At 40.6% G+C, this 576,716-nt stretch overlaps 1 protein-coding gene across 1 annotated transcript; it reads right to left on the bottom strand.

The window, feature by feature from the left end:
- Positions 1-156,509: 156,509 nt before the first annotated feature.
- On the bottom strand, positions 156,510-500,587 carry LOC126427242 (zinc finger protein 431-like). Its single transcript, XM_050089482.1, has 6 exons — positions 500,578-500,587; positions 271,133-271,221; positions 242,904-242,996; positions 237,836-237,928; positions 185,862-185,896; positions 156,510-160,531 (listed from the first exon to the last, which is right to left on the bottom strand). Exons 2-6 carry the CDS (start codon positions 271,202-271,204, stop codon positions 158,449-158,451), a joined length of 2,376 nt encoding a protein of 791 aa, XP_049945439.1. The 5' UTR covers positions 271,205-271,221; positions 500,578-500,587; the 3' UTR covers positions 156,510-158,448.
- Positions 500,588-576,716: the final 76,129 nt, after the last annotated feature.

Genomic DNA, 576,716 nt, shown 5'->3' with positions numbered 1-576,716 from the left:
TCATAGGTCAACCGACGCTCTAACAGCCGATTGCTCAGAAATCTCATGGCATCAAATAATCAGAAAACCCACAATCGACGGCAAAATTAATGAACTTGGTGATAAACTCACTGCCCTCTATGACAAACATGCACCTGTGCGCACAATCCGTGTAAGAAAATCTCCTGCTCCATGGCTGACAGCTGAATTACGTCAAATGATGACTAATAGGGATGCTGCCCACAGGCGTTTCAAGGCAGATCCGAAACCCGAGCGTTTCGAAGAATATAGAAAGCTACGGAACAGAGTGAAACAATGCATTCGCAATGCTAAAATGAGGCACGCTCGCTCCCTTGTATGCAGCGATCTGACGCCCACGACTCTATGGAAGAATCTCCGTAGCTTGGGGGTCGGAAAGGCAAAATCGGAAACTACTTTTCATGTGTCAGCTAACGAATTAAATGAATTCTTCTCTGCACCTCTGAATACCAGCACAGCTGATAATTACCGTCCACAAGAATCCCCAAACAGGATAACTAACAACGATACCTTCCATCTAAAACATGTAACAACAAATACGGCAAGAAAAGCAATAATGAGAATCTCTTCTGATGCAATAGGCAACGACAGTATCGGTATAACCATGATTAAGAATGTTGCCGATATCTTAGTACCTGTCTTAACTGACATATTTAATTTTTCCCTCGTGAACGGAATATATCCTACTGCATGGAAAAGAAGCCTAATTCGACCCATCCCTCAGATCGAAAACCCGCAACTGCCTAGTGATTACCGACCAATTAGCATACTGCCTGCTGTTTCCAAAGCACTTAAATATATTGTTCATGACCAAATCACTGAACACTTGCATGAATTCAGCCTATATGACAAATTTCAATCCGGTTTCCGTAAACATCACAGCACAAACACTGCTCTACTTAAAGTAACTGATGACCTGAAATATGCCATCGACAATCGAAAGGTAACAATATTGACGCTACTGGACTTCAGCAAAGCTTTTGACACTGTTAACTTTGACATATTGCTCAGAAAAATGCAACAGCTTAATTTCTCTGATAGTGCAATGAGATGGTTTGAAAGCTACTTAAAAGACAGACAGCAATGTGTTGTCTGCGTAAATGAAAAATCTTCCTGGAAACATGTTTCCTCGGGAGTGCCACAAGGATCAGTCTTAGGACCACTTTTGTTTTCTTCATATGTCAACGATATTTCGTCGGTTCTGTCCTCCTGTAAATATCATTTCTATGCCGACGACCTCCAGCTCTACCTAAGCGTCAGACCTGAAGATGTAAACACTGCAATCGCTCAGATGAATGATGATCTGTCTTCAGTAGTGAGATGGGCGAAAAATCTGGGGCTTAAACTAAATGCAAAAAAGACGCAAGTAATCTTAATAGCCCATCAGAAATTAATAAGTTCAGATTTCCGCGAACGGCTACCTCCTATTCTGCTCGACGGTACTCCAATACCATATCAGAAAACAGTGAAGAACTTGGGTGTAACTTTGGATGAGCATCTCAACTGGGCGGAGAATACAGTCGCAGTGTGCCGAAAGACGCCTGCTTGTCTCTATGCTCTCAAAAAGTTTCGGAACATATTTCCACAGGACTTGAAACGCCAGCTCGTGCAAGCGCTTGTTCTACCGAACCTGCACTATTGTGATGTGATTCAACAAGGCATAAGTAGTGAAAACAAAAGACGGCTAGAGCTAACCATGAATGCCTGTGTGCGTTACACCTGCAACATTCGCCGATATGATCATGTTAGTGCTTCATACTCCGAGCTAGGGTGGCTGCGGCCGGACAAATTGCGTGACTACCACACTCTATGTCTACTCCACCGACTCCTCATCGCGCAAGCACCCCAGTACCTTGCTTCAGAGATTAAAAACCTGTCATGTCATCATAATCGAAACACGAGGTCACTCTTATTTGGTATCCTAGCTGTGCCCACTCACAAAACAAAAACTTTTGCAAACTCCTTCTCAGTTGCCGCTGTCCGCCTCTGGAACAAACTGCCCCTTACCTTGCGCAAAATTCGATCTCCTGCTGCTTTTAAGAAGAAGTTGAAGCATTTCCTACTATCATCCTCACAAAGTTCTCCACAAAATTAATGTACAAGGACAATCCCCTCATCAGTCAAATAGCAAAGCTAGCGTCTCCTATCTTGCTCCTGAGATGCCTTCCTCTTCATCTTTCTCTATTAGCCACGCAATCTTCTTTTCCTTTATATTTCCTTAATTATGTTTCATCATGTCTCTATTCTTCTCCTCCCTTCACCATGAGTCTCCCTCATACTCCCTGCTGCCGGCACTCCTATCTAAAATCTGTCTCTTCAATAATGTCTAATTATAACAGTACTTGTGACCTAAGAATATAAACTCTATATGTATGTATTTTTCCAGGTGTACCTATCAAATTGTTTATTTCACTTTTTGTACTAGATGTAGTTTAACATGCCTACTAAAACATATGAATGTAAAATAAGTAGAATGCCTGGTTAGATGTAAGAGAGGGCCTGATGGCCCTAATCTTGCCAGGTTAAATAAATAAATAAATAAATAAATAAATAAATAGATTCCTCCACAGGAAAAAACGTCTGATATATTCTATACAACACTGGTGACGGCATGTGCGTCACATGACAGGAATATGTTGTCGACCCACCTAACTTGTACACTTGGCGAATGGGTAAAAAGATTCTTCAACCTTGCCCGATTTAGGTTTTCTTGTGGATGTGATAATCACTCCCAAAAAAGTGATGAAAACATAACGGACGGACAGATAATAATTGTCTGAAAATAAAAAGTTAAACTTTTCACTCGAGGGAAGACTGGAACCAAGAACCTCTCGTGCCACAGCTGCTCACGCTAACCACGGGACCACGGAGCCCCTGAGCCCACACTATCGTTGATGTTGCCTATCTTGCACATGGACTACTGAGTTTGTATATTTTGCTTATTGTTTTCATAGTTCCACACAACTTCTTTCTGTTTCCACGATTTTTCTGTATTCAGTTTTTCAAGGCCTATCCACTGTGCCAACTTATAACTATATCTGAGGGCGGTGCGATGGGGAGGTTCCCTTGTGAGTACGCTTTCCTTGTCGGCAGCCGATTACGCGTCAATTGAACTTATGGACTACTCCCTGAAATCTTCCCGATACGAATGGGAATCTATCTCTGAATTCCGTGATTGTTTTCGCAACCTGCTGTCTCTGCTCCCAGCTTAAGCAGGTGTTATCTTCAATACTATTTCTAAGTATTCCAATCGAATCAACCTCTGCGTTGTCCACGTCCGCTTGTGGCTGATCGTCTGTACACAGGAAACCATCTACCTTGTCCCTGTTTCTGCGTGAGGCGTGGTCAACTTATCTCGCCACTTCGCCGCATGGAAACACCTGCGGTCGTCCGAGAAAATCGTCTGACTTTTGCACATTTTTCGACAGTGAATGGAACAACATTATCTTTTACTGCTGGAGGGTGGCCGTCTTCTGTACTCGTTCTTTCCTGGCTCACATCACAGTGCTTCTCAGCCACTCTGAAATCTCCTCCGCATTCTCTGCTCAACGTGAGCTTGTGCTGTGGAGGCTTCACGTTCAACCTTTGTCATTGTCTCATCGTGTGTTATGTCTTTTGGCTATGGTCTTTCTGTGCATATGATTATGTTGCCGTCGGAGTGTATCTTCTGTACTCGCATGGGCGGCTTGGTGTTCATGGGAGCGCACTCATTAACGGCCTCTGGGCCTGTAAACCCTAAAGGTACATGTGCGAGGGTCTCTCACCCACGACCAGTAGCATTATGTCCGTCAGATTTCCTTTCTTCGGCTGTGTTCGTGAAATTCTTATCACGACTTCCGGTTCTGAATCACATACTCACTCTGATCCTTTAGTTGTTCTCACCCACCTACGAAACTTTCCTCGTCCTCTTTAAATTTTAGTAAATGAGTTTTGCCATTAGCCATGAAACCGGATTTTCGAACAAACTGACCACGGTTTTCATGGTCCAGTCCATAATGACCGCTCTGTTCAAAAGTGGGTCATTACTAATCACAAAATAGAGTGAACAACACACAGGGGACAACTGCTTTCACCTGGAAGACGCTTGTTCCGTCGCTTAGCGACATCAAGGGTCGTTTTTCTACCTTCTTCCTTTTCGCCCTGAAAGTGGGCATTGGTGACATTCCTTTTACGGGTACCTCAGCTAATTTACTACCACTTGTCACTGGTTTTGGGTAAAAAGACGTCAAAAGTGCTGTCACTTCCTGCCCAGAATCCAGGCATGTTCTCGTCTTTATTCCTCCCAGGGTTGTATCAATAAGAGGACGCCAATCGACAACTTTTTTTCGGCTACTCTGGGTCATCACAGTAGTGCTCATTGTTCCCTTGCACATGTGTTACCGTACGTTGCGTATGTGATGCCCCTTCTCTACTGAGGCGTTCTCCTGCGATATCTCATTGTCTCTGACGATTCACGTGTGCGATCTGACGCACCTCCTCACGATGTGGGGCCAGTGGTGGTGAACCCCCATTACCCTCACGGCCTCTCTCATTATGTGACGCTTGACGCCTGTGGTCTGGCATTTCGTTCCTGTCCTGCTGTCCCTGGTGTGGACTAGGGATGGGAAAACCCCTCCAGCTAAACCTGAAACCGGTATTTTAGTTCTCAATTACCGGTATTTGTTTGGCCTCGGTTATAATATTAGTAGATTTCTTTGTTTTTTACTAACAACCGAGTAAAAAAGCGAAATATCATTTCGCCATGGAATCAATACTAATTTTTTTCGTTTTTAAATAAACCTTTTTTTAAAGAGGAACAATTTTTATTCATAAAATTTTCTTTCGTTTGAAATATTACGTTGTAAGAAATTGTAAAACTCATCAGTGCTATTTTAAAAACAATGCCGACAGGAACGAGCATTGAGCGAATCACATAAGAATTGGTGCACCACTGCTGAGACCATAATGTCCCTGTTCTTGTTTGTCGTGGTTTAAAGAGGGCATGTATGTGCAGTGTGCACAACTTGCCCCCCACCCCCTCACACCCCCGCCCCGCTCTACACAGTAATTTCTTGCTGTTGTCGATGGACGCGCATTGTATTTCAGAATGGCATCAACGCTAGTCTGGAAATATTTTTAGGAAATCATGTAGCAATGAAGTGCCATGCTCCATTTGCTTTCAAAGATTTCCATGAAACAGTGAAAGAGAAAGGGAATATTGGTAACAGAAATAAATTAAAAACTTAACAAGTCATTCATCGCATACATTAAAAATGGAAAGTAGTCGATCTGCTTCCTGTGTTTACATAATATTCCTCTGTGTGCTTGTAGCCCTTGGACAAATCAACACGAAAGCAAAGGCCTTGAGTCTCAGTGCAACGAGAGAAGCATTACATTGTCACTTCTTTCACTCGCAAATGGGCGCCTGAAGCCCATTCGGGTGGGTACTGCGCATTCGATAGAACTTACGCAGTGGCATGGCAAACCTGTGCATCGTAAATGCAGCCTTCAAATTCCTTGGTGTGACCTGCGCTACAGGGACATTGCCTTGCCGTATTGCAGACACTTCTTGCTCGAGGACTGTTACTACAGTTTGTGTTTCCTTGGACGATTTTCCTTCATCATCTACACGTGCGGAGATGTCGGTCACCGTCGTGTTTACTCGCGTTTCTGCGTTGTCAAACTTCGGTTGACACCCTTGTCTCACCTCGTCCAGGCTGTTGGCGACAGCTGTCAATATCTTTTGGGTTTCGGTTCCCAATTCGCGTCTAACTTCAGCGATCACCACGTCAGTCTTTTCATTGCAAAGTGTTAGCTCAGTTTTAAGGCCATCAAATTATGTTTCAAGCTGTTCCCTAATGGCGGTTAACTGAGATGTGTGGTTTTCTAACACCCAGTGGACTCTGACTCTGCATATCCGCCACAGACGTGCCCAGTGTTTCCTCGCTCACTCAAACTGCCCTCAGTTGACCTGAGGGATTCGGGTGAACGCTGAATGCGTTTAGCGCCACAGAAGGGCCTGGCGTTTCCTCAGTCACACTCTCCTCCACTTTCTTCTCTGTTTCCATATCAATCAACCTCCCAGAACTCAGATGCATAGAAGCAACGTAACCGCAAACCAAAGGTAATGCACAGAACATGCTAACACAGTTGAAAGACACTGCTATCATCGAAGAGAACAACGAAAACATGGGAGGGAATATGCACAACAACAAACTACACGTTCCGAAACTACTGCACAAAATATCGGGCAGCGTCATGTGACATTGATGAGCGTTACAATTTAGGATGACCGGTATTACCTTGCATCTTTTACCCATGTCACTGTCAAAGTTGCTGATAGCAGGATGACACTACTATCATCAGGGAATTACTCTGGCTACATTTTTGTAACATAAAGCCTGCATGACACCGGAAGAAACCAAAATGAATAAGCACGGGTTAACGAGAATTATCTCTGGTGTAGACAGCAGGTGAGATCAGGCGAGTAGAATTCAGTTTTGTTCGGTTCACATTCGCTCGTGTTCCACTGGTTGCCTTTCTTTGAGAGAACCATCAAATAAAGTTGGCGTTCCCTGTGCTTTGACCCCAGAACTACAGAAAGCCTTCATCTCTGTCTAGTTCTGTCGCTGACATGCGTTATGTACTACAACAATATCATGGGATCCAAGACATCAGTAGCACTAAAGCCAAAGGGAAAGTGCTCAAAGGAAAAACTGGGGATCAATAAGAAAGACGGTAATATCACTAGATGCTTGTATCTGAAGGGAACCAGGTTTTACGAGCTCTTTATTTCCATTTAAATAAAGTTGGCAAAGTGTGAGAAGGACTCATACACTGAGGACTCCGTGCAAATATCTAATCATGTCTTTTGTGCATCATGCAGCGGAGATGGAAAGCGTCGGTTTCTTTCCTGTTAAATTTTACGTGTCATTCAACAGAGTGGTTCCATATTAGTCTGGTGCGATATTCACGTTATCTATATGCACTAACAGGGACAGTAAAAGACGAAGAACAGCGAGTACTGCAGCAGTAACAGCACCACCTGGGCCCGTGCTGTTTGCTACCCCCCTGCAGCAGTGCTGCTCTGGCGCTGCTGTAGTACTATTTTTCGTATTTCACTGTCCCATCTTAATACGTATCCATAACACGAACGTCGCACTAGACTAATCAGGGACCGCTCTAACGAATATACACGTAAAATTCAGCTTTAGAAATAATTTTGTTTGTAACAGGAAACGAATCGACGCTTTCTGGTCACAATGGACGTCCCACGAAAGATGTTACGAGGAGTACTTTTCGTACTGCCTCCGGCTACACATTGAAGAAACATAATTGTAAATATCTGCCCAAGCACCAAGAAAATCGGTTGACAACTCTTAGGAGGGACACTCTTGTATATTGTGTATCCATCATTGAAAAGCAGACTCTCAATGGTTTCTTCTTCTTTTTAAAATGGATACTGGCAAGATATTGGATATGCGAATTCAAAGGCTGTATAAAAATCTGACTAGCATCGACATACAAAAAGAACTGAGCAGGGGATTTTATTTTACATATGTTGTTATAGAAGATTTATGAAATATTTTTATTTACTTACTGAAACATGATTACAACTTCCATTTTGTGTCTATGTGCAGTAATGTACGTCTACTATGCTTTTGAAGGATGATGAATGCAATGAATGTTCTAATGTCAAAAAGATATTTTTATGTGATATAATTACAGTTTAACAATTTACAGATTCTTTTGTACTTCACCAGTACTCTTATAATTTTAATTAATATTATGTTTATACTGGTTGTTGGTGAGGAGGAAAGTTAGTTATTAGTATTTTATTAATGATCTCATTCATAAGCAGCCATATCACAGTCATCACAGTCGCTCAAGAAAGTTATAATTAAGCTTTACTTGTTTAATCAGAATGGGACGATGATTCTATTTGTCCGCAGCCTCGATGATTCGAAGCGATCTGCAGTCCTGTGTAAATAAAATGTCTTGCTTTTCTTGCGTAGTCAGTCGGGAAACCTCAGATCAAGCGGAAATTTTGCTTTGATAGAGTTTTATTATCCGATGAAATAATGGAGCTCTTGGATCTAATAATTGCACGTTCGTTTCCAATTCATCGGAAGTTCCCTTCTGATTACCAACGAGACTACACCTCCGTGCAAATTTCCAGTTAGAGAATACATATATATTGAAATCCGTTACAGACCTTTGATGTAAATGTTCAGTATATATTTCCAATCTCTTTCTTCCAGTAATCTCGATAGCAAAATTACAATTATTCAGCGCGGCTATTCGGCACAGAGAAAATCCTAGAAATCCTCTCAACCCACCCTAGAGAAAACATTACAAAGAGTAATTATGCGCTCATGGAATAGTAATAGTACTGTACTACTTTGCGCATCGATTCTATGAGTATATAGATGGTCAAGTAAGAAACGTAATTAACTCACAGAATTGCGCAGGGATAATTAGTAGAATATAAAGAGATATTACACTCTGAAACCTTACTTCTTGCCAAATTTCATGGTTCTACATCAACGGAATGTACCCCATAGGTTTTGATAAATGAGTTCGCGAATATCGAAATATGTGACATAAATGGCCGAATCTGTTGATTGCTTTGACTGGAAAGCTTAAATGTTTTAGGAACCATAGACCTTACTGAGATAAATTTGAATTTGACGCACGAAATCTTTTGGAGAAAACAGGTTCTTAACCTATGGACAAACTGACAGATGGATAAAAATGAAAAGATATTTTTCATGTTATATAAATACAAATTAACAATTTTCGGATTTTAGCTCTATCTGTAATGTGTGACGTCTACCTATTCCTAAGCGAAAGGGGTTTTTAACAGTCGGACAGACACAGGCGGAGAACAAAGCGATCATGAAAGGGTTCCATTTTTACAGAATGGGAAAAGGACAACAAATTCCTCGAAAACCGAAAAAGTGACTATCTGTACATTATCATAATTAAAATTAATAATTTATCAAATACCTGGTGATTTGCATTGCCCAAGTTCAAGGTAGCTGTAATTATGTGGCTGGAGCATCACGGGCGTGTTAAAGTTTTTGATGATAAATAAAAAGTGTATAACAGATTTTACCGAGCAGTCAGTGGTGCCAGGTCCCATTATTTCATTAATAATGGTTCACTGACTATATATTCCTTATAAGAAGCTTAATGCAGGCCTTGAACTGATTCGCATATTTCACAGCAGATATTAAGGGCTATCTATACACATAATAAAATTGTAGCTAGCTGTAATTAGGAGATATTTAAGGAAAGTTAGTATGAGGAATCTTTACAGCAGCAATAGAAGCCAAAACAACTATTTTTAGGAGTTGCGCATGTCTGCCTGTCTCTCTGTCCGTCCGGCCATACGTTTGTAAGTGCCTCATTCAAAAACTACTGCACGGAATTGGAAGAAATTGCCTCGGTGGTATTGTTGGAGAACTAACCTAAAATCTGGTACACGTTTCATATTGATATGCCGCTTGGAAGCCGACTTATCTATACATACAGAGTGTTTTCTTTAACTGTATCAGTAAAGAGAAATCGTAATCCGTAGGAGATACAATGAAATTTTCTTGGGAACACTTAGGTGATTATTTGTGAAAACAATTTTGCCATCATCAAATTTTTGGTCAAACGGGAGCTGTCCATGACAGTGAGTAAAATGGGCAAAATCTTTTATGTGGGCCAACTCAGTTTCACATAAGGATCACTTCATTATACAAGAAGAAAAAAAACAGGACCTCAAAAGTTCTATAGCACTAAACTAAATCAACCAGAATAGAAATTATAGAATCCCTAGAGAGTTGCATTCTATAACGTTCCATCGTCATGATAATAATGTTAACAGTTTAATCCCATTATCGACCGACATTATGGAATCGGTGTAATTAATATCAGTGATAAGTTTGTTGAGTTGAGACAAAAATCACTTTCGTAAATTTCTTCAGAGGTTTTGGTAGTGTCTTATCAATATAAATGAAGTGATACAATTGTTGTGATTTCCTGTTGGTGTCTTCCTTCGTTTAAAATCTTTCATTCTTGTATTCACTGTTTAGTTGGTGTAACTATTATCGTTGGTAAGTTTGTAGAATAGTAATTTTCCCTGCCTGTAAACGGTCTAACCTTTCATCTGTTTCTGCCCAAGCCAAACGAGCTCGATTCAGAAGATTAAAAGACAGTGAACTGGAGCGTGAAGAGTGTTCAGCATCGCAGCGTTCAAGAATTGCATCATCTTGACCTCAAGAGGCTTTTTGTGAACAAGAATCACTTCTCAATGCTAACGGACGCCCCAAAGCTGCGTCCCGGTCTGTAGAGAGTAACTTGGGACGTGAACGTCGCTGGACTGCAGGCCGATCTCGCCACGCTGCAGCCCGAAGTGTTGAAACTCAGGGAGAAGGTAAGGTTCGGTCACCCTTGGATCGTAGGCGCCCGAAGATTTTCCGATCTGTAGAGACAGACTCTGAACAGGAGCTGCGTTTGGCCTAAGAGCGCACCTATCACGAAATCTCATGTTCTCTTGCAACGCACCAGGAAAGAGAAGCTCGTTTATCTGCCGCAGTAGCTGTGATGATATTCCGCCGCTTTTGGAGGCACACGAGCGGTACAGAGCCTCTAACATGACAGATAGAACGCAACCGTCCATCACTTGGAACAAGAAAGAAGTTATTTACAGGAAGTGCAGCAGTCATACCCGATGATACAGTTAGAGTAAGACCAGCTATGCCACGCGGTTCTTAGGCTATCAGTCACTGATGATGACAAGTTGATAGTATACGTTCTGAGGAGCTGTTTTGGCTAGAGAAAGAAAAACGGGGATTTATCTGCAAATTAGTAATCAAGTTTGTCGTTTATTCTCAATTTGGCTCCACTAACAGTTCTGCTGCGTATGATGTTGATTCTCGCACAGGTGCTCCGAGGTTTAACAAGATGCTTCTACTGTGCATTTCTACAGGTTTTCTTTTAATCCACATACGTGAGAACGGACATTAAACTTACACTGATTTCGACACCTTTTTAAGCAATTTTTAGTGAACTTAGATGCAAAAATTGAAAGTGAACAGTTAGTATTCACCCGCACTCGCCAGAGACAATGACGCTCAGTATGGTTCTGATGTTGTAAACTTGGATAGGATGGTGATTCTCTCTTCCACATTTACTGGTGGTCTCGGGTATATGGCAGAGCGTACTCAGGATGCGTTTTGACATGTTAGAAAATAAGGTTCAAATGGTTCAAATGGCTCTGAGCACTATGGGACTCAACTGCTGTGGTCATAAGTCCCCTAGAACTTAGAACTACTTAAACCTAACTAACCTAAGGACAGCACACAACACCCAGCCATCACGAGGCAGAGAAAATCCCTGACCCCGCCGGGAATCGAACCCGGGAACCCGGGCGTGGGAAGCGAGAACGCTACCGCACGACCACGAGATGCGGGCAGAAAATAAGGCGACGCAGGTTTATTTACTGCTGTGACCACCAGTACAAAATACCCCAAAATAGAAAACAACTTGCTTGCCGGGCAGGCGTCCTATGACAGGCATGACTTGATTTCTCGAGTATTTCATTTAAAACAGAAACACTCCATACACTTTCTTACTAACGAAAATGTATTTGAAGCAGTCGGATGCTACGAGTATTCGATAGAGTGACAAAAGTGAGATTGGCCTCATTCACGTTTTCTGTCTCGATGAAGCTGGGCCCCAACGACATTGATCGAGTTATTAGCGCCGATATACCAAATTCCGAGACAAGCCCCGTTCTGCACAGGAATGTCAAAACCAACTGGTACATGGCCCATGTGGCTCATTAAATACCAGTTCGCCTTGCAAGTAAGAATGCCGTTGTATGAAGAGGTTTTCGAAAACTTCGTTAACGAAACATGCTGGTGAAAACGCTGCTGGTATCTGTCGTATTGCCGCCAGACGCGTAAAGTGGCGTGGCGGTTTCACAGCTGAAGTTAATATGCGTGGTGAGTGTGTTGCAGTCAGTAGACAATCGGTTAGTAGTACCATGCTCCCCTGTACTCACACATGAATTTGCAGCTTACTTGAATGTCGAATACCGCACTAGCGTAGAGTTGATCAAATACCTTTCCAAGTACAGGAATAAGGAAGTGACCAGGCACTCTGAAAACCAGAGTGCAGATCGTGACGAGGTGACCAAATATCAGTCAGGTCGCTATGTGGGAACGTGTGGCAGGTAAAGGGTTTCCTATTCACGAACGGCACGCTACTATTATGCGCTTAAATGTTCATTTAGAATGCGGTGAGCGAATCTATTAAACACCAGGAAATGTGCAGGACCCTTCAGAAAATCCTCACTGTACCACACTCTTAGATTATTTGAATCTCTGCCAGGAAGATAGTTTTGCTCAAACTCTTCCGTACAACAATGTGCCATCCTACTACACTTATGACATACACAGGCGTTTTTAATAGACGCAGATGCAGTCAACCAGCCTAAGGGTTCCGTGCATTTACCGGAACTATACATTACATAGATTACACACTCTCCAACCAGGTAACATCAAACGCTATTACTAGCACCTTTTACTGAAGATGGTCCACACATCTGCATCTTTCGCATTTCTGAGAACTGCAAAAGGCATTGAACATTCATCGTTTCACGCAGCTTTCAGTGCGATATGCCTGCTAAATTACTATCAAAAACGCGAAAAAACGGTCGAAGACGCCGTAATCGGTGAAAGTCAACGTCGACTACGCCATTTGTTTGTAGTTATGGTGATGTTTCGCGGACCTTCACATCCTGTGCAGTTGCGGAAGAAATACCAGAGACAACTATTAGAAGATATTCTCTTTGTGGCTGGGGGCACAGCGTAATTTGATGATAGTGTTGTCAATTTGTCAGTCGTTTGCTTCACTCGCTTCAAGACAACGTTTTTCCGTTGGCAGCGGTCCTCTGGGTGACTACGGCAGGGCCGGCCACGGCGCGCCAGACTTGACGCGTGCAGCCTGTGTGGGCCGTGGGTGTGCCGAGGCTCGGTCCGTCACTCGGCTTTGCTCAGCCCTTCTCACAAGTAGCCGGAACAGCGCGGCGTTTCACTCAGCCCTGCGGTGCGCCATTTCTCGCTCCGCGCAGCTCTCTGAGTTGGGCAGGATTGCGGTGTCAGTGCTGTTTACCCTTCGATGTTTGGTAGTGGTATGAAGGAAGTTCACATGTCCAGTGGCTGTTTGCACAAAAAGAGGCAGTCTACCGATCTATCGTCACAATCCTTCAAAGTAAATGAGAACGACAATAGAGGGGGACGGGAATTCTCAATTTGCGTAAGTCACAGGTACTCGTTATTTGCTCTGAAATGAAATTACAATACCATACAGCGAGAATGTAAACATTTAGGTGACAATGAAAGAGCAAAAAATTACAATCATCGACAGATTGGATTCATTATTATGTACGTCATATTTCTGTGAAGGACCTTTCTCGATTATGAAAGTAAATAAGTCATAGTTACGTGTTAACATGCGAAACTTCATGAAACTGTCTGCATCTGTGCGTATGCCAATAGTTTGTACCAGATAAAAACTAAGTTATGTCTTCAGTGTGGCTAAAATAATTAATTAATATGGAAACTTGTTTTGTTAGTAATCTTTGTTGCTGAAATACGTGACATATAAAACCAAGTCACATGCAGTGCCACTGGATTTGTATTTAAATGCGGCTCTTCAGTGTTTTCCCCTCTTCCCCCTCCTTGCACTCAGACAGCGTGGCATGGTGGTGGGGGAAATTTGAACTGAGCCTCAGCGCTTTGGCACTCGGGCTAAAATCTTGGCCACAACTGCCCTATGGTCTTCCAAAAGCTCAAGAAACCGCTGACAGTGCACAAGTTATTCGGGAGTATGATACGGCTGAGATCGTGAATAATAATATTGGGATCCTTCCCGATGAGCAACAGTCATCATGAGACAAAGTACTATGGGGTGTTAATCAATAGCAGGGTGAATCCTTTTTCCTTGACGCCCCTGGTAGTACAGGCAAAATCTTCTAGAGTCCGTTACCACTGGCAGAAATCAGAAGGCAAGGGAAGACAATACTAGCTGTTCCATCTTCTGGTACAGCTGCCAACTTACTCCTTGGAGGGAAAACTGCGCACACTATGGACCAGATATCTTTGGACCTAGGCATAAATGAAACCTCTGTATGTGTAGTGTCGCAAAACAGTGACAATGCAAAGATCGTTGCGGACTGTAGCCTAATCGCTTGGGACGAATGCACCATGACGCACAAAAAAGCCATGGAAGCAGTCAATCGCACTCTGAATGACATGCAGCAAAGCTATTGCGTTATGGGAGGCGTCACTGTTTTATTTTTTGGCAATTTCCGCCAGGCTCAACCAGTTATATTTCGAGGAACTAGACCAGATGAGGTGAGCACATGTCCGAAACACTCCATGCCCTGGCCGTGGGTACAGAAAATGTGTGTAATGCAGAACATCATGGCTCGGCTGTGTGGCAATCCCCACATGCAGGAATTCTCTGACGTTTTATTAAAAATCAGCGGGGATTTATTGTCCAAATACAATGGGTTAACTCTACTGGGCAGCATTTTTCTTGTTTCTCCTATCCTGGAGTAACTTTCTCGTATTGTTTATTGAGACGTGTACCAAATAACGCTAGGAGAATTCTTGTCTTCATGAAATAGCAACAGTGACGTCCAAAAATGACCAAGTGGTTTGCTATAAACCACTTCATTTCGGAAAAAATAAATGGGGTATTTGTGGTGTATTGGCCCATAAGTGGAGTTCTGAGCGGGACCAGTGCTATCGCATTTTTGATAGAATATTAACTCCCTCTCTCTTCATTATTTACCTATCTTAAGTACCACTCAACATTCCTCCACTCTTCGGAGAAATTCGCCCTCAAATTTACCACTCGACATCCCTCCACTCTTCACACGGCAAAAGCACTAACACAAGCTGTGGTGTCACCGCCAGACACCACACTTGCTAGGTGGTAGCCTTTAAATCGGCCGCGGTCCATTAGTATACGTCGGACCCGCGTGTCGCCACTGTCAGTGATTGCAGATGGAGCGCCGCCACACGGCAGGTCTCGAGAGACTTACTAGCACTCGCCCCAGTTGTACAGCCGACTTTGCTAGCGACGCTACACTGACAAATTACGCTCTCATTTGCCGAGACGATAGTTAGCATAGCCTTCAGGTACGTCATTTGCTTCAACCTAACAAGGCGCCATTATCAATAGATATTTAACTAGTGATGCCTGTACCGTCAGACTGATGTTTTCCAATTATGGATTAAAGTTAAGTATTACATCAACTACGTACTTTATTTGCTACTATAAATTCCCTTAACTGTTCCAGACCTCACGCCAGTCTGCGTGAGCTAAAAGCGTGCATTTCGACCTCCTCTAGCAACACGGTGTTGGCTCTTCTGCCAACACTTCATATGGCGACGAGTCTACAAACCGTCTTCTTTGTACTTGCTTAATTTCATTGTGTCATGGCTTCGCCACAATCTCCAGATGTACTGTCCGAATTTTATCGCTTGCAGAATCAGCAGACGCAGGCCGTATTGGATGCCCTTGGACAGCTCGTCCAGGGTCAACGTGCCATGCAAAACGATGCAGCGGCCGCCGCTCCACCGCTACCGCAGCCTCAACATGCTGTTGCACCACCTTTTCGTCCTTTTGATGCGGCACTGGAAAGCTGGACGGAGTGGTCCCGCCAATTTGGATTCCATCTCGCCGCCTACAGAATTTAAGGTAACGAGCGGCAGCCTTTTTTGTTGGCATGCGTCGGAGTGTCCACGTACCGTGTGATAGTGAAATTATTTCCCCGATGCGACGTAGCAACTCTGTCCTACGATGAAATTTTGTCTGCATTAGATGCATATTTCAAAGAATCAGTCAATGTAGTTGCAAAAAGGTATACTTTCTTTCGTACAAAACGTACGGCCGATCAAACTAATCGGGAGTGGGTTGCAACCTTGCACGGCCTTACAAGGGATTGTGCTTTTGAATGTGAATGTGGACTCCCTTATTCAGATACTACGGTGCGTGATGCAATTGCACAGAACGTTTCTGATGTTCGTATACAGGAACAGATTTTGAAACTAGTCAATCCCTCCCTTCAACAAGTGATAGACATATTGTATAGGCAAGACACACTTGACTTTGCTCAGGAATCATTTGAAACTTCACCAGCCGTGTGTCACATTAACCGGCCCGCCGGGCGAACTGCATGGAACAGTAAACAGCCCTCGCGCCCGTCCGCGCAGCTGCCATCAAGCTATCCGCCACGTGTGCCGCGCAAGCAAGCAAATGCAGTGCTAAAATCATGCCCGCGGTGTGCTACTAGACATTCGCGTGACACTTGCCCATCACGCCAAGCTATTTGCTTTTTCTGTAATAAAAAAGGACATGTTCAGAGTGTTTGCCAGAAAAAGCTCAGATCGGACACTCACAACCATTCCAGGCCCTTTCGTTTTGCGCCAGAATTGGAGTCGAACCACGAATACTCAGGCTCGTGAACCTTCGCCCATGGACATTCATGCAGTTCATTCCACTCCGCCCAGTGCCACTACCTCTAACAGTGACCGTGTTCGTCCCACAAAAAGTGTGCGTCGATGTCGCCGGAAATCCCGTCAAGTCGCAAGTGCTTCTGTACAAGTGTCTGTTCACATTGCACGAGACAGTCGCTCTTGTCGTCGGCAGGGTAATAAACTTTTTGTAGATTTGGACATTCATGGCCACGTGATACCATTCCAGCTCGATACCGGAGCTGCAGTTTCATTGATCAATAAGGACACGTACAAACAACTGGGCACACCTCCGTTTTGTGCTGCGACTGTCAAGTTAACTAGCTATTCCGGTCAGGATATCCCTGTGTTAGGACAGTGCAGCCTTCTTGCAACATACATGGGACAAACAAAACTTGTGTCATTTTACGTTCTTCGTTCTTCTTCTGCAGTGAACTTGTTTGGTTTAGATTTATTTCAATTGTTTAACTTGTCTATAGTAAGTCAGGTCCTATCAGTGAACCAGACTGTGCCTTCAGCCAGTGTTTCTCGTCTATGTGAAGAATTTGCAGACATTTTTGCACCGGGCCTTGGTTGCGCTAAGAACTATGAAGCCCATTTGGAACTGAAAGTAAACGCGCAGCCGAAATTTTTCCGAGCGCGCAATGTTCCCCATGCATTGCGTGATGAGGTCGCAAGAACCTTACACGATTTGGAATCACAAGGTGTGATTGAACGTGTGCAGGCTTCTCTCTGGGCTTCACCCTTAGTAATTTTGCCAAATCCTTCTGGAAAATTGAGACTTTGTGTGGACTTCAAGGCAACAGTGAATCCACAACTAGTGATTGCAACTTTTCCTTCACCCCGCCCGGAAGATCTTTTTGACAAACTGTGCCCGGGTAAATATTTTTCGAAGTTGGACCTAGCCGATGTGTACTTGCAAATACCAGTGGACGACGAATACCAGCGCGTCTTGGTGGTTAACACGCATCTTGGTTTGTATCGATTCAAAAGACTACCATTCGGGTGTGCATCCGTCCCTGCATTGTTTCAGCAGTATCTGCAAACTGTTTGTGCATCGGTCCCTACTGCAGCTAACTATCTGGACGTTATTGTGATCTCCGGAAAGACAGAAGAAGAACACTTTGCCAATCTCAGAACATTATTTCAGGTCTTGCGACAAAATGGTCTTCGCTTGCGGAAGGACAAATGTGTGTTTTTTGCTCGTGACTTACCATATCTTGGACATGTTATCAATGCCCAAGGCATACATCCCAGTCCAGAGCACCTCCGTGCCATACAAGACTTGCCTTCGCCGCAGAATTGGAAGCAGCTACAGAGTGTGCTGGGAAACATTAATTATTATCATCGCTATGTGCGCCACGCCTCTTCCATTTCAGCTCTACTTCATCGCTCACGCTGTATAGGTGTTCCGTTCGTCTGGACGACGGAATGCGAACGCGCCTTTCGCCAATTGAAATCGGCGTTGCTTTCCGCTACTTGCCTTACGCCATTCGATCCCGAGAAACCCCTTTTGTTGATGGTCGATGCATCGGATTTCGGGATCGGTGCTGTGCTTGCGCACAAAGATGGATCGCATGATTGCCCTATTGCCTTTGCGTCCAAATTGCTCTCGTCTGCGCCAAGAAATTATTCACAGATAGAGAATGAAGCTTTGGCTCTCGTCTTTGGTGTTACTAAGTTTCATGATTTCTTGTATGGTCGTCACTTTACCATCATCACAGACCACAAACCTTTGACATCGCTTTTTCATCCGAACAAGCCTGTACCTCCATGTACAGTGCAGAAATTCATTCGCTGGTCTATTTTCCTCTCGCAGTACCGCTACGATATCTTGTATCGGTCCACTGCTAAGCACGGAAACGCCGATGCGTTGTCCCGTTTGCCTGTTGCTGAGAATAGAGCGTTAGATTCTTCCGAACTTGCTTGCATGTTCAGTGATGCGGAAACCGATGACGTGGTCGAATCGTTTCCGATCGATTTTCGTCGTGTAGCTACAGCCACAGCTGCTGACCCTGTCCTTGCTACCGTTTTGCGTTTTGTTGCTACGCAATGGCCCTTGTCAAAGTCACGGATCGAGGATCCGTTGGTTCGCCGATTTTTTGCTCACAAGGAGAGACTTTTTGTCCGACGTGGTGTTTTGTTGTTGCGTTCTGATAATGATCAGTCCGGAGTCGTGGTCCCACCTTCATTACAGTCCTCTGTCTTACGGCTTCTCCACCAAAGTCATTGGGGTATAGTGAGAACGAAACAACTTGCGCGTCAGCACTGTACTTGGTTCGGAATCGATGCTGCGATTACGAATATGTGCTCTTCTTGCATGGCGTGTGCCGAACAACAATCCGCACCACCGCGGAAATTCTTTGCATGGCCAAAAGCCACTTCCCCTTGGCAACGCTTACACATCGATTTTGCTGGTCCATTCTGGAATGCTCGATGGTTGGTTGTAGTAGATTCATTCAGTAATGTTCCTTTTGTTGTCCGAATGTCTTCCACGATGTCATCTGCCACCATCCAAGCGTTATCCGCTATCTTTTGCATTGAAGGTCTTCCACAGACTATTGTTTCCGACAATGGCCCACAATTCATGTCTGCAGAATTTCAGTCATTCTGCAAGGCCAATGGTATTCAACATCTGACATCCGCGCCGTTTTCGCCTCAGTCAAATGGTGCCGCTGAAAGATTGGTCCGGACTTTCAAGTCACAGATGTTGAAGTTGGAAGAGTCGCATTCTCGGCAGGACGCGTTGTTGCTCTTTTTGTCTTCGTATCGCTCTCAGCACCGAGATGGTCGTTCGCCGGCTGAGTTGCTCCACAGTCGTCCTCATCGAACCTTGATGTCTTTGCTACATCCGCCGCATCAGGTTCCTGTGCAGCGGCAGCCACCTGCTTTCGCTCCAGGCGACGTTGTATACTGTCGCAACTATCGAGGTTCACGACGTTGGCTCGCAGGGTGCATTCTTCGCTGCCTCGGCCGCGCTATGTATCTGGTTTTGGGGGCCTCTGGTGAGGTGCGTCAGCATCTCAATCAGCTGCTCCTCTGTCGTCGCCTGGTTTCTGCCGCTCCCCGTCTGCTTTCAGCGACGGTACCGTTCGGTCAGCGCCCTGGGGACCCTTCTACTGGCTCGCCTCATCCCCAGGTATTACCGAAGCTGCCTTCCATTTTGCCCCATGGCGACGCGCCGCAGCCGCCGCCGCCTGTTCTCCCACTGGCGACGCCCGCAGTGGATGCTTCGCTGCAGCCGCCAAGCGCCTCCCTGGGTCACGCGCCGCCGATCGCTTCCCGTGCCCAGCTGTCCTCCGACATGGACCTCTTGCCCGCTCCGGACCAGATGTCGTCTACGCCCGTCGGGTGCCCCGTTCTGATGGAGGTCGACCCTTCAGCCCCTCCTGTCTCTCTACGGGCGCATACACCACATGTTGGCGTGCACCCTGGACTAGGTTTTCAGGCGTTTCCTAGCTCCCCTCGGACCAAATGACAGGGTGCGGGCAGCACAGCCTCGCCTGTTGTTAGGCTCCCCACCTCGTCGCATACGTCAACATGGGGTCCTCCCCACGGCAGGCGGAAGCCTTATACCACAAGCGTTCACCGATTTATGGGGGAGGAATGTGGTGTCACCGCCAGACACCACACTTGCTAGGTGGTAGCCTTTAAATCGTCCGCGGTCCATTAGTATACGTCGGACCCGCGTGTCGCCACTGTCAGTGATTGCAGATGGAGCGCCGCCACACGGCAGGTCTCGAGAGACTTACTAGCACTCACCCCAGTTGTACAGCCGACTTTGCTAGCGACGCTACACTGACAAATTACGCTCTCATTTGCCGAGACGATAGTTAGCATAGCCTTCAGGTACGTCATTTGCTACAACCTAGCAAGGCGCCATTATCAATAGATATTTAACTAGTGATGCCTGTACCGTCAGACTGATGTTCTCCAATTATGGATTAAAGTTAAGTATTACATCAACTACGTACTTTATTTGCTACTATAAATTCCCTTAACTGTTCCAGACCTCACGCCAGTCTGCATGAGCTAAAACCGTGCATTTCGACCTCCTCTAGCAACACGGTGTTGGCTCTTCTGCCAACACTTTACAAGCAATGAAAAATTCTCGACTTAGGCGATTACACACACTTAACATTAAGTATGTTGAAAATACTTTAACACTGTACTAAAGCACTGTACACTCATGAATCACATAGTTCACACATAAATCGTTATAATAAGTGTAACAATTCTTGATGACAATGAATAAACAAAAATAGATTTTTCACTTAGAAAATTACATAGCAACACCTGTTTAATATACCCTGCATTAATGCAAGAATATCTATTCTACAGTATTGTTTATTTTTACATGAGACTGTTTAATAAAGACTGAAGTATAATAAACAAAATTAATACACTAATGCTTAAAAGTAACCACGGAATTACACCAGTTAAGAGTGTGGTATCCAGTTAACAGGGATTTGATGAATTGGTATATTATTATTTGGCTTATTTTTTCGTTTTAAATAAAACAAAACTGTACAAAGCAGCAACACCAACACAAAGGTTCCAGATATACCCGTTCCTAGCATTATAATTTCAGTTTTGTGTTCACTTTTTAACTTTAAGGCATGTTGCATTGTAACATTGGCATCAATTTTGCCTTGATGTGAGTTTATGAACATGTCTAATGTCTTCAGAAGGGAATTCTCAAGGGATTCATTGAAGCAGGATAGGTGTTGTGTAGGAAATGCTTGAATGACGTTTTCTGGCCAATAAATTAGAGGAATGGATGAATTAACATTAGTTGTTCCAGTGATTGTTGCGGATAAATAAAAATTCACTCATGAGATGGAACAAAACGTGCTGTTAATTATTAGTCCGCTTCCATGAAGTTCAAAATGTTGTAATCTTGTAGCTACTTCATTCTCGTAACATTGCGCAAAAATATCAGTTGGTTTCCTGACTGCATATAACCAGTGATTTTCTACTTGCTCGAAAAAACATGATGTAGAAGTTAATATAGCGCGTGGGCAATTGGTGGCTTCAGATTGTTCGAAAAATAATTGAGATTCACAACTATTGGTATGTAATTCGATAGCGCGAGATGGACATATAATAACTTGTTTGGATAGGCAACTATTTAATTCCGAAGTTGTCATTACCGTGCTGGTATTGGTTGTTTGGGAGGCTAAAAATACTTGGTGTGTTCGGAACTGTACAGATTTATTTACTTTGCCCCATTTTACCGGAAACGAGTGTACTCTGTAACAGTCATATATACCCATTTTGTCTGTAACAGGGAAAGGTATACGAATTCGTATTCTTGCATTATCTGTGTCCACTAGTACTGTATCTAAGTGGTAATACTGTCGTAAATGTTTCATATCTGCAGGAAATATTAACTTTAGTGATTCTGGCAATTGTTTTTCAATTTTAACTAATAATGAGATGAGTGTAACCGGCGATAGTAATGTGGGTGACAAATGTCCCTGTACTGCATAGTGGGTGGCTTCCTTTAATTCCTCCGCTGTTAGCCGTGCATCTATCACTTGATCAGTGAGTAGCCTAAGCGATCTTGCTACTGCAAGTTTCTTATCCACAATATTGAGCCTTGTTTGTGTAGTGGACTGACAAGGCAGCCAGTCCACAGTGACGGGTAGCCGATAGAAAGGCACGCGTACACACTCACGCCGACGGGCGTCAATTCTGGAACAGGATAACTATTGAATGGTAGCAAGAAAAGTACGTAGCTGCTTTATACTTAACTTTATTATTTGATGACTACAGCATTCTTCTTGAGACATTTATACTATAACTCTCAAAGTAGGTAAGGCTAATGGCGCCTTGCTAGGTCGTAGCCATGGACTTAGCAGAAGGCTATTCTAACTGGCTCTAGGCAAATGAGAGGAAGGCTTCGTCCGTATGGTCGCTAGCAATCTCCTCGTACAACTGGGGCGAGTGCTATATCGTCTCTCGAGACCTGCCTTGTGGTGGCGCTAGGTCTGCGATCACATAGTGGCGACACGCGGGTCCGACATGTACTAAATGGACCGCGGCCGATTTAAGCTACCACCTAGCAAGTGTGGTGTCTGGCGGTGACACCACATTCCTCCCCCGCAAATCGGCGAACGGTCGTGAGGTAAGGCTTCCGCCCGCCGTGGGGAGGACCCCATGTTGACGTATGCGACGAGGTGGGGAGCCTAACAACAGGCGAGGCTGTGCCACCCGCACCCGGCCATTCGGTCCGAGGGGAGCTAGGAAACGCCTGAAAAGCTAGTCCAGGGTGCACGTCAACATGCGGTGTATGCGCCCGTAAAGAAACATGAGGGGCCGAAGTGTCGAACTCCATTGCGTCGGGGTAGCCGACGCGCGATGACGTCATGTGGTCCGGAGCGGCCGGGAGTTCCATGGCGGAGGACAGCTGGTCACGGGAAGCGATCGGCGGCGCGTGACCCTGGGAGGCGCTTGGCGGCTGCAGCGAAGCGTCTAATGCGGGCGGCGCCGGCGGGAGAACAGGCGGCGGCGGCGGCGGCGGCCGCGGCTGCGGCTGCGGCTGCGCGTCGCCATGGGGCAAATGGGAAGGCATCGTCGGTAACACCTGGGGATGAGGCGAGCCAATAGATGGGTCCCCAGGGCGCTGACCGGACGGCACCGTTGCTGAAAGCAGACGGGGAGCGGCAGAACCCGTGCGACGACAGAGGCGCAGCTGATTGAGATGCCGACGCACCTCACCAGAGGCCCCCAAAACCAAATACATCGGGCGGCCGAGGCAGCGAAGAATGCGCCCTGCGAGCCAACGCCGTGAACCGCGATAGTTGCGATAAAATACAACGTCGCCTGGAGCAAAAGCAGGAGTCTGCCGCTGCACAGGATCCTGATGCGGCGGATGCAGCAAAGACATCAAGGTGCGATGAGGACGACCGTGGAGCAACTCAGCCGGCGAGCGACCATCTCGGGGCTGAGAGCGATACGAAGACAAAAAGAGCAACAATGCGTCCTCCCGAGAATGCGACTCTTTCAATTTCAACATCTGTGACTTGAAAGTCCGGACCAATCGTTCAGCGGCACCGTTGGACTGAGGCGAAAACGGCGCGGATGTCAGATGTTGAATACCATTGGCCTGGCAGAATGACTGAAATTCTGCGGACATGAATTGTGGGCCATTGTCGGAAACAATAGTCTGCGGAAGACCTTCAATGCAAAAGATAGCAGACAACGCTTGAATGGTGGCGGAGGACGTCGTGGAAGACATCCGGACAACAAAAGGAAAATTACTGAAGGCATCGACCAGAACCAACCATCGAGCATTCCAGAATGGACCAGCAAAATCAATGTGCAAGCGTTGCCAAGGGGAAGTGGCTTTTGGCCATGCAAAGACTTTCCGCGGCGGTGCGGATTGTTGTTCGGCACACGCCATGCAAGAAGAACACATATTCGAAATCGCAGCATCGATTCCGAACCAAGTACAGTGCTGACGAGCAAGTTGTTTCGTTCGCACTATACCCCAATGTCCGTGGTGAAGAAGCCGTAAAACAGAGGACTGTAACGAACGTGGGACCACGACTCTTGACTGATCATTATCAGAACGCAACAACAAAACACCACGTCGAACAAAAAGTCTCTCCTTGTGAGCAAAAAATCGGCGAACCAACGGATCCTCGATCCGAGACTTTGACAAAGGCCATTGCGTAGCAACAAAACGCAAAACAGTAGCAAGGACAGGGTCAGCAGCTGTGGCTGTAGCTACACGACGAAAATCAATCGGAAACGATTCGACCACTTCATCGGTTTCCGAATCAATGAACATGCAAGCAAGTTCGGAAGAATCGAATGCTTTATCCTCAGCAACAGGCAAACGGGACAACGCATCGGTGTTTCCGTGCTTAGCAGTGGACCGATACAAGATATCGTAGCGGTACTGCGAGAGGAAAATAGACCAGCGAATGAATTTCTGCGCTGTACGTGGAGGTACAGGCTTGGTCGGATGAAAAAGCGATGTCAAAGGTTTGTGGTCTGTGATGATGGTAAAGTGACGACCATACAAGAAATCATGGAACTTAGTAACACCAAACACGAGAGCCAAAGCTTCATTCTCTATCTGTGAATAATTTCTTTGCGCAGACGAGAGCAATTTGGACGCAAAGGCAATAGGGCGATCATGGGAGCCAACTTTGTGCGCAAGCACAGCACCGATACCGAAATCCGATGCATCTACCATCAACAAAAGGGGTTTCTGGGGATCGAAAGGCGTGAGACAAGTATTAGAAAGCAACGCCGATTTCAACTGGCGAAAGGCGCGTTCGCATTCCGTCGTCCAGACGAACGGAACACCTTTACAGCGTAAGCGATGAAGCGGAGCTGAAATGGAAGAGGCATTGCGCACATATTTATTGTAATAGTTAATTTTACCCAACACACTCTGTAGCTGTTTCACATTGCAAGGGGAAGGTAAATCTTGTATGGCACGGAGGTGCTCTGGACTCGGATGTATGCCTTGGGCATTGATGACATGGCCCAGGTATGGTAAGTCACGAGCAAAAAACACACATTTGTCCTTCCTCAAGCGAAGACCATTTTGTCGCAAGACCTGAAATAATGTTCGTAAGTTCGCAAGATGATCTTCTTCTGTCTGTCCGGAGATCACTATATCGTCCAGATAGTTTGCTGCAGTAGGGACCGACGCACAAATAGTTTGTAAATATTGCTGAAACAATGCAGGGGCGGATGCACACCCGAATGGCAGTCTTTTGAACCTGTACAATCCAAGATGCGTGTTAACTACCAATACGCGCTGGGATTCGGCGTCCACAGGTATTTGCAAGTACGCATCGGCGAGATCCAACGTCGAAAAATATTTTCCCGGGCACAGTTTAGCAAAAAGGTCTTCCGGGCGGGGCAAAGGAAAAGTAGCAGTCACTAGTTGTGGATTGACTGTGGCCTTGAAGTCCACGCAAAGTCTCAATGTGCCGGAAGGTTTTGGCAAAATTACTAAGGGTGAGGCCCAGAGAGAAGCTTGCACACGTTCAATTACACCCTGTGATTCTAGATCGTGTAATGTTCTTGCGACCTCATCACGCAAGGCGTGGGGAACATTGCGCGCTCTGAAAAATTTCGGTTGCGCGTTTACTTTCAGTTCCAAATGTGCTTCATAGTTTTTAGCGCAACCTAAGCCTGGTGCAAAAATGTCTGCAAATTCGTCACATAAGCGAGAAACACTGTCTGAAGGCACAGTCTGATTCACTGAGAGGACCTGATTTACAATAGACATGTTAAACAACTGAAATAAATCTAAGCCAAACAAGTTCACTGCCGTAGAAGAACGAAGAACGTAAAATGACACCAGTTTTGTTTGTCCCTTGGATGTGGCAAGAAGGCTGCACTGTCCTAACACAGGTATTGTCTGTCCTGAATATGTGGTTAGCTTAACATTTGCGGAACGCAATGGAGGTTTGCCCAGTTGTTTGTATGTGTCGTGATTGAGCAATGAAACTGCAGCTCCGGTATCGAGCTGGAATGGTATCACTTTGCCTTCAAAGTCTAAGTCCACAAAAAGTTTATTGTTCTGCTGACGACAAGAGCGACTGTTTTGTGCAATTTGAACAGACACTGGTACAGAATCACTTGCTAATTGACGTGATTTCCGGCGACGTCGACGCACAGCTTTTGTGGGACGAACACAGTCACTGTTAGAAAGAGTGGCACTGGACGAAGCGGAATTAACGACATGAACGTCCATGGGCGAAGGTCCACGAGCCTGAGTGTCCTTGGTTCGATTCCGGCGCGAAGCAAAGGGCCTGGAATGGTTGTGATTGTCTGAACGGAGCTTTTTCTGGCAAACACTTTGAACATGTCCTTTCTTATTGCAGAAAAAGCAAATAGCTTGGCGTGACGGGCAATGTTCACGCGAATGTCTAGTAACACACCGCGCGCATGATTTCACTGCATTTGTGTGCTGGCGCGGCACACCTGGCTTAGCGCGCGGCGGCAGCCGTGCGGACGTATGCGAGGGCAGTTGACCGGGCCGCGCAGCTCGAGAGCGCCCGGCGGGCCGGTTAATGTTACACACAGCTGGCGAAGTTTCAAAAGACTCCTGAGCACAGTCAAGTGTGTCCTGTCTATCCAATATGTCTATCACTTGTTGAAGGGAGGGATTAACTAGTTTCAAAATTTGCTCCCGTATGCGAACATCAGAAACGTTCTGTGCAATTGCATCACGTTCCATTGTATCTGAATAAGAAAGACCACAGTCACATTCAAAAGAACACTCCCTAGTAAGTCCTTGCAATGTTGCTACCCACTCCCTATTAGTTTGACCGGCCGTACGTTTTGTACGAAAAAACGTATACCGTTTTGCAACCACATTAACTGTTTCTTTGAAATAGGCATCTAAAGCAGACAAAATTTCCTCGTAGGACAGAGTTGCTACGTCTCGTCGGGGAAACAATTTCACTATCACACGGTAGGTGGACACACCGACACAAGAAAGCAAAAACGGCTGCCGCTCATTACCTTGAATTCTGTAGGCAGCGAGGTGGAAGGCAAACTGGCGGGACCACTCTTGCCAGGTCTCTTGGTTCGGGTCGTAGTGCCTAAAAGGCGGTGTAACGGCAGGTTGTGGCTGCGGTAGCGATGAAGCGGCGGCGGCCGCATCGGTGTGCAGCGCACGTTGACCCTGGACGAGCTGTCCAAGGGCATCCAATAACGCCAGCGTCTGCTGAGTCTGCAAGCGATAAAATTCGGACAGTACATCTGGCGAAGCCATGACAAAAATAAATTAGGGCAAAGCAAAACACAAGATCCTTTGTAGACTCGTCGCCAATGAAGTGGACTGACAAGGCAGCCAGTCCACAGTGACGGGTAGGCGATAGAAAGGCACGCGTACACACTCACGCCGACAGGCGTCAATTCTGGAACAGGATAACTATTGAATGGTAGCAAGAAAAGTACGTAGCTGCTTTATACTTAACTTTATTATTTGATGACTACAGCATTCTTCTTGAGACATTTATACTATAACTCTCAAAGTAGGTAAGGCTAATGGCGCCTTGCTAGGTCGTAGCCATGGACTTAGCAGAAGGCTATTCTAACTGGCTCTCGGCAAATGAGAGGAAGGCTTCGTCCGTATGGTCGCTAGCAATCTCCTCGTACAACTGGGACGAGTGCTATATTGTCTCTCGAGACCTGCCTTGTGGTGGCGCTAGGTCTGCGATCACACAGTGGCGACACGCGGGTCCGACATGTACTAAATGGACCGCGGCCGATTTAAGCTACCACCTAGCAAGTGTGGTGTCTGGCGGTGACACCACAGTTTGTATGACTTTTAAGTCAGTGTAGCAGTAGTAGCTAGAAGATAATCGTTTAATTCTTGGGTGAGGTTCCTGATGACCTTGGTATTAGTAAAAACTGTTTGCTCCAATCCGTTTAATCTTGTGTGCCATTCTATAGTGCCTTTACTTAATTCCGCGGTACTCTCTATGTTCTGTAATGAATTATTCAACTGATTAATATCTTCGTTATCCGCTGTACCGAAAATGGTCTTTAGTAGTTTACCTCCTGCGTCCACCCATCCATGTTTATCTTGTTTGACGGTCTGCGGAAGTATATCTTGTAACTGACGCAACTGTCCTCTCAACTGCTCGTATGAGTAGTGTAATGTTTTGAAACCACTGACTATTTCCTGAAATATCTCTGGTGAACTTGCCCTTTCATGTAGTGTATCAAATTCTAATTCAAGGTTCCTAAGCCCATAAATTATACTCTAATAAAATAGTCCACTTGTGATTGGTCAGAATTACAGTACCCTGTTTTACAAAAATTACACCACTCATCAACTGGTTGATCTGTAGTCCATTGTTCATATTAGTCAATAATGCAATTATGATAAGCAGTACAGTCACAATGTAGTTGTCCATTACGCTAGAGGCGTTACCTGAAAAAAGCAACCAACATGGTTATGGACCTACGAACCTAGTAAAAGCAAAAACAAAGAAAAGAAGGAATACATTGTTGCATACAAGATCTACATGTTTCTATGTTCAACTTTTTTTTCTTAAAAAATAAACTATTATCATTAATTAATTATTTACATTTGTATACGACCCACAGTCTACTATGATTCAACTAGGACATTCAATCCTTGGTTGAACATTGTATAGTGCCATGTCTGTATGTTGTGCTGGCGTGGCCACTCTTTTTCCTTCTCGGGCACTTCCTCCACCCTTCAGAAAAGCAGACACTATTGTTGAAGGAATTACATCTGGAGCGCCCTTAAATGGTTTTAAACTATTTGCATGGACAATAGTTGATCGGGTGGGCAGTTTCAGTTTAACATTGACTGGTGACGTGATCTCAATAATTTGGTAAGGACCTCTGTAGTTTGTTACTAATTTTTTCGTTTTTCCTTTCTCGATGTATGGGGTTGACCGCATCACCCACTGACCGATTTTGTAATTTGGGTATTTAGCTTGGGCACTACCTTTCCTTTCGTTCCAAAGCCTTTGTATTAGATTTTTGAACCTTTTTCCATACATCCTTCATCATCCGACAGAAATCTTTTACTGTTTCTCCGACTTTTCCGTTTTTCTGCCTGATTGCATCAAAAGGGGATGGCATTTTTCTCCCATAGACCACTTCATAAGGTGAAATGCCAGTTTCTTCATGCGTTTTGGCACTCCCTATGCTCAATGTCGCTCTGAAAGTGGGTATTCCGGTTATGCTGATTCGGAACTTAATGTGTCTGAAGATGTGTAATGGAACTCGCTTTAGAGTGACGTGACTTTGTCATAATATTATGGAAGCTGAAATTCTCACAGGCTGTGGAGCTGCTAAAATAGTTATCACACCAGGCATACACCCCTCTTTCCCAACAATTGCACTTTCCAATTCAAACAGTTGCAGTCTCCCGTGAGCATATGCTTCACCATGACCATCAAGAAGCAGCAAGGACAGATGCTTCAAGCTGCTGGCGTCGACCTCAGAATGAATTGTTTCTCACATGGAGAACTCTACATAGCTTGCTCGCGGGTCACTAGCTCCGATACTTTGTTTATAATGGCTCTTCTGGGCAAAATATCAAATGTTGTACATAAATAATTTTTTTAATTTTCGTAAATTCTTTAAATACAACACTAGGCTTTAGTCCTAACCACGTCCATTGGTATTTCATACTTCAAATGTCCATAGCTGAGCTGAGAGGTATACGAATTCGTATTCTTGCATTATCTGTGTCCACTAGTACTGCATCTAAGTGGTAATACTGTCGTAAATGTTTCATATCTGCAGGAAATATTAACTTTAGTGATTCTGGCAATTGTTTTTCAATTTTAACTAATAATGAGATGAGTGTAACCGGCGGTAGTAATGTGGGTGACAAATGTCCCTGTACTGCATAGTGGGTGGCTTCCTTTAATTCCTCCGCTGCTAGCCGTGCATCTATCACTTGATCAGTGAGTAGCCTAAGCGATCTTGCTACTGCAAGTTTCTTATCCACAATATCGAGCCTTGTTTGTATGACTTTTAAGTCAGTGTAGCAGTAGTAGCTAGAAGATAATCGTTTAATTCTTGGGTGAGGTTCCTGATGACCTTGGTATTAGTAAAAACTGTTTGCTCCAATCCGTTTAATCTTGTGTGCCATTCTATAGTGCCTTTACTTAATTCCGCGGTACTCTCTATGTTCTGTAATGAATTATTCAACTGATTAATATCTTCGTTATCCGCTGTACCGAAAATGGTCTTTAGTAGTTTACCTCCTGCGTCCACCCATCCATGTTTATCTCGTTTGACGGTCTGCGGAAGTATATCTTGTAACTGACGCAACTGTCCTCTCAACTGCTCGTATGAGTAGTGTAATGTTTTGAAACCACTGACTATTTCCTGAAATATCTCTGGTGAACTTGCCCTTTCATGTAGTGTATCAAATTCTAATTCAAGGTTCCTAAGCCCATAAATTATACTCTAATGAAATAGTCCACTTGTGATTGGTCAGAATTACTGTACCCTGTTTTACAAAAATTACACCACTCATCAACTGGTTGATCTGTAGTCCATTGTTCATATTAGTCAATAATGCAATTATGATAAGCAGTACAGTCACAATGTAGTTGTCCATTATGCTAGAGGCGTTACCTGAAAAAAGCAACCAACATGGTTATGGACCTACGAACCTAGTAAAAGCAAAAACAAAGAAAAGAAGGAATACATTGTTGCATACAAGATCTACATGTTTCTATGTTCAACTTTTTTTTTCTTAAAAGATAAACCATTATCATTAATTAATTATTTACATTTTGTATACTAACCACAGTCTACTATGATTCAACTAGGACATTCGCACCTTTGGTTGAACATTGTATAGTGCCATGTCTGTATGTTGTGCTGGCATGACCACTCTTTTTCCTTTTCGGGCATTTCCTCCACCCTTCAGAAAAGCAGACACTATTGTTGAAGGAATTACATCTGGAGCGCCCTTAAATGGTTTTAAACTATTTGCATGGACAATAGTAGTTCGGGTGGGCAGTTTCAGTTTAACATTGACTGGTGACGTGATCTCAATAATTTGGTAAGGACCTCTGTAGTTTGTTACTAATTTCTTCGTTTTTCCTTTCTCGATGTATGGGGTTGACAGCATCACCCACTGACCGATTTTGTAATTTGGATATTTAGCTTGGGCACTACCTTTCCTTTCGTTCCAAAGCCTTTGTATTATATTTTTGAACCTTTTTCCATACATCCTTCATCATCCGAGAGAAATCTTTTACTGTTTCTCCGACTTTTCCGTTTTTCTGCCTGATTGCATCAAAAGGGGATGGCATTTTTCTCCCATAGACCACTTCATAAGGTGAAATGCCAGTTTCTTCATGCGTTTTGGCACTCCCTATGCTCAATGTCGCTCTGAAAGTGGGTATTCCGGTTATGCTGTTTCGGAACTTAATGTGTCTGAAGCTGTGTAATGGAACTCGCTTTAGAGTGACGTGACTTTGTCATAATATTATGGAAGCTGAAATTCTCACAGGCTGTGGAGCTGCTAAAATAGTTATCACACCAGGCACACACCCCTCTTTCCCAACAATTGCGCTTTCCAATCCAAACAGTTGCAGTCTCCCGTGAGCATATGCTTCACCATGATCATCAAGAAGCAGCAAGGACAGATGCTTCAAGCTGCTGGCGTCGACCTCAGAATGAATTGTTTCTCACATGGAGAACTCTACATAGCTTGCTCGCGGGTCACTAGCTCCGATACTTTGTTTATAATGGCTCTTCTGGGCAAAATATCAAATGTTGTACATAAATAAATTTTTTAATTTTCGTAAATTCTTTAAATACAACACTAGGCTTTACTCCTAACCACGTCTATTGGTATTTCATACTTCAAATGTCCATAGCTGAGATTACAAACACATCAGTCCTTTTTGCGCCCTTTTGACAGCTTCACTTTCAGTTTTCATATCCGATTTTCTCACCGATAATAAGCTTTAGGGCCTGCCGGTGTGGCCGAGTGGTTCTAGGCACTTCAGTCTGGAACCGCATGACCGCTACGGTCGCAGGTTCGAGTTCTGCCTCGGGGATGGATGTGTGTGATGTCCTTAGGTTAGTCAGGCTTAAGTAGTTCTAAGTTCTAGGGGACTGATGACCTCAGATGTTAAGTCCCATAGTGCCATTTGAGCCATTTATGAACCGAAATTCTGATTTTGGTCACAGTCTGCTCTGTAACGTCTAGGTCAGTTGAAGGATAATTTCGTTGAGTTGGTGAAGCCAACGAATATGGTAACTGATTAATGTCTAGCGTGTGTTTGGCATTTGGCGTTTGCTCAGAAAAGGGTTGAGCATCACGGGCAGGTGTTTCGTTAATTCATATATTGGTGCACCATTGTTATAATAATTGGGTAAAGAGGCATTTCCTGCTTGTGGACTTAAGATAGTCCTTAGTGTCCGGTTGGAACAGCTGCCCATTAACAAAGTTTCTTCACCATCTTCTTGTTTGGGAATGTGTGTTGAAGAAATTCGATGGTCTCCCTTAACACTCAGTTATTAGGATAATCATTAGTTCTCCGTTATGTTTCATCCTGTAATAAGTCATATAGTTTTTTTTGTAAACGTGATGTGGTAGCAGGACTCCAGAATTCCCTTTGTCTTCTTGGAGAATGACTGTCTCAGATCTTTTCGTAGTTGCCTAAGAGTACTTGTCTCCTCCCTGCAGATGTTTGGCCTTGGTGGAACTGCCCTGGTAAATGTATGGCATATGGCTTGTTTCACATAGTACAACGTCCTATGGAAGGAAAAGAGCAGCCTGTTCCACAGTCCTGATAAATTCTGCTGCTGGTATAGTTGTCAGTGAAGGTGCAAAAGTTAGCCCCTTTCCTATTACAGACTAAGTAACATCGTCAATTACTGTCTCTGTACAGTTAATGATATTTCTCTGAGGATCTTCTTGCGACGGTGTAGCACTAAGGCGTTTGTATTTAACACTTTGTCTGCAGGTGGTTGACTGCCCTGCTTTAATGGGTTGATACCAGCTAACTGGATCTATCCACTCCCCTGAGTGAAGTGAAAGAGCTCACGCCAGCTGCTGGTGGAAAGAGTGCAGTTCTTTTGAGATTTCGTCAAGTCTGCACTGAGTGAATTGGATCCTCTCCCTGACTGGGGTCAGGCTGGAACTGCTGGTGATGTGGTTGGCAGCTGGAGTTCTGATGTGATGAACCACCTTTGCAAAACCTGGTATAATTTGGTCTTCTCAGCATCTCAGCAGAAACACAGGGGAAGCCAAAAGGTACTTCTTCCTGTTCTGAAGCTTGTCTAGGTTTATAATTTTGCATTTCATTTCATCCTGTACTTGATGTGTGATTTTAGATTTCCTCATTTCTTGGGTATTCAGCCAGGTGACATTGTCTTAAAGTCGCAGTATTCAGCAAGCCGATTTCCTGCCGTCTTCAGGCATTCCTGATAACTATGTGACATCTGTTGGACACCACATTTACATCCTCTCATTCATGGCTTTCCCTTCCACCACCCCCAGCAAGCTCCACAGTGCATGGGCCTGGGAAAGTACAGATTGGGGTGTCGATTCATGGCCTTCAGTAGCACCACGACTGGTGCTGGACATGGAATTATGCAGGATTGGTCAGTACGTTGGTGGATCTGTCATTTGAACGGTGATTCACGTGAAAAGGTTTCCTACGTGATTATGGCTTCAACAGGGGCGTTAATATACTTTAAATGCAGATGATAGTTGGAGATAGATGTATTGAAAGTGTGGAATTCAATGTTCTGAGATTCACAGCGTCGATAGTATTCTGACAACACCAAATTTCAGGCCTTACTTGCCACAGACTACATAGTAGTTGATGGCCTTCACTTAATGAGCGAGAGCAGCAGCGTTGGCGTAGAGTTGTCAATGCTAACAGACAAGTGATTTTACGTGCAATAACGGCAGAAAGCAATGTGGGATATAAGGCGAACGTATCCATTAGGAAAGTGCGGAGAAATATGTCGTTAATCGGTTGTGGTAGTAGACGAACGACATGAGTCCCTTTGCTAAGAGCATGACATCACCTGCAGCGCATCTTCTGAGCTCATGGCCATGTCAGTTGAACATTAGATGACTAGAGAACTGTGGCATGTTCAGATGAGTCCTGTTTCAGTTGGTAAGAGCAGGTGGTGGGGTTCAAGTGTGGTGTGGACTCCATAGAGCCATGGACCCAAGTTGTCATCAAGTCACAGTGCAAACTGGCACTGGCTCCATAATGGTGTGGGCTGAGCTGACATGGAATAGACAGGGCTGTGGTTATGTTTGGCTGCTTGGAGACCGTTTTCTGCCAGTTACAGAGTTTATGTTCCTTAACAATGATGCAATTTTTATGGATGACAATGGACCATGTCACCTGGCCACAGTTGTTCTCCATTGGTTTGAAGAACATTCTGGAGAGTTTGATTTGGCCCTACAGTTTGCCCAAAATGAATCCCATCAAACATTTATGGGACATTACCAAGAGGTAAGTTTGTGCACAATATCCTACATTGGTAACTCTTTAAAAATTATGGACAGCTGTAGTGGCTGCATAACTCAATATTTCTGCTGCAGGCTTCCAACGACTTGTTCAGTTCATGCCACGTCGAGTTGGTTGCGCTACACCAGGCTGGAGGAGGCCGACACGATATTAGGAGATATCCTATGACTTTTGTCTCCACAGTGTATGTTTATGGAGGCATTTGAAGAATGAACCAAGATTCAACAATCTACAAATCATCATGCTTTTCTGGATGTGTAGATTGCATGTCATTAACCTGGCCACATGGGTGGTGACACTTACAAGACTCTCTTCAACTCCTGAATTTGCTGCTCCACAACATCAAATTGCACGTGGATGCTCCATCACCAGCCAAGACGAAATCCTTATGATCAGTTAAGGATGACCTAGGACTCCGGAAACAGGGATCCTACTCGTAATGCAATCCTTGCCAGTGTGGGAAACTGTTTGTATGCCAGACTATCTGGACAATATAGGAGAGATGCACTGGGCATAATCGTCACACATTCAGCTAACAAAGACCACTGTGGTGGAGCACTGTATCTGCCATAGACATACCATTAATTCCTAAGGCACCAAGTTGTTCCAACAGTCTAACAACTTCTAGGATTTATTCTCACAGAAGCTACAGAGATCTCCCCATATGATGGACCAATGAATAAGAAAAGCGGTTTTTAATTAAGCAACGCCTCGGACCCAGTCTTGCACATGACCTTAGCACAGCGGCAGTCTGTGTGGAATTATGCTCCCATCGCGACAGTCAAATATTGCGCCTCCCCCAAGACCGTAGCAGGTCCACACCTTGTGGCACCGTCTGGAGGCGGTGAAATGGGGATGGGAGAGAGAAGATGTAAAGGTGGCTCAAAATGGTTCAAATGGCTCTGAGCACTATGAGACTTAACATCTGAGGTCATCAGTCCCCAAGAACTTAGAACTACTTAAACCTGACTAAACTAAGAACATCACACATATCCACGCCCGAGGCAGGATTCGAACCTGCGACTGTAGCGGTCGCACGGTTCCAGACTAAAGCGCCTAGAACCGCTCGGCCACGCCGGCTGGCATAAAGGTGGCATCCAGCAGATATCACTCCATTGTACTCCACTCTATCCGCGGTATGGAGCAAAGCTAATGTGTGCGGCTAACTGTTTGGCGAAACATGTCATGAGAGAGCGACCTACCAGGTTTTCTCATAGCGCTAAGGTAAAGTGAGAGATGAGTCGCTGTCTGGAGGAAGTTTTTGTGCCAGTGCCCACATCTAGACCCCACCTATGACAGATACAGAGCCTGACACGAACAATGAGGCAGACAAGATCGGCACTTTTCTCATGTTGTGAACTTACTGCTGCCACATCGACTCCCTGGAGTGCAAGAGTAAAAGCTTGTCAGTAAAAGATCTTACTGCAGTCTACCTGGAGATGGAAACCGTGAGTAGATCGTCAATTCGTTCCATAGTGCAGTCAAAGTACAGCACTGAGATCAAATGTAGTCGGCAGGTTCTGCAGACATGGAGATGAAGATGCACCACCTTGCTACTGGGGGGGGGGGGGGGGGGGGGGGGAATATCTAATGGTATGATGAGGCGTCTGTTTTTATCATGTACTGCTGTTAAGAATCCAGTAAGCTACACCACTAAGGAGCCGACTACTGCTGCCATCCCTGCTGACACAATGTCTCAGCACGTAAGCAGGACGCTAATTGCTGCATTTGGCGAGGCTCATGACAAGTCTGTATTTCTGCCCGCCATCACATCTCACACAGGCACTTCAGTCTGGAACCGCTCGACTGCTACAGCCGCAGGTTTGAATCCTGCCTCGGGCATGGATGTGTGTGATGTGTTTAGGTTAGTTAGGTTTAAGTAGTTCTAAGTTCTAGGGGACTGATGACCTCAGATGTTAAGTCCCATTGTGCTCAGAGCCATTTGAGCCATTTAGAAACTTTTCCACTCAGCGAGAGGACATGGAGGTTCCTCAGACCTCGTGGAAGCATACTGCTGTGGCCACAGAGTAATCTGGAATCTTCCCCCACACAGGCTTGAGTGCACAGGCCAAAGCAGGAGATGAGAGTGTGGGGAATCTTTACATCTCTGTGTCAGCCAGACAAGAATGGTTTCATTGTCTTGACCAAAAGCACACATCCAGAGCCATAGAGCTGCAGCATGTGCTACCAGCAACTGTGGAAATTGCAAACTGGTATGGCTAAATACAGGAACCATTAGAAGAGGATTGCATCACTCCTCCACAAAGCAAAGGAACTGCCTCACTCGCCGACGATCACTATTCAGTAATCAGGGGTTTCGAGATTTTTGACATCTTGTATGAGAAGATCGACTCCATCGCTAAACCCTGCAATCATCACAGTGGAGGAGGCTCTGTCCTGTACAGGGTTCATATGGAAACCATTGAAGACTACCAGAGGCTCATAGAGCTTGTGGAGAAGGAGAAAACATTTTTTCACCCACAATGCCCAGCTACAGAAGCAGGTGAAGGTGCTATTCCACCATCTTCCAATGAAGATAGAAGTGGAATTCCTGAAGAAGCACCTCGCAGCTCTGGGTTCCTCATGCCACTCTGCTGGCCTGATGAAGTCACTCAGGACACACGTACTAGCTGATAACGTCGAAACTCAGAAACTTTTCCAGGAGGACAGGTCGCTCACATCTCAATGACGGTTGAGCCACTCTGAGCAGAAAGCAGAAGAGCCCAATGCTGCTTCTGCCATGTAGCATGCTATTATTACATTACTGTCTGCTGCGCCAAATGTTCTGGATCACACCAGACAAAGAAGTGCCATATGAGGAAGAAGGACCCACCGACTTGCTGCAACAATAGCGAGCCACATGAGGCGAGCTACAGGGGATGGAGTGCCTTCTGTCGAAGAACAGCAGTTTCGATGATTCTGACAATGTACTCCAAACGGAGACAGCAGATGCCATCAGGCCTGCACCACCAACTGTGCCATGGGCAGCAGAATATGGACGCAGATTTTAGACAGGGAAATACCAGTGGATACCACCCCAGCGTCGAAGACAACGCCACAGCCGCGAGAGAAGACGATGGCGAGCTCAGTACGCATTTGATGATTCTAAACCAGCTAACAGTCAGCTGACTGCGCTCATGGACGCAGTAACGGGGCCCTCCAGGCCAATGCCATCAAGAATCAAGCTTACAATTGATAATGGCTATATACATTGACTAACTATCTGCACACTCAATGCGAACAGACTATGCCCCCTGCAGGGCGAATTTCGCCAGGTCCTATTGGATGAGGCTGTTGACATATGTCTTGTACAAGAAACGTTACTCAAACCTGGTGTGAAAATGTAGGCAGCAAACTATTGCTGCTATCATGATGACAGAGCAGCCCACAAGGACGGCACCGCCACCTACATCAAGAGGTTGCAACGGCATTATCGCCTCCACTTGCCAATGCTTGCCATGCTTGCGATCACTGGAGTGGTCAACACTACTGCCAGAAACATTCTTTTCATATGAGTATACCGGCAGCTCGGTAGACTGAAATATGAAGTGGAATTTGAGGTCCTGCTCTCACTGGAACTGCAGTTTTTCATTGCAGGGGATTCAACACGGATCACTCGGAATGAAACTCTCCCCTGACCACCAACGGTGGGTGTCGACTCTCCAGAGTCGTTTACTGGAAAGGTGCTTGTAATCTTACCCTCCCACACATCACCATTTAAGTTCTCATTCTTTGCACAAATTTTGTATACTTCGAGAGGAGTGAGATTACAAAAGGAATACCTTTTTTAAGTTGATTATCTCGTTGTTGTTGTCATTGGCTCAAAATACTGATGTGCCTAGGAGTACATTCTTCCCGCTGAAAATTTTGATTTAACATTGTGGGTTGTTGAAGAATATCTTCTAATTTTATCCCATTTCTAAATCACACCAACTTAATAATTTCCACATTCAAATAACCAATAATTACATTGTTGGCGATAAACTTACAAAAACGTCTACTTCCATATGACAAATGTCCACTAGTACTCACATTCTGCACTATTCACAACTTCCTAAGAATTTACATAGCAAAAGAGTTTGTAAACTTTCTTTACAGGAGAAGATTCTTTACCAAATTGAATAATTATTTCATACATAAATCCAGATACAAATCTAATAATTAGCGTTTGATTGCACACTTAATAATATGAAATGTAAGTATGCCAGAATTTTTATAATTTTAATTATTCTTAAAAGAAGAGTAATTTTAACTGTTAGTATATATCGATTGTAATACATTAATTTCTTTTTTATACATTCAAGCCTGAAATGTAATACATTGTATACAAAACCATATGAATTCTTTCAGTGAAACAGCTGAGATAATTTTGACTCATGCAAGAATCGATAGTATATATGGTATCGGTTATCTCCAAAAAAATGGTAATGTGAGAGGCATGTGACTAGTTATAATATCCCCTTCACAAAATTCGGAAAAAAGTGTTTACAATATTTCGTGTTAGACTGTAGGCTTTGCCAAATGGTTTACAAAATGATGCCCAGGATAGCTGATAGATATACTGATGTATCTGATATATAACATATTACAAAGAACATAAGAAAAATATTTACAACAAAAGTCATAATCTATAGATATATCAGAATATGGTATACAGATTTTCAGATCTACAGAACATACTGTTATAAGACAAATAATACGAGGTCAAAACTAGAACATTACACCACTAAACATAGAAGCAATTACAGAGACAATTTAAATTACTAGAATTTATAAACTTTAAGTTAAGATCTATACAATCAAACCTTCAAAATCTCAAAAGTGAAGAGAACAAATTTCAGAGCCTCAGTGTATGATGTGTGAGCTGACTCGAAAAACTCACAACGATGGGTACGGGCTAGAAGAATATACTCAATCATGGGTAGGAATCAATCAGCCATATACATCATAGTATTTACCGATTTGCTGACTCATGAAAGAACAATTTAATGGAAAACATTATGACCTCAGTTTACGATGTGGGGACTGTCCAATGAATCCAAACCACACCAGGTACAAACCGGGAAAAAAGTGTCGTCACAACAAAATGAATAAAGCCTGTAATCATCTCAATAAGTTCAATCATATGTAAAAAGTAATTATGAGAAGCATCTACCTTCAATCAATGGTTGTACATTCTCAATGAGTACACACTACACACACACACACACACACACACACACACACACACACACACACACACACACACACACACACAGTCATGATGGGCAGGGGTACCCAAAACACAGCTAAGCATGAGTTTGTCGACAACTCAAGTTCCAGTCAGATACAGTACTGCAATACTCAGCATAAATTCAGGTAAACATAGTCATAGTTAGCTTTGAATGATGACACAATCCAGAAGTCTGTGACTCAAAATCAGAGCATGAAAGTAAAAATGTATACGTCTTGTTATATTCTCCATAGTAGTAAATGTCTTCCATAAGATTCACTTACAATTGATAAAAAGTATATACTGACTTAAAGTTACATAATGATTGGAGAGTCAATCCCCCAACAAAAAAAAAACATACCTTTTTGCTGAATAACACTGTCTTTAGCAGTCTTGGTTAAGAATTCACAAACATCAGACGTGACACACATTCCAGTTGACAGCTGCACGAGTGTTACCCAGCACCCACGATCTCTTGCAAAATGAATGGTTCAGCAGTGTACAACATTCAGCAGTGTAGGGAGTGGATCTACCAACATCTTTCCTCCTTACACTTATCATTACATGTTCCGTCAGATAGGTAACTTCCTATCTAGCATTCACATCAGATTCTGAAACATTGTTTTGTGTACTAAATGTGTTGTTCAATATCTCCTTCCCATCACACAAGATATGCTCTCCATCTTCATTTTACATAGTTAATTATATGGGCTTTATGTCAGGTGAAATTAAAAAGTGTTCACATAAGAGACATTAATAAAGTTAAATGGAATGAAAAGAATGGACTAATAAGGTAATAACACAGATACTGCTCCTAATCTTTACAGTGCCAGTTATGAATATTGTCCTATTTCAAACCTGTAAAAGCTTTACTCATTTAGTCTTGTGGTATCTATATGTGCAATTACAAAGCACAGATCCATTGCAGAACATATTATCTATGTATATCATAGATCTTAACACAGTCAACAGATAAGACATAACTTCAAAAATAACATTAACTTAAATACAAAATTCCAGTCAAACATAACACAGTTATATAGTGTTATTAATGTACAGGTAGATTTAAACCCAATCAATGGATGAGATAGAACTCTAGAAACTATATGTTTTTACATCCTAAATTCATGACAATGGAAAAACAAGAAACAAAGAGACAAAAATTATATCATGCCTATATGGTTTCAGTCCAGTGATACTGTGTAATCCATACAACTTCTTGGGTTTAGGATACACAAGCCTGTATGCATTAGGATGTGGATTTTCAAGAATTTCGAATTGTTTAACATAAATATAGAAAAATTTCTTTTAACTCAGATGTCAATACTTTAGATTTCTCTTTGGCTTCCAACAGCACAAGATTTACCACTTCAAACTTAGAAACTCTACCTTTACCATCAGATTTCGGCTTTCTCCTACCCCCCTGCTTTTTTCATCATCTCCTTCAGTCAATAGATAAGACAGAAATTTAAAACTACATGATCTTACATACTACATTCATAGCAAACAAATCACAATCAAATAGGACCATAAATCTACAGACATAGTGAATATTTTCTTCCAGACTAGGTATCATTATGTATCCATGCTCACATGTCTTGTCCTCTATACTACATGTTAATGGGAGCCGGAGGTGCCTATGCTACCCATGTTAAAATCACTGAGTTTGAGGAACATTTATGAATAAATTACCAAATAGAAAAATTTGAATTTTTTTTACATATAGAGTGGTTTTGTATTGTAGTTATGACAGAGGGATTTTGGAGTATCTTTTCTATTTTCCTTCCAATTATTTTTTTTATTAATGACCCAATTTTTTTACAAATAATTGGTATATAATTAAACTGAAATGAAACTACTGAACATATTGCCAAATGGCTGTGTTACAATGTAAGTTTGACCACTAGGAGTGCTGTATAAAAATTTCATCTCTCTAGCTTGAGTGGATTTTGAGAAAATTTTCCTTATATTCGAAAAATTCTAATTTACGGGAAATGGCTTTCAAAGATTCTCAATACATTCCTGCACTATAGGATGGATTATCAGGGTCTTCTTCTTCTTCATCCTCCAAAAGCTTCCTCTTCTGTCTTCTTTTCTGGCCTGTTGTTCCATCATACTTCATATGCCTTTCTCTTCTTTCTGCTCCTCTTATCCTTCCTCTGTCAATATTTCTTAGTGCTCATACAGTGTTCACCCCAGCTCTAAATCCTAATGCCTTCAGAACTTCACACTTCACACTGTTCCCTTGGTTGTAGGTTGCTATTGCATCATAAATGCCAAAGTACAGTGTTTTTATGCTTACAAAGACCCTTTTAGGAATCACTTTCCAAATCAAACTGTTTAGGCTCTCATTAGGATTCTGCGTCTTTCCGTGTAGACATTTGTGTAACAATTCTGGCTGTGCTTGAAGTCATGAAAAATTGGTTTTATTGCATTTATCACAGCTGCTGGCAAACCATGTTTGTGATCATAGTCCTTTTTTGCATTATATTTGCGCCAGGAATGTTTTGGGCATGGGCTGTGTTGAGGGTATTCATTGGAAGAGGCAGTATGAAGGAACAATGCCTACACTGCTTTTCGCATGTCACTAACATTACTAGTATTTTGCCTTATAGCATAGTATCTCTGTAGACGTTCAATCACCTCATCAGTAAGCCTGTCTCTCCCTCCTATTGTCTTTCCATCACTGAGCTTACTTGAACCCAAAGTTTGTTTGAGCCTTCGAAGCCATGCACCCATACACTTTTGCACATGCCCAATGCATTCCAACTTTTCAACTACAAATTCATTTCCATATGGTTTCAGTTCCTCTATAGTCTTGAAACCATATGAGAGTATTTGTACCTATCGTTGTATCTGGGAACTGAATGTTCAAAAATTTGTTTCACTCCATCCACATCCATTGCTCGACTTGATCCACTAAAATTTGCCTCACAGGTTCCACTGTGCTCTCCTTTGGTTTTATTTTTGCACCTACAATGTTTTGATAATATTGCAACATCTATCACTTTTGCACTATCACCACAAGTAGCAGTTACAACTCCATTCAGGGATTTATGACCCCTCTTTTGCTGGGAACCAACTAATGCCACTACCAAATCCCTAGAACCAACTTTCATTTCTACAGATTCCTCCACTGCTTCCTTCATGGTTTTCAAAGCCACATCTTCAACAGAGGATCCTACAAGTTCACAGTAGTACCCAAATTTGCTTGGAGGCGATTGCAAGTTCATAATAGCACAAAACAGTTTATCAGCAGCAGACCTTTTTCCAATGGATTGAAGACCATACACAAGTCGAACATTCACATCAAACAGTCTAGATCGTCCATTTTCACCAAATAGACTGGCATGTGAATTGTAGAAAGTCACTTGATACTTGCAACATGCACAGATTATCTTCATCTCACAAGCTAAACCAAAGTGCTTTGTTATCTCTAGTCCCACTCCTACACTTGGACACATTTTGCACAGAACACTTTCTTTCAGCACAGAAGATAATAATCCAATATTCAGTACTTTGTTAATATCATCACTGTCACTAACATATTCACGAAATCTGTCACTTCCATTAGTCAGCTTCTTGCTAGAAGATGTCACAGGGCTATGGCCGGACATGTGTTGCTTAGCAGAAGAACGCACTGTTTCAGTAATTGTAGTATCGCAACTTGGTATTAGTGTTAATTTTCTTTTCCCTACATTCTTCCTCTACTTATATACACGGTTACTAAAACGTGTCATTGTAACCAGAACAACGCTTTACACAAGAAGTATAATACTACCAACAACAGGCGCAACACTGAACTAATTCGAAACGGTAAACAGCAAAGAGACGATGTCCCGCGCTCTTAGCGCTTCATTTGTCACAAAAAACAATGTAGCCAACCCTTGCACACTCGCTGTATGCGTAACATAAGGCGCTGTGTGCGTAACAGGCCGAGAAAATCCCAAGCAGTTCGCCAGGAAGTCACGAGAGGGTGTTAGATGCATTCAGCGGCCGCCCATTTCCTCTGCAGGCCTGGGGGAAAATGGTAATAACTTCACTTCTAGGGCGAGTAGAACAATAATTCAAAGTTTACATTAAAGAGGAATGTTCCAATTAATTTTCGGCAGCAAAAAAAGAAACCGTAATTTTTTTGATTTGACCACCTCCGGCTCCCCTTAACAGTAGTTTACATTTTACTTATTTGCTTTGTTTACCAGTGCCACCGCTTATCTTTACATGTGCGATGGACATTTCCACAAAATTCTTACTATTTGGGATCTCGTGTCTAAGTTGTACAGATTTGTCACAAACAAAGCTACCTGTAAACAATTCTTTTCCCAATGATATATCTTAATCTTAATGTATGGACTACCAAAATCTGAGGAGGAGGAGATTAGTGTTTAACGTCCCATCGACAACGAGGTCATCAGAGATGGGGCACGAGTTCGGATTAGGGAAGAATGGGAATGGAAATCAGCCATGCCCTTTGAAAGGAACCATTCTGGCATTTGCCTGAATCGATTCAGTGAAATCATGGAAAACCTAGATCAGGATGGCCAAAGACAGGTTTGAACCATCATCCTCCCTAATGCAAGTCCATGCGCTAACCACTGCGCCACCTTGTTTGGTCCCTGCATCTCAATTATCATGACTGTTATAGGACACTTCTTGTAAAAGATCACTTTCAGTTTCATCAAATGCTACATCTACACTGTCCATGGAGGGTTTTATCAACTTTGCTGGTATCATAGCATTACTTTGGATATACATGTTTCCAGGTAAAGATTGAACACAGTGAATGGGTTCCATAACACAATTAACTTCATTTATACTAGAAGGAAAACGTAATACATTACTGTCAAATTTACACTTCCTACATCGATCTTCTTTTACTTCATACCGCCAATTTGGATACAAATTCTGGCTAACCACAGCTAACTGATTCCAGAATGCTGCTTTACTGTTTGGATCATCACTCTACATGACATTAATGAAAAACTGCTTTGACTGGACAGGTATTCCAAGACTCTCACTTACATAATCACGTACATCACATACCTTACCTGCATTCACAAATAACTTTGAAACTTCATGACTCTCAAACTCCGCAGATACCTGATACTCATCTTCATCATTATTGTCATCATATTCTCCCAAAATTACTTCATCAACAAGATCATTGGCAATACAAGTCTCATTACCATCAAAGTCACACACCTCACCTACATTCGTTTGCAATAAGCTACCAGCCTCAGGCTTACCAACCTGTCATTTCACAACTCTCATACACATACATATCAAAAATAGCACCTACTTCCGATCAAATAAACTTATTACCTGTTTCACATACATTAAGAACACTGTTCTCTGACCAAGAGAAGAAATCATTAGTACATACTACATCAAAATTCTCATTACTCTCACATTCTGGTTTGTGATTAGTAGCTACATGATTATAATTAAACATAGCATTCCCAAACTGTGGATGAAAACATAAATGAAAAATCTGACATTCCTTCTGTTCAACTTCAGATACCTGTGCCACATTATTAATACTGTTATAATTGTCTAAATATAAGTGTAAATTGAGGGTTCCTGTACTTGTTGTGTTTCCTCATTCCAAAACTGTGGACCTTCAGTGAGGCAGACTGTCATTTCCCAAATAGTTGCCTCTATGATTGTTTTTCTATTATATTGCCTATGTTTATTCCCATTATTCCTATTCTGCTGATATTGAAAATTTCTGTCTCTATTACCATTTCGACCCAGACAGAAGTTACCACCATCTCTGTTTCTTTAGTTGTACCATTGTGATCTCTATTATTATTATTATTATAACGGTACACGTTTCTTTCTACTGCCCTATCCAGCCTGTAAACATATAGTAAAAATGCTCAAGGCAATTATCAGGTCTGTGTACTAAATCCCACTGCAATCTTTCTGGTAATCTCCTTTTTAGTGCATCAATTAATGTTATTTCATCAAATGGTTTATCAAGATGAGTTAATTTCGTAAGTTAATTCTTAAAAAGGTCTTTCAGTGTACTGTCCCTTTTCCTATAGTTTGGACCGTTCAGAAATTCACTTTTAATTCTCCCTGGTTCATCTTTCTACCAGAATTTATTTAAAAAACTTTTTTCATAACTTTGGTATGGCTCCCACTGATATGTATTTAGATTTACCAACGACACAACTTCACCTTCAAGACATATTTTAACAAATTTAATATTTAGGTCATCACTCATACCTGACACAAAACTGTCTCTGCAGTGATGCAGAAAATCCACTGGATGTAAATTGTCTGATGGAAAACTTTTGATTGGAATGTCATACCATGCAATACAATTGTTTGAATAAAGACCTTTGCGAATACAATTTTCGTGAACTACTGAAATTTTTTGACCTAAAACATTTACATTAGTTAGCATATTGTTTTCAACATTTAAAAGTTTTGATCTAAAGTACTAAAGTTCTGTTCCATTCTTTCTGCTATGGCTTTCCATTCAACTCTGATGTCATCAACATTCTTCCCTTGTTGTCCAGACTAGGCCATGAACTCATTTTCCAAAACAATAAATGTATCTTCTAATACACTGACATTTTCATCCACAGTTTTTAATCCCTCTGACAATCCATATATATAAACTTAAAACTGTGAAAAAGTCAAGAGAATATAAAAATATGTCCCTACTCAACAGCAAAGTTTGTCACTGCCTGTTAAGTGTTGTTGTTGTGTTGTTGTTGTTATTGTTGTTGTGGTCTTCAGTCCAGAGATTCGTTTGATGCAGCTCTCCATGATACCCTATCCTGTGCAACCTTTTTCATCTCCCAATACCTTCTGCAACCTACATCCTTCTGAATCTGCTTAGTGTATTCATCTCTTGGTCTCCTTCTATGATTTTTACTCTCAACACTGCACTCCGATACTAAATGGGTCATCCCTTGATGCCTCAGAACATGTCCAACCAACCGATCCCTTCTTGTAGTCAAGTTGTGTCACAAATTTCTCTTCTCCCCAAATCTATTCTGAACCTCCTCATTAGTTATGTGATCTACCCGTCTAATCTTCAGCGTTCTTCTGTAGCAACCCATTTCGAAAGCTTCTATTCTCTTCTTGTCTGAACAATTTATCGTCCATGTTTCACTTCCATATATGGCTACACAATACTTTTAGAAAAGACGTTCTGACACTTAAATCGATACTCCATGTTAACAAATCTTTCTTCTTCAGAAGCGCTTTCCTTGCCATTGCCATCCTCTCTACTTCGACCATTATCGTTATTTTGCTCCCCAAATAGCAGAACTCATCTAATACTTTAAGCATCTCATTTCATAATCTAATTCCCTTAGCATCACCTGATTTGATCCGACTACATTCCATTATCCCTGTTTTGATTTTGTTGATGTTCATCTTATATCCTCCTTTCAAGACACTGTCCATTCCATTCAACTGCTCTTCCAGGTGTTTTTCTGTCTCTCAAAGTTTTTATTTCTTCTCCATGGATTTTAATTCCTATTCCGAATTTTTCTTTTGTTTCCTTTACTGCTTGCCCAATGTACAGATTGAATAACATCAGGGATAGTTACAACCCTCTCTCACTTCCTTCCCAACCTCCTTCACTTTCATGCCCCTCGACTCTTATAACTGTCATCTGGTTACTGTACAAATTGTAAATAGTCTTTTGCTCCTTGTATTTGACCCCTGCCACCTTCAGAATTTGAAAGAGAGTAATCCAGTATTGTCAAAAGCTTTCTCTAAGTCTACAAATGCTAGAAACGTAAGATTGCCTTTCCTTAATCTATCTCATAAGAAAAGTCACAGGGTCACTATTGGCTCACGTGTTCCAACATTTGTACGGGATCCAAACTGATCTTTCTCGAGGTCGGCTTCGTCTGTAAAGAGTTCGTGTTAATATTTTGCAGCTGTGACTTATTAAACTGATAGTTCGGTAATTTTCACATCTATCAACACGTGCTTTATTTGCTATTTGAATTATTGTATTTCTCTCAAAGTCTGAGGGAATTTCACCTGTCTCATACATCTTGCTCATCTACGTCCTCTTCCATTTCCATAATATTACCCTCAAGTACACTGCCCTTGTATAGACCCTCTATATACTCCTTCCACCTTTCTGCTTTCCCTTCTTCATTTAGAACTGGGCCATCTTTATCAATGTCCTCTTCCATTTTCATAATATTACCCTCACGTACATTGCCCTTGTATAGACCCTCTATGTACTCCTTTCACCTTTCTGCTTTCCCTTCTTTGTTTAGAACTGGTTTTCCATACGAGCTCTTGATACAAATGGTTCTCTTCTCTCCAGAGGTCTCTTTAATTTTCCTGTAGGCGGTATCTATCTTACCCCTTGTGATACATGCCTCTACATCCCTACATTTGTCCTCTAGCCGTCCCTGCTTGACCATTTTGCACTTCCTGTCGATCTCATTTTTAAAAGGTTTGTATGCCTTTTTACCTGTTTCAGTTACTGCATTTTTATATTTTCTCCTTTCTTCAATTAAATTCAGTATTTCTTCTATTACCCAAGGATTTCTACAAGCCCTCGTCTGTTTACTTACTTGATCCTCTGCTGCCTTCACCATTTCATCTCCCAAAGCTACCCATTGTTCTTATACCGCATTCCTTTCCCCGTTCTTGTCAATCGTTCTCTAATGCTCCCTCTGAAACTCTCTAAAACCTCTGGTTCTTTCAGTTTACTCAGGTCCCATCTTCTTAAATTCCCACCTTTTCCCAGTTTCTTCAGTTTTAATCTACAGTTCATAATCAATAATTTGTGGTCAGAGTCCACATCTGCCACTGAAAATGTCTTACAATTTAAAACCTGGTCCCTAAATCTCTGTCTTACCATTACATAATCTATCTGAAACCTTCCAGTGTCTCCAGACCTCTTCCATGTATACAACCTTCTTTCATGATTCTTGAAGTCTGAGGGTATTTCGCCTGTCTGGTACTTCTTGCTCACCAGATGGTAGAGTTTGTCAGTGCTGGCTCTGACAAGGCTATTAGTAGTTCTAATGGAACGTTGTCTATTCCCAGCGCCTTGTTTCGACTTTCTCTGTGCAAAATTCTACCACGTTGCTTCCTCTTTCATTCCTTAACCCCATTCCATATGCTATTACTAATTTTCCTTCCCTTCCTTTTCCTACTATCGAATCCCAGTTACACATGACTATTAAATTTTCATCTCCCTTCTCTATCTGAATAATTTCTTGTATCTCATCATACATTTACTCAATATCTTCGTCATCTGTGGAGCTAGTTGGCATATAAACTTGTACTACTGTGGTAGGTGTAGGTTTCCTGTCTATCTTTGCCACAATAACGTGTTCGCTATGCTGTTTGTAGTAGCTTACCCATGCTCCTATTTTTTTACTTGTATATTTAACCTGCTCCTGCATTACCCTTATTTGATCTTGTATTTATGACCCTGTATTCACCTGACCAGAAGTCTTGTTCCTCCTGCCACCAAACATCACTAATTCCCACTATATCTAGCTTTAACCTATCCATTTCCCTTTTTAAATTTTCTAAACTAACCTGCCCAATTAAGGGATCTGACACTCCACGCTCCGATACATAGAAAGTCAGTTTTCTTTCTCCTGATAAGTATATCTATCCAAAACTTGTACCTTCAGGAACTGGATCCTATCGATGTAATTTCTCCCATGAACACACAAGACACACATATACTGAAATTCAATTTTTGCTGAAATAAAAAAGTTTTTAGATGCAAAAAGACCAAATATCTTTCTTCCCATATCTTCAATGATTCAGTATCCTCAGAAAAATGGTTCAAATGGTTCTGAGCACGCTCTGATACATAGAAAGTCAGTTTTATTTCTCCTGATAAGTATATCTATCCAAAACTTGTACCTTCAGGAACTGGATCCTATCGATGTAATTTCTCCCATGAACACACAAGACACACATATACTGAAATTCAATTTTTGCTTAAATAAAAAAGTTTTTAGATGCAAAAAGACCAAATATCTTTCTTCCCATATCTTCAATGATTCAGTATCCTCAGAAAAATGGTTCAAATGGTTCTGAGCACTATGGGACTAAACATCCATGGTCATCAGTCCCCTAGAACTTAGAACTACTTAAACCTAACTAACCTAAGGACAGCACACGACACCCAGTCAACATGAGGCAGAGAAAATCCCTGACCCCGTCGGGAATCGAACCCGGGAACCCGGGCGTGGGAAGCGAGAACGCTACCGCACGACCACGAGCTGCGGACTTATCCTCAAAAAGTTAGATACTTCCAACATATATACTTCTAGAAATAGAATTTTCATCATCCTGTCAGCTACTTAAATGATTGGTTATATTAATGCCATAGAACCATGGTTTTAATTTCCCCACATTGATACTTCGTGAACTGGAAAATTAGATGCTTCCCACCTACCAGCTTTTCATCACTAGCTGTATCTGATACAAAGAACTTCTGATCCTTCAGGTATCAGAGTCTTCCTTCAGATTTGATTCACTGTCAAAAAGATTCCATTCAGTATTAATTATTCACATCTATACAAATTACTGCAATCCTGAGAGACTTACAGAACCAATTATAGAAAACCCACCAGGTATTTCTCCATTTGTTGTGTCTCTCTTGTGTCACCATCAGCTCCAGTTCTTTTTTCTTCCTAACACCAAATCCATTCGCCCCTAAGAAAGTTGACTCATTTAATATTGATTGCTACTGGAGATGGTGTCATAAAATTATTTCGGTGACTATTGTCAACTCTGGCAATACTACCGCACCATTTTGATCCATCACAGAGCCTCATCCTTCGATCCAATTACAGTCAATCCTCCATTACTGTAAATATAATCCTTTTTCATCATGTCATTTTTATAACATCCCTTCACCTAATATATAGCTGCTTTACCTATTTAGAAAAATATAAATACTATCGGTTACTAAACTTTCTAACATTCTCAAACCAAGGAATGTTGTCAGAACGTTTTTAACACGTAATTTGTAATATCACTGGCATAGATTCCGTATCTACTACCAAATACTTTCTCCAAAAGGTTACATTCTATTCTCTTTATCTCAAGAACAGAATTTTTGCCTCCTCTAGATCACATAAAGTTATTCATTCTACACATAGTTCAGTTCTGCACATAGTTCAGAGTTCATATTCCTGAAGAATATATGAATAGATTCACAGATTTTTTAACCCTCTTCTGTTTACTTCCTGGATATCTAAACTTCCAGCCAGTTGTCATACATTGAAAATGCTAGGAAATTCAAAAATTGACAGGAAACTCAAAATCTGGTGGGAAATTTAAAGATATCCCAATTGTCATAAGTGGCTTTCTACGCTACCAGATGGCTGTAGGGCTGTTATCCTAAGCATAAATTGGGTGAAAATCCATGACGTTGCATGAACCTGCTGACTTTTGTAATGGATGAGGTGGGATATAGGTATGGCCTACACTGTTGCCAGATTTTGTGCATTTCTCCTGTGTCTTCCACTTCCGACACAGATGTTTGCTTTGCCTGCAGGTCCAAGCCTATTTGTTAGATTAAGGATGCCACTGAGAGCCTCTCGATATGTGAAAATGTTTTTCACCCTAGAGATAGTAAACCTTCCAGCAACAGGAAAAACCACCTAACATGATTGTCCCAAGCCAGCGTTCACATAGACCCACAGGGTTATTTATAGCAGTCTGCTCACTTATAGAATTCATGTGTTTTTCCTCTTAATGTCACACATATGCTGCCTGTCCTAAGTCCAATTTCTCCTATGTTTGGATATGTCCACTTGCGCTTTGCTGGTAATGTGTATGCTTTCAACGCCACGCAAGGGAAAATGGCCCTCCACATTCTGCACCACCACCTCATGCCATTTGCACCATCACATGCCACTGCTGCCACCACACAAGGCAGATACATAGAGCAGGACAGAAGTGCGACCTATAGGACCTCTGGACACCTCGAGCTAGGCAGCAACCAATTTGCATTGCAATCAGCCAGGGTAGGGCTAGACAATCATATGGCCAACTCATCTGTGTTGCACTGTCACTCAGTCCACAGAGCTAGCGCTATTCAACTCATCTGTCTAACGTTAACTGTGATCATATTACAATACTTTTAATGAAGTATAAATCATCCAACCTTCTTCAAAGGACATGTGTAATGCAGATGTACATCCCTGCTGTTAAGAAATATGGTACTTTATGCAGATGTTTGTGTCAGACAACAGCAAAAAAGTGCAGTTGCACCCATTATTAAAGAAAAAGAAGCAAGCAATTCAAATATAACTGCATATCGTAAATAATTATATGGTTTGGTTGGAGTAGAGAGGAAACAAGTGAGTAGATTGTAACAAAATAGATTTATTTGTCCATCAACATAAAGTCCCACTTATATGTTTTTACAAAATCATATGCCCCACATGTGGAACCAGTTCCCATTCAAATAATATATGTGTTTCAACACTGAAAAACTAATATGGCTCATGTGCTGGATTTTACATAATATAATATATTTGTCTTCAACACAGAAAAACAAGGTACAGAAGCTGTACATATAATATTTACGAAAAATAATTTAACACTGTACAGAAATATATACAAAATATGTACCAGAGGTATATTTTTCTTTTTGTGTACAGCTGATGCAATAACAGATTTCCCTTCAAAAGGCTAGGAATAGATTTAACACAGTTCAAAAAGTTGTAATACATTTGACAGGCTTACATATATATGCTCTTTAAATGCAGCTGGCAGGGATATTTATTCACAATTTTTCCTGTGAGAAATAACATTGAACTAAAATACAATGACTTTTGGTGTGGACAGAAGCAGTGAAACTGAACCCACTTTACAGATATGCACACATGATATACGAAACAGTACAGTTCATTCACATAGTATGCAAAGCAATATAACTCACACACCTAATTAAGTATGCAATCATATGCACAATCACATACAGATATATACACACATTTTTATACACTATGATTAGCAGCCATGCTATGCCATCTACATACACACACACACACACACACACACACACACACACACACACACACACACACACACACAAACACACACACACAGGCACTCGAATTCTCACCATATATATATCCAGCACGTAATCATACATTCTACTGCTCAAATGAATAGTGTGTGTATGGTAGAGTTTCAATTCTATCAGCACCAATGACCCACTTGCCATCATGTCACGGCAGGTCGATTCTCAGTTGTGCTACTGTGCACACCTAATGACATTGTGCTTTAATACTGAGTTGGTGTACCATGTGCAGAGTGGGAGACACAGTCCACCAGCACTGCCATGCAGGTACTTCAAGCAGACTTCAACATCGACAGCCATTTGTTCTGGATAGCCTACAACCTTAGCCTGTCTATGGGTAGCACCTGTCTGTATGATATGTATACGTTTTTAAACAGAGACCTACCAACCCCAATTTTCACCACATCTCTCATTCAGTCGATAATCTTTTTCTGGTATTGTCCCATAAAGATTATCAGTCACATATCTAGACATGTCGAATGCACTGATGTGACACCTTATTGATTCATATAAATCACAACGTTCACCTAGTGTCTGAAACTGTCCACATCTACATAAAGTAACACTAGATCTGCAAAATGAGTTTTCACAAACTCATGGAACTGGTAGAGGTGGACTTCATGCAGGTCTAATATACACATACCCAACCCCTGTCAAATCCTTGGACATTTCCACAGTGTCGAAATCTTTTTTCAAGGTTATGGCCTGTTTGGAATTCGGCTGCACCATAACACCTATCACATAAGGTAGCTAAGTGAATTTCGCGATGTTCTCTGATATTTTGCATAGTTTTGCCGAAAATTGAATTATTCATAAGCTTGTAAAAATCTTTCTTAAATCTACACGTTGCGAGACCCCTGGTTTTTGTGTGTTTAATTCAATGTTTTCCTTCAGCAAGAGATTTTGCTTGAAGAAAATATGACACGTGGATTTATGCAGTTCCAACCCAAAGTTGAGGCATTGCTGGAGGTTACAGTAATTTAGTACATACCTTCTTTTCCCTCCAGCGATGGCATCAGCTACAGGTAGGAACTATTTGCTGGAACTCACCGCTCTCGACACAACGTTAAATTGCTGTGGACATCATGAACATTAACAGAGTGCACCAAATCTACCGCTAAAGATACTCCATCCCTGAATTTGCTGGCATGTATTTGATTTTTGTACTCAGTCTGGCGTTTTCCTTATTAGACAGGTTCAAAAATGGTTCAAATGGCTCTGAGCACTATGGGACTTAACATCTATGGTCATCAGTCTACTAGAACTTAGAACTACTTAAACCTAACTAACCTAAGGACATCACACAACACCCAGTCATCACGAGGCAGAGAAAATCCCTGACCCCGCCGGGAACCGAACCCGGGAACCCGGGCGCGGGAAGCGAGAACGCTACCGCACGACCACGAGCTGCGGACTTATCAGACAGCTATCCAAACCCTTAATAAGGTAGCGGCAGTTACACAGCATGCCCGTATATTGTATGTTGTTTGCATCTAACAACCAGATGTAGCTCAAACAGTCTAATGCGCTGAACTATTCATACTTTCGTTGATTATTTGTCTTGGCATGCCTATGGAAATACTGACAGACTCCCACGACTCCCCTTCCAAAAGTAAAACAGTATGACTACATCGATCAGGAGTTCACCGTTCACATGTGCCTTCTTCAACATTTTGTCCCACAAAAAACTTGGAATTCATAGTAGCAGGCAAGATGCAGACTGTATGTTCCACGGATACTGTGGTGTCACCGCCAGACACCACACTGGCTAGGTGGTAGAATTTAAATCGGCCGCGGTCCATTAGTATACGTCGGACCCGCGTGTCGCCACTGTCAGTGATCGCAGACCGAGCGCCGCCACACGGCAGGTCTAGAGAGACTTACTAGCACTCGCCCCAGTTGTACAGCCGACTTTGCTAGCGATGCTACACTGACGAAGACTCTCTCATTTGCTGAGAAGATAGTTAGCATAGCCTTCAGCTAAGTCAATTGCTACGACCTAGCAAGACACCATCACTAAGTTATATTGAGATGATAATACTGTAACAACAAGACCAATGTCCACCAATTGTGGATTAAAGTTAAGTATTCCAGCAGCTACGTACTTTTCTTTATAGCATTCATTACGTATCCTGTTTCAGACCTGACGCCAGCCTGCGTGAGTTTAAGCGCGTGCCTTTCGACTTCCTCTCGTTGTGACTTGGCTGTCGTGCTATGTCACAACAGATACATTCTGGAATCAATTGGAAATATCTGCAAGTAAGTGCACAGTTGTGTCCATAGAAAGCTTTGCGAACTCCTACCACAAGTTTCTGCGTACCTATGCTCTGCATTCGATGTGACAATGCCTGAATGTAAGATGGATAATGTGATTAAGTACCAGCAATGTGGTTTTATTGAGTGTCTCCCAAAAATCAAAATATTTGTATGGGGAAACCCTCTTCATCGTTATGAGCTGAAACTTAGCATCATCAGGAAACGCAGTTGGAGGGAGATTTATATCATTCTGACACATGTTTTCACTAATTTCCTGTAATGTTACCCAATTTTTGCGAATTCCGTAATCAGCCAAAGGCTCTACTAGAAACTGAGCGTCATTCAATCATGGATGAAAATGAGAGTTGGGAATATAAGTAGCAGCACCACTGAATTTGTCGATTAGTGTGCGATGATCCTTATGTAGTGTTCCAACTTCTTATCCATAACTGCTCACAAGTATAACAATCGACTGCTTTCTTGCACAGTAATTTATCCAACAACATTTTCGTCACAGTAATGATATTGTTATAAATATCATCAACATTGCTTGCAAGGTTTTCGACCTCCAAGAGCAACCAGAGTATATGATTGTCTTCAACGTACAGACTAAAGTGAGGAAGAGAAGTCATACACACATACCACTCGATATACTGCTGCAAAAGGCACATACCATTCTGCAAGGGAGGTGTATGAGGCAGCAGGATCACCCTCACAATTTGCCACAGAGGTAAGAAGACATTCACAATCGGTATATACAGCAAAGAATACTCGTTCCTTGCAGAGAAAATTATTAAAATTGAAGAATTAATGTTGCTCAGTAGGTACTGCTACATGTACCACATCCTTGGTAGAGCAATCCAACAGATGATTTGTTAATCGCTCACTCGTTTTACAAGCTGAGACAGAGTAATGAATAGAATAGTACTCCAGTAGGGCAGAATAAATTTCTTGTTTCCATCTATGATCACGAAAGTGTTAGGTCCTCAGTCTACCAATTTTGTTAAGCTGTCACAATCTTCAGATCTGCAGAAAACCACGGGAAAAACACAAATATAACTAGTGGCCTATCTACATTTTAAAAAAATAGGCCATACTGAAAAGTATTACTGACATACTTACAGGAAACATGTGTTTAATGTACGATGAGGTGTGCCTGTTTCAAAATATGTCGTAATATAATGAATCCATCGTAGCATGATCACAAGATAAATACAACTTAACGGTTTTTGAGCGTTAGTTATCTTTGAGACTGGACGTGGTGAGATGGTGTTAATCGAGAATGTCTTTAACATGATAAAGACGCCCTTATCAGCACCTCAGTGAGATTGAATAGGGTCGTGTGATAGGGCTACAACACGCTGGATGTTCCAGTTGTGATGCTGTAGAAAGATTCAGAAGAAGTGTAACCACTGTACATGACTGCTGGCAGATCTGCTCATGAGAATGTATGGTTGTAAGAAAACCGTGCTAGAGATGACCACATGGCACTACCGAGAGGAAAGACCATAATGTTCAGCATATGGTTCTGATGTATCATACTGCGTCTGCAACAGTAATCTGAGCAACAATTTGGATCATAGTGACACAACTGTTACAAATCAGTTACTTTAACGACAGCTGCGAGCCGGATGATCTGTAGTGAGCAACCCATTGACAAAAAACCACTTCCATTTGCGTATTCAGTGATGTCAAATCAGAGCACAATAGAGGATAGGGTGCAGACCTTTCGTGTTTTCTGATGAAAGTTGGTTCTGTCTCGTTTCCAATGATGACCTTGTGTTGGTTAGAAGGAGGCCAGTTGAGGGCCTGCAGCCAACCTGTCCGTGTGCAAGACACACTGGACCCACACCTGGAGTTACGGCCTGGGGTGCGATTTCGTATGACAGCAGGAGCACTCTCGTGGATATCCCACTCATTTTACCTCCGAAATTGTAAGTCAGTCTGGCGATTCGACCTGCTGTACTGCCATTCATGAACAACATTCTGGAGATGTTTTCCAACAGGATAATGCTCGCCCACATATCGCCATTGTAACCCAACATGCTCTAGAGCGATCTCTGTTGGTCCATCATTGCTAGGGGACTTCGACTGATAAGTAATTTTCAATGTCAAATAAAATTCACCAACAATTGAATACTTTAAGATATTTTATTTTATTCTGAAAGAAACTAGTTTGGGCATTTCATTTTGCAATCTTCAGACCTCATACGCTTCTATTCAAATTAACGAACTTGCCACATAGCGCTTGATATCGTGAATTCCAATCGTCATACAATTGCTTCATACAAAGACGTGACAGAGTGTGAACATGCTGCCTTGACCTGCTTAATCACCAGATCTGCATCAAGTCGAGCTCATATTTGACATCATCACATGACAACTTCAACATCATACCCAACCAGCATTAACCGTCCTCGAATTAGCTGACTGAGTATAACAGGCACGGAATTCCATTCCATAAACTGACAAGTGCCAACTATACATGACAAATCATGCACGTTTGCATGCTTGCATTCAAGATTCTGGCGGTTACACCGGTTATTAATGAACCACTATTTGAAATTTGCATTGGCTTACCTTGTGCTTACCTTAACCTACGATTTTGAAATATTAATCACTTAAATGTGTTCCCTAAACAAACGTGTTCTCTAAATTTCATAACTCTAGATTAATTTTTTTTTGTATTGCTGTTTTTCCGTCAGTGTACTTATAATATATAACTAGGCCATAGTGTTGACAGCGTAATGTTGTTAACAGCGCTTCTTTTGATAACAGATTACTGTACATTAGCCAAGGTATACACATATTTATCAGTTATATAATTGTACAATACGCAATGAAAGAAGAATGCAATAAATATGGGCTGTACTTGAGTTAAAGGATGTGTATGTTATTAGACTGATAGAATGCAATGAATCAGAGTGTGACTAAAGTTAAATTTAGACTGTTAAAAACGAAATGGTTAAGACACAATTGTAATTCTGGTATTTTCTTCTAGCGAATTTATGTAAAAAATATAATAACAGATGTAAGATTACAAAGCTAACAGAACGATACCAAAATGATAAAATAACTACCGAAAACATCTAAATTAATGAAACAACAGACTACAGTAACTAATAAGCGTCCTCTGTTGGCACGACCACCAGAATACCCTTAGGCGACAGGTGGTCAGAGGAAGTGAATCACCAGAGAGACCCTCACAATCTGTGATAAGCCGTTCCAAAAAAACAGAATAATAAAAAGCCTTACCAGTCTATTACTCAATTAATATAGTTAATGAAATACATTATATAAAGAGAGAAGGGACAATGAAACTTCAGGGTGATACGCTCACTTCAAGAAAAGTAAGTAAATATGTAATCCACTCTATACTAGGTAAAGACAAAGGCGAAATGTACATAAGAGAAGTTCAATGATAAAATTAGGACATTGCTAAATAAAGCAAACTAGGCACTCTATGCAAAATTTGCTGCCTCTTGTTTTCTCGGTTTACAAATTTCATGCTTTCCTAACAAGTTGAGAACAAATAAGGGTTTAAAAACAGTTCTGAGCTTTCAAATGCAATCAAGGATATACATAGATCAAAAACGCAACATTAGCATCTTTGGATATAAAAAACGTATTATGATAAAAGAAACAACTGAAATTATTAAACATAATCCACTAACCAATAACAAGATCAGTATTACAGAACGCACAGAATTGAATTTTTCGATTATTTTGGTTGTCTTACAAGATTCTTACCTCTAATGATGTATTATCAAAAAGATGGCCTTAGCATAGATGATAGTTTGTCTAATACTTTAGCAGATATTTTTGTGAACGATTTAGAATGTAAAATTTTGCCTAGTCGCTACAGCTAAAGGGGAAAACTATAAACAGTATTTTGATAAGATTTTACTACTACTAGAGGGTGGCACCAGTGAGGTTAAAGCATTTTCCCAAGTAATAGGCAACATGCAACCTAATAACATCCTTCTGACGAATGGAATCTCATTAACAACTTTGACCTTACTGTTAAGAAAGTTGACAACAAAAACAAATTTTCGATTTTCAGGAAACCTATATCACAGTTAGTATCATTAATACCAGTTCATGACATCGTCCACGATATATAAAAATGACTTCTTCACCTCAGTGATTTACTGGATCTTTTGCCTAACTTGTTAGAAGAGCTCAAAATTTATAAAGCGAGAAAACGAGAGCCACCACAGGTGCTCAGTGGGCAGAGTGATTTTGTACTCAATACCTACTTTGCTTTATTTTGTAATGTCCTACTTTAGTCGTTGAACTTCTCTTATGTATATCTTGCCTTTGCCTTTACCTAGTATGCAGTGCATTGCATATTTACTTCATTTCGTTACATTAAGCTTATCACCTTCGTGTTTATATGTACATTTTCTGTTTATATATTTTATTAAATAGAGAATCCTGTTAATTGACCGGCGAGGTGTTCTGTTATTCTGTTCTTGAAACAGAGCGTCACAGGGCACGAGACGCCCTCTAGTGGTTAAGTTCCTCTGGCCACTTCTAGCCTTAGCAGTATTCTGGTGGACACACCAACAAAGGGCGCTGATTACTTACTATGGACTGTTGTTTCAGCAATTTGGCTTTTTTCCCTATTTATTTTATCATTTATATCACTCTATTAGTTTCATGTTCTTATGTATTTCATTATGTTCTCATACAAAATCACCACAAGAGAGTATCAGAATTACATATTGTCTCTTAACCATTTCGTTTTTAACAACCTAAATTTAACTGTAGTCACATTTTAATTTTTTGTATTTTATCATTATAACAACTTACACATTAGTTAAGCCAACTATAAACTTTACCTATAGTATTCTTCTTTTACTGCTTATTCTACTATTGTGTAACTGACGAATATGGGTAGGCCTGCAGCAGTGACATCTAATGAAATTGTGACACAAACATTTTGTGGCTACTGTACACAGTTTGTTGTGAAGAGTAGTGCCGTGGATAAGATTACTCTGCCAACACTATGGCCTTGTATATACTATATTTTCAATATGTGCAATGATGCTAAGATGATTTTTTGTTTATCTTTTGAAGATGCCACTGTAGCTTTATTGCATTATGATGTGTATTAAAACATGTGTGCCTGATAATATTTTAAGTGCATGGCTTCCACATGTATGTCAGTAGTACTTTCTGCTTTACCCTATTTCATTGTTCAATAGTTGTAACTGTGTTTTCGCATGTTTTGCTGCAGCTCTGAAGATAGTCATCACAGATCGAAACTGTTAGTCTAAGAACCTAACAATTTTTTATCAGAGAACGAGATAAAAGAAATTTAATCACTCACTCTTTTCAAACGAGTTCCGGCATTTAGAAGAAAAGTGTTATTTACTCCTAAGTTGCGATATTTTGGAGAAGGTAAAGTGGAACAGCTTTTGATCCAGCAGCAGCATACTTTCTCACACTCAGAGATAAATAACAAAGCTGCATGTTTTGCGTATCCACCAGCGACTTTCGTAGGTGAAGGGAACCATCTGCTTTGTGTTCAACAACATAACCAGCTGACTTGCGTTCCTCCTGGCTATGTACATACATAGAGTATGGGGATTCTGCATCTCAAATTTACTGATGTCCTGAAATTTCATGGGAAGTCCAATACCATGATGTTCATAACACCCACTGACACCCACATGGCATTTTTCCAGTCACTGTGTGTGTTTCTGATAAATTATTTCATGAACCTGAAGTGATCACAGAAAGGAGTACTTGTCATTTTGGTCGTTAATAACCTCCTGCTTTTTAGCTGCACCCATCTGGATGACAGATATGCAAGGACTTCACATATTGGAGCAGAAGCATGTACATGAATGTCCAAACACAGAACACAACAGTGAGCTTTACCTGCATCCATTTGCTGGAACTCAGAGGACTAGGTCAGTATAAGTTTCAGAATAAACTCAACGAACCACATAGCAACTGAGATACTCCATGATATCTCGCCAAAATCACCTCATTTATGTATAAAGACAATTTCAACACACACTCGTTATGTGAGAGAGTGAACTCTCAGCATATTGTAGCACTGCATAGAATACGGCAGATCATTTAAGGTCTTGGAAAGTTCTCGTTGCAGATTGGGTAGACACCTGTCCACTAAAAGGAAGGGATCACAGTACCCGACCATACGCAGGTGTAGGTAAGCAAGATCTTGTCTCCAAGTGCAAGTTGAATCAGTTGTTCGTGCGTGGTTTCAGGCCTAGCGATTTAAGCATCTGATGATTCTTTGGTGTTAACAGTAGTCTTTCATTTATAAAATGAAGTGCTGTTGGCAGTGTGTGCTGGTTTTATACCATGTGCCCAACCTGCTTCAAATGAAGGAGCATCACGTTTCCTACACGGCGAAAATCGACAAGACGGTCGCTCTGGTTCACAGTCCTAAACTCAAGATAGTGTAAGGTCTGAAAAGTCACTGGGAGGTAAATCTCATTGCTTGGTGCCTCCACAATTTACATCGTGGATTGATTGTAGGTAAAGATCAATGCATTGTATGAATCAGTTTGTTGTTGAGAAATAAATTCATAGTAATATTGCACTCGACTCGAATTTTGCGAACCACTAGTATATCCACTGAATGAGCTGACTCTTATAATTTATTCCGATCGTTCTGCAGAATGTTACCCTTTGAGAAACGTAGTAGCAATCCTATAGAATTTTCCTTTGTACGTCTGTTACGTGCGCAGTCACTCTTATTTGATTTTTAAGCATGTTGACGTTTGCATGTAAGTCAGTCCATTTTAAATACTCATTTAAATCATCATGGTCGTATGTGCTGTGAGGTACTTCCACAACTTTGCCACCTACCAGTTGTTGAATTGAGTTTGACGCTTTGATATAAGAGACAAGCCTAGCAGCACAATACTCCAATCGTCTTTCCTTACTTGGATTGGTATGAAGTAATTCACGCTTGGTAACGACAATACGACTATTAAATGTCATAGTGCGTGATATCACTCCTAAAGCTCAACTGATGAAAAGGTGTGCACGATTACTGTTTTCACACCCTCATTGTAGCTGTCAGGATGAACATGAGACATAATTATCCAGAGAGGTATGTACCACAATTTTGACACCACTGAAAACTGTAAAATATATGGTTGCCAGCAAAGTAGCAGCGCAATTCTTCTGGAGGTCGTAAATCGCCGAATGAGTCAGGACACTGTTTTGGGTTCTTCTTCTAACATACGCCAACCAATGAGATCCAGCTCCTCCCACAGCATCGAAATTTACAGTTCCACATTCACCAGATTTGCACATCGTCTTGATTAGTGTATTCCACATCAACACCCCATGAAATCTTGGAACGGAAAAACTAACTGACGAATTTAAATGTGTCTATATTTGTAAGTGGTCTGCTACGCGGTATCGGTAATAACATTTTTTCTTTACGAACAATCGAAAGACCTCTCTTGAGCGGTTTTAAATGTAGTAGTTTCCCAATGACCACAAATTCCATCAGTGTACTGTGCCTTTTGGTTCGTTAAGCTGCTGCCGCCCATAGTCTGCACTTTTCTCTGACCTGGCTGCTACCACACTGTCGGAACAAGGCCGAATTATGAACAGAATGATTCCTTTGGCTATGGTAATGCACTAGACAGTTTAATCAGTTATCATTTTGACGATCTTTTAGCTGCCATCGATGATAACTGAATGGATTTGTAAACACGCTGATGCACCCTTTTTCTCCTTAACATTCTTATTCTCCAGCAGGTAATGAGCAGCATTCATAACTCAATTACAATTGAACCTCATACTAATTTACGTTTCGCGCAAATTGCTTTGTCTACTAAGTTGACCAATATCAGTATCCCTTCTTGAACGTATTTCCTTGGCTTGGCTAATATATGATCTGCAGGGTTACATTCTGCAAAATCCTTAATTGCTGCGTACGTGATGTCATGTCATCTGTGGACCTGATTTAAGTGATTGATTCCCTTGTTACCACGCACAAGTCATTTCTCAAGCTTGATTACCTTGTATAGACTGGGATGTCTATGGATTCATTACACGTGGTACAGACAAGCCATCGTGTGAATTACTTTTGAACACATTATCCGAAAACTGTCTTGATCAGCTAAATAGACAGCCAACGCGTAATAGAAACATTTTAGATCTGGTAGCCATGAACAGACCAGACCTCATCGACGGTGTGTGTTAAGACAGGGATTAGTGATCATGATGTCATTACGACTATGGTTACGAAAGTTAAAAAGTCGGTCAAGAAGGCTAGGAGAGTATTCTTACTAGAAAGAGCTGATAAGCAGTTGTTAGCTTCCCACTTAGTAAATGAATCGACTTCATTTACTTCCGGTGCGATGGACGTGGAAGAATTATGGGCAAATTTGAAACACATTGTAAATCACGCACTGGACAAGTATGTGTCGAAAAATTGGGTTATGGACGGACAGACCCACCGTGGTATAACAGCGCAAATCGGAGAATGCTCAGGAAGCAAAGGTAGCTGCACTCGAGGTACCGGAAAGATCGGGAGAATGAGGACAGGCAAAAGTTAGTAGAGATTCGTGCTCCTGCAAAAAGAGCGATAGATGCGCGAAGCATTCAACCACTACCACCGTCATACCTTAGCAAGAGCTCTTGCTGAAAACCCAAGGAAATTCTGGTCTTACGTAAAATCGGTAAGCGGGTCAAAGGTTTCCATCCAGTCACTCACTGATCGGTCTGGCCTGGCAACGGAAGACAGCAAAACGAAAGCTGAAATTTTAAATTTAGCGTTTGAGAAATCTTTCGCGCAGGAGGATCGTACAAACATACCGCCGTTTGAGTCTCGTACAGATTCACGTATGGAGGACATAGTGATAGACATCCCTGAGGTTGTGAAGCAGCTGAATGGGTTGAAAGTAAATAAATCGCCAGGGCCTGATGGGATTCCAATTCTGTTTTACAGAAAGTACTCTACTGCATTGGCTCCTTACTTAGCTTGCATTTATCGCGAATCTCTTGCCCAACGTAAAGTCCCGAGTGACTTGAAAAAAGTGCAGGTGACGCCTGTATATAAGAAGGGTAGAAGGACGGATCCTCAAAATTACAAACCAATATCCTTAACATCGGTTTGTTGCAGGATTCTCGAACATATTCTCAGTTCGAATATAATGAATTTCCTTGAGACAGAGAAGTTGCTGTGGATGCATCAGCATGGCTTTAGATATCATAGCTCCTGCGAAACGCAACTCGCCCTTTTTTCACATGATATCTTGCGAACCATGGATGAAGGGTATCAGACGGATGCCATATTCCTTGACTTCTGGAAAGCGTTTGACTCGGTTCCCCACTGCAGACTCCTAAGGTACGAGCATATGTGAGTGGCTCGAAGACTTCTTAAGTAATAGAACCCAGTACGTTGTCCTTGATGGTGAGTGTTCATCGGAGGTGAGGGTATCATCTGGAGTGCCCCAGGGAAGTGTGGTAGGTCCGCTGTTGTTTTCTATCTACATAAATGATCTTTTGGATAGAGTGGATAGCAATGTGCGGCTGTTTGCTGATGATGCTGTGGTGTACGGGAAGGTGTCGTCGTTGAGTGACTGTAGGAGGATACAAGATGACTTGGACAGGATTTGTGATTGGTGTAAAGAATGGCAGCTAACTCTAAATATAGATACATGTAAATTAATGCAGATAAATAGGAAAAAGAATCCTGTAATGTTTGAATACTCCATTAGTAGTGTAGCGCTTGACACAGTCATGTCGATTAAATATTTTGGCGTAACATTGCAGAGCGATATGAAGTGGGACAAGCATCTAATGGCAGTTGTGAGGAAGGCGGATAGTCGTCTTCGGCTCATTGGTAGAATTTTGGGAATATGTGGTTCATCTGTAAAAGAGACCGGTTATGAAACACTAATACGACCTATTCTTGAGTACTGCTCGAGCGTTTGGGATCCCTTTCAGGTCGAATTGAGGGAGGACATAGAAACAATTCATAGGCGGGCTGCTAGATTTCTTACTGGTAGGTTTGATCATCACGCGAGTGTTATGGAAATGCTTCAGGAACTCGGGTGGGAGTCTCTAGAGAAAAGGAGGCGTTCTTTTCGTGAATTGCTACTAAGGAAATTAAGAGAACCAACATTTGAGGCTGACTGCAGTACAATTTTACTGCCGCCAACTTACATTTCGCGGAAAGACCACGAAGGTAAGAGAGATTAGGGCTCGTACAGAGGTATATAGGCAGTCATTTTTCCCTCGTTCTTTTTGGGAGTGGAACAGGGAGAGAAGATGCTAGTTGTGGTACGAGGTTCCCTCCGCCACGCGCCGTATGGTGGATTGCGGAGTATGTATGTAGACGTAGATGTAGATGTAGATTACAGGTCCACAGTAGTTGTTTGAGATTTGCATGATTTGTTATGGAGGAAACCAGCTGCATCCACCCAATTGCTTTGCGATGGATAGAAGCCAATCTGTTTCACAACAGCCACTTTCCTCTGTCGCCTTATGACACCTTTCTATGAGGGAGACGTAATACTACAAGCAGTTCCATTGCTATGCTTTAAGATGTTAGTTTTAGGGTTTCTTCAATGCATCTCAGAAACAGTAAACATCTCTGTTGAACAGTTTTGGATGTGAGGTACAGTTTCCCAAATGCTGTTTTGTGTTTTGAAACACTTACGAAATCATCTACATTATATATCTGTTGGCTTCGCTCTAGCATTTTAATACTACTGTAAATGGTATTTAGAAGTCAGCAATCATGCACATCACTTGGCCTCCTTTGTACAGTCTGGTTATACATGTCAGTGATTTGTGTAAGGATATCAGTTCATGTATAAGAACCACGATGGTTAAATGCGTCCACATCCGCACTTTCGTCATCTTGTTCAAACATTCCACACTACACGCTTTCATCTGAGAGAACGTCAAGTACCAGTGATTTCTACTGCATGAGATTCCTTTACCATGTTGCAGGTGCGGCTCGTAATTAAAGGCTCTGAGGCGGAGCCGCCCCAAAATATATGTTAAAGTAAATTTCGCAAGAACGTATTGCATAATTTAAATTATCAGGACTAATTTCGCATATTTCCCATTCCGATTAAAATAACGACGGTCAACGATCTTGGAACTGTTTGTATCGATGGATGTTTTCCGAACGGTTAGTAGTGTTTAGGCTGCGCCTTGGAACGTCCGTAAGCTGCATGTAGTAGCGGTTTGGGGGCGTGGCTTCTACATAGTAATGTTCTTTATGGGCTACCCGAAGGCTCAGATCTTGCAGCCTAAGGGTGTCATACCAACCACCACACATTTTTCAGTTTCCACTATCTATGTAATAAAGGAATGTAGAGTGACCGAAACTTCGCTATCCAATCTCTGTCTCTGCACATCTCTACTACGCTTCGATACGTCATTAATCGACGTTTTGTATTATTGTTTTGATAATGTTTTACATAGTTGTTTTGTTTCTGCCATTGGCTATTTTATCCACATTTAGAATATGTTTGCAAATATCCCGCCAGAGTGCACTAGACTACAGTAACATACCAGCACTGCCATCTAGCGAGAGATTCATAAGTGGTTAGAGGACAAAGCGCGCGAAATTTGTCCCGTTACTTTACTTTCCTTGCTTGCTGATGCTGAGCGCTTTTGTTGATACCGTGTCATATTAGCAAGTTTCTTTTTAGGAGTGTATTTTGCAAGATTTTAGTGAGTTTTACTTGCTGGTGAATATCTGTGACATACCGCGAGTGTGAAACAAGCGCAATATAAATTCAGTGTGCAATTTAATAGGTAAAAACTTGGAACACGGCCATAGGATGAAAGTGAAAGAACTTGGTGCATCCAGACCCACATTAAAGATCTCTCCGAAACGCGTCTTTTCATATGATTTGCTGCAAAGTGTCAGAATATATAATGATGACGTATGAAAACACTAAACAAAGATTTTAACTCGAAGTTAGCTTCTAATGATATTTAATACCTGATTATAGAAGATGCAGTACGTAAAATTATGGGTAGAGAGTGATCTGCCCACCGCCTCCCCCTGAATTCTTAGTTGTTTATGTCAGACTAATCTGTAGCGTAACCCGAGGTCTATGTTGGCTACGGTCGATAAATGCCGCAGCCTTCCCCAGTATAGAAACCATGAGTCGCACCTGCGGCATGTTGAAATACATATTATAGAACACACCATCACGAACTATTTCAAGATTATGAGTGAAGCGGTTGGCTGCTATCCGCAGCAGTTATTGAAGGTCTGCATAACGGCCTACCCCAATTATGTCTTCACAGGTAAAGCCCTGGCAAATTTCGAGTACTTATCAATAACCATTAAAATGCACTTGAAACCTTTATTCTCCCGAGAATATTGCCTTATAACTACTAGATCCGCTTACCACATCTTGAATTATAAACTGCGAATGTTGTAGTCCCTTGCATGTTGGTCTATCAAGCTCCTGAACAACTGTACGTCTTTCTCTAAGCTGTGAAGTTATTGAGACGATTGCATTCGTATCCTCAGCTGCAGCCGATATTGTAAGCAGCCATTATCACTGAATTATTTCGTTGGGTTAGTTATATTAGAGGTATTGGAGAGATATTTTGCTTATTTTCTTAATGTGAACGTTGATAATGGCACCGTCAGGTACGTTCGCTAATGCATGTTGAATAATAATTTTGTATTTCGAAATGTTGGTGCACTTGGCTCCTACTCCACTAGTTTTCTTATATATATCCATCACATATAATATCTGACACAATTTTCTGATATCTATGATGAATAGCTGTCTAATTTTGTAGATTTTAAGAGTATTAGATACCGCAAACCAGGTGTTCTTTCGAATTCTCTATCACTGATCTGTATTGCGTACTTGATTTAATTTATAGGTTGAGTACCTGGGTGTATGTATTTACCTAGCTTATAGCATAAGTTCTATCTATGCATCTGCTGCTGTAATGTTTAATGAAATCACAAATTGAATCTTCTTCTTTCTCTTCTTTAGCCCTATAAAGTCGTTCAATAGACCCTATGACAGGCCTAAACATGTTTTCGAATGACTGGTCTCATTCCAGAAGCCCTACACTCAGCACCGCAGTTTCTCTCAAATAGCCCTACATTGTCCAAGGACATGTTTAGAGACGTATAGTTATTTACTAAACAGTATCTGGAGCAGTATAGAGCTCATATACACTCCCAATCCCCTTCTTTTCAATTATAGCAACCTGTGCAATTGTCTTCTTTTCTTCTACATCAGCCTTTACAGTTAATCCATTGATTAACCTCAGAATGGTTTGAGACGATGTATTTAATTCCTTGTTACTTTTGTCGAGTGCTTCAAACCTAGTAGTATGACATTTAATACTATTAATGACCATCTGGATTTTCGCGTCAGAATAATGATGTAATTACCTAGTTGATTCACTATATATACACATGTCATACTCTTTTAACAAATCTTAAAATTTCTGGAAGTATTGACTACCATTCAACTGCCTCATTCTGCTCATAACTACAAAGCTCTACTGTGAATGATTCCATAAATCTCTGTATAACGTTGTAAATTCATTGAATGTCATTTCAGTTCCTACATTTGCCTGATAAATATGTTTTAAATTGATGTTATCTTGGTTGAAGGCAATAATAAGATTAACATAGTCTCTTAGCAGTTGCTTTAGGATCCTAGACTATGTCTGGCTTAGGCAGAAGATGTCAAGACCTCTATGGTAAATCAAAACAAAAGTATGTCCCTGACTGGTCTGGAATTTCCACTAGAACATCGTCAAGTGCCATAGTCAGAAGGCCCAACAATAACAGAGGTGATACTGCGTGGCAGTAGTGCCCCATTCCTGTTATTCTGTTTTTGCAAAGAAGTATTAGACCAATCAGTTACAATGAAGTCCTTGTGAAGAGAATGTTTCAACCACCCACTCACACTGGATACTACATGATTACCCTAGCATAGAGGGGTTTTTATAGCAAAAAGAATGACACAGGTGTCATAATCATGATCCATTTATTTATACACATAGATTGGCATATTCCGTTAAGAACACATTTCTGTTCCTCAATAACATGGCGTTTCAATCATTACTGCTCGGATGAACTCACAATTGGGGAACATTCCAACTCTGACACGTTTACTACCACTTGATACTTCGTTGAAACACATATTGAAAATAGATTAGTACTCCTATTGAGACGTTCCCATCAGGCAATACTGCACAACATCATCTGTAAATAAGAAAATAAAATGAGTTAAACCATACATCCATAGCACATATGCCCATACATATGGGGGAGGACACTGAAGATCCTTACATGATGTTAATTGTTTAGGTGCAGCCTCTCGCTCCATGATATTATGTTGAATCTATGGAATGAAATTGCTACTACAGCTCTATGCGGAACTTACTATGACGAAACAAACTATTCTACTCTGACATACATCTTAAATCATTTTCTTAGGTGGGTGATAATCTAACAAGGATGTACGAAAATATGGTTCAAGCTTCTTTATTTGCTGACTCGGTTTTAGCAGTTACGAATCAGTGTAATCCATGATTACCACATCAGAATATTCATTAATTACTATTATTTGATGCATAGTCTCGCTCTGATGCTGCAAAATTTATCTGTTATATGGAGTAACTTGAAAATCTTAAATCCTGCCCAGTGAGTGTTGCTGCTTTACTATACATAGCCCTTTTTCTTTGTGAACGAATGACAGTGAGATGAAAAGCATGTTAAGTGGATTTTGATGTTCGACAAATGTAGATCATATATACACTGGTGTAGGTACATGTATTCAAACACAGAGATGTGTAAACAGGCAGAACACGGCGCTGCAGTAGGCAACGCCTATGTAAGACAATAAGGGTATGGCGCAGGTGTTAGAACGGTTACTGCCGCTATAATGGCAGGTTATCAAGATTTAAGTGAGTCTGAATGTGGTGTTATAATCGGAGCACGAGCGATGAAACACAGCATCTTCGAGGTAACGATGAAGTGGGGATTTTCACATCCATCCATTTCAAAACTGTACTGGGAATATTAGGAATCAGGTAAAACATCAAATCTCCAATATTGCTACGGCCGCAAAAAGATCCTGCAAGAACGGGGCCAATGATGGCTCTGAGCACTATGGGACTTAACATCTATGGTCATCAGTCCCCTAGAACTTAGAACTACTTAAACCTAACTAACCTAAGGACAGCACACAACACCCAGCCATCACGAGGCAGGGAAAATCCCTGACCCCGCCGGGAATCGAACCCGGGAACCCGGGCGTGGGAAGCGAGAACGCTACCGCTCGACCACGAGATGCGGGCAGGGGGCCAATGATACCTTTAGAGAATCGTTCAACGTAACAGACGGGAACCCTTCCGCAAATTTCCGACGATTTCAATGCTGGGCCATCAACAAGTCTCAGCATGCCAACCATTCAACGAAACATTATCGACATGAGCTTTCGGAGCTGAAGGCCCTCTCGTGTACACCCTCATTTCACTGCTGATGACTGGAAACATGTTGCCTGGTCAGACGCGTCTCATTTCACAATGTATCGAGTAGATGTATGTGTACTTATGTGGAGACAACCTAATGAATCCTAGGACCTTGCATGTCAGCAGGGAACTGTACAAGTTATTGGAGGCTCTTTAATGGTTTGGAGGGTGTGCAGTTGGTGTGATATGAGACCCCTGATATCTCTACATACGACTCTGTGGCACGTATGTAAGAATCCTATCTGATCACGTCCACCCATTCATGTCCATTGCGCATTCTGACGGACTTGGACAATTCCAGTAAGACAACGTGGCAAAGCACACATCCAGAATTGCTACAGAGTGGCTTCAGGAATACTTTTCTGAGATTAAACAATTCCGTTCACCTCTAAATTCCCCAGACATGAACATTATTGAGCTTATCTGGGATGCCTTGCAACATGCTGTACAGAAGAGATCTCCATCCCCTCGTACTCTTACGGATTTATGACAGCCTGCAGGATTCATGGTGTCAGTTCCCTCCAGCACTACTTCAGACATTAGTCGAGTCCATGCCACGTCATTTAGCGGCACTTCTGCACGCTCATTGGAGACATACATGATATTAGGCAGATATACCAGTTTCTTTGGCTCTTCAGTGTATGTACATAAAAAGTGTCTTTCCTAAGGGTCGTCAGGCGCACTTTCCATACTGTTTCAGCCGATATTTGAAATTTCGCTTTAGCATTGTGTAGCTGGAGTCAGTTCATTACGTATCGGGGGGAACCATCGATTTGTTTCTCATTACAAAAAAATGATATTTAAAGTGAAAATTTATTTGTCCATTATATAGAGAGGTCGTAGAAGGTCTAGTGTGATATTCGTTTTATTGGCATGTATTAACAAGGACAGTAAAACTAGAAGAATAACCAGTAAGCGAATAGTGACTGCAGTGATCTGGCTCCACTGACAGCTACCGTGATGCATGCAGGATTGCTGAGCTTCTACTGGAATGCTGTTTCCACTGAGGTGACAAAACTCATGAAATACCTTCTAATACTGTGTCGGCCCAATTTTGCCCATCACAGTGGAGCAACTTGACGTGGATTGGACTAAACAGATCGTTGGAAATCCCCTGCAGATATATTGAGCCATACTAATTCTATTGCCATCTGTGATCGCAAAAATATTGGAGGTGCAGGATTTTGTGCACAAATTGACTTCTTGATTGCACCCCATAAATGTTTGATGTGACTCACGTTGGGTGATCTGGGTGTCCAAATCATTCGCTCGAGTTGTCCAGAATGTTATTCAAAGCAATCGCACACAACTGTGGCTTAGAGACACAGTCCATTGTCATCCACAAAAATTCCATCAGTGTTTGGGAACATGAAGTCCACAGTCATCTGAAAATGGTCTCCAAGCAGCTGAACATAACCATTTTCAGTCAATGATCGGTTCATGTTGACCGGAGGACTCAGACCATTTCAGGTAAACACAGCCCAACTTGCACAGTGCCTTGTTGACAACTTGGGTCCAGGGATTCCTCGGGTCTGTGCACACTCGAACCCTACGATTAGCGCTTACCGACTGAAATCGGTACTCATCTGACCAGCTCAAAGTTTCCCAGTCATCTAAAGTCCAACACATATGGTCACGAGCCCATGAGAGGTACTGCAGGTCATGTCGTGCTGTCAGCATAGGCACATATGTCAGTCGTCTGCTACCGTAGCGTGTTAAAGCCAGATTTCTCCACACCGTCCTAATGGATACGTTAGAGGTACGTCCCACATTAATTTCTGCGATTATTTCATTCAGTGTTGCTTGTCTGTTAGCATTGACAACTCTATGCAAATGATGCTTTCTCGACAGTGAAGTGGGAACCACTGGGCACTGTGTTGTCTGTGGTGAGAGGTAACGCCTGTAATTTGGTGTCCTCAGTAGACTCTTGACAGTGTGGATCTGTAAACATTGAATTCCCTAACGGTTTCAAAAATGGAATCTCCCACACATCTAGTTGCAACCACTATTCAACTTAAAAAGTCTACTAATTGCCATTGTGCTGCTGTAACCAAGTTGAAACCTTTCACACGAATAACCTGAGTACAGGTAACAGCTCCATTCATGCACTGCCATTTTATACCTTGTGAACACGATACTACTGACATTGGTATATGTGCACTTCGCTATCCCATGACTTTGGTCACCTCAGAGTGTTCTTATTGTGGTACTGGTCCTGTTAATATATATCGATGAAACGAATATCGCACTAGACTAATGCGACACAGCATAAAAACCTTCTTTTGTTCTGTCTGTGCAAAATAGCCTGTTTATCTGTGAATAGAATACACCAGATCTGATCCCACTGGTGGTCGCACTGTGTCTGCATACAGTTTGGGACGGTCTGAATTTGGGGAAGCAGTGAGCAGGGTGTGGGGGAGTGGCAGCTGCCGACCAATGGTGGTTGGGAGTAGCAGACATACTGTGCCAGTATTGGGCACTCAGATCATGGACGAGGTTTCATGTAAGCTAGCAAGGGGAGGGGTGGTTTAGCTGCAGGTGCTGGTAGTAGCAGCAGCAGTAGCAGCAGCAGCAGCGCCGCAAGAGTAGCATGTGTATAGGGATCAAGTCAGTGGGGTAGAGGTTTGGTGGTTGCAGTGAGAGCAGACCAGAGACCTGGTGTGGCCTTGCAGGCACAGCCAGGGGCTGCAGTGTTGGCAGCCAGTGACATGGCGGAAGTAGCCATGGTCACATGCCATGGATCGTGACATGGAATGTGAAGGGTTCTTTCTCATCAGTGTAGTGTTAAGGACATAAGCATTCCTTGTATGGCACAAATGGAAATATCCACACTTGGCGGAAATAAGACTTAGGACACACAGTTTGTGTGTGACATAGAGGTGAAAAAAATGTGCATTCAATGACTGACCAAACTTACAAACAGCCCTGCAGGTCTCAATGAATAATAGCTTGTGGCAAACATATTACACGTGATTCTTTAGTTTCTCCTGACGTATTTGATAATCAAAATATCCACAGGTGTACTGCCGGTCTACATTGTCCAACGGGCACAATATTTCGGCGATCATACATGTCGCCATCATCAGGTGAACTAACGGACTGAGCTCCTGTGAACGTGCTGGTACGGAGATCCGTACGCTACAGCTGCTCAGGGGGAACTGGGTTCGGTCGCGGCGGCGGCCAATTTAAATACCCTCCGCCCGCGGTCCACTCACTCCCTCCGCCGTCCGCGCCCCGCCTACGGTCGCGTGGTAGAACAGATTGCGACGGCGTCTGAGATGACGTCGGTGTGATGGCTCTGTCCGCCGTGGTCGTCACAACTATACGTTTGCTCGATTTACTCTTGATTAACCCAATCGCTGGTTCCCAAGCCTTGCTAAGATTGTAGCCACAGTCACGGTTTATGAGGTCGTCATTGGTGCGAATTTCGATGGCCTCTCTAACAACGCTGTCCCAGTATCTCGATGTCTGTACCAGAATCATCGTGCGTTCATACTCCATAGCGCTATTTTCCGACAAACAATGTTTAGCGACCGCCGACTTGCTCGGATACATCAGTCGAGTGTGCCTCTGGTGTTCACGGCATCGATCCTCGACGGTACACATCATCTGACCAATATACAACTTGCCACATTGACACGTAATCTGGTACACGCCGGCCTTCCTCAAACCGAGGTCATCTTTGGCGCTCCCCACCAGTGCACGAGTTTTATTTGGAGGACAAAACACAGTTCCGACCCGGTGTTTCTTCAAAATGAGGGCAATTTTCCCCGAGAGTGCGCCTGTATATGGAATAAACGCAATGCCTACCTCCTCCCTCGTGATTTCATCCATCTCCACAGGTTGTGCTGTAGTGGTTGGGTGGAGAGCACGTTGAATTTGCCACTCTGGGTACCCATTTTTTCGAAACACAGCTCTCAGATGTTTCAATTCCTGGTGTAGACTCTCTGCGTCAGAGATAGTGCGCGCCCTATGTACTAGAGTTTTAAGTACCCCATTCCTCTGTGAAGGGTGGTGGCAACTGTCTGCGTGCAAATGCAGATCAGTGTGCGTTGTCTTCTGATACACCCCATGACCTAGGGTGCCGTCAGCCCTTCTCTTGACCAAGACGTCAAGGAAAGGTAATTTACCCTACGTTTCAGTCTCCATAGTGAATTTGATGTTGGGGTGTATGGAGTTTAGATGTGTAAGGAAGTCAAGGAGTTTATCCATACCATGTGGCCAGATAACGAACGTGTCGTCCACGTAACGGAAAAAGCAAGTAGGTTTCCATTCGGATGACGACAGGGCTTCCTCCTCGAAGATCTCCATGTACAAATTCGCTACAACCGGTAAGAGTGGGCTACCCATGGCGACTCCCTCCGTTTGTTCGTAGTATTCTCCATTAAAAAGAAAATATGTGGAAGTCAAGACATGCCTAAAAAGTTCAATGGTCTTCTCGTCAAACTTCTGACTAATCAATTCTAGTGATTCTCACAGGGGTACCCTCGTAAACAAGGAAACGACGCCCCATTGTCAGAAACATCAGGGCACCTAGATATTTGTTGGCCAAATACCTGACGGGAATATTAAGTCCTTATGTGGGTAAATGCCCTCATCACATCCGTAATTCCATGGATTATGTTAAATGCCTTGATAGCTTGGATGAGTCAGATATCATGGTGAGTTTTGACGTCGTTTCCTTGTTTACGAGGTACCCCTAAAGGCTTACTATGCAGATCACACGCTACTGGTAGGCTTTACACCTTTATTTAGAATAACTTACAGCCAGAATAGTCTCAAATCCATAGGTACTTAATATACAAGGTCCATTTCCTGTTGCACAACCACGTCATACAACAACAAGACTTTCATCTTTTTGCATACCCCAAAACTGCAACCAGATAAGTTCTTTCAAACTGTAACAGTTCTGACACTAAATGTAACACTTCTGCTACTAAATGTAACCGGGGTTTCTCTTTGATGCTAGTCAATTGTCAGGATGAGCATTACTGCAATGGGCATTTAATTCTAAATCATTATGTCACGGTAAAAATACTAAATAAATTAATTTTTCTCCCTTAACAACACTTGGGCAGGGTGGGTTCTTCTTTGGCTCGGATATGAGGTAGAATGAAACAGCATTTTCACATAAGATAACTTTTATTGAAGATTTGTACCACAGTTTTCTTACTGGACTGTTCTGGCTGGGAGAACGACAGCTGTGTCGTTTACAAAGCCTTCTGCTGCGGCAGCGGCGGCGTCTGATGACGCGTGGCGGTGTGTATCTCATGTCGCCGTCTCGCCCAGTTGACAGGAGACGCGCATCGTGCTGTGGCCCGTTTAATTATTGAGAACGAAGTCGTGAATCGGATGGTGATACCTTGGATGTGGCGTCCCAGTGTTTCTCTTCTCTAAGCGGCCGTGTGTGTCAGTGTTGTGCGTCGGCCAGCGGAGCGGCGCGGCGGGGGAAGGCCAGTGTCCCGGACTCGAACAACGAACTCCAGCTTGCCAGTCTTCGGCTTTCAGATCTTCATCACCAGCTCACAGGTGACTGCTGATGTGAGGCTGTCTCCTTCCCGTCCTCACGAGTCACCCGGGTACGTAACGATCAGACTTCAAATACCTTTTAACTTCTGTATTCTGGCGCCGAGGCTGCTGCTTGCTATTCCATTACAGCGGCGGACTTGGTGCGTCTGTGTATGATGTAGTCTCTTCCTGCATGACGGTCTTCAGCACCGAAACTGACTGAAAACTACTGCTACTCTCTTGTCGGGCCCACTGCGTCTCGCCTATTTATTCACTTCAGTTCACTGCAGGTGAACGACTTCACGATCATTGCCTCTTCTGTCACGTCGAAAAGCTTCTCGAAGAATCTTCTTAATGTTGGTCACTGGCTCTTGGAATGTAGGCGAGGGCCTTTGCTCACAGGTGACAACTGAGAAACACATAATCCAGTCAGGCAATGCGCTGCCGGCTGAATCGACAGCGTCCGCTTGTGTGGAGAGGGGGATGGCTCTTCCTGAACTTGCTGACTTTACGGTCATTGTCTCTTCTGCTCTGCCCGCTGTTTGCCAGTATGTAACTCTCTAAACTAAACTAAGTTTTTCATTTATTTTCTAATTTCTATTTAACTTTGATTTCACTATTTACTTGTCATAAGTACCACTCAACATTCCTCCACCCTCCGGAGACATTCGCCCTCGAATTTACCACTCAACATTCCTCCACTCTTCACACGGCAAAAGCACTAACACAAGCAGTGAAAACTCTCGACTTAGATGATTACACATGCTTCACATTAAGTATGTTGAAAATACATTACACTTTACTAAAGCACTGTACGCTCATGAATCACATAGTTCACACAAAAATGGTTATAACAAGTGTAACAAATCTTGATGAGAATGAATAAACAAAAATAGACTTATCACTCAGAAAATTACATAGCAACACCTGTTTAATCTACCCTATGTTAATGCAAGAATATCAATTCTACAGTATTATTTATTTTAACATGAGACTGTTTAGTAAAGAATGAAGTACAATAAACAAAATGAATACACTAATGCTCACAAGTAACCACTGAAGTACACCAGTTAAGATTGTGGTATCCAGTTAACAGGGATTTGATGAAGTGGTATATTATGACTTGGCTTATTTTTTCGTCTTAGATAAAATAAAACTGTACAAAGTAGAAACAAAATCACAAAGCCATCAAGATATACCCGTTCCTAGCATTATTATTTTAGTCTTGTGTTCACTTTTTAATTTTAAGACATGTTGCATCATAACATTGGAATCAAATTTGGCTTGCTGTGAGTTTATGAACATATCTAATGATTTCAGAAGGGAACTGTTAAGGGAGTCTTTGAGGTAGGATAGGTTTTGTGTAGGAAATACTAGCATGGCACCTTTCTAAAAAAAGCAAACAACACAGTTATCGACATACCAACCTATTAAAAACAAAAACAAAGTAAAGAAGGAATACATTATTAACTACAAGATCTACAAGTTTCTACGTTCAACATCATTTTTCTTAAAAAATAAACCAATATTATTTATTAATTATTAACATTTGTATACTACCATGAAGTTTCAAGCACACTCTGCTGCAGAGTGAAAATCTCATTCTGAAAACAACCCCTAGGCTGTGGCTAAGCCATGTCACCGCAATATCCTTTCTTTAAGGAGTGCTAGTTCTGAAAGGTTCACAGGAGAGATTCTGTAAAGTTTGAACGTAGGAGACGAGATACTGGTGGTAGTAAACCTGCGAGGACGGAGCGTGAGTCGTGCTTCGGTAGATCAGTTGGTAGAACACTTGCCTGCGAAAGGCAAAGGTCCCGAGTTCGAGTCTCGGTCCGGAACATAGTATTAATCTGCCATGAAGACTCATATCAGCGCACACTCCACTGCAGAGTGAAAATCTCATTCTGGAACAACCCCTAGGCTGTGGCTAAGCCATGTCTCCACAATAACCTTTCTTTCAGGAGTGCTAGATCTGCAAGGTTCGCAGGAGAGCTTCCGTAAAGTTTGGAAGGTAGAAGACGAGATACTGCTGGAAGTAAAGCTGCGAGGACGGGGCGTGAGTCATGCTTGGGTAGCTCAGTTGGTAGAGCACTTGCCCGCAAAAGGCAAAGGTCCAGAGTTCGAGTCTCGGTCCGGCACACAGTTTTAATCTGCAAAGAAGACTCATATCAGCGCACACTCCACTGCAAAGTGAACAACTCATTCTGGAAACAACCCCTAGGCTGTGGCTAAGCCTTGTCTCCGCAATATCCTTTATTTCAGGAATGCTAGTTCTGCAAGTATCACGGGAGAGCTTCTGTAAAGTTTGGAAGGTAGGAGACGAGGTGCTGGTGCAAGTACAGCAGCGAGGCCGGGTCGTGAGTCATGCTTGTTTAGCTCAGTTGGTACAGCATTTGCCCGCGAAAGGCCAAGTTCCGATGTACGGGTCTTGGTACACAACAGAGTTTTAATCTGCCATGAAGTTTCATAACAGCATGTACACCGCTGCAAAGTGAACATCTCATTCTGGAAACAACCCCTAGGCTGTGGCTAAGCCATGTCTCTAAAATATCCTTTGTTTCAGGAGTGCTAGTTCTGCAATCGTCGCAGGAGAGCTTCTGTAAAGTTGGGAAGGTAGGAGACGAGGTACTGCTGGAAGTAAAGTTGCAAGGACGGGGCGTGGGTCGTGCTTCGGGAGCTCAGTTGGTAGAACACTTTCCCGCGAAAGGCTAAGTTCCCGAGTTCGAGTCTCGGTCAGGCACACAATTATAATTTGTCATGAAGTTTCATATCAGCACACACTCCGCTGCAGAGTGAAAATCTCATTCTGAACACAACCACTAGGCTGCGTCTAAGCCATGTCTCTGCAGTATCCTTTCTTTCAAGAGTGCTAGTTCTGCGTGGTTCGCAGGAGAGCTTTTGTAAAGTTTGGAAGGTAGGAGAAGAGGTACTGGTGGAAGTAAAGCTCCGAAGGCAGGGCGTGAGTTGTGCTTGTTTAGCACAGTTGTTAGAGCACTTTCCCGTGAAAGGCCAAGGTGACGAATATGTGTCTCGGTACGGTTTTAATCTGCAATGAAGTTTCATATCAGCGCACACACCGCTGCAGAGTGAAAATCTCATTCTGGAAACAACCCCTAGGCTATGGCTAAGTCTTGTCTCCGCAATATCCTTTCTGTCATGAGTGCTAGTTCTGCAAGGTTGGCATGAGAGCTTCTGTAAAGTTTGCAAGGTAGGAGACGAGGTACTGGTGGAAGTAAAGCTGCGAGGACGGGGCGTGATACATGCTTGATTAGCTCAGTTGGTAGAGAACTTGCCCGCTAAAGGCAAATGTCCCGAGTTCGGGTCTCGGTCTGGCACACAGTTTTAATCTGCCATGAAGTTGCATATCTGCGTACACTCTGCTGTAGAGTGAAAATCTCATTTTGGAAACAACCCCTAGAATGTGGCTTAGCCATGTCTCCACAATAACCTTTCTTTCAGGAGTGCTACTTCTGCAAGATCAGCAGGAGAGCTTCTGTAAAGCTTATAAGGTAGGAGACGAGGTACTGGAGGACGTAAAGCTGCGAGGATGGGGCGTCAGTCGTGATTGGGTAGCTCAGTTGGTAGGGCACTTGCCCACGAAAGGAAAAGGTTTAGATTTCGAGTCGTGGTCCGGCACACAGTTATAATCTGCCATGTAGTTTCATATCAGCACACACTCCTCTGCGGAGTGAAATTCTCATTGTGGAAACAACCCCTAGGCAGTGGCTAAGCCATGTCTCCGAAATATCCTTTCGTTCAAATGTGCTAGTTCTGCAAGTTTCCCAGGAGAGCTTCTGTAAAGTTTGCAAGGTAGGAGACTAGGTACTTATGGAAGTAAAGCTGCGAGGATGGGGCGTCAGTCGTGACTGGGTAGCTCAGTTGGTAGAGCACCTGCCTGCGAAAGGGAAAGGTTTAGAGTTCGAGTCTTATTAAGTCATTCTTGGGTAGCTCAGTTGGTAGAGCACTTGCCCGCGAAAGGAAAAGGTCCCTAGTTTGGGCCTTGGTCCGGCACTCAGTTTTAATCAGCTATGAAGTTTCATATCAGCGCACACTCCGCTACAGAGTGAAAATCTCATTCTGGTAACAACCTCTAGGTTGTGGTTAAGCCATGTCTCAGCAATATCCTTCCTTTCAAGAGTGCTAGTTCTGCAAGGTGGCAGGAGGGCTTCTGTAAAATTTGCAAGGTAGCAGACGAGGTGATGGTGGAAGTAAAGCTGTAAGGACGGGGCGTGATACATGCTTGATTAGCTCAGTTGGTAGAGAACTTAGCCCGCTAAAGGCAAATGTCCCGAGTTCGGGTCTCGGTCCGGCACACAGTTTTAATCTGCCATGAAGTTGCATTTCTGCGTACACACTGCTGCAGAGTGAAAATCTCATTTTGGAAACAACCCCTAGAAATTGGCTTAGCCATTTCTCCACAATACCCTATCTTTCAGGAGTGCTATTTCTGCAAGATCAGCAGGAGAGCTTCTGTAAGGTTTGGAAGGTAGGAGACGAGGTACTGGTGGACGTAAAGCTGCGAGGATGGGGCGTCAGTCGTGACTGGGTAGCTCAGTTGTTAGAGCACCTGCCTGCGAAAGGGAAAGGTTTAGAGTTCGAGTCTTGGTCATGCACACAGTTTAAATCTGCCATGTAGTTTCATAACAGCACACACTCCGCTGCACAGTGAAATTCTCATTGTGGAAACAACCCCTAGGCTGTGGCTAAGCCATGTCCCCGAAATATGCTTTCGATCAAAAGTGCTGGTTCTGCAAGTTTCCCAGGAGAGCTTCTGAAAAGTTTGCAAGGTAGGAGATTACGTACTTATGGAAGTAAAGCTGCGAGGACGGGCGTAAGTCATTCTTGGGTAGCTCATATAGTAGAGAAATTGCCCACGAAAGAAAAGGCCCCGAGTTCGGGCCTCGGTCCGGCACTCAGTTTTAATCTGTCATGAAGTCTCATATCAGCACAAACTCCGCTACAGAGTGAAAATCTCATTCTGGAAACAACCTCTAGTCTGTGATTAAGTCATGTCTTAGGAATACCCTTCCTTTCAGGAGTGCTGGTTCTGCAACGTGGCCGGAGAGTTCTGTAAAGTTGGGAAGGTGTCAGACGAGGTGCTGGTGTTTGTAAAGCTGCGAGGACGTGGCGTTAGTCATGCTTGTTTGGCTCAGTTGAGAGAGCATTTGCCTGCGAAAGGAAAAGGTCCCCAGTTCTAGTCTCGGTCTGGCACACAGTTGTAATCTGCCATGTAGTTTCATATCAGCGCACACTCCGCTGCAGAGTGAAAACCTCATTCTGGAAACAACCCCTAGGCTGTGGCTAAGCGATGCCTCCGCAATATCCTTTATTTCAGGAGTGCTAGTTCCTCAGGATTGGCAGGAGAATTTCTGTAAAGTTTGGAAGGTAGGAGATGAGGTACTGGTGGAAGTAAAGCTCTGAAGGCGAGGCATGAGACGTGCTTTGGTAGCTTATATAGTAGAGCACTTGCCCGCAAAAGGCAAAGGTCCCAAGTTCGAGTCTAATTCCGGCTCATAGTTTTAATCTGCCATCAATTTTCATATCAGCGCAAACTCCGCTACAGAGTGAAAATCTCATTCTGGAAGCAACCCCTACGCTGTGGCTTAGCTATGTCTCCGCAATATCCCTTATTTCAGAAGTGCTAGTACTGAAAGTTTCGCAGGAGAACTTCTGTAAAGTTTGGAAGGTAGCATACGAGGTACTGGTGGAAGTAAACCTGCGAGGACGAGACGTGAGTCGTGGTAGGTAGCTCAGTTTGTATTGCACTTTCCTGTGAAAGGCAAATGTCTCGAGTTCGAGTCTCCTTCCCGCACACAGTTTTAATTTGCCATTATGTTTCATATCAGCGCACACTCCGCTGCAGAGTGAAAATCTCATTTTGGAAACAACCCCTAGTGTTTGGGTAAGCTATGTCTCCTTAATATCCTTTCTTTCAGGAGTGCTAGTTCTGCCAGGTTCGCAGAAGAGCTTCTGTAAGGTTTGGGAGGTAGGATACGAGGTACTGGTGGAAGTAAAGCTGCGAAGGCGGGGCGTGAGTTGTGCTTGGGTAGCTCAGTTGGTAGAGCACTTGCTCCCGAAACGCAATGTTCCCGAGTTCGAGTCTCGGTCCAGCAAACAGTTTTAATCTGCCATGAAGTTTCATATCAGCGCACACTCCACTGCAGAGTGAAAACCTCATTCTGGAAAATACCCCTAGGCAGTCGCTAAGCCATGTCTCCGCAATATCTTTTCTTTCAGGAGTGCTAATTGTGCAAGATCTGCAGGAGAGGTTCTGTAAAGGTTGTAAGGTAGCAGATGAGGTTCTTGTGGAAGTAAATCTGGGAGGATGGGGCGTGAGTCGTGCTTGTTTAGCACAGTTGGTAGAGCACTTGCCGGCGTTATGCTAAGTCCCGAGTTCCCGTCTCGTTCCAGCACACAGTTTAAACCTGCCATCAAGTTTCATGTCAGCGCGCATTCTGCTGCAAAGTGAAAATCTCAGTCTTGAAACAACCTCTAGGCTGTGGCTATGCCATGTCACCGCAATACCCTTTTTGTTCAGGAGTGCTAGTTCTGCAATGTTCGCAGGAGAGCTTCTGTAAAGTTTGCAAGGTAGGGGACGAGGTACTGGTGGAAGCAAAGCTGCGAGGACGTTGTGTGAGTCGTGCTTGGTTAGCTCAGTTGGTAGAGCACTTACCTGTGAAAGGCAAAGTTTCCGAGTTTGCATCTCGGTCCAGCACACAGTTTTAATCTGCCATGAAGATTCATTTCAGTCCACACTCCTCTGCAGAGAGAAAATCTCATTCAGGAAACAACCCCTAGGCTGTGGCTAAGCCATGTCTCCACAATATCCTATCTTTCGCGATTGCTAGTTCTGCAACGTTCGAAGGAGAGCTTCTGTAATGTTTTAAAGGTTCCAGACGAGGTGCTGGTGGAAGTAAAGCTGCGAGGACGTGGCGTGAATCGTGGATCTTTAGGTCAGTTGTTAGAGCGCTTGCTCGCGAAAGGTAATGGTCCCAAGTTCGGGTCTCGGTCCAGCACACAGTTTTAATTTGCCATGTGGTTCCATATCAGCGCACACACCGCTGCAAAGTGAAAATCTCATTCTGGAAACAACTCCTAGGCTGTGGCTACGCAATGTCTCTGCAATATCCTGCATTTCAGGAGTGATAGTTCTGCAATGTTCGCAGGAGAGCTACTGTAAAGTTTGGAAGATAGGACACGAAGTACTGGAGGAAGTAAAGCTGCGAGGACGGTGCGTCAGCCGGGAGATCAGTTGTTAGAGCACTTGCCCTCGTAAGGCGAAGAGCCTGAGTTCGAGCCACGATCTGGCACACAGTTTTAATCTCCCATGAAGTTTCATATCAGCACTCACCCCACTGCAGAGTGAAAACCTCATTCTGGAACCAACGCCTAGGCTGTGGCTAAGCCATGTCTCAGCAATAACCTTTCTTTCAGGAGTACTAGTTCTGCAAGTTTGGCAGGAGTGCTTCTGTAAAGATTGTAAGGTAGCAGACGAGGTGCTGGTGGACGTAAAGCTGCGAGAACGGGGCGTTAGTCGTGCTTGTTTGGCTCAGTTACTAGAGCACTTGTGGGCGAAGCCAAAGGCCCCGATTTCGGGTCTCGGTCCGGCACACAGTTTTAATCTGCCATGAAGTATCATATCAGCGCACACTCCGCTGCAGAGTGAAAATCTCATTCTGGAAACAACACCTAGGCTGTGGCTAAGCCATGTCTCCAAACTATCCTTTCCTTCAGGAGTGCTAGTATTTCAAGGTTCGCAGGAGAGCTTTTGAAAAGTCTGGAAGTTCGGAGACGAGGTACTGGTGGAAGTAAAGCTGCGAGGACGGAACGTGAGTCGTCCTTATGTAGCTCAGTTGGTAGTGCTTCTGCCCGCGAAAGGCAAAAGACCGCAGTTCGAATCTCGGTCCGGCAGACAGTTTTAATCTGCCATGAAGATTCATATCAGTGTACTCTCCACAGCAGAGTGAAAGTCTCATTCTGGAAGCAACCCCTAGGCTGTGGCTAAGCCATGTCTCCAAAATATCCTTTCTTTCAGGAGTGGTAGTACTGTTAGTTTCGCAGGTTAGCTTCTATAAAGTCTGGAAGGTAGGAGACGAGGTACTGGTGGAAGTAAAGCTGCGAGGACGGTGAGTGAGTCAAGAGCTCGGTTAGTAGAGCACTTGCCCGAGAGTGGCAAAGTTCCCGAGTTCGAGTCTCAGTCCCGCACACACTTTTAATCTGTCATGAAATTGCATAGCATCGCACACTCCGCTGCAGAGTGAAAACCTCATTCTGGCTAAGCCCTTAGGCTGTGGCTGAGCCATCTCTCAGGAATATCCTTTCTTTCAGGAGTGCTAGTTCTGCAAAGTTGGCAGTAGTGCTTCTGTAAAGTTTGGAAGGTAGCAGATGAGGTGCTGGTGGATGAAAAGCTGTGAGGACAGGGTGTTAGTCGTGCTTGTTTGGCTCAGTTGGTAGAGCATTTGTCTGCGAAAGTCAAAGTTCCTGATTTCCGGTCTCGGTCCGGCATACAGTTTTAATCTGCCATCAAGTTTCATTTCAGTGCACACTCCGCTGCAGAACGAAAATCTCATTCTGGAAGCAATCTCTAGGCTGTAGCTAAGCTATGTCTCCGCATTATCCTTTATTTCAGAAGTGCTAGTTCTGCAAGGTTCGCAGGAGAGCCTCTGTAAAGTTTGGAAGGTAGCATATGAGTTACTGGTGGAAGTAAAGGTACGTAGACAGGCCGTGAGTTGCGCTTGGGTAGCTCTGTTGGTAGAGCTCTTTCCTGCGAAATGCAAAGGTCCCGAGTTCGAGTCTCGTTATGGCACACACTTTCAATCTGCCATGAAGTTTCATGTCAGTGCACGCTCCCCTGCAGAGTGAAAATCACATTCTCCAAACAACCCCTACGCTGTGGCTAAGCCATGTCTCCGCTATATCCTTTCTTTCTGGAGTGCTAGTTCTGTAAGGTTCGCATGCAAGTTTCTGTAAAGTTTGGAAGGTAGGAGACGAGGTACTGGTGGAAGTAAAGCTGCGAGGATGGAACGTGAGTCGTGCTTATGTAGCTCAGTTAGAAGAGCTCCTGCCCGCGAAAGGCAAAGGACCCAAGTTCGAATCTCGGTCCGGCACAGAGTTTTAACCTGCCATGAAGATTCACATCAGCGCACTCTCCACAGCAGAGTGCAAATCTCATTCTGGAAGCAACCCCTAGGTTGTTGCTAAGCCATGTCTCCGGAATATCCTTTCTTTCTGGGGTGCTAGTTCTGTAAATTTGGCAGGAGTGTTTCTGTAAAGTTTGGAAGGTAGGAGACGAGGTACTGGTGGAAGTAAAGCTGCGAGGACGTGGCGTGATTCGTGCTTGGGTAGCTCATTTGGTAGAGCACTTGCCCACGAAAGGCAAAGGTCCCGAGTTCGAGACTCGGTATGGCACACAGTGTTAATCTGCCATGAAGTTTCGTATCAGCACACACCCCGCTGCAGAGTGAAAATCTCATTCTGGAAACAACCTTTAATATTTTTTAAATGTTAAGGATAATATGTTGCCGTATCTCCATCTAAGAATAGATGATGAATGCAGCTAGCTGCTAACTTTGTGTAGTGTCTTGTCTGTATAGACGTGTACCTGTTGCCTTTAAGATCCCTTCACCTTCACTCAAATCTATACAGTAAAGTGAGGGCCTCCCATTTCTTGACTGATCCGTGATAAGACAGGCGAAAAGTTAGACTAATGGAGGATTATTAGTATTATCTCTATTTTCATTCACTCTCTCTTTTTCTCTCCTTTATCTATGTAGAGTTTTTAATATAATATTTCATTACGTGAAATCAGCCAAATAGGATCTTTGGGGGAGTCCTTCGTCTTGGTAATCAGCGGCTGGCTTGCTGTAAGAGGTCTTTACATTTATTATTACTGTTAAACACTGCATTCAGTCGGGAGAGTCAATCGTGTGGACAATTTGTTCCTTTTACGAAAGATTGCGAATTCCTGATGTGTACGATGCCTCTTTGGACGATTTAACACAGACTCAGTGATTGCAGGCTCTCTTCGACACAGCTGAAACTTCACCACTAATTACAGGGCCAACGTGATCATCAAGTGATTCAGAAAAAACTGAGCAAAGTTTGTGAGCCTAATTTTGATTTACCGAACACACTTTGCGAGCTATCTATTAGTGTGGGTAACCCGGAAGTGATGAGTGTCAGTCCTCCGACTGAAAAAATATTATGTTTAAGACAGACAAAGAAAAGAAACATTGAAAACAGAAGAAATGACGAGACAGGTACAGTGGCTGTATTGCTTTTACGTGCATCAAGGTGTTATGTCTGCTGTGCACAACCAAGGAAGATGATCTTTCATGAAACTGTTATCAGGGTCTACCCATTCGGGAACTTTCTTAAGCAGGGAAACCTTGGAAAACCTCTTAAGCCTAGACCTCCAGCCTACAGTACATAGAAGATAGGAAAGCCTACATAAGAGAATAAATAATTTTGAAATTGATCTCTAAAGGAAAGATGGGGATCGATTTGTATAACGATTTGGAGAAGAGTGATTTTTTTTTTGAAATCTTGTTCCCAAGACAATATCTTGCGGTGCTGAAACTCCCCCGGATCTTGCATGTCCCTGACGTCCACATTTGTAGTCGGTCTTCTATGCAGCCCACAATGGGAAGAGTAGAAGGGCCAGGGATACCAGATTTCACATGCAACATTCATTCCAAAAGAATTAGCAGTTACCAAAAGGGAAACTCTCCCTGTAAAACAACTGGTTAGGTTGCACCGTCCAAGATTCTCCTTTTTGAAAAGAAAATCCCTATGGCTACATGCATCCTTTTTCTTACGATGTCCTACAAGGAATTTAGCCATTGACTTAAGGTTTCCATTTATCCATTGACTAATGCTGTTGCCGAAAACATCATAATATTTACTCTAGTTTGAATTTTCTTTTGGACTTCGCATCACCACTTGTGCTTATAAGTCCAAAAATTATGACACATTTTCTGTCAATGATTTATTCTTCGTAATTTAAAGGATTCATGCAACTTGCAGTAGATTTTGGATTCAAATCATCGAATAATGGAAAGTGTAGTTCATTTTATACAAAGACATAATCCATCATTTCCTTGAAAAGTCATATCATTTATCTATACTCATAAAATTTTTATCCTAAATACATATATTTCTCCGCCTGATTGCTGTAATGAAAAAGATATTAGTATTGAGGAATGTGGATTCACTTCTTTCATTTATTCTCTGATTCATCTGGCATTCATACATGCACATATATGGAAATGGATTTTCAAACAAAATTCCAAAGTGAACAAGACCCATTAAACAACTACTAATTCTATGAATCTTAGTTTCTTTTGACATTCAACAATAAATCAAGAACTCTTAACATCTAATTATGACACTTTTTTGAAGTTCAACATCAATCAGTTTCCCCTCGCGTTTGATGCGAGTCTCTTACAAAGCATATCTGTGTCGTCTATATCGATTCTAACTCTCGCGCCGACGTCAATTGTTTTGCGCGGGAAATTATCTTTGCGGCGTTAACCATCACTCATGATTCACTGCCTAAACGCATCAGTTCACACGTTTACACAGCTACGCGTGCACTTGAAATTATATATGAACATTCACTGGGAACCTCTTTTGATTATGCAGCGTCATTTTTTGGGAAATATTTCTTTCTTCTTGAAGGTCATTCAGATCCTTTATAATTCTTGATGACATTAGCAATGCTAAAGCTCCATGTTTACCCAAACACAGGTGAAGCCTATCTCCACTATCTTCTTTGGAGCACTCGATAGTAATAGTTAGTCACTATTTCTACAATCTGTGTCACTGATTAATTATTTCAGTTTAAAGTTTTCTAACACTAAACACACACAGTTTATTGTTATGTTTTTACGAGCGTTCATCTCTGTCACTCGCAACACGATTCCTCCCTATCTTCTAATCTTCATTAAATTTTTTCAAGTCGTTATGGGAAAATAACCCTTTAATTTAGTTAGATCCCAGGTATGCTAACAGATAAGCCCCAGGGTTCGGAATTTGTAGAATGATGTATGGGCCAGTATATAATAACTCCCATTTCTTTATTCTCTTCTTTATTAAGGATGATTTGATATGTCTTCTGACTAGTACCTTCTCTCCGACGTGGTACGCCTGTACCCTCTTGATTAATTTGTCATATTGTTGTTTTCTCTGATCAGCCTTTTGCGTCATATTTATGGTGGATTGTCTTATTTTTTCTTCCCAAGGCATCTCAGTTTCCTGAGTTTTGGGCATATGTTCAGTCCAGAAGTTTTCTTCTTTTGCCTCGAACATCAATTCATGAGGTGTGTATCCAGTGGAGGAGTGGGGCATGTTGTTGTATATCTGCTCAAATTCTTCCACATAATTTGACACGCAGTCTGCTTATTATGGCAATAGGTCCTCATAAATCGATTGAACTCTCTAAAAATTCTCTCAAGCAAATTGCCTTGTGGGTGATAAAATGATGTTAGTATGTGTTTCACACCGACTTGAGACAAAGCCTGTTTCCATCGGAGTCCCGTGAATATCTTAGCATTGTCTATTACAATCACCTTAGGTATACCAACATGTGGAAGGTAATCCCTTGTCAATCTTAATACACTTACTTTGGCTGTAGCCGCCTTTATCGGGTATAGCTTTACGTATTTCGTACACACATCGAGAAATGCCAACACATTTCTAACACCACCTCTTGAAGTAGGTAACGGTCCACACAGATCGCACGAAATTAATTCTTTTGGTTCTTGGACTAATATAGAGCATAGTGGCTGCTTACTCCCTTTTGAATCCGGCTTTGTTTTTTGACAGATTATACATTTCTTCAAGACCTCATGCACTCTGTGCTTTATGTTGGGAAAATAACAGTACACACTTATCTTGTCTGCACATTTTATCGCACTGAAATGTCCCCAGGTTAAATGGGTGAACCATACGAGTTTCTCTAATTGCGCCTCTGGTATACAAACACACCAACGGACTTTGTTTGGCCTTCCACAGCGGAAAAATAATACGCCATTTACCAGCTTGTAATAATTTACCATCTGATCCGAAGGTTGCTGTTGTAACCTTTGAATGACACTTCCCCATTGAGCATCTCTTTTCTGTAACTGTGCCATATGCACACACAAATTGACGTAGTACGTCTTATATGGATTTTCCTGCAGCAGCAATACAGGGAATTCTGAGTTATTACTTATTTCAATCTCTTTGGTCAAACCCTGTGGTGACCTTGATAGAGCGCCAGCAATAATGTTTTGCTGTCCTGAAACATTCACGATCTTAAATCGGTACTGTTGCAGAGCGAGAGTCCATCTAGCCAGTCTGGGGTGTAACAGTTTAGATGTTTGTAAAAACGTTAATGATTGATGATCGCAATATACGATAGTCTTTGACCCATATAGATAATAATGAAATTTTTTAAATCCCCAGATGACCGCAAGAGCCTCTAATTCTATCGTCGTGTAAGTTCGTTCACAGTTGGAAAAAACACGACTAGCAAACGCAATAGGACAGAAGGTGAGTTGTCCATTTATCTTGCATACTTGGAAAAGGCACGATCCAATACCCACATTCGACGAATCTGTTGACAAGTAAAATTCTTCTTGCATGTCCGGATGGTACAAAAGCGGTGCTTTTACTAATTACTTCTTTATCTCTTCGAATGCTTCTTGACACTCTAATGTCCAGAGCCAGGGCACATCCTTCTTGTTGCTGTTGTTGTGGTCTTCAGTCCTGAGACTGGTTTGATGCAGCTCTCCATGCTACTCTATCCTGTGCAAGCCTTTTCATCTCCCAGTACCTACTGCAACCTACATCCTTCTGAATCTGCTTAGTGTATTCATCTCTTGGTCTCCCTCTACGATTTTTACCCTCCACGCTGCCCTCCAATACTAAATTGGTGATCCCTTGATGCCTCAGAACATGTCCTACCAACCGATCCCTTCTTCTGGTCAAGTTGTGCCACAAACTTCTCTTCTCCCCAATCCTATTCAATACTTCCTCATTAGTTACGTGATCTACCCATCTAATCTTCAGCATTCTTCTGTAGCACCACATTTCGAAAGCTTCTATTCTCTTCTTGTCCAAACTATTTATCGTCCATGTTTCACTTCCATACATGGCTACACTCCATACAAATACTTTCAGAAATGACTTCCTGACACTTAAATCAATACTGGATGTTAACAAATTTCTCTTCTTCAGAAACGCTTTCCTTGCCATTGTCAGCCTACATTTTATATCCTCTCTACTTTGACCATCATCAGTTATTTTGCTCCCCAAATAGCAAAACTCCTTTACTACTTTAAGTGCCTCATTTCCTAATCTAATTCCCTCAGCATCACCCGACTTAATTAGACTACATTCCATTATCCTTGTTTTGCTTTTGTTGATATTCATCTTATATCCTCCTTTCAAGACACTCTCCATTCCATTCAACTGCTCTTCCAAGTCCTTTGCTGTCTCTGACAGAATTACAATGTCATCGGCGAACCTCAAAGTTTTTATTTCTTCTCCATGAATTTTAATACCTACTCCGAATTTTTCTTTTGTTTCCTTTACTGCTTACTCAATATACAGATTGAACAACATCGGGGAGAGGCTACAACCCTGTCTTACTCCCTTCCCAACCACTGCTTCCCTTTCATGTCCCTCGACTCTTATAACTGCCATCTGGTTTCTGTACAAATTGTAAATAGCCTTTTGCTCCCTGTATTTTACCCCTGCCACCTTTAGAATTTGAAAGAGAGTATTCCAGTCAACATTGTCAAAAGCTTTCTCTAAGTCTACAAATGCTAGAAACGTAGGTTTGCCTTTCCTTAATCTTTCTTCTAACATAAGTCGTAAGGTCAGTATTGCCTCACGTGTTCCAGTGTCTCTACGGAATCCAAACTGATCTTCCCAGAGGTTGGCCTCTACCAGTTTTTCCATTCGTCTGTAAAGAATTCGCGTTAGTATTTTGCAGCTGTGACTTATTAAGCTGATAGTTCGGTAATTTTCACATCTGTCAACACCTGCTCTCTTTGGGATTGGAATTATTATATTCTTCTTGAAGTCTGAGGGTATTTCGCCTGTTTCATACATCTTGCTCACCAGATGGTAGAGTTTTGTCAGGACTGGCTCTCCCACGGCCGTCAGTAGTTCCAATGGAATATTGTCTACTCCGGGGGCCTTGTTTCGACTCAGGTCTTTCAGTGCTCTGTCAAACTCTTCACGCAGTATCATATCTCCCAATTCATCTTCATCTACATCCTCTTCCATTTCCATAATATTGTCCTCAAGTACATCGCCCTTGTATAGACCCTCTATATACTCCTTCCACCTTTCTGCTTTCCCTTCTTTGCTTAGAACTGGGTTTCCATCTGAGCTCTTGATATTCATACAAGTCGTTCTCTTATCTCCAAAGGTCTCTTTAATTTTCCTGTAGGCGGTATCTATCTTACCCCTAGTGAGATAGGCCACTACATCCTTACATTTGTCCTCTAGCCATCCCTGCTTAGCTATTTTGCACTTCCTGTCGATCTCATTTTTGAGACGTTTGTATTCCTTTTTGCCTGTTTCACTTACTGCATTTTTATATTTTCTCCTTTCATCAATTAAATTCAATATTTCTTCTGTTACCCAAGGATTTCTACTAGCCCTCGTCTTTTTACCTACTTGATCCTCTGCTGCCTTCACTCCTTCATCCCTCAAAGCTACCCATTCTTCTTCTACTGTATTTATTTCCCCCATTCCTGTCAATTGCTCCCTTATCCTCTCCCTGAATCTCTGTACAACCTCCGGTTCTTTTAGTTTATCCAGGTCCCATCTCCTTAAATTCCCACCTTTTTGCAGCTTCTTCAGTTTTAATCTACAGGTCATAACCAATAGATTGTGGTCAGAGTCCACATCTGCCCCTGGAAATGTCTTACAATTTAAAACCTGGTTCCTAAATCTCTGTCTTACCATTATATAATCTATCTGATACCTTTTAGTATCTCCAGGGTTCTTCCATGTATACAACCTTCTTTCATGATTCTTAAACCAAGTGTTAGTTAGGATTATGTTGTGCTCTGTGCAAAATTCTACCAGGCGGCTTCCTCTTTCATTTCTGTCCCCCAATCCATATTCACCTACTATGTTTCCTTCTCTCCCTTTTCCTACACTCGAATTCCAGTCACCCATGACTATTAAATATCCTTCTTAAGCAGACTATTTAGAGCTGCTGCGTTCATCGCCTGATTTGTTATGAATCTTCTAAACAATGAGGCAAGGCCCATAAACCCTTTTAATTGCCTCCTATTCCTGGGTGTTGGAAACTTATTAATCGCAATCAGCTTCTCCTTGGTTGGTAAAATTCCCTTTGCGTCAATTATATGCCCCAGGAACTTGATTCTGTTTACTACAAAATGGGATTTCTGTAGGTTAGCAGTTATTCCCATGGTTTTGAACACGTCCAACACTCGGTTCAGTAAGGTAATATGCTCCTCCCAAGTTTTCGATGCAATAAGCAAATCATCAACAAACATTGCTTCTGAGTTCTGGGCCTAGTGCATAATCTAGAGATGCTATAAAGATTCCAGCACTAATGTTGAGTCCAAAAGGAACTACAGTAAATTGGTAACTTCTTCCAGAATAAATGAAAGCCGTATACTCCCTTGAATACTCATCCAGCTTGACTTGCCAATAAGAGCTCTGCAAATTAATGCTCGTCAAATATTGGACATCCTGGAACCGTTGTATAACTTCGTCTATGTTTTCCGGATGTGTTCTCACTGGAATTATGATTTTATTTATTTCTCTGGCGTCGAGTACCAGTCTAACAGTCCCATTTGCTTTTGGCACGACTAACAATGGGGAGCAGTATACGCTTGTAGAGGGTTCGATTAAACCCCATTTCAACATGCGATCTATTTCCTCTTGAACTTGAGCCTTTAACCTCCAGAGAACAGGATAGAAAGTTCTACAATACGTTTCGTGCGGCTTAACGCAGAGATGGCATATGTATCCCATAATGACTCCTGGCCTTTCATCAAAAACGTTTTCATACGTTAATAATAATTCATTGAGCTGCTTCTTCTGATCTTCGATAATGCAGTCGGATTCATTTAACTTTTCAAACACCAATTGACCGAAATCTTCTTTGAATTGAAACTCATTAATTACGTGCTCTTTCGAATTTTGGGCCATCCTGATTACTTGCACACTGATCCCACAATTATATTTTCTCGTATGGCTTTTTTTTTTCAACAACTCCAACTCAATTCCTTTTTTATTAACATTCAACCAAATCTCTCCTGTTTTAAAATCTATTCTGCATCCGTATTGACGTAGGCTGTCGACTCCAATAATGCAATCTACCACCAAATTTTTCACAACAAGGAATGTGCTTCATATTGCTACATTTCCGAATTCCACACCAAGTAGTGACTGCACCTTCACATTAGCCGATCGAGCCCCAACGGCGCCTATTATTCTGCAATTTTGAACTGGAAAAATTGGTACTCGTCTTATATTTCTGATCCTGTTGAATAGTGCCTCCGAAATAACGTATGTGGTTGCAGCTATGTCTAAAACCGCCACTATAGATACAGTCTCTTATAATGACTTGCACTCGGCTACTGCCACCTGTTCCTTATCCTCATCTTGTGGTTCTAAGTCCTCGGTCAGTTCATCTGCCAGTAATCGTCCATCATTATACGTTAGCATGGGTACACATATCCTGTTGCCCCTCAACCAATTGTTGACTGCTCCTCCGGAGCACGAGTGGGTCCTTACAAGTTTGTTGGATTTTGATTTGTCTGCTGGTTGAGATCATCCGTCACTTCGGTAATTACCAGTTGATTCGGAGATGTCCATCCCCACTGATATTGGCTATTTGAATTCATTCCTCCCAGTTGATTCCACTTTCTATTCTCGTTATTATTCCAGGCTTGGGGTCCCGTTCCTATTATTCCTTGAATAGCCCCTCGCAAGACCACTGCCGGGATTACTATTGAGATTTTGAGGGGTTTCTCCATTATTTAACGATCTCTGTTCATTCCCTTTAAGTGTCGATTGATCGCCATTGGTATAACACATACTTCCACCTTGCCTACCGTTTGGCGGAGGTTCTATCTCCCTATATTGGAATCTGCTATTACGGGCTTTCTGGTTGTTCTCTTCGATAATATCTATATGGTCTAACGTTGTGAGGAACGACTCCAAGTCTTTGTCGTTGCCGTAAATCAATTGATTCCGGATGCTAGTTGGTAGTCTTGCCTTAAGTATGTTTATTATGTCTGGCAAGGGCATAGGTCTGTCCCAGTATCTCGTTTTATTTATATATTTTTCGAAATACTTTCTAAGGCTTCCTTTCGAAAAGGAGAAAGGCTCTGGATAGAGCACCTCCTGCCTTAGGCGTTCCTGTACCCATTCTTACCAGAACTTTGCTAAAAACGAATTCTCAAAATCGTCATATGTCGAGCAAACAGAAGTCATGTCCGAGGCCCAGATCGCCCCCGAACCTTGTATATATCCTGTAACAAAACTTCTCTTCTGCCACTCCGACCAATTTCTGGGCAGCACTCCTCTGAAACTTCGAATAAAAACAATTGGATGGACCTCCCTTTTGTCAGGGTTAAAAATCTGGAATTGCCGATGCTTTATCATTTTTTCTTCGGCATGGCAAAGGCTTTCGTAGTCTCCGTTAGATAAGAATTCACGCGAACAACCAGCTTGTGGCAATTTAATGTTTGAATTACTTACACAAGTCGGTATTGTGTGCGAATGGTCAGTAACTGGTTCTATAGTCGCAGCCCCACTAATTACAGGGCCAACGTGATCGTCAAGTGGTTCAGAAAGAACTCATTCGTTCATTCACTCCCGAACAAAAAAAGTCACAAACCTTATTTATGAAGGAAATTGTGTATAAAAACCATTTCCATTACATATCCAGATCTCCGATGATTCCACACATTAATTATTTTCCTTTTACAGTCTCTCTCTCTTCAAAGAAATCGCTAGCGGCACAAATGTTAATTGTCTCGCTTTAGCAAGAAGAAAAGCAGAATATGTATCTCTCAGACACACGTCAATCCCCCAACAGATACTCCAGGAGCTGTCCTCGTTACCACTCTAACAACCATGGAGAATGCATATATGCATCTCTGTTATTTCAAAGAATAAACGCACTAGAAAATACTTTGGCGTCGTTGAGCTGTCGCCGCATATGTTACGAGAAAATCAGATCAGATACTTTTCCAAAGTGAATGAGTATGGATGGTTCGATTGACAATGATTAATTAGTGCGTGGTAGAGGGTATTTTCTGTGGGGACATTACAAACCCATAGGCCGTGGCTAAGCCTTGTCTCCGCAATATCCTTTATTTCAGGAGTATTAGTTCTGCAAGGTTCGCAGGAGAGCTTCTGTAAAGTTTGGAAGGTAGGAGACGAGGTACTGATGAGAGTAAAGCTGCAAGGACGGGGCGTGAGTCGTGCTTGGGTTGCTCAGTTGGGAGAGCCCTTACCCGTGAAAGGCAATGCTCCCGAGTTCGAGTCTCAGTCCGCCACACAGTTTAAATCTGCCATATACATTCATTTCAGTGCACACTCCACTGCAGAGAAAAATTCTCACTCTGGAAACAACCCCTATTCGGTGGATAAGCCATGTCTCCACAATATCCTTTCTTTCAGGAGTGCTAGTTCTGCAAGGTTTGTAGGAGAGCTTCTCTAGAAGTTTGGAAGGTGAGAGACGAGGTACTGGTGGAAGTAAAGATACGAGGACGGCCCATGAGTCGTGCTTGGGGAGCTCAGTTGGTGGAGCACTTGCCCGCGAAAGGCAAAGTTCCCGAGTTCGAATCTCGGTCCGGCACAGAGGTTTAATCTGCCATGAAGATTCATATTAGGGCACTCTCCACAGCAGAGTGAAAATCTCATCTGGAAACAACCCCTCGGCTGTGGCTAAGCCATGTCTCCGCAATACCCTTTCTTTCAGGAGTGCTTGTTCTGAGACGTTCGCAGGAGAACTTCTGTAAAGTTAGGAAGGTAGGAGGCGTGGTACTGGTGGAAGTAAAGATACGAGGACGGGCCATGAGTCGTGCTTTGGGAGCTCAGTTGGTGGAGCACTTGCCCACGAAAGGCAAAGTTCCCGAGTTCGAATCTCGGTCCGGCAAACAGTTTAAATCTGCCGTGAAGTTTCATGCATACTACGCTACAGAGTGAAAATCTCGTTCTGAAAACAACCCCTAGGCTGTGGCTAAGCCATGTCTCCGCAATGTCCTTGATTTCTGGAGTGCTAGTACTGCAAGGTTCACAGGCGAACTTCTGTAAAGTTTGGAAGGTAGGAGACCGGGTATTGGTGGAAGAAAAACTGCAAGGACAATGCGTGAGTCGGGAACTCAGTTGGTAGAGCACTTCCCGCGAAAGGCAAAGGGTCCGGTTCTAGTTTCAATCTGGCATACAGTTTTAACCTGCCATGAAGTTTCATATCAGCGCACACTCCGCTGCAGAGTGAAAATCTAAAACTGGAAACAACCCCTACGTTTTGGCTAAGCCGCGTCTCCGCAATATCCTTTATTTCAGGAGTGCTAGTACTGAAGGTTCGAAAGAGATCTTCTGTACATTTTGGAAGGTAGGAGGCGAGGTACTGGTAGAAGTAATGATACGAGGACGAGGCGTAAGTCGTGCTTGGGTTGCTCAGTTGGTGGAGCACATGCCCACAAAAGTCAAAGGTCCCGAGTTCGGGTCTCAGTCCAGCACATAGCTTTAATCTACCATGAAGTTTCATACCAGTGCACACTCCGCAGCAGAGTGAAAATCTTATTCTGGAAACAACCCCTAGGCTGTGGCTAAGCCATGTCTCCGCAATATCATTTCTTTCTGGAGTGCTAGTTCTGCAAGGTTCGTAGGAGAGCTTCTCTAACGTTTGGAAGGTAAGAGACGAGGTACTGATGGAAGTAAAGCTGCGACGACGGGGCGTGAGTCGTGCTTGGGTAGCTCAGTTGGTAGAACACCTGCCCGCAAAAGGCAATGGATCCGACTCCGAATCTCGGTCGGGCACAGAGGTTTAATCTGCCATGAAGATTCATATCAGTGCACTCTACACAGCTGAGTGTAAATCCCATTCTGGAAACAACCACTCAGCTATGGCCAAGCCATGTTTCCGCAATATCCATTCTTTCAGGAGTGCTTGTTCTGAGAGATTCGCAGGAGAGCTTCTGTAAAGTTTGGAAAGTAGGAGGCGAGGTACTGTTAGAAGTAAATCAGCAAGGACGGGGCGTGCGTCGTGCTTGAATAGCTCAGTTGGTAGAGCACTTGCCCACGAAAGGCAAAGATCTCGAGTTTGAGTCTCGGTCCGGCACACAGTGTTAATCTGCCATGAAGTTTCATATCAGCGCACACTCCGCTGCAGAGTGAAAATCTCACTCTGGAAACAACCCCTATTCTGTGGCTAAGCCGTGTCTACAAAGTATCCTTTCCTTCAGGAGTGCTAGTTCTGCAAGAACCGCAGGAGAGCTTCTGTAAAGTTTGAAAGGTAACAGATGAGGTGCTGGTGGAAGAAAAGCTGCCAGGACGTTGCGTGAGTCGTGAATATTTACGTCACTTGTTAGGGCACTTGCCCACGAAAGGTAATGGTCCCATGTTCAGGTCTCGGTGTGGCACACAGTTTTAATCTGCCATGTAGTTTAGTATCAGCGCGGACTCCAATGCAAAGTGAAAATCTCATTCTGGAAACAACCCCTATGGTGTGGGTAAACCATGTCTCCGCAATATCCTTTCTTTCAGGAGTGCTGGTTCTGAGAGATCCGCAGGAGAACTTCTGTAAAGTTTGTAGGTAGGAGACGAGGTACTGGTGGAAGTAAAGCTGCGAGGACGGTGCGTGATACATGCTTGATTAGCTCAGTTGGTAGAGAACTTGCCCACTAAAGGCAAATGTCACGAGTTCGGGTCTCGGTCCGGCACACAGTTTTAATCTGCCATGGAGTTGCATATCTGCGCACACGCTGCTGCAGAGTGAAAATCTCATTTTGGAAACAACCCCTAGAATGTGGCTTAGCCATGTCTCGACAATACCCTTTATTTCAGGAGTGTTACTTCTGCAAGATCAGCGGGAGAGCTTCTGTAAAGTTTGTAAGGTAGAATACGAGGTAGTGGTGGAAGTAAAGCTTCGAGGACGAGGCGTGACTCGCGCTTGGGGAGCTCAGTTAGTAGAGAACTTGCCCGCGAAAGGCAAATGTAGCAAGTTCGGGTCTCGGTCCAGCACACAGTTTTAATCTGGCTTGAAGTTCCATATCAGCGCACACTCTGCTGCAGAGTGAATTACTCATTCTGGAAACAACCCCTAGGATGTGGCTAAGACATGTCTCCGCAATATCCGTTATTTCAGGAGAGCTAGTTCTCGAAGGTTCGCAGGTGAGCTTCTATAAAGTTTGGAAGTTAGGAGACGAGGTACTGGTGGACGCAAAGCTGCGAGGATGGGGCGTCAGTCGTGATTGGGTAGCTCAGTTGGTAGAGCACTTGCCCACGAAAGGAAAAGCGTTAGAGTTCGAGTCTTGGTCCGGCACACAGTTTTAATCTGCCATGTAGTTTCATATCAGCATACACACCGCTGCAGAGTGAAATTCTCTTTGTGGAAACAACCCCTAGGCTGTGGCTAAGCCATGACTCCGAAATATCATTTCGCTCAAAAGTGCTAGTTCTGCAAATTTCCCAGGAGAACTTCTGTAAAGTTTGCAGGGTAGGACATTACGTACTGGTGGAAGTAAAGCTGAGAGGACGGTGTGTAAGTCAAACTTGGGTAGCTCAGTTGGTAGAGCACTTGCCCGCGAAAGGAATAGGTCCCGAGTTCTAGTCTTGGTCTGGCACACGGTTTTAATCTGCCATGAAGTTTCATATCAGTGGACACTCCACTGCAGAGAGAAAATCTCGTTCTGGACACAACCTCTAGGCTGTGGCTAAGCCATGCCTCCACATTATCCTTTATTTCAGGAGTGCTAGTTCTAAAAGTTTTGCAGCAGAGCTTCTGTAAAGTTTGAAAGGTATCAGACGAGGTACTAATTTAAGAAAAGCTGCGAGGACGTGGCGTGAGTTGTGCATGTTTACGTCAGTTGTTAGAACACTTGCCTGTGAAAGGAAATGGTCCCAAGTTCGGGTCTCGGTGCTGCACACAGTTTTAATCTGCCATGAAGTTTAATATCAGCGCACACTCCACTGCGAAGTCAAAATCTCATTCTGGAAACAACCCCTAGGCAGTGGGTACGCCATGTCTCTGCAATATCCTTTCTTTCAGGAGTGCCAGTTCTGCAAGTTTAGCAGCAGTGCTTCTGTAAAGTTAGGAAGGTAGGAGACGACGTACTTTAGGAAGTAGAGGTGCGAGGATGGGTCGTGACTCGTGCTTGGGTAGCTCAGTTAGTAGAGCACAAGCCCGTAAAAGGCAAAGGACCCGAGTTCGTGTCTCGGCCTGGCACACATTTTTAATCTGCCATGAAGTTTCATATCAGCGCACACTCCGATGCAGATTGAAAACCTCATTCTGGAAACAACCCCTAGGTTGTGGCTAAGCGATGTCTCCGCAACATCCTTTATTTCAGGAGTGCTAGTTCCTCAACATTGGCAGGAGAAATCCTATAAAGTTTGGAAGGTAGGAGACGTGGTACTGGTGGAAGTAAATCTCCGAAGATGAGGCGTGAGTCGTGCTTTGGTACCTTATATAGTAGAGCGCTTGCCTGAAAAAGGCAAAGGTCCCAAGTTAGAGTCTAATTCCGGCTCATAGTTTTAATCTGCCATGAAGCTTCATATCAGCACACACTCCACTGCAGTGTGAAAATCTCATTCTGGAAGCAACCCCTAGGCTGCGGCTAAGCCATGTCTCCGCAATATCCTTTCTTTCAGGAGTGCTACTTCTGCAAGGTTGGCACGAGTGCTTCAGTAAAGTTTGGAAGGTATGAGACGCGGTATTGGTGGAAGTAAAGCTGCGAGGACGGGGCGTTAGTCGTGCTTGTGTAGTTCACTTGGTAGACGACTTGCCAGCGAAAGGTAAAAGTCCCGACTTCGGGCCTCGGTCTGCCACACAGTTTTAATCTGCCATGTAGCTTCATATCAGCTCACACACCGCCCCCGAGTAAAAATCTCATTCTGGAAACAACCCCTAGGCTGTGGCTAAGCTATTTCTCCGCAATATATTTTCTTTCAGGAGTGCTGGTTCTGAGAGATTCGCAGGAGAACTTCTGTAAAGTTTGTAGGTAGGAGACGTGGTACTGGTGGAAGTAAAGCTGCGAGAACAGGCCATGATTCTTGCATGTTTGGCTCAGTTGGTGATGCACTTTCCGGCGAAAGGCACAGGTCCCGAGTGCGGGTCTCGGTGTAGGACACAGTTTTAATCTGCCATGAAGTTTCATATCAGCGCACACTGCGCTACAGAGTAAAAATCTCATTCTGGAAACAAACCCTAACCTGTTTCTAAGCCATGTCTCCACAATATCATTTCTTTCAGGAGTGCTAGTTCTGAGAGGTTCGCAGGAGCGCTTCTCTAATGTTTGGTAGGTAAGAGACGACGTACTGGTGGAAGTAAAGCTGAAAGAATGGGGCGTGAGTCATGCTTGGGGACCTCAGTTGGTAGAGTACTGGCCAGCGGAAGGCACAGGTTGGGAGTTCAAGTCTCGGTCAGGCACAAAGATTTAATCTGCCATGAAGTTTCATATAGCGCACACTGCACTGCAGAGTGAAAATCTCATTCCTTAAACAACCCCTCGGCTGTGGCTAACCCATGTCTGCAAAATATCCTTTCTTTCAGAAATACTAGTACTTGCAAGGTTCGCAGGAGAGCTTATGCAAAGTTCGCAAGGTAGGAGACTAGGTACTGGTGGTAGTAAAGCTGCGAAGACAGGGCGTGATTCGTGCTTGGGTAGCTCAGTTGGAAGAGCACTTGCCTGGGAAAAGCAAAGGTACCGATTTTGAGTCTTGCTCCAGCACACAGTTTTAAACTGCCATGAAGTTTCATATCAGCGCACACTCTGCTGTAGAGTGAAAATCCCAATCTGGAAACAACCCCTAGGCTGTGGCTAAGATATGTTTCCGCAGTATGCTTTCTTTCAGGAGTGCTAGTTGTGCAAGATTGGCAGGAGTGCTTCTGTAGAATTTGGAAGGTAGCAGATGAGGTTCTGGTGGAAGTAAAGCAGCGAGGACGAGGCAAAAGTCGTGCTTGTGTTGCCCAGTTGGTGGAGCACATGCCTGCGAAAGGCACAGGTCCCAAGTTCGGGTCTTTTTCCGAGCCACAGTTTTAATCTGCCATGAAGTTTCATATGAGCGCACACTCCGCTACAGAATGAGAATCTCATTCTGGAAACAACCCCTCGGCTGTGGCTAAGCCATGTCTCCACAATATCCTTTCTTTCAGAAGTGCTAGTTCTGCAAGGTTCGCAGGAGAGCATCTGTAAAGTTTGGAACGTAGGACACGAGGTACTGGAGGTGGTAAAGCTGCGAGGACGTGGCGTGAATCGTGCAACTTTAGGTCAGTTGTTAGAGCACTTGCTCGCAAAAGGTAATGGTCCCAAGTTCGGGTATCGGTCCAGCACACAGTTTTAATTTGCCATGTAGTTTCATATCAGCGCACACTCTGCTGCAAAGTGAAAATCTCATTCTGGAAACAACCCCTAGGCTGTGGCTACGCTATGTCTCTGCAATATCCTGCATTTCAGGAGTGCTAGTTCTGCAATGTTCGCAGGAGAGCTACTGTAAAGTTTGGAAGGTAGGACACGAGGTACTGGAGGAAGTAAAGCCACGAGGACAGTGCGTGAGTCTGGAGATCAGTTGTTAGAGCACTTGCCCTCGTAAGGCAAAGGTCCCGAGTTCGAGCCTCGATCCGGCACAGAGTTTTAATCTCCCATGAAGTTTCATATCAGCACACACGCCACTGCAGCGTGAAAAGCTTATTCTGGAGCCAACCCCTAGGCTGTGGCTAAACCATGTCTCAGGAATATCCTCTCTTTCAAGAGTACTAGTTCTGCAAGGTTGGCAGGAGTGCTTCTGTAAAGATTGTAAGGTAGCAGACGAGGTGCTGGTGGATGTAAAGCTGAGAGGACGGGGCGATAGTCGTGCTTTTTTGGCTCAGTTACTAGAGCATTTGTTTGCGAAAGGTAAAGGTCCCGATTTCGGGTCTTGGTCTGGCACACAGTTTTAATCTGCCGTGAAGTATCATATCAGCGCACACTCTGCTGCAGAGTGAAAATCTCATTCTGGAAGCAACCCCTAGGTTGTTGCTAAGCCATGTCTCCGGAATATCCTTTCTTTCTGGGGTGCTAGTTCTGTAAATTTGGCAGGAGTGTTTCTGTAAAGTTTGGAAGGTAGGAGACGAGGTACTGGTGGAAGTAAAGCTGCGAGGACGTGGCGTGATTCGTGCTTGGGTAGCTCATTTGGTAGAGCACTTGCCCACGAAAGGCAAAGGTCCCGAGTTCGAGACTCGGTATGGCACACAGTGTTAATCTGCCATGAAGTTTCGTATCAGCACACACCCCGCTGCAGAGTGAAAATCTCATTCTGGAAACAACCTTTAATATTTTTTAAATGTTAAGGATAATATGTTGCCGTATCTCCATCTAAGAATAGATGATGAATGCAGCTAGCTGCTAACTTTGTGTAGTGTCTTGTCTGTATAGACGTGTATCTGTTGCCTTTAAGATCCCTTCACCTTCACTCAAATCTATACAGTAAAGTGAGGGCCTCCCATTTCTTGACTGATCCGTGATAAGACAGGCGAAAAGTTAGACTAATGGAGGATTATTAGTATTATCTCTATTTTCATTCACTCTCTCTCTTTCTCTCCTTTATCTATGTACAGTTTTTAATATAATATTTCATTACGCGAAATCAGCCAAATAGGATCTTTGGGGGAGTCCTTCATCTTGGTAATCAGCGGCTGGCCTGCTGTAAGAGGTCTTTACATTTATTATTACTGTTAAACACTGCATTCAGTGGGGAGAGTCAATCGTATGGACAATTTGTTCCTTTTACGAAAGATTGCGAATTCCAGATGTGTACGAAGATTTTTTGGACGATTTAACACAGACTCAGTGATTGCAGGCTCTCTTCGACACAGCTGAAACTTCCCCACTAATTACAGGGCCAACGTGATCATCAAGTGATTCAGAAAAAACTCATTCGTTCATTCACTCCCGAATAAAAAAGTCACAAACCTTATTTATGAAGGAAATTGTGTATAAAAACCATCTCCATTACATTTCCATATCTCCGGTTATTCCACGCCTTAATTATTTTCCTTTTCAGTCTCTCACTCTTCAAACAAATCGATAGCGGCAGAAATGTTAATTGGCTCGCTTTAGCAAGAAGAAAAGTAGAATTTGTATCTCTCAGACACACGTCAATCCCTCAACAGATACTCCAGAAGCTGTCCTAGTTACCACTCTAACAACCATGGAGAATGCATATATGCATCTCTGTTATTTCAAAGAATAAACGCACTAGAAAATACTTTGGCGTCGTCGAGATGTCGCCGCATATGTTACGAGAAAATCAGATCAGATACTTTTCCAAAGTGAATGAGTATGGATGGTTCGATTGACAATGATTAATTGATGCGTGGTAGAGGGTATTTTCTGTGGGGACATTAAAATGCCCCTCGCACTGAGCGAAGTTTGTGAGCCTAATTTTGATTTATCGAACACACTTTGCGAGCTATCTATTAGTATGGGTAACCCGGAAGTGATGAGTGTCAGTCCTCCGACTGAAAAATTTATGTTTAAGACAGACGAAGAAAAGAAACATTGAAAACAGAAGAAATGACGAGACAGGTACAGCGCTGTATTGCTTTCACGTGCATCAAGGTGTTATGTCTGCTGTGCACAACCAAGGAAGATGATCTTTCATGAAAATGTTATCAGGGTCTACCCATTCGGGAACTTTCTTAAGCAGGGAAACCATAGAAAACCTCTTAAGCCTAGACCCCCAGCCTACAGTACATAGAAGATAGGAAAGCCTACTAAGAGAATAAATAATTTTGAAATTGATCTCTAAAGGAAAGATAGGGATCGATTTATACAATGATTTGGAGAAGAGTGATTTGTGCCTCTAGCAAAAAAATTTTACAATAAATAACTCGAGTATTTTTTATTTTTTTATTTTTTTTTTCAATCTTGTTCCCAGGACAATATCTTGCGGTGCTGAAACTCCCCCGGATCTTGCATGTCCCTGACGTCCACATTTGTAGTCAGTCTTCTACGCGGCCCACAATGGGAAGAGTAGAAAGGGCCAGGGATACCATATTTCACATGCAACATTCATTCCAAAAGAATTAGCAGTTACCGAAAGGGAAACTCTTCCTGTAAAACAACTGGTTAGGTTGCACCGTCCAAGATTCTCCTTTTTGAAAAGAAAATCCCTATGGCTTCATGCATCCTATTTCTTACGATGTCCTGCAAGGAATTTAGCCATTGACTTAAGGTTTCCATTTATCCATTGACTAATGCTGTTGCCGAAAACAACATAATATTTACTCTAGTTTGAATTTTCTTTTGGACTTCGCATCACCACTTGTGCTTATAAGTCCAAAAATTATGACACATTTTCTGTCAATGATTTATTCTTCGTAATTTAAAGGATTCATGCAACTTGCAGTAGATTTTGGATTCAAATCATCGAATAATGGAAAGTGTAGTTCATTTTATACAAAGACATAATCCATCATTTCCTTGAAAAGTCATATCATTTATCTATACTCATAAAATTTTTATCCTAAATACATATAATTCTCCGCGTGATTACTGTAATAAAAAAGATATTAGTATTGAGGAATGTGGATTCACTTCTTTCATTTATTCTCTGATTCATCCGGCATTCATACATGCACATATATGGAAATGGATTTTCAAACAAAATTCCAAAGTGAATAAGACCCATTAAATAACTACTAATTCTGTGAATCTCAGTTTCTTTTGATATTCAACAATAAATCAAGAACTCTTAACATCTAATTATGACACTTTTTTGAAGTTCAACATCAATCAGTTTCCCCTCGCGTTTGATGCGAGTCTCTTACAAAGCATATCTGTGTCGTCTATATCGATTCTAACTCTCGCGCCGACGTCAATTGTTTTGCGCGGAAAGGTATCTTTGCGGCGTTAACTGTCACTCATGATTCACTGCCTAAATGCATCAGTTCACACGTTTACACATCTACGCGTGCACTTGAAATTATATATGAACATTCACTGGGAACCTCTTTTGATTATGCAGCGTCATTTTTTGGGAAATATTTATTTCTTCTTGAAGGTCATTCAGATCCTTTATAATTCTTGATGACATTAGCAATGCTAAAGCTCCATGTTTACCCAAACACAGGTAAAGCCTATCTCCACTATCTTCAATGGAGCACTCGATAGTAATAGTTAGTCACTATTTCTACAATCTGTGTCACTCACTAATTACTTCAGTTTAAAGTTTTCTAACACTAAACACACACAGTTTATTGTTATGGTTTTACAAGCGTTCATCTCTGTCACTCGCAACACGATTCCTCCCTATCTTCTAATCTTCATTAAATTTTTTCAAGTCGTTATGGGAAAATAACCCTTTAATTTAGTTAGATCCCGGGTATGCTAACAGATGAGCCCCAGGGATCGGAATTTGTAGAATGATGTATGGGCCAGTATATAATAATTCCCATTTCTTTATACTCTTCTTTATTAAGGATGATTTGATATGTCTTCTGACTAGTACCTTCACTCCGATGTGGTACGCCTGTACCCTCTTGATTAATTTGTCATATTGTTGTTTTCTCTGATCAGCCTTTTGCGTCATATTTATGGTGGCTTGTCTTATTTTTTCTTCCCAAGGCATCTCAGTTTCCTGAGTTTTGGGCATATGTTCAGTCCAGAAGTTTTCTTCTTTTGCCTCGAACATCAATTCATGAGGTGTATATCCAGTGGAGGAGTGGGGCATGTTGTTGTATATCTGCTCAAATGCTTCCACATAATTTGACAAGCAGTCTGCTTATTATGGCAATAGGTCCTCGTAAATCGATTGAACTCTCTAAAAATTCTCTCAACCAAATTGCCTTGTGGGTGGTAAAATGATGTTAGTATGTGTTTCACACCGACTTGAGACAAAGCCTGTTTCCATCGGAGTCCCGTGAATATCTTAGCATTGTCTATTACAATCACCTTAGGAATACCAACATGTGGAAGACAATCCCTTGTCAATCTTAATACACTTACTTTGGCTGTAGCCGCCTTTATTGGATATAGCTTTACGTATTTCGTACACACATCGAGAAATGCCAACACATATCTAACAATTCTTCCACATAATTTGACACGCAGACTGCTTATTATGGCTTATTATGGCAATAGGTCCTCGTAAATCGATTGAACTCTCTAAAAATTCTCTCAACCAAATTGCCTTGTGCGTGGTAAAATGATGTTAGTATGTGTTTCACACCGACTTGAGACAAAGCCTGTTTCCATCGGAGTCCCGTGAATATCTTAGCATTGTCTATTACAATCACCTTAGGTATACCAACATGTGGAAGATAATCCCTTGTCAATCTTAATACACTTACTTTGGCTGTAGCCGCCTTTATCGGGTATAGCTTTACGTATTTCGTACACACATCGAGAAATGCCAACACATTTCTAACACCACCTCTTGAAGTAGGTAACGGTCCACACAGATCGCACGAAATTAATTCTTTTGGTTCTTGGACTAATATAGAGCATAATGGGTGCTTATTCCATTTTGAATCCTGCTTTGTTTTTTGACAGATTATGCATTTGTTCAAGACCTCATGCACTCTGCGCTTTATGTTGGGAAAATAACAGTACACACTTATCTTGTCTGCACATTTTGTCGCACCGAAATGTCCCCGGGTTAAATGGGTGAACCATATGAGTTTCTCTATTTGCGACTCAGGTATACAAACACACCAACGGACTTTGTTTGGCCTTCCACAGCGGAAAAATAATACGCCATTTACCAGCTTGTAATAATTTACCATCTGATCCGAAGGTTGCTGTTGTAACCTTTGAATGACACTTCCCCATTGAGCATCTCTTTTCTGTAACTGTGCCATATGCATACACAAATTGACGTAGTACGTCTTATATGGATTTTCCTGCAGCAGCAATACAATGAATTCTGAGTTATTACTTACTTCAATATCTTTGGTCAAACTCTGTGGTGACCTTGATAGAGCGTCAGCAATAATGTTTTGCTGTCCTGAAACATGCACGATCTTAAATTGGTGGTGTTGCAGAGCGAGAGTCCATCTAGCCAGTCTGGGGTGTAACAGTTTACACGTTTGTTGAAACGTTAATGATTGATGATCGCAATATACGATAGTCCCTGACCCATATAGATAATAATGAAATTTTTTAAATCCCCAGATGACCGCAAGAGCCTCTAATTCTATCGTCGTGTAAGTTCGTTCACAGTTGGAAAAAACATGACTAGCAAACGCAATAGGACAGAAGGTGAGTTGTCCATTTATCTTGCATACTTGGAAAAGGCACGCTCCAATACCCACATTCGACGAATCTATTGACAAGTAAAATTCTTCTTGCATGTCCGGATGGTACAAAAGCGGTGCATTTGCTAATTGCTTCTTTATCTCTTCGAATGCTTCTTGACACTCTAATGTCCAGAGCCAGGGCACATCCTTCTTAAGCAGACTATTTATAGCTGCTGCGTTCATCGCCTGATTTCTTATGAATCTTCTAAAAAATGAGGCAAGGCCCATAAACCCTTTTGATTGCCTCCTATTCCTGGGTGTTGGAAACTTACTAATCGCATTTAGCTTCTCCTTGGTTGGTAAAACTCCCTTTGCTTCAATTATATGCCCCAGGAACTTGATTCTGTTTACTGCAAAATGAGATTTCTGTAGGTTAGCAGTTATTCCCATGGTTTTGAACGTGTGTCCAACACTCGGTTCAGTAAGGTAATGTGCTCCTCCCAAGTTTTCGATGCAATAAGCAAATCATCAACAAACACTGCTTCTGAGTTCTGGGCCTAGTGCATCTAGAGATGCTATAAAGATTCCAGCACTAATGTTGAGTCCAAAAGGAACTACAGTAAATTGGTAACTTCTTCCAGAATAAATGAAAGCCGTATACTTCCTTGATGACTCATCCAGCTTGACTTGCCAATAAGAGCTCTGCAAATCAATGCTCGTCAAATATTGGACATCCTGGAACCGTTGTATAACTTCGTCTATGTTTTCCGGATGTGTTCTCACTGGAATTATGATTTTATTTATTTCTCTGGCGTCGAGTACCAGTCTAACAGTCCCATTTGCTTTTGGCACGACCAACAATGGGGAGCAGTATGGGCTTGTAGAGGGTTCGATTAAACCCCATTTCAACATGCGATCTATTTCCTTTTGAACTTGAGCCTTTAACATCCAGGGAACAGGACAGAAAGTTCTACAATACGTTTCGTGCGGCTTAACGCAGAGATGGCATATGTATCCCTTAATAACTCTGGGCCTTTCATCAAAAACGTTTTCATACGTTAATAATAATTCATTGAGCTGCTTCTTCTGATCTTCGATAATGCAGTTGGATTCATTTAACTTTTCAAACACCAGTTGACCGAAATCATCTTTGAATTGAAACTCATTAATTACGTGCTCTTTCGAATTTTGGGCCATCCTGATTACTTGCACACTGATCCCACAATTATATCTTCTCGTATGGCTTTTTTTTTTTCAACAACTCCAACTCAATTCCTTTTTTATTAACATTCAACCAAATCTTTCCTGTTTTAAAATCTATTCTGCATCCGTATTGACGTAGGCTGTCGACTCCAATAATGCAATCTACCACCAAATTTTTCACAACAAGGAATGTGCTTCATATTGCTACATTTCCGAATTCCACACCAAGTAGTGACTGCACCTTTACATTAGCCGATCGAGCCCCAACGGCGCCTATTATTCTGCAATTTTGAACTGGAAAAATTGGTACTCGTCTTATATTTCTGATCCTGTTGAATAGTGCCTCCGAAATAACGTATGTGGTTGCAGCTATGTCTAAAACCGCCACTATAGATACAGTCTCTTATAATGACTTGCACTTCGGCTACTGCCACCTGTTCCTTATCCTCATCTTGTGGTTCTAAGTCCTCGGTCAGTTCATCTGCCAGTAATCGTCCATCATTATACGTTAGCATGGGTACACATATCCTGTTGCCCCTCAACCAATTGTTGACTGCTCCTCCGGAGCACGAGTGGGTCCTTACAAGTTTGTTGGATTTTGATTTGTCTGCTGGTTGAGATCATCCATCACTTTGGTAATTACCGGTTGATTCGGAGATGTCCGTCCCCACTGATATTGGCTATTTGAATTCATTCCTCCCGGTTGATTCCGTTTCTATTATCGTTATTATTCCAGACTTGGGGTCTGAAATTTCTGTCGTTCCCCCACACGGGATTGTATCTTTTCCCTTTCCTGTTGTTCCTTGAATAGCCCCTCGCAAGACCATTCCCAGGATTACTATTGAGATTTTGAGGGGTTTTTCCATTATTTAACGATCTCTGTTCATTCCCTTTAAGTGTCGATTGATCGCCATTGGTATAACACATACTTCCACCTTGCCTACCATTTGGCGGAGGTTCTATCTCCCTATATTGGAATCTGTTATTCAAATGGTTCAAATGGCTCTGAGCACTATGGGACTCAACTGCTGTGATTATTAGTCCCCTATAACTTAGAACTACTTAAACCTAACTAACCTAATGACATCACACACATCCATGCCCGAGGCAGGAGTCGAACCTGCGACCGTAGCAGTCGCACGGTTAATCTGTTATTACGGGCTTTCTGGTTGTTCTCTTCAATAATATCTATATGGTCTAACGTCGTGAGGAACGACTCCAAGTCTTTGTTGTTGCCGTAAATCAATTGATTCCGGATGCCAGTTGGTAGTCTTGCCTTAAGTATGTTTATTATGTCTGGCTAGGGCATAGGTCTGTCCCAGTATTTCGTTTTATTTATATATTTTTCGAAATACTTTCTAAGGCTTCCTTTCGAAAAGGAGAAAGGCTCTGGATAGAGCACCTCCTGCCTTAGGCGTTCCTGTACCCCTTCTGACCAGAACTTTGCTAAAAACGCCTTCTCAAAATCATCATATGTCGAGCAAACAGAAGTCATGTCCGAGGCCCAGATCGCCCCCGAACCTTGTATATATCCTGTAACAAAACTTATCTTCTGCCACCCCGACCAATTTCTGGGCAGCACTCCTCTGAAACTTCGAATAAAAACAATTGGATGGACCCCTCTTTTGTCAGGGTTAAAAATCTGAAATTGCCGATGCTTTATCATTTTTTCTTCGGCAAGGCAAAGGCTTTCGTAATCTCCGTTAGATAAGAATTCACGCGAACATCCAGCTTGTGGCAATTTAATGTTGAATTACTTACACAAGTCGGTATTGTGTGCAAATGGGCAGTAACTGGTTCTATAGTCGCAGCCAACTTCTGCTGCTGCCCTGTATTCATTTGTTCTGAGCTTTGTTGTGAAGCGCCCATCGACTCTTCTATCGTTTGTTTCCAATGCTCCAAATCAGCACCTAACTGCTGTCGCACCTCCTCAAGTCCTTTCGCAAACAAATTCCCTTCCTGTTTGCCAGATAAACTCTGGAATGCTGCCTTAGCATTTTGCTCAACGTTTTCACACATTAGCCTTTTGTTTTCTAATGTGATTTCGGATAATTTAAACGTTAATACGTTAATTTGGTGGTCTATAACGTCTTGACGCTCTGTCAGATGCTCAACGCTTTCCTTTAGGTTAGTCTGTGTACGTGCCAATTCAGGAAGTTGTGCAATTGCACATGACATGGCGTCTTGCTTTTGTACTAATTGCGGAACCATTTCCACTTGTTCCCATACAGTATCTATCTTAATAGCCACATACTCCTTCATTTCGACACGTACGTGGTGAGTAGATTCCTCACATTGTGCTTTCACCAATTCTATTTGTGCAGTTAATTTTCGTTCCGTCTCTTCGGCCTGATCTTTGAGCTCCTTGGTCTTCGCCTCTATCCACTGCTCTAATTCGGAAAAACTGCCTTGTAACTGCTGCTTAATCTCAGTCTGGACTAATTTCATTTCTTCTTGAGTTTGAGTGACTGTCACTAATTGTGGTTTAATATCGGTTTTCAAATTTTCCTGCCCTTCAGTAACTGAGGCTAATTTCGTGTTAATGTCGGTTTTCAGATTCTCCTGCCCTTCAGTAACTGAGGGTAATTTCGTATTCAAATCATTTTGCCCTTCAGTAACTGAGGCTAATTTCGCGTTAATGTCGGTTTTCAAAGTATTCATGCTCTCGGTTGTCATCTGCATCTGTCTCATGATAATTACCAATGGATCTCATCCCTGCTGCGTACTTGCTGTTACACCTCCAGCCGTGTCTACAGGGCGTTCTATTGCGCTATCTGTAGCCATCGGTCCTACAACACTTCTTACTGCATCATTATTATCAGTGATAACAGCTGAAGGCTGTTGCGTGCTGCTATGCTCTGCTTGACTCATCCTAAACATTGCCTAGTTAAAACCATATAAATGTTCTACTGTCACTATATATAACTCCCTTCACACAAGAGTACTTCTGTGTCTACTTTCTTAATGTGCATATACAGGTAAATGCAACTGGGACAGGTCAATCAAAACATATCTAACATGAACACAATTAATAAATGTTCATATATCAAATAACACTAAACAGAAAAGTGTATACTTCAATTATACTAGCAAGCTTTAATAATAAAAATATAGATCTCGCCTTTTCTCTGCACCCAGCGTGCTGTCTTTTGGCTTTATTTGTAGATACAATTATATCACCTGCGAGACTTTCCTCTCCTTTCCAAGTGTCACTTACGTTAGCTCATCGTAGTTGACATGAAACAGAGAACAAAATTATTTTAGCAACGTCCAAAAACGTGTCCTGTCACGGTCGCCATTTTAACATTTCTTAAATGTTAAGGATAATAAGCTGCCGTCTCTTCATCTAAGAATAGATGATGAATGCAGCTAGCCGCTAACTTTGTGTAATGTCTTGTCTGTATAGACGTGTATCTGTTGCCTTTAAGATCCCATCACCTTCACACAAATCTATACAGTAAAGTAAGGGCCTCCCATTTCCTGGCTGATCCGTGATAAGACAGGCGAAAAGTTAGACTAAGGCAGGATTATTAGTATTATCTCTATTTTCATTCGCTCTCTCTCTTTCTCTCCTTTATCTATGTACAGTTTTTAATATAATATTTCATTACATGAAATCAGCCAAATAGGATCTTTGGTGGAGTCCTTCGTCTTGGTAATCAGCGGCTGGCTTGCTGTAAGAGATCTTTACATTTATTGTTACTCTTAAACACTGCATTCAGTCGGGAGAATCAATCGTGTGGACACTTTGCTCCTTTTACGAAAGATTGCGAATTCCAGATGTGTACGAAGATTTTTTGGACGATTTAACACAGACTCAGTGATTGCAGGCTCTCTTCGACACAGCTGAAACTTCCCCACTAACTACAGGGCCAACGTGATCATCAAGTGATTCAGAAAAAACTCATTCGTTCATTCACTCCTGAACAAAAAAAGTCACAAACCTTATTTATGAAGGAAATTGTGTATAAAAACCATCTCCATTACATTTCCAGATCTCCGGTTATTCCACGCCTTAATTATTTTCCTTTTACAGTCTCTTTCTCTTCAAACAAATCGCTAACGGCACAAATGTTAATTTGCTCGCATTAGCAAGAAGAAAAGCGGAATATATATCTCTCAGACACACGTCAATCCCCCAACAGATACTCCAGAAGCTGTCCTCGTTACCAGTCTAACAACCATGGAGAATGCATATATGCATCTCTGTTATTTCAAACAATAAACGCACTAGAAAATACATTGGCGTCGTCGAGCTGTCGCCGCATATGTTACGAGAAAATCAGATCAGATACTTTTCCAAAGTGAATGAATATGGATGGTTTGATTGACAATGATTAATTGGTGCGTGGTAGAGGGTATTTTCTGTGGGGACATTACAAACCCCTAGGCCGTGGCTAAGCCGTGTCTCCGCAATATCCTTTATTTCAGGAGTGTTAGTTCTGCAAGGTTTGCAGGAGTGCTTCTGTAAAGTTTGGAAGGTAGCAGACGAGGTGTTGGTGGAAGTAAAGTTGCGAGGACGTGGCGTGAATGGTGAATGTTTACTTCAGTTGTTAGAGCACTTGCCAGCGAAAGGTAATGGTCCCAAGTTCGGACCTCAGTGCTGCACACAGTTTTAATCTGCAATGTAGTTTAACATCAGCGCTCACTCCGCTGCAAAGTGAAAATCTCATTCTGGAAACAACGCCTAGGCTGTGGGTACGCCATATCTCCGAGTCGTACTTGTTTGCCTCAGTTGTTAGAGCTTTTGCCTGCAAAAGGCAAAGGTCCCGAGTTCGGGTCTCCGTCCGGTACACAGTTTTAATCTGCCATGAAGTTTCATATCAATACACACACCGCTGCAGAGCGAAAATCTCATTCTGGAAACCACCCGTAGGCTGTGTCTAAGCCATGTCTCCAAAATATCCTTTCTTTCAGGAATGGTAGTACTGCAAGGTTCGCAGGAGAGCTCCTGTAAAGTCTGGAAGGTAGGAGACGAGGTACTGGTGGAAGTAAAGTTGCGAGGACGGGGCGTGAGTCGTGCTTGGATAGCTCAGTTGGTAGATCACTTGCCCACGAAAGGCAAAGGTCCCGAGTTCGAGTCTCGGTCCGGCACACAGTGTTAATTTGCAATGAAGTTTTATATGAGCGCACACTCCGCTGCAGAGTGAAAATCTCGTTCTAGGAACAACCCCTAGGCTGTGGCTAAGCCTTCTCTCCGCAATATCCTTTATTTCAGGAGTGCTATTTCTGCAAGGTTCGCAGGAGAGCTTCTGTAAAGTTTGGAGGTAGAAGACGATATACTGGTGGAAGTAAAGCTGGGAGGACGGAAAGAGAGTCGTGCTTGGGTAGCTCAGTTGGTAGAGCACCTGCCGGCGAAAGGCAAAGAACCTGATTTCGAATCTCGGTCTGGCACAGAGGTTTAATCTGCCATGAAGATTCATATCAGGCAGGAGAGCTTCTGTATAGATTGGAAGGTAGGAGGCGAGATACAGGTGGAAGGAAAGATACGAGGACGGGGCGTGAGTCGTGCTTGGGGAGCTCAGTTGGTAGAGCACTTCCCCGCGAAATGCACAGGTCCCAAGTTCGAGTCTCGATCCGGCACACAGTTTTAATCCGCCATGAAATGTCATATCAGCGCACACTCCACTGCAGAGTGAAAATCTCATTCTGGAAACAACCCATCGTTGTCGATAAGCCATGTCTCCGCAACATCATTTATTTCAGGAGTGCTAGTGCTGAAGATTCGAAGGAGAGCTTCTGTAAAGTTTGGAGGTAGAAACGATATACTGGTGGAAGTAAAGCTGGGAGGACGGAAAGAGAGTCATGCTTGGGTAGCTCAGTTGGTAGAGCACCTGCCCGCGAAAGGCATAGGACCCGAGTTCGAATCTCGGTCCAACAGAGAGTTTAATTTTCATGAAGATTCATATCTGTGCACTCTCCACAGCAGAGTGGGAATCTCATTCTGGAAACAACCCCTAGGCTGTGGCTAAGCCATGTCTCCTTAATATCCTTGCTTTCACGAGTGCTAGTTCTCAGAGGTTCGCAGGCCAGCTTTTGTAAAGTTTGGAAGGTAGGAGACGAGGTACTGGTGGAAGTAAAACTGCGAGGATGGGGCGTGAGTCGTGATAGGGTAGTTTAGTTGTTAGAGCACATGCCCACGAAAGGGAAAGGTTTAGAGTTCGAGTCATGGTACGGCACACAGTTTCAATCTGCCATGAAGTTTCATATCAGTGCACACTCTGGTGCAGAGTGAATATCTCATTCTGGAATCAACCCCTAGGCTGTGGCTAAGCCATGTCTGCATAATATCATTTCTTTAAGAAGTGCTAGTACTGCAAGGTTCGACGGAGAACTTATGTAAAGTTTGCAAGGTAGGAGACTAGGTACTGGTGGAAGTAAATCTACAAAGACGAGGCGTGAGTCGTGCTTGGGTAGCTCATTTGGAAGAGCACTTGCCCGGGAAAGGCAAAGGTACTGATTTTGAGTCTTTTTCAGGCACACAGTTTTAATCTGTCTTGAAGTTTCATAACAGCACAAACTCCGGTGCAGAGTGAAAATCTCACTCTGGAAACAACCCCTAGGCTGTGGCTAAGCCATGTCTCAGCAATATCCTTTTTTCTGAAGTGCTAGTTCTGCAAGGTTTGCAGGAGACCTTCTGTAAAGTCTGGAACGTAGGAGACGTGGTACTGGTGGAAGTAAACCTGCGAGGATGGGGTATTAGTCGTGCTTGTTCGGCTCAGTTGCTAGAGCACACAGTTTTAATCAGCCATGAAGTTTCATATCAGCGCACACCCCGCTACAGTGTGAAAATCTCATTCTGGAAACAACCCCTAGGCTGTTGCTAAGCCATGTCTGCAAAATATCCTTTCTTTCAGAAGTGCTAGTACTGCAATGTTCGCTGGAAAGCTTCTGTAAAGTTTGCAAGGTAGGAGAATATGTACTGGTAGAAGTAAAGCTGCGAAGACAGAGCGTGAATCGTGCTTGGGTAGCTCAGTTTCATATCAGCGCACAGAGTGAAAATCTCATTCTGGAAACAACCCCTAGACTGTGGCTTAGCCAGTTCTCAGAGGTTCGTAGGCGCGCTTCTCTAATGTTTGGAAGGTAGACGAGGTACTGGTGGAAGTAAAGCTGCGAAGACGGGATGTGAGTCGTGCTTGCGTAGCTGAGTTGGTAGAGAACTGGCCAGCGAAAGGCAAAGGTCCTGAGTTCGGGTCTCGGTCCGGCACACAGTTTTAATCTGCCATGAAGTTTCATATCAGCGCACACTCTGCAGCAGAGTGAAAATCTCATTTTGGGAACAACCCCCAGGATGTGGCCTAGCCATGTCTCCACAATACCCTTAATTTCAAGAGTGCTAGTTCTGCAAGATCCGCAGGAGAGGTTCTGTAAAGTTAGCAAGATAGCAGATGAGGTGCTGGTGGAAGTAATGCTGAGAGGACAGGAGAGCTCAGTTTGTAGAGTACTGGCCAGCGAAAGGGAAAGATCGCGAGTTCAAGTCTCGGTCGGGCACACTGTTTTAATCTGCCATGAAGATTGATATGAGCGCACACTCCACTGCAGAGTGAAAATCTCATTCTGGAAACAACAACTATGCTGTGGCTAAGGCATGTCTCCGAAATTTCCTTTTTTTCAGGAGAGCTAGTTCTGCAAGTTTCGCAGGAGACCATTTGTAAAGCCCGTAAGGTAGGATACGAGGTACTGGTGGAAGTAAAGCTGCGAGGACAGGTCATGACTCGTGCTTGGGGAGCTCAGTTGGTAGAGAACTTGCCCACAAAAGGCAAAGGTAGCGAGTACGGGTCTCGGTCCGGCACACAGTTTCAATCTGCCATGAAGTTTCATATCAGCACTCACTCCGCTGCAGAGTGAAATTCTCATTGTGGAATCAACCCCTAGGCTGTGGCTAAGCCATGTCTCCGAAATTTCTTTTCGTTCAGGAGAGATAGATCTGCAAGGTTCTCAGGAAGGCTTCTTTAAAGTTTGCAAGGTACGAGACGAGGTACTGGTGGAAGTGAAGTGCGAGGATGGGGCGTAAGTCATTCTTGGGTGGCTCAGTTGGTAGAGCACTTGCCAGCGAAGGAAAAAGATCCCGTGTTTGGGTTTGGGTACGGCACACAGTTTTCATCTGCCATGAAGTTTCATATCAGTGCACACTCCGGTGCAGAATGAATATCTCATTCTGGAAACACCCCCTAGGCTGTGGTTAACCCATGTCTCCACAATATCCTTTCTTTCAGAAGCGCTAGTCCTGCAAGATCCGCAGGAGAGCTTCTGTAAAGTTTGGAAGGTTGCAGATGAGGTGCTGGTGGAATAAAGCTGCGAGGACGGGGCGTGGGTCGTCCTTGTTTACCTCAGTTGGTAGAGCACTTCCCCGCGAAAGACAAAGGTTTAGAGTTGAAGTCTCGGTCCGGCACACAGTTTTAATCTGCAATGAAGTTTCATAACAGTTCCTACTCCAGTGCAGATTGAAAATTTCATTCTGCAAACAACCCCTAGGCTGTGGCTAAGCCATATCTCCGCAATATCCTTTTTTCAGAAGTGCTAGTTCTGCATGGTTCGCTGGAGAGCTTCCGTAAAGTTTGGAAGGTAGGAGACGTGGTACTGGTGGAAGTAAAGTTGCGAGGATGGGGCATTAGTCGTGCTTGGGGAACTCAGATGGTAGAGCACTTTTCCGCGAAATGCAGAGTTTTAATATGCTATGAAGTTTCATATCAGCGCACACGTCCGTGCAGAGTGAAAATTTCATTCTGGAAACAACCACTAAGCAGTGGCTAAGTCATGTCTCCGCAATATCTTTTCTTTCCGGAGTGCTATTTGTGCAAGGTTGGCAGGAGTGCTTCTGAAGAGTTTGGAAGGTAGCAGATGCGATGCTGTGGGAAGTAAAGCTGCGAGGAAGGGGCGTCAGTCGTGCTTGATTCGCTCAGTTGGCAGAGCACTTTCTTGCGAAAGGCAAAGGTTCCGAGTTTGAGTCTCAGTCCAGCACACAGTTTTAATCAGCCATGTAGTTTCATATCAGCGCACACTCTGCTGCAAAGTGAAAATCTCATTCTGGAAACGACCCCTAGGCTGTGGCTAAGGTATGTCTCCGCAATATCCTTTCTTTCTGGAGTTCTAGATCTGAAAGATTGGTGGGAGTGCATCTGTAAAATTGGCAAGGTAGCAGACGAGGTGCTCGTGGAAGTAAAGCTAAGAGGATGTGGCGTGAGTCTTCCTTGTTTGGCTCAGTTGGTGAAGCACTTGCCTGCAAAAGGCACAGGTCCCAAGTTCGGGTCTCAGTCCGGGACACAGTTTTAATCTCCCATGAAGTTTAATATCTTCGCACACTCCGCTACAGAGAGAAAATCTCATTCTGGAAACAACCCCTAGGCTGTGGTTAAGCCATGTCTCCGCAATATCCTTTCTTTCAGGAGTGCTAGTTCTGAAAGTTTCGCAGGAGAGCTTCTGTAAAGTTTGGAAGGTAGGAGACGAGGTACTGGTGGAAGTAAAGCTGCGAGGATGGAGAGTGAGTCGTGCTTGGGTAAATCAGTTGGTGGAGCACTTGCCCGCGAATGGTAAAGCTCTCGAGTTCGAGTCCTGGTCCGGCAAAGAGTTTTAATCTGCCATGAAGTTTCATATCAATGCACACTCCGCTGCAGAGTGATAATCTCAATCTGGAAACAACACCTAGGCTGTGGCTAAGCCATGTCTCCGCAAGTTCTAAAGTAGCAGACAAGGAGTGCTAGTTCTGCAAAGTTCGATGGAGAGCTTCTGTAAAGTTTGCAAGGTAGGAGACGAAGTACTGGTGGAAGTAAACCTGCGAGGACGGTGCGTGAGTCGTGATTGGGTAGCTCAGTTCGTAGAGCACTTGCCCATGAAAGGCAAAGATTTAGAGTTCGTGTCTCGGTCCGGCACACCGTTTTAATCTGCCGTGAAGTTTCATTTCAGCGCACACTCTGCTGCAGAGTGAAAATCTCTTTCTCGAAACAACCCCTAGGCTGTGGCTAAGCCATGTCTCCGCAATATCCTTTCTTTCAGGAGTGCTAGATCAGCAAGTTTGGCAGGACCGCTTCTGTGGAGTTTGGAAGGTAGCAGAGGAGATGCTGATTGCAGTAAAGATGTGAGGAAGGGGCGTGAGTCGTGCTTGGGTAGCTCAGTTAACAGAGAACTTAACCGCGAAAGGAAAAGGTCCCGAGTTCGGGTCTCGGTCCAGCACACAGTTTTAATCAGCCATGAAATTTCATATCAGTGCACACTCCGCTGCAGACTAAAAATCTCATTCTAGAAAAAACCCCTAGGCTGTGGCTAAGCCATGTCTCCACACTATCCTTTCTTTCAGGAGTGCTAGTTCTGCAACGTTTGCAGGTGAGCTTCTGTAAAGTTTGGAAGGTAGGAAGCGAGGTACTGGTGGAAGTAAGGCTGCGAAGACGGGGCATGGGTCGTGCTTGGGGAGCTCAGTTGGTAGAGCACTTGCCTGCGATAGGCAAAGTTTCCGAGTTCTAGTCTCGGTCCGGCACACTGTTTTAATCTGTCATGTAGTATCATATTAGCGAACACTCCGTAACAGGGTGAAAATCTCAATCTGGAAACATCCCCTAGGCTGTGGCTAAGCCATGTGTCCGCAATATCCTTTATTTTAGGAGTGCTAGTTCTGTAAGGATCGAAGGATAGCTTCCGTAAAGTTGCAAGGTAGGAGACGAGGTATTGGTGGAAGTAAAGCTGCGAGGACGGGGCGTCAGTCGTGCTTTGGTAGCTCAGTTGGTAGAGCCTTTGCCCGCAAAAGGCAAATTTCCAGGGTTCGAGTCTCGGTCTGGCCCACAGTTTTAATCTGCCATGATGTTTCAAAGCAGCACACACTCCACTGCAAAGTGAAAATCTCATTCTGGAAACAACCTCTAGGTTGTGGCTAAGACATGTCTCCGCAATATCCTTTCTTTCAGGAGTGCTAGTTCTGCAAGTTTCGCAGGAGAGGTCTGCAAAATTTGCTAGGTAGGAGACAAGGTACAGGTGGAAGTAAAGCTCTGAAGGCTGGCCGTGAGTCGTGCTTGTTTGGATCAGTTGGTATAGCACTTGCCTGCGAAAGGCAAGGATCCCGAGTTCGGGTCTCGATCCTGCACACAGTTTTAATTAGCCATGAAGATTCATATCAGCGCACACCCCGCTACAGAGTGAAAATCGCATTCTGGAAACAACCCCTAGGCTTTCGCTAAGGTATATCTGCAAAATATCCTTTCTTTCAGGAGTGCTAGTTCTGCAAGGTTCGCAGGCGAGCTTATGTTAAGTTTGGAAGGTAGAAGACGAGGTACTGGTGGAACTAAAGCTGCGAGGACGGGGCGAGAGTCGTGCTTTGAGTAGCTCAGTTGGTAGAGCACTTGCCCGCGAATGGAAAAGGTCCCGAGTTCGAGTTACAGTCTGGCACACTGTTTTAATCTGCCATGATGTTTCATATCAGCGCGCAATCCGCTGCAGAGTGAAAATCTCATTCTGGAAACAACCCCTACGCTGTGGCTAAGCCATGTCTTCGCAATACCTTTTCTTTCAGGAGTGCTAGTTCTGCAAGGTTCGCAGGAGAGCTTCTGTAAAGTTTGCAAGGTAGGAGACGAGGTACTGGTGGAAGTAAAGCTGCGAGGACGGGGCGTGAGTCGTGCTTGGTTAGCTCAGTTGGTAGAGGATTTGCCTGCGAAAGCAAAGGTCCCGAGTTCGAGCCTCGGTCTAGCACACAGTTTTAATCTGCCATGAAATTTCATATCAGTGCACACTCCACTTTAGTGTGTAAATCTTATTCTGGAACATGTAACAATTCTTTCTTCGTTGTGGTATAATTTCTTTCTGCTGTTGTTAGTTGTGTCAAAGTGTAGGCTGTGGCGTGTTCCATGCCATTAATATACTGTCTCAAAACAACTTCTACTTAATGTCCACTTGTGGCACAGGTGAAAATAAATTTTTATTATAATCGGGGTAGGTTAATACTGGACTGTGTGTTAGCTTATCTTTAAGGGTTTGAAATGCTAATTCACAATCTTCAGACTAATGAGATTTTACACCCTTTTTCAATAATTGGGTTAAGGGTCGGGCAATTTCAGCTAAATTTTGAACATATTCTCGGCAATGTGATGCGAGACCAATGAAACTTTGTAGTTCCTTAACGCGTTGTGGTGTTGGGAAGGCCTTAACTGACGAAATTAATCGAGGATCTGTTATAATTCCTTGTTCACTAATAACATGCCCTAGGTATGTAACCTCTGTCAATGCAAAACTACATTTTTCCATATTTAATGTTAATTTAGCTTTCCTAAGTCTCTGAAAAACGTTACACTGACGCACTGCATGTTCATTAATGTCTTTGGAAAATACAATAATATCGTCTAGATATACACAACATTGCTGAGTTTTGAGTCCTCGCAATACTCCATCGAGTAGACTTTAAAAAGTTGCTGGTGCATTTATCAAACCAAAAGGCATTCTTTTAGATTGCCAGTGCCCTCCAGGGGTAGAAAATGCTGTTTTATGCCTATCTTCAGGTGCAACTTCCAATTGATGATATCCGTTATATAAATTGATTGTTGAAAAGTATTTACTGTTACCGAAACTGTCGATGATATCTGTAATGTTTGGAAGATGATAAACATCTGAGATAGTTTGTTTATTAAGGTGTCTATAGTCACAACAAAATCTATAGCCTTTCGTACCATCCGGAGACTTTTTTGGAATAATTACAATGTTTGAATTATAAGGCGAATCAGAATATTCTATAATTCCACCTTTTAGATGCTGTTCTAAAAATTCATCCAGTACTGGCTGTAAGTGATGCGGATCTCTATAAGGCTTTCTTTAAGCTGGGGGGCTATTTCCTGTTGGGATCCTATGCTGTGTGATATCTGTTGCTGGCAGTGGACCTTCCGCATTAAATAATTCTTGGAACTCAACTAAAACTGCTTCTATTGTGTCTCTATCATCTCCTTTCAAATGCTTAATCTTCTGGCGTAATGTGGTTTTATAGGCGTCTGGTTTCTTACCATCAGTAATATCTGACCAAATTAAATCTTCTTCTTCAAAAGTACTGACTGTAGCTAGTAATATTCCCTTATGCAACTCTTTGTCCTCCACTCCGAAATTGTCAATATGTACCAGTACTTTTCTTTCTCCCTCAACGTCTTGAACCCTTACAACACTTCTACGTACAAAACTATGTGATACATATAATTCCTCATTTTCCTCTAGTGGCTCTATTAGACATATTGTATTTGTAGGTACCTCGGGGTCAACGGTCATCCAGAAAAGTTTTCCTGAGCCAAATGGTATCTTATCCTGCGAATCAACCTTCAAGGATGTTGCATGCAGTGTAGTTGATTTTGCCTTCCGGTTGGGGAAATCTTGTGGCAACGGGCCCTTTGCAGCGGTGTCACCTAGCTGAAACACTATTTCGCTATGTTCTAAAGTTTGCTGCCTGTGGTCGATTTTAGCGTGATGTTTATTCAGGAAATCCAGTCCTAGGATTGCGTCGTACCCGTCAGTTACCTTTGTGACCACTTCTACATCTTCTTGAAATTGTACACCATGAATATAGAAAATCAATTATGTACATCCTAATGGCTTCACTGTACCACCTCCTACTCCACTCAATCTATACCTTGGAGGTTCATATTTCTTTTCTCCAATGCATTCATTACTCACTACTGATATGTTTGCGCCTGTATCCACCACTATCCTTGCCTCTTTATCCTGTATGGTAGCAGATAACCAGCATTCCGCCTTCACATTCGCCTTAATGGCATGAAATTTTATTGGGAACGCCTGGTGGCGGCTCCGACATTCCCGTTTGAGTTTAACTGATTTCTATTTCCAAAAACTTTCTTAGACCTGCATTCCTTGAATGTGTGACTTATTCTTTGACAATTAGTGCATTGAGGTTGTCTGCAGTTTTTTGCTATATGTCCCTGTCGATCGCACCTAAAACATCGTACTCCTGCTGAAAATACTTTTCGCTTCTCCTTGTATCTGGTGGCAATGTCTATTTCTTCGAAAGCCGTCGCCGCAGATACAGCTTCCGCTAAATTTTTGGGAGACTCTGCCGTGACACGACGGGACGTTTCAGGAGGTAACCCACGTAAAAATGTATCCAGAGATCTGTCTTCTGCCTCTTTTAAAATAACTTTATTTGCTTCATCACTAGTTGTCAACTGCTAGGTGTTAATATTAACTTTTCCAATCCTATCTACAAAGCTTTCTAACGATTCGTTTTGCCTCTGAGTGATAGTGTTTAATTTCTCCCTACAAAATCTACAGCTGTTCTGTTTTTGAAAACGTTTCAGTAATCCTTACTTCAATTTCTCAAATGTTGGAGCATTCCGTAATTCTTCATGGTACAATACGTGTGCTTTAGCCTCTCCTATCAATCTTAACCTTGTCATTTGTAAGAGCTGTTCATCTGACCATGATCCTAACTTTGCAGCTGCTACTAAATCATCAAAAAAGGCTGTTATGTCTTCGCCAGGTTTACTTGAAAAAGTAGTTACTAAGGCTGCTGCTGAGGAATCTAGGGTGGGAGGGATTCAACTGGTTTGACTAACCTCACTCAACTGATTAAATAATGCATTATCATGATTTTTAAGCTGTGCTATCTGATTAACTAAGCTCTGAATAGCTTCATCAGTAGAAACCACTTGTGGTGCTGACTCTGACTTTGTACGATTTGGTGTCATCATTTTACGAACTATTAGTTACACAATCTTACTACACTGAATGAAAAAGGTGTTTAAATATTTTCGACAAACTCTTAAAATTATGAGAAAGAATAAACTTCTAAATAAAGAAAATATTACGACCGCTATGCAAACCCCTATCCTATCACACATTAAACGATACTAACTGTGAACTTTAGGGACTGTCATTCACACCTCATATTGAGCCAAGGGTTTTTTCTCTGACACCAAATGTAACAGTTGTGACACTAAATGTAACACTTCTGCTACTAAATGTAACTGGGGTTTCTCTTTTGATGCTAGTCAATTGTCAGGATGAGCATTACTGCAATAGGCATTTAATTCTAAATCATTATGTCAGGGTGAAAATACTAAATAAATTAATTTTTCTCTCTTAACAACATGTTGGCAGGGTGGGTTCTTCTTTGGCTCGGGTATGAGGTAGAATGAAACAGCATTTTTACATAAGATAACTTTTATTGAAGATTTGTACAACGGTTTTCTTACTGGACTGTTCTGGCTGGGAGAACGACAGCTGTGTCGTTTACAAAGCCTTCTGCTGCGGCAGCGGCGGCGTCTGATGATGCGTGGCGGTGTGTATCTTGTGTCGCCGTCTCGCCCAGTTGACAGGAGACGCGCATCGTGCTGTGGCCCGTTTAATTATTGAGAATGAAGTCGTGAATCGGATGGTGATACCTTGGATGTGGCGTCCCAGTGTTTCTCTTCTCTAAGCGGCCGTGTGTGTCAGTGTTGTGCGTCGGCCAGCGGAGCGGCGCGGCGGGGGAAGGCCAGTGTCCCGGACTCAAACAACGGACTCCAGCTTGCCAGTCTTCGGCTGTGAGATCCTCATCACCAGCTCACAGGTGACTGCTGATATGAGGCCGTCTCCTTCCCGTCCTCACGAGTCACCCAGGTACATAACAACCAGACTTCAAATACCTTTTAACTTCTGTCTTCTGGAGCCGAGGCTGCTGCTTGCTATTCCATTACAGCGGCGGACTTTTGGCGGACTTGGTGCGTCTGTGTATGATGTAGTCTCTTATTGCATGACGGTCTTCAGCACCGAAACTGACTGAAAACTACTGCTACTGTCTTGTCGGGCCCACTGCGTCTCGCCTATTTATTCACTTCAGTTCACTGGAGGTGAACGACTTCATGGTCCTTGTCTCTTCTGTCACGTTGAAAAGCATCTTGAAGAATCTTCTTAACGTCGGTCATTGGCTCTTGGAATGTAGGCGAGGGCCTTTGCTCACATGTGACAACTGAGAGACATGTGATCCGGTCGGGCGATGCCCTGACGGCTGAATCGACAGTGTCCGCTTATGTGGAGAGGGGGATGACTCCTGAACTTGCTGAGTTCATGGTCATTGTCTCTTCAGCTCTGCGCACTGTTTGCCAGTATGTAACTCTCTAAACTAAACCAAGTTTTTCATTTATTTTCTGATTTCTACTTCACTCTGAATTCACTAATTTATTTACTTATCTTAAGTACCACTCATCAAAACACTGCATTTTTCCTTCCTAATTAATAATCAGTTTCCATTCCCCTAGGAGAAATACATCCAGTCACCCTACATTTAATCACCCAGATAATGCTCTGAACAACTAAAATTTTTATTTATAGATGGTTAGACAATTATTCTTCATCTTCCAGATCTCCACAATAGTTAGATGTTGGTATTTAGGAAACTCACCTTCAAAATTTTCATTCTTTATTCTATTGCTGATCACTTTCTATTTCTTCCAGTGGCCTCTCTTTGTATAACTACCTCACACCTATCAATTCTATCCAGGTTTCTATTTAATTCGATGAATTATTGCGAGATTCTCTACTTATGTTTTCTAACTAAAGTTCTATTATTGTCACTCTATGTTAATATCCAGTGTTCTCGACCATTTCGAATTAACTTATTCCATCATCACTTCTCTTTATGAACACGATAACCCTGGGACCAATAAGTCCATCTTGATCCAGTACAAGATAAACCTACCTGTCCACAGATCTACCTTACTTCATGTATGCCCAATGTCTTTCACCTTCTATTTCGAACTTTTTGTTCCTCATCCTTTTTCTTACACTTCTTCTCCACTTGTATGCACTGAATCTTAGTTGACACATTAATTTCATATTTCCTTCATTTTACTTTTTGTATGTTGAAAAAGTCTTTAACATTCTCCAATACTTTTTTTCATCACCAATCTGTTTATCTCCCTTACTGTTATATTCTCCAACTCCTCATTACTATTTTCTCTACTCAAAATTGATCTTGTAGCCAATCTCATAGATTTTCAAAACCTTTCGTCGCTATCACTACCAAAATAGAGAAAATGGTTTAGTTCCCTCTTCATTCCATTCTTATTTTGGCAAACCACTAGACTTTCTTCTCACACCTAGTAGTACTGCTTTCTGTAATTCTTCATTTCCGTATCAATACTCTTACTACTAGTATTCTTACTACACATTCTGTCTCCACTACTTTGTGCTGAAGCCCCGAAGCATCTGCTAATTGAATTTGTTTCATTAATTTATATTTTACCCTTCTCAAAGGAATTCCTTGTTTGAAAGTTATGTTACCTTCTCTCACCCTCTCAAATAATTGCTAATGGGTTTTCTACAAATTTGCATTTACAACAGTTCAAAAAATGCAATTTCTTCTTGAAATTTATTTCTGATATATTCAATCAACAAAACATTATCTTCCTTCTTTTTATTATATCTCTTAACACTGCTGTGTATCTTTCTCTGGTTAGTTTTCACTATTTCTTTAAGCTCTTTTACTAACAGTTCCTGTCCTTCAGTCACCATATGAAACATGATCTTCAGATCCTTACTTTTCCAAAAACAAAAATTTACTGCTTTTCATTAGACATAAAGTTCATCTTTATCTCGCATACCTCCACCCATGACAATCATCATATGATCAGGCCAATGAAAAAAACATGCACAAGAAGAAAAAGAAGATGATATGTTTATCATCTCCCACTTGTGATCAGGCTGGGTTCACCTCACAGCTTCCTCATTCCTGTACACAGCCCTCAATACATAAGACTGGAAACTGTGCACTTAATATATTTTCCAGAGAGCTTAACAGAATTGCCAGTTCTTGATGGCCCTTCTATATTTTCTGTGCACTTATGATCAGGCGTTATAGAGGTCAGTTACTAACTTCTCATTTGCCATCGTGGAGGACGGATTGTGTAGAATTAAGAATTAGTTGTACGAATCTCCTACAGTGATGGTATGACACACGTTAAAGGAAATAAGTGCCAATTTCAGTTATTTTGGTTTCGAGTCTGTTAGGTTGTCCATTTCCTTTCTTTTGCCTGGCTCATTAATTATATCGTTTTTGTATACTTTTCTCTCCATTAAATCGTAATCATAGCAAAGGAACTTTCAGTTTCTAAGGTTGCTGAGCAACTGAGGGATCAGGCAGATAAATTACATATATAGGTAAATAAGTTCAGAACAACACAGTGGTAGCGCTTACATCACAACCCACCTACCCTTGATGGCACTGCTGTGGGATTGGTTACTCCATTTTCAGTGAAACAGGGGAAGATGTTTTTTGACAATTTGGCTACAGCCCACAGATTGGGGGGATGAAGTAAAGAGGATTTATTATGTGTTGCTAGAATGAAGTTAACAGGACATGTTAGAGCACATATTATGTCTAATGAGAATCTGAGGAAGGCTAAAACATTTGAGGATTTTTGGGAAGGGTTAATAGAAATTTAGTAGAAGAAGAACACAGCAAGATATTTTGGCAACAACGTACTAGGCTTTTTCGTAAGGAGGATAAACAGACTGAAACTTTTGCAGAGCACCTTTGTAAAATCAATGTAGGTACCAATGAGCTCCTACCCCCATGAACCATGGACCTTGCAATTGGTGGGGAGGCTTGCGTGCCTCAGTGATACAGATGGCCATACCATAGGTGCAACCACAATGGAGGGGTATCTGTTGAGAGGCCAGACAAACGTGTGGTTCCTGAAGAGGGGCAGCAGCCTTTTGAATAGTTTCAGGAGCTACAGTCTGGATGATTGACTGATCTGGCCTTGCAACACTAACCAAAACGGCCTTGCTGTGCTGGTACTGCGAACGGCTGAAAGCAAGGGTAAACTACAGCCATAATTTTTCCCGAGGGCATGCAGCTTTACTGTATGGTTAAATCATGATGACGTCCTTTTGGGTAAAATATTCCGGAGATAAAATAGCCACCCATTCGGATTTCCGGGCGGGGACTACTCAAGAGGACGTCATTATCAGGAGAAAGAAAACTGGCGTTCTACAGGTTGGAGAGTGGAATGTCAGATCCCTAAATTGGGCAGCTAGGTTAGAAAATTTAAAAAGGGAAATGGATAGGTTGAAGTTAGATATAGTGGGAATTAGTGAAGTTTGGTGGCAGGAGGAACAAGACTCTTGGTCAGGTGAATACAGGGTTATAAATACAAAATCAAATAGGGGTAATGTAGGAGTAGGTTTAATAATGAATAAAAAATAGGAGTGGGGGTAAGCTACTACAAACAGCATTGTGAACGCATTATTGTGGCCAAGATACACACGAAGCCCATGCCTACTACAGTAGTACAAGTTTATATGCCAACTAGGTCTGCAGATGACGAAGAAATTGCAGAAATGTATGATGAAATAAAAGAAATTATTCAGGTAGTGAATGGAGACGAAAATTTAATAGTCATGGGTATCTGGAATTCGAGAGTAGGAAAAGGGAGAGAAGGTAACGTAGTGGGTGAATATGGATTGGGGGAAAGAAATGAAAGAGGAAGCAGTTTGGTAGAATTTTGCACAGAGCATAACTTAATCATAGCTAACACTTGGTTCAAGAATCATAAAAGAAGGTTGTATACATGGAAGAATCCTGGAGATACTAGAAGGTATCTGATAGATTATATAACGGTAAGACAGAGACTTAGGAGCCAGGTTTTAAATTGTAAGACATTTCCAGGGGCAGATGTGGACTCTGGTCACAATCTATTGGTTATGAACTGTAGATTAAAACTGAAGAAACTGCAAAAAGGTGGGAATTTAAGGAGATGGGACATGGATAAACTGACTAAACCAGAGGTTGTACAGAGTTTCAGGGAGAGCATAAGGAAACAATTGACAGGAATGGGGGAAAGAAATACAGTAGAAAAAGAATGGGTAGCTCTGAGGGATGAAGTAGTGAAGGCAGCAGAGGATCAAGCAGGTAAAAATATGAGGGCTAGTAGAAATCCTTGGGTAACAGAAGAAATATTGAACTTAATTGATGTAAGGAGAAAATATACAAACGCAGTAAATGAAGCAGGCAAAAGGGAATACAAACGTCTCAAAAACGAGATCGACAGGAAGTGCAAAATGGCTAAGTAGGGATGGCTAGAGGACAAATGTAAGGATGTAGAGGCTTATCTCACTAGGGGTAAGATAGATACTGCCTACAGGAAAATTAAAGAGACCTTTGGAGAAAAGAGAGCCACTTGTATGAATACCAAGAGCTCAGATGGAAAACCAGTTCTAAGCAAAGAAGGGAAAGCAGAAAGGTGGAAGGAGTATATAGAGGATCTATACAATGGCGAAGTACTTGAGGAAAATATTATGGAAATGGAAGAGGATGTAGATGAAGATAAAATGGGAGATACGATACTGCGTGATGAGTTTGACAGAGCACTGAAAGACCTGAGTCGAAACAAGGCCTGGGAGTAGACAACATTCCATTGGAACTATTGACGGCCTTGGGAGAGCCAGTCCTGACAAAACTCTACCATGTGGTGAGCAAGATGTATGAGACAGACGAAATACCCTCAGACTTCAAGAAGTATGTAATTATTCCAATACCAAAGAAAGCAGGTGTTGACAGATGCGAAAATTACCGAACTATCACTTTAATAAATCACAGCTGCAAAATACTAACGCGAATTCTTTACATATGAATGGAAAAACAGGTAGAAGCCGACCTCGGCGAGGATCAATTTGGATTCCGCAGAAATGTTGGAACACATGAGGCAATACTGACCCTACGACTTATCTTAGAAAATAGATTAAGGAAAGGCAAACCTTCATTTCTAGCATTTGTGGACTTAGAGAAAGCTTTTGACAATGTTGACTGGAATACTCTCTTTCAAATCCTAAAGGTGGCAGGGGTAAAATACAGGGAGCGAAAGGCTATTTACAATTTGCACAGAAACCAGATGGAAGTTATAAGATTCGAGGGGCATGAAAGGGAAGCAGCGGTTGGGAAGGGAGTGAGACAGGGTTGTAGGCTGTCCCCGATGTTATTCAATCTGTATATTGAGCAAGCATTAAAGGAAACAAAAGAAAAATTCGGAGTAGGTATTAAAGTCCATGGAGAAGAAATAAAAACCTTGAGGTTGACGCTAAATAACAAGTGTGAGGTGATCCACATGAGTTCCATAAGAAATCCATTGTAATTCGATTACTTGATAAATAGTACACTTCTCAAGGCTGTCAATTCAACTAAGTACCTGGGTGTTAAAATTACGAACAACTTCAGTTGGAAAGACCACATTGATAATATTGTGGGGAAGGCGAGTCAAAGGTTGCGTTTCATTGGCAGGACACTTAGAAGTGCAACAAGTCCACCAAAGAGACAGCTTACACTACACTCGTTCGTCCTCTGTTAGAATATTGCTGCACGGTGTGGGATCCTTACCAGGTGGGATTGACGGAGAACATCGAAAGAGTGCAAAAAGGGCAGCTCGTTTTGTATTATCACTTAATAGGGAAGAGAGTGTCCAGATATGAGACGCTAGTTGGGATGGAAGTCATTGAAGCAAAGACGTTTATCGTCGCGGCGAGATCTATTTACGAAATTTCAGTCACCAACTTTCTCTTCCGAATGCGAAAATATTTTGTTGAGCCCAACCTACATAGGTAGGAATGATCATCAAAATAAAATAAGAGAAATCAGAGCTCAAACGGAAAGGTTGAGGTGTTCGTTTTTCCCGCTCGCTGTTCGGGAGTGGAATGGTAGAGAGATAGTATGATTGTGGTTCGATGAACCTTCTGTCAAGCACTTATGCGTGAATTGCGGAGTAGTCATGTAGATGTAGATGTAGGTTAGCCGATGACATTGTAATTCTGCCAGAGACAGCAAAGGACTTGGAAGAGCAGTTGAACGGAATGGACAGTGTCTTGAATGGAGGATATAAGATGAACATCAACAAAAGCAAAACGAGGATAATGGAATGTAGTCGAATTAAGTCTGGTGATGCTAAGGGAATTAGATTAGGAAATGAGACACTTAAAGTAGTAAAGGAGTTTTGCTATTTGGGGAGCAAAATAACTGATGATGGTCAAAGTAGAGAGGATATAAAATGTAGACTGGCAATGGGAATTAAAGCGTTTCTGAAGAAGAGAAATTTGTTAACATTGAATATAGATTTAAGTGTCAGGAAGTCGTTTCTGAAAGTATTTGTATGGAGTGTAGCCATGTATGGCAGTGAAACATGGACGATAAATAGTTTGGACAAGAGAATAGAAACTTTCGAAATGTGGTGCTACAGAATAATGCTGAAGATTAGATGGGTAGATCACATAACTAATGAGGAGGTATTGAATAGAATTGGGGAGAAGAGGAGTTGTGGCACAACTTGACAAGAAGAAGGGACCGGTTGGTAGGACATGTTCTGAGGCATCAAGGGATCGCAAATTTAGCATTGGAGGGCAGCGTGGAGGGTAAAAATCGTAGAGGGAGACCAAGAGATGAATACACTAAGCAGATTCAGAAGGATGTAGGTTGCAGGATAGAGTAGCATGGAGAGCTGCATCAAACCAGTCTCAGGACTGAAGATGAAGACAACAACAACAACAACAACAACAACAACCAATGAGCTCATGGCTGATGATAGAGTTAACGCGATAATTTTGCGGTGAGCAGAGCAGGGGTCTCCAAACGTATTTTTGATGGGGCTACTACCGGAAATGTCAAGAAAGGTTGGTTTGGAGTTTCTTCAGTATCTGTGTGAAGCAATGGATATTGAATTATCAAATGGCTCAAATGGCTCTAAGCACAATGGGACTTAACATCTGAGGTCATCAGTCCCCTAAACTTAGGACTACTTAAACCTAACCAACCTAAAGACATCACACACATCCATGCTCAAGGCAGGATTCGAACATGCGACCATTGAATTATCATTAGAAGAAATTGGGTCATAGGCTATGTCACATGAATGTCCGTCAGTGTTGGCTGTGGACGCAAATTATTTTTGCTCTGGCTGAAAGGAACATGTACAAACAGATTGCAGACAGCAACGTTGCAGGTATTGTAAGAAATTTGGTCACTCGGATTGGCAATGCTGTAACAGGAATCAGCAACAACAGAAGTTTCACTTGCAGGGTAGATCTTTCGGGCAGCAGTTAAATGACACAGGGGGTGGGGTGTCCAATGTGCCACACTTTCAGTAAGAGTCAGATCATGTAAGAAAACAGTGGCAAACTTTTTTCTGATTGGCTGTGCGGGTGGATAAATTATGTAAAATGTTGTTGAATTCCAGTTATCAGGTATCAGTAGCAAGCAATGGAGTATTTTAGGCAAAAGGCTTAAATGCACCAGGCTGGACTTTAAGTGGTGTAGATGGAGAACATGTAAATTCACTCGATGTTGGAATGTTGAAGTTGTGAGTGGAGGAGGTTAACTTCCAAGTGGATGTAGAAGTTCTTCCCGTGGTTAGTGATAGGTACAACGTGATTCTCGGACTTGATTTCCTGGTTGCACACCACGCGAGAATTGACCTGGAATGGAATATGGCAGAACTGGACAGAAATTTGCTTCACCTAGGCTCTGCAGCCGGAAGACCTCTGCTGTCACAAGGTCTACCTCATGGCCAAGTGAAACCAATTAAACTGTGTATGTCCCTTATGGTCAAATTGGGGGTTGCATACCAGAAGGTACAGGAAAGGTCATGTGGATTGATGTTGGCACTGAACTGCCAGTGAACTCAATGTGTATCGTTGAACCTTTGGCAGATAACAAAATACTAGATTCAATTAATTGTTTTATACTCCATACCATGTCCTGCATTCAGGAGGTACATAGCATGAAGGTACTGCCTGTCAGTATTAATAATTTTAGCCCTGAAGAATTAAACTTATCGCATGATACCCTGGTTGCGAATTTAGAAATGTTACATGAGCATGAACTGGACCGTGATTTTACAGTAAATTACGCAATGCCGAGAGGGTCTATCGACTGATCAGCACTATGAGTAAGGTAGCACATCTGGAAGCACACAACATAGCATTAATGAAAACACTGTTGAATGAATACGTGGAATTATTTAATCTGTTGGGTCCATTACCTGCAACACCGCTTGTTTGGCACCATATTTCTACTGGAAGCAACGCACCCATCTACAAACGACCATATCGAGTTCCAAGGTATTTACAGTCAATTATTTATGGGTTAATAGAACAGCAATTCAGATATAACATCATAGAACCTAGTTGTGGTTCCTGGCTGTTCCCATTGTAATTGTAATCAAAACATCACCGAATGCTGGCAAAGCATATTGTTTCTGTTGTGACTAACGTTTCCTCAACCAGAAAACGGTGTCAGCCGATGCGTAATCTATGCCCAACGTAACTGAGACATTGGACAATTTATGTCAGTGTCGCTACTTCACAACGCTGTATTTGAATAGTGGTTAACCCAAGTTGGAAGTACCATCAGAGGAGCATCGAAAACTACGTTCTCAACGCCAACTGGGCATTTTTAATTTCGTTGCACACCTTTTGGACTCATAAACGCACTGGCAAGCTTTAGGCATTTGTTGGATAGTGTGTTATGCGGCTTAAACCAAGCCCACCCAGAAAATAATATATAAAAAAAAGTCAATAAAAATTTATTCAAGCAAAGAACTCCAGATCATAATTTCGTTATCATTATTTTTAGTTCTCTTCATTCCTTTATGTTTTAGTTTAATATTGCCACCTTCAGAAAATTGAAAGTCCCTGTTACTTATTATTTTCTTAAACCTGTCTTGCAAAACAATTTTAAATTTACTATCAACCTTCATACACATTTTCTCCCCATATCTAGTTTTTAAACTTTCACAAGCAGTAATGTAATACAATTCATTAACTTCTAGCTCACTAATCCTCTTAGATAAATTAGAATTGCTTGCAATATTTAGCTTCTTCAGAAGAATATCCATTTATATAGAATAAAAACATAGTAGATAAATTAAAACTCTATAGCACTTTCAGTTGCCATGACACTGGTCACTAAAATTCTATAACATTCTGTTAATTTTTCAGGATTGATGCTCATCGACCCTGTAATTACATACTTAATAAAAGACCAAATTTTTCATCTGGTAAATCCTTACCACCTGCAATTCATAAAATTGAATTTTTGTGGAGGGGACGAACAGTCGAGGTTCAGCTGAAATGTTGCCACACTGACAAATTCCTTAAGAGTGTGTCATTATAGATTACAATTTCTTTATTATGAAGTGCGTATTGTACTGCAAGCTCATAAATGAGATAAAAATACATGGTTAAAATACTAATTATTCATTTATAGAGATTAAAAAATTTATAAGTATTACTATTTTTTAGATGGCAGTATTTTACCGCTATTGAAATTTTTACACTCCCACGCCATTGTCATCCATGGATAAGCCAATTCCTAATTTTCTCCTTCCATACTTAATGTTTCTAACTGCAGTGGCTGCAATTTCTTATCCTAAAGTTGCTTTACTTGCAAGCATTCTTTCCTTTGCACCTAATTGAAGTTTTTATCAGTTTCATGTCTTTTTTCTAAATCTTTATGATCATGATAGGTAATGTCATGTTGTTTGCAAGTTTCGTCTAATGTATTTGTTCCTTAATCTTCACGTGCTGATCTTTTTCAAGCTTAGTGAAAGACCGGGAAAATTTATAGCCTGAAAGATGGAGCTCAGTCATTGGTACATTATTTAAAACTCAATTGACCAATCCTTTCCCATGTTTTCCACTTTTCCAGAATGTGTGAGGAAGATAATTCAAGATTCTTATCAAATGTGGAATTCCTTTTGGATTGTTAACGATGAAATCACTAAATTTATTTGTCAACTTCAGCATTATTCTGACTCGTTCATTGTAATAATTTTATTTCCGGCTAATTCTTCCCCATGTATCACAGCAGATCTATCAATTAATTGGCAGACATCATTTATCCAGGAATATTCGATTGATTTTTCTGGATATTTTTTTACTAAGTCTTCACCAACTTTTTCTCTTTCACTTTGCAATGAATCATCTAATTCTTTTTCTCAGTGCAGGAAAAAATCATCAATTTCTTTTATCAAATGTTTGTATTTATTTCCTCCATTCGATTTTTTTATTTGGATTATTATTAGAATACAATGCTTCTGAATTGTATAATATATCTTCATAATTTGATAAATGAGAACCTGTAAATAATGTATACATGTCTTCCATAGCTATCTGTTTTTTAGTTAAAAGATTCATTAATCCATCTGTACCTTCATATGTCCTATCACCATAGTTTATTTATCTTCATCAAATTTTACTGGTAATTTACCACCGAATTTATATGAAATAACAGGTCTCAATGCAAAAAATTTATCCTCACTGTCATTAGTGTACTCTAACATTTTTTCACTTACATTTATTTTTCTAATATCGTTATCCTTCTTTCTTTCTCTCTGTCTTCTCCATACTTCGTTAATAAATCTTGTATTTCTGATTCACTTACAGTATAATCACGCTTTAGACTTCCATAGTCTGTAATTGGTGGTATTTCATTAAATCCTTCTAATTGACAATGAGAAAAAGGAACTATTTGATTTTCTAGTTCTCTATTTTCATCAATAGCTTTCATAACATTATCACCTACTCCTTCGCTACCTTGTTTAATGTTTTGAATTGCATCGATAACCGGTTGATCTTTTTCATATTTTTCGTACTCTGTTCTTGGTTGTTTATTCCATTTGTTTAACTCTTCTTTTAAGTGTTCTTTTACGCTTCTATTTCTCCTAGCTTTTTTAATAACATCTTCATCATATTTTGCGAACATTTAATAGAGATGAAAAGAAATTAATGGAACATTTTTAACATCTATGTTTAATGTTTATATCTTGGATATAGCGTCCCAGTGTTTCTCTTCTCTAAGCGGCCGTGTGTGTCAGTGTTGTGCATCGGCCAGAGGAGCAGTGCGGCGGGGGAAGGCCAGTGTCCCGGACTCGAACAACAGACTCCAGCTTTGCAGTCTTCAGCTGTCAGATCTTCATCCCAGCTCACAGGTGACTACTGATGTGAGGCCGTCTCCTTCCCATCCTCACGAGTCACCTGTGTACGTAAAAATCAGTCTTCAAATATCTATTAACTTCTATCTTCTGGTGGCAAGGCTGCTGCTTGCTATTCCATCACAGCGGCGGACTTGGTGCTTCTGTGTACGATGCAGTCTTTTCCTGCGTGACGGTCTTCAGCATCGAAAATGAACTGAAAACTACTACCATTTTTGGGCCCACTGTGTCTCGCATATTTATTCACTTCGGTTCACTGGAGGTGAACGACTTCACGGTCATTGCCTTTTCTGTCACTTTGAAAAGCTTCTCGAAGAATCTTCTTAACATCAGTCATTGGCTCTTGGAATGTAGGTGAGGGCCTGTGATCACATGTGACAATTGAGAAACACATGAGCCAGTCAGGAGATGCCCTGATGGCTGAATCGACAGCGTCTGCTTATGTGGGGAGGGCGATGGCTTCTCTTGAACGTTATGACTTGCAACCATCAGACATTGCCACTGCTGCTCTGCCCGCTGTTTGCCAGTATGTAATTCTTCTAAACCAAATGACGTTTTTCATTTATTTTCTAATTTCTACCTCACTTCAAATTGATTTCACTAATTTATTTATCTATCTGAAGTACCACTCAACATTCCTCCACTCTTCTGAGAAATTCGCCCTCGAATTTACCACTCAACATTCCTCCACTCTTCACATGGCAAAAACACTACCACAAGCAATGGAAACTCTTGTCTTAGACGATTACACATGTTTCACGTTAAATATGTTGAAAATACATTATCACTCTACTAAAGTACTGTATGCTCATGAATCACATAGTTCACACATAAATTGTTATAGTAAGTGTAACAAATCTTCATGACAATGAATAAACAAAAATAGATTTTTCACTTAGAAAATTACATAGCAACACCTGTTTAATCTACCCTACAGTAATGCAAGAATATCTATTCTACAGCATTGTTTATTTTAACATGAGACTGTTTAATAAAGACCAAAGTACAATAAACAAAATTAGTACACTAATGCTCACAAGTAACCACTGAAGTACACTAGTTAAGAGTGTGGTATCCAATAACAGGGATTTGATGATGTGGTATATTATTATTTGGCTTATTTTTTTCGTTTTAAATGAAACAAAACTGTACAAAGCAGAAACACCAACTCAAAGGTTCCAGATATACCCATTCCTAGCATTATAATTCCAGTTTTGTGTTCACTTCTTAACTTTAAGGCATGTTGCATCATAACATTGCCATCAATTTTGTCTTGCTGTGAGTCAATGAACATATCTAATGACTTCAGAAGGAAATTGTCAAGGGAGTCATTTAAGGAGCATAAGTTTTGTGTAGGAAATGCTTGCATGGCGTTTTCTGGCCAATAAATTAGAGGGAAGGATGAATTAACATTTGTATACCGTCCACAGTCTACTATGATTCAATTAGGACATTTGCACCCTAGCTTGAAGATTGTATGGTGCCATGTCTGTATGTTGTGTTGGCATGGCCACTCTTTTTCCTCTTAGGGAACTTTCTCCCCCCGTCAGGAAAGCAGCCACTATTGTTGAAGGAATTACATCTTGAGCGCCCTTAAAAGGTTTTAAACGACTTGCATGGACAATAGTAGTTCGGGTGGGCATTTGCAGTTAAACGTTGACTGGTGAAGTGATCTCAATAATTTGATAAGGACCTCTGTAGTTTGTTACGAATTTCTTTGTTTTTCCTTTCACAATGTGTGGGGATGACAGCTTCACCCACTGACCGATTTCGTAATTTGGATATTTAGCTTGGGCATTACCTAATCTTTCCTGTCGTTACAAAGCCTTTGTATTAGAATTTTGAACCTTTTTCCATACATCCTTCATCCTTCGACAGAAACCTTTTACTGTTTCTCTGACTTTCCGTTTTTCTGCCTGATTACATCAAAAGGGGACGACATTTTTCTCCCATAGATCACTTCATAAGGTGACATTCCAGTTGCTTCAGGCGTTTTGGCGTTGTATACCGACACGATTATTGGTAAATACATACCCCAATTAGAATGTTGTTCGTTAATATAATAACTAAGCATCTTGCCAATTATCCAATGAACTCTTTCTGTGCATCCATTGCACTGAGGGTGTAATGGAGTTGTGCGTAATTTACGTATTTTTAGTAAGTGGCATAGCTGTTTCATTTTTTCAGACGTAAAATTAGATCCCTGATCTGTGATAATAGCTTCAGGTACGCTAAATATAAGTATCCAGTTGTTAACTAAAGTATGGGCGACTGTTTTTCCTTGCTGATCTGGGAGATTCACCATAGCTAGATAGCGTGAAAAGTGATCTATAATCGTAAGAACATACTTATTATACTTATTACCAGCAAGTGTTTTATGGAGTGGTCTGTAAAGATCCAGTCCACAGATCTGAAATGGACATGAAGCCTCAGGGAGCCTCTGTAAGGGTATTTTTAAACGAGAAAGTTCAGCTCATTGTGCGCATGCAATGCAGTTACGAATGTACTGCGCAACATCCTGCTTTCTGGTTTGCCACCAAAATCGCTCTGTTATGCGTCTTTCGGTTGTCCGCTGTCCACCATGTCCTGCAAGGATATGATCATGGGCCTCTGCCATTATTTCTTGTCTAAGGTGATGGGGAACAACAATTCACGCCCAAGTTTTGTTTTACAGCATAATACACCATCTTCAAACCAAAATTGTTTTTGAGTTGCGTATTTTTTGCATTCTGTATCCTCATCTCGTGCCTTTCTCCAGTCCCCAGTATCTCAGCCTCTTGCTTCCAAAAGAGCTATTTTCCGACTTAGGCAATCTGCATTCATATATTTTTTGCCTGGTTTATGGATAACTTCGAAATCCAATTCGGAAAGACATAGGGCCCATCGGGTGATGACTAGATTGATCCTTTAATCCAAGCAACCATTTTAAAACTGCATGGTCTGTAATAACCTTGAATGTCCTACCATACAAGTAGCATTTAAAGTATTTGATGCCATAAATAACACTTAACAACACTTTCTCCGGTGTGGAATAATTTCTTTCTGCTGTTGTTAGTTGTCTCAAAGCACAGGGTATGCGATTTCTGCGCCATTAATATTCTGACTCAAAACAACTCCTACTGAATGACCACTTGCGTCTCAGGATAAAATATATTCTTTATTATAATCTGGATACGCTAATACTGGACTGTGTGTTAGCTTATCTTTAAGGCTTTGAAATGCTGATTCACAATCTTCAGACCAATGAAATTCTGAACCCTTTTTCAATAATTGGGTTAGGAGTTGGGCAATTTCAGCTAATTTTGAACATATTTTAGGTAATACGATCCAAGACCAATGAAACATTGTACTTCCTTAACGCATTGTGGTGTTGAGAAGTTCTTAACTGCCGAAATTAATCGAGGATCTGTTATAATTCCTTTTTCACTAATGACATGCCCTAGGTATATAACCTCTGTCAATGCAAAACTATATTTTTCCATATTTAATGTTAATTTAGCTTTTCTAAGTCTCTGTAAAACGTTACGCAGATGCACAGCATGTTCATTAATGTCTCTGGAGAATACTATAATACCGTCTAGATATACACAACATTGCTGAGTTCTGAGTCCTTGCAATACTCCATCGAGTAGTCTTCGAAAAGTTGCTGGTGCGTTTTTCAAACCGAAAGGCATTCTTTTAAATTGCCAGTAGCCTCCAGGGGTGGAAAATGCTGTTTTATGCCTATCTTTGGGAGTAACTTCCAATTGATGATATCCGCTATGTAAATCAATTGTTGAAAAGTATTAACTCTTACCCAAACTGTCAATGATATCTGTACTGTTTGGAAGAGAAGAAACATCTGATATATTTTGTTTGTTAAGGTGTCTGTAGTCGCAACAAAATCTATATCATTTCGTACCATCGGGAGACTTTTTTGGAATAATTACAACATCTGAATTATAAGGCGAATCAGAATATTCTATAATTCCATCTTTTAGATGCTGTTCTACAAATTCATCCAGTACTGGCTGTAGGTGATGCAGAACTCTATAAGGCTTCCTATAAACTGGGGGCTATTTCCTGTTGGGATCCTATGCTGTGTGATATCTGTTGCTGGCAGTGGACCTTCTGCATTAAATAAATCTTGGAACTCAACTAACTGATGTGAGAATACTCTTTCAAATTCTGAAGGTGGCAGTCGTCAAATACGGGGAGTGAAAGGCTATTTACAATTTGTATAGAAACTAGATGGCAGTTATAGGAGTTGAAGGGCATGAAAGGGATGCAGCAGTGGAGAAGGGAGTGAGACAGGGCTGCAGCTTCTCCCCGATGTTATTCAATCTGTATACTGAGCAAGCAGTAAAGGAAACAAAAGAAAAATTCGGAGTCGGTATTAAAATCCATGGAGTAGAAATAAAAACTTTGAGGTTCGCCGCTGACATTGTAATTCTGTCAGAGACAGCAAAGGACTTGGAAGAGCAGTTGAACAGAATGGACAGTGTCTTGAATGGAGGATATAAGATGAACATCAACAAAAGCAAAACGAGGATAACGGAATGTAGTCGAATTAAGTCTGGTGATGCTAAGGGAATTAGATTAGGAAATGAGACACTTAAAGTAGTAAAGGAGTTTTGCTATTTGGGGAGCAAAATAACTGATGATGGTCGAAGTAGAGAGGATATAAAATGTTGACTGGCAATGGGAATTAAAGCGTTCCTGAAGAAGAGAAATTTGTTAATGTCAAGTATAGATTTAAGTGCCAGGAAGTCGTTACTGAAAGTATTTGTATGGAGTGTAGCCATGAACAGAAGTGAAACATGGATGATAATAATTTGGACAAGATGAGAATTGAAGCTTTCGAAATGTGGTGCTACAGAAGAATGCTGATGATTAGATGCGTAGATCACATAACTAATGAGGAGGTATTGAACAGAATTGCGGACGAGTTTGCGGCACAACTTGACTAGAAGAAGGGATCAGTTGGTAGGACATGTTCTGAGGCATCAAGGTATCACCAATTTAGTATTGGAGGGCAGTGTGGAGGGTAAAAATCATAGAGGGAGACCAAGAGATGAATATACTAAGCAGATTCAGAAGGATGTAGGTTGCAGTAGGTACTGGGAGATGAAGCAGCTTGCACAGGCTAGAGTAGCATGGAGAGTTGCATCAAATCAGTCTCAGGACTGAAGCCCACAACAACAACAACTGTCATGTTCTGCCATCTGTTTTTATCACTTAATTTAATTAGGACTGGCATGGATCAGTTAGGTCCCTCAACAGTCACAAAACTACAGTCCTTTTCAAAAATTGACTATTGTGAACACCTGTTTCCAGTACATTACATAAGCTACTCTGTGTGGTGCACAACATGCCAGTTTGCTTGAGACATCATGATCTTGGACAGTTGATCATGATTCCCTTCCTAGTTCGCCTCCCATCCTTATTGCACCATCTGTTATATTTTAATACTTTATAATTACAAATGTAAACAATACTCTCAACTTTAATTACGTTACAGACAATTGAAGCTGGTTTGGCCATTTTCCTAACAGCTTAGCCCTCCACTCTTTCCCATAGCTCACCAAGGAGGTTATCACTACTGGGTAGGCCTACTGGCTCCTATTTTGACATCCTTGTCCTAAATCTAATCTCTCCATATTCATGCCAGTTTACATAATGGACACTTCCAAAATGTGGTTTCATTCTTATTAGATTTTCAGAAAAGTGGGGATAGAAACTCAGATATAGAATTAGTACAAATACAGTAAATCATACACATTAGCCAACTGTTGACCTAATTCTGCATGTATGGCTCACTCACAACGAAGACAACCTTTTGGCTACCAACTGACAAACCCATAATATAGTCACTGTGCTAATACTGCAATATTAGGGACTTAAAACCGCACTCCAGTGTGACTTAATAACTATACACAGGGAACTGTGCAAACTGACTGCTACTCTGGAAGTAACCAAAGCCTTGTAGATCTTGTTGTATAACACCCATGCAGCAGTTGCACGTTAACACCCTACTCACTATCATTCAGCCAACACTGCAACAGAGACTCAGCCCTAACATAGTGTCAGCTGAAACCTTCCAGCAAACCACAACTAAAATTCATTTCATGCATCAGTGGAAATGCAAATGATCTACTCCATGTAGGAATCAACCTTGCTGTATTACTGCACTGCTGCCATTGTACAACTGTCATGATCTATAGATGTGTTAAATGTGCAGATATCCCTGCCCATAACTTGCACCAGTTGCAAATTTGAGTTTTATCACCTTCTCTTTACTTGTCGTCTGTGTAGCTGCTTATGAACGTAATGTTTGGCAAATGGACATCCTGTTTGTTTGCAAGGGTTGTCCATCAGACCGTCATGTAGTTCGAGTTTCAACTCTGCATTCATACTAATTATTACAAGCGTCCCACCTTATTACTCTGCACTAGTGTCGTGAATTGTGAAATTGCATTGCTTTCAGAGGAACTAAGGAATACCCTTGCTCTTTTACAAATCTTTATTTATGCCCACTGGGAACAGATTACCGTATTTGGTAGCACAGTCGACTATAGTAGCAGTTCTCTACTGTGACCATACATTTACATTTCCGACTTATCGCATTTCTCTAAGGGTACACTTTTATTCAACGTTCTTATTATGATGTATCACACCCACCATTAGGTTATCTGCTCATTTAATTTACACACACAACAGCTTTGAACTTTTTCTGCTAATTTGCCTGAAACAACTTTTGTGATGGCACCTAACAGACAGCCTGCCTACGCTACCAAAACAAATCAGACATACCTTCTGCAAACCACTGACAAATACTAACTTGGGAATATTGCAAGCCTCCACTGATCACAGCAATGCACTCTTCACTGAGTGGAGTAAGCTGGAATAGCAACATACAGTGGTTGCCCTGGTGTGATCTCTCTTGCAGTCACTGTAGTTGTCCTCAGAATGGTTACATAGATCATATATAATCAAAGATATTGTGAACTATTTAGATCACCAAAACCTATGGTGCACGAGCAGCAATGTAGGGTAATTTTATACTTCAGTGAACTTTCGATCCTGCCGCAATTCAGTCATGACTCTCCTTTATGACTAAGCATTAGGAGATGGGATGCTAATATGTATTAGTTTTTTTCCATTGTATAATTTTGTCATTTTGCTGATTTTGTAACATGGGACAGCATTACATTCCACTTAGTTAAGGACCAAACAAATGACATAGGATTTAACGATCAATATCAATATCAATTAAGTACATGAAATAATGTTTAATAAAACAATGATAGTGTTACAGTTGTCTTCATCAGATTAGTTTATTATGGATATATAATGAGGCTTGTGATGTATCCTTCAATAACCTCGTAATTTTAACTTTTATACTACAAACTGCAGAGATTATAGGCAAGGTAATGAATCTTATCAATATTATTGAGCTAAACCTCCATTTGTGCTTCCCTGATGCACCCCTTTGATGCAGAGTTACAGTCTTTCATGAACTGCAAGGCCAGACCCTCACAACTGGTAACAACATTTGGTGGCCCCAATGTTGTCATTGCCGACCACAATACTCCACCACCACCCACAGGCATCACCATTGCAGCAGTATAGCCACTGCCCAGCTGATGCATCTTGACAGCCCTCATGCTGTCCCTGCTGGCTCACAATATGGTCGACACATCTGTTGCCTCTACACCACCACACCACTGTACCAGTACATCATCTCAGTTGGCTGCATATATTTCTACAATAGCAAAATTGGGCAATTCGAACTCAAAAATATTGTGCTATTATCTGTAACTTCTTAAATACTTTTGAGTTTTCTATTCCTGTCCACTTTTTTAACTACATTTTGGAAATTATTTGTTCGCCCTATTATAATCTTGCATCCCTTAGCAAGAGCCACCCATCCAAAGGTCAATTTTCAACCATTAAACTACTACTTTTGCAATTTTGAAGTTATTAGACTGCTGCTATGGAGGCGAAGTGAAGTATGCGTGGTGGACTAACAGACAGAGTGGGAAAAGCTTTATGAAATATGTTTCACTGCAGAGCTGTGGCTAGGCAGGGGCTGGCTCTGTACCAGTTACCACTGTATATGCCTTTTTCACATTCATACCATTCTGACAGCGAGGATGCTGACAGGGTGACACTTCCAAGAAGCATCGCTAGTGAGGAAAAGCTTCTAGAAACCCATCCAGCAACCAATCAGACACCTGTTAATGGTCCCATGGGGTGATAGAGCATAGCCAGGTTCAATTTGGCTCACTCTTGACAACCAGCTTTCAGTCTGATCAGATTGTAACATTACGAGTCAAGACAGCTGTAACGGAACTTGAATAGCGTAAAGTTATCGTTAAAAACGCACGCCGCGCGATTTGTTATGATTTGGTCGGTCATAATAGTAGTAACATGCTTTTGAATACAATTAAAATATAACGGCGATACCTGTTTAGCGTTATTGGAAATAATATGTAATAAATTAATGATTAAGGTAGCCGATCCTATAAGAAGAGGTAAAATTGGGCATATTAAGGTGTTTTGCTTTATATCGACTAAGCCGATGATACGGCGTCTTTCTTTTCCGTTTACTCTTAGAAGAAAAAAAAAGAAAACCAGTAACGAAGTGCTAATTGTGCGTTGTGGAAAATATAGGGGCGAATTTTAAATAGCTACAGTGTATAATCAGACTAACAAATGGACATTCAGTTACGCGAAATAACGGACAGTGAAGTGTGGTCATTAAATTGAGTACACCTACAGGGCGGTCAATTCCAGGATAAGTCTATTCACGTCTCACGAGTCACGCGGTATTGAGACCGGTTTTTTTTTATTATATCACGGAGAGCGGGCTCCAATTTATAAAAAGGAGAAAAGCTGTATCATTATCATTGACTGTTGGTGTTATGCAACCAAAACTGTTCATCAAAGGGTTTCGGTAAATGAGTGGTGAATGCGAAATGAAACTGTGAACGAAGTTATGTTAAATAAAGCAGAAGAGACAAGACAGTTTGGTCGTATCTTTTATTATTCCATAAACCGTAACATTTATTCTCATTGTACGAAGCCTTTATAGACGATCGTTATGACAATTTGCTTTGAAGGGATCTCGTTACGAGTTAAGTTTTGGGGACCTGGTCAACAGGGGATAGTTCGTAGATCTTAACTACTGCCACTATTCAGGAATCAGGTGCTACCATGACCGTTGTGTGTTGTCAATGGCTTAAGGTCATCATATCTCATGCTCTAATAACGACGCGCCTTTCCTCTTGGTATAACGGTGTCTCAAGGTAACCTCGACAACGACGACGGCGAAGGAAGATACGGTAGAAGTGGCGCCACAACGTGCGGCTCGATTGAGGAGGATTGCTGCATCGAGTCGAGTGTCATCCGGATTCACGAACCCTAGAGTGGAAAATATTGTAGCAGCCAGTGAGTCTGTCCAATGAAAGAGGTATTCTTCAATAATCGCTAAAAGTGAGCGATACTACCAGGTATGATTAAAATAACTGTATCATTGTAAAAAAAAAGGAAAGTCGAGACTTGTGATTTCGGTAGATAAATATATATAAATACATAGTGAAAATAAGTGTATGTGTTGGTAGTGAATAATCATGTCAAAACGAACGAAAAGAATACATGATAATGTGCAGTTGAGTAGAGTAATGAGTAGAGAGAGAGAGGAAAGTGAAGAGGAAAGGGATGATGCATCCCATGAGCTCAATGTGGAACAGGAGACATGTACAGATAATAATACAGTTATTGATTTAGAGCCGTTAGGAGATTCAAATACAATGATAAGTAAGGTAAGCAGCGTGGGAGAACATAAAGTTCTTGAGGTTTCGGATGTAGATCAGCAAGTTGATCCTCAAAATGGAAATATTAATCAAAAAATGTTTGATATGCTGGTATCAATAAATACTCAAATGGGTGTAATGAATGGAAGACTTGGTTCACTAGAAAAAGATAATAAGCAATTAAAAGAGGACAATCACAAGTTAAATGAAAAATTTGAGGCCAAATTTGGTTCATTAGAAATTAAAATGGATTCTTTGGAAAGCAAACTGAACAGCTTTGATTATAAACTGGAAAATACTAAGAAAGAATTAAAGGCGGACTGGGAGACTCAATTAAATGCGAAATTTGGAGAACTAGATGTAGAGTTTTCTAACACCTTAGAAAGGCAATATAATAATTTAATGGGAAAACTTCATAACGTAGAAAAGAAATATGAGGTAGTTTCGAAGAGTTATGATGGCCTGTCCAATAGGATGGTTAAGTGTGAAAGCAGCTGTTTCAATGCTAGCGCACAGATAGAAGAGCTTTCGAAACAAATAGTCGAGTTTGAGTCCGATGCTCGTAAGGGGATTGACAAGTATTTAGTAGATCAAACTAAAAGACTTGACGAAGATCTATCTGAATGGATAGAAATAAAAGGAAATGAAATTGTAGACAAGGTTAAGACTACTATTGGATCCCAGTCAAATGAAAATATCAATGAGCACCTGAGTAGAAATGATGAATTAATTAAGCTCTTCACTAGCGAATTTCAGAAAATAGAAGACAAAATAGTTGATGAGTTACCTAAATGGCAAAAGGAAACCAATCATAAATTGGCGGAGTTAGAACGAAAGTCATCACAAAATTTGTTGACAGAGGACGAACGTTCGGAGAATAGGTCGAAAAACAACCGAACATGTGATAATACGAAGTACAATTGTGGTGAAAATTTGCATTGGGAAGTTGATGATTCGGTTGGTAAAGATGATGATTCTTTTGGTCAGCGAGGATATTTGTCTTCTTTAAAGGTGGAGAACAACATTTTTAAAAGTGGACAATTCCCAACATTCTCCACTGAAAAGAACAACCTGTATCCGAAAATCTTTATCAATAATTTCAAAAGAATATTTCCGCGTAGCTGGTCAGAACACGACAGACTTCAATTTATAGTATCCAAAATTACTGGAGAAGCCGCATTATGGGCCGCCGAAGTAAGTGAAAGTTGCCATACTAGCGCTGAGTTTGAACAACTTTTTTTGGCTAAATACTGGTCGTCGAGTAAACAAGAGAAATTAAGGTAAGAGGTTTACCAACCTGAGTATTTTAACAGTAAAAGGAGTACTTTAAGGCAGTATTTTGAAAAGTACATAAATAAGACACGTTATTGGAGTGATCCAATTTCTCACAAGGAAGTGATCAGAATTTTGAAGGGAAGGTTGCCCATAAATATACGTGAAAAGTTAATAAATGTTCCTGACCACGATGTAGAACAATTCTTGTCGGTGATTGACTCAATAGATATGATTATGGAAGACGCAAGACAAATGAGTAGTAATCAAATGTCGACTCACACTCATAGTAATACGAATAATTATAATAATAATTTAATGTATGATAATAATAATACCGAAAACCAGGTCAAACCCGCATCACAGGAGCGTGGACAATCTTCATCCTATGGTTGCAATAAAAACAATGATTATAATAAATATAGAAGAGATACTTACTGTGCTAGAGGTAAACCTCGATATGGTGACGCGAATGTGCATAGTAGTGATATTAATAAGAGTAACAGGTACCCAAGTGATGAACCCAATTGCGTTCGACCTTGGGAAGATAATTCGAAGCATAATGTTCATCGGCAGGATGGAACAAATGCCTCGAGTCCTCATCCAGCACAAGGAGTTATACCAATGGGCGAAGGAGCCTCCAATGTAGGACGGGGTGAATACCATAAATCGGATCATACTGTACGGATTGTGGAAGTTCATGAACCCCCACCGATGACTCAATGAGATAGATTAAACTAATACCAGTCACCAAATGCCTTCCTAGGATGACTGGAAAGGAGAAGGAAGGCGGGCATCAATTTGAACTGAGAGTATTAAGGTACAATAATGATCAGGATATAAGGAATGAATTAATTGAAGAAAAACCTGAAGTTTCTAATAAATGTGGACAAATTTTACAGGCAATAATTCCAACAAGTATAAATAATGTTGATGTTGAAATATTAATTGATGCTGGAGCAACTATTAGTGTCATGACGTTGGACTGTTTAAAACAGATAAGCCGAGGGGTAAAAATGCCCACTTTTCCTATCACAGGATGTACCGTGTCTGGCGCGTTCAGTGCAAAAATGCAAAAAGTTGTGAAACAGGTACGTGTTGACGTTACAATACAGGGGGCTCAAATAGAAAGTACATTCCTGATTGTTCCTAAAATGACAGTACCATGTATCTGGGGTTTGGATTTTTTATGTGAGACCGGTGCAATCATTAATTTAGAGAAAGGTGAATGTATATTTAATTCCAATGGTAATGTTTTGACAACCACCCTGAGAAAGGGCCGAGTAATTCCAAATCAATTGTGTATGAATCTAATGGTAAAATATGTCAGTATTGATGATGAAAATGTGTATGATATATGCCATATTGAATGTTCTGAAGAAATGATGGATAAAATGTCATTGCAGGAAAAGGTGTTAGAATCAGAATATTTATCTGTTATCCAAAGGGATGAACTGTACTACTTGTTGGAAGCATATCAGCCAATTTTTAGTAAACTTCCGGGTATAATAAAAGACTTTGAATACCATATAAAGACGTATGCACATAAACCCTTTTGTCATACTTCCTATTCTATCCCACGGACAAAGAAAGAAGTAGTCAGAAAGGAAATCAGTAAAATGTTAGAATGGGGTATAATTGAGCCCTCAGATTCTGAATATTGTAACCCTCTTGTGGCGGTAATTAAACCCAATGGTGACATCAGATTGGTGTTGGATGCCAGAGAGATCAATAAGATCATTAAACCTGTACAAACGCGACCGGAGAACCTAGAAGAGTTAGTACAAAAGTGTTATGGTGCCCGCTTCTTAACTTCTTTGGATATGCGTAGTTCATATTGGCAAACTAGAATATCGAAAGAATCTAGAAAATATACTGCATTCGTTTCTCTGAGCCGAAGTTATCAGTTTACTGTCATGCCATTTGGGTTGAAAATAAGCGGTGATGTTTTCATATCGGCATTAGATACCATACTGGGCAGAGACCTTTTGAATGAAGTTACTTTATATGTGGATGATTTGTTAATTGCTTCTGAAACTTGGGTGGAACATTTGGACTTATTAAGAAGAGTTTTTGCGAAATTTTTGGAATACGGAGTTACTGTAAATTTGAGCAAATCCAAGTTTGCTCATAACCAATTGAAATTTCTTGGACATATAATCACTCCTGAAGAGATAAAACCAAATCCTAAAAAGATGGATGCGATTAACAGATGTGCTTATCCAAAGAATAGAACGGAATTAAAGTCATTTATCGGCTTAGTTTCATTTTTTCGACGATTTTTACCCAATCAGTTAGGAAGCCAAGACGGTTTGTTACGGCTGTTAAGAAAAAATGTCATATGGGAGTGGAATTCCGAATGCACGCAAGCTTTTGATAACATCCGCAATGCTTTGACTAATGCTCACTGTTACATCATCCGAGACTTGATCAAGATTTTTATATTGCTGCGGATGCTTCTGAAACAGGATTGGGTGCCACTCTTTTCCAGATGGTCAATCCAGAAGATATCAGTACCATCAAAATAATTGGGTTTGCCAGCAGAACACTCTCTAGCTGTGAACGTGCATATTGTACTACTGAATTGGAAGTACTGGCCGTGGTCTGGTCACTTAGAAAGTTTCGCTATTTTGTATATGGAAAGAAGATCATTGTCTTCTGCGACCACAAAGCTTTATCTTTTATTTTAACAGGAAGGATGTTCCATTCACATTTAACCCGGTGGGCCTTGCTGCTGCAAGAATATGATATTATGCTCAAATACATCAGAAGGAAAGACAACATCATAGCCGATGCTCTTTCTAGATTACCGAAAAGAAAGAGTGTGAAGAACGGACTATTGACTTTAAAGTCATGAATTTATCAAGGCAATATTGTGAGAGGCAGATTTCACAGCTATCTCGAAGTCTTCCACAACTGCAAGAAGATGATAAGTTGTGGAAAGCCATTAGGCATGCTGTTGAAAGCAAAACGCTAAGTCACTCTCAAGAACAGTATCAATTAAAAACCGGAATATTGTATCGGAGGAAGGATGAAGATGATGTTTGGAAAGTTTGTGTTCCAAATAAATATTTAGAATCACTAGTATGGTACACTCACTTGAATTGGGGTCATTTTGGTTCCGCTAAATGTACAGCCAAAATAGCACAATACTGCTATCATCCAAATTTGGGACGTATAGCTACAAATATTCTTAAGAAGTGCAAAATATGTCAGAAGGCGAAACCCATAAACTATTGTCGGAAGATAGAATTACATCCTATCATCCCACAACAACCTTTAATGTTGGTGTCATGTGACGTCTGTGGCCCATGTCCCATGACACGTGGACGGTTCAAATATGTATTGGCTTTCTATGATCTCTTTTCAAAATATGTGAAATTATATCCTTTGAAAAATCTCCACGTTCGACCCATGTTACGCAAATTTATCAACAACTATATAACTGAGCTTGGCAAACCTATAATGATCTTGACAGACAACGCTGCTTATTATACAAGCAAAGTATGGAGAGACACTATGAAAGAACAAGGAATCCAGCACATTTACATCTCAAGATTTTACCCTTGTGGAAATCCGGTTGCAAGAATCTTCCGAGAGTTGAACCGATTTTTACGGACGTACATACCTAAACAACATTATAAATGGATCGATTGGATTTATGAATTTGAGAAAGTGTCTAATGACTTACCACACTTATCGACAGGTTATTCACCAAACCAAATAGTATTTGGTGAAAGTATTGTGCCAGAATGGATGAAGAAATTACCTGCAATAGAACAAAAGATTACCAAGAAAGAAGATATGGTGAAGAAGGTCTACGAAAACCTGAAGCATCAAGCACAATTGAGAAAAACCCGTTTTGATAAAAATGTGAAGAAAGTAGTCACATATGATGTAGGGGAAGAAATTTTATTGAGAAATCACCCAAAAGCATCAACCAGGAAAAGACTGAATAAGAAATGGCAATATTCATATACAGGTCCATATAAAATAATGAAAATACCTCATGAAGGGAGCTACCTCCTGGCAGATTGTGATACTGATGTAATTAAAGGCTTGTTCCCTCACATAGACCTGAAGAAGTATTATCAATAATGAGCAAAATATAGATTCAAGAAACACTGAATGATACCAAGACTACACTCAGTGGACTAAATAAAAGCATCAATGGATAAATACATACTTATACTAACTTACAAAGAAAATTAAAGAATGTACCGATGATTTCCATGAGATACCTTCTTGGTATCAGCAACAATGACGACGCTGAAATACGATTTATCCTCTCACTGAACGGCGAGGATGGATGATTTGAAAGTGGAATTAAGAGGAAAAGAAATGGACCAAATCCTCTCTGGTTAAACAAGTGGCCTGATAAGGGTTTTGGCCTAGGATGCCAATCGTCGAACCCGGCTGTGATCCCTGCCTTGCACAGTCGGTTGAAGAACTGAGGGCTTCATCCAAGAAAAAAAAATGTGGTGTGAATACGAAGTGATTAGTGCGAAGTGCTTCTAAGACAACCTATAAATAAATGTGGAATTTAGTTAAGGGCATTTTGTCTAGGCCCATTAACTCAACTTAAATATTGTAGAATGTATGTACTGACTTGTTGAGTGAATCTGAGAGTGAGTGTATTCGCCGAAACAAATACCCTCTCCTGTCACAAAAAAAAAAAAAACCTGTTCTGTCTGGAACCCTCTTCAAGACATCACAGTCTGGGGGGGCCGTGTAACATTACGAGTCAAGACAGCTGTAACGGAACTTGAATAGCGTAAAGTTATCGTTAAAAACGCACGCCGCGCGATTTGTTATGATTTGGTCGGTCATAATAGTAGTAACATGCTTTTGAACACAATTAAAATATAACGGCGATACCTGTTTAGCGTTATTGGAAATAATATGTAATAAATTAATGATTAAGGTAGCCGATCCTATAAGAAGAGGTAAAATTGGGCATATTAAGGTGTTTTGCTTTATATCGACTAAGCCGATGATAAGGCGTCTTTTTTTTCCGTTTACTCTTAGAAGAAAAGAAAAAAGAAAACCAGTAACGAAGTGCTAATTGTGTGTTGTGAAAAATATAGGGGCGAATTTTAAATAGCTACAGTGTATAATCAGACTAACAAATGGACATTCAGTTACGCGAAATAGCGGACAGTGAAGTGTGGTCATTAAATTGAGTACACTTACAGGGCGGTCAATTCCAGGATAAGTCTATTCACGTCTCACGAGGCACGCGGTATTGAGACCGGTTTTTTTTATTATATCACGGAGAGCGGGCTCCAATTTATAAAAAGGAGAAAAGCTGTATCATTATCATTGACTGTTGGTGTTATGCAACCAAAACTGTTCATCAAAGGGTTTCGGTGAATGAGTGGTGAATGCGAAATGAAACTGTGAACGAAGTTATGTTAAATAAAGCAGAAGAGACAAGACAGTTTGGTCGTATCTTTTATTATTCCATAAACCGTAACATTTATTCTCGTTGTACGAAGCCTTTATAGACGATCGTTATGACAATTTGCTTTGAAGGGATCTCGTTACGAGTTAAGTTTTGGGGACCTGGTCAACAGGGGATAGTTCGTAGATCTTAACTACTGCAAGTATTCAGGAATCAGGTGCTACCGTGACCGTTGTGTGTTGTCAATGGCTTAAGGTCATCATATCTCATACTCTGATATCGACGCGCCTTTCCTCTTGGTATAACGGTGTCTCATGGTAACCTCGACAACGCCGACGGCGAAGGAAGATACGGTAGATGTGCCCCTCCATATCATTCTCCAGCACTATGCCCCTCAGTCTGTTAGTGGCCTTAGAGGTAGAGTTCTTACGTAAACACCAGTGAGTTGTTTTAAAGCATTCTCCATTGTTGTTCTTTTAAACAATATGCTTGATTGCCGTGTGTTCCTGAATCCACATCCTACAATTGGCTTGTCCTTGACAATTCTTTGGCAATTGTTTATTCTGTCATGATTAGCTTAGGTTATGATTTTATTAGTTACAGTTACACTCTTTAATTTATGGGTATCTACTGTGTTTATGTAGACTCAGTTCTTTGGGTGGTTTTCCACACAACCACTGAATATGTTTATTTTCTGCTTACATCTCTTGTACAGAGAAATGCTACGTGACCCATATTTAGCTGACACATATAGATATTCAGTCCATATTGTGTACCTATTACCTTTTTTAACATGTTACTACAAATTTTTTTGTTTACTTAGAGATTCATAATATGTATAGTCGCCACAATTGGTAGTCTATTTTCAGATTAGTCTGAATAAAACGCTATTGTCAAGGAGCCTGGCTTTTCCTTGCTTGTATTGGAAAATAATATTTAATAAAATGTGTGTGGATGACTTACCATGTTGCTGCTGTTGTCTTCAGTCATGAGCCTGGTTTGATGCAGCTACCCATGCTACTCTACCTGTGTAAGCCATCATCTCCCAGTACCTACTTCAACCTACATCCTTCTGAATCTGCTTAGTGTATTCATCTCTTGGTCTCCCTGTACGTTTTGTACTCTCCACACTGCCCTTCAGTACTAAATTGGTGATCACTTGATGCCTCAGAACATGTCCTACCAACTGATCCCTTCTTCTAGCCAAGTTGTGCCACAAACTCCTCTTCCCCGCAATTATATTCAATACCTCCTCATTAGTTATGTGATCTACCCATCTAATATTCAGCATCCTTCTGTAGCACCACATTTCGAAAGCTTCAATTCTCATCTTGTCCAAATTATCATTATCCATGTTTCACTTCTGTACATGGCTACACTCCATACAAATACTTTCAGATACAACTTCCTGACAATTAAATCTATACTGGACGTTATCAAATTTCTCTTCTTCGGGAACGCTTTCCTTGTCATTGCCAGTCTATATTTTATATCCTCTCTACTTCGACCATCGTCAGTTATTTTGCTCCCCAAATAGTAAAACTCCTTGACTACTTTAAGTGTACCATTTCCTAATCTAATTCCCTCAGCATCACGTGATTTAATTCAACTACATTCCATTATCCTCGTTTTGCTTTTGTTGATGTACATCTCATATCCTCCTTTCAAGACACTGTCCATTCCGTTCAACTGCTCTTCCAGGTCCTTTGCTGTCTCTCACAGGATTGCAGTGTTATCAGCGAAACTTAAAGTTTTTATTTCTGCTGCATGGATTTTAATACCGACTCCGAATTTCTCTTTTGTTTCCTTTACTGCTTGCTCAATGTACAGATTGAATGACATCGGGGAGAGGCTACAACCCTGCCTCACTCCCTTCGACACTGCTGCTTCCCTTTCATGCCCTTCAACTCTTATAACTGCCATCTGGTTTCTGTAAACTGTAAATAGCATTTCACTCCCCGTATATGAGGACTGCCACCTTCAGATGTTGAAAGAGAGTATTCCAGTCAACATTGTCAAAATCTTTCTCTAAGTCTACAAATGCTAGATACGTAGGTTTGCCTTTCTTTAATCTCTTTTGTAAGAAAAGTCATAGGGTCAGTATTGCCTCATGTGTTCCAATATTTCTATGGAATCCAAACTGATCTTCCCCAAGGTCAGCTTCTACCAGTGTTTCCATTCGCCTATAAAGAACTCACGATAGTATTTTGCAGCTGTGACTTATTAAAATGATAGTTTGGTAATTTTAACACCTGTCAGCACCTGCCTTCTTTGGGTTGGAAGTCCGAGGGTATTTCGCCTTGCTCACCAGATGGTAGAGTTTTGTCAGGACTGGCTCTCCGAAGGCTGTCAGTAGTTCTAATGGAATGTTGTCTACTCCCGGGGCATTGATTCGACTCAGGTCTTTCAGTGCTTTGTCGAACTCTTCCCACAGTATCGTATCTCCCATTTCAGCTTCATCTACATCCTCTTCCACTTCCATAATATTGTCCTCAAGTACATCGCCGTTGTATAGATCCTCTATATACTCCTTCCACCGTACTGCCTTCCCTTCTTTGCTTAGCACTGGTTTTCCATCTAAGCTCCTAATATTCATACAGGTGGTTCTATTTTCTCCAAAGGTCTCTATACTTTTCCTGTAGACAGTATCTATATTACCGCTAGTGAGGTAAGCCTCTACATCGTTACATTTGTCCTCTAGCCATCCCTGCTTAGCCATTTCGCACTTCCTGTTGATCTTATTTTTCAGACGTTTCTATTCCTTTTTGCCTTCTTCATTTACAGCTTTTTTATATTTTCTCCTTTCATCAACTAAATTCAATATTTCTTCTGTTACCTGAGGATTTCTACTAGCCCTTGGCTTTTTACCTACTTGATCCTCGGCTGCATTTACTACTTCATCCTTCAAAGCTTCTCATTCTTCTTCTACTGTATTCATTTCCCCCATTCCCGTCAATTGTTCCCTTATGCTCTACCTGAAACTCTGTAAAGCGTCCGGTTTAGTCAGTTTATCCAGGTTCCATATGCTCAAATTCCCGCCTTTTTACAGCTTCTTCAGTTTTAAAATACAGTTCATAGCCAACAGATTGTGGTCAGAGTCCACATCTGTCCCGGGAAATTCTTACAATTTAAAACCTGGTTCGTAAATCCCCGTGTTACCATTATATAGTCTACCTGATACTTTCGAGTATCTCCAGGCTTCTTCCATGTATACAAACTTCTTTCGTGATTCTTGAACCAAGTGTTAGCTATGATTATGTTATGGTCTGTGCAAAATTCTACCAGGTGCCTTCTTCTTTCATTTCTTACCTCCAATCCATATTCAACTACTACGTTTCCTCCTCTTCCTTTCCGTACTCTCGAATTCCAGTCACCGATGACTATTAAATTTTCGCATCCCTTCATTACCTGAATAATTTCTTTTACCTCATCATACATTTCAACAATTTCTTCATCTCCAGAGCTAGTTGGCATATGAACCTGTACTACTCTAGTAGGCATGGTGTTTGTCTCTATCTTGGCCACAATAATGTGTTCACTATGCTGTTTGTAGTAGCTTACCCCCACTCCTATTTTTTATTCATTATTAAAACCTACTCCTGCATTACCTCTATTTGATTTTGTATTTATAACCCTGTATTCACCTCACCAGAAGTCTTGTTCGTCCTGCCATCGAACTTCACTAATTCCCACTATATCTAACTTTAACCAATTCATTTCCCTTTTTAAATTTTCTAACCTACCTGCCCGATTAAGGGATCTGACATTCCATGCTCCGACCTGTAGAACGCCTGTTTTCTTTCTCCTGATAACGACATCCTCTTGAGTAGTCCCTGCCTGGAGATACAACTGGAGGACTAATTTACCTCTGCAATATTTCACTCAAGAGGACGCCATCATCATTTAACCATACAGTAAAGCTGCATGCCCTCGGGAAAAATTATGGCTGAAGTTTCCCCTTGCTTTCAGCCATTCCCAGTACCAGCACAGCAAGGCCATTTTGGTTAGTGTTACAAGGCCAGATCAGTCAATCATCCAGACTGTGGCCCCTGCAACTACTGAAAAGGCTGCTGCCCCTCTTCAGGAACCACATGTTTGTCTGGCCTCTCAACAGATACCCCTCTGTTGTGGTTGCACCAACAGTACGGCTATCTTGATTGGTGAGGCACACAAGCCTCCCCACAAAAGGCAGGGTCCATGGTATCATGAGAAAAATGGAGTAAATGAAATCACATCACCACAAAGTGTCGTAGCTAAAGTGTAGCAAAACAGATCAGTGCCAATCACTTAATTGTAACTATCCCCAGTTGTTACATGTGTGGTGGGACATACTAAAACACTTTCACCAATAACAAATAGCTAGGGAATCAAAAATAAAAACAATCGTTCTGAAATTAAAAATGAAGCATAAGTACAGATTTCCTAAAACGTCATGTTTATTTACACAAATTAAGAAGAATATCCAGAATGGGAACATCTTTGAATATAACACAAGACATATTTAGTACTCATGTCCTCAGCTCTCCCAGGTGTTCTTGTGTGTACAAATGAATGGAATCGAACTGGAACACCTAACGTTTGTTTTTCGATTTCATTTTGTGTAAAACTTGCAACAGTATTACACGCTGAACAAATAATTAGGAGCTTCGGTGCATAACACTTATCTACATTATCTCTTAATCAAGTACAGAGCTTTGTGAAACAGAAAAATATCACAAAAAATATAGCTATTGTACACTGGTGTAAATGGTAACCAAGCACAATGATTTTGTTAGACTACACATTCCCGCATCTGACCAGTTTACATGTAGATGCACTGATGAACAAAAATGTCATGAACACTGCCTGAGAGGAGAATGAATGCCATGTTGTACACACATGATGCAGTACGCAGATTACAAGTATAGCAGATCAGATATTAAGAAGTAATTGTTCTACCAATTAGATGGGTTGCGAACAAGTAAATCCAATTACATAAGTGACTTTAGCAAAGGGCAGGTTACGGTGGCATTGCAGTTGGCAACTAGCACCTCAAAAGTGGTGAAGCTGGCTTTCTGGATCTATGCTACTGTTGTGAACATCTGTGGAAAGTGGCTGAAAGGTGATAAATCCATAACCTTATGTAAAGATGTAATACTTATATACTTCATCACAAATCATGGAGATCAGAAGCTTACCTGTTCTGTAAAGCTGGAAATGTGGCATATTTTCCAATCCACCAAACTGTTCAATTGCAACTGCAGCGGGCAAGGGATCATTTAGGCTGGAATGAAGGTCAATGCTAATGTCAACTGCCAACTGTCAACACGTGTGACATTTCCTATTACACCAGGTCAGTTGCCACATCCAGATACGCAGTCAACTAGGGGAATGGCAACAGGGGGTCCATTATGATATGGGCTACTTTGGGACATCTGGTAATAATTGAAGGCAAAATGACAGTTGCAGACTATGTGATCTTTATTGCAACTACAAGGATTCCCTCATGACTGATGTACTCTCCCACAGTGAAGGCAGCTTTCAGCAGGATAACTGTCCATGTCATGTACAGAACGACTCCACAGTGGTCTGAGTAGCATGGTAACTAACACTGATGTCTCCACCAAACCATTTAGCTGATTTGAATGTGTGGAATACAACTGGTGCAATATACATCCAGAAACATGAAAATAGCGTGTCACGTCCATATCATGTAGAACTGTCAACGTATTTTGACAAATGTGGACAAACATACTAGTAGGCATGTTGCTATATAATAATTGCCATAATTATGTTTCTCCAGTGATGAGTTTACTAGCCTGAGTGAAAGAAATGCTATAAATACATTCTTGATCTCACCTTTCTAAAATGCAGAGCTACAAGTACTACATGATGACTATAACTGGAATAACAAGCAGGAAGTCGTCACATTTTCTTGGCCTTCTACTGAATATTGCATGGTACTTATGATTACTGAAGAAGGTAAGGATTTATCAAATTCACAATCTTTTTGTCTCAATATCGACTGGGAAAAACTGTAGTGTTAATGACAAAAACACATTTGATTCATGTTTCAGGAGTATTTAGTAATAGAATTTCTTGACATCTCAACCTGCTGATATGGATTTTTATATTGTCACATCGTGTGTTACCACTCTATACTACGCATCATTGCACACTTTTGTTTCCAACACATTTTAATGTTATTTCACAAGCATTACAATTTCTTATCCCCCTGTTACATCCATTATTTTATAGGCCTTGATGGCACAAACCAGGAAAACCTATTTGCATAAACTAACACTTACTTGTACTTTCTTTCTTATGTGAAGTAATGCATGTGTTTTGAGAGTACCCAATTTGAGTGAAACTTTTGGCTCAGATACCACATTTGTGACGTCCCCTTCCAATGTGTTCTAATGCATGTGTCTTGAGATCGCCTGAACTAGCAAAAGATTTCCAACAAATATCACATTTGTGTCGATTCTTTCCAGAGTGAATTAATGCATGTTTCTTGAGATACCATAACATAGCAAAAGATCTCCCACAAGTCTCACATTTGTGAGGTTTCTTTCCAGTGTGAATTAATGTATGCCTCTTGAGACTGCCTGCTCTAGCAAAAGATTTCCCACAAATCTCACATTTGTGAGGTTTCATTCCAGTGTGAATTAAAGAATGTCTCTTGAGATTGCCTGTGCTAGCAAAAGATTTCCCACAAAACTCACATTTGTGCGGTTTCTTTGCAGTGTGAATTAACCTGTGTGTCTTGAGACTGCCTGCCCTAGTAAAAGATTTTCCACAAGTCTCACATTTGTGAGGTTTATTTCCAGTGTGATTTAGCAAGTGTATCTTGAGATTGTATAACATAGTAAAACATTTCCCACAAATCTCACATTTGTGAGGCTTCTTTCCAGTGTGATTTAATGCATGTCTCTTGAGATTGCCTGCTAGAGCAAAAGATTTCCCACACATCTCACATTTGTGAGGTTTTTTTCCAGTGTGAATGAATCCATGTATCTTGAGACCGCCTGACCTAACAAAAGATTTCCCACAAATGTCACATTTGTGAAGTTTCTTTCCAGTGTGAATTAATCCATGTATCTTGACATCGCCTGACCTAACAAAACATATGCCACAAATTTCGCATTTGTGCGGTCTCTTTGCAGTGTGAATTAATCCGTGTACCTTGAGACCGCCTGACCTAACAAAAGATTTCCCACAAATCTTACATTTGTGCGGTCTCTTTCCAGTGTGAATTAATTCATGTGTCTTGAGATTGTTAGACAAATAAAAACATCTCCCACAAATCTCACATTTGTGAGATTTCTTTCCAGTGTGAATTAATCCATGTATCTTGAGATCGCCAGACCTAACAAAAGATTTCCCACAAATCTCACATTTGTGAGGTTTCTTTCCAGTGTGAATTAATCCATGTATCTTGAGATCGTATGACCGAACAAAAGATATCCCACAAATCTCACATTTGTGCGGTCTATTTCCGGTGTGAATTAATCCATGCACCTTGAGACTGCTTGAACTAGCAAAAGATTTCCCACAAATCTCACATTTGTGCGATTTCTTTCCAGTGTGAATTACGACGTGATTCGTGAGATGATGCGCCTGGGCAAAAGATTTGTCACAAATCGCACATTTGTGAGATTTCTTTCCAGTGTGTATTAATGTCTGTGTATTGAAATGACCTGACTGAGCAAACGATTCCCCACGAATCTCACATTTGTGGGGTTTCTTTCCCATGTGAATTAGTTTCTCTCTCTTGAGATGATGTGACCTAACAAACAAGTTGCCACAAATACCATATTTGTCAGTTCTGTTTGCAGTAATTAGATCAGCCTGGGCACTGAAATTAACAGCTGTAGATAAATTTCCATAATCAACTGTTTTCTCTGTATCATTTGTCATGTGTGTGTTACACATGTCATTAGAGGGCTTCTTTGAAGCTTTCCAAGTTTCCTTACATGAAGACTGCTCATTGTGTTGTGTAGCAGAAACTTCTGGCAAACTATCCAAGATGATACTGCTTTGATGCTCATCAATATAGCCATATTTTTCATGGTTGCCAGCAATTAAGACACGATAATTCTCACTCATTCTTAAATGTTTTTTCAAACTAACATTACTGTGAAATACCTCACCACACCACTTACAAACATACAAAGGTGGTTGTGTGCCATCAATGTGCATAAACACATGCATTATGAGTCTGTATTTTGAAGGAAAGCTCTGTTGGCAGGAATTACAGCTATATACATGAAATTCCTTTTCCCTCGTACTACAGTCATATGTGGTGGCAACTGAGCATTCCTCATCAACAGTCACATCTTCTGTATAGGTACCAAACTCGTGTGTTGACTTCTCCATGTCTATCACAAACTCATCCTGTCTATGGTGACAAGTTTCTTCACATGATACTCCACACCTCTCACCAGCACTCTGAGTCAATCTGAAGAATGAGGAGCAGAATGTTACATAATGATATATATATAGAACAAAGAAACAATATTTGAGTATCCATAAATACAGTACTATGGGCCAGAAGTCACAAAAGTGCATATGAAATTACATATCAGTAACTGTTAGTTATTTAAAATTATAATGTTCCACCAGAAGGTAAGAACTGACAATGTGAAAGTGGTTTAAAACCAAAATAACCAGAGCAAATTCAATAACGATTAATCTGAGTCACAGCCAACTTGATTTTGAGATCAGAATTAAAACAATTTCACGCGCTAAAATCTTTTTAAAATACAGTGCTACAAGTTAATGGTCTACACCAATTTATTAAATGTGTCAAAAATGTATCAGTTACATATTATTCAATATTCTTAAGTTCAAGGCACTTCAGATTCAATTAAGAGAAATAATTTTTAACTGTTCCTTTTCCATTATCTCAGCTCTGTAAGTGCCTTTTCTTTGTTTTGCAGATACTTTCACCTTTGGAAATGATAAATTTATTCCACCTAGTAAACAGATTTTTTTGTTTGATTCCCAATGAGTCAAGAACTAGTGCAAGCTTCAATATTTGGATTAGGTATCTAGTATGGATGTTAATTAGGTGGATAAAGACTGGTCTTGAACAAGAATCAATGTCACAGCAATCAAGGGAAAAAAATTTGCAAACTGATAAATGAATGTGAATGGCACACTTGAAGATGGTTTTAATCTAAGACTGTTTTTGGAACTACGATTTATATGAAGCCTTTCACAAATGGAAATACCGTCTGAAAGGATGGGAATGGTTGTAAATTTTCCCGTACAGTAGCAGTGATCCTTTTTAAAAAATTTTACATCTTCCCAACATCTGGTCACCTGGCGTTGCAGAACACCACTGACTGAAGGACACACACGTAAATGGCCACTTCAACACCCATTAGACACTGCTGGCACATACTGAGTGGCAGTGATAACAGCTGATGCATGAGATACCCCTGTAGTATCTGGGTCCCATAATTCCACCTGCAGATAACCCTTTCCCACAGATTAGAACTGTGATGCCTTTCAGGTCCGCAGTATGTGCAGCATGTTGGAAATGAAATATTACAAACTACTGAGGGTGTGCATGCTCCAGTGTTTTCTTTTGTTCTGACTGTAACTTTCGACTTTTTGCATTGTGTAGAGTATATAGTTTTGTTTGACCTCGTTCTGGTAAATATCGAGTGTTTCTAAACTCGTAATTGGGACCACACGATTTTTTAACGTAACTTCTATCATGGACTGTGTCAGATTCTAGAAGTTGACAACTGAATCACTAAATATTGTAATTTCTTTTTAACTCAATTAGATACAACATAGGAAATTGAAGTAACTGAATATTAACAATAAAGAAAGAAATCGAAAACATATGCAAGTAAGATTTCAAATAAATACCTACAAGAAATAAAACTTCCAATTAAAATTTTATGTTATGCCAGTCAACCGTAAACAAACCAGAATAAGAAAGAGAATCTGTTGGAAAGTTCAATAATAAATTAATTTTGATGTTAATTATTTATCAATTATTTTGAGACCTCCATGTAAGCATTGTGTAGGTACTGCGTACTTGTGTCAAATCTTTAATCTTTACTGCATAACAATTTTCGTGGCAAGTACATTCATAAACTATTCATACAGTGTTGATGGAAGTGCACATATGTTTTATAAACACACATACTACAGCCTGGACAGTAACACTGCTAAGACTTCCCCTCCCCTCCACCAGGACAGAATTAGTGTACTCCAACTGTCTGTGTCCTGTGTAATCCACGGGAAAGTGTGAATGTTTGCAAATGTTTGCAAGCTGTCTAACTGATGTGGAACGTGGGGACCAGCCTGGTATTCACCTAGTGGGATGTGGAGAACTGCCAAAAACAACATGCAGGATGACCGGCACACCAGTCCTTCATAGTTAATCTGATGGGCAGATTCGATCTGGGGTCAGCACACTGACCTGAATCCAGAAAGCAGTGCATTAGTGGTCTCGGCTACACTGGCAGGTCGTTCCTTACATTACTGTGAAAATATTACATCTAGTTTCACCTACTAAGGAATGATTGTCAATGCATTTGATGCCGAACTTGGAGATGGCTGTGAATACAAGCAATCGTATTAAAGCTTTTATCTCAAAAACATCATGCCGAGAAGGTATGTTCTTTTGAACATTTTCATATTATCAAGATTCTGTTTCATCACTCTTGAATCTCATTAAAACATCAGATTTCTTGTTCAATGTCTCGAGTTCTACCCAATGCATTACCACTAAGTCACAGGGCAGGAATCTGCAAAGCAATGTTATATTGTCTAGCACAAACATTGCTTAGGTTGTGCATTTGTCCATTTGAAAGAGTTTCCCCTACCATAAAAGCAGGAATCATGTTGACATGACTATGTCCTTTGTTATCAAAATCATTTCCACCACCACCACCCAGACCCTCTTCTGAATTTGTATCACCAATTTCCATTGTGTAATCTCGATGAATATTACTGTCAACCAGAACATTTATCCAAACTCTACGTTGAAGTACTTACTCTCAGAACTCATGGATGATTATGTTTGGTTTGTGGTGCACTCAACTGCACAGTCATCAGTACCTGTACAAAGTCCAAATTTTTACACATTCTATTTTCTTACACAGTGAAATGTAGCAACTGTCATGGATGATGCAGATGATGATGATGATGATAATGATGATGATGATGATGAAGACAATGCAAACACCCGGTCACCAGGCAGAGAAAATCACCAACCCAACAAGGAATCAATCCCGGAACCCCATGATCTAGAAGCAGCAACGCTAGCTACTAGACCAGAAGCTGCAGACAGAACTCTTGGAGAATAGTAAGTCCGTTCAGGCTGGTTTGAATGGTTAGAGAGACGTGGCACACACTGCATATTGTAAAAGACAGTGACAGCAGGCACTATAGTTATTACACTGTAATAACAACAATAAACACAAGCTGTTGATAAAAACCCCTGCTGAGTAGCAATCATGGAACGAGTGTGGTATATTTGCAAGACATCATAGCAGCTTTATTATGAATCTACCGAGGAAAACATTGTCTGAGCAGCACCCTGTTTTCATGACAAGATGTCAATACAAAGCATTTCAAGTGATTATAATTAAACTGACAGTGTTGTGGGTGCTGCAGTGTGGGCTCTACACTTTGCAGGATGCTGTAACATTGTAGGCTGTTCATTAACTGATGTCCTCACCAAGTATGCTGAAAAATAATTTTTCACTTTCCACCACCAGGTGAAAATATGGCGCTATAAGCAGTGAAAATGAGGTATCAGTGCAGGAAAAGAGGAGAAACGATCAGACCAATGATAATGGTGGTTCTAATAACGTTTATTAGGATATGATCAGATGTTACATGTTCAAAATGGTCTACTGACTGTGAAACATGATGAACCATGACGTGACATGGTTAACAATTGCCTACAGCATATCCAGTGTAATAAGATTGACTGTCATCATATGATATCCTTCTGATCAGGCATATCTGGATACATCTGCAATAAATCTTTCACATATCCCAACATCCACATGTTGCATGAATTTAGGTCGGTGGATCTGGAAGGCCACGTATCTTTCAACTACCTAGATATAATGTGGATGATACCGAACGTTTCATGTCACTGTACATCTACGAGGTGCATGACATGAACACCGACTGAGAATGAAGGGGCTTGTAAAATCACACCACACTGTCACATCAGCTGATTGCAGTGGGTGTTCCGCCACAAGATTTGGGAGGACAACCCCATGTGACAGTTCTGTGCATTCACAGCCCCAACAGAGTAAAATTTGCCTTGTCCATCCAAAGAATATTCCCCAGCCAAAAGTCACTAATTACCATGCATGCCAAAAATGAAAGCAGAGTTACAGTGTTGTAGTCCATCTTGAGGCTTCTATAGCAGCATATTCTGAGCCTTGTAGAGGTGTAGGTGTAGGTGTAGGTGTGTGTAGGTGTGTAGGTGTGTGTGTGTGTGTGTGTGTGTGTGTGTGCGCGTGTGTGTGTGAGAGAGAGAGAGAGAGAGAGATCCTATGACCACTCTAGCACTTACTACAGAATTTGAGGCACCTGCTTTATGGTCAGCTGTAGCTAAAAGCAACTTCACCAACTGATATTGGAATCTGCTGCAAGACTCAATTCACCTATTTCTTCAAATATCTTGATTGTATTCAATACATTTATTGACATGGGGCCTCTTCTCAGCCATTTATTTCAGTAATATTCCTCCAATGCAGTGCCACTGTTCTGATAAAACAACTGTACCACCAGTACACGGCATTTCTTGCCAATAGCCACCTCATTGCATATGGAAGGCTTAAACATTCTTAACTAGGGTGCATATTTGGACAAGAAAAAATTTCCCAGATTTCCCAGTTAGAAATGCGTTTTCTAGGGTGAAAAACGTTTTACTGGGTAGGAAGTACATTTTTCCATGTCAAAAGATGGTATCATTTCCCTTGGAGCTGAAAACCTAATCAATTCTTTTAATGGTTATGGATTTATAAACCACTGTAGAACTTTGTAGCAGTTTGGAAATCTCAACCTAGCAAAATCAATACGTTTTTGAAATATCTTTGATGCATGGAAACATGTACACTACAAACTTTCGTATCACGAAAGTACGAACACGAAATCCACCAATTACATCACAGTAGCTTCCAAAGCACTGAAATCAAAATTGTGACGTGCTTTTGTCAGCCAAGCACAGCTCATGTCACATGATCTCACCATAGATGACAGCAAATATTCGGTGCATAGGAAACGATGTAGTCAGCGAATGACAACATTAATGTTAATCCGTGCAAACACACAAACGGAAGAAGTTAATGGTTTAATTTAATATACATCAGTACAACTACAAGAAAAGCTAAGTTTTCATATATAATTTTGACTTTCGAAAAGTTTTTGTTGTTTTTCCGAGGGTTTGGTTAGGCTGGAATCTAAGAGCACATGCTTCAATTCTAGCAGATTTATATTTCTATATTTATTATAAATTTCAGTAACGTGCACTGGACACTTCGAGGGTTACGTGGCTGAATACATGTTCTGTAGAGCACTTTGCCTTTTCCCATAGTGAAGCCAGTTACATGTGAAATCGAGAACTTACGTTGCTCTTGTTTTTGAACGGCAACTATACTTTCTGCCAGTATTACTGCTTAATCTGTAATCAATGAAAGGACTATAATAATTATGAAAGACTAAACCTGAAACTAGGTAATTTTTTGTGTCTTATCCTTTCAAGATATATGACACGCTAGTGTGCCACCAACATCTAAAATTATGGCATAAATGGCTGGTCTTATGGGCCCAAAATTTTTCCACATGGCTGGTCCTAAGCGTTAAGTCTTGAAGGAAAATATAATGCTCCATGATTTAAGAAATTCATCACACATTCTGACACTTCTGAAACCAACATTCGCGATATTTCACCGTGTCCTGTTAGAAATGTAACCAGTTGTGACGTTACTCATCAAAATGAGCCCAGGAATGAGACATACTGAAAGCAGTTTGTTGTTACAAAATATTGCAGAATTTTTAACATTGCTGTCGGCAGATGCCTGTGTGTGCACTTCTTATGTTGTTTTGAATGGCGCATTTTCTTTGCAACAAAAGATTTATTTCGGTGATATTCCCTCGTTCATGTTTTATTGCTGCAGTGTTATTCTGCAGTGGCGGGCCAAATTAAAACGTTTTATTAGTGTATCAGTTCTTAGCCATCAGAATTACAAAAATTTAACTGAAAAATAAAATAATAAAAAATTACTGGAATTCTGAAAAATCCCTAAGCCGGATCTGAGCAGGTCCGAGTCCTTTTTGTGTGGCTATATTAAAGACAAGATGTACAGCAGTAACCCCAAAACCATTATTGAACTGAAAACTGACACTCCGGTGGTCATCGACGACACTGATGTTCCTACACTTCAGTGAGTGTTGCAGAATTTTGCTATTTGGCTGTGCCACATCATCGACAATGATGGCAGTCATATCGAACATGTCATACGCTAAATCCGGATATCTGTAGTGAAGTTTCCATGTTGAATAAAGTGTGTGCACGCTGTAGTTGGTAGCTAATTTACTATTTTTTATATAGTTCAATAATTTTAACCTTTTATGTTTGCTAAGTGACAGATTGGGCACTGGGCTGCATATCCATCACTGCTACCTGTGTTTTGACTGAGCAATTCAATTATGTATCTTGGTGTGGTTTTCTGCCCAAGTTAAGAGTGAGGTTATTATTTCCTTTGTCATAATTCATAGGAAGTTGAAATCACTGTGAACGTTCATCATCCTTTCCCCCAAAGTAACCCTCTCTCTTTCACTTCCTCATTCTTTCATGTAAACAATTTGTGGTAAAAAGAAAAATTAAGGGACTACTGATTGAAGCTTTCCACTTTTGGTGAGATTTCTTTACTGGAGTGTACATCACCCATGTACACACACTTTAGAACCATATACTCTAAATGTCTAATTCATGTACAGTACTTGCCTGGTTTCATATTACACTACATTACATTAATACGTGTTCCACATTTCATGAATATGACATTTTGCAATGTGGAACTTGTGAGTTTAAGTTTACATTTCTTTACAGAATAATTTTTTTTTTTTAAATTACTATTTCATATTTAAAAATTCATCTACTGAGTAGACGATGTTGTCATTCATAAATTCTTTTGATTTGTTTTTAGATGCTTGTTGGCTATCTGTCAGACTGTTAATGCTCCCTGGTAAATGATCAAACAATTTTGCAGCAGCACAATTCACCTCTTCCTGTGCCAAAGTCAGATTTAGCCCACTGCACTTTGCTGTTACTTTTGAACTGTGATTTGTCATTAATAAAACTGGAAGTGAATGTATGTACTGTGAATGTACTGTGGATATCTCCAGTTTCTTAAATAAGTGTCTACAAGGTGATCTTGCATGTTCTCCAGCTATTATTCTGATTATACGCTTTTGTGCAATGAATACTTTTTCTCTTAATGATGAGTTATTTTACTGATTATGTTTGTCACCAAAATTTGCAATAACCCTAATAGTGTAAGATGTTGAACTGAAATGTTTTATCAGCTGATTGATGTGCTTCTCCAAATTAATTTCTCATCTATACACACTCCCAGAAATTTCGAATATTCGGCTTAGCAACAGATTTCTGTTCAAAATCTATATTTATCAATGGTATTATGCCAGTTACTGCACAGTATAGTATATACTGTTTACTCAGAATTTATTGAGAGACTATCTGCAGGAACCACTTAATTCCCTGAAAGACAATTCACAATTTCCTCAGCTAATTATTGTTTCTTGGGTGTGATTACTGTACCATCAGAGAGAGAACTAGCTTTGCATTTTCATTAATGTAGAGTGCCAATATATATTATGAAAAATATGGGGAATAAAACTGAACACTCTGGGATACCATTCTTGACACCTCTCCATTTAGAGTTCTGCTGCCTTTAGCACACTATCTCTACTGTTAATTTCAACCTTCTGCATTCTTCCACTTACATATGAATTAAACTGGCCATGCATGTCCTCCTCACAACAGGCTTTAATACTCTATTGGAAGTGCTATGAATTCCATGCAAGCTTTTGCTTTGAGTGAATTTATTATTTTCCTAATTTCAGTTAGAGGTGGGTTGAATTTCAATTTTATCAAATTGCATAGGTATTGCTTCTTCCATGTACAAACTGTTATTTCCTAACGAACAGCTGGATCCTATTTTCTCTACAACATTTACAACATTATTATTGAAATTACTTCTGTTTTTTGTTTAACTTTTCATCGAGTTTGATAGGAATACACTCTTCCTATGATTTCGACTGTCATGTTTCCTTTCTACCGATATCCCAAATCGTTTTAATTTTATTATCAGAGGTGCTAATCCAAGACATAATGCACACACTTCTTGACTTTTTAATACCTTTTCTTAATACAGTGCAACAGTTTTTGTGATGTTTGGCTCTTTCTGGACAATTACTCCTTCTGGCTGTAAAATAAATTTCGATTTTCTGTATACAACATATTTTTATCTCTTTAATAAGGCACAGCTTTTTAGATTGTTTCTTATGATTACATTTTGATGTTTCCTTAGGGAAATTATTTTCGCATTACATTTGAAATTAGCATCAGGTTCCCTGTAGATCTCATCCCATTCTGTTGCTAGCTTTGCAATTGTTAAATAGAATGCATTATTTTGGAGTGCTGTTTTGCACTACTTGCATGGAGCTATGTCATATAGAATAACTAGCTGTGGATCAGGATCATAAGGACCATTCTCCAAGGGAAAAGTATTTATTTGATTAAATTTATATTCAATCTATAAAATAACTCTCTGAGTGCTGCTTTCCTGTACTACCCATGCAGCAAAATCACTAACTGCTGTCGAATTCAAAGATCCAAGTAATACTTCAAGGTCGTTCTTTCTATCACATTCTTTCAGAAAATCTACATTGACAACCCCAATGAACAATAATATGATTCTGTCTGACTGCCAGATGGCTCAATAAAGAATCAAAGTATTTCAGGAACAGTTGAAAATTTCTGAATGGGGGCCTACACACAGCTACAATTATAAAAGTGCCATTCAGTTTAAGCTCACAGGCATATGCGTCTGCATGTTGCTCTAAGCAACATTTTTTTTTTAGTTTCTAAATTTTTCATACATCTGCATGACAGACAGTAAGTGCTTCATCTGAAGTACAGTACTTTCAACCCATCATTGATTTTTGGGGCTTGTCACATGTTGTTCATTGCACTATTTTGTTTGAGCCACATCTGATCCAAATGAATATTACGGAAACGATTATTTCTTTCCCTGATGCTGTGAATTTTTCTAAGAGAAATAGCAATATTTACTACAGTATCGGATCCTCCATCGGAGTGCACCTTTTATCATTGTATATGAGGTATGTGTATGCCAAAGGTTTCCGAATTCTTCCACTTGATAGGTCGCCCCCTGTGAAAGCTGTCTTACAATTTAAAATTACATCTACATTTTGCCTTGAAGGATACTCGCCATGGTCCTGAAATTTCAATATACTACTTTTGACTGCACTTCTGCAAATATTCTCAGTAAATACCAGATACCTATGTTGTTGAAGTGTGCAGAGCTGATAAGATTGTCTCTTTTCACTTTGTCTTTAAGGTCATGAAGAAATTCTTTCAACATGTATATAATACTGTCTGCTGGCTCTGTGTGTTTTGGAACCAAGTCATCTTAACTCAGAAATAAAAACTGCAATACTAATAAATGAAAATCTCTGCTCTCTGAGCAAGCATATACTTCTGTCCAGTGGGCACAAGTGAATGATGGGTAGTGAGTGTCAAAAAATCTGCAAAGCCATGTCAACAGCAGCACGAATTAAGCAAAGCATTACCAAATGAAATTGTCTGTCTGGTAACCACTGCTTATTATGCTACTCGGAAAGCACCTGTTGTGGAAATGACCCTGTGGTGAAGGTATGAGCTTAGAGACATGGACCAAGCCAAAATAGGCCAAAGGGTGCTTGTTCGCATTAAAAACATGGAGGGAAGATAAAAGCTGATAAAACTGGCATACAACCTGCTAAAATAGCATCTATAACAAATCTTACAAATGCCGGGTAGATTGCTGCTTCCATTTGGTTAGGTTTGCCCAAAATTAAAATGTGGGGGGGGGGGGGACAGGTGGGGGAATAGTGGCAACGGACGGACGGACAGAAAGGGGGAAGGGAGGGAGGGAGGGGACAAGAAGACAGTTATGAGCTAGGGAATGAGGTGCACAGGATGGAATGGCGATATGTGAGGGGAGGTTGGAAGGAAAAGGATGAGAGGACCCTCCTGCCTCCTCCATGTGCTTCTGCTAATTGCACATGTAGCAGCTAATATTCCAATTGCCCTCTGCTCTGCATTCACAGAACGAGAATTCCACTACAGTTGAGATGCATGTCATACTTGAGTGATATCAGCATAAGCATCCAGCCATGAACACCTCCACACCCATGGCCAGTGCTCCAGCAACTTATAAATGCGCACACTGCCCTGTCTTCATCACATCTCTGGGCCCATTGTGTCATATCACGTTACTACAGCTAACATGTATGAAGTGTTGCATTGTTTGAATTGTTTAAAATGCCTGTCCACACAAGGAACGTTTAAGAACTGATGTACTTACAACTCTTATTATGTTTTGTTACTATTGTATCAGTAGCAGGTTGTACTTTCTTTTTTAAATATCTATGCACAGCACTCTTTCAGCATTTGCATGTTGATATTCACTGATGAAAACGTCGACTGTGTATTACAAACAAAAAAGAAATTGCACTGCTAAGCATTTGATTTTCTCTATTCAGTTAATATATTTTTTGTCCATGGCATGCTGTAATGGGAGTGCTGATGAAGATATTGAAGCATCTTTCTGCTGTTGCTGTGGTATTCCAGAAAAAGTAATGGGAATACTGTTGGTAAATATGTGAAGAGCAACTGGCTCTGAAACAATTATCAGCCACAGCACGTAAACATCCTAAGCCCACAAGCATAGACATATGTAAGATAACGATGATGCCTAGTAATCTATATCTACATGATTACTCTGCAATTCACAATAAAGGGCCTGACAGAGGCTCATGGAACCATCGTTTTTAATCTACTTCTCTACCATTCCACTCTCATCGTGTGCTGGGAAAACGAACACTTACAACTTTTTATGTGAGCTCTGATACCTTGTACTTTACTATGATAATTTCTCCCTATGTAGATGGGCACCAATAAAATCTTATCACACTGATGACAAAATTGGTATTTGAAATTTCACGAAAAGTCTTCCCATAGTGAAAAACACCTTTGTTTTAAATACCACCACCCCAGTTCATGTAGCATATCTATAGCACTCACACCCCCATTTCGCGATAATACAAAACGAGCTGTCCTCTCTTGAATTTCTTTGATGTCCCACACGACACAGCAATACTCCACAAGAGGGCAGATAAGCATAGTGTAAGCGGTTTCTTTACCAGACCTGTTACGTTTTCAAAGTGGTCTGCCAAGAAATCAGTCTTTTGTTCGCTTTCTCAGAGCATTACCTACATGAATGTTATGATGTAATTTATTCATAAGTGTAATTCCTATGTATTTAGTTGAGTTCACAGATTTTAGGTTTGTATGATTTATCGTGTGAACGAAATTTAGTACATTCCTTTCAGTACTCATGTGGTTGACTTCATACTTTTCATCATTTACAGTCAACTGCAATTTTTCACATCATACAGGTATCCTGTCTATCACTGCACAATTCGTTTTGATCATCTGATGACTTTACAATAAGGTAAATGACAGCATAATCTGCAAATAATCGAAGAGAGCTGCTCAGATTGTCTCCTAAATCGGTATGTAGATCAGCGACAAGAGAGGGCCTATAACACTTACTTGGGAAACGTCAGATATTACTTCGATGACATTCCCAGTTATTACGAACTGTGACCTTTCTGGTACAAAATCATGAATCAGTTCACACAACTAGGATGATACTCCACAGGCACACAATGTAATAGGTCACTTGTGAGGAACTGAGTCAAAAGCCTTCTGAAAATCAAAAATTATGGAATCAATGTAATGTCTTCTGTCCATATCTGTCATTACTTTGTGAGAATAAAGAGCTTCTGTTTCGCAAGAATTATGTTTTCCGAATGTGTTTTTGCTACTGGTCAATGAATGATGTCTTGAAGGTAATTCATAATGTTCAAACAGATTACATTTTCCAAAATCCTATAGCAAAGTGACTTGGGTCCTGGTGTGACTTGTGAAACTTTCCTGTCTTTGGGTACCGATCTTTCTGCAGTTGAAGAGCTGTATATGACCGCTCAGAATGGAGCTATTGTATCAGCTTTCTGAAAGGAACCTCAATGGTGTACAATCTGGACCAGAGGCATTGCCTTTCTTAAGTGTTAAGCTGCTCCACTACGTTTAGGATACCTACTTCTAAGTTACTCATGTAGGCAGTTATTCCTTATTAGAATTCTGGAATATTTACTTTGCTTTTCCTGTGAAGGAATTTAGAAAATTCGTCTTCACTAACTCGCTTTAGTAGCACTGTCGTCACTAACTTTACCATTCTTATTACGCAATGAAGGTATTAATGCACCTTCAATTGTATACTTTACATACAACCAGAATCTCTTTGGGATTTCTACCAATTTCGAGACAGAGTGTCATTCTGGAAACTATTAAAAGCCTCTCTCATATAAGTTTGCGTTAAATTTCGAGCTTCTGTAAAACTTGTGGATTTTGCGTTCTTTTAAATTTAGCATGTGTTTTGCATTGTTTCTGCACCAAAAGTCTGACCTGTTGTGTCAGTACCACCTCTTATTAATATATTTGACATGTATCTCTAAGTTATTACTTATTTTGCTTTAAACTGCATATGGACTGTGTTTAGAAAGAATTATCTGAAGGAGTGGAAACTGTCTCTTCGGATTGTGTCAAGCAAATTTTTATCTGCTTTTTCAGGGGCATGAACATTGAGTCTATTTTCGTGAGTTTCGATGTTACAGTATTCACTCTTGTGAACTCTTCATGACTCAACAACATTGTGGTCACTAATCCCTGTACATGTTATGCTCCCTGTTTGGTCAGGGTTATTGAGTGCGCTTCTGAACTCTTTGTTCAAAATAATTTTCAGAGACGCCATTCACTACGGTTCCGGACGACGTTTTATGCCTACCACTGAGATTAAAAATTTATTTTCGCCACTATATCGATGGTAGACTGAAATTCCCACTAATTGTAATTGTACGAGTGGGATACCTATTTGAAGTTTTCTATGAACTGTTCACCAACTGTTTCATCGAAGTCACAGCGTAGGTAAAGGGAACTTATTGATTTATTCCTGTTGGTGGGTATAAGCTCCACCCATACTAATCATAATGTGTTGGCTTTCAGTCAGCGTCTTCATTAGTTAAAACGTCCGGCCTGAGAGGCCGTGGTCAATCTGTGAAACTACTACTTCATAACGATTCGTTGCCAACTGCGGGCAACAACTTCCGAGGCGAGTCAACGACTGTCTGCCAGGCCGTGCAGGTTCCAACATTGCCTGTCCATGACTTATTTCCAGTATGATAATGAGTTTCATGAACAAACAGAAGGCATGGCTATGGGCAGCCCTCTTAGTCCAGCTGTTGATAATCTTTTCATAGAATTTTTTGAACAACAGGCACTGCAGTCTGGCAGTAAAAGCCCTTTAAAGTGGTATCGGTATGTGGGTGAGACTTTTGTGATATGGAATCGCGGTAAAGAGGAATTGTATGGTTTCTTGATCTATCAGAATAGTATTAATCCAAAGATACAATTTACTATGGAGAAAAAGAGAAATGCACAATTAAATTTTTTGGACGTATCAGTAATTAAACGGACAGATGGGAGTCTATGGCATAAAGTGTACAGACAAGAAACACACACTGACCATTACCTCCATAAGGATTGGAGCCATCATCCCAGGCAGAAGAGAAGTGTCATTAGACCACTGGTGGAAAGAGCTAATAACATCTGTGCGCCAGTTTATTTGCAAGATGATCCAAATCATAATAATAAAAATGCAAATGGCTGTTAAGAAAAGCGTGTGACAACATTCAGCAAGAACAACGGTCAGCTGGAAAAGTTTTTGTTCCATTTATTTATTAATATATATTATGAACCCTACTGGGGAAGTTCTGGCCAAGTGTCTATTTGAAACAATCTTTAGACCCACAAAGAAGATTAGTGCATGTAAACGTAGGCTTCTGCGGCCCTTGTCACAGTCAATTAAAATCTTTAAATTCTTTTGGGTTTGAGGCCACATTGTCAACTACAAAATTCCGACGTATCGGCGACTGTTGCAAGGTGCCCAAGGAAGGGGTCTTGCAACAGTCGCTGGAACGTCGGAATTTTATAGTTGACAATGCGATCTCAAACCCAGAATTTCACTGACCAAGATTAGCGAGTGTTTAAGATCGGCGAAAGATGCACGACACCTCTTAGCAACTCCTGAGGCGTATAAAATTCCGTGTGGCTGTGGGAAGGTTATATTGGAACAAAGATAAGAAGTGCCCATACCCACTAAACCGGACAAAAAAGGAACTGTCCACTGGGATATACCGACAAATCAGCTGTAGCGGAACATGTTTTTAAAGACACTGATCATGAACTAAAATTTATTGAGACAAGCGTACTAGCCAGGACATCAATTATTATGCATGTATGTATAGTGAAGCTATAGAGATTCAGCAACACCACAATAATTTCAACAGAAAAGAGGAAGGCTTAAAGTTAGACAGGATATGGTGGTCGACTTTGCATCAACAACGATCGATTACATTCAATCGAGAATAATGACATTAGTCAGAGATAGACTTACAGTCGGCCACACGTGACATATGTTGCTGCCCTCTATGCACTCTGTATAATTGGGAAATCCATGGCCTGGCAGCCATTGTTGACTCACTTCCGAAGATGTTGCCCGCAGTTAGCAACGAAACGTCAGGAAGAAGTAGTTTTACAGACAGACCACAGCCTCTCAGCCCATAACTTTTAATTGATCACTTGTACTACCTCAAGGGAACGATCTACTTAAATTTCACTACAAGGTAAACTACATCGGAGAAATGAACACTACACCACCAACTGTATTTCATCTATTCTTTGGGAACATGGTTAGGACCCTTGAAAAATTTCAGCTGAACTTATTTCCATACCTTTATTGTGGTTGTATCTACCCTCTTTCGGTGTTATACTTGCAGCCTTTGAAACTGAAGCCCTTCCTGCACTTACCTGAGACCCTATAACATAACAAAAGCCCAGTCTCCCCTGCACATCCCCCATACTCATGGACGTGCTTCCTTTGTGTAGTTGACTCCTGACCCACTAAGCAGAAGCCACAAATCCACCACCTTTTGGCGCTAGTCGAGGAATGTGCAACCTACACAATTGCAGAACTGTCTGGGACTCTGATTCAGACCTTCACTCCACTCCGCACCAAGGAACCCCTTTCAGTTCAGCCCATGATGCTACAGATGGTGAGCTCCACCTTCATCTCACAAGCAAGACTGGCAGTCTTTACTAGCTAGTCACCTGAACCAGAAAGAACCTCTTCCAAACCAGAAAGAACCTCTTCAAAACCAATGTGGCACTTATTGTTAACACCAATGTGAGCCACCACCTACAATGGCTATGCCATGCTTTTCATGGCATCCAGAAGCAACCATTTCGTATCTAGTATGCACACAGAATGCATGTTGGATTTCTTCCCCTCTTATGCAGTCGTATCTCTAAATGGTGCCATCAGAGCTTCCAATTACCAATAATACTACCCTCTTAGAATGCCCAGTCTTGCACACTGAGAGGTTTCCTCTGGAACATGGCAAGTAACTTCATCTGGCTCATGGATTTCATCAGCCATAGACAGCACCCAAATCTGTTCATCAGACGAACTGAGCAGGTTCTCCGATTGGAAACATGGAAATTCTTTCACTACCACCCACATGCTGGAATGACTTCCCATTCAACAAGTGAGAAGTCAATCTCAGAGTGGGCAGTGCCCAAGGTGACTGCAGCAGTGGACCAATTGGTGGACAACACTGCCTGGAGCTGCGAGCAAAGAATCACTAAATTGATTTACATCTGAACACAGCAATTACTATATCTGTCCATATCAGAATTGGCATGGTAAATACACAGACATATACGAAATATACGAGTTGAAGGTAAGGAACACTGAGAAAATTTAAAATAAGTCACTTCTTATGAAAACATGTATCAGCTCACAGTACTCTGATGTGCTACTGCTGCTACTATGAGAGCTACCACTGGATTGGTCGATCTAAGTGCTGCAGGTAACACAAACCAAATGAGTGATGGAATGCAGACAGTGGTGCTATGCACTATACAGTTAATAAAGTGTAGACTGTGCCTGATAAATACACAAATGTGAACAAAATACGGGATTTGAAGCTAAATAATAATAATAATAATAATAATGTCTGCGAAAGGAAATAATAATAATAATAATAATAGTCATTATTACTACAATTATTATTATTATTATTATTATTATTATTATTATTCAATTATAACTATAATAGTGGTAGATGTCGCGAAAATATACTTACAGCAACTGATAAATAATTTGCTCACTTTTGACAAACATCGAAGGATAAGGATGTCAAGTCATGCATCAAAAGTCCCTGTTTTGAGCCAGTTTAAGTATTAATGCTGATGCTGATTAACAGAGAAAATGAGCAAATAAGCCTCTAACTAACACTATGTACTTTTCTTGCAGGAGAGGTGAAGTCATTGCTGCAGCAGGCATCTGGTATCAACATAATGCTGTTCAGTCAAACCTACAGTTTGAATACCAGTGGGTGTAAGCATGTTAGTCTCAGTGTAATCTCGAATAGGGACATCTAATAAATGGCATTACTTGAAAACCATCTATTTAGTGATGACAAAGTAATATTCTCCTTGGATTAATAATACTGAGCATGCAATGTGTCAAAGAAGATTTCAGCCTTCTTCCACAAAAAAGTTTGCTCTCCCCTGATGTTATGAGGTGATCATACCATCTCTGTAGGGGATTAAGTTGGTACAGTTAAAATAGTTAACAGAGGGACCACAGATCTACAGGAACAGATTTTCAACATTTTAATGAAATGCAGTACAGGATGAGCTAACGTGTTGGCAAAGAAGGCAGTCACATATCTTCCAATTCTACGGCACATTGTGCAGTAATCTACAGTTGATCACTTGCCAAATTTTCCACACATTGTAAACTACCATAGCTTGAAAAAAATGGCTCTGAGCACTATGGGACTTAACTTCTGAGGTCATCAGTCCCCTAGAACGTAGAACTACTTAAACCTAACCAACCTCACTAACCTAAGGACATCACACACATCCATGCCCGGGGCAGGAATCGAACCTGCGACCATAGCGGTCGCGCGGTTCCAGACTGTAGCGCCTAGAACCACTTGATCACCCCGGGCTGGCACCATAGCTTGACTCCATGGTGCATTCTGTGAATTGATGGAAGTGGATATGTATGATTCATCATTACCAGATGTGGGCACTGAATTACGATCTTATTTAAGTTTTGTTGATATACCCAGCTGTAAAGAAGAGTTTATAAAACAACTCCATTTCAATGTAAACAAAAAGTTACCACCGTAACGAAGTGGACGAAACAGTCTCACCACAAGGGTCTTTAAATGACTAGTCCTGCAATGATGAAGGTAGAAACCAGAAGAACAAGACGAATGGATCATTACTTCTCGATATTAGAAGTGTTTTGGTTAGTTATTGAAGGTTCATGCTGCGGAAAATAATATAGTTTTACACTGTTGACATTCTGTGGGAGACCACTTAGAGCATGTATATATTTTTCAAAAATTCTGTTTCACTCAAAATAGCAGCTACTGTAGGAGATTTTGCATGGAGTTAAGGGAGTAACATACTAGGCAGCCAGAAAAAGCAGTGATATTCCACCATCTGACAATGTAAAACCAAACACCACATTCTTATTTGGCAACATCTCAGTGGAAAATCAGGTTATCTGCAGATATTTCTGCTTTGCTCGCCACATGCAAGTCAATATATTTTACTTCAGTGAGACATACTTAAGCATACGACAGCCCTTGGTCTGAGATACATCAACCTTGTAACTTTTAAACAGGACAATGTGAATTTAATGCATATTTTCCAAGCACCTGTAGGAACTGACATGTCACTCAATGAATTCGTTATATGTGAGGATTGCCAGAGTAACTCTCAGTATAGCTTGCTGGTTACATATAAAACTAGTAAATTGAATGAGGGTCAATAGAAACAAAACTTCAACAAGATTCTTCAGAAAGGCAATGCACCAAAAAGCACCCGTCAGTATATTGCACACTATGCACATGTGTGGCACATTCATTCAGAGGACGCAAAGGACGTGCATTTGACAAAAAGATGGAGGCAATCAACACTAAATTAATGGAACTCAAGGTCTTGTGAAGGGAGGTGCTATGAATGTTGATGTGTTGAATGCTCGAATACAGCGATGTGAACTGTGTATCAACGAAAAATTAAGCAAATCAATGCAAAACTAACGTCTGTGTGGAACAGCAATGTGATAGCCAAGGCACTTCACCCCCATCACCACCGATTGTCTCAAAGTATATGTAAGTTGTAAACTGTCTCAAAAATGGCTTAGTATACAGCAGCATGTTGTCGAAAAAGTGTAATGCTAAAAACTGAGGTGCGGAGGGCAATTTGACAGAAGTTACATTTGTAAAGGATAGGGCACCTGCAACGAGACCAGTATCTCCCAGTAACAGGTAAGTCAGTAACTGACAGTCTGAAAGAGCTGTCAGGGACTATGGACAAAAGCAGAAACAGAAGGAGGAGTAGTAATGCTGAGTTAAGACAGAACACATGAGGTCATCAGGGCAAAACCATATATGTTAGGTAACCACTCAATCTGTTTAACCAAGAAAGCAATAAGAATAGGGAACAAGGAATTTGAAAGATTGCCTAGGCTGTTACAGTTAATACTTTTGAAAATGTCAAATGTTAAAAACATACCCTGAAACAATAAAAACATGTGGTCCAATATTACACATGACCAATGCATGTAAAACCCAAAAAGGATGAACAGAAGTGTCATAGAGCGACAAATACAGGATTTTAACTGAACCAGCAGTAGCAGCTCCACATAGTCCAAGTAAAATAGACGTAGTTCAGCCTGAGAGACTGAACAATCTACCTCTAGAGTATATAAATTATGGTAACTAAATGAAATCATAGATTGATTACGACTGCTTACAGCTTCAGCTGGTCAAGACAAAGCAGATCACGGGAACAAAATAATATCGATCTTCCCTGAGCTTAAAAAATTTGAATCGTTGAGTAATTGAGGAGTGAGTTGTTCGTGAGCTTTACATACATGCATGCAGAATATTTCTGATAATACGAGGAATGGATTATGCATGGGAGGCTGGTCTCAGATACGCAATACTACTAACAATCAAATAATGGTTCCAAGTACATTCTCGTGGTTACAGATACATTCCAATTTCGCTTGGGCCTTACCTTTGGAAGGAAAGACAGAGAAGGAGGTTTGAGAGGTTTCTGAACAACTGTTGCAGACAGGACTAAATCGACTGCCCAACAACTTTGAGACAAATGATGGAATTGAATTTTACGACAGGCAGTTCAAAGCAGAATTGGAATGATGTGGGATAAATCACTATTCAACATTCTCCCATTTGGAACCTAGTATTGCCAAATGGTTGCACTGGACAATCAAAAACCGAATGAGAAGCAATTAATCTTCAACGTATGCGCAAATGGCTGAACATACAGCCACAAATCATTGACAAATATAATCGCATTATTCACCACAGTATTAAGAACAAACCTATTCGTGTCAGAAATGAATTACGGGAATGCTTTTAACCCAATATGTTCCTCATAGAGCAGGTCGAGGGAACAGGGCATTGATGAAATGGCTTAGTTTCTTATCTAGGCTCAAGAGCTACGTGAATACTCGCAATTTTCTACGTAATACGAAAAGCAAAGCTCAAACCATGCAGTAGTGTGACATGAGTGCTAGGAAACGTATCAACAAAGTTGGAGGTGGTATTCTCGAGAATCTGCCATTCGAACTTTGCATCTCTGGATACAGTTTCTGTGGAGCTCGAACAAAACTGAAATAGCACCTGGCTTATGCTGATAAGGGCTTTAAGGTTCTGAACAATGTATGCAAAGGGGACAACATTGGCTACACTTCAAATAAAGATCATTATATTGCAGACCAAATATTCATTGATAAGGCTGCACAGGATTGTCAAGGGATGGATATTCATGTAGGACAACCTATTTCTGCATACGTGGTTGATGAGGCAATGTTTGCTCGAACTTAAATAGGGTACTGGACTAACCTTCAAGAAACACTCAATGCAGCTCACTGCACACTAAAGAAGAAGAAAAACCTACGGGATGTTTAAAAAATTGTTGACAGCGGCAAAATGTACCTTGAGGCAGAAAGAAGGAAGGAAACGATGTGTTAAAATGCCCAGGTTCCTACCAATACCAAAGACATCTGGTGGAATAATTCTGTTTCTGACACCTCCATTTGCTGCGCTGTCAGCCACTGGTTTCATCAGCTAGGAGAGCTAACGTTTTTCAAGCAGTACAGAACTGCTCGAAAAAGCGAAAAGTTATCACAAGCAGCTAAAAGGAATAATATGACCATGGAGGCCATCGCTATCGGTAAAGGCCTATATTTACAACACAGGAAATGGTTTGGGTTGTACATTAAAAAAATGCCCACGGCAATTGTACTGGAAAGAAGCATTAAAAACATAGATATGCTTAAACTCGCCAGAAAACTTAAAATCACTAGATTTTACAGCGTGCTTACGTAGGATACATTGCCTGAGACAATGTGGAAATCCAAGAAACGTGGAACTGTCAATTTAGATGTTTGGGGTATGGAGCTCTTGGTAATTTAAGGCCACCTAAAGAATCGTGTTGTCACTTCACCAATAGGAACCAGCTGTTGTACAATGTTCGACTCTACCATGACATCAGTTCATACCTCTGAGGATATTTCTGCATGATATTGTTCCTGAAAATTGTATAAAAACAATCAGTATGCAAGTCTCCACATCATTTGAATCTGCAATGTAATGACGTTCACTCCAATTCTGAAAGAACATTGGTCTAAATTGAAAGCAAACTACTTTCTTCCAAAATATGAGCAAGGGGTAGTGATGCGCAGCATTGACTGGTATGGAAACACACAAAAGCATGGCTAACGTCACTGAATTAATAATAAATTGCATCTCGGGAATGTGGAAATTGTGGAAATATCTGCAGGCTCTTGGGACACTGACCATTCATATGTATACCTGGAACGTTTTGTTAAAGAACGTGAGGTACATGCAAACGTTAATATGTTTGAATCAGAGATAAAAACAAAACACATTGCGGACTTCAGCCACAAATATTCAGTAGGATGGCTACTAGGTTTCTCATGTGGACAAGTGATGGTGCATAATACTGATAAAATTTGTGAGTTATCAACTGGTGGCCATACTGCCAGTCAGTACAATTCGTGTAGAGTGTAATATTGCAACGAATCTCGACGACAGATTAGTCCATACTATTTATGCATTTTTTCCTACAGTGGGTCCTGCTTATAAAACTGGAGAAAATGAAGTCCACAATGAACATGGGCTGCTACATGAAGCCAAGATGGCGAAGAATTCACAACCATCAGGAACGTGGCAGGTACTGTGAAGTTAAGTTGCCGAAGCAGAAGCCAAAAGTGAGGTCCAGATGGTAACAGCAGGATGGCGTGCCCCATACTGGCAGGCAAGAGAGTCATCCAATAAGAGGGAATAGGATGAGTGGCCAGGCATGAAAGAGAAATGGCATGCCTAACCACTGAGGACATCATGCCAGTATGACTATAGATCAACATGTCCTGCATACTCTCAATCGGAATGGTGAAAAAGTCGCCAGTGGCGAAACATATTCCATGATGGTGGAGGCTGTTAAGACAGCATATGATGGACAGAGGTGCAGAGGAATGAACTGAACACACACAGTCTAGTTATGAATGGACATGGAATTTTAAAAAAATGGAGGAGTGTGGTTTGATGCGCTCCCCTGGAAGTACCACTTAAGAGAAGTAGGACACTGAGGGTCTGGGAACTATGTACACCCAGGTAAGAATACACGGGATTACCAAGGAAGTTTCCTATCAGACATGAGCCCCAGGAATTTTCTAGTTTCAGCGAATGGAAGAACAAAAGGCGCAAGATGTAAAGAGTGTGTAACAAACTCATTCTGCCTCCAAATATTCAAATAAAAGGTTTTGCCAGTGGAAAAGTGAAGGATGTAGAACTGCAACAGATTGTAAAATCCTAGATGAAAAGGGAGCTGAGATGCTTGGTGGGAGAGTCCACAATATGGTTAATGGGGATAGCAAAGACAATGATACTCAGTATGAGCATTCAGGCATCACATTTCCTGGATAAATGTGTCTGACAAAGCCAAACCATCTAAACGTTGATAAAACTTTGTCTTTCAAAACTTCCTCTAGTAAATGGGGCAGATACCTCTGAAGCCCCACACGTATAGACCACAGAGGATACCAGCCCACCAGCAGATGCATCAGGATGATGGTTCAAAATGTGGAGAGCAAATCTCTGCAAGCCAATCACATCGCTGCATGCCTCAGTCCACCAGGGACCAGGACACGCTACAGTAAACTTGAAGTGCATGGTATGGAACATCCTTCAGCGGCAAGGATAACGTTTGGAAGATACTTTACCTGGTCATCACATCTGTGTACAGGTCGTGAGGGAGGAGTAAAAAGCGTCCAGTCGGCTTTAGAAAGTTGCCAATTGGATTTGTACACAGGTGGGATAGGAGTCGGCGAATGGATAACACACAGAAAGTGATCACTTGAGTATGTGTCAGAGGGAACGAGCCAATCAAGACGACGGGCGAGCTGGAAAGCGCAGAACGAGAGGTCCAAATGGTAATAAATGTGCATGGAATCTGAAAGGACCATGTGCGCTACAATGGTAAGAGAGATGATTCAGAGGGTCAGCTAAGAGGGAAGCTCTTCGACAAGTTCTCCAAGAGCCCCAAAGCAGATGGTGGGCATTAAAGTCGCCAAGCAGCAAAAAGGAGTAAGGGAGCTGACCAATGAGCTGGAGTAAGTCCAACTTGGTAACAGCAAATGATGGAGGGGTGTAGATGTTGCAAAGAGAAAAGGTGAAATGAGGAAGGAAAATGCAGACTGCAACAGCTAGCAGTGGAGTGTTCAATGAGATGGATGACCAGCATGGCTCCCCCACTACATGGAATGGTGTCCTTGGGGGAAAGGTTACAGAGGACCAGAAGGAAACATGAGAGGTCAAAGAGGTTGTGAGGACAATTTTTTTCTTGGAAGCAGAAAACAAGAGGACACTGCAATTCCAAGAGCAGCTGTAATTCCTCCTTTTTGGATCTAATGCCATGAATGTTCCATTGGAGAAGAGTCATAATGGGGATTGGGCCGGAGAGAACAAATGAAGATTAGTCATCCTGGTTGCTTCTAAGTGCCAGCCTTCAAAAATTCACTGCTACAGGGGGTAGAGGCTGGAGAATCCTGTTCTATGAGATCTACAAACATACTGGCTTTCTCCCTGGGTCAGCAAGTGAATTCCATGGCGTAAAATTGGTAGGCAGTGGGCACCAGCAGGCACCAGCAAAACAGAGGTCAGTCAGGTGGGGTACATGTGCCAACAGCACTGAAGGGGATCTCCAAGCAAGGGAAGGAGAAAACCGTTTGTTTTCGTTAGAGTTCTTAAAGATTTCTAGTTGGCAGATGAAGAATACTTTTTTAGCTGCAGAAAGTCTTTGCAGGAGCATTGTTTTAGTCCTTTCAGCTGACAGTTGTGTAGCAGGTGATTTCGCCACCAGGGGCAAAGATCTGATAGCTTGTTGTGCAGCTGTAGTAGACAGGGATGCTACTGTGACATGGGTGATTTCACTACTGCAATACTGAACTTGAGGTTGCAAGTCTGGCTGGGCACATCCTCCACTATGCATGGCATAGCAAAAACGGTACCATAAATGCCAAATGGTAAAATGCACTGATTTTCACTAGCTAACAACTGCAAGTAACAGGGTGGGGTTTGATGTCCTTCACTCAGATTTCCTGGATGGCTTGCTATGTAAGACACATGGGACATTCACGGGATGACAATTGATATAGCAGAGAGGAGGCAAACAGCTGCCCTCATGAGAATCTCTGCCGACAGTAACACATTTGCCCATGTTTTGACAGGATACGTGTTTTATTATAATGTTGACACTTGTAGGAACTCATCTGGTTTGGAATGTACGGTTGGACCGTGATGACTTCCTAGCCTGCCTTAATGTTTGAGGCAAACACTACTCGAGCAAATAGTAGAAAATGGGTGCATGTGGGCATTAAGTTTGCATCCATCTTTTTCATTACTCAATGGGCTGCAAAGATGCCATGATTAGAGAGGTAAGTGTGGATTTCTCCCATGGTGAGGCCATCAATGGTCCTCAACACGTACAGGGTAACTCTGGAGGAGTGTTGCTATAAGGAGTTGTTGGGCTTGAAAATCGCAAAAAGTCTTCAGAAGCAAAGCTGCATTACATAAATGAGGAAAGAATTTCACAGGGCCTGCAACTGCAACAACATCTTTCAGAATAATGCATGCATAAACCATAGTAAAGGACTGACCACGTCTGGTACATGATCCCATGAGGAACTGATGTGCAGCTGGTAGGGCCTTCAAATCTTTAGCCTCATTCTGTTTACATTTAGTAGACATACACTAAGATGCTGATTGAGTCACTGAAAAAAAGTCCCCCATATTTGTCAACGACTCCAATGGCATGCTCCTTCCAACTGGGCCCCCCTGTAAATGACTGTTCACACTTCAGGCCACGCCTCCCGAACTCCTGACAGAGGGACCAATTGGCATTTGGGAAGGTAACAGCTTAAGCAGTCACCCCTCTCTGGACCAGGCCTGTAACAGAGGGTATGTGCGAATCGTACCCATTGATCTGGAGCTGGGAATTATGTATTACCTTGTGAATTATGCATTACCTTGTCACCTGTAATGTGTCTAATGAATGGGCAAGCCTTCAGGAACACACCGGGATGAACAGAAACTAAGAGAATGAGGATTCACCAGTTAAGTCTTCACAACCTTACTGAAACTGGCACCAGCTACTTACATTTCTTCTTCATGGTGGCCCATAAACTGTCACCACTACAAGATTGTGTTTCCTGAGCACCACTGTGCAACAGCATTGAAAGAGCTGTTCAACACTATATTCATTAACCTAGAAGGCTGGGAATCAGCTCCAATTTTTGGGTATATAGCCACTCACCGTTTCTTCTTACTCTTTTTACTGCAATATGATATTAGCTTGTGCCCATCAACATGAATCTGTTGAATTTCAGTGATTTTCATGTGATGTTCTGCATTAAGCATAATACAGCTCCTGACATTAAACCTGAACTTTTATTTTCCTGTATGGATAGTAGACATTTGCTCTATTTCTCTAGGAAAAGTCACATAATGGTTGTTGCAGAGAATAGCATTACTGACCAAACTGTCTTGTAATGTTGTTGCTTATCGGTAATACTGAATAATTGCAGTAGTGCATTTTATATCTGAAGTACTCTCACAATTAATAAATAAAATTTTATATTTCTCAAAAAGTTCTGCAGTGAATTTTGAAAACTTACCTTGCTGTATCAGATGTGTGTCTTGAGGCTTCCACCTGAAATATTTGAAGAAATGGCCAGTGTTTTAGAAAAGATAAGACAGTAAATAGATTTCTATTACCGCCCACCAACATGTGATTGGTCCACAAAATGCTGTAAGTGAGGCTTCAAAATATCATTAAAGAGGACACGATAAAATGTTGCAGTTAATGAAAAAGAATGTTATTAAGAATTCATTGTCCATTTTCTCACTTTGTTTTTAGTGCTGTAAATCACTACACAAGCCAATAACTTGGTTGTAGCAGTACTTCCTACTAGACACTTCAAAAAGAAAAGTGACCAAAAGCATCTTTAACCTGTCATACACTTATGCCTTGTATAAAATTTTCGTTCACTTTTTTTAATTATTGAAACTGACATTCACTGACAGAGAAATCGATCATCATATGTGACATATTTGTGTCTTTGTGCTCTGGGCAGCCCAGACCAACTTGCAGAAGTGAGGAGTGAGTTCTAAACTGAACCATAAGTTCATACCCAAGACAATATACAGGCTTGGATCATTAAACATGCAAACATTAATAAATATTACCAAACTCACCATACTTTCAGACATTGAAAATGGACAATAAGTTAAAATTGGCATTACAAAATAGCACATTCCCAGATGGAGAAATACCACAGACAGAGAACTGTAGATTCTTCACGGAGAACACTGGGAAGAAATTAGCAAAACTACTCCAGAGCTACACTCTGCAATCATAATGGCAATTATGTTGCAAATGGTACCAAATTTTTCATTACCTCCAGGAAGAGTCTCTCCCTGCAATAATTCAATATTTAGATGAGAGGTACACAATAATTAATGCACACGCACCAATAAATCAGGATAAGAAGAACAATGTTCAAGATACTCACAAAAGTAAAGTGAAAAATAATGTTAGTATATGTCATCAAACTATTGGGGATTGAAGAATAAAACTGATGAGCTTCTGCTTTGTTTAGAAGATATAGAAACTGAGAATGTAATAGATGTACTATGCCTGTCTGAGCATCACATTGTCACTGATATGCAAAAGGTTAGCATCAATGGGTACAAATTAGCTGCACATGTAAGTAGGGATAATATGATGAGAGGAGGAGTTGCCATATATGCCAAAAGCTTCCACAGTGTAAAAAATTTAGAAACTAAAAAATTTTGTGTATAGCAACATATGGAAGCATGTGCCACTGAACTTAAACGAAATGATGGCACTTTCATAATTGTAACAGTGTATAGGTCCCCCTCAGAGAATTTCCAGCTATTTCTAGAAAACTTGAATGCTTTGTTGTGCTGTCTGTCAGAGAGGGGGAAGCAAATTATCATTTGTGGGGATTTCAATGTTGATTCCCTGAAAGAGTGTAATAGGAAGAATGACCTTGTAGTATTTCTCAGTTCTTTCAATTTGAGCTCTGTCATTGATTTTCCTACTTGGATAACAAAGAACAGCAGTACATTGATAGATAACTTTTTTATAGCCCAAGATAAGTTTAAGGACATAAATGCTCATCCTGTTGAGAATGGTCTTTCAGATCATGGTGCACAGCTAGTTACAGTACATGACATAGCTCCATGCAGTGTATCAAATAAGACTTTCAAAGCAATGCTTTCAATTAACAATATAAATTTTGCAAACTTTAGGGAAAGCATACAGCAGCTAGACTGGGATGATGTGTATAAGGAACCCGATGCAAACTTGAAATATAACTTATTTCACGATACATTTTTAAGGGTATTTGAAAATCGTTTTCCCAAGAAAATAGTTAAACATAATTCCAAGAAATCATATAAAAGACCTTGGCTAACTAAAGGAATAAGAATATCTTGCAACTGTAAAAGAGAACTGTATCTAACAACAGGAGGGAGTACTGACCCCGAAATTGTTCAATATTATAAAAACTATTGTGCGGTACTAAGGAAAGTTATTAAAAAGTCCAGAAGCATGTGTATCATGTCTGAGATCAGTAACTCTTATAATAAAATTAAAGCAATTTGGAATATTATTGAAAGGGAAACATGGCAACCAAGAGCACAGGAAGACTTTAGTGCCATAAAACTGAATGACAAGTGTACTAACAAAAATCAGAAATTGAAAATATTTTCAATAATCATTTTTTAAATGTTGTGGAGAAAATAGGATCTAGATCTTCACTAGAAGAGGCAAGGCTACTAATAGAAGAGGCCATACCTGTGCAGTTTCAAACAACTGTAATTCCACCAACCTCTCCCTCTGAAATCAGTAAAATAATAAACTCACTGAAAAGTAAAAGCTCTTACGGAATTGATGGCACTTCCAGCAAGGTACTTAAAGCTTGTTCCCCACAGATAAGTAGGATTCTCAGCCACATATGTAATAGCTCTTTGGAGCATGGTGTTTTCCCCGATAGACTGAAATATGCCATTGTAAAACCATTGCATAAAAAGGGGGATACGTCGGATGTCAACAACTACCGCCCAATCTCTCTTCTGACAGCTCTATCAAAATTTTTTAGAAAGTTATGTATTCAAGAGTAGCCTCCCATATTTGTAAAAATAAAGTACTAACAAAATGTCAGTTTGGTTTTCAGAAAGGCTTTTCAACAGAAAATGCTATATACGCTTTCACTGATCAAATATTAAATGCTCTGAATAACCAGACATCACCCATTGGTATTTTTTGTAATCTCTCAAAGGCCTTTGATTGTGTAAATCATGGAATTCTTTCAGATAAGCTAGATCATTATGCTTTGAGTTGGGCAGTGCACAAATGGTTTAATTCATACTTAGCTGGAAGAATGCAGAAAGTTGAAATAAGTGGTTCATGTAATGTTAAAACAACAGCTGATTCCTCAAAAGGGGGGCTATCAAGTACAGGGTCCCACAGGATTCGGTCTTAGGTCATTTACTGTTCTTGATATACATTAATGACTTACCATTCCACATTGATGAAGATGCAAAGTTAGTTATTTTTGCTGATGATACAAGTATAGTAATAACATCCAAAAACCAAGAACTAAGTGATGTAATTGTAAATGATGTTTTTCACAAAATTATTAAGTGGTTCTCAGCAAATGGACTCTCTTTAAATTTTGATAAAACACAGTATATACAGTTCCGTACAGTAAATGGCAAAACTCCAGTAATAAATATAGACTTTGAACAGAAGTCTGTAGCTAAGGTAGAATTTTCAAAATTTTTAGGTGTGTCCATTGATGAGAGGTTAAACTGCAAGCAACACATTGATGGTCTGCTGAAACGTCTGAGTTCAGCTACGTATGCTATTAGGGTTATAGCAAATTTTGGTGTTAGGAATTTCAGTAAATTAGTTTACTATGCCCACTTTCATTCACTGCTTTTGTATGGCATCATATTCTGGGGAAATTCATCATTGAGTACAAAAGTATTCATCGCTCAAAAACGTGTAATCAGAATAATTGCTGGAGCCCACCCACAGTCATCCTGCAGACATATATTTAAGGATCTAGGGATCATCACAGTAACCTCACAGTATATATATTCACTTATGAAATTTGTTGTTAATAATCCAACCCAGTTCAAAAGTAATAGCAGTGTGCATAGCTATAACACCAGGAGAAAGGATGATCTTCACTATGCAGGGTTAAATCTGACTTTGGCACAGAAAGTGGTAAATTATGCTGCCACAAAAGTCTTAGGTCACCTACCAAACAGCATCAAAAGCCTGACAGATAGCCAACTAACATTTAAAAATAAATTAAAAGAATTTCTAGATGTCAACTCCTTCTACTCATTGGCTGAATTTTTTGATATAAATTAAGGGAAAAAAAGACAACTTAAACATTAGTGTCATGCAATATTTTGTGTAATGTAATATCTTGTACAGACATCTTTTATTAACCTGACACGTTCCACATCATTACGAAGTGTCGTATTCATGATCTATGGAACAAGTATTAATCTAATCTAATGCAGAAGGTAAAACAGTCCTGCAAACAATGTTGAGAAGCATCTGAAAACGTTCCAGAGGAAAACATATAAATTTTATTCAACTTCTATCCTCAGACTGGTACAGAATGGAGATGAGAACATTATCTGCCTATAATGAGCCTATTACATGTATTACTTCACAATTGGAATTTTGCCTGTTATGCCATTCTCAAGTGACAGCTTACTATCAACTAAGTCACAGTTATTACATGTCATCCCTACTGCATGGGGAGTGGATATTAAGACATGCAGTATGACATGACTTTGACAGAAATTAGTACATGAGGGACTAACATTGTCTGGGCATACAGACTACGAAGACTCTCGTCTTGAAATGAATATGGAATGTGTAAACATGGTTAAAACAAGGAAGGTATTACTTCAAAAGGAATTATAAAAAATTCAGACATCACACTGACCTACCACTTCAGAATCATACAGCTGCCAAATTAATTTTGAATAAATACATTCCATAACAGTCCAGGGAGAAAATGTTTTCATTTATAAATGTCTGCCTGATTGTGGATGTAATAAAATGGGACAAATTGTAAGAAAAAGACATTTAGCTAAAATGTTGGCAGGTAACCACCCACCCCGCCCCCCCCCCCCCCCACACACACACACCACATACCTCACCAAGCATATGAGGTCAACAACAATATGATTTGAGAGTATCAGATAGCTTATGTGCCAATAACAAATCACAATTCCAAAAAAGGCGATGAATTCCTGATTCAGACATAGATACCTGTTGAAATTGACCATTACTACTGAATAATAAAAGTAAGATTCCTGGCCTAGAATAACTGATAACCTTGTTCACAGAAGATTCAAAGAAATTCCATGAAAAGGTTAAGGAGAAAACAGCAGCAGAAATTCTAAAATACAAGATATATAAGGGATGGCTCACGACAGGATGGTCCTGTGAAGGGCAAATTGATAAAGGACTAAAGGAGCAAAATGATATTGGAATACTTCTGTAAAATTTCAGAAGGATTATGACTAAAAAGCAAGACTGCTTTTATACAAAATTCTTAAAGAATCTGAAATACAGAAGACAACACGAGTCCTCTTAAAAGAACTTGAACCTCATTATAGATAAGAACAGACTTTAGCCAAGGCAATGGACTAACTCCATTCTTCTTTCAGACCATACTAGAAAAGTGAACATTGAACAGGAGGAGCAGTTGTCCAAATCTAATACCAGACGTTGAATACTACTTGGTTAAAAATGGATAATATCAAAATTGTCTGTTCAACTTTCATAGCTAATTTAGCAATACTGATGGTGTAGAGAAAGCACAAAACAGAGAGAAAGAAAAACAGTACGAAAAGCATGACTACTCGCCTCCTCTGATAAGAAGCAGTAGTGGGTAACAATAGGACTGCAACATCCCAATCAAATACAAAGCATGGGAGTATCAGGGGAAGGCAAATTTAAGGATCTATGAGAAGTCATGTAGCCAAATGGTGGGGAAGATGGAGCCACCAGAGGAAGTCTATGAAAGATGGACTTTGCATTTCTGTTAACAGATGATGTTTATAGTAAAAATTCGTTCTCCAAAATTGCAGAACCTCCAACTTGAAGGGCAGTCATTTGGCCAGAATACACATCTGCATCACAGACACTAATTTTAGAATCAACAATAGAGAGTGAAAATTATAAAAAAAGAAAAGATATTAGGAAACAGAACATCTGTACACACATTTAAATTCAGAAACAATATTGCAGTATAGATAAATATTTAAGAAAATAACTGGAGACAAAATTTGGCAAACAAGGCTAATGACTCAGCATACTGAAAACAAAAACTGTGCAGTAGTACTAAAAACTTTAAAAAAAAGAGAACTCATTGGCTTACACAAGTGCACAAAGACCTCCAAGGAACTTGCCTAAATAAGCAAGAAATAGAAAACCACACCAAATACAGAAACACTATTGAGTTGATAAATTCTCCACAGCAAAATAGTACCAAAAAGACAAGGTAAAAATTGAAGATCAGGTGAGTGGAAAGAAAGAAGTGTAGAGATGAAGGAGTAGCATAAAGATATGTAAAACCTTAGCTGGCCTGTAACTGAGCAGGAGAAAAATAAATTTGTTCTACATTTGTAGTATCTCCTCAGAAAGGCATAGTGACTGTGCATGTACTGCAAACAAATTACAGCAAGGAGGTCAAAGAGTCTCTGCAAGTGCAGATAACAGTATTTGGAATGTTTTGTTAAGCTACAGCAATGTTCAGAAATATTTTGCAGTTGCATTGTTATGGTGTCAGTACTTCATGCATGCAGTCACAAAACAGGAAAGCATGTAAGTGTCACACCAAGAACTTCATGCTGCTGTTGTTACACATCTAGTGAACGAGCACGATCATACAAAAACAATGTAAGTTTTATTCCTTTAGCTCAAAAGTATGTCTTGCCTTGATGGTATGGTATTCATTAACTAGTATGACTCAGGTATTCATTCAGTGATTATTTACTTGTAGAGAACTAGAAGTAAAGCAAAACAGAACACTTGCTTGATGTGAGACAAGCTGTTTTGCATGTCTTCAAGATTGGGAGGTAGCAGTCTAGAACTGCTGTAGAGTATGACATATCACAACCACTAACAAGTGTGCACAATCAATGGCAAGAACAGGAAACAACAGTAACCAATAAACCAAGGTCAGGTCATCCTTGAAGAAGAGCGAGGAGGAAGGACAGAATGATTTGCAAGCAATCAGCTGCTGCTCAAAGAGAAACATCTCAACAAATCTGGGATGATCTGAAGCAACATAATGGACTAGGCCGACACATGTCTACTGTAAAAAGTCACTTAGTAACAGGTGATTTACGTAATGAATGACATAAACCCACTCATAAATTTAAAGAATAGGGGCAGGATAGAGTTTCCAAGGAAACCTCAAACTTGGAATGCCAAGGATAAGTCTAAGGTATCATGGAGTGACCAAAATTAATTTGACATATTTATTCTCTGATGGTGTGCATTATACAGGGTGAGTCACTAACTATTGCCACTAAGAATAACTCTGAAATTATGGTAGGAGTTGAGAAGTTTGTGGGACAAAAGTTGCACGATACAACGGGGGCCATAATGTGACGTTTGTTTTTCGTTGCTTCAGAGATATAAAGGTCCACTTTGCTTTTTTAAATGGGATGCTGTAGTTTGATACATGTTTTCTGATAGTGGCTACAGAGTCGAATGGAATGATGTGCAACAGCAAGGTCTTTGAAGGCGACAAAGGTCGTAAAGGTGGCATGAACATTCATTTACAGACGGTGTTCAAAATGATGATCTTTGGTATGAATGTAATGCTGCAATATTCTTATCTACATCTACATCTACATTTATACTCCGCAAGCCACAAAACGGTGTGTGGCGGAGGGCACTTTACGTGCCATCATCATTACCTCCCTTTCCTTTTCCAGTTGCGTATGGTTCACGGGAAGAACGACTGCCGGAAAGCCTCCATGCGCTCTCGAATCTCTCTAAATTTACATTTGTGATCTCCTCAGGAGGTATAAGTAGGGGGAAGCAATATATTCGATACCTCATCCAGAAACGCACCCTTTCGAAACCTGGACAGCAAGCTACACCACAATGCAGAGCCTCTCTTGCAGAGTCTGCCACTTGAGTTTGCTAAACATCTCTGTAATGCTATCATGCTTACCAAATAATCCTGTGACGAAACGCGCTGCTCTCCTTTGGATCTTCTCTATTTCCTCCGTCAACCCGACCTGGACGGATCCCACACTGATGAGCAATACTCAAATATAGGTCAAACGAGTGTTTTGTAAGCCACCCCCTTTGTTGATGGACTACATTTTCTAAGGACTCTCCCACTTAATCTCAACCTGGCACCCGCCATACCAACAATTAATTTTACATGATCATTCCACTTCAAATCGTTCTGCACGCATACTCCTAGATATTTCACAGAAGTAACTGCTACAAGTGTTTGTTCTGCTATCATATAATCATACAATAAAGGATCCTTCTTTCTATGTATTCGCAATGCGTTACATTTGTCCATCTTAAGGGTCAGTTCCCACTCCCTGCACCAAGTGCCTATCCACCGCAGATCTTCCTGCAGTTTGCTGCAATTTTCTAATGCTGCAACTTCTCTGTATACTACAGCATCATCTGTGAAAAGCCGCATGGAACTTCCGACACTATCTACTAGGTCTTATCATAGAGTGAGTGGTATTCCTTATCACATTGGCACTTATCGAAGCACATGCTCTGACAATTGTCTCTTGGATATTTTCAGGTGTAGTTGGAATATCTTTGTAAGCTATGTCTTTTACGAATACCCGGGTATCAGTGTTGGGGCCACTCCTGTTCCTTATTTATATAAATGATATGCCCTCTAGTATTATGGGTAACTAAAATATTTCTGTTTGCTGATGACACTAGCTTGGTAGTAAAGGATGTTGTATGAAACATTGGCTCGGTTTCAAATAGTGCAGTACATGACCTCAGTTCATGGCTCATAGAAAAGAAACTAATGCTAAATCACAGACTCAGTTTTTACAGTTTCTAACACACAATTAAACAAAACCTGACTTTTAATTTCACAGGAAGGGCATATGATTAGTGAAACTGAACAGTTCAAATTTCTAGGTGTTCGGATAGATAGTAAACTGTTGTGGGAAGCCCAAATTCATGATCTTGTTCGAAGACTTAATACTGCCATTTTTACTATTCTAACGGTATCACAAGTGAGTAATAGTTTGACACGAAAATTAATGTACTCTGCTTATTTTCATTCACTTATGTTGTACGGTATTATATTCTGGGGTAACTCTTCCCATTCTAAAAGGATATTTTTGGCTCATAAACGGGCGGTTCGGGCAATAAGTGGTGTGAGTTCATGAACATCTTGTCGACCCCTGTTCACAAGTCTGCGTATTTTGACATTGGCCTGTCAATATGTATATTCCTTATTGTCATTTCTTGTTACCAATATTAGTTTGTTCCCAAGGATAAGCAGCTTTCACTCAGTTAATACTCAGCAGAAATCGAACCTGCATTCGGATCGGACTTCCTTAACTCTTGTGCAAAATGGTGTGCAGTATCCTGCTGCATCTGTTTTCAATAGACTACCACTCGAATTCAAAAATCTTAGCAGTAATCCACGCACTTTCAAATCGAAACTGAAGAGTTTCCTCATGTGTCACTCTTTCTATTCTGTTGAGGAGTTCCTTGAAAACTTAAGCTGATTCTTATTGTATTGTTGATAGCATTTACTTACATTTACGGACTGACTTTTCAGGTTCATGAACATTTATTTTTATCTGTTATTACTTTTATGTTGTAATTTCATGTACTGACATGTTCCATGACCTTGGAGATTTGCTCCTCAATTTGGTCCTATGGAACCTGATGTATAAATAAAAAAAAAAATCCAGAGAGATCAAGTCTGGCAAACTAGCCAGCCAAGAGACATCACGTCCGTGTCCAATCCAATGATTTGGGAATTGTTTCTGCAACTCATTTCTAGCCATCAGCAAAAAATGTGCTGGACACCCATTGTGCTGATACCACATTCTACTTCCCATTGTGCTGATACCACATTCTGCTTCCAATAACAGACTTACGTTTTCTTGCAGGAATGTGGTGTACTTCCTACTATTAAGATATTAAGACTGCCTTCAATGAAATAGGGGCCCCTAATTCTGTCCTCCAGAATCCTGCACTATACCATCACTGACCTTGTGGGCACCTTGGAGCAACCAACATGGATTTTCAGTTGCGCAATAACGAATGTTATGCAAATTAACATCTCCATGGTTCATGAATGTAGCCTTGTCAGTAAATAAAATTAAATTAATAAATGTGTCATCCCACTGAATCTGATGTTGAGCCCATCATCAGAACTTAATGAGATGCATACAATCCATACCTGTTAATTCTTGGTGGAGACTGATATGGTAAGGGTGATATTTATGGTGATGCAGAACATGTGCAATACTACTATGGCTCATGCCAGATTTCCTTGCGATTTGACGCAAACTAACACAAAGATCTTGAACCACAGTGCAACGGTACCAGCTCTCACTGAATTTTGTTGGTATTCTCTGTAAATGACAAGAATATCGACTTGTTCTTCAAAGGAATACATCATTCACATTCGTTTGATTCGACGATACTAGTCTTACTGTTCCTGTAAGTGTTTTATTGCAAAATCATTGAATGGTGTTTACTTGTCAATAGCATATTAGATGGATATGCCCTATTTGGCGAATATTTACTATTTGCACAAGATATGAGAGAGAATTGTAACAGCATGTGCTTCAATAAGTACTGATGTGATGAGGAATACCACTCAATCCATGATAAAGATTGCAGCACTGCATTGATACCAATGGTTGTCACTTCGAACACCTGTAAATGGACGTTCATGACACCTTTTTGACCTTCGTCGACCTTCAAAGACAATGCTGCAGATAACTGATTTGTCTCGATAGCTGCTATTAGAAAGTAAGTACCAAACTATACCATACCATTAGAAAACAAAGTTGACCATATCTCTGACGCTATCCCATCTAGCAACAAAACACCAACGCCATACTATGGCCCTGTTGTCCCATGCAACATTTGTTCCACAATCTTTTCAGTTAATCTCACACTTTCGGAGTTATTCTAGGTGGCAATAGTTATTCAACTGTATACACAATAAAAAGGTAAAGGGACGAAACAAGGGTCAGGTATAGATCACTAAACATGGTGGTGGAAGGGTCATGGTGTGGGGATGTTTTCTGTACAGTCACATTTTAGAAAGGAATATGATTCCATGTAGGAGGCAGCATATGTCACACAATTGGATATTTCATCAGGTCAATAATTCGAAACACACATCCGTCTATTTTCTAAAAAATTCTTTTCCGACCAAAAACGGAGCCTGGATCTAAATCCAACTGAACATCTCTGATATGCACTGAATTGATGTGTTCATGGTAGAAGCTACTAAAACAAGGATCAATTTGTTGGTATCTTATTGGACCTGTGGTATGAACTCCCAGTTGACCTGTTACAAAATCTTGTGGATTCAATGCCAAATTGTGCAGCTGTGATCAAAGCCCATGTGTATGCAAAATTGTTCTTCAGATCCCAAAATTGTTTTATTTTTATATACTTAGACCTACAAATTACCTTTGATTCAAAAGAATTACTTCTCTCTTGATGTAACATAACCTTGTTTAAACTATACGCAGACTTGTACTAAATAGATTACAATTTCATATTTTTCAATTACCCAATGGTAGTTTTTTCTATTACATCGTTATGTTTATGTAATTGTAACTAATGCTTTCTGTAAAACATTTTTGAGTGTTACTATAATAGGATTGCATTTACAATAATGGTGAAATGAAAGCAGGGACAGCAGCAATAATCCTTAAGTACATTGTTTTATGTGAGCTCATCAGATCAAATCAAAATGCATTCAAAGAAATAGCTACCATATTTTACAGACTGTAAGGTGCACCTTAATTTTCAAGCAATTTTTAAGAAAATTACATTTTTTCTATTTTTTATTAGATTGCAAAGTCAGCCTAAAAATTTCTTATTTGGAAAGTATTTCGAGTAGATTTTCCCACCATGTTATAGTTCTGGGTGGAGATTTTAATTTGCCGGATATAGACTGGGAGAATCAAATGTTCATAACGGGTGGCAGGGACAAAGAATCCAGTGAAATTTTTTTAAGTGCTTTATCTGAAAACTATCTTGAGCAGTTAAACAGAGAACCGACTCGTGGCAATAACATATTAACCTTCTGGTGACAAACAGACCCGAACTATTTGAAACAGTTAACGCAGAACAGGGAATTAGCGATCATAAAGCGTTTACTGCATCGATGATTTCAGCCGTAAATAGAGATATTAAGAAAGGTAGGAAGATTTTTCTGTTTAGCAAAAGTGACAAAAAGCTGATTACAGAGTACCTGATGGCTCAACACAAAAGTTTTGTCTCAAGTACAGATAGTGTTGAGGATCAGTGGACAAAGTTCAAAACCATCGTACAATATGCGTTAGATGAGTATGTGCCAAGCAAGATCGTAAGAGATGGAAAAGAGCCACTGTGGTACAACAGCTGAGTTAGAAAACTGCTGCAGAAGCAAAGAGAACTTCACAGCAAACATAAACATAGCCAAAGTCTTGAAGACAAACAAAAATTACGTGAAGCGAAATGTAGTGTGAGGAGGGCTATGCGAGAGGTGTTCAACGAATTCGAAAGTAAAGTTCTATGTACTGACTTGGCAGAAAATCCTAAGAAATTTTGGTCTTATGTCAAAGCGGTAGGTGGATCAAAACAAAATGTCCAGACACTCTGTGACCAAAATGGTACTGAAACAGAGGGTGAGAGACTAAAGGCCGAAATACTAAATGATTTTTCCAAAGCTGTTTCACAGAGGAAGACTGCACTGTAGTTCCTTCTCTAGATTGTCGCACAGATGACAAAATGGTAGTTATCGAAATAGACGACAGAGGGATAGAGAAACAATTGAAATCGCTCAAAAGAGGAAAGGCCGCTGGACCTGATGGGATACGAGTTCAATTTTACACAGAGTACGTGAAGGAACTTGCCCCCCTTCTTGCAGCGGTGTACCGTAGGTCTCTAGAAGAGTGTAGTATTCCAAAGGATTGGAAAACGGCACAGGTCGTCCCCGTTTCCTAGAAGGGACATCGAACAGATGTGCAGAACTATAGACCTATATCTCTAATGTCGATCAGTTGTAGAATTTTGGAACACGTATTATGTTCGAGTATAATGACTTTTCTGGAGACTAGAAATCTACTCTGTCGGAATCAGCATGGGTTTCGAAAAAGATGGTCATGTGAAACCCAGCTCACGCTATTCGTCCAAGAGACTCAAGAGGGCCATAGACATGGGTTCCCAGACAGATGCCGTGTTTCTTGACTTCCGCAAGGCCTTCGATACAGTTCCCCACAGTCGTTTAATGAACAAAGTAAGAGCATATGGACTATCAGACCAATTGTGTGATTGGATTGAAGAGTTCCTAGGTAACAGAACACAGTATGTCATTCCCAATGGATGGAAGTCTTCCGAAGTAAGAGTGACTTCAGGTGTGCTGCAGGGAAGTGTCGTAAGACCATTGCTATTCACAATATACATAAATGACCTTGTGGATGACATCGGATGTTCACTGAAACTTTTTGCGGATGATGCTGTGGTATATCGAGAGGTTGTAACAATGGAAAATTGTACTGAAATGCAGGAGGATCTGCAGCGAATTGGAGAGTGGTGCAGGGAATGGCAATTGAATCTCAATGCAGACAAGTGTAATGTGCTGCGAATACATAGAAAGATAGACCCCTTATCATTTAGCTACAAGATAGCTGGTCAGCAACTGGAAGCAGTTAATTCCATAAATTATCTGGGAGTATGCATTAGGAGTGATTTAAAATAGAATGATCATGTAAAGTTAATCATTAGTAAAGCAGATGCCAGACTGAGATTTGTTGGAAGAATCCCAAGGAAATGCAATCCGAAAGCAAAGGAAGTAGGTTACAGTACGCTTGTTCGCTCACTGCTTGAATACTGCTCAGCAGTGTGGGATCCGTACCAGATAGGGTTGATAGAAGAGATAGAGAAGATCCAACGGAGAGCAGCGTGCTTCATTACAGGATCATTTAATAATCACAAAAGCATTACAGAGATGATAGATAAACTCCAGTGGAATACTCTGCAGGAGAGACGCCCAGTAGCTCGGTACGGGCTCTTGTTGAAGTTTCAAGAACATACCTTCACCGAAGAGTCAAGCAGTATATTTCTCCCTCCTACGTATATCTCGCGAAGAGACCATGAGGATAAAATCAGAGAGATTAGAGCCCACACAGAAGCATACCGACAATCCTTTCCACAAACAATACGAGACTGGAATAGAAGGGAGAACCGATAGAGGTACTCAAGGTACCCTCCGCCACACACCGTCAGGTGGCTTGCGGAGTATGGATGTAGATGTAGTTGTAGATGTAGTTTATAAAACCAAAATGACCTTCAAAATCACTGAAATTCATTATCTGAACTTTCCTCAGCATCACAGTCCTCTTTATATATATAGGATGGTTTCCACTACCATTAAGACCATTATTTATGTCGACCTTGAAAGATTTAACATGATATTTTCTCTCACCTTAGATCACAACTGCTGTAGAGTTCTTCATTAATCAATTTTTATAAACACTGATTACAATAACGCTTAGTTGTACTGCTGGTAAGCCACAACTGCCACAAACATAAAAAGCACATCAAGCTGTACAGTGAATACATAGTTTTTCTAGAACTCAACTGGATCCCAGGTATCTACAAGTTGACTAAAACTGCTCAATTAATTTGAACAGAGCTAAATATACTCCACAATTCTATACACCAAAAGAAAGCATATTTTACACTACACCCTCACCTTTACCTTTAGTGAATGTGTGTTACATACGTTTTTGACAAATTAACTGTTATGCAGTGTGTTCAAGACATGTCCAGTTCAACTGGTTGTAATTCAAACTTGGTATGTGCTACACAGTAACCTAAAGTACCATGTAAATGAGCAGCAAATTATGATCTCAAACTGATATGATACACTCGTTTGTATACAAATATTTCCTTGTATTTACTTATTTTAACAGTTGTGTATGATGGCAGTTTATCATGCTTTCCCGGTGTATAATGTAATATTTATCTTAGGATGTTTCATTAGGTTCTAAAGGGACCAGCATGGGGAGGTGCTTATCTTAAGCCAGGCTTCACAAAATCCTCACTAGAGTCCCAATTAATCTAGAAGGTATATTGAGGAAGGGGGATGGGGAATATACAAACACAGCACATGAGACACAGGAACTGCTCCTCAAAACTCATTTTCCTCAATATGCTCTGGCAAATAACATAGACCAGAACGCGACACCTGAAAGACAACGGTCCTCAGCCACTCAAACAGAGGACTGGGACCGGCATAGGCATGTGTCAATTTCAGTAAAATCCAATGGGCAGTGGGAACATTTTAACTGGTCAAGTCACCTGGCCCAGATGGAATCTTTCCAGCTCTCCTGAAACAAGCTGGAGAGAACCCTGTAAGAGTCCTGTGCAGGTTATTCAGGGTTAACGCAGCAGCGGGAGTCATTCGCAATGTCTGGAGGGCAATGAAGGTTGTCTTTATTCCAAAGCCAAGGAGAATTGATCATACCAAGATCAAGGACATGAGACCAATCAGTCTGGTTAATGTACATGTTGGGGAGAGCAGGCTAACTAGGGCTCCTCTACATTCAAACCAACACACATATCAACCATGTAAATCATGTGAGATGGCTCTCTGTCAACTTGTTGGAGGATGGAGAAAGCACCTCACTTTCGAGAAATAGCCCTCTGTATCCTCCTGGACATTGAGGGGGCCTTTAGTAAGACAATCTTCGGTTCCATGATTAGGGCAGCAGAGGTGCATGACCTAGTGATCACTATATGTAGGTGGCCTAGGGCCATACTTAGTGGAAGGAGGGTAGAGGCCACCATGATGAATGAAAAGATTGTAATTAACACCACTAGAGGTTATCCACAAGGAGGAGTTTTGTCCACTTTATTGTGCAATCTAGTGGTGAGCAAACTCATTGAGGAACTAAATTCCAGACAATGCTTTAGCCAAGGATACATAGATGACCTTGTTATAGAAATACATGGCAAATTTACTGACACAGTTTGGAATATGGCACAAGATGTGCTGGACATTGTGCCAGACTAGTGAATTAAACAGGATCTAAGGGTTAATCCTAAGAAGACAGTTGTGGTACCATTCACGAAGAAGCATATCCAACACTCAAGTTGGAATCTGAAGCTTTTCGATGAAACTCTACCCGTGAAGTGGATAGTGAAAGATCTAGGGGTAACCTTAGATGAGAAATTAACATGGACCCCTCACATTAAGAGCATTTGCTCGAAGGTGATAGGTACTCTAGTGATTACCAGAAGGGCTTGTGGCAAAAACTGTGGCCTAAGACCCTGAGGTATGCACTGGATATAAGCCATGGTGGTTACACTTAGGATCTCCTATGGGGCTGTAGTATTGTGGAAGAAGGTAGAACAGCAGGTTGCAGCTAAGGAGCTTACTAAGGTGCAGAGACTGGCCTGCTTTGCCATAACAGGCAGAATTAGTATCACACCAACTGCTAGGATGGAAGCCATGCTGGACATGCCTCCACTAGACCTTTGGGTTACGATGAAGGCAGCAGCTGGTGCATACAGATTCAAAACTGTTAAAAACAGGATCTTATTGGGATATCCAGACACACACACTAAAATAGTGAGTGAGGCAAATATAGGAATGGCTGGGGAAATGCCGGCCGACTATATAACAAATCCCAAATGCTTCAAAAGCCTTACAATATAGTAATTGGAAGCAGGGACCAGTGGGAAAAAAAAGTTTGACACCATACGGGTGACACTGTCCGATTCACTGATGGGTCGAAATCAGACCAAGGTGCTGGGACTTGAGTGTATAAGGTTCAGCCATGAAAACTGGTCTCAGTATTCCAAGCTAAAATTACTACAATCAGGGCGTGTGTGGAGGAGAATATACATAGGTGCTACAAGGACCGTAGCATCTACATCTATTTAGACTCTGAAATCATTGGCAGCTCCTGCAACAACATCTAAGATTATTGCAGAATGTCAGGGTAAACCTAATGTGGGTCCCTGGCCACTCAGGGATCGGTGGCAATGAACGAGCCAGCAGATTGGCCAGGATGGTGGCAAAAACTCCATTCATTGGACCAGAATGTGTCCTGACAATCACCAAGGCTTTGATCAAACTAGAACTACAGAACTGGCTTAGAAGAGAGTGCATAGAACATTGAACCAAGGTCTGTAAGCAAAAACATGGTAAGGTAATGATGCCAAGGCCGTGTTTTGAAAGCAGCTCTCTAATCCTGGGCTTCAATAGGAAAGAGATTAAACTCATGGTTGGACTGATGACTAGCCATGGGAATTTCAAAAAACACCTACATACAATGGGTATAATGGGAGAAGACCCTAAATGTAGCATCTGCGATGAGAGTGAAGAAACTGCTGCAAGGTATTGGAGAGCAAGAGAGACAAAATTTTCGGGGCAACTAGAAGTGAAGAAATTGGGTCTAACAAAGAACTGGTAAAGGGACTCCTTGCACTATCTAAGGACACTGGCTGGCATTACTAGATATACAGGGAGCAATACCTCACAATAAACTGTTTTGGTGTGGGCAGTGCCAGGTTAGACCACAGCTGTTTTAGATTACCTACAAAAATTAAATCAAATCAATCATCCTTAGTGAATTTGTGTTTAGGTATTTTTTTTGTTGTCGTTGACAAATTGACTATTATGCAGTGTGATCCAGATGGGTCCAATTTAATTGGTTGTAATTCAAATTTGGTATGTGCTACATAGTAACCTAAAGCACCATGTACATGAGCAGGAAATTATGATCTCACCTGATATGACCCACTTGTTTCTATAGAAATATTTCCTTGCATTTGGTTATTTTAACAGTTGCATATGAGGGAAGTTCATCATGTATTTACTTATATTTAACATAATATTTATCTTAGAATGTTTGGTAAGCTTCTAAAGTTACCAGCATAGGGAGGTGTTTATTTCAAGTTGTTTAGTTTCAACAAAAACTATGTACTTTCACTCATTGTTATTTTAATTTATTTTTATAAGATGCTTTGAAGATGACTAGCATGGTATGGTTTTATGAGGTTTTAAATAAGCAGTGCTGCTGTGCCTCAGTCTTTCATAATATATTTATGTTTCTCACATAGTCTGTGCTGGTGAACAGTTACTGTTAATTCTGCCTAGGTCTTGACAGTAGTTGTACATAAGTCTCTGGGCAGTCAACCAGTTAAGCCATTTCAGCTCTCTAAAATTGTATGGACAATAGGATTTTGAGCAAAACATGAGGATTTTTGCATTTTCTCATTACATTCAGTTGTTTTACGTTATTGTGACTGACAAACTTTCACTTTGTGCAACTGATAATTCTGTTTTTTGTTGAAATTTTAATTGAAAGTGACACAGCATCATCGATGAACTTATATTAACACAGTTGGAACTTTCATTTTAGTTCTGATTTCACAGTAGCTTATGTAATGGGGGAATCTGTTATATATTCTTCATTATTCACGTATGTTAACTGCACTGATCTTCAGTCTGAAGTATTCAACCTTGCTATGTGAACCTATATAATTCAATTTAATTATTTTAAGTATGGTAATTTCTATTTTTGTGTCTTACATTGACAGTACACACCATTCAACTTAACTTTGTTGCTGTGTTTAAATTTCCTTATTTAGTTTGCACTGCATTTAATTTCTGTTTAAACAACTTGTTTACGTATACATTAACTATTGCAATGTATGCCTAACTTCATACTTTTAAATGGTGCTTCACTGACAAAACCTAGTGTAGACAGCTGATGCTTTTAACAGGGTAGATACTCAGTGGTGGATGGTCTTGACCCATGCATAGGGCTGTAGAGGTACACTCTGACATCAGATCTGTTCACTAGCCTGAAACTCAATACATCATAGGACTAATTTCAAAACATTAACATTACGCATCTTGATTGTTATTCTCAATAAGGGGTCAGCTCACAGTGTCAGCAGCTGGACTGAAGTCACCATCAGTCACCCTACTGGCGCACAAACTGAAGATAACACGCACAAGGCCAAAATATTCAATTTGCTCTTCCAAACCTAATTCATCATGGAACATTGTAATGGAGTTCCTTCTTTCAGTACCGGCATCAACATCAAAATGACAGATTTTGAGATGATCAATTTCTGTTGATTTTCTATTGTGTAGCCACTTAATAGAAAAAAGGCACCAGGTACATATGAGATGGCTGTACAATACCGCTCATATTACACTGAACTTGTTCCTTCTGTAACACTAGCTTATCAAACATCGCTAAGGCCATGAAATTTTCCTAGTGACTGGAAGAAGGCACCAATCAATCATATTCTCAATTAGTGTCACCTCACGGATGCACATAATCATAGCAAAATGAAGTGTGTGCATGAATAATGCTGCATGGCACATATCGGAGTTTTCAGGAAATGGAAAAAAACCATTAATAAAAATGTAATAGCAGATATGTATTATTTGCAGATACAGACTGTTGAAAATAGTTGGTTGTGCTTTTTAAAACTGTGCTAAGGATAGGTTTTAGAAAAAACATGACTATTAAGACAGAAAAAGTGTATAGCAACTGATATACAGCATTACTGCAGATCACTCTGTATTCTGCTGTAATGATAAGGTTGCCTATTATATGAAAGTTTTAAATAAGAAAATTATAACCAGATACAAAGTAATATTTATTGTAAATTGATTAATTTGGTCTTAAAAACGTAATAGAACGTGAGTTTGTTATCAAGTTGAGAGCCAAAGCTGGCACATTACACACAGTTGGCACACTGAATGTTTTCATAAAATGCCTGGATTTTGATTCCATGTATTTCATCATGTCAAACAGATCGCTTTTCTACTCCTTACAAGTTTCAGTACCCACTGTAGAGCAACCAAATATCAAAATGCAGCAGAATTTCTTTTAATTGATGTTCACAATCATGTTTCACAAATAACATGGTTTTCACATGGATAAAAACAAGCTTATGCCTCAAGGATAGTCACTGCATAGCTTCAACCAGATAACACCAATAATTTTCAAAGCAGGTGGTGTTTTGAGAACCAGCTCAACAGATCATATGCCCTTTAATTCCTCCATCATCTCCTGAATGGTCGATTTTGAAGGTGTTACAGAGGCCTAAGCTATGACATGTTTCCATTCTAAAGGAGCTATAACTTCTGACACTTTCTTTTCTCAATCACTGCAAAGTTCCTGTCACAAGATAAGAAACTGTGACTCAAGCATAAAAGCTTTTTATGTATTTCTACACAGTAGTTGCAGTTGACCATATAGAAAAAAAGTTCTAACATTCACCAGTTATTGTTCTGCCCAACATGGTGGTCAGACCATATAATTAGTTTGTGTTCCATACCTTCTTCAAGCATCACAAATTTAATAAGATAGGAAACTACTTTGGATGAACCACACCTTGCATCAGATCCATCCCCTAAATTTACAGTGTTACTCAAGTACCGAAGTCATGTACCATGAAATTATACAACAGCAGCTGTCTCTGGCAGAATACCATGGAATGTGCCAATGTATGACAAAGTAGAACCTGTTGTAGATCCACATATGTAACATATATGTTGTTGTTCCTGTTCAGCCATTCTATATTGTTTTTTAGCAGTTTGTATGCTCGGTCTGCTCATGACACTACTGATGTAACTTCTATGTTGTGCATTTGTATCTCATCCAAAGCTGCAATCATACAGAATCGATACATTCTGCAGAGATTGAGATTGTGGTACAGGCATTCTTTTGAAGATTTATTCCTACTTTGAGAAACTCAAACTGAGTTCCTGAATCAGAGACCTGACATCTTTTGATATGACATGTGGCCCACACAAATATTTTCCTCAACCATCTTCAGGAGTGGCCACTCCACTTTCCAGTTTATGTTGAAGAGTTTTCATTGCTGGTTGATGCAGAATGTGTCAAGAAATGTTTTTTTGACACACTTTTTTTGACTGGACTTCATATTTGGAAGTGGCTTGTTTACATGAAGTACCGTCTGTCTTACCTTCCTTTTGTCTGGGTGGCACACCCGTTTATGTGGAGTTTATCAAGCAAATTGACTTTTCTGTGTGCATCAAGGCATGGTATTCTTTGTACAGCTTTAATTTACATATTTATGTCCTATAATCCTTCTTTTGAACACACTTCTGTATTGCGTACATGATCCTGAATCCTGCTGTCTATGTTACTACCCAATATTCAACTGAAGTATCATACTCCACATTCAGTTTTAATAATGTAGCAGTGTGATTCTACTTTTTCATCAATTATAAAGACAGAACTGTAGTTAGTTTTATCCTTGTTAATTATTTTTACTGTAATATTGTCAGAAGATGCACATAAGGTATGTTGTTAGAGCCATGTACTCTACAGGACATATATGCTGCCATTCAGGACACTTGTTATTCTATAAACGTATGTCCTTTTACAAAACCAATCGAACCAATCCAACATTATTCCAATCACTTGCATTGGTGGCTGTTTCGCAATAACTACCTTTCCTTTTGTGATTTATGTTCCAATCCATTATCATGAAGTCTTTTTCTCTTAATATCCTGCCAATTACCCAAGTTAATTTTCCTTTTTGTTGCATTATTTGCACTTTTCAAACCAATATGGTGCTCATCTCACACTGTCGTCACATCATGTCCTCCACTACCTTATCTCCACTGGTTCCTTATCTGCCTCACTGTTGATGCAGCTTGCCTTGTGTGAACCAAAACATGACAGAATGACTAATAATGCTGCCCCATTTGAACACACACATATCCTGATATTCCAGCTTGTGGAACTGGCAAGGAATAGTGGCACTTGATTACATGTTCCTATTTCATATGACATCTCTGCACGAAGTGCTGTGTAACACTGACCTGTCCTATCACACAAAAGATGGCAATACTGGGCCTATGGGCATATCACCTCTCTGGCATTTAAATCATATATTACGTTTCTACTATTGTACAGACCTTTTATTGTGGCATGGTGCAAACCACTGCTTCTGAATGTGTTACTTTTTAGAAACAGTAGTGTATTACAGTGTGTTCATAAAGTCCTGGAACACTGTCAATTATTTATTGCACAACTACCAAACACTGTACACATATCATACATATGTCATTTTGAAGAGAAACACCAAAATGTTTTTTTTTTTATGTCTGTCACCACAGCGTAATTTGATAATATGGCGATAGTTGGCACTAGTTGCAAACATGGCAAAATCAGGTACAGAGCAAGCTTTCTGTGTGTTGGAGTTTGACAAAAATGTCTGCTACAGCTGTTCAACAGATGTTTAGAACCAAGTAGGGTAAGAAGACACTGACAAGGAAGGCCATTTACCACTGACACAACAAATTCGTTACAAAAGGTTACTTGTGCCTGGCGAAGAGAAGTGGTCATCCCAGTGTGAGTGAAGTGAATGTGGAGCACATAAGAGAGACATGCTGAGATGGATAGGGCAATAATTCGATTACTATATTGATGTTTGCTGGGTTACTCATGGTTCACATATCAATTGTTTGTAAAAAAACTTTCAGAGTATTTTTTCAAAATGCAATATGTATGAAACCTTCCCAACTTTTAGTTCTTGTGCAAGAAATAATTGAAAGTGTTCCTGGACTTTACCTACACTCTGTATTTTAACATTATTTCTGTATCCATATTCTGGAGCTACATATATACACCTCAAGATGAAAGTAAGTAACCTAGCCAACTTCAGAATTATTATGAAATTAATTTACCTAGTTTTGATCTACATTTTGATCATCCCAATTACGTTAAGAACAGTGCACCTCCTGCAGAATGTACTTCGCTTTAACAGTGCCAGCTGTAAATTCTAAAGAAACAGATTGAGAGCTATACTACTACTATAACATGGCCTTCAATCATTTACACTACATTTGTGAATTGCAACATAGTAAAGAGATCTCTGTCCCCACTTACAAGTTAGAAATCACACACTTTTGCACAATGAATGAAGTATAAAAGCAACACCAAAACAGTATTTCGCAAACCCTTTACCCATTCAACAGGGTAGTACTTGTTGCTCAGGCATTATGTGGCTCCAGTGGGGTGGAGTAACAGACAACTTATGCATGTGCATCTTTAAAAGCTGTACTTTGGAGGGTCGTAACTGCAAAATATTAGAATTATGGCCCAAATTTCAATGTCAGATCAACTGCAGCGCTGCTGTCTTGCAAGCATCATACTTTACGGAATAAAGTAATGGAAAATCCTGGATGGAATGTAACAATATTATGAAGAGCAAAGTTGATTTTTTGGTTGATTTTGGGTATAAAGGGACCAAACTACAGGGTCATCAGCGCCTTTTTTCCTGATGGAAGGAAGGCTCAAGGTACAAAAACACCCAACACACACACAAAAAAAAGGAATGGAATGAACAGAAAACGGGGAAAACATACACCACAAGGAGAAGTAGAAGAAGGTATTAAAACCATAGAGCATGTGGTGGTCTGGGCTGGCTGATTACAATAACAAAAGAGGATGTGCCAGCCACTCTGCAACACATTAAAATGTCCACCCCAAAAAAGACAAGGCGAGATGAACTCATGTAGGGCAAAGATGACCACAAAGAAAGCATGACAGAGTTAGAATGGAGGGAGGGTGATTACCTCAGAGGAAGGCTAAGTGCCCATCCTTAGATGGTACAATAAACCCGCCCCCCTCATGAATAAAACATGAAACTTAATCTGCTGTTGAAGCACTGTTGCCCAACAAGGGTAGTGTGCTGTGAAGGTTAAAAGTCAGCCACAGAGTGGCAGATGACAGTCATATGTCAGCCACAGTGACACCGAGGTGGGACCTTTCGACTGGAGGTAGCCATGTGCAAGAGGCTCGCATGGAGGACTTCCCCACATTCATAGTCGTCTTAAGTGCACACAGTTTCTTCTGCATACTGAGATTATGCCATTCCGTCTCCCAAACCTGAAAAATCTTGTGGTGTAATAATGATCGCAGGTCAGTTACAGGGATGTTGATCTCCAGACAGGGTTTCCAGCCTGTCAGAAAGTTCATTTCCTGGGATTTCGACATGGCCTGGGGTCCACACAAACAACACGAAACGACTAGACCATTCCAGGGCATACATGGACTCCTGGATGGACGCTAGCAAAGGACAGTGGGGGTAGCACTAGTCAATAGATTGTAGGCAGCTCAATGATTCAGTACATAGAAGAAATGACTCACTAGGGCATGAGTGGATGCACTCAAGAGCACGAGAAATGGCTGCCAGCTCTGCAGTCAAAACACTGCAGCTGTCTGGCAAGGAGTGCTGTTCAATATGTTCCCCATGAACATACGCAAAGCCAACGTGACCATCATCCACTGATCTGTCAGTGTAAACCACTTCATGGTCGCAGTACATGTCAAGAACCGAGAGGAAGTGACAGCAGAGAGCTGCAGGGTTAACTGAGTCCTTAGGACCTTGTGAAATGTAGAGGCGAAGCTTCAGCCTCAGTGAACACCATGGACTTTGGCATCTGCAAAAGGCTGTTCTGATGGCAGACTCGAGAGAAACTATCAATGGTAGAGTGACCCTGGCGGAAACTGCCCTGGCATGCAGCCTGTAGTCCATGCGACTCCAGGAGTCAACACAACGGCTGACTTACCGTATGTCCTAACAGCTTACAAAGAATGTTGTGAAGGCCGATAGCTATCCCCATCAAGTGGGTTTGTACCGGGTTTGAGCACTCAGATAATGGTGTTCTCACGCTATTGCGATGGAAAGACGCCATCGCACCAGAGATTGTTGGAGATAATGAGATGTTGCTTGTAGCAGAACAAGAGATGTTTCATAATCTGACTGTGGATCCAATCTGGCCCAGGAGCTGAGTCAGGGCAATGTGCAAGGACACTGAGGACTCCCACTCTGTAAGTCGAGCATTATAGGGTTCAATGTAACATTCAGTGAACTGGAGGGCTTTTCTTTCCATCCACCATTTGAGGGTGCTAAATGCTGGGGGTTAATTCTCTGACACGGAGGCTCAACCAGAGTGCTCAGTAAAGTGCTCGACAATTGTGTTTGTGTCTGTAGATATCATGCCATTGATGTTAACGCCAGTAACACCTGTTGGGGTCTCGTACCCACAAACACATCATCCTGATTTGGGAAGGGGATGTATAGGCACCCAATGGTCGAGACGTCAATCTGCTAACATGCCTGTTTCCGTCTTTTTATAAGCTGGCAAATACAGGTACAAGCCGTTTAAGGGCTATTAGCTGCTCTAGGGAAGGGTGCCGCTTATGTCGTTGTAGAGCTCGCCGATGTTCTTTAATGGCCTCAGCAATTTCCAGCGACCACCAAGGTACTGACTTTTGCTGGGGCCACTCTAAAGAACAAGGGATCGTGTTTTCTGCCACAGAAACGATCGTTCTAGTGACCTGCTCAACTACCACATCCATGGTACCATGTGGACGAGTTTCAATGGTGACAGCAGAGGTAAAAGCTTCCCAATCTACCTTGTTTATAGACCATCTTGGTAGACGTCCTGGGGAATGGCGGTAGGGAGTGACAGGAAGATGGGAAGGTGGTCACTACCACACAAGTCACCGTGCGCTCCCCAGTGGACAGATGGGAGAAGTCCTGGGATAAATCAGTGGCCAAGTAAATGTCATGAGCCACACTGAAATGTGGGGGGGGGGGGGGGGGGGGGGGCAGTATTTAAGAGGTAGAGATCGAGTTGAGACACTAAAGTTTCGACATATCTACCTCAGCCAGTAAGCACAGTGCCAAGGGGTTAAGGACATCAATATCTACCAAAAGTAGGAAAGGTTTAGATAGATGATGAATCAGTGCAGCCAGTGCATTCAGGGGTACTGAATGCACCATCTGGAGGAAGATATATATTGCAGACAGTTATTTCCTGCGTCACCCTTATCCTAACAGTGGTTTGAAGGGGCACAGGTTAAACTGCATACCGAGTTCAGGCCCCAGACGCAAACTCCATCTGACACTCTATAATAGTCACTATGGTTCTTGTAATATCCCCTATAGCCATGAAGGGCAGGGGTCCGCATTGCTGGGAACTAGGTCTCCTGGAGGACAATGCAAAAAGCAGGTGTAAAGCTAAGAAATTGCTGTAGCTCAGTCAGGTGGTGGAAAAAACCACAGCTGCTCCACTGGACAATGACATTATCGTGAGGCCGGGAAGGCATGAAGCATGCAAGAAGGCATGTTATGCCTCAGGGTAACCTGCTGCCACTGACTGAGTATTTGTATCCCTTCCCATTGTGGATGAGGCATCAGTGAGATCCAGATCCTCAGAAGATGCTGAGATCTCCACGTCATCCGCAGGTGCAGAATTGGTAGGTAGTGGTGGTGTTGAGGCCACCGGACGGTTCTTTTCCTTGGTAGACTTCATTGTTTGTTTGCCCTCTCACTTCTCTTTAGGGGCTTGCTGGGAAGACTTCTCAGAAGTAGCTTCAGGCATGGATGAAGACCGTGAAGCTCTTTGTCGAGCAGCTTTTGGCTCCCATTGCTACTGGCGAGTGGAGTGTCTGCTGTGGCATTAGCTTGAGAGAGAGGGTCCCAAAGCACCTCTTCCACACGAGACAAGTCAGAGGAGGCTGTTGCTTCTCTGGCTGGGGGGAAGGGATCGATGTCACCTGGATTTAGGGGGAGTCCTTGCTCCCAAAGTAGGTACTTGTGATGGCAGTTGTAATACAGCTGCAGAATATGTAGATGTCAACCAAATGGGGTGTAATCATTCCAATTTACGTTTATCCTCTTGGTAAGTCAACTGGTCCTGGGTCTTGTACTCTATGATTTTCTGCTCCTTTTGGAGTACTGTGCAGTCTGGTGAGCTGGGAGAGTGCTGCTCTCCACAGTTGATACAAGGTGGAGGAGGCTCATGGGAAGTGCGTGGCTGCAGTGGACACCCGGAATCTCGACATATGGTGTTGGAAGTGTCCCAGGAAGACATGTGCCCAAATTTCCAGCACTTAGAGCACCCCATAGGAGGAGGGATGTATGGTTTCACGTCACAGCTGTTAACTGTCACCTTGATGACCCTCTCAGGCAATGAATCACCCTCAAAGGCCAAGATGGAGGCACTGGCAGCACCCCTGTTGTCTTTGGGTCCCCTATAAATGCGCCAGATGAAATGAACACCCCGCATTCTAGATTGGCGCGAGCTTTTGTCAGACTGCAAGAGGAGGTCGTGATGGAAAATAATTCCCTGGACCATGTTGAGGGTTTTATGGAGAGTGATGGAAACAGCAATATCACCCAGCTGGTCACAAGCGAGTAACGCCCAGGATTGGGCTGGGGATGCTGTCTGAATCAAGACTGCACCGCTTCTCATCTTGGACAGTGCTGTCACTCCCTCAAACTTATCCTCAAGATGTTTAACAAAAAATTGAGGCTTCGTGCACAGAAAGGAGTCCTTGTCCATTCTGCTACAGACTAAATACCAAGGCGAACATGGCTCTTTTCTTTCTGTAGCCCTATGACAATCCCATGGTATAGCAAGGGAGGGAAACGATCTTGCCCTTCGTAAGAAACTGCTGGTGCCATACAGTCACCAGCAAAACGTGACTTACTCTGCTTCATTGCTGGTCATCTGTCATGATGCTACCCACTCTGATCAGGGGATCTCCCCATGGCCACCACACAGCCACAGCATAGGCCACCTGGCACAATGGCCATTGCTGGGAGTCCTGGTGCCCCAGGAAGACTGGTATCTACTCCATGGCATATGTGGGGAGTTTACAGCTCAGGCATCAGCAGTGCAATCCCTGTGTTGTCAGGGGACTACCACCAAAGGGGTACATGACAGCTCTACCACAACAGACTGGCTACCATGCTGGATATTGGGCACAGAGAAATCCAATACTGTCATGGGGGAAAAAGAGTACAGGAGATAACGTAAGAAGATGACATACCCTGGAAAGTGTCCTTGCTCAAATAGTTTGAATTGCAGGTGGAGATGCAAAGCCATGACAAGCGGCTCAGGAGAGCGAATCTAAGAGCACTATGGTAACTCATGCACCACGTAAGGCATCCTTCCCGATATGGCCTGCACTTCTGTAGAATTTGGAAAGAGGCAGGTCACACCATAAAATGGGGCCTGAACTTAGAGGGCCGAAAAGTGAGAGACTCCTTTTAGTCACCTCTTACAACAGGCAGGGATACCTCAAGCCTATTATAACCCCTCGACCAGCAGGGGGCAGCAAAGTTGACACTCGCCATATTGTGAAGATGCTAAGTCACAGATAGGCACAACAAAAAGAGCGTCACAAATAAAACTTTTGACCCATAAGTCTTCCAACAAAATTAGGTCACACACACACACACACACACACACACGACTGCAGTCAGGCAACTCTAGCCACACTGTGAGCAGCAGCATCACTGCATGATGGGAGTGGTGACTGGGCAGGGGTAACGAGAAGACTAGGGTGGGAAGGCTGAGTAAGGTAGGGGTGACGTACAGTGCAGTGCTGCTGGGGAGTATGCAAGGATGAGGTGGAAAAAGGGTATTGCAGCTATGTGCTATCAGGCGGTTAAACAGTGGGCAGGTGAGAGGTGGGGAGGTGGCTACCAAAAAAGGAGAGAAGTAAAATGACTGGGTGCGATGGTGGAATGAGGGCTGTATGGTGCTAGAATGCAACAGGAAGCTGGATGGGTGAGGACAAGGACTAATGAAGATTGAGGCCACGAGTGTTACATGAATGTAGGGAAAGTTCCCACCTGCACAATTCAGGAAAGCTGGTGTTAGTGGGAAGGGTGGGAGTATTACATGCTGCACAGAAAAACATGACCAACTGGCGTTGCGAAGCTGAGTCAGTTGGGTGTGTTATAGCAACAGCCAATGCTGCTGCACTTTAGTGGAATGTCGGGAGACTTTCCTCACTTGCCACCAGTTGTGCCTGAAGAGCTCAACAAACATAGTTTGAAATGTGTAAGCATTCAGCCATTCGTGTACTAAATGATTCTTTTCTCAATACCAGAGCCAACAACACCCACAAGCCTGTGACACTCAGAGTGATATCCTAGAATGTACTATGGGGTCTGCCGTTTGACCATTAGACAGCCTGCCGTGATGCACGATGGAGCTGGTTGATCACTGGAGGAAGTTCACGGACATCATCAGCTGCACCACTGCAGTTTCATCACTGTTGCAGCCAGAGAGACTGCTGACAGCAGCACTGAGTGACCCCATATTCAGCCTTACACTGTCAGCAATGCCAGATGTCTACTATTTCACATGAGAGGTAACTGGAAGCCTCTAAAAAGCTGTTCCTGATGTACTGTGGCTGAGTGTTGGAAAAAGAAAGTAATTAAACATATCTACAGTTGCCCTGAAATCTCATTTCACTCTCCATGTGTGACAATCCAAGGGTCATGCAACACTGATGTCAGAAGTTTGCCTCCTTCTTACAGCAATGTTTGAACCTACACCCATGTTACAGTGAATAAAGGGGTAATAGAAAAAACATCTGACAGTCATGAATTTTATGAAGTAGATTTTATTGCAAATAGAGAACCAGTGGATTTTTCAACCCATGGAAGGCATGATTAGTTAGTGACTGTTAGATGTGCACAGAGTAATGTCAAGGGTCACCAAGTGCAATGTATGAAATCACTTCTAGGAAAATGTTACACATGTAATCATTTGGGCCATATCTGTATGCAGTGCTGGGAGTCAATATGGCTCATAATTACATGTAAGAAGTAAGTTAATGTGTGTTGTCTTCTTGTCTTGTGAATGTTAGCTCTTGAAAAGAGTGTTGTGAAGGACAAATCTTCAATAGAACCAGAGACACAAGGTGTGCCATGGCCAGAAGCAGTATGCATATTGTTAGGAAATGTAGCACAAATACCAGCAGATTATATAGAACTTCATGGGTTGACAGGATCACTATTGTTAAACAGAGTGTAAATTTGTCAGACAAAAGCTTAATTGCTCCTTGCCCTGGTAAAACAACTGACAATGAGCAGGTCTTCACCTGTGATATCTGGCTCAGATGCAAGCTTGGTCTAATGAAGTACTATTGACTGTTACAAAACTCAGGTTCACGGGGGAAGTAAAAACGTATTTAGGGTATACAGAAGCTCTGAAGGGAGCTACAACATTCGAAGGATTTAAAGAAGGGTTAATTCAAAGATTTAGGGATCAAAATAGTGCCAGACACTACAGGGAAAAATTATCAGTAATGACTAAGAAATATACACAAACTATGGAATAATTTGCAGATAGGATAAGGTGGTGGTGGTGGTTAGTGTTTAACGTCCCATCGACAACGAGGTCATTAGAGACGGAGCGCAAGCTCGGGTTAGGGAAGGATTGGGAAGGAAATCGGCCATGCCCTTTCAAAGGAACCATCCCAGCATTTGCCTGAAACAATTTAGGGAAATCACGGAAAACCTAAATCAGGATGGCTGGAGACGGGATTGAACCGCCGTCCTCCTGAATGCGAGTCCAGTGTGCTAACCACTGCGCCACCTCGCTCGGTGGATAGGATAAGGAAAATTAATGAACGTACCTGTGCATTTGGGCAGGATGCTGAAGCCAATGACATTATTTCACAAGAAGCAGAGCAGGGGGTCTTCAATGTTTTTTTAAGAGGGCTGCAAGCGGAAATGTCAATGTGTGTGGACAGCGTGTCTGACAGATTTGCGCACAGCAGTATGGTAACTACAGTGTGTGAGAAGATCAATTTGTTGACTGGAATGCAGAACAAATGGACAGTGTTTGCAGCTAATATACAACATTTCAAGTTTGGACAAACAGGCCATGTAAGGATGAAGTGTCACCAGCCTCAGGGTGATGTGAATAAAGTATTAAACACTAGGTGGGACCCCTAGTCCACCTATGGTGATTCCCAGGAAGACTAGATGCTACAAAACTGTATGGAGAAGTGGATGTGATAAGAACTGCATGCGGTAAGAATAGTAGGAAAAAACGGATTCCATATATTACTGGACACAGGGGACATGTTTCAGTTGCCAGTACAGATCTGGTGAAATGTAAGCAATTGGACCCACCACAGTACAGACTGCATGGAGTGGGAATAAAGACATCATCACACCATTAGGACGGTGGACATAAGCATTCACCCGGATACTGCTCAAGTTCAACAACAATTAGAGATTGTGCCACTTGCAAGTGAGGGCTATGACATGATTCTTGAATTATATTTCTTTTATCAGCATTGTGCCATAATCAACTTCCAGCTACATAGGGTGGAACGTAACAGAAAGGTGCTTCAGTTAGGTTGGGTTATGGTAGAGAGGTGGCAAGGAGAGTGTGTTGCAAAAGATGAACCAATTAAACCATGAACAACCATACTAAGACTTGATTTTCATGATTATGTATCTAAGGGTACTGTGAAATTACTTTGGGTCAGTGTTGATTCTAGTTTGCCAATAGGAATTTTGTGTGTGATGGAACCATTAGAAGAGAATGAAGTATTAGATCAGGTGGGTTGTATATTTAACAGACATATCATGCACATACCGGTTTCTATGTAACATTTCAGCATGGAGGGCATGTGATTAACAAACCAGTTGTTAATTGCTAACATGAATATCTTGGAGGAAGAAGAATGGGGCATTTAGGGGACAGCCACGGAGAATTGACAGACATCACTGAAACTGTATGGGAAGCAAAAGTAAAGCACCTAGAGGGAAGCAATAGGGAACAGATGAAAAAACTACTTTTGGAATTCAATGATTTATTTTTTTCGACAAGGACCATTATCAGGTACGCATATTGCACAACACTGCATACCAATAGGAAATGAATCATCAATCTAACACAAACCATACAGAATAGCTAGCAACTTTCACCCAATTTTGGTGTTATAAACTGATGAACAGCTGAATGATGGAATAACTGAAAATTGTGACAGTCAATGGTGGGCAAGAATAGTTGTGCCAGAAATATTGGTTTTGGTTTGATTACAGACACTTAAATGCAAAAACCATAATGGATGCCTACCCTTTCCCACACATCACAGAAGCTATGGATCATTCAGAGCAATGCTAATATTTTACAACAATGGATTTGTAGAGTGATTATCACCAGATAGAGCCTGCACCACAGGACTGACACCCTGGGGACACTACCAAATCATAAGGATGCCATCCTCATTAAAAATAAAAAAAAGGACCTGTAACATTTCTGAGATTGTTGGACGCAATACTCAAAAGTATGAAACCATAGCAATGCTCTGTGTATCTTTATGACATAATTGTCTATGGAAGTGATATCAAACAGTATATGCAGTGAAAAAGGGAAGTATTCCTAAGGTTAAAAGAAGTGAAGTTAACACTGAGTACAGAAAAGTGTGATTTTGCAATGGAATAGATAGCATACTTAGGACATATGACGAGATGGAGTTAAGGCAGACCCAAGATTAATTAGAGCTGTATGTTAATTTCCTGTACCATGATCTGCAAAAGAGTAGCAATCATTCTGGACTTGCGAACTATTACCACCAGTTCATAAAAGGAAATGCAGATACTGCCAGAACGTTACATAATTGTTAAAAGAAGGGTACTAAATTTGTGTGGTCACAACAGTACCAATATGCTTTTGAAGAGTTAAAACAAGCTTTAGCATCCAGCCCAATACTGGCATTTCCAGATTTTAATAGAGAATTTATTTCGTTATATGACACATAAAACCATGCACCAGGCTGTCTTATTAGAAGAGGTGGAATGAATAGAACATCTAGTAGCTTATGCTCAAGGCAACTAAATTCTGCAGAATGAAATTATTCCACAAGGGAGAATGGGATATTAACCTTATTTATGGACTCACATATTTCAAATTTTATCTGTATGGTAAAACATTTAGAGTAAAAACAGATAATGTGGCATTAAAATGGTTGAAACTTCCTGGCAGATTAAAACTGTGTGCCCGACCGAGACTCGAACTCGGGACTTGCCCGCAAAAGGCAAAGGTCCCGAGTTCGAGTCTCAGTCGGGCACACAGTTTTAATCTGCCAGGAAGTTTCATATCAGCGCACACTCTGCTGCAGAGTGAAAATTTCATTCTGATTAAAATGGTTGTTGGGTTAAAGAAACATTACCAATAGGTTGACATCATGGGCAGCAAGCCTAAGCAAATTTGATTTTGAACTTACACATAAAACTGAGAAGAAGCATGCACATGTAGACAGCTGAAGTACAAAAGCAACAGTATTACATACTACTAGGAATATCTGAGAACTACAAACCCCAGTACAAGTCTTAGAGAGGGAAGTAGTTATTAAAATGGTTGCAGTCCGTAGAAGATAGTGTTTCAGCTAGGGATAAATTTGTCACAAGACGACCAGTATTTAAAGGGTCTAAGGAAAGTACAGAAGGTACTATCACCAAAGTTGACGTTGGTTTCAGAACCTGAGCACAAAGACTTGCCCTTTAATTTGGAGTAGACACAGCATCAGTCAGAACTGATCGAAGTTTCCATATCCACTTCTGTAACAGTAGCAAGGAAACAAGCACATCATGAGTGCTACATAATTCACGCATAACTTGTCAAGTGGGAAATATTGATGAAACTTGTAAGAGTAAAAACTCAGTGACTGTTAATAACTGCAAAAGACAAAGGAAGATATGTGGAAATGGAGAAAGCAAAGTTACAAAAATGTCACTGAGAGGAAATCATAGTCAGTCTGAGTATGGTAATAAGAGCGGGGCAGGATTCCTGCGCTGTGGAATTGCTAATGGGACAAGGGAGGAAAGAGAATGCAATAAAGAAGTGTTCCAGACAGAATTGTACTTTCAGCAAGTAGAGGAACGTGGGTTGGACCCTAGCTTTGACAGGATGATAGTAGGATCTAGCTGTTTCAAGAAGTGGATGGGTACATCAGCAATGAGGGTAGGATGAAAGGTGAATGCTTTCTTATTAAATGGAACAGCATGCAACATAATGGGGCCTACTTTCTGCATGTCCACCACGACTGCTGGGATAACTCACTTGACCATTTCCCAGCCACATTTGTACTGGCCAGAAGAGCCCATGGAAGTGCCACCTGCCACAAACCTAAGCAGTTTAAATATAACTCTAGGGCCAGAACTAATGTCATCTATAAACATATTTCTGAACCAGGAGGGACCAATCTCCCTGGAAACCTTATTGCGGCATGTAAATTCATATTGTGAAAATCAGCACCAGAAAGAGACAACACTGACTATTGTCATACCAACCACTGCAGTTGAACTTGTTCTGCTGGGCCTGATGTTCTTCTGGTACATAAAAGACAAAGAACATGATCAAGTTCAGACAGAGCTATAGTTCATATTCCACTGGGTTGCATAACCTGAGCATAAAAGCAGTGGAATGAAGCAGAATGCACAGTGATATAGTATGAAGAATAATCGATTCATTTTCACTTTTAAGTGGAGAGTTAGAAAAAATTGTGCAGGAAGCATAGTAATGAAATTAGTTCCATGGTGTTTGAGTTAAGGTGCAGGGAAAGGGGCCCTATGGAAATGTGTAAGATTCAGTGAAAGGGTTAATGTAACTAATTGTTAGAATGATACTTAAGAGGCGAAATAAGGATGGAAATACTGGTTGCCAGTAACTCTGGTGTAATGGGTAGTACAGTTTGGTCAATCCAAGGGACAGAGTATTTATAAAACAAAGGTCAGTGTAATGTACTAACAATAATTGGTAAAAAAAAAAAAAAAAAAAAAAAAAAAAAAAAAAAAAAAAAAAAAAAACCATGCCAGAGCAGAAGTGAGTTGAAACAGGGCCAGCTGCAGATCGGTGAGTTATGCATTGGAAAGCAAAACATGGCCAACTTGCTTTGCAAAGCAAAGCCAGCTGGGCATAGTATAGCAACAGCCAATGCTGCAACATGCTAGTGGAAAGACAGAAGCTTTTCATCAAACAAACATAATCTGGAGCATAGAAGTACTAAGCAGTTTATGTACTACATGATTCTTGTCCCACTATCACAGCCTACACCAAATTCTTGTGACACACATAGTGACATCCTGTAATGCAGCATGGGGTCCACATTTGAACACAAGACAAAGCAGCCTGCCCTGGGTCACAAGCAAGCTGCCTGCTCACTCTAGGCATTGCCTTCTGTGAAGATGTGTCAGAGTTAGACATACAGCAGGTCTCCGACAATAAAGGCCACTCTGCCAAAGCAATCTGCGAACAGTTTACCTTGATCCAACACGTCCAGCAAGTGCTGCAAGCTCATATGCCAGTTGCCGTGCAGTACTAAGGCAGTCAGTTGTGACCTTACAGCCAAATAACAGTCCTCTCTGCTGAAGTCACACGTGGTCAACCCTGCCCGGGACTTTGGGATACATTTCAGTCTCTATGAACTGTCACCACATCCAAGAAACAACAGAACAATTCACACTAGGGCATCAGGCCACATCAATTTTTTACTGTCCTGCTTCTTTCTATGGCCCTCCACTGCCGAGTCTGGTAGGCATTTTCTCTGTGTCAAACTGCACTATCTGTAGATGTGTACACAGCAGTTGTGGATGTGGGGCTACCCAACAAACACTACCTCATTTCATACGTGCCCTGACATCATTGGCATAGTTGCCAGTTGACTGGAATGCTATCTTCAATGCAGAACATGATTGTACGGACATCTGGTTGAATGTTTGTAGGACTGTATCATGAATTAAACACAGGACAGGGAAGTACTTGTTTGTTGCTTTAATTGCAGATATGAGTGTCGTTTTGGTCATTTTACATTCAGTCCTCAATTTGCAAATGTAGTCTTTTTAATTTCTTAGTTCACCCTTACTAGCAAGCCAATCAAGAGTGGCTATTTCTGGTGGAGGAGGACCAAAATGCCACTCAGCTGCTCTGTATCCATGTTGTTTTGCATATGCAATTACCTTCAATTTATAGCCCACATCATATGAAACCTTTTTTTCCATTAGGAAACCACTAAAGAAAATATTACTCTGTTACCAATAACACAAATCACTTTCAGTTCAAGTTCACTGGCACTGTAGACTGTAGTGACACATCTTCGGCTAGACAGTGTTCTGGGTTTGTGATGGCAGGGCAGGAGGGGGGGGGGGCAGGGGGGTGGGCAGTTTTAGCAAGCTTGTGAAGCTCCAGCAAGCTTGTGAAGCTCCACAACTCATTTTTGTCGCATCAGTGCACTGCTGCTGCCAGTGGAATCCAATATTGCCAGATAGAGATAGGTTTCCCACAGCATTGAATAATGGCCTTTCTTAAGGCTGGCAGGAATTTTAAATCAAACACTGGACATTTATATATTAATTTTGAGTATAAGACACACCTGAATGTTGTAGGAAATTTTTTGAAGAAAAAAGTGTGTCATACTCCATGAAGTATGGAATGCTTTTGTTCTCTCTAAAATATTAGGTCAAATTGATGGTGTTTCCTTGTGAGTGACACTCTTTGGGTCTCAGTGACCTGACCTCCTTTCCTAACCTTCTTGTATTTATTACTAACTCTTACCAGATGAAGGAACTAATAATTCCAAAAGTTACGGAAGTTCCTTGTACCTGTATGTGCATGTATTGTCAGTACTAGCTATTTCACGTCCTGAAGTTAAGTGGAGGCCAGCCATTTTGCCTCACAAATTAGTAGTTTTGAACCATTCCAAAATGTAAGTATAAGACTAAGATATAATTTTCTGAATATTATCTTTGTTTTTGCATCTGTAGTATCTGTTTTCCTGTCTGAGGAGGAAAAATGTAAATGATTTCCCACATCTATTTTTTGAAAGCTACAAGTAGATGTTACAATGATAGGAAGAATCTTTGTCTCCAAAATATATACCTAACGTACTGATCAATATGACACTTCCTGTGTGCTGATTTGAACTGTGTAGACTATGTTACAAAGTACATTTTGTTTGGCTACAGTGTTATAGGTATTTTAAGTTTGAATTCATAATATTTGCTGCCAGATATGCAACTAAAAATACTGATTAAGTTTTGATATCCGAAGAAGAATTTAATGTCAAGGATTCTTACTACCCAGAAGGTAGTTCAGGAAGAAAGTTTACATTTTTTGTTAGTTAAAATAAACCTAAACAACTTTTTAAAAAATGGTGCTGTAAAGCAAAGATTTTATGGGGGGATTATTTTGTGGATGAAACAATAAAAGTTTCATTTGCTGAATATATGAATGCTGGTGCATTGCTACACATTTGTACTAGCTGTCTGCTAAAGATAATGAATAGTAAATCAGAGAGAGAGAGAGAGAGAGAGAGAGAGAGAGAGAGAGAGAGAGAAATGTTGCAAAACTATAAGCAAATCAATTACAGTTGGTTCCATGTACAGAAAATGACAAGAAAATATCACAAGACTTCAGAAGAAAAGAAAGAGAGCAACTTAGCAAATGTCTACATTTAAAGTAAAGGAAAAGAGGAAGAAAGAGTTGTGAAGAGTATGTACAAAGAAAGTAAATGCAAGATCACTCATGTCACTATAGTGTAATAATCAGAACCCTATTTAGGTTCACACAAATCCCCACAAACTTCAGCAAAAGCTACATCCACACTTGGAATTATGCAGTAACAAACAAATTAATTGTTCCAGTGCAACAGCTTCCGTAATGTTTAAGGAAACATTAACTACACAAACTGAATAACAATGTTTCGGAAAAAGAGAAGCAAACAGTTTAATTTTTTTACAACAGAGATGACAATCTGTCAAGCACCTGACAGATGGGATACTTATCATTTAAAGATCAGAAGGCTAACTAAGACGCACAGAGTTTTGGAAAAACACTACATAATATTTTCAGCTCAGGGAGCTTATAAGCAATTTTAGGCAGACACAGAAATGGGGCAAATAAAAAATACTTTCATTCATTACACATTTTGTTGGTTTACAATACACCTCAATGTATGCGTGAAAGTATCATGCCAACTCTATCTGGTGAATGCACTGAAAAATGACAATGAAAAAAGCATTTTTTCATGAGGTAAGGAGTTACTGGAAGATGTAGTCCACTGTTAAATTCATGTGTACTAAGAACTGATGTATGAAGTGTAAAAACTGTAACTCATAAACTTCACTCCAAATTTAATAATGAAGTTGACTGGCAAAGAAGTAAAATGGAAAAAATGGATTAATGTTGACATGCAACAAAAATATGCAGAAGGTAATGGTACCATTGCTGATGCAGTGTCAGTAACTGATAAGCACATTTTATATTTAATATTACACTGCTTCATTAAAAAAACTCACACTCTGCTGAATTGGGGATAAGTGCAAAATGGATCTCTCAAATCTGGAATCCACAGACAGACTTTGTAGATAATGATTCTCTGATTAATGAAGACAAAAGTCAAAGTGCTCATCATCATCATCATCATCATCATCACTTGGAACAAGTACAGGCTTCACAGGTTTTGCCTGGATGCTACGGAAACATTTTATCATGCCATAATCACTAATGAAATCTAACACATGAATGTTTCTATTGCTGTGTTCTTATATACATTACAGCTGATTTAAAGAAGAAGATATCATGTCTCTAAAAAGTTGACAATTTGTTGAGATGGCTACACTCCCCTATTTGAAAACAAGTACATGTTATCCAGCTTGTGTTCGAAAGTATTTAAAGTGGAAATGGACTGTTATTCTTTGCAGCATGTCATGGTAAAGTTGTGATGGATGCTATTGGTGGTACAATGAGGAGAGGAGTGTGGAACCAGATGAAAGACAGAAAACGGTATGCTGGCTGAGCTACAGATTTTTATAAATGTGCACAAACTCAGATTCAAGCAAAAACCATGTTTTATGGTACTGGAAGACCTGTACAACTGAGTGTGCATAACTTACATTCAGGTCAAACTTTTTGCTCATATTCGAAACTACTATTATTTTTTACCTTAAGCTATCATAATATTCTTGTCAAAACAACCCTGAAGCTTGAAAAAATAAAACATCTTCTCATAACTGAGGACGCAACCCATCAAAGATGTTCTGGGTATTCAGAGGTGTAAAATGGTTCTTGCGGGGATCAAATGCTGGCAAGGATGTGCATGTTGATCTGACAAATCCTGGATTGTTTATCATTGCAGAAATTTTAAATGACGTAGGTATATAAAAATTTCTATGGCATCTCTGAAAATGCAGAAGCTATGGTAATGTCTTTGAAACCCATTACAAAGGCTACAATATATTCGCACAATACGAAAGTGACAGCACTTTTTGTTATAACTGAGCAAATTTGAACATTAACAAATTAACCAATGATTATTTAAAAAGGAAAAGATATTACTCGTGTCTTTAGAATTGGGACCTACAACTGTGTTGCAAGATGAATTTTTTTAATAACAAAATGTAATACAATGAAAAATTGAAAGACTTGTGTTTAAACTGTATGATTTATGTATAGTTTTGGTTTCTTAGAGTATCCAAAATTACATTATGAATGACGCTATTTGTGTGAGCCATGTATAGAATCTATAATGTCCAAAATGCAATTAGTTTTTGACTTCTATCTTCAAGATTTCAAGTTTTTGATACAATTATTGCATGCCTAATTTAACACATTCCTTATGTATTTGTATTTTAAAGGAAGGGAACAATTCAAATAATTTATGATTTAAACATAATTATGAAAAAATTCTTTCAGGAGCTATCTTTCGTTCCACATAACCAACTGTGTGAACACATTATCAATCATTTAGAAAAGGAAATGTTACTATAACAATTAATGAAACTCACTTTTCATATGGATGATTACCCAAGAGGAAACTTGGAATCACTCTTTCCTCAGCTGAATTGTACTTTTGATTCAACTGACCTTTAATGAGTAAGTATACTGTTGTATTCCATTAAGAAATAATTTTCTCTCTATCCACAGCAACTACGAGGCCTACCGATCGTACAACAAATTCAAATTATTTCCAACATCAATTGGTGGATATTTAGTGCTTCAGTCATTTCTATGTTGAAGTAAACATATTTATTAACTAATTTACAGGTTCTGCCAATTCTCCATTGCATTTTCTTCATATGAAATTACTTTTAGAAGCGGTGCTCATTTTTAATAATATTCCAATGCACCCTTTGGGTTGTTCATGAAAATTATTTCAACCAATACCTCAGAACAAGAGTAATTAGTTTTTATGTTGGAGAACTACTGCTACACAGCTGACCCATCACTATTCCTCAAATATTCTGAGAAACAATGGTGCACAGATTACATTAACCTCTCAACAGAGCCACATCATTTTATGACAAGAAATTAAGAATCTTCTGACATTTACTCAGCCATAACCTCAGTTGGGGAGCAGAATTATTTTGAGAAAATATTAAATTCTTTATAAACTTTACAACCAAAGACAATATGATTCATCACTGAAGACTTAGCACACATGCACTGACTTAACTGTGTTGCAACAGATATGTACAATACAAATCTGTGTTAGCAACATCTGTACTCAGACACTGGGCTTAACAGACCAAGTATTATTTTGAACATTATACATACTGGTTAGACAGAGATGAAAGGAAACAGTTTACCAGTAAAATGAAAAAAGGTTATGCATATGTACCCATTTGCAGCAAGTATTTGGTTGGTATATGGTTCATGGCATTTTTTCGTAAGTTTAATAGATAACAGGTACAAATAAGGGAGACTTAAATAATGAACGAAATGTTCTCCATTATTTCCAGCAGTCTCCCAATGCTGGGATGACTTTCATTCTGTAACTGTAGAAGTCACATGGTTTTAAGGTGAAGAACACTTTGAACAAGGTTCACAGTGTATTTACATCTTGAAGGGAAGTCCCTTGAAGGTTGTTCAATAGAGAGCAGAAAGGGAGAAAATCTGAGGGTGCAAGATCATTTGAATTAGGTGGGTGTGCAATGATTTCGAAACCCAATGTCTGTGTACCGTTTTTTGTCAGTCTAGCAGATTGTGGGCAGGTGTTATCCTGAAATAGTGTGTTCCTGGCCATTGTTCATGTACTGCATATGCAACACATCTCAGTTGTTGACAGTAAATGTCAGCAGTAATCAGTGGTTACATTTCAAGAACACAATTGATAGTAAACACGCAGGATATACAACATTATCTTTTGCAGATGCCTTTTGTTGCTGCTTTGTTTGGGCTCAGCCATTCCTTTCTTTTCCTTATTTTAGCAAACAGCCACCATTTATTATCAGCATAATGATACAGGGCAGGAATGATTGGTGTTGTTCACAAGCAACTGATGACAGGCAAGCAAAGATGCACCTATGGCCATCCAATTTTGTGATTTTGGTTTAGTGCATGTGGTATTGGTACACCCTATTTTTGAGCCTTCCCCATTGCACGGAAATGTCAGAAGGTCATGAAATGACCACAGTTCATTGAATTTGCCAGTTCTCAAGTACAATGACATGGATCATTGTGAATGAATGCATTTAAATGACCTTCATCAAACCCCGAAGGTAAGTACTAATAGCAAAACAATTCTCCTTAGAATTACAAAACCATTTTCTTGCCCAGCTCTGTCCAATGGCATTAAACATAAACAGAGTGCAAATGTTTCTGGCTTCCTCCACTGCTACCACAGCTGTACAAAACCCAAACAGATGAGTATGTCAACAGTGCTCCAATTTCTCCACTGGGCACTCCACTTTCTAGTGACCACAGTTCCACTCACTATCTCCAAATGACAAAATGTAAACTCAAAGAGCAACAGTGAATTACAAATAAAAAAATTTACAATTGATAAATAGACCCTCAGCAACTGGAATGCCAACATGTAAAATGAAAAAGCTATCAATTTATGCACCAGCTTAATATTTAGGGAAAACTGAAATATCAGGCCATGAAAACAATAATTTCGTAACAGTAGCTGAAAAACTGGGCGGAAAAGTTATCATTGAAATTAGATCCATAAGACTCAGTCAGGAAGTCTGTACTTGAACAGACATCAGTTCCATCAGATGAATGGTCAAATCAATCACAAGAATCATCTGGTGACAGGAGGAGGAACTCTTCTTCTTATGATTGTAACAATCTAATTACTAAAATATTGTGCTGAATTTACAGTATGACTGAAATATGCAGTAGAAGTAGAGAAAACTTATTGGCAACACATTACAACCTTGATCTCCCTTTACTCGGGAAACTACACTGTTATTGTGTTAAAAGAATTAAATTTAGAAGATCTGAATCTTAGCTTAGCAATAAAAAACTGGGTCATAGTAATAAAAGATACCTTGGGAGGAAACCTGAATAACATACAATGTCCCACAGGGCTCAGCATTTGATTTATCCCGACCTACATAAATGTTGTGCTAAAACCATTGGAGGTGCCTTGAAAATCTGCAATGCTTGCCAATGACAAGTACATTTATAACTGGCAAACACATTCTTACTAGAAGCAGCCAGGAGGATAATGGAACATGTTAGCAACTGGTTTACAGGCGACAGAACAAAAATTCAACATTTGTACTTACATAAACACACATCATGCAATTCCAAACAAATCCAAATAACTTACAGATGCAAGGAGATATCAATGACAGACACTGGATGAGGATCCACGAGTTAAGTTCTTGAGCATTCGGATCAATAATAAATTCAGGAGGGACCAGCATGAAAATGAGTTAACCAAAAAGCTCATATCTGTCTGCCTTGCAATTAATGAATGTTCTTCCAGAGTGTCAACATTCTGAAATGCTTCCTAGCATACTTTCACTCAGTAGTATCCTATAGGATAATCTTATAGGTCATGGCAGCTACTATATACCAATTAGTATTTACCCTATACAAGCTTGTAGTAAGAATGTGATGTGATATGATGTTGACAACTGAACACCTTGCATAAACCTCTTCATTGACCTACGGAATCTTGCACCTACCAGTAATGTCTACTTCTTCCAGTAGCAGGCCATTTCTAATTGCTTTACATCTTATAAAACGAGTCTTCCAGGTATGACGTGAACTGGTAGCTGCAACATTAATAAGGGTAATGTGCTGTGCAATATGGGCAAGAAGTTTCTTGGTAGTGACCATGATTTATTATTCAATTTATATAATGTGATGAACAGTTTAGTGAGATTAGTACTGAACTGAATCTGAAAGGAAAGGAATTCTGTAACAAATTGAAGAAAGTTTAAAATATTAGAGAACACATAGATGGACCAAAAATAGAAGAGATGGAAAACTATCAGAACTATAATTTTTCATATGGATGGTGTACCACTGCATTGGAGCCTGCACAAAAGAGCACTTCTTAACAGTTAGCTGCCTGAGGGATTGATCAGCTAAAGGGGGTGCAGACCCGAGCTTGAAATTTGCTTCATCTCACACTATGGCATCTTTTTTATTGGTGGGAGTTTGTGAAAGGCTCCACCTATGTGCCTCCTCTTCCAACAACTTTGGATGAACTATGATGCTACATGGGAACAGCAGTGAGTTTCCTACACCGACATGCTTACATATGCGTGAATGAAGTCCATCGCCTGGATGCTTAAATGTGTTGAAAAGAATTTTGATATTGCTTATTAGTAAATGACGAATCTAATCCTGAACACAGCTGTGAAAAGCACCTTAATGTTGTATGTGCACACATATAAAATGTAAGCAATGGAAAAATCGTATGGTTCCTTTGTAAATAAAGACTTTTCAGGCATGTATAGCAGTAAAAATCTGACCCCAATTCTGTACCTTTATTTATGACAAAGTTATAGCCTCGTAAAATCTGATGATTTTAAACATCCTGAGGAATTGCTTATACAGGTATAACTACTTCCAGTAAAATATGATAACCTTAATTTGTCTTGATGGGTTGCACCTATTATTGAATGCTTCTGAATTTTTTCATAAAATTAAAATGTTATTCATTTGTTCATTCTTTGATTTACACATTGCATTCCATAAATGAAGATGTGGATGGATGTGGGATGAGCTAGGCTGCAAATCTGGAGGCAGAAGCTCGCACAGGAATTTACCGGCTGCAAATAATATTTACAACTAGCTGTTTGTGACTAGTGCTAATCTACTCACACTGCTAATTATGGGAACTGCTAATAGATTATTTTGTATGTATGCATGTACGTATGTATGTATAAGTACTTTCACTACTATTAAAAATATCACTGCTGCTCCTACTACATTAATCGGCTACTTATTTTACCTAGTATCTCCAAATACATTGATACTTCACTATCCACCAAATGGCGCATGGCAAAGGGTACCACATAACCCTGCTGGTCATTTCCTTTCCCATTCCACTCGCAAATACAAGGGAAGAAGACTGTATGTGTGCCTTCATATCAGCCCTGATTTCTCAAATTTTATCTCCATAGTCCTTATGTGCAATGTATGTTGGAAACAAAAAAATCGTTCAGCAGTCAGCTTCAAATAGCAGTCCTCTAAATTTCTCAATAGCATTCCTCGAAATAATATCACCTTCCCTCTGGGTATTGTCATTTGAGTTCCTGAAGCATCTCCATAGTTACACTTCTGTGTTGTTTGAACCTACCAGTAACAGAAGTAGCAGCCTGCCACTGAATTGCTTCTCCAACAAAATGTTACTTGCTATGTTGCTAGCTTGCTCTAGCTTCTCATACAATTACCTAATAAAATTCCCAATTCTGCAATTAATACAGAATCTTGCTGGCCATGTGCCAGTATCAAAATCGTCAACACTATTTTTCTGCATCATTATTAAGCCCTAGCATTTTATGCTCCTGATACCACGAAGACTGCATGTTGCTCTAGCTGACAGAGCTAAGATGTTCACTGCGCAGCTACATGTGCTACTCAGGTTCACTGTTATGGTCACATATCCTACTCTTAGATTTGCTACTCATGTTTTTCTTTTTTTATATATAGTTTTTGGGCGCAAAACTTCTTCGGTCATTAGTGCCCAGTCTGTGGCTTAGGGAAAGTTAAAAAAAAAATTGTAAATCAGCAGCAATGGGAGTGAAACTTAAAAAGTGGGGAAACTAAAAAACAGAAGGAAAGCTTAGAAAACAACTACAGAAAGTGGGGGGGGGGGGGGGGGTGTTTTCCCCAAAAATAGCTTCAAACGACCGACATCATCTCACTGACACTGATAAACTCGAGGCCGTGATCGGCTGATCGAGTGTCATCTGCTAAACTGGAAGATATGTCAGGCAACAGCTGTAAACAGACGCGTAGCGGAGTAAAATAGGGGCACTGAAGTAAAAAGTGTCTCACCATCCACAGCTGAGAGCAGTGGAGACAAAGTGGGGGTGGATCGCCACTTAAACGGTGTCAAAGGCCAAAAAGACAGTGCCCTATCCAGAGTCTAGTTAAAATTACCTCCTCCCAATGACGAGTTCGGGAGGAAGAAGTCCAAGCACAGGAAAGAGGTTTCACATCCCACAATTTATTATTGAGAAGTGCAGACTAATGTGTGTGCCATAAAAGAGCAACACAAAGACATAAAACACTCTGTAGATCGGTGAAGGGAATCATGCGAACAGTATGTTGAAGAAGAGAGACTGCAGCCTTGGCAGCTATATCGGCCATCTCGTTTCCACGGATACCAATGTGTCCTGGGATCCAGAGGAATGTCAGAGATTCCCCCCCCCCCCCCCCCCCCCCAAGTGGAGGCAGTCCTGCATCCGGTGGACCAGAGGGTGGACAGGGTAAAGAGCTTGGAGATTGAGGAGAGAGCTGAGCGAACCTGAGCATATAATATACTGTATCCGCTGATGGCGACAGATGTCTTGGACAGCCTAAAGAACAGCGTAAAGCTCCGCAGTAAAAACCAAACACTGGTCAGGAAGCTGAAATTGATTAGGGGTGTCGCCAACGATATAGACACTCCCAACACCAAATGATGTTTTTGAGCCGTCAGTGTAAATAAATGTGGCATCCTTCATTTGTGCACATAGAGTAGCAAATGCCCGGCGATAAATGAGAGAAGATATACCAACATTGGGAAAATGACAAAGGTTACGGAGCAGGCAGGTCCGGCGGCGCAGCCAAGGCAGTGCTGTACCTCCAAGTCATCAAGAAAGTTTTAGGAAAAAGGAAGGAAAGAGAATGTAGCACTTTACGGAAAGGATCCTGATGGTAGTAGAGAGGAAGGGTGGCCTGCATACATTAAATCCAAGGCGGCGTTGAAAAAAAGGTCATGGGCCGGATTAGCAGTCATGGGAGACAGATGGCTTGCAAAATGACTCAGAAGGGCAACTCACCAACTGGACAGCAGAAGTTCAGCAGTCGTTGCATAAAGGCTTTCCACAGGGCTGGTGTAAAAAGCTCCAGATGCTAAACGCAATCCACGGTGGTGGACAGAGTCGAGACGCCCAAGAATAGACGGCCGAGCACAGGAGTAAACTATGCTTCCATAGCCCAATTTCGAGCACACTAAGGTGCGATAGAGGCAGAGAAGGTGAGCCGAAAGATAGGAAACTTGGGAGGACCAGCACAGTTTTCTTTCAAACATAAGACCCAAGAATTTAGCGACGTCTGCGAACAGAAGGTCAACAGCTCCTAGATGAAGGGATGTCGGAAGAAACTCTCTACGACACCAATAACTGACACAAACGGTCTTACTGGGAGAAAAGCGGAAGATGGTTTCAATGCTCCAAGAGTGGAGGTGATCGAGACATCCTTGAAGACGTCATTCAAGAAGACTGGTCTGTTGAGAGCTGTGTACATTGCAAAATTGTCCACAAAGAGGGAGCCCGAGATATCGGGAAGGAGACAATCGATAATTGGATTTATGGCGATGGCAAACAAGTACAACACTTAGCACGGAGCTCTGGGGTATCCTGTTTTCTTGGGAGAAAGTATGGGAGAGAGTAGTGTTCACCCACAATTTAAATGTGCGCTCTGCCATAAATTCACTAATAAAAAGGGGCAGCCGACCTCGAAAGCCTGAAGAGAACAGGGTGCGGAAGATGCCTGTCCTCCAACAGGTATCGTATGCTCTATCCAGATCAAAAAATATTGCTACTGTTTGGCGTTTCCTGAGAAAATTGGTCATGATATAAGTGGAGAGAGCAACAAGATGGTCGGCTGCAGAATGATGCTTTCGGAAACCGCATTGGGCACGTGTTAAAAGGCTTCGCGGCTCCAGCCACCAGGCTAAATGGCAATTCACCATACGCTCCAAAACCTTACATACACTACTCATGAGAGAAATGAGGCGATAGCTAGAGGGGAGATGTTTGTCCTTCCCAGGTCTCGGAACAGGAACGAAGATAGCTTCCCGCCATCTTCTAGGAAAAGTACTGTCGGTCCAAATTCGATTATAAAGGTGAAGGAGGTAACGCAGACTATGGAATGATAAATGCAGGAACATTTGGATGTGGATACCATACAGTCCTTAGGCGGAAGAGCAAGAAGAAGAGAGTGCGTGTTGGAGTTCCTGCATGGAGAAGACAGTATTATAGCTTTTGCTATTTTGAGAGGAGAAAGTAAGAGGTCGCACTTCCGGTGCACATTTCTTCGGGAGAAAGACTGGCAGGTAATTTGAAGAGCTCAAAATCTCAGCAAAGTGTTGACCCAATGAGTTAGAAATTGCGACGGGGTCCACTAAGGTATCATGTGCGACAGTGAGCCCAGACATAAGGGAGAAACTAGGCACACCAGATAACTGTCGGATTCGACTCCAAACTTCTGAGGAGGGAATGAAGGTGTTAAAAGAGCTAGTGAAGAAGTCCCCACTTGCCTTCTTGCTATTGCAGATGACGCGACGGCATGGTGCACATAACAGTTGGACAAAGTAGGATGTTGGCAGAAAACATGAAGAGCATGTCGCCGCTCACGTATTGGGTCACGGCATGCCTTGTTCCACCAAGGAACTGCGGAGGAGGGGGGAGGGGGGGGGGGTGCTGCGGCAAATTGCAGATGCAAGGCTTTGAATGTTCCACAGGTATAAGAGTAACTTCTGTAAAATGAGTGACCTGATCGTTGACGCTAGTAAAGTGACAGTCATCGAATGTCGCTAGAGACGAAAACAGTGCCCAGTCAGCTTGGGCAAACTTCCAGCATCATAGGCGCAGAGAAGGCAGTTGTGGCTGCAAATCGAAGGACTCATGGAAAATGGTCACTCGAGTGTGTATCGGCAAGAGCGAATCATTAAATGTGCCGAGCTAGCTGAACAGTACCGACCAAAAGGTCCAAATGAGAGAAATTCGTCGTGGAGGCAGAAAAAAATGTAGGTTCCCCTGTGTTTAGGCAAACAAGATTCACTTAGTGGAAGACGTCAATCAAGAGGGAGCTTCTCGGACAAGGATGCGGAGATCCCCAAGGTGAGTGGAAGGCACTGAAGTCCCCACCCAGCAAATAGGGAGGTGGGAGCTGACCAAGGAGATGAAAGAGATCAGCTCTTGCCATTGGTGTGGATGATGGAATGTATACAGTACAAAGAGAAAAGGTGTATCCAGAAAGGGAATGACAGACAGCAACAGCTTGGAAGGAACTGTTTAAGGGGACTGGGTGATAATGGACGGTATCATGGAGCAGAATCGTAAGTCTGCCACGTGCTGGAGTGCCATCAATAGACGGGAGATCAAACCGGACTTACTTACTTACAAAGCGATCATGGGGCCGTAGTTTTCTTTACTGAAGACAGAAGATGATCGTCGAGTAGCATCGTAAGAGGTTTGACAATTCATCCCCATTGTCTCTAATGCCGTGGATATTCCAATGGATAATTGACATAGGGTGGACAGCAAAGGAAAGAATCTTATCACGATTGCTCTCAACTCGACGACTGCTGAGAGCCGGCAGCCGACATCGTGGAACGACATTCAGCCAAAGGCATAAGATCCTGACCCATAGGTTGTTCAGGGGCAGCTCCTGCCACCAGCGATTGGCCAGTTGATCGGCCACCAGCACTGCGCCTTGGTGACACAGAAGATGGCCGAGGGCGGTTACCTCGAGGTGAAGCTGTAGATGAGACATGCCGTGGCAGAGAAGGAGAGGAACTTGGTTCCTTATGAGCCTTCTTCGCGAGTAGGCTCTTTTTTGGAAGCCCGGGTGTCTGATTTTGGGGCTCGTGATTTAGCAAAAGCCAATGAAGGGTAAGCCGTAGAGTGAGCAGGTGATAGTGTGGAGGTTGAACAGGTGATCTTTGCACTGGCCGATCTGATGACCGTGACACTGAAGGTGAGATCACAAGAGTGCGTGGCTGCCTCCTTGGTAGGCTGAGGAGATGCAAGGACAGTGCTATATTTACCTGCTGGAGGCACAGTGAGCTTTTGACTGGCAAATAACATATGAGCAGCAAATGTAGTCACCTTTTCCTTCACTCTGATTTCCTGAATAAGCTGTTCATCTTTGAAAATGGGGCAATCTCTAGAGGAAGCAGTGTCGTCACCCACACAGTTGATGCAACAAGGGGATGGAGGTGGACAAGCATCCTCTTGGGCATCCTTGCCACACGTAATGCAATTGGCCGGATTGGAACACGACTGGCTGGTATGATTAAACCACTGACACCGATAGCAACACGTAGAGTTGGGGATGTAAGGGCACACTAAAATTATCTCATAGCCCAATTTAATGTTTGATGGAAGATAAACTCTGTCAAACGTCAAGAAGATAGTACAGGTTGGTACCAAGTCCTTGTCAACCCTTTTCATGACTCTATGAACAGCTGTTATGCCCTGGTCAGACAGGTAGTTTTGAATTTCCTGATTGGACAATCTGTCGAGTGAGCATGTATAAACCACCCCACGTGATTAATTTTAAGTGTGGTGCACTTCCACCTGGACAGGAAAGGTGTGTAGCAGTGAAGTTCGCAGCAACTTTTGTGCCTTGAGGGCACTGACTGTTTCTAACAAGTGCTATTTCGTAATCGGGAAGAAGACTTTTCAGGACCTGCAGTTGTGTCGACACCTTTCTGAATAATGAAAGGGTTGACTGTGGAGAAGTCTTGACCTTTGTCTGACATGAAACAACAAGGAATTGTGGCACTGATGGAAGAATTGTCCATGGCTGAGACTCATTTAACTTTCGCTTGTGAGCAGAAATTGTAGACGTAGAGGAAACCATTGCTGAATTATCCCCCATAATTACCGGCATCTCCGACGACGCACTCCTTCCTTGAGGAGGGCCCTCTCTGAGGGCACTCCCGCATTAGGTGACTGTTCACACCACAGGTCACACCTCCTGAGCAACGGACGGAGGGACCAATTAGCATGTTCGGAAGGTACCAGCTCAGGTAATCACTCCTCCCTGGGCCTGGCCATTACCAGGAAGTATATACGTGTCCTGTCTGTCTACCCGGGGTGGGGAAGTACACGTTACCGTCACGGACTACGCGTGGGTCAACGTTCACACACGCACAGTGAGGAAAGAAAGAGAAAGGGAGGAACAAATGGTTCAAATGGCTCTGAGCAATATGGGACTTAACTTCTGTGGTCATCAGTCCCCTAGAACTTAGAACTACTTAAACCTAACTAACCTAAGGACATCACACACATCCATGCCCGAGGCAGGATTCAAACCCGCGACCGTAGTAGTCCCGCAGTTCCGGACTGCGCGCCTAGAACCACTAGACCACCACGGCCGGCCCCAAGGGAGGAACAAAGAAAAGGAAAGAAGACAGGTCGCGAAAGCCGCAGCGGAGAAGTGGGTAAAGAGAAGAGGCAAGAAAAAGAGAAGGACAAATGCAGGGTAGAGACTTTCTAGTATAGAAAGCAAAGAAGAGAGACTGATTACAGTTACAAGCATCTGTCTCCGGACATAGGCATGAAACATACTCCCATAGGGGGAGAAGAAAAGGGAAGAGGCGGTGATGGGGGAGGGGGCAGGATGGAGGATAGGGAACGATGTGGAAAAGGAAGGTATGCAGCCCAGAAAGGAAAGAGAGCCACACTACCTCAGGTTCCCATGATTGCCATGCACGTATCCACAAGAGTTGTGGAACCCCTGGGGGGAGCTGTTGCTCAGGTGTCTACCATTATTTAATCTAAGTTACATATTTTCAAAGTAACAAATGGGGTGTACATCACCGATTTCAGTGATAACCGCATGACATGGTTTTTCAGACCACACAACCAGCAACACACTGTTCTGCACGCTTGGTATGGGAGAAGCACTCCATGCAGTGGACACTATACCTGAATCTCTGGCACCGGTGCTATGGCACCATCTTGCTCGACCTATGATCTCTTGGAATCCATATGAAGGCCAGTATGACCTTTTGTATTTTCATGGTAAGTGGTCACCAACTACAATCCAGCCACTTTGACAACTACAGCTATGCCCTAGAACACCCTACAGTTCGCTGTTTTGTTTAAACTCCTCATATGCACACCCCTGACTACTATGGGTGGCATTCTCATTGCTGCAAAACCCTTCTTGTGGAACAATACTACTACCATTTTACTTACTGTCCTGTCTACTTGTGATGCCAATGCATCCCTTTAATTTGTTTAAAATGACATATGAGTCTTTGTGACATTAAGTGTTGGCCTGTTAGCTGTGAATCAGCTACACTCCTTTACATACTGTCTAAGCTGTCCCTAGAATGATAGTTTGGTTCCTTGACCTGTATGCTTGTATAATCACCACACATTTCAGTGCCTGAAGAAGCCAACATTTCAGCGCCTGAAGAATCCTTTATAACTGCAACATTTGTTTACAAACAATAAGATCAAGAGTGAGCCAGTACCAAACATTCTGCAATTGTGTGTTGAATGTTCCCCGGTCTTCGCCTAATTTCATTCCTGTGACATCTCTTGTGAGCATCTCTTTCCCTTACCAATTTCATAAATCGCATTTAAAAAATTGCTCTTTCTTCTTTAGACCTGCCACGACTCAAATGGTGAGGTCACACATGGTTTCATCTATGTACAATTATTCACCAAAAGCCATACACAGAGTTTTTTTATTACTGAAAATTTTATAACTAATACAACAGGTACCACAGAAGCTGTCACAACATGTACAGGTTTTAGCCGAAGTATCAGGGCTGATCTACAACACACAAATTTTACCTCTGTTTTTCAAACCCCCAAAAATTTTTAGGACAAACTCAAGAATAACTATGGTTCACACACAAGATAAGAACAGCCAATGTTTTTTTTTTATTGTATTTATCAGAAGTTATTGAAAGGAGGAATATTTCTCAAAGGACCTACATTTCATCTAAATGTGAATTTTGTGCATCCATCACACACAGCCATTATACAATATAGATGATATCAACAACGTCAGCCACAAGTCCCATTCCACTTCTATTTAAAACAGTCAGCACGTACCAGGTGATATGAAAGTCAAGTGCCGGAGTACAAGAATACTTTACAATTACGAACAGAAACAAGTTCCAGTAAACTGACAATCTGTGAGAATTCCACTGCACTGCATCTTTTACTCTACACACTTAACAAAACACATTACTTGACTCAAAGCAATACATAAGAGATGTGAATACTTACAATATTCTCTGTTGCATTCAGTTCCAGATTTAATTCAGGGTCCTTCTTGATAAAATCAGTGGACCAAGATATTCCCAGTGGGTCTTTAACAGACTGAAAGAAGAAAACACTCTGAATTATAACTGCTTGCTAACTTCTGTACATACAGGGTGTATACGTGGACAAGGAAAAAAAATTCCCAGAGTTCTCCTGGATTTCCCGGTTAAAAACACACTTTCTCCCAGGTGAAATCATACTTTTTCCCTGTTAACTGACAGTATATTTTCTCTCGGAACTGTGTAACTTATCAGTCCTTTGAATGATTATAGTCCTTTGAATGATTATGGTTTTATACACAGGCAAAGAATTTCCCGGCACTTTCGAAAACTAAATACGGGGAAAAAAACACGTTTCGGAAAGATCTTTGGTGTGCAGCAACACGTACGCTGCATATTTTCGTATTACGAAAATATATATATTCGAATTTCACCGAACACCGCATGCTACTTTCCGAAGCATTGAAATCGAAATTGCAATGCGCTTTTGTAAGCCAGTCATAGCTCATGTCACGTGATCTCGCCAGCCGATGACAGCGGGTATTCAGAGCTTACAACACGTGATGTAGTCAGCCAATAGCAACATCACTTAAGTAGCGTGAACACACAAACAGAAAAAGTTAATGGTTTAAATTAATATACATAGTGTTGCTACATGAAACGAAAAGATTTCACATATAATATTGGTCTATAAGATTAATACACTGAAAGAGAAGCTACGCTTTCACATATAATGTTGGTCTTTTATGTGTGTATTACAATTTACGATATATCACACAAATGTGCACGTACAATTTTTAATAACGACATAAATGTCTGATCTTCTGGGCTCGAAATTCATCTAAATGGCTCATCATAAAAGAGTTGATTTTTAAATGAAAGTCAAACGCTCTGATTTAAGAAATTAATCGTACATTCTCGCACATAGTTCAACCTGCATAAAAGGAAATTTGCTTTGATGGTGACGCTTTTCACACCATCATTTGATATATTTTCAAGTGACCAGTTAGAAATAGGTTTGTTTCTGCAGTTGCCAGAAAGCGACAGATGACATGCGTCACCGCGCTTGCACAGCTACAATGCCGTAGGGAGCCCATATGTCCGAACGTGTAAAACATTAAAAGATCTTACATTATGTCATAAAAGAAACAAGACATCAGAGTATACTCCAAAAGCATTGGAATTTTGTGACTCACACTAAAATGTGCACATACAAAGTGCACATTTGTATGTCCAGATTCCCATTGAAGTAAGCGACGGCCTGATATTAAGCTTATCAATGTGGTTTTCAGGACGTAAATTTTCTTGGAGTACCAATACTGCGTTATCTCATGTTTGATTGTTTATTATGGCATAATGCCACACGTGCTAGAAGTTGAAAACACACGCTTGAAATGCAGCGAACAATGTGTGGAATTAAACACTTCGTTTCAAATATATTGTCTGCCTCAGCGGAAAAGATTAATAAAAGAAAGTTTCTTTAGCAAACCGACAAAAATAACTTCATTGTTATGTAAGGCAGTTAATGCATGACTGTCAGGAAGGTGCAAATAAAATAAAAATTTTAGCCTTCCATAATTATGTAAATGTATTTTAATTCACTTGATAGCTCCCGGCTACAGAAATCTATTTTGTTTTAATTTGACGTGAGAGCAGTAAACGAAGAGGAAACAGCATTATCACTAATTGTAAACATGGGTCACGTGGAGACTACCCACTTCCCCACTATAACTCAGACTGCTCTGCGCATCAGCCCCGGGTCTACGATATTTCCGAACCGGGGCAATACCCCGCCATCCCCTCAAGCGTTTGAGATAGGACATTAAAAATTTAAAAACAAATTTCAAAATATATTCATTTTGTAGCGCACAGTTTTCTGTAGAGTCTGATGCATAAAACATATGTGTTCGAGGAAATGTAAAACATGTTATTTGGTCTTAAGTCCGCTGAAGTGCAGTGCCTCGCCTCCCTACACAGCATTCTTCTACCACACGTCACTGTATTTTACTATGTGGAATTGAAACGTATATTTTGTAATGGATGCCATCAAACCATATTCAGAACAATGGGAATTAAAATGTCCTGTGCTGCCTCTCTTGCTTACAGTCAGCTGCTTTGACATCCTGTCCCTCTTTTTTATTTAAAAAAAAAAAAAAAACTATTCAGAAAATGTGCACTCTTTATTCCCTATCAGCTAACAATTTGCTGCTTTGTGTGACATAAAATTAAATATAGGATACATAGACCCAGTAATGACATGAGACAAGCAAGACAATACACATTTATTCAATCCTTAGCTCTTAGAATTTTTTTCTCTCTAATCTTGCTACAGCTTTGCATGATGCACTTTCCTAATATTGAAAAAGCTGTTAATACAAATAGGACCCAAGATTGGTGTGGTTTCCTGATCTGATTACGTCTATTTTGTCACTGTCTGCTAGATAAAACAAACTAAGCCTTTCTAATACTGCAACCATTGTAACACACACTAAATAAACGAGACTTTTTTGGCACAAACGGTCTTTTTTGTAATGACAGAATATAATTCACAAAGTACCAATATCAAATGCCTATTGGTCCTACTACAAGCAACAAGCTTTACGTTATGGAATAGTTTCACACTTCATTCATAAGCTCCAGTTTCTCAAGCATAAGATCGAAAAGTAGTAGTACAAAATTTTTATACAAACTTGGAATCGTCATATTGATCCATAATTTGTGTGATGTCCCCGTTTCTTTTCCTTCCTCGTTCTAACAAACAGTCTTGTTATCACTAATTCTGTAGCTATTCCTGCCAATGTCAAAGTTTATTCACATGTTAACTTCACTAACTCTGCCAGAATCACCGGTTTAGTTATTCCGCGATTATTCTCCAGTTAGGCGTTGTTACATGTTCATACAACGCGTTTTCCGCGCTTCTTCCAGAACCGAACTTAAAGTGGCTGCTAGATGGGGACTGTACAACTGGCCCTTACTAGTATAGCAATCTGGCCAAAAATTTTCAGACAAAATTTCATTTTCTTCGATACACCGAGAAGGTAATAAGTAATCTTTCTTACCTGTTATTTGTTTATTTCCACTCCTCTAGTCTGTATCTATGGATTTCGCTAATAATTATAACAAAGCTCATAATTCGCAAACCCAATCAAACAGACAATCAGGCAGCAGTTGGCATTCAGCCGTACACCTTGACTCGGTCAGCTTGTGTAGCCGCTTTTGTCTGTATGAAAATTTGTTTCTTCATGCGACGAGGGTTCCCCCGACAGATAAATCATGTACAATATGGATGTATTCACAAATCAACATAGAATGTGTTCAAAAATGTTAGAAAACTGATAGGGATGCGTTTCAACGTCATATGGATAATCGATAGACTTACATGCGCTGGATGTTAGTCGCTTTATGCAACAAGGTTTTCTCCCCTCAAGAATATGAATTCTCCACCCCCCCTTCCTAGGTCTGGACCTGATGCACATGCATGAATCTGACAACTTGGGTGCTCCAGTAAAATTTTTCCCGGTAGCATCTAGCTGCTTGCAGAGACTGCTTACACAGCCAACAGCCACATTTCTGTAGCCAGAAGCGGGGGAAGATACTACTCAACTGTGCATGCGCTTGATCCCGCTCATAACTGCTAAAACGAAGCTAATGTAAACAGTTGTGACGTCACGCTCATCGGAGGCAATTTGTTATTACGAAGTCTTCCTAAAGCCTTTGACACATTTTGCTGTTGGTAGACGCTTGTATGAGCACTGTGTTTTGTTGCTGTATATGGCGCATTTCCTTTGCAATCTAAGTTTTATTTTCGTTTTTTCTGTTGTTCATGTTTTATTGTGCTGCAGTATTATCTGCAGTAGCAGGATACAGTAATATCCTTTGTTAGAGTATCGGTTCTTACCAGTCAACATTACAAAAATTTAACTGAAAACAAAAACAATGAAAATTTCCCAGAATTAGAAAAAAAATCCCGGGTTTTTCCCAGTTTTCTCCCGGATGAAAAATTCCCGGGTTTTTCCCGGATCTCCCGGTTGTTCCGGGTCGCATACACCCTGACATATGACACAGCTCTCAATATCCTTTCTTATGAATGTCATCCAACTTCGCAGACATTCTTATAGCTTGGGAACAGTACCTGTCAGAATGAATCCGAATCAGTTCCAATGTCCCTGATTTTGCTTTCAGTCATTTTGTATTACTTATTTGGCATACGTTCACTTTCTATTCCCGTCACATAATCCAGAGGCACTATGGCCTGCTCTATCGGGTGGTCATACTCCCACATACAAACTTTATATACGTGTGTGGCAACGTTTCAAAATTAAACTCAGATAATATAGAGATGCAAATAATCATCCAGCTGTAAACCCATAAACAAGAGGAGGTTTTGGTTATTAATTGAATGAATATGGCATTCCAAACATTATCATCAAAATTAACCAAATTTACTGCTATTTACACGGTTTCTTGCTATGTCACCTTGTATTTTCAGTGACCACTTTTTAGGAAACAATGCAAATTTGTCATGTGTACTGGGGGAAAATCACAAGAAACTACATACAGCCAATGCAAGATTTCAGTAATGATGTAAATACTACAGTGAATAGTGACTGGGAACTCTAGAATATACACCCATCACATATCGCAGTTCAACATCATCTGTTAGAACACTGCGACACAGAGACATGTGACCAGATTAACAATTATTTCCAAGAGGAAGTCTTCCTTGCTCCCTTGACACCAAATATGTACTTAAGGCATTCATTACATAGAATCACAATAAAAAATTAATGCAAGGGTAAGGGTTGATAAAGATATGCTTGTCACGAGTGCAGTTAAGATACCATTCGTAATAACCTACAAGTAACACATCTAACTACAGTCAACTGGAAGACCATGAACATTCTTGATAATAGCTGGTATCATAGGTTACAACTATTCACCATCCATGAAAATTTAGCTTCAATGCTCCATTTTTGTGTCATAACATTCTTACAACACTTTCTGCACAATAAAGTGTTTTTGTGAAAACTTACATTATGCTCAGATCCATCAGCATCTTGTTTCAGTTCAGGATCTTGCTTTACCCAAACACTAGGGCTTTCAGTCTTTAATGGGTCTTCAAGAAACTGAAAAAAGCAAAAAAAGTGAAGTGATCAAGGCTCTGAGCACTACGGGACTTAACTTCTGAGATCATCAGTCCCCTAGAACTCAGAACTACTTAAAGCTAACTAACCTATGGACACCACACACATCCATGCCCGAGGCAGGATTCGAACTTACGACCGTAGCGGCCGTGCAGCGATCAAGGCTTCTGTGTCTTGTTCCAGTGGACTTGTGGAGGGAGGTGGAGAGAGGTGGAGGGAGGTGGAGAGAGGTGGAGGGAGGTGGCGAGAGGTGGAGGGAGGTGGAGAATCTTTCAAACATATTTTGTGTAGAAGCTGTCATGGCCATACCACTAATAATCACATATATTCATCAATTAGAAACAGGCAGTGAGAAAAATTGGTGCCACAATTAAAATATTTGAAACCAAAGCTTTGTTTACTCTTGAAGGCAAGCACAACAGTAAGCTATTGACACCAAAATATCAATCAAAATTATTTCCTAGATACCAAGCAGCAACCAGCAGAGCCAGTAATCATATATATTATGAAAGTGGATTTGTTCCACCACCTCCTAAATCACTGGTTTGACTTCAACCAAGCCAGGTACACATATTACTCACTTATCTAGACTAAAATACTATGAAGGTAAGAAGCAGCAACCTCCTATGGAGGTGGGCAGGATGATGTGGCAAGAGGCAGGGAAGAACAACAGACAGAGAGGGAGGTTGCAGGAAAAAGTGGACAGAGAGAGAATATCAGGTGGACAGAAGTAGTTGTCTGATTGAATAATTAAAGGCACCAAACTACTAGATCATCCATCCCTTCTTCCTCAAACAGGCAGGCAGATCTACATGAGTGTTGGTAAGAGAGAGCCTACCACACACAATCCAGAGGAAGAAAACCCCAATGTCTATGAAAGGTCAATGAAACAGCTACAAGGAAAAAAAGAAAAATTGTAGACAGAGGGCGAAAGACAGGCAAGGTGCAGCCAGAAGCAGCGGAGTGCAGAATGCAATTGGGGGGGGGGGGGGGGGGGTACATACATCCCCCAGTCCCCACCGCTTACCAGAAGTATGCCAGTGCCTCAGAAAGACTAGCAACATAGATAGTGCAAGAGAAGTACATAGACAAACGATCAATGTGAAAGGAGGGAAGAAGAGTAAAAGGGAAAGGTAGGGTGAGAACCGGGCTGGTCCACCACGCCCATACAGCCACAGCCTGGTGTGGGCAGAGGAGGCAACAAAGTGTGCAGCTAATCCCTCAATGGGTCAATAATCTTAAGTTGCCCTCCGTTAAAGAAAGTGGTAAAAGCCCTCCTCATGAATTAAACATAAAACTAAGTCAGCCACTGAGGCATCATCTCCTAACACCAGGGGGTAACGAGTCAGGGAGACTAAGATTCTGCCACAGGGTGGCTATGTTGCACAATACAGGAAAATGTAGACCACTGTTGAACGGGAATGACAAAAGTGGGGTGGCACTGGAGGTGATGACTGTGAGTCAACCAGATACAGACGATGTGGAGCTGGCAAAAGATGGTAGAATGCTTGTGAGAGGCATGCATGGAGAACCTCCATAGATTCATAGTTTCCTTATCACTGCTTGTTTGAAGTCATAGTGATCCATTCCATATTTCAGGTTCCTAAAACTTGATGGTGTAATACCGATCAGAGGTCTGTTTCCAGACTACTAATTACCAGAGCCAGTTTACTGGTAGCTTGTTTGGGCAAGCTATCAACAAGTTCATTCCCAGGCATCCCAACATGACCCAGAGTCCAAACAATCGTCACTGAGCGTTCACATTTCTCAAGGGCATACTGGGAATACTGGTTGGCAATGACCAATGGATGCTGAGGGTAATACTGGTGGAAAGCTTTCAAATTGATCAAGAGGTTGCTGAAGAATGAAGGACCCACCAGTGGAGGAAAGGATAGGCTCTAGAGCACAAGATATGGCTACCAATATTACAGCTTCTGGCAAGGAAGGCAGTTCAGTATGATCCGTGACAGTGTAAGCAAAGCCCATGTGATCAGCAATCAGTATAGACTACTGCTGGACTCCAGGATGCACCGAGGATGGAGAAAAACTGGTGGCGGAGGGACTGTGTCTTTTGGACCTCATGATGGGTCAAGACAAAGCTGTGACCAATGGGTTCCTCACAGAGGTATACATGAATGGGCCCAGAGGAGATGTGGACGGAGAAATAACTGAAATTCTAAGGGGAGGGACAGGGTGTGGACTGCGATCAAAATCCCTGATCCGGGCCACCATTGAGGTGTGTTTGGAAAGAGGAGATGACAGTCTGGATACTTAGGAGAGTTGCAAACATAGGTAGCATAACTGAGAAGCTGTTGTTGGCACCTGATACACAATGAATGGACCCCAGTCTCCATGAGTAATCTGTCCACAGGACTAGTTCAAAAGGCTCCTGTTGCAAATCAAACCCGACAGTGGTGCATCAGATCCTGTATCCGCAATGCTGAGAATGATGCTGAACCATATGCCAGACTCCCATAACCAAGACATGGTAGTGCACTATGCACCCCTGCTGGTGTTACTCAGGTGACAAAGTGTACTGAGGTGCAGGAAGCACTTTCACTTACACTGCAAAATACTGGGAATTCATGTCAACTAAGAATCAAAGACCAGTCCTAGAAAGCATTAAGTTCCTGCCACATTTAATAGTTTGTCATCAAGAAAGTTCTGGTTGTGGATAAACCATATGATGTTGACAGAAAACTATGACATGGGTCTTGGCAGCTGAAAACAAAAACCCATGGGCGAGTGCCCATGACAGCGTCTTTCATACGGCGCCTTGCTGTCTACATTCAGCGACACGCACACTAGAGAAGCAATAGTAAGAGACAGAAACAGTCAGCATACAAGGATGGTGACACTGATGACCTCACAGCTGGAGGTGACCACTGATGGCTTTTAGAGAGACAAGGACACTCAGTACAGAGCCCTGCAGCACTCCATTATCTTTGATATGGGGAGTGTTGAGGGAAGCACCAACTAGAACCCAGAATATTCACTGTGACAGGAAATTGTAGATAAAAACTGGGAATGGATCCCACAGATCCCACTCGTGTAAGACAGCAAGGATATGGTGTCACTTCCTAGTGGTACAGAGCTTTTACAGGTTGAAGAAGACGGCAATAATGTATTGACATTGGGCAAAAGCTGATTGGCTGGCAGACTGCAGGCAAACCAGATTACCAGTAGTGGAAGAGCCTTGGCGAAAATCACACTGGGATGCAGTTAGAAGATCCTGAGACTAAAGAAACCACACAGCTGCCAGCTCACTGAGCATTCAAGTGATTTACGGAGAACATTGGTGAAACTTACTGGGCGATAACTGCTCTACTCTAAAAGTGTTTACCCAGTTTCAGCAATGTGACAATGATGCTTTCGAATTGTTGCAATGGGAACTGGGCCTCACTCCAGATACAGTTACAGATGGCAAGGATATGACGCTGACAATCTACTCATAGCTGCTTGATCATTTGGTTGTGGATGTGACCTGACTCTGGGACTGTATCAGGGCAGAGGGCTAGGACACTGATGAATTACCACTCAATGAATGGAGCTTTACACAGCTCTAAGTGGCAGGTAGTAAAAGATAATTGCTTTTGCTCCACCCATTGCTTGATAACACGATAGACAGGTTGATAATTCTCAGATGCTGAGACTCAAGCATCTGCAAAGCAAAATGTTCGGCAATGGTGTCTGGGTCAGTGAAGACAGTGCAATTTTAAGGCAATAGCAGATATGCCCTACTAGTGTCTGGTATATGTAGACATGTCTCACCTTAGGTCAAACCTGCGAAGGAGAGGTATATGGTCCGATGGTTGAAACATGCTGGTACCAGTCTAATTGTTTACATGATTTCATCAGGTGGCAGACCTGGGCATGAAGCCACTTAAAGTAAATAAGATGCTCCATTAATCAGTGCCACTTATTGTGCTGGAGAGCCTGCCTACTGTCTCTAATGGCCTCTGCAAACTCTGATGACCACCAAGGTACTCTCTTGTCAGAGCAGGCCTGAGGAACAGGGGATTGCTAAATCAGCTGCCAAATGAATGGCTGGAATTATATTCGGGACTGCCTTGTTGATGCCTCCATGTGGCAGGGAGTCAAGGCCAACAGCAAAGGAAAAAGCACTCTCATCAGCAATGTTGAGAGCCCATGTGGGCATTCATCCAGGGTAGTGATGCTGAAGTAGGGACAGGAAGATTGTGGATGGTCACTACCACACAGGTCATCATGAACTCCCCATTCGATGGATGGGAGAAGCCAAGGGCAGCACATGAAAAGGTTAATGGGCGAGAAAATTCTGTGTGCCATGCTGAAGTGTGTGGCAGTACCAGTATTTAAGAGGCAAAGTTAAAGTTGTGTCAATAAGTTTCCAAGGTCCTTACGATGACCAATGATCATGATTAAAACCCACAAAGGGTTATGTGTAGTGAAATTGTCCAAGATTAGGAAAGATGGGGTGGGTGGGGGTGGGGGGGGGGGGGTGCGGGGGAGCTGAGAAACCGACACAACCAGTCGGTCACGAGATGCCTTATCATCAGGAGGGAGGTAAACACTGTGGACAGTACTATGCTGAAATGCACTTACCCGAGCAGCCACAGCCTCCAAAGGTGTATCAAGGGGCTGAAGTTTGCTATACAGTGTATCCAGAACATATGTGCAAACTCCATTTCAAGTTCCATTATGTGGTGCAAACTGGGGCCTCAGGGGTTTCTGGATTCCTGTATTGGCCACAGGAGTGTGAGAGTCCACTGGAAGCTCCTCCTCCTTGAATCACTTTTCTTGTCTTTCCTATCCTTAGACGATTTTGATGATGCCAAGGATTTCTCAGAATCAGTTTCATGTAAAGATGATGATCATAAACCAGTGCAACCAACAGCCAGTGGCTCCTTCAGCCACTTGCTGGTGTCGTTTTAGACCAGTGCAACCCAGGGAAGGATGTGTCCCCAAGGACCCCTTCTGGCAAGAGAAGCCAGAAGAAACTTATTTGTCTGAGGCTGGGACGTGGGGACAAATGTCCCTGGTGGATGGGAAGCTATCAATCCCAAAGCAGGCGTGGAGAAAGCAGTAAATAGGGATCCCCCAAACCATCAGGGGGGCAGGGATGGTTGAGTGGCCCTGAGGGCAACTACAGAAAGAGTAACAGGCAGGAGCACCATTGGCCAAGAGGAAATGTCTTTGTAGCTGTAGCATATGACATTACGTACATGCTGAGGGACACAGTGGACATAGATGGGGAGAGGGGCACACAGGACACTTGCAAGTGATTCATTCTCAAGAAAACAGTGTAATCTGGTGAGCAGGGAGTGTGGTGCTTTCCACAGTGGACACAGATGGGGAGAGAGACACACATGACATTTGTAAGCGATACTCATCCGCAATCTCTACAGATGAAGTTAGTGCTGCAATGTAGAGACATGCCCAAATTCCTGAAACTTTAAGCACTACATGGGGGGGGGGGGGGGGGGGGGAGACCTACATATTCACATCAAATCATTATACATCACCTTGACCTTCTCAGTCACTGAATCACCCTAAAAGGCCCTTGGGGAGGGGAGCGGAGGGGAGGGGACATGGACAGAGAATGGAAGTGAACGGTAATGGAGGTCAAGGAGGTTAGAATTGGAGTAAATTAATACCCAGGTGAAACCAAGAAGTCCACTACTTTTCCTTAAGTAAAAGTTTCTTCATTCTGGAAAACAGTGCCATATCATTATTGTACAAAATAGAAAACATGTAAGATATCGTAACAACTTTCTGCTTCTCGCCAGTGTCACAGTCACAGTAGTGATGTGGTGAATTATGGATGCTATGAAGGTTACAAATTTATTTATTTCACAATTAAATGTAATTGTGAATTGGACCTAAATCTGTACAAATAAAAATAAACGTAATCGTTTTGCTTGCACCACTAGCAATCCATCAGAAGTCATGGAAAACAATTCACATATATGCCATCTGGGCACCCATGGTCGTTGTCCTAGGAACCCAAAACTAGAGAGAAAATTTCCGCGATGATGAACAGGCACAACAAATGGCCTTTGATGTAAAAAGAAGTGACCGTTTGTTTTATTGTTTTATGTGCAGTAGAATACAAATTCACAGCTGGTTTACTCTCCACCACTTTTCCTAGTAAAATGGTGTAATGATGCAGCCACACACTTGGTACAATTATAGCTGTCAGTGAACATCTATGCACGCCACCAAAGTTAAGTTTGCAGCAACTGCCCTCTTGTTACATCCATATTTGTTCTTCCATGATTTTTCTGAAATCTCCTACCTGATTGGACTTTCTCTGCATCCACCATATCCAGTATCACAAATTTATCCCTACAAAAGCAGTGGCATAACAAATTTATTTTTTGGTCCACTCAACTGAAAGATTCTCATGGTATTTGCGTGGAAAAAAGCTAATTGAGTGGTACAATGTGTGCGGAACAGATACAGCACTTCTGCAGTAGCAATATTAGCAGGTGCATAAATATATTTGTGTTCATAATTTCCTTTTACTGCGTCCTCCTGTGTGGAAACCAATATTGTAGGCCCACACAATATTGTAAGCTTTTCTCTATCTGTATTTAGCTTTTCCTTGTTTGTGGGAATGTGATAGCATTGCCCTCATTTACTAATTTTGTTATTCATCTTAACCCTGCTGTAGCTGCCACTGCCATGTGACTTAGAGAAGCACCTGCTGAAAACTTAGCTTTGGGGGGGGGGGGGGGGGGGTTATCACCAGTGTCACCTACAAATGACCAAAACTACATTTGACATTCTGGCACCAAATGTTCTCAAAACAACTGAGCCACATATATATGAGAAGCAGAGTCACTGCCAGGTAGTCAGTTTGAAAGCTACAATCTTCAAGATATCTTGGAAGTGATAAAAAGTGAACAACTGCACTATTGGCTATTACCACGGACTTCAGTCAGTATTGTGCTTAGTGATATTAGAAACATAGGGGGCATGGACGAATGTGTTTTAGTGCTAAGTGTACCAGTGTTGCATTTTTCACTGCGAATAAAGTGCTTATTTGCGAATAATTGGCATCTAATTTACCTACATCGTAACAATATAATAAAGTGGATCGGTATGTAATAAGGAAAAAAAGTAGAAACATCTGATGATTCTGGTCACCGTTCAGCCACAAGAATACCACCAGATGTAAAGATGGAGCCCAGCACTTCATCAAAACTTCCACAACGAAGTTCATCGATTGATTCCTTGAATCCTACAGATATTGGCAATTATTTGGATATATTATCACCAGTAAATATTAGACAAATGCACAATAATCATTTTGAACAATATCCATGGCTGGTGTTCATACAAGTTAAAAAGGGACTACTTTGCATTAACTGTTCAATTTTTGTGAATAATAAAATGGCTGGAGGAAAGAAATCCATTATCGCCAAGAAACCTGTGACTGAACCACTAACAAAGTTTGCCAAACTTGATGAAGATGGTGACCTTGAGACTCACTCTCAGCTCAAGTACCACATAGAAGTATCAACAGGTGCAAAATTATTTTTAGAAACATGAAGCAAACTTGAGGTCATAAATCAATTGTCAAGACAGATAATGGAAAGCAATAGGGAAAACAGAGACAGTGTTGTACCTATAATAAAAACAACTATATTTCATGGAAAGAAAAATATTACCCTGCGGGAGCATACAAATGATGGGAGAGAGCTCTTCTAAGATTTAGAATAGACGCCAGAGACTTGCAACTAAAACATCACCTTGAAACCACTAAATCAAATGCCACTTACATAAAACAATGTATAACAAACTTATTTCATGCTGTGAAACAGAGATGTTATCGAGATTACTAGAGGAAATCAAAGATTCTCAATATAACAGCATAATCTTCGATGAGACTACGGACATGGCGCACATCGCCCAACTGAGTTTAGCTGCAAGATATGTTGACGGTGACGGCAAATAACACGAAAGATTTTTTAGTTTCAATGACATCAATGACGACAAGGATTGTAGTGGAAACATTGATGATGAACCTCAAGAGTGTCAAGATGAAGAGCATAGTGTTCCTGGTGAAGTATTAGGTACCCACGATTCTAAGGAAAATGGAAAGCCTTCTCTGTACCTGGAGAACTGAGTGGGTATAAGCTGTGATGGTTGCTCAGTTAATATGTCAGAATTGAAAGGAAGCTATCAACATGTAAGTAGCACCGTATTGAAGTCATCAGCTCAACCTCACTGTCTCTCACAGTTGGAAAGTTACAAGTGTGAGAAACTCACTTGGTACTATTTAAGAAGTAGTATCATTCTTTACAGTGTCTAGCAAGTGGTTTGCAACCTTGTGGAGTCACCTATAACACTCCCTCCAGACACACTGTCAAATGAGATGGGTTGAGCGACATGATGCTGTTTTTCAATTCGCAGCTGATGTCTGAACACTTTGCAAAGTTCTTCAAGAAAAACAGTGTTGAAAGGATAGAACCACAGCTGCCAAAACCAATATTTTCTTTTGAGCTCTCTCTAACTGAGTTTCTTATCACTCTGTTTCCACTGAGTGACATCACGCGCATAACGTATCTAGTCAGCAAAATCTTACAAGTCTCTATCTTGAATGTCGCAATGGCAAAGGCAAAATTAGATTTGACGTTCAGTGTGTATGACAGCATGAGAGCTAATGCTGATATCCACTTTGCTAGTATTGTTTAAGAGCAAAAGCCTTTATGGAAGAGTTAAACGTGGAGATGAGTGTTCCTTGTCTTACAGGCAGACAAAGACACAGGGAAAACTGCGATCATAATTATGATGTGATGACATATTGGGAAAAAACTTTTTATTCCAACAGTGGACCATGTTACAACAGGCATGAGAGAATGTTTTGCTGAAGAAAATATTTATCATTTAAAATTCAGCATAATTTTGTGTTCACAACAACTGAAACATGATGGTAATGATCTGGTGCAGAAACTCAATCAGTGCTTAACTAAACTACCATTCTTCGAAGAAGAGTCACACCTTGTGATTAAAAAGAGGCTAATGGGACAGATTCTTCAATACAAGCTAACCAGCATAAATGCCCTTAATGATTGTGATTCTGTTATGCAAGCATTGTCTCTGTGACCTAGATCTGACTATCCTACTTTGCACACGCTGTACAAAATATTTGCCTGTCTACCTGTATCTGTTGCTACAGTAGAAATAAGTTTTTCGGCTTTGTACAGTACAAAGACATGGCAGAGCTCAACAATGAAGGAGGATCCACTTATTGGCTTAGCTCTGTTGGGCACTCACCCTGACACTGATTGTCCTACTGACAATGTAATTAACCAATCTGCCAGGAAGGATAGGTGCATAGAATTAATCATTTAAGGATGAGAACCACAGTTGTAACTTCTTTGTACCATACAATCGCATTGCCTTGTATATGTGTATAATCAGTTTAAATAGAACTTTCTTAAACTTTCCATGTGACTTAATAAAAAATAATCACAGTAAAAGTAAAGGTAGCTCAAAATATCTTTAGTGCCCCCTCCTTCAGGTTTTTCTGTATCTGCCACTGTTTCATATGAGATCTGGTGAAAGTTCTATTGGCCAGCTCAGAACTGTAGCTCGTTTGCAACAAAGAAATCTGTTGATTGGACTCAAGAGGATATCCTAGGCTTACTTTTTGGCTGTTGACTGAAGAGGCAATGAACATTTCTTAGTGAAGCAAAAGAACATCTTTTAATTTGTAGAGTCTAGCTGCAGATTAACTATCACCTAATTTGGAGGAGAGCTTAAGCCCGGAACAAACCTTTTATTAGTTTTGCAATCTCCACTACATATTCTGTGGAAAATGGTAGGGTAGTTAAGTAGCGGCAATGAGTACATTTCGGAGATGTAATCTCATGTTTACAAAACTGTAATCTGTGGATTTGTGCAGTCTATTGCACAGTTGTCTTTTGTTTGTTTTGAATGGCCAGCAACTACTTGTCACAGAGCTTCAAACTGCAGTATGTAACACACCAGCAGAGCACTGTATGGGATGCACAATTACCTACTGAAAGAAAAGCATATTTTATTCACATCAGTAGAAGATACCAGTCAATAACTTAATGTTCCCAGTATGCATTGTTGCTGCTTCCAGATGCAGTGTTAACTGTAATGGCACAGTGAGAGGAGGAATACTGCACTGGCTGCATGTTTGTCCCAATTGTTGTGGGTTAAGCCCAGCAAGCAAAATTATACCATATTTTGACAATTGTTTTTACCAAGAAATGATCATAAATATGGAATGCCAATATTACACATTGATGTCCACAACACTGCCAAAGGACTGCAGTAAGGAAAACATGTTCTGATTGTTGGAACAGGATATGATGATACATCAAAATGTCTGAAAGAACAGACACCACATATATAATTAAGGTGATGTCCGCCAATAATCCTTTCAATGTAGATGCACCACCACACTTGAACTCTTACAGGAACCAGTGAGACACCATGTGTAATGAGGATCATGAGCATGAGAACTGCATCAGTGGTGTATGAATAAGCTGAGAATTGGGTCTGACAGGAAGCATGCTAGAGTAGTCCATGCAGATGTGACGACCACTGTGTCCAGATGGCATAGTCATCAGTGCATCTGGCTAGTCAGCATGAGACTCGGTTTCAAATCCCAGTCCAGCACAAATTCTCAACCCTGCCCACAGACTTTCTTTGTTCCCTGAGTCATTGCGGCTGCAGGATCATAATACTGTCTGTCCCCTTGTACATGTCCAAAAGAATAGACAACACATGCATATTTCATGTGTCAAGATTAGATATGAATAAAAATTTATTTTGCAGTGATAGTGACTCCTTCCACTTATGTTTAACCAAAAAAATGTAACTTTACTTCGGGCTAAGTTTCATAACCTTGTTTAGTCAAAAATCTCTGCTCCTTGAATGTAGAGCATTATTGAGCAGCAAAATTCAGGCTGAAACAACACCCATAGCAGTCAAAACCAGCTAGCATGTATGCATTAGCTTACCATTACCTAAAACAAAGATTAATTTGGTACATTGTTTGACTGCTAACAGTGACGTAATTAAATCGGGGTTGTTTCAGAATCAAGTTACATATGTAGTGCTCTCTCTCTCTCTCTCTCTCTCTCTCTCTCTCTCTAATTTTATGATTACATTCCTTCCATGTCTTTGTAGTCAAGAGGTGCATTCTCATATTTTAGTAACTTTAAAGTGTATTTCCAGTCTGTTGCACAGCTCTCAATTCTTTTGAATGAACGACTACACAGCACAGTAATGCATTAGCCTCCCCTGGTGAAACGTCTAATGCATTAGCCTCCCCTGGTGAAACGTCACAACAGTAAAAAGTTATATATTGCTTTCTCTGTGTGTTTTATAGTTAATTCTTGAACAGTAGTACTGGAATGGATATAACGTGTGCACGCCGTGTGCAGATGGAGAAGCTGGCCTCAGTTCACGAACAGCTGAAGATGCTTTTTGCCACGTTCAGCAGAATTCAGGCTGCTGCCTATTGTAGTAGCGGTGGCCGAGAATCTGGCTCATCACATGGGATGCCTAAGGTGTCACCTATTTTGCCCAATGGCTCTGCTGTCAAGAAACCTTGTGGTGTACCCAATGTGGCTGAGTTGTCCTCACCAAATGGTGAGGGATGGGTAGTAACTGTTAGCGCTGTTTGAGGCGGAGAGTGAATACGGAGGCTGATCTCACCCATTGACACAGTGAGTTGAGTGGCAAGTTCATTAGGGTCGAAACGGCTGCAAGTGGAGAGTGGTTTGGCAGTTAATCAGGAGCTCCAATGTTAAATGCATTAAGGAGCTCCTTAGGGAAATGGTGTCCAGGACTGGAAATGAATCCTATGTGTACTGAATATGTCTGCCAGGGAGCCTCATCTGAGATGTGGAGAATGTTCTGCCTTTGGCTATCAAACATGCAGTGTGCAGCTGTCTGCAAGTTGTGGCTCATTTTGGCACCAATGATGCCCATCGTTTGGGATTTGAGGTCATCTTCAGTTTATATGGACAGGTAGCACAAATGGTGAAGAGCTCCTGAGCCACACATTGAGTGCACGCAGCACACACACTTTGTATCAACATTCCCAGAATTGATTTGAGTCCTTTGGTTTGGAGTGACTGGAGGGTCTCATCGATTCTTTGACTGTCCAGACCGCAGACTGCTGGACATGTATTATGAGGTGGAGAATTGTAGAAATACTTGATGGGTCAGAGGTGCACTACACAAAGCAATCTTTATTTTTTGTAGGCTAGGCAGTAGTTTGCATGCTAGTCAGTGCAGAGATACAGAAATCAGACTGCATACAAAGTAAAGACCTTACTACCATCAAAATGTTAACAGTAAATTCTTGATGTATTTGTAGTTCCTGAATTTAATGCCCTATAGGAAAGTTGTCATGATCAAATACCTGAAACATGAAGCAGAAACCCTTTAAATATTTAGCAAGACAAGGAATGTACACTGAACAGACAGGTGAGACACCACTGGGATGGGAGTGCCAGAAGAGTGGAGGTGGAGAGGAAGGAAAAGAATGAATATGGATAAAATTTGTGTGATAAATGAAAGCACATGCTATTGGTGGCAACCCTTTTAACACTAGTGAAAGTAGGATTCTCCAATTCAATAATATTTTTATATTGCCAACATATAACTATCCTTAAAATACTTTTTGCCACAAATAACTAGGCAGTTATGGAAATATTCATTTTCATTCCATATGTTTTGTGTGTTAGCTATGACTGTTGGACATCATCACAAGAGAAGGTATTAGAACAGTTTACGCATGGTAATGGCAGGTATGTCACACCTATCCATTTGCACCATTCAGTTCTAAAGTATTTTACTGCTTGCATGTAATTAAAGGCATTAGGTAACAACTAACTGCTGAGTTATTGAAAGACTCATCAACTATCTTTCCCACAGATACTATTTGAGAACTATGGCCCCATTTTACAGGCTGACTACATTGTGGCAGCACTGTGAATAAGCAGACTAAACAGTTTCACATGACCAGTAATTATGGGTTCCATTTCCATTCTTGCAGATGACTTTTCTTACAACTGGAATGACCTTTGCCTTTTTCTATACATGTGACAAACCACTGTTTAATAAATGAACAATTCAGATGCCAGAGAGGGGACAGTTCAGTTTTTGTGTAGCTGAATCTGCTAACAACACTTTATGGTCACGTGACCTCCCCTGTGTTCAGCATCTACTTTTGGTGTGAATTCCATATGGAATCCAAAATTATTTAACTATTTATTATGGTTTCTTTTTTGTATGATGTCCCCAATGCTATTATAGCCTAATGAGAATAGGAGGAGATTAGTGTTTAACGTCCCGTCGACAACAAGGTCATTAGAGACGGAGCGCAAGCTTGGGTGAGGGAAGGATGGGGAAGGAAATCGGCCGTGCCCTTTCAAAGGAACCATCCCGGCATTTGCCTGAAGCGATTTTGGGAAATCATGGAAAACCTAAATCAGGATGGCTGGAGACGGGATTGAACCGTCGTCCTCCCGAATGCGAGTCCAGTGTGTTAACCACTGCGCCACCTCGCTCGGTCCTAATGAGAATAACTCTAGACTTTATTGCTAAATTCTTCTGCCCTTTTCTAGTATTTGGTGGTTCAATGGGTAACGGTGACACTACAAATCCAAAGGTCCTTGATCATTGGACATCACATATTTTGTAACTGGTTGGGTAAATCAGTTCAGAAGCAGAAAGAGGGTAACAGCATATGGTAGTCAGTAGGACTGTGTGTAGTAGAGAACTCCAGTGTTCCAAACCTCCAGGCTGATGACAGCTTTACCTTTAGTTTAATTTTATGTTTACTTTTATGTCATGTATTCCCTTCATGACAAAAGGAGATGACCAATCCTTGGCTTTATCACATACTCCAGTGAACAACTTATTGGCCTTACAAAGGGGCTTTCCAAACTTAAAAAGCATGAGAATGCATTCCACATGGACTCTGCAACTTGATTAGCTTCTTTCCGTACAGTACCAATGTTGTATTATAACATTATGTAATTGTTTTTCCTACTCATCTGCATTCACTTGAATATTTCTACACCTGCCATTCATCACACAAAATAAAAATTTTGTCCAAGTCGTCCTGCATCCTCGTATTCACTCAGTGATGACCCTTTCCCACACACAATGCCATCAGCAAAAATACACAAAATGCTGTTCATCAGATCATTTCATGTGTATATAATGAGAATGACCTTATGAAACATCTCTGTGGCACTATTAATGATACTCTTGTCTCTGAGAAACAGTTGCTGTTGAGGTCAAAGTACTGGCCTCTGTTACTTGCGAGGTCTTCGCGCCATTCACATATCGGGGAACCTATTCCATGTGCCCATACCTCCATTGAAAGTATGCAATGGGGCACTGTGTCAAATGCTTTCCAGAAATGTAAGAATGTGGATTCTAGCCTGTTGCCCATCATCCATGGTTCGCACTAGATTAGATTAGATTAGCACTTGTTCCATAGATCATGAATACGACACTTCGTAATGATGTGGAACGTGTCAGGTTAATAAAAGGTGTCCATACAAGATATTACATTAGACAAAATATTACATGACACTCAATATTTTTTTTTTAAATTACCCACTTACTATATCCAAAAATTCATCTAATGAGTAGAAGGAGTTGCCATTAAGAAATTCTTTTAATTTCCTTTTAAATGCTATATGGCTATCTGTCAGACTTTTGATGCCAACAGGTAAGTGACCAAAGACTTTTGTGGCAGCATAATTTATCCCCTTGTGAGCCAAAGTTGATTTAACCTTGAGTAGTGAAGACCATCCTTTCCCCTAGTGTTGTAGCCATATACACTGCTACTATTTTTGAATTCATTCGGATTGTTAATAACAAATTTCAGAAGTGAATATATATATATATTGTAAGGCTACAGTGAAGATTTCTAGCTCTTTAAATAAGTGTCTGCAGGATGATCTTGGATGAGCTCCAGCTTTTGATGCCATACAAAAGCAGAGAATGAAAATAGGTGTGGTAAGCCAATTTACTCAGATGTATATCGCCAAAAATTTGCAATGACCCTGATAGCATAAGTAGCTGAACTCAAACGTTTCAGCAGATCCTCAGTGTGTTTTTTCCAGTTCGACCCCTCATCAATGCATACACCTAGAAATTTTGAATATTCTACCTTAGCTACCGATTTCTGATCGAAGTCTATATTTATTAATGGGGTCATTCCATTTACTGTGTGGAAGTGTATATACTGTGTTTTGTCAAAATTTAATGAGAGCCCATTTGCAGAGAACCACTTAATGATTTTCTGAAAAACATGGTTTACAATTTCACCAGTTAATTCTTGTCTGTCGGGTGTGATAGCTATACATTTATGATCGGCAAAATGTACCAGCTTTGCTTGAGGAGATGGAAATGTATGTACATAAAAGCAAATCACCACAAAATCTTCTCAATGAACAAACCGAGTTAGCCAATGCAGCCTTTCTTCAAAACTTCATTCACCTGCTTTCCAATTTAAAGCACAAAATAAATATAAATAACTAAATACATAAAAACTCAACTTTTTAATATTTGTAATATTTATATATGTGCATTCATCCGAACCCATTTACTGTGCTTTCAATGTAGGCCATAATGTGTCCATAATTGTAACATATATTTATGTACGTCTCGCCCTTATCATTTACTTTTGTTCTAATGTATACCATAATATTTACATAATATCACTGCAGTAACACTTTATAACTGACTGCTCTATTTGTTTATCTTCATTTTAATCAGTTCTCTTTCAATGTAAGTAGTAAGTAATGTAACATTAGCAATTTGTAGATATCCATCACATGCAAGTACATAATGTAATATCTCTAAGAGTGGAAGTCTTTGGCATTGTTATGGTTGTAATATCACCATCTTTGTATGCATACATGCATGTGATGAAACTCCTGTGTAAGTGGTGCATTACATTATGTGCACATATATTCACAAAAAAATGCATTATATAGTTTTTGATGTTGCAAGATGTTCAACAAACTTCAGTGGAACGTAATGGTGCAGTTTCTTCATTGTAAGTAACCGAAACATCTACCAATAAATAATAACAGTTTGTTTTCATCACTTAAAATCATTGTGAGGCCCAATCACAATTAAAAATACACTGCCTCACGACTTCTTTTGGCTGTAGGGCATCACCACCCCAAAGAAGTTTCGTCAGATAGGGAAACAAAACTCAAAATGTAATGTAAAACGTGAACTAACCATGTGAAGATGGACCTATCAGTTTGAAACCGGTAACTGCGCAATGTAAGTGAATAAATAGCTTTATAAAAAGTGTCTGGTTGCTGTAATCTTATGCATAAGAATCAACCTACATATGTAATAAGTACATTTAAGCAGTCACAGTCCTCCTACATTATATAAAATGTATCACATGTATAAAGCCCAACCGTCATACTATACTTAATAACCAAATAGTAGGTCTTGTAAAGTGTTCCCTTTTGAGTCAGAAATTCTGCGTGACAAGTTCACTATGGGAGGCAGCAAAAACACACACACACCCTACCTTGGCATACTACTTACTACTATTCTAACTTCATGAATTTCTTTTGGTGGGACAAGCATGTTTCTAATAGTACAAAAAAAGAGCATAGGCTACAGGCTGAACCAGTCCTAGTCTATGGATCTGAACTATAGGTTTTACTTACTGATCTCAAAATGAGACGAAGTTCTGTAAAGATTAGTTATGGAGCAGCACCAGCATATCAAGACTGAAAAACCCATAATGTTGAAGTGCTGGAATGAGAACAAATGGAACAGTGATAGCATAGGAAGAAAATCATTAAACTGACATCTGCATCTGTTGAGAATGTTAGATAATTAGCAGCCGAAGAATAATTTTTGATTGGAAATCACCTTACTGATAGAAAAAGTAGACCACTTAACTTTAAGAAAGAGTGTATCGACAAAATAATGAAGTAACATGGTGTATGCAAAGAGGATGCCTTGAAGAGAGATGCCGGGCAGAAGAAAGAAAGAATACATCAACATCTTATTAATTGATCATTGTATTAATTAACTGCCTACAATAATAATAATATACTAGTACAAGTAATGATAGTAATGATTTTATTATTATTACTACCTGAGCCATGGCAGGCTACCTCTTTGAATTCCCACCCTGCACTTGGTGTATGTCACAGCTTTTGCTTGGAGCTTGTGGCGCCATGGGGCATGGTAGAGACAAGCAGGGTACGTAGACAGCGTTTGCCATTAAGCCAAAATTGACAGAATGGAATGACTGATATCCCTTTAAAAGTTCTGTACCATTAATAGTTGCAGGCACAGGTGTTAACAAAAGACGGAACATTGGTGTGGTCTTGGCTATCTGTATTTTCTGTTGGTTCTTCTCTGTGGAAGTCACATTACGCAAGGAGCTTTCTCATCTGAAAAACTGCCTGATTTGGGTTGTGTTGCGTGACTTAATAGCTTGTGGTGTTGCCTTGGAAGGAGTTAGGGTAATGCCTAGCAACCAGACAAGCTATTCAATTCCCCATGTTCAGCAGTGGATTTGATGATTTGGTAATCCCAAACACTGTTTTAAGTGTGACCACAATTAGCCCTAGACCAAGTTTTTGATGAGAATCATCTGACGAGTCCATTGATCTGCACAACAACTGTGGTCATGTTGTTGTATTAAGTGAGAATGACAGTGGAATTTAGATGCTCCCTTAGTCTGCTCCAGTTTCCTGCTGTTGTGGCACATTTTGATTGTTTTGGACCTGGACTCAGGGCTTGCTCATCTACCTTGGCTGTTAACATTGCCTCTGTACATCAGCCTCATAGAATGCACCACTGCCAGCTACTGATGGGCTGCCTTCACTCCAGTTATGTAAATTACTGTTTGAAATTTGTACTAAAATTTTGTACATTTTGATGCTTGGGGGTTTGTGGGGTCGAGTGCTCTTCTTGTACATACCATTGAGCACTGTTTAGAAGCCCAGCTCTATGTTAATCACACATTTCATATTGAGATGTCATTCAGACTTGTGAAAATACAGCCTGCTGGTAAGGAACTGACACATTTAAGGCTCACGGGCTGGAACAAGTGAAAGTGCATAAAACCGTCAAGTGTTACTGAGCTCTGAACGTTTTTGTGTGTGTTCATTCACTGGCCTTTTGTGAGCTGGAGAGTGAAAGAAATTTATTCTGTCTCAGGGCTAGTTACTGCTTACTAGATCTAATTGTTCAACTGTTTGTTATTTTAAAGTTGTCATGAGGTGACCTTTTCTCACCTTTTATTAATTTACTGCCAAAAGTTGGTTCTGAGTCCTAATTAGTGGTTTTCCTTTTAAATTGGCATTCTTGAGCTGCCATGCATGCACATCCACTTACTGAATCACTTACGCATTTTCGGCAGTATACCTTAATAGAATTTTCTCTCTGTCTGAAGCTAGTTATATCAATCTGTGCATACTCATTCTCTATTAATTACTTAACTGCTCATGGGGGGCAAGATTTAAATAGACTTGCTCTGTCTGCCTGAAGGCAGCTCTAGAAATCAGTGCACCTGTTTACTTTATTAAATTATCTAGATGCACCTGAAAGTGTATTTTAAAAATTTCCTTTTTCTATCGGTCCCAAGGCAGCTATAAATTCCTCTGTCTTCCAGTATAGCTATTCAGTTTTAACCTTTGAGATGAGTTATGCTCCTGTGTTGTCTTAAAGAGCCATCTGTTTCCAAATAATTATTTGTTCATTTCAGGCAGGGTTGTTTATTCTAAATTTAACCGAGCTGAAAAATTCACGTTGTGCTCCTGTCAGGTTGCCACAGAAATTCATAATGTGTTACCACAATGTTCGCCATTTGAGCTCAGTCACCTTGGTCCAGTAGAGGTGAAGCAGGTTCTGGAAGTTCTTGATTGGTTACTACAGATGTTAAATAACAGATTGAACGTGACCAATAAAATCCAGCACAAGATTCACTTTACAAATGACATTCCAGAGACAGGATCTTAACAGGCTTTCTACATCAAAGACGAAATATATATGTGCTTTGATTAATAATATGTTGTTCGATGGAGTCATCGGGCCCTCAACCTCAGCCTATGCTTCTCCCATATTCTCAGTGTCTATGGGCAGCAGTGGGGTGTTTCATCCAGTAGTGGGTTATCATGCAGTTAATGAGAAGGTAGTTTTGGAATCTGTGCCACTTCCCAATCTGCATAATTCTTTTACTTTGTTCAGTCGGGCTCAGTATTTTACTGTCCTGGATCTCAATGTCGCATATTATCATATCATGTTAACAGAGGATTCCAAGCATACTACTGCATTCTGTATAGATTGGAACCTCTACGATTATAACAGGGCGTCCTTTGGCTTGTCAATGGGAGTTGCCATTATGTCTTGCCTTGTAGATTGTGTTATCGGTGATTTTGCGTTCAAGTGTGTGTATAATTAGCTAGATGGCATGGTTATTTACAGTTCTAGTCTGTCTGAACACCTGCAACATCTTGAGGCAGTCCTGGTTTACCAGAGGGATGTGGGGCTTTCTGTGAAACCATCTAAAATGACACTGGCACATAGGTTTCACTCTTAGGACACCTTAGTTCCACTGATTGCATTACAATTGACCAGGAGCATACTAGTGATCTGCGAAAATTTCCTGCTCCTAGAAATAAGAAAGGTGTGGCACGATTCATAGGCATGACAATTTTTTTTTCTCGAAATTTTGTGCCCAATTTTACTAAATTACTGGGATGCCTTACAATTTCAGAAATTTCAAATGGGATGAAAGTCATACGGAATCTCCTTAAGTCATTAAGGTGGCACTTAACAACCCACTAGTATTAGCCATACCCAATTTTGTGCTCCTGCTCTTCTTGCAGACAGACACCTAACTCTTCTGGAGTAGAAAGTGGCAGCTGTCCTCCTGCAGAAACAGAATTGGAGGGGATGTGTTGCACGTTGATGCCCTATAGCCTATGCATCTTGGAAACTTTCATCTGTGGGGATGGAACATTCTATGTATGAATGAGAAGCCTTGACAGTTTTGTTTGCCCTTGAGAAATTCAGAATGTATTTGGAACACCAGGAATTTTGTTTAGAGACTGACAAGTAAGCTCTTAGTTAGGTTTTGGCTCATTATTTCCATAACATCCTCTTAGGTGGTCATTTGGGCATTTATAAAACTGTTGTCAAGATCAGACAATACATCACCTGGTCTCCCCTGTAGAAGGATGTCCAGTGGTTGGTGGAGGAGTGTGAGAGCCATAAGAGAGCTGAGATCAACCCAAATCCCCTCAACGGGCTTTTAGAGTCTGCCCATTAGGAATACCTGATGCATTAATTTCTTATTGATTATGTAGATCTGCTTCCTCATGTGTGTGGGGGTATTAGTCACCTATTAGTTATCATGGATGAGTTTTCTCATTTTTTGACTCATTCCGAACAGAGGAGTGACCATCCTGGTAGCTATCCAGCATGTGTTATAATTTTTTTCTGTTTACAAGCCACCCAGGATGCTTGTTAGCTTTTGTTTCCCAGCTATTCATGACATTCTGCTTTGACAATGAAATTAAGGATGTGACCACAAATCTTTATTACCAGCATACTTTGCTGACCAGGTGAACTGCAAGTTGAAGGCTGTGCTTATGTTCCACAACAAGGCTCAGATGAAGTGGTACATGTCACAACTATGTCTCAATTTTGTCTTTAACACTGCACAACTCAAGTCTCTGGAGGCTGCTCCAGTATCCCTTGTGCTAGAACATCCAATCAATTCTCCTCTTGTCAACCTGTGGTCAATCAATGATTTGCTTCCAGAACAAGTCACCCTAGCAGTAACACAGCACAACTGGAGCCAGGCTAGGCATAATACCAAAATTGCACATTACAGGCTAGCAATCTGCTACAATCAGAGACTAAATGGTTGAGTGCAACGGTTGGGGACAGTGTGTTAGTTTGAAACCCTCATATTGCTCAAAAAGGGGAGTTAGGGTGCCAGCAAGCTAGCTCCTCAGTTCTTGGTACCCTATGAGACTGTCAGGGTGGTGAGCCTGGCAAAGCTCCTGGTTCTGAATTTATGCACCAGTAAAGCCTTATGCATGCACATTACACAGGCCAAGGAGAGTCAGATGTAAAGGGCTCCTGAATGATGAGGAAGGGGGAATTTGGTTTGGTGGGGGAGGTTGAGCCATAGTGGGCTCCCTCTTTGAATTCCAGCCCCATGTGCCTGGCAGATGACACTTCTCACAGCTTGGAGCTCATGATGCCAGTGGGCATTGTGGAGCCACAATGGGTGTAGAGGAACAGCAGTGGATCTCACGAGAAGCTGGTGTCTTGAAGCTGGACTAGAGGGTGAGCTATGCAGGGCTCATGGGCAGCACGTGGCGTCTGGTCGAACTTTATGTGCCAGTTTCATTATCACCAGCACTACAATAAAACAATCTTCTTTCAATAATGGTAACTGCCATAGTCTGATCAGCCCATACATTATTATCACTCATTTGAAAGCTAGTATTGTCCACCTCTGGCACAGATAACAGCAGGGAGACATGGTGACACAGAAGCCATGAGGCCTTGGGAGATCACTGGAGGAAGTTGCCACCATATTTATACACTCAGGTCACCTCATTCCCATAAATTCTGAAAGGGGGGGGGGGATGATCTCTGACGTTATGTTAAATCATATCCCAGATGTCTTCAACCAGGTTCACAGTCGGTGAGTTGGGTGGCCATCACATCAATTGGAACTCACCACTGTGTTCCTCAAACCATTCTATCACACTCATGGCCATGGGAAATGGTGCATTGTTTTCATGAAAAATGCCACTGCCAGTGGGAAATACGCTTGTCATGAAGGGGTGGACCTAATATGAACCATGGACCTTGCCACTGGTAGGGAGGCTTGTGTGCCTCAGCGATATAGTTAGCCATTCTGTTGGTGCAACCCCAATGGAGGGGTATCTGCTGAGGGGCCAAACAAACATGTGGTCCCTGAAGAGGGGCAACAGTCTTTTCAGTAGTTGCAGGGGCAACAGTCAGGATAAATGACTGATCTGCCACTGTAACATTAACCAAAACACCCTTGCTGTGCTGGTACTGCGAACAGATGAAAGCAAGGGCAAACTATAGCCGTACTTTTTCCTGAGGGTATACAGGTTTACTGTGTGGTTAAATGAAGATGGCATCCTCTTGGGTAAAATATTCCACACATACAGTAGTCCCCCATTTAGATCTCCAGGCAGGAGTAGCTCAGGACAATGTCATTATCAGGGGAAAGGAAACTGGTGTTCTACATACTGGAACATGGAATGCCAGATCCCTTAATTGGGCAGGTAGGTTAGAAAATTTAAAAAGGGAAATGGATGGGTTAAATAAGATACAGTGGGAATTAGTGAAGTTCGGTGGCAGGAGGAACAAGACTTCTGGTCATATGAATACAGGATTACAAATACAAAATCAAACAGGGGTAATGGAGGAGTAGGTTTAAAAATGAATAAAAATAGGAGTGCAGGTAAACTACTACAAACAGCATAGTGAATGCATTGTTGTAGCCAAGATACACACGAAGCCCACACCTACCACAATAGTACAAGTTTATATGCCAACTAGCTCCACAGATGAAGAAGATATTAAAAAAACAAAGGATGAGATGAAATAAATTATTCAGATAGTGAAGGGAGATGAAAATTTAATAGTCATGCAGGAGTGGAATTTGATACTAGGAAAAGGAAGAGAAGGAAATGTAGTAGGTGAATATGGAATGTGGGCAAGGAATGAAAGAGGAAGCCGCCTGGTAGAATTTTGCATATCATCAATGCTACAGTAGAAATTTAAGGAGATGAGCTCTGGATAATCTGAAAGAAGCAGAGGTTGTAGGGCGTTTGAGAGAGCAACAGGGATCGATTGCCAAGAAGAGGGGAAATAGATACAGTAGAAGACGGATGGGTAGCTTTGAGAGATGAAACACTGAAAGCAGCAGAGGATCAACTAGGTTAAAAGCCGAGGACTAATAGAAATTATTGGGTAACAGAAGAAATATTGAATTTAATTGATGAAAGGAGAAAATATAAAAAAGCAGTAAATGAAGCAGGCAAAACGGAATACAAACATCTCAAAAATAAGATCGACAGAAAGTGCAAAATGGCTAAGCGGGAATGGCTACTGGACAAATTTAAGGATGTAGAGGCATATATGACTAGGAGTGAGATAGATACTGCCTACTGGAATACTGAAGAAGCCTTTGGAGAAAAAAGAACCACCTGTAAGAATATCAAAAGCTCAGATGGAAAACCAGTTCCAAGAAAAGAAGGGAAGGCAAAAAGGTGGAAGCAGTATATAGAGGGTCTATACAAGGGCAATGTACTTGCAAGCAATATTACTGAAATGGAATAGGATGTAGATGAAGATGAAATTGGAGATATGATACTGGAAAAGAATTTGATAGATCACTGAAAGACCTATGTCGAACCAAGGCCCTGGGAGTAGACAACACCCATTAAGACTACTGATAGCCTTGGAAGAGCCACCCTTGACAAAACTCTATCATCTGGTAAGCAAGAGGTATGTGACAGGCAAAATACCCTTAGACTTCAAGAAGAATATAATAATTGCAATCACAAAGAAAGAAAGCCTTGACAGATGTGAGAATTACCGAACTATCAGTTTAATAAGTCATGGGTGCAAAATACTAACATGAACTCTTTACAGATGAAAGGAGAGACTGGTAGAAGCCGACCTCTGGGAAGATTAGTTTGGATTCCGTAGAAATGTTGGAACATGTGAGGCAATATCTTACAAGATGGATTAAGGAAAGGCAAACCTACATTTGTAGCATTTGTAGACTTAGAGAAAGCTTTTGACAATCTTGACTGGAATACTCTCGTTCAAATTCTGAAGGTGGCAGTCATCAAATAAAGGGAGCGGAAAACTATTTACAATTTGTACAGACACCAGATGGCATTTATAAGAGTCAAGGGGCATGAAAGGGAAGCAGTGGTTGGGAAGGGAGTGAGACAGGGATGTAGCCTATCCCTGATGATGTTCAATCTGTATATTGAGCAAGCAGCAAACGAAACAAAAGAAAAATTCGCAGGAAGCATTAAAATCCATGGAGAAGAAATAAAAACTTTGAGGTTTGTCAATGACATCGTAATTTTGTCAGAGACAGCAAAGGACTTGGAGGAGCAGTTGAACGGAATGGACAGTGTCTTGAAAGGAGGATATAAGATGAACAACAACAAAAGCAAAATGAGGATAATGGAACATAGTCGAATTAAGTCGGGTGATGCCAAGGGAATTAGATTAGGAAATGAGACACTTAAAGTAGTAGATGAGTTTTGCTATTTGGGGAGCAGAGAATATAAAATGTAGACTGGCAATGGCATGGAAAGCGTTTCTGAAGGAGGGAAATTTGTTAACATCTAGCATAGGTTTAAGTGTAAGGAAGTATTTTCTGAAAGTATTTGTATTGAGTGCAGCCATGTATGGATGTGAAACATGGACAATAAACAGTTTAGACATGAAGAAAATAGAAGCTTTCAAAATTTGGTGCTACAGGAGAATGCTCACGATTAGATAGGTAGATCATGTAACTCATGAAGAGGTACTGAATAGAATTGGGGAGAAGAGGAATTTGTGGCACTACTTGACTAGAAGAAGGGATCAGTAGGTATAACGTGTTCTGAGGCATCAAGAGACCATCAATTTAGTACTGGAGGGAAGTGCGGAGGGTAAAAATCATAGGGGGAGACCAAGTCATGAATGGACTAAACAGATACAGGAGGATGTAGGTTGCAGTAGTTACTTGGAGATAAAGAAACTTGCACAGGATAGAGTAGCATGGAGAGCTGCATCAAACCAGCCTTGAGACTGAAGATCACAACAGCAGAAGGGGTGGATGTGGTTTGCAACCAGTTTACAATACTCCTTTTCTGAGCTACTGTCTCACACAAGCTCCACTGGACCCATGGATGGCCACACGGACGTTTCCAAGAGTATAATGGAGGCCCTGGCAGTACACAAGACAAGAAGCTGTTCCCATTGTGAGAGACAGAAATGCACCCTCCCAAAGGCATGATGAAGAAGGTATCAGGATTCATCACACCAGGCAATGCTCTGCCACTGTGCCGAACATCCAGTGTCAATAGTTACATGCCTATTTCAGTTGTAATTGTCGATGTTGTGGCGTTAACACTGGCACATTCATGGGCCATCAGATGCACAGACCCATCAGTAGGAGTGTTTGGAGCATTATGCATTCAGACGCACTTTTACTCTGCCCTGCATTGAAGTCTGATGTTAGTTCACCACAGTTTGTTGACTGTCTTGCTTTACCAGTCTGCCCAGCCTATGATGTCTACCATCTGTCATGAGGGGTGCTTGCCCAATCTCACAATGTCTGGACATGGTTTCACCTTTGTTTCGCCATGTGTTGAAGACAACTGCCACAGCACTCCTCAAACACCCAACAAGTTGCGCAGTTTCCAAAATGCTCATGCCAAGCCTTCCGGCCACCAGAATCTGCTCTCAGTCAAATTCAGATCGTGTGCATTCCCCATTTTACACATGTACAGCACGCTCACTGACACTTCATGCACCGTGTGTGTGTGTGTCTGACTAGCAGACAAGGTGATGTGCTATGGCCTCCGATGAGTTTATATCGATAGCAGATTGGTGATCATAATGTATTGGCTGATGTGTATAAGGATACAGTATTATCACTTCCAAACGAATGCTGTGCAATGCCAAGGGAACCATTTCACAACATTCAAAGCAACTGTCAAATGCATCAATTTATTACAAGTGTGTACTGGAAAACAATGCCTCCAAAATTTTTATTCTGTTCTTAATATCAGTGAAGTATGACTTGTCATGCGTATTACTCTGTCGATCTTTCCCACTTTGCTGACACAATAGTCAGCACCCTCCTGCTGGTGAGTTCTGAACTGCAGCATGTAACATGGGTGTGTGTTACTTAACCATGTTGGTCCATGAGAAAACCCTCAGTAAACAGGGCACATTTCAAATAGTTCATACACACATGGAGCACCCTTTCCTTCAGCATGACAATGCCAGACCATACACAAGTGTTTTTGCACTTGCAACAGTCTGATATCTTTGATTCATTATTATCGATCATCGTCCATAATGTCCTGGCTTGACCCAATGAATTTTCAGCTGTTTCCAAAACTTAAGAACACCTTCAAGAATGATAGTGATGAATTGGTGTGAGCAGAGGTGATGCTGGGGTTCTGCCAACAAAGTCAACGACTCTACAGTGATGACACCAACAACCGCGTGTGTGTCATTAGGAGAAAGGTGTTCAGTGCCATGGTGACTATGTTTGAAGTAAATATATAAACATGAAGAACAAAAATGTAAAATGTTAGTAAAGTTTGTTTCAACTAAAATGCTTCAATAAATTTCAAATAAAAATTTTGAGCCATTACTTTCTAGCAAGTCCTCATGCCCAAAATATACACCAATAAAAATGAAGTTTTAATTAATTTGACAAAGAAGGTAGCTTTCAATTGATATAATGTCTACATGCATCTCTTAAGGTCATAGGGAAATTCAACTAACATAGTACATAACGTAAGAGAAGACTTCTTGCATGTATAAGTTACATTCTGGGTACCATTTGGATTTTTTTGGTAAACATTAGGCTGTGCTACTGGTCAATTTGTTACCAGATCCTTTATTTGGTTTTCATATTTCTTGGCTTTGTCAGCTCACAGCCACACTGCCACCTTTCAACCTAGGCAGAGCCTTGAATTACAATATGGATCAGTCTCTCACCACTACATATATTTCAAGAGGGGTTGGGATCTATCACCACATTTTAACCAAGTAGCTTCTGAATAGTTCTCACATTCAGGTGCAAGGTCAATGACTGTTCAAACTGCTTTTCATTCACACACTATGTGTTGTGCATACATATTCTATATGCCAAACCATCATTACATCAGGGGTCAAAGCCAAAGCTTGAACTATGTTGAGTCTAACCACTCTTTTGCTGTGTTTAATAAAATTTAGTATATTTACTTTCCTATCATTTCCTCACAGTGATGGTTTAGGGTTACTGTTGTGATACTGCCTGTCAAATGAATTGCAAGCTGTTCACATAGTTTGTATAAACTATAATGAAGCACTCACATACATTCAAATGCAAATGCTGCATTAATGCTATCACAGAACTTCTGCAGTTGCACCCAAAATGGGTATCAAACAGATAGTTACAAGTAGTTTGCGTGATTGTGTCAGGATCCTCAGTTCTGATTGTCAGAATAAAAATACTAGTGGCACGAAGTGAATCTGTTTGCCTGCTGAAGCTGAAGACCCAACAAATGGTTGCATGCATATCCTGGTAATTTTACAAACAATATGTGTAACAATGTGCAGCAAATGCAGAAAGTGGTTATGAACAAACCTGTCAGTATTTACCTCCATGGCTTCATCAAAACTTTGTTGCCGAAATACATATTCATTCTGCACCTGTCTGAAATTTATATTTACTGCTGACAGTTCTACTTACACTTTATTCACATATTCAAAGTCAACACCTGATGTTAATAGTACTCCAAATGTACTTCTCAGATTATTGTCCATGTGAATGTCACTTCAACATTATTTACAATTAATTTATTTTACATCATCAATAAATAAATTACAACTCTCAATCCATAGCATGATACACTGCATTAACACGACACATGCATTACCTGCACCCATACTATTTATACATTTAATGGCACTGCTAACATTCAGTATGACCACAGTTATTCTTAAGTTGCACATTAAGGTTGTCATTTACAAGACGTGTATCACAACAGAATATACCCACTTTATGGCAACAACATCAGTATAATTGGGTTGTGCATTGAAGGTTTCCATGTTTACTGAACATTACATTGAAACTCTTGCTCAGTTCTATGTGAGGTTTAATACAAGGCTAATTTCAATGCACTGTGCGAAACGTTATATTTAAGACTGAGAGTTCATCAGCTTTTTAGTAAACAGTATTACTCATGTTTCCAGCAATATGACATCAGTTGTATGTATTCACACATGATACTGCACACAGAAAAAAATGAAACACTTATAAGAAATACAAATAACCCACTTACCATGGAGCATAACTCAGTTTGTACTTCATCTGTTTCCTCTTTTTTTATCCACATAGTTGGTTCCTGGAACATGGCTTCAGTTCTACAATCTGAAAAAAAAAGCAATCAGATAAGAACAGCTGTACACTGTTTCCATTGTTACTATGAGGTGTAGCTCAAAGGCAGTATTTTCACTCATCTACTGGGTGTAGTAAATGGGTGATTACACAGGAAACTGATTCAAAGTGGCTGAGGAAAAGAGTGTTCAGTGATATAAATTCATTTACATTTCTCTGGTCATGAAGGGTGAGAACAATCATAAAATCACATGCACTTGAAACGGAGAAGTTACAGTAGCTACTGCTCCTTTGTAACATTTTATAGATACTGTCCTATTGTGAACACTATGAAAAAATATGTTTTTTTTTTCGAGCATGCACTAACTTCAGCATTACGAACAATCAAAGCAATCCATAGATTGCAGTGATATTACTTAATAACACCAAATATTTCATTCTACACTTTGTTCGTTGTGTTATTTACAGTCTGATAGGTACATGAAGAAAATCCAGACGTATGGATTGTTTACTTATCAGTGAATATGCAATTTCAACATAGGTACTACTGAAACTTTCTTTATCTGTATTCATTTACAGTTGTACACTAAATTCACAGTAAACATCATCATTTTGGAATCTTTACCTGCTATTAAAGGAAACCATATACCTGTACTGTAGATTGCACACTGCAATGTGGAAATTCTTATTCTTGATTAGCATCAAGATTAAACACTGGTGAGCTTTTTCTTGCAACACTGATTTCCATAAACATCTTTCTACTAACTGTAACTATGACGAATGCTCCGAGTTCTGATGACATGTAATGCTTTTTGTTAGAGAAATTACAGTTAATTTGTGCCTCGTATTTCGCCAGTTCCTAAATAATGTTACAGTATTCTTATACAGAACTCCATTAAAAGCCACACACTACAACAAACTGGTATTTACACATGATTAGACGAATACTAACGACACGAATAATCAAAGCACAGTGAAAATTAGCACAATGCAACAGACTTAATATCTTCTACAGCCTTTCCTTGCATGTGAACATACTCAAACCATGAAATGATGTAGTAGCTGTGGGCACTTGAAGAAATGCTTACGTTAGCCCTACCATCTGGAGCCGCTATGTCTACATCAGATAACAGCAAATTATGTTTGTGAAGATAATTGCATGTAAGTAATTCACCATAACGGTATTGACATGGTGAATGTTTGAACTTCACTGTCCGCCTTTTCTCGTCAGTCCCGAAGTATATTACGGAGATCACTGCAAAGACTAACTGCCCCTAACAACAGGTCACAATCTCAGCCGTTTCTTTTGCGAAGATGCATGAAGCGATTTTACCGAACAGACCAAAAACAGCAATCACTATTAACTCAGGTATTTGGTTGCGATGAACATAACCTAAAAAATTACAACATTCACACACCGTCTGAAAGTTTCACCAAGCACACTGCAGGTGATGTGATCACAATTAAAGACATGTAAATGTACCCAATAAAAATTTTTAAAAGAGACAGCAACTTCAAAAATGGCTACCACAGCGTCATCACAACATATTCGCGGATAATCCACTCATCAAACTCAACTGTTATAACAGAAGTGAAGAACTGTGTTCATTTACTCCCCAAAACATTTTTTTCACGTATTCTTGTTTACAGTTTATAAATTACCTGGAGAATGTCACACACAAATTTTCGAAAAACAACATTTTAGCTGATTACACACAGCAACGAACTAAACCAAAGAGCTTGCAACAAGACAAAGCACTGTGCCGTGCGCTATGAAATAAGCAGTATGGAATAAATGAAAAGATAAAATGCGAAAATTAAAATCCATAGGATATTCTATCCCTTTGGTAAATCCTTGTCACAATTTTAGTACAACAACTAGGTAATTTTAAATAACTGTTACCGAAGGAATGCGTTTGAAAATTTCTTGGAACTTTAAATCTTCACTCTACTGTGTGGGAAGCACTGATGTGAACAGGGTCATCACATCGTTTTAATTTTCCTTTGTTGCATGCAGTACCGGCATGTACAAGGTGCTTGACAGTGATAGCTTGTTGATTTTTTTTTTGTCTTCTTGTTACAGTTATGAGCTCTAAACTCTCCGTCAAAGTTTTCTTTAAATCACATAACAAATGGACGCTGTGTTATGACATTCTCATCCGAAGAAGGAAGGAAGATTAGATTTAACGTACCATCGACATCCAGGTCATTAGAGTCAGTGCACAAGCTCGGACTGTGTTAAGAACGGGGAAGCAAATCGGCCGTGCCGTTTAAAATGAAATGTCCCGGCTTTTGCATGGAGCGATTTAGGGAAATCAAGGAAAACCTAAATCTCTATGGTCACCTCACTCGGTTTAGCCAACTGACTGGTTTCTTGTTAACATCTTTCGTAACAGCAACACAGCGAATCCGATGATACTGCCAACTGATAATCTTCTCATTGGTTCTTTTACGAACAATATAAGGTTTGTCACCCCCTTTTTCTCGCATATTCAGCAATAGTATTCCAGTCAGCAGGCCAGTTCACTTTTACCAACTTTTTTAAAATTCTTTAGTGACTACCAAATGCAATGAGATGCATTCCATTGCACTGTGATGAATAAACATGAATTTCAAGTCAATGTACTCTAGGTTAGATTTTCCAGTGTTTGATTAATTCTAGGTTAGATATTTCCTGAATAGTGGATGGAGCACATCGCAACAACAGATTTGTTTAGGTTCTGTCCTGTACAACAATCGCTAAAATGAGCTTCATCATAGCAGGTAGAGACTTCAAAATCAATACAAACAGCTTGCTATCTCACGTCTTCCTCGTTTTCCCTCTATTTCCGAGCACGTGAAAGAGTCTTCTTGTGTTGACTTCATGCCATTGTCTGCAAAACTAAAAAATTCAGTCGCTGCTTATAAAACAAAGCATTTTTTATGGGGTCAGTTGTTGTCAACAAAAGTTACTGAAAACAGAAGTTGCAGCTTACAAAAGTCCTTTATAAGTTTTGTTTCTTCTCTAGTTCTGTCTTTTTCTAAAAGGTAAGCATTATAATTAGGGGTAAATGCATCTTTATTGACCCCTGCGGCACTCTAGGCTATGTATAGACGTCATTGATCTTTTTTTGGGATGATGAAGACTGAGACTATAATCCTCTGAAACTATCTCCCTGTAAATATGGTCTGTATGCACAGATTTGTACAGGGAGCACATGAGTGTGATGGTAAGTGACAATCTTAGGAATTTTTTTTTTTTCAGAGTGGAAGTAGTAAGATTGAGCCACCGAAAAACTTTCAATGTGATATCCCACACCATCACTAAGTTCTGGTGAACTATCTTTCCTTAGCTGATGGTCCTTCTGCCTACTTCACTTGTGTTTTCAAATGCTCTTCTCTTCATCACTGTAACCATAACACCTTAACAGATTCCAAGTTTACTCAGAAACATGGTCTTACAGACTTGGATTCTTTCTGTTCTTCATAGCAAGTAGAACATAACAGGGAAGTTCCCTTTTTAGTTCGTCCATGTGCTAGTTTTTTTAAAGATCTCACCTGAATTACTGTAAATAAAGCCTCTTCTTCTCTCATATATCTCTAATTGGTAATATCTTTAAATAATGTTCAGCCTTTCTGCATGAATAAACTTCTAATGACATTTTCTTCTGCAGTTGTCTCAACATCGATCTTTCATGAAAACTCCTGGAACAAGGATTTCCCTGGATGAGATGTAGGATTCTTTGCACTGGTATCTGATTTTGAAAACATTTATATCCACGTGTTCTCAATGATTATATATTTTTATGGTGTTGCTTGTACTTGAATATGTTTTCCTATATCTCTAAATTCTGTTCTTTAAGGGGGTGCACATCAGTAATGGCATCTTCATTGGCTGTCTACAATAGCTCTGAGCTTTGTCACCATCAGTTGGCTTAAATTGCTTTAAAATAACATTTGCTCATTTTTGTGGCTCTTCATCTGATTCATTACCTGATGTTAGTTGATATTCCAAAATACAAGCAGATACCCAATGGCGAATGTGAATCACGATTATTGTCACTGGCGAGAAAAGTACAGTGAAAGTGACTGATTTGAATGGTTTATCACTTAGGAAAGCATGAAGAATCAAGGCTACTTACAGAGGATCACAAACATATTCTAGTATATTGTGTATTCTACATATATCAGACTTTCCTTAATCTTCAGCTTGACGAAAATTAAAAAAAAAGTTTCCACTCAGCGTCCATAGAAAATGAAGGAAACAGAAAAGAGAAATAAAACGTTAAAATTTGATTTCAAAGCTACAGTCTTTCAGAAGAATATTATTATACAAACAAGCGAGAGACTGAATTTTCCATGGAACAAATTCCATCATGAAACTTCCTGGCAGATTAAAACTGTGTGCCCGACCGAGACTCGAACAGGAGAGCTTCTGTAAAGTTTGGAAGGTAGGAGACGAGGTACTGGCAGAAGTAAAGCTGTGAGTACCGGGCGTGAGTCGTGCTTCGGTAGCTCAGCTGGTAGAGCACTTGCCCGTGAAAGGCAAAGGTCCCGAGTTCGAGTCTCGGTCGGGCACACAGTTTTAATCTGCCAGGAAGTTTCATATCAGCGCACACTCCGCTGCAGAGTGAAAATCTCATTCTGGAAATTCCATCATATTTTCCCTCTGGAACTAATAACTAACAAACTAATTCTACAGGAGAGCTCTGAAATCAAACAAACACACCTGATTTTTCACTCATTATGGCATAAACAGGACAAAGCCAGGAAGAATGGGAAAAATGCTCACCAAACGTTGCTACCAATGTAAACAGTGTTACCATCACACACAGACAACATAAAAACTTTCGTGTATGAAGTTTAGGTGTTACACTTGTGTAGTTCAAGATTCTGCCTCCAGCATTACCGTTTATCACTGGCAGTTCTTATTAAGGAACATCTGGGCAATCCAAAATAGCTAATTGTAGCAGAGAAATGCTCACTCATAAAATATTTGCATATTTGTTGAAGTGAATATTGTGATCCAACAGTAAATCCTGAGAGATACCTAACTGTAGGAGAGGGAAGAGTAATAGTGACGCCTCAAAAGGTGCACAAGATCGAGTAACCTAGTATTTTACTAATGTGACAATATTTTGTAGCAGTTCTAATGAATGGTTGAAATACTATGAATAACTGCACAGCAGATAAAGACCCAATGACCACAATAGTAAAAATAACCTTTGTGCCATGCTACAGCTCGCATTGGTGCCATTGGTAGGTTGGCATCATTTACTTGGTATAGTTATGGTTGTCGTCTTCTTCTGTCTTCACTGGCGCCTCCCTGTTTGTAGGCATCGTCTGTCCGATAGTGGCAGCAGCAGCGGTTATCAATATCTAGTAACGGTGGTACTATCTTTGGGGCGATGTTGCGGTGTTCTGGGTTGTTGCCGAGAAAGAGTTTAAATTTGTTGTCATTAGGGCCTTAAGCCGTGAGTGTACTGTTATTTGTTTGTGGGTTCACTTTGATTGCTGCCATCCATTCGACATCAAACGCTCCCTTCCCTACAGCCTAGGTATTCGTAGTAAACGTATCTGCTCCAGTGATGAATCCCTCAACAATTACACCAATAACCTGACCAATGCTTTCCTCTCCCGCAACTATTCTGCAGACCTTGTCCACAAACAGATCTCCCGAGCAATACATTCCTCACCGTCCAACAACAATGTTCCTACCCCCAGACCACACAGAAGCACCCCCCTTGTTACCCAATATTATCCTGGCCTTGAATACATCAACAAATTACTCCGCCAGGGATATGACTTTCTCAAGTCAAACCTTGAAATGATATCATCCCTTGACAATATTCTCCCCACACCACCCAGAGTTGACTTTCGTCGCCCCCCTAACATCCGTAACATCCTTGTCAAACCCTACAATGTTCCCAGAGCACCTTCTCTACCCAGCAGTTCCTACCCCTGTAACCGACCCCACTGCAAAACCTACCCCATGCATCCCCCCACAACCACCTACTCCAGCCCCACTACTGGTAAAACACACACAATGCAAGGCAGGGCCACATGTGCAACAACACATGTCATTTATCAGCTGTCATGCCTGCACTGGACAGCCTTTTACATCGGTATGATAACAATTAAACTGGCTGAGCACATGAACGGGCACAGACGAACTGTCTGCCTAGGAGATGCCCAATACCCTGTAGCAGAACATGCCATCCACCATAATTCTAGGGACCTAGGAACCTGATACAGTGTACGTGCCATTTGGCTTCTCCCACCCAACACCAGTTCCTCGGAGCTGCGGAGATGGGAACTTGCACTCCAACACATCCTTTCATCCCGCCATCCCCCTGGACTGAGCCTACGTTAACCATTTAGTCTTCAGTCTTCTTTTTCCCTCTCCTCTTTAGCCATCCACGCATCTTTTCATCCTACATAGCTGTGTTTATCTTTATACTATATACCTCTTTACTTCTGTATGCATCCTCTTTGGTTTTTAAGGTGGCACAGTACTTAACAGCAGAATGTCTTTGGCGTCCCTCTGACAACCATGCCTCCATCCTTGTTACCCTCCCTGTTTACCTTTCCCTGTTGCTTCATAACCTGGGTTGTGAGTAACTAAATCCACTTTCCCTTCTTCCCTTTTTTCCCCTCTCTCCTCCCTGGTGAAGGAACAAAGTTCCGAAAGCTAGGAATGTAAATTTTCTGTTCTGTTTTGTGTTATCTATGGGCTGTACTGGGCTGAGGTAGGTACTGGCCAGCCCCTCTATCTCTTTGATAGTACATATAAGTTTTTTGTTTCAGTTATATTTCGGTCTTGAGCTTCATTGGCTTTGTAACTCACAACTGAACGTTCACATTCCAACGTTTCAAGGCCTTACGCTACTAGTACTTTGCAGATCAGTCTGTCAGCACTATATGTTTTCTTCCATTCAAATTTGTTGGCTTCGCCAACTCACAGTCAGCTGGTCAAACTGCAGCCCTAACCTAGGCCTCAGGCTTCACTACAGGTCATTGTGTCAGTACATCTAGTTTTTCCATTCATCAAACAACTATGAAAATCACTGACCAACCTTAAATTCATAATAAACAGACATATAAAAGTTATTTTGGCTCTCTACACACTAAAAATAATGTAATCAATTCATTTCACCCACTGAAGGGCATAATTATATTAAGTGATTCTTATTGGCTTCCATATACTGCCATCCAATTGCCTATGACCAGCATGAATAAATTTCCATCAGCACACAATGTAAGAGCCACCAAACCCGTATATGTGCTCTAGCTATATTCTGGAATGAAATATCAATCTGAATCACCCGTTACTTATCAAGTGCGTGATGGTAATGGTAATATATTATTAAATACACCAGACTGTTATTAGATGTAATATACTTAATGTTACCACATGTCATTGGCCGTACTTGTAGGTATTTTAACCATAGCAAAGATAACATGTATAAGAATGCTAATCAGAAATGAAGATTTATTCACAACCTGAAAATATGTGTCCACCATTAACTTGTACCAAAAGAGAGAGACAGTTTGTGTACATGTACCAAAGTGAGCTGATAGTTTTCTTAACACACAACAGAGATGCAATGTGCCTGACAAATACTGTATGTCAATCTCAAGAGACATCTACTTCTACAAGGCCGCTTCCCAAACCCACCCCCTCCCCTTTTCTGTCATAGAGCAGAATTCAAAATATGTGGGAATTTGTGGCATATGTGATGAACAATGCATATGCATACAAGTGTCAGGTACTGTGTAGCAGAAAGGGTGTCCTCAGTAGAGGATGGTGGCATAGGTGTTGCTGTCATCTGTGGGTCAATGAAATTGCTCATCGCTTTTTGTTATGAACAAGATTGGTCACTGGGTAACAAGTAATCTGACCTTAACCTTCTGAGTGACACTGTTTATGGGTTATACAGACAACAAGCCCATCACTTTTACTTTTACAAGGCCAAAGGAAATCTTTCCCTGACGTGGTTTTGGCAGTTATCATTATTAGTTAATTTGCCACAGGTATGAGACATGTGAAAGGGGCTGAAAATATGGCGGCCAATTGCCTTTAGAGGTCAATGAAATTTTCTGCACCACTGATTGGCCAAATTCGGGTCAGAATAAGCAGTAAGCATGCATACAGAGGAGAATATGTGAGTGAAGACATGAGAATTCCACTCAAATGAGCTGTATTTTAGGAAGTCAAAAACCTAATTGTTGTGCAGTACCTCTCAACTACCTCCCACACCTTATCATGGCTGCTGCTGCTTTTCGCGAACAAGAGTTCATCAAGATGTACAAAAACACTCATTCTGGAGCTAAAACCACAATTAAACTTGTTAAGGACAGATACATTTGACCGAGCACTAAGAAAGGCTGTTGATCATGCACTAGAGCATGTGTTGCACTTCAGGCAGCAAAAGCCAATAGATCATTGATCTGATTCCACACAACATTTTTCCTATGTACAAATTGACTCTATGTGCCTATTGCCGCCAGCAAAAGGGTTCTGGTATGTCCTCAAGGCAACTGAGAGTTACACCTGTTGGGCTGATAGGACTCCAATTATGTATATTTCTGTGGAAAAACCAGCCAAGATTTTCTTTCTACATGATCCACTTGGTTTGACTGCCTGGTACACATCACAATGGACCACGGACCGTAGTTCTGGTCACCATCATTCTACAAACTGGATAAGTTGTGTGGTTTCCAACACCATCACCCCACTTGTTATGAAAATCTTTTGCAACACTCTGGCACAGACTATATTTCCCCTAAGTACCCTCTCATCAGGTAGAAAAATATGTTATTATCAGCTTAATATCTGCCACATCCTGTTTCACAGGACTAGAGTACTAAGCTGATTTTTGGATCATGATAGGGTGTTGGAAGCAGTCTCTACCTCTGTCACAGAATGTCTCCTCATATTCGAACTCTCTTAAAGTAACCAAATGCCACATTACCTTCAAAGTCTCTCAAGGTAGCAGCACAAAGGACTCGTAAATATCAGGTTTATACTACATATCACTTTATAAATTCGGTACTGTAGCTAAATTTAATATGTTCCTCTCTCCCTGTGTAGTTGGGAGATTGAAATACCGTTAAAAAATTTCACCACAAAGAAAAAACGCCTGATTACCAATCCAACTCTCGAATCATATCTGCAGTAATCTCGTCCTCGCTTCCACCCTCCCAGTAGCATGTCATTGATATCAAATTGATTGACTAATTAGTTAAATTGATCGTGAGAGTCCCTTTGCACTGTGATTATTTTTTTTCCTGCAGTCAAAGTTCACTCTTTAGGAAACCATTACAGATACTCCTGTGTCGTCTCTGGAGGCTCCCCAGAGTCTAGGTAGTTACTTCTTCTGATACCAAAATGGGTGCTAACTGTCGTAAAATAGTTGAAGATATCCAGCACTAGTTATGGTCTGCCTCTTGGTTGCCTTGTCATGCTGATGGGAGTAAGTCACTTAGAATTCAGGTATGCCACACCTAACTCAGTCATGCTGAGACCCGTCAGTGTATGGGTGCAGCAGGATGTTTCACTCCTCTCACCACTCCTGCATCGCCTCTACCCCCATCACCACACCGCCACTGGGTTGCATGTGAACAGCTGTCACTCCCACCACTGGATTGTGAACCCCCACACTCGTATAAGGGCTCTACTGTTCCTACCCAATAACCCACTATTCACTGTTTCAGGCAGATGATTCCACACGTGCAAAAGTTGTCCTATCTTTCTCGAAAGGAATGTGACCTTAAATGTCACTGAAGTAAATACCAGGATGCTCAACAATATGCTCCCCCTCACCTCTTTAGTAAACCAAAACGTTCTGAGATGTAATTTCGAAATGGAAATCCATGGAGGGAATGTGATGTTCTTTTCAAGGAAAACTACTGAGAATCATCACCTGAAGCTGACTACAGAAGGATTCTACTGCTGCCAACATACGTTCTGCATATGGACCACAAAGATAAGATAAGAAAAATTAGCGCTGATATGGAGGCATATAGAGCATCTTTTTCTCCCTCACTCTTTTTGGGAGTGGAATGGGTAAAGAAATGAGCAGTAGCGGTACAGGGTACCCTTAGCCACTCACCGTACCATGGCTTGTGATGTATGAATATAGATGTATACATAAATTTAATATACATATTAAGATGTCAGTTCATCCATTTACAGGCACACAAAAAATTAAGGAAGAAAGTCGTCTCTAATATATCGATAAAACAAAAACAGAACATCTGCTGCTTGATTGTCTCTCTGTATTGGCCCCTAATTTTCTCATTGCAGTAACTTCTCGAAATGTATGTGAGAGGTTGTCACGTGTTTCGTCAGATTATGAATCCTCCAGTCTTTGATAATAGGATTTGGATACACCTGATTCTGAGAGTAAGAAATGTTGTCTGCCAAGTTACAGACACCTGCTATTTGTCTCGTAATCTCATCGCATTACAAGAGCTCTATTCCATTAGTTAGAAGGCTGTCTAGTCCTCCACCCATCACTGACTAGACGGAGAGCAATCACAACGAGAAAAACTGCGCACTAATGCACAGGGGGAAATTCACAACCAAGCAGAGTATGCATGGACTGCACAAAGAAATTTAGCAGTCTACACATATCTCCCTGTATATGTCATAATTTTTTTACCGTATTCTGATGATTACCACATCAGAAATACAACAGTGTAATGGTGTCTGAATCATTGTTGATGGTACAGTGTATCTCTCTCTCTCTCTCTCTCTCTCTCTCTCTCTGTCCTTGTTATTTTGCTAACATCCACTAGAGTAAACCTACAAACTATAAAAACTTAACTAACGTCATCTGGTAGAGAGCTTAATAACATTTTACCTCATCTCTCTCTCTCTCTCTCTCTCTCTCTCTCTCTCACTCACTCACTCTCTCTCTCTCTCTCTCTCCTATTATATCAGAAACAAATATCATATGATTGTTGACATCGACCATATGTGTTGATACCATTAAATATAGGCCTACATGTATTGGTCCATGGGACCAGGTGGCCAGAGATGAAGTCGTTTCTATGGAACTCAGTAACGTTTTGTAGTCTGTACTGGAGGAAGACCATAGCCTACACACTATCAATCATAAGGAGAGGGTTCTTGTGTTATTGTTTCATAAGCAGTTTGATACATTGTTTTTTGTTGTAAGACATTGAAGCAGTGTATGACAACAGTTATGTACACAGCCATACATGTTGTTTTTCTACCAAAACTTCGAGGTCCATGTCAGGTTTGATCCAACACTAACTCGTTTTGATCCATAAGCTCTTACACAAAAAACTAGACATCGCATGTTGTAAATTACGCTGCTACCATAATACATGGGGTCGTTGGAATAAGAGACAGAGGTGGTGTTTCTTACTGACAAAAATATGTAAGATACTAGAACATACGGAAACTGGAAGAGTTTGTGGCGTTGTGCAATGTTTCCAAACACCTGTCCAGAGGAAACGACTTCTATATTTAATCTCATCTTCTACAGTGATTACATATCCTCCAGCAATTTAGCAACCATACAACGTTTTCCGTAATTCCAACACACTTTATCCAGTTACTCAAGGTCCAAACAACCACTCTCGACGAGTTGTCAACAATATGTCTCATTACGTCACTGTCACGATGTTGTCAGTCAATGACATGGTTCTCAATTTCTGTATCATTTCAAAACCGCCCCCGCCATTACTCTGCGAGGGCTGAATGAACACTGTTACACTGCCCACATCACAAGACAAATACTGTTTCTGAGTGTAGGAAATTGCTATCAGCGGAGAGAAGGTGTGAAAACTACGTTCCTTAGGCGAAACACTTCATAAATTTGGTAAGATTTAATTACGATTTGCCATCTTATTCTATGTGGATGAAAATCCCAAAGTATTCTCACACTTGTAGGATAAAGTCGGAGACAGAAAGAGTTCCCTGCATTGTCTTTGACCACCCCTCTCTGCAACACAGTCGCCGATTTAATTTGCAACTGACCATAGGTAGGAGGGTACTATACACACTACATTCAACATCTCATGAAGGAACAGAGTGAGCTTGAAGGGAGTATGTAACTGCTGCTCAAGAAGAGTGTTCCACATCAGTCTTACTCTCAGCACCCATCCAAGTGCACAAGATCTCTCCAGATGTGTGTATGTCGAGGAGCTGAGCACCCCTTATCGGTGTATAGTAGATATGAGAGTGCTGTGGTGATGTAACAGACGGTTAACAAAAAAATGTGTTGTTTTTGCATGATGTAACTCCAGAGGAATGGAGTCTGAAACATTTTACGTAAATCAACTGTGATATCAATTCTGGACGATTGTTCTAGTGTCAGGAGTCAGTACCAAGAAGGTAATGGTAAGAGAAAAATGATAGTAGATCATAAACACATGCACTCATAAGATTGTACAGTTCTCCACTTAAACATGCTATAATGTTAAAACCATGTGGTTTCTGAAATGTTAGTCATGCAGAATGGAATGCTCTCAATGCTCTAATGCAGGACATATATATCCAACATCAGACATTCATCCACCCTGCAAATTTTCTATCCCACTTACTACATTGACAGACTTTGTGATGATAAAACTACTTCCTTATACACCAAAGAAAAACATAAATTTTTTGTGATACATGCGTAATATAGCATTCCAGATTGTATAGGGCCCACCGTTCACAACCGATTACAGTTCAGAAATTATGCTATGCTTGCATCAGCCCTATAAAATGATCACCAGCAATGTAAAATGCATCTTATGAGGAAATACACAAATGCATATCAACAGTATTTGAGATGTGAAATTATGCACCAACATGCACTAACTCTGTGAACAAGATAACTGTCATGCTAATGCACACACTAAATTAGCCGTATCTTACAAAGCAATGTCAGTGACTTAGAACTGACTATGAAACTGATGACTTTATTTATGTCCAAAACATGACGGGGAAATGATGTATGTCGTATTAATCTTCATTTATTTGAAGGAGGGGGTCCTAAATAGGTTTTCCATCAGTTTGGTGGACATGCTGCACTAACTGTATATAAGAACACTCTCTCTTTCTGACAAAGATACACACACATACACACAGAACTGTCAAGCAAATGTATACACAGGGTCTACAGTACCTCAAAAAAAGTGAAATGGTGACTTGATTCATGTCCAAAATTTGATCAGGAAATGGCGGATTTCAGGCGCATATTCGTTCATCTAAAAGAGGACGCTGAAATCGGTTTTCCATCTGTTTGGTGGACATGAATTGTCATACATGCGTTCGAAGTTCTCTGTTGGCTGTGGTATGGAGAGGTTTGCTGTTAATGATTGCAGGTAGCACTCTAACTCACATCCTGAACAACTATCTAGAAAGTTATCCATGATGGCAGACAACTTGTTGGTATTCCTACAACTTCAGTGGACATACTGCATAATGTTGTTAAAAATACCATTCAGTAACTTTTCTGTAAGGTACCAGTAAATGCTACCAGGATCACATGGTTATGATTGGTAAATAACACAGATAAGCACATTGTAAATACTGGTCGTTGGAGTTTGAAACACTTAGTATTGCACAAAGTCAAATATGCGATCCATTCAGTAGTTGCATATTACAGCCCCAAACCTGGTAGTTCAATACTCATTACCTAAGGAGGACGTAAAAGGTTTTCGTAGTCACATGTCCAGACATTTTATAAAAGTCTGTATGGTAGGTGGTTACAGATAACTTTGTGGTCACACTAGGGCTTGTGATCTGACATACATAAATTTGTTACTCTACATTTCTGTGTCATCCATGTTAAACAGTCTATTTGAGCTGTCTTACTGTAGACAGTGATCACTGTTTCCCTGGAGCACAGTGCTTCGATTTCGATTTTTTTCACATATCTCTTGGGCTGTTACACACTCGTTCCCCTGTACAAGAATTTGGCAGCAGTAAACAGATACCTACGTACTCCCCCAATTTTCCCGCATTTTTTCGTATCTCCCCAGAGTTTATAAGTGCTTTCTCTCAATTTTCGTATTTTTTAACCATTTTAGGTCATTTTCTCCACATTTCTTCTATATGCATATGCTTACGTTGCTAACATAACCAGGTGTGGTTTGATTTTGTACATGTATTATACATGAACGTAATGAAATTATTCCTACGAATTTCCCTATTTCCGATGTACATCCATCCATTTCCAATGGGATGAGCATGAAAGTAATTGAACTACATAGCTGAAAGTATAGTAATCGTTGTTTTGTAGCTATGTGAGACAAGTGCAACATGCAAAGGATATAGTGAAAACTCGAAGTCTGGAAATATTTCAGTGTCTGACACCGATACATCATTGAATGTGTCAGCAGATTCGTGTAGTACTGTGGGGCGGCGAGTTAGAATTGGAAAATATGATTGCAGTACAAATGTTTGTTTGTTGAATCAGTTTCTGGCTATTAGCATGTTGTTAATGCTGTCTTTCGCTGTTCTCAACACTGGCTCTCTATTTACTTTTTAGGCACCCAGAAAGCGATTTAACAAAACGTGAAGCCTGTAATTAGAGTTCCTAGTGCCCACTTCATCTGAGAAGAATATTATAGCTGCAGCTTATAACTCTGAGGAATTAGGAGATTGTCTGGGATTTCTAATCAAAAACGATTTTCCAAAATAGTTGAGTATATTCTCAAAGTCACAAATAAAAAACACAAGTATCCCTACAACCTAACTAACAGAGCAGTTCAGAGTCTAATGCGCTGATGCAACTACAAATGTCCGAATTAAATGTTAGAAAGAATGCTCGCCATAATTTGATGAAAATATTTCATCAAACGCCACGCTAAATTATTGGTAGAATGTCTGTCCCGCGACGGCACGTGAAAATTCGACAATAAGCAAACTGAAGCTAGATAATGAAAATCACTTGAAATGATTTCATGGTTACGCGCTTCTCGAGTAACTGAATACGGCATCCGAGGCTGTTAGTAGCAGTGATACCGACGCGCCGCGACTGCCGACACAGATGGCGTGTCATTCAGCCTCTGGAGAGAACTGGGGCCTTGCTTCCTCGCGCAGCGTTCTTATATATAAAGCCGCAGTGCGGACGGCTAAGGGAACGCCTGATCAAATCGGCTCTCCCGACTAGCCGCTGGGCTAGTAATGTACCACATTAAGATACATAATAATTCATAGCTTCTCTTGCTGATGGCCGATGAAGCTCTTAATTTAACTGTGCATTCAGCACGCAGGTAAGTATTGATAATAAAATTTTGACGTGGCTAAGTTAAATATTTTGGGCGAGAGAATTAATTTAATTGCACTGCACGCAGCAGATGAGCTCTGAACTGTCCCTTTTGAGATCCGCTATCGCTATAATTTTATAGGTATTCAAAAGAAACTTTTCACATCTTCATAGTCATAGCGGACCTCCAACCTATTTAAATCTAAACATCCTACCCTTATTTACTAGCCTACTTAATCTATCTTGCTTCCTTCAGTTTTGAGATGAAAACCACAAAATCATGAATCTCCACTAAAATCTTAATCTGTGAAATCCAAAGTACTGTTTTTATTAAATCATTATGAAAGATGAATCTAAATATAAATTTTGAAGTCTCTAGCTCTTTTCTGTTGCGCCAATGATTTTTACAGAATAACGTCTAAATTTCGGAAATGACTTAAGTTATCGAACTGATATTTAACACACATTAATTTAGCATTATTTCTGACATGCCAGAAAAGTTTTAGGTCATTGCTTGATTTTTAAAGTATTGTGCAACATTTATGACGTCAGAGCTAGTTACAGCAGACTGGCTGGCACACAATTGAAAACTGATGTAAATTTACTACAACGTGAGTAGGCTGCTTCCCTACAGTACCACAGTTGATGGGAACTCAGAAGTCTGGAAACAGTTATGCATGCTGACTTGATTCCCACAGTAACTTGCAGGGGGCTACAACAAGGAGATGAGCTGCATACACAGGTCCATGGGAGCGACTTCGATCACTGGTCGCTTGCTCCAGTGGACCAATACATATATATATTTAATGAGATCACCACATGTGGTCGATGTTAATAAGCAGATTCTATTTGTTTGGGATATGTTGGGAGAAAGAAATGCAGAAAAATGTTGTTGAGTTCTCTACCAGGTTATGTTCGTGTAGAGTTTATAGTTCGTAGTCTTACTCTGCTATTACAAAAATAAGTAGAAAAGAGAGAGAGAGAGATAGAGACAAAGCCTGTGGGAGGCACTGTGCTGTCAACATTACACTGTCGTATTTCTAGCGTGATAATCACTGTTTTCCCATACCTTACAGTTACGACTTCTTATTGTGATATTGTTTTTATTATTCCTTTTCTTGGTTCACTCTCCTGATGTTTCTCAATTGCAGGCACGAGTTGTGTGTTTCATAGACGGAACAGAAGATACAGATAATTACAAACATGAAATTGTAATAATTATGTACACAATATGAATGACAATTTCAGGTTGTGAACTATTTTTATATTAAAATGAGAAGCAATAGCGGCTATATTAAAAGAAACTGGAGCTTCTTTCATTAAATGACTAAATTAATTCGGAACTTTTACAAAAGTTAATGCAATATCTTCTGAAAGCAGAAAATTGCCCACAGCTTTGGCTTGGAGAGCAAATCTTTTGGTAAAATGTGTTACTGACTGTAAATTTCTTTGCAGAAATTTGCATTAAACTGATTATCAGACTTTGTAATGTTAAAATGATTGCAGTATCTCTTGTATTTCACAAACAAAAGACTATGGCGCATGAAATATAATAACCAAAAGAAAAGTTCCATGTTTAAGAAAACACACAACATTGTGAATTTGTAAAGGGAGGACAGGTTTATAAATGAAATATGATTGAACTTTAACAGTACATTTTAAGGAAATAAAAGTCAATTTACACTATTTCACACAGCATAATACTGGAAACAAAAGATCCTCTACATGAAATGAGAGATATTCAAACGCACACACTTGGTATTCTAATTTCTAATAATAGTTGAAAATAATTAAGTATCAATGTATGAAGGATCTCCTACAACCAGTTCTTCAAATCCACAGAATTAGCTGCATAACATGAATCAAGCCAACCGAGAGAGACAAACACAATGGAAAAAAGAAAAGAGCAAAAGAGCAGAGCAACATAGAAATGAGAACGACGCCCTTGTTTGGCGACTCTTTATACTATTTACACGTTATTATCTTTGTATGATTGTCGATGTATTATCAAGAGGTGTCTGGTATAGTTACGTTAATTTGAGTAAATTTCGTGTAAAAGTTGTGGACGTTATAAAATGCTCCATAGACGTTGAGATGATACTGTTTTAACTGTTGGAGATGAACATTTCGTAAATGTCACTTCATCTGATATTTACATAGTACATAAATTCACAGTTTTACATGTTACATGGTTACCACTTCTTTCATTTGAGAAAAATGACGATAATTTGAGTACATTTACATTTACACTTTACTGTTGCCCTTGTTATTTGATTGAAGCCTGTGTTCTGACTTGTACCCAACTGTAATTAATATTCCACCTATTCAGATGTGGTCACAGGGAAAACAGGGTAAAAAAAAAACAAGGGATGGATGTACATCCATCAGTATATTTTTTAACTGAAAATCATTTGAAATTTGGATAACAAAGTACAATAATATGTAACATGTTACAATACAGCACAAATATTAAGGAAATTCATAGGCATTTTATCATGTCATTTTGAAAGCACATTAGATTCTGAAACCCATAAAACAAATGTCAAGTAGAATTATTACAGAAAACGTTCAGTTTTTAATCATTTCTTTCGTGTAAGAGTCTGTTATACAGCATTTTCATTTAAAGGTCACAATATGTGAGTTTGTCATAAACGTTCTTTCTCACAAATCAAAATCGTAAGTCTTTACAAAACTGAGTAGGATTAAGAAGTACCACATTTTTAGAATATCAAGTACAATCGTTTGTAGTTGCGATGATAGATGTTCCAATAGATTGCCAGAATGATGGTTCTTTCTGGTAGACAGTAGTTGATGCCATGAACCTAAGATGCAGACATGAACACTGGAAGACATGCCAGAATTTGCAGCTAGTTACTGAATACAGATCTTGCTCTTTCACAGGACAGGCATCTTGGGTATGGGGTACACGGAATACAATAGATAAAGCATTAATATATAAGCATATAATTATGCAGTTTGGCTGAAACATGATGTATTAGTACATATATTGTACAGGGTTATTACAAATGATTGAAGCGATTTCACAGCTCTACAATAACTTTATTATTTGAGATATTTTCAAAATGCTTTGCACACACATACAAAAACTCAAAAAGTTTTTTGAGGCATTCACAAATGTTCGATATGTGCCCCTTTGGTGATTCGGCAGACATCAAACCGATAATCAAGTTCCTCCAACACTCGACGCAGCATGTCCCCATCAATGAGTTCGAAAGCATTGTTGATGCGAGCTCGCCGTTCTGGCACGTTTCTTGGGAGAGGAGGTTTAAAATCTGAATCTTTCACATAACCCCACAGAAAGAAATCGCATGGGGTTAAGTCGGGAGAGCGTGGAGGCCATGACATGAATTGCTGATCATGATCTCCACCACGACCGATCCATCGGATTTCCAATCTCCTGCTTAAGAAATGCCAAACATCATGATGGAAGTGCGGTGGAGCACCATCCTGTTGAAAGATGAAGTCGGCACTATCGGTCTCCAGTTCTGGCAAGAGCCAATTTTCCGCGGGCTACGTGTGAAACTTACCCGCATGCGTTCAACCGTTTCTTCGCTCACTGCAGGCCGACCCGTTGATTTCCTCTTACAGACGCATCCAGAAGCTTTAAACTGCGCATACCATCGCCAAATGGAGTTAGCAGATGGTGGATCTTTGTTGAACTTCGTCCTGAAGTGTCGTTGCACTGTTATGACTGACTGATGTGAGTGCATTTGAAGCACGACATACGCTTTCTCGGCTCCTGTCGCCATTTTGTCTCACTGCGCTCTCGAGCGCTCTGACGGCACAAACCTGAAGTGCGGCTTCAGCCGAACAAAACTTAATGAGTTTTTCTACGTATCTGTAGTGTGTCGTGACCATATGTCAATGAATGGAGCTACAGTGAATTTATGAAATCACTTCAATCATTTGTAATAGCCCTGTATTATGGATGGACATAATGATTGTATATTCTATTTGTGGTGATAGTTCTCAGTTCGTTCTGTCCCTTTATTTCTTTTGTTTGCGTTTTGTTTGCTGCTGTGAGGTTTTAATACCTGTACTATTGTCAATGTTGTCGTTTATTTTAGATTGCATCATGATTGTTATTTGTTTGCAATGAGCATTGCAGTTTATTTATCTATTTGCACTAAAAGGGCGTTCATAGTTTAGTTGTGTCAAGCATATGTTTAGAATTGCTGTGAGTACTGAGCGATCACGTAGCTCGCACTCAACATCAACAATGCAGAGCTTCATATGTAACATTGTTGAGGTGTGGCTTGCATTACACTCTGTGTACACTCGGTTCTTAGCAGTGCGAGTTCCCTAGAACAGCTACTTCTGCTTTACCTAACAGTTTTTTTATTTTTATTTATTTACACGTCAAGTCCCGTAGAACCAATTTGAGGAGCAAATCTCCAAGGTCATGGAAATTGTCAGTACATGAAATTACAACATAAAAGTCATAGAAGGTAAAAATAAAATATTTATGAACCTGAAAAAAGTCATGCCATAAGTTTCAGTAAACGCAATCAACAATACAAGAAGAATCAGCTTAATTTTTCAAGGAACTCCTTGACAGAATAAGAGCGACCCATGAGGAAACTCTTCAGTTTCGATTTGAAGGCACGTGGATTACTGAAAGATTTTTAAATTATTGTGGTAGCTTATTGAAAATGGATGCAGCAGTATACAGGATGCTGCACCCGCACATGTGATAGAACACTTCAGTGAAGTTAAGTGTCAACTTTATCACACACTTTGCAACACTAGTATTTTCAGTTTTCCCACAGACGACTTCTGTTGCACACTTTTGTTTATTTGTACATAAAGTCCACTTACTATGGCTCTCTTTGAAAGTCCTTAATAGCACTGACTTTGGCATTTGTTTTGTTGCTCATTTGCAGTTAGATATAGTCTTTTGAGTCAATTATGCAGATGCTGAAGCTACACATTTCATCTAACGTCCAAATTGGCTTGTTTGTTTGCTGTGTCGAGAACTGTTGGATATGACATCACTTTACGCTACCTGCTTCACATTTATATTGGAACATGGCTGCACATGAATGTTAATTGAATCAATTTTTTTAATATGTTTGAAAATTCGATGTGCACACTTTTTGGCCATTATTTTATGTGTTGTGTGGTCGTGTTACATGTATTTGTTTTTTTTCGTATTTGGCATCCGGTTTATTTCTTTATCCCAAGCAAAACCCGGTTCAAGGGCCATTTCCAGTCTTGTACCATAATGATAAAAAAGCACGCATAAAAACAACTCCAAAATGGAAAACTAATGCCCCAGGGTATCAGTAAGTGCCAAAATATGCATAAAGTTTAACTGCAAGATAGAGGACCTGAACCCCTTGCCTGCTGGCTAAAGCAATGACATAGGACATAATCCTATAGAAACTATGTCCTGCAGTATTTATGTATATGGGTACATATAGTATTATTCAAAACTTTTATTTTTAGCTTGTAGGAGATATATTTCTGATATGAATAGTGCACAGTTACTTGCAACTAATCACATATTTTGCACCTGAAGTACAAATTAATAATCTTAAAACTAACACACTACCTAAAAATTCTGTTTAGAAAACTATACTACAATTTACAATTTTTTACATAAGGTATCTTTATAACACAGGTTTTGGCTTTGCAAGTAAAACTGAGTTTTAACAGGAATTTTTTAGTGTTCTTTAAATGCATTTCACTATCTACTTACAATATCCATATATCTGCTTTGAGACATCTGTTCTCACAACTAACTCTAGTGTATGCATAAAATAGAAATGAAATATTTACACAGATATATACAATACAAATGTTACATTTATGAAATAAATTTCTTGAGATGTTTATGTTGGTATTTTTATTTGGTAGGAAGTTTGCTGGTAAATAGCTTCTTTCATGAGGAATGTCCTCTATTTTGTGTGGACCATTTTACTTCAGCTGCCACTTCTTATTCTTCTTTTTCAACAAGGAGGGTTTAAAAATTGCTTTTAGTGACACTCTGTCCCCAATTCGGCACCTCTGTACTGTACCCAAGGTTTTATCATATTTATGTTTTCTAAGCTGTGCTTAGTGAGCTAACGAAGCTTCAGCACATTTTAATTTTTCCTCCCACGCTATTTCTGATCTAGGCATTTGTGGAGGGGATTTAATCCATTCATTATTTTCATGTATCTTTAGCATAAGTTCTGCAGGTGCAAAAGTGGTGGATGAGCGTGGCAAACTATCGTTAATTTCCCTGAAGGGTTCTACATATTCTATCCAATTGGTCTGTCTATGAGGTCTATAAGTCCTGATAAATATATTGGATACCCTGAATACTCTTGCAGTGGAATTGACTTCCAGATGGTAGCGTGATAATAAAATTTGCTTAATGGTTTGTACTTTCAAAAAGGATTTCTTCTTATGGCTGGTGAAATTACTGGCCTTGTCAGAAATTATTGCTGAAGCCTTTCCTATCCTAGGGATGTAACCATTAGCCCTGCGTTTGATTATAGGAGCAAAAGTAGTGGTTTTTGTAGCACACAATTTCACATGTTTTGTGACTACGCCTATAAATGCTGTGACATACGTTATGCCCTCACGTGACGATGGTAGGTGGTCTGCGATGTCAATAGCTATGGTCTCGAGTACTTTAGTTGGCAATATTGCATGTAATTGAATCTGAGAACATACTTTCATGTGTTTGATTTTCTGACGTATTATACACTTTCTCAGTATTTGGTGAATATACCGTTTCATATTGGGAAAATAACAATAACTTTTCAGTTTGTGATTAATTTATTTATGCCATTGTGGCTCCAGGAATAGTGTGTATACCTTACCAAAGGCTCTTGATGTTCCATTGGAATATATGTAGCACCAATAATCTTCTCCTGTATCACGACGTTGGAACAGAATGGAATTGTGGAAGTAAAATGTGAATTAACTAGTCCCTGACCTATTGCTTCAATCATTGTATTCCACCCTGTGTCACCCTTCTTTAAGGCCTGCACATTACGACAGATATTCATTTATGACCACCAGTATTTAGGTGTCTTGATCAACAGTACTTTAAATTCAGTATTCTGTTCAGCAAGTTCTAAATACTCATGCAATCCTTGCAGTTGGCAAGATAGCACGTCTGCTACCAAGTTTTCGTTTCTGCTAATGTGAACAATCTCTAGGTCGTATTCATGAAGCATACAGTAACCAGCCCAGCAATCGCTGATGCAGCAACTTACATCTCATGAGGAAACTCAAGGCTTGGCGATCACAAAACACCTTGTCGTATTTACCATACACATAGTAATTAAATTTATTTCATGACAATTTTATGACCAATGCCTCGTTTTCGGTGGCAGAGTAAGATCTCTCACATTCCGATAGAGTCCTACTCGCAAACCCTATGACTCTAATGTCGACATTGTTGCCAATAGTATCCACGTGCAATAGGCAAGCTCCTAGTTTGGGGAATGACGCATCTGTCGATAGACAGAAGTCTCTGCTCATATCCAGTTGATGTAGAATTTGTGCATTTACTAGAGAATATTTGATTTTATTCAATGCAATCCTGCCCCCACTTGTCCAAAACCAAGGTGTGTTTTTTCGAATTAAGCTTAATAGTCTCAGGACTAAGCAACTGACTCAGGACTAAGAGACGAAAGAAATAAGCTAATCCTAATCATGTCTTTAGCTGTTTTTTAGTACAAGGAGTTGACATGTTCTTCAATACCACAAAGGGTTACGATATGAACTAAGAATTTTTATTTTGTAAATTCCAAATTTGGATTTCTTTAAATCTGCACTGCAGATTGTCTACATATACTGTTACTTTACCCAGTAACTCGGGACCTAATACCATATCTACAGCAGTGAGAAACACACCAGCACTCACATTTAACTGAAAACGTAGTATACGAAACTCACAACTTCTGCCACTGAAAATGTATGCTGTATATTTTCATGATTCCTCGGACAGCAAGATCTGCCAGAAGGAACTTTGTAAATCTATCGAAGATAGAAATTGCACGCCATAAAATTCCTGTATTGCTTGTTCTAGGTTTTCTGGCCTTGTTTGGAAAGGCATTGTAATCTTATTGATCGCTCGTGCATTCAGCACTAATCAATAAACTACTTTCTGGCTTGGCTACAGGTATAGAGGCTTAACTTGCATGCGATATACGTATCCTTTTATTATTTGTGGTTTTTCGGGAAAGACCTGTAGATATCTGTACAAGAGATTGCATAGCTCATTACTCTGCCGCTCACTTAAGTAAACTGATTCTAAAATCTTGCCTGCTAATATTGTCTCGAGATCTTTCTAGTTGTCATCAACATTAACACACTTGGTTACATCAGTTAGAGCAGTTGAACTACCACCTGTCAGTGGTTGTCCAATACCTACAAACCTGATTCCATTCGCTGGCTGAATTTGCCATGGCGAGTTTTTGTTTGAGCAAATCCAGAATTGTATTTTTTCCATCAACTAAAATATAGCATTTGCCTGCTGAGAAGTCAATTTTTGCGTCCTTCTCTTGCAGAAATCCTACCGCAATATTACAGTTGGTTGAGAAATTCTCTACCACCAGGAACGTGCAGTAAAAGCTCCGTTTCCTGTCAGTATTTCCAACTGAGCCTGCCAACTAATATTCTTCATCCTGGTGCGTATTGCACCAATAATTCTACAGTTCTGGACTGGTAACGTGGGAGGTATACTCTTCTCACATACTTGTTGAAATATAAGAAATAATGTTCGCCAATGGAGTGGTGTCAATTATTACTACTACAGATACTTCACCTACTTGAGCTTCAAATGCAGGCTGTAACACTATATTATTTTGCTCTCTGCTGGGAGTTTCCTCAGAGAACAAGTCATCACGTTTATCAACGCCGTTACTATAACGGATCAGGCTGATCTGTTTTTGCGCATTGCCCCCTACACTATTCTTGATCACTATCCGAGGGCTCGATGTCATCGAAATTAGTTTGTTGGAAGGCTGTTTAAAGGTTGATTACCTTTAACCACTTCAGTTAGCCTCACGGGTTGATTTTGTACCCACCAGTTCACAATATTATTATTTTTATTCTGATTAATTTGGTTTGGATAGTTGTTCTGTATCGGATGCTGTTTCCCACTGTTTCATGGTGCAGTTTTCGATTACCAATTCGCTTGTTTGTTGTTTGGCTATGTTGGTGGCGTTATGTTGTTATCCTGATTATTCCTGTGATTGCCATTCTGAGAACCAGGATTAAACCGATTATGATACCTTCTTTTCATTCTGTAGTGCTATTGGAAGTTACCTTCATGTGCATGGTCACTCCTGTAACCTCGCTGGGGTGTATTTCGTTGTTTCCATTCCCATTACTGACACTGTTACTGTTTTGGTTTTGGGTCTGGTGCCCATTAGCACTATTATTTTGTTATGCATTGTCCTTATTATTAGCCTGCCCATTGTCTCCTTTGGGTCCTCATGTAACAAGTCTATTGAGACAAGAACAGACATAAACTTCTGAATGTCATTTTCAGGAGCATGCAGTAGTCTTTTCTATTAAATTTAAAGGTAATTTTCCATTTAAAATTCGAATAACATTTTTTATTGATGTGGGATCATCCCAGTATCTTGTCTTACTGATATGTTTCTCAAAGGACTTTCGTAGACTACTCTGTTTACTGTTGTAAACCTCAGGGGAGTACACTTCTTTTCTTGATCTCTCTTAGTAATTTGGTAGAAACGATCTCTCGAATTGCTCATATGTTTAACATACCTGTATAATTTTTGATACCCACAGCGCACCATCACCTTGTACATCCTAGGCAACGAATTGTATTCTTTGGGTGTCTGTCCAGGATCTGGGAAGTATCCCTCTGAAACTCTTTATGAAAACAACAGGGTGTTGACCCCCTTTCTTTTCTGGGATGTACATCTGAAATTGGCGATGCTTGAGCAAACTCTCTGGCAACAAGATGTTTGTCAAAGCATTTGACTCCCCCCCGTGTTACACGAGAATTATCCTCCATTCGTGTAAGTATTGTATGGTGTTTCTCTGTACAACATATAAGACTGTGGAGACGGTAAATGCATACGCAGATTATTTGTTGCCACTGCTGCTGGGCTTCTACCTGCATTACTGGGCATGGCTGACAACTCATGGTGCAATTTGCCTACGTGTTCTCCCACGTCATGCTTCCACTTAGGAAGATCTCATTTTGGCAGAGCTTCAATTTGTTCTAATTCTGTTTTTACACCAATATTCCTCTTGTTGTGCTGAGACAACACTTCAGCACTAGAATTTTAAGTTATGGTGTGTAATTTGGTCCTAAGCGCTTTGTTAACATGTTAATCCTTTTGATGCTACCAGCTGACGAAGTCACTATTAATTCTTTCACTTTCTGCTGTTAGGCACTCGACAAACTGGTTGTCTTTGTCATGCAGCCAGGTAACGAACTCTTCATTCCGCTGGCCATTTTGCAACGCAGTCTGTTGTGCAGTACTTTGCAATTCAGACTTCATTTCCTTTAGTTCGCTCACTTCCGAGTTCATTTGCCTTACCGACTCGTGCAATTTGTACTCAGCAAAGTTATTAGTAACAGTTTCTATCTTCGAATTCATTTTTCTTATTTCAGTAGACTGTTCTTCGGTTAGCCGCCGAAAATCTGCACTAAACTTTTCCTCTAAGCATCCGAAATCAAGATTCATCTGGTACTGAATTTCGCCACTTATTTGTTTCTTCTGTTCATTTCCAAATTGCTTAAAACCTTGGTTCATTTTGTCCTGAATAAGGGTACTAATTTGTACCTCCTGCTCTCGTGCAATATGTATGAAATTTTCATTCATTTGCATGGGTTGATTTTTTTTTTGCAAGTTGTTCGAAATTTTACTGTATATGATTTGTTGTCTCTTATACCATTGTACAAAAGGACAAGATACTGGAGTTGGTCACTCAGTCTCGGCTTCCACGTGTGCTGGCATATCAGTTTTGCTTGTGGCAGAACTTATACCTCTGGTTCAACTTCCAGAAGTTGCCGATGGCCGGTATTTAGTTCCGAATCATGTGTATTCACCTCGTCCTCAGCTGTCGCATTCTCTCCTACTTTCCCCGTACCCATGAGTTATAGATACCAAAATCGTAAACGCAAAAATACACTTTCCTACAAACACATATCCTACATCCTAAAATTACTGTCAGATTTAGTAATTATCAACAAAGCTGAACAATCTAAGCACGCATAGCCATTATGCGATTCCACAAATAAATTTCGCCATTTTGTGGCGCGAAACTTTCATACATAAATACCTAAAAGTCACACGAAATAATTTTATAAATTCACACAGGAAAGCAGTTGACGCCCATCTATTTTCTAAGACGCAGTACAATATTTAGCCTTGAACTGTTTTTCCATACCTTACAGTCGCAACTTCTTATTGCGTTGTTGCTTTCATTGTTCCTTTTATTGGTTCACTCCCTTGATGTTTCTCAATTGCAGACATTAGTTATGTGTCGCATACATGGAACAGGATATACACATAATTACAAACAGGAAAATGTAACAATTATATATACAATAAAATTTCATTTATGATTTACTACTTGGCAGTCCTCGTCTGAGGTCGTCAATTCATCGCCACTGTCTGTTAATTGGGATTTAATTATTTTACTTGTTATTAATATGAAAGACGATTTCGGGTTGCAAACTATTTTATATTAAAATGAAAAGGAATGGTAGCAACGTTAAAAGAAGCTGGAACCTCTTTCATTAAATGACTGACATAATTCAAACTTTTACAAAAGTTAATGCAAAGTCTTCTGAAAGTAGCAATGGCCCACAGATTTGGCTTGGAAAGTAAATATTTTGGTGAAATTGGTTACTGACTGTGAATTGAATTATGTTTCCCTGCAGAAATTAGTATTAAGCTTCTGTTAGGACGCGAGGTACTGGCACAAGTAAAGCTGTGAGGACAGGGCGTGAGTCGTGCATGGGTAGCTCAGATGGTAGAGCACTTGCCCACGAAAGGCAACGGCCCCGAGTTCGAGTCTCGGTCCGGCACACAGTTTTAATCTGTCAGGAAGTTTCATATCAGCGCACACTCCGCTGCAGAGTGATATCTCATTTTGGAAACATCCCCCAGGCTGTGGCTAAGCCATGTCTCTGCATATCCTTTCTTTCAGGAATTCTAGTTCTGCAAGGTTTGCAGGAGAGCTTCTGTTAAGTTTGGAAGGTAGGAGACGAGGTACTGGTGGAAGTAAAGCTGTGAGGACGGGGCGTGAGTCGTGCTTGGGTAGCTCAGATGGTAGAGCAGTTGCCCGCGAAAGGCAAAGGCCCCGAGTTCGAGTCTCGGTCCGGCACACAGTTTTAATCTGCCAGGAAGTTTTAGTATTAAACTGATGATCGAACTTCTTAATATTAAAATGAGTGCAGATCTATCGTATTTCACAAACAAGAGACAATGGCGCATGAAGTGTCGCACGCAAATTATAATAACAAAACTAAATGCTTCCGTATTTATGAAATCACAAAAAATTGTGTGTAAAGGAAAGACAGGTTTATAAATGAAATATGGTTAATCTTCAACAGTATATTTTATGAAATTAAAAGTCCACTTACACTATTCGACACAACGTAATATTTAAAACAAAAGATGCTCTACATGAAACGTGCGATATTTAAAAGGATGCACTTGTCATTCTGATTTCTTATAACAGTTCCAGTTGTAAATAATTAAGTAACAGTCTAAGAAAGGCCTTCTATGACCATTTCATCGAATCTTCAGAATTAATTGCTTAATGCGAATCAAGGTAATCAAGAGAGGCAAACACAATGGCAAAAAGAAAAGAGCAGAGGAAAAAAGAAAAGAGAGTGGTGCCCTTGTTTGACAACTATTCATAATAATTACCCATTATGATCTTTGTATGATTATCGGTACATTGTCCAGAGGCATATGGTGTACTCACATTACTTTGGTAAATTTCGTATAAAAGTTGGGGATGTTATAACACCATGTGTACTCTGCATGGTTGTGAATTTCTTCCTGTACGTTAGTGTGCTAATTTTCTCGTTGTGATAGCTTTCCACCTAGTCAACAAAAGGTGGAGGACTTGACAGAGTTGTAAATAATGGAGGAGTGCTGTTGGAATTTGTTGAGATTTAGAGATAATTATTAGGGGTCTGTAACTTGGCGGGGGAAATCTCTTACTCTCGAAATCAGGTGGACTCGGATGCTATATATCAAGCACTGGAGGATTCCTGAAAATATGGCAGGGTAAGCGATATTGTGAGGAAGGAGAGTCGAAAGGTGAGCTCTGCACCATTTCTTCTAAGTATTGTGGCCAAACATACACTCCTGGAAATGGAAAAAAGAACACATTAACACCGGTGTGTCAGACCCACCATACTTGCTCCGGACACTGCGAGAGGGCTGTACAAGCAATGATCACACGCACGGCACAGCGGACACACCAAGAACCGCGGTGTTGGCCGTCGAATGGCGCTAGCTGCGCAGCATTTGTGCACCGCCGCCGTCAGTGTCAGCCAGTTTGCCGTGGCATACAGAGCTCCATCGCAGTCTTTAACACTGGTAGCATGCCGCGACAGCGTGGACGTGAACCGTATGTGCAGTTGACAGACTTTGAGCGAGGGCGTATAGTGGGCATGCTGGAGGCCGGGTGGACGTACCGCCGAATTGCTCAACACGTGGGGCGTGAGGTCTCCACAGTACATCGATGTTGTCGCCAGTGGTCGGCGGAAGGTGCACGTGCCCGTCGACCTGGGACCGGACCGCAGCGACGCACGGATGCACGCCAAGACCGTAGGATCCTACGCAGTGCCGTAGGAGACCGCACCGCCACTTCCCAGCAAATTAGGGACACTGTTGCTCCTGGGGTATCGGCGAGGACCATTCGCAACCGTCTCCATGAAGCTGGGCTACGGTCCTGCACACCGTTCGGCCGTCTTCCGCTCACGCCCCAACATCGTGCAGCCCGCCTCCAGTGGTGTCGCGACAGGCGTGACTGGAGGGACGAATGGAGACGTGTCGTCTTCAGCGATGAGAGTCGCTTCTGCCTTGGTGCCAATGATGGTCGTATGCGTGTTTGGCGCCGTGCAGGTGAGCACCACAATCAGGACTGCATACGACCGAGGCACACAGGGCCAACACCCGGCATCATGGTGTGGGGAGCGATCTCCTACACTGGCCGTACACCACTGGTGATCGTCGAGGGGACACTGAATAGTGCACGGTACATCCAAACCGTCATCGAACCCATCGTTCTACCATTCCTTGACCGACAAGGGAAGTTGCTGTTCCAACAGGACAATGCACGTCCGCATGTATCCCATGCCACCCAACGTGCTCTAGAAGGTGTAAGTCAACTACCCTGGCCAGCAAGATCTCCGGATCTGTCCCCCATTGAGCATGTTTGGGACTGGATGAAGCGTCGTCTCATGCGGTCTGCACATCCAGCACGAACGCTGGTCCAACTGAGGCGCCAGGTGGAAATGGCATGGCAAGCCGTTACACAGGACTACATCCAGCATCTCTACGATCGTCTCCATGGGAGAATAGCAGCCTGCATTGCTGCGAAAGGTGGATATACACTGTACTAGTGCCGACATTGTGCATGCTCTGTTGCCTGTGTCTATGTGCCTGTGGTTCTGTCAGTGTGATCATGTGATGTATCTGACCCCAGGAATGTGTCAATAAAGTTTCCCCTTCCTGGGACAATGAGTTCACGGTGTTCTTACTTCAATTTCCAGGAGTGTATTATAATCCCTCATATAGATCTCGTGAAGTGATTACAGTGCGAAGATCGGGGCTAAATACGAAGGTTTCTACAGAGAGAAAAACAGCAGCGGAAGTTACCACTTTTGTTTCCTCACTAAGTAAGAGGCAAGATTCTTCCTTGAGTTTTGTGTGCCTATAAATGTGTGAACTGACATCTTAATATGTAGACTAAATTTTCATCTGTATCTCTATGCATGCCCGACAAGCCATTGCACGGTGAGTGGCTAAGGGTACCCTATACCACCACTAGTCCTTTCCTTTCCTATTCCACTCGCAAGCAGAGCGAGGAAGAAAAAGACTATATATATGCCTCTGTATGAGAACTAATTTTTCGTACCTTAGCGGCAGTAGAATCCTTGTGCAAGAAGCTTCAAATGTTGGTTCTCAATAGTTTCCTTGAGAAGAACATCATATTCCATCGAAGGATTCCCATTTGAGTTCTTGAAGCATCTGCCCACTAATTTGGCAGGGACCAATACAAACACTTCTATGGGTCTGTATTCTGATGGAAATCTTGATCTGCAGACTCTTACACATTTTCGATGTTGCGGTCAGTAGACACGTATTTAACTACTGTGATTCTTCAATTTCTCCAGGCGTATTTTATGACGAAATAAATCTCGGGTGAACAGCCAGGTATGAGTGCGCATAGGACACAATATTTCGGCAATCGACCACGTTGACATCATCAGGTGCGCTGATGTACTGTCCCACAGTGGGCTGGTGTCAGGTATATATAGGACAATCCCCCTCCCGCTCCTCCCTCAGACGCTTCCTATGAGTCGGTGCGGTTCTTTATCGTGACAGCGGTTACATCCTTAGCAAGGCGTTCACTGGGTCAGCCTTTCCAGGATATTTCGAAAACATGTCTCAGAACGTTTCGATTTGCAGAAGGGATGAAGGGGAGCATACTCTTCAGCATCCTGGTATTTACCCCAGTGACATTCAAGCGACCACTTCTTCTGTGAAAGATGGGACAACTTTTGAGAGGTGGAATCATTGACAGCTGCCTGGTATGGCGAGTGCTTGTTGTTGGATGGGAGCAGTAGAGCCGTGACACGAGGCATACGTTCGTGACCTGATGTGGCATCGGCAGCTGTTCACATGCGTCCCAGTGGCAGGATGGGGGAGGGGGTGGGGTTTGAGGTGACACAGAGGTGGAGAAGAGAGCGAAACATCCTGCTCTCTCCATGTCTCAGCAGGATTAGTTCAGAAGCAGTATAACACAATTCTAAGTGACTTACTTGCACAAGTGTGATGGGGCAATTGAGAGTCAGAAAGCGTTAGCGATGGATGCCTTCAGCTATTTTACAGCGGTTAGCACTCACTTTGGTATCAGTGGAAATTACTACCTAGGCTGTCGGGAGCCTCCAGAGATGTCACAGAAGCGTCTTTAAAGGTTCCCCGACAGCACGAAAAAAAATTACTCACCATGCAAAGGCACTGTCATCATGATTTTACTTAATTAGACCACCAATTTGATATCAATGACTGCCGCCAGACCGATGAAAGCGAGGGGAGAGTACCACAGGTCTCATTCGAGAGTTGGAGTTGCAATGAGGAGTTCCTTATTTTGCAGCGAGACCTTTTAATGGAATTTCAATATCCCACCTACACAGGGAGAGATGGTCATCGTAATAAAATCAGCTATATTACCGTATTTATAAAGTGATAGTAGTATAAATCTGGTATTTACAACTCCTTTGTGCTGCTATCTTGAAAGACTTCATAGGCAACACGGTCATTTGGTTGTTTCAAGATAGTTCGAAAGTGGGGATACATTCTGTGACACAGCTAGAGCATGCTCTTATCACTCTGTCATAAACCAGCAGTGAACTTAATGTTCTAGTCCTGTGGTGGTGGACATGGCAGATATTAAGCTGATGATAACATATTTTTCTACCTGATCAGATAATGCTTAGAGGAAATGTAACCTATGCCATAATGTTGTACAGAATTTTCACAACAACCAACGATACTTTAACTATGTGAAAACATGTGCATGGTCCAGTTTCTATCTACAATTTGAGTGAGATACTCAAGGTGTATTGACAAGACTGGGTAAAGTGGATTTTTTAAACTAAGGAGTCTACGTCAGGTAGGCCATGTCACACCAGCTGCATTGCGTCACACCCTGTGGCAGTAATGGTCATGACGGATCAGCGACAGGAAGTCGTGGTTTAAGGCTACGCCAAGTGGCCAACTATTTAGTTACTCAATAGGCTGGACTGCACTGGAGGTGACTTGTCAATTTTCTTTTCCGTCTCGAGATGTAATGTTCAAGTAAGATAATGAGCACTACAGTCATAAAATATTTTGTACGATGTATTTCCCATGTTTCTGTTGGCTAAGATAAGACTTTAGACTAGTAAATGTAATAGGTACAAATATGTTTCCTTCCCCAATGATGTCGCAACATGAGTCCTTTATATACTGGCAGTGATTTATAGTCTCACTGGGACAGTAAGTCGCTGTTCTAATGTCATGTCGCTGCTCTAATATTATTACTCATCCTCATGTTCCTCCCAGAAACTACTCACCTGTAGCTCAGCAGGAGGTGAAATTTCTATAATGAATACATTATTATTAATTATTATTATATCCTCTGTAATACATTGTAATTAGCACTTGAGTTTAAAATTCAAATTTACCTCGAAATATTAAATTTCCCACCAAAATTTGAATTTTCGCCATTTTTTCTGAGTAGGCGAAGGGAGGAACAAGGATTTCCCAGAAGGTTGTTGGTGGAAGGGGACACACGCTAGCTATAGAAAACCCATGATATCATCAGAGGATGGGGGTAATTAGTTGATCAATTTTATAAATTTGCATAATTAATTTGATGTAAATTGGCATCAAAAGCGTCCTCGTACTACCACTGTCCCACTATTATCGTGAGGGGGGTGCTCATCACTTGCTCAAGTAAACTTTCGTTACTTCTGAGCAAAAGAGTTCAGATTTTTTTGTTTGTTGTTTTCTGTTGTGACACTGATTTTATTAATATACGCTACCAACAGTTGAAGTTCATAGCATCATATTGCTGTGTCTTGTAGAAGAAAACGTAAATCAGTATGAGGAGGGTCATTACGCACGCCACTGCGAGTTCCAGCAATTTCACTGTCTGATTTTCGATCGATTACGGACACTTACTTCGACTTACAATGCAGCTTTTTTTTTTGTTCGGCATCTTTACTGAAATATGTTCACTTCTTGAACAGATACCAATTATTAAAGAGAGGGGGTGGCATGCTTCACTGACCTAAAACACACAAAAAAGGAAATATAATAAAATGTGTCTTAAAATTGTGTAATATAATTTGAAAACCAAGTAATGATGGTAGAACAGAACTTAAATCAGATAAAAATTTTACCTTTGACTATGGTTTAAATGAAAATGATTTAACCAATACTTGGCGAAAATACTAGAGATAAAAAAATAAAATGAACCTTTTCACATTATGATTTAAGTAGCATCTAGGTTCAAATGAATCACATGATACCCAAAATCTCTCCCTGTACAAACAAACAAAAAATAGTTTTCTAATCTTAACATAGAGGAAAGTTATAAGAACATATTTCCTTTTTAAGACATTAAAAAATTTTGCATGAATGAAGTTGGCTGATTATACGTAATTAAAAAACACTGCACCTGTAACCATCGAACTGAGTAATCAAAATGCAAAATGGCACATAGTGAAAATTAAATACTGAAGATGTTGCTGAACAGTTTGACAGCAAAGTGTACCATTCGCAGTGTACAGATGGAACACAGACGCTCCTACATACTATCAGAGTATTGAACAAAGTTAATCAGCGGTGTACATTAATACAAGAAGCTAACAAGTGTTTCCATACAGAAGAGTGAGCTCGCCATGTATTGTTTTGCGTTCTCAATTCTCTTCATATTATGAAAATCCACAAGCAATACTGTGGAAACCAGCCTAATTAGCAAATGACAAATGCTATACTTGATGTGCCTGTTGAGCTTTAGGTAATCCAGACAGCCCATTCAAAAGTGATTAAACAGCTCATACTCTCAAAGGAACACTAGTGCACACAACAAGAATAGCACTTTCACCCCTTGATTTATACTCAAGACATAGCCTGAAACTCCACTTCATTTACAGGTGAAGCTGCGAACGTATACTGCAAATGATGTCCAAGGTAACAACTGTGCCGACCACGCTGCGTCAGCTCCACATGTGAGTAGCTTATCTGATGTACAGCAAGACTCACTAACACTTTCATTCGGCTGCAGGTGACAAGACCACGAGCCAGTCTGCATATGGCACTTTACAGCCTCGAAGTTGTGTCCCAGTGCTCCTAAAAATCCCCGCCCCTATATATGAGAGTCATGTAGCAACATCATTGGGGAAAGAAATACGATTCGCAAGTCGCATCGAACCAACACGAACGTGTGAAATTCATCGTATGATACTTTTTGTGTGATTAGTAGGCAGTATGCAATTCTAAAATCGGATTTCTAAACTAAAAACTGTATACGTTACTTCGGAACAGGCACTACCGCATCTAGCGGTCATTGCGCAAACTACTGCATCTTCCGAGACTAGACTCTAGCGACAGCGAAACACGGGAAGTGACGTATTTCACAGACGTTACCACATCCAGTTGAAGGCGTTGCTAGTATTATCTTTGAAGACGAAATTTGGAGGATGCTAAGTTCACCGGACTTGGATACGATGTGACGTCATTATGACGAAAACACGCTACATCGAAAACGGCAGAAACCGTATATCAACTATTCGACTTTTGTGAACTTTCGAGAGGTTGTGACAGGGTAGCGCTGTGCTCTGCGCCATTCGTTTGTGAACAGTGGACTCTAAAGCTGAACTGAGTATATGATGACCTAACACATTGGTTCTCCGAGTAAGAGACCTTTACTGTTGCCATCTTCTGCAAGCTGCATCCGGCAAAAGTAACGAGACTTCTGCATAGTTTAAGGTATCCGCTCATGTTGTGATGCAATTCTTATTTTGCATAATCTTGTCTTAGCTAATTATACTGCTGACATAAACCACACTGACATGGCCAGGTACATGCTAAAACTATTGTGGTTGTATACATGACATAATAAACAGTACGTCTGGTTTATCATACCACCGTGGAATGCTTTGACACTGCATTCAATTATTTCATACGTCAATCAGTACTAGACACTAACCTTTGGTTAAGATTACATTGAGAAATCCACTTCCCCTCGTATTTCATCTCCGGTCGACGATTTTTCTTCAACAATGCGTCATATTTTTCTTTTTAAGTTCGAAATTCAATCATACTATACACCAGTCATTACTGGACGCTAAGGAACCTGTATCTGCGGTCCGAGTGTAAAATTACTTGGAATTATGGTTGATAAAAGACTATCTTGGGATGGACATATAAATTACTTAGCTAACAAACGTGCACGAGTTCTCTTTCAGCTCTATAAATTAAGAAAAAAAGTCAGCAAGAGTATGCTGCTACAATCTAATATGTACTGACAAGACAAATTGTATGAAACCATACAAAAATATTGATAGTAAATAAATATAATTTTCGGCGTAAGCATTCAATACAACAGTCACACAATCTAATGTGGTCGGCACATAAGAAGACTTCACTTTTTTACGAAACGTGTTGTCCGTGATGTTTTCAAGGCCGCGGTCAGGAATATTTCTACTAATATCCAGCTCTTTTATTATGGCGAAATACATATACGCTGCCACACTGAACTATTTTCAGAATCACACTTGTCAAAACAAACCACTAGCAGACGACAGTTTAGTATCTCGAACGTTCGTAAAAGTCGATAGGTGTGTTAGTCGAATAAAGCGTATATACGTCATAATGACGTCAAATCATATCCAGGTTGGGTGAACTTAGCATCCTCCACGAAATTTTTGGCGGGCAGAAAGATCTGTGTTTGTTATTGTTTTCGTCGAGGTGGTAGATGCCGTGTGGAACTTTTGTGGTAACTCAGTAATAGGCTCTGTGGTATTGTGATTTCTAAGAGACGAACAGCGGAACGAAAAATTGTTGGAGAGAAAACAGGAAACCTAATATACGTTCGCATTCTGGGAGGCAAACAAGCTGATGGGTTAAAAAGATTGTGGTCAGAATATCGTACTGTGACATAGAATATAAATGTATATGAGTTATTTCATACTGAGACGTATATACGCAAGCTGCACGTGTAGTGTTGTGCTTATGAACATCATAAACGGCAGATTTAGCTCTATAGCTGTGTTGTATGCAACTTAGTACTGTTGTAGTGGCTGTTGGAAGGCTTCTTCAAGGGTAACTCTCGTTTAAATATGTTGAAATATTAAGTAATGGAGTTGTTGAACTTTAGTTTTAGTCACTGAATTACCGTATGTAGTGATGAAGCTCGCTTATAACAGGAAGAGAAATACAGCAAAACTGCAGATACTGTGGGAAATTCGCATTTTCAAAACAAGATGCTGAAATAGCAAGTAAGGATTCGTATGAATGTCTCGCTTGACATCCAGAAAATTTGCAAATCAAATCAGTGTCTAGTAAATTCACTCTTCATTATTAATCATTAGTACCACTAGGGAGTAAATGGTTTAGGATGTAAGTATTAGAATTTCAATTCTAGAATGGACAATTTTTAGATCTAGCTGTGCTGCTTAAAAAGAAAATGCTGTAGGACAGATTGAATAAAAGTATGCTGTTTGTGGGCCAGTACAGTGAGAAACATCTCTTAAGTGCAAAGCAGGCAGTACAGGCGTTCTTGGGTTGAACCAAAAACAGGCAAACTCTGAAAAAATGTTACAACAGTAATTGAGTTTCATTCTTGATAATTTAGTCCTGTTTTCTTGCCAATTGGCAGTCATTATCTCATAAATATTTCCTAGCTGAGGCTAACTTAAGGTTATTCACACAATATCAGGTGCTGATGCTACACCCATTCGCTTTGAACCGTAATGTCATGGTGAGCCTTGATGTTTTTGAGTCTTTGTGTTTGTATATTGTGTGTTTTAGTGTTTGGTAGCTCTTTGTTGTGCTGTATGTTTTAGTAAGTAGTTTGACATGAATTGAATGTTTCATGTTGGTACTGAAAGAATTTGTGCTGGCTTTCTGGTGAGTTACTTTGAATTTGCATAATTTGGCTGCTGCATTCATTTTTATGTCTGCAAATCTGAGTGCCGTGTGTTCTTTGTGGTCGGAGATTTAATATTTTTCTTTTTTCTTCTGTGGGGAAGAAGATATAGATATTTATGAGTAGATCATTGCTTGTTGCAGTGGTTGAAGTTGTTTGCGTGTATGGAAACTGGTGGTGGTGATAGTTTTCATAGCTTTCTGGATTTCCTCGTTACTGTTCGGTAATTGTTGGAATGTTATTGGTAGGTATCATGGGTACTAATTTACGATCATTGTTTAGGATACATTTCTGATATTAGTCATGTGAACATTGTTTGGTTTGTTGTACTGGGATTTTGGTTTAGATAGAGTAAGTGAAAATGTTGTATCTAGGGCTTTGTTTGAGCTTTGTGGGTGAAGTGAAATTTGCAACACCCATGTTTTGGAGTGGTTGGTTCCTGGTATGAGGGCTTTGTTGGAGCTGTGTAGCTCAAGTGAAAATTGTGTTGAGTTTCTGAGTTCTGTATGGGTTACTGGTATTGAGGTCTTCATTTGAGATGTATAGGTCACGTGAAATTTACAACTCCAGTAGTTTTCACTTTTATAATTTTTTTGTTAAGTTTTGAGGATTTTGTGTTCTTGTTTTTTGGGTGAATACTTGTTTTGCAGTGATGTCATTATTCTTACTGTCCTTTATTTAGTCTGTCCTCTTCATTTGGTTGTTCTGTTAATTTCATTCTGTTGCTGGTGTTAAATACTTCACATGCTATTTGTTTGTTCACAGGTGTAATGAGTGATGTCATGGTCACCATATTGTATGTGTTTGAAATAGTGTACACCATGTTGATGGCATTATTGGTCAAAACAGGCAGGTAGAGTCATGACTTTATGGTCATCTGCCTTTTATAATTGAGAAGTAGATCACTTTATATAAACTGATTTGGTTCTTCAGAAATAGTTTGTGTGTGTTTTGATTAGTTAAAAATAATTCTGTGTTCCAAGGACCATCGGTCAGTTTCTATCAAAATGGTGTAGATTACTTTGGTTTTACACTCTGTCTTTGTTTATGGATACATACTGCTTACTTACAGATTACCAGCTAGCTTATTGGCTGAAAAGTAATGATAATGAACATATTGGTCTCTGTCACTGCTCATGTTACTGTTACAGAATGTTTGTACCTACTTTTAAATAGCACAAGCAATTATTGTAGTCTTTTTATACCACAAGGTTTTTGTTAAATAGCCATCTTTAGAGCAGAAGTTGCCAGAAGAAGCAATTTCAGTTCACATTTTAAGTTGTGTAAAGGTTTACAGCAGCCAGTTGCCTTTGGTTTTATTCTTCAGTTTCTATTTACCATGACTGGTTTGAAATTAACAAGCGATTTATCATCATATGGTACATATTTATTACATATTTGCAGCATTCTTGTGGCTTATGTAGTTATGGGAAGAGAATGAAACATATACCCACCAAATGTCGTTAGAAGTATGTACAGTTCACACCTGGCCACAGCTGCACAACTCCAACAAAGCTGCAAACATGCAATAAATATGTACCATCTGATGATAGTGATTCAAAACTGGTCTTGGTAGGTGTTTTGTTTTTATTTTATTTTTTACTCCATCTCTTAGTGCTTAGTGATAGACAATTATGTTTTTTTCTAAATTTTTATTAAAATAACCTCTTGGTTGACAGGCAGCTATGATGGCGCAGGGTCATCCATTGTATACATCATTCCAGAAGAACGAGCAAGAGCTACACATGCAATGCAAATAGAGCCAAACATACATTCAGATCACTTTTATTGTTGTCACTGTCAGCAGCAGTGGGAAGTATATCAGTGGGGATGGTGGTAGGGTAACAGTTGGCTGTCACTTTCCTGTGCATTGTACTGCAGCTGAGAAAGCTGTGTGGTGCTAAAAAATCAGTCATTATAGCGGGCACATAGGTGTCAAGAACGAACGGCCATTGGCTGACTTAGCCACTGCCAAATAACATAGAGTTATTTTAATCAAGGTGTAGTGTGGTTGTGAAAAAATCAGTTCAAGCTGGAATTTCATCTGCAGTATCAATACAAGACAGAAATATAACTTTAGTGTAAACATTGCATCCTTAACTAGGATTTAACAAAGTTATGTACTATGATATGAAGGTATCTGAGAAGTTCCCATCTAACATACAACAAGTAATTAGTTATCTCAGTAAATTAAAAGGATAATTTGAAACATATCTCATTAGTGACTCCTTCCACTGATTATCTTAGTGCAAGGATTTGATTCCTTCTTTAGATGGATGGCAGGTAGTGTGTTGTAAACTGACCTATGTAATTACATATTTAGGTTATTGTTTTCTTTGAAAAAAAAAACAGTTGTTTAATGAAGTAACTATTAAGTTTCTTATAAGACTTCCTGCAGCTACCTAATATAACTCAAGTAGCAGCAGCTTTCTTTCTAATTCTCTAGAACACATTTAACTGGCATTAACAGAACTAGCATTAAGCAGTATTGTGATAGTGTGTAGTTAATATAGTGTACAGCTTAAGCAATGTTTGCTTGTCTTTTGTTAATGTTTACCTTCATTTGCTCCCTGTAGGTTCACGTTCTTGGTGGTAGAGTAGAAGAAATTTCTATTCTTGTTCACCTTCTTGGTGGGATGTACAGAATATGAAGAATGAATAGAAGAAATTTCTATTCTTTTGAAATTGTGATGGTTTATTTATGTCAAGCCACATTAGTAAATGTATATAATGTGAAGGTGCTATTAGAATGCTTAATGCGTTGAACACGCACCTACATAATGACTGTCAGCAAATTTGTAGCATCACTATCTTCAGCTGCCCAGTTCCAATGTGAATGCAATACATGATCCGATTAGCTAATTATATGTTCCACCATTCAACAACTTAATATGTGCTCAAATGTAGGAGTTTTTATTTGAGATTGATCGACACCTCACTGGTGACAGAGTGGTGTATTCTATATACAAAATTCATGTTACTGATCAGCACATACTTAATTCTTTTCTTATTTGACATGTGGCGATGTTGTTCTAATTTGACATCTGGTGATCTTATTCTGCTTATGTTAGTTCTTTCCATTACTGCTAGGCTCTATCAAAATATATTCAATAATTCATTCAATATGTCTTTGATTTATTTTCAGAAGCACACTGCAAATCCAGTACCACAACAGAGTAACTACAGGATTCCACAACAAAACGTTCTCTGCCACCACCCTACATTTTCTGGGATGTTTACTAGGGATAGGCAACAGCCAGTACCCAAGATCATTATTTTTATTTTACCATCTGTGCCAAATTAATGTGTCTGGTAATATATTAATGTTATGTCACTGTCTGTAGTAGTATCATAGATGCACTTGAAGAAAATGAAATGGTTTACATTCCACTGTAAAAACACACTGTCATGAAATGTTTATTGACGTGGATAACACTTGTACCTCTTGTGTTGGAGTTACTGTTGCAATGAATGTGATTTTTTAGTTGTTGTTGTTGTTGTTGTTGTGGTCTTCAGTCCTGAGATTGTTTGATGCAGCTCTCCATGCTACTCTATCCTGTGCAAGCTTCTTCATCTCCCAGTACCTACTGCAACCTACATCCTTCTGAATCTGCTTAGTGTATTCATCTCTTGGTCTCCGTCTACGATTTTTAACCTCCACGCTGCCCTCCAATGCTAAATTGGTGATCCCTTGATGCCTCAGAACACGTCCCATGAACCGATCCCTTCTTCTGGTCAAGTTGTGCCACAAACTTCTCCCCAATCCTATTCAATACTTCCTCATTAGTTATGTGATCTACCCATTGATTTTTTAGTATGACATGTTAAAAACAACTGCAGTAAAATAAATTTTTTTATTGCAAAAGGAGTTATGTCTTGTACATATGTTGTATTGTTTCATTTTATATGTGTGTTGTTCACAATCCCTGCTATCACCCCAACCCAGAGAAAGTAATTACAGAATCAACAATCACTGCATAATGTGTGCGTGTCTTGGAAAGGGGGGGGAGCATGCACTTTTGAGAAGAGTTCAATGGTCCATCAATTAATGATTGTAGGTCCAAGGATAACATTTTTTGGCTGAGTTGCTTACATTTCTTCAAAAGTAAAAGGTGTGAAATTAAAATATTTTGTGATTGGTTCTGTATGGAATGTTTTGTTATAATATATTCAATTATTCAAAATTTATTTGCTTACTGTGAACTATTAGACATCAGCTGTATTAGCTATATTAGTGAGATCTGAAAATTTCTGCCGGACTGCAACTTGAGCCTCATCAAATATTCACTGTGTATGTGTTTAGAATAAGATATAATGAGCCAATTGTAACACATTTGGCCAGTGATACACAGCTTCTTATTTGGCACGTGTTCTGAACACTTATTTAAAACAGTTTCTTCTAGATATGTTCAATTTGGTTTGACCTTTTGGATGTGACATGATCTTGAAGAAATAAAACAAATAGAAGTAGTAACACTTATGACCAGTGCTTGATTTATAAAAATGAGGAAGTACCAGTGCTGTGACTTACCAGAGGTATCGGTATGGCATACCATCACAAATCGAGCACTGGTTATAACAACAAAAGCAGTTGTTTGGTTTAAAATAGTGATGCCAGTAACTGTACCTTGATTGCTTTGTCTTCTCACAGCAAGGAAAAATGAAGATTTATATTTGACAGTATTATGAAAAGGATAGTTGCCTCCCACCATATAGTGGGGTCACTGATTCGCAGATAGCCACAACAAAAAGACTGTCAAACACAGCTTTTGGCTAAACAGATCTTCATTAGATTTAGACAGTACAAAAACGCAACATGCCCAGACATGGCCACAGTCTCTGGTTGCCAAGGCAAGACTTTGAGCATCTTGCTGCTAATATTCTGGCCTTGGCAGCCAGAGACTGTGGTCAGGTATGTGTGTTTGAGTTGTGTTTACGCACACTGCCACTGCCACTCAAAGAAACTGATAAACAAATTTGATCTTGTGAATTTTTGTGTGGTGGGGGGGTTTGAGGCAAACGGAAGGTTTTCACTGCTCACATAAAATCCCAACCTAATCATGGATGTACCATTATAGATTTATCATTGAGTCAACATGGCATAATAAAAATAATTTGAAAGTGATGAATGAAATCAAAATATTTTGTGATTAGCTCTGAACCTTGTCACATTTGTCATTTTTTGTTGTAATATATTCGGTTACACTGATGCAAAACTTAAGAAAGAGTACACAAGATGAAAGCTCCATGAAAACAAGACTGATGGGAAAAAGTAAGTTAACTGTTTAGTATTTGAAAAGTAATCACCACAGCTGTGAATACATTTATGCCCCTGTGAGACAAGGTGGTCAATCGCTTCATGGAAAAATGTTTGCAGTGTTCTACAAAACTATGATTGTACCCATGTGTGCACCTCTTGGTGTGAACCAAACGAATGGCCAAGAATGTTTCTTTAGGGCTCCAAAAATATGGAAATCACATGAGGAGAGATTGGGACTGTATGGAGGTTGTGTGAAGGCTTCCCAGACAAAACTCTGCAGCATAGTATAAGCAACCTGCCAATAAAAGGCCTGCCAAGGCTGTATAGAGTATGTTGTAGAAGTTTCACTGGGAAACACATATTCTCCATAAAGTCCCAATCTCTCCCCATGTGATTTCCGTATTTTTAAAGCACTGAAGAAAGACATTCATGACTGTCCCTTTGCTTCAGATAAAGAGGTGCGTGCCTGGGAACATTTTTCCACAAAGGTGTTGACCATTGTAAGGCAATTACAGTGGAATAAATGTGTTAACAACTATGGCAAGTACCTCAGTATTTATGAATAGTTTACTTACTTTTTTCCACCTTTTCCATATTGACTGCCCTTGTATGCCAGTTTCTTAAGTTTGCTTTTGTAGATCTGTGTACTATGTCCACAAGTGCTCTATTATACTTACTTACTTACTTATCGCGAATGGACCCAGAAGGATCACGCAAAGCTTTCTGACGTCGTTTCTCCCATACTTCTTTCATTCGTTCTCCATGTTTTCTTTTTCTTTCTTCTGTCCATTTTGTTCCTGGTCTCTTTAGTGCTTCCTTCTCCGACAATACAATCCACTTTTCCACCTTATTTCTAAAAGTTTTTCTATCTTTGACATCTTTAAGTTCAATATTTGCTTTTTGTAAATCTAATTTTACTTGGCTAATCCATGGTGTTGTTGATTTGACTTTTTCTATGTAAGTGAGAATTCTGTTGGTGAGTCGTGTGGGGGAAGTCTAGTGACATGTCCATAAAATTTTAATCTTCGCCTTCTTATGTCTGCTGCCAGGTTTTATATAGTTTCTGTGGTTCTTCTTGATTGTATCCGGTATCCTTCTTCTGTTAGTTTTGGACCTAAAATCTTTCTCATAATTTTGCGTTCTTCTTTTAGTATTTTTTCTAAATCACATTTTGTGTGGAGTGTGAGCGTTTCACTAGCATATAGTGCTGCTGGCTTAATTACTGCGCAGTAGTGTCTGATTTTTGTGTTCAAGGAGATGCATTTTTTATTGTATATTTCATGTGTCATACCATATGCTTTCTTCATTTTCTGTTGTCTGATCTTCTGTGCAACTTTCTCTCCTCCGGTTGGCTCCAAAATTTCACCTAGGTATTTAAAATGTTTTACTCTATTTATTTTTCCATATTTTGTGTTCAAACTGTGTATATGGAATTTCGTACGGAAAAATTCTGTCTTTTGAAATGAAATTTGTAAACCTACTTTATCCGCGCATTCCTTAAGGATCTCTATTTGTTTGGTGGCGATTTCTTCATCATCTGCAAGTATGGCCAAGTCGTCCGCGAATGCTAAACAAGATATCTCCACGTTGTCTTTGGTTCTACCAAGATGGATTGGTTTCCAATAGGATTGATTTTTTAATTCTTTTTCCCATTCCTTAATGACTTTATCCAGGACTATATTAAACAGAAGTGGAGATAGCCCGTCACCTTGACGTACTCCAGTTTTTATGAGAAAAGGTTCAGAGATTTCTCCCCTGAATTTAACTTTAGATACAGTGTCTGTCAGTGATTCTTTGATAAGCCTTAGTGTTTTGGAGTCAAGTCCAAGTTCCTCTAAAATGTTAAACAAAGATTGCCGGTCAATCGAGTCATAGGCTTTCTTAAAATCTACAAATGTACAAATTATGGGGGCATTTCTAATTGCTTTGTGTTTTAATATTGTCTTTAAATTAAATATTTGTTCTATGCATGAGCGACCGGGGCGGAAGCCTGCTTGATAATCACCAATTTGGCGTTTCAGCTGCTCTTGTGTTCTTTTCAGCAGGCATGTTGAGAGAATTTTGTAGGTGACTTGTAAAAGTGAGATTCCCCTGTAGTTATTGACATTTGTTATGTCTCCTTTTTTATGTAACGGGTGAATAAGGGCACATTTCCAATCCTCTGGTAATTTTTCTGTTTCCCATATTTTTGTTATTATTTTTGTGAGCTCTTGCAACGTCTTTGGTCCTAGGTTTTTTAATAGCTCTGCAACAATGCCATCTTCGCCAGATGTTCTATTATTTTTTAAGTTTTTAATGTGACATTTGATTTCTTCCTGTGTTGGTGGCAATGAATCCGGTTGAGCATTGGCACAGATTTCTTTGGGAAACCTTAAACTAGGTTCTGGGCAATTTAGTAGGTTAGAAAAATATTGAGCCAATACTTGACAGTTTTCCTGGTTTGTTAGGGCTAATTTACCATCTGGTTTTCTGAAACATAAATTTTGGGGGATATATCCTCGTATTTTATCTGCGAAAGTTCTGTAGAAGTCTCTTGTATTATAGTTTTGGAAATTTTCTTCTATGGCATCCAGTTGTGCCTTTGTGTACTTCCTTTTTGCTTGCCTAATAGATTTTGAAACCTGTTTTCTAACCTCGTTAAATAAATGTAGACTTTCTTGTGATTTTTTACTACTATATTCTTGAAATGCCTTTTTTCTCCTTTCGAATGCATTTTCACAGTCTGAATCCCACCAAGGGTGTTTGAATATCTTTTTCAAGGGAATAGTTTCCTTAGCTATTCGCGTTATTTTAGAATGAAATTCTTCCCATGTGTTTGCCTTTTCCTTCTCCCATTCTTCTTTTACTTTAGATTCTTTAATCTTCTTGGTGTCATATTTCTGTTTTCTTCTGATGACTTCTTCGTGCTGTAAACTTGATTTTAATTCTAGTTAGGTAATGGTCTGAATCAATGTTTGCTCCTCTGCGTACTTGGACGTCGTAAATTTCTTTTTGTACTGGGTATGAAATCGCCACATGATCTATTTGAAACTCGCCAATTTGTTGTATAGGAGATCTCCATGTCTTTTGTTTTCTTGGACATTTTCTTAGAGATGTTGACATTATCTTCAGGTTATTCTGCTTACATAGTTCGACGAGCCTTGTACCATTTTTATTGGTAAATTTAGGTGCAGGATATTTGCCTACGGTTTTTTGGTGGATTTTCTCTCTAAGTGCTCTATATTATTTACAGCATTTTATTTTTTTAATACCGTGTTCCTCTCAGAAACTTGCAGCTGTGTGCTATGTTAAAGATGTCCCAAATTCGGTACGTTTTGATAATCCAGTTAGATTATCTGCAGTGCTAAAGCAATCAACAGTAGTTTCATAAACACTGATTGATATGCACCAATTTGGGTTTGATAACTGTACACTCCGTGTTTTTTTTTTTTTTTTTTTTTTTTTTTTTTTTTTTTTTTTTTTTTTTTTTAGGTGGGGACAGCAGAATACATACTTCTATTGTTCAGATGAGGAACTTGAAACCTAGCAATTTCGAGTAACTCCATTTGCTTTATGTCTACTCCTTAGACTACTTTCTTACTTCGTTTTTATATTTTGCTGGTAGTAGATGTACCACATTTACATAAAGCGCCGAAATTCGTACTTAAGTGATGTTTCAGCAAAATTCATTATTTATCAGTTTAACTGAGTTCTGCTAATGCCAATGGTATTTTAATATTTCACTATACGTGTTCTTTTAAGAGAAATCTGTAATTTGCTTTATTCAGAAGCCATATGCTCAGGAACATATTGTGAGCTAACAATTGTTTATTTCCAATATGACATAAATTATTTGAAAGCCCTCACTTCACTCTATCAGCAAACATTTCATTATTGGTGAAAAGTCATTAATTAAAATTTCCACACCCAGAAAGTAATATTATTATTTGGACCTTTAAGTTTGTTTATAAAATCATAGGTGTGGTTATAATTTTCTTGCTGTAATTTTTCTGAACTAGAAAATGTCTTTGGTTATCAGATTAATTTGACAATTAAGAAATGGAGACAACTACTATCCTGTTAAATTTGCAAGAGGCTTGGTAAATTCCCACGGCAGTGCGTATGATATGAATAAAATAATCCATCTAAACATTTTTTATTTCTCAGTCATCTATCACATAGATAAACCAAATTATTAGTTGCTTCCCCATAATGTCGTTGCCGCTAATTTCAAAATTGTTATCTTTATATAGCAATAGGAATTTAGGTCCTAGTAATCATTACAGTAACTTCTCCATGGCAGAGTTATGATTAGCTATTTTCATCTTAATATCTCAATGTAAAAATCTGCAGAGTGCACTCATCCATTCCACATTTCAATGTCAAAGTCACTAATATGAGCAGATCTTACTGTTACAGTCTCTCACTGTAATTATTTTATGAACTTGTTTGGAAAATCTGTCTGTAGTCATCCACATAACTTCTCTGTGGTAAAGTGTTAGCAAAGCTTCAGTGACTGAGCTCTTCCAAATGCTATTTTCAGAAGATTTACTTTTTGTAGACTTGGATGACGATTTCGCCATGGAAAGAACCTGCCACTGTTTAGAGTTCATCAAGTGTAGTAGCTGACTTGGTCTATTTCAACTATAAAAATAGTTATTGCAGAAGTTAATCTTCATCATTGTGTGTTTTGGCACTAAGAAATGTTAAGTAATCTGAAGTTAAAATCAATGATGTCATGTCCATCACTGAACTAGACTACATCTTCAACCAATTTCAGAGAATGAGATTTCAAAAATTTAGCATTACAAAAGAATACCAGCAATATAACCAGGTCGGTAATGTTACATAGTGTGGTTAGCTTTTCACTGGGCAACTGTAGAATCCCTGATGATGAAGATAAGCTTCCTAATGATGAACTAAATATAAAATGTGGCTACCTATACAACTAAGTATGAGAGGAGTGCACATTAAAAAAAGCATTTTGTAAGCAACTTCCTTTCTAACTGGAAAAACAAGTTGCCGAAAACTGCAATACTAAATGCTATACAGTACAGTGCACTCATTGACACTTGAAGTGTTTGTTTCTATTTTGTGAAGTAAACAAATCTATGAGGAATGAGTCCATTTTGTAAAGATTTCTATTCTTCTTATACAAGATATGCCTGTAAGAGTTCCTGTAAGAGTTACTGTTAAGTCAATGGTAAGTCCATCAGGCAAATTTAGGAAAACTACAATTACAAATGGGGGCTAGATACTTATACAAAGTGTTAATGTGCACACCTTACAATGAAATTATGGAGTAGTCTACATACTAATGCAACGAGTTTGTTGAGGCAATGAATTCATAAACAATAAACACATTCAAAGTACAGGAAACCTTGGCTAAATAGTGTTACACTGCTGAAGGCTAAATAGAATAAATAAAAAAAGTACATTAAACCTTTCACTGCATTTGCGTAACTTTCTGGATTAAAATTATCTTTCACAGATGAATAATATTGAATTCAGTTTGTGTTAATCACCAAAATTTTAATTAATTCAGGGATAAGCATTATAGCTCTTGGATCAAACATAATTCCTTCCTTTTGACAAAATGGTAGCATGTTCTAATAATAGTATTTATTTGGGTTAGCACACAGTAACAGAACACTGCTGTTGTAAATGAGAGCAGTAAAGCTTGCACCAGATCTATATCCACAAAGGTGCTATCCAGCATAAATATTTTGTGATATGCACCTAAGACAAAGAGCTACAAAAAAGGACTCTGGGTTAAGAAGGTACAATCTTGTGTAGGAAGGACCCCATGTCAGGACACGATATAAGAAAACATAAAAAAGGTATTTACTTTCACAGTTACTTTTTATTTTCTGTGTGCCATTAAGATTAATCAAATATGTGTAATAAGATACCTGATCACAATACCATTACTAAAGGCCAACAAAAATTTATGAATAAACACCAGTGGTAGAACAGCCTGCCAAGATATTTTAAGAGCAGTAACTGAAATTTATACAGCTAGTGAATAAGCAACATGGATTGTGAACTTCTCAGTACTGTATGGCATAGTCCAAAATAAAAGAACTGTGACTGTACAATTGAGAGATAGCAGAATCCAAAAATGGGATCTTACAATTCTGCAAGTGGCACCAGTTGCACACCTATTGCAGTAAACTATACATTAAATCATGATCTCAGTTTCAGATATCACTATGAGTGATTGACACTTACAATGAAAATCTGTAGGGCTGGAGTGTGAGGAGGGAAGGTTGAGATCAGAGTGGTGGTGTGGGTGGAAAGAATCCAGTCAGTGAAGCAGTCATTGAATTCAAGCATATCATGTTGGGTGGCAGCTGACCCAGCTGTCTCTTGGCCAGTTTGGCACTGGCCATTCATGTGGACACACAACTTGGCAGTGGTCATGACCATGTAGTATGACAGAAAGTAGTTGCAGATAACTTGGTAGATCACATGACTGCTTTCACATTTTCCCCTGCCTTTCATTGGATGGGAGATGCCAGGGACAGGACTGGAGCATGTTGTAGTTTGGGTCAGGTTTTGAATCTCTTTCAGGATAGGCCACATGTGACAATTGGTTTGAGCAGGGGTGGAATAGGGCCAGACAAGGACATTGCGTAAATTGGGTTGGCAGAGGAATACCTCTGTGTGTGCGTGTGTGGTGGGGCCTCATTCATTGAAATGAATCCCCCCTATCAGATAGTGCTCACACACAGTGAAACCCCCACCACTTCCACTGTACCCACCCATACAATACTATCTGCACAGGTATGAGACAATACTTTACTTTTAACACTCTGCTTTCTCATTCAGCTTGGCCACAAGTAACTGAACTGTCACCTAGCCAACCCTAACCTAATCCTCTGGTTACACTACAGATCAGTCATCACCACAAAGTGTCTATTCAATCTTGTTATGTCAGTGTTCATTTAGGGTGATAAAGTAGGTGTTTACACAACCTGAAAATTGATTTGCATAAGAATAAAGTGTCTGAAATGTAGTGTTACAGAAGAATAGTGAAGATTATGTGGGTATACTGGGTAACTAAATAGGTGATACTGAATAAATTTGGTAAGAAGAGAAATTAATGGCACTACTGCATCCCAAGGCATCAAGGAATCAAGTCAATTTGGTACTGGAGGGAAGTGGGTGCGATAAATATTGCAGAGGTGCACCTAGGTTTGACTACTGTAAGCAGGTTCAAATGGATGGAAGTTGTGCCTTATAACAAAATGTAATGGAAACTGTGACTGATAACAAAATGTATCCAAGTTTCCTGAATAAATTAATTATAGTTACAGCCAATGCTTTTCAGTGTGATATCCTCACACATTTGTGCTAGAGTACAAACTGTTAGGATTGCTTCTAAAGGTTATCAAATATACATTTGTATCATTATTATTATTTTCAATTAACTATTTCCAGTTCCAATATTTACTATCAACAAACATTTGATATAATAGACAGTGGCTGTAGACCCATTTATAACATGGTTCCAGCATGTTCAAGAATGTATTAAAAAAATACCGTCCGAACAGACCTTGAAGGCCCAACGGTACTGACTGGCTGTTGTGTCATCCTCAGCCCTTAGGCATCACTGGGTGTGGATACAGAGGGCATGTGGTCAGCACACAACTCTCCCAGCCATTGTGAGCTTTTGTGACCAGTGTCGCTACTTCTCAGTCAAGCAGCTTCTCAATAGGCCACACAAGGGATGGGTGCACCTCGTTTGCAATGGCACTTGGCTGATCCTCAATAGGTCTCACAAGGGCTGAGTGCGCCTTGTTTGCCTACAGCACTTGGCGGACCTGGATAGTGACCCATCCAAGTGCTAGCCGAGCCCAACAGCTCTTAACATAGGTGATCTGACGGGAACTGGTGTTACCACTGTGGCAAAGCCACTGGCCAAGAAAAATATTGGTTTCATTTTTTAATGTGTTCTGACCAAAGGAAACTAGGGCCCGATTGTCTTCCACATGTTCCTTGGTGTATTACATAACTCGCAAACTTCAGCATGTTTACATAAAAAACATTAAATACAAAATAATTTTTAATCACTATGGGCTCCAAATATTTATGTTTTCTGTGTAGTATTATCACTCCTAGTAGATTTGTATGTTTGCGATATTTTTTATTTCAGTGACTAAAAAATTGGCTATTTAGAAATTGCTTTCCCACGAATAAAGAGTATTATATATGTATTTCAACACAGGAAGCAAGCTGTACAGATTACTCCCTCAAGGTAAAATTCACATCCTTTGGCAGTGGTGTTACTAATGCAATATACCTTATGCCCTTGGTCCCTGCAAACCAATGAATGCCAGTGCAATAAAGTCTCAATCAATACTGTAATGTTTAATACAATTATAATTCCACATTTTGCTCTTCTTTACTTTGGGTGCATTTCCTTTGCCACAACTGAATAATAAATCTGTTAAAATGTAATTGTAACAATCACATTACATTGTGTAGATATGCTATCAATACTGTACAAATTACGGTGAACACTGCTATTAGCTAACAAAAATAAACACGACATTAACCATTGTTGATTAGCATCTTTATGACTTTAATGTAGAATAGAAGCAAATTCTTCAGAAAATCAGGTGTTAATACAAAGAAAAATCTTTATACACATGTCAAAATAAGACTTTAAAACTGCATCAGAATAATGGCCACAAAGGATTAAACTCAAGAAATATACCCAGAACTGTTCTTCACTTGTTGACAGGAAAAATAAAACTACCTTAAATGCACAAATTGCAAGCTATTCATCTTACAAATCTTATATATTTTATATACCATCCCATGATTTGAATACAGTCATTTTTTGAGCACTGCTGTAACGTACTCTTCCTGCCCATGTATATTAAATAAGCCAAAAATCTGTAGCCATTCTTAAAGCACTTAACGATGTCTTCTGCTGTATTTTATGCACATTCCTCAAGCATGCAACATCAGTATTTGGGCAGAGTCTGACAGCACTGAGACAATACACAGTAGTCGAAGTGGATGGGGTAACTTCTGTGAACGATGTTACTTCCCAAGTTTTGGTGTGGAGACAGTCTTGTGTTGATTTTATAAAGTTCTGTCGAATCATATTTAAAATAAGTCACTTCTTTTAAATTACATATTTCTAGTTTGTTAATGAAGTTACTATAGGTGAACATGGATTCGATATATTTACAACAAGAATCATCACATTCGTTGACATACTTCATTTGGAATCCTATACAATTTCATTGTGAGGAGCATACAATCTGCTGAGTTGGAAGCGCAGCCTGACCCCTACTGAAGGAGGCTTACCACGTACTGATCAGCCCACCACTGGCGAGCACAAGCAGAATCGTGATTGATGCATGTGCAAATGGGTGTCACAACAGCCTCCCAAATTAAAGATCACTCTCAACAACACAAGAGACACTGACACCCCAGGGGACATCCACAATGATCACTCTGATATGAAAAGCAAAAAGGTGATGTTGGTCAACTGCACAACATGACTGATGGGGGCTGCCTGAGAGGATAGAGTCAGATATATTAGAAACTTCGAAGAACATAAAAGACACCAAAGACTGAGTCATCTGTGAGACACCAAGGCAGACCATTTTGGCTACCATACTGTAAAGGGAAAGATTAGTCCCAGCTAAGGCTGGAACCCGAGAAAAAAACCCCTGTCATTTTCTTATAATATTTTCTTTAGCTATACATGTACCACATATAAATTCATTGTTCTTGCCTTTTCTTTAGCTATATGTATTATTTGTGTGTAAAATTTGTAACAGCAGTCTAAAGAAATAACTTAAAATGGTAAGATTGAACAAGAGAAATTACCTGCTTTTTGCAAGAAAAGGGATATAAATTCAATAAAAACAAAAGTTGTTAAAACCTATGGCTGGAAAGGGTAGTTAGCATGCTCTCAAACAGCTTGCTCCTCCACCTGATGGAGGGGACTGGAGGGGGGGGGGGTAAGGATGATAATGTTCTTACCTTGGATATTTTTTGAGGGGGGGGGGGGGGGGGGAGGTGGCTCAGATATCAATGGAGCGATTTGTTGCGTTTGCTAATATCAATAAAAGTATGATACAGTGTTAAGCCATGTTGTTAATCACATGCCATACCCATGGTTCTAAATTTGTGTTACTCATGGAATATAGTTGATAGTTATTTATCTGTGTTATTTCTTTGAGATAACATTATTTTTTTAAAACAATTAAGAACAATAAACGGTCAACCTATAGCTTGCTGCCTTTCTTATACCCCAGGCAAATTAAGAAAAATAGAGGATATAATTTTGAAGCTCTTGAAACTTTCGGAAAATAGTCATACTGAATGTAGTAGTGAGAAACAGAAAAGTTCTTTCCCCTAATGGATGAGCGTCTACCTCCACCACCCCTTAATTCAATTTTTTGATTTTTATTTTTCTGTTTTTATGAAAAACAGTTCATCTTTCGAGACATCTATTATGACAAAAAACATTTCTCGTGAAATTCTGTTCAAAGAAGTTCATATGCATGTTTAACCAAGATAAACACGTTAGGATTACAGGAGACCACTCACTGAAAAACCGAAGTATTGAATTGCTGATACACACAAACAAAAGAAAGAAAACTTGCTAGCTTTAAGATTTATCTTTTGACGAGCTAGACTAACAAAAACAAACTCACTCTCTCTCTCCCCCTCCCCATGCTGCCAGCTAGCCTGACAGTGTCAGTGCTATTATGATTTCGTGGGAGGTGGGGCTGATTGTGGTGCAGTAGTGTCATGCAGGGGTGGGCAGAGGGAAAGGTAGGAGGGCAGGGAGATGAGCTAGTAATGGGCAGCTAGTAGCTCAGACAGAGAAGGGCCGGTTTGCCAGCTAGGAATGTGCGAGGGAGGGGGTGACAGGTATATGAGCTAGCACAAGTGTAGCGGCCAGTGGGAAGGGGCACATGCTGAAAGCAATTTAACTTGGGAGGGATGACAGGATGGAGGGGGACAGATATTGTTGGGTTGAGGCTTAGATAATTTCAGAAATAGAGAAATGTTGTAAGGATAACTCTGGTCTGTGTGGTTCAGAAGAGCTAATGGTGGAAGGGAGGATCTATCTAATCTGGGTTGTGAACCAGGCGTTAAAATCGATCGTTTTATGTTCAGCTGCTTAATGGTAAGATTGAACAAGAGAAATTACCCGCTTTTTTTTTAAAAAAAAAGGACGGTCTACTTTCGTTTTGGCCATAGTTTAGGGGTGCCATTCGTCCTGGTGGACAGCTGGTTGATAGTTATACAATACAGAAAGCTGTGCAGTGATAGCACCAGTGCTGGTATATGATGGCTGCTTTCACAGGTGGCCCAGCCTCTGATGGGGTAGGATAATCCAGTGACATGACTAGATTAGTTGGTGCTGGGTGCGTGGATTAGGCAGATCTTGTACTTTGGTCTGCCACATGTATATGATCTCTGTAATAAGCAGATGAGAGTGGGAGTGGCACAGAGATACACTAGGATGATGTGTAGGTTGGTGGACAATGGAACACCACTTTAGGAGAAGTGTGAAGGATCTTGGGTAGGATGTCCCCCTTTCAGGGCAGGAAGAGAGATAAAGCCCTGGTGACATTATGGTTCACTTGTTCCAGTCCAGAGTGATATTGGGTGATGAGGGTGCTCCTTTTAGCTGATTCTTGGGGATGGTGGGAGGCTTGGTGGTGTGAGGATACACCATTGGAAATTTGTTTGTGGTTTAGATTGCGGGAATGTTGCTGTCTGCAAAGGCCTTTGTGGGCCCTTCAGCATACACAGCAAGAGAGTTCTCCTCAGAGCAGATTTGTCTTCCACAGGTGGCTAATCTGTATGTGGGGGATTTTGTTTTTGTATGGAAGGGATGGCAGCTGGGTGTGGACGGAGCCATGAGGGAGGTGGAGGTCAATTTCCAAGAAGATGGCACATTGTATAGAGGAGGACCAGGTGAAGCAGACAGGAGAAACTGTGTTGAGGTTCTGAATGAATGTGGATGGGTTGACTTGACCCTGAGTTCAGATTGTGAAGATATATCATCAATGAACCTTAACCAGACTGGGGGTTTGGAGATGGATCATTCAGTCAGTTTGTATTCTAAGCATTTTTATAGCAATTATATCTCAGTCTGGGAGTCATTCATTGACATTCTGCAATAAATCCTATGGTGAAAATTGGAATTTCTCTGAAGAATCTAGAAAATTGCATACTTCTTGCAAAATGGTATCAAACTTGGTACCAAGAGTGTGGCCCCCGTTTCAAACAATGGAGGGGTTTGACATTAATTTAACATAGCAGTCTCGATGATAACAGTCTTCTGCAGCTACTGAACACAAAATATTGTTGATATGTTCAGCAACTTTTGTGCAAAAATCATAATTAAATTTCTCTGCTTTCTCAGGCAGTGTGTGTTCCAACGTTAATTGTACCATTGTTATCAATATCTTAGAGAAACTCTTGTGAATGGCGTTCAGCGATCCAAAAAAGTGCCTAACACCAGCAGCCAGGTGCGTGTCAAAAGATGTTACTGAGGTCTCCTATCACAGTACTGCATAGTAGGAGAGTTATCAGGCAGACATTGAAACCCTGTGGCTGCTTCATGTTTACTACAACAAATAAACTACAGTGGTGCTATCTTTTTGTTTGGTCATCAGCCTACTCAGTTACAGATATGACATGACAGTGTAAACTTTCAGATGAGAAACCTCCCCCCCCCCCCCCCCCCCCCACCTAAAAATAAATAAATAAAATCCCTTCACAAAAGTCTAGACAGGGCAGTCACCAGCCATACACCATGAAGTGAACTATCATAACCATCTCTCAACCACATCATTTACATTTACAATAGCTATGGCTTAAGTTACATAATCAATTCAGTGCCCCAACTAGACATTTCCATTTCAATCACATAAATTTTGTCATTAATATTATCTTGATAAATACACAGAAGCAGAGTCTCTATTAAGAAGTCATTTTTCGCAAACATGTTTGCAGAAATAAGCAAATTATTGCCCAGATCATCCTAAAATGATGGATTTACTGCATCAGAAGACCTGAAATTCTCACAACCTTTGCTCCTGATGCATAAACCAGGTAAGTAACATAGCTGTATGATTACATTATTTTAAACTGTATTAATCCAAGACAAAAGAAGTGACTTCATTCTTGTAGGTTTATGTACAAATCAGTTGATGGCCTCTGACAAAGAATTTACATCGTTGTACTATGCCCCTGATAAACAAACGAATTCACAGTCTTAGCAACAACCCATCTCACTGTAATGTTACTGGAAACTTATTACCTATAGACGTACTGTCACTGAAGAAACAAATACAACATAACTGACTTTGCTTTGCATAAATGCAAAAATGTGCACAGGCAGAGGTCATTGTTGTATGGACAGCAGTTCTTGTACCATGGCTTTAGCTGATGGAAATTAGAATGATCTCTTCAATGACAAACTGTTGGTCACTAAAAAGTGGTGCATCAACATGGAGATCTGTCTTGACAGTTATTCACCAGTGCAACACTCCACCAACAGTTGATTCTCTGCAAGCCTTCCTACACAAGTGTGTGCACCCTCGTCCCCTTCCAGGACATACACACACACGATGTAACATTATGCAATGATTCTGTAATTACTTTCTCTGGGTGTAGATGGGAGCAGGGATTGCAAACAACACACATATAAAATGGAACAATAAAACATATGTAAAAGACATAACTCCTTTAGCAATAAACAAATTTATTTTAGTGCAGTTGTTTGTAACATGTCATACTAAAAAAATCACATTTATTGCAACAGAAACTTCAACACAAGATATACAAGTGTCATCCACTTCAATAAACATTATAGGACAGTGGGTTTTTCCAAGTGGAATGTAAACAGTTTTATTTTCTTAAAGTGCGTCTGTGATACTACTATTGATGGTGCCATGACATTAATATATTAACAGAAACATTAATTTGGCACCAATGGTAAAATGTAAAATAATGATCTTGGGTACTGGCTGTTGCCTATCCTTAGTAACCATATAGGGTGAAGGCAGAGAACGTTTGGTTGTACAATCCTGTAGTTCTGGTGTGGTACTGGATTTGTCATGTGTTTCTGAAAATAAATCAAAGGTATACTGAATGGATTATCAAATACTTTTTGATAGAACCTGGCAGTATAGAAAAGATCAAATATAAGTAAAATATCATCACTACATGTCAAATTAGATAAAGTATTAAGTATGTACTTATTAGTAACATGAATTTTGTATGTAGAGTACACCACTGTCGCCAATGAGATACAAATCAACATCCAATGAAGTACCTATGAGTAAAATCTTCTACATCTGAACAAATATTAAGTTGTCAAATGCTGAAGCACATATCCAGCTAATCTGATCACATATTGTATCAAATTGTAAGTGAGAATCTTGAGATAGACGTTAGTGTTTAACAACTGTCATTTTGTAGGTGCATCTTCAAGACATTCAGCATTCTCACAGCACCTTCACAATATATAAATTTACTAATGTGGCATGACATAAATAAACAGTCACAATTTCAAGAGAATAGTGATTTCTTCCACTCACTGGCAATAATGACATCACTGCGAAATAAGTATTCACCCAAAAATCAAGTACACAAAATACTCAAAATTTAACAAAAAAATTACCAAAATGAAAACTATTGGTGTTGTAAATTTCACGTGACCTCAAATGAAGACCCACACAGGACTCAAAAACTCAACACAATTTTCACTTGAGCTAACAGATCCAACAAATCCCTCAATACCTGGAACCAACTACTCTAAAACATGGTGATGTAAATTTCACTCCACCCACATAGTTCAAACAAAGCCCTAGATACAACACTTTCACATACTCTATCTAAACCAAAGTTCTCACTACAACAAACCAAACCATGCTCATACGACGAATATAAGAAATGTATCCTAAACAACGATGGTACATCAGTAGCCATGATACCTACCAACAACAATCCAACAATTAACGAACATAACAAGGAAATCCCGAAAATTCATGAAAACTTTCACCACCACCAATTTCAATATACACAAACAACTTTGCCCATTGCAACAAGCAATTAGCTACACATAAATATCTATATCTTCCTCACCACATGAAGAAAGGAAAAATATTAGATCTCCGACCACACGAAACACATGGCACTAATATTTCCAGACATAAAAATGAATCCATCAGCCAAAATATGCAAATTCAAAGTAACTCACCAGAAAGCCAGCACAAATTCTTTCAATAACAACTTGAAACTTTCAATTCATGTCAAACTACTTACTAAAAAACATACAGCATAACAGAGTGTCACCAAATACTAAAACACACTATCTACAAACATAAAGACTCAAAAACAGCAAGGCTCACCATGTCATTACAGGTCAATGCAGATGGGTGTTGCATCAACAACACCTGACCTTGTGTGAATAATCTCACGCTAGCCTCAGGTAGAAAACAGTGATGAGGCAGTGACGGCTAACTGACAAGAAAACAGGATTTTGGTACAACCCAAAAAGGCCAGTACTGGCTGCTTTGCACTTAAGAGATGTTTCTCACTGTACTGGCCCATATACAGCATACTTCTATTCAATCTGTCCTAGAGGATTTCCTTTCTAAGCAGCGCAGCTAGATCTAAAAATTGTCCATTCTAACACGAATTCTAATACATCCTAAACCATTTACTCAATAATGGTCCTTATGATTAATAATGAAGAGTGAATTTACTAGACACTGATTTGATTTACGAATATTCTGAATGTCAGGTGAGACATTCATATGAGCCCTTACCTGCTACTTCAGCGTCTTATTTTGTAAATGGGAAATTTTCCATAGTATCTCCAGTTTTGCTGCATTTCGTTTCGTGTTTTTGGCGAGTTTCATCGCTATGTACTTCAGTGACTAAAAATAAAGCCCAACAAATCCATTAATTAACATCTCAACATGTTTAAACGAGAGTTACCTTTGAAGAAGCCTTCCAACAGCCAACACAACAGTACTAAGTTGCATACAACACAGCTATGAAACTAAATCTGACGTTTATAACGTTCATGAGCACAACACTACACTTGCAGCTTGAGTACATAAGTCACAGTATTAAATAAATCCTGTACATTTATATTCTATAGGAAAATACTATATCCTAACCACAATCATTTTAACCGATCAGCTTGTTTGCCTCCCAGAATGCGAATGTATATTACGTTTCCTGTTTTCTCTCCAACAATTTTGCGTCCCGCTTTACGTCTCTTAGAAATCACAATACCACAAAGCCTATTACAGAGTTACTACAAAAGTACCACCAAATCTACCAATTTGACGAAAACAATAACAAACACAGATCATTCTGCCCGCCAAAAATTTCGTCTTCAAAGTCAACACTCGCAACGCCTTCACAGGCGTCTAAAGCTAGCGAAATGAGGGATGCTTAACTACCGGACCTACCGATAGATGGCTCTACCAGCTGATTACTATAGTCTGTATTGCCCGCCATATTTGAATTTGCCAAGAAGTTTCTCTCGGTCTGTACGGTGTATAAAGAATTAAGGATTATCGAAATGGTGATTTCTTGTTCCGCTTTCAATTGTACGAAGCGATGGAGTAAGGAAAGTGACTTACCATTCCACAGGTAATAGGACTACCGATACAATACCACAACAATACAGACTTAGTGCGTTTGCTAATTCGATGTTTTTTAACAGGTTTCCTCTAAAGCACCCAGAGCTGCTAAAGAAGTGGATTACTTCCGTGAAGCGGAAAGATTTTAAACCTACGTCTTGCAGTTTTCTTTGCGGAAACCTTTTCCGACAAGATGATTACGTAGTGAGCCCTGGAACGTGGAAGAAACGTCTCAGGCCCGAAGCAGTGCCATCAGCTTTTGACTTTCCGACACATTTGATGCCACGAAATAAACAGCCACGACGACATGTTAGGATTTTGAGTTACAACGATGCTTCTCCATTGGAGGTAGCTAATTAATTTCCTTGCTATGTGTGTGATTTTGACTTTTGTGAATTTATTTCGTACGGACACAAATGGGCTACATAGGTCTAAGCAATGTTGTAATAGAGTTCCAAATTTTTGTTTTTAGCGTTCTGTCCTGGAATCCGTGCTTGATTTGCCCTCTGCAGAAGCTAGTGATTGCGTGGAGAATGTTATCAATGAGAACTATTCCGTGGAAAGCATGTCCCATTTATCCAATGCAGAAGCTGCGAATTGTGTCGAAAACGTTAGTATAAGGATGTTTTCACACCCCCAAAGTTTTCTTATAATATTTTTTCATCAAGCCTTGAGTTATTTCAATCATATATAACGAAATTATTTCTTTATTTCAGAGTGCAGTTGGTTCTCAAGTAATTGATTGTGGTATACAGTCGAAAGTAGACATGGAAGAGAAGGCGACCGAAACTTGCAATTTTTTCTCAGACATTGTGCACGAATTAAAACGTAAACTGAAGTGTGTCCGTGAAAAACTTCGAAGAAGAGAGAAGAAAGTGTTTTCCATGGATGACATCATAAGTTCATTGAAGGAGAAGGGGCATCTTCCTGAGAAGTTACATAACTTCCTCAATAATCAGAAAGGAACACAAGGGGAATTAGTGTGCAATTTAGTGGAGAACTCTCTCTCGTCAAAAGATAATAGAAACACAACAAATGTGAAAATGTTTGCGATGACTGTGTACTTTTATTCACCAGCAGCATATGAATACCTGCAAAAATTAATGCCTCTGACCCATAAATCATTGATTTCCAAATGGGTGGCAAGTGTCGACTGTGAAACTGGCTTCTTAAAAGATGTTTTTAAGTACGTTGATTCGAACCCAATTGTAAGGGACCAGTTCAGCGATCCATGTCTAATTTTAGACAATGTGGCAACTAGGAAGCAAGTAGTTTGGGACCAAGGAACTAAGCAATACACAGGTTTTTTAGAGTTTGGTGGGGAAGTGCCTCAGTCAAAAGAAGTAATAGAGGCATCTGAGGCTCTGGTTTTCATGCTTGTCTCTATTAAAGGCAAATTTATATGCCCGATTGCAAATTTCTTTATCAACGGTGTACAGGCAAATAATCAGGCCACACTGATAAAATCCGCTTTAGAGAGGCTGCATAGTTCTGGCATTAGGGTTTGGTGTGTTACATGTGATGGCTGCAAGGTAAATAAAAGCACTTTATGTACACTTGGCTGTACTTTAAATTTTTCCAAGGGTGATTTTAAAAACTACGATATTTATTGTATCTTGGACATGTCATATGATTAAGTTTGCCAGGAATGCTCTAGCAGAAGTATCTGCTGTTGAGTCTCCAACTGGCATTATTAGATGGCATTTCATTGATCAGTTGAACAAGGTACAACAAGAAGAAGGTATGACATTTGCCAACAAACTATCAGGACAACATATAAGTTAACATAAATAGAAAAATGAATGTTTCATTAGCTCCACAGACTTTGAGTTCTAGTGTGGCAGATAGTATAGAGTTTTTGAGGAGGGTTTGGTGATCCAAATATTAAAGGACGTGAAGCAACAGTAGAATTTTTGTATAATATTGATAGGATTTTTGATATTCTGAACTCCAGAAATCCATTAGGTAAAGGGTATAAGAGCTCCCTGAGACTTGACAACAAATCTTACTGGCTTGGTATTAAAAAAAATGGTTCAAATGGCTCTGAGCACTATGGGACTTAACTTCTATGGTCATCAGTCCCCTAGAACTTAGAACTACTTAAACCTAACTAACCTAAGGACATCACACAACACCCAGTCAACACGTTGGTATTTTCAGACACACTGAAAATTACATCAAAAGCTTAAAAATCATTGGTGTTCATGCAAGAAATACTTTTGCTTTTGGGATAATTTTCAATATGCAATCAGTAAGGCACATAGCTCTGACAAGTATGCTTCGTGTTGAATCTCCTTTGAAGTATTTGCTAACATATAAACTGTCACAAGACCACATAGAGCTTTTTTTCCCCTGCATTCGGTCCAGATGTGGTTGGAACAACAATCCAAATGCATACCTGTTCAAATGTGCCATGAGAAAGTTGCTCTTGGGTAACAGTGTCACTGTAATGAATGGGAATTGCTCAAATTTTAATGTGTGTTCTTTGCCACCTGTTTATGATTTTCATGCAAGAAAGCATGTAGTAGAAAGTGATGAAAGTGCTGCAGAAAATGAAGTAAAGGAGTGGTGTGCACTTCTTGATGATAAGATTAAGTTCTCATTTCACAAGTAAAACATACTCTATTATATTGCAGGGTATGTGTCATTGCGCCTTTCAAGGCAGATCACATGCAAAGACTGTCTTCACATACTGAAGTCACCAGTAGTTAAATCTGCATTAGAATGTGATTCTCTCTATGCTTTTCCCAATATGGCCAATAAAATTGCATTTGTAAATTTTGTTAACTGGGGAAAACTGGTTAAAACAAGGGACTGCGTGTACTCTGTTGTAGAATACTCAGAAACTGTTTCAGATGTTTGTGATTGCTGGGGATATGCGACAGAAATATATACAGCCCAAGATTTTGCATTGTGTTAAAAATAAATTTGTAGATTACCCATTTCCTGCTTTTGGTCATGATTACCATTATGAAATTAGGATTGAGGACATACATCAGACTCAACTTCTTTGTAAGATTACATCCCTATACTCCTGCATACCCTTAAAAACATGTGGAAAAAAAGCCGGCTGAGAAAATTTTAAACAACAAATCAAGTATAAGGCAGAAGTTAAATAAACTCATATTGTTTAATCATGTATAGTGCTCAAATTGGAAAAATTATGTAATGGGACATTCCATGCAGATGGGTGTGACATTTTGACAGATTTTTTAAAACTATTTTGTCCATAGAGTTGTTGTTGTGTAATGATGAACTTCGAAAGATGAATCACATTGAAGTAAAATTAAGTCTTTACATCCTGTGTAGATATTGTAACAAAATTATAATTGTTTATTATATAAGCTTACTTTTAAGATGTTTGGTGTTACAAAATATGCACTTGCATTAAAAACGGGCGATTTGTGTGAAATTAATGAAAAAAAAATGTTCTGAGACATATTTGACAGATGACTTTCAGTGTGAGAAAATATTTCCCTCAATAACTTATGTTAACTTGAATTTTTCACTTTAAGAAAACAGTTTAATCACAAGATGGGTGTGATCTAATGAAGTATGCAGTGGCCCTATGTTTCAAACAGTAATGTTTGTGGATACTCTGCAACATAAGAGCAATAAAATTGTTACTCTGTTAATTCTTGTTTTAATACTTCCTGTATGGCGGCAAGTGTACACGCATCTTTAAACCACTCTGCAGTTTTTGAGGACTTAATTTCAATCAAGTGTATTGTTTGTGACGAAACAGTGCTAAATGGAATTAGAATATGCGTGTTTAAACATAAATGGTGCCATTCACACTGCTATGCTCAAGAAGATTTACAAATACAGTGTAAATGTGACATAGAGTGAAACGGCCGCGAGATCGCTAGTGAAAAGTGCTACGCGGGAATAGAAGACAGCGTGCATGACGAACTTCAAAAAGAACTTGACATTGTAAAAAAATATATAAAAACGATGGAAAATTTGGTACTAATCATAAGCGAACTGTCTGAATCGTCAAGGCAACAAGATCTCATTAATGCTAGCCAAAAAATTCGTAGGTCTGCACAACCAAAAGTACAAAGTGTAAACAGTACGACTGTAACTAGAAATATGAACGAACTGATCACTCAAAAAGACGCAAGTGAATTAAACGCAACAAAAGAAAGTGTTAATAATGCATCTATGGATAAAAATATGAACAAACTATCCACAAGGTAAATATTCGTAAAGAAAAAAAAGTACACAACCACGTTATGCATAAGCAAGGATACAAGCAACAGACATATATTTTTGCAGATAGTCGTGGGAGAGGAGTTACGGAAATTATGAGAAGAAATCATCCAGACCTTAATGTAACAGGCATCATCAAACCAGGCGCGCCATTACGCGAAATTCTGAAAAACAGTGACAACATATTAACGACGGGTAACAGCTGCATCATAATAGGAGGCGCAAATGATGTTTACTGTAATGAAACTTGGCGTGCAACGAGAATCCTGAAGGAAACAATCAAAATGATGCCTCGAGTGCATTTCTACATTGTTAGTATCCCCAGGAGACACGACCTGATGGAAAACTCGTGCGTAAACATCGAGATTGTTACAGCAAACAGGCTATTTGAGAAAATATGTAGAGGTTTCCAGAATACGACTTTCGTAGAGATAAACAGTGTTCACAGAGAGCACTTCACAAGACATGGTCTACACATGAAAGTAAAAGGGAAAAAGATTATTAATGCCGAAATACTTAAATTTATTAATGAGTCATCTGTAATGGAAGTGTCTCCAATCCCAATTCCGCCAAAACAAGAGTTGTCTGTAACAGTGGAACCATCATTATCTGCAGTAGAGCTACAACAAACACCAGTAGCAGCAGCAAAGGCTCAGATATTCTCAGCAGCAGAGTCAGATAAACCAATAGCAGCAGAATCACCACAATCATCAGCAGAGCTGTCGTCATCAGCAACAGCATCCAGAACAGCAGACCCCATAATACTACCTCAAGGCAATGAAAATGCATGTGAGGAAAACATACAAAGGTCATTAGCCGCAGCAGCTAACAAAGAAGGGCAGTCATCAAGTCGGGGAGCACAGGAGCCACCAGCAACAGCAACCACACAGAAGGTACCTGAGGCCTGGGAGAGCAACAGCAGAAGCAGCTTCCAATCAAGACAGATGCCTGAGAACTAGGAGACCTGCTACACTAAGTGAGGATTTTTTATGGTACCGAGTAAGCAGAAAGAGAACATGGAAAAAGATGTAAGTAAAACTGTACATCTTAAATACCAGTGTGACAATAGTGAGAGGAATATAAACACCGGACAAAGATACGATCCAGGTTTAATGACACAAACTGAAAAAAATCACTGCATAGTACCAGAAGCAAAGGGAGCAAGTGAAGTGCTTAGTATATCACAGGAAGGGGAACTATTACATTTAAAGCCAACCAAAATGTTCAATACATAAACAATAAAACAGAGGAACTAGAGGTAATATTACAGGAGTATAGGCCAAACATTCTAGTAGTTACAGAACATGGGCTAAAAGAAAATCACATAGGAATGTACAACTTGACGAATTATGTGAAAGTAGCCAGTTTTTGCGGAACTTCCAATAAAGGTGGTTGGGTTGCCATTTTTTCTAACTATAAATCAACTAAAGCCATAAATATAACAAAATACACTATAGAATTGAGCTTTGAAGCTACAGCACTGGAAACTAAAATTGCTGGGAAATTATGTTGTGTATTAGGTTTGTATCGATCACCAAATGGTATAATTAAAACCTTCTTTGAACAGCTGGAAGATATAATCCAACACCTCTCAAAAACATGTTCTTATTTGATCATTATAGGAGATCTGAACATAGACATGAGTAAAAATACAGACAGTACTAAGACCCTATTGGACTTATTGTGCATATACAATCTAAAAATAAAAATAGATAAACCAACCAGAGTAACAAAGCATAGTGAAACTATTATTGATCATGTAATAACAAATATTCCTACATGCTATTGTGACACACAGGTAATAAACTCCACATTAGCAGACCATTTTGCAATCATGATAGACATAAATATGAAGACTAGTGATTCAGTGCAGAAGATATGGGAGATGAGAAGACAGAACTACCCACATAACATAAATCTGCTAAAGAAGATGCTAGAGGCAGAAAACTGGGAAACATTATATGCAGCTAAAGATGCAAATACCAAATGGAACCAGTTTTATTCTTTATTCAATTATTATTATGATGTTACATGTCCTGTTAGTAAAAGGCTTGTCAAACAGCAACAAAAAAAGAAAAGCTGGGTGACTGGAGAAGTAATCCATGCCAGAAATAATCTGAGAGTGTATTATGACCTCTCCAAACAAAAAAATACTGAGGCCTACAACACATTATATAAAATAAAAAAGAAAGAGTACTCTAGTTTTATCAGAGAAACTAAAGCATCATTCATCAGGATCTCTATAGATAAGGGAAAGAACTACTCAAGAGGTTTATGGTCGTTCATTAATGAAGAGAGAGGAAAAGTAACAAATCGGGCAGAGGACATCTGCCCACTGATGAGTGGGAAAAGCAACGGAAACCCTCTTGAAGTAGCCAATACTTTTAACAGATATTATATTACTGTAGCAGACGAATTAATAAGTCAAAATAAAACAAATGCAGTAAGTAAATTGTTAAACCCCCCACATACAAATCATACTATGGTTTTCATACCTACAACAGATGCAGAAGTGTCAAACTTAATAAAACAACTTAAAATTAAACATTCATCTGGCTTGGATGGTGTCACATCACATCTCATAAAGAAATGCAGGGAATTTATATTAAAACCATTGACACACATGCTGAATGCTGCGATAGAAGAAGGTATATTTCCAGATTCACTGAAAGTAAGTAAAGTGAAGCCAATATTTAAGAAAGGGAACAGGGATGAATTAGGAAATTACAGGCCAATATCATTGATCTCAACATTTGCTAAAATCTATGAAATGATAATAAAGAATAGAATTGTAAGTTTTATAACAAAGTACAGTATACTGCATTCATCACAACATGGTTTCAGAGAAGGGAAGTCAACAAAAACAGCATCAACAGATATAATTGACTACATTCTTAATTTACTTGACAGGCAACAAAAGACTTGTGGGATTATTATGGACCTATCTAAGGCATTTGATTGTGTGAACCACTCAAAATTAATGATGAAATTATATCAGTATGGAATTAGAGGAAAACGCTATGACATACTTAAATCATACATTACAAATAGGAAACAATGCACAGAAATCAGACATACTAGTGGGGGAAATATAAAAAACTACAGATCAGAATTACAAACAGTTCAACACGGTGTGCTGCAAGGGTCTGGGCTTGGGCCAATACTATTTATACTCTATGTAAATGACTTCCCTAGCAATATAAATCAGAAACTTATAATGTATGCTGATGTCACAACAATCATTTGCACAGCTGACACAAAGGAGGAGCTTGCGAAGGGAGCACTCCTGACTATTGAAAATGCAAATAAATATTTAACACAAGACAACCTGTTTATGAATCAGTCTAAATCAATGAATGTAGTATTTCAGATCAAGCATAGTGAAAATTATAATATAAATGTTAATATAAATGGAAAGACTATTAAAGAAGTAACCAGCACAAATTTTCTAGGAACTATAATAGACAAACATTTGGCATGGGGGGAGCGCATACATGCACTGTGTAAAAAGATAAACAAACAGATCTTCATCATGCATAAAACAGCTAAGACTGTGGATGATAAAGTCCTCAGATCAATGTATTATGGACTTGTCTTCCCACATTTGTCTTGTTGTTGTTGTTGTTGTTGTGGTGGTGGTCTTCAGTCCTGAGACTGGTTTGATGCAGCTCTCAATGCTACTCTATCCTGTGCAAGCTTCTTCATCTCCCAGTACCTACTGCAACCTACATCCTTCTGAATCTGCTTAGTGTATTCATCTCTAGGTCTCCCTCTACGATTTTTACCCTCCGCGCTGCCCTCCAATACTAAATTTGTGATCCCGTTATGCCTCAGGACATGTCCTACCAACCGATCCCTTCTTCTGGTCAAGTTGTGCCACAAACTTCTCTTCTTCCCAATCCTATTCAATACTTCCTCATTAGTTATGTGATCTACCCATCTAATCTTCAGCATTCTTCTGTAGCACTACATTTCGAAAGCTTCTATTCTCTTCTTGTCCAAACTATTTATCGTCCACGTTTCACTTCCATACATGGCTACACTCCATACAAATACTTTCAGAAATGACTTCCTGACACTTAAATCTATACTCGATGTTAACAAATTTCTCTTCTTCAGAAACGCTTTCCTTGCCATTGCCAGTCTACATTTTATATCCTCTCTACTTCGACCATCATCAGTTATTTTGCTTATTCAGTTCATATATGGGGAAATGCACAAGCTGGCTACCTAAAAAGAATATTCACAATTCAGAAAAGGGCAGTGAGATGCATTGCAAAAATACCACCAAGACAGACCTGTAGGCAAGCTTTTGTACACTATAATATTATTACAGTATATTCACTGTACATATACCAAAGCATAATGGCGGTACGGTCACGTGATAAGCACCTCCTAAATAGAGATGTACACAGGTACAAGAGGAAATGAAAATTACTACATGATAAACAGAAATCTAAAACTGGCTATGACTGCCCCAGAAGAAGCAGGCAAAAGGTTTTTTTAATAAACTCCCCAAAATCATTAAAAAAGAAACAGATCTAAAATGTTTTAAAAATCATTTGAAACTATATCTCACAGAGAAATGTATATACAGTTTGGGTGAATACTAAGATGGTGTTGAAATATATCATTACTGAAATGTACCTTTAAAAATTATCATTTCTGTATGTTGTTTGGATTTGTGTGTACATATAATGTGAAACATGTAAAACCTTTGTATGATTATGGACTATTTCTGTTTAATTATTTGTTTCATTTATATATAATGAAATCAAGTCTGAGGTTAATAGGCTATTGTATGACACACCCAATACTCTCAGCTGGATTTTCGGCTGGAGTCCATGGGCAAAGAATAAATAAATAAATAAATAATGAACACAATGTTCCAGTTGATCATAAGCATTCTTATTACTTTATAACCATTCTAGAATAAGGGGGCCTGAGTCAGGCAAAACCTAATTTTCTGAATTTTGTCAGGATGTCTTTCTATTATATTTTCCTGTGTTGAGGGGGGGGGGGGGGGGGCAAGAGAATGCAAATAATCATATAGAATTATCTTTCTAGCACTACAAAGTACAGAATACAGTGATTACAGGTACATGTGGAAATCTAGGGAATATCAGCATTCATGTTACATGCCTAATTTTCATCAACATTTACCTTAATTATATGGTTACACTTTTTGCTGATTTGAACTGTGTACTACATGTTAAAAAGATTTTGTTTGGTCATAGTAATAAAAGCATTTCATTTGTTAGTTCATATGTCCCATACGGAACTGAAATTATCAAGTTATGATGACAAAGGAAGGAAATAACATTAAGGAATCTTACTTCACAGAAATTATGTAACGATGGTTACACTTTTTGCTAGTTAACTTTAACATAAACCATTTAGTTTTCCATTAAGTGTGAAAGCAGTTGCACGAGTCACGTAAAGAACAAAGTTTCCCATAGGGAACTAAAGTATTTTACATTTGAGTTATTGCAGACCAAAGTATTGTGATCTTCATATTTCTATTTAAAAAAGTTTGTAACTCAAATTCACAGACATTTTGGAATCTGTACATACATGTGTGTAGCAAGGTACTTTTCATGTGCCATGTGGAACCTTTAATTTTCTGTTTTAAATATAATTTATTTCATGAATTACCTTTAATACCAGCACTGTCTGAATGCATTATTTACCATTTAGAAGAAGAAATATTAGTGTACAGAATAACAAACCTCATGAAAAATGCGAGAGATTGTTCTGTACAGAACTTTGAATGGCTCTTTATCAATAGCAGGTAAAAAAGAAGGCTTCTATTAAATGTTCAAAGAAACCAGTCAGTACCTCTTAATTCACCATAGAGGTGATACAGTAATAAAACAATTTACTTTTTTCAGAATTTCTGCTAAGTATTAAAAGTGTGAAGACCTATTCAATTAGTATTTGCTTTACCAATAACCTGTAGTACAAGCACACGTATAAGCAGATAATTATGGGAGTCAAGAATTATGTCAAAATTAAAGATACTGACTTTTATTACTTGCTCACAAAGCATTGCAGTTGATGTACAGTTTATGCTGTATGTGGTGTACCCAATGTGATTCATGGAGGACATAATATTCTGTTATCCTATGGGAGTGCACTGGTACCACACCTATTGAAAGTACGTTTTGCTGTGGAATAGTTGTATCAGATATCTGTATCAGAAAACAAATCTCCACTGTGACACCCTCATGTTCTTGGTTTGCTATTAGCTATTATTACAGGAACACTCTTCACATGGAGGAGGAAGCATAGTGAGATTTTCTTTTTCATGATTTCCAACATTGTACACAACTTTCTTGCACTTTTATGTTATCATATTTTTCCCTCGATAATCGAAAAGAGGGAGGGGAAAAAAAAATTTAAGCGAGCTTTCATAAAAACTGAAAACTCTACTTGTGTCATTTGTTATTTTCAAAGTGTTACTCTCTTTCCAAATACTGTTCTATTTCTTCAAACCAATTTTGAATTTCTCAGGTTATTACATATTATTCACTGTACATTGCTAACCAATACTTCTGTTGTTACCAGATAGTTTGTAATGTGGCACTAACTTTGTGCCACTGGTATTGGCTAGTGCACTTTTGCAGATAAGAAAATCGACTGGACTAGAATGTCCTGTCAGTATAGGACAAATTCAGACAATATGGAACTTTTTACACTAAATTTGCAATATAATGTCACCCTTGTCTCACGCAGATTGTAGCAGCCATTGGGGTGCCTGTCTGGCCAGCTTCTGCAGCTTTCACTTTCAGGTTTGTTTTTTGCTTGGACCGTATACCGACAACCAGTCATTCCAGTGAGTGACACCATGTCAAAGACTGGAACCAAGATTCACAGAAATAGAATTCTATGTTGTAATTCAAAGTGTAATTAATTTTGCTCACTGAAATGTTTTGAATTCAATTTTAAAATTGTTTGGGTGTCAGACTGGAAAATTACAGTTTTAAGACACCCCAACCTTAAAATTAACAGCTGTGATCGAGGTTATTTTCAACTAGTTCCTTCACTTTCTACATCATCATGGATTAGTCCAATATAATATTATTACTAGACTTAACTTCCAAATGACACAAGTCATGTATTTAAGAGGAGCCTTAACGTTGGGCTTTGTCTTTGTCTCATTTAAAAGTATTTCTTGTCTCGTATCAAAGACTGAAGCACTGTTAAAAACTGGTGCTTCTACCATATCACTCAGCTTAAATACACTGTGGCATGTACAGGCGTTAATAAAATCATGGCATTTAAATTACTGATCAAAGAGGGCCAAATTCGTAAGTGCATGTTGCAATTACAGTGTCAGTATATATGCAGATCGGTAATGCATCACATCAGATAAAGGAAAAATAACGATTTTTTTCCGTTTATACGTAAGTAATACTTTAATAGTTCAGTTGTAATTGCTGTTGTCAGTAAAGATACCCCTAAGCAAACGGTCAACTTTTTTTCAAGAGACGTCTTCACTGTTGTCCACACTTGATTTTCCGAATTATACCATTAGTTAAAAGCTTCTGCAAGTAAGGTAATTTGTTTACCTCCATTGAATCTTAAATAGTGTTTTAAAAGGGGCTAATAAGTAAAGCACTCATAAAATAGTAAACAATTTATAGGTCAGCTTGTCAAACTTTCAAAACACACTCGAATTTAGGAATTTCATAGCAGAACTGTCACTGTTTTTTCTCGCTAGATTAGAAACACTTCATTATGTTGATGTGTAGATATCTAGAACACCCAATATAAAATACTTATGAGGGCGCAGAATGAAAAACATTTTCATCCGTGTTTTGACACTTTGTTTTTTGCCAAATTCAGATATGGCGGACACTCAATGATAGTGGTGGGCAGGAAATCGCGTATCTGTTAGAAATCGCAGTGACTGAGAAGTCACAGATATCACAGTAGCAACTTTACAGAATCTAACTGCGATTTCAGTCACAGTTAGCAGTCGCAAGTAGTATTTCACATTCAAAGACGTGAGCCATCTATTGGTCGAATTTAGCACTGCTTTCTGCGATTTCAGTGACAAGTCGCAACTAAGAGTCGCAAGTAGCAACTAAAAAGCGCGGTTAACAGTGGCATCTGTTGGCCGAAGTTCGTACTACGTCCATCTCTGCGGTACGCTATGGAGTCTAACTGCGATTTCCGTGACAAGTCGCAACTAAGAGTCGCAAGTAGCAACTAAAAAGCGCGGTTAACAGTGGCATCTGTTGGCCAAAGTTCGTACTACGTCCATCTCTGCGGTAAGCTATGGAGTCTAACTGCGATTTCCGTGACAAGTCGCAACTAAGAGTCGCAAGTAGCAGCTAGAAAGCGCGGTTAACAGTGCCATCTGTGGGTCAAAGTTCGTACTACGCCCATCTCTGCGGTACGCTATGGAGTCTAACTGCGATTTCCGTGACAAGTCGCAACTAAGAGTCGCAAGTAGCAACTAAAAAGCGCAGTTAGCACTGCCATCTGTTGAGCAAAGTTCATACTACGCTATTCGCTACCGAGTCAAACTGCGATTTCTGTGACAAATCGCAACTAAGAGTCGCAAGTAGCAACTAAAAAGCGCAGTTAACATACTTTTCCTAGTGTCATCTGTTGACCGACGTACGTACTTCGTTATGAGAGCCTTGTGCCTCACGAGATCGATGTGCTGTGTGTGCATATGAAGAGCTTATTTCAATAGTGGTACAAGTCCATTTTTGTTAATTTTGAGATATAGAGTCGTAAAGTTAAATGAGTGCTGAAAAATCTGCAGTTGAGATACCAGAAATATTCAAGCATATGGCTTCTTGCTAGAGATGAACCTTTATTTATGTTTGTTTGAATCACCAATTTCAGAAGCATTATAGACAGAAAAGTGTAGGTAATGGACTTGTACCACTATTGAAATAAGCCCTTCATATTATATGACGACATGCACATTCAGCATCAGTTATGGTTGGTCAAATACTGCTGTGACTCTGAATGTATTATATTAATAAGAAGCAACATTGCCATTTTCTCCTGAAAATATCAAGTAACGTAACAAATGTGTTTGATTCTGCTTCCAATATGACAGTTTTGGTTAATACTCCACATGCCTACAGGACTTTGCAATGTTAACACAGCAGAACTCAGACATCTGTATAAGTGTAGAGAAATGAGAACAGTCATATGAATGCCTCACTTTTGTTCCGACACAGTTCAAGACTCGGGAGAAAAGTTTTACACCTGGTGTTCTACATGGCAACTTCACACACAAGAACTTTTTGCCGACACTACTACCACCTACATAAGTAAGCTTTTCCTGTGTCACTTTCAAGTAATGCACTTAAGCTATTCCTGATTTAACTGGAAGATCTGTACTTCCCACTTTCATATCAACAGTCTCAAAATGCATATTGTAGACTTCGGGATATGTTACAGGTCAGTGTCACACCAAGATTGTGGAGAAAGGGGGGTGGGGGGCGGCACCTCGGTATCCAACAAGTGTTTACCAATAAATAAGTGGCGGAAAATTACGGGTATAGGACGGCTTAACATGTGGAAAATGTGATTTTTATTATTCACTCAATGTATTTAACATTTATTATTCCTTTAAAATCGCACAACAACTTCAATAAAACACTTTAATCAGTCACACACTTATTTCATAATTATTTCACTTTTAAACTGCAAATCCTCTAAGAGCTGTCTTGAATCTTCACGAGTCTCTCTCAACAACCTTGATGTGGATAGATATGTACAGCAACCAGTAATCAGTCAGAACTGCGTCTGCAAAAACACAAGGATTATTAAACAATTTTTGCTGTCACTTTACTAGCAATATAATTGACAGAGTAGATTGCTAATATTTGCTATATCACATTTGCTAATATTTGCTATATCAGATTCGCAAGAACGATCTCACTGAAGTAATTAAGTCCATCAAAACGCTTAGAAACTAACCTCTCGTCTGACGAAAACGGTCTAAAGACTGGCAATTTCTTCAGCTCTGTTGACAATGATATTTTGAATTATCACTTTACTGAGTGACTGAAATGTAGTTCAGGTACCTATGAACATAACAATATGTTAGAATTCATTTTCTAAACACGAACTATTACGGTACTGTGCGGCTACTTACATATTAATTACACTATTAATATTTTCGCAGTTGTTTCTTTAATACAAAATTAAAGCCAACGGAAGAATAAACGTAAAACATACTTACCAATGACAGGTTTGTTGAGATGCAATTTTCTGTGTGGACAGAGGTAACTTTTTCATACGGTGGTACGTCGCAGAAATCGCAGGAGTCACAGAAGTAGCAGAAGTAGCAGAAATCGCAGAAGTAGCAGAAGTCGCAGAAATCGCGGAAGTAGCAGAAATAGCAGTGGCGGAGGGATACGCGACTTAGGTTCCTTAACTGCGACTCTTAACTGCGACAAATCGCAGTTAAGAATAACAGATACTGAAAAGTAGCATTCACAGAAATCACTGATATCGGAAAATCGCAGTTGAGCCCATCACTACTCAATGATATGATCTCTTGCCGGCACGCGCTAGAGCCATCTATCGGTAGGTCCGGTAGTTGAGCATCCCTCATTTCGCTAGCTTTAGACGCCTGTAACGTCTTCAACCAACGCTACCTAGGTGGCGTTGCTTCAATTGGATGTGGTATCTTCTGTGAAATACGTCACTTCCCGTGTTTCGCTGTCGCTAGAGTCTAGTTCCTCCGAGCGCTTACGCGGTCGCAGGTGCACACGATCTAGTGGAGATCGGAGGAACTGTCGACAGAAGTACGTGTTTCGTGATTCCGTGTCTTCGGGTACAATGCCTCTCATCATGCACCCCAAGCACTTCTAGGACATGCCACAGCCACAGCATCGGCCCACACACTAGTCAGAGGTCCCCATAGGATCCAAAGCAAGTGTGTGGTTAAATTTATCACATCTAATTCTCATTTCCAGCCAACGTTCATGAGATCGGTGATCAGTCAGCTTCAGAACTTAAGACTCCAAGCTAGCAATGCATTTTAAGCAACTCCCCACATAAGATAATACGTCTTAATGCAGTTGCTCAGAGAATTGTGGATGATGCTAAAGGCTTTGGCTTTCACAAGCAGTATCTGCAGTAGAGAGAGAGGTAGTACCTGTAACAACTTGTCAAAGTTGGTTGGTTGGTTGATATGAGGGAGGGGACCAAACAGCAAGGGCATCAGTTCCATCGAATTAGAGAAGGATGGGGAAATCGGCTGTGCCCTTTCTAAGGAACCATACTAGCCTTTGTCTGAAGCGATTTATGGAAATCACAGAAAACGTAAATCATGATGACTGGACATGGGTTTGAACCATTGTATTCCCGAATGCGAGTCCAGTATGCTAACCAATGCGCCACCTCGCTTGGTAACTGGTCGGAACCAAACAGTTCATCCTCCCAGAAAGCTATTTTCCTTTGCAATCAAATTCCTGCCATGTACGTCTCACAAATACCTGTAAACTGTTAATCATTCTGGGTTGTAGCAATGGCTACAAAGATATTCCTGGATGCTAAGAAAAATGCTTTTTGCAAACCAAAACATGCCAAAAATGCTGACCTTATGATCCACCCCATTTCGAAAACGTGTCTGTACTTGCAGATCAGGAGTTTCACATGTTACCACTCTGTAGAAGTGCTCATGTTGGTTCCAGTCAAATTTATGACTGACCTCCAGATCTGGGAAATTCCTAGCCTTCCTCACCCCTCTCCATCGCCATCTCATCCCCACGCCTCCTTCATCCCGATTCCCTATCCTGCTACACCTGGAAACTGGTGAGAAAAGATCAATCTGCGTTGAGCTGTTGATGTGTTCTATTGATGAGATGTTGGTGTCAGACAGAGAGAGATCTGCTAACTGTGTTACCTGTAAGCACACAGCTGAGGCCTGTGCCCATAGCTCCCTACGTAAGTAATGGAAAGATATTATGCATAAGGAGGATACTTTTCAGCAGGTAATGGTGATGCAACGGGATGCTTCAAGATATTTTTTGCAAATGATAACAATGGTTGCTGGTGCTCAAACTGCCGACTTTGTTTGAAGTGGCTAGACTATCGATATCTTCCACTGCACAAGAGATGATTTCTACCCGTTCAACAGGTAAATGATAATACTCTTAGGTACTTTACTATGAGTAGGATCACACTGACAGTAGTAATAAGCTGAACTAATAGTAACTCTCCATGGAGCCAAACAGACAGTGTTGCAGCCAACCATCCTCTTCTGCAGACACCGACTAATGCCTGTGGGAGACCCCCACCATGCAGTCTGGCAACACCAGAGGTATTAGGCTGGCACAGTACTTCACCAGTTCCAGCTACAGTCAGTGGAAGGGCCACAACATCTCGGCAGGATCCGAGATGGTCCAGCAATTCCCAGCGGAATAGGAAGAAGCAGAGGAATAAGTGCCACTTCTTAGTAATATTACAAATGTATCTATTACATCTATGTTTGTAGTTACTATTATTAACATCGCTTGTAATGGTTCTTCTTTTTCTTCGTCTTCTTCTCCTTTATCCAATGGCGCAACTACCCTCCAGCAGCACAATGGCCAAGCTAGTCGGAATCTTCGCACAAAATTTCAATCACCAACTTTCTACTACAAAGACTAAAATATTTTGTTGATGGAGCTCTACGTAGGGAGAAACAATGATCATAAAAAAATAAAGGAAATCAGTGCTTGCACGGAAAGATATAGGTGTTCATTATTCCACTCATTGTTTGAGAGTGAAATAAGAGAGAATTATTGCAAAAGTGTTTCGAAGAACCCTATGCCACGTACTTAAGTTTGATTTGTAGAATAGTCATGTTGATGTAGATACAGTTATAGACTCGCAGCAGTGGCAGGGACTTGTAAAGTGTGGGATCCTGCAGTGGAACTGCTCAGCAAGTTGTAGCAGGACCAGAATCTGCTATTGTTAGTGATACACATCAATGAAGACACCCATCAGCAGAGTATGGACATACCTTTCCATGAGTCACAGAAGTGAACTAGAGGCTTTCAGTTTCTGCAGCCCGAACCTGCTGAGCAGCATTGGCAATGCACTAGGTTTCTCAAACAGCATGGTCCAAGTGACTAATGGACTCCAACATACACACCATTCATTAAACCTCAGGACATTCCAATAGTACTGCAAGAACAGAGTGTGGATGCACTGGATGAGAAGATGGCAGTTTCTCCCAGTGCACTACCACTACTATTCAGTTCTACATGTAATCTGTTAGAGGGTCAGTGCATCTGAAAATATGGATAGAAGCTGCAGACAGTGGCTGATGTATGTTGATGCATATTGAGAATGTGATGAAGGGCGGTTTACTGAATCAAAATGTGGAAGGTAGGTGGCACAGTATCGTACATCAGTGCTCAAATGACTATAGTATGTAACCCATCCGTTTCTCCCCTGGACATTAGATGTGATGTTTTGACGCTATCACATCAATGTAATACGACACAGTGCTCAGGGTGAAATCTGGAGAGCTATCCAGTTCTTTACGTCACTCTACTGTTATGAACTCATTTCGACTAGGGGTGGTGCTATTTCCTGTATCAGAGACAGTGAACCACTGGCTGCATGCATTTAAGCCGTATATACTGACTTTGAGAACTATCTTCACATGCATAGTATAAGTGTGAGTGACTTAGAACAATTCTCCAGTTCATGTATCCATGCAGTGCTGAAGCTACTATTCCTTCGGTAGGTACAGAATCCACCCACGCTAAATTTACAAATGGAATCCCTGAGATCCGTGATGGTCCTGTTAGTTTGAGGGAAATTAGTGTGTACAGTAAACAGTTATACAAGAAATATTATACTGCTATTAAAAATGAACCAGTGGATTTTTTACCCTACATGCAATTACTGACTTGTAAATTAAACAAATGATCCTAAATTGTGCGTTTTTTGTTACTTCATAACCCTCTAATTATAATGTAGCCATTGTAGTGCAGTCGATAAGGTAATGGGTACACAAATTATTATTACAAGCCATTTGCATGTAAATACCTGTTGTAATAGGTATCATGTTAAGGTGTGTCAAGTAGCCCCGTCACAAGGACTTTGTTGTAAGCGACTAGGCCGTTGTTAGCATAGAAGACCAGAAGAAAAAAAAGAAGAGTGGGATACCCCTTCCTGATAACGTAAAAGCAGTAAATGTGGGTGCACCCAACTGCAGCAAGACGAATTTCCTTCTGTCATTGGTAACACATCAGAAAGGAGCCCGTTTTGAGCATGTATAAGAATTTTCCAAAACGCTGTTTCAGCTATTACAGGAGATATTGCAAGTTGTCAATGGTTGCTGATAAAATAAAAAAACTGAATGATGGTGGGTACAGGCGAAACTTACAAGAGTTTCTAGGTATACACAACCAGTATATTACTATGTATCACACCACAGATAAAATCGCATGGATGTCGAGCACTCAACTTGAGATGATGTGTGTACACAGGCAGAACATTCGCTTGTACATAGATGCAAAAATTCAGAACCTCGAACCTCGAACGCAAAGCTGGGGGTGTTTGCAAGGATCTAGTGGCGTATTATACAACTCTTCTGAGATCGATCAACACATTAAATGATGAGGTTAATGTAATTTAAAAAAAAGCCAACGACTATACTGTAAAGATTACTGCTACCGGAAAGAAGATGGAGAAGAACGTATATAAAGTGTGTGATACATAGAACTCTGCTCAGTATATAACAAGACACCAACTAAGCATGAAGTCATCTAGGTACAGAAGGCTGTTTGAGAGCAATTATGGCTTCTAAGATTAGGACATTAGGAGTAGGAGCAAACCCTAAGAGTAACGTTTAAGCATGTTGCTGAATCTTTCCGGTAGTTCTCGGTGAAATTATACTATGAAGACAATGCCATTGCTGGTTTCGTTAACCGCCATAACTATGCTAGGATGGGAAGAATAGATGGCATCAAAATGGTAAAACCATACATGCTGGGCTTGTAGCCTATAAGTTTAAGCAAGCACACAATATGGAAAGGTGACAGGGACTCTCAGAACGTATCTGGTGTGCTGAAGCTTATTATCGTAAATTCTGCAAAAACCGTAAATTATTCACTGAAATGTTTGTAAATGTACAGTGAAATACTGAAATTGAAAGATGTACATAGAACCATCATGAAGCCTATATTAGTTGCAAAACATGGCAGCGATAATGGTACTGACATGTAGCATAAAAGAGTGACAACCTATTCCTATTATGTATACAGGGTGAACATTAATAAAATCGTCAAACTGGAAGGATGGATTCCTGAATGGAAATTGAGAAAAAAGGTCCTATGAACATGTGTCCAGAAATGCATTGTTGCCATTGTAGATGGCACTGACGAATGACACTTCCTCTGATAACATGCCATGTGTTCCTTATGTGTTTTAGACTGTGTAATTGACGTAGCATACTGTAAGCAGCAGTATAGTCCTGTTCCCATGTAAGGAACAAGCCAAGATGTTATCTCTGTATGACCAAGCATACCGAATCGGTTGAGAGACGGCACAGCTAAACCCCTACAGGCAGCAACATAGGACCTCTTTTCTCTCATTTCCAGTAAGGAATTACACCCGTGTAGTTTGTTGGTTTTATCAGTGTTCTCCTTTTACATTATGAAAATCCCAATAAGATAATGAATCAGCTATGACCTCTCATAAAACCACCTACTACTGGTAATATAGCTCATTCAAATAAGCTTGTTTCAGTAATTTCAGTGCTTAGAGGAAGAGAAGCACCATCGAATAAGTATGGAAACAGTAGCTTGAGAACTACAAAAACCAGCACACAAAACATATCCTCAGAGTCAAGTGGTAATGCGAGGTTTGGATGACTTACGGGAGGCTGACCTTGCAGTTATAAGGGAATGTTCATGTGCGAATAATCGTTGCAAATATGTTTTAATAGTAATTGATACATACTCTAAATTCGCCTGGGCATTAATGGTGAAAACAAAAATGGCGAGGGATGCTGCACTCGTCTTTGAGTGATTGCTGCAGACAGGGGCGAATCGAAGCTCAGACATCCTTCAAACAGATCACAGTGGAGAGCTTTACAATACATATTTCAAGACTGTGGTGGAGACAAAAGGCATGTATCGTGGAATGTCTGAACAGAACAGTGTAAGCTCAAATGTTGATGGACTTAAATCTTCCCAACTCTTACATATTAGTAGATATGCTCTCACAAATAATTGTACAGTGTAATGGAATCAAACATCACACAGTAAAAATGATACGAATCGATGTTTTTGATAATGGAGTCCTAGATATGGTATACAATCTCATTAAAATGGTGGATCCACGCAAACAGAAATCTGATGCAGGCGATTTAGTACTGATTTCAAAACACAAGACATCGTTTGCGAAATAATACTTACCAGACAAGTCGAGTAAGGTATTTACAGTTTCCAAAGGACAGAGAACAAATCTCAGAACCTACATCTTAAAGGATAGCAGTGGTACTGACATTGCAGGATGCTTTTACACATAGGAAATACAGAAGAGCTCGGAACTGTATGTGTTTCTCACAGATAGGGTCATAAGATGTCGATGGAATGGAGTGTTACTTAAACGTTTGATTTTCCTGCAGCACAAAACAGCTGGATGGATGCCAACGATTTGCTATTGTTGTTGAAGACCACAACCACGGTAGCAGCATAAGATGCATGATAGCAGACGCATTAGAGGAAGTGGTGATTTTCCCGATAAACTACAGATATACCAACTGTAGTCCCAGAACAAAACTACAAAAACAGTTAGCCTGTGGTGATAAGGTGATCAGTGTGCTTGATATGGCACGTATGGAACATGATGTTCTATACACAGCAAATAAAGATCTCCCATGACATCACTTTACAGGTCACAGTTTAACTGGCAACACTAAGTCAATACGTGAGAGAAGGGACATTGGTATAGCGTATGGTATTTTAGCATTTGAAGTTGATAAAACTATGCTTGGTAAAATTAGGTTGAGTTTGAATGCGAATTTTAACCAAGTTATGAACGCCGCACATCGTGTGTGAATAAGAAGACAATAGCAATGAAGAAGAAAAATAAAAAGAAGAAGCTGGAGCAAGGCTGTTTAAAAAGTTATATCCTGGCAGCTATGTATGCTGCTGAAAACGCCCTGAAGCAGAAAGGAGAGAAAAGGTTGATTAAAGCACCCAGGATTCTGCCAACGCCCAATATATCAGATGGAATTACTCCCCTTCTCATCCTAGCCCTCACGGGTCTCAGCAGTGGGATCACTGACTGGCGGTGCTGTGGCTACTGAAAGGACAGTCTAGAATGCACAGAAATCCTAGAGGCAACTACAGAAAGCAAGCAGACATAACCACATGACGGGATCTGTAGCCATCAGAAAGGAGTATACTTGAAACCATACAAGAAAAGACTGGGTCTCTTAATGAATAAAAAAGCCTCTTAACCATACTACCACATAGAGCGGTCATCAATACAGATCTGCTTAAGTTTATTAGAAATAAATTCAACATTCCCAGATTCCACATTGTGTTTATGTAGGATACATTACCTAAAACTATGTGGAAATCCTAAGAAAATGTAATTGTGAATTTAGGTTTTATTGGAGGACCTGGAATCCACTGGGTGGCGTATATTCAGAATACAAACAACGTCTACTATTTTGACTCATTTGGTGACCTGCAACGTCTGGAAAAATTACAGTGATACTTCAACAACAGTAGACATGTATTCTACAATTTTCAACGATATGAACACTTCAGTACTTACCTGTTTTGTCACTTTAAAAGAAACATCGTTAGTATTACATGTCACTTACTTCATACTAGCTGATTTAAGAATTGGAGATCTGAGTATTGCGGTGATTGAGCTGTAGACACTCAACAGCACACAAAATATCACAGAGGCTAACAATAAACAGCATCTGGAAATTAATGGTGAAATGAAATTGTAGAAATAGAATCAAGCGGATATGATATTGATGATTTAAATGAAGTTTTAGAACAACCTGGAAAAGAGGTTGAGCCACATGCAAACATTAGTACACTTAAATGAGGAATAAGAACGGTGAAAGCAACGATTGACTTTAATCAGAAAGGTTCAGTAGGATGAGTACTGGGTTTTACAAAGGGATAAGTTTTGAAGAAGTATCCTAGTAAATTTTACAGGTATGATCAGACTGTATATACTCCCTTTCCTTACAATCTGTGTTGAGTGCAACGTAACAAAGAACACCTATCTCAATGATAAACTGATTCGTACCATTTACGGATTCTTCTCAACTGCTGTATCGGGTTATAAGATTCTTAAGACACCTGCAATGCGATATTTGAGACATTGGATTATTTTGAGCTGCGAATTGTGGAGTAGAATAATCAACTTGTTGACTTTTATGGTGAGGAAATCACAGTACTACTACATGTAACTTAGGATGGGTGTAAGGTATAAAAACAGCCCTCACAACCCACAGCATGACATTTCACAGCACAACCGCAAGTTGATAACGTGTGCACACTACAAGTTGCTTGAATTAGTAGGCTTGAAACTCTGCAGTGACGTTGCTCAATATTACAGTTCTTTAGAATATAATGAGCGAATTATACACCAGTAATACTTCTCATACAAACCTTATGCTTCAGCCACATTTAACAAGAACGATGAAATTAGGATTGTTATCCAGCACCAAGGTACTTTAATCTTTCCATGAAAGAGCTTCAACTATCTGGGTGGAACATATAGGAAAAAGAATTATCCTGTTAAAGTGGCAAAATACTTCAGCATTCCCATTTCAGGAGACATGATATAAAATTAATAGTGTTGAGATTGACCGTACATGTAATATAGACATATTATCAACCATTAAACATATGTCTCTGCATCAATCTTAGAAAATGCAGGATGGTTCATAGATGAACCAGTGGGTTGAACTGTTGGTGGGTACAAGTGATTTCTGCATGCATGTCTTTAAAAATGGTTACGGGGTACTTTGAGGACATATGATAAATTATTATTTAGACTAAACAGGAACCCATTCTGGTACAGAGGGTGATGGATAACAACTCATACATTCAACAACCCAAGAGGAGAACGAGATCGTTACCAATAAAATAATACGGAAAATTCCCAACATCACTATAGCAGATGAAGAGTGTTTGAAACTTTCAAAAGTTCTGAATGTTGGTATATATTCACCATTAACTTTCCATTCATGGGAGTGTCTTGATTACCAATTGCTACCAACAGTGACCAGACTGGGGGGGCTATTAAAGCCTCTGTTCAATTATATTATATTAAAAGCTCTGTTCAATTGGAGATACTTAAATTCATTATACTTGCGTTTCAGGTCGATAGAAGGGGCAATGAATCCACTGCATTTGACTACTGCAAGTTAACTAATTCCATATTTCACTTGAATACAGAGTTACATCCTTATGACGATTTATTGCTATAGTGGGAAGAAAATGAATATTGTCTAGCATTTGCCATGTATGTGAGATTCCTGCACTTCTTACTATGATGGTGCTGAAGAAGGTGGATGTCTAATCAGTCGACAGAAATTCAAGGAGCTAGAACCAGCCATCGCAGTAGACTGCTCAAAACAGAATGAGGTACTTAGATTGGGACCAATATAAGTACTAACTGAAGTTGAATCAGAACATACTGCAACATATGATCTAGTTATACATGACCATGTGTTTAACTACTGCACTCTGATTAGTGTTGTGCAGCGAGCTGTATGAATGAATGTCCATTGTGTCATACCCAGAGCATTTCACAATGGCATCTCAAAGTGTGGACATAATTGCAGACATTCTAAGTTTCTATGATGATGAATGCAGATGGTTCATATTTAATCATATTGCATCCATTGCATTCACTGAAGATGCCGGTGTAATAGAGACATTCTCAACAAGCACTGCATCGCAAAGATTTTGAAGGATGTGAAGTCAACTAAAATACAGAGTGGAATGTATTAAACATGTTTGTTTCATGCAATTCACTGGGACGATCCTGCTGTACCCTATAAAGGTATGATGCTGTAGCATCGATTATTTGACTACATGGAAACCACACTCTACTTCAAAGGGAAGGAGAAGATTACATGAATGTATGGAATCTACAAGTATGCAAGTATTCAAGACCTGAAATTCTATAGTCACCTTGGCAGCCATTGGCTCAAGCAGGAGTGTGGATGTAAACAAAATAGTTTTGTGTTTGCTTATGGAAAAGTTAAATTACTTTTAACTGGGTGAAAAAAAAAAGAAATTTTACCTCACATACCGTGTAATTTCAGTGATTTTACCCTGCTCCCATTTTGATACGTGTATGGCTACATAGTGTGCAGCTTTGCTGGATATTAGATATGTGATTTTCTTCAAGCATAGGTGATATAATTTTAGCCATGTTTGCTATAGGTCCTTGGAAACAGACACAGTCACCTTCCACCTGCTCCCACGACGCAATACTTGCACCACATTAGCCAAAGTTCCATGCAACCATTCCATATTTTTTGTGTTTGCCTGCTTAGCTCAGTAGTAACATGTTTGCCAACGATGTAGGAGGCCCGTGTTCGATTCCTGACTTAATTGGAAATTTTCTCCACTCATGCTGTGGGAGTTCTGTTGTCATCATCATCTCATCATCACCAATGAGCAAGTCGCCCAATGTGACATCACCTGAAATAAGACTTATACATAGTGCCCCAGATGGGGTATCCCCGACATCAGTGCCACATGGTCATTTCATTTAGTTTTTTTCATACATTTCATTATCCTCCATCTTATACTTCACTTCTCTAAAAGCAATAGCGTTCAAACTAATGTCACGTGTGTGTCTTTCACACCCTCCATACAGGGTGAACATTAATAAAACTGTCAAATTGCAGGAACGGATTCATGCCTGTAAATGGAAGAAAAAAGTCCTGTGTATATCTGTCCAGAAATGCATCGTTCCCACATTAGATATCGCTGACGATTGTAAGTGCCTCCAACAAAGTGCTACGATTTCCTTGTGAGCTGTGGGCTGTGTGACTGTCGCAGTAAACAGTGAACAGCAGAATTGTCCAGTATTCACGTAGGAAACAAGCCAAGATGGTGTTCGTGTGTGGGCAAGCAGATGGAAACGGTCGAGAGGCAGTGCAGCTATATCAAACCAAATACTCTGACGGACACCAGCCACATCACACAACATTTCAAGCCCTTTTTTGGTGTTTGTGTGATCATGAGTCCTTTCAGACAGAAGGAAGTGCAGAGGGGTGGCGGACTATGAGTGCACCAGTTTTGGAGAACCAGCTTCTATAGCATATTGAGATGAACTTCAGTAGAAGACCAGGCATGTGGCCTGACAACACGTTCGTGTGTCTGAGAGGACCCATGATGACACAAACCCCCAAAAAAGACTTAAAATGTTGTGTCATGTGGTTTGTGTCTTTGATGGTACTTGATTTGTTATAGCCACGCTGCCTCTCAACTGTTTCCATCTCCTTACCTGTAAACCATTATGGCTTGGTTCTGACATGAATAACGAACCATTCTGCTGCTTATAATACGCTGCAACAAACACACAGTCCGCAACACACAAGGAACACATACCATATGCTCAGAATAACTTTCATCCATCAGCGCCGTCTACCATGGCAATGATGCGTTTCTCGACACATGTTCGTAAGACTGTTTTTCCTTCATTTGCAGTCAGGACAACGTCCCTGCTATTTGCAGGTTTTATTAATGTTCGCCCTCTATATACAATGCATGACGGGTTTCTCTGTAAACAACAACAAAGACCTATGGTAAGGAATTCATTAAAAAAATTGTTTTTGACACAGATGTATGTAATGATACATATATTTCGACTCTTTATTATAGAATTTGTTTCATTAAAAATGTAACATCAAAATCCCATGGTTCATTTTTCACTGTTGTACAGTGTTTCCTGAATAACTGTTCCTTGTAAGCACTAAATTTTGTTTCTATTTCCCTCAAACTGATAGGAGTATTGCAGATCTCAGGTATTCCGTCTGTAAATTTGGAGTGGGTGGGTTTCGTACCTACTGAGGCAATAGTCGCTGACTCTTGCACTGTATCAATATACGAACTGAAGCACTGTTCTAAATCATTCATCCATATAATATTCACAAGAAGATAATTCATAATGTCATTGTATAGAGCTTGAATACGTGATAGCCAGAGGTTCAATCTACGATACAAGAGACAGCAACACTCCTGGCCCAAATAAGTTGGGGCAGTAGGGTGCATCATTGTACACTGATGTGACAAACAGCATCAGACGAGCACCATAAATTTCTGGGGGAGGAGGAGATGGGTTATGATCTGTAGTCATCTGAGCGTTGATGTATGGCATTGTGTGACATACTGTCCTCCACTCCAAGTTAGCATACTGCACTTTAATACCCTTCATAACATTCTGAATCTCCATCACCACACATGAGTCACTATCTGCTGCTTCTATCCATATACTCAGAAGCTTTCATCCACCAACAGTTAAAATATATATGGAAGTGATTACTGGTAGTAACCCACTTGGAGCAACTGGTATTTTCCCATACACTTCATCTACACTATCCTTGCAGTTTTCCAACGTTTCACTGGATAGTGCATATGTTGGAGTCCAGTACTCATCTGTGTGAGACTCCCAGTGCACTTCTGATGTTGCTCAGTAGGTTGTGGCCGCAGAAAATGAAAGGCTCCGGCGCACTTCTGTGACTCTTCGACAGATATGTCAGTATTGTGCTGTTGGCTGCCTTCATCGATAAGTAGCGGAGAAAATGGCAGATGCTTGTCCTGCTCCAACATGAAGACGATTTCCGCTACAGGACCCCATGTGCAGGAGGTCACTGCCACTGATTATGGTTCTTACAAGATGGAGGACACTGTCTATACAGGTCCCAGTTGCACCACTGAACAAAGAAAAGAAGAAGAAGAACCATTACATGTAATATTAGGAATTGTAGCTGTAGATATAGATGTAACAGTTAAATATGTAGTATCATTATACAGGGGGCACTTACTCCTCTGCTTCATCCTATTCTACTGGGAGTGCTGGACGATCTCAGGTGCTGCTGATGTGTCATGGTTCTTCCACTGGTGGGACTGGCCAACATTATACCTACAGTGCTGCCAGATGGCACAGTAGTGTTTCAAAAAGGCATTGGTTGTTCTGAGCCTGTCGAAGAGGATGGTCTGCTTCAACCCCATCTGTTTAGCTGTGGGCAGAATCCTTATTAGTTTAGCATCTTACTACTACCAGTGTGATGCTCACCAAATAGTGTAGCACCTAAGGATAATAATGCTTACCTGTCGTTACATGACTCCTGTATATATGGGGCAGGAATTTAGAGTAGCATTGAGACTGTGGGTCACTGTTCTAATATTTCTACCCATCCTTATATCCTTCCAAATAGCTGTTCACTTGTAGACTAGCAGTGGTCCACTCTCCCACACATCAGAAATAGTCTGCTGTCTTGTTATCATCACTTGTATGTCCTGGCCAGCAGCTATTTACTTGTAAATTGGCAGTAGGCTACTCCCTGTACTTCAGTAATAGTTTGCTATCCTATTATCAACCATTTTTCATAGTGCTGCCATTGGTTCATGGCTATTTTTTACCCATGATGTCACAAATTCAAGAAGCCTCTGCTGGCTAAATTGTGAACTAGAGCAGTGAACACCAACGTGTCTGGGTGAATACAAACAGAGCATTTCCTGCCACTTTTTCCCCCATGACATCACAATCATGTGACTGGATGCAGTGCTGCAAGATTGTGTTCCCCGTGCTATGGTGGCAGTATTGTGAGCTGTTAGTCGACCTCCACATGTCAAGATAAAACATGCATTCACATACACACACACACACACACACACACACTTGCACATACACAACAAAAAATTAAGGAAACACTTTCCAACAGGGTAACACCGGAAAAATGATTAAAAAAGTCAAACCTCCCTATGTTCTTCCACACCCATAGGTGAGCGCAGACGGAGCGTTTCCAGCCAAATTTTAAGTGGGTGAGATTATGGGACATGGGAGTGAACCCATGATGACATCTGGTGACATCATCTGCCGCCGCCATCTTGAACATATTGGCGAACGAGGCAAAAATGGTGCTGTGTGGGCTTCATTCCACTATTTAAGTATTCTTTTGGAAACTCAAAGACTCTGTGTTGTTGGGTCCTAAAATGATTCAGAGACATTAGCAGTTGACAGTTGCTAAATTAAGAATTCAAGCAGCCAGGCAAGTTGTAATTAGCGGAGAGCCTACTTCCGTGGTATCAGATGATTACAATCTACATAAGTTCAGATATTAAAACGCAAAAATCTCATCAGATCTACAGATAGCAACTTCTTAGTCTGTGGATGCAATGGGACGGATCTCTTGAACTGTTTGCCGACAGAACTCAAACTTACGACCTGCCAGAAGACGAGAAAGAGAATCGCATTCAGCTATTTTAAGCTCATCAGAGAGACTCACTCATCAGTGTTGTATGGCGAGGAAGTAAGCAAAACAGTGAGATTGCCACGATGCAAAGAGTTTTAGGAAGCAGTAGAGGCAGTTGTTGGCTTCGTGGAAGCATTAAGAGACCTAAATGATTTGAGAAAAGAAGAGTGTCGCGTGTTCGTTCAGCAACTTGGTTCTTCTGCATTACCTGCACACGGCAGCAGAAAGGATAAAAAAAATTAGAAAAGCTGAAGTCGTCAAGCTGACGTGTTTGTGTTTGTTTCACAGTGTGATTCCTTAACAGACGGAGAAATTTGAGCAGAACTAAGGCACCATTACAACAACTGCCAGAGGGGGTTGAAAGAGTACTACTCGATGTCGTTGAATAATTGCCTAAGAGTAAGGGACTAAAGAAGGTAATGAATACACATTGATCATTTTAGATCACTTCTCCAGTTATCTTCTCATGATACCAATACCTGAGCAAAGAGGCGAGACCATGTCTGAAGCGTTTGTAAAATAATTGATTCTACAATTTGGATTACCATTAAGCATAATCTGTGACCAAGCTTCGAATTTCATGAGTGAACTACTTAAACAGGCTTGCTAGTTAATTCAAATGTTGCAACTAGGAAGAACGCCAACACACCCTACAGGAAATGGGTACATCAAGTGAGTTCGCAGAACAATCATAAGATGGGTAGCCACTCCGTAAGCAGCAAGCGTGATACCTTGGATGTCTTTCATACGTCGTGAGTACTTACAATGCAAAAATGTACGCGACAGTTGGCCTAAGTACGTATGAAAGTTTATGCGGAAGAACGGTGCATTCACCCGTTGGACTTTGCATGATCAACAGCTGCAATCAGTAACGAACACGTAAAGGAATTTGTGTGCAAGCTAAAGGAGGTATAGAAGGTACCGATCACCAAGTTGTCATTCCACAGAGCAGCAGAGTTTCTTGCAGGAGCTGAAGGTGAGAGAGAGCCCCGCGAGGACAGCCCTCTAAAATTGCTGGAGTCAGGGGAACGCGTTTTGTAGCTCGCGTCAGCTTCCAGACAGGCGATCTGGGAAGAAATTAGGACGTGACAAGACTGAAACATATGCAACAGTTCTCAGAAGTAGGGGGCGTTTGTTAGATCAGAACATCAGGAGACGGATGAAAAAAATATATATGAACCTTTTTTATCTTCAGTATATTTAAACTGTTCTGATGAGGTAGTTGTTGTTTGCCTGTCTGAACGTCAAGTACCCAAAGGAATAGAGTAGCTATGTATAACTGGTTATTACCTGTCACCTTTTTCAAGCAGAGTATTGTGGAGGAAGAGGAGTCGTCTCGTATTTTATAATTCAGTATAAAGGCTGAAGTAGTGAAACCAGTGATATTTAATTTAGACAAGAAGCTGGAAGCACGTGCTTGCAGTTGTTACTGCAGAATATTTCTCCTTCGATTTTAACAGCCTATAGATCGCCAATGGGAAACTTGGAGCTCTTCATGAGGAATCTAGATTCATTGTCAGGCATCAAGAAACAGTTAACAGTTTGTGGAGATAATGCAAAACAAATTGAGATGAATGCTGGGATGGTTTCCACAGATATGGACTCCTGTTACTTTCCTTGTTCCATCCGAGCCTATACCATACATTCTGTGATTGTGAAATAAAATCTTCCTCTTCCCCTTTTTATCAATTTCATCGCCAGAAGGAATTCGGCCAAACTGAAGTAAGTTCAGGGTTTTATGGTATCTTATAAAAACTTGCGCTATGAATGAATTAAATGCCTTGCCTGTCACAAGATTTGAGTCGAATCATGTCCAAAATAGTGCTGCCACAAAGGAAGAATGTTGCACGGAAATTTACATGAGAATGTTAATAGAATTTTGCAGCTACCAAAAATAGTGTGTTACATCAGTTATATCAATCAAACACGACAACTGTTTTGCTTTGATTCTAATTGCGTGAAATGTTGGAATCAGACCTTCATTACTCGCGATCCAGCACATGCACCAAGGCAATAGATATGCGTGAGTGGCTTTGCATGCTGGGTATTAACTGCCTGTGTAAAGCCCATTCAGTCACGGAACTTGAAGTGTTGGTGCAAGAGTATAGATCTTAAATAGTTTATTTTAAAGGAGAACAAAAAATATTTGGTGATTCCATTAACTGGTTGCCTCAGGAGTAGAAAAAACTAAATGAAATTCCTAAGCAAATTCTCTCACAAAAACATTGCTACTGAAAGAGGCGAGTATTAATTTGGATATATGTAAAATTATGTGTTTCAGGATCCACGGTGGCTGCCCATAAAAGAAAGAGTGCTTCAACAATAGAAGGAAGCTTCGTACACAATACATGTTAGAAAGGCATGTAATGATGAAAGAGACACCTGGTTTGTGCTGGAGGCTGAAGAGATTCTAATTTTGCATACACATTAACACAGAGTCACCTTATGGTCGTATAACTGACTCGAAAATGAAATGAAAGCAGGTAACAGTACTCTTATAACCGTGGGACAGAGTTCAGATGTTATTGGGAAAGTACACTTGACTGGAAACAAGCCCTCCAACAGCGTGCATAAAAAGAGAAATTAATCCGATAATGCCAACTGAGCCAACACATCTTACGTATGTTGACATATGCGAATCATTTCCATGAGGAAGATGTTGTTCCACAGCACTCTGCCTTCATAAAGCGTTGAAAAGCATTCGCACAGAACAAAGCTATGTGGTCATCCATCGTCGAGTCTGGTAGTTAAGGATATTACTAGAAATCAGTTTACCTGCACATAGTGGAAAAATTAATTAAAGAAAAACGACGTAGGGCTAATCTTGATCTCAAAATTTCATTCACAATGAAACCAAGTACAAAGTATATTCCGTGAGTTAAGCCGGGTTATGCGTCTTTACATATGGAAAAGGAAAATGTTTCCACATGAGGTGATTACCTTAGAGATATTTCAAAAAAACAAGAAATGAGGGGGAGAGGAGGCTCCCTTGCCGGTGTTACTTGTTGTGCGACATAGAAATTGGAACTGTGAGGTGGAAAATATGTGAACACTGAGTAAGTAGCCTTCACCAATTTATCTCTCTCCTCCCCCTCCCCACCTCCAAACAGAAAGTAGTAATGCACACGCTAGGCCGACCCATCATCACTGTGCCTGTAGCCCTATCACCAAGTAATTATGGACTTACGGAGACTCCACTCTGAGCCGAGAAAGACACTTACTCCATGTCTATGCCATCTCAGTAACTCTGCTGCATGCAGGTGGGCGGCGACCATCTGTACATACACCAGTATCTGGTTAGCAAACCAGGCTTTTAAAATAACAACTTAATACATGACACGAGTGTTAGAGACAATACAAATTGATGAGGATAACAAAAACACAATAAAGAAGTTAAGTGTGGGCCAATGAAATTCAGGAATTTTGCAAAGTTCAACACACGTTAGTTTTTATTTAAAGGGCGACCTGTTTTGGACCTTAGTCTGATATTAATGCATCCACACAAATGCTACTATAATGCGTGTGTGAGTGGTCAAGTGCAAGGTACTACACTCCTGGAAATTGAAATAAGAACACCGTGAATTCATTGTCCCAGGAAGGGGAAACTTTATTGACACATTCCTGGGGTCAGATACATCACATGATCACACTGACAGAACCACAGGCACATAGACACAGGCAACAGAGCATGCACAATGTCGGCACTAGTACAGTGTATATCCACCTTTCGCAGCAATGCAGGCTGCTATTCTCCCATGGAGACGATCGTAGAGATGCTGGATGTAGTCCTGTGGAACGGCTTGCCATGCCATTTCCACCTGGCGCCTCAGTTGGACCAGCGTTCGTGCTGGACGTGCAGACCGCGTAGGACGACGCTTCATCCAGTCCCAAACATGCTCAATGGGGGACAGATCCGGAGACCTTGCTGGCCAGGGTAGTTGACTTACACCTTCTAGAGCACGTTGGGTGGCACGGGATACATGCGGACGTGCATTGTCCTGTTGGAACAGCAAGTTCCCTTGCCGGTATAGGAATGGTAGAACGATGGGTTCGATGACGGTTTGGATGTACCGTGCACTATTCAGTGTCCCCTCGACGATCACCAGTGGTGTACGGCCAGTGTAGGAGATCGCTCCCCACACCATGATGCCGGGTGTTGGCCCTGTGTGCCTCGGACGTATGCAGTCCTGATTGTGGCGCTCACCTGCACGGCGCCAAACACGCATACGACCATCATTGGCACCAAGGCAGAAGCGACTCTCATCGCTGAAGACGACACATCTCCATTCGTCCCTCCATTCACGCCTGTCGCGACACCACTGGAGGCGGGCTGCACGATGTTGGGGCGTGAGCGGAAGACGGCCTAACGGTGTGCGGGACCGTAGCCCAGCTTCATGGAGACGGTTGCGAATGGTCCTCGCCGATACCCCAGGAGCAACAGTGTCCCTAATTTGCTGGGAAGTGGCGGTGCGGTCCCCTACGGCACTGCGTAGGATCCTACGGTCTTGGCGTGCATCCGTGCGTCGCTGCGGTCCAGTCCCAGGTCGACGGGCACGTGCACCTTCCGCCGACCACTGGCGACAACATCGATGTACTGTGGAGACCTCACGCCCCACGTGTTGAGCAATTCGGCGGTACGTCCACCCGGCCTCCCGCATGCCCACTATACGCCCTCGCTCAAAGTCCGTCAACTGCACATACGGTTCACGTCCACGCTGTCGCGGCATGCTACCAGTGTTAAAGACTGCGATGGAGCTCCGTATGCCACGGCAAACTGGCTGACACTGACGGCGGCGGTGCACAAATGCTGCGCAGCTAGCGCCATTCGACGGCCAACACCGCGGTTCCTGGTGTGTCCGCTGTGCCGTGCGTGTGATCATTGCTTGTACAGCCCTCTCGCAGTGTCCGGAGCAAGTATGGTGGGTCTGACACACCGGTGTCAATGTGTTCTTTTTTCCATTTCCAGGAGTGTATTTCCATACCACAGTCCTGCACTGTATGCAGCACTTAGCCACTCACGCAAACTATGCGGCCAATGTGCACATAGTATAGTGGCAGTTATGTGGATAGCTTGATAATAGACTAAGGTCCAAAATGTGTCACGACTTAAATAAAAACAGACTCCTGTGTAGCTTTGACGGTTGCATAACTTTATTGAATCATAGTACGTTGCTGCCTGTTGCCATCGAGCAACTCAGCACATTAAGAATGGATTAACATTATTGGAACTTCAAAAGTCTTAATCTTATTTGCTGCTTCAACGAGATAAAACTCATTCTTACAAGTAAAGTATTTACGTTTGACGAACACATCTGTATGAAATTTTGGTTATGAGGCCATTACGTGCCTCTCAATATGCTGATGAGTGTAGTTTTTCTTCAAGACACTGCAGACCTGCTCTAGATTTCACTGCAGATATCGCTATAGAAGCCACTTGCAGTACAGGTATCACAACTATAAATGAAAGTGAGGACTTTCAATAAAATGCTCAAAACAATATGAATGACGACGAAACACACAGTGAAGAAAAGCAAGCTTACCACAAGTAATAACTGCAAGTTCTATAACATTAGTGCTGAATGCAACATCAGCTATACTTTTAAAATTGTCCACAGGTTCACCAATATCACAGCCAGCGCTCTGCTATCCGTAACGAAGCATTGATCTATATACTTTCGCAGATAATTGTTTGTAAATGAGAAAATTAAATTTCATGACAAAGAATCTCTCTTCCAATGTTGGCCGCAGGTTCGTGGAATGTAGTTTAAGAAAATCAACTATTTTATTTGCATATATTTTATATTGCTCGAAGAAATACGCATCCAGAGGTTGTGCATATTTTTAGCTTTAGGTGCTATAATTTTTATAAATACATCTCTCTCGTCAGACTTGCAGTACTACTTCCACATCCTTGCATACAGAGTCTGAGTCACAAACTACTAATGACTCTGTACGCCAATGTGGTCTCAAAACCGATAAAAAGAACCTCTTTAAATGTTCTTTAATCATCTTCCTGCTTAAATTTGCATCTAATAAAATATTTGTAGAGCGCAATTTTTCTGTTTACCTTGACACAAGAGGTCCAGAATCGCCATTTGGTTCTGGGAAGTACATATAGGGTTTCTCTGGCAATCATCCATCCATTGTTATACCTACATCTATCATGTAGGTGTGTGTTGTATTGTCATCCGATTGTGGCGCCGAAAGAGTATTTCTCTCCCGTTTCATTTGATACCGTTCATTCAGAAAAAAGGTTGTAGTTGAGCTGACTCTGATCAACCTTCCATACAGAACACACTTAGACTTTTTTTGTCGTGTTATGCACAACGACTTTAGCAACAAATGTTTGAGCTCTTTGAGTCACGTCCTCTTCGTCACCCTTATATTTTCGTGTTTGGAGCATAGTTATACAGTGTAATGTTATCCTAAACTCTTTTTACAGATTAGTCACAAATTTGATATACGCAGTAAAAGTAGATGGAAATGGCCAGCTACGCCCCAGGCCAGGGGCAAGCCAGGCATTACAGACCATTTCTGTCTATTAATACAGATTCCTCACACCCTCCCACCCTCCTCCTCTTCAGTCTAATTTATTTAGTAAATTTTACCAACATCTATCAACTGAAAATAAAATCCGAATAGTTATATACTTCAACTGGTTATAAAAATAAAAGCATCTTATGCACGAAACAAATTAGATTTGACATAAAGAGGACAATTTTTTTAAATTCTAAGAAAAATTAGCTTTTCTTCAAATTTAATAAATGTTTCCATATAAATTAAACCAAAAAACATAACATATTTGTGGAATGAATTTAAATGTCACTTTTTTGTTGACAGAAATAAGAAACGAAAATTCAAAGAGGTATTTCTAAATATTATTTAAACTAAATTTAACTATAGAAAATTTGAGAAGTATCAAACATATTCTTGATGTTGATGTATTAAAAGTAATTTATGCAGAAGAAGAATAGAAAAGTGGATTTGATACTTACCAATGAGAAAATCGATATAGAAATATGGGAAGAAATAGAAAACATACAATCTGTCTTTTTGGAAATTAGGGAATTATCAACTTCACGACTATGATTCAGCAATAAAAAATTTAGCAAAAATGTTAAAAATTATAGTCACGATTATACATCATTTTTAAAAGTCCTCACATAATAACCAAAAGATCTGAATCTAGAGGTTTAGAAAGCAGAGAATACAGTAAAAAGCAAGTAAGAAATTATTTCACTGTTGCAATGAATGTGATATAAATTTGATGAAAATTGATATATATTTTATTTGTATGTGAGAAGAGATAAAACACTTATCTTAATTTTAATTTATTATATCGGTTTTGATATGACCACTGTACATTTTAAAAATAAAAATGGAATATTTTCTCCTATAAATAGGTATTAAATTTAAAAGTTTGGATTCAGTTTGAGAATATTTTAAAAGAAATTTCACTTGACCTTCGAGAAAATTGTAGAACAAATTATTTGAAAGGGTGTTACAAATTAAATAAAGGTGATCTGATTTAATTAATAATTAAATGTTTAATAAGAATGGAACTAATGGCAAGGAGGAATCGGAAACATTTACCTTATTATCCCCCCCATGAACCATGGACTTTGCCGTTGGTGGGGAGGCTTGCATGCCTCAGTGATACAGATGACCGTACTGTAGGTGCAACCACAATGGAGGGGTATATGTTGAGAGGCTAGACAAATCTGTGGTTCCTGAAGAGGGGCAGCAGCCTTTTCAGTAGTTTCAGGGCAACAGTCTGGATGATTCACTGATCGGGCCTTGTAACACTAACCAAAATGGCCTTGCTGTGCTGGTACTGCAAACAGCTGAAAGCAAGGGAAAACTACAGCCGTAATTTTTCCCAAGGGCATGCAGCTTTAGTGTATGGTTAAATGATGATGGCGTCCTCTTGGGTAAAATATTCCGGAGGTAAAATAGTCCCCCATTCGGATCTCCGGGCAGGGACTACTCAAGAGGACGTCGTTATCAGGAGAAAGAAAACTGGCGTTCTACGGATCAGAGGGTGGAATGTCAGATCCCTTAATCGGGCAGGTAGGTTACAAAATTTAAAAAGAGAAATGGACAGGTTAAAGGTAGATATAGTGGGAATTAGTGAAGTTCGGTGGCAGGAGGAACAAGACTTTTGGTCAGGTGAATACAGGATTATAAATACCAAACCAAATATGGGTAATGCAGGAGTAGGTTTAATAATGAATAAAAAATAGAAGTGCATGTAAGCTACTACAAACAGCATAGTGAACGCATTATTGTGGCCAAGATAGACACAAAGCCCACAACTACTACAGTAGTACAAGTTTATATGCCAACTAGCAGTGCAGATGCTGAAGAAATTGATGAAATGGATGATGAGATAAAAGAAACTATTCAGGTAGTGAAGGGATACGAAAATTTAATAGTCATGGGCGACTGGAATTCGATAGTTGGAAAAGGGAGAGCAGAAAAACATAGGTGAATATGGATTGGGGCTAACAAATGAAAGAGGAAGCCGCCTGGTAGAATTTTGCACAGGGCATAACTTAATCATAGCTAACACTTGGTTCAAGAATCATAAAATAAGGATGTATACATGGAAGAATCCTGGAAATACTTGAAAGTATCAGATAGATTATATAATGTTAAGTCAGAGATTTATGAATCAGGTTTTAAGTTGCAAGACATCTCCAGGGGCAGATGTGGACTCTGACCACAGTCTATTGGTTATGAACTGTAATTTGAAACTGAAGAAACTACAAAAAGGTGGGAATTTAAGGAGATGGGACCTGGATAAACTGAAAGAACCAGAGGTTGTACAGAGTTTCAGGGAGAGCATAAGGGAACAATTGACAGGACTGAGGGTAAGCAATACAGTAGAAGAAGAATGGGTAGCTATGAGGGTTGAAGTATTGAAGGCACCAGAGGATCAAGTAGGTAAAAAGAAGTGGGCTAGTAGAAATCCGTGGGTAACAGAAGAAATATTGAATTTAGTTGATGAAAGGAGAAAATATAAAAATGAAGTAAAGGAAGCAGGCAAAAAGGAATACAAACGTATCAAAAATAAGATCGATAGGAAGCGCAAAATGGCTAAGCAGGGATGGCTAGAGGACAAATGTAATGATGTAGAGGCTTGTCTCACTAGGGGTAAGATAGATACTGTCTACAAAAATTAAAGAGATATTTGGAAAAAAGAGAACCACTTGTATTAATGTCAAGAACTCAGATGGAAACCCAGTTCTGAGCAAAGAAGGGAAAGCTGAAAAGTGGAAGGAGTATATAGAGGGTCCATACAAGGGCGATGTACTTGAGGATATTATTATGGAAATGGAAGAGAATGTAGATGAAGATGAAATGGGAGATACGATACTGCGTGAAGAGTTTGACAGAGCACTGACAGACCTGAGTCGAAACAAGGCCTCGGAAGTAGACAACATTCCATTAGAACTACTGACGGCCTTGGGAGAGCCAGTCCTGACAAAACTCTATCACCTGGTGAGCAAGATGTATGAGACAGGCGAAATATCCCCAGACTTCAAGAAGAATATAATAATTCCAATCCCAGAGAAAGCAGGTGTTGACAGATGTGAAAATACCGAACTATCAGTTTAATAAGACACAGCTGCAAAATACTAACACGAATTCTTTGCATACAAATAGAAATCTGGTAGAAGCCGTCCTCAGGGAAGATCAGTTTGGATTCTGTAGAAATATTGGAACACATGATGCAATACTGACGTTACGACTTATCTTAGAAGAAAGATTAAGGAAAGGCTGACCTACGTTTCTAGCATTTGTAGACTTAGAGAAAGCTTTTGACAATGTTGAATGGGATACTCTCTTTCAAATTCTACAGGTGGCAGGGGTAAAATACAGGGAGCGAAAGGCTGTTTACTATTTGTACAGAAACCAGATAGCAGTTATAAGATTTTAGCGACATGAAAGGGAAGCAGTGGTTGGGAATGGAGTGAGACAGGGTTGTAGCCTCTCCCCATTGTCATTCAATCTGTATATTGAGCAAGCAGTAAAGGAAACAAAAGAAAAATTCGGAGTAGGTATTAAAATCCATGGAGAAGAAATAAAAACTTTGAGGTTCGCCGATGACATTGTAATTCTGTCAGAGAAAGCAAAGGACATGGAAGAGCAGTTGAATGGAATGGACAGTGTCTTGAAAGGAGGATATAAGATGAACATCAACAAAAGCAAAACGACGATAATGGAATGTAGTCGCATTAAGTCGGGTGATGCTGAGGGAATTAGATTAGAAAATGAGACACTTAAAGTAGTAAAGGAGTTTTGCTATTTGGGGAGCAAAATAACTGATGATGGTCGAAGTAGAGAAGATATAAAATGTAGACTGGAAATGGCAAGGAAATCGTTTCTGAAGAAGAGAAATTTGTTAACATCGAGTATAGATTTAAGTGTCAGGAAGTCGTTTGTGGAAGTGTTTGTATGGAGTGTAGCCATGTATGGAAGTGAAACATGGACGATAAATATTTGGACGAGAAGAGAATAGAAGCTTTCGAAATATGGTGCTACAGAACAATGCTGGTGATTAGATGGGTAGATCACATAATTAATCAGGAGGTATTGAGTAGAACTGGGGAGAAGAGGAGTTTATGGCACAACTTGACAAGAAGAAGGGACTGGTGGATAGGACATGTTCTGAGGCGTCAAGGGATCACAAATTTAGCATTGGAGGGCAGTGTGAGGGGGTAAAAATCGTAGAGGGAGACCAGGAGATGAATACACTAAGCAGATTCAAAAGGATGTAGGTTGCAGTAAGTACTGGGAGATGAAGTATCTTGCACAGGATAGGGTAGCATGGAGAGGTGCATCAAACCAGTCTCAGGACTGAAGCCCACAACGACAACAGTAGCTTATTATATAATATGAATAGTGATGATGTTTTTGAAAATAATGAGGATAAACCAGTAAAACAAATATTTTCTAAGTCTTCCAATTTGTTTTTGAAATAACTTAATAAATCATTAGAAGAAATATTTCCATATTCTAGTAAGTTTGGTTGGGAGAAAAAGAAAAAATTAAACAATATTTAGATGATACAGCATTTAAAAAAAGATTACAGACCATGTTGTTGTTGTTGTTGTGGTCTTCAGTCCTGAGACTGGTTTGATGCAGCTCTCCATGCTACTCTATCCTGTGCAAGATACTTCATCTCCCAGTACCTACTGTAACCTACATCCTTCTGAATCTGTTTAGTGTATTCATCTTTTGGTCTCCATCTACGATTTTTACCCTCCACGCTGCCCTCCAATACTAAATTGGTGATCCCTTGATGCCTCAGAACATGTCCTAGCAACCGATCCCTTCTTCTAGTCAAGTTGTGCCACAAACTCCTCTTCAGCATTCTTCTGTAGCACCACATTTCGAAAGCTTCTATTCTCTTCTTGTCCAAACTAGTTATCGTCCATGTTTCACTTCCATACATGGCTACACTCCATACAAATAGGTTCAGAAACGACTTCCTGACACTTAAATCTATATTCAATGTTAACAAATTTCTCGTCTTCAGAAACGCTTTAATTCCCATTTCCAGTCTACATTTTATATCCTCTCTACTTCGACCATCATCAGTTATTTTGCTCCCCAAATAGCAAAATTCCTTTACTACTTTAAGTGTCTCATTTCCTAATCTAATTCCCTCAGCATCACCCGACTTAATTAGACTACGTTCCATTGTCGTCGTTTTGCTTTTGTGGATGTTCATCTCATACGCTTCTTTCATGTCACTGTCCATACCATTCAACTGCTCTTCCAAGTCCTTTGCTGTCTCTGACAGAATTACAATGTCATCGGCGAACCTCAAAGTTTTTATTTCTTCTCCATGGATTTTAATACCTACTCCGAATTTTTCTTTTGTTTCCTTCATTGTTTGCTCAATATACAGATTGAATAACATCGGGGATAGGCTACAACCCTGTCTCACTCCCTTCCCAACCACTGCTTCTCTTTCATGCTCCTCGACTCTTATAACTGCCATCTGGTTTCTGTACAAACTGTAAATAGCCCTTCGCTCCCTGTATTTTACCTCTGCCACCTTCAGAATTTGAAAGAGAGTATTCCAGTCAACGTTGTCAAAAGCTTTCTCTAAGCCTACAAATGCTAGAAATGTAGGTTTTTCTTTCCTTAATCTAGCTTCTAAGATAAGTCGTAGGGTCAATATTGCCTCACGTGTTCCAGTTTTTCTACGGAATCCAAACTGATATTCCCTGAGGTCAGCTTCTACCAGTTTTTCCATTCGTCTGTAGAGAATACGCGTTAGTATTTTGCATCCGTGACTTATTAAACTGATAGTTCGTTAATTTTCACATCTGTCAGCAGCTGCTTTCTTTGGTTAAGCGATGAGACAATATTTATCATGTGATGGATTTGAATGGGATGAACCAAAATCTTTCCTTTTTACAAAAATAAGTGAAATTTTACACACTTGTGGAATAGATTACCAAAAAAATTACATGATTTACATGAAGAATGCTCGAACAGTCCACGGGTATACCGCCGGTTCATAGTGTCCAACAGGCACAATATTTCGGTGATCAGACATATCGTCATCGTCAGGTGCGCTGACGAACTGAGCTCCTGAGGGCGGGCGGTCGAGTTAAATCCCCTGCCCCCGCGGGCCGCTCTCTTCGCCGTCTGTGCCCGCGCCCGCGCGCCGGCGGTCGCGAAGACGTGGGCGGCGGAATCTGTCACAGCGTCGATGTGCTTGCTACGTCCGCCCTGGTCGCCAGTTCGTACTTCTTGCTGAGAGTCTTCTTAATTACATTCATTGCGGGGTCCCAAGCCTAACTGAGATTGTAGCCGCAATCTCGGTTGATAAGATCTTCCCTGGTGTGAATTTCGATAGCCTCCCTTATAACACTGTCCCAATATTTAGAGGTCTGAGCCAGGATCTTGGTACGCTCATAATCCATCTCGTGTTGCTCGGACAAACAGTGCTCTGCTACCGCCAACTTATTTGGATATTTCAGTCGAGTGTGCCTTTGATGTTCTCGGCAACGACCCTTGATGGTGCGTACTGTTTGTCCGATATAAGTCTTCCCACACTCACAGGGAATTTGGTATATACCGGCCTTCCTCAAACCGAGGTCATCTTTCACACTTCCCAGTAATGCCCGTGTTTTATTGGGTGGGCAAAAGACGGCTTTAACTCTGTGTTTCTTTAATATACGGCCGATTTTCCCCGATAGTGCGCCATTGTACGGAATAAAGCCAGTGGCTACCTCGCCTTCTGTGACTTCATCCGTCTCCACAGGTTGTGCTGCGTTTGTGGGACGTGGGACGGAGAGCGCGTCTAATCTGCCATTGCGAGTACCCGTTTTTTCGAACACGGTTTTGAGGTGTTCCAATTCCTGGGGCAGATTCTCTGCGTCTGAGATGCTGCGCGCCCTGTGTACTAGCGTTTTTAGTACTCCATTCCTCTAGAGAGGGGTGGTGGCAGCTGTCTACATACAGGTACAGGTCAGTGTGCGTTTTCTTCCTGTATACACCATGGCTCAGGGTACCATCAGCTCTTCTCTTGGCCATGGCGTCCAGGAATGGTAATCTTCCTTCTGCTTCGGTCTCCATAGTGAATTTGATGTTTGGATGTATGGAGTTTAGGTGTGTAAGGAAATCCAGGAACTTTTCCCTGCCATGTGGCCAGATGACGAATCTGTCATCCACATAACGGAAGAAACAAATAGGTTTCTAATTGGATGACGCCAAGGCTTCCTCCTCGAAGTACTCCATGTACAAATTAGCGACCACTGCCGAGAGTGGGCTGCCCAATGCGACTCCATCCGTTTGCTCATAGTATTCCCCATTAAACAGAAAATACGTTGAGGTCAAGACATGCCTAAAGAGTTCGGTGGTCTTCACGTAAAATTTCTGCCCAATAAGCTCGACTGACTCTTGTAGAGGCACCCTGGTGAATAGTGAAACCACGTCGAATCTCACTAGGATATCGAGACGTTTCACGAAATCCACGGAATTACGGATTTGGTGAGGGCATTTACCGACATATGGGCTAAGTAATTCAGACAGATATTTTGCCAGCAAGTAAGTAGGTGCCCTAATGTTGCTGACAATAGGGAGCATAGGTACCCCCTCATTGTGGACCTTAGGAAGTCCATAAAGTCTTGGTGGTACAGGTCCTTGAGGTGACAATTTCTTGGCACCCCCCTCTGGTAGATCTGCATCCTTGAGTAAAGCCCTGGTCTTGTTCTCCACCTTCTTCGTGGGGTCAGCGTTGATCTTCCTATAGGAGTCGTCATCTAGCAGGCACTGCATCTTCTCAATATAGTCCATACAGGAAAGAACAACACTGGCATTGCCTTTATCAGCAGGTAAGACAACAATCTCAGAGTACTCTATTAGGTCCCGAATGGCCGCCCTCTCTCTACTGGTAATGTTAGTCTTCGTAGGTGTAGTTCCGGTCAGCGCCCAGCAGGTTTCCTGACGAACTTTCTCTGCTGCTTCAGGTGGTAATCGCGCAGCAACCTGTTCCACTGCACTGACGATGTCCGCGAGCGGCGTGAACCTAGTGGTGGGAGCAAAGTTGAGTGCCTTCTCCAGAACCGAAACCGCCTCATGAGACAGCTCCATGTCAGTGAGATTGATGATCGTCTTGCACGGTGCCTCAGCGATGGTTTATCCGAGAGACGTGAGAATTTTGAAATCTGACGTCCAGTGGCCTTTTTACGTGCAGAATCGGCTGTCGTCCAGGTAATACCATCCACCCAGTTTCAGGTCCACGAATTAAACTGATGCGTGAACATAGCAAAGTTCGGTACAATCTGATCGGTACGAAATCTCTTCAGGAATGCAAGAGCACTCAGCAAACACCATCTTCGGTGTTGCAGCTTGTCGAGTTTCTTCATGCTGCGATACATCTCCTCCCCATAAAGGTATATGACGTGATTCTTCAGTTTCTCCAGGCGTATTTGTTGCTCGAACAGTCCACAGGTATACTGCCGGTTCATAGTGTCCAATGGCCACAATATTTCGGCGATCAGACATGTCGCCATCGTCAGGTGCACTGACGAACTGCGCTCCTGAGGGCGGAAGAAAACGCACAATGACCTGTACCTGCATGCAAACAGTTGCCACCACCCTTCTCAGAGGAATGGAGTACTAAAACCACTAGTACACAGGGCGCGCAGCATCTCAGACGCAGTGAATCTGCCCCAGGAATTGGAACACCTCAAAACCGTGTTCCGAAAAAACGGGTACTCGCAATGGCAGATTAGACGCGCTCTCCGTCCCACGTCCCACAACCGCAGCACAACCTGTGGAGACGGATGAAGTCACGGAAGGCGAGGTAGCCGCTGGTTTTATTCCGTACAATGGCGCACTATCGGGGAAAATCGGCCGTATATCAATGAAACACAGAGTTAAAACCGTCTTTTCCCCGCCCAATAAAACACGGGCATTACTGGGAAGTGTGAAAGATGACCTCTGTTTGAGGAAGGCCGGCATATACCAAATTCCCTGTGAGTGTGGGAAGACTTATATCGGACAAACAGTACGCACCATCAAAGGTCGTTGCCGAGAACATCAAAGGCACACTCGACTGAAATATCCAAATAAGTTGGCGGTAGCAGAGCACTGTTTGTCCGAGAAACACGAGATGGTATTATGAGCCTACCAAGATCCTGGCTCAGACCTTTAAATATTGGGACAGTGTTATAAGGGAGGCTATCGAAATTCACACCAGGGAAGATCTTATCAACCGAGATTGCGGCTACGATCTCAGCAAGGCTTGGGACCCAGCACTGAATGTAATTAAGAAGACTCTCAGCAAGAAGTACGAACTGGCGACCAGGGCAGACGTAGAAAGCACATTGACGGTAACGACAGATTCCGACGTCCACGTCTTCGCGACCGGCGGCGCGCGGGCGCGGGCGCGGACGGCGAAGAAAGCGGCCCGCGCGGGGAGGGTATTTAAATCGACCGGCCGCCCTCAGGAGCTCAGTTCGTCAGCGCACCTGACGATGGCGACATCTCTAATCACCGAAATATTGTGCCTGTTGGACACTATGAACCGGCAATATACCTGTGGACTGTTTGAGCAAAGTATAATCTATGCTGAAGTTATTCTTTTGTTTAGGTAAATTTTTTTAAAGATTAATATTTTCATAGTCAGCAACTATTATCATCAAAATCTAAACTCATACATTATTTCTGTTACTAAAGTTGTGGCTAATTCTTTATTTTGCAACTATTTGAAGTTCTTTATCTGTTTCATCGGTTTTTTCCTTGACTTTTATGACCTCTGTATGGAATATCATTTTTTTCGAGAATGTGTGTGACTGGTTATTCAAAAATCTAAACAGATGTGGTATTCCTTTTGGATAGACGATAACGAAATCACTAAATTTATTTTTATTGTCTACATTGTTCCAATTTTTCTTTATGATAATTTTTGTTTCCAGCCTATTATTCTCCATGAATCACTGCTTATCTACCGATGAAATATCTAACATCAATGATCCAGATGTATTCAGCTATACAATTTGTTTTTACATGTACTTTTTAAATAGTCTCTGCCCTGTTTCACAGGTAAAGAATCTGGTGGTTGTCTTAAACTTAGAAAATAATCTTAATCAATTTTTTAATCAAAATTTTATAATTTTTACCTTTATCTGATCTAAATTTTTTGAATGATTTTCAGTATATAGTGCTCTTGTTGAGTCCAGTATGTCTGCATAATTTGACAAATCAACACCATCACATTTTCCACCCCTAACATCCATGCTAATGTGTTCTTTAGTTAACAGGTTCATTAACCCTGATGTTCTGTTCGGGTCTATATGGCCAGAAATGGTTATAAATTTAATTTTTTATTATTTTAATATGAAAAAAACTTTATGAAATTAGGTAGCTTTGTCTGAAAATGCAAGGGCAGTATGTGGCTAAAAAAGTTTTAAAATATTTTAAGTTATCTGATCGTAATTCTTAAGAGTTACATACGTAAGGTTTATTAATACGATTACTCTAAAGTCAAATACTTTCTGCCTGTCTCATATTTATGGTACTAATGGCTTTCATTGTTCAGACTTACTGCCAACATTCAAGAAGTAAATGGAGGTGCTGCATTTACAACAATGGACTTTTCATTATGACTCGTGAAGTGTTCGAATTATCTATTGTTTCTATTCAGTTTGAGTTCGCTATCGTTTGTGATCATTCTGAATTGTGACCTCATGGCGATTACATCATTGACTGACGCCAAGATGGAAGAATTAGTAAATAGCTCAACAGATGGTGGATCACTTTCAGAGTCTGAAGATCATTTCAGTAATGCATGTCATTCTGATCACACTGATGACAGTCCACAACCTGTTCAAAGTAGAGTCCAGACTTCAACTTCTAAAACTGGGAACACAGAATGGCGGTTGTAACTGCCAGAACAGCACATCCTCTTGCCTTTCAAACGTCATCAGGACTAACCCAGAAGTTACCAGGTATGCAAGCAGCTGAATGAGTGATGTAAAAAGTTCATTTGAAGTATTATTTTCTATAGCACTTCAGAATGAAATAATAGAGATGCCAAATATTGAGGGGCAATGAGTTTATAGTAAATAGTGAACAAAAATTGATGACTCTCTTTTTTTCGAATACTTAGGACTCCTATTCCTTTCAGGTGTGTGTCTCTCACATGGGGAATCTACAAAAAGTTTTTGTGATAAGGATACTGGGCGGAACATATTTCGAGCAATCATGCCCATAGAAACATTTTGTAAAACAGCTCGCGTCTTTTGATTTGATAAGAAATCCACAACAGGGGAAAGACGATGAAAGACAGTGTACTCATAAACTCGCAGCAATTTGCAGTATCTGGGAGAAGTAGTTTGAAGTCCTCCTTAAACTGCATAATCCAAGGGATTATGTGATGGCCAATGAACAGCAGGTAGCAATTAGAGGCCACTGACCATTCGGGCAGCACATCCCAGGCAAATTGGCAAAATATAGGCTCAAGATAAGGACTCTATGTGACAGCAAATCTTCATATGTACTGAAATCCAAAATTTATACAGGAAAGGAGAGTAGAGTGGCACCAGAAAAAATCAGGGAATGAGAATAGTTACTGATCTTAGCTCTCATTTGTGATGTTGAAATGTAACATGTGAAATTTTTTAAAACATACACTTTGAGACAGTTGCTCCTGAAAAGGAAACTGACAATGTTAGGAACCATACCTAAAAATAAGCCAGAGCTTCCTCAAAATATTACATACAAGGAGGTTTATAGCTCTTCATTTTACTTCACAAATGATACTACAGTGGTCAGTTAAATTCCTAAGAGAAATAAGAATGTTGTACTAATGCGCACTCTCCACCATGGTGGGGAAATAAGTGACAGGGCTGATAAGAAGGGAAAAACGATTTTAGATAATAATTCAATCAAAGGGGCTGTAGACACACTCGATCAGTTTACAGATACATATACACTCCTGGAAATTGAAATAAGAACACCGTGAATTCATTGTCCCAGGAAGGGGAAACTTTATTGACACATTCCTGGGGTCAGATACATCACATGATCACACTGACAGAACCACAGGCACATAGACACAGGCAACAGAGCATGCACAATGTCGTCACTAGTACAGTGTATATCCACCTTTCGCAGCAATGCAGGCTGCTATTCTCCCATGGAGACGATCGTAGAGATGCTGGATGTAGTCCTGTGGAACGGCTTGCCATGCCATTTCCACCTGGCGCCTCAGTTGGACCAGCGTTCGTGCTGGACGTGCAGACCGCGTGAGACGACGCTTCATCCAGTCCCAAACATGCTCAATGGGGGACAGATCCGGAGATCTTGCTGGCCAGGGTAGTTGACTTACACCTTCTAGAGCACGTTGGGTGGCACGGGATACATGCGGACGTGCATTGTCCTGTTGGAACAGCAAGTTCCCTTGCGGTCTAGGAATGGTAGAACGATGGGTTCGATGACGGTTTGGATGTACCGTGCACTATTCAGTGTCCCCTCGACGATCACCAGTGGTGTACGGCCAGTGTAGGAGATCGCTCCCCACACCATGATGCCGGGTGTTGGCCCTGTGTGCCTCGGTCGTATGCAGTCCTGATTGTGGCGCTTACCTGCACGGCGCCAAACACGCATACGACCATCATTGGCACCAAGGCAGAAGCGACTCTCATCGCTGAAGACGACACGTCTCCATTCGTCCCTCCATTCACGCCTGTCGCGACACCACTGGAGGCGGGCTGCACGATGTTGGGGCGTGAGCGGAAGACGGCCTAACGGTGTGCGGGACCGTAGCCCAGCTTCATGGAGACGGTTGCGAATGGTCCTCGCCGATACCCCAGGAGCAACAGTGTCCCTAATTTGCTGGGAAGTGACGGTGTGGTCCCCTACGGCACTGCGTAGGATCCTACGGTCTTGGCATGCATCCGTGCGTCGCTGCGGTCCGGTCCCAGGTCGACGGGCACGTGCACCTTCCGCCGACCACTGGCGACAACATCGATGTACTGTGGAGACCTCACGCCCCACGTGTTGAGCAATTCGGCGGTTCGTCCACCCGGCCTCCCGCATGCCCACTATACGCCCTCGCTCAAAGTCCGTCAACTGCACATACGGTTCACGTCCACGCTGTCGCGGCATGCTACCAGTGTTAAAGACTGCGATGGAGCTCCGTATGCCACGGCAAACTGGCTGACACTGACGGTGGCGGTGCACAAATGCCGCGCAGCTAGCGCCATTCGACGGCCAACACCGCGATTCCTGGTGTGTCCGCTGTGCCGTGCGTGTGATCATTGCTTGTACAGCCCTCTCGCAGTGTCCGGAGCAAGTATGATGCGTTTGACACACTGGTGTCAATGTGTTCTTTTTTCCATTTCCAGGAGTGTACATGCAAACGAAAAACCAATAGATAGCCATGATAGATTTCTACAGTATTCCTGATAGTGCTGCTTGTAATGCATATGTCTTATGGACTTCAATTGACCCTAACTGGAATGTATCAAAATTGACTAGAAGGAGAATATTTTTGCAGGAACTTGGAAAGGCATTGGTTGCAGAGCACATTGCATCAAGGAAGCATTTTCCAAGATCAGAAGATTCTTTGAGAATGGTCAGTACCATCCAAGACCCTGAAATAGTTGCAGGTGTGTCTAAATCAGTAACAACAAGATACTCTACTAAATGTGCACAATGTAAGTTCTGTCCTTCTAGCAATGACAATAAAATAAACGTGTTGTGTGGAAAGTGTAATGAACATGTGTGCAAAATGCACATTACCTACTAGTCTCATAACTGCAGTGAGTAAGAAAGAAGGGAAGTGATAAGAGCAGATAGACAGATGATTGTTGAGAATGAATTTTTGGTGGAAATGACTGTTGTTCGTAATATATAATGCATGAGTTCTAAAATAATAAATTTTCTTTAGTGAGGTTCTGGTATTAATACAATTATTATTATTATTTTTATTATTATTATTATTGTAGTTATTATTATCACTGCGCCCATTAAAAACATACTGAAAAATATCAAAAATGTTGATGGCTTACAACATCAAAAAATGTATGTGTGAATAGAGCTTTTTTTTATTTTGTCAATAAATCTTATATTTCTGACTCACTTAAGATAAAGTCATAATTATTGGACTGGTATTCAGGCCATTCATACTTGGACTTACACATCCTGGCATATCTTCAAATTCTTCTAAATATTTATGATGGTATGGAACCATTTGCTTTCTGACTTCTCTATTTTCTTCTGTAGCTTTTAGAACATCATTGTCTAAACCTTTAATCACTTCTTCCACTTTTACAAGTATCGGAGCAGTTTGATTTTTTTATATTTTTCATATTATTTTCTGGAGTTTTCTTCTATTTTTTAAATTCCTGTTTTAATTGCTGCTTTATCTATCTGTTTCTCTTAGGCTTTTTAAATATCTCTGGGCTGTACACAGAATGTGTACACAACTCTTTCAGATGGTCGAATTTTGCAAACAATTATTAAGAATAAAAAACGTTAACCATTTATTTTTAACATTTAATGTGGGCTTTTAAAGCCCATTTATTTATTTACATTAAACAAATTAATATTATCTCTCTACTTGTCATTATTATTTTTTCTTGTCATATCTATTGTAATAAAACCAAATTTATCTTCATCCCAGCATTTACTACACATTTATTTAACATCATCGAATTTCAAATCGGCTCTGTCAAACTCATGATAAATATGATTTAAATTTGTGTCATATTGTCTTCTACAAGTATTTTAAAAATTTATATTATGTTTTGATGGCTTCAGGTATATCTGGGCTAAATAAAAGCAATCGACTCGTTTGTGCCTTCCTCTAGTAAAATATTCCCTAACGACATTCTGGTTTTCGAGAGGAAAATCATCAAATACTATAACTGAATTTCCTCGACAATTGCCTACTGCTATAAATTCATCGTTATTTTCGACAAATGTAGTAATGTTCTCGTTATTTTTATCTTCCACTTTTTTTATACATTTTGATAAATTTCGAGTAGTTTCGTTGATCTAAGCTTTTACATATGATTTATTTCATCCCATTTAGTCATCCTAGAGCTAAAATATAATTATCAATCATTAATGTTGTTTTTCCACATCCGCTTGATCCTATTATTGCACACAGAATACAGCTAGGCCAGAGTTTTCCATGCATTTTGTTTAGTTTCTTCTCTGGAATTCTTATTTTTGGAACCAAATCAGTCTTACTCATTTACTTAAATATAACTTTTGATTAACATAAATGAGTCACCTATTTATATTGAGTGGTAAGTCATCTGTTTCCAAAAAAGCATTGTCAGTATGTATAAGAGACAGCAATTGTAAAGTTTTATTAGTTGGTTTCCACACAACACACTTCTAACGCCAAATATCGCATTTAAAAGTAATAAATTGTATATCAATGGAGAAACCATGCAAATTCCTATTGGAAAATATATCTCGAAAAATTTAGAAAAAATTATTCACACAAATAAACCTAATATTTAGATTAAAGTGGATGAACTTTTGAATAGATTTACTATTGAGAGCGATATTGCAATATATATGGACATAAAGGATAGCATTTAAACTCTATTACAATTTCATAACCAAATTACTGAAACCAATGAGAAAACTATGCCTAATGGTGTGTCTAAAATTATTCCATTTGAATTAATCAATACAAATTTTTGTTAGGATGATTCAATGAATATAAAGTATCGTGGTCCATTTCACAGAGAAACTAATATTATTGCTTCATTCAAATCCAGTGTAGCATTTGGTGGACCATTAATTCATGAGCATCATTATCCTGTATATACTGCCATTTTTGATACTATACAGGCGTTAGAACTAACTGCAAAATGATAATTTGATTGACTTCAGTGGTACTTGTGTTGGAATTGTTTTAAAAATGTCTTAATAAATTTTATCCTTATTAAATGAATAAGACTGAGAGCTACCAGCTTTGCTCATTCCTCTGAATGAGAAGAATAAAACAATGTAAATCTTCCAAATATGGAGACTGCTTAATATTTATAATGGTGGCAGTTGGATTCGTCCTAATAATGCTGGACTATACATGAGCTTTAGTATTATTGGATATGGTGGTACAGATTATCCAACATATGATGGAAAACTCAATAAAAATTGATTGACAACTATTTGGCAAAGTTGTTTGATGTTATCAGCATAAAGAAAGGGAACAATGTTTTATCTAGGATTCAGTACCCTTTCATTTCTTCATCTGTCCCTATGCAATTGACTTCATCTATAGCCAATGAGTTAACCATGAGAGATCATATCATTAATAATGGGAAGATAAAAATAAAAGAAGGTCTTTTTTCACTAGATTTGCTTGGTGGGTTCCTTAAAGATCATAACGAATCTGTGTGGTAGAAGATTGAACCATAATTTTTACCTGGATTTGTAGTATAAATGGTGTCATTCTTTGATGTTCTCCTCATAATAAAGTTTGAGTTGAAATAAAAGATATGCTTCCTAATGAAGGGAAAATTGTTGTGGAATCAATGAAAATTTAGGTTCCTCTGCTTAGATTTGAAGCAAAGCATTCTGTCAAACTGGAGCATCTTTCTTTGAATCACAAACCATTGAGATTGCTGGATTAAGAAGAAATATAAATATTGAACTAGTTCACACCAGTTAATACAATTCCATAGAATTTCATATGCCTCACTTTATTTTTGATGTTTTCCAAACGAATCAAAAAATGAACAGTTGACAGATTCTTCTTTACTCAGTCATGTTAAATTACAGATTACCTAGATAAGGAACAGTACAAATAAAGTTTTTCCTTGAGAATTATGGTACTTAAATCCACCAACAAAATTTTGCCGACTCATGACGCTCTCCAAGATTTTAAGCATTTAACACAATCAAGTGGTAATGTTAATGTAAATCCATTCAGTTTTGTAGAGAATTATTCTATTTTTGTAATAAATCAAGAAGAATGAATGCTTAGTTACACAGACAACTAGTTCAAAATTGTATGCTACTTTTTATGCTAACATCCCCAATGAGACACTTACTTACATGATTATCTGTGGCAGAAATAACCTAACTTATGATATAAAACAGAGAATATTAACTGAGAATTATTAAGTGTATCTAATGATGTCCAATTTTGTTCATTATTATTTTTATGGTTAGCCCTTTTCATGTAATTTATGTTTACATCTTGAATTTTTAAAATTGGTGAATAATTAAAGAATACCTGTCTATTCAGTAGGCAGGATATTGCGTACCACCCAACTCTTATGTACCTTGTGAATGACTGAAGTTTCTTTCACTGTCTGGCACAGCCAGAAGGCCGATGTAGTTTTAACTTCGATATTTCAGTATTATATTAAACGTTAAACATAAGACTCTTTTTTAGAAAACCATAAGTATCATAAAGTTTAATACCTCTAAGTAGTCAAAACTGCATAGTTGAATGTAAAGTGAAGTCATCATTGTAAATCATCATATCATTCTGGGCTCTCTTGAGTTTGAAAAAATAATGACAATTTGCAATCCATATCAATTATATCATTAAATTCTTTTTAAAATTTTAGGAGAAATATTCTTCTTTGGACATGTACATAATCTTTAAAGTCTCTAATAAAATTTTCAGATAATTTTTGCCTCATAGAGATGTAAGACAATTCACTTAATCTTCTAATTCTCTAGTAAAATTTTCTGATAATTTTTGGTTATAAGAAATCAAAGACCAATTTACTTTACCTTCAAAATTTCTAATATAGTTCTTTGAGAGAAAATAGGAAAAACAAATCATGCAATTCATATTCATATTGGGATGATTTTTCCTTTTAATTTTATCAACAACAGATTCTATAGGTCCCATTTATTAAATATAAATTATGTAAGACTTCGAATTTTAAAGTTATGTATGTGATGATTATTAAAAATTAATAAAATATTGTTATCATTAATTACTTTTTCATTCTCTTTTATAGTCACAAAATTCATTAGATTTTATATGTATACATTATTTTGAATGGAAAAACGAATGTTTTCACTAAAAAAAATCTTACCCCCTTTATTCTCAAACCTAAGTTATTTATAATCAGTTAAAATACACAATTTTTCTCATTTTTATTTCAATCATTAGATTTTGGTTACATTTACTGAATAAATTAGACTGGGGATGTTGGGTGTGGGGGAAATCGACACTGGTTGGTTGGCTGATTTGGGGGAGGGGACCAAACAGTGAGGTCATAGCACCCATTGGATAGGGCCATTTGCCTGAGTGATTTATGAAAATCACAGAAACCTAAATCAGGATGGCTGCATGCGATTTTGAATTGTCATTGTCCTGAATACAAGTCCAGTATGCTAACCACTGCACCAGCTCACTCGCTGAATCAGCATTAGTAGGTGGAAATGGTCAGTAGCCCCAGACTTGGGGGAGACTGGAGCAGAAGTAGCCATTTCCAAATGCTTGTAATGTTTCACACACCAGATTTCTGGCAATGTCTGATGCCAAATTTTATAAATACCAGTTATGAAGGGAAGAACTGTATTCTTGTGCTTCATCAAACTTCGCCATGATGGAAACTGTAGTGCCTTCTCTTTCTTTGGCCACAAAGGTCGGTACACTTTTATTATTGCTTCTTCAGATCGTTGTTGTGGTCTTCAGTCCAGAGACTGGTTTGATGCAGCTCTCCATGCTACTCTATCCTGTGCAAGCTTCTTCATCTCCCAGTACATACTGCAGCCTACATCCTTCTGAATCTGCTTAGTGTATTCATCTCTTGGTCTCCCTCTAAGACTTTTACCCTGCACGCTGCCCTCCAATGCTAAATTGGTGGTCCCTTGATGCCTCAGAACATGTCCTACCAACCGATGCCTTCTTCTAATCAAGTTGTGCCACAAACTCCTCCTCTCCCCAGTTCTACTCAGTACCTCCTCATTAATTATGTGATCTACCCATCTAATCAGCATTGTTCTGTAGCACCACATTTCGAAAGCTTCTATTCTCTTCTTGTCCAAACTATTTATCGTCAATGTTTCACTTCCATACATGGCTATACTCCATACAAATACTTTCAGAAACGACTTCCTGACATTTAAGTCCATACTCGATGTTAACAAATTTTTCTTCTTCAAAAACGCTTTCCTTGCCATTGCCAGTCTACATTTTATATCCTCTCTACTTCGACCATCATTAGTTATTTTGCTGCCCAAATAGCAAAACTCCTTTACTACTTTAAGTGTCTCATTTCCTAATCTAATTCTCTCAGCATCACTCGACTTAATTCGACTACATTTCATTATCCTCGTTTTGCTTTTGTTGATGTTCATCTTATATCCTCCTTTCAAGACACTGTCCATTCCGTTCAACTGATCTTCGATGATACCAACGTTACCATCAGCGTCTTTCAACTGTGTCTGTTTGTTCTGTGCAGTACCTTTGTTTCTCTGTTACGTTGCTTCTATGCATCTGATGTCTGAGAGGTCGATAGATATGGAAACTGAGAAGAAAGTGGAGGAGAGTTCGGGCGTGACTGAGGAAACGCCAGGTCCTTCTGTGGCGGTAAACGCATTCAGCGTCCACCAGAAACCGGCAGGCGAACTGAGCAAAGTTTGAAAGTGAGCGAGGAAACACTGGGCACATCTGTGGAGTATATGCAGAATCCACTGAGTCGTATCCTCGCGGTATCTCTGTTTAACCGCCATTAGCGGAGAGAATGAAACATAATCTGAAATGCTTAAAGCCGAACTTACACTTTGCAGTCAAAAGACTGGCGGTGTGATCGCTGAAGTTAGGTGAGAATTGGGAACTGAAACCTAAATGATATGGACAGCTGTCACCAATATCCTGGGCGGGGTGAGACATAGGTGTGAAACGAAGTTTGACAACCCAGAAACGGGAGTAAACACGAAGATGGCTGACATCTCCGTGCGAGAAGATGGTGAACGAAAATCGTCCAAGGAAACACATACTGTAGTAACAGTCCTCGAGCAAGAATTGTCTGCAGGACGGCAAGGCAAAGTCCCTGTAGCGCAGGTCACGCCAACGAATTTGAAGGCCACACTTCGGATGCACGGATTTGCCATGCCACTGCGTAAGTTGTGCCGAATGCGCATTACCCTCCCGAAGGCATACCTAAAGACTTTAGGCGCCTATCTGCATGTGAAGAAGGTGGCGGAATGTAATGCTTCACTCGTTGCACGACATGTGCCCGACCAACAGCAGGCTGATTTGTTTGATGTAACAATCTGTGAGAACAATACTTTCAAGGATTTTTGCACTAAGTGTATGGCAACGTACTAGAACCTGGCGCCACAGGCAAATGCAAAGATGAGCATATTTCGGGGACAGTATGCATCACCCTCACGCCGGTCCATGACAGGATACGTGGCGACAGAATTACACCTTGAATGATTATCGTCTGCTTCGTGGGAATCGTAGCAAAGGAACGCCAGATGAAACATTACTGTTCTGTGGGAATCCTACAAACTTTCTTACAATAAACCTAGCAGAGGACGCCAGATGAAAGTTAACTGTGTTATTGTGGAGGAGAGGAAACTATACTTTTGCCTGTACTTGCCTAAAAACCCCTGGCAACGCTCGTATTTCTGCTTTATGCAGACCTCGTAATTTTCGTGGATTTTCTTGTTTCTATACTGATCCAAAACCAGGCGGAAACCGACACCTGACATCGGATTAATAAAAGAGGTAGCCATTGCAACTAGCCCTGAATGGAACTGGTGCAACTAAGAATTGGGGGAGGGGTCCTTGAGAGTGTTACATGGAGAACAGAGCGTGTCCTACTTTGCACGTTACTAAGTAAGGGGCAGAAGGGCTCACACGTTGATGTATGGGTCCCTGCATTCTATACCTTTTTGTTACCTTTAAAATTCTTTTCCTTCTATAAATGAAATCTCTTAAATTGACTTCATTGTGATTTCAGGATATGTTAAAGATTGATGATCATTCATAACTTATTTATTTTAAACATGATCATTCGACTTTAGAGCAGTTACAGAAATCATTCCGCTTTACAGAGATTACATTTTTACAGCTTATAGCTTGGCTATCTTGTATGCTAATCTGCATGCACATTATTGTTTTACAAGCAAGACGGAACTGCGTTTGGCCAAATGTGTATCACCAAATTCTACCATTACTTTACATAGAACATCCACTATATCAGAGGAGGATAACGGACAAAGTGGAGGCTAGACACATTGACACAAGGGTCGAAGCAGTTTAGCGGAGCGATGTCTGTTTTGTCGCTATTTGAAACTCGTGCCCTGCGGCAGTGAACGATCGACCATGTGGAACTACAGTTCACCCAACTACAAAGGGAGTGGAAACGACAATTAATTTAACTATGGCATGAGGCGGAGCATTACGATGTGATCGTTCGATGTCATAATTTGGCTACCCAATGATCAACCCCATTCACTATTACTAGCATGGGGCAGACCACGTGTTATAAGACCTCCTTCGCACAATGAAACATTTTTACAGTTAAATTTTTCAACCAAAATAAATCATTCGCTTTTGAATATACTTCGTTGCACTTGATTTGCGAGATGGAATTTACACATTGGAACTATAGATAAGACTTTGTAGGTTACGACACCACGTGGCTTTGTACAAAGGATGTGAGTCTACTCTGTTTCCACACAAAATTTCCGAAATAAACGAGATAGCAGTTATTATGTACATTCATTTCCCTACGCAATCTAAAGCTGGAAATAAAAAGAATGAGTTCAAATATTACCTTTCTTTCTGTGAACATCGAGACAGACGCAATGAGGACACATCTGCTCACTTACCCATCTTCTGTAGAACTCCTAGAATATGGCGGGCACGCAGAGGTCTTCCTGGGCCCTGGTGGAGGGGATGGTCGAACCACTTGGCCGTGACTAACCACTCCTCCCCAAATCTTATGATACTGGAACGTCTTTGACCTCGACCTGCCTGTGCTGTATCTCTGAGCCCCTATCCAGGAGCAAGGTTGGCACAACTGTACTACAGAACTACTTCTGCTGTTTCCCAACTAATATTTGGCCACGCTTTATGGAAAGGTGGGAGAATGATTAGGAATGTTCACGTGCATAATTAGCATTCAAGTACAACATGCTAGCCGACATGTAAATATGTATAATGAAACCTAACACACTCTCCAACCATCCATATGGGGCTCTGCTGCACCCGCAGCCGGCCGCATCGTGCAATAAATTGGTGATGGAGCCGCCTCAGTTTGTATTCCCGGTGTGAGCGATCAACTAAACCTGTTGCTTATGGAGAGGTAACTACTATACCGTTTCAAGATGGAGCAACTAATGTTTCTGCAGAACATAATGCAAGCACAAAGGTGTGTAGCCAAGTAAAGAATTTTTCCCTCAAAGTGTCGTCAGATTCCCACACTGTTGAGAAACCTGTAATTTTAGGAACAAAAATATAGTCACAAACTCATGTTCTTTCGACAAATCATACATCAAGTTAACTATAGTTAATGTTTGAACCTAACTTTGATTACATCAGTTTACAACATTAATATCTCTTCGTTCTGAGCTATTTAAATCAAACATTTCTGAAGCATTTAAAATACCATATTTTCATTTGTTTAATTTGGAGAAAGTGGTCCTATGTGATACATAGTCGTTTGTAATTCCTGTCTTAAATGCAGAGATAATGGTATCAAATTAGCTTTTTGAAATGTTACTATAGTACACCCTGAAAACAAAAACACTGATCCACCACAAAGAAATTATCCAAATGAATTGGAAATCACTAGATGTGATGTATATGTGCAGGCAAACAAATGATTAAATTTCTTGAAAAGTTAGATTTATTCAAGAGAAAGAGCTTCAGAAATTGAGCAAGTCAATAATGCGTTGGTCGACCTTTGGCCATTATGCTAGCAGTTATATGTCTTCGTATTAATAGATAAAGTTATTCAATGTCCACCTGAGGGATATTGTGCCAAATTTTGTCCAACTGGCGTGGCAGGTCGTCAAAATCTTGAGATGGTTGGAGGATTCTCATAACATTCTCAGTTCTGATGTTAAATTGGTATGCAAAGTAATCAAATTGTGACAGCTGACTGATTGTTCTGGAAAGTGGTTTTCTGTGTAACCTTCCCCTCACACCATCCCCAAAAACCTATTGTTCTGTTAATTGAATTATGACCCCTGTAGAGTTGATCTATGACCACCTTACGAAGTCCCACCCCCCCCCCCCCTACCTCTTTACAACCCACCACTCTCAGAAACCCCGTTACTCATACAACCACATCTTTTATTTCAACCGATATCAAATTAATTAATTGATCAATTAATTACTGCACCTTCCTGATGATTTCATCACTTTTCCCCATCCTTCATGTGGGCCCCTTCCCCCACCACACCTCATTTGTCCATTTCTCCTCTCCCCTCCCACCACCATCCCCTACACCTGGGTAACTTGCGCAGTCTGTGTTGAGCTGCTGGACTGGGAGGATCAATATAGTATTTGTAATGTAATCCTGTTTATTTGTTCACGTAAGCAATTAGGAATGCCATCACCAGAGGACATCCCACCCCACCCAGAAAAAACAGCGGAAAATTCAAGTTTGTTGGCGGGAATATAAAATTTTGTGTGTTCACCTTGAGGGTCGGAGACCAACTAATATAGTTCACGACACCACCACCACCAGAGGGCGCTGTTGTCCTTCCCCACTCCCCGTCTCTCCCTCCCCACTCCCCCTCTCTCCCTCCCCTTCCACTTGTGAGAGAGTTGCAGGATATATTATTTTGTATGCAGTGTGGGATATTGTTTATTTGTACAATTTGAGCCAGGCAGGGGTAGTTGTCACTGATCGAGCAATAGACAGGGCACATATCAGAGTTGTAAAGTATAAATAGAAATGACAGAGCACATCTACTAAACAATAAGAGCGTATACTTATGCAAAAAAAGTCTGAGCAGCAATAGAAATCAGCTCTGTACACATGTCAGTTCACTGTTGCAGATCCCTACACAGACTTTCCAGACTTTGAGTTTCCATCAAGTGCACCACTACATGAGTCTGCAGACAGGCTCTCTGATTGAATTGGAGCAGTACATGGAGTTGTTTCCTGACTTTAAGTTTCCAATACATCATCTGCACCACTCACTGAGTCTCATATAGGTATGAAGTGACTCTTATTACACTTTTCATGATCATCCTATCCAAAATGCATGCACTTGGATCATTAGGAAGTGAGGAAGTCTTAGGAGTTTTTAGTAAAATGCGCAAATATTCTCATAAAAAATCAAAGAACACGTGAATATGCAAGCATATGACTATGTACATGTGAAAAACTGTCGAAAAAATATGAAAAATGACATAAAATCGGTAAAATGGTATACTCACGAAAACTTTATGTGAAAAGCTTATAATTGATGGAAATACGATGAAATATGTAAAATCCCGAAAACCTAACAAAATTACAGAAATTGACTGAGAATACATAAAATTAGAGAAAAAATATCATGAAGTGAGTACTACCAAAGTCATTAAACTGCATGTTCTGGAGGAGAGTGGACTGATGCTACATATACGCAAAGGAGGAGGCATTCTAGAGATGTGGTGTCAAGGGGAAACGGACATATTGTCCTGCACATGGGCAATACCAACCTAACATCGGACCATGACTTCTGTGTGCTAGAGGAAGGTTGCCAGGGATGGTGGTAAACTGTAATAAGAGTGTTACATCTCCTGTCGCTACTGATCGTGATATTTATTTCATTGTAAGACGTGGATGTTTCTTTGTATGCATTTCCACATGCTGCTCTTCATTTTATAGGGCTGTTGTAAACATATCATGATATTCTAACCGTAATCAGGCTTGAACTTCGAAAACAGCACGTGTCAGACGCCTCCAGAAACCTATGTAGTGTCTGTAATACAAAGAATCGATGTTTTCTTTGGTGTGCAAGGTAGTTGTTTTATCTCCCTACTGTCTGTCACCATAGTTTATCGGAGAGTAACTTGCAGGGAGAGTGTATGTCATGCACTGGAAATACATTTGTTACATTGGAATATTAACAGCGTTGCATTCCACATGAATAATAGATGGAAAGCCGCACGTCTCTAACATTATAATGTCTTTAAGTGCAGAATCGTGTTGCCCTTGAAATGTATTTATGTTTCACGATCATTTCTCTCTTTCCAATACCTTCTTGGTATGGACACCAAACAGTGAAACAATACTTCAGAACTGTTAGCGCAAGTGATTTACGTAAAATGGTTCAAACTTCTTTTTTAAGTCACTGACAGAGGTTTGTGAGTTCCTTGACAGTTGTCCAATTTACGAAGTTGGTGCAGCATGATGCGTAATTTCACGCATCAAATACTGCTGCTATGCATGTGTCTGTTTCCTCATGAGAGGCATTTTCCATTGCTGCCGATTATTTTATAGGACTGATGCGAACATTGGATGTGAACGCCGGGCACTATACACCTCCAGAAGGTATATTGTGCATGTATCACAAAGAATTTACGTTTTTCTTTTGTATAGAAGGACGTAGTTTTATTATCTTAGAGTTAGTCACTGTAGTGAATTGTATAGAGAACTTCCAGGTTGGATATATGTCAGATGTTCGGCATATATGTCCTATATTAGAGTATTACAGAGTTGCACTCCACACAATAATTTAGAAACCACAGGGCTTATAACATTATAGTGTGTTTGAATGCCGAACTGTGTAGCCTTAGGTGTGAGTGTGTTTATGTTCTTGGTCATTTCTCTCTTCCCAGTACCTTCTTGGTACTGACCCTAGACACTAGAGTAATACTTTAGAATTGACAGAACAGTTGACTTACGAAAAATGTTCTTATTGACACATTCCTGGGGTCAGATACATCACATGATCACACTGACAGAACCACAGGCACATAGACACAGGCAACAGAGCATGCACAATGTCGGCACTAGTACAGTGTATATCCACCTTTCGCAGCAATGCAGGCTGCTATTCTCCCATGGAGACGATCGTAGAGATGCTGGACTCATCTGTCTGGAGCCCCATCAGGTATACACCATACATTTCTTCTTAACCATCTGTTATATCATCACAACACCCTCAAATGTACTATACACTGATAAGGGGTGCTAGCCTCCTCGACATGCACACATCCAGAGAGATCTTGTGCATGTGGATGGGTGCCGTGAGTAAGCCTGGTGCAAAACAGCGTTCACTGAACAGCAGCTATACACTCGGCTCAGTCTGTCTCTCCTCGAGATGTGAAGTGTAGTGGGTATAGCACCACCTAGTTCTGCTCAGTAGCAAATGAAATCGGTGATAGGGTTGCAGGGAGGGTTGATCAAAGACAATGTGAGGAGATATTCCAGTCTCCAACTTCATCCTATGAATATGAGAGTAATGTGTGACTTTCATTCACGTACAGAAAGATGGTCAATCGTATTTGTAAATGTTGCACTATGATCGAAATGGTAAAAACCTGTAGATAACCTAACTGCATAGATGTAGGACGCTGTCTGGTGTACTTTTGAATATGTGTCCGAGAATTAACAATGAATGGACATACCGCACAGTCATCTACTTACATTAGCAATCTACTACATGTTACTCGCAAAGTACTGAAGGCGTGGTTTAGTGACGATATAGAAATTTGGAAGCATGCAGCTGTGTCATTGGTGAAAGCTGGTGAAATTGCCAAAACTGATCACGTTATCAACCGTACTGCTTATTACAGAACATCATCCCATGTCGACGGTGTCTTTTTCATACCATACATCTACTGGTACACTGTTAATTGCCATATAATGATTGGCTGACACCACTTGCTTGAGACAGAGAGAGTCTTAGTGGGAGCAACACCTTCTGGGGATGGCCAGCACCGAAACAGTGATCATGTACATGGATGGAATACGAGGAATCAATGCTGTTGGTCTCTTCGAAACGAAACCCCGAGACATCTGCTACCCTACCGTTGTGGAAGATGCGGTTAAATGTAGAGGTAATTATGTTCAGAGAGCTACTTGAAAACGTGGAAGCTTTCCGCAGTGCCGCAGACTCTTCACTTTCCACAAGTTGCGATATCTTACACATTTTTGTCAATAAGAAGTGCTGCTTCTGTCTGTTATTTCAACCACCTGTGTGTTGTGGGAGCAGCAATGTTTACACCATGCGATGTCCAGCTTTCTGTGAGAGCCAGTGGATCGGAACGTTTTAATGTCGGTTTAGCATCTGATACAGACCTCGAAGTCATGGTAGAAAAATAAAATATAGGGCTGTGTGCACAGATGTAAAGACGCTGTTTCGATGTGTAACAGCAATAAAAATACGTCAAACTGCTTATCTGGTTATGAAACAACAACACAGGAACCTTCTCCTTGTGACTGATAGTCGGTATGGTCTTCCTCCAGTACTGGCGACGTAACTCTAAACAGGTCCGTGGAAGCGACTTCGATCACTGGCCGCCTGCACCAGTAGGCCAATACAGGTATATTTCATGGGATCACAGCGTATGGTCGATGTCAACACTCAGACGGTATTTGTTTCCCGACATATAGTAAGAGAGAGTCGAGGTAAGATATTATTGAGTTTCCTACCAGGTGATGTTAGTGAAGTTTTTTGTAGTTAGTAGTTTTACTCCGTTGGGTGTTACAAAAATAAATAGGAGAGAGAGACAGACAGACAGAGAGACTGTGCCTTCAACGAAGACTCGGACGCTATTAAACTGCGGTATTTCTAGTGTGTTAATCATAGGAACACAATAACGGATATTAGGACATGTAAAGGGTGATATTTACAGGCCGCCATTGGATATCGATGAATTGTACGTATCATGCTTCTGAATTTCTTTGTGCAGTCCACGTGTATTTTGCATGATTGTGAATTTCGTCCTGTATGTTAGTGTGCTATTTTTCTCATTGTGGTATAGATGATCCTCTAACCAATGGAAAAGTGCTCTCGAAATGTGATGGGCTTTCAAGAGAATAATCATGGATCTGTAACTTGGCAGGGGAGCGCTAATTTCTCGCATCTTATCTTTGTAGTCCTCATACGAAATTTACATTGGCGGCAGCAGAATCCTTCTGCGGTTTAGCTTGAAACGTCGGTTTTCAATAGAGTTCCTCGAAAACAACAGTGTGATGACGTAGACTCTAAGGTCTCTCAGGAACAGAATGGCAGTTACTGAGTGCTGACTTGTATGACTGATACCATCTGCTTAAGGTGATACAGTGAAACCAAAGACACTTTAGAAATGGCGTCATTGAGACGAGCCCACTTCCATGTAATTTATAACGTCACAATGATTTTTAGGAAGTTACGCGTGACTGTGATTACAAATATTATGGTAGTCCATTGCAAACTAATGACTAAGAAACAGCTTGAGGTACCATAGTATATGAGGTATCAAAAAATAGGTAACGTTGTGGTAAAAGATGCAAAAATGTAACACATTATTTCCTAAAGTTAATCTAAATGTTACTCATAATTTCATATAAGTGTGATTGTGTAAATATGACAATACTCTGAATTTCCACACCTGCACATAATAAGAAGGCAGGGTGAGGCACCCAATTCCATCCCTAATCATCACTGATAATGAAGATTTAAAATTTAATGCTACATACTCATTTGTTTATTAATTATGTATATGGGAATTAGAGAAAACTCCAAATAAATAATAAATAGTGCATGGAACGTGTAACCTAGAATCACAAGTGAACAAAGGACAGAAGAACATTCTTTTTAAGCTGGCCAGATTTATTTATATAATATAACTCAGCATCCTTTTTGAGTGCGCAGGAAACTTAATCGTCTTTGGTTTTAAACTTTTTATTTTTTTAATAACGTGTATTGTTTATGTCTTGATAAGCCACAAAATCACCTTAATGGCTGTAGGACCAGTTTAACCTAATGCACATATACACTGAGGCAACAAAAGTCAAGGTATTCCTCCTTAGCTGGCCGCTGTGACCAGGCGGTTCTAGGCGCTTCAGTCTGGAACCGCGCGACTGCTACGGTCGTGCCTCGGGCATTGATGTGTGTGATGTCCTTAGGTTACTTAGGTTTCGGTAGTTCTAGTTTCTAGGGGACTGGTGACCTCAGATGTTAAGTCCTATAGTGCTCAGAGCCATTTGAACTATACCTCCCAATACTGTGTCGGACCTGCTTTTGTCCAGCATAGTGCACCATCTCGATGTGACAAGGACTCAACAAGTCCTTGGAAGTAGTTTGTAAAAATATTGGACCATGCTGCCCCAGAGACCATCTATAATTTATCGATGCTATATTCTGTGTACAAACTGACATCTCAGTTATGTCCCACAAATGTTCAATGCGATTTATGTCGAGTGATCTGGGTGGCCAAATCATTTAGAGGAATTGTTGAGAAAGTTCTTCAAACCACTCGACAATAATTGTGGCTAAACGTTTTCCGCTACAGAAAACAGTGGCTCTGAACCAACCTACATTCAGCTCCTCTATAGCTATAAAAATGTAGAAAAACTTCTAATTACGTAATAACGACTGCAGGAAGCACCTAGCACAAACTTCGTGAGTATTCTCTCAGTGGCAGACTACACTGAGATACGTTCTAATATCATGTGGGACGTTCTTCTGCCAGTCGTAGAGCAGCAATTCGGCGTTTTATGGACTCAACAAATCGTTGGACGCCACTGCAGAAATATTGAGCCATGCTGCCTGTATAGCCGTCCATAATAGCAAAAGTGCTGACAGGTCCGATGCCATGGCGCATTTTCATCCACAACAATTCCATCGGTGCCGGCCGAAGTGGCCGTGCGGTTCTAGGCGCTGCAGTCTGGAACCGCGAGACCGCTACGGTCGCAGGTTCGAATCCTGCCTCGGGCATGGATGTGTGTGATGTCCTTAGGTTAGTTAGGTTTAACTAGTTCTAAGTTCTAGGGGACTAATGACCTGAGAAGTTGAGTCCCATAGTGCTCAGAGCCATTTGACCATTGAATTCCATCGGTGTTTGGGAACACGAAGGCCACGAATGGCTGCAAATGGTCTCCAAGTAGCTTCTTGACCATTTACAGTCAATAATGGGTTCAGCTGGACCAGAGGACACAGTACATTCCATGTAAACACAGCCCACACCATTAAGGAGCCACCACCAACCTGCACAGTGTCTTGTTGGTAACTTGGGTCCATGGCTTCTTCGAGTCTGCTCCACACTCGAAACCTACCATTAGCTCTTACTAATTCGGTGCTCATCTGACAAGAGCACGGTTTTCAGTAGTCTAGGGTCCAGCTGATATGGTCACGAGCCCAGGAGAGGCGATGCTGGCGATGTCGTGCTGTTAACAACAGGACTTACGTCGGTCGTCTGCTGCCATAGCCCATTAACGCGAAATTTCGCAGCACTGTGCTAACGGATACGTCCCACACTGATTTCATCGTTATTTGATGCAGAGTTGCTTTTCTGTTAGCACTGACATATCTACTCAAACGCTGCTCGGTCATTAAGTGAAGGCCTCTGGGCAGTGCGTCTTCCGTGGTGAGAGATAATGCCTGGAATTTGATATTCGCGGTGCGCTCTTGACGCTTTCGGAATACTGTATTCTCTAACGAGCGGAGGGCCGTTGGGCGAAGCTTGCTCTATTAACGACACCCATCTGGCGTCCCAAACACACTGAACTGTCCTACGCACATGAACATCAAAAGAGCTTTGCAACTGAAGAGATTAGTTGCACAGTATCGAAGATCAAGAATTGCTGATAACTCTTAAGCTATGCGTTTTAGATCCCATGTTTACTTGACTTTTTTGTTTCGAGTGATCGTTCCTGTCATATCCCTGAATATTGACCATCACTTTTGAAACATCCTGTAATTTCAAATAACGACGTTTGTACTAGTTTAATACGAAGTGATTTAACAGGGACTCGAACCCAGCACGTAATCAGATGGTTAACTAAATAAAATAAAATGCTACATACTGAAATTTTTCACCAGCAGTGAGATGTTTGAATTTGAAAAGAGGATATAATTTTCTTAGATGACAGGAAATCGAACCAGGTAGCTACTGAACTTGTTATCTGCCCTCGAATTATCTGCTCGCCGTTAGTGAGATGTGTGCATGTTTTACAAGAAATAACGGTGCCTATCTTTACTGTTGCGAAAACATGAATAAACATTAAAAATGAAAATTATTTATCGCTAGTAGTTCGATGTGTATATGCTAGGGCTCTAAATCCCCGTGAATATTTTTGTGCTGGACCAGGATTCGAACCAGCATATTTGCCTTTCGTGGAGAGCTTGAAGTAGTTTGCCGTCAACAACAACGAAATGATCGAACTGTATCGTTCCGTGTGGGCGAGATACCACCCAAAAGGAGATCCGAATTCGAATCTCAGCCCAGCACAAAAAATTTCAACGTCTCTAAGTCGAACACAATACGAGCCTTTTGCCTGAACTGACCATTGGCTACTTAAATAAATCATGTTTCTGGTGCAAGGAAGCACACTGGCGACAGAGGTTCTGTCTGCTCAAATGGCTCAAATGGCTCTGAGCACTATGGGACTTAAGATCTGAGGTCATAAGTCCCCTAGAGCCTAGAACTACTTAAACCTAACTAACCTAAGAACATCACACACATCCATGCCCGAGGCAGGATTCGAACCTGCGACCGTAGCGGTCGAGCGGTTCCAGACTGAAGCGCCTAGAACATTCTGTCTGCCACGACTTTCACCTCTCCTATGGCCAACATAACCGACTCCGCCAGAGTTGGTTGCGAAGAGATCTTATGTTTATAATACGGGTTCTGGACTACAGTGCAAACTGATGTTCTTCATTTGGCGTTACTGGAGGTGAGGAGATCTATTCGTGTGTGATTAAAATACGTATGACAGCGAAGAATCGATCTTGTTCCGCGCAGCTAATAAAGTACGATACATCCACCACACCACTGAAGCCCAGACTGGCTTCACTCACGATTGTGTCGTAGCTTATGACACACTTAGCTTACAAATTAGACACAATGAAAGAAATTCAGTTCTCTAGCAACTGGTTACTATCAGTAGGCTTCTGACACGGAAATTACGCTAGTCTCATGTCAGCTGGATGTATAGCCGCTTTTAACCATGGCAGGCTCTGTTCGAAGCCATTTTGAAATTTCGCCATTGCAACAAATTTCTTATAGCGAGAGACATAATTGCAGAGTATGAAATTACCAAATACTTCAATTATTACTGGCATTATCGCTATTATCTTATTCATTGTGCTGCTGCTACACACATGTTTGAAGGAAGCATTTAATGCTTTTTGGTCAGTTTTAGCATCAGTTGCCCAAAATAGGTAAATATTTACTTCGCAGCAAATGATTGCGGCGTTCAGTGGCAATTGGATCGCAAAAAGTCATTTTTTTAGTTCTCCCCATGTCTAGGGGATACTTTTCAACTTAATACGAGGTATCTCGAACAATTTTTAAATTACTTTGAAACTACATTAACTTATGAAGACGTTGCTTCATAACAGGAATTGCGCTGCATTACTTCATTTTCTTGCGCTTAGCAACGACGCTTGTAAAATGCTAAAACTGGCGGTAAACACTACTTTCAAAGTCAGAGAATGTTAAATGGCACGTTCATTCTCTCCAGACAACTTGGCGGACGTCACCTATTTCAAGTTGTACAAAGAAGAAAATACTGCAGTAGATCAACTATCTTCTGTTGCAGTAAATTCATTCTACATGGTCCAAGTTCATATTTTTGCGGAATTACTCTATCTGTAGCATCAGCTTCAACAACGTAGAATAAAGTTCTGGTACTCAGTGCCACCAGCAGAGCACACTGTCGTCCGTTTCCTGACGTAAACGAAGGTGGTAAGGGAAAACGTCTCAGTCTGCTATGGGCTGCTAGGGAGAGTAAGAAATGACTGTACTCTATTTATTTTCGAACATTTTATTTAGGCATGAATTATGTTTATCACACTATCACCAAATACCCATCCGGATGTGCATGGGCTCATGTTGCACAGCACACAGCCACGCAAACAATTCCTAATTTCAGTACACAATAGCAAACTGCTCCTGAACAATGCAGTACACATGTATACAAACACGCCCAGTACTCAAAAACTATCCAAATAAGGCATGGCACAGCCTACAGGGCCGCTCACAGAATAACGCAACACACGTGCGCAAGCACCCGCCACCACACACTGTCCCCCGCGAAGTCAGCCGTCAAACCGCGCACGGCCCCTGCTTGGCTTTCACAAACATGAAGTGGTGACAGTTGCATTCATACACCACACCCGTGAAATTCCAATCCCAACACGTGTTCACCTAGATGCCGACGACGACTCACGCAACATCCCTCGCGAAGTGGGCCCTGAGTCAGCGTCGTCGAACACGTGAAAGTTTCATTCCAAGCAGCGCTCACGCCATTCTCATATGCCAGGCATCTCCAGGTACCACTAGTCTCTACCACCGAAGACAGGGCGTGTTGACATACACACACGTTTAACTACCCAGCACAGCTTTCGCCTCGCCGCGAAAAATCTGCTGGACGACTCACCATCTAAAACATTCTCAACTTATTCTAACCTCACATTTCTCTTTAAAAAAATAACTCCCAAGTTAACCTCTCGAAAATTGTATAATGTCCCATAAATAGTTAAAGTTCCCTTTCTTGATGTCTCAGGTTGTGTGCACGGAAATTCCTCCCATAACAGAACCTGGTTACGAAAATAACATCGAATCCACTCTTCCCAACGCTCCTAATGTGCTACCCTTCCAGCTCCCAAAATTCACAAATGTTCCCTCCTATAACTCACCACAATCAATCGAGCATTCAGATTTGCTCTTATCGAATTTACCCGCCGAATTAGTGGTGCAGACGGTATAGAAGCATGACCCACTTTTTCTTTCCGAAGCTTTCTGTGCTTATTTTGCACAGATCGCTAAATTGCACTGACAGTTAAACACCCAAAATTGCTTGCACCTTATCAAATACATACCAGATTCACAAGAATGTTGGAAGAGAGGAAGACAATTACCAGTGTAACTAAAATCAAATATTACCATTACTGCTACATTCTGACACCAGACAATGTACGGTTAATGTCTCTGCTTGACAACTGCGCCTCATTATCTATACCGCATATAATTTTCCACGTAAAACATCGCTCACTGTTATCCATGTACTCATTCTACATGTCCCTCACGATAGGACACACAGTCATCCTTTCTAGTCATCCCATAAGATAAACAATAGTAACTTCACAATGCAGTACATACACAGTTCACATAGTGTAAGCCACACTAACTTTAAAATACAATACATGCACATTCTACACAAACAGCGCAGTTATCTTTTATATTTGTACAGCACCAGAAAAAATTATCTTATGCCCACACTCACACTGCCTATGTGTGGCGATACTCCCCCAGTCGTAGGGAAGCACTGTCATCCTGTTCTTTCTTTCTACATGCGCTACACTCAACAGTAATGAACTGTTTTACACTGATCACCATTTTGCACCGGCAACTAAACTTTGCAATGTTGTCTACATGTCATCAAATACATACCAGACTCACAAGAATATTGGAACGTCAAACCGATCTCCAACCAGGGAATATATCACCGAGTACCGTCTTGATCTAGTAAACATGCAATTCATATCCCTCACCATACCAAATCACCCCCTTTACATCAGCCAAATGAAGTCTCTCTCAGAACTGATGTGCAAGGAGAGGTTCGTCTCCCCATGGTACAAACGCATTACAGTTTCCGCTTTCTTGCTCGCATTTCTACAGACATCTCCAGACGAGTCTATTACAAGAACACCCATATTTTCCCTATATTATTATACCATTTTAGCTGTACTTGTCGATATCAAGCACCAGGCAGCATCCTACCGATCACTCACACAACATAATTCTGAACATATAGACTGGGAATTATTTCTTTACAAAGACGAAACTTTAGCTAAGTGGAGTCTGCTCTAGACAGCTCAATAACTAGAAACAAACAGGCAATCCAACCTTGTGATAAAATCGGTAAATCCGATCGGTAAACCCATCCAAGTGCATGAGATTTCTCGAGTTGTGAGCATGTCGTGGAGCCTAACACTCCTTATGGATGTATAGCAACATATTTCAAAATGCCGTAATGTTATAGCATACAGTTAAGAAGAACAAGAAAAGACTTGTTTTATACGCAATGGAGTTTGAAACGAATTGAATTGGACACATTTTTACCTAAATGAACAAATCTATCAATTCTAAATTATTGTTGTAGAGTCTAGGATCTGTACCTGGAAGGTATTGGTAATAGGATCTGTACCTGGAAGGTATTGGTAATAGGATCTGTACCTGGAAGGTATTGGTAATATAGAGAACATAAACACACACACTCCTAAGACTACAACGTCCTGCACTTCAAAACGGGGTATAGTATTGGATCGAATACCTTTCCTGCCTATCAGACATACATCCTTCTTCACACTTTCTCCACGCTGAACTATCTTATCGAATGGTAAAACATTTCCTTTGCATGATAGGAGCGCAATATAGCTTTTCGGAGACGTGTAGTGTCCACTGTTCACATCTGCCCATGGTTCAGCAATTATACGATGTCTGCATAAGGCCTACATAAAATGATAGTTGCTAGCGGGGGATACATTCTACAAGGAGACAGATAAATGCAAAGCAGCAGCGTCCGATTTGTGAAAATTACAACTCATTCCGTCACTAACTCTGTAAACAGCGCATCAGTCGGGCAAATGTGTACACAGGGATTGCAGCGCATCACAAGCTCTTACCGCTAAGTTAGTTATGACCCTGAAGTCTCCATTTTACCCCCAAGATGCAACAGGGGCGATCGCATAAATCAAAGCTCCGTTAGAGGAGTGGGTCAAGTTTCTTCACACATGAGATGGAAGTCCTCTGATGCCCGAAAGGTTTACCGTTAACGATTGCAAGTAGACAGTGCTTTAAAAGACACGCGGAACACATAGCTGTATACGAGTAGAACGCAGGCAATGTCACTTGACTGATGCATTAGGAATCACTGGTACCTCAATAGACATACAGTATATGGCAGCCTCAATTGGAAAGAAACTGACTGCTACCCTTATTCCCTTCGTTTCGATGACCACGTTTTCGAGGATTCCTCCTGTTGCAACATACTTGGCCCGATATACAAATTGTTCGGTGCAAACCAGAAGATGGCAAAGTACTTCCTCAATTTCACCGCATTAGGCTCTATATTTGGTCAATATATACCTATTCCCTGGTCACTTTTCTCACTGTGGGTAGCTCAGATGGTAGAGCACTAGACCACGAAAGGCAATGGTCCCGAGTTCGAGTCTCGGTCCGGCACATATCAGCGCACACTCCACTGCAGAGTGAAAATCTCATCCTGGATCGATAAGGAGTTTTAGGCTCCTGAACATGCTTACATCTCGAGAAACCTCATGCACTTGGATGGGTTGAAACTTGGAGAGCTATATTCATTCACGAGACGTGGAGTGTAGCACTCTTCTTCAGATCGCTTGGAGATTAATTCTCTAATGGTGGTGCAGGGTGGGTTGATCAATGACTGTGTGAGGTTGGCCTTTTACTCTAAGCTGGGGAGAATGCTCTGTGACTCCCATACGCTGAGAGATTGATCGTGAATTAAACACTATGCTCGAGGTGATAGAAATATGCAGAGCGCTGTCTCGTATACTTTGATTATTTATGTGTGCGAGAAATAAGAGTTAATGGATGTACTGCTCAGTCATCTACCCATGTTCGACATGATGCTCGCACCATAGAGAGGGGCATGGCTTAGCTATAATGAAATTGGGGAAACATGCTGTCACATCATTGGCTGGTGCTGAACTTAGTGTAAAATCCTTCGCACTATCAAGGCTGTTGCTTAATATTACAGTACATCGATGGCGTCTTTCCCACCATATCCGCGCATTGGCTACCACATAATGATTGAGTGACAGCTTGTTTGTGTTGGGGAAGAAGTTTTGTGGATGGGTGACCACTTCTGAGGGTTAATATCACCTAAACAGCGATCGCGTACATGAGTGCAAAATTACGAATAACTCGAAATGGGACGCCGAGCTATCATCTATTCGATCACAGTGGTTAGAATCTGACATAGAAGAAGAAGTCGTGGCAGAAAAAAGAAAAGTTTGGCATGTTAGAAAACAGTGTTTCAAACAACTAAACGGGACCACAGGGGGCGTTTCTTGCGATTTATAGTATAGTATGTGGGATACGATCATACTCCTAGAGTAGAGGTGATGAAACTTTAAACTAACCTCTGTAGTCTATCAATACGTGTGTATTTAATAGGTTTGTTCCACACAGGGAGCAGTAGCAGCAGCAGTTCGACAGGTAAATTCAGTGAGGGACGAAGTATGCCATTAGGGATGCCTGGAGGGCTGCACGCTGTGCTGTTCTGGGAAGCATTGCGAAATCTCTCTCTCTCTCTGTCTGTCTCTCTCCGCATTGGACCCCCAACGCAGCCTTGCGTCATCGCGCGAGTAATGGCGTCTATGTGAGTTCTATATCGGATCAAGTTATTTGAGCTTCTGTACTTGTTAATTTTTGTCTGTTGGGGGGGGGGGGGGGGTAGAAAATAACGATGATAGCATGTTGGGTTTATATATTTGAATTGGATCTGTAGTACTTCTATGTAGTTTGGGAACTCACGACAATGCGTGCATTCCCGCCGAATAGTCAAAACACGGTCCTGTCGCTCTAACTCAGTTCGATTTGTTACTAGATGGGCTGCAGAAGGTGGTGGATATGGCTTTGTCCGACTTCTGCTCAGTCCCGACTTAAAATCGCATGATCAAATGCGCAAAGCAGTAGAAATGGAAGTAGTTGCAAGATGTGTAGGGACTTAGTAAGACCATGTTGGATTTTTATTGTAGCAGATAGGTTCGAGAAAGGTGACCCGTTTTGAATATGAGAGCGCCAGAAATATGATTCACTCGTGGCTGTGATCCAGCGCAGGTATGTGGCTGAATGGGAGGACCAGATTCCAAATCATAGACATCATTTCTAGCGGATAGCATAACACTAGAGGTGTGAAAAGCTAGTGTACATTTCTTACGACCTAAATAAGCATACGATTTACTACTGTTTGTGATCATTGTCACTCAGTCATCGCCTTTAGCTCAGTGGATATACAGGGTGGTCCATTGATAGTGACTGGGCTAAATATCTCACGAAATAAGCATCAAACGAAAAAACTACAAAGAACGAAACTCGTCTAGCTTGAAGGTGGAAACCAGATGGCGCTATGTTTGGCCCACTAGATGGCGCTGCCATAGCTCAAACGGATATCAACTGCGTTTTTTTAAAATAGGAATCACCATTTTTTATTACATATTCGTGTAGTACGTCAAGAAATATCAGTGTTTTAGTTGGACCACTTTCTTCGCTTTGTGATAGATGGCGCTGTAATAGCTACAAACGTATAAGTACGTGGTATCACGTAAAATTCCGCCAGTGCTGACGGTATTTGCTTCGTGATACATTACCCATGTTAAAATGGACCGTTTACCAATTGCGGAAATGGTCCACATTGTGTTGATGTATGGATACTGTGATCAAAATGCCTAACGGGCGGATGTTATGTATGCTGCTCGGTATCCTGGACGACATCATTCAAGTGTCCGGACAGTTCACCGGATAGTTACGATATTTAAGGAAACAGGAAGTGTTCAGCCACATATGAAACGTCAACCACGACCTGCAACAAATGATGAGGCCCAGGTAGGTGTTTTAGCTGCTGTCGCGGCTCATCCGCACATCAGTAGCAGACAAATTGCGCGGCAATCGGAAATCTCAAAAACGTCGGTGTTGAGAATGCATCAACATCGATTGCACCCATACCATATTTCTAGGCACCAGGAATTGCATGGTGACGACTTTGAACGTCGTGTACAGTTCTGCCACTGGGCAAAAGAGAAGTTACGGGACGATGACAGATTTTTTGCACGCGTTCTATTTAGCGACGAAGCGTCATTTACCAACACGGTAACGTAAACCGGCATAATATTCACTATTGGGCAACGGAAAATCCACGATGGATGCGACAAGAGGAACATCAGCGACCTTGGCTGGTTAATGTAGGGTGTGGCATTATGGGAGGAAGGATAATTGGCCCCCATTTTATCTATGGCAATCTAAATGGTGCAATGTATGCTGATTTTTTACGTAATATTCTACCGATGTTACTACAAGATGTTTCACTACATGACAGAATGGCGATGTAATTCCTACATGATGGATGTCCGGCACATAGCTCGCGTGCAGTTGAAGCGGTAATGAATAGCATATTCCATGACAGGTGGATCCGACGTCCCCGAATTATTTTCTGTGGGGAAAGTTGAAGGATATTTGCTATCGTGACCCACCGACAATGCCTGACAACATGCGTCAGCGCATTGTCAATGTTTGTGCGAACATTACGGAAGGCGAACTACTCGCTGTTGAGAGGAATTACGTTACACATATTGCCAATAGCATTGAGGTTGACCGTCATCGTTTTGAGCATTTATAGCATTAATGTGGTGTTTACAGGTAATCATGCTGTAACAGCATGCGTTCTCAGAAATGATAAGTTCACAAAGGTACATGTATCACATTGGAACAACCGAAATGAAATGTTCAAACGTACCTACGTTCTGTATTTTAATTTGAAAAACCTACATGTTACCAACTATTCGTCTAAAATTGTGAGCCATATGTTTGTGACTATTAGAGCGCCATCTATCACAAAGCGAAAAAAGTGGTCCAACTAAAACATTCATATTTCTTTACATACTACATGAATATATAATAAAAAAATAGGGTTCCTATTTAAAAAGAGGCAATTGATATCCGTTTGACCTATGCCAGCACCACCTAGCGGACCAACCATAGATATATCTGGTTTCCCTCTTCAAGCTAGATAAGTTTCGTTCTTTGTAGTTTTTTCGTTTGGCGCTTATTTCATGAGATATTTGTTCCAAAACGATCAATGGACCATCCTGTATAACAGAGCCTCTGACATGGTATCTAGAAAGAATACGTTACACATACTGGATAAATATCTAGCAGTGTGGGGGAGTTGCAAATACCAGTCACATACGATGTCCCTTAGCCGAATGACTTTCCAAAATCACCGATTTTATCACAAGGTTGGATTGCCTGTTTGTTTCCAGTTATTGAGCTGTCTAGAGCAGGCTCCACTTAGCTAAAGTTTCGTCTTTGTAAAGAAATAATTCCCGGTCTATATGTTCAGAATTATGTTGCGTGAGTGATCGGTAGGAGCTGCCTGGTGCTTGATATCGACAAGCACAACTAGAATGGTATAATATTATAGGGAAAATATGGGCGTTCTTGTAACCGACTCGGCTGGAGATGTCTGTAGAAATGCGAGCAAGAAAGTGGAAACTGTAATGCGTTTGTGCCATGGGGAGACGAAACTCTCCTTGCACATCAGTTCTGAGAGAGACTTAATTTGGCTGATGTACGAGGTGCATTCAAGTTCTAAGGCCTCAGATTTTTTTTCTAATCAACTACTCACCCGAAATAGATGAAACTGGCGTTACTTCTCGACGTAATCGCCCTGCAGACGTACACATTTTTCACAACGCTGCCGCCATGATTCCATGGCAGCGGCGAAGGCTTCTTTAGGAGTCTGTTTTGACCACTGGAAAATCGCTGAGGCCATAGCAGCACAGCTGGTGAATGTGTGGCCACGGAGAGTGTCTTTCATTGTTGGAAAAAGCCAAAAGCCACTAGGAGTCAGGTCAGGTGAGTAGGGAGCATGAGGAATCACTTCAAAGTTATTATCACCAAGAAACAGTTGCGTAACGTTAGCTCGACGTGCGGGTGCGTTGTCTTGGTGAAACAGCACACGCACAGCCCTTCCCAGACGTGTTTATTGCAGTGCAGGAAGGAATTTGTTCTTCAAAACATTTTCCTAGGATGCACCTGTTACCGTAGTGCCCTTTGGAACGCAATGGGTAAGGATTATGCCCTCTCTGTCCCAGAACATGGACACCATTTTTTCAGCACTGGCGGTTACCCAAAATTTTTTTGGTGGCTCTGAATCTGTGTGCTTCCATTGAACTGACTGGCGCTTTGTTTCTCGATTGAAAAATGGCATCCACGTCTCATCCATTGTCACAACCGATGAAAAGAAAGTCCCATTCATGCTGTTGCTGCATGTCAACAGTGCTTGGCAACATGCCACACGGGCAGCCATGTGGTCATCCGTCAGCATTCGTGGCACCCACCTGGATGACACTTCGCATTTTCAGGTCGTCATGCACGATTGTGTACACAGAACCCACAGAAATGCCAACTCTGGAGGCGATCTGTTCAACAGTCATTCGGCAATCCCCCAAAACAATTCTCTCCACTTTCTTGATCATGTCGTAAGACCGGCTTGTGCGAGCGAGAGGTTGTTTCGGTTTGTTATCACACGATGTTCTGCCTTCATTAACTGTCGCACCCACGAATGCTCTTTCAACACATCCATAACTCCATCACCACATGTCTCCTTCAACTGTCAATGAATTTCAATTGGTTTCACACCACGCAAATTCAGAAAACGAATGATTGCACGCTGTTCAAGTAAGGAAAACGTCGCCATTTTAAATATTTAAAACAGTTTTCATTCTCGCCGCTGGTGGTAAAATTCCATCTGCCGCACGGTGCTGCCATCTCTGGGACGTATTGACAATGAACACGGCCTAATTTTAAAACAATGCGCATGTTTCTATCTCTTCCCAGTCCGGAGAAAAAAAAATCGGAGGCCTTAGAACTTGAATGCACCTCGTAAAGGGGGTGATTTGGTATGGTGAGGTATAAGAGTTGCATATTTACTAGATCAAGACGGTACTCTGTGATATATTCCCTGCTTGGAGATCGGTTTAACGTTCCAATATTCCTGCGAGTCTAGTATGTATTTGATGACCTGTAGACAAAATTGCGAAGTTTATTTGTCAGTTGTTTATTACCAGTAAGAGTAGCGACTGTAGAAAGAAAGAAAGGATGACAGTGTCTCTCTAGGACTGGGAAAGCATCGAGATATACAGGCAGTGTGAGTGTGGGCATACCATAATTTTTTCGGGCGCTGTACACATATAAAAAATAAGTGCGCTGTTTGTGTAGAATGTGCATGTATGGTATTTTAAAGTTAGCGTGCCTTACACAGTTTAAAGTGCGTATATATTGCATTGTAAAGTTACTATTGTTTATGTTATGGGATGATTAGAGAGGATGACTGCGTGTCCTATCGTGAGGGAAGTATAGATTGAGTACATGGATAATGGTGACCGATTTATTACGTGGAAAATTATATGCGCTATAGATACTGAGACGCAATCGTCAAGAGGAGAGATTAACTGCACATTGCCCGATGTCAGAATGTAGCAGCAATGCTTATATTTAATTTTAGTTACATTGTCTTCCTCTCTTCCAACATTCTTGTGAATCTGGTATGTATTTGATAATGTGTAGGCAATTTTGCGTGTTTAGCTGTCAGTGCAGTTAAGCGATCTGTGCAAAATAAGCGCAGAAAGCCTCGGAAAGAAAAAGTGGATCATGCTTCGATACCGGCTGCATCACTAATTCGGCGGGTAAATTCGATAAGAGCGAATCAGAAAGCCCGATTTACTGTGGTGGGATATAGGAGAGAACGTTTGCGTATGTTGGGAGCTGGAAGTGTACCACGTTAGGAGCGTTGGGAAGAGTGGATTCGATGTTATTTTCGCAAACAGATTCTGTTATGGGAAGAATTTCCGTTCACACAATATGAGACATCTAGAAAGAGACCGTTAACTATTTCTGGGATGTTATACCATTTCCGAGAGGTTGACGTTTGTGTTATTTTCTTACAATGCCATGTGACATAAGAACAACGTTGAGAAAGTTTTAGATGGCGAGTCGTGACGTGGACGTTTCGCACCGAGGTGAGAGCCATGATGTGCAGTTAAGTATGGTTAAACTTGTGTGGGTGTCAACACGCCCTGTGCTATTATGCCTTCAGTGGGAGAGAAAAGCGGCACCTGGAGATGCCAGACATATGAGACTGGCGTGAGTGCTGCTTGGAATTTTTATTTTAATTTTTGTCAAGCTGAAGAGTAAGGAAAGCTTGAAATCTAGAATACACAATGTAGTAGAATATGCTTCTGTTCTTCTGTAAGTAGCCTTTATTCTTCATGTTTCCTGAGTGTGAAACCACTCATATCAGTCACTTTTCCTATACTTTCCTTGCCAGTGACAACAATCATAATTCATATTCACGATCGGTATCTCTCCTATTTTGCAATATCAACTAACATCTGGTGAGGAATCAGATGAAGAGCCACAAAAATTAGTAAATATTAATTTGAAGCAATGAAAGATAGCTGATGGTGACAAAGTTCAGAGCTATTGTAGACAAGCAACAACATAAAAAATACATAAACATTGATAACACAGGGATATAAATGTTTTCAAAATCAGACACTTTATCTCCCTCAATGAACACTGACATAACAAGATTGAATAGGCATTTTGTTGTGATGACTGATCTGTAGTGTAACCAGAGGATTAGGTTAGGGTGCATAGGTGACAGTTTGGTTGCATGTGGCCAAGCTGAATGGGGAAGCAGAGTGTTAGGAGTAAAGTATTGTTCCATACCTGTGCAGATACTATTGTATGGGTCGGTACAGTGGAAGTGGTGGGGGTTTTGTTGTGTGCAAGCTCTATCTGGTAGGGGGGATTCAGTTCAACGGATGAGGCCTACTCAAAAGCAGGACTCCTAAGCTACAGTTAGCAAGTCTGCAAAAGATCATACGGACAGCTCATCCCAGTATGACTAATAATATAACTGACTGGAGGGCCTAATAAGAAAATCACCCCATTAACAAATAATGCAACTGCTCATAGTGGACCAAGCACACTGCTCAGCATATTACTGCAGACTAAGATGGTCACTCCTTCGTAACAAAAAGGTACACACATCTTGGGGCTGTGTGGGTGGCAAGCTATTTGGAACTAGATGTAAAATATTGATTTGTAGAGTAGCACGATGTCTATGTTCATGCCATATTTAGTGCACTTTTAGCTATAAAAACGAACTGCAAGGTAAATTCAGAAAGCACATATGGGATAATAAAGAAGTATCTCAGGAGTGCATGACATATATTGTCCATAATCTAAAAAAATGCAGTTGGGGAATGCCATACTGTCTTTTACCCACATACAATAAATAGTTCTAGTTTATTTCATGATAAACAGTTGATAAGATCTAACTGGTATTATTACATGACATCAGTATATCACTGTTTGTTTACATTCCATGCAATGACTGAAATTTAAGTATTACATTATTTGGTCCCCCCCCCCCCCATGAACCATGCACCTTGCCGTTGGTGGCGAGGCTTGCGTGCCTCAGCGATACAGATGGCCGTACCGTAGGTGCAACCACAACGGAGGGGTATCTGTTGAGAGGCCAGACAAACATGTGGTTCCTGAAGAGGGGCAGCAGCCTTTTCAGTAGTTGCAGGGGCAACAGTCTGGATGATTGACTGATCTGGCCTTGTAACATTAACCAAAACGGCCTTGCTGTGCTGGTACTGCAAACAGCTGAAAGCAAGGGGAAACTACAGCCATAATTTTTCCCGAGGAAATGAAGCTTTACTGTATGATTAACTGATGATGGCGTCCTCTTGGGTAAAATATTCCGGAGGTAAAATAGTCCCCCATTCGGATCTCCGGGCGGGGACTACTCAAGAGGACGTCGTTATCAAGAGAAAGAAAACCGGCGTTCTACGGATCGGAGCGTGGAATGTCAGATCCCTTAATCGGGCAGGTAGGTTACAAAATTTAAAAAGGGAAGTGGATAGGTTAAAGTTAGATATAGTGGGAATTAGTGAAGTTCAGTGGCAGGAGGTACAAGACTTTTGGTCAGGTGATTACAGGGTTATAAATACAAAATCAAATAGGGGTAATGCAGGAGTGGGTTTAATAATGAATAAAAAAATAGGAGTGCGGGTTAGCTACTACAAACAGCATAGTGAACGCATTATTGTGGCAAAGATAGACACAAAGCCCATGCCTACTACAGTAGTACAAGTTTATATGCCAACTAGCTCTGCAGATGATGAAGAAATTGATGAAATGTATGACGAGATAAAAGAAATTATTCAGGTAGTGAAGGGAGACGAAAATTTAATAGTCATAGGTGACTGGAATTCGTCAGTAGGAAAAGGGAGAGAAGGAAACATAGTAGGTCAATATGGATTGGGGGGAAGAAATGAAAGAGGAAGCCGCCTTGTAGAATTTTGCACAGAGCATGCCTTAATCATAGCTAACACTTGGTTCAAGAATCACAAATGAAGGTTGTATACCTGGAAGAATCCTGGAGATACTAAAAGGTATCAGATAGATTATATAATGGCAAGACAGAGATTTAGGAACCAGGTTTTAAATTGTAAGACATTTCCAGGGGCAGATGTGGATTCTGACCACAATCTATTGGTTATGAACTGCAGATTGAAACTGAAGAAACTGCAAAAAGGTGGGAATTTAAGGAGATGGGACCTGGATAAACTGAAAGCACCAGAGCTTGTAGAGAGTTTCAGGGAGAGCATAAGGGAACAATTGGCAGGAATGGGGGAAAGAAATACAGTAGAAGACGAATGGGTAGCTCTGAGGGATGAAGTAGTGAAGGCAGCAGAGGATCAAGTAGGTAAAAAGATGAAGGCTAATAGAAATCCTTGGGTAACAGAAGAAATATTGAATTTAATTGATGAAAGGCGAAAATATAAAAATGCAGTAAATGAAGCAGGCAAAAAGGAATACAAACGTCTCAAAAATGAGATCGACAGGAAGTGCAAAATGGCTAAGCAGGGATGGCTAGAGGAGAAATGTAAGGATGTAGAGGCTTGTCTCACTAGGGGTAAGATAGATACTGCCTACAGGAAAATTAAAGAGACCTTTGGAGATAAGAGAACCACTTGTATGAATATCAAGAACTCAGATGGCAACCCAGTTCTAAGCAAAGAAGGGAAGACAGAAAGGTGGAAGGAGTATAGAGAGGGTTTATACAAGGGCGATGTACTTGAGGACAATATTATGGAAATGGAAGAGGATGTAGATGAAGACGAAATGGGAGATAAGATACTGCGTGAAGAGTTTGACAGAGCACTGAAAGACCTGAGTTGAAACAAGGCCCCTGGAGTAGACAACATTCCATTAGAACTACTGATGGCCTTGGGAGAGCCAGTCATGACAAAACTCTACCATCTGGTGAGCAAGATGTATGAGACAGGCGAAATACCCTCAGACTTCAAGAAGGATATAATAATTCCAATCCCAAAGAAAGCAGGTGTTGACAGATGTGAAAATTACCGAACTATCAGTTTAATAAGTCACAGCTGCAAAATACTAAGGCGAATTCTTTACAGATGAATGGAAAAACTGGTAGAAGCGGACCTCGGGGAAGATCAGTTTGGATTCCATAGAAATGTTGGAACATGTGAGGCAATACTAACCTTACGACTTATCTTAGAAGAAAGATTAAGAAAAGGCAAACCTACGTTTCTAGCATTTGTAGACTTAGAGAAAGCTTTTGACAATGTTAACTCGAATACTTTCTTTAAAATTCTGAAGGTGGCAGGGGTAAAATACAGGGAGCGAAAGGTGGTTGGGAAGGGAGTAAGACAGGGTTGTAGCCTCTCCCCGATGTTGTTCAATCTGTATATTGAGCAAGCAGTAAAGGAAACAAAAGAAAAATTCGGAGTAGGTATTAAAATTCATGGAGAAGAAATAAAAACTTTGAGGTTCGCCGATGACATTGTAATTCTGTCAGATACAGCAAAGGGCTTTGAAGAGCAGTTGAACGGAATGAGCAGTGTCTTGAAAGGAGGATATAAGATGAACATCAACAAAAGCAAAACGAGGATAATGGAATGTAGTCAAATTAAATTGGGGGATGCTGAGGGAATTAGATTAGGAAATGAGACGCTTAGAGTAGTAAAGGAGTTTTGCTATTTAGGGAGTTAAATAACTGATGATGGTCAAAGTAGAGAGGATATAAAATGTAGACTGGCAATGGCAAGGAAAGCGTTTCTGAAGAAGAGAAATTTGTTAACATCGAGTATTGATTTAAGTGGCGGGAAGTCGTTTCTGAAAGTATTTGTATGGAGTGTAGCCATGTATGGAAGTGAAACATGGACGATAACTAGTTTGGACAAGAAGTGAATAGAAGCTTTCGAAATGTGGTGCTACAGAAGAATGCTGAAGATAAGGTGGGTAGATCACGTAACTAATGAGGAGGTATTGAATAGGATTGGAGAGAAGAGAAGTTTGTGGCACAACTTGACTAGAAGAAGGGATTGGTTGGTAGGACATGTTTTGAGGCATCAAGGGATCACAAATTTAGCATTGGAGGGCAGCGTGGAGGGTAAAAATCGTAGAGGGAGGCCAAGAGATGAATACACTAAGCAGATTCAGAAGGATGTAGGTTGCAGTAGGTACTGGGAGATGAAGAAGCTTGCACAGGATAGAGTAGCATGGAGAGCTGCATCAAACCAGTCTCCGGACTGAAGACTACAACAACAACAACAACAACAACAACAACAACAACAACATTATTTGGCCAAATATATCTAAAAACAAAGATGATGTAAATCATCTTTATCTTCATCTTTGTTTTTAGATATATTTTTCCCACGTGGAATGTTTCCCTCTATTATATTCATAACATTATTTGGTCATCTTTTCATACAGGGTGGTCCATCTTAAGTTTCAGATGTGACTATCTCGAAAACTATACATTACGTAAAAATAGTGGGTAAGACAAGTATGTAAGCTAAAAGGGGGACATCAAATGATAGTACACGTGACCCCCGGCCCCTGACCCATAGGGTGGGGTGGGGGAGCGGGGGGGCGGGGGGGGGGTTGAAGGTGGAGGAGCAACTTTTAAATCTTAAATGGAAACCCCCTTTTTTTATTACAGATTCGGATTCTCCATAAAAAAAGTAATCAAGTTATGTCTATTTAAACCACTGACAGATGGTGCTGAAATGAGAAAAATTAAAATTGCGGAAGAACTCCGATTTATTTAGAATGATCTGAGAAGGACTCATCAGATCGATACAAAATGTGCACAAATTCTTTCATTACGCTAAATTAGGATATTTTTTTTACAAAATATATCCTACCCGCCACAGGTTTTGATGGAGGGAGGTGAAATGGTGTTAAAATATCATTAGGGAACTCTTCACAATTGCATTACTCACTCGAATGTGGTGTTACCATGGCCAAACTTCGAACTATGGCTCAGTATAAAGGTCGGTGCAATGCAGTCGCACGTCACTTCACTTTCAGATTGTGAACCATAAACATGAACTGACAAAAGTAAGTTATTCTTTAGCGAAACATGGCTCACTATCCTCCTACAGAGATTGTTGATATGATGTTAATTTTAGGTGAATGCCATAACAAATACGTTGCAGCTGCACAGTTGGATGTGGATAGTTTCCCAAACAGACGACATCCAAGCAAAAACATTATTCGAAATTGCACTCAACGAGCTCAAAATGGATACATGCACCATCCACCTCGTCATCTCGAATACAATGAAAATGATGCTCGTACCCTTACCATTCTCACCTGTGTTCAACTGGATCCCGAAATTAGTAGTCCTGCGGTTCAGAGACAAACTGTAATACTGAAATCAACTGTTTTGAGGATTCTGAAGACATATAAATATCATATCACACTGACACAGGTATTAATGCCAAAAGATATGCAAATATGCATACATTTCTGCCAATGGGCCTTGGAAATGATAAGAGGTGACAATGACTTTTTTAGATACATTATGTTCACCGATGAAGCCACTTTCAAAAACAATGGCGAACTAAATCATCATGATTGTCATTATTGGTTCCTTGTCAATCCACACTGGCACTGACCCATTGACAATCAACACAAATGGTCATTAATGGCCTGGTGTGGAATGTTAAGTGGTTACTTGATAGGACCATATTTTTTTGACCGAAATGAAACTGTGGAATCTTATTTACAACTTCTCCACAATGAATTGTTGGAGTTAATGGAAGATGTTCATTTAGAAACTGGGCAACGAATGTGGTTTGAACAGGATGGAGCACCTCCTCATTATGCTAAAACTGCGTGGAACGTTTTAAATTTACGGTACCCTGGTCAGTGGATGGACGCGGTGGACCAATTCAGTGGCCTCCGCATTCACCAAACCTAACACTTGATTTTTTCTTGTTGGGTTGTTTAAAATTTATTGTGTATGACAGACAGCCCACAATGCGAAACGATATGGAGCAATGCATTCGAAGACTATTTGCAGCCATATCATGGGATGTGCTGCTCAAAACTGTGGACAACTTTCACAGACGATTGACTTTACACATTGAAGCAAATGGGGATAATTTTGAATAATTTCTTCATGGCTAATTTCATTAATGAAGCACCCCAAATTGTGAGAGCCAAGGGACTCATGCTAATGGAGCACCCCCACATGTGAGAGGCAAGGGGATTCACACTAATGAAGCACCCCAACATGTGAGAGGAAAGTGGACTCACACGAATGAAGCACCCCATGGGAACATCATTCTACTGCGCCCATGTCGTCGTTCCTGGGTAACACTAAAAGTAGGATACAGTACATTTTGTACAAAAATAGCTTAATTTGGCATAACAAAAGAATTGGTGCACATTTTGTATTGATTTAATGCGTCTTTCTGGGATAATTCTAAAGAAATCAGAGTTCTTCCCCAATTTTACTTTTTTCTTGACTTCAGCACAATCTATCAATGGTTTAAAAAAATGTTTCAGACAAAACCTGATTACTTTTTTATGGAGAATCTGTAATAAAAAATGGGTGTTTCCATTTAAGATTTAAAAGCTGCCTCCCGCCCCACCCAAGGAGGCGAGGTCTGGAGGCCATGTGTAGTATCATTTGATGTCCCCCTTTGAGCTTTCAAACTTGTCTTACCCACTATTTTTACCTGATGTATAGTTTTCGAGATAATCTCATCCGAAACTTCAGATGGACCACCCTGTATATCTCCTTATAACAGAAGACTATGTATAAAGCGAAGACAATGATGTGCTGCTGTGTAAGAATCCACCTTTAACCCTTTGTGGTGATGACTCATGATTGCCAGCCATGGTGGTCTAGCGGTTCTAGGCGCTCAGTCCTGAGCAGCGCGACTGCTACGGTCGCAGGTTCGAATCCTGCCTCGGGCATGGATGTGTGTGATGTCCTTAGGTTAGTTAGGTTTAAGTAGTTCTAAGTTCTAGGGGACTGATGACCATAGATGTTAAGTCCCATAGTGCTCAGAGCCATTTTTTCTCATGATTATTCTTTTATATAAATGTCGAGTCATTAAAAAATAAAATTGGTAATCTTAGTATTCTGTTAGGTGTAAACAAGAAGACTACATTATGTGTTAATAAACACTGGCTCAGTGAAGATAAGCTACAACTGTACATATCACGGGGGATGGTCCTGGCATACTGTGGCAGTTTGAGCTGACACCCGCCACTTGCTTTAATTACGGCCCAACTACTACCAATAATTTTTTCCTCTCTTTTATGTCTCTGGGCGTTTTTTGGTTCTGATTTTCAGTATTATTTGTATGTGATGTAGGATAAATCTGCCCATTTGTTATTTAGGTCAGATTTCATTGTAACAGTTTTAGTCTCAGTATCTGACAGCAAAAATATAGTTAGTTTTGTTTAAGACCATATTAATTAAAAGCTATGTCTAATTGAAAATTTTACTACAGTAAATAGCAGTAAAATATTTTCAGCTAATAAATAGATTTGGTAAGGATAATACCACTCATTGCAAAGACTAGCATTCCAACTTTTCATTAACATAGTTAAAATTTTGTAGAAAAAATTAACTTACAAGATAATTATAATTAAAGTCCAGAAGTAGACACATTTTACATTGCAGATTTTGACTCTGTGCTTATTAGATTTCATCTTTGACTGCTGTACTTCTGTTACTCCAATTTTTATGCGTAAGGTGGCTTACTTCATTAACTGATTGAGCCATTAGTTATGAAAACTGTCATCTCCCATGATGGTCAGTATTGTGCTTGTACCTAAAAAAGGATTAGTGCCAATGTAGATGCATAAAATGATTCCATATACTTTTCCAAAGTCCAAGATCACTACACTTTTTACTAACCAAATTATTATTTATGAATATAGCATATCCTCACTTGTGATTTTTTTTATGTTATGTTAAGAAATTGGTCATCATCCAACAATAAGACCTTGAAGACAATATACGACGAAGTGAAACCAAATTGTGGTGGTGTGTACATTTTTGAGCAAACACCATCCTGAAATCATTAAGATTTTCAGCTTTATGACTTCAGATTGATGTGCTACCAAAGAGGTATCACAGAAGAGACTACATAAATCAAGTTGGTGGGCTTACAGTACTTGTGCATTACAGTGTCCTATTGTGGATGATACAACCCTACAAAATGCAATAAAAGCAGCTGTACTGTTTCAACCCATGTTAAAAATCAAAACTATACTTTTGCACTGTATGCCAGACACTAATATTGAAGCATTTGGGCAGACCTTGGAGAAAATTGACTTATTTTTTGCAAAATGGTCTAAGGAAAGGATATATATTCTTGGAGACATAAATACTGATTGAAGACTACGGCAACCACACAATTTAGTTTTCTTAAAATGCTAAGAATGGATGACTTGTATTGCATTAATGACAGTTCATAACAATTTTTTTGTCATCATCAGGGTTCATTAATGATACTTCAGACAATGGCAGGGTTTCAACTACCTCCCATCGTGTCCTGATATGAAAAATATCCCCCTTCCCCCCAAAACACATACATACACACAGGTAATCTGCTACCTACCCAACTCATGTGATATCCTTGTCTGCCCCTATTCCACCACTGCTCCAAAGAAATTGTCCCATGGGGCTTATTCAATAATAGATGAAAAACCTGACCTATACTACAACATGCTCCAGTCCTGTCCCAGGTATTTCCCATCCCATCAAAGCCAGGGACAAATGTGAAAGCAGTTATGTGATCTACCAAGTTATTTGCAACCACATTCTGTCATTCTATATGGTTATGACCATTGCCAAGTAGTGTGTCCACATGAATGGCCAGTGCCAAACTGGCCAGGAGACAGCTGGATCATCCATTTGCTCAGCATGCCACCTAACATGATATGCTCGAATTCAATGACTGGTTCACTGACTGGCTTCTAACCTCCCCTGCTCCCACTCCAGCACTACACAACCTTCTACCCCACCGGCGCATTCGCAGAATCCTTTTCCATTCTCTACTTTACTCCACTTCCCCCACAGTGCCAGCATAGCCTGCAGATGCTGCAACTAGCAGCTCACTATCCTGTCTCTACTATGTCCCAGCATGCTCCCAATCACTCTCTCTCTCTCTCTCTCTCTCTCTCTCCCTCTCTCTCTCTCTTGCCTGGTCAGTTTCCTTTTTCCATTTTCTGGATTTGCCAATGAGTTTAAAATATTGTTGTTCACATTTCACAAGTGGAATTTCAAAATGTGTACACAAACAATTTTTGTCAGTTCTACATGAGTACATAAAATGCACATAATTTGTTTTTCATTGTAAGTGTCAATCACTCATGGTGATATCTGAAACTGAAATCACAATTTAATCTATTTCAATGATGGACATGACATCATTGATTTAAACTTGAGATTACTTCACATTTCTTAGTGCCAAAACACACAATGATGAAGATTAACTTCTGCTGTCACTTATTTTTATAGTTCAAATAAACCAAGTCAGCTACTACACTTGATGAACTCTAACCAGTGGCAGGTTCTTTCCATGGTGAAGTCGTCATCCAAGTCTACAAAAAAGTGAATCTTCAGAAAATAGCATTTGAAAGAACTTTGTCACTGAAGCTTTACTAACACTTTAACACAGAGAAGTTATGTGGATGACTACAGACAGATTTTCGAAACAAGTTCATTAAATAATCACACTGAGTGACTGTAACAGTAAGATCTGCTCATATTAGTGACTTTGACATTGAAATGTGGAATGGATGAGTGCATTCTATGAATTTTTACATTGAGATATTAAGATGAAAATAGCCAATCGTGACTCTGCCATGGAGATGTTACTGTAACGATTACTAGGACCTAAATACCTACTGCTGTAGAAAGAAAACGATTTCGAAATTAGTGGCTATGACATCATGGGTAAGCAAGTAATAATTTGGTTTACCTATGTGATGGATGATTGGGAAATTAAAAAATTTGGGCAGATTATTTTATTCATACCATGCACACTGCCGTGGGAATTTACTGAGCCTGTTCTAAATTTAGCAGGATAGTAGTTTTTTTGATTTCTTAACTGTCAAATTACTCTGATAACCAAAGCTATTTTCTAGTTCAGAAAAATTACAACTACACCTGAGATTTCATAAACATACTTAAAGGTCCAAATAATAATATCATTTTCTGGGTGTGGAAAATTTAATTATGAATAACATTTTAGTTAATGACTTTTCACAAATAATAAAATGTTTACTGATAAGAGTGAAATGAGAGCTTTCAAATTATCTATGTCATTCTGGGAATAAACAATTATTAGCTCACAATATGTTCCCGAGCATATGGCTTCTGAATAAAGCAAATTACAGATTTCTCTTAAAAGAACACGTACAGTGAAAAATTAACTATACCATTGGCATTAGCAGAACTCAGATAATCTGATGAATAATGAATTTTACTGAAACATTACCTAAATACGAATTTTGGTGCTTTATGTAAATGTGGTATATCTACTACCAGCATAATATAAAAAAGAAATGAGAAAGTTATCTAAGGAGTAGATTGATAGGAAATGGAGTTACTCCAACTTGCTAAGTATTCTGCTGCCCCCACCTCAAAAAAGTGAGTCTACAGTTCTCAAATCCAAAATGGTGCATGTCAATCAGTGTTTAGGAAGCTACTGTTGATTGCTTTAGCACTGCAGATAATCTAGCTGAATTGTAAAAACCTACCAAATTTGGGATATCTTTATCCCAGCACACAGCTGCAAGTTTCTGAGGTGAACATGGTATTTAAAGAAATAAAATTCTGTAAAATGTACACAGATCTACAAAAGCAAACTTAAGAGAGTGGCATACAGGGGCAGTCAAATTAATACAAAAAGGGTGGAAAAAAGTAAGTAAACTATTCATCAATACAGAAGTACTTGTCATAGCTATTAACGCATCTATTCCACTATAACTACCTTAAGATGGTCAAAGCCTTGGTGGAAAAATGAATGCATTTGCCAGGCACACAACACCTCTTTATCTGATGCAAAGGGACAGCCATGAATGTCTTTCTTCAGGGCTCTAAAAATATGGAAATCACATGGAGAGAGATTGGAACTTTATGGAGAACGTGTAAGGGTTTCCTTTTGAAACTTCTATTGCATACTCTATACAACCATGGTAGGCGTCTTATTGGCAGGTTTCTTAAACTATGTTGCAGAGTTTGGTCTGGGAAGCCTTCACACAACCTCCATACAGTCCCAATCTCTCCTCATGCGATTTCCGTATTTTTGGAGCCCTAAAGAAACACTCTTGACCATTCATCTGGTTCCCACCAAGAGGTGCACACAAGAGTACAATCATGGTTTTGTAGACAACCGCAAACATTTTTCCATGAAGCGGTTGGCCATCTTGTCTCACAGTGGCATAAATGTATTCACAGCTATGGTGATTACTTTTGAAATATTAGACAGTTTACTTACTTTTTTCCATCAGCTTTGTTTTCAGTTGACTGCCCCTTATACAAGAAGCTTTCATATCATGTACTTTTCTGAAGTTTTGCATCAGTGTATCCAAATATAGTACAACAAAAAAAAGATGATTGTTATAGGGTTCAGATCCCATGCAGAGCCAATCACAAAATATTTTGATTTCATTCAACACTTTCAAATTATTTTTTAATTCTATGTTGACTCAATGATAAATCTATAATGACAGACCCACGATTGTGCTGGTACTTCTTAATTAACACATGCAAGACAGATTTTTCCATGTGAGCAGTGCAAACTTGCCCCCCCCCCCCCCCCTCCACCACCACACAAAAGTTCATAAGACCAATTTTGTTCATAAGTTTCTTTGGGTGGCTCTGGTGAATAAGGACTTAACTGACAAGACACACACAACACTGGACATTATAACAAATTCGTAATGGAGATGAGTCACAGGTAGGTACAACAAAAAGACTGTCAAACAAAGCTTTCGGCCAAACAGCCCTTCATCAGAATCACTCTCTCTCTTGTGTGCGTAAACACAACTCAAACACACATACCTGACCACAGTCTCTGGCTGCCAAGGCCAGCATGCAAGCAGCAGTGCAATATGCTCAAAGTCTTGCCTTGATTGTCAAAGACTGTGGCCACATCTGCAAACATTGCATTTGTTTGTTGTATGCTGTCTAAATCTAATGAAGATCTGTTTAACCAAAAGTTGTGATTGACAGTCTTTTTGTTGTGCCTAGCTGCGAATCAGTGACTCCACTATATGGTGAGTAGCCGCTATCCTTTTCATAATACTGTCAAACATAAATCTTCCTTTTTCTATTGCTGTGAAATGACAAAGCAATCGAGGTACAATTACTGGCGTCACTATTTTAAACCAAACAACTGCTTTTGTTGTTATAACCAGTGCTCGATTTGTAGCTGTTGCTACTTCTACTTGTTTTATTTGTTCAAGATCATGTCACATCCAAAATGTCAACCCAAACTAAACATACCTACAAGAAACTGTTCTAAATAAGTGTACATTTTCATAGACCATTACATACTCTCACAGACTGATCAATATGAAGTTACAAGCAGAGGAGAGGTGATGTGTGGAAAGAATCAAGGAAAAAGAACTGAATACATGACAAATAAGAAACTGTGTATCAATGGCTGAATGTTTTACAAGTGGCTCATTATACCTTATTCGAACCACTTACACAGTGGATCTTTGATGAGGTTGCTAGGACAGATGAATATGCAGTAACATCTGACTGCAAACCCAGAACTTCATGGAATATTTCCTTGCTCCATGACAGAAATGTAGGTTCAAGTTTCAGTCCAGCAGAAACATTCATATGTCGCTAATAGGTATTACATTTATACCTAATACTGCTGATGTCTACAGTAAGCAAATAAATTTTGAGTAATTTACATGTGCACACACACACTCTCTCTCTCTCTCTTTTTTTCTCTGGGTGGGGATGGATGCAGGTATTGTGAACCACACACATATAAAATGGGACAATATAACATATGTAAGAGACATAACTCATTTCGCAATAAACAAATTTACTTTACTGCAGTTGTGTTTAACATGTCGTACTGAAAAATCACATTCATCGCAACAGTAACACCTATACGAGATACAAGTTTCATCCACTTCCATAAACATTTTATAACAGTGGGTTTTCACAGTGGAATGTAAACCGATGGTAAAATAAAAAATAATGATCTTGAGTATTGGCTGTGGCCCATCCCTAGTAACCATCCCAGCAAATACAGGGTGGTGGCAGAGAATATTTGGTTGTGCAATCCTGTAGTCATTCGGTTGTGGTACTGGATTTGCACTGTGTTTCTGAAAATAAATCACAGGTATATTGAATGAAATATTGAATATTTTTTGACAGAAACTTGCAGTAATGGAAGGAAAACATAAGTAGAACAACATCACTAGATGTCAAATTAGAATAACATCACTACATGTCAAATTAGAAAAGAACTAAGGATGTACTGATCAGTAACATGAATTTTGTATGTAGAATACACCACTTTGTCACCAGTGAGGTGCAAATCCATCTCAAATGAAGTGCCTAAGAGTAAAAACTCCTACATTTGGGCACATATTAAGTTCTCAAATGGTGAAATATATAATAAGCTAATCTGATCATGTATTGCATTCACATTGCAAGTGGGCAGCTCAAGATAGTGATGCTACGGATTTACAGACAGTCATTGAGTAGGTGCATGTTCAAGGCATTAAGTATTCTAACAGCACCTTAACATTATATACATTTACTAATGTGGCTTGACATAAATAAACCATCACAATTTCAAAAGAACAGATATTTCTTCTAAGCATTCATCATATTCTGTACATCCCATCAAGAAGGTGAACCTACAGGGCTAAGGAACAAGTGAAGGCACACATTAATAAAAAACATTGCTCAAGCTGTACACTATATTTACAAGAAACTATCGCAATACTGCTTAATACTAGGTCTGTTTATACCAGTTAAATGTCTCATTATTTTCATCATGGCAGTGACAACAGCAACCATTACGAAATTGTCTTGAATGAAAAACAGACCACAATTGCACTAAATTATGTTTATTTTAAACCTTGACCTTCAGCTATAATAATATAGCCTTCTTCAGAAGTCATACACACTAATAAATGAAAAATGTCTTAGCCCAGTGGCTGTAGTATAACAGAGGTAGTGGCGGAGGACATACAGTGCCATACATAATTTTAATTATGTTCAAAACAAGCTTATGTCTGTTGAAGTTATTTTATTGGTCTTGACACAGCTGCTGGGCTAAGACATTTTTCATTTATTAGTGTGTATGACTTCTGAAGAAGGCTATATTATTAAGGTTTAAAATAAACATAACTTAGTGCAACTGTGGGCTGTTTTTCATTAGAGACCAGTTAAATGTGTTCTAGTGAATCAAAAAGAAAGCAGCTGCTACTTCAGTTAAATTAGTTAGCTGCAGGCTGTCTTATCAGAAACTTAATATTTACTTCATTAATCAAGTATTTTTTCAAAGAAAACAATAATCTAAATATGTAATTACACAGGACAGTTTACAACACACTACTAGCCATCCATCTAAAGAAGGAATCAAATCCTTCCACTAAGACATTCAGTGGAAGGAACCACTAATGAGGTATGTTTTAAATTTTCCATTGAATTGCCTGAGATAACTGATTACCTGCTGTATGTTAGATGGGAGCTTCTCAAATATCTTCATACCATAGTACTAGTACAGATCACAGTTCACCTTGAACTGATTTTTCACAACCACACTACACCTTGAATAAAATAACTCTGTGATTGTGGCAGTGGCTAGGAGTCAGCCAAGTGCAGTTCTTTATTGACACCTATGAGCCCCCTATAATGACTTACTTTTTAAGCACCACCATCTTTCTCAGGCACAGTACGGTGCATAGGAAGAGGAGAGCCAACTGTTGCCCTGTCCACCATCCCACTGATGTACTTCCCACTGCTGCTGACAATAACAACAATAAAAGTAATCTGAACATATTTTTTGCTCTATTTGCATTGCATGTGCAGCTTTTGCTCCTTCTAAGTATGTGGAATGATGTACATAACAAACAGCCCTGTGCCACCATAGCTGTTTGTAAACCAAGAGGTTATTTTAATCAAAATTCAGAACAAACATAATAATTGTTTTTATCACTAAGTCTGACAAAGCTACACAAAAGCTTTCAATAACAACCACAAAAGTTTTCTATTATTTTCCCACTAATATAATCTGACAGGTGCCCAAAAATTTTGAAACTTTCCAGAAATTACTGCTATCAGCCACCTTTTGTATTATTTTCCAATCTGTATTTACCTACACCACTCTTGAATCACAATCATCAGATGGTATATATTTATTGCATGTTTGCAGAATTGCTGGAGTTTTGCAGCTATGGCCAGGTGTGAACTGTACATACTTCTCACCACATTCAGTGCATATATGTTTAGTTCTCTTGCCATAACTACATGAGCCACAAGAATGCTACAAATATGCAATAAATATTTACCATCTGATGATAAATCACTTGTCAATTTAAAACCAGTCATGGTAAACAGAAACTGAAGAATAAAACCAGTGGCAACTGGCTGCTGTAAACCTTTACACAAACTTAAATCTGAACAGAAATTGCTTCTTCTGGAAAATTCTGCTCTAAAGAAGGACATTTAACAAAAAAACTTGTGGTATAAAAGACGACATGGATCGCTTGTGCTATTTAGAAGTAGATGTAAACATTCTGTAACAGTAACATGAGCAGTGACACAGACCGATATGTTCATTATTAGTAGTTTTCAGCCAATAAGCTGGCTGGTAATCTGTAAATAGCCATTATGTAGCCACAAACACAAAAAAAAGACAGAGTGTAAAACCAATGTAATCTACCCCATTTTGATACAAGCAGACCAATGGTCCTTGGAACGTAACACTATTTTTAATTAATCAAAACACAGACAAACTATGTAAACTGATTTTGTTCTTCGGATATAAAGTGATTAACTTCTCTATTCTAAAAGGTAGATTGGCGTAAAGTTATGACTCCACCCACCTGTTTTGACCAATAATGCCATAAACATGATGTACACTATTTCAAGCATATACAACATGGTGACGACGATGTCACTCATTACATCTGTGAACAAACATAGGGTCGAGGGCCCAGTTATGGCCACATTAAGGGCAGTTCGAGATACACCACATTTTTAGTATAGGAAGAAAGTATACAAATTACTTAAAAAATCGTATCTATTGCTTCAAAGTCTACACATTACAACCATGTAGAAACAAATATTCTACGTTATTTAACAAAAGCAGAAAAAAATATTGAAAAATAAATGGCGCATTTCCCCAGTTTTGGCCATGTTAACCCTACCTATGGCCAGTTGTTTCCCCACTTATGGCCACTTCATATTATAATAAAACTATGGCTAAAATAATTGTCAATCCATGTGCCAGAAAGTAATTTGTGCTTTATACAAGTATATAAGACAACAGACAACAAACATACATCAAATAGGTAAAAGGTACAGAAACTGAATGAACAGAAAAAAAAATTCGTTAGGCAAAGAATTGTCCCAGTAATTACTTAAATCAATTTCCACACAAGTTTATTTCTCACGAGTATCAATGGAACCAGGGTACTTTGTTTTTAATGAATGTCCTTCTTGCATCAAGACTGGATCTGGCAGTTTCCCTAAAATATCTTCACCCGTTATAGTCGAAACATCATTTTCAATGTATTCGAAACAAGTTTTCTGAACATTAGAACTTTTTAGGCACTGAATTTCATATTCAGAGTCAGAAAGCACTTTCAAAATTACAGATACATACTTAAAAATTGCAGGTCTTGTTCTTCTATTTCCTGTTAAACTAAATTTTACCAAAATAAAGTCCCCTACTTTCAAATTCTCACTCGAAGATAGTTTCACATTTTCTGGTATTTCATCTTCATCTCCTTCTACATAGTCATCAAAACTGCTTCCATTGTCCGTCCATTCTCGTTCCTCGGAAGACCTTGTTGGCCTATCACTTAACTCTTGTCTGTTTCTTGTTTTCCCCCTTTTTACGTGAGATAATGCCAAGTGCTGCTCTTTGGACTTTAATTCCTTCATAGCTTCTCTCTTCCTTTTTTCCTGCTCCTTCTCCTGCTTCTCTTTTTCCTTCAGTTCATGATATTCCACCCACTTGTCACTAGTCACAACAGTGGGTGTATGTTCTTTCTTTCTCTTTGTGCCTCGTTGTTTAGGTTCTGGCCAAGTGATAACACTTTCAAAAACTGTTGCTAATGATTTTGGTGGTGTCACTTGGATACACACTGAAGATGGACTATGGTTGGATATTGGAGTACCTGAATTAAGTGAAATACTGTTGGGGGTTGTTGATATATCTGCAGGAATAAGACTGTTGGTGGGTGTTGAAGGAATATCTGAATTGCGTGTTGAAAATATGTCAATATTATCAACATTTTGATTAAATCTGTCTGCGTTTTGTGAAACATTCTCTGTTTGATTATCTTCAGAGGGAGGCGCTATGCTATCTGTCAGAATGTCATCAGTGTTACCACTAGCACCATGCATTTCAACCTCATCAGCTATTTTTCTCCAGAACTTGAAAAGTAATAATGCTTCTTGATTTCCTTCCCACTCATGATTGCTTCTCTTGGTTGCTCTGAACTCATCTAGAAGGACAGGATCAATTTGCTTTTCTATGTATGAGAAATGTCTCGGAAGTTCCTCATTTGTCTGAACTGTGGTTGAGGCTGGTATACTACGAACAACTATCTTGCTGTAATCTACATTGTTCACATTAAATGGAAACAGACCAGTGGCCCTGAAACCAGCACGAATATTTGCCACCATTTTAGGTTCTGTAATAATTTGTGACAGAACAGAAGGTACATCAGATTTTGAAATTTCAGTGCCATTATTTTCAAAATGCCATTTCTGAACAATCTTCTTCCACATTTTTTTCATAGGTCCAAAGACAGCTACATCTAATGGTTGCAAGATGTGTGTAGAATTGGGATGGAGAGCAACTAGAATGATCTGATTTTCCCTACAATATCTGCTCAAATGAAGTGTCAAATGAGAGCAGTGCCCATCTAAAAATATTACTACAGGCCGGGGAATTTCAGCTTCTTTCAAGAACGGATCAAATACATTTGTTATATACTCAAAAAAACTTTCACCTGTCATCCACCTATTTTCTGTTTTTCCAATGCCCCAGTTTGGAGGAGCTGCTTTCACTAATGAAGCTGGAATCTTTGCATATTTGAACAGTGTTAAGAGAGGAGCAACTTTTCCAGCAGCATTCACTGCAAACAATGTAGTAACGTTATCTTTGTCAGAGTTACACGACTCTTCATAAACATGATGGCCACGAGGACCTATGATTAATTCTCCTTTAGGAGCCAGAAAAAAAGAAGTTTCATCCATATTAAAAATTCTATTTGGGTCATTTAACACATCCATATCATTTAAAGTGATGGATACTGTTGAAACCAGTTTCTTATTTTCTCTTCTGTAACAGAACCTCTAGACCTATTGACATATTCTGCATGTTTTTGTGACAGAACCTTGTGCCTCTTAAGAAATCCATAATACCACTTTTTTCCAGGTCGATTGTTAGTAAATGTAGCCTTACAACTTTCCATATCTGCATTCTCAATAAGTTTGTGCACAGATGCACAGAGATTTTCTTTAGTAACTGGAAATCCCATGCTAGAACAGTCCAAAACCCGGTCCACCAATTTTTTTTCAATTTGTTCTCCTAAGACAGAAAGTGGACCACAGTGCCCTGTAGATTCTTTTGGAGATACACCAGAAATTTTGTTTCTTAATGTTGTCCTTGGAACTTTGTACAACTTGTTTGCAGTAGCAACCTTCATTCCCTCATCAATAGCCTTTAGAGCATCTTTAACATTGCTGGGAGAATACTGAAACTTCTTATTCTTTGGTTGACTCATTTTTCCTATAAATAATGCACAAAGATTTAGTTAAAGAATGTTGCATATTTGAATAGTGCCTATTGCATATTTTGTATCTTACAAGCATAGGTAAATTAGTATGATATGCCAAGACAATACTAACAATGAGGTATACATTGATTTAAAAATACCAAAAATATTTTAATAAGCCTACTTAAATAAAATTAGCCTAGTGTAATGTAGGACAGAACACTAATATTGATGTTTTTGTATCAGTTTTTAGAAGTGGCCAAAACAGGATACATATATGTCTCCACTTATGGCCACATAAATGGCCATAACACGGAACCAGGGATAAATATGGATCTGTTAATGGCCACATAATTTTGATAACATGTTTTTAGGCTGAGCGATATAAAACTTTAAAGAAATGAAAATATAATGTCTTATCTTACCTCTGAACAGATTAAGTTTCTTCTGATGTTTTATTTAAACATGTAAAATACAAAAAAACAGATCATGTGTTGCTTAAAGAAAACTTCTGCAAAACCCAGCTTCTGCAACACTGATCATTTCACAAAATGGTGTCTCCAAACAAAAACAGACAAAAGAATGATTATGTAGACAAATGAAGAGAGCCTTTCACAAAGTTTATAATAATCTATAGTAGAACTGGCTGGTATTCCAGAGAAGCTTAAAAATTAACCTTTGACATCAAGGTGGCCATAAGTGGGGTAGTGGCCAAAACTAGAGCCTTCACCATAAATAACGTGCAATATTTAACTCCAGCAATAGAATGAAACTAACATGAAAACCAAATGAAGAGGACAAACTAAATAAACGACAGTAAGAATAATGACATCACTGCTAAACAAATATTCGCCAAAAAATCAAGCACACGAAAAATTACAAAAATGAAAACTAGTGGTGTTGTAAATTTCGTGTGACCTATATATCACAAATGAAGACCTCAATACCAGTAACTCAAAAACTCAACACAATTTTCACTTAATCGACATAGCTCCAACAATGCCCTCAATATTAGGAACCAACCAATCTAAAACATGGTGTGACTAATATCAGAAATGTATCCTAACTAACGATGGTAGATCAATACCCGTATACCTACCAATAACAACCCAACAATTACCAAACACGAACACGGAAATCGCAAAAATTCATGAAAACTTTCACCACCACAAATTTCACTATACACAAACAACTCTGCCCATTGCAACAAGCAATGAGCAACTCATAAATATCTGTATCTTCTTTACAACTGAAGAAAAAAGAACAATATTAAATCTCCGACCACAATAAACTCACGGCGCTAATATTTCCAAGCATAAAAATGAATCCATCAGCCAAAATATGCAAATTCAAAGTAGCTCGCCAGAAAGCCAGCACAAATTCTTTCAATAGCAATCCGAAACATTCAATTCATATCAAACTACTCGCTAACAAACATCCAGCACAAGAGAGTGCCACCAAATACTACAACACACAATCTACAAACACAAAGACTCAAAAACATCAAGGCTCACAGTGACATCATGGGTCAAAGCAAATTGGTGTAGCATCAGCACTTGACCTTGTGCGAATAACCTCACATTAGCCTCAAGTAGAAATTAGTGATGAGGCAATGACTGCCAGTTGGCAAGAAAACAGGACTAAATTATCAGAAAGAAACTTAATTACTGTCGGAATATTGATTCAGAGTTTCAATCTTTTTGGTACAACCGAAAGAGGCCAGTACTGCCTGCTTTGCACTTAGATCTTTCTCAGTGCACTAGGCCTACAAACAGTACTGACAGCATACTTTTATTCAGTCTATCCTACAGCATTTTCTTTCTAAGCAGCGCAGCTAAGACCTAAAAATTATCCATTCTAACATTGAAATAATAATACTTACATCCTAAACTATTTACTCCCTAATGGAACTTTTGATTTACGAATTTTCTGACTGTCAGGCGAGACATTCATATGAATTCTTACCTGCTATTTCAGCATCTTGTTTTTGCAAATAGCAATTCCCCACGGTATCTCCAGTTTTGCTGCATTTCTCTTCCTGGTTATAGAGAGTTTCATCGCTATATATTTCAGAGAGTAAAAATAAAGCTCAACAACTCCATTACTCAAGATCTCAACGTGTTTAAACGAAAGCTACCTTTGAGAAAGCCTTCCAACAGCGACTGCAATAGAACTAAGTTGCATACAAAACAGCTATGAAACTAAATTTGCCGTTTATAACGTTCATGAGTACAACACTGCAGCTTGAGTACATACGTCACAGTATTAAATAAATCCTATACATTTATATTCTGTACGAAAATACGATATACCAACCACAATCATTTTAACCGATCAGTTTATTTGCCTCCCAGAATGCAAATGTCTATCACTTTTCATGTTTTCTCTTCAACAACTTTGTGTACCATTTTTCGTCTCTTAGAAATCACAATAGCACAAACTCCTTTGCCGAGTTACTACAACAGTTCCATGCAGCTTATACCACCTCGTCGAAAACAATAACAAACACAGATTTTTCTGCCCGCCAAAAATTTCGTCATCAAAGATAATAAACGCAACGCTTACAACTGGATGTGGTAACGTCTGTGAACAACGTCACTTCCCTTGTTTCGCTGTCGCTGCAGTCTAGTTTTGTTATGCGATTTAAAGAAAACTTTGACGAAGAGTTTAGAGCTCAGAACTCTAATAAGAAAACAAGAAAAATCAACAAGATCTCCCTGTCAAGCGGCTTGTACATGCGCGTCCTGCCTCTAACGAAGGAAAATTACAACGATGTGATGTCGCTGTTCATATCAGTGATTCCCACACAGTACAGTGAACGTTTAAGATTTCAATAAATTTTCAAACGCATTTCTTCAATAGCAGCCATTTTAAGTTATCTAGTTGTTATACTAAAATAGCGATAAGGATTTACCAAAGGGATAGAATATCCTATGGATTTTAATTTTTGCGTTTCTTTTTCCAGTTTTCCCATGCTGCGAGTCTCACAGCCCACGGTATAGCGCTTTGTCTTGGTGGAAGCTCTTTGGTTTAGCTAGTTTCTGTGTAGTAGAGATGGGCAAACTGAAACACGTTGACGTAACTGTTTCGAAACAAATGAAACAGTACAATGTAATGTTTCGATACGCTGTTTCGAAACAGTGAAACAATTTATGTTTTGCAATCTAATAAACCTACACATTTTATCACCTTGAATGTCTACTGTATAAGTATGTCCATATAAACACAAATGAGGTGCGTGAGCACTAATCATGTCGCAGAAAGTATGAAACTATCACTTAGGCGTCTTGGTAGTTTGGTATTTCCTGCAGCAAATGCACAGCTTTCGTGTCGTGTGACTTTCATACTTTTCAATTGGCTGAGGACAGCCAAAGCTGAAGACAGAAGAACCACCACGAACGGAACTGGAGGTGGGAGCAAACTGCAGAAACAACGGATATGCTACTGGGGTTCCCACATTCCATTAGTATGGGTAATATACCCATCCTGCTTCTTTCCATGCACACAAAGGGAATCATTGAGGATAATAAGCACAGTCACTATAGACTCACAAATAACGCCAAATAACAAAATATAACAAAAAAATTTTGTCTTTCAAGGTGTTTCGAACCGTTACTATACATTCACCATGCTTCCTAGTCCTTCCCGTTCACCATTACACTATCAGTGATATGTCAGACAGATGCTTGCAATTATACCTACATCAAATTTATGTATATGTCTAATAACTCTCACTCTACGCCTTTTTTATTCAAAGTGTTGCAGGCTTACTTGCGTTTCTTAATATGATTACAGTACATGAACAGAGAAGAATATGTTATAAAAAATTGTAATTTAACTGAATGATTTTCACATATTTATTATTTTGAATGTGAATAGTATGCGTTGTTTTATTGTTTAGTTAGTGTTTATAAAGCAGATGTTACGCCATTTCGGAATAGGATAGTCAGCTAGAAACGAAGCTTTATATTCGGACATCTTAAGCTTCATGCTATTGCTTGTCAAAAAGATTTCGACACTCTTGAAAGTGTTTCACGAAGTGTTATGCTGTGTTTCAGTACCTGTGCCGAGCCCGAATCTCGTCCGACACAGAGCAGAATGAAACATCACTGTTTCGATACAATCAGTCCGTTCCAAGCACAGGTAGACTGAAACAGCCTTATTTTGAAACAACGATACAGTTTCTGTGTCTGGCTCGAGATCGAGACAAGGGCGGAATGAAACACCGCTGTTTCGAAACAGTGAACCACAGCCGTTCCGAAACACTGAAACAGTTCCACGTATCGATACGCTGTATCGAAACATAGAAACAGTGGCCAAGTCTACTGTTTAGTATCAAGTATGTACGGTGTAGTCAGCTGCAACGTGGTGGTTTTGCGGAAACTTGTGTGTGGCGTTCCAGGTAATTAATAAGCGTTTATAAACTGTAGACGCAAATAAGTGAAGAAATGTCTTCCGGAAGTAAATTAACATTGTTCTTCATTTCTGTCACAATAACAGCTGAGTTTGATGAGTGAGTGAGTGTAATAGCCAATATCTTGTGATGACGCTGTGGTAGCTATGTTTGGGGCTGCTGTCTTTTTTTTAATTATATTTAATGGGTACATAAGAATGAGATTTTATTCCGTATTTAATTGTGATCACATAACCTAAAGTGTGCCTGGTGACAGTGCGTGAATATTGTTATTTTTCAGGATATGTTCATAACAACCAAATACCCGCGTTGTGAGTGCGGCTTGTCCGGTAAAACTGCTGTGTGTATCGTCGTAAAAGAAACGGCTAGTTTTGTGACAGCTGTAGTAATGTTAGTGGTGATAATTTGCTGTGATGTGCAGTAGATATATAGCGGCTCCAGGTTTCAGGGCTAGCGTAAACAGTTTTTCAAGTGTCCACAGTTACGTCATGTCATGGTTTGAGTATGTTCGCATGAAAGGAAATGCTGTAATTCTGTTGCATTTTGTTAGTTTTCACCATGCTTTGATTACTCATGTCGTTAGTATTCGTCTAATCATGTATAAATACCAGTTTGTTGTAGTGTGTGGGTTTGATAGGAACTGGCGAAATACGAGCTACAAATTAACTCTAATTTGTATAACATAAAGTATTACACGCCATCAGAACTTAATAGATCATTCATCACAGTTACAGTTAGTAGGAAGTCGTTTCAGTAAACCAGTTTTGTGAGAAATAACTAACCAATGTTTAATCTTGATGGCAATTAAGAATGAGAACTTATGCATTGCAGTGTGCAATCTACTGTACATGTATATGGTTTTCTTTCATAGCAGATAAAGATTCTAAAATGATAATGCTTACTGTAGATTGAGTATACATACATAAATGAAAACAGATGAAGGAAGTTCCAAAGTAATACCTATGTTGGAAATGCATATTTACTGATAAACAAACAATCCATATGTCCGGATTTTTATCATGTCCCTATCAGACTGAAAATAACAATGAACGAAATTTAGAATGAAATATTTGATGCTATTCAGTAATTTTGCTGTAGTCTATTGACTGCTTTGATTGTTAGTAATATTGAAGTTAGTGCATGAACAAAAAATATATATTTTCCATAATTGTCACAATAGGACAGTACCCGTAAGCCAGTGTTACAAAGGAGCAATAGCAGCTGTAAATACTCAGTTTTCAGTGCATGTTATTTTAGGATTGTTCTCACTCTTCATGACCTTAGAAATATAAATGAGTTTATATCACTGAACACACTTTTCGTCAGCCACATTGATCCTGTTCTGTGTGTAATCTCCCATCTACTGCACCCAATAGAGTAGTGAAAATACTGCCTTTGAGCTATACCTCATGGTAACAACGGAAACTGAGTAGAACTGTTCGTATCTGATTGCGCTTTTTTTTTCAGACTATAGAACTGAAGCCATGGATCAGAAGCCAACTATATTGATAAAAAAAGAGGGAACGGATGAAGTACAAACTGAGTTATGCTTCATGGTAAGTGGCTTACTTGTATTTCTTAAGTGTTTCATTAATTTCTGTGTGCAGTATGGTGCGTGAATACATACAATTGATGTCATACTGCTGGAAACATGAGTAATTCTGTTAACTAAAAAACTGATAAATTTTCAGTCTTAAATATGACATTTTGCACAGTGCATTGAAATAGGCCGTGTATTAAGCCTCACATAGAACTGAGGAAGAGTTTAGATTTAATATTCAGTAAACATTGAAAACTTTTTTAATGCACAATCCAATTATACTGATAAAGTGGTTGCCATAAATTGGGTATATTCTGCCCTGGTATGCTTCTTGTAAATGACAACTTTAATGTGCAAGTTAAGAATAACTATGACTGTTGTGCATGTTAGCAGTGTCATTAAATTTATAAATTGTATGGCTGCAGTTAATGCATTATTGCAGTGTATCATGGTATGGAATGAGAATTGTAATTTATTTATTGATGATGTAACATGAATTATTTGTAAATAATTTTGAAGTGACATTTGCATGGTCACTAATCTGAGAACTACATTTTGTAGTCCTATTAACATTAGGTGTTGACTTTGAATATGTGAACAAAGTGTAAACAGAACAGTCAGAAATGATGTTAAATTTCAGGCAAATATCACATTGAAGCATAAATTGTTACACAGCTTGTAGGTGCAAAATGAATTTGTATGTTGGCAGCAAAGTTTTGATGAAGCCATGGGGCTACACATTAAATGTTGACAGGTTTGTTCATAACCACTTTCTGCATTTGCTGCATGTTGTTACACATATTGTTGCTGCCAGAATGTTACAGTTACTGGTGTAAATAATCTTACACATACATGTCACCTGAAACCTGATGCAGTGCAACTGTTGGTAGGATATTCAGCTATCAGTAGGCAAACAAATTGACTTAGTGCCGCTGGTATTTTTATCATGCTAACCTTAATTTAGGGTCCTGACACAATCTCACAAACTACTATCTGTGCAGAATCAATCTGTTTCGACATCCATATTGGGTGCAATTGCAGAAGTACTGAGATAGCATTAATGCAGCATTTACATTCTAATATATGTGAGTGATTCAATATAGTTCATACAAACTATGTGAACAGCTTGCAAGTCATTTGACAAGCAGTATCACAACTGTAAACCTAAACCATCACTATGAGGAAATTATAAGAAAGTAAATATACTAAATTTTATTAAATACAGTAAAAGAGTGGTTAGACCCAACATAGTTAAGGCTTAGGTTGTGACCCCTGACATAATGATGGTTTGGCCTACAGAATATGTATGCACCACACACATCATGTGACTGAAAAGCAATTTGAAGAGTCATTGACCTTGGACCTGAACCTGAGAACTATTAAAAGGCTACATGGTTAAAATGTGGTGCTAGATCCCATCCCCCCTTGAAATATTGGTTGTGGCAAGAGACTGATCCACAGTGCAGCTCAAGGTGTAGCCCAGGTTGAAAGGTGGTAGTGTGGCTGTGAGCTGACAAAGCCTAGAAATGTGAAAGCCAAGTAAAGGATGTGTAACAAATTGACCAGTAGCACAGCGTAATGTTAACCAAAAAATCCAAATGGTGCCCAGAATGTAACTTTTACCTACAAGAAGCTGTTTTCTTGCATTGTGTGCTGTGTTAGTTGATGGACTGAACTTCCCTATGACCTTAAGAGATGCATGTAGACTTTCTATCAGTTGAAAGCCACCTTCTTTGCCAAATTTATTAGAGCTTAATTTTTAATTGGTATATATTTTGGGCATGAGCACGTGCTGGAAAGCATTGGCACAAAATTATTGAATCATTTTAATTAAAACAAACTTTACTAACATTTTACATCTTTATTCTTCGTGTTTATAAATTTATGTCAAATATAGTCACCATGGCACTGAACACCTTTCTCCCAATGAGACACCAGGTTTTTGGTGTTGTCACTGTAGAATGTTTGACTTGTTGGCAGACCCACAGTCTCACCTCTGCTCATACCAATTCATCACTATCAAAGTGAAGTCCTTGAAGGTGTTCTTTAGGTTTTGGAAATAATCGAAAATTCATTGGGTTAAAACAGGACACTATGCAGGATGATCAATAATAATGAATCAAATGTGTCAGACTGTTGCAGGTGCAAAAAAAGTTGTCTATGTTCTGGCATTGTCATGCTGAAGGAGAGGATGTTCCTCATGTGGATGAACTATTTGAATTTTTGCTCTGTTTTCTGAGGGTTTTCTCACATGCTGGCACGGTTAAATAACACACACCCATGTTGCACACTGTAATTCAGAACCCTCCAGCAGGAAGGTGCTGCATATTGCATCAGCAAAATGGTAACATCAGCAGAGTAATATGCATGACCACTGATATTAAGAACAGAATCAAAATTTTGTAGGCATTATCTTCTGTTACACCCTTGTAGTAAATTGATGCATTTGACAATTGCATCGAATGTTGTGGAATGGTTCCCTTGGCATTGCCCAGCACCCATTTGGAAGTAATAATACTAAATCCATATACACATCAGCCAAAAACATTATAACCACCCATGAGCTATCAATATAAACTGATCCAGGCAATAGCACCTTACCTTGTCTTCTAGTCGCACACACGCACGGTGCATGGAGTATCAGTGAGCATGCTGTCTGGGTGTAAAATAGGGAATGCACACAATCTGTCAGTTTGACCGAGAGCAGGTTTTGGTGGGCTGAAGGCTTGCGATGAGCATTTTGGAAGCTGCACACCTTGTCAGATGTTTGAGGAGTGCTGTTGCAGTTGTCTTCAACACATGGCAAAACAAACGTGAGACCATGGCCAGAAATTATGGAGTTCGGCAAGTACCCCTCATGACAGATGGTAGACATCATAGGCTGGGCAGACTGGTAAAACAAGACAGGCAGCAAACTGTGGTGTAACTAACATCAGACATTAAAGCTGGGCAGAGTACAAGTGTGTTTGAATTCACAATGCTCCAAACACTCCTAATGATGAGTCTGTGCAGCTGATCACCCACGAATGTGACAGTGTTAACGCCATGACATCGACAACTACAAATGAAATAGGCATGTAACTATTGGCTCTGGATGTTGACACTATGGCAGAGCATTGTTTGGTCTGATGAATCCTGATACCTTCATCATACCTTTGGGAGGGTGCATTTCCATCACCCACAAGGGGAACAGCTCCTTGACTCCTGTACTTGCAGGGCCACCATAATACTCTGGGAAACGTCCATGTGGTCACCCATGGGTCCAGTGGAGCTCGTGCAAGTTACTGTGTCAGGAAAGGAGTATTGTAAAGTGATGCATAGCACATCTGCCCCTTCTGTTGTTGTTGTGATCTTCAGTCCTGAGACTGGATTGATGCAGCTCTCCATGATACTTTAACCTGTGCAAGCTTCTTCAGCTCCGAGTAACTACTGCAACCCACATCCACCCAAGTCTGTTTAGTGTATTCATGCCTTGGTCTCCCTCTATGATTTTAACCCTTCGCCCTTCCCTCCAATACTAAATCGATGATCCCTTGATACCTCAGAATGTGTGCTACCAACCGATCCCTTCTAGTCAAGTTGTGCCACAAGTTCCTCTTCTCCCTAATTCTATTTAGTATCTCCTTATTAGTTACATGGTTTACCCATCTAATCTTCAGCATTATTCTATAGCACCATGTTTTGAAAGCTTCTGTTGTCTTCTTGTCTATCCTATTTATCGTCCATGTTTCATTTCCATTTGTGGATACAGGCCACATACAAATACTTTCAGAAAAGACTTCCTGACACTTAAATGTATACTTGATGTGAACAAATTTCTCTTCTTCAGAAATGCTTTCCTTACCATTTCGAGTCTACGTTTTATATCCTCTCTACTTTGACCATCATCAGTTATTTTGCTGCCAAAATAGCAAAACTCATCTACTACCTTAAGTGTCTTATTTCCTAATCTAATTCCGTTGTCGTCACCTGATTTAACTAGACTACATTCCATTATCATTGTTTTGCTTTTGTTGACCTTCACCTTACATAGACCCTTTGAAGGCACTGTCCATTCTGATCATTTGCTCTTCCAGTTCCTTTGCCGTCTCTAACAGAATTACAATGTTGTCGGCAAACCTCAAAGTTTTTATTTATTCTCCTTGCATTTTAATTCCTACTCAAAATTTTTCTTTTGATTCCTTTACTGCTTCTTCAGTATACAGATTGAACAACACAGGGGGTATGCTAAAACCCTGTCTCACTCCCTTCCCAACCACTGCTTCCCTTTCATGCTCTTCTACTTTTATGACTATCTGGTTTCTGTACGAATTGTAAATAGTCTTTCGCTCGATGTAGACTGGAGTGGGGAGGGATAGTTGGGTAGGGGTGACTTACAGTGCAGTGCTGCTGGGGAGGGTGTAAGGACGAGGTGCAAAGAAGGTAGGGCAGCTATCGGGGTTACATGGCGGGCAGGGGAGAGGTGGGGAGGGGGCTACCGGAAAAGAAGTAAATATACTGGGTATGATGGTGGAATGAGGGCTGTATGGTGCTGGAATAAAATAGAAGGCTGAATAGGTGAGGACAATGGCTAATGAAGGATGAAGCCAGGAGGCTTACGTCAAAGTAATTCCCACCTGCACAATTCAGAAAAGCTAGTGTTAGTGGGAAGGATCCATATGGCAGAGACTGTGAATCAGTCATTGAAATGAAGGGTCATGTTTGACAGCATTCTCAGCAACCACGTGGTCCACTTTTTTTGTGGCCATTCATGCGGACAGATGGCGTGTTGGTTGTCATGCCCACATAGAATGCAGCACAGTGGCTGCAGCTTAGCTTGTGGATCACATGACTGGTTTCACAGGTAACCTTGTCTTTGATGGGATAGGTGATGCTTGTGATGGTGGTGGAAGAATGTATGGCACAGGTCTTGCATCTGCATCTATTACAGGGGTATGAGCCATGAGGTAATTGGTTGGGAGCAGGCGTTGTGTAGGGGTGGATGAGTAGATTCTGTAGGTCGGTGGACAGTGGAATACCACTGTGGGAGGTGTGGGAAGGATAGTGGGCAGAACGTTTCTCACTTCAGGGCACGACAAGAGGTAGTCAAAACCCTTGTGGAGAATGTAATTCAGTTGTCCCAGTCCTCGGTGGTACTGAGTTACAAGAGGAATGCTCCTCTGTGGCCAGACAATGGGAGACTCTAAAGATAAGGCATGAGAGATTTGTTTTTGTACAAGATTGGAAGGATAATTGTGATCAGTGAAGGCTTCAGTGAGACCCTCAGTATATTTTACACACTAAGATGCTGCGGGCTATAAAGCATACAATTATTTTTAACCACTTTTTAAAAAGTAACATTGTTACAATTTTTAATATTAGATTGCAAAGTCAGGCTAAAAAAAAAATTCTTAGTGTATAAAACCGAACTGACCTAAACGCCCCTGAATATCAAAATTTAACTTCTCCTTCTCATTCATGACCACTGTCTTCTTCATATAAGAGATGGTGTTCACTGCCTGCCAGAGCATTATTTGTGCTGTACTTCTTGAAAGATTTGACCATAATGTCTTCTCTTACTCTACACCATAACTGTCTTTTCCACTGACACACTTGTTTCACTGTAGGTCCTTTCAATGCTCTCTGGTGCGAGTATTTGTTGGGTTTTGTCTGTAGCATGTCAACTGAATTTGGTCAGAAAAAACGCAAGAGCAAAACTGAGCCGCAACAGAGCCAGCCGCAGGTGGGTGGGAGTATCACATGCTGCACAGCAAAACATGATTGAGTCAGTTGGGCATGGTATAGCAACAGCCAACACTGCAGTACATTAGTGGAAGTTCGGGAGCCTTTCCTCACCTGCCAACAGTCATGTTAAAATATTTGCCTGAAGCCCTCAATGAACATAGTCAAATGTATAAACATCCAGCCATTCGTGTACTAAATGATTCTTCTCTCAACATCAGAGCGAACAACACCCACAAGCCTGTGACACCCAGAGTGACATCCTAGAATGCAGTATGGGGTCTGCCGTTTGCACACTACACAGGGTAGCCTGCTATGAGGCACGAGGGAGCTGGCTGCTCACTGGAGGAAGTTCACGGCCATCATCAGCTGCACCACTGTGGGGTCATCACTGTCGCAACCAGAGACAGCTGAAAGCAGCATTGAGTGAGCCCATATTCAGCCTTGCTCCTTGCACTGTCAGCAATGACAGATGTCTACTATTTCACATGAGAGGCAATTGGAAGCCTCTACCAAGCTGTTCCTGATGTACTATGGCTTATGGCTGGAAAAACAAAAGCAATTAAGCATATCTACAGTTGCCCTGACATCTCATTTCACTCTCCACATGTGACAATCCAAGAGTCATGCAACACTGATGTCAGAACTTAGTCATCTCTTTGTAGGCCTATATTAGAACCTACACCTTATGTTACAGTGAATCAAAAACCAAAAAGAAAGAAGAAAAACCTTATATTTTGGTCATGGAAAAGGCATCTGACAGTCGTGAATATTATGAAGTAGATTTTATTGCAAATGGAGAACAAGTGGGTATTTCTATGCTTAGAGGTAATGGAAGGCATGATTAGTTTGAGACTGTTAGATGTGCACAGTGTAACCTCAAGGGTCACTAAGTGCAATGTTTGAAATCACATCTAGGAAAATGTTACACATGTAATCACTTGGGCCATACGACTAGGCAGTGCTGGGAGTCAATATGGCTCATAATTACACATAAGAATAAAATTAATGTATTTTGTCTTCTTGTCTTGTGAACATTAGTTCTCAAAGTGATTGTTGTCAAGGACAAAGCTTCAATAGAACCAGACACAAGGTGTGCCATAACCAGAAGCAGAATGCATTTTGTTACAGAAGGTGGCACAATTACCAGCAGATAATAAAGAACTTAGTCACTTGACACGATCACAATCGTTCAACAGAGGGTAAATTTGTCAGATAAAAGTTTAATTGTTTAATTGCTCCTTACCCCTGATAAAAAAACCAACAATGAGCAGGTCTTCACCTTCGATATCTGGCTCAGATGCAAGGTTGGTCTAATGAAGTATTATTTACTGTTCCAAAGAGACGAACAGGGGAAGTATAAACATATTTAGGGTATACAGGAGCTATGAAGGGAGCCACAACATTGCAAGAATTTAAAGAAGGGTTAATTCAAAGATATATTGAGCAAAATATTGCCAAACACTACAGGGAACAACTAGCGGCAATAATTAAGAAAAATACAAAAACTGTGAAAAAATTTGCAGATAGGATGAGGAAAATTAATGCATTAGGGTAGGATGCTGAGGTCAATGACATTTTGCAAGAAGCAGAGCAGAGGGTCGTCAATTCTTTTTTAAGTGGACTGCATGCAGAAATGACAAAGTGTGTGTGGACAGGATGTCCCACAGATTTGCGCACAGCAGTGCGATTAACTACAGAGTGTGAGGAGATCAATTTGTCAACTGGAAAGCAGGGTAAATGGACAGTGTTTGCAGCTAACATAAAACATTTCAAGTTTGGGCAAACAGGCCATGTAACGACAAAGTGTCCCCAGCCTCATGGTGATGTGAATAAGTAACAGTTTTAAAAGTAGAGGGGCAGGGAGAAGTAAGGTATTGAACACTAGCTGGGACCCCTGGTCCACCTATGGTCTTCTTAGTAAGACTAGATGCTACAAAACTGTGTGCAGAAGTGGATGCGGTAAGAAAAATAGTAGGGAAAAAGGATTCCATGATATTATGGGACACAGGAGAAATTGTCTCAGTCACCAGTAGTGATCTGGTGGAATGTACGTAATAGGACCCACCACAGTACATACTGCAAGGAGAGGGAATAAAGACATCACACCATTAGGACAGCGGACTTAGACATCCACCTGGATATGGCTTAATTGAAACATTAATTACAGATTGTGGCACACTAAATTGAGGCCTATGACATGATTCTAGGATTAGATTTCTTTTATCAGCATAGTGCCATAATCAACTACCAGCTACACAGGGTGGAAAGTGGCAGAAATATGGTTCAGTTAGATTAAGTCAAGGTAGAGAGGCGGCAAGGAGAGTGTTGCGAAAGGTGAATCAATTAAACCATGAACACTCACTCATAGAAAGACTTTATTCGCATGATTATGTATCTAATGGTCCTGGAAATTACTTTGTGTCACTGTTGAGTCTAGCTTGCTGGTACAAATTTTGTGTGTGATGGAACCATTAGAAGACAATGAAGTATTAGATAAGGTGGGTTGTTCATTTAACAGACATATCATGTACATATCTGTTTCTATGTACCATTTCAGCACATAGGGCTTATGATTAACAAACCATTTGTTAATTGCTAATATCTTGGAGGAAGAAGGATGGGACGTGGGGAAGTCAGCCATGGAGAACTGCCAGACATCACTGAAGCTGTATGAGGACCAAAAGTGAAACATCTAGAGGGAAGCAATAGGGAACAGATGACAGAACTACTTCTGGAATTCAGTGATTTATTTTTTCCAAAAGGACCATTATCAGGTACGCTTATTACACAACACTACATACCTATAGGAAGTAAATCTTCAGTCTACCACAAGCCATACAGAATAGCTAGGTACTTGCACCCACTTTTGGAGTTATTAATCGATCAACAGCTGAAAGATGGAATAATTGAAGAACGTAACGTCGACAGTGGGCAGGAATAGTTGTGCAAAAAATATGTTTGATTACAGACACCTAAATGTGAAAACCGTAATGGATGCCTACTCTTTCCCAAACATCACAGAAATTATGGATAATTTAGAGATATGCTAATATTTTTAGCAATGGATTTGAAGAGTGAGTATCATCAGATAGAGCCTGCACCACAGGACTGACACAAAACAGAGTTTCAGGCACCCTGGGATGACTACCTAATCAGACGGATGCCATCCTCACTAAAAATGCACCTGTAACATTTCAGAGATTGTTGGACGCAATACCCAGAAGTCTGAAACCATGGCAAAGCTCTGTGTATCTTCATGAAATAATTGTCTATAGAAGTGATATCAAATAGCATATGCAGCGATTAAGGTGAAGTATTCCTAAGGTTAAAAGCAGTGAAGTGAACACTGAGTACAGAAAAATGTGATTTTGCTATGGGTTAGATAGCATACCGAGGACTTACCACAAGATGGAGTTAAGACAGACCCAAGATTAATTAGAGCTGTATGGGAATTTCCTGTACCTTAATCTGTAAAAGAGTCGCAATCATTCTTGACTTGTGAACTATTACTAGTGGTTGATAAAAGGATATGCCGATATTGCCAGAAGGTTACACAATTGTTAAAAGAAGGGTACCAAGTTTGTATGGTCAGAACAGTGCCAGCATGCTTTTGAGGAGTTAAAAGAAGCTTTAAAATTGAGTCCAATTGTGCCATTTCCTGATTTTAATAGCGAATTTGTTTTATTATGTGATGCATGATTACCATGCAACAGGCTGTGTCTCATCAGAAGAGGTGGAATGTGCAGAACATTCAGTAGCTTATGCTCAAGGGAACTGAATTCTGAAGAATGAAATTATTCCACAATGGAGAATGGGATGCTAACCTTATTTGCGGACTCACATATTTCAAATTTTATCTGTACAGTAAAACATTTAGAGTAATAACAGATCATGTGGCATTAAAATGGTTGTTGGGGTTAAAGAATCACTCCCAATAGGTTGACACGATGAACAGTAAGGCTAAGCAAATAAGATTTTGAACTTATATATAAAACTGAGAAGAAGAATGGAAATGCAGATAGCTGAAGTGGAAAAGCAGCAATATTATATTTTACTCAGAATATCAGGGAACTAGAAACCCAAGTAGAGGTCTTGAATAGGGAAGTAATTATTAAAATGGTTGCAGTCCATAGAAGATAGTGTTTCCGCTAGGGGTAAATTTGTTGCAAGAACGGCAGTATTTAAAGGGTCTAAGGAAAGTACAGAAGGAACTGTTACTGAAGTAGAGGTTGGTTTCAGAACCTGAGCACAAAGACTTGCCCTTTAATTTGGAGTAGCTGCAGCATCAGTGAGAACTGATGGAAGAAAAGTTTCCATTTCCATTTCTGTAACAGCAGCAGGGAAACAAGCACATCATGAGTGCTACATAATTCGTGCATAACTCGTCACATGGGGAATACTAAAGAAATTTGTAAGAGTAAAAACTCAGCGACTGTCATTAACTGCAAAAGATGAAGGAAGATACTCGTATGTAGAAATGGAGGAAGCAAAGATACAAAAATGCCACAGAGAGAAAATCATAGTCTGTCCACATATGGTAATATGAGTGGGGCAGGATTCCTGTGCAGTGAAATTGCTAATGGGGCAAAGGAAGAAAGAAAATGCAATTAAAATGTGGTCCAGCCAGAATCGTACTTTCAGCATGTCAAGGCACATGGATTGTATCCTAGCTTTGAGAACATGGTAGTAGCAGATAGTTGTTGCAAGAAATGGAGGGGTACATCAAGGAGGGTAGAATGAAAAGTGAATGCTTTCTTATTAAATGGAACAGCATTCAACATAATGGGGCCTACTTTCTGCCTGTCCACCGCGGCTGCAGGGATAACTCACTTGAGTATTTCCCAGCCACATTTGTACTGGCCAAAGGAGCCCATGGAAGTGCCACATGCCACAAATCTGAGCAGCTTATATCAAACTCTAGAGCCAGAACTAATGTGATCTATAAAAACACTTCTGAATCAGCAGGAGGGTTCCAATCTCCCTGGAAACCTTATGCAGCGTGTAAATTCATATTTTGAAAAATCAGCACTGGAAAGAGACAACACTGACTATTGTCATACTAACCACCACAGCAGCACTCGTTCCGCTGAGCCTGGTGTTGTTCTGGTACATAAAAAACAAAGAATACCACCAAGTTCGGACCCAGCCATTGTTCAGATTCCACCTCATTGGATAATCGAATCATAAAAGCAGCAGAATGAAGCAGAATGCACAGAGATATAATATGAAGAATAATTGATTTATTTTCCCTTTTTATTGAGGAGTAGAGAGTAAGAATTGACTGTGCAAGAAGCATAGTAATGAAATGAGTACCATGGTGTTCCAGTTAAGGTGCAGGGCAAGGGGCCCTATGGAAATGTGTAAGATTCAGTGAAAAGGTTCAGGTAACTAATTGTTAGAACGATACTTAAGAGGGAAAATGACGCTGGAAATAATGGTCGCCAGTAACACTGATGTAATGGGTAGTATAGTTTTGTCAACCCGAGAGACAGTCTTGATAAAAAGGTCAATGTAGTGTATCGACCATCAATGGTAAAAGAATATGCCAGAGCAGAAAAGAGTTGAAACAGAGCCAGCTGCAGACGGGTGAGGGTGTTATGCATTGCAAAGCAAAATATGGCCAACTTGCTTTGCAAAGCAGAGCCAGCTGTGCATAGTATAGCAACAGACAACGCTGCAACATGCTAGTGGAAAGACAGAAGCTTTTCATCACTTGCCACCAGAATACTATTTAAACAAATGCCTTAAACCCTAAAGAAACAAACTGGACTGCTGAAGTACTCAGCGTTTTGTATACTACATGATTCTTGTCCCACTATCACAGCCTATGCCACATGCCTGTGACACACAGAGTGACATCCTGGAATGCAGCATGGGGTCCACCAAAAATGAAAGCGAAACAGGGCAGCCTGCCCTGAGTCACAAGCAAGCTGTCTGTTCACTCTAGATGCTGACTTCTGTGAAGATGTGTCAGTGCTAGACATACAGCAGGTCTCCAACAATGAAGGCCACTCTGCCAAAGCCATATGCACACAGTTTACTTTCATGCAACATGTCCCATGGATGATGCAAGCTCATATGCCAGTTGCCATGCAGTTCTAAGGCAGTCTGTTGTGACCTTAGAGCCAAATAACGGTGCTCTCTTCTGAAGTCACACATGGTCAGCCCTGCCCTGGACTTTGGGATACAGTTTCAGTCTCTCTGAGCTGTCGCCCCATCCAAGAAACACTGGAACAATTCACACAAATCCATCAGCCCACATTAATTTTTTACTGTCCTGCTTCTTTTCTTCCTACGGCCCTCCACTGCCAAGTCTGGTAGGCATTTTCTCTGTGTCATACTGCACTGTCTGTAGCAGTGTACATGGTTATTGTGGATGTGGGGTTAGCCAACAAACACTACCTCATTTCATACATGCCCTGACATCATTGGCATAGTTGTCAGTTGACGGGAATGCCATCTTCCATGCAGAACACGATCATACAGACATCTGGTTGACAGTATGTAGGACTGTTTCGTGAACTAAATGCAGGACAGGGGTGTTGTTTGTTTAATTTTGGATAACAGTGTAGTTTTGGCCATTTTGCATTCAGTCCTCAGTTTGCACATAGTCTTGCTCATTATTTTCAGTTCTTCCTTACTAGCAAGCCAATCATGAATGGCTCTTTCTGGTGGAGAAGGACCAAAATGCCACTCAGCTGCTCTGTTTCCATATTGTGCTGCATATGCTATTACCTTCAATTTATAGCACACATCATATGAAACCTCTTTTTTCTATTAGGAAACTACTAAAGAAAATACTCTTCTGTTACCGATAATACAAATGACTTTCAGTTCAAGTTCACTGGCACTGTAGATTGCAGTGACACATCATAGGCTAGACAGTGTTCTGGGTTTGTGATGCTAGGACAGGAGGGGGACAGTGTTAGTAAGCTTGTGAAGCTCCACAACTCATGTTCATCACATCGGTGCACTGCTGCTGCCAGTTGAATCCAGTGTTGCCAGATAGAGATAGGTTCCCAACAGCATTGAATATATGGCCTGTTTTTTAAGCCTGGCAGGAATTTTACTTCAAATAATGGACATTTTTACATTTTGAGTAAAAGACACACCTGAATGTTGTAGGAAATTTTTTGAAGATAAAAGTGTGTCTTACTCCATAAAATATGGAGTGCTTTTGTTCTCTCTAAAATATAAGACCCAATTGATGATGTTTCCTTGTGAGTGACACTCTTTGGGTATCAGTGACCTGCCCTTCTTTCCTAACCTTCCTCTTTCCAAATGAAGGAACTAATCATTCGCAGAGCTAAGGAATTTGCTTGTACTTTTGTGTGCGTGCATTGTCAGTACTAGCTATTTCACCTCCTGAAGTTAAGTCGTGGGCAGACATTTTGTCTCACCAATTTGTAGTTTTGAGCCATTCCAAAATGTAAGCATAAGAGTAAAATATAATTTTCTGAACCTTATCTTCGTTTTTTGCATCATGGTTTAGCTGTAGCATCTATTTTCCTGTCTAGGGAGGAAAAATATAAATAATTTCTCACATCTATTTTTTGAAAGTTACAAGTAGAGGTTACAATGATATGAAGACTGTCATAACATACCATACCTAACTTACTGATCATTATGACATTTCCTGTGTGCTGATTTAAACTGCATACACCATGTTACAAAATACATTTAGTTTGGCGACAGTGTTACAGGCATTTTAAGTTTAAATTCTTCATGTTTGCTGCCAGATTTGCAACCAAAAATACTGATTAAGTTGTGGTATCCAAAGAAGAATTTAACGTCAACGATTCTTACTACACAGAAGGTAGGTCAGGAACAAAGTTTACATTTTTTGTTAGTTAAATTCAACCTAAACAATTTTTTAAACAAATTTACTGTAAAGAAAAGAATTTATGGGGGAATTATTTTGTGGATGAAACATTAAAAGTTTCATTTGCTGAATAAGTTACAGAGTAATACATCAGTATATGAAGGCTGGTGCATTGTTACACATTATTAATACTAGCATTTTGTTAAAGATAATGGATAGTAAGTTTGAGAGAGAGAGAGAGAGAGAGAGAGAGAGAGAGCGCAACTTAGCAAATGTCTAGTTTTAAAATAAAGGAAAAGAGGAAGAAAGAGTTGTGAAGAGTATGTACAAAGAAAGTAAATGCAAAACCACTCGTCACTGGAGTGTAACAATCAGAACCCTATTTAGGTTCATACTAATCTTCATAAACTTCAGGAAAATCAGTAAAAAGATAGTTACATCCACGAGCCCAACATGGAAATATGCAGCAACAAACAAAATAATTGTTAAAGTGCAACAACTTCCATAATGTTTAAGGAAACATTAACTACACAAACTGAATAACAATGTTTCAAAAAAACTGAAGCAAACAGTTTAATTTTTTTACAACAGAGATGAGAATCTGTCAAGCACCTGACAGATGGGGTACTAAATTCTTTAAAGATCCGAAGACTAAGATGCACAAAGTGCTGCAAAAACACTACATAGTATTTTCACCTCAGGGAGCTTATAAACAATGTGATGCAGACAAAGAAATTGGGCAAATAAAAAATACTTTCATTCATTACACATTTTGTTGGTTTTGAATACACCTCGATGTATGTATGTAGGTTTCATGCCAACTATCTGATGAATGCACTGGCAAGAGCGTTTTTTCTTGAGGTAAGGAATTACTGGAACATGTGGTTTACTGTTAATTCATGTATACTATGAACTCGTGTAAAAAGTGTAAAAGCTGTAACTCCTAAACTTCACTTCACATTAAATAATGTAGTTCACTGACAAAGAAGTAAAATGGAAAAATTGATTGATGTTGACAGGCAACAAAAATATAAAGAAGTTAATGGTACAATCACTGATGTTGTATCAGAAATTGATAAATTTTATATTTAACATTTCACTGCTTCATGAAAAACTCACAATCTGCTGAATTAGGGATACGTGCAAAATGGATCTCAAATCTGGAAATCTACAGTCAGACTTTGTAGATAATGTTTCTTTGATTAATGAAGACAAAAGTTGAAGTGCTTATTCATCAAATGCACAAGTACAGTCTTCACAGGTTGCACCTGAATGCTGCAGGAATATTTTATCATACCACCATCACCAATGAGATCTACCACATGAAACAGTTTCTGTTGCTGTGTTGTCACATAAATAATAGCTGATGTAAAGATGATGATCTCATGTCTCCAAAAAATTTGACAATTTTTTGAGATGGCTGCACCTACCTATTTGAAAACAAGTACACGATATCCAGTTTGTGTTCAAAAGTTTTTTAAGTGGAAATGGACTGCTATTCTTTACTGCATGTAATGGTGCAGTTGTGACAGATGCTATTGGTGGTACAATGAGGAGAGGAGTGTGGAACCAGGTGAAACACAGAAAATGGTATGCTGGCTGATTTTTATGAATGTGCACAAACTCAGATTCAAGGTAAAACCATGTTATATGGTACTGGAAGATGGTTTCTGGACAACAGAGTGAGCATAAATTACATTCAGGTCAAACTTTTTGCTCATATTCAAAACTATTATTATTTTTTACCTTACACTATCATAATACTGTTGACCCAACAATCCTGAAGGTTGAAAAAACCAAACTACTTCTCATATCTAAGGATGCTGGGTATTCCGGTGGAAAGTGGTTCTTGTGGGAATCAAATGCTGCAGATGAAGACAATTGCAACAGATGCTGGCAAAGATGTGCATGTTGATCTGATAAATCCTGGATTGTTTGTCACTGTAGAAATTTTAAATGAGAGATGTATAAAACAATATCTATGGCATCTCTGAAAATGCAGAAGCTATGGAAATGTTTTTGAAACCCATTCCACAGGCTAAAATTTTTTACACAACACAAAAGTGACAGCACTTTTTGCTGGAACTGAACAAATCTGAACATTAATAAATCAACCAATGATTATTTAAAAAGCAACAGATATTTCTTATGTGTTTAGAATTGGGACATACGACTGTGTTGCAACATAATTTTTTTTTTAAGAAGAAAATGTAATATAATGAAAAACAGGGACTTGTGTGTTTAAATCATATGATTTACGTATATTTTTAGTTTCTTAGAGTATCCAAAATTGCACTATGTATGATGCTATTTGTGCAAGCCATGTATAGAATCTATGGTGTCCAAAATGCAATTAGTTTTTGACTTTCATCTTCAAGATTACAAGTTTTAGATACAATTACTGCATGCCTAATGTAACCCATTCCGTATGTATTTGTATTTTAAAGGAAGGGTGCAATTCAAACAATTTCTGATTTAAATATAATTTTAAAAAATTCTTTCAGAAGCTACCTTTAATTCCACACAGCCAACTGTGTGAACACATCAATCATTTAGAAAAGGAAATGTTACTATAACAATTAATGAAACTCATTTTTCATGTGCGTGATTGTCCAAGAGGAAACTTGGAATCACTCTTTCCTCAGCTGAATTCTACTTTTGATTCAACTGACCATTAATGAGTAAGTATACTGTTGTATTCCATTAAGAAATAATTGTATCTTTATCCACTGTAATTACCAGGCCTACTGATTATACAACAAATTCAAATTATTTCCAACATCCAACATCAATTGGTGGATATTTAGTGCTTCAGTCATTTCTACACTGAAGTAAACAAATTTAATAACTAATTTACAGATTCTGTCAATTCTTCATTGAATTTTCTCATACATAATTAGTATTAGAAGCTATGCTCATTTTTAGGATCAGAATTATTTTGAGAAAATATTAAATTCTTTATAAACTTGACAACTAAATACAATATGATTCATCATTGAAGACTTAGCACAAATCTATTGAGTTAACTGTGTTGCAAAAGATATGTATAATACTAACATCTCTATTGAGACACTGGGCTTAACAGACCAATTATTATTTTAAACATTATACATACTGGTTAGACACAGATGAAAGGAAACACAGTTTACCAGTAAAATGAAAAAAGGTAAGGCATATGTACCCTTTTGCAGCAATTATTTGGTTGGTATACTGTTCATGGCACTTTCCCTAATTTTAATATATAACAGATACAAATAAAAGAAACTTAAATAATCAACAAAATATTCTCCTTCACTATTTACAAAAGTCTCTGAATGCTGTGATTACTTTCATTCTGTAACTGTAGAAGTCACCTGGTTTTAAGGCGAAGAACTCATTAAGCAAGGCTCTGAGTGCATTTTCATCTGGAAAGGAAGTTCCTTTAAGGCTGTTCGATTGAGAGCAGAAAAGGAGAAAATCTGAGGGTGCAAGATCAGTTGAATAAGGTGGGTGTGCAATGACCAACACCCAACTCCTGTGTACTGTTTTTTGTCAGTCTAGCAGATTGTGGGCAGGCATTTTCCTTGAGCAGTGTCTTCCTGGTCATTGTTCATGTACAGCATCTGCTACCAGTCTCAGCTGTTGACAGTAAATGTCAGTAGTAATCAGTGGTTACATCTCAATGATGCAATTCATAGTAAACCACACAGAATGTACATTATCTTTTGTGGATGCTTTTTGTTGATGCTTTGTTTGGGCTCAACCATTCCTTTCTTTTCCTTATTTTAGCACAAAGCCACCATTTCTGATCAGCATAATGATACAGGGCAGGAATGATTAGTGTTGTTCACATACAACTGATTAAAGACTAGCTAGAATGCGCATATGGCCATCCATTTTTGTGATTTTGGTTTAGTGCATGTGGTATCCACACACCCTATTTTTGAGCCTTATCCATTGCACACAAATATCAGAAGGTCATGAAATGATCACAGTTCATCGAATTTGCCAGTTCTGAAGTACAGTGACATGGATCATTGTGAATTAATGCATTTAAATGATCTCCATCCAGCCCTGAAGGTAAGTCACTAATGGCAAAACAATTCTCCCTAGAATGAAAAAACAATTTTCTTGAATAGCTGTGTCCAATGGTATTAAACACAAACAGGATGCAAATGTTTCTGGCTGCCTCCATTGCTTTTACACCTATATAGAACCCAACAATGCTCCTCTTTCTCCACTTGGCACTCCACTATCTAGTGGCCACAGTTCCACTTACTATATTCAAATGACAAAATGACAATATGTAGATTCAAAGAGCAACAGTGAACTACAAATAAAAAATGACAATTGATAAATAAATCCTCAGCAACAGGAAATACCAACATGCAAAATGAAAGTGCTATCAACTTATGCACCAGCCTAATATTTAGGAAAAACTTGAGATAATATCAGGCCATGAAAACAATAATTTAACAGTAGCTGAAAAAACTGGGGGGGGGGGGGGGGAGGGGAGGTGACCATTGAAATTAGATACATCAGACTCAGTCAGGAAGTGTATACATGACCAGACATCAGTTTCATCAGATGAATGGTCAAATCAGTCACAAGAATCATCTGCTGATGGAAGCAGGAACTACTCTTGTAATGATTGCAACAATCTAATAACTAAAATATTGTGCTGGCTTTACAGCATGACTGAAATATGCAGTAGAAGTGGAGAAACCTTATTGGCATCACATTACAACCTTCATCTCCATTTAGTCAGGAAACTACACTGTTATGGTGTTAAAAGAATTACACTTACAAGAACTGAATCTTAGCTTAGCAACAAAAAACTGGGTCATAGTAATAAATGATACCTTGAGAGGAAAACTGAATACACAATGGGGAAACAATACATACAATGTCCCACAGGGTTCAGCATTTGATTTATCCTCACCTACATATATGTTGTGCTAAAACCATTGGAGATGCCTTCTTCAAAATCTGCAATGCTTGCCAATGACAAGTACACTGATAACCAGCAAAGACACTCATACTAAAAACAGCCAGAAGAATAATGGATCATGCTTGCAACTGGTTTACAGGCAACAGAATAAAAATTCAACCTTTAGACTTACATAAGCACACATGATGCAATTCCAAACAAATCCAAATGACTTACAGATACAAGGAGATATCAATTACAGGCACTAGATGAGGATCTATGAGTTAAGTTCTTGCTCATTTGGATGGATATTAAATTAAGGAAGCAGCAGCATGAGAATGAGTTAACCAAAAAGCTCATATCTCTCTGCCTTGCAATTAATGAGTGTTCTTCCAGAGTGTCAACTTGCAGAAATGCTTCCTAACATGCTTTCACTCAGTACTACCCTATATGGTAATCTTATAGGAAATGGCAGCTATAAACAAATTAGTATTTATCCTATACAAGCTTGTAGTACAAATGATGTGATGTTGACAACTGAACACCTCGCATAAACCTCTTCACTGACCTAGGGGATCCTGCACCTACGTGTCACTATGGGACTCCCTATTGGCTTTCACATTAAGTAACAAAAATTTTATTTATTGGCAGTTGGATGTCCCAGAAGATATTTCCAAAAACAAGTCAAAACTCCAAGAGATGCTATCATAATTGCCTCAAGGTGAGCAATGCTGAGGGGATCAACTTGAGAAATTTACCATTTTCTTGACCCCATTTTATTGAAACCCAAGCAGACACCAAGGAATGGTATGCAGTATGTATCATTTAGTGTGTGTACAGTAATGTCTACTTCTTCCAGTAGCAGGTTGTTTCTAATTACATTAGATATTATAAAATGAGTCTTCAAGGGATGACTTTAACTGGTAGCTGCAACATTAATAAGGGTAATGTGCTGTGCAACATGGGACAGGAAATTTGTTGGTAGTGATCATGATTTATTATCAAACTTATGGGATGTGATGAACAATTTAGTGGGATTGGCACTGAACTGAATCTGAAGAGAAGGGAATTCTGTAACAAACTGAAGAAAGTTGACAATATTAGAAAAAAACACAGATCGACCAAAAACAGAAGAGATGAAAAATTATCAGAAATATAATTGTTCATATGAATTGTGTACCACTGCATTGGAACCTGCACAAAAGAGCACTTCTGAACAGTTAGCTCCTGAGGGATTTTTTTTTTTTGTTTCGGTTTTAGGGCGCAAAACTGCTATGGTCATTAGCGCCCGGTCCGTGACTTAGGAAACAGTAAAAAACAGAAATTGAAAACCAGCAGCAATGGGAACGAAAGTCATAAAATTGGAGAAACTAAAAGGAGAGGGAAGGCTTAAAAATCCACTACAGAAAGGGGTTGTTTGTCCCCGAAAAAAGCTTCAAAGGACTGACGTCATTTCACTGGCACTAATAAACTGGAGAACGCGGTCGGCTGAGCGCGTGTCATCTGCTAAAATCGACGATATATCAGGCGATAGCTGTAGACGGGAGCGTAACAGATTAAAATAGGGGCACTCAATTAAAAGGTGTCTTACCGTCCACAGCTGAGAGCAGTGGGGACATTGTGGGGGAGGATCGCCACTTAAAAGATGTCGATGGCTAAAAAGACAGTGCCCTATCCGGAGTCGAGTTAAAATTACCTCCTCCCGACAATGCGTTCAGGAGGAAGAGGTCCAAGCACAAGGAAGAGCTTTCACGTCCCGCACTTTATTATGGGGAAGTGTCGACCAATGTGCGTGCCATAACTGAACAACACGACGACATAAAACGCTTCGTAGATCGGCGAAGGGAATCGATTGAATAGCTGGCCGAAGAAGAGAGACTGCAGCCTTGGCTGCAATATCGGCCGCCTCATTTCCACAGATACCAATGTGTCCCAGGAGCCAGAGGAACGCCACCGAGACGCCCCCCAGGTGGAGCAAGCACAGACAGTCCTGAATCCGGTGGACCAGAGGGTGCACAGGATAAAGTGCTTGGAGACAGAGGAGAGAGCTGAGAGAATCCGAGCGTACTGTATCCGCTGATGGCGGCGGATGTAGTGGACAGCCTGGAGAACAGCATAAAGCTCCGCAGTATAAACTGAACACTGGTCGGGAAGCCCAAAGTGATTCGGGGTGTCGCCAACAATATAGGCACTCCCTACACCTAACGACGTTTTCGAGCCGTCGGTGTAAATAAATGTGGCGTCCGTCATTTGGGCACATAGAACAGCAAATGCCCGACGATAAACAAGTGAAGGGGTACCATCCTTGGGAAATCGACAAAGGTCACGGAGCAGGCAGATCCGGGGACAGAGCCAAGGCGGTGCTGTACCCCAAGTTGTCAAGAAGGTTTTAGGAAAGCGGAAGGAAAGAGAATGGAGCAGTTGACGGAAGCGGACTCAAGGTGGTAGTAGGGAGGAAGGGCGGCCTGCATACCCTACATCAAATGAGGCGTCGAAAAAAAGGTCATGGGCTGGATTAGCAGGCATGGAAGACAGATGGCTAGCATAACGACTCAGAAGGACTGCTCGCCGATTGGACAGCGGAGGTTCAGCAGTCTCAGCATAAAGGCTTTCCACAGGGCTAGTGTAAAAAGCTCCAGACACTAAACGTAATCCACGGTGGTGGATAGAGTCGAGACGCCGAAGAATAGACGGCCGAGCAGAGGAGTAGACTATGCTTCCATAGTCCAATTTCGAGCGCACTAAGGCGCGATAGAGGTGGAGAAGGACCACTCGGTCCGCTCCCCAGGAGGTACCATTCAGGACACGGAGGGTGTTAAGGGATCGCAGACAGCGAGCCAAAAGATAGGAAACGTGGGAGGACCAGCACAGTTTTCTGTCAAACATAAGACCCAAGAATTTAGCGACGTCTGAAAACAGAAGGTTGACAGGACCTAAATGTAAGGAGGGTGGAAGAAACTCCTTACGTCGCCAAAAATTAACACAAACGGTCTTACTGGGAGAGAAACGGAAGCCGGTTTCAATGCTCCAAGAGTGGAGGCAATCGAGACATCCTTGAAGACGTCGTTCAAGAAGGCTGGTCCGTTGAGAGCTGTAGTAGATCGCAAAATTGTCCACAAAGAGGGAGCCCGAGACATCAGGAAGGAGACAATCCATAATTGGATTGATGGCAATGGCAAACAGTACAACACTCAGCACGGAGCCCTGGGGTACCCCGTTTTCTTGGGAGAAAGTACGGGAGAGAGTAGTGTTCACCCGCACCCTAAATGTGCGCTCTGCCATAAATTCGCGAAGAAAAAGGGGTAGCCGACCTCGAAAGCCCCAAGAGAACAGTGTGCGGAGGATGCCTGTCCCCAACAGGTATCGTATGCTCTCTCCAGACCAAAAAATATTGCTACTGTTTGGCGTTTCCGGAGAAAATTTTTCATGATATAAGTGGAGAGAGTAACAAGATGGTCAACTGCAGAACGATGCTTTCGGAATCCGCATTGGGCAGGTGTTAAAAGACTGCGGGATTCCAGCCACCACGCTAAACGGAAATTCACGATACGCTCCAAAACCTTACAGACACTACTCGTGAGAGAAATGGGGCGATAGCTAGAGGGGAGATGTTTGTCCTTTCCAGGTTTCGGACAGGAACGACGATAGCTTCCACCATTGTCTGGGAAAAGTACTGTCGGTCCAAATTCGATTATAAAAGCAAAGGAGGTAACGCAGACTATGGGTTGATAAATGCAGCAACATTTGGACGTGGATACCATCCGGTCCTGGGGCGGAGGAGCGAGAAGAAGAGAGTGCATGTTGGAGTTCCCGCATGGAGAAAACAGTATTGTAGCTTTAGCGATTTTGAGAGGAGGAAGCAAGAGGTCGCACTTCCGCTGCACGTTTCTTCAGGAGAAACGCTGGCAGGTAATTTGAGGAGCTCGAAATCTCAGCAAAGTGCTGACCCAATGATTTATAAATTGTGATGTGTTCCACTAATGTATCATGCGCGACAGTGAGCCCAGAGACCGGGGAGAAACTAGGCGCACCTGAGAACCGTCGAAGCCGACTCCAAACTTCCGAGTAGGGAGTGAAGGTGTTAAATGAGCTAATAAAGAATTTCCAGCTTGCCTTCTTGCTCTCGCAGATGACACGACGGCATCGTACACGGAACTGCTTATAGCGGATACAGTTGGCCAAAGTGGGATGGTGGCGGAAAACGCGGAGAGCACGTCGCCGCTCACGTAGTGCATCACGGCATGCCTCGTTCCACCAAGGAACTGGGGGGCGCCGGGGCAATTCGGAGGTGCGTGGTATTGAACGTTCCGCAGCTGTAAGAATAACGTCGGTAATATGTGTGACCTCATCGTCGACGCTGGGAAAGTGACGGTCATCGAATGTCGCTACAGACGAAAAAAGTGTCCAATCAGCTTGGGCAAACTTCCAGCGTCGCGGGCGCATGAATGGCAGTTGAGGCTGCAGTCTAAGGACACATGGAAAGTGGTCACTCGAGTGTGTATCATCAAGGGCGAACCATTCGAAGCGCAGAGCTAGCGGAACAGTACCGACCGCATGGTCCAAATGAGATAAATTTGTCGTGGAGACAGACAAAAATGTAGGGAGCCCAGTGCTGAGGCAAACTATCCGCTTGATGGAAGACGTCTAGCAATAGTGAGCCACGTGGACAAGGATGTGGAGATCCCCAAAGTGGGTAGTGGGCATTGAAGTCCCCAACCAGCAAATTGGAGGGTGGAAGCTGTCCAAGAAGATGAAGGAGATCAGCTCGTGCCATTGGTGTGGACGATGGAATGTATACAGTACAAAGAGAGAACGTGTATCCGGAAAGGGAAAGACGGACGGCGACAGCTTAGAAGGAAGTGTTTAAATGGATTGGGTAATAATGGAGAGTTTGTTGGAGAAGAATCATGAGTCCTCCATGTGATGGAGTGCCTTCAACAGAGGGGAGATCATATCGGACGGACTGAAAATGAGGGAGAACAAAGCGGTCATGGGGATGCAGCTTTGTTTCCTGAAGACAGAAGATGACCGGCGAGTAGGATCGTAAGAGGATCGACAATTCATCCCGATTGGCTCGAATACTGCGGATATCCCAGTGGATAATGGACATAGGGTGAACAGAAAAGGGAGGAATGTGACCAAGGTGGCCGTCAACTCAACGACTGCTCAGAGCTTGCGACCGACAGCATGGAATGGCATTCAGCCGAAGGCAGAAGATCCTGATCCATAGGTTGGTCAGGAGCAGCTCCTGCCACCAGCAATCGGCCGGTTGATCGGCCACCAGCAGTGCGCCTCGGCGACACAGAAGACGGCCGAGGGTAATTTCCGCCAGGTGGTGCTGTAGATGGGACACGCCTTGGCGGAGAAGGAGAGGAACTGCGTTTCTTTGTAGCCTTCTTGGAAGTATGATGTTTAGATGAAGGAGGAACCGATGGTTGGGAAGTTGTGGTACGTAAAAACTCTTCACGAGTATGCTCTTTTTTCGAAGTCTTGGTGTCTGACTTTTGGGCTCGAGATTTAGCAGAACCCGACGAAGGGTGAGCCATAGAGTGGGCAGGCGAAAGTGGTGAGGTTGAACGGGCGATCTTTGCGCTGGCCGATCTGATGACCGTGGCACTAAAGGTGAGGTCACAAGTCTGCATGGCCGCCTCCTTTGTTGGCCGAGGAGAAGCAAGGACAGTGCTGTATTTTCCTGTCTGAGGCACGGTGGGCTGTCGACTGGCGAATAATTTTCGAGCAGCAAAGGTCAACACCTTTTCCTTCACTCTTATTTCCTGGATGAGCTTTTCGTCCTTAAAAACGGGGCAATCTCGAGAGGAAGCAGCGTGGTCACCCATACAGTTGATGCAACGAGGGGATGGAGGTGGACAAGCACCCTCATGGGCATCCTTGCCACTCGTAACACATTTGGCCGGATTGGAACAGGACTGGCTGGTGTGATTGAACCACTGACACCGATAGCAACACGTAGGGTTTGGGACATAAGGGCGAATGGAAATTATCTCATAGCCTGCTTTGATTTTCAATGGGAGTTGAACTTTGTCAAATGTCAAGAAGACAGTGCGGGTTGGAATGATGTTCGTGTCAACCCTTTTCATAACTCTATGAACAGCCGTTACACCCTGGTCAGACAGGTAGTGCTGAATTTCTTCGTCAGACAATCCATCGAGGGAGCATGTATAAACGACTCCACGTGAGGAATTTAAAGTGCGGTGCACTTCAACCCGGACAGGGAAGGTGTGGAGCGGAGAAGTACGCAGCAATTTTTGTGCCTGGAGGGCACTGACTGTTTCTAACAACAGGGTGCCATTCCGTAATCTGGAAGAAGACTTTACAGGACATGCAATTGCGTCGACACCTTTCTGAATAATGACCGTGGAGAAGTCGTGACCTTCGTCAAACCGAGAAACAACAAGGAACTGTGGCAACGATGGAAGAACTGTCTGTGGCTGAGACTCAGTGAACTTACGCTTATGAGCAGACATAGTGGAAGGGGAGGAAACCATTGCGGAAGAATCCCCCATGATTACCGGCGTCTCCGATGGCGCGCTCCTCCCTTGTTGGGACCCCTCTCTGAGGGCACTCCCGCCTTAGGTGATTGTTCACACCTCAGGTCACACCTCCCAACAAATGGACGAAGGGACCAATCGGCACTTTCGGAAGGTATCAACTCGGGTAATCACCCCTCCCTGGGCCTAGCCGTTACCAGGGGGTACGTACGTGTCCTACCTGTCTACCCGGGGCGGGGAATTACGCATTACCCCGTCACCTGCTACACATGGAAATGCGTGGGTCGGCCTTCAGACACGCACAGGGAGGGAAAAAAAAAAGAGAAAGGGAAAGGAAAGAAGAGGGGTCTCAAACGCCGCAGCGGAGAAAAGGGCAAAGAGAAGAGGGAAGGAAAAGAGAAGGACAGAGGAAGGACGAAGACTTGCAAGTGTAGAAAGCAAGGAATTTGTAACAATTTCGAGCGTCCGTCTCCGGACGTAGGCACAAACCATACTCCCAGAGGGGGAGAAAGGGAAGGAAAGAGCCAGAGGTGAGGGGGGGGGGGGCAAGATGGGGGACGGGGAAGGATGCGGAAAGGGAAGGTATGCAGCCCGGCAAGGAAGGAGGGCCACATTAGCTCGGGGTCCCGTGCTCGCTATGCACGTGTTCACAAAAGAGTTGTGGACCCCCTGGTGGGTATCCTGAGGGATTGATCAGCTGAAGGTGCTGCAGACCTGAGCTGGAAATTTGCTTCATCTTACAGTATGCTATCTCTTTTACTGGCGGGAGTTTGTGAAAGGCTTCATGTATGTGCCTCCTCTTCCAACATCATTGGATGAACTATGATACTACATGCCAACAGCCGTCAGTTTCTTAAAGTGACATGCTCGCAAATGCATGGATCAAGTCTATAACATGGCTGCTTAAATGTGTTGAAAAGAATTTTGATTTTTGTGATCAGTAAATGATGAATCTGATCCTAAACACAGCTGTGAAAACCACCTTAATATCACATGTGCACACACATAAATTGTAAGCAATGGGAAGATCATATGGTTCCTTTGTAAATGAAGGATTTGCAGGCATATATAGAAGTAAAAATCCGACACCCATTCTGTACCTTTATTTATTACAATATTATAGCTTTGTGAAATCTGATTTTAAACATCCTGAAGAATTGCTTATACAAGTATAGTTTCTTTCAGTAAAATATGATAATTTGTCTTGATGGGTTGTGTCTTATTGAACGTTTCAGAAATTTTTCCATAAAATTAAATTTGCTTTCAACACTGTAACCTCTGCTCTGGCTAGAGATGGGGTGTGAATGTTATTCATTTGTTCATTCCTTGATTTACACATTGCATTCCATAAATGAAGATGTGGATGGAAGTGGGGTGAGCCAGTCTGCAAATCTTAAGGCAGAAGCTCCCACAGGAAATATACCTCTGAAGTAAACTGACAACCAGCTGTTTGTGACTAGTGCTAATCTACTGACACTGCTAATTATGGAAACTGCTAATGGATTTTTTGTATGTATGTTAATGTACATTTACTATGAAAAATATCACTGTTGCTCCTACTACATTAGTGAGCTACTTATTTTACCTAGTATCTCCACATACATCGATACTCCGCTATCCAGCTAATGGCGCATTGGGAAGGGTACACCATAACCCTGCTGGTCATTTTCATTCCCATTCCACTCGCAAATATGAGGGAAAAAGACTGTCTATGTTCCTCCATATCAGCCCCGATTTCTCAGATTTTATCATCATAGTCCTTATGTGCAATGTATGTTGGAAACAACAAAATTGTTCAGCAATCAGGTTCAAATGGCAATTCTCTAAATTTTCTCCATAGTGTTCCTCCAAAGAACATTACCTTCCTTCTGGAAGTTCTCATTTGAGTTTCTGAAGCATCTTCATAACACCTATGTACTGTTTGAACCTACCAATGACACATGTGGCAGCCTATCACTTAATTGCTTCTCCAGCGAAGTATTACTTTGCTATCTTGCTAGCTTGCTCTAGCTTATCATGTAATTACCTAAAAAAGTTCCCAATTTCACAATTAATACAGAATATTGCTGGCCATGTGTCAGTATCAAAATGGTCAGCCCTATTTTTCTGCATCATTAAGCCCTAGCATTTTATGCTCCTGAGACCACAAACACTGCATGTCACTAGCTGACAGAGCTAAGATGTTCACTGCAAAACTGCATGTGCCACTCAGGATCACAGTTATCACACATCCTATTTGTAGATTTGCTCAGGTGTCTACAACTATTTAAGTTACATATTTTCAAAGCAACAAGTGGGGGGTGGGGGGGGGGGAGGGGTTTACACATCAGTGATTTCAGTGCCAACCACATGACATGGTTTTCCAGACCACACAACCAGAAACACACTGTTCTACACACTTGCTACGGGAGCAGCACTCCACGCAGTGGACACTATCCCTGAACCTCTGGCCCTGGTGCCATGGAGACATATTGTTTGACCTGTGATCTCTTTGACTGCATACGAAGGCCAGTATGGCCTTTTGTATTTTCATGGTGAGTGGTCACCAACTACAATCCAGCCACTTTGACAACTACAGGTATGCCCTAGGACACTGTACACATCGTTTTTTTGGCCTAGCTCCTCATTTGCACATCCCTGACTACTATGTGTAGCATAGACAGTACTACTGTTTCACTTACTGTCCTGTCTACTTGTGATGCCAATGCATCCCTTTAATTTGCTTAAAATGGCATAACGTGAGTCTCTGTGTCAAAGTCTTGGCCTGTTACCTGTGAATCAGCTACACTCCTTTACATAATGTGAGCTGTCCCTAGCATGATCGTTTGGTTCTTTGACCTGTATGCTTGTATCATCACCACACATTTCTGTGTTGAAGAAGCCTACATTTTGTGCCTGAAGATTGCTTTGCAACTGCAACAAGTTTGTTTATGAACAATGAGATCGAGAGCGAGCCAGTACCTAACCTTCTGCAATTGTATGTTAAATGTTCCCCGATCATTGTCTAGTTTCATTCCTGTGACATATTTATCAATTTGAGCATCTCTTTACCTTACCAAGGTCATAAATCATATGTAAAAAATTTATCTTTCTTCTTTAGATCTGCCAGCACTCTAATGACAAGGTCATACATGGCTTCATCTATGTACTATCATTCACCAAAAGCCATATACAGAGTTATTCTATTACTGAAAATTTTATAACTAATATAACAGGCACCACAGAAGCTGCCACAATATATACAGGTTGTGGCCAACGTATCAGGGCTGATCTACAACACACAAATTTTCTCTCTCTTTTTCATAACCCAAAAATTTTTTAGGTCAAATGTAAGAATAATATTCACACAAAAGATAACAACAGCCAATGATCTTTTGACCTGCATTTATCAGAAGATATTGAAAGGAGGAATATTTCTCAAATGACCTACACTATTAGAACGTACACTTCACCTAATTGTGAATTTTGTGACCATCGCACACAGCCATTATACAATATAGTTGATACGAACAAGGGCTACATAAAACAAGATTATACCAGTCACCAATCCCCTTCCATTTCTATTTAAAACAGTCAGCACATAACAGGTGAAATGAAAGTCAAGTGCAGAAGTACAAAAATACTCTACAATTATGAGCAGCAACAAGTTCCAAAAAACTGACAATCTCTAAATTTCACTGCAATGCATCTTTTACTCTACACAAACACTTATTACTTGACTACAGGCAATACATCATCAAACATGTAAATACTTACAATATTCTCAGTTACACTCAGTTCCAAATTTAATTCAGGGTCCTCCTTGATAACATCAGTGGACCATGATATTCCCAGTGGATCTTCAATGGACTGAAAGAAGGAAACAATCTGAATTATAGCTTCTTGGTAACTTCTGTGTGTATATGACAGCTCTCCCTATTCCTCTATCATGAGTATCATCCAACTTCAGAGATTCTTATCGACAGGGAAGGGTGAGTGTCAGAATGCAACCAAATCAGTTCTCTGATTTTGCTATCAGCCATTATGTAGTATTTATTTGGCAGACTTTCTATTTCTTTTCCCGTCACATAATCCACTCTGATTTCAGAGGCACTATGGCCTGCTCTATCAGATGGTCGTACTCTCATATACAAACTTGATATATGAGTGTGGCAACATTTCAAAATTAAACTCAGATAATAAATAGATGCAAATAATCTTCCAGCTGTAAACCCTTGAATAAGAGGACTTTTTGATCATTAATGAAATGAATATGGCATTCCACATATTATTAGCAAAATTTATCAAATTTAATGCTGTTTACACCATGTATTTTCAGTGCCTGCTCTTTAGGAAACAATTAAAATTTATGTCATTTGTACTGGATGAAAATCATACAGAATGACATACAGCAAAAGCAGGATGTCAGTAATGATGTAAATACTACGGTGAATAATGACTCTGTGGCCCCTCCCCCTCTCCCTCCCTCCCCCTCTCCCTTGCTCCCCCTATCTCCCCCTCCCTCCCCCTCTCTCTCCCCCCCCCCTCTCTCACCCCTCTTATTTTATTTTGATGATCATTCCTTCCTATGTAGGTTGGACTCAACAAAATATTTTCGCATTTGGAAGAGAATGTTGATGACTGAAATTTCGTGCATAGACCTCACCGCGACGAAAAACGTCTTTGTTTTAATGACTTCCATCCCAACTCGCGTATCATATCTGCCACACTCTCTCCCCTATTACGTGATAATACAAAACGAGCTGCCCGTTTTTGCACCCTTTCGATGTCCTCTGTCAGTCCCACCTGGTAAGGATCCCACACAGCAATATTCTAACAGAGGACTAATGAGTGTAGTGCAAGCTGTCTCTTTAGTGGACTTGTTGCATCTTCTAAGTGTCCTGCCAATGAAACGCAACCTTTGGCTTGCCTTCCCCACAATATTGTCTATGTGGTCTTTCCAACAGAAGTTGTTTGTGATTTTGACACCGAGGTACTTAGTTGAATTGACAGCATTGAGAATTGTACTATTTATCGAGTAATCGAATTCCAACGGATTTCTTTTGGAACTCGTGTGGATCACCTCACACTTTTCGTTATTTAGTGTCAACTGCCACACCATACAGCAATCTTTTCTAAATTGCTTTGCAACTGATGCTGGTCTTCGGATGACTTTACTAGACGATAAATTACAGCATCATCTGCGAACAAGCTAAGAGAACTGCTCAGATTGTCACTCAGGTCATTTATATAGATCAGGAACAGCAGAGGTCCCAGGACGCTTCCCTGGGGAACACCTGATATCACTTCAGTTTTACTCGATGATTTGCCGTCTATTACTACGAACTGCGACCTCCCTGACAGGAAAGCACGAATCCAGTTGCACAACTGAGATGATACCCCATAGGCCTGCAGCTTGATTAGAAGTCGCTTGTGAGGAATGGTGTCAAAAGCCTTCCGGAAATCCAGTAATACGGAATCAACCTGAGATCCCCTGTCGATAGCAGCCATTACTTCATGCAAATAACGAGCTAGCTGCGTTGCAGAAGAACGATGTTTTCTGAAACCATGCTGATTACATGTCTATAGATAGTTCCCTTCGAGGTGATTCATAATGTTTGAATACAGTATATACTCCAAAACCCTACTGCAAACCGACGTCAATCGCAAACCGACGTCAATGATATAGGTCTGTAGTACCATGGATTACTCCTACTACCATTCTTAAACACTGGTGCGACCTGTGCAATTTTCCAATCTGTAGGTACAGAACTATCAGTGAGCAAGCGGTTGTATATGTTTGCTAAGTAGGGAGCTATTGTATCAGCGTAATCTGAAAGGAACCCAATCGGTATACAATCTGGACCTGAAGACTTGCCCGTATCAAGCGATTTGAGTTGCTTCACAACCCCTAAGGTATCTACTTCTAAGAAACTCATGATAGCAGCTGTTCGTGTTTCAAATTCTAGAATATTCCATTCATCTTCCCTGCTGAAGGAATTTCGGAAAACTGCATTCAATAACTCCGCTTTATCGGCACAGTCATCGGTAACAGTACCATCGGCACTGCGCAGCGAAGGTATTGACTGCGTCTTGCCACGTGCGAGACAGAGGGGGCGGGGGGAGAGACAGAGGGGACGGGGAGAGAGAGAGAGAGACAGAGGGGGCGGGGAGAGAGAGAGAGAGAGAGAGAGAGAGAGAGAGGGCGGAGAGAGAGAGAGAGAGAGAGAGAGAGAGGGCGGAGAGAGAGAGAGAGAGAGGGTGGAGAGAGAGAGAGAGAGAGAGAGAAGGCGGAGAGAGAGAGAGAGAGAGAGAGAGAGAGAGGGGGGGGGGCGGAGAGAGAGAGAGAGGGAGAGAGAGAGAGAGAGAGAGAGGGAGGGAGGGGAACTGATATAAGGGACAAAAAGAAAAACAGGAAACAGAGGACGAAAGGCAGGCCAAGGTGCCCCAATTAGGGAGAAGCCAGAAGCACCGGAGAGCAGAATGCAATGAGGGGACATATATCCCCCAGTCCCCACCACTTACCAGAGGTACTCCACTCAGAAACTGCCTCGGAAAGACTAGCAACAGACAGGGCAAGAGAAGTACAGAGACGAAAGATTAATGCGAGAGGGGGGAAGAAGAGTAAAAGAGCAGGTAGGGTGAGAACCGGGCTGGTCCACCAAGTCTAGCCAGCCACAGCCTGGTCTGGGCAGAGGGGGCAACAGAGTGTTCTGCCAACCCCTCAATGGGCCGATAAGGTTAAGTTGCCCTCCCTTAAAGAGAGTGGTAAAAGCCCTCCTCATGAATTAAAGATAAAACTAAGTCAGCCACTGAGGCATCAGTGGTAGCAAGTCAGGGAGATTAAGATTCTGCCACAGGGAGGCTAGGTTGGACAGTACAGCAAAATGTAGACCACTGTTGAACCGGAATGATGACAGTGGTGTGGTACTGGAGGAGATGACCATGAGACCACCAGATACAGATCATGTGGAGCTGGCAGAGTGTGTTAGAATGCTTGTGAGGGGCCTGCATGGAGAACCTCCATAGATTCATAGTCTCCTTATCACAGGTTGTGTGAAGCCCCAGTGATTCATTCCACATTTCAGGTTCCTAAAACTTGATGGTGTGATACTGATCAGATGTCTGTTTCCAGAATACTGATTACCAGAGCGAGTTTACTGGTAGCCCGTTTGGGCAAGCTATCAGTAAGTTTGTTCCCAGGGATTCCAATGTGACCCAGAGTCCAAACAATCATCACTGAGCATCCACAGTGCTCAAGGGCATACTAGGAATACTGGTTAGCCATGACCAATGTATGCTGAGGGTAATACTGCTTGAAAGCTTTAAAACTAGTCAAGAGTTTGCTGCAGATGAAGGACCCACCAGTGGAGGAAAGCATATACTCAAGAGCATGAGAGATGGCTACAAACTCTACAGCTTCCAGCAGGGAAGACAATTCAGTAGGACCCGTGACAGTGTAAGCAAAGCCTATGTGATCAGCAACCATTAAGCAATCAGTATAGACTACTGCTGAACTCCAGGATGCACCAAGGATGGAGAAAAATTGGTGGCAGAGGGCCTTAGGAGGGTCCGTGTCTTTTGGACCTCATGATGGGTCAAAACAAAGCTGTGACCAATGGGTTCCCCACATAGGTGTACATGAGTGGGCCCAGAGGAGAGGTGGAGGAAGTAACTAGAGTTCAGAGGTGAGGGACAGGGTGTGAAATGTGATCAAAATCCCTGATCCGGGCCGCCATTATGGAAGATGGGTTTCCATGTTTGGAAAGAGGGGATGATAGTTTGGATGCTTAGGAGAGTTGCAAACATAGGTAGCATAACTGAGAAGCTGCTGTTGGCTCTTAATACACAATGAATGGACCCCAGCCTCCATACATAATCTGTCCACAGGACTAGTTCAAAAGGCACTGTTGCAAATCAAACACCACAATGGCGCATCAGATCCTGTATCCACAATGCTGAAGATGAAGCCGAACCATATACCAGACTCCCATAACCCATACAGGGTTGTACCATGGCTTTGTAAAGCTGCAGAAGGGTAGTGCACTATGCACCCCTGCTGGTGTTATGTGATAAAGTGTACTGAGATGCAGCAAGCACTTTCACTTACACTGAAAAATACTGGGAATTCATGTCAACTAAGAAACAAAGACCAGTCCTCAGAAGCAGTAAGTTCCGGCCACATTGAGTACTTTGTCAGGAAGATAAAGTTCTGGTTGTGGATGAACCATACCATGTTGACAGAAAACCATGACATGGGTCTTGGCACCTGAAAACCAAAATCCATGGGTCAGTGCCCATGACAGCATCTTTAATATGGTGCCTTGCAGTCTACATTCAATGACACCCACACTACAGGAGCAATAGTAAGAGGCCCAAATAGTCAGCATGTAAGGATGGTGATACTGATGACCTCACAGCTGGAGGTGACCACTGATGGCTTGTAGAAAGACAGGGACACTCAGTACAGAGCCCTGCACGACTCCATTCTCTTCGATATGTGGAGTTCTGTGGGAAGCACCAACTAGAAGCCAGAACATACACTGTGACGGGAAATTCTACATAAAAATTGGGTGTGGATGCCACAGACCCTACTTGTGTAAGGCAGCAAGGATATAGCATCACCTCCAGCTGTCATACAGCTTTTGCTAGGCAAAGAAGATGGCTGTAATGCATTGACATTCGGAAAAAGCTGATTGGCTGGCAGACTGCAGGCAAACCAGATTATCTGTAGTGGGACAGCCTTGGTGAAAACCACACTGGGATGCAGCCAGAAGACCCCGAGACTCAAGGAGCCACACAGCTGCCATCTCACTTCGCATTCAAGCAATTTACGGAGAACATTGGTGACACTTACTGGGTGATAACTGCTCATCTCTAAAGGAGCTTACCCAATTTCAGCACTGTGACAATGATACTTTCTAATTGTTACGATGGGAACTGGCCCTCGCTCCAGATACAGTTACAGATAGCAAGGATATGATGCTGACAATCCACTGATAGGTGCTTGATGATTTGGTTGTGGATATGACCTGGCCCTGGTGCTGTATCTGCACAGAGGACTAGGACACTTATGAACCCCCACTCAATGAATGGAGCTTTATACAGCTCCAGGTGGCATGTAGTAAAAGATAATTACTTTTGCTCTACCCATTGCTTGGTAACATGAAGAGAAGAGGTACGTGGTCTGATGGTTGAAGCATGCTGCTCCCAGCATTCTTCTTTTTATTATTTCATCAGGTGGCAGAACTGGGCATGAAGCCACTTCAAGTAAATAACATGCTTCATCAATTGGTGCGACTTATGGTACTGGAGAGCCTGCCTACTATCACTAATGGCATCTGCACTCTCTAATGACTGCCAAGGTAATCTCTTGTCAGAGCAGGCCCAAGGAACAGAGGATTGCTAAATCAGCTGCCAAATTAATGGCTGTAATTATATTGTGGGCTGCCTTGTTGATGCCTCCATGCGGTGGGGAGTCAAGGCCGACAGCAAAGGCAAAAGCACTCCAGTCAGCAATGTTGAGACCCCATCTGGTCATGCATCCAGGGCAGTGATGCTGGGGGAGGGACAGGAAGATTGTGGAATGGTCCCTACCAACACAGGTCATCATGAACTCCCCAGTGGATGGATGGGAGAATCCAAGGGCTGCATATGAAAAGGTTAATTACCAAGAACACGCGGTGTGCCATGCCAAAACGTGAGGGGGTATTAGTATTTAAGAGGCAAATCAAGTTGTGCCAGTCATACTCCGAGGTCCTTATGATGGCCAGTGATCATGGTTAAAGCTCACAAAGGGTTATATGTACTGAAATTGCCCAAGATTAGGAAATATGGGGAGGGTGGGGGGGGGGGGAGAGGGGGGAGCTGAGAAACCAATGCAAACAATATCTCGTGAGATACTTTATCATCGGGAGGGAGTTAAACACTGCAGATAGTACTATGCCGAAATGCACTTACCTGAACAGCCACAGCCTCCAAAGGTGTATCAAGAGGCAAAAGTTTGATATACAGACTATCCAGAACATATGTGTGAACTCCTTTCCGGGTACCATTGTGTGGTTCAAACTAGGGCCTCAGGGGTTGCTGGAATCTCTGCCTTGGCCACAGGAGTTGAACAGGTGGATCTGCTAGTATGGGGGACCACTGGAAGGTCGTCCTCCTCCTCTAAACACTTTTCTTGTCTTCTCTCCTTACAGGATTTTGATTATGCCAAGGGCTTCTCTGAATCAGTTTCAGGTAAAGATGATGATCATGAGGCAGTGTGACCAACAGTTTGTGGTTCCTTCAGCACTTGCTGGTGTCCAGTTGTAGACCAGTACAACCCAGGGAAGGAAATGACCCCAAGGACCTCTTCCTTGCAAGAGAAGCCAGAAGAAGCTTATTCATCTCAGGCTGGGAGGTGGGGACAAATGTCCCTGGTGTATGGGAAGCTATCGATCCCTAAGCAGGTGTGGGAAAAGCAGCAAAAGGGGATCCCCAAACCAAGGATGGTTCAGTGGCCCTGAGAGCCCACTACAGAAAGAGTAACAGGCCAGAGTACCATCAGCAAAGGGGAAATGTCTTTGTAGCTGTAGCATATGACATTGTGTACATGCTGGGGGCAAATGCTTGTACTTTCTTTTGGCCTCTTTGTCAGTAGGTTTGTCCTGAGTCTTGTATTGTTGTACCTTCTTCACTCTCTAGAGAACAGTGTAATCTGGTGAGCAGAGAGAGTGGTGCTATCCACAGTTAACACAGATGTGGAGAGAGGCAACCGGAGAATTTGCAGGCGATACTCATCCAGTCTCTACAGATGAGGTTAGTGCTGCAATGCAAACATGTGCCTAAATTCCAGACACTAAGCACCACAGGGAGAGGGGTCAGGGGGGGGGGGGGGGAAGAGATCTACGATTTCACATCACATCAGTATACCACCACCTTGACCTTTTCAGCCAATGAATCACCCTAAAAGGCCCCTGGGGAGGAGGGGTGGGACATGGACAGAGAATGGAGTGAAAGGTAATGGCGGTCGAGGAGGTTAGAACGGAGTAAATGCGTACCCAGCTGAAGCCAAGAAGTCCACTAATTTTCCTTCTGAAAATCAATGCCATATCATTATTATACAAAATATAAAACATGTAAGATATCATGACAACTTTCTGCTTCTCTCCAGTGTCACAGTCACGGTAGTGATGTGAATTGTGGATGCTATGTGAGTTACAAATTTAATTATCTTACAATTGAATGTAATTGTCAATTTGTCCTAAATCTTTACAAATAAAAATAAATATAATCGTTTGGCTTGCACCACTAACAATCCTTCAGAAGTCACAGAGAACAACTCACGTATATGCCATTTGGACACCTATGGTCTTTGTGCTAGTACCTCAAAACTAAAGACAAATTTTCCACTATAATGAACAGGCACAAGGAATAGCCTTTGATGTAAAAAGCAGTGACCACTTGTTTTATGTGCAGTAGAGTACAAATTCACAGCTGGTTTACTCTCCACCACTTTTCCCAGTCAAATGGCGTAATTATGCAGTCGCACTCTTGTTACAATTATAGCTGTCAGTGAACATCCATGCAAGCCACCAAAGTGAAGTTTACAGCAATTTCCCTCTTGTTACATCCATATTTGTTCTTCCATGATTTTTGTGAAATCTCCTATCTGAAGGGTGGACTTTCTCTGCATCCACAATATCCAGTATCTCAAATGTACCCCTATAAAAGCAGTGGCATAAGAAATTTAGTTTTTGGGCCACTCAACTGAAAAGTTCTCATGGCACGTGCGTGAAAAAAGCTAATTGAGAGGTACAATGTGTGCAGAACAAATACAGCACTTCTGCAGTAGCAATATTAGCATGTGCATAAATATATTTGTGTTGATTTCCTTTTACTCTGTCTTTCTGTGTGGAAACCTATATTGTAAGCTTTTCTCTATCTGCATTTAGCTTTTCCTTGTTTGTGGTAATGTCAGAGCCTTGCCCTCATTTACTAATTATGTCATTTATCTTAACCCTGCTGTAGCTGCCACTACCATGTGACAGACAAGCATCTGTTGAAAACCTAGCTCAGAGGGCAACATCACCAGTGTGACTTAGAAGTGGCCAAAAGTACATTTGACATTCTGGCAGTGAATGTTCTCAAAACAACCGAGCCACATATGATAAGCAGGGAGTCAGTTTGAAAGCTACCATCTTCGCCATAACTTGGAAGTGATAAAAAGTGAGCAACTGCAATATTGGCTATTACCATGGACTTCAGTCAGTATTGTGCTTAGTGATATTAGAAATATGGGGAGCGTGACTGAGTGTGTTTCAGTGCTAAGTGTACCAGTGTTGCCATTTTCAGTGCGAATGAAGTGTTTATTCGTGAATAATTTGCATGTAATTTACCTACATCATAACAATATAATAAAATGGATTGGTATGTAATAAAGAAAAAAAAAGTAGACACATCTGATTATTCCGGTCACCATTCAGCCGCAAAAACACCACCAGATGTAAAGGCACAACCCAGCATTTCGTCGAAACTTCCACAACAAAGTTCATCAACCGATTACTTTAAACACACAGATATTGGCAATTAATAGGATGTATTACAATCCGTATATTACTGATGATATAAAACACAAGCTTCTCACAGCTCCAAGGAAACCTGGAAAAGGTTGTCTTTCCTACTTCTGAGCACAACAATGAAGGGCGGGTTGAACGTAAGCAAGTGCAAGATAATCATTTTAAAAAGTATCCATCCACAGCTGGTGTTCTCACAAGTTACAAAGGGACTTCTTTGCACTAACTGTTCACTTTTTGTGAATAATAAAATGGCTGGAGGAAAGAAATCCATTATCGACAAGAAAATTGAGACTGAACCACTAACAAAGTTTGCCAAACTTACTGACAAATATGGTGACCTCGAGACTCACTCTCAGCTCAAGTACCACATTAAAGCACCAACAGATGCAAAATTAAATCGCCACACTAGGAATACAAACCTGATGTCATAAATCAATTAGAAAAAAACAGAGACCATCTTGTACCTATAATAAGAACAATCATATTTCATGGAAAGCAAAATATTCCCCTGCATGGTCATACAGATGATGGGAGTCTATTAGAAAACGATAATGATCGTGAAAGTATAGTGAGTAACATGGGAAACTTTAGAGCTCTTGTAAGATTTAGAATTGACACTGAAGACTTGCAACTAAACCATCACCTTGAGACCACTTAAGCGAATCCCACTTACATATGTAAAACAATGTGTAAGGAACTTAATTCATGCTGTGAAACAGTGATGTTATCGAGATTACTGGAGGAAATCAAAGATTCTCATTACAACAGGATACTCTTCGGTGATGCTATGGACATAGCACACACTGCCCAACTGAGTTTAGCTGCAAGATATTGTGATGGTGATGGCTAATTACACGAAAGATTCTTTGAGTTTCATTGATATCAATAAAGACAAGGATTGTAGTGGAAGATGAACCTCAAGTGTGTTAAGATGATGAGCGTAGCGTTACTGGTGAAGTATAGGTACTACAATTCTAAGGAGAATGGAGAGCCTTTCTCTGTCCCTGGAGAACTGTGTGGGTATAGGCTGTGACAGTTGCTCAGTTAAGTTACAAGTGTGAGAAACTCACCTGCTGCTATTGAAGTAGTAGTATCGTCCTTTACAGTGTCTAACAACACTCCCCATTTATGTAAATTGATGCCGACAGATAACCCATGTCTCTACTTTGTCCCCTGAGTCATTGTGGTTGCAGGATCAAAATACTGTCTGTCCCCTTGGACATGTCCAAAACAATGGACAACACAAGCATATTTGACATGTTGAGATTAGATATGAATAAAAATTTATTTTGCAGTGATAGTTACTCCTTCCATTTATCTTTAACCAAAAATATGTAACTTCGGGCTAACTTTCATGACCTTGTTTAGTCAAAAATCTCTGCTCCTCGAATGTAGCATTATTGAGCAGCCAAATTCTGGCTGAAACAACACCCATAGCAATCAAAACCAATTAGCATGTACGCATTACATTACCGTTACTTGAAACAAAGATTAAGCCTGTACTTTATTCAACTGCTAAGAATACCGTAATTTAATTGGGGATTTTCAGAATCAAGTTACATATGTAGCACTCCTCTCGCTCTCCTCCTCCCCCTCCCCCTCTATATTTCTTGATTACATTCCTTCCATGTTGTTCTAGTCAATCCCATATTTTAGTAACTTTAAAGTGTATATGTGGTCTGTTACACAGCTTAATTCTTTTGAATGAACAGCTACACAGCACAGTAATGCATTAGCCTCAACTGGTGAAACATCAGAACAATAGCAAGTTAGATATATTGCTTTCTCTGTGTGTTCTATAGTTAATTCTTGAATAGTAGTGCTGGAATGGACATAACATGTGCACGCTGTGTGGAGAGTCACTGCAGAGAAACAGAAATCAGACTGAATAAAATGTAAAGACCATACTACCATCAAACTGTTGAATAGTAAATTCTTTATGTATTTGTAGTTCCTGAATGTAATGCCCTCCAAGAAAGTTGTCATGTTCAAAATACTCTTGGACCAAAGCTGGCTGAAACCTTGAGCAGAAACCCTCGAAATATTTAGCAAGCCATGGAATGTAGACTGAAGAGAGAAATGATACACCTCTGGGATGGTAGCATCAGAAGAGTGGAGGGGAGACAAAGGGCAAGAATGAATATGGATGAAATTTGTGCAATAAATGAAAGCGCATGCTATTGGTGGTAACCCCCAAACAGTAGTGAAAGTAGGATTCTTCGACTCAATAATATTTTTATATTGCCAACATATAACTATACTTAAAATACTTGTTGCGACAAATAGGTCAGCAGTTATGGGACGATTCATTTTCATTCCACAGGTTGTGTGTGTTAGCTATGACTGACACCATCACAAGAAAAGGTACTTGTATAGTTTACAATGTGGTAATGGCAGCTACATCACACCTATCCATTTGTACTATTCAGTTCTAATGTATGTTACTGTTTTCACATAATTTAAGGCATAAAGTAATGACTAACTGCATAGCAGACATGCTGAGTCATTGAAAGGCACATCAACTTAGCTAGCTTTCCCACAGATACTACTTCAGAACTATGGCCTCATTTTACAGGTTGACTACATTACAGCAGCACTGTGAATAAGCACACTAAAATGTTTCACATGGCCAGTGATTATGGGATCCATTTCCATTCTTGCAGATGAATTTATTTTTTTCAAGAGCCATCATACAGAATCACAAAATAATTCAAGAAGATTTTTACACCAACTAGATATGTCTGTAGTTTTGCACATATTTCCTGTGACTTTTCTTACAAATGGGAATGACCTCTGCCTTTTTCTATACATGCGACAAACCACTTTTCCATAAATGAACAATTCACATGGCAGAGAGGGGCCAGTTCAGCACCATTTCTTGTGTAACTGAATCTGTAACTACACTTCATCATGTGGGTCTTTTCTGTCTGTAATCCAGTTACTCACCACATACTTTTTCAGTGTGTGATTTAGATTCAATTTAACATTTGCCCATATTCCTCTATGTAAATCATACTGGAAGTAAATTATATTCACTCATTCTCTAAATGGGATGCTAACAACTACTTACCTGCTCTTTCTAAAAGATCTATTCTCATAGCCTTCTTGAAGGCTTCATTAGCTATTGTTGCTGTGCTGGCATAATGATCAGTAACCCCTCCCTGCACTAAGACCATCTATAAAGACATGCCTGTTCATAGTTATGAGGTCTAAAGTATTTCAATTTTGTGCGCGCTACTATACTAGCAGCTTAAGACAGCTTTCAGAAAACTGCTCAATAGTACTTCACAAGACTGCCTGTCCATAACACCTGCAGTGTCTCTACTCAGTAGGTTAGGATCACCTGTTTTTTCTGCACAACTTTGTGTAGGTTTTCCTTGAATGTAACTGTCACAGCAGTATCAGATGGCAAATAAAAACATACAATGCTGGCGTTCGCATACATGGAACCATTAAGGGAACTACTCATTACAACAGGAAATCATAGCTTGAGTCTTGGGACTTGGTACGAATTTTCATATAACTTCATCAATGCAATCTTACGTAATTCTTATTTGTGCTTATGATGTAAGGAAGCAATTATATGAACTCACAAGCTAAATTACTTCACCTGCTCAAAAGCAGTGTTTAAATCCATATGGGTATACTATAACAAAATGTTCTATTTTACCTGTTTCCTCATTTCCAACCTGTGACATATTATAATACTGTAACTTAAAGTAAACACAGGACTGCTGAAGTGAATACACACACAAATGATAACCATCTCATTTTTTCACAACAACTCAGCGATGATTAATTCCATGTGGTCATATAAATTCTGTAATTACCTCTTTATTCACACCCTCCTCCAACTCTTCTTTTATATTCATGTTGAGTGGGTAAACTTGGGGATGTGGTAAAAATAACAAACTGTAATAAATACACTTAAGCAGTCACAGTCCTCCCATATTATATAAAATGTATCACATATATAAAGCCCAATTGTCATACTTTTTAATAACTAAATAGTATTTCTGGTTAAGTGTTCTCTTTTGAGTTTGAAACTCTGAGTGACGAGTTCACCATGGTATATTTCAATGGGAGGCAGCAAAAAATTTTAAGACTAATTAATGACAACACCTTTGAAAATCCATTACAATCTTCAACTTAAGCCTTCACCCTATGCTATTGCTTTCAATCATATTTTCTAACTTCATTATCTTCATATGCATATAATGGTAGTTTAATCAAATAAAATAACACAGCTAGTACTCAAACAATGAAATCAATGTTGTTCATATCAAATGACACAATACAGTGTACATCAACTGTGTGGGGAAGCAGGAACTGGACTGTCAAGTGGCACATCACTCATACTACTATTACGACCAGAATTATAAAATGTCTAGAACAGTTACATCAAAACCTTTCATTTCAGTAAATGCTTATTTGTGATAAAATTTTTTAAAAAACACACACCCTACCTTGGCACACTACTTACTACTTTTCTAACATCATTAGCTCCTTTTGGTGGGGCAAGCACGTTTCTAACAGTACAAAAAGAGTATGAGCTACAGGCTGAACCAATACTATTCTTTGGATTTGAACTATGGGTTTTACTTGTTGATCTCAAAAGAAGACAAAATTCTAGAAATATTATTAATGGAGCAGCACCAGCATATCAAGACTGAAAAACCTGTAATGTTGAAGTAAGTGCTAGAATGAGAACAAATGAAACAGTGATAGAATAGAATGAAATTCATTAAACTGATATCGACATCTGTTGAGAATGTTAGATAATTAGCAGCCAAAGAATTTGATTGGAAATCACCTTACTGGCAGAAACATAGTAGACCATTTAACTTTAAGAAAAAGCATATTGACAAAATAATGAAGCAACATGGTGTACACAAAGAGGATGCCTTGAAGAGAGATGCTGGGCAGGAGATAGAAAGAATACAGCAACATCATGTTATTAATTGATCTTTGTATTAATTAACTGCCTACAGTAATACTAATATACTAGTACAAATAATGACAACAATGATTTTATTATTATTACTATCTGAGCCATGGCAGGCTTCCTCTTTGAATTCATGCCCCACACCTGGTGTATGTCATTTCTTTTCCTTGGAGCTTGTGGCACCATGGCGCACAGTACAGCCGCGCAGGGTACGTAAACAGTATTTGCAATTCAGCCGAAATTAACAGATTGAAGAGACTGGTAGCCCTTTAAAAGTTATGTCAATTTAATAGTTGCAGGCAGAACTGTTAACAAAAGACAGAACATTGGTGTGGTCTTGTCTGTCTGTATCTGCTGTTGGTTCTTCTCTGTGGAAGTCACATTATGCATGGAGCTTTCCCATCCAAACAACTGCCTGATTTGGATTGTGCTGCACGACTTAATACTTTGCGGCATTGCTTTGGAAGGGGTTGGGGTAATGTCTAGCAACCAGACAAGCTTCTTATTGCTATTCAATTCCCATGTTCAGCAGTGGATTCAATGATTTGGTAAACCTGAACACTGTTTTAAGAGTGATCATGTTTAGCCTTAGACCAAGTTTTTGAAGAGAATCATCTGACGAGTCCGTTGATCTGTGCAACTACTGTGGTCATATGGCTGTATTAAGTGAGAATGACAGTGGAATTTAGATTCTCCCTGTCTGCTACAGTTTTCTACTGTTGTGGCCCACTGTTTTGGACCTCGACTCTTAGGGCGTGCTCATCATACTGTGGCTGTTAACATAGCCTCTGTACATCAGCTTCATGGAATGCACCACTGCCAGCTACCGATGGGCTGCCTTCACTCAAGTTATGTAAATTACTATTTGAAATGTGTACAAAAATTTTGTACATTTTGATGTTTGGGGGTTTGAGGGGATGAGTGCTTTTCCTGTACATACCACTGCGCACTGTTAGAATGGCCACATGCTGATCAGCTCTATGTGAATCATTCATGTCATATTTAGATGTCATCCAGACTTGCGAAAATATAGCCTGTTGGTAAGTAACTGGCACATTAGAGGCTCACGGGCTGGAAGAAGCAAAAGTGTGTAAAACTAAGTCTTACTGAGCTCTGAACGTTTTTTGTGTGTTTGTTCACTGGCCACTTGTGAGTTGAAGAGTGAAAGAAATTTATTCCATCTCAGGGCTAGTTACTGCTTACTAGATTTAATTGTCCGACTGTTTGTTATTTTAAAGTTGTCATGGGGGGTGACCTTTCCTCACGTTTTATTTATGTACTGCTAAAAGTCTGTTCTGAGTACTAATTACTGGTTTTCCTTTTTAAATGGCATTCTTGAGCTCCTATGCACGCACATTCACTTACTGAAGCACTTACACATCTGCTACAGTATAACTTAATAGAATTTTTACCGTGTCTGAAGCCAGTTATATCAATCACACTAACTCTCAATTACTTAACTCCTCATTGGGGCAAGATTTAAAGCAACTCGTCCTGTCTGCTGAACGCTGCTCTAGAAATCAGTGCACCTGTTTACTTTATTAAACAATCTAGATGCACTTTGAGGTGTATTTTAATAATTTCCTTTTTCTAGTGGTCTCGAGGCAGATATAAATTGCTCTGTCTTCCAGTATAGCTATTCAGTTCTAACCTTTGAGATGAGTTATGCTTCTGTGTTATCTTAAAGAGCCATCTGTTTCCAAACAATTATTTGTTTATTTGTTGAAGCATTTTCTGAGTTGCAGTTTGTGAAGCTGAATATTTTGAATGCAAATTCTAAGGACTGATGTCAGCTTTTCTCTTTCACTATTGCCTTAATTGAAATGTCACTAAACTAGGGTGGGTAACGTCTTAAATTTCAAAAGTTCAGAGTGTCAATCTTAAAAAATATATCAGCTCAACCACTTGTTTATAGTGTAAAACACTAAGATTGATGCGTTTCGGAAGTCAAGCTTCCATCATCAGAATAATAAAAAGTAAAACAACCTGTTAAAACTCGCTAAAATTGAACATGCACCAGGCACAATAAATTGATAATAAAATTAAAACATCATGGCTACTTCCCTAGTTGCAGCCGTGTCTTCCGAGGTGCATCTCCACATAGTCGTAAAAATATTAAAAAAAACTAAAATGGTGTCGCCTATGGTGCTCACCATCTAACCACATGGCTCTCTCCTCTATCATCGTAAATCGCCCATGCGTCTTCATTGATACCACACACCATGTAGCCAAACACGACACAAATGCGAGTGAGCTCACGCGCAAGTAAACAAGGAAGTCACAGATATCTACACAAACATAATGTATAGATGTTCCAAGGACCTCATGATTGATGGTATCCTGCCAATTGCTACAAATGTAGTTACTAAAAGAAACCAGTGAAATGTTTGAAAAAGTTATTTGTATCACCAGTTAGCTGTTCATTCAGTGTGTTCTGATTATCCACGCTATGTATCAATTTCCAGCTGTCAATCTTAGTGTTTTACACTATAAAGAAGTAGTTGAGCTGATATATTTTTTAACATTGACAATCACAACAACGACCTCTCATCCAGTATGGATAAAATCAAAGTTCAGAGTGTCGTTTGTAATCCTGCTAATGTATCTGATTTTAGTTATTTTTTCCTAAATAAATACATTTTAATAAACAATGGTGACGCATGTGAACCCCAATCCACCCAATCCTTCCACTTCATTTCCCTTTCTCCTGCTGGATGTTTGGTTGGTAACAGAGGATGGTTACTTTCCTGGAAGTAAAGGAGAGGTATCCTCATACTGTCAATTCACTGCTGAACATGGGGTCCCATGACTCACCCAGTTTATCCTTATTGCAGAAGCAACAGTTAATCTATGAATTGAATGTGTCAGCTTCCATGTAGTAAGGGCAGTGTTGCCGAAGTTGTGGCTCGTCTGCATGCCGGTGTGGACAACCCCTTGGTGATTAGTACCAACTGCACCGGGGAGGTAAATGTTGTACTAGCTGATTGAGCTCCGACTATGAGACCCTTGTGTCAGAACGTAGAGTGTTTAGAAAGTTGTCAGCCCCACCATAAGCAAATACATACAATCCAGACACAATTGATCCAATGGGATCAGGAGGGGGTGGGGGAAGGGGCAAGGCAGGAGGGGGGAAGGGGCAAGGCAGGAGGGGGGAAGGGGCAAGGCAGGAGGGGGGAAGGGGCAAGGCAGGAGGGGGGAAGGGACAAGGCAGGAGTGGGGAAGGGGCAAGGCAGGAGTGGGGAAGGGGCAAGGCAGGAGGGGGGAAGAGGCAAGGCAGGAGGGGGGAAGGGGCAACGCAGGACGGGGGAAGGGGCAAGGCAGGAGGGGGGAAGGGGCAAGGCAGAGGAGGAAAATTAATGGGTGGATATGGAATGTGGACAAGGAATGTAAGAGGATGCCATCTGTTAGAATTTTGGACAGGGCATATCTTCATCATACACTATGTGCTCAAAAGTATCCGGTCACCGCCAGAAACACACTTTTTCATATTAGGTGCAATATGCTGCTACATACTGCCTGGCACTCCATATCTGCGACCTGAGTAGCCATTAGACAACATGAAGAGCACAATGGGGTGCCCTGCGGAATTCGTTGACTTCAAACATGGTCAGTGCTTGGGTGTCACTTGTGCCACATCTGTATATGACATTTCCTCAGTCCTGAGCATCCCTAGGTCCACTGTTTTCGATGTGATAGTGAAGTGGAAACTTGAAGGGACACATGCAGTACAAAAGCATGTAGGCCAATCTAGTCTGTTGACTGACAGATACTGCTGACAGTTGAAGATGGTTATAATGTGTAATAGGCAGACATCTATGCAGACCTGAATGAACTGCAAAAATTTAGGAATTTTAAGAATGTGATCGGGATAAACTGAAAGAATCAGAGGCTATAAAGAATTTCAGAGAGCACTAGGGAACCACTGGCAAAAACATGGGAAAGAGACAGTAGAAAATGAAAGGGTAGCTTTGAGACATGAAATACTGACGGCAGCAGAGGATCAAGTAGGTATAAAAATGAAGGTAGTTGAAATCCTTGGGTAATGGAGGAGATATTGAATTTAATAGATGAAAGGAGAAAACATAAAAATGCAGTAAATGAATCAGGCAAGAAGGAACACAAATGTCTCAAAAATGAAATCGACAGGAAGTGCAGAATGGCTAAGCAGGGATGGCTACAGGACAAATTTAAGGATGTAGAGGCATATACACTCCTGGAAATTGAAATAAGAACACCGTGAATTCATTGTCCCAGAAAGGGGAAACTTTATTGACACATTCCTGGGGTCAGATACATCACATGATCACACTGACAGAACCACAGGCACATAGACACAGGCAACAGAGCATGCACAATGTCGGCACAAGTACAGTGTATATCCACCTTTCGCAGCAATGCAGGCTGCTATTCTCCCATGGAGACGATCGTAGAGATGCTGGATGTAGTCCTGTGGAACGACTTGCCATGCCATTTCCACCTGGCGCCTCAGTTGGACCAGCGTTCGTGCTGGACGTGCAGACCGCGTGAGACGACGCTTCATCCAGTCCCAAACAAGCTCAATGGGGGACAGATCCGGAGATCTTGCTGGCCAGGGTAGTTGACTTACACCTTCTAGAGCACGTTGGGTGGCACGGGATACATGCGGACGTGCATTGTCCAGTTGGAACAGCAAGTTCCCTTGCCGGTCTAGGAATGGTAGAACGATGGGTTCGATGACGGTTTGGATGTACCGTGCACTATTCAGTGTCCCCTCGACGATCACCAGTGGTGTACGGCCAGTGTAGGAGATCGCTCCCCACACCATGATGCCGGGTGTTGGCCCTGTGTGCCTCGGTCGTATGCAGTCCTGATTGTGGCGCTCACCTGCACGGCGCCAAACACGGATACGACCATCATTGGCACCAAGGCAGAAGCGACTCTCATCGCTGAAGACGACACGTCTCCATTCGTCCCTCCATTCATGCCTGTCGCGACACCACTGGAGGCGGGCTGCACGATGTTGGGGCGTGAGCGGAAGACGGCCTAACGGTGTGCGGGACCGTAGCCCAGCTTCATGGAGACGGTTGCAAATGGTCCTCGCCGATACCTCAGGAGCAACAGTGTCCCTAATTTGCTGGGAAGTGGCGGTGCGGTCCCCTACGGCACTGCGTAGGATCCTACGGTCTTGGCGTGCATCCGTGCATCGCTGCACTCCGGTCCCAGGTCGACGGGCACGTGCACCTTCCGCCGACCACTGGCGACGACATCGATGTACTGTGGAGACCTCACGCCCCACGTGTTGAGCAATTTGGCGGTACATCCACCCGGCCTCCCGCATGCCCACTATACGCCCTCGCTCAAAGTCCGTCAACTGCACATACGGTTCACGTCCACGCTGTCGCGGCATGCTACCAGTGTTAAAGACTGCGATGGAGCTCCGTATGCCACGGCAAACTGGCTGACACTGACGGCGGCGGTGCACAAATGCTGCGCAGCTAGCGCCATTCAACGGCCAACACCGCGGTTCCTGGTGTGTCCGCTGTGCCGTGCGTGTGATCATTGCTTGTACAGCCCTCTCGCAGTGTCCGGAGCAAGTATGGTGGGTCTGACACACCGGTGTCAATGTGTTCTTTTTTCCATTTCCAGGAGTGTATGACTAGGTGTAAGATAGATACTGCCTATTGGCATTCTGAAGAGACCTTTGGAGAAAAGAGGACCACCTGCAAGAATATCAAGAGCTCAGATGGAAAACCAGTTACAAGCAAAGGGAAGGCATAGGTGAAAGGAGTATACAGAGAGTCTATGCAAGGGCGATATATTTGTGGGCAATATTACAGAAATGGAAGAGGATGTTGATGAGGATGAAATGGGAGATATGACACTGCGTTTGATAGAGCACTGAAAGACCTAAGTTGAAACAGAGCCCTGGGAGTAGAAACATCCAATAAGACTACTGATAGCCTTGGGAGAGCCAGCCTTGACAAAACTCTGCCATCTGGTGAGCAAGATGTATGAGACAGGTGGAATACCCTCAGACTTCAAGAAGAATATAATTGCAATAAAAAAAGTGTTGACAGGTGTGAAAATTACCGAACTATCAGTTTAATAAGTCACAGCTGCAGAATACTAACATGCATTCTTTACAGATGAATGGAAAAGCTGGTGGATGCCAACCTCAGGGAAGATTAGTTTGTATTCCATAGAAATGCTGGTATACATGAGGCAATACTGACCCTACGACTTATCTTCGAAGATAGATTAAGGAAAGGCAAACCTACATTTCCAGCATTTGTAGACTTAGAGTAAGCTTTCGACAATGTTGACTGAAATACTCTTTCAAATTCTGAAGATGGCAGTCATCAAATACAGGGAGCAAAAGGCTATTTACAATTTGTACAGAAACCAGATGGCAGTTATGAAAGTCGAGGAGCATGGAAGGGAAGCAGTGGTTGGGAACGGAGTGAGACAGGGTTTTAGCCCATCCCCAGTGTTGTTCACTCTGTATATTGAGCAAGCAATACATGAAACAAAAGAAGAATTTTCAGAAGGCATTATAACCCACGGAGAACAAATAAAAACTTTGAGGTTTGCCGACAACATTGTAATTCTGACAGAGACAGCAGAGGACCTGGAAGAGCAGTTCAACAGAATGGACAGTGCCTTCAAAGGAGGATATAAGATGAGCATCAACAAAAGCAAAACGAGGGTAATGGAATGTAGTCTAATTAAATCGTGTGATGATGATGGAATTAGATTAGGAAATAAGACACTTAAGGTAGTAGATGAGTTCTGCTATTTGGGTAGAAAAATAACTGATGATGGTCGAAGTAGAGAGGATATAAAATGTAGACTGGCAATGGCAAGGAAAGCATTCCTGAATAAGAGGTATTTGTTAAAGTATACATTTAAGTGTCAGGAAGTCTTTTCTGAAAGTACTGGTATGGAGTGTACCCATGTATGGAAGTGAAATGTGGACGATAAATAATTTAGATGAGAAGAGAACAGAAGCTTTTGAAATGTGGTGCTATAGAATAAAGCTGAAGATTAGATGGGTGTATCACATAACTAATAAGGAGATACTGAAGAGAATTAGGGAGAAGAGGTATTTGTGGCAGAACTTGACTAGAAGAAGGAATCGGTTGGCAGGACACATTCTGAGTCATCACCGGATCATTGATTTAGTACTGGAGGAAAGGGCGGAGCATAAAAATTAGAGGGATAGCAAGGCATGTATACACTAAACAGATTCAGGAGGATGTGGGTTGCAGTAGTTACTCAGAGATGAAGCAGCTTGCACAGGATAGCAGTAGCATGGAGAGCTGCATCAATCCATTCTCAGGACTGAAGATCACAACAAGAAACACATCCTCCCAAAGGCATTATGAAGGTATCAGGATTCATCAGACCATGCAGTGCTCTCCCATTGCGCCAACATCCAACGCCAATAGTTACATGCCTATTTCAGTTGTAGTTGTCGATGTCATGACGTTAACACTGGCACAATCATGGGTCATCAGCTGCACAGACTCTTCATTATGAGTGTTTGGAGCATTGTGCATGCAGACACACTTTTACTCTGCCCAGCATTAATGCTGCATGTTAGTTATGCCACAGTTTTCTGCCTGTCTATTTTTACCAGTCTGCCTAGCCTATGATGTGTACCACCTGTCATGAGTGGTACTTGCCCAACCCCCATAATGTCTGGACATGGTTTCACCAGTGTTTTGCCATGTGTTGAAGAAAACTGCCATAGCATTCCTCAAACGCTCAGCAAGCTGTGCAGCTTCCAAAATGCTGATCCGCAGCCTTCAGGCCATCAAAATCTGCTCTCAGTCAAACTCAGAATGTGTGCATTCCCTATTTTACACCCAGACAGCATGCTCACAGATACTCCATGCACTGTGTGTGTGTGACTAGAAGACAAGGTGAGGTGCTATTCCCTGGATAAGTTTATACTGACAGCAGATCAGTGGTTATAATGTTTTGGCTGATGTTATGGATATAGTATTATGGCTTCCAAATGCGTGCTGGGCAATGCCAAGGGAACCATTCTGCAACATTTAAGGCAATTGTCAAATGCATCAAATTACTACAAGGGTGTACCAGAAAATAATGCCTCCTAAGCTTTGATTCTGTTCTTCATGTCAGTTGTCATATATATTACTCTGTTGATGTTACAACTTCGCTGACACAATATGTAGCACCCTCCTGCTGGAGAGTTCTGAACTGCAGTGTGTAACGTGTGTGAGTTATTTACCCGAGTCAGCACGTCAGAAAACCCTCAGAAAACAGAACACAAATTCAAATAGTTCATCCACATGTGGAGCACCCTCTTCTTCAGCATGACAATGATAGACCACACACAACTTTTTTTGCACCTGCAACAGGCTGACACCTTTGATTCATTGCTATTGATCATCCTCCATACTGTACCAGTTTGACCCAATTTTCAACTATTCCAAAAACCTAAAGAACACCTTCAAGGACTTCAGTTTGATAGTGGTGAACTGGTGTGAGGAGAGGTGAAGCTGTGGGTCTGCCAACAAAGTCAAACATTCTACAGTGATGACACCAACAACCTGGTGTCTCATTGGGAGAAAGGTGTTCAGTGCCATGGTGACTGTTTGACATAAATATTTAAACACTAAGAATAAAGATGTAAAATGTAAATAAAGTTTGTTTTAATTAAAATGCTTCGATAATTTTCAAATAAAAATTGTGTACCATTACTTTCTAGCACATTCTCATGCCAAAATATACACCATTTAGAAACTAAGCTTTATTAATTTGGTAAAGAAGGTGGCTTTCAACTAATATAATCTCTACATGCATCTCTTAATGTCATAGGGAAGTTCAGTCCCACTAACACAGCACACAATGTCAGAGGTAGAAGTTACATTCTGGGCACAATTTGAACTTTTTGGTGGACATTAGGCTGTGCTACTGGTCAATTTGTTACCACATCCTTTACTTGGCTTTCACATTTCTTGCTTTGTCAGCTCACAATCACACTGCCACCTTTCAACCTAGGCTAGGCCTTGAGCTGGACTACGGATCAGTCTCTCACCACAACATATATTTCAAGGAGGGAGGGGAGTGGGGGGGGGGGGGGGGGGCAGCACAACATTTTGACCTAGTCTTTGAATAGTTCTCAGATTCAGGTCCAAGGTCAATGACTCTTCAAATTGCTTTTCATTCACATGATGTGTGTTGTGCATACATATCATTCTGTATGCCAAACCATCATTACGTCAGGGGTGAAGGCAAAGGCTTTAAGTATGTTGGGTCTAACCACTCTTTTACTGTATTTAATAAAATGTAGTATATTTACTTTCCTATCATTTCCTCACAGTGATGGTTTAGGATTACTGTTGTGATACTGCTCATCAAATGAACTGCAAGCTAATCACGTAGTTCATACGAACTATAATGAAGTACTCACATATATTCAAATGCAAATGCTGCATTAATGCTATCACACTACTTCTGCAGTTGCACACAAGATGGGTGTTGAAGCAGATTTATTCAGCACAGATAGTACACAAGTAGTTGTGATTGTGTCAGGAACCACAATTCTGGTTGACAGAATAAAAATACTAGTGGCACCAAGCGAATTTGTTTTCCTGTTGATAGCTGAATACCCTACAAATGGCTGCACTGCATCAGATTTCAAGTAACATGTATATGTAAGATTATTTACACCAGTAACTAACATTCTGGCAGTTTCACAAAAGTATGTGTAACAACGTGCAGCAAACACAGAAAGTGGTTATGAACAAACCTGTCAATATATCATGTGTAACACCATTGCTTCATGAAAACTTCGCTGCCAACATACAAATTCATTCTGCAGATACAGGCTGTGTAACAATTTATGTTTCATATGGTGTTTGTCAGAAATTTAACATTACTATTGGGGCATTCCATGTCAAGTTGGCCGAAATTTAGACAAGTTCCCCACTTGACCATCTCCAATTTGATGAAATTTTTACAGTACATTACATGAAGCACTGCCAAATTACAGCTTCATAAGTAGTATGGTGGGACCACCAGCCACCTCTCCATAAAGGCTCGTTTTTTGACATTGCGACTGAAATGAATAAATGATAAACTTTGTTTTACCACTGTTCAGGATCTAAGATACCTGTTGTGCTCAAACTTTGTGATCCTGTTCAACTTTTTGAGTACAATGGCTTCGTTTTAGTACAAAAGGTCAAACTATGGTAAATTCATGATAGTGTGCTATCAAAGTGGTTCATAAATCTTGTCATATCAAATAAACTTACATTTATATTACATTAAAAAAATACATGTACTCTTTATAGTTGCCAAGCCAAATATTTCAGTTCTTATTAATTCATTTGCTGAAATTTGTTAATAGAAATTACAGTTGATTCTAACACGCTTTCTTGCTGATGGAGTTGGAATGACAGAAATAATGTGTTGGTTTGCAATCCAACAAGCATCCTGCCTAGCTGGCCAAGAGAATGAATGTGCATTTTCTTCTTCTGAAACTTCAGACAGTACCAATCAACCATTTCTGATCATATATACAGGCAATTTATGGGCCCAGTTGTAAGGCTTTAATATTACTGAATGAAATGCTTGACGCTGGTCAACATTTGCCACAAAGAAGTTTGTATCATTGAATGCTCTTCTAACTTGCTCTTCATTTAATGGCACAAAATGGCGATTCTCTCTTGTTCCTGATACTGTGCAGCCATTTTTTAACCTTGCTTCCTGCTCAGTTTTTAATGTTTCAATATGTTCTTTTGAAACAAAAATGATTTGGATTCCTCTGTTATTCTCTGTACAGTATTTAAACAAGTCAGTTGGTGTCAAATCTGGTCCTCAGTTGGTCTTTGAAGGCTTGCTCTTGCTGCCAGGCACTTTACAGTTCCTCCAATTCCATCACATGGAGATTTACCATGGCTTGTAGCAGAAAAGTTCCATTCAGCTGAGATTCCAGTCATTTTGATGGTGGCAGAGATTCAGAGAATTTTTGAAGTTTTTGCACTGCACTGCTCACCCATCACTGAAGTGGTAAACGTGTGTCATTTTTCCAAGGAGACACTTTAGATCTATTAATTTCACTATAAAAGCATTTACAGCAATTGCATCATGTTTGAGGCTGTCGCTTATTATACAGTAGCTGATGCTGCTGATGTCCAAGTTATTTCTGAAGTACACAACAGATGGGTGTAAAGTTGCTTGGCTGTTGTTCCAGTGAAAGCCTTTAACCGCATCCTGCACAATGAAGGAGAAATTTTCAGCAAAGTCCATTAATATGATCATTTCAGGTGGCTTACAGTTTTCTTTTATACATTTTAGGTGCTTGCTCTGATGCTTTGCAACAGAATGAGTGGAAAGTTTGTCAATTTTTGAAATCATGTCTTCAATAAAATCCTCAGTGGTCATCTGCTTTGTTTCTAATGTATGTATCAGTGCGCACCTACTGTTTGAACTCAATGGTATCATCTGGATCACTGTCTTCTAAACTGCTTTCTAAAAACTGTTCAAGTAGTTCTTTTCCCAGACAGATTTCAGCGATGAAGCATGCAGTCTGGATTCCAAATCACACACTGTTTTAGCAATCAGACTCTTATAATCTTCTTTAATTGGATTGGTTGCAAGCATCAGTTTCACAGTTTGGTGTAAAGTGCAAACAGAAACTGAGCGGGTTCTGCAGCACCCACAGCGATGCACCATTTTGGCCTCAATTCACAAAATTTGCCAAATCCAATTTCAGGCCCATGCCGAAGTTGATATGCAGCAAACATGTCTTTCAAATTATTCAGGAGAAGGTATTTTTGCATCAAAACTATCTTTCTTTCTATTCTAATTGATACACAGTCTTTTTACCTGGACAAATTAGACTTATTTTTCATTCTGAAAAAATGTTACCACTCTTTCTTTTACAGCATTTGGAATCTTCTTGCCACACTTGTTCTTTGGGGGAGTTAGTATACCATTTTCTGCCTGTAGCTTCCTAGCTGCTTTTCCCATACTCTCTGAAACACCAAATTCTTGCATTGTCTCTTTTATAGTACAGCTTTGTGGTACTAATGTCAGTATCTGCAATTTTTCAGGCTGCCTTGACAATTGCAACTTCTCTTTCAATTCCTTAATCAGCTGCTTATAATTTTCGCAATCTGGACATGTCTTGCTTGTACTAGGTATTTGAAGATCTTTTGGGGCGAATCCTCCAGCAGCAGCAATGTTATTCACAATTGCCTGTTGAGCTACGCTTATTTTTTGTTTTACATAACCTTTCACATCCCTTTTGGATATTCTCTGAAATTTTGGAGGGGAGACCCCAAAAGCAGTTAGAATTGAATCAATTGATACCTCTGAATATGTTTCATCTTCTGACTGGTTTGAAGTTGATATTTTTCTGCTTTCTTTGCTAAAAATTGTTTCTGCAAGCTGGACATATCTTCCGACCAAGTTTCACATTGCTCTGTCACTGCTTGCAATTGTTTTGCTGTTTCCACACTGACAATCTGTAAACCCTTTTTAACAGAATGGTTCTTTGCACCAAAAGGGTTACAACAAGATCATGGTAGAAAGTCATATTTGTCCACAAGTATTGCTTTGTGATGAAAGCATATTTATGCATTTTCAGTAAGACATACCTCACTTCTTTGGTTTATTAATTTCTATGACTCTACTTAAAAATCTTTGATTGGAATGGAGTCTCACTGATGTGTGTATATTTTCAGCAGATATGCATAATTATCTGCAGGACCAATGACACTGTACTGAAACCTCATTGATATCCATTACACTACAATTAAATTTATGCTTCTAATTGCTGTTTGTTTCAATATTAGATAAAGTAAAAGTGGTGTATATTTCCAACTGAAAAATATTAAACAATCATAGGTAATGGGAACTTCCTTGAGAATACAACAGAAAAATTAAATAACCTGAAACATTTCTAAAAAGTCACCCCATACCATGAAATAATTTTTACTTGTCAATAAACTATGTTTATTCAGTGATGGCAACACACTTTACATCATTTAAAAAGGCACACACAACATCTGAACGCTCTTCACTACACAACAATGTGGTTCAGACTGATTGTTGAAGCACGTTATTAATCTCAACTGTTGACACTAAACTGGTCTGTCTCTAAAATAAAAACTTTTCTGATCAGACAAGGTGAGCTCAGATAACTCAGTTATTATTTGAGCAATCTGGATGCCACTGGCAGTGCTTTATGACATGCTGACAGGCCGCAGATAACTAAAGTACCAGCTTCAGAAATTTATTCTTTCAGTAGATACAAGGCAATGAAGTACAGTCAAAATTTGGCTTGAAAAGATTTATGAGCCACTTTGATAGCACACTATGATGAATTTACTATAGTTTCTCCTTTTCTTTTACAGCTATGAAATTGTATCCAAAAAGTTGAACAGGATCACAAAGTTCCAGAACGACAGGTCTCTCAGATCCTGAACAATGGTAAAACAAAGTTGATCATTTATTCAGGTCAATCGCAATGTCAAAAATTGAGCCTTTACGAAAAGGTGGCTAGTAGCCCCACCATACTACTTATGAAGCTGTAATTTGGCAGTGCTATATTTAAGGTCTCTATGTAAGGTCTATATGTATAACCTCTAAAAATTTCATGGAAATTGGAGATGGTCGAGTGGGGATCCTTAGGCCACTTGGTATGGAATGACTCTGCTGACAGTTCTTGTTACACTTTGTTCACACATTCAAGGTCAACACCTAATGTTAATAGCACTACACAATTTACTTCTCGGATTAGTGACATGCAAATGTCACTTCAACATCATCCATAAATTACATTTCTTATTCAATACCACGATACACTGTAATAATGCATTAACTGCAGCCATACCATTTATAAATTTAATGGCACTGCTAAGACTCACTATGGTCATAGTTATTCTTAAGTTGCACACTAAGGTTGTCATTTAAAAGAAGCGTATCAGAGCAGCATATACCCACATTATGGCAACCATGTTATCAGTATAATTGAATTGTGCATTAAAAAAGTTTTCCCTGTTTACTGAACATTAAATTGAAACTCTTGCTGAATTCTATGTGAGGTTTAATAACAGGCTTATTTCAATGCACTGTGCAAAATGTCATTTAAGAGTGAAAGTTCGTCAGTTGTTTAGTAAACAGAATTACCCATGTTTCCAGCAGTATGACATTAATTTTATGTATTCACACACCATACTGTACACATTAATGAAACACTTAAGATATACAAGTAAGCCACTTACCATGAAGTATAACTCTGTTTTTACTTCGCCCACTCCCTCTTTTTTTATCCACATAGCTGGCTCCTGGTCCATTGCTTTAGTTCTACAGTCTGGAAAAAAAAAGCAATCAGATAAGAACAGTGGTACTCAGTTTCCGTTGTTACCATGAGTTATAGCTCAAAGGCAGTATTTTCCCTCATCTAATGGGTGCAGCAAATGGGTGATTACACAGGAAACAATCAGAAACGATGAGGAAAAGTAGGTTCAGTGATACAAACTCATTTACATTTCTCAGGTCATGAAGAGTGAGAACACTCAAAGTAACATGCACTGGAAACTCGTTTTTAACACTGGCTCATGGATACTTTTCTATTGTAACAATTATGGAAGATGTGTATTTTTTGTGCATTCACTAACTTCAGCATTACAAACAATCAAAGTGGGCAAGAGATTGCAGCGAAATTTCTGAATAACATCAAATATTTCATTCTACACTTTGTTCATTGCGTTAATTTCAGTCTGATAGGGACATGATGAGAACCTGGACGTGCAGATTGTTTGTTTATCAGTGAATATGCATTTTGAACATAGGTATTTATTTATTTATTTAGTCCTTCAAATCCTATATGTATAGAATATATACAAGGATATTGGACATGGTTAGGTATTTACAAGATAAAATACAGTTTGTATTGCAATCCTAAGGACTAGATATTGAAGTAATTTAGCACAGATTCATAAATACAACAAACATTACAGGCAACATACAAATTAGAATATTAATAATGCATCTTTATTTTTGTTCTTTGGCTTTTATATATTCTGTCAGACTGTAAAAGCAATGATCAATTAAATATGCCTTTACTTCAGCCATAAAACCACAGAGTTTACCTATTGATTTAATATGTTTAGGTAGATTATTGAAAATCTTTATCCCAGTATGTAATGTGCCTTTTTGGCACAATGATGTTCTCACCCGTTTCACATGAAGGTCAGATTTTTGCCTTGTATTGTGTGCATGTATATCTTCATTTTTTAATAAGATATCTGGGTGTCTATTGATATATTGTTTGATTAAAACTGATGTTTCATAGATAAAAATGCAGGGAAGAGGAAGAACTGACAGTTTTTTGAATATGGGTCTGCACGATTTCGTATTGTTTACCCCTTCAATAATTCTTAGTATTCTCTTTTGCATCCTGAAAAGTTTAATATTTGTTGTTGTATTGCCCCAGAAGATTATGCCATATTTAATTACAGAATGCACATATGAGTAGTATACATTTAACAGGCTGGCTTTGCTGCAACAAGTTTTTAAGATCCGTATCATGTAACAGGTTTTGCTTAGTTTTCTTTGCAAATATTCAATATGTACCGCCCATTTTGTGTTGTTCTGGAGCCAGAGTCCCAGAAATTTAGTGCTGTCAACACTTTCAAGAACTCTGTCCCTAAGTTCTATTTCTATGTTTGGGTGGTGTCTTCCTTTTACATTATAGAAATTCAGTGCTACTGTCTTTTCTTTGTTTATAATTAGCTTGTTGTAGCTGAACCACTGTTCTACACTGTTCATTGTTTGGATAGTGGAGTCTTTAAGTTTTTCTTCTGTTTTACCACTAATAAGGAAGCTTGTATCATCTGCAAATTGGAGGGTAGTTTGGCAATACTTGTTGTACATAAGATCATTGACATAGAGGAGAAACAGAATGGGTCCTAATACTGATCCTTGAGGGACACCATATTTCACATTTTCATATCCTGAATAGTAGTAGCTGATTTTGTTATGGTCAGTATATTGCACTTCAACCACCTGTTTGCGACCACATAGGTATGTCTTGAGCCACTCATTGGATATACCTCTAATTCCTAACTGGTCAAGCTTCTGCAGTAGGGCACTATGGTCAATGACATCAAAAGCTTTAGATAAATCAAGACATATGCCTGTCACAAACTCACCTGCATCCAGTTTAGTATAGATTTCATTAAGAAATTCAAATATTGCACTTTCAGTTGAATAGCCTTTCCTGAAGCCATGCTGTGAAGGAGAGAGAATCTTATTTTTATTTAGGAAATCAGACAATCTCTTATAAAAAACTTTTTCTAAAATTTTAGAAAATACAGGCAGTAGGGCTATTGGTCTATAATTTGAAACACATTCTGGATTTCCTTTTTTAAACAGTGGTTTCAGCTTTGCTGTTTTTAAGCATGAAGGGAAGGTTGCTGATGCCAGTGAGCTGTTGCACAAATGTATCAAGGGTTCAGCCAAGGCAAGACAGCATTTTTTAATAATTGCATCTGGTATTCCATCAATTCCACATAAGTAGCCTGTTTTCAAGGTTTTTATAACTGATAAAATTTCTTCAGAATTTGTGGGTGAAAGGAACAAAGATGTAGACACATTTCTCACACTATTGCATGTTGGAGGTGATATTTTGTTGTGTTCTTCCAGTCCACTCACCAACTCTTCACTTACGTTTGCAAAATATTTGTTGAAGGTCCGTGCAATTTCTGTTGGGCAAGAAATCATTTGTCCTTCATAACATAAGTTCACATTTTTATATTGTTTAGTTTCACTTGTTTGATTTTTTATAACTTCCCATACAGCTTTAGACTTGTTTTTTGAGTTTTCAATGTATTTGTCATTTGCCATTGTTTTAGCTTCCCTTACAACATTTTTGAGGATCCTCTTGTAATTCTTCAGGTACAAATGAAATTCATGAGGCATGTTCTGTGTCTTTGCTATATCGTGTAATCTTCTTTTCTCTGCACAAGATATTCTAATACCTATTGTAATCCATTTGTTCTTCTTGAAGTTAGGTTGACATTTTTGCTTTTTTAATGGAAATGCAGCTTCAAAGTATGACATGAAGATTTCCATGAATTTTTCAAACTTTTTGTTAGTATTTTCACAGGTATACACTTCATACCAAGTTTCTTTACTTAGTCTCTGTACAAAAAGGTTTGTTTGTTTGTTAGTGAATTTCCTTGCTTCTTTTACAAGTTCCTCTTTCTCAGTTGTTTCACTTGGGGTGTGCAAAGCAATAAACTGTGCATAGTGATCACTGAAGCCAGTATTAAGATTTCCGGCACATAAATTGTGATGTACATTTGTGTTTATTAATATCTGATCAATTGTTGAGCTAGTTGTTGGTGTAACTCTTGTAGGAGAGTCTATGGTGTCTTTTATGTTATATGTTTCCAGTAGGGTCATCAAGCTTTGCTGGTCTTTTGAGATTTCTTGAAAATCAATATTAAAATCTCCACATATGATCACTGTTTTGTTGAAGTTTTCTATAGTATTTAAAGCTGCTTCTAGTTGGTGACAGAAATCATTTAAGTTCCCATCAGGGCTCCTATATACAAAGATGATTATTAATTTTAATGTAGAGAGTTCAACTGTGGATACTTCAAAAATTTTCTCTTCAGCTAACAGTTCAATGCATTTTATGTTACAATAATCAATGCCACTTTTAACAAATATACATGACCCTCCATGACTGGATGTAATTCTAGAAAATGATGAAGAAAGATTGATGTCTGCAATTGCATCTTTAGGCAGCCAGTGTTCAGTTATACACACTACAGAAACGTTTTTTAGCTCATCAGTACATAAAATTTCAACTTCACTTAATTTGTTTAGCAATGATTGGACATTTTGATGAATCAGCATGAAATTAAAGGGTTTGTTAGGCTTTGGCATATTGTTAGATTTTGGCATATTTAATTGATCACTTACCTTTACCCTGTCAATAAAAACTCATTCAGGAGTGCTGGAAGTACTGCTTTTCTTTTCCCGACTGCACCTATTCTTCTATTATCATCTGCAGCAGCATTTTCTTCTGTGTCTGGTTCCCCTGGTAGTTGTTCAGCTGCTGCACCTGCTGTTGATAATATTGCTGCTGGTGTTTGAGCTGGGTCTGCAATTGGTAGAGCTGTTACTGCATTCATTGTGCCTGAATATTGGAGGCACCTAGTTCCTTCTTTTGTTGTTGATGTTGGTGAGTGAGGTCTTGCTGGCGTTGTTTCCTTCGAATATTTGGGGGGCCAATCCAGGATGATTTTACTTTTGAGTGTTTGATGCCTCTTGGTGATAATTTCTTCAATTTTTCCGACGAGCAGTTTTTTCCCCATGTTGTTAACGTGCAATCCATGTAATGTGTGGAATCTGCGCCCAATATTATTAACATTCACGAGTTCTACATTTTTGAAATGTTTGCAAAGTAATGAAATTTGTTGGTTGGCATTGATTATTTCTTTATTTACGCATGACCAAGACGGTAAGTCATGCCGATGTGGAATGTTCTGTACTAAAACATTTGTGTGTGTCAACTGTCCTAAGCACCTTTTTAGTTCTTGTTTTGATTTGTGGGTTTCGTTTTTATATACGTCATTTGACCCACTAATTAGCACAACAAAGTCTTCAGAGGATAAGTCAGCAACGTCTGTGGATCGTACATGATTGCAAACTTCCGACATAGAAGCACCAGGCTTTATGTAAGCGATTGTTTGTAAACTGGACTGACCGTTCAGAAGGCGAGCAAATCCACGACCATGACTGTCTGCCATCAAAACTACTTTTCTTCGTTTAGGTTTCTCTGCCTGTTTAGAAGGTCCACCGTCGTTATGGCTAAACAATTTAGTATCAGCGCTGGACATATACTTCATATTTGGGTCACGTAAGTGTTCAGGTCTTTCAGTTTCATTTCCTTTGATAGCAGTAGTTGAGTTGTTAGGCATTCTTTTGGATGTATCACTCCGCGTATTTTTAGTTTCATATTCAGCTCGGAAGTTAGTTTTATCACATGCACAATGTTTCTTACCTTGCACGGTTGATTGCACACTGAACCTGCTTGTAAACGCGGTATTAGGGTCATACAATAACCTTTGTTGAGAATGAGGCACTTGTTTTTCACTTTGCCTGGAATTTCGTGGTTACTGTGAGGCAAGTTTGATGTAGGTTCACACTTTCTGGTCGTAAGTTTTTTTAGTTCGCTCATCAGAGTATTAATGGTTAATTGCAGACTACTTAAACGATCATTTAACTTTCTGATTTCATCACTACAATTCGTGCACACGCTGTTTTTATCGGTGTAATTTTCACTTTTTCCCGCATGAACACTATGCATATCAACACTAGCCGCCATCTTGCTTCATGGCATGTAGGAAAAAAAAAAAAATTACCTTGAAACTTCATCTGTATTCATTCACGGATGTTTATTCAGTTTATAGTAAGCATCATTTTGGAATCTCTACCTGCAATTAAAGAAAACCATATACATGTACCACAGATTGCTCACTGCAGTTCGAAAGTTCTCATTCTTCATTACCATCAAGATTAAACAGTGGTTCGTTTTTTCTTACAAAAGTGATTTAATAAAACGACTTTTATTTATTCATTTATTTATTTTATCCATCTTTCAGCACCTACATGCAATCGATGTCGTCAGAAGGGCTACAGCTATTTGTACATTATGTTTTACGTACCAAAATATTACATAGTAAAAATATGGCAATGTTGTAAACTATTAGCTTACAACAGCCTCTACACCTAGATCCATACATAGCAGTAAGCCATAATTTATCAGCATTAACATGCAATCAATGTTGTCAGAAGTATTATAGCTATTTGTACATTATGTTTCATATAGCAAAAATATTACATGGAAAAAAAAAGATAGTGTTGTACCCTATTAGCTTATAGCTAGCTGCCTCTACATCCATAACTATACATAATAGTAAGCCTTAGTTTATCAATAAATTAGATCATCTTTACAACTATTCTGAAATTCTTCTACACTGTAGAAAGTATTTTTCTTTATCCACACTTTGGTTTTAGTTTTGAAAATATCCATTGAAACCAATTGAGCCTGTACGGGTAAAGTGTTGAATAATTTTATGCCTATGTATTCATAGCTAGATTGGGTTTTCTTAAGCCTGGTTGTGGGTATATCAATCATATTTGTTTGTCGAGTATTGTGTTGATGAACCGATTTCCTTATAGTGTAGTGGTTTAAGTTTTCTTTTATGTTTAATAGGCAACAATATATGTAAAGAGATGGGACTGTGATAATTTTTAAGTCTCTAAAATAAGGTCTACATGAGGTCTTGTTGCCAATGATTCCGTACAAACGTCTAATTGCTTTCTTCTGCCAAGTGAAAATTTTTTTGGCTCCTGGAGAGTTACCCCATAAAAGAATGCCATATTGTAGATGGCAATGAAAGAAGGCATAGTATGACTGAAGCAATAAATCTTGTGTAACACATGTGTGTAGTTTGGCTAGTAGGTAGATAACTCGTGATAACTTGGGACACACATACATAATCTGTATGTGTGTCCCAAGTTAATTTTGAGTCAATGTGTATTCCTAGTAGTTTAACAGATGATAACTCCATGTTACTGTTTGATAAACTGAAGATTATCTTGACAGTCTTTTCATGGTTCATAGATAAGTCATTAGCTTTAAACCAGATATTAGATATTTTGAGACACTCTTCACTTTCCTCCTTCAATATGTTTATATCCTTTCCAGAATTAGCTAATGTTGTGTCATCAGCATAGAGGATAGTTTTACAGGGTAAGTTGTTCGGAAAGTCATTTACAAACAATATAAATAGTAGAGGGCCAAGCACTGAGCCCTGAGGAACACCTCGTTTTATACTTAAAGTCTGTGACTGTTGGTCATTATGCTTTACTATTTGTTTTCTATTGCTGAGGTATGATTCAATTAGTGAGAGTTCCAGGTGTTTGATTCCATAGCAACACAGTTTATCTAATAATAATTTGTGGTTAACTGAGTCGAAAGCCTTACTCAAGTCAATTAGAATGGCTTCAGCAAATAATTCTGACTCAAATGCACTTAGTACAAAAGAGATAAGGTTTTCAACTGCTTTGACTGTTGATACGTTTGACCTGAATCCATACTGAGAATCATTTAATATATTATTGTCTGATAGGTGTATGCATATTTGCTGCATTATGCAATGTTCCATTATTTTTGAAAGAATAGGCACAAGTGAAATTGGTCTATAATTATTGATACAGGACTTGTCACCCTTTTTGTATAATGGTATGACAACTGTTTTTTTGAGACATTCTGGAAAGTGTCCACTCGGGAGCATCCAGTTTATCAGTATGCAAAGGGGATATGTTATGAGATCTACAACTTTTTTAATTACATAGTTTGACAGGCCATACACATCTTCAGATCTAGAGTATCCTAATTTAGAGGTTGCTTTAATTATATCAGTTCCTTGTACTTCTCTCCATTTACAAGCTGACACTATGTTTGTAATGTTTTCTTGAAAATTTCTGCCAGATATGGGGTGAGAAATAGGTGTATGTGTTGAATTGGAATTCTGGTTGCTATGGGTTGGAAGGCTAAGATTGGCAGAGTTGACAAAAAAGTGATTGAAATCATCAGCAGTGATGTTAGCAGCATTTGTGTTGTCTTTGTAGTTTAAATCCACACCTAGCTCTGCTTTTATTACTTTCCATGCAGCCTTACATTTATTGTGTGATTTTTTAATGAAATCACCATTTGCCTTACACTTGGCTATTTTAATTTCAGATCTATATTTTCTTTTCAGGTTTTTGTAAGTTTCTTTATTTACTGCTCCCTTTTTGACCTTATCGTGACAAGTAATTACCAATAGTCTCAATTTTTGTAATTGGGGTGAAAACCACTTCTGTAAAGTTGAGTGGCTAGGTTTCCTAACATTTTTGTTTTTTTGTTTTTTAACCAGTGGACAGCATGTGTGGAAGATTTCAGAAATGATTTTGAGGAATGTGCTGAAGGCTTCATCAACATTTCTGGAGGAATGTATAACAGTATTCCAATCTATAGACTTAAGTTCTTCTCTATACTTGCTAATATTTGTATCTGTAGATAGTCTGACACACTGAGTTTGTTCCTCGTCTTCTTTTGGTTTTTTAGTAATTAGTTTCACCCATATACCTCTATGGTCTGACAGGTAATCGACATTAAGTAAGCCTAGCTCAAAATCACATTTGTATACATTTGTTATTAGATTGTCAAGACAGGAGGAGTGCCTTGTAGGACTTTCATTAGCACAAAAGAGATTATAGGATCTTAACATATTTACTAAATAACATTTCTGGCTGTTATTTTCCTAATGTCTATGTTTAGATCCCTAAAGATTAAAATTTTGTATTTAATATATTTTTGTATACTGATCACAAGTTTTTCTGAACGTTCTATAAATTGTTCTACATTACTTTCAGGAGTGTGATATAAAGACACAGTTATGAGCTGTATACTAGGTATAATAAAAGCAGCTGCTTCAAAAACACCTTTAGTGCATAGGTCACTAACTTCAAGAACAGAAAACTTTAGGTCTAGATCATTGCTAATATATATGGATGAACCCCCATAGGATTCACTGGGTCTGCAGAAGTATGTAGCTAATCTGAAACCTGATGGTACATACAATTTTATATCCTCTTCCTTTAACCAATGTTCGTTTCTACATAAAATCATTCTTTTGTTACTTTTTAATAGTATACCAAGCTCATCAGCTTTATTTTTCAGAGACCTGACATTTAAGTGCAGAAATAAGATAGAGTTACTGCCACAGGAGGGGAGGAGTACAGTATTATGGGGCAATGGAGAACATTTAATTGTTTTTTCAGCCCTGGAATCTACGTTAGGTGGCGGTTGGACTTCCTTGGGATAAACCATAAAAAATCTTCATTTCTCTTAGGTAATTTTTTGGGTCTGTTTGAAACACTGTTGGAAGTTTGTTTCACTTTACTGTCCACAAGTTTTATGGGAACTTGTTTTCCCAAATCATTTGGTATCACTTCATCATGAGACAAAGATGATACTTTACTTACTGTGACTGGTCTATTCTTTTCTGCTACTCTTGAAGGTGATGGAGGAGGAGCTTGTACCGTTTCTGCTGTTGGTGAAGTTGGTTTAGTTGCTGCTTGTGGAGGAGTTGTTTCTGCTATTACTGGTAAAGGAGTTGGTTCTACTACTGCTGGTGTGGGAGATGGTGCTGCTGCTATAGGAACTAGTTCTACTGCTGGAGGAGTTGCTTCTGCTGTTGCTGATGGTGTTTCTTCTGCTATTTCTGGTGAAGTAGTTTGTGCTGTTACTGCTGGTGAGGGAGATGGTGTTACTGCTGTAGGAGCTCGTTCTAATGCTGGAGGAGTTACTTCTGCTGTTACTGAACGTGGTTCTTCTGACGCTGCTGTTGATTCTACTTCTGTTAGTATTGCTTCTTTAGGTACTTCTGCTGCATTTTCTGTTACTGTATCTAATTCTGCATCAGTCACTCCTAGAGATACTTTCTGTGATGATGATACAGGTACCACTGAAGATGTTGTTGGTAAGTATTGCAGTCTCTGAATAATTTCCATTAGCTTTAATGTAACAAGTTGCTTTCCAAGGCCATTTAAGTGCAGCCCGTGAGTAGTTACTAACTGTAACTATGATGAATGATCTATTAAGTTCTGATGGCATGTAATGCTTTATGTTAGACGAATTACAGTTAATTTGTACTTTGTATTTCGCCAGTTCCTAAATTACAGTATTCTTATACAGAACTCCATTAAAACCCACACACTACAACTAACTGGTGTATACACATGATTAGAAGAGTACTAACGACACGAGTAATCAAAGCACAGGGAAAACTAGAAAAATGCAACAGAATTACAGCATTTCCTTTCATGCGAACATACTCAAAGCATGAAATGATGTAACTGTGGGCACTTGTAAACATGCTTACGTTAGGTCTAAAATCTGGAGCCGCTATATGTCTACATCACAGCAAATTATCATCACAATCATATCTACGTAAGTCAACATAACCGTACTAACATAGCGAATGTGTTGAATTTCACTGGCCGCCTTTTCTCGTCAGTCACGAAGTACATGACGGAGATCATTGCATGGGCAACTGCTTCTGACAACACGTCACAATCTAAGCCATTTCTTTTAATAAGATACACGTAGCGATTTTACCGGACAGGCCAAAAACAACAAGCTCTAATAACTCGGGTATTTAGTTGTTATGAACATAACCTGAAAATTTGTAACACTCTTACACCTTCACCAAACACACTGTAGGTAATGTGATCATAAATACAGAATAAAATCTCATTCTTATGTACCCATTAAAAATTAAAAGACAACAGCCTCAAACATAGCTACCACAGCGTCATCACAAGATATTCGCGAACTATTACACTCGTCAAACTCAACTGTTATTGTGATAAAAATGAAGTAGCGCACTAATTTACTTACGAAACAGTTTTCTTCATTTATTCTTGTTTGCAGTTTATAAACGCTTAAAATTTACCTGGAGAATGTCACACAGAAAATTCCGCTAAACTATGAGGTTGCACCTGCCTACACACTCACACTGAAAGAAACCAGCTAAACCAAATCTTACAGCAAGACAAAGCACTCTGCCGTGGGCTGTGAGATAACCAGTATGGAAAAACCGGAAGATAAAATGCGAAAATTAAATTAGATAGGATACCTACTCTATCCCTTTGGTAAATCCTTATCGCTATTTTAGTATAACAACTACATAACTTAAAATAGCTGTTATTGAAGAAATGCGTTTGAAAATTTCTCGGAAATTTAAATCTTCAATGTACCGTACTGTATGGGAAGCACTGATCAGCACATGGACAACACATCGTTGTAATTTTCCTTTGTTACAGGCAGAACGGGCATGTACAGGGCGTTTGACAGTGAGATCTAGTTGATTTATCTTGTTTTCTTGTTAGAGTTATGAGTAATTCGTCAAAGTTTTCTTTAAATCGCTTAAAAATGGACGCTGTTTTATGACATTCCCATCCGAAGAGGGAAAGATGATTAGATTTAACGTTCCATAGACACCAAGGTCATTGGAGACAGTGCAAAGCTCGGACTGTGTTAAGCATGGGGAAGGAAATTGCTGTGCTGTTTCAAATGAAACATCCCAACTTTTGCTTGGAGCGATTTAGGCAAGTCATGGAAAACCTAAAACTCTATGGTCAGATACTGGTTTGAAACATAGTTCCCCCAGTTGCGAGTCCAGTGTATTAACCACTGCACCACCTTACTCGGTCTTAGGCATCTAACTGGTTTTCTGATCACATCTTCTTTCGTATCAGCATCATTAAAATCACATGATAGTGTCAACTGATAATCTCATGCATTGTTTCACCAACAGTATAAGGTTTGTCACCCCCTTCTTCTCGCATATTCAGCAATAGTATTCCAGTCAGTAGGCCAGTCCACTTTTACCAACTTTTTTAAAATTCTGTAGTGACTGCCAAATGCAATGAGATACATTCCATTTAACTGTGATGAATAAACATGAATTTTAAATCAATGACTTCTAGGTTAGATTTTCCAGTGTTTGATTAATTCTAGGTTAGATCTTCCAGTGTTTGATTAATTATAGGTTAGATATTTCCTGGAAAGCGGATGAGGACATCAGCAAATTTGTTGGGATTCTGTCTTCCACAACAATCGCTAAAATGAGCTTTACCAATGCAGGTAGAGACTTCAACATCCATACAAATAGCTTGCTATCTCATATCTTCTTTGTTTTCCCTGTATTTCCGAACACATGAAACACTTCTTGTTTTGACTTTATGTCATTGTCTATAAAATTTTAAAAAATTCAGTCGCTGCTTATAAAACAACCCATTGTTAATGGGATCTGTTGCTGTCAATAAAACTTGCTGGAAACAGAAGTTGCAGCTTACAGAAGTCCTATATAAGTTTTGGGCTCACTCCATCTCTTGTTTTTTCTCCTCACAAACACTGTCTGTTTCTAAAAGATTAGCATTATAATCAGGTGTCAGTGTTCCTTTATTGACCCCAGCGGTACTCTAGGCCATATATAGACATCACTGATCTTTTTTTTTAGGATGATGAAGACAGAGACTATAATCCTCTGAAATGTCTTTCTGTAAATATGGTCCATATGCACAAATTTATACAGGGATCACACAAGTGTGATGTTAAGTGACAATCTAAGATATTTCATTATTTTTCCAGTGTGAAAGTAGTAAGACTGAGCCACTGAAAAACTTTCAGCATGATTCCTCACACCATCCCAAATTTCTGGCGAATTAAATTTCCTTAGATGATGGTTCTTCTGCCTTCTTCACTTGTGTTTTCGACTGCTGTTTTCTTCATCACTGTTACCACAACACCTTAACGGATTCCAAGTTTATTCAGAAACATGGTCTTGCAGTCTTGGATTCATTCTGTTCTTCATAGGAAGTAGAACATAATAGTGAAGTTCCTTTTTGAGTTCACTCATGTGCTAGCTTTTTTTAAAGCATATAAAGTCTGTTTTTTATACAGTTCTAATTTGCAATATCTTTAAAAATGTTCAGCTTTTCTGCATGGACAAACTTTTTATGACATTTACTTCTGCAGTTGTCTCAACATGGATCTTTCATGTAAGCTTCTGGAACATGGAGTTCCTTGAATGAAATGTAGGATTCTTTGCACTGGTATCTGATTTTGAAAACATTTACATCCCTGTGTTATCAATGTTTTTATATTTTTTATGGGGTTGCTTGTCCTTGAAAGTGTTTCTCTATGTCTCTAAATTCTGTTCTTTAAAGGGGTGCACATCGGTAATGTCACATTCATTGGCTGTCTACAATAGCTCTGAACTTTGTTACCATCAGTTGGCTTTAATTGCTTCAAATTAACATTTGCTCATTTTTGTGGCTCTTCATCTGATTCATCACCAGATGTTAGTTGATATTCCAAAATACACTCCTGGAAATTGAAATAAGAACACCGTGAATTCATTGTCCCAGGAAGGGGAAACTTTATTGACACATTCCTGGGGTCATATACATCACATGATCACACTGGCAGAACCACAGGCACATAGACACAGGCAACAGAGCATCCACAATGTCGGCACTAGTACAGTGTATATCCACCTTTCGCAGCAATGCAGGCTGCTATTCTCCCATGGAGACGATCGTAGAGATGCTGGATGTAGTCCTGTGGAACGGCTTGCCATGCCATTTCCACCTGGCGCCTCAGTTGGACCAGCGTTCGTGCTGGACGTGCAGACCGCGTGAGACGACGCTTCATCCAGTCCCAAACATGCTCAATGGGGGACAGATCCGGAGATCTTGCTGGCCAGGGTAGTTGACTTACACCTTCTAGAGCACGTTGGGTGGCACTGGATACATGCGGACGTGCATTGTCCTGTTGGAACAGCAAGTTCCCTTGCCGGTCTAGGAATGGTAGAACGATGGGTTCGATGACGGTTTGGATGTACCGTGCACTATTCAGTGTCCCCTCGACGATCACCAGTGGTGTACGGCCCGTGTAGGAGATCGCTCCCCACACCATGATGCCGGGTGTTGGCCCTGTGTGCCTCGGTCGTATGCTGTCCTGATTGTGGCGCTCACCTGCACGGCGCCAAACACGCATACGACCATCATTGGCACCAAGGCAGAAGCGACTCTCATCGCTGCAGACGACACGTCTCCATTCTTCCCTCCATTCACGCCTGTCGCGACACCACTGGAGGCGGGCTGCACGATGTTGGGGCGTGAGCGGAAGACGGCCTAACGGTGTGCGGGACCGTAGCCCAGCTTCATGGAGACGGTTGCGAATGGTCCTCGCCGATACCCCAGGAGCAACAGTGTCCCTAATTTGCTGGGAAGTGGCGGTGCGGTCCCCTACGGCACTGCGTAGGATCCTACGGTCTTGGCGTGCATCCGTGCGTCGCTGCGGTCCGGTCCCAGGTCGACGGGCACGTGCACCTTCCGCCGACCACTGGCGACAACATCGATGTACTGTGGAGACCTCACGCCCCACGTGTTGAGCAATTCGGCGGTACGTCCACCCGGCCTCCCGCATGCCCACTATACGCCCTCGCTCAAAGTCGGTCAACTGCACATACGGTTCACGTCCACGCTGTCGCGGCATGCTACCAGTGTTAAAGACTGCGATGGAGCTCCGTATGCCACAGCAAACTGGCTGACACTGACGGCGGCGGTGCACAAATGCTGCGCAGCTAGCGCCATTCGACGGCCAACACCGCGGTTCCTGGTGTGTCCGCTGTGGCGTGCGTGTGATCATTGCTTGTACAGCCCTCTCGCAGTGTCCGGAGCAAGTATGGTGGGTCTGACACACCGGTGTCTATGTGTTCTTTTTTCCATTTCCAGGAGTGTAGAAGGAGAGATATCTGATGGTTGGCTAAATGTGTGGAATATGTAGACTATGCAAATGACCGGGTTATTGGTGTAAGGCTGAAAGGAGCACAAAAAGATTTACTGATTGTCGAGGTGTATATGCCAACTTCAGAACATGATGACCAAATTGTAGAGGAAACGTAAAATGTAATAGAGAGAATAATGGATGAAAATAAAAAATGGTGCAAAATAGTAATGGGAGACTGGAACGCATTTGTGGGAAAAGGGAAAGAGGGATACATAGTATACAGTCATGGTCTTGGAAAGAGAAATGATAGAGGTGAATGGCTAATTGACTTCTACAGGGAAAGGCAGCTGATAGCGGCAAACACATGGTTCAAGAACCACAAGAGGAGGCTCTACACATGGATATCACCTGGGGATAACTATAGAAACCAAATCGATTTTATACTGGTAGAAGAGAGATACAGGAATTGAATCAAGAAGGTGCACACATTACCAGATGCAGAAGACGACCATGGTGAAGAAGTGGGATCTAGAAAAGATAAGATCTAACAAAGAACTAACTACAGAAGTGCTGTCTAGGGAGTTTCTCAACACATTACGAGACAAAGAACCACCACATAATGCCAACGAGTACTGGAATATGCTGAAAGAAGGAATCATTAAAGCAGGAAAGCAAAATATAGGATATGTAAAAGGGAAAAGGTCAAAAAACCCTGGATCACACAAGAAATGATTTCCAAGATGGAGGAGAGAAGAAAATTGAAAAACAAGAACACTGAAGACGCAAGAAAGAGATACCGAAGGTTCAATAATGAACTGCGAAGAGAAACAGAGCAGGCCAGGAAAAAATGGCTAAAAGAGGAATGTGATGAAATTGAAGAACTGGACAGGAAGGGAAGATACAACCCACTATACAACAGAGTAAAGACTATGACATGGGAACAAAGCAGGGCAGGAAGTGCTACTATGGAAATTTTGAGTAAAGACAAAGAGTTAGTGTACAAAGATCGTGACGATGGTCACTGAGTATACAGTCACGGTTATACCGATGTCACAGAACTCCAAGGCGCATCCCCTATATGCGAGATACCTCAGGGCAGCACTTGTCTTTACTGCTGATAGCAGAATAGCACAGGCTGCTTTCTCCCTAACCAAACATATGAGCTGCGTACCCACCCCAGTGTCACTGACACCTCGCTGAGAAACGTCCACGACGCGACTCACCATCTAAAAGGTTCTCAATGTTATTCTTACGTCACATGGCTTTGTAAAAAATAATAGACAAGTGGACCTCTCGGGAATTGTCCCAGAAATAGTTAACGCTCGCTTTCTTGATGTTTCAGCTTGTGTGCACGAATATTATTGCTCTAACAGAACCTGTTTACGAAAATAGCGCAGAATAACATCGAATGCACTCTTCCCAGCGCTCCTAACGTGACAGTCTTCCTGCTGCCAACATATCCAAATGTTCTCACCGCTTTGTAGAGGCTCCTATATTCCAGCACAAAGGATGTGAATGAATCGAGGATTATGATAGGCTCTTATCGAATTTACCCGCCGAATTACTGATCCTGCCGGTATCGAAGCACCATCAGCCTTTTTTTCCTTCTGCAGACGAGACTTTTAGCAGTTATTTTACACTGACCACCATATTGCACCGACAACTAAACCTCGCAAAGTGCCATACATATCGTCAAGTACGGAAAGACTTATTCAATTATAGTGCTCCCCCACCGATGACAGGAGTTTGAATATTGAGCTACAATGACTACACGATAGGATGAACTCCAAGTGGTGTATTTCAGGCGAAGAGTGTCACATATATTAACGTACATAAACGTGTAATAACGAGCATTAGCGTGTACTAACGTGCCCCAAAGTGTACTAACGTGCACTCGTTTCCCCTCAGCACAAACGCGTTACTGTTTGTGCCTCCTTGCTTGTTCGCTTTTCTGCGTACGTCTCCAGACTCGGTGATTACAAGAACACACGTATTTTCGCATGGATCACCATAATATTATACCATTTTTGCGGTACCTCTCGATATCAAGCTCTAGGCAGCATCCTGCCGATCGCTCGCGCAGTATAGTTCCTAAGATATAGTATGGGAAATATTTCTGTACAAACCCCCCCTCGGAACAAACACGTTGATGTTTCTGCTTCGAACCTGCTTCCTTGCCTGCTCCCTTTTCCCTTTTCTACACACATCTCCAGACTCGGGGATTACAGGAACACACGTATTTCCGCATGGTTTGCCATAATATAATACCATTTTCGCGGTGCTTCTCGATATCAAGCACTAGGCACCATCCTACCGATCGCTAACGCTACATAATTCCCAAGACAGAGACTGGAAATTACTTCTCTACAAACCCCAAACTTTAGCGAGGTCCAACGTGCTGTAAACCACTGAGTAACTAGGAACAAATAGAGGAAACTGATATTTCCACTCTAGAATACCGATGTCGGTGATGTAACAGATTCGAAATCATTCCTATAATTTACAGGTCAACTAATGTCTTTCCGATGTCTAGAGAACCGGCAAACGTGTCTTCCACACACCACAGTCGATCTTCTCTCAACTAAATAAAGGCATGAAATGTGCAGATGCAGTCAATCGAACAATTTACATGGGAGGGAATAACAGTCCAGCGCAAATGCACCTCCATACGCAATCTCAAATTTCCACTTGATCACAAAATCCGCCCAACACATACTAAGTATTAGTTCACTACTCCGTCGTCTAGAGGACGGCGAAGTTAATTCAGATATATTTCTACACTCCAATATGCCTCTGCATTCGGACGCCTGCTGCCGTTAACGAGAAACGTGAATCATTCCCACACAGGTCACAGGCGCTGCAGGTCGAGCATGCACAGGTACAATCAATCATCCTAAGAAATCGGTGACATATATCTTTTATCCCTGTACTTACAACTACATGTTGCGATAGTGGTCTCAATTGAACAGCATTCGACAATGAGCGAAGTATCGGAAATACACCCTGCTGAAGGCCGTGGCTCTGGAAATGGAAATATCTGTACCTTCCTTACGACTGGACATAGTCATTTCCTTTCCACAAACACACAGTTTATAAGCCTGATGCTCAAATGCGAACATGTCACGCACCCCCCAGTACTACTAAACATAATACTTCGTCAATAACTGATTGCCTATAATACGAAATATTACTGGGACAAAATTAGCGATGGGTGGACATGTCTCATACGTTTTCTCTTGCGAGTCCTACCACTGCGTCTTGGAAAGAGAGACGAAATCGGCCAGATCGCAACAACTACTGTATGTTACTGTCACAAGCAGTCTTGGTTCTACAGGTGCACACAAGTATCCATGTTAAAAGGTATACCTGCTTTACAAATCTAGGTACGACATTACCTCTGAATGAGGTGGTTCTCTTCCACACAAATACCGTGACAGTAATAGGAGGAATGCGTACTAACAACCACGATGCAACATCGTGATAAAATCACTGAACTTTGAAAGTGAATTGGCCAAGGAACGTGGTATGTAAGCGATATTTGCGACTCCCTCACTCTGCCTCAGTTAGATAATTCTATACTATTTGTAGCGCATTCTGTCTCAAGGCAATATCAGAGGTTCTGCGACATATCCACTGGGTTATAGGCGATGACTGATTGAGAAGGAACCCAAACAGTAGTAGCAGATGATGTGCCCATTGAGGCCATAAGAAAATGTACACTGGCTTCCCATATCTCTAGTGTTACGCTATCTTCTAGAAATGATAGCCATGATTTGGAATTGAGTCTTTCCATTCAGGCACATACCTGCGTTGGATCCTATTGACAACTCCTTTAATGATTACAACCATTACTCAATCATATTTCTGGCACTTCCATACCTCGAAACGATTCACCTGTCCCTGAGCCTAGCTGATACAGTTAAATTCCAGCGTGGTTTTAGTCACCCCCTACGCATCTTGCAACTGCTCCCATTTCTACAGCTTCCCGTATGTGACCGTTCTAATTTAAGTCGGAACTGAGCAGAAGTCGGAGATAGACATATCCACCATCTTCTGCAACCCATGTAGAAACAGAACGACCTGAGTTACTGCAACAGGACCCTGTTTTGACCATTCGGTGGAAATGCACGCAATGTGATACATCCCCAAACTAGATACAAGTACTACAGATCCACACCCATTCAAATCAATCAGCCCAACAGATAAAAATTACGAACTATAAAAGCTGATACGATTTAGAAGTCATCAAGGCACTGATGCGGGCGCAATGACGCATACCTGCAGTCCGGTCCAACGCCGAGAAAGAGACTTCGCAATACTCCGTAGAATAGCACAACGTGCAACCATCCAAACATTCCTAACGGTATACCCGGTCCCTCACCGAATTTACATCTCAAACGGCTGCTGCTACTGCCGCCTATTAAATGTACGGGCACTGCAGAGGCCACTTTAAAGTTTGATCACCTATACTTTAGGTGAATTATCATATTCGACAGGTTATACTAAATCGCATGAGATGCTCCCAATGGTCCTGTTTAGTTGTTTCAAAAACTCTTTTATAACACGCTTTCGTACAATGCCTAAATCTGGTTTTTTCTGTCACGACTCAGAGGCCTGTACCAGGTTCTAAACTGACATTAAGAAGTTCTGATCCATGGCCTTCCACAGGAAACTAGACATTGCATGATGTAAATCATATTCTTATGGTGGATAGCATAACATGCTTTTATGGCTTTGGCGTGGGTTTCAAAACTACAGTCTGAAGGTGATTCACGAGCTCTACATTTAGACTCGTCTCTCACACTGACAGAATAGATGATGTCTCTGCATTCTCTTCCACTATTTCCTCATATTTCACTCATGCACGTGATCAGCGTTTCGGTGCTTTCCACCCCAGAAGATGCTATCCATCCACCAAAACTTTTTCCCCAACTGAAACAACAGGTATCACTCAATCATTACGTGGTAACGAACAGCATGCCAGTGCACGGATGGGATGGAAAAGACACCATCGATGTGCTCTAATAATGAGCATCACAGTTGATAGTGCGAACAAGTTTAGCAATTTTACAGTAACTCCAACACCAGCCAATGATGTGACAGCATGTCTCCCCCAGCTTCAGTATCATAGCTAAACCAGCTCTTCTCTACTTTGCGAGTATCATTGCGAATGTATATAGATGACTGCTCAGTACGTCCATTCAGTGTTAATTCTCGAACACATAAATCAGGAAAGTATACCAGAAGGCACTCTACATATTTCTAACATCTCGAGCATAGTTCTTAATTTACGATCTACCTCTCTTCGTATGAGAGTCACAGAGCATTCTCACTGTCTTAGGGTAAAGTTAGAGAGCCAAAGACCCTCCTCACACCGTCATTGACCGAGCCGCCCTGCAGCACCATTACTGAATTAACCTGCAACCGATCAGAAGAAGACTGGTACACTCCACGTCTCGTGAGTGAATGGAGGTTTCCGAGTCCTAATCCCTCCAAGTGCACAAGATTTCTCGACATGCGACCATGTCGAGGAGCTTAGCACTCCTTATCGATGTATAGTAGGTGAAAGTGCCGTGATGTAATAGCAGACAGTTAAGAAGAACAAGAAACGATTATGAACTCTAGAGTATTGTTCTAGAGCCTGGGATTGGTACCTGGAAGGTGTTGGTAAGAGAGAGAACATAAACACATGCACTCCTAAGGCTACAACATTCTGCCCTTAAAACGGGCCATTATCAAGTGAGATGTTATGGCTTTAAGCCATGTCAACCTAACATGAGCTGACACATTTATATGCCATTTTTTTCTGTCTCTCTTTATTGTTATTTTAACACCTGAACAATCAGGTAGGCTGGCAACGGCATGCTACGCCACTCTTCAGCCATAGTGTTGACAATAACAGTACAATAATGGAGAATGAAAATGAACATAGTGACGGGCAAAAAATAATGGTCACAGATACACAAAAAAACATGGAGCCATTCACACTCGACGATAACGACACTGAAAACACGTTGACACGGCTCACAGAACACTGATGAATCCGACGGCACAAGTGAACATAGAAGCGTGACGGCGGACACTAAAAACACAAAACGTTGTCACACACATGAGACACTGATGGCGATGATCTCCGGCGCGCGAAAGTCCATGTAGCGTGTGAGAGTCCGGGGACCTGCCAAGAGGGGAAGAAGGGTGACGGGGGGTGGAGAGGGTGGAGAGGGGAGAACAAAGATGCCAATGGTTGAGGAGATGGGAGGAGGAGTAGAGGGACAGGGGAGGGGAGGCCCGGGGGAGGAGTGGGGAGAAGGGGAGGAGGGACGGAGGGTGCCCAAAGGAACAGACACAGGAAGAGGGAGGGAGGATAAAAGTTGGTAGGAGGGGTAGATGGAGGGGAGGAGGACAGCATCAGGGAGGGGGAGCTGGCGGAAGCCACCTTGGGAGAGGGTAAGGAGGGTGGAGAGATGGAGACCGGGTGGGATGTGGGAATACAGGCGCGGCAGGACGCGGGGGTGGAAGAGGACGGGTGAGACAAGCAGATGAGGATCGAGTTTGCGGGAGGTGTACAGGATCAGTATCCTTTCAAGGAAAAGGAGGAGGTGGGGGAATGGAATGAGATCGTACAGGATCCGCATGGGGGAGGGGAGACGGATGCGATAGGCAAGGCAGAGAGCATGGCATTCAAGGATTTGTAGGGATTTATAAAAGGTAGGGGGGGCGGAGATCCAGACCGGATGGGCGTAACAAAGGATAGGGCAGATGAGGGATTTATAGGTGTGGAGGATGATGGAGGGGTTCAGGCCCCACGTACGGCCGGAAAGGAGCTTGAGGAGACAGAGTCTGGAGCGTGCCTTGGCTTGGTTTGTCCGGAGATGGGGAGTCCAGGAGAGGCGACGGTCGAGGGTGACGCCAAGGTACTTAAGGGTGGGAGGATGGCCATAGATGGTGAGATAGAAATCAAGGAGGCGGAAGGAAGGGGTGGTTTTGCCTACAATGATCGCCTGGGTTTTGGAGGGATTGACCTTGAGCAACCACTGGCTGCACCAAGCGGTGAACCGGTCAAGATGGGATTGGAGAAGGTGTTGGGAGCGCTGCAGGGTGGGATCAAGGGCAAGGAAGGTGGTGTCATCAGCAAACTGGAGGAGGTGGACGGGGGGTGATGGCGGCGGCATGTCCGCCGTGTACAAAAGGTACAGAAGGGGCGAGAGGATGGAGCCTTTGGGCACACCAGCGGAGTGCAAAAAGGTGTAGGAATCCGTGTTATGGATGGTGACGTAGGAAGGACGGTGGGAGAGAAAGGAACCGATCGGACGGACGTAGTTAATGGGAAGGGCGAAGGTTTGGAGCTTAAGAGAAGAGGGGACCGGAATGCCACACGCGGTCATAAGCGCGTTGGAGGTCCAGGGAGAGGAAGATTGCGGAGCGATGGGAATTAAGCTGTTCAGAAAGGAGATGAGTGAGGTGAATAAGAAGGTCGCTGGAAGAGAAGGACGGCCGAAAGCCACACTGGGTAACGGGAAGGAGGCGGTGCTGGCGGAGATGCTGGTGGATGCGTCGGTGAGGATAGATTCCAGGACTTTTTATATGCCATTGTCATTACAATTAAATACTTTTGTGATGCTGTTACATAGTGTGAGCACACATTCCCATATGCCATGAAACAACATAGTCTGTAGATACACTTGTTCATTAGCCCATCAGGCTACCAGTAGCCTGTAAACAGTAATCTGCCGCTGCAGTTTGCTGCATAAGTGACTAGTGATGGGCTAATGTACATGTGTATCTACAGACCATGTTGTTTTATGGCATATGGGAATTTGTGCTCACACTATGTAACAAAGTCACGAGTGTATTTAACTGTAATGACAACGGCATATAAATGTGTCAGCTCATTTTAGGTTGACAGGGCTTAAAGCAATAACATCTCACTTGATAATGGCCTGAGGCCAAAACTGCAACTGTGAAATAAAAAAAAGTGTTACAGTCACTGGCGCAAATATGATGTCTTTTCTAAGGTGACAGGTAAGTCTGTGATCACACCAGGGCTTGTGATCTGACATATTTAATTTTGTTTCTCTACATTTCTATGCCATCCATATTAAACAGTCTACTCAGGCTGTCTTATTGTTGTCGATGATCACTGTTTCCCTGGGTCACAGTGCTTCCATTTCGCGTTTCTTCTCATATCTCTTTCGCTGTCACACACTCGTTTCCATGAACAAGAACTTGCCAGCAGTAAACAGACACGTAAGTACTCTCTCATTCTCCCTTAATTTTCCCGCATTTTGTCGTATCTCTCCTGAGTTTATATGTGCTTTCCCTCTATTTTCGTACTTTTTTACCGTTTCTCGGTCATATTCTCCACATTTCTTCTATATGAATATGCTCATATTGCTAAGATAACCAGGTGTGCTTTGATTTTATACATGTAATATACATCAACGTACTACAAAATTCATACGAATATCCGTCTTTCTGCTGATCTACATGCACCCATTTCCGATGGGATGAGCATGAAAGTAATCGAACTACATAGATGAAAGTATAGTGATAGTCGTTTTGTAGCTCTGTGAGACTACGAGTGCAGAATGTGAAGGATATAGTGAAAACTCGAAGCCTGAAAACATTTCAATGTCTGACACCGACACATCATAGAATGTATCAGTAGACTCGTGTAGTGCTGCAGTTGACAGGAACTCAAAAGTCTGGAAAAGTTATGCATGCTGACTTGATCCCCACTGCAACTTGCAGGGAGCAACAACAAGGAGATAAGTAGTGTACACAGGTCCGTGGGAGCGACTTCGATCACTGATGGCCTGCTCCAGTGCACAAATACATATATGTTTAATGAGATCACCACTATGGTCGATGGTAATACGAAAATGCTATTTGTTTCCGATATATCAGGAGAAAGAGATGCAGTAAAATGTTGTTGAGCTGTTTTGCAGGTTACGTTCGTGTAGTTTTCTTATTTTGTAGTCTTCCTCCACTGGACATTACAAAAATAAGGAGGAAAGAGAGAGACAGAGAGAGAGAGAGAGAGAGAGAGAGAGAGAGAGAGAGAGAGAGAGAGAGAGAGACAGAGAAAGGCGGGGGGAGACACTGTGCTGTCAACATTACACTGTCGTATTTCTAGCGTGATAAACACTGTTTTCCCATACCTTACAGTTACGACTTCTTATCGTGCTTTTACTTTTGTTATCCCTTTTCTTGGTTCACTCTCCTTATGCTTCTCAATTGCAGACATTAGTTATGAGTTTCATACATGGAACAGAAAATACACGTAATTACAAACATGAAATTGTAAGTATTATATACACAATATGAAAGACAACTTCAGGTTGTGAACTTCTTTTATATTAAAATGAGAAGCAATGGCGGCTACGTTAAAATAAACTGGAGCTCCTTTCATTAAATGATTAACTTAATTCAGAAATTTTACAAAAGTTAATGCAATGTCGTCTGAAAGTAGCAAATGGCTCACAGCTTGGTAAAATTTGTTACTGACTGTGAACTGAAATATGTGTCCTAGCGGAAATTAGTATTAAACTGATTATCGGACATTGTGATACTAAAATAACTGCAGGTTCTATCCTATTTCACAAACAAAAGACTATGGCGCATGAAATATAATAACCAAAAGAACAGCTTCCAAGAAAACACACAAAATTGAGAATCTGTAAAGGGAGGACAGGTTTATAAATGAAATATGATTAAACTTTAACAGTATATTTTAATGAAATAAAAGTCAATTTACACTATTTCATACAGCATAATATTGAAAACAAAAGATCCTCTATATGAAATAAGAGACATTCAAAAGTACGCACTTGGTTTTCTGATTTCTAATAACAGTTGCAAATAAGTAAGTAATAATCTAAGAAAGATCTTTAGATTCTTCAAATCCATAGAATTGACTGCGTAATGCTAATCAAGCCAACTGAGAGAGACAAACACAATGGCAGAAAGAAAAGAGCAAAGGAGCAGAGTAAAAAACGAAGGAGAACGGCACCCTTGTTTGAGGACTGTTTATACTACTTACACGTTATGATCTTCGTATGATTATCGATGTATTATCTAGAGGTGTCTGGCATAGTTACATTACTTTGGGTAAATTTCGTGTAAAAGTTGGGGACGTTATAAAATACCCCATAAATGTTGAGATGATACTGTTTTGACTGTTGGAGATCAGCATTTAACTAACTTCACTTTATTTGTTGTTTTCATAGTACATGGGCACAATTCAGTTTTACATGTTACACGGATACCACTTCTTTCATTTCAGAAAAACGGCGATAATTTGAGTACATTTACATTTACACTTTACTGTTGCCCATGTTATTTGACTGAAGCCTGTGTTCCAACTTGTACCCAACTGTAATTATTATTCCACCTATTCAGATGCGGTCCCAAGGAAAACAAGGTAAAAAACCAAGGGATGGTCTTACATTCCTCAGTGTACTTTTTAACTGAAAATCATTTGAAATTAGGATAGCAAAGTACAATAATATGTAACATGTTACAAGACAGTATGAATAATATAGAAATTCATCGGTATTTTGTCATGACATTTTGAAAACACATTAGATTGTGAAATCAATAAAACGTTCATGATAATTCATGTCAAGCAGAATTATTACATAAACATTCAGTTTTTAAACAGTTCTTTTGTGCAAGAGCCTGTTACACAGCTTTTTCATGTAAAGGTCACATTATGTGATTTTGTAATAAACGTTCCTTCTCACAAATCAAAATCTTAAATCTTTACAAAACTGAGTAGCATTAAGAATTATCACATTTTTACAACATCTAATACAATTGTTTGTTGTTGCGATGATAGACGTTCCAACAGATTGCCGGATTGTTCTTGCTGGTAGACGGTAGTTGGTGCCATGACTCTCAGGTGCAGACAGGAACATTGGAAGAGATGCCAGGATTTGTGGCTGGTTACTGGATACAGTCCGCAGCTCGTGGTCTCGCTGTAGCGTTCTGGCTTTCCGAGCACGGGGTCCCGGGTTCGATTCCCGGCGGCGTCAGTGATTTTCACCTGCCTCGAGATGACTGGGTGTTGTTTTGTCGTCTTCATCATCATCATTCATCCCCATTACGGTCGGAGGAAAGCAATGGGAAACCACCTCCACTAGGACCTTGCCTAGTACGGCACTGTGGGTCTCCTACATCGTTGCCCTATGCTCTGTCAAGGAGTCTGGTGGGACTTCATCTTCATCAGCAACGGAGACAGGTGGCTAGGTCTTGCTCTTTCGCAGGACAGGCATCTCAGGTATGGCGTACATGGAATACAATAGATTAAGCATTAATATACATGCATATAATTGTGCAGTTTGGCTGAAAGAGGATGTATTAGTACATATATTGTCTTATGGATGGACATAATGATTGTATATTCTGTTTGTGATGATAGTTTACAGTTCGATCTGTCTATTTATTTCTTTTGTTTGCGTTTTGCTTCCTGCAGTGAGGTTTTGCTATCTGTACTGTTGTCCACGTTGTCGCTTCTTTTCGACTGCATCATGATTGTTATTTGTTTGCAATGAGCATTGTAGTTTATTTATTGACATATGATGCTATCACTATTTGCACTAAAAAAGCGTTCATAGCTTAGCAGAAACAAGTCTATGTTTTAAATTGCTGCGTGTACTGAGCGATCACGTAGCTCGCATTCCACATCAACAATCCAGAGCTTCATATGGAACATTGTTGAGGTATGCACTCTGTGTACACTCGGTTCGTAGCAGTGTGAGTTCCCTAGAACAGCTACTTGTGCTTTACCTGAGAGTTTTTTATTATTATTTATTTACACGTCAAGTTACGTAGAACTAAACTGAGGAGCTGTAGGGAGTATCTAAATAAGTACAAAAGTTTTATTAAAAAGCATTTATTTATAGCTCAACCTTTGTAATAGTATTTGTACCTATCTGCAACACAAGTAAACCCGATTTTCTTTCCACCACCATACATTTGCTTGAGATGTCGGATTGATGGACAGTGGTATGATTCAAAATTCAGGATGGCAGTGTCCTTGAAAATTTCCCACATTCATACCACCTTCTCACAACTTTTGACGTGCACGACGCTGTCTCTATGATCAAACTTTCGGAGTAATGTCAGCATATCCTCATAGATCATTCCTGTATCGTCCCAGCTTCTCCGTTGATGGAGTCGTGTCAACCACGCTACTGTTTTCCAAGTCATGTCACATTTCATTGTTCTGAATAGCTGGAGCGAAGTGAAAACTGTGTAGAAACTTGTCAAAACACCGACTGAGCCGGTGCTTATGACAAAAGCTTGCACGGTAGCAACAATGTTGTACCGGAAGACAGGCAACTTGGACTCTGGCAAGCAGGTGTTTCATACACCAACAACATCTTGACATAACCCCAAAGAAAGAGGTCCTGGGTTGTAAGATCCAGCTATCGCGCTGGCTGTCGCACAGGATCTCCTTTTACCAATCCAACAATGAGGGTGGGTGTTGTTTAGGTGTTTGCAAACATTAACATCAAAGTGGGCTGCTGCACCAACGTGTTGAAACGACACAATTCTGTGGACAACAAAAGGTACATTCTGCAAGAAATGTGGTAACATATCTCGCAGAAACGCCGAGTTATGTGGACAAATCAGATGGGGAGGCAGCAAATAAGGTCGTACGAGTGATATTGGCTAACAACCAGAAATAGCTTGACAGAGAATGTTTACTGATGACCACCGACATGAGTAGTCTGGGGACTGTCCTCTTTCCAGATCTGGCTGTTCAGCTGTCCACCGTCATAGGTAAATGAGGCCTTATCAGCAAACAATACAAACTGTATGAAGTTTGATCGTACAGCACTGTGGAGGATAATGGATTGATAGAAGCGGAGGCGGCGTTCAAAATCCTTTTGTCCCAGTGCTTGCACATGTTCCTTATGATAGGAATGTAATACCTACTACACCAGTACTCTACACACTCTGCCCTTTGAAGTGTGCATTTCTCTGGTAAATTGACAGTTGCTTAATGCTTGGTAATCGGCCACAATATCTAACACCATCTCTTCAAAGTCTATTTCTCAGATAAGTCTTTGGCGGGTACTTTGGCTGGCTCTCCGTAGCGTGAATGAACCTCTCTCTCTCAAGTTGGTACCCACAGAGATAAACTTCTGCAAATTAGGATAATGTCTGTTGAAAAAGCATTCTCTGTGCACTCATGTTGCTTTACAGCCACTACATCCTACTGGACCGCACATTAAATACATTTCTGCAAACTCTTGCGACAAGTAAGGTTCCATCTATAACTACTCATTGTGCGCTGTACACAGCAACACACCTCACCATGACAAGTCACAAGCTGTCTGACGCAATGGACAGCTGACAGCAGGGTCAGTGGTGTGCCTGCAGCGCAGGTTATTGCTCCAGTACGATGCTTGCAGTATTCACATGACACACATGCTATGAGCCAAGTTGTGTACAGTATGTATGTTTGGTAGTCAGGGGTGTACACTGTTTATCAGCTGCTACAGTTCGACTGCACAACGGACACACGAGATCTTTGCAAGAGTGTGAATAACTGCAGGCATTATTACAATACATGCATTGAGACTGACAGTCGTTGGTTGCAACAGTTACTATGAGCTACATTGTTGTTAAATGGTGCATGCTGTGTATGTCCTTAACACAATAAATATGCATTTTCGAGCATTGGTTCCCTATCTCAATATACTCTGTTGTGGAACCACTGTCACCTGTTCCAATATGACCAAAAAGGATTGGGACACCACATATAGAGAACAAGAGTAGTTCTGTCACTGTTCCCTCGGCCACTACTGATGGCACCCTTGTCTGTGACGAGCACTCGCCTACCAGGACAACATACTGCGTGCTCTTAATGCAAGCAAAAAGACTGCACCTGTGGGAGATGGGCTCGCAGACTAAGGGGTCAGCACAAACTCCCCGTCGAGAATCAAGAATACCAACCATTTTTTGGCAGCTGTGGATATGATACTGGCAACATATTGGTCCTGGCAATACCATACCGCTTCAGAATTTCTACAGTAGTTCTTCAGCCTAGCCCGAACAAACAAGAACGAGCGAGCAGAGGACCTCAGTTTATGTATGCAGGGAGAGAAGATTTAATAACGCATTTCTCTTTATGTGCTAGAAAATGACTACAACATACATTTTTTGTTTCGATGCACGAATGTTCGTATGTTATGCTTTTAACAGATGATCAGTGCAATGCATGTCCAAATGGCAAAAAAATTTTTTTTCATGTGATATATTTACAACTTAACAAGTTTCAGATTATTTTCCTTTACTTGTACTGGAAATCTCAGTTGCTGCCAAATCTCATGATTCTAAGTCAATGGGGAGCACCCTGTAGGTTTCGCTGAGTGAGTTTTCGATTATCAAAATATGTGACACAAATGGCCGTATCTGTTGACTGGAGTGATTTATAAGCTTACAATTTTTACGCCGCCAAAGGTCCATAGACCTACATATCTGACATAAATTTGAACTTGATACCCAGAACTGATTCAGTTAAAAAGAGTCCTAACAGACGGACAGACAAATACACAGACTGATAAAAAATAATTCGAAAAGTATTTTCTAAAATTATAATATTCTGACAGGCAAACAGACAGATTGTTAAAAACATGAGAAGGAAGTATTTTTTGTCTTATGTAATTAATTACAGACCAATTATATAAATTTATAATTCAATATAATTAAATACAGATTAATAATTTTCTGATTCTTTTCCTTTACTTGTACTGTGAAACATCGCTTCTTGCCAAATTTCACGATTCCAGATCAACGGAAAGAACCTTTCAGGGTTTGACGAGTGAGTTTTCGAGTGTAGATATATGACATAAATGGCCGTATCTCTTGATTGGAGTGACTTGTGAGCGTAAAATTTTGATACCTCTCTGGGACCACAGACATTAATACATGACATGAATTTGAACTTGACACGTAGCGAAAAGGGTTCTCAACAGTGGGACCGACAGGCGGACAAAAAAGCGATTCTATGACGCTTCCATTTTTAACGGATTGAAACATCGAACCCTAATGATTCATTCACAGGGTCCATTTCGAGACATCTCTGATCTGGTTTCTCTGTTAACATCAACTAGAACAACTGGGACAGGCTCATTTTTTCCTCTCTGAAACTCGCAAGGTCAATAAACCGTGCTACATTCCTTCAAATCTGCAATATTCGAGACGTGATCAGATATAGACGACATCGTTTTAGAAATTTTCGGCAAAAGCGAGCAGCCAGGCAATGGAGCAACGCTACAGAATGCTGAGTCAAACTGGCATTTCACATGTCACAATTAATTGAAATAATTTTTCTGATATGGAAAGGATTATGTACATCATTGTGTTTGTAAACGGTCGCAACGTGTCTTCAGGGTTCTCATAGCATTGGTAACGAGTAAAATTTTGACGGAATAGTCAGCGATCTCACCATTCCATTTTCGAAAATCGCTCAAAAGTTTGAATAGAATCTCTTCATAGCCACAGCCTCGCCATGTGGCTCTACACGTAGGAACTCGACGCTGCTGGCAGCCTCAGAACATTTCGGTCGGACACGTCGTCACGACAGTCTGTATTCATACATTCAGCAGTCTGTAATGTCAACTACCAAGAAATACCTGCACCTCTCTTACCTGATGTCATAGTTTGAGAAATGTGTGTATTTAATAAAACCCCACTAGGCGTCTGCTGTTCGTTAATGTTTTAATGACTGTACAAAACTGAACGTACTACACTCATGCGTTGGCAGTAATTTCAGTGTAGTGTAATAGTGGTGCATGTAACTATAAATTAAGACAGGCTGCTGCTTGTGAATGTTATGCGAGTAATTTGAACTATTTTATGCGTGTCTCAGGGTAACCACACAAGTGATCAGCAACTCCACGGTTGGACTAAGGACGTGGAACGTGTGAAGAACATGCTGCACACGAAAGTAACCGGATTGGTACACGACGCGCAATGCGTCAGCAAACAGGTAGAGCACTACAAGATGGAAGAAGACAAGGACGGGCCGGGCCACTTGATATTCAGGTATCAACCAGTGTGCACTCAAATCTTTGCCGTACTCACTGTGATTCATTAGACTTTATTTCACTTTTTTCCGTGGAAGCATTCACTACTGTTATAGAATATACTGGGATCATTTAGTTCAGGGTGGAATGAGGAACTAGGAGTGAGAGACTGTAGAGAAGCAGATGGTTACAGAAACTAGTCATTTGCAAAGTTTTTTGATTCCATTTAGCCTTCGATTTTTTGGTTCGTATTTTGCCTTAAAATGTGCCACGAGTTACGTAACAGACGCGCGAAAACAGACACAACGAGCGATGTTATTGCTTTGACTAGAAAAAGTATTGATAGTTGCAGATACGTCCGAAGTTTTCATAATTTGTGGATACAATGACGTGGAACCTGACACAAAAACTGAGCGTGTCCTCACCTTATGCGGAGCAAAAAGAAGGTCACCTGCGGGATAAATTACGCAAATACCGTGTAGTAGGGACTCTAGCCGATGTATTGGCATCTAGTCGGTGAGGAAAAGAGGCCACAAGTCATGTTCATCTCAATAGACGAAGAAAAAATCCAAGCACCCGTCAGGGAAGATGTCAGCAGAGGGAAGGAAATGGATAGCCATGGTTCTTATACTTTGTCCTGTGGTTGGTGTGTTCAAATCACTCTGTAGCATAGAGCGTAAATACCGGAAGTTGCGAGTGAGAGGGAAGCGGAATGGTCTTTCGAGTGGTTTACATGTGGGGCCGTGGAAGGGAGCAGTGTGGGAGATGTGGTGGCTGTTTGGAGTGTGACCAGGTGGCTTCCTATGTGGAAATGGGTAAGTTCCCAGTAGGCATCCCACATCTTCTGGCGGTGTTCTTTGATTATTTTAGGTGGCTTATTGTGGGATAGCTATGGAGGTGGAAAACATGGATTAGGATCGACAGTTAGACTCAGTCGTGATTGCTTCCAATTGGATGACAGACCTCTGCAGTTACGTCTGAAGAGCTTGGTATGGGAGTCACTCTGGGATGAGTGTGTCTGGGAAATGGGCTAGGTCTTCTGAAACGAAGGTGGTCAACTGACATCCACAGTTAAGTTCATCATGGGAACTAATGTGGATGTAAAGCATGAGCACTATGGTCAGTGTGAGCATGGAAATTATGTGGTATGGGATGGCTCGGACAGAGACAGTAGGGTGCTAAAATACACACTCAGGATAAAGTATTATGCAGAGTGATTGAACAGGATTTGTAGCCAACTGATGCTGTTTTTGAGGAACAATATTGTTACTCCACATTGGTTATTATGTGGGGATTTTTGGTTTGCTACTCCACATCTGTCATCGGCGCTGTGAGTGGGTTACTGATTCACTGTATATGGAGACCTGCACATGGTGCGATGGGATGATATTATGGATAATCCGTCAGGCAGTGGTCACGAGGGTACGAGTGGCTGGGGAGGTGACTTGAAAAGTGTAGATGAGCATATTGTGAGACAGGGACAAAGGAAGCTGCAACTCAGGTAGCAGAGTACTTGCAAGGTGCACTTGGGGGGGGGGGGGGCTATTGTCTAGGCGATAGTTTGAGGTACTCTCATGAACACTCGCCAGTTGGTTCACCTATAGAGAAACCAGACCGCTTTCAAAGTAAAGACAGATGTAAAAATTTTATCAGTAAGTTGTCGAAGTATTGGTAACAAAGCTCACGAATTTACCAACCTCCAGACAAGTTCTCAGCCTAAAATTATTCTAGGAACTGAGAGCTGCCTAAAACAGTGGTTCAAATGGCTCTGAGCACTATGGGACTAAACATCGGAGGTCATCAGTCCCCTAGAACTTGGAACTACTTAAACCTAACTAACCTAAGGACATGCCCGAGGCAGGAATCGAACCTACGACCGTAGCGGTCGAGCGGTCCCAGACTGAAGCTCCTAGAACAGCTCGGCCACACCAGCCAGTAGCTGTCTAAAACCCGAAGTAAAAACCTCTGAGACATTTAGCGAGTCTTGGCATGTTTATCGTAAAGACAGATTAGACGCCATAAGAGGGGAAATGTTCATTGCAGTCGACAAAAAATATTCTCTCTACTGAGGTAGAAAATTGTGTGTGATAGTGACGTTATCTGGTAGCGCAAATAGGTCTAGGTGAAACCATGTTAATTGTCGGATGTTTTTACCACCCACCCGACTCGCTGAACCAGATGTAGAACCATTCAAAGAAGGTTTATAGTCAGTTGTGCATAAATACAGAGATGATTCAGCACTAGTTTGTGGCGACTTAACAAGTATATATACTTACCAAGTATAGACTGGGACGATATGGATTCATTGCAGGTGGTAGAGGTAATCTCGTGAAGTATTTTTGAACACGTTTTCCGAAGACTGTGGTGAGCACATACTTCTGCAGTCAGCATGTAGTGCAAGTATCTTAGGCCTTGTAGCTACAAACAGGCTGGACCTTATCGAAGGCGTCAGTATAGAGATGGGGATTAGTGGTCGTGATGTTATCATAGCGACACTGGATACGAAAGTCAATATATCAATCAAGAAGGCTAGGAGAGTGTTTCTGCTAGAAAGAGCAGATAAACTGTTGTTAGCATCTCAGTTAGACAGTAAACTTAAATCATTTAGTTCCTGAATTATGGCCATAGAGGAATTGTGGGCAAAGTTTAAACATACTGTAAATCGGGCTCCGGAAAAGTATGTGCCTACTAAGTGGATTAATGGCGGAAAAGACTCACCGTGGTTTAATAACGAAATTCGGAAAATGCTGAGGAAGCGAAGGCTGTTGCATTCTGGGATCAAAACAGGACGCACAAATGACGACAGGCAAAGACTAGCAGAGAGACGTGCGTCTGTGAAAAAAGCCATGCGCAAAGCATACAACGGCTACCACCGTCGTACCTTGACTAAAGATCTGGCGGAGAATCCGAAAAGTTCTTGTCCTTTGGAAAATCGCTAAGCGAGTCTAAGGCTTCCATTCAGTTACACGTTAACCAGTCTACTTTGGCGCTAGAATATACCAAAAGGAAGGCCAAAGTTAAGAATTCCTCGTTTAAGAAATCTTTCACGCAGGAGAATTGCACAAACGCACCGTCGTTTTATCATCTGACAGAGCCCCGTCTTGACGACATAGTAATTAGCACCCCTGCCGTAGAGAAACAACTGAAAGAGTTGAAGATAAATAAGTGGTCATGTCTGGATAGAATCCCAATTTGGTTTTACAAAGAGTACTGTACGTCATTGGGCCCTTACTTAGCTTTCGTTTACCGCGAATCTTTCGATCAGCGCTAAGAACCAAGTGACTGGCAGAAAGCGCAGGTGACCTCTGTATATAAGTAATGTAAAAGAACGAAGTCGCAAAATTACAGAACGATACCCATAACATCATTTTGCTACTGAGTTCTAGAACATATCCTTAGTTCGAATACAAAAAAAAATTCGTAGAGACGGAAAAGCTCATGTCAACGAATCAGGACAGCTTTGGAAAACATCGCTCGTGCGAAACGTTACTTGCTCTTTATCACACGATATACTGCGAACTGTGGATCAAGGGCGACAGGCTGATCCCATATTTCTAGATTTCCTAAGAGCAATCGACACGGCAACCCGCTGCAGACTGTGAACGGAGCAGGTTCCCAGTGAGGCCGCTGCTGTCAGCCGGTACACGTCTACAGAGCAGCAAGTTGAGCATTTATGTTTTTCTGTGTTTACCACGTAGTGTATTTATATTTCTCTATTTATATTTTCTATGCTTTTATTTCTCTGTTTAGAAGGTTTGCTCTAGGATTTTTGTAAGTGTAAATTCATTCAGTCGGTAATGCTGTAGTCACTCATTGAACACTCACGTAGCTCGCTGACGCATCAAGCTCCATTGGTGACACATCAGGTGGGTAGCACGTTGCTTATCTAGGACTGTCTGCTTTTATAGTTCACTCCAGTTAGCCTCGCTAGGATGGCTAGCACGTGTGCACGCTGTGTGTAGACGCAGGAGGAGCTGGCTGCGTGGCTACGGTCAGCCACCTTCACGCTGCTACCCCGGGGTGTGGCGGTGACGGAGGCACTGGCGCGTCGCACGGGACACCCCAGGTGTCGCTCGTTTCGCCCACAGGCTCTGCTTCCGAGGCACCTCCTGGTGCACCTGATGCGGTGGATCCGCCCTCACAGCAGAGTGAGTGGCGGTTGGTAACGCTTTCACGCCTCTGGAGGTGGAGGTCCAATGTGGAGGCTGGCCTCCTGGCCCCGCCCATTCACCCTGTGAGTGGACAGGTGGCAGCTCCTTCAGCAGGGTCCGACGAGACACACAGCGGGAGAGGTTTGCCAGTTGTTGGCAGCTCCAGTATTAGGCGCATTATGGATCCCCTTAGGCATATAGCATTCAAGACTGGAAAGAAAGCCAACGTCCACTCGGTCTGCTGGGAAGCCTCATCCGAGATGTGGAGGTGGCTAAGCTAAGCGCTAAGAACCAAGTGACTGTCAAAAAATGCAGGTGAATCCCGAGTGTAATAAAGGTAAAAGAACGGACCCGAAAAATTACTGATCACTATCCCTTCTTCTGTTTAGCCCAGAATCCTTGAACACATTCTCAATTCCAATATAATCAACTTTCTCGGGACTGAGGAACGTATGTGCACGAATGAGCATGGTCTTAGAAAGCATCGCTCATGCGAAACTCAGCTTGTCCTTTTCTCAGATGTTGTTGTTGTTGTTGTGGTCTTCAGTCCAGAGACTGGCCTGATGCAGCTCTCCATGCTAGTCTATCCTGTGCAAGCTTCTTCATCTCCCAGTACCTACTGCAACCTACATACTCCTGAATCTGCATAGTGTTTTCTTCTGTTGGTCTCCCTCTACTATTTTTACCCTCCTCGCTGTCCTCTAATAGTAAATTGGTGACCCCTTGATGCCTCAGAACATGTCCTACCAACTGATCCCTTCTTCTAGTCAAGTTGTGCCACAAATACCTCTTCTTCCCAATTCTATTCATTTCCTCCTCATTAGTTATGTGATATATACATCTAATCTTCAGCGTTCTTCTGTTGTACCACATTTCTAAAGCTTCTATTTTCTTCTTGTCTAAACTATTTATCATCCGTATTTCACTTCCATACGTGGCTACACTCCATACAAATACTTTCAGAAACGACTTCCTGACACTTAAATCCACACTTGATGTTAAAAAATTTCTCCTCTTCAGAAACGCTTTCCTACCAATTGCCGGTCTACATTCTTTATCCTCTCTACTTCGACCACAAACAGTTACTTTGCTCCCCAAATAGCAGAATTCATTTACTATTTTAAGTCTCTCATGTCCTAATCTAATTCCCTCAGCATCACCAAATCTAATTCGACTACATTTCATTACACTCGTTTTGCTTTTTTGATGTTCATCTTGCATCCTCCTTTCAAGACACTGTCCATTCCGTTCAAATGCTCTTCCAGGTCCTTTGCTGTCTCTGTTTGAATTACATTGTCATCGGCAAATTTCAAAGTTTTTATTTTTTCTCCATGGATTTTAGTCGCTACTCCGAATTTTTCTTTTGTTTCCTTTAGTACTTGCTCAATACAGAGATTGAATAACATCGGTGATATGCTACAACCCTGTCTCACTCCCATCCCAACCACTGCTTCCCTTTCATGCCCCTCGACTCTTATAACTGCCATATTGCAAATAGCCTTTCAGTCCCTGTATTTTACCCCTGCAACCTTCAGAATTTGAAACAGAGTATTCCAGTCAACGTTGTCAAGGGCTTTCTCTAAGTCTAGAAATGCTAGAAACTTAGGTTTGCGTTTCCTTAATCTATCTTCTAAGATAAGTCTTAGGGTCAGTATGGCCTCACGTGTTCCAACATTTCTACGGAATCCAAACTGGTTGGTTTCTACCAGTTTTTCCATTCGTCTGTAAATAATTCGTATTAGTATTTTGCAGCCGTGACTTATTAACGTGATAGTTCGGTAATTTTCACATCTGTCAACACCTGGTTTCATTTTGATTGCAATTATTATATTCTTCTTTAACTCTGTGGGTATTTCGCCTGTTTCATACATCTTGCTCACCAGATGGTAGAGTTTCATCAGAGCTGACTCTCTCAAGGCTATCAGTAGTTATAATGGAATGTTGTCTACTCGCAGTGCTTTGTCAAACTCTTCACGCAGTATCCGATCTCCCATTCAATCTTCATCTACGTCCTCATCCAATTCCATAATGTTGTCCTCAAGTACACCGCCCTTGTATAGACCCTCTATATACCCCATCCATCTTTCTGCTTTCCCTTCTTTGCTTAGAACTGGATTTTCATCTGAGCTCTTGATATTTCTACAAGCGGTTCTCTTTTCTCCAAAAGTCTCTTTAATTTTCCTGTAGACAGTATATATCTTACCCCTAGTGATATATGCCTCTACATCCTTGCATTTGTCCTCTAGCCATTTTGCACTCCCTGTCGATCTCATTTTTGAGACGTTTGTATTCCTTTTTGACTGCTTCATTTATCGCATTGTTATGTTTTCGCCTTTCATCTATTAAATTCAATATCTCTTCTGTTACCCAAGGATTTCTACTAAACCTCGTCTTTTTACCTACTTGATCCTCTGCTGCCTTCACTATTTCATCTCTCAAAGCTACCCATTCTTCTTCTACTGTACTTCTCTCCCCCATTCATCGTTACCTAATGCTCTCCCTGAAACTCTCTACTACCTCTGGTTCTGTCAGTTTATCCAGATGATATACTTGATGCTATGGATGAAGTGCAACAGACAGATTCCATATTCTTAGATTTCTGGAAAGTATTTGACACGTTGCCCCATTGTGCACAGTTAACGAAAGTGCGAGCATACGGAAAAAGTGCCCAGATAAACGAGTGAATCGAAGGCTTCTTAAGTAATAGAACCCAGTACGTTGTCCTCAATGGCGAGTGTTCATCAGAGGCAAGGGTATCGCGAGAAGTGTCCCAGGGAAGTGTGACAGCACCGCTGTTGTTCTCTGTATACATAAATGATTTGGCAGACAGGGTGAGCAGAAGTTTTGCAATTGTTTGCTGATGATGTCCTCGTGTATGGTAATGTGTCAAAGTTCAGTGAGTGTATGGTGATACAAGACGGGTTAGAGAAAATTTCTAGTTGGTATGATGAATGGCAGCTGACCCTTACTGTAGGAAAACGTAATTTAAAGTTGATGAATAGCAAAAACGAACCAGTAACGTTCGGGTACAGCATTCGTAGTGTCTAGCTTGCCACAGTCATGGCGTTTAAATATCTGGGCATAACATTGCGAAGTGAGGTGAAATGAAATAAGCATGTGAGGATTCTGGTGGTAGGGAAGACGAATGGTCGACTTCGGTCTATTGGAAGAATATTAGGAAAGTGTGGTTCATCTCTAAAGGAGACCCTGTGTAGGACTCTAGTGCTATTTGTCCTTAAGTATGGCTCGAGTGTTTGGGATTCGCAGCAGGTCGCATTGAAAGAATATATCGAAGCAGTTCAGAGGCAAGTAGGTAGATTCGTTAGCAGTAGGTTTGATCAGCATCTGAGTGTTACAGATATGCTTTGGGAGCTCAGGAGGGGATCCCTGGAGGGAAGAAGACATTCATTTCGAAGAACACTACTGAGAAAGTTTAGAGAACCGGCGTTTGAAGCTGACTGCAGAACGATCCTGCTGACACCAACATACATTTCTGGCAGGCACCACGAAGATGAGATACGAGAAATTAGAGCTTATTCTCCGTCGTTCTATCAGCAAGTGGAACAGGAAAGTAAACGACAGGTTGTGGAACCCTCTGCCACGCACCGCACGATGGCTTGCGAATTTCGTATGTACATGTAGATGCAGAAGGCGATAGTTGAGAGGAAATATTGGTTTCATGTCCATAAATTTAGTGAAATCATTTTTGGTTTGGTTTTATTTGGAATGGTGAGGTTTCATCTGCTATAATTCATTTGTTTGGTCTTATGACTGCATGCATGAGGCTTGTGGAGTAATAGGTGGTCCCAGTTGGGTCAAGATAATGGCCACTAACAGAAGTTTATGACGCTGGTGATGACGCTACAATGGTGGCGGAGGTGGTTGGATCTCCTGCCACTGGCAATGGTGGGGGCGGTGGGGCGGGCCGCGGTTTTGGGGCTGCGACGTTGCTGCCGAGAGAGTCGACGGTGGCGTAGGTGACAATGATGGTGACGGAGCATTTGACGGTGGTAATGGCGAAGATGCTTCTTCGTGAGTGGTAAAACAATGAAGAGGAGGAGGAAGGGTCGGAGATTATCGGCGAAGAACCACTAAGACGGTGGAGGTGAAAGAGCTGAGGTGGTGTCTTAGTATAGTGGGTCGTACCAGTGAAATGGAGAGTTTTCTTCATACTAGAAATGTTGGGAAATCCTTTTCAGGTTGGCATGAGTAAAGCGAGTCAGAGAATATACTCGACCCGAGAATGTGATCAACGTCAGTGAAAGGGTGAGGGATGTTGCTCAAAACAAAGAACGGTCTCCGATTTGGCATGAATAAAACTACAGGAGCTTCTCACAACCGGTAAACGTTGAAGGGAGCTCTGTAGCAATTTTCGAGATTGGTAAGTTCTGTTGAGGTTACGTTTTACCGACTTTTTGGCAGTAACTGCAGAATTCATGTTTCTTAGAAGGCAAAAAAAGATATATATTGAAACGTCCCCTTTGAACAATTCTACAGGACTGTGCTTAACCTGACACACAATATTTTTAGCGCAACGCAATCCGACTTTCAAAATTTCCTACTAAAGAATGGCCCTGACAAACATTAAACTACACCTTTCACAAATCACTTACCTCACAAAAATCTTCGCTGCTCAAGCTACTGCAATACAGCAAGCGCCACTACTGCCAGCTAAATAAAAGATTCAAACTACTAAAGGCACTAACTACTGATAGGGATAGTTAGCAAATGAAAGATATTAATAGAGAACAAACAATGTATTTACCTTAATATCATCACAAGTCATAATATATATATCAGTTCATGACAAATTGCAAAACTCCGCCATCTCTCTCCCCACATCCACCACTGCTGGCGGCTCACCTCCAACTGCGCAACGCTACGCGCTGTTCACAGCCAGCTGCCTAACACTACAATGGCGAGTATTACAACAATGCAAAGCAGCCACAGACTGCACACAGCACAGCCAGTGATTTTCATATTGAGCGCTATGTAACGTAGAGAAAACATAAACAGCCTACTTACATAGCCCCCATGCTCCCCACAAAAAATTTTACAAAATATTTTTTGGGCAGTGGCCAATAATGATTTGATAAAATTTTTCATAATTACAATAACAAACATGTCAAATGCACACACTTATTGATACAATGTTGGTCAAAAGCTAAAATTTTCTCACAGTCCATAAAGACAGTCCTAATCGTACATAACAGTTGAATAGCAGTGTTTTTTCTCAAAGTCTGAGCAGTAAAAGAAAATGCACACGGAAGTAGTGGATTTCCATGCAGTCTTGAAGAAATAGTGTTGTCCTTCCAATGGAAAGACAGTGCTGACTCTTGATATGCATACAGGTAATGGGCCACAACAGAGCAAACCCACAGCAGAGTCAGTCGAAATTTTGAAGAGTATTGGTAGGTAGGTCATCACAGAGCAGACCCACCGTAGTCCTGGTAGAGAGTATGGTATTGGTGGGGCACCAGAGGTGCAGACCCACTGCAGTCCTTGTAGAAAGTGTGGACAGGCCCACTGTAGTCCTGGTAGAGATGACCAGCAGCCATCTGTTGTGATTGTGCAGGTGCACAATCACCATTGAAGAGTCTTGCGGATAATATAGCAAGTCCATAACCACCACTTGTGCGCTCACAAAGTTTTTGGAATTGTCCTTAGCACCAGCAATGCTGTTATCCAGTCCCGTGCTGAATCATTAACACACGTGCAAACACTATCAATCCCTACTTCTCACATATTGTCCATATACTATGACCAACAGAAACGTGTGCTGTGAAATGTAACTAACAAGTTAATAATATCATGAACTGGTGACAATTACAATTTTATAACATAAGAATACAATTACAAAGGTACACAATACATCATTAAAAACATAACAATATACATAACATTTGTAGTAATAGGGGCTTTACAAAAGAATAGAAATAACATATACGTCAGTGTTACAGGAATTATGACATAAGTACATACAGAAAAGATCAGAGTAACTTTCGAAACATCAACTTCACACATGAGCATTAAACAGAACGGAATTAACAATATCTAACATCTTTACAAAGTAAATAACATATTATTAATGCCAATTATATTCGAGGATAACAGTATTCCTCATCATAGTGAATGTAGCTTAATATTAATAGAAGAAAAAATTCTATGAAACTGCACAGAGACAGGAAGAAAACAAATACACAAGGGTACACAAACATATAGTGGGATAACACAAAAGGGAAAGGATAGGGTTCGTTTTCAGTGTAACATGTGGTACTGCAGTCCAACCCAAAACTTCATATATCTTTCCTCTTATTTCATCCTTTGTTTCCACCCAAAAAATTCTATCTAAGCATGCTTTCTGTATTTATATGTTCATACATTTCTTACCTCAACATTTATTTCCAAGAAAATCCTACCTAAACCTGTTTTCTCAATGCATTTCTTTACCTATTCTCCATAGTCAGTTTCTTATATAGTCTACCCCCTCTTAAGCTAACTTAAATCTACTGAGCTCAGATGCTAAACTAAGGGACGAGGCAATGCAGCAGCACATAAAACAATTAATATAAGCAGCAATGACAAGAAATACAGATTGGCAAAGCTAGCAGCAGCAAATGCAATAACTTATATCAAAACATGACATAGCTCAAGCAAAAAAGATATTACAGTAAAAACAACAATGCAGATAAGGGAAATGTATAATCACATCTTAATGTCTAAGTAATTAAAGTGGTGCACCACAAGAAGTTATTCTACCAAAAAGTTACCAATTACTTGAAAAGAAAATTATGAATGCAGTTACTAGTTCCTTCTTATTGTTCTTTCCTTTCCAAGTGCTCCTTTTTTTAAAGAATGTGGATCATAAAATAATTATTTAATAGATCTGTTGACAGAAAGTGTTCACATTAGCAAATGCATTTCATTTTATAAAAGCAATGCTGCAACACAGCTGAAAAACAGGTATCAAATGAAATAAGCAATTACGCAAACCAAAGCATAAAAATATCATTCAATAGTCATGTGACATTTCATAAGTTAGTAGAAATTCTCTCAACTCTCGTAGAAAGACGCTTGTCGTAATCAGGTGTGCAGATGTACGAATATTTCTCGTCATTTCATTAGGCATTTCAGTAAATATCATAAATTACGAGCTCCACATTATACTTTCAACAAGGAAATGTCAATACCGAGGATAATGGCCCTCCCTTTTTTTTTTTCTACCTGTGCTTCCGGAAAGGCTAATGGCTTTTTTTTTCGGGCGGCTGTCGCCCAGGTGAGTGCCCGCGACGCATTATGTGCAGGTGGTCACTTAACTTTCTTACGGAAATATTTACGACACCAGCTTCCGCTACGGTAACAGTCTCACATAATTCACAGGTCAAGAATTAGCGTTGCAAATCTGTAGAAACAAAATCCTATAAATATAAGTGTCCAAAAAAAATGTTCATTGGCATTGTGATACAGTCACACATTTCATAACTCTTAAAGTACGATTCTTGGTTTCCAACAACCTTTTCCACAAATCAGAGTCCCTAATCACTACTCATTATTCCTTACCTTATTACACATATACATATTCATATTCATCAACACGTCTTCAATATTTCATCATAATAGCTACATAGCATAATCAGATTCCTCATATAGCATCAGCTTATTTATCATAAACATACCTCAACAGCATAGTACACATCGTCATCGTAATAATAACATCATAACACTTCAGTCAAATCTCAAAAACGTCGTACCTTTCTGCAATAATTTCAAACCCTAAAAAATTCTCTGCTCGTGTCAAAAGTGTCATCTGCCTCAAACGTACTTTAAAAATCATGAATCCATACCAAATACATCATTCAAAGCTCTCATAGTATCACAATGGTTCCAAAAAAATATGAAGAGTTCACACAGTACAGACAAAATACAATTTCATAAGTTTGAAGTTACCCAACTGTGTAATTGCGTAAACATCTGTCACTGATATAGTAAAAATAAATGTTTGTCTCTCTCAGTTAAATGATCGGATAGCTGTGTAATTTGTGTGTTAGAGAAATATGGTACCGATGTGTAAAGTTGTATAAGCAAATACCATATTAGCTAGGGCTCCTTGTGGTTGCCACACACATGGTACACAAAGTAAACGTGTACCCCCCTGAGGATTAATGTAATTATACCCTCAGGTGTTACAGATTACACCAATGGAATGAAATATATCACGGAAAACTTTCTTTGTAATTCAAAAATCTTTAAAAATAAATGTTTTAAGTATAAAATTGATCACTGAAATGCGTGTCCTGTAGCGCTAAATGTGCATCTTGTTGTAAGATAATCTCTGTGGAAGTGTCGTAGTTATTTTCCTCCGAAAGCTAAGTTCTGCAGAAGCCAATGTACTTACCTCATGATAAACAAAAGTGAAATGCTTTGCGTATAGATATCGTAGTTATTATGCTTATTGGCGTGATGAAGAAAGTACTGTACAGTAACGTATCGTTGTGCCACGAAAAAGGCTGTCTCATTGTTGCTATACCACAAAAGTTACTAATAAAACATGTTTTGATTTCCAGAAGAATTCAGAAAAACTGTGCAGATATAAAACAGATACACCGCAAAAGCAACATTGTAAATTGTCACTCATTAGTAGCGTCGTGATATAACCGTGTAGCTGTCACATAAACTAACCACTGTGTCGTCTGGTATCTCACAGAAAGTACTTTAAACCCAGAATGTATTTTCAGGTCAACCAAAATGTTGCATTAAAATCTCATTAGCAGTACCAGATATAATGTTACTTTTCTCGGAGCCAGCCGGCGCACGTGTATGCCTGCGGTGCGAGTCATTGTCTGTCTCTTTGTTGCCGCGCGTCGTTACTGGGATTAGGAGGCCTAACTTCCACAAATTCGCCTTGCCGAGAGGGCCCAGCTCTGTTTAAAGCTCGCCAGTTCTGATGGAATTCAGGTCTGTCGTTTTGTCGGTAGTTTACACAGTTTCTTTCGTGTCGGTCATGTGGTGGAGAATTTCTCCCTGAATCGTAACTGCGCACTGAACTGTTGCGTCTGAAATTATTCCGTCTCCCTTGATAATAATAGTTCTGATTACCATATTGTCTGTTTCTATGGTTATCTCTGTCATATTCATTACTACGGAAATGCGATCTTTCTCTGTAACTATTATTACTCTGCCAGTGGTTGTCATATGGGTGGTGTCTGTTTTGGTCACGATTTGCGTTGTAAGAATAGACTTGTCGAGTCCACTTATTATTTCTTTCATCGCGGAATTGCGACGGATATGACCTGTAATTGTTGTATTCCTGGTTTCGCGTTCCGCGATTGTCAGTGTCAATTTCTAATTCTTGTAAGAGTCCCTGAAATGCTTCAATGTCGTCTTTGCAACGTCCTGCCAAAATAATATGTCGTAAATGTTCAGGCAGTTTGATTAAGCAAATGCGGATGAGTTCTGAGGGGCTGTATGGGTTTGAAAGATACTGATTCTTATGCAACATGTCTTCAAAATATTTCATAAGACTGGAAAATTCAGATTGTTCGAAACGTTTCATCATTATGATGCTATGTTTTACACGGTCTTGTGTGGCTTGAGACCAATATGCTGAGAGGAAGGCATGGTAAAACTCTCCTTCAGTGTGGCAATCGTGAATTACCGATCGCATTCTTACAGCTGGTTCATTCTCCAAGTAGCCACACATAAATTCTAATCTGTGTTCTAACGACCAGTTGGGAGGAAAACAATGAGAGAATTGATGGAGCCATGCTTGTGGATGAATGTCGTTGCCAGAATTCTTAAATGTTTTGAATTTACGGGTAGTAATGAACAGCTTATAGTCAAAATCATCATGTCGGCGAGTCGCATATCGGTCATTGTTAGGTCGTGTCGGCCGTTCCATCTCAAAATTCGGTGCACATTGCCAATCTCTTTCATAACTTCCGAAATGCCCTGTGTTATTATTTTGTGGTTGTTCCGTATTTCTAAGTCCCTCTTCCCGTATTGGGGCGCGAGTATCCTCTGAAATACGTAATTCTTGTATTAACTGTGTCAGCTGATCTTGTACTTCCCGGATTTCTCTTTGGTGTTGCGTATTAATCTGATTCTGATTTTGTTTGAATTTCCTAATTTGTTCGCACTCTTCAGTGTCAGTGAAGGCTACAGGTCTTGTGTCATTCAGATCATCATCTACCTTTGTAGATAAGTTAGTGACCTGATCCGAAAGTTCGGCTACTTTCTCCGATAGTGAACACATTTCCTCAGTGTGTTTTTCTGAACCAAGTTTCAGAGTGTCCATTTGTGTTGAAATCGTATCTACTGTGTCCTTTAAGTTTTCCTGAGTTATTGCAAGTTGCGTAACCGAATCGGTAGATGCAACTAAGTCAATTTTAGCCCACAAGGTCTCATGATTTTCATGAACAATGGCTTGCAGTTCTTTTATGGCTGCTTCGTGATTCTGTAATGCATTTTCATGCCGCGAAAAAATAGGTTGAAAATGCTCACAAATTTGTGTTTTTACGTCATTACAGACTTTTTGACATTTCGATTCAATGTTATGTAACTCAGTAGTTAAATCTTCACGCGTTTGTTCAAGAGTTTGTTCCAATGAGTCTAACTTTTGAAGCTGTTGCTGTGTTTGTCTCTGATTTTGTTCCATTGTGTCTAACTGTTGCTGTGTTTGTCTCTGGTGTTGTTCCATTGTGTCTAACTGTTGCTGTGTTTGTCTCTGGTGTTGTTCCATTGTGTCTAACTTTTCAAGCTTTTGCTGTGTTTGTCTCTGATTTTGTTCCATTTGTTGCATTAATTGCAATAATAATGTATTAGTGTCTGGAATCTGTTTCTCTACGCTTTTCGGCAGTGCATTTGCACCGGCAACATTCACATTTTGACAAGCAGAAAATGTGTCTTGACTTATTTGAGAAAACGGTGATGACCCAAAACCTGAATCTACAGTATTTGCGAAATTGTGTCCTGTCATTTCGGATTCCTGAGGCGAGCTGTTGCCGACCGATCGATCGATAATGCTTCCCTCTTCACTACCTGTTTCACTGTCTACACCATTGTTTGCAGCCCGCTCCATTTCCCTATGCACGATTACCAAATTACTACTTTGAACATCAGTTAATTCATTACTCGGTGGCGCTAACACACTGCTTTCATTTTTACTGTCATTTCTCAGTTTACTTTGGAGCCTAGTGTTACGTTTTTCACACGCCATTATTGTCACAGTATTTCACACGACAACACAGAAAAACACAATTTGAAGATCAAAAATAAGAGAACACATTGACATAGCACTGAAAATAATATCTAGTTAATTGCAAGCGCAGCTGCGAAATACTTAGTGCAAATCTACATGCATGCCACAACTGTTTTACTATACAACAATGAAAGACTGCAACTACAAAGGAAATTCTCTCTATAATTACGCGCTAGCAATAAACAAAATCTACACTAATTACACAAACTACAAGAAAAAAATCAGAAGATTCCAGTGAGGTATCCTAGGCTAAGGGTCGACATATGAAACGTCCCCTTTGAACAATTCTACAGGACTGTGCTTAACCTGACACACAATATTTTTAGCGCAACGCAATCCGACTTTCAAAATTTCCTACTAAAGAATGGCCCTGACAAACATTAAACTACACCTTTCACAAATCACTTACCTCACAAAAATCTTCGCTGCTCAAGCTACTGCAATACAGCAAGCGCCACTACTGCCAGCTAAATAAAAGATTCAAACTACTAAAGGCACTAACTACTGATAGGGATAGTTAGCAAATGAAAGATATTAATAGAGAACAAACAATGTATTTACCTTAATATCATCACAAGTCATAATATATATATCAGTTCATGACAAATTGCAAAACTCCGCCATCTCTCTCCCCACATCCACCACTGCTGGCGGCTCACCTCCAACTGCGCAACGCTACGCGCTGTTCACAGCCAGCTGCCTAACACTACAATGGCGAGTATTACAACAATGCAAAGCAGCCACAGACTGCACACAGCACAGCCAGTGATTTTCATATTGAGCGCTATGTAACGTAGAGAAAACATAAACAGCCTACTTACAATATATATCCCAACGAAATGCTGAAGAGAGGAACTGTAGATGTTTATATCGGTCTGACAATAAGAACATTACGAGTATCTGGCAGGTAAACCTCCCTCAAGAAAATTACAAAAGAAGAGAGGCCGACCTTCCAGACGAAGTGAAAATTACAACATTTTAATTGTTATTTAGTTACCCAAGTTTTCAGACTGATGTACGAGAACATTTAGGTGTAGGCCTACACCAAACAACCGTGTCACATATATTTCCAGATGTTCGCCATCACGTCTTCTCACAGGATAAGTCCTATATTGTCTGATGTTAGAAATAAGTAGGCGTGTCAGAAAAATTGATAACTAATTTCTTACAAATCTAGCGATCTGTTCCTCGTAACGAACCACACGGGCGACCGCTTACGTGCTTCAACACGCGAGCAGACCGTTGTGCGCCGTATTTAACCAAAATTATCTTATCGATCGCATTTTGGAGACCTTTGTGTTCCTTTTTGCCTGCTTCATTTATTGCATTGTTATATTTTCGCCTATCATCTATTAAATTCAATATCTCTTCTGTTACCCAAGGATTTCTACTAGCTCTCGTCTTTTTACCCACTTCATCCTCTGCTGCCTTCACTATTTCATCTCTCAAAGCTACCCATTCTTCTTCTACTGTATTTCTCTCTCTGACAGAGTTTCAGTTTGGGGTGGATAAAAAGTCATGTAATCTTAAGGTTTCATCTGCATAATGTGTTCACCTGACTACTATAATAGAAAATGTTAGCTCATGTTGAATTATCGGTAACATCGCTGGAAGACGCATTTTCGTAAACTGCACGTAATCGTTTTAATAATTTGTTGCCGCACATAAAATGAGTAAATTTAAACGTAGTGAAACTCTGGGAGAACACACTGATGCCGGTCCCATACACGTCGCCTGTTTGAGCGAGCTGAATGAAATGTAACATGGCGCGTGCTTTCTGTGCCGGACACGGCAGACCACACGCACGCCGAGAACTCAGCAGGGAACAGAGGTAGAGGGAAGGAACACTCTCGTCAGAGAATATGGCTGCGAATGTTTTACTCATAAGAGCTTTCTCAGAAAATGTACTTTTGCTCTGAGAATCGTCTACAGAGAATGTCCTCTTGTTTATTAATACGCTGCGGTGTGTTTATTGTCTGTTGGATGTCAGTACGAAGTCGAATACCGGAGATGCATGAGGGAGCTCAGAGTTCCAACGGCAGTGGTGGAGTTTTGGTACCGCCCTTCTCGTTCAGGCAGGGTACCATTTCGTGTATCTTCTATAGATCACGTATCACCATTTATAGTAGGTCAGCTCTAAATTCTCCACTCCACTTCATTACTGGACTCGCATGATACCTTTAGTAATGGCTCCAGCACTACAAGCCAAAACCTTGGACCGCACACTGACGCCTGCCTCTGTACGCAAATTGACGACTGTCTTCCGTTGTGGTGGTCTGCCTCGCTCGTCGACACTCCAGGTCCCTGTGGCGAGTATTTATTGCGTCTTCTGTTGATCTGCCACTTTGTGTACCAACGCACGTGCTCCCTAACTGAATATGGCAGTCAGTATTGTATCACTACTGCTGTGTAGTACATTGCAAATTGTCCAGAAGTTTCGAGATTTTCTTTACACTTTGTTTTAATGGAGGCTGTATGTTCACCACCTTAACGCACTTCAATCCGTTTTCTGGTTACTTTATGGAATGAACGGTTCCATTACGTTAAAAACAGCCCTTTCCCGAAATTCTTCCCCAACCAAATCTCCGTATAATGATTATTCAGACCATTGTCAATATGCACGTACTTCCTCCCTCTGGGGCGTGCAAGTGATGAATTTAATCACGGCACGGATTCTGAGACCTAGCGTGCCACGTGGAGTAGGTGTGGTGCTGTACGTCCAGGCAGAACACCGTGCGGGGATACGTCGCATGGAAACGGTTTGAGAGTCTTAGCGCCATGGCACCGACGACATCTCTTGGGAGGGATTGCTTTCCGGTGAAACTGCGGACCCAGACATCACACGAAACTCATTACCATGCGGCTTCATGCTTTAACTGAGAACGTTGTTCTCAAGTAACAGTGATAACCAAGGACCATGCCGCGAGGAGTACAGGTTGTTGCGCATTGTCTCAGGCAGTTTGTAAGCTTTCCATCGTTGATGGGCTATAGTGAATGCAGTCGTAGATCAATTAGGAAAAAAATGCCTCATATCTTATTCTGAGGGTTCCATTCACGTCATGAGATGTACCTGATACACATGCATCGAATCAGTCTACAGAACACTGACCTTAGGACCAAGTTTTACAGCCAAAAATGCCGTAGGATAACTTGCACTGTTAAACGAGAGACCCACACCAACAATTCACGAAGCGAGACCCAGCGAATGGTTCAGAACCAGGTAAACAAACATTTGTATGCTATAGTGGTGCGTTATTTTGTCAAGTCTTACGTCAGCAGACATGTGCTTTTGGACGTCAAGCTCCAAATATATCATACATAGCAGTGTCAGACGCTGGGATGCGCAATTACGGATGTAAGCGGAAACATTATAAAAAAAGCAACAACTGATAATGGTTTAAATGAGTAAAACAAAACACATATTGTGGAATAAACACGCACTTTTGGTAGTTGCAAAGATGGATTTTAAATACCTTGAGTCATCATAATGCGCTGTCCTTAACCATTGGATTAGCTGAAAGGGACTGGAGAAGTGGAATGCACGTGAAATTCTTCTTTAAAGAAAAGACGTATTCTGCAGGAAGCGCTTCAGTTCTGCAGTTTAATGTGTCTAATTTACATCTAATGTCAGTTCAAACGATGTAGAAGCAGAGAACGCAGTGGATATTCTGCAAGAAATAGTCAAAATCAGTATCTCTCTTGAGTGCTCTGAAATGGGAAATCTCAAAGTGCAAGAATACTAAAAAACGAGTAGCTTTGCGATTGTTTGCTGTGTTTCTATGCTTCCTTTAAAGAATGCAAAAGTTCCAGGTTTGAGTCCCAGTCTGCCACACAGTTTTAATCTGCCAGGAAGGTTATCATCCACCGCTGAGTGGAAATCCATTCTGGATACATTTACATCCTTGCATACGCTGTACACGGTTGGTTTTTAACTTTTAACCCCTTCGGCTTGTGTGTTGCAGGCGGCCGCTGTTGAGTGAACGCCTACTGCCCTACCAGCCGTGGAACCTTTCCTCTCACGACGACTTCAGTGTGCTGTGCAAGGAACTGCAGCCAGAGGCGTCGCAAATGTTCAGCCTCGCTGACGCACTGTACGCCTACTATCGTTTCAACTGGTACACTGTAGCTGTGTACATCGATATGTTCTACGAAGATGATTTCAAGACTTTAGGTACCCTTCTGATTATCCACTTTTGGATCTTACGTGATTTTGCATGCACGCAAGATAATCACTGGTGCTCTCACCAAACTCAGTTTTTCGACTGCTTGGCAACTCTCCATCTGGACCTGTTACAATATAACTGCTTCATTTCGATGTACTATTGTCTCCTTCATTGTACAGGCAGTAAAAAAGACTACGTTCAGAAAATTTTGCTGAGTTTAGAGAACACTGAAAAAGAACATAACTCTATGTGACACAAACGTCGCAGGTGGACCCAGCTCGTGGTCCATGAAGGTTTAGACGCTAGTGATGTTCAGCGACTGTGAGATGTTTTAGTGATGTTACACTAGTGGCAGCTGGGTGCTAGTGACTGCACAACACATTCGAAACAAGTGGGTGTTTCACAAATAACGGTTGCAGCCTCAGCCTGACATGCAACCAGCCCACCGGGAGTGTCTGCCAGTGTCTGGTACACCGAACAACTCGACTCCCTCCCGTAGGAGGCCCGCAACGTGTCTAAAAGGGTATTCATCGCACAGCAGGTTGAACACCGTCTCTGAACGTCAGTGGAGGTGCGACATTTTCGTCACATAAAAAAGTGTTCCTTTTTATATTTTCCTAACACTCTAAAACTCTGTACATGTAGTTTTTTTCAGACCCAGTATAAGGCTTGTTTTAAAAACGGCGGTTGGTTTCTTTAACATAACGGCTACAGATAAACAAACTTTTTGTTAATACTGTAACTGGTGTAGTGTTCTAAATTTCTCTCTGGTATGATATTGTTCGATTTAAAAATTTTCTTTACGTATAATATTTTGATTTGTAGCTGAACAGTTAATTGGACAAGCTAAACTGTTAATATTATTCTTACAAATGATAATACTATTGACTGTATTGGGACTGAAGAAAAACTGTATTTTCAGCTACGGCACCTGTCTGCTAAAAAATTCTATTTCATCGAGATCACTATATTTCTTTGGTTTATTATTTTATTCTCGTTGCTGGACTTATCTCTTACTCGATCATTCGATCTGTCTATCGTGCACCTGATATGAAAGGAGTTGTAATCATTCATTTCTCTCCTCGTAACTGCCAGACAGCTTGCTGCGACGTGCATGGCGTCGTCGCTGGCGGCGCAGCATTCTGTGTAGGGTGACATGTTTATAACCTCAATGTAATAAAGATATAGTAATAATGATTAATACATAACCCTACACATTGATCCTGCCATAAGCCGAGAAGCGATTCTTCTTGGTGTTTTAGCCCTCTGGGGCACTCTGGGATCCTCTCTGCTGCACTGTGGGATGCTCTCTGTGGCACTCTGGGCTGCTCTGTGTGTTATGCTCTCAGTTCCATATGGTACACTAGTTTCCATTATGCCATTTGTGTTGAGTACCAGAAGGAAGAAGAAATTGAATGCAGATGAGTACCTGTTTATCTGGGCTAAAGTTGGTAACGTAAATTCTAAATGGTGACAATAATTAATTTTTCCCAGCACACTCTGTATCTGCTTCGAATTCTGCGGCGAAGGCAAGTCTTGTATGGCATGGAGGTGCTCGGGACTAGGATGTATGCCTTGGGCATTGAGTACATGTCCCAGGTAGGGCAAGTCACGAGCAAAAAACACACATTTGTCCTTCTGCAAGCGAAGACTATTTTGTCACAAGACCTGAAATAATGTTCTGAGATTGGCTAAATGTTCTTCTTCCGTCTTTCCGGAGATCACAATATCGACCAGATAGTTTGCTGCAGTAGGGACCGACGCAAAAACAGTTTGTAGATATTGTTGAAACAATGCAGGGGCAGATGCACACCCGAATGGCAGTTGTTTGAATCGATACAAACCAAGATGCGTGTTAACCACCAAAACGCACTGGGATTCTTCGTCCACCGGTATTTGCAAGTATGCATCTGCTAGGTCCAACTTCGAAAAATATTTACCCGGGCACAGTTTGTCAAAAAGATCTTCTGGGTGGGGTAAAGGAAAAGTTGCAATCACTAGTTGTGGATCCACTGTTGCCTTGAAGTCCACACAAAGTCTCAATTTTCCGGAAGGTTTTGGCAATATTACTAAGGGTGATGCACAGAGAGAAGCCTGCACACGTTCAATTACACCTTCTGATTTCAAATCATGTAATGTTTTTGCGACCTCATCACGCAATGCGTGGGGAACATTGCGCGCTCTGAAAAATTTCGGTTGCGTGTTTACTTTCAGTTCCAAAGGTTCTTAGCGCAACCAAGGCCCGGTGCAAAAAGTCTGCAAATTCTTCACATAGATGAGAAACACTGTCTGAAGGCACAGTCTGGTTCACTGATAGGACCTGATTTACGATAGACAAGTTAAACAACTGAAATAAATCGAAAACAAATAAGTTCACTGCAGAAGAAGAATGAAGGACGTAAAATGACAAGTTTTGTTTGTCCTTTGTATGTTGCAAGAAGGCTGCACTGTCCTAACACAGGGACATCTTGACCTGAATAACAAGTTAACTTAACATTTGAGGCACGCAACGGAGGTGTGCGCAGCTGTTTGTACGTGTCTTGATTGATCAGTGAAACTACAGTTCCGGTATCGAGCTGGGATGGTCTATAAAAAGTTTATTGTCCTGCTGACGAAACGAGCGACTGTCTCGTGCAACGTGAACTGACACTGGTGCATAATCACTTGCGACTTGACGGGATTTCCGGCGATGTCGATGCACACTGTTTGTGGGACGAACACAGTCACTGTTAGAGAGAGTGGCACTGAGCGGAGTGGAATGAACTGCATGAATTTCCATGGGTGAAGTTTCACGAGGCTGAGTACCCTTGGTTCGAATTCGGCGTGAAGCACAGGGCCGGGAATGGTTGTGAGTTTCCGATCTTAGCTTCTTCTGGCAAACACTCTGAACATGTCCTTTTTTAATACAGAAAAAGCAAATAGCCTGGCGTGACGGGCAATTCTCACGCAAATGTCTAGTAGCACACTGCGGGCATGATTTTAGCACTGCATTTGCTTGCCTGCACGGCATATGTGGCTGAGAGCCTGGCGGCAGCGGCACAGCCGGGCGTGAAGGCTGTTTACTGCTCCGTGCAGCTCGCCCGGCGGCCGGTTAACCTGACACGGCTGGTGAAGTTTCAAATGATTCCTGAGCAAAGTCAAGTGTGTCCTGCCGGTCCAATATGTCCATCACTTGTTGAAGGGAGGGAATGACAAATTTCAAAATCTGTTACCCTTATGTGAACATCACAAACGTTCTGTGCAATTGCATCACGTACCATAGTATCTGAATAAGGGAGTCCACATTGACACTCAAAAGCACAATCCCTAGTAAGGCTCTGCAAGGTTGCAACCCACTCCCGATTAGTCTGACCTGCCGTATGTTTTGTATGAAAGAAGGTATACCTTTTCGCAAATACATTGACTGATTCTTTGAAATATGCATCTAATGCCGACAAAATTTCATCGTAGGACAGAGTTGCTACGTCGCGTCGAGGAAATAATTTGACTATCACACGGTACATGGTCACCCCGACTGATGATAACAAAAAAGGCTGCCGCCCATTACCTTCAATTCTGTAGGTGGCGAGATGGAATCCAAATTGGCGTGACCACTGTGTCCAGCTTTCCAGTGCAGCATCAAAAGTTCGAAAAGTTGGTGCAACAGCGTGTTGTGGCTGCGTTAGCAGTGGAGCGGCGGCTGCCGCATCGTTTTGCATTGCCCGTTGACCCTGGACGAGCTGTCCAAGGGCATCCAGTAAGGCCTGCGTCTGCTGATTCTGTAAGCGATATAATTCGGACAGTACATCTGGAGATTGTGGCGAAGCCATTACACTAGTAAATCAGGGCAATATCGATAAGAACGCGGTTGTGCCTCGTCGCCAATGTTTTGGTTGGCAGGAGAGCCAACACCGTGTTACTAGAGGAGGCCGAAAGATACGCGTTTTAGCTCACGCAGGCTGGCGTGAGGTCTGGAACAGGACAAGGAAATTAGACTTTAGAAAAAAGGACGTAGCTGGTGGAATACTTGACTTAAATCCATTAATGGTGAACGTCGGTCTGACGGTACATGATTCACAAGATCAAAAGTAACTGATAATGGCGCCTTGCTAGGTCGTAGCAAATGACGTAGCTGAAGGGTATGTTAAACTATCGTCTCGGCAAATGGGAGCGTAATTTGTCAGTGAACCATCGCTAGCAAAGTCGGTTGTACAACTGGGGCGAGTACTAGGAAGTCTCTGTAGACCTGCCGTGTGGCGGCGTTCAGTCTGCAATCACTGATAGTGGCGACACGAGGATCCGACGTATACTAACGGACCGCGGCCAATTTAAAGGCTACCACCTAGCAAGTGTGGTGTCTGGCGGTGACACCACAAGGAGGATACTCTAAATTGTATTCAAACCAAGATTCGAGCGTTAGTGGACTTGACTGAAGCAGAACGAGAAGAACTGAGGGAACTACTGAGATGATACGTCGATATATTTTCAAAGATACCAGGATTAATTAAAAGATATGTTTGTAAAATTAAAGTAAAGGACCATGAACCATTTCGCAGTTTGTCATACGCAATAGCATTGGCAAAAAGGGAAGCTGTTAACAAGAAAATACAGAGGATGTTGAATAATCAAATAATTGAGCGCTCAAATAGCGAATATTCAAACCCAATACATGCTGTAGCAGAAGAACGGAAGCTGGAAAATGACAAGATAGTGAAGCCCGCTACGTACAAAGTCGGTGATTTAGTACTTATTCGAACTCATACGAAATCATGAAGTGCAAATGAATAGATAAAAAAGTTTCATCACTACTACAGAGGACCATTCAAAATTAGAAAACTTGTTCACCCTAATTCAGTTGAAATTGAAATGGTTCAGTCCGGTCAGTACCATAGCCTACAACATGTAGAAAACATTAAACCGTATCATCTATAAGAAGTGTTGCAAGCCAGAGATGCTCTGTAAAAAAATGAACATTGTGTTACTTGTGTACATATCATTTTGCCTGTGTGAAAATAAATGGACAATAGTCGGTAGCTATTGTGAGTTAGTTATAGTGGACAGTAGTAGGTAGCTACTGTGAGCTAGATGCAATCAGTTTTAAGCATTTTATGCCGTCACGTAAACATTGTGTAGTGCTTAAGTCAGAGACACGTCTATAAGCAATAATAGGAACGCGTGGCGCGAGTGTTGTGGTACTACAGACTGACTGACGTGCGCGCGCAGTGTATGTTGGCGAGCCGATGTGGAGCCACCGATGTGAAGCGATGGGCGCGCAGCGCGGTCGTCACAGGTTACAACTGCAGTAGAGGATGTACCAACCCACACGAGGACCTAGCACGCAGCGCGACTGTCGCCTGTTCCAGCAAGACCATAAGCGAATCCCAAGCAGTTTAAGGTAATATCATCTTCTGCACTTCCGATTCTTATCATCTTTGGATTGTCCTTGTACCATTCTCTCATTATGTATTCCAGTGCACAGTTGAACAGTATTGGTAATAGGCAGTCACCTTGTCTTAAGCCTGTTTTTATGAGGAATGGTTCCGAAATTTCTCCTCTAAACTTCACTTTTGATTTGGTGTTGGTTAGAATGAGTTGTATTATTTTAATTAGTTCTGGATGGAGTCCTAGATTTCTTAAAATTTTTAATACTGAAGGTCTGTGTAGACAGTCATATACCTTCTTAAAATCTACAAATGTTATTGCCACAGGTTTGTTCTGTTTCTTGCAGTATGCCATAATCAATTTTAAACTAATTATCTGCTCTGCACAGCTTCTCCATGGTCTGAAACCTCCCTGATATTCCCCTAACTCCTGTTCTAATTGCTCTTTGATTCTTTCATATAGGATCGCGGATAGAATTTTGTATGTGCAATCTAGGAGAGAGATTCCTCTGTAGTTGTGTGGGTTGCTCTTATCTCCCTTTTTGTGTAGTGAGTGGATGATAGCTGGGGTCCAATGCTCAGGGAATCGTTCTGTTACCCAAATTTTTGTTAGAGCCATGTGTAAGGAGATCCTGACTGTGTCACTTGCCTATTTCCATATTTCAACAAAAACCTGATCTTCTCCACATGCCTTATAATTCTCCTTTAAGAATTTTTGCTACTTCTTGGAATGTTGGAGGGTCTAGTTCGTTAGGTTTTGTTTTTATTGGGGTATTTATGTTGATTTGTAAGGGTTCTTTGGCTTCCTCGCAATTCAGAAGTTTTTTAAATGCTTTTGCCATGATTTCTGCGTTTTCCTTGTTACTGTGTGTCATTCTTCCATCTCCATCTTTCAGTATTAGTGTAGGGGCCTCATATTGTTGTAGTTGTTTCCCAAAGATTTTATAGTAGTTCCTGGAGTTTATTTTATGATAATTACCTTCTATAAAGCTTATAATATCTTTATGGAATCCTCTCTTGATTCTTCTAATATTTTGTGTGAATTTTTTTCTTTCATTTTTTAGGTTGATGGCATTTTCTTCAGTTTTATGTGTTTGAAACTTTAACCATGCTTGGTGCCTACCTTCATGGAATTTGTCACATTCTGATGTCCACCATGCATGTATCCTTCGTGGGTTCAGAGGAGCTAGATTCTCTGCTTCTTTTTTAAGATTAGGCACTAGTTGTCGAAGATCATCAGTTAATTTGATGGTTTGTGTTATTTGTTGGTATTTATTATTTTTAATTAGCTGATGTGGGTCAAACCTCCTTCTTATTTTATTAGTTTTTCTGGTCCTCTTCTTTAATGGAGTGAATTTGATTTTAATTTTAACTATATAATGGTCTGAGCCTGTGTCTACTCCTCTCAGTACTTTAACATTGTGGACCTCCTTATGAAAATTTTTGCCCATGCAGACATGGTCTAGCTGCCACTCCCCCTTCCTCCAGTCTGGATGTTTCCACGTTTTAAGTTTACTTGGCTTCCTCTTAAAGTATGTTGATTTAGATATAAGGTTGTATTCTCTGCATAGTTCTACAAGTCTTTGACCGTTTTTGTTTGTAAATTTATATGGACTCCATTTTCCAATTATATCTTTATATTTCCTTTCTTTTCCCAACTGAGCATTGAAATATCCCAATAAGATTTTTACATTCTTTTTATTTACTCTGTTCACAGTTTGTTCTAGAAGGTCCCAAAATTTATCTCCCTCTTCCTTTGGTTTTGTTAGACAATTTTTTTCATTTGTTATGGCATGAACATTTATTATTGTATAGGTTTTACTCATTGTTTTAAAGTTTAGAGTCGCAATTCTTGGCGATACTGCTTGGAAATCCGTTACTGAATCTATTATTTTTATGTTTACTAAAAACCCTGTTCCAAACTGAGGACGTTGTTTCATTGCCCTCGGTCCTGGTTTCCCATTATAAATTCTGTATCCTTGTGATTCGAATGAGTCCTCTGTGGTGTTTCTCATTTCTTGGATCCCTATTATTAAAATTTTTTGTTTATTTAGTTCATCTGTGAGCTCCTTGAGTTTTCCGGTCTCTTGTAGTGAGTTTATGTTGTGTGTTGCTATATAATTTATCTGCTTATGTTTAATCTTCTTTTTGTGTTTTAGTGTGCATTTTGATGGTTGCAAACGCTCCGATTCGTTGCTGTCTTCTAGGTGACTACCCACCAAATCCGATGTAGCCTTTTCCTGACTTTTTAAGCAGGACGGTAGAATTTTTTCCTAAAAGATCTATCCTTTTTTGACTTTCGAAGGTTGTCAACCTTAGTTGGAGCAAGATCCGATTTACAACTATGGCTTTTAACCGCAGAGGGTGTGTTTGGTACGAGAGCTATTTTATTTCGCTCAAGTCCGCCGGTAAACCAGTGAGGACTTCCCTATCAGCCACCTGGGACGCACCACATAGGAGTATCACCTCTCCTCCTATTATCACAGCATTAATAAGCAAATAGTTTTGACTAAATAATGTAATTTCACATTTTTTCAGTTTTGTCTTTCTATATATTTTTCTACTTTAATATTCAAATCTAATATCACTATTATATTTTTTCATATTAAAGTATTATTTTGGTGGGGATATGTAAGGGTCCAGTACCCTTACATAATATCGATTATGCACTATGCAGAGATCACACATGGTTTAAGCAAAGACTGCAGTGCAGTCAACAATGTGCGAGAGGGTAAGCAGTAGTCGAGTGTTGGAGTCCATGGGTGGAAGTCGGATGTGAGAGGCTAGAGAGAGAGGTTGCTCGGTAGCGAGGCCGGAGATGAGTGGCAGATGGCACACAGTGTTTGATGTTCATAAATGTTTATAAATTGAGTGATTTAATTAATAAATTCCAGCATTTAAGAAAGCAGATGTTATCATTTAGTAGTTTTGACAATAACGGAAGTGGACAACAATGAGTCTCACAACAAGGAGGAAAGATATAGATACTGCTAAAATAATTAAAATATAACTTCACCTACAGTGTATGTGAATAATATAGTTCGGTGCGAAACTGGGGGGAGGCGACAGTCACCATTTTAATGTGGCTTGTTCATTAAGGAACCCACACACCTGAACAACAAAACGTGACTCAAGCTCCGTCCTACCATAACCGCACATGATCCGTGACTGCCTCCTCATCGACAAGAGGTACTGAAAACTTCTGTTGTATAGTTAAATAAAAGTTCCCATTCATGTAAGCTTCAAAAGAATGTGGTCCAAACATGTATTGTGATCACACCAAGGCCCATGTGACATGAAGTGGGTTTATTTCTAACTCTTGCTGATAATAGGAATTTTCCTTAGACAAGAAAACAATATTTCTCCTGTGCAAACTGCGGTATATGCCTCATTTATCAGTAAACAGTCTTGAGCCAACAAAGTACGGTAGGCTACAAATCGTAGCTCCATATCATTGTCAGATAATTCAATAACAAACATCGGCCTAGATCCTTTCGTATCCAAATTTCTTTCAATGTGGCCTTGCACTGTTGAGCAAGACGCTTGAAGTCCAACTGCTCTTTTGCAAATGGATTTCATTGGAGACGGCTCATCTGATTAAGAGACAGTGACACACGTTTCCTCTCACGTTTTATTGCTTCCAATACATGACCTGTCTTTGAGACAACCTAAAAAAACAGGACATTTATCTCAGTCAGGCAGGATACTTTACGAGATAGACTGTGGCAAGTTGTCTCATCATGCCCTTTGTAGTTTTTTTCTATCTATGGATGTTCATGCTCACACAAATATGCCACTAATCTCTCCTTTGAAATATAGCTGTTGCACCATGGGTTCGGAACTCAGAGACTACAGTGCTGAAACAGAAATACAATACTGATAGCATTGCTTTTTCGCCAGCTTCAAAGCAGTAATATCAATAAAACTTATTGCTTTCCTCATTTTTATTGAGCCAAGAGCGACACAGGGACTTCTTGGACACCCTGTAGATGAAATAGACTTTCATGGTAACAATGCTATCTGTCTATCTGAATAGTCTTAATTTGTTATGACATGTCGCCTTACTTAATTCTGAGTAACTGAACCTGGATAATATAGGTAAACAACGACCAATCTTATCACCTAGAGGAGACTTTGGGGGCGCCACATACTTGCTGTCATATTTTTGCAGATGAGGAGTGGCAGCTGGAGGACAGAAGCAGCGCTACGCTCTCCGTGGACACTGACTGCATGCAGCTGTTGGCGAGCGCCCTGGACCACCCCACGTGTCCGCTGGAAGACCTGCCACCGGAGACCATCCAGCAGCGCCTACAGTGCCGCGAGCAGCTGTGGGACGACGTGGTGCAGAGGTGGCCCCACATACCCGTGACCAGCTACCTGGCCTACACGCAGAGGGTGAACGTCAACCTCTGTCTGCTGGCCTGGATGGCAGTCAACTCGTACAGCATTTGTCAGGACGTCCCGTTTAGTATGATACAGTCCGTGAGTGATGCTCGCTGCTATTTCGGTAGTCCTGACGATCAATCGTGTCTGGAATCGAACGCTACAGATGCCATCTGCTCTGTTTCCAGAGCTATTCTGCTGCTAAAGTGTCGCGACTTTTCCTCCACTAAGGCTTCCGATAATTGCATCATTTATTACCCATTTATAAAGCAATATAGTTCTAGCAGCATACTGTATCAAAAGCTAACAGAAGAAACACTGAACTGCAAAAACCGTTTAAAGAACGACAACTTGAAATACAAGGATTTCAAAATCGATAGCTTAAAGCCTTTAGAAATCTCATTTATACTGGCAAACATTATTTTCCGCTTTTCGACAGCCGGAGTATACATGTACCTTCCCCAGTTACGTAACTTGCCTGGAAAGATACTCTTGTCCTTTCAGATCACGTGCATAATCCAGATCCTGTGTTCTGAGGTCGTGTATCGTATGGCAGGTTTCCCTGACTTACCTACAGCAGTGCTGGTAGATAGCGCCCTCACACTTCTCAGCTGTATCTGGCTAAACTCATTCTGCTACCACATGTATGCTTGTGTTCGTCATCTCAGGCTTCCTAACGACCTACTACCTGCTGAAGTAAGCAAGTTATTCCGTCGTCAGGTGTTGTACGCGTTAATGCCGTGGAGTATAGTGTGTGTGGCAGCTGTTGCTTTGGAAAAGACGAGTAAATATTACCTGATCCACAGTCGTGTGCTAGTCCTTGTGGGCATTTGTCTGTCAGTGGCTTTCAATTTGGTTTGTCTCGGACTGGTTGGACACATGTACCTACGTAATCGGTATTCCATGCGGCAACTCAAAATTGTTGATAACAATAAGTTTACCTCAAAGAAGCAATGTCTTTTTATGTCAGTTAAGGCTGTTATCGTAACTGGAATAGGTATTACAATTAGAATTGGGTTCCACCAGGCTCAAGGAATTGCGCAATTTGTCTACTACGTACATCTAGTTACAATGCTGCAAGGACCAGTGCTCTTCGTCTGTTTCGTTTGTAATGGAACGACGCTCCTCATACTGAAGAACAGGATACTAGCGTGGTTTAACCCAACTAACATTCCTGCATGGGGACACCTCTGCTCAGCAGCTGAGAGGAATCTGGCCAGGAGAAACAATGAACCGTCTCTGGTTACAGAATCCTCTCTGTAGCCTCCTTCAGTATTTTTCTCCAGTAACTGTCTTGACAGTAGATTGCGTTAAAGCCTGCAATAAAAGTGAAATCTATCTGATATGAACACATTAAATGTAATTATATGTGATATCGTACAGCCATTACTTCTCCTTCCCAATGTCTTCTTTATTTTTAACTGTCTACTTACTTGGAAGTGGTAGCCTCTGTCTATGTATCCTATGCACTGAGATTACTTACTACAAACGTTGCGTATTCAGACACACACAAACACACACACACACACACACACACACACACACACACACACACACACACACACATACATATATATTTGCTGTATTTGTTGAATTTATTAGTGTTCAACCAGTGTATATATATATTGGTTGAACACTAATAAATCCAACAAACGCAGCTAAGTTCAGGGAATTACCCTCGACTGGCTGTATGAAATATACAGATTTGGAAGATAACAAATTCAGATTATCACCATGAAATTACCGCATCCAAGTCAGTCACTTTTAACCTAAGCGATACTGCCACTTAGCTAACATCACCAAGCTTTCCATGAGCTACAGCTTGCCGACAACGCCCACGCTGATTACTCTGCAACATTCGCAGAGAACGACAGGAATGGTCCTGCAGTAAAATCTAAACATTCACCAAGCGATCTTGTGAAGAATTTTAGGACTGTATAAGAGACACAACGATATATGTACCTCTCGCCGAGGAACTCCCAATTGATATCATCATTTTTCGTACCTTCACTCGGCCCAGCTAAAGTTACAGGAGACTCAGTGCTAGATCCACGATATTTCCTGTAAAACTCGAACAACAAAAATGGTGAACTTGTAGCCTGTTTGAATCTCGCCAGACTTTGAAATAACGCCCACTTTTAACAATCACTATGACAGTTTTATCTTCGATCACAGATACTGAAGCGAGACTGAATTAGGCGGCAGCATAGCTAATGATTACCTGCCATTTACTGTATGATCTACAGCTATTAACCACAAAAGCAGGAAAAAATTAAACCAACATAGATTCACGGATTCGAATCGCCGAAAAATTCAGATTGAGACGTTTAAGCACAAAACCTAGCATATCAGCTACTGAAACCACTTATTATAACATATTACAACCAACAAACAGTGCAAGCAATACAACTTGCTGTACCTGAAAACGCCCCTAAGAAGAAACCAACTGTGGTGTCACCGCCAGACACCACACTTGCTAGGTGGTAGCCTTTAAATCGGCCGCGGTCCGGTAGTATACGTCGGACCCGCGTGTCGCCACTATCAGTGATTGCAGACTGAGCGCCGCCACACGGCAGGTCTAGAGAGACTTCCTAGCACTCGTCCCAGTTGTACAGCCGACTTTGCTAGCGATGGTTCACTGACAAATTACGCTCTCATTTGTCGAGACAATAGTTAGCATAGCCTTCAGCTACGTCATTTGCTACGACCTAGCAAGGCGCCTTTATCATTTGCAATTTATCTTGTGATGCATGTACCATCAGACCGATGTTCACCAATTACGGATTAAAGTTAAGTATTCCAGAAGCTACGTACCCTTTTTGCTAGTCTCAAGACATTGTCCTGTTCCAGACCTCACGCCAGCCTGCGTGAGCTTAACGCGTGCCTTTCGGCTACCGGTCATAATGGATTGGCTGTCTGGCCAGTCCACAACACCAACATAACACAGAGAAACACTAGTTACATCCATAATAAACAAAATTAAATAGAAATAAAATTCTGGGGCCAATACAGCACTAACCAAACGGACGTTTTGATTTGAATAGTCTCAATGCCCTAATAAAAAGAGAAGCCCACCAAGTGATGGGCGAGGGAATCACAAGAATTAGGTCCCACAGTGCCAGTCGTTTTTGGAAAAGAATTCAAACGAGCCATAGCATACCATCTGAGAACAGCCAGCCTTAATAGCAGATGACAATGTCATCCATTACTGATGACCTCAACTAAGTTCCGCAAAGTGCTAGAAAAAAGAGTCACGATCATCCATGGTATCCAAAGTTCGTCAAAACTCACGAAGAAACGACACTCCAAAACCAAATGCAACCGCTTAACATCCACTACTTCGTAAGATTAAGGAATGTGAAACAGAAGAAAAGCAGCCGAGGGGCTAGAGGCACAGAAAGACAACAACGTAAATTTCTCCTTTCGCAAAACACCTGCCACAAACACATTAAAACATTTCTTCATACTGGCCATGAAACTGAAAACAGTCTCTCTAAAATAGAAGCAAAGTAAAATGAATGTCTTTTCCAAACCTGATAGACCAAAAACCACCCCTACTCATAGATTACCGTCCTCTTAGTGATAGCGATAACTTTCGAGACAAATTTAAAAAAAATTCGAGGTATAAAGCAACATATTCCGACAAGAACAGGCCGGATTCAGCGGCAACCACAGCACAGGTAACCCGGTCCTAGGACTGAGCAGCAAAGCGACACAGTCTCAACGCAACGCGGCAGACACAACGACATTACGCTTCCTGGTGGACAGCGAACGCACGTTGCATAGCTTGTGGCATGCTGGGCTGCTCTTTGAAACGTTACGTTGCAGTTTCCCACGCCAAGCTATGCAATTAATTACAAACGTTATTGGGAACAGGTAAATACAAGACCGTATCGGTGATCACCATTCGACGAGATTTACGCCAGTCGCAAAGACGGCACGTGGAACAGCCACGTCTCCACTACTACACACGAGCAACACAGCTGACACCGCTAAATCTTGGTCGAGGAATGAAAGAACAGTTCCGTAGATTAAAATACCCTGGATTCACGAAATCTGTCCTTCAGCACCTATCTGGGACCTCCAATTACTCATACTTTAAATATATATTTATTCCCCACACATCATCCTTGAAGTTACGTCAGACACATTCTGCAAGTCAGTTATAAACAATGAAGAAATACACCAACTGGAAAATAAGATGTTATAACGCAGAAAGATGTTGTTGTGGCCTTCAGTCTGAAGACTGGTTTCAAACACAGCTCTCCATTCTGAAAGCCTCTTCATCTTCAAATAACTACAGCACCCTACATCCTTCTGAATCTGTTTACTGTGTTCACCGCTTGGTCTTCCTCTACGAATTTTACCTCCCACACTTCACTTCAAGACTGAATTGGTTATCTCTTGACATTTCAGAATGTGTCCAACCATCCAATCCCTCCATTAGGTCAAGTTGTGCCACACATTTCTTGTCCCTCGAATTCTACTCAATACATCCTCACTAGCTATGTGATCCACCCATCTAATCTTCAACATTCTTCTGTAGCACCACATTTCGAAAACTGCTATTCTCTTTTTGTCTAAACTGTTTATCATCCATGTTTCACTTCCACATATGCCTACACCCCATAAAAATAGCTTCAACAAAAGATTTGCCAAGACTTAAGGATATATTTGAAGTTAACAAAATTTGCTTCCTCAGAAATACTTTTCCTGCCATTGCCTGTGTATATTTTATATCCTCTCTACTTTGGCCACTATCAGCTACTTCGCTGCACAAACAGCAAAAGTCATCTACTACTTTCAGTGTTTCATTTCCTAATCTAGTTCCCGTAAGATCATCTGATTTACTTCGATTACGCTCCATCATCCTCGTTTTGCTTTTGTTGATTTTCATCTTATATCCTCCTTTCAAGCCACTGTCCATTCCCTTCAACAGTTCTTCCAAGTCCTTTACTGTATCTCACAGAATTACTATTCATCAGCAAACCTCAAAGCTTTCATTTCTTCTCCCTGAAATTTAACCACTACTCCAAATTCTCTTTAATGCGCCTCGACGCTTATAACTGCCCTCTGGTTTCTGTACAAGTTGTAAATAGCCTTTCGTTCTCTTTGTTTTACCGCTACTACCATCAGAATTTCACCCAGGATATTCCATTCATCATTGTCAAAAGCTTTACTTAAGTATACAAACGCTATAAACGTAAGTTTAACCCATCTTCTAAGATAACTGTATGGTTAGTTCTGCCTCATGTGTTCCCACAGTTCTTTGGAATTCGTACCAAACTTCCATGAGGTTATCAGTTTTCTCATTCTTCTGCAAAGAATTCCTGTTAGTGTCTTGTAGCCATGATTTATTAAACTGATAGTTCAGTGATTTTCACACAAATCAACAACTCGTTTCTTTGGAATTGATATTATTACATTCTTCTTAACGTCCAAAGGTATTTCGCCTTTTTCATGCATATAACACAACAGATGGAAAAGTTTTGTCGTGGCTGGCTCACCCAAGGCTATCCATAGTACTGACAGAATATTGTTTACTGCTAGGGCGTTGTTTTGACTTAGATATTTCAGCTCAATGTCCAATTCCTCTCGCAGTATTACATCTCCTATCTCAACTACAACTGTGTCCACTTCCCTTTTTGTAATTTGTGATATAACTGACATAACTACATTAGCTATAAACGAAAACTGTATGACTTCATGACAGCAGAAATTGTAAATATGATGTAGCTATGTTATTGCGCACACAAAAACATACATCACTATACCATTCAGAAGATTGTAGTGCCTGATAAATAACATAGCACTTAGCTCATTTTCGTCAAAAGCTGACTTAAACAATTATTTCATAAACTCCTTCGTATTATACTAGAGATTAGTTTTTAAAAATTAGTCGAAAAGATAACCAGAACACTGGAACAGGACACAAAATGCTTTGACGTTCGACAAACAATCCCAGGTGATGTTTTTTACCCAGAAGTTTTAACCCAGCCATAAGGTGAATGCAAGGACTCAGCAATAAGAATCACATCGTCCTCCAATCCACCAGGATTACGCACTATGTCCAAACCAAATAAGAGCCTGAGATTAAAGGCAAACACTGTGACAACACCATTAAGTGTATACCAGATCGAAGAGTTACACGTTTGGCAAGGCATATTAATACTTGTACTAAACTTAAGTACTTTCAGTTTTACCTCTAGCCTGTAAACAGTGACTGTAATTGGGATCAGCAACTTAGAAGCTGACTTTTTTAACTAGGTCAATTTGAAATAGTCAACAAATCATCTTAATCATAATCACATGTTATTAACCTGACTTTGGTGATGGAAATTGTAATCTTACGTATTTCTAAAACATCAAAACTAAATTACAAAACCTTTTAGTTTTCTTGAACTCAAAAACACAATCATCTGCTATTCATTACACGGTCTGGCTACGAAACAACCATCATCGGGTCTGTAAAAGAAACAGGAAACAAAAAATTGCCTTAGGTTTAACTGACTTTAAAAATCTTCAGTTACATTCGTTAATTCTATGTAATGAAAGTTATGTAGCGTGAAGTGATAATTTGCCACTCATAGTAAATACTATGTGGCAATGAATTCTGTAGGCTTGAACGACATCGTCTAATAGCATATCTTGGAACTACGTAAGTAAATGGAAAGTACCTGTCTGGTCAACATCAACAGTACACTATTTTAAGATATCATAGAAATTAGCAAAAAGAAATAATGAAAACATACCATGTAGACTAATGAGCCATATTTGCAATAGAATGTTGGTTGCACCAACAAAGTTAGACAGTGCAACTCTGAACGTTTAGGGACAATCAAAACACACTGTTTCGTTAAAAAGAAAGGCACTATACCAGATTAAAAATCGAAATTAATTTAATGAAAAGAAACTCTCTCTCGTTAATTATATCGAAAATGGGTATGAGCAGAAATTAGTAAGGGTAGCTGTCTTTTTGGGCCTATCAGCTGCTCACGACACTGCTTGGTGAGAAGGACTTCTTTAGGAATTTACGATTGTTATCTCATGTCGCAAATTTAAGGACTTAATTTATAACATGCTAAGCAATAGATGATTTCATATCTACTCTAATAAAGACAGATACAGGGTACTTAAACTGAATAATGGTTTACTACAAGTATCTGCGCTGGGATCACGTCTTCAGGATTATAGTTTATGCTGATGACATTTGCTTGATGGCCCAGAGCCAAAACGTTTCTGATGCTGAAACCTCTGTAACCACTGATAGGGAAGTCTTCAAGAAATGGTGCCTCTACCTAAATCCTCAGAAAACAGTTCTATCTTCATAACATCTAAGCACAACACAGATTACATGCCAGACGTCAGATCCAGAGGCCAAGTCTTGCTGCATCGCATTACACAATTCTTAACTTGCAAGTAGCATCTTTCTATTTCAGCAGCTAAAGTCAAAACGAGAAACAACAGCCTTCAAAAATTTGTTGGTACCTTACAGAGAGCTAATGCCCCTGTTTTAAGAGCTATGGCTTTAATCCTCTAACAGGTGCTCTGTTACTGAAGATTGTTGTTCGTCTAGGATCAATGACGCCCATACTAAGAAGATAGATGTGCAACTCAATCAGGCATTACGAGATGTATTCAGAGTACAAATACTATAATACTTCCTGTTCTCAGCATCATCCCACCTCCAGCTGTAAGAAGATCAACTGTCCTAAAGGTCTGGAAGAATGTTCGGAAGAATTCTCAACTACCCATTCATCGAGATATTGCACAGCCAGAATACCAACGCTTGATATCAAGGACAGCCTCATGGTGCACAGCAAAAAACCTTGTTGTGCCCCCTTTCATTGTCAGTTATTCATAGAAAATTCAGTAAGCGCAGTCATCAGTAGTGAGCAAACATCTAGTCAAGGACGCTTTCATGCAGATAGAAGGATTCGATCTCCTCAGACGTCAGTAGAGGATCATGAACTGGATTAGCACTGGACAAGGCATATGTGCTTGTCTAAAGTAGGTGGTGAGTGTTCTTCTACAGACAATTCAATGTCACTTTCTAAGTATTCCGTTTGTCTAGCCTCAATATAACAACAACAAGGTCACATGTTGCAACACCCTCTGAGGCGTGTGCATGCCCTGTCCCCCGTCATGACGTCACATGATGATCCAATTGTGCTAATTCAGAGATATGTATATCGTCAAACTTGTTGATTCGATTATCTCCATGTTTAATCATCAAGATATGTAATTACCCTGGGGCTGTCTCCTGGATCCTGGGATGTATGTCATAATGTCAACAAATAATTACACATGTTTTTATCAATTATGCTGTTCCCATGGTCTTGGTCCCTGGATCTTGAAGCACATGCGGCCGTGGATGTTGAAATAGTACTTCCTGATGAGAATCCTTGTACAGTGTCATTTTTATTATGTCTTCAAGGCTCAAAATGTGTGTAATTGCCCTGCAGTTCTGCTGCACAATTTTTACGTTACTACATTAAGTCTTAGGATTAAGAGGTCATTTATACTGCAGAGAGATACATAAACTATACAGCTATTTCATATTGTCAGTTCATTTCCGAATGCTACTCCTTACCAGTACATACATGTTAACAGCATGCGGTTCCAAACATGCGAATGTAAGGTTAGTGTATCGTATGAATGTGAAGTTATAGTAGAAACTGACAATGTACGTCGTAATGCTAAAACACAATTTACAGAGATAAAGTAGGGAGAGCAATGTAGGCCGATGAAGCACACTGTGAGGTTGATGACAACACACTCTGATCCATCTCAACTTCCTCCTGACATGAACATCTGTAGCAATAAGGCAACCATCATCGATCTGTATGAAACTCCTACATTAAAGGAATCATCATCATCACAGGACTCTTCACAGTGTGTTTATTTAAAACTTAGATGTGTTACGAAGTTCTATTGGCTATAAAGTTCAATATGGATCGCAACAGACAAAGTCGGTGGCAACCATATGTGAAACCGCTGTTTAACGATGTTGTAAGTTATGTACATGAAATGTACCATATAAAACGGTTCCGAACAACGTATAAATGTATTCATGCTTGCAGAACCGAAGTCTGCTACTATAGCTCCTATGGATATTAAATCTGTAGAATTGGTTTACAGATGGAGAACCGAAATATATTGTGCGTGCTGTTGATTTGAACACAATGATAATAGAATTTAGAGGGTATAAAAAAACTATTTAAACAATACTGTAAGGATGTAAGGCAGAATGAATAATAAGAAATGTGTCAACAACGTATTTTTTTATTTTCTGTACGTAAAAAAGTTAATAAACAAAATTATATACAATGTATATTCGTCTTTTACTGCAACAACAGCAGTGGGAAACAAACATTATGCAAGATATTTGCAGATATGATAAACAGGTCACACTATTCTGCAAACACTTAAACATACATACATAAATAACTCACTCACTGAGTGAATAGTGTAAATATGGCAGAGTGTCAAAAAGTTTCGACGATATAAACACACATCTATAACAGCATCAATTGGGTTCAAGTTACTTGCAAATACCAAGCCACTTAAAGCAGAGACATGAGCAACTGAAGGGGCTACTGACTTTGCAAATGAAGCTTCAGTAGTACTACTTTTAGGCTTTCTGAGAGAAGAACATCTAGCATTGGATGCTAAAAAGATTTACAAGTCTGACCTAGCTGTAGATATATTCCTGACAATTCATGCTTAATGCAGTTTTGGAACAGATATGTATCTAAAGGATAAGCTGCTACACACAATTCCTGTTTTTTTCCCCCTGCAGTAGGTGCTGGATACAAAACATTAGAGGCTCCATCTAATGTTATATATCTCCCTGTAACCGTTCAAACGTTGGATACGCTTGAGGTGAATGTTGTTGACCAAGACAGTCAACTTGCAAATTCTGTGGAGAAGAAATAATCGTGCAACTACATTTGAAAAAAGGTAATGGGAATATGATATAAACGTGGTATATGCACACTGCAGAGCAATACTTCTTCGTGTAAACTCGTTACATCAACATAACCGAGGAGGTGGCCATGGTGGGGGCAGCAGCATGATGTCAGTGAGAGGTCCGCTGCTATTCTCGCCCCAACACCTACGACACACAGCAGTGGCAAAAGCAGTGTGACGTCACCTCAACTTGGATGTTCACACTGGGAGACACCCCCAACTCTCATCCATGCTGGAGGCGCACAATCACTGAAAACATTGTCACTGCAGTAGAGTTCTATCAGTAGAGGGTACAGCTGTCTTATCAGCAGTTCCAATAATAAAGACCAATTGCTTGAGATCAGCTAGACCACAGACCTAAATTGTTCACTGACTGATGTGTTATCAGAAACCGAATTGCACATCCTCGAATTAAGAGTGGTGTTTGATATCTGGACCCCCTCCCCTTATATTTCTGATGCATGAAACCTGTTTGGTGCTAAAGGATGTCTAAAATTCGAAGAAGCTTCAGTACCCTTCAGTTAATTGTAAAGCTATGCTATGCTATGAGTCTGAAATTACTACACATCACGATGTGACTGAGATGGCACACATACAGTTGTAGAGTAGAATAAACGTAATATTGCAAACCGCCTCGCTCACTGAACGGTACGAGAAGTATGTCTACAACCGCTTACAAACAAAGTAGTCAGAATTCGAAGAAAGACACTCTGAGAAAGTATGAAGCAACGTGCTGTACTTAGACATTTGTGCATTCATCCATTGTCAACGTAATGACAGTTCTTTATTCTTAAAACTTCCAGGAGATACTGCATCGTAACATACGGCTGTTGATGTAGTAAATAAAGATGATGTACAGGATGGGCGTATGGGCAGGCGGTGGGCGTTATGGAATAATAGGGTAATTTTTAGAGAAAGGCCATTTATTGGGTAAAGCATGATGAAAGGGGCTATATAGGCCTAGGGAGGTGAGGGTGAGCCAGAGCTTAGAATTTGGCGAACACTGTTCGCGAAGCTACTGAAAGTTGTTGTCTGCCAAAACTAAGGCCACAGTGCCGCAGCACCGGGAGAAGCGGGAGATGTTCAATGCTACAGGGCGCGTCCAACTCGCGGGTGAGCACGAATACAAGAGAGCGAGCGCGGTGACGGGCGGCCGGGTATGTTCGACGCACCACGCGGCTTCCTCCGCCCTGATTGGTCAGGACCGAGCAAACCTTGCGGGCGGCATGGAACTTTGAAGAGCGTTGCCTGCTAAGCGACGCCTGGGGCGGCGTTACCTCGTCAGCAAAGGAGAGAGGCGCGTGAACAAGGTGCCCTTTCTCGGTGCTGACTTCCTGTTACTAGACCGTGGGATGAAAGAATTTACAGGCAGCTAACACTGCCGGCCGCGGCTTGGCCGCAATGGAAAAATGTAGTTACCGTTTGGAGGCTCATATAATAAAGTAAAATCCCTTATTGTCTGGCTCATCCTTTACAATGAATTCTGTTTTGTACAGTGTGGCCCAGGAGAATAATGTTAACTCCCATCCAGAGTGTTCTGGTAAATATGTAAAGTACGATGTTCCCAGTAATTATAAACATGAAGGCACTGGTTATCCCATGAAAATTCAGGATATCGATAAATATGAAGAGTAGAGTGTAGGGTCTGAATCAGAGGCTCAGACGGTTTTGCGACCGTGTACGCTGCATATTCCGTGATTTGCGCCTTATGGTGGTGGGGTTTCGGGTTCCGCTAAACAGGTCAGGTGTCCACTACACACAGGAGGCGGCTACACAGGTGGCAGGGGCTGTATGGCGTGGACTGGGCGGTTTCTTAGGTTAGACAGACTCGGTAAAGATCAAAAAGGGTTCCAGTCTCAAAGGGTACAGGACAAAGAAACGACCAGAATCAGCAAAGCAACAATCGATATTGTAGTTGTAAATTGTCGTAGCTGCATTGGAAAAGTACCAGAGCATCAAGCGCTGATAGAAAGCACTGAAGCTGAAACCGTTATAGGAACAGAAAGCTCGCTAAAGCCGGAGATAAATTCTCCAGAAATTTTTACAGAGGCGCAAACTGTGTTCAGAAAGGACAGATTAAATAAAGTAGGTGGTGGTGTGTTTGTGTCCGTTGGTAGTAGTTTATCTTGTAGTGAAGTTGAAATAGATAGTTCCTGCGAATTACTATGGGTAGAGGTTATACTCAACAGCCATGCCAAAATAATAATTGGCTCCTTCTACCGACCCCCCGACTCAAATGGTATAATAGCTGAACGGTTCAAGGAAAACTTGAATCTCATTACAAATAAGTACCCCACTAATACAGTTATATTTGGTGGATACTTCAATCTACCCTCGATTTGTTGGCGAAAATACATGTTCAAAGCCGGTGGAAGACAGAAAACATCTTCCGAAACTGTAATAAATGCTTTCTCTGAGATTTACTTCGAGTAATTAGTTCATGAACCCACACGAATTGTAAATGGCTGCGAAAACACACTTCATCTCTTAGCCACAAATATTCCTGATCCAATAGAGAGCGTCATGACAGATACAGGGATTAGTGAACACAAGGTCCTTGCAGCGAGGCTCAAAACCATATCAACCAAAACCACTAAAAATAAACGCAAAATATGTCTATTTAAAACAGTACATAAAAATTCGCTTGATGCCTTCATAAGAGAGAGTCTCCATTCCTTCCAAGCTAATTATGTAAGCGTAGACCAGTTATGGCTCAAATTCAAAGATACATTATCGCTAGCAATAGATAGATTCATACCGCATAAGTTAATAAGAGACGGGACTGATCCACCATGGTACACAAAACACGTCAGAACACAGTTGCAGAAGCAACGAAAAAATCATGCCTAATTCAGAAGAACGCAAAATCCCCACGGAAGCTCGAAATTTAGAGCGGACGTCAATGCGACATGCTTTTAATAGTTTCCACAATGAAACATTGACTCAAAATATTGTAGAAAACCCAAAGACATTCTGATCGTATGTAAAGTACACCAGTGCAAAAAACAGTCAATACCGTTACTGCGTGATAGTAATGGAAATGTTACCAATGATGGTGCCACTAAAGCGGAGTTACTAAAGACAGTTTTCTGTAATTTCTTCATGAAAGAAGACGAAGTAAATATTCCTGAATTCGAAACCAGAACAGCTGTTAGCATGAGTGGCATAAAAGTAGATATCTTAGGTGTTGCAAAACAACTCCAATCACTTAAAAAAGGCAAGTCTTCCAGTCCAGACGGTATACCAATCAGGTTCCTTTCAGAGTATGCAGACACAATAGCGCGTTTTTTAGCAATCATATATAACCGCTTACTTGACGAAAGGTCTGTTCCTAAAGACTGGAAAGTAGCACAGGTCACACCAATATCCAAGAAAGTACATAGGAGTAACCCATTGAATTACAGACCCATATCACTGATCTCAATTTGAAGTAGGATTTTGGAGCATGTACTGTACTCGAACATTATGAATCACCTTGAAGAAAATGACTTATTGATACATAACCAAGACGGATTCAGAAAATATCGTTCTTGTGCAGCACGGCTAGCTCTTTATTCCAATGAAGTAATGAATAATGTCGACAAGGGATCTCAGATCGATTCCATATTCCTAGATTTCCAGAAGGCTTTTGCTACCGTTCCTCACCAGCGACTACTAATCAAGTTGCTTGCATATGGGGTATCGTCTCAGTTGTGTGACTGGATTCGTGATTTCCTCTCAGAGAGTTCACAGTTCGTAGTGATAGACGGTAAATCATCGAGTAGAGCAGAAGTGATATCTGGCGTTCCGCAAGATAGTGTCATAGGCCCTCTACTGTTCCCGATTTACATAAATGATCTAGATGATAATCTGAGCAGTCCACTTACACTGTCTGCAGATGACGCTGTAATTTACCGTCTAGTAAAATCATCAGTCGATCAATTCCAATTACAGAATGATCTAGAGAGAATTTCTGTATGGTGCGAGATGTGGCAATTGGCACTAAACAAAGAAAAGTGCGAGGCCGTCCACATGGGTACTAAAAGAAATTCGATAAATTTTGGGTATAAATTAATACACAAATCTAAGGACTGTCCATTCGACTAAATACCTAGGAATTACAATTATGAGCAACTTAAATTGGAAAGACCACATAGATAATATTGTGGGAAAGGCGAAACAAAGACTGCCCTTTGTTGGCAGAACACTTAGCGGATGGGACAAACCCACTAAAGAGACACCCTACTTTACACTTGTCCGTCCTCTGCTGGAATATTGCTGCGCGGTATGGAATCCTTACCAGGTAGGATTGACGGAGGACATTGAAAAAGTGCAAAGAAGGGCAGCTCGTTTCGTGTGATGCGTGAGTTGGGGTGGCAGTCATAGAAACAAAGGCGGTTTTCTTTGCGGCGAGATCTATTTACGAAATTTCAATCACCAACTTTCTCTTCCGAATAAGAAAATATTTTGTTGACACTCACTTACGTAGGGAGAAAGGATCGTCATAATAAAATAAGAGAAATCAGAGCTCGAACGGAAAGATTTTGGGTTTTCTTTTTCCCGCGCGCCATTCGAGAGTGGAATGGTAGAGAAGTAGTATGAAAATGATTCGAAGAACCCTCAGCCAGGAACCTAAGTGTGAATTGCTGAGTAACCATGTAGATGCAAATGTAGATGTAGAACATACATATCTCCCATACGCCTTGGATGCATGTAGGGATAGTGATGGTAAGATTGCTTATAAAGTTGTTGGCTCCCTGCGTTTTTCATAATTTGCCAGGCAGCGGAAAAACTATGCAGATCTGCTGATCATCTCTGACGAAAACAATACAAAGCAGCATCATTATATGTCATCACATCTTATTGGATCACAGCTGAATAAACATCATGGTATACAGTATATCTATAGTAGATGTTTGAGTAGATTCGGCATGAGTGAAAATTTTCCTGAGCAGCAGATTGACTGTTTTACAGAAGCTTCCGACTGTGTAAACAGGTCATGATAAATTCACAGAATTTAAAAATTTTCACCACAAAGAGCGACTACCATTTGCTGTCTACGCAGGGTTGTAATTTCTACTCACACCTGTACATTGGTACAGGTCCTGCAAAATGGTTGCTATCTGAGCTGGAAGAACTTGCAGTGAGAACTGATGATCTTTGTCATACCATTGTTCATATAATCGAAACACCTGAAAGTTATTCACTATATGAAAATGCATTTGCAGTCAACTGTTGGATAAAACAACTAAACAAGTTGTTGGGGACCACTGTCATTTAACTATTAAATTCTGTAGTGCACCACACAACTCGTGTCATTTGAGTTATAAACTTCCCTGGCACATACAATTTGAGCAGATAACATGTGCATTTCCTCACTGAACACTTGAACAAATTAGGCATGCCTGACGATTTAATTAATGTTATAGTCAGGTACTCTGATATACACATTTCATTTTAAAAGAGTATAACGAAAAACATCACTTTACAGGTAGCGTAATTATCGGACAAACTTGTGACATACATCTCTGAATGCAAGGACCAGGACCCAAGGAACAACATAATCGTCTCATGAAATGATGACGTATATCTCAGGATCCAGGCACAGCAGGAGAATAACAACATAACTTAATTATAATAAACATGCAGGTAATCGAAACAAAACATCTGGGGATGCAGAGGTCTCACCACTTATCACAGTTGGCTCCTCGTGCCACCTTGCATCAGGGAGTAGGGGAAACAACGACCTCAGGGGGGTGTTGCCACGTGTGACCTTGTTATTGTTATGACAGTACTGAGACTAGGGTAACTGGCGAACAACAAGGAAAACTTAATGGGCATTCATCACGCATCAGATGATGCAATCTAATAGATCAGAAAACTAGATCTGTAGATGTAAGAATATGCTAGCTAGTGACTGTGCGCATTTGTTTATAGATGTTGTATATACATGTTTGTTTCCATTATACAATAAATAAGTAAATAAGTGAGTGCAGAAGATAATGATACATGTTATGTTTGTTAAGAAGCGACGCTAGGTCTTTACATCCTCATTAGAAATGTAACTTGTCATATTAAGAATGTAAAACACAAGAATATGAAAAGATGGTCAACCTTGTCTGTCACCATTTGAAGACACCAGAACATTAAATGCTGTGTGTACTTGTTGGTGCCAATCAAATATTGCCAGAAAAATAGCTATTTGGCCCATAAATATATATAGTTACAATTCAAGTAATAAAATAGAACTATTGTTATCATTATAAGAAATACAAATTATGTAATAAGTGCATATCGTGCATGACAAATGCAAATCACAATGCTTATGTCAGTTTCGTAGTAACGTTACCAGGAATAGGCTACATCAGAGCACATAGCAGCTCCCAGACGGGAACTATTTAAATAAAGGCAAAATCAAGGACCTAATATGCATTTTTAAAACAAGTGAGCACAAACTGAAAAATTATAATCCAGTGAATGAGACATCTCCCAGTGTGTGTGTGTGTGTGTGTGTGTGTGTGTGTGTGTGCAGTGGAGCCGATGTCAACGTTTTTGTGCAGATGACATGAGAGGTGCAGAAACCCGTGTCACAGTATCCTGTGGAGAATACTTTCAAACTGGTCCATCACACCAGCACCTTCAGTATTCTAACTTGCAACATGTTTATTTAACATAGGTCACAGAAAATACTGAAAACGTAGTTTTGATTGAATTCACCTTGCTGATTTAGTATTTCTTCAATACCCCTTTTCTTATTACCCTAAATTTCAATTTCCGCCATCAAATCAGGCATACTTCGCTTGGTCACAGTGAACAGCACCTCAACGCTGTTTCAAATGTCCTGCACCATGAATCCCTTGCCAACGAAGGCAGTACAATTCTGGCAGTGTGTGTGCTCCTTAAAGCGAATTGATAATTCCAGTTTGTTATTTTAATTGTAACTGCATGTACATGCATTAATACCAGATGCGAACGTCATCCATAGTATCCAAAATTCGACAAAACCCACGAAGAAATGACACTCCGAAACAAAATGCAGCCGCTTAACATCCATCACTTCGTAAGATTAAGGTATTTGAAATGGAAGACCCGAGGGAGTAGAGGCACCGGAAGAGAACAACATAAATCACTCCTTTCACAAGACACCTGCCTCAAACACTTTAAAACATTTCTTCATCCTGGGCATGAAACTGAAACAGTCTCTCTAAAAAAGAAGCAAGCTAGAACGAAAGTGACTCCAAAGCTGATAGACGAAAAAACCACCCCAAGTCATGGAATACCGTGCTCGCAGTGATAGGGAAAAATTTCGAGACAGACTAAAAAAAATTCAAGGAAGAAAGCAACGTAATGCTAACCTGGTCCTAGAACTGAGCAGCAAAGTGACACAAGCTCAACGCAACACGGCAAACGCAAAGGCAGCACGCTTCCTGGTGGGCAGCGAACGCGCGTTTCCATAAGTTGTGGCATGCTGGGTTGCCCTTTGAAACGTTACGTTTGAACTTCCCACGCCAAACTGTGCAGTTTATTAAAAACGTTATCAGAATCAGGTAAGTACATTGAACGCGTGTCTCATGGCTCTCCTTACACTCGTTTTCGCTTTGCTCAGCATTTGTTTGTCAGCTAGGTTTTTACTGCTGTTGAATATAAGATGTAGTGCTATTTGATTACACAGCGCTTTTTCAGACACGGCTATTAAACCAATGAGGATCTCCCCATCCCTTAAAACTTTACTCGGAACATACGTGTCTAGGGCATATTGAACGATGCCCTTGAATTTTTCCCATTTGTTCTCCACATCTTCTTCCTCATCACCGAGTATTTGATGCTGACTGCTGAGATATTCTGAAATTTGTATCCTGTCACCCTTGCTGAGTAAATATATCTTCCTACCTTTCTTGACATTCCTTGTAGAGCCCGTCACCATAGATGCTGTCACAGCTCTGTAATCACTGATACCTTCCTATATGTTAACTGATTCGATAAGTTCAGGTCTGTTAGTTGCCATGAGGCCTAAGACGTTACCCTCACTAGTTGGTGTTCCCTAACTACCTGCTCAAGGTAATTTTCGAACAACGCCACACGAAACCCTGTCTCTGACACCAGTTTTGATGGCATAACACTCCCAATCTATACCTGGTCAGTCGAAGTCACTCCCTATCGCAACGGCATGATCAGGAAAATTACTAATGATATCCTGCAAGTTCTGTCTCAAGCGCTGTATAACTACAGATCCTGACCCAGGTGGTCTACAAAAGCATCCCATCACCATTTTCACTGTTGTTTGATACTCTGTTCCACCCTAGTTAAATCAGATTGGGAATCTGTGATTTCATCGAATTTTTTACTGCATTAAACACCCCGCCACCATTGGCGGCTAACCTATCCTTACGACAAATATTCCCATCATAACTTAACATTTCGTTGTCTTGTATGTCTGGTTTCAACCACAGTTGTTAAAGTCTGTTATAAAGTTTCTCACCTTCATGTGTGTCTCATTTACTTGTAGTCAGCAGCGTGTCTACGCTGCAGTTAGCAAAGTCTGCCAACATTGACAAGTGTCTCGGTGTATATTGAATTCTTCTGACATTTACCCTACAGAGTGAGGGCTCACTAAATATTTTACAGACTTTATAGTTGGTGCACATTGTTCTCAAAAAATATGTAGATTTTTTGGATGGTTATCATCACACAAATATTTAAAACATAAATTCTTCTCGTACTATGAGAAAATGTAAATGCTACGTTACTGCAATCACATTTTAAATACAAGTTCATGTCATTTAATTCGTACAATAACTGGAGTGAGGCTATCAAGGATCAGAAATTAAATTTAAGAAAAGAATGATGTTTAAAACAAAATCAAATGCAAAATAAAGACCACATCCATTTGATAAAGATTCTTCTAAGATTAGCGTTGTGTAGGTACTGAGTATGTGACCTTTAGCTCACGAGCCTAGAGCCTCAGCCACTACGCTGTGGAGCTGCTGGGTAAACTTGTGTTATCTTTAGTGGTGTAGTGCCTCACGATGCATTAGTTTCGTCAGATTTTCAGAAATTGGGGTCCACCAGGGTGGATGGCTGCATGGTGTGAAACCTGGCACCCAGTACTACACCCCCGTATGGTAGGTTTCAAAAAGTCAGTCCCACACCTGGTGACTCAGTGACAAATAAATCTTTACTGCATCAAAACCATAACTTTTATTATCAGATGAGACATCGATGACTGATATCTACACTTTTGTAAACTTTGCACATACGAGACAAATGCATTTTTTTAAAATTTTTGCTAACTGGATGACTTGTATTAACAAAACAAATGAGGCTGCTTGATTCTTCAGTGTTTGTTGTTTTTCTGTCGGCGAGCTTCTCAGCCACTAGATAGAATCATATTTCACTCACTTCATATCTTCTACCGTTGTTACACAATAGTATTGTGTCCTATTACTACACAGCGACCAGCAAAGAAACAACATATAAGAAACGCAGAAACCGACAAACCATAACTCCTTTTCAGAAGGAATCCACCAGCAAGAATGCAACGTTCGCTGTACACGGCTCTTATCGAAAGTACTGTAAGAAAAATACATACACTGTGGAAGCAACGCAAGGCTGTTGTAGAAGACTTACAAAAATGAGTATGTTACACTCGTGCATTACCTACTTTTTTATTGGTAATCAGTACAACTCTATTATAATTCATTCGGTTATTATGACTAGCTCGGACAACATTAGGGACTTTCCCAGTAAGTTTTGCGCTGTTGACAACTTACAATACACAATGTTTGGTGTACCCAGCGCTCCGTTTTACAAGCGAGCTAAAATCGATAGTGCCCTCTGTAGATTTGGACGTCATCGTCTTTCCAGTGGACAGCAGGTGGAATGCCTTTTCCTGTCTAACTGGACAGATTATTTTACGCACAATCCCTGGCCGCCTAATAAGCGGGGCCTTTTGCGTCTGCTGACCATCGCTACGGGGCTGACCTGGCAGCGTCGGCAAGTGCTGTCAGCCTCTGACACTGGACGAGTAAAGTCCGGGTACTTGCACGCCATCAGCTGCGCTGCGTCAAGACAAACACACAGATTCTAACTCTATTATCTGTCTCACTGTGTTAAACGTTTAACGAAACGCTAGTAGTTTCAATCAGTAGATTTTGTTAGAATTTTAATTTCTTAGAGTCGGTCATTAATTACGCGCAATACTGAAATTCCAATTTCAGTTGGCCCTGGATGCCGTTAGAGAGACAAACCTGCAACTGTTATTGGTTTTGTAGGATAGTGGTTTATGAATATAGATGGGTTGACCCTTCGCCTAAAGCTTTGGTAATATCCTAGTCTGATTTGTACGACTATAAACATTCATTAGGAAAACTTGTAGAGACATGTTTTCGGTACAGAAGCGTTCTTAATACTGAAACGAACTGACCTTTTTTCTATGGGAGTTTAGCTGTACACACTCTTGACCATATCTTTCATTGGCGGTTCTCAAATTCGCCTTTTCTCGGAGTTGCCTCATGCAGTTGGAATCTCCGTGCTGCACTTGCTGTGACATAAACGCCTCTGCTAGCAAACTACTACTGTTGCTCGTCGCCCAAGGATTAGCTCAAAAAATAATAGTAATACAGCATTAACAAATATTTGTACTAGCACATAATATCCTTTCCAATAATATGCTATACACAAAGTGTGCAAGTGTGAATCGTTAAAAAGGAAACATCATGTTAAGCGACTACATGTTTTCTCTTCTATAGGAGACGAGGGTACAGGAAACTTTGCACTTCTAATTTTTTTTGAAAATAATCCAGAATTAAACTACAAAAAATTCTGTACGCTCATAAGGCTCACAGAGGTGGGAAAGAGCTGCCCATATTGGACGGGTACCTAATTAGCCCCGTTGCTGTAAAATTAACACTTCTTGTTCTGTTCGACATTTAGTGCGATCAACGTCTCATATAAGCTTTTTGGAGCCGTATTGTCGAGAGTGAGTTCTGTGTGTTCAGGAACAGATCGCATTCGGACAATATTGATTTTGTCCACTTTTGTGGATGTGGCGAATGGGATTATTGTTGTAAGATAAGTGGCAACATAGTATTTTATGAATGTGTGAATACAGACGAAGTTGTCTTAAGAAAATGTCAGTGTTAAGTATAATATAGCGCTCTAAATTTTCGAAATTCTGCCAGTGAAAATTAAGAAACGTTCTCATATTGTGAGTTGTAAAAACGGGGTTTAACGACATTGGTGACACAGGATGTTTAGAAATGGTGTAGTGAACGTTCAATGTTTTTACTTTTTTATCCTAAGTTATTAATTAAATAATTATTCAGTATTACAGCATGGCTACAGATGAATTGCCTTTAGCTGTAACAGTACATGCAAGCATGCAAAGCGCACCTAAGTCAACAATTATTAAGATCTCCTGGCTGACATAATAAAGTCATCAAAGTGTGTCAAGGTCCACTGCCGAGTCCAAGGTCGTGCCAGAGGGCGGGAGTCTTGTGTGCCGCGCTGTGAAGTCTTTACATTTCTTTTTTGACGAGGCACCACGAGCTCAGGCTAGGTGCGTTGCTTACAGCGACTACGAGGCAATACAGCGTCTGCTGTCAGGTACGTAGGTCGTTCTTGTGTGTGTGTGTCATTCTCGGGAATCAAGGACACATGTTTAGTTAATTATATAGCATGAAAAAATGGCTTTTCTCTCACTTTTTATCCGTTATTGGGTTTGTATTTCCGGCTTTGGGACCGTTTTCCCTTAAACAGTTTGTTGGAGCCAGTTCACATTTATATCACTAATAGATGTTGATGGTCTGTTGGCAGTGTAAAAGTTTCATGCTTCTAAGTGTAGACGGTCAGACGTTATTGCCATTTTGCATTTTTGCCACATGATTTGCAACACGAAGCGACGCGCTGTAGACCCCAATAGCGTACTTTCCGTTGACCTAGAGCCATGAGACGTGGACAGAAAGAAGTGTTCGCAGTAAGGGGAACAAGAGAAAGTTGTTAGCTTGTGATTATAGAAGACGAATAAACAGTGTGTGGACGTGTCGGATACTTTGACGTTAAAAGTTGTGGTAGATGCTCTCTAAGGAACATAGCGTAGGGTAGAGGATGTGTCGTGATATGCAGTGATCGCGAGGTGTTTGAGACATGAGTTTCTCTCGCAGTCACTTGTTTCTCGTGGTCGCGTTGATAGGGGGGCGGTATCAAACGGAGCGCACGTTGTTGGTCGCACAACGCCATCTGGCAGGGCTGGTATGTCACAAGCATTGATGGATTCACAACGTCATTAGGAGCATCTAGCGCGGCTGGTCCATCTCTCGCTCACGTCCGACATTAGAGTGGATTGCTTACCTTCAATTCTTTTCTGAAAACTTGTCCACCGGCGTCACACAGCAGTGTTTGTCTTTCAGTTATTGTAATGCTCCAATCGACAGTCCAATCGACGGCGATTTTGGTGCGTGTGTTTGAACTGTAAATTTATGTTGCTGTCGTGACAGATAGCACAACTAATGTTCAACATCACAACAACGAGCGTATTTTATTTCAGTTGCTATATGGCTCAGCTCCTATTCTACAACTTGGTTTCTCCACTTTAATAATCGATGTCTCTCAACTTCATCGAAGATTATACTTTTCGTATCACCAGAGAATTAGTGCCTGTTTTCTCCTCATCAGTCTCCACTTCAGTGCCTGTTCAACATGTTTGTGTGAACTTAATATAGTAAACATATTTTTTCTATATCTCCCACCAATCTGTCCCCCTCTGTTACTTTCCCTCCCTCCTTCCCTCCTCCCCTCTCTCCCTCTTTGCCCTTTGCCCCAGTCTTCCTCCGTGTTCTCCCCGTACCACCATCCTCCTCCCCTCCTCCTCCCCTTATTTCTGTCTTCTGTCATTTTTCCTGTCCCAAACCTTCCACCTCCTCTTCACCTCTCCCTTCCCCCCTACCTCCCACCCTCCTTCGCACCCTCCCTGCCTCCCTTTCTCCCATCCCACATCCCTCCCTCCTCTGTCCTTCCATTCCATCTGCCTCCTACTCTTCTTTCTCTCCATCTGTTTCTTCCTGCATTACAGCATGCAAAGCAGTTAATGCAAGCTCCACAGTTACTGCACACACATTAGCTGAAAACACATGAGTTACTGCACATGCAAGAGTTACTGTGCATGCAGGAGCTACTGTTTATCCAGGAGCTACTGCACATGCAAGACTTACTCTGCACTAGGGATACTGTGCATACAAGAGCTCCTGCACACGCTATGGTTGCTACATGAGCTAGAATTGCTGAATGTTCCTGCACATTCCAGTGTAGCTCTACATGCGAGTGTTACTGTGTACACAAAAGTCACTGCAAAAACAACAGTTTTTGCACACACAACAGTTACTGAATGCACAAGAGTTGCAGCATGCAAAATAGTAACTGTATGTATGAAAGTTAATGCATACATAACAGTTATTGCACACACAATACTTACTGCATGTACAAGAGTTATTGCTTGCACAAGAGTTACTGCAGATGCAAGAGTTATTGCGCCCATGAGAGTAACTGCACACACAAAAGCTGCTGCACGCACTGGACATACTGTACACACAAGAGTAGAGTTATTGTACATACGAGAGTTACCACATCCACAACCGTTACTGCATGTCCAAGAGTTACTGTGCACAAGGAGTACTATGCATTCAAGGCTTACTCCATACGATACTGTATTGCAAGTATATATCCAGAAGAGGGGTTGGTATCACACTATGCATCAGTCTCTGAGTCATCACTTCCACATCACAGAAGCTATAAAATTACTCCGTTTTTTTTCAGGATGATAGCAGCAAAGTGACCAACGCAAATTGTGTTTCATTTTCAATGCTTTGGGAATTAACCAATAGTGCATAGTCTTTCGCATCATTAATACCGATGCTGTAGGGTCTCATAGTTGCCCACAGTAACATGCGGACACTTTTGTTACGACATTTAAACATTCACTGTTTCGGTTGATAACTTTTTGTAATCAAGAAACGTATTTTACATCTTAGATTGTAAAACCTTTGTTAAACATATCGCATTTTCTGTGTCGTAGTTAGCGTCTACCAAATTTCAAAGTTATAAATCGCCACGAACGCATTCTGTCATTTTGGTATTTCCAGTGCTTTCTATGAACTCCTGACAATTTGGCCATCATTCTGTAACGTCTTGTCCGGCATATGCAGTGTTCGGAAAAACAGTCTGACCAAAATTGTAGGGCAGAAAGACCGCATAAAAAAATAATCTGGGTATACTAACTAGAGGTCGTAGTTGAATATTTACAGCGCTATGCCAGCATGAATGCGGTAATCTGTTTCAACCTTTGTTACAACATACTTATGTTAGTTTGTGGTCGCTTATTTATTACTTACTTTGACCATTTTAAGACATCTAGAAACATAAAACATGGACATGTGGTTGTCTTTGTTTCTAAGGAAGTGTTGTCTGGAACGTCGGCTGAGTATTATACACGTGTTTGTGATGTTTCCAGATTTTCTTGATTTCATCCTGGAGACTGGTTAGACTGTGCTTACACATACATTTTGTGTGAATTCTTTCATTTTGAGTGAAGACGACTAGTATGTCAGATTTTAATTGCGTTTCTGTAGCGCCGTAAATACGCATTTGCGACCGTGAATTTCTGTACTCAAATTCCTATGTTTCATACTGTTTTTTCGCCCTACACTTTCGGGCAGATTGATATTTCGCAGCCTGTATAATGTTGCGGGATGGTAAACCTTGCTCAACCACCACTACTTAAATTGTATACTATTTATGTACGCTACGCATATGTCATTGAATGACTTCCAGCCCGGTCGCCCGCCTATTCGTCACTGCAAAGCCAGCACACGACACACAAATTCACGAAAGCAGCATCTGATCCGCATAATTACACTGTACTGACTGTGAGCACATTTAGACGTTAATCGCAAATGCACATAGTAGTAATGTAGAACCTGAATTTATTTTTCCGTTAATCAACCGTCTCCTGCAACCGACAGAGCATTGTTGCTGCCTCAGCGATTGATTGTTGCTACTAGCACCGCGGAATGGCACTTTTTAACTTTCTCTTGAGTAATGGCAGTTTTCTGAAGTAAATGAAAACGGAAAAGTAAGTCACATGCAAGTGTTCATAATCGAAATCCCTACATGATGCAGCGACTTAATTTTTAATATCTACCCACATGAGAACCGCGTGTATCCCTAAAGTTGCGAGATGAGTATCCATTCCCACATGTGAATCACATTCCCAGCCGCTGGCCAGTTGCACAATTTTAATTTAGGATCCGGAGAGTGCTGTTTCGCACTCCGCACATTCATGGATGGCCTTATGTCACAGCTGCTTCCAGCTGATGTTACCCTAAAGTCCTGAGAAGGAGGCGATTGTGTGAGAAAATCTTAAGGAAAACGCGTAAAGCAATCGTCAAAGATATCTTCAAAATGTTTTTATCCAAGCCAGTTAACTCACGTAATACTGTGTTATTATGCTGACCTGGATGACATGCGTTGTGAAGATTATGTGCAGTGGTAAAAGGGAGAACGTATTCACACTCCATGGCTTTGAAGTTTGGAGTGGCTAGAAATATTCCTTTCGATTCAAAAAAGGTCTTAATCGTTTATGTACAATTAGCGGACATGTTGTCACCAGCTATCGCTATTGTAGACGTAACAAAAAAGATGACAGCATCATCTGTTTTGTATCCTTGTGAAATTTATACTCAGTGTGAGAACCGTTTTACTTCGTGGCAATGAGTCCTCTGTTCTCTCTTTGTTTCTATAAACTGCGTTCGTTAAACGGTAACAGATAAATAAACGATCCGTCCAGGGCCTTTACACACTGCACATGAGAGGAGGTAGACTGCATCCAAGTCAACAATTAATTCCCTGAAAAAGCGATGGAAAGAAAAAGAAACTTTTCTCAGCGATATCATTCTGACGCGCCGCTGGGGAGCACCGATCGCGAGAACGATGGCCACCAAAGCTTTATTTTACGGTTCTTGACTGGGTTATACGTTACTCGTTGTCGTATGTGGGCAAACGCTAACCTTGGACCATGGACCATAGAGATGTTTTAATAGATGGCGCATGCCTCTATCCCTGCCGTGATGGTATTTGAAACCAAATAGATCAGACAGTAGCGGTATCTGTAGCTGGAATCAAGCAATGATTTCAACAACTGATCTCTTTGTTCAATTAATCAAATTTCCCCAAGAGTCGCAGTGTTAGACCGATAACTATCCTTGTTACGTTTGGCCAGGTTGAACGACAGCAAACGTTTCAAACACTGTCCTGACAGTTCTTTATTTCCACAAACGAAGGAATTACAGTAACTCGACGATTTTCTGTCCTTGTTGTACTGTGGCTCATTTAGCTGACCGTTTTTACAGGAGACCTAATATCGGTTTGGCGAGAAACATATTTACTCAGGAGTACGTGTGATGTGTTTTATTATGATTTACGAAGTACCATTCGTAATGTCCGATTTTTACATGGAATAAAAAGGCTATGAATTTTGCTTAATCGAATAGGGCTATCGATATAATATCCAGATAAGAAGCGTGATGTGCCAGAAAACGTTACTCGTAGAGGAGATTCATGATACTGGGTCAGAGATAAACGTTCTGTTGTGTCAAAAATTTTCAACATTCGTAGAGTCTTATATCTGATGACCGACGTAGCCTACATCCCTACTTTCATCGAAAGAAGGATTTTGGAATATGTCTGCTGCGCAGCTTGTGAAGTCATTTGGCTTGAAATTCTCCCTTTGAAAGAGTGCGTCCAAACATTTCTCAGTCCTCCGTTACAGAGAAAACAGTAATCACTTTTGTTTCACGTGTGTTTGTGATGGTCGGCAAGCCCTTGCATCTTAAGCAGTACCGACAACTCACCACCGTTAACCCAGCCCTGGAACGCATACGCAGATGTAGACACCTACTTTAGAAAATTTACGTACGTTCTATACACATCGCATTC

This window comes from Schistocerca serialis, chromosome 11 (genome assembly GCF_023864345.2).
Source record: "Schistocerca serialis cubense isolate TAMUIC-IGC-003099 chromosome 11, iqSchSeri2.2, whole genome shotgun sequence".
Taxonomy (NCBI): domain Eukaryota; kingdom Metazoa; phylum Arthropoda; class Insecta; order Orthoptera; family Acrididae; genus Schistocerca; species Schistocerca serialis.
This window is presented reverse-complemented; position numbering and strand designations above follow the sequence as displayed.

Excerpts from the sequence above, each read along its gene's own strand:
- LOC126427242 (XM_050089482.1), bottom strand. The coding sequence starts at position 271,204 with ATGTTCCAGGAACCAACTATGTGGATAAAAAAAGAGGAAACAGATGAA. Across the intron at positions 185,897-237,835 it reads TGAATGCAACAGAGAATATT|GTGGAAGCCTCAAGACACAC; the intron begins GTAAGTATTCAC and ends CAAATATTTCAG. Across the intron at positions 160,532-185,861 it reads CACACATCTGATACAGCAAG|ATTGACTCAGAGTGCTGGTG; the intron begins GTAAGTTTTCAA and ends CTCATTCTTCAG.